Below are 576,716 nucleotides of genomic sequence, written 5' to 3' on the forward strand. Positions count from 1 at the left end.
GTGCCTCAAAAGTTCATATATATCCACATAGCACTCTACAAAAAAGAGAAAGAAATCACAGCAGCTGTGCTGTTGCATCTGCCAGGCCACCAGGCACAAACAAACACATATTTCTGGGTGAAGGAGAGGGCAGGGCTGACTGGTGATCAGCCCTGAAGACCAAGGGGGCAGTTCCAGGCTCTGCCTCTGACGGGCTGTGCATTAGTTTCTGAAACATTGTATAGTGAGATTGTTGTCTGTTGCAGAATTCCTGTGTGTAATCATGGCTTCATGATCTGCAAAAGGGGGATATTTATCATGTGCCCCTGATGACCCCTCCCCCCACAGCTTCAAGTGAGAATGTGACCCCTTGGATGCCCTGAGGCCACTTGACCATCCAAGAGCCGAGAGCGTCAATGGTCCACTGCTTTAGAATACATCCTGACACTGTTCGATGGTTGCTTTCACTTATAATAACAAAAACCAGATTAAATATTGGAATGGCTCAACTTGAAAAATGGCAAATGCTACAGTTTTCCAACCATCCTATTATACTGTCCTTACTCAGCAGCAGGCTGAAAAACAGTTTCATAAAATTAGAAAAAAGTTGCAGGTGTTTTGGGTGTCCTGAAAAGCATGGGCTACAGAGAGGTTTAGTGTTTAATTGCTTTGCCAATACAACAGTCTGATGTTGCCCTTTTATTGAAACGTAGATACTGGCCCATCGATATCACCAATATATCCTTTGTCAATGCCTTTTGAAACAACCAAAATGGTAATTTTCAGATCAGTCATCCCTGTCATCAGGAATACACTGTTTGCCAGTGACTTCCAAAACACTTGAATTATTGGTATGACTGGCAACTTTATGGTTGTGGTTTGGAAAAGTTTAGGCACAAAAACTACTTGGTTAAGGTTAGAAAACAACAGGGTTTGGGCCAAGACACAACAAACTAACGTCAAAGAACCACTGGCGATAGATAGATAGCTAGATAGCTAGACAGACAGACAGACAGACAGACAGACACAGACAGACAGACAGACAGACAGACAGATAGATAGATAGATAGATAGATAGATAGATAGATAGATAGATAGACTTAATAATCCCTGAGGGGAAATTAGGTTGCCTCACGTCACCTGTCTCTCCGCTAAAACACTGCACTTGAAAACACTGCAAAAACTACAGCTGACAGACAACTAGCCCGTACGTCCTCTCCCTACCACCAGGTAGCAGTGGTTTGTATTAGTCATTTAAAAAGGAAAGCATAAGACTCGGTGCTACAGATATACAAACCGTTATGTTAAAGCACCAGTTTTTGACAACACTCAAAAAGCCTCTGACATTGGCCGACTGCCGACTATCAGCCCGGTGTGTCAGGGACATATGGGAAAATACAGGCATCTGTATGAAAGCAGATCATGCACTAATCAGACAGTTGGTAGTTCAATCCTGGTGGCTGGCTGGTCCAGTTGTGTGTGTGTGTGTGTGTGTGTGTGTGTGTGTGTGTGTGTGTGTGTGTGTGTGTGTGTGTGCGTGTGTGAGAGAGAGACAGACAGAGACAGAGAGAGAAAGCGAGAGAATGGGTGAATAGAAATATCATGGGGTGCAGACAGCTGTATCACTATGTATGTGCAGGTTGACACCTTGCATGGCAGCCAGTGTATTTGAAGAAGTGCATTTGAATGGGTGAATGTGGCATGTGTTGTATGAAGCACTTTGAGTGGTAGACTACAAAAGCACTATATGAATTCAGTCTATTTACCATTTAATCAAAAGGCAGACCTTAAGTGCAAGTCTGTGATAGGCTGCAAACTCTTTCACTCTTGGGGCGCTGCATCAGAAAGTGCTCACACTGTATGAGCTATTTTGAAAGGTAATATAAAAACAGCCCTTTTTCTTGTTTAGGTATGAGGCCTTGTCTTGGTCCAAAATTTCAAAATTCTAATAATTTAGTTAACAATCAGTTCAACTATCTTGATGAAGTCTTATTGAAGAAGCATATCAATGCACATATCAATAAATGCTAATAAGAGTAGAGACCGTTGAGAGATACTGTATGATGTATTAGAAAATTAAGGCATCTTCTATTCGTTTGTATTGCTGCAGTATTTTACACTCAGTCTGTGTGTGCATGGTGTAAAGCATGCATGCATGTATGAGCGTGTGTGTGTGTCAGACACACACACACACACACACACACACACACACACACACACAAGCACAAACACAAACACACACAGACACACACACACACCTCACAGAGGCCAGCTGAGGCGCCGTAAGGTCAAGGTGAAGAATAGAAACTTTCCTAAAGTTGCATGTTAAAGCTTTTATATAGAGAGCTACTGCAAGCCTCTGAAAACTATTTCCACTGCATAAATGAAAACCACTTGCCTACCAAGAGTGTGTTCTTGTTACAAAAATACCAAACACAGCATCAGTATTCCAAAGGTTTTTTATGTCCAATAACAGTTTATAAAAAGTTGTGAATTATAAAAAATAAAAAACCAAGCAGTTTCTTTTAGAAATTGTGGCTTTTTCTTAATGCTGCACATGTGATGTCAAATACATGAAAATGTTTTCTTAATTTGCATGTTTTCTTAAGCTGCAGTCTGTTAAGCTCCCACAATCACCATACAGAATTATGTAAATATATAATATGTACTGCAAATTTAGACATTTCTAGAGAATTCTCTTTGATGAGGAGGAATGACTCATGATTACATGTTGTCTTATTATTGGGCAACATTTTCGTATGTTTTAACAGATATACATTTCCTTTGATGTTAAACTAATGTTATTCTGATTTGTTTTTGACACTGCGACAAAAAAAAAAAACTGAACAGAAATCTACAGTTGCCTTGCACAATGAAGCACTAGTCGTATATTTAAATCAAAGCCCATCATATTGCTGGATCACTCTCAGATAGCCTCGTATTCAATGACTATTGTCATATCCTGTATTTTAATTTAGTTTCAACACCAGCAGCTGATCATGCCATCAATAAAGGTTATAAGAAGATAAAAACATAACAATTCTCATGAATGAAACAAATCTACAACAACTGTGTTCCCACAGGTTGAAGTGGGTGCACCTAATTAAGACTATGCTCTCTATCAATCCAAATGTAGCCAACACAGTTACCAGCTGTGCCCAGCACCAATCAGCAAATCTCACAGACATGTTCCAAGTGTAAAACATCCCAACCTACATTTTCAAAGCATGCCCAGAATTAGAAGAAAACTACAGTCCAACAGAGAGGAAAAAATCTGGCCTTTATAGTCCATTAATGTGTGACAAGAGTTTTCATGCAGCACCAAGCAAGCCAAAGCTGCTGGGATGGGTTAGATGTGTAGCAAATTTCAAAAGCTCATCGGTCAAAGAACCAAGCAGAGCATAAAGGGAGACAGCACGGCAGAAAACTTGACTTAAAAGAGGAGAAGGCAGTCGGTGAATTGGATGGCTTGTAAACAAAATTCAATATTGAATACTGTTATACAAGAGGTCAACACGAATATAGATTCAGAGACCCTGCTTTATACATCTCTAGGTTATGATGGAATTTAAAAGACATTCTTGTTTGTGTCAATCTGACTGGGAAGCAGCAAACAACCTCATATTATGGAGACACTTGCAGCTATTCATAATGCAAAATAAAAATGTGGCAACTCTGTACTTTGCAAGCCCACTGATTAGACCAAATTCATTTTTTCATATCTTGATGGGACAAGAGTCTCTGATAAAACATTTGATTAGGCTACATTTCATTTGCTCGATGTAGTTCACATGATTGCATGGTCATGTGGCCTCACAGTCCGCTGCATTGCAGAGCAGTAGCGCAGCGCTTTCATGAATAATCAAGACAACACATCTCCATGTTCAAATTGTCTGCAGTAAGGTAGAACCAACACCGTCAATTTGATGGTGCTTGACTGTGTAGAATACAAACACAGCCCATTTTGTAATGGTATGCTGATTGAATGACTACTTCTACAGCAGCACCTAGCAGGCCCCAGGCAACAGGTTGACAGTAGAGGTGCAACATGCCGAAATGACCTCAAATTAAATACAGGAGTATAAAAAGCTCAGCCTCTGTTCTGCAACCAGAGAAGAATCTGCCCTCTGAGCTCCTGAATCCTGAGTTCCATTTACACCTTGTATTTTAACACGTGAACTGTAGCCCATCTGGATGTGTTATCTGAAAGAAGGCATCTTATAATGGAACTCTGTATTTATACCTAGCATTAAAGATATATCTATCATGTCCACATTAAAACACTAAATCCAACTAGACCTTTGTTATATAGTTTAATGAGTTTTGTACTTACATTATCCCAAATGCTTCCAACAACGTTCAAACCCAAAAATATCCCAAAGTTGACTCAGAATAATGGTGAGCTTCATTTGCTAAATACTGTGAGCTGGCTGCTTTGTCAACAAATATGTTACATTCTCAAATAAGGCCAATGCAATTGCAATTTCTAGTTTCATTATACTGAATTGATGCCACTCTCGTGTCTATATGGTAAATAAGATGCCACCCAGAGCAGCCAGACAGCTTAACTCAGAACAAAGATTGGAAGAAGCTAATTTGTAAGCTTTAGAGGTGCTAGAAATCAAGAAAACAAAGAAGCTTATTTCAAACTGTCTAATTTTCTCTTTAAATAGTATGATGTCTAACTACAGAGGAATGGGACTGGGACCTGAAGAAGTGCCCTTGGATAGTAACAACAACTTAATTTAGCTTAGCGTTGTAAGTGATGTGAGGATGTGGGACTTTGAGGCTCTGTCTGCTTTAAAATAGATAAGGTTCTGTCCCACCTCCTTCAATAAAATGCCCTTGACTCCTCAGAGTACTGTATTTCTGTGCTTTTTAGTTTGTCCATCACACCAGTAACAACTAAATCAACAAAGTAGCTAAATATGCTACTGTACACTACCAAAGCCCCTTCTTCACACCACCCTCCCACCCCTTTCTCAGTGATGGCAGATGTGATTACATTTTCCTGTTTAAGGTTTGACAGGCTGTGTTTACATGTATTTTTTTCCCCAAAATCTATGAGAGAGGAGTAGATACCTGAAAGTTGCACCCATAATACACACATGGTATCATTGGGCTAGGAATAAAGTGGATACTGTAAGAAGGCAATCAGAGATATGGGAGATGCTTGCTAGCACTAGGTCCCACAGTAAATTACATGACTCTTGTTTTGCATGTTGTAGTGGGTTCTACAGTACTTCTGTACTTATTTTTGCTTTGCCAAAGAAACAGTGTTGTATAAATCCTTTATCCTTTGCCAGGCTTCTTGAGATAGCTGAAAGAAGCAGAATTAGGTGACCTTTCAATTTTTTGGATTTCTTTTCTCAGATACGAGCAAACATGTACAGATCGCCTTTTATAGAATCACAATGAAGGCCACACCACAGCCTGAAAATCACATTCTGATTATACTATTCATTTTTCTCACATGAACATTTGAGTTTTTCCATATCCAGAGAAGATATCCAGACAAAGATCTCATGTCAATACAAATAAGGGAGTTTGAGGGTAAAAATCTGGTCTAACATTCAGGTCATAAGCACTTACAGGTAATTCGCTGAGGACAGAGGAACCCTCCAACTACTGCACATAGAAAGACTTCTCTGCATAGAATGCATTTCAGCCGTGTTTTCCAGTCGTCTGACAGAACAGATATGTTCGTATAATGCTTTTTGCTTAGCACCAGCATCAAGGAGAGATTGAATGCGGCCCTTCAGAGAGCTTCTGGTTGAAAGAAAATCCCTTAACTTCTCAGAAAGCTTCTGGGGTCATCACCATCTTTTTAAGGCAAACAATCATATTTTAGAATGGGCAGGACTCATCATCTGTCACCCTGGTAACCAAGAACATGGTGGAGAAGCTTGTTGTGTCTGTCTATTTCTTAGAGTTATCAGAGTTTCATCAGACAGAAAATAGCACAACAGAGACAGAAAAGCTGATTTGTGGGAGCAGATCATCTGGACAATTAATGTTGCTGGTTAGTGATGTGTATTTATCACCCTACAAGCTGTAAGCTTGTAGTTAGCTGTGTAGTCAGCCCTCTGTAGCTTTAGCTAATGTCGATCAAAGCCAGCATGCAGCGTTCTTCTTCTTCATTCACACAAGCACTTTAACCCAGCAATCCCAAGTGCACTGCCAGCACTTTTCTGCTAGAAAGAAATGTTATGTAGACACCGGGCCCAAGAGTTTTCGATCCAAGGTGTGTAGCAGCTTGTGTCTTACTGCAACCCTCACCTTAATTTTAGGCTTCAGGTCTTTTTTCTTATATCTTAGTAAACTACAGTAACTCATAGTGGGCTCGTATCACTGCCAAAACTGCCAAAATGCGAAACACCTACACAGCAGTACTGTGGCTGAGCACATCCTGTGTAAGTACTAAAAGAGGACAGAGGCTGCTCCTCTGCTGACGTGCTGGCTTCATCCTGCAACCTGTGTAGACTCAGTGTTAGTCACTATGACCTTAGTCCTGATAAGATGAATGGGTAAGGATTCTTCTGAATGCTACTTCACATCTTGTGATGATGTCAGTATCAAATATCACACTTGTCACTGTCTGGGCATTTGGCCTGGTTTCCCTCCTAAGTCAACAAGTTATTGATACAAAAAAACATGCAACAGTCACCCTCACATCAAAGCTTTTGCTTCTGCAGCTACCAGAGCAGCAGCCTGGTGATACATCGCCGCTTAGTCCTCAATGCCTGTGTCCTTCTTTAGCCAGTCTCCTTCCCTCTCCTGGTATCAATCACAGGTTAGTTAACATATTTACAAGCATCCTCAAGGAGCATCCACCCTTGTACTGATTAAAGTGGTGGTGCGGGTCTTTTGATGCAGGGCTGTATGAGGTACTTATCCCTAGTCAGTGTATTACCTGCAGCAGATGACCGTAAGCTCTGTCCGCGTGTGGAGAAGCGGCCACCGAAAAGAAGGCCCACCTAAAAAGAAATATATCCCTTTATGTGTACGCTATATTTTCAACATTTTCGGTGCTTTACATTGCCGTCAGACAGCCGCTGAAAGTCAGACACAAACAGCTGATCAGTGGCGTAATACAGTGCATTGCAGGCACAGCTGCACTTGTGCATAGGAATATGGATGTTTGAGGTACAGTTGAGGGAATGTAGTGGCAAAGGAAAGGGCTGTCTGACTACACTGAAAAGCTCCAAAAATGTTCAAAATATAGCGTACACTAAAACATAAATATATTTTTGTGGTGTGTCTTTGTTATGGTGCCTAAAATACATCTTGCTGCCAGGACCATTTAGTGGTGCAATGCTCTGCTTCCCGCATTGCTTCTCCACACAGGGGGAGAGCTGACGGTCATCTTTTGCAGGTAATACACAAACACCTCATACGGCCCCACAACAAAAGATCCCAACTATGACCTTAAACTACGACTGTCTTGGGGACCGAACTAGCTTTTTATTTAGCTTACACCCTTTAGTGCCTGATACCAATCTGTAACAACAATTAATACAACATTTGTCAAGTAAGCACATTGATTAGGCATTCTTGGTGAAGGCTATGAAATTCAAGTAATCAATTGTTCCTACAATCTCCAGGCTGCCATTTAGTGAAAGCACTTTCTCTCAAAATACAGACTGTGTATGAAAAGAACAATTTACCAGCCATCTACGATCTGTGAATATTAAACTTGACATGCTGTCAGGCTGAAATGAATAATGAGACATAGGTCAAAATGAAGAGGAGATAACAGAATAAAAAAAATAATCAATAAACATATGGAAATGTTGTGTCATAGTTTTTGTCTTTGAATTGTTACACATTACATTGTTTTTTTTCTGCTGCTTGGGTAGCCTGACTTGAAAGTGGTAGACCACAACAGAAAAAAGTGGGAAATTGTGCATCTTCAGAATTGTTGCAGCCTCCTACAAACTCATTTTAAAGTTTTTCACCCCACTTCTACTGGCTCCTACACTATTAACACCCCAAATATGCTCTCCCTTCACATCTTGTCTTGACTTAACATGACAAACAGACATTCTTCAGTGGGAGGGAGGGATAATCTGGTAATCTCTCTACTGAGGCAAACAGAGGAAAGAAAGGAGAGGCAAATTGATCTTCACAATGCTGATGAGATGGTCTCTTAGTTTTGACCGAGGCAACGAAAGCTGCGGTGTGGGAGCTGAGATCCAAATGAGGCATTTTAATACAGCGAGAGACAGAGATATGGAGGAGGCAGCGAGATATATGGAGGGGAGGAAGGAGAGATAAATGGTAGTAAAAGAGACAGAGAGAGATAGATTGAGGGAAGGCAGAATAAATGGGAAGGTAGGAGAGAGAGAGAGATGGATTGAGAGGACGACGGGGCGCAAAGGGTGGGAGAGACAGATTGATAAAGGTAAAGGGAGAGAGAGAAATCGATCTTGTGGCGAGGATATGCCCCCTAGAGGATAAAGTTCCTAGAGTACCATTGGTTTTCTTTGCTTACAGGAAGAGGTACTTCTGTGCTTCGTAAAGGGTTGAAGTCATTCATCTTTAAAGGTCAACAGCCAAAGTTTCTGTCTGAATTCACAAGCAAATCTTATGCAAAAATGACAGTGTCACTGGTTTGGTTGCTTTGTCTTGTCTCTTTGGCATATTTTCCAATGTTCGTATCTGCAGATGTTCTATCAATCCTCGACAGCTGTGAATGTTGATGAGTTTTTTTTTTCTCTGCAGTAGATGTTTCTCTGTCTAGGCAGGTAAAAACAATTAACATCAAATCAATCTAACCTTTACTACAAAAATACTTCAAAACTATAACTGAGGAGACACAGAGCACTAGTGTAATCTAACAAAAATAAATCTGTGTGTGCAAAAATTAATAAGTTCCTCTGAAAGCCCCTGTATATCTGCAGCGCACCCACACAACTGATTACACTTATCCTGGCTGGAAAGACCTCTTTAGAGGCCTGTACCACGAAGCAGGATTAGTGGTTGAGGCTGACGTCACTTCATGGTTAACTCAGGCTTTTCAGTGTTACAACGCTGGTTCACTTCTTACTGGGGAACATCACCATGGTAACTTATGCTGCACACCTAACCTGCTCCGGATCATCACCTACTGAATTCTCTGGAACATGGCATTATTCAACTCTTTCTTTTCCTGTTGGCTGCAAGCAGTGTCAATATCTTTTTTATTGTGCCTTTTTATGCTGATATCATCCTACAGTAGAGACTGATTGAAGCACTAAGGCCCTGTACATGCTGTGAGTTATGAAAATACCACTTTGAAATTTGCTTTTATGTTTATTTTTTTATTTTCTTCATCTGGCACCGTGGGGGTTACAGCTGAATAAATAAGGCTAAAACCGTCATACACACGTCATAAGATACATCTAAGTGACATTCATTAATTAATTTAATGGAATGCACAAATGTAATTATAGTCAGATCTACTGGTGCTCTAATGATGAGACATGATATTATAAGTCTATAAATTGACGCATTCACGGAGTTCATGATTTTTTCTCAGCTGTTCTTCCTGTAACTGTGTGTTTTTAGCCTGAATAATGTTCTTCTTCTATTGGTCTAATAGTTTTCTCTTCATTGATAATGTATTCCGCTTTGCTGTCAGCAGACTTGTCCATGTTTTTGATTGGTCAGACTATTTGACTGACATCCCCTTTGTTGCACCTTTTATGAGGAGACAAATTACACTGTTATCTCTCTAATTAGTTGAGAATCCTGTGGCCTCACATCCTCCGCAGCATAGTTGGTTACTAACTTCTTCCTAAGCAAAAAATACAGCTAAGGAAACATAGAGACAGCTGTATTAAACTGGGTTCAGTCGACAGATGTTTTTGGGACAATTCTCCCCTCCCAACAATTGGAGGATAAATCTGGGACCTTGGTCAGTTAAAATGTTCAACCTAGATTATCTGGTAATGTGAGGGGTTTACAGATCTATCCTGCTCGCAAACTCATTGGGGCTGCCAAGATTATTCAAAAGTGTTTGATATTTATTTTACTGGTGTGAAGCCTGGATGATTAGGTCAGTACTTTCTGAGTAATTAATGAATGTTAATCATTAGTACTGGAGCAGCTGATGGTGGAACCAAACATCAATATGCATTCTAGCCTTTGAGGCTAACTTTAGCTAACATACTATTGTTGACAGATATTACTGTAAAACTGATTACTAAATCTCACCTTGCTGTAGAGCAGAGAAATCAAGTTGAACATATCTTCTAAACAATTGCTTATCAGAACAGTCTGCTTTTGTTTCTTTCTCACTGCAAAGCATTCCTACAGCGAGTTGTTGCACGTTAGTCTTCATTTTGTTTGCATCTGCTACCCCAAGAGATCACGTCAGGTGGCACAATAATCTTAATAATATCCTGTAGCGTGACCATCTTTGAGATTAGAGAGAAGAACATCTGTTAAGTTTCTCCTTATCTGCACAATGCAACCCAATTTCAAAATCAGTTTGGATTTTAAAAGCTCCTGTAGTCTGAGCCCAGCTTTAAACGCTCAAAGCTCCCACTGGTGATGGGCCACTCAGCTTCTAACTGGCCATTTAGGGTCAGACCTGGTGCCCAAAGGTGGGAAGCATGAACTGATTGTCTGGACAGAGATTAGCATGCAGGAGAGACAGAGGGGTACATGCCAATTCCCTAATTTGATGGCTCCAAACTTGACCTTGAAATCAATCAGTGAAGTACATTTACACACCATTTTTTTGTAATCTGAGCACAGTATAAACATGCAGGTTTTTAAAAAAATGTACAGATTTTTGTCAAACAGTGCAAACATATTAAAACATACTGAGTTTTATGGTGATAACTAGGTGTGATTATTACAAATGTGTGTTTAATAAGTGTAAATAAACAGTAAGTGTGTATACTGGTAAATCAACACTACAAGCCTTCAAAAGCTACCACAGGAGGGAGTTTTCAGAGCTTTTCTTCCCCCTTGTTTACATTAATCTGCGCTGCCTTCTCCATGTCTCTTCAGCGACTCAGCTTACCGCAGAGTTGACCAACATAAAAGATAAGTCACTGAAAACGTATGAATAGTATGTCACCTGTGCAACTTCCAAGATCACTCTATTGTCTTGGATCAGTGCCTGCTGCTTTTCAAGCTCTGCATGCAGCATCTGTTGCTCCACAACATGTATGTACCTTTCAACATCAATAGTGCCTTCACATATTTGAACGTTACCTGTGCCATGTTGTTTAACACAGCCAACAATAATTATGGTATAATACAATCACAAATACAAATACAAATACACATACATAATAATTTGGATGGTCCTTTTCTCCTGTAGCCCTGAGGACGCCCTTGATTTCCAAAACCAACATGAAATGTGGACAGACTTTAACACTTTACAGTGCTATCTGAGGGATGGAAGGTTAAAGGCATTCAGTGTTGGTGTCAAGCCTTGACATTTATGTCCAGACAGTTCTTTGGATTCCCTGAATCTTTTGATTGTCATAAATTCTAGATGGTGAAGTCCCTAAATTCACTGCAAATGTGCATAGAGAGGTTTTTCATGATACAATCATCTGTTACCAATGAATCTGTTAAAGCTATGGTCTACGATTTAAAAGGTTTGCTATTATTAATAACATCATTTAGATGGTGGTTATGACCCAATAGTACCACCCACACAATGTGGAGAGTAAAAGGAACCAAAAAAATCAATTCTCTCTAGTGTCTGTAAAACTGAAAAGAAATTGATCCAATAGGAACCATCCGGCCCGGATGGCTCCTATTGGATCAATTTTCCGATCCAATCCTCGCTCACTCTCCTGCTCCTGCTCACGTCTGGTCCCGACCCACTTCCGCATTTGAAACTACAAGCGGACAAGAGGTTTGTTTTGCCCTGAGCAGTTCAGCTGCCTCTGCTCGCCCCACCGACAAAGAGTCAAAGAGAGAAAGTCTGTCACTGAAAAGACACAAACCGGACATGTGAAACAAAGAGGGCTCAAACCGAATAAACATTGGGTCATCGTTTGAACGGTGGCGAAAGGTCCGTGAAGATATGGACCCGGTGCTGATACAGCGGCGTTTCTGTTGAGCAGGTAACCTTCGTCTCTATTGTGGATGTTGTGACACAGATAACTTTCATGCCGATGCTGCTGATGACTGTGAAAGCTGCCGTTAGTTTGTTTCTGTGTTATTAGATGGTGTCTGTCTCTGCAGTGTTGTCAACACTTGTTTACTTGCTCGACAGAGACGTTAGCCTCTATGCTAGCATTGTAAGCTAACAACAAGCTAACATTGCTGACATGTTTACACCAAATCAGCCTATTTATTTGCTCGTGGCAGCTAAATGAAGCAGCAAGTAAGATGAATGAAGGGATGGATGAAACCCCAACGCGAAGCGGAGGGGTTTCGGATTTATTTTTCCGGATTTTTATCTTATTTGTCCGGATTTATTTCTCCATAACAACCTCTCGCCCGGTCACTACTCAACTGTTTTGCTAACCCTCCTCCCGGTCTTGTCCGTTTGTTTTCAACGAAGCCTTTGCTAAATCAATATGATGGATTATCATATAGGCGTTACGATGTGTGTATTTGTGTGTCTTATCTGTCATAAACAAGAGATTACTGTTTACGGACACATTTGTGTCTCGGAGCAGCTGTGTGTGTCCTAGCTGCTGTCTGGTGCTACTCAGACAGCAGCTGGGACACACACAGTTGCTCCGAAACTCACACGGGTTTGTTTTTCAGCCACAATGTGGAAGCGATCGTTGTGATGAAAGCTGACGGCAGCATCTGTTAGTCTCTTGGCCCTCAATAACTTTTAGAAGTGGCTAACTTAGCTGTTGTAGCTGATTACGTAGCTGTAAGGTAACGTAGCTGTAGCATGCTAATGACGTTACGCTAGCTTGGCTGTGGAGCTTAGCTGTGGACATTGTAATGACTTACAAGATTTGCGTGAGTTTCAACAAAGTGCATTGTAGTAACTTTATCTGTGAATCCGACATCGTTACTCCGCATTCAAAGCTGGGCTGTATTTGGTTTCTGCCGGCTTGTTGCTCTTGGTGCTTGTTGCAGGACGTATGAAGTTCGTTGAAGAGAAAAAAAAAGCTTGTAGCCGGAGGGGGTGTGTCGCGGGACTCCGAGGGGAGAGCGATACGAGCTCGGCGGGGAGGGGTTAAGGAGCACAGAGGGGAGGGGTGCGTGTGTGGGGTGATGCTTTTTTCAAACCTTTCTCAGATCGTAGACCAGAGCTTTAAAGGATAACTACCGTTTTTCACAACCTGGACCTTATTTCTAGCATAAAATATTATCATTTACTCACCCAGATAGCTTTGGTGTCATTTGAAGTCGTCGGACGAAATTAGATCCAGTGTAGCGCCGGTATATCCATATAATGCGAGTGATGGGGCACCGACACACAGCCTCTATATAACGCATTATCTGCCACGAAACTAGTTCATTTCACCAATATTTTGTCATGATACGCTAGTGCTATTCCCCTCTGAGTCCGGGCTCATCTGTTATCAACATCCGGGGTCAAACTAGCAGTAGCAGCTACAGGTAAACAAGCCGGCTGTCGCGGGTGTGCGCGCAGCTCAGAGACGACATCTTCAAGGTCAGAGGTAGTAGGTCAACCTACAGACCCCGGATGTTGACAATAGACGTTGCCCGGACTCAGAGGGGAATAGCGCTAGCGTATCATAACAAAATATTGGTGAAATGAACTAGTTTCGCGGCAGATAATGCTCATAGAGGCTACGCTTCGGTGCCCGGATCACTCGCATTATATGGAAATACGCGGCGCTCCACTGGATCTAATTTCGTCCGAACAACTCCAAATGACACCAAAGTTATCTGGGTGAGTAAAGCATCGTATTTTATGCTAGAAATAAGGTCAAGGTTGTAAAAAACGGTAGTTATCCTTTAACCTGTGGAATGTTCCAAACAGGTGCTTTTGGAGCATTCCACAACTTCCCCAGGCTCTTGCTGCCCCTGTACCAACTTATTGAAAGCAGGCTTAAAATTCATAATGAATGTATATTTACAAAAACAATTGAGTTTCATTTGAAAGTTTGATATTTTGTTTTTGTATTCATTTTAAATGAATAGGTTGAAAAGGGTTTTGTGATTTTTGACGAAATGATTGCATTCTGTTTTTGCTTATGTTTTACACAGTGTCCAAACCTTTTAAGAATCAAGAGTTTACAAAGAATTTAAGAGTTTTACAATTCCATCTGGAAGTGACAAGAGCAAACTGTAAAAACAATGAAATGCTGACAGAAAACAGATTTGCCAGCTTACACGCTTGGTCAAATTTATGACGACATGTGTTTGTACACTTTTTCAATCATCAGACCACAGGAATGTTCTCTCTGATTAATTTTTCTTAGTGTGATAACAACTCCAAGCAACTGGTTTTAGATAACAAGTATCTAAAACCAAGAAACTTATTGATTTTATAACAAAGATGCACACAGTGTATCATACATGATGACAGTGTAGAAATGGTTACATAATACAAGTATTCCAGTGCTATTTTCAATGATCACCTTAAAGGAGCAATAAGCGGAAATGCATTATTTAAGACTGAAGGAATTAAAAAATCGCTACATGGAGAACGAGAGGTGTAATTTCATCTGGAGTATAGGATGACGTCACACACCCGCTCTCTGTGTTGATCTCCAGCCTCATGTTTACAAGCCGGTCCGGCCGCGCATTCATGTGCGTTCATGTGCGTTCATGTGAAACTCCGCCTCCTCCCTCCCTGTAAAACGCGACAGCCAGTGAGTAGTGACAGCGGCAGCGGCAGCATTTTCGAACTGCAATGGCAGACAGCGGAACAAAACCTTCCAATGAAGACGAGCAGGAGCAGACTAAAAAAAAAACGGTCATTGGCAAAGAAATTGTCCGATAAAGAAAGGGATAAAAGCAGAATTAACATTGGCCTGGCGTTTCCGAGGTGGAGGGAGCTACGAGAGCTAAAGGGGCTACAGTCGGACTCGGAGCTGGCTCTTCTTCTTCTTGACAGGCAAGTAACACCATAAAGTCAAATGTCTGTTTTATTGTCTGTGTTACAGTAACTTTACACACTTGCCGCTATATATTGCATGAGTATGTAGCATGGGTTAATGTCCGGAGCTGGAGTTGTTACCAGCTCGGTCCTCAGCAATGGGTCAGGCATTACGGTTGTGTTTGGTGAGTAGCCCGACAGGCAGCTAACATTTCAATTAGCATTGTAAAATTTTGCCTGGCGGACAACCTGGGGGGCTCACGGGCTGTCACACCAGGCTGAAACATCGGTCTCACTCACGGAGAAGAGTAGGAACGTTAGCATTAGCTCCCGGTGCTAGCACTAGCCAGGATCCGGCCATGGCTCTAGCCCAATCAGCCGATAGCAGTCAGCTGCGATCGGCAACTGGAGCAACTCACAGCTATGCAGTGCTTCTACCAGCTCTAACAACTTGATCACTGAACCTCCAATCCAGCTGGGGGTTTGCTAAAAAGTCGTTGCTAAGAAGGAAATATTGTCATTGTCATTTGTCATTGTCGAGCAGAGGCAGAGGGAGGTGTGGCTAATGGCACACTTTGTTTTGGTCTACAGGCAGTGCTCAACAGCAAACCTAGCGGTGGAATGATTTCGCTTTTTGCTCCTTTAAACTAGATGTGAACACCAAGGCTTTTGTGAAATAGGGGCAATAAAGACTTCACGTTCTGCACATAGTAAATTCCTTTTCTGTCAGCCCTGTCCTACTCTGTCGTTTTTATCAATCTTTTATTGGGAGTCTAGAGAGTTCTTCTTTCATCTGTTAGTTTCACAGTCTCAGTAAAAGGCAGAAACAGCCTGAACAGCATTGTTAAAATCTCTTCAAAGATCACAGTGAAACAAAGACATCTGAATTCTTTTTGCATCCAACAAATCATCCTGAAAGCAACAAGTGCTTGGCCTCTTCCAGACATGTTCTTGCAAGTGAAATGTCTCTGTTGCCATCAGGGTTCATGTTTTAATTCTGAATAGTTCATTGACGCTGCAAATTGAAGACTAAGCGATTGTCAGTGTTTTGTCTGACCTATTTACCTATATTGTGCATAGATTCTATTCCACAGTCAGCCCTCTTGTATCATTCCTTTGGTTTGTCCATTACTTTGTTTTGTTTGCAACAATCAGCTCTAAACAAATTGCCCCTTATGCAATGAGTAAAATTGTTTGTATTGTATTATATATGAAGGTTTTGGTAACCTAAAACATCACCAATACACAACCACACTGAGAGCAATGCTAACATCACAAGCATGCTAACAGGCCACTCGCCTTTATTGTCACAACTTTACAAACTGCTTTGAATAAGTACAATATGTACCCTCTGGAGATGGAGGCCTTTTTATGTAATTCACCTATCTAAAAAGAGCCCAGTTGCCTGAATAAAATGTTGGCAGTTAACGTTTCTGCAAACCACTGATGCATTCACATGTGCACGTGTCATAGGTATTATAAGCCAAAACATGATCATTTCCTAACCCTAACCAAGTGGTTTTTGTGCCTAAACCTGACTAGAGCATAAGCAGAGCGTTGTCACAAGGGAAGATTGAAAATCAAACCTAAAGAAACATTAAGTTGCAACATGTCCTTTGTTTGCAGAAGCGTACATTTCCAACATTCTGGCGTCTGGGTTGTAATCTGAGAACAGCAAGAATGTCATCAGTCTATTTTTTGTTTAAATCAACTGTGAACATACACACACACACACACACACACACACACACACACACACACACAAATTACAACAATTCTGGCCAATACTTTTAAGTTCTGAACCTTGTTAACGTAGTTGCTGGTTACACATAGGTTTTTGAATTGTACAGAAATGACAGATTGACTGAAAAGTGTTAGAACTTTGGAATGACACTATTTTTTTTCCAAGCCAATTGACTATACCACAGATAATGATCAAGTACAGTAGGTGTAAGCACACAGTTAATAGTGCCCCTCCACAGTGACAAAACCCAGTCTGGAATGTTACCGTGGCCCTCTTTGTCCTCCAAAGCCCATCAGTTTGAGAGTCACTCTGGATTTTAAGTAAAGGAGAGTTTATAAAGGCCTTTTCGATAGTTTTTTTTTTTATTCTGTGTCCAAACCAAAATGTACTATGGATAAGATGTTGATGAATAGAAAGTTTAATTAAATTACTGGAATAATGCAAACTTTGAGCAACACTTGGCACAATAATTTCCTTTTGGAAAGAATAAGGTTCTACCCTGAGATTTTGCTTATTTCGACACACTGTCCTTGATTTTTGTGCTTGTGCTCTCCATGGGAGAGTAGGCTACGTTCTTAAATCCTTCTATGACCTAATGTCGATGTAGTGAAGTGAAACATGATCCCGAAATGGTACAGGGTGTTTTATTTTGAGAATTGACCAGATGCACTATGCTGCTTCCTGTGTGTCCTGCCCAGCACGATCTGCTCTGTTCAGCTTGATGCAACTGCAGTCTGCCTCCGTCAAAAAAACACTTGCCGCTTCCAGGACACTGCTGAGACATGCCAAGGTGCAGCTGGTGGAAACATGAGCATTGACTAGAATGGCCGCAATCAGCTCCGGTGACCGTATCACGGCCGTAACTTGGCCGTGATGGCCCCAGTGGGATCTAGGGCTTAGTCACTGTCTCTCTCTCTCTGACAAGCCTGTAGCTCACTCTACTGTGTTATCTCTACAGCTTGGATTAAAACAAAGCAGAAGTACTTACATGTCTTAAGTTGAGTATTATTCCTCGGAGACTCATATTACTGACCCCAACAGCCAAAACAAGTTCAGACTGGTTCTGTCACTGCAGGGTGGTCGTTAAAAGGACTTCTGGCTGAAGCACTTTCATGGAGCTTCATGAACTCAACTTTATGAAGTCAAATTACAAAGTTTTGTAAGTGCAATTTAATTTCAGGACATAATTAGTTGCTGAAATCTTGACACTTTTTTTTATCAGATTTGACAGAAGAAAACACAAATAGAATTATAATTAATTTATTTGAGCAAATTTACATTTAAAAATAAAATAGGTAATATGAACTTTACCAAAGGCTTTTCACAGTGTGCAGGGAAAAGACGCAAGCGAGGGAAATGTGGATGCAATTAAGGGAATTGGGACATACCCAAACAAAACACAGCTCTTCGTTTCCCTCACTCACGCCTCTTCCTGGCATCTTAGCTCCTCCCAGCGGAATACAAGAGAGAGGCGTGAGGATGAAGGACTTCTTTACTACAAATGGGACGTCCTCGGCCACTACAGTGTCATTTTGAAGAGACAGCAATTACTTACATGGCTCAGCATCTCAACTGTCAAATGTGAAGAAATAAGACACAGGAACGATTAAAAGATGAATACCTCATATACAGTACAATACTGATTATGGATAAATTGAAACATCAGGGCATCACATAATGAGACTGATAGAAATAATACAAATAGATACCAAGGAGCAATAAAAATGGTTACAACTGTTCTAAATCAAATATATAGCCTACACTGTATTAAGAAGACCACAGCTACAGTAAGTCTGGTGTGCATTTCAAGTTAAAAGACCAATAATGATATCCCTGTGACTTTGTATCTGTATTTTTTTCCTGAAAGATTAACTCAGACAAATAAGTAAGGAGAAAGAAAATGTAAGCCTTTTTGCTGATGAAGAAAAAACTAAATAAAATTGCAAGTTTTTTATGATTCATCCATGATAACAGGTGCAGTCAGACCTGCTTTAACAGATCTATCTATAATGCAGTATTACAATTCATGCAGAATTATTGATATTAATGCTCTTTTCCACAACAGTCTTCTACATCATGTTGCTTTAAAAACATTGTCATTGAGTTTAATGCAGGGCTTTGAGGAATCACTAAATATTGATGTTCTTCTCTGGTTGGAGGGACATCAGTCCTTATCCACAGGACAACAAGAGGTTGACGTTGCTTGTCGGGGAAAGGTAAACACACGTTGTTTGTGTTGGAACAAATGTCCAGTGCTGCTGTTTGCCTGCTGAGGACAGTCTTGAATAAGAATGAAGCACATCAGATGGTGAATTTAACCTTCTTTCATAGCATATACCTGTAAAGTAGTGCAAAATGACGAGAGAGAGCCTGATTATGTCAAAACTAGATAAAAATGCTGTGTATGGACATCCATAAATGACAACAATGTGAATAAGAATGAGCTGGTGCATGTTTCTAAAATTTGACAATGATTGAGATGTATAACACAGAATACTCCAGATACAGGAGTTATGAATGTGTATACTTCTGCTTTTGTGTATACAGTCATTAAGCTGGGAATATCCACTGAGCATTACAATTCTGGCCCACAGTGTGTGGAAGCCAGAAAAATTCTCCGCTGCCGAGGAAGTGACAGGTTTTTGGTCTCTTGTTTGTGTGGAATAAACAGCCGGAGTAGTGGCGGCCACCACGGATGAACAGACAAAGAAAAGTCTAATGGGAAAAATTATTATGAATTTCTGAAATTTCTGAATAAATGTTAGCGCCTGAAGAGAGCCATGAGAGAAAATATGTTTTCTACATAAAAACGAGGAGAAAATCATCAGTTTCTTTCATCAGGAGAAAGTGAAAGTCAAGTAAAGGAGTTCTCTTTCATGTCAGCCTGTCCTGTAATTAGACTGAATATCCTGATGAGACCACAGAGTTGCATCTGATGTGTCTGTATGGGTTATGTGTCCCTGATTTTGACTGATGTGTGTCAGTGTATGTGTGTGTGTGTGTGTGTGTGTGTGTGTGTGCTTGCGTGCGTGCTTGTGTGACTGCAATCCTCTGAGTGTTAGAGGAGTTGTTAGACTTTCATGTAAAAATCCATAAAATGTGTTCTAAACTGGGTTACAGACTATAGACAGGGGTTAATATGTGTGTGTGTGTGTGTGTGTGTGTGTGTGTGTGTGTGTGTGTGTGTGTGTGTGTGTGCATGCGTGTGTCAGATCACGGAGCAGAGACTCGAGGCAGAGCGTACCGTGACAAGCCTCATTAAGAGGGAATCTCTCCACTGTTCTGGCTGTCGACATCACCACCGCCAGACTTCTCTAATTACGCTCTCTAAGTGCCGTTTCGTGCAAGCAATCAGCCCACTGCTCTTTGCATATGCAAATATGACAGACCTGATCATTAGCTTTTATATCTCACACACTCTAATTGTTATTGTAAAAACTGCCGCATGGAGCCAAGGGCGAACGCACTCAGTCCTCTTGCTGTCTCCTCTCTCTCCCTCCCTCCCTCAATCTATCACCGACTGTCGACTTTCATTCCGCTGCATGTTTTATGAGGTTTTGTCGCTCTAAACAGAGTCATGCGGTTGAATGTCATGGTAGTATAATCCGCTAACAAATGCCTCTGCTTGACATTGTTTCATCAGAGTGGAGGGGAGAAAAATAATAGAGGAGCACTTCCTGGTGAGGGCTAATTGGCCAAATGGAGCCACTTAGGCAGAACAACAGTCCCATCACAGCAATGATGATGATGATGATGATGATGATGACGATGGTGATGGTCCCAGAGAAACAACTTGGGAGCCCACTGGCTCAAAAATGTATCTCCCAAATCAACAGTAATGCTTTGTGATCTTCAGGGAAAAAAAGTTGAAATGCAGGGAAAAGACAGACATGCAAAAAGTTTCAAGGACTGTGATGTGATCGTCCTTGAGAGAATGTGTTGATTTGCATTTGTTAAGCAGTGCATCCTCCTGACCTGCGTGAGAAACCAATCCAGCGGCCCAGATGACCCCTAATCATGAAAAGTTGTATTTAATGAGAAGCAATGCATCAGTGGTCTGTTATGAATATATTAGGAACTTTTTGTGAATAGTTGGATTGTAACAGGAATGCACTTTTCATTTTAATGTTCTCACTTTTTTATTCGCTTAATTTAGGATTGCAACCTTAATACCTGTCTGTCTGTCTGAATTTTGTTAAATGTGCATAACTTATGACCGCAATCAGCAAAACTCCTCAGTCTATCAGTTTTGGTGTTACCTCAACATGCTCAATTCTGCTCTCGTTCTAGAATATGAACAGGGCTGTCACCACCTTCACCTACAGTCACCAAGATAAGATGTTGGCAGTTAACGTTTCTGCAAAACACTGTTTCATCATTTGTAAGTGTTAACCCACTGGTTACTTTTAAGAAGACCTCAGGACAGCCACATTTATGGTGACAAACACTGGATATTTCTAATGAGAAGTAGGGACATCTCTCTTTTTGGCAACCAAAACAGGTATTTCAAGGCATGACATTTTCTAATTTCCTAATCCCAGCAAGTGCTTTTTGTGCCTAAACCTAAAATCTACAACCAAAATTACCAGAACAGCTGTAATGGTGGAAGGATTTGGAGTCCTTGACAGAGTACAGGTTGGCCACATTCACTCTTGTACAATATTAAATAGACAGCATGTAGGTTCAAAAGTCTTTTATTTGACACAAAGATGAAAACACACAATCTAACTAACATGTACTATATACAGGTGTGTGTGTCTGTGTGTGTGTGTCGGGAAGAACAAAAGCAAAATGGTGGATAGGGTTCAAAGTACCACGCCGCACGGCACGGACAAAGGAAGACTACAAACAAAATGGCTGATCAAAAGGGATGACGAGATGGCTGATCGAAGGGTTGGACTAGATGGTAGATCAGCACTTGTTTCATTGATGGGAGAGAACAAAGAAACAACCATGTGCTCACTGATATCACATGTGGGTGTGAAATGGTCCAGGCTGAAGGAGTGTGTGTGTGTGACGTGATGCCAAGTTAGAGAAGATGGTTAGTTGCATGCAAAGACCCTGAGTCTGTGTGAAGCATAATTCAACTAATGTCAAATTAGCCATGTAGCAAAGCAAACCTGACCTGAGATCACAATAACACCCAATAACAGTGAACAAAAACATTGAACACATGTGCATTACATCAACCAGAGTTAAAAGTCCTGTGCTTAGTCTTTGGTGCTGATGGTTCACTGGCTGATAAGACAAGCAGGAGAAGGTTGTAATCCCAATGTTGAACAGTGCTGATCTTGCTGTGCAAGGTCTGATGAAAGAAAGCGGATGGAGGGAACTGGTCTCTCCTTTCCTTTGCAGGGATAGCAGCCCGGTGCTAACTTGCTTTGCGTTCCTTGGATTATGTATTTAGCTGGTAAGCTTTGCGTCGCAGCTGCTGGCACAAACTAAGCCGAAATGCTGTAAGGACCTCGCTTCGCTGCTGTGAGGAAGTTATTTGGGCCGGCTGGAAATGACGCTGACAACTCTTAGCAGCTGTTAGGCCCAGAAGAATCCCGGAGAAGAGAGTTTGAGGGCAGGCAGCCCTGTGGGGCGAGAGGTGGAGAAGACAGAGAACAGAGGAAGGAGCTGGAGTTTTGACTATCTGGTCAGGGGGGATCTGTCATCCTGACCAATAGTAGCTCAAAGCTGAATTTACACCTAGGTGTGAAGACTGGGGAATTCTGGGAAACTGAGTTCAGTTCAGAGTCCATTTTGAAATCCACAATGAACGACTTCATCTGTGGGTCCCTACAAATGAAAAGTTTCAACATATCCGTGGTTTGTATATATAATGTATATTACCAACATTTATTATGGCAGCTGGCTCCTGTGCCATAGGAAGTAGTTTCAGTTTTATGTACAACACACATCATTTTATACATGCCAGTACGAAGTGAAAAAAAAAGTATAAAATAAAACATAAAAACGTTTTAAGGAATCTGGAAAATGGGAGCACATTTTTCATCTACTGCAAAGCTCAGCATCGTAGCTGACCAGTTACCTGAGAGTATCTCGAAATAAATTCCAGCCCAGCCAGTCACGTTGATATAAGATTCATGATCTGACCAGTGGGCTAATCAAATATCCTCCAAGCTGGCTGCTAGCCAGTATCAGCAACAACTGTCGGGATGAACAGCAAGCAACTAATGAAACATTAAAAAATAAACAGATTAATAAATAAAAATGACACCACCCTATTTCGCAGACAGAAGCATCCTCCATGTTTTTGATTTACTTTTTTCACTTGTTTTTGCTTCTTTTCAGACCAAGTTAATGGCATAGACACACACTCACACCTCTCCAAAACAATGTGAAATATTACACTAAGTTCGCACAGAGTGGAGATATTCCTTTATTTTTAAACATTTCTGACACAACACCAGGACTTAACTGTTAACTGACCTTGTGTTTTCTGAGTTGCTCTGAAAGATTCTGTTTATATATTGATATCTATAATAATGTTTTCTCAATTGTAGGATGTTGAATTGTTGATTGTTGTTTTGTTCTGTTCTGTGTTTCTGTGTGTTCTTTATGTTTTTGTGTTTTGTATGTTAGGATCTCGAAACCCTCGCCCTACAGTTTATTCTGTATTCTGTTGCAATACATTACAGCCATCTGACCTGTGCAAGAGAGCCCATCCTCATGAGAAACACAACCATAGTTTGAAAATTTAAGCGGGTCATTACAAGTCATATTGATATTTGTCGACAGGCTGCGAGCTCTATTGGCTGTCGTAATTATTACAGTTGAAAAGAAGGAAGTGAGGTGAGGTAGAATAAAGAGGGGGAAAGTCCATAGAGGGAGGAGGTCTGGAATGGTGAAAGGTTTAAACAAGCATAGGAGACCGCTGTTCATATCCAGTGTGACTCCAGAAATCAACAATGAGTTCTTTTAACTGAGTAATGTTGTGAAGTAATGTCACATACATAAAGTGACGTAAGTTACTTAGGTAAAGTAAATACGTCTGTAATGAAAGTGACAGAAGTAACTCAAAACATGATGTTTTCCTAAACCTAAACAAGTAGTCTTCTTGGCTAAACCTAACCAAACTGTGACCGTGTGACGAAGGTCCAGTACATGTGTCACAGGTAAGCTGCGAGGGTCATGTCATTTCGGAAACTGTGATATATGTTGTTTTAGGAGCGCTGACAAACTACCTTTTCAATAATTCAGGTATGAGATGATCTGTGGTGCAAAACATTTAAGACAGTAGTCAGCAACACTCTTCATACCAACACAAAATGTTAACTCAGTATGCATCAGCTCTGCTCTCTCTCCAGAATGTAAAAGGGGCTATAGCTCTGCAAGAGCAATGCACACTGACATCACCAAGTCCATACACTATAGGTTCTATTTGAAAGACACACGCAAGTGGAGTGCAAGGTCATGGCTGCATGCTTAATAAGTCTGCATGAAAGTACATTTGTAATTTTCAATTCTGTAGGTGTGTTGAGATGGTGCACTTTATGGAAAAGGGTCAGGGAAAGTGGAATAGAGATAAGAGGTAAAACACAGCGGGTCATATAAAACTTACTTAAAACTAACAGCCCCAAATATTTCCGTCAAGTTATTAGGGGAAGGGTTGTAACCGTCAGTGCAGCACTCTGTACAGAACTCTTTTGAGTATCTGTCACAACTACTTTAAGGCTGTTTAAAAGCCTCCTTTTTCTTCTGTTGATTAAATCCCTAAAGGACACGTGTGTTACATCTGTTGCCTCTAATTTGAAAAGTGCTTCGCCAAATGCCATTTCTCGCAATGATCCACTGTGGTTACGTTGATGAAATCATGTGCAACCAGCACCAGGCTGCTGCAGAATAACCGCACAAATAAGTGTCATTCTGTTCTGGTTGGTTCAAACGTCTGGTTAGAGGTCCATCTCCCAGGATAGTGTAAGCAGGGCAAACCATCAGGTGAGAGATGGTGAAATCTTGAAACATTTTAAGATTTTCTGCCTTTTATTACTCAGGACAGCCTTTATCCTTATCCAAAAATTAACAGTCTCTACATGCATCATTTCCTTCCTGACAGTTTGTCAAGCAATAGGGAATTGCCTTTTCAATTTTCAAAAGTGATTTTTAATTGCAATGTGATCTGATTAAGTAGAGCTGCATCAATAATTGGTTTGGTCAGTTTTAATAGTGGAGCCATACAAATTATCTTTGTTGAAAAAACTAATTCCACAACTAAGTTATGTAAGCACAATTGTTATGAGGACTTATTTGTAAAAGTAATCATATAATCAGCTTCAACAAAGTGCTCTTGGCAGCAGTGGTGTTTGATTGGATGTAAACTAAATCTCAATGAATGCACACATCAGTTAGGAGACTGAAAATAAAGGCAGCAGCCAAATAATGTTAGCACATTTGTGATTTGTACTTGTATTGAGTACAGATCACATAGTAGTGCAGTTTTTTCTTCTTTTTTTTTTGGTTGTTTGTTCCTCATGCCTTTTTCAGACCTTTTTTAAAAAGTGATCATTTAGAGATATGGGGTGGCACAGTGTGGTGTTGCAGTGGTTAGCACTGCTACCTCACAGAAAGAAGGTGCTGGCCCTTCTGTGTGGAGTTTGCATATTCTCACTGTGTCTGTGTTGGTTCCCCTCTGGTGCCCTGGCTTTCTCCCACAATCCAAAACTAGTGATTCTAAATTGCCTGTAGGTGTGAATGTGAGTGTAAATGGAGTCAGCCCTGTGATTAACTGGTGATCTGTCCAAGGTGTACCTTTCCCAATGTCAGCTGGGATGACTCCAGCGCCCCTGCAGGGAATAAGCAGTTACAAATAATAGATGGATTGGAAAAATGGCCATATAGGTCGACAGTGATTTCAGCTTGTTACAGCCCTTATTTAGTTCTTGTTAGGTGGTGACCTCTAGTGGCTGTAGTCATTATTGCGGTTCCACAGGAGGAAGTGAGGGGAAATAGTATAACCCTAACCCTAACACTTGTTCATGTCATTAAGTTCTTTTAACTAACATCCCCTACATAACTAACGTACATACAGTATAACTGAAGTTACAGGTGTAATGTAGTTTGTAGTTTTTTTTCCTAAACCTAACCAAGTGGTTTTCTTGCCAAAACCTGACCAAACAGTGACGTTGTCATTTTGGGAGTCACTGACAAACAACCTGTTCAGTCTTTTTGATATGAGGGTGTGTTTGGATAGAGATATACAAAAAGGTCCCCATTGGACTCAAACTGTCTTTTGTGTTGCACCCTGAAAAAAGAGCCAATAACATTAAGATCGACTCGAGACCCAGAGGTATCAGGATGACTTAGACTAAACACTATTGATTTCAAACAATGGGTGGAAAATCCAAATCATGGTGGTCCTTTTACTCAGTGAAAGCACCAAAAGTTTACCCAGTGCAAAGAATGAAAATTTATCCTGCTTCCAGCTCAGGTTGCATTAACAGATGTCAAATGCTGTCTTTTCCTGCCTTGCTTTGCAGACTTACCACATACAGCATTATCATTTTAAATAATGTGAAGAATATTGTTTTCAAATTTTATTCACCTCTCACAGCGTTGGGAAACTTCCAATTGACTACTACGGTGTTCATCTTAACACTGACCTCACTCCTGAGAACAGTCATGCTCAGCAAACAGCTTCAGCAAATAGAATTTAAAATAAGTTGACACTGTCAACCCAACCCTACCTTTGCTCTGTGGAGGACCTGCTCTCTGACAAGATTCTTCTTTTCATACAGAAGGTCAGGCTGCCTTACTGTCTTAGTCTCTATACATCCGCCTAACATCTCATTTACATCGTGCTTTTCAGAGTTAGAATGTAGAAAGTACAAAAAGAAGAATATAGTGAACACTTGATAAATTGTGAATAAACACTGTTAGTCGTAGAAATGGTAGTATTTTGCATAGCACAAGTTTTAGAGATAATAGAATAAAAGATATGAGCAGCGTTAATCAGAACAAAACACAGGGGTAAACAATACATCATAAATTAAATGTCATCGTGATATGACATCGGGATGACGGGATGAAGTGGTACTCTTTTGATAATCAACAAGTTCCAGTTCTCTTCAATTAGTACAAGCATGTGTTTGGGTTTTTTGTTATAACTATAAAACTAAAATATATTAACATTTTGACACAGGATTTTACTTGATGATGATGAATGAAATCTATTAGATTTTATTTTTTGTAAATATCTACCAATTCTGACATTGATGCTTGCAATGCAAGTTAGATCAGGTTAATGGATTTGAAATTAAAATGCAAACAAGATCTAATTTTAATCAATCTAACCATAATGACAATCTTTCCATAACCATATCCAACTGCTTTTTAGCTGCTTTAAAGTGGCACTTCACCAGTTTTACACATCAGATTCACTTTGCTTGTCACAGAGAGTATTATTTATCCTCTGAAAACAGCTGTTTAAGCCTGCTCTGGCTCTGGGGGAAAGGTTTTTTGAAATCTGAGAAAATAAGCCTGATGATGTCATCACAGTTTTCACAGTTTTAACCCATTAAGGCCCAAAACGCCTAAAAAAAATGCCTGTAAAACCTATGGGCGATTTTGGAAAGAACCCCTAAAACCTGAGGTTTTCTGGAAAACAGCACCCAGGTGTCAACGTCTACTAAAAAGCTGATATCTCAGCCTCTGTAGGAGATAGAAACAAAATTCTAAATGTATTTGAGAGCTTACACCTGTGGCTTTGACAAGAACAATGTTTTATTTGTGCAAATCTTTATCAAAATATTTAAAACATTGCACAAACTATTACAAAGTTGAAAATACAATAAAACCAATAAAATAAATGACAAATCTCTCTAGTTATTGTTTCTTATCAATAAACTTTTTATTTACAAAGCACTTTCCAAGTCAAACAGACGCAAAGTTTGTAACAACAAATAAAAAAATAGAAAAAAAAGTTACATTTACACCTAAGATGTAGAATAAGTATACTGTCATCATCATCATCAAAATTTCCTATAATTATCATAGATCATAGTAATAAAACATATATTGCACTTTACATTTTACCAGTTTCAAAGTGCAGTCAGAAAAAAACATTATTATTTCAATTATTATGATTATGATTATTTTTATTACCTCCAGATTGCCACGAATCTGTCCCGGGACATGTGTTTAGAGAAGCTGGTCTTGAACAGATCCTTATTTCTCCTCCAGTAGTCTCGTCTAACAGGCAGCACCATTAGCCCCATCGCTACGCAAAGTCCGATGAAACTTTTCATCTCAGTGAGAGTCACCGGATCCCACTTTGCCGACTTGGCCCTGGGTGGGGTTTCATTTCTCATCTGCTCAGAGTATGTGTTGGTCTGTGTCACAAGACGGGACCAGAGCTCCTCTGTAAAAATCTTTTCAAATACCTGCAATGGAGTTGCGTTTGCAGGTATGTTTATCTTCACGCCTGGTGTCCGGGTAAACAGTGGTGCGGTGACACGGTGATAGTTGTCCGTCTTCCACTCAGACGCGAAGCCTTCAAAATCTTCTTCTTCATCTTCGTCATCTTCTAAGAACATCTCGCTCATCCATACATCTTTCTCAATTGGCCCAGGAATTTCAAAATCTGGGTCGGCAATGCCATCATCGCCACCGCCACCGGCAATATCACTGCCCTCGCTGACATCTTTTTCTCCTCCGGTAAAGCTCTCTGTCTCCGCCATTGTTTACAATCTGCCGGAAGCACATGTAAGAATCACCCTCCTTATTATGAGATGAAATCCTTAGATGAAATGTACTGAGAACTACAACATGACGTATCCGCTTTCCCGGCCTCAAAGGTAGAAATGCGCAACAGCGCAACCTTAAATGGGTTAAGAAGAAAAAGAAGAATCTTTATTTTGATCACATACAATGTACAACATTGTGAAACTGGTACTCTGCATCTAACCAGTACTAACCAGTAACCCACTACTCTAAGAGGGAGTAGTGGGCAGCGTTTGCACCCGGGTACCACTCTACTCCAGTGTCAAGGGCACTGACCGGAGAATTAACCTACTTCATGTTTTGATGATGGGGAAAAACCGGTCACCTGGAGGAAACCCAGGCAAGCACGGGGAGAACATGCAAACTCAGCATAGGCCCTGCCCCAGTGGGATTTAAACTCAGGTTTGAACAACACCTTCTTTCTGTGAGGCAACAGTGCCAACCACTGTGCTGTCAAATTTTGGTAAAATGCTTGTGACACAAACCATGGTCATTTACTAGGTGGGAAGGGTCAAATGAAGACATGAAATCACAAACAGCGACAAGGAACAGTCTTCTTTTTTCCCACTATGAACATGATTAAATGTGAATACGACATTCCTGACTCAGTCTTACTTCTATCCAGCTCCATTATTAAATGAACAGTATGTAACTTTTGCCTTCAGGGGTCTCTATATCAAAACAATGAAAACAAAAGATGTAGTTTGATGACATTATGCCAAGTGGGATCATGAGAGTTGTTGTCCTCGTTAGACAGTATAACCACCATCAACGACAAAAATCTCTCTGACGGGACTCAGGCAGAAATGTTGACGGACAAGGTAATATTTTATAACAAGTGACCAAATTAAACACACTGTACACAACTTCAAAAAATATAAAAGAAAGGTCTGCTTTTAGACATTTCAATGTGGAAATGCTACATATTATATCTTGCACTTTCACATCACCTCCTCTGTATACATGTTTCCTCTTTGCCATCCGTGTTGGGCTGTTGTGTGCAGAGACAACTACATAATATATCAACACAAAAGGAAGCATTAACATTTCTTATTATCTTTGAAAGGGTTTTAATAAGCATATTGTCATAGATTATTTTTAATCTTCTGTTTTTTCATTTTTCTGTTCATGAACTACTCAAGATTTCTATATACTCCTTAACTGAAACACTATCCATTCCCCTAAAGAGGCCACCGGTTTAATGTGATCACACATAATGCTGCATTTGCATTCATAATGTGAAAGTGTTAACTGATATGAGTTCCTAATGTCTTATTAGGAATAAAGGCACACAAGGCAGGTGGACTAAAATATTTAACAGCATAGACACTCTAGACAGAGAAAAAGGTTGCAGGAGACTTGATCCAGCTATAATGGAGTTCAATTCACCAGCCTAACTTAGCCTTCCCTAACACCACTGTTGGATGATCCTCTATAGCACAGCTTGAGGAAATTATCTGCTGGCCCAGTCCCCTTGATGTATGGGTTCCTTTTACTCAGGAATCTATACAATATAACTCCTCCACCTCAATGGTGTCTCAGAAGCAAGAGTGAGATATTGGGACACTTACCGAACAGGTACCCAGTGCAGTATAAGCAGCAGCAGAGATCCACTAAGGATCAGTGGTAGCCTTGTGCACTTAAATATTGAACAGAGGGGGAAAATGAATCTATTCGCTTTCATGCATTATTAAAAAGAAGTAAAAACAGAATTGTATCCACTGTGTTTCTGTTCTATTCTCCAAAGTGAGAGGACGGGGAGTTTGGAATTATGATTCTCTATTAGTAGTCAGAGCCGTTCAGAGAGCTTTAAGTTTTCACATCCTGCCCAGTGAATCTGACAGGCAGTACAGTTCATTTTTATAGCTTTCCAGGCTGATGCTCTTAAGGTCTTCTTAGGTTCCATTAGGTGCTACATTATGATGACTCATTTGTTATGATTTAATTCTTCATTGATGTTGGTGACGATGCCTTTAGAAACATGGTGACTCATGAAACAGCTCATGAAAGCAACCGCTACATGCACATGTGCATATTTTAATATTTAAAGTTTTATTAATGGTGGAAACACAGCAATAGGGATGGCTAGTTCTGCTTTTATGCAGCACTTGCGTTAGACTTTGACCAGGAGTGCATAACCCCCCTGTGGTACATAAAGGGAGAACATAGCAGGTGGAGCTTGGGAGAAAGTGGCTGAATAAAGCATTAAGACTCGCATGACAGCACAGAATGGCAGCAGAAGTAGCACCCTGATGGAGAGCTGAGCACAGGTGAGTCTGTGTATTACAGCAGCTTGACACTGTATGATGATGATTGGTTTTGCCTGTAAATGTGCACTCTTGAGTGGACCAGGCAGTTTGAGTGGGGGAGAGTTTTCTGACTGATTGCTCTCAAGTTCTTCACTTTCTCATAAATGTGTCATTTTAACACACAATAATGGAGAGCGATATGTCACAATGAATAGATACAAGCCTGGCCAACTTTACTTGAGGTTTGATGACGCATGAGGTTTGTGTTTGAGCAGGTTTCCCGTATCCAGATCTTTCTTCTGCCATCTTTGCTTCACTTGATTTCAGGGATCAATGACAGTGGATCTTGCCCTCTCGAGGTTCAGTGGCAGTGTTTACAGCTGTCAGACAGGGACGTGTGCAGTCAGTCACAGTTGGGTGCTGAGAGGTCACCAACCTATTTGAGACAGAGAGCTACCTCAAGGAGAGAGAGTAATATGGAATTTTTCAAAATTATATAAATTTGCTTAGTTTCCATTTCCATTATTAATATCAATTTTGGTATTTTTGACCACCCGAGAATGACACTCAAAACTCAACTATAACTATCTTTATTTAGAATTGCTGTAAGAGTTGTTTAAAGCCACCCAAAACACACACCTCATGTTTTGGATTTTTTTCACCAGCGATTCCGTTGGCATAACAGCATGTGAGACGTGTGGGGAGGAAGCTCGTTGTTCATTATGTGGCCAACCAAACCAACATGCACCAAATTACATCGAAACACACAGATGCACTTGTAGGTTCGTACAAAACAAGTGCATAAGTAGGCCTACATTAGATAGAAGGTTGCATCACAGTTTGTGCGTTTACAGGAGGAATGTAATCTGAGAGTGTCTCTCTCTCTCTGTCTACAAAGTCAAGTAGGATGCCGTTGTTATCTCAAACGGACAAGAAAAATAAATGTGTAAAACGCTAAAATGGTAAAGTCTGCTAAAAGCTAAAAAAAGTAAAGTCTGTGTGGGAAAGACTGTTATACATTTAATAGGTTACATGTATTAGGAGACAGTCTAGGTTTAAGTTGCCCAGGGGCTGAGTCATATGCTTACTGTGGGTGACCAAGCACCCACAGTGACCATGTTGGCGACCCCTATAGTAAATGGGGCTTGACATTAATGTTTTTATATTCATTTAAATGCAAACTTGAAAACAAACATAGTTCAAAGCAGCCACAGCAGCAACAGTTGACAACAGCAGGAAGATGAAGAGGGACAGAAATTCCCTAGACTCCCTCATAAAAACACTGAATTATCTGAGTTGCTAACGAAGAAGGAGCTTAATAAACTCTATGAAAAGCTGTCTATGACAAATTCTTAATTGTTTGGGCCTTCTTGTAAATTTGGCAATGGTTATACATTAAGCTATTTCTTATCCACAGTGTACAGTACGTTTACGCTGGGTGTGAAGTGACAAGGTGTCGGATGACCAAAAGCACAGTGCAGTGAGGACACAGACGTTAAGAAGAGACAAGCATATACGCTGATCTGCCTGTTCGTCACTGTAAACAGAAACTCCAGTCAGCAGTATAGTTCATACACCTCACTGATAAACCACATAATTGCAGGGTAATATTAAGCTTTATGATTAAAGAAAGGTTTCATATAATGTGGACACTTCTGTTCCTATTCTCATGCTCCCTGTTTCTCGCTCGTCCACATAGGGGCATTAAACCTTTTTCCTCGATTTGATGGTTTTTATGATTCCTCGTTTAGGGGGATGGTGCAACCCTCTACTTCTCATGTCCATACTGTCAGATCATGCTTATAGATATCGAACCTGAGGTGGGGGCAACCAGACATTTCCTGCTTGCTCCCCAACACACCAAATTCACAATCTTGGTGTTAAGGTTCTGAGTGGTGCACAGTCTTGCATGAAAGCCTGGTAAATATGTGACCTTCCCAGTGAGCTCATTGATTGATCTATCAAGTTAGAGGTCTGCGACAGGGGACCACAAATGTATGAATTGATTAACAACTGACGGTTGGTCGTCTCTGGGCTACATTAAGCTCGGGATGTGCAAGCATATGGGTGCTGATCAAAAGCCGCGTTATGCTCAAAGCAAACTAGTTTGTATGACGTGTCACTGCACCGCATTTAAAATGATAAGCCACCTAAGAAGATGGGATGAAAATCCTGCCATAATAGAGCGGAAGAGTATTGTTTAAATGGGAATAATGGTGCGGACTATTGCCTAATCTTTCCTAAAAGGCATTAATAGTGATACACTGGCTTGGAAAGTGACAAAAGTAGTTGTGTAAAGAATGAAAAAGAAAACTTCAGACAAAACTCCACATCCTGTCAACCGTCATTGCTCCACACATCCGACAGATCACTTTGTGAAGTGGCTATGAATGTTGAGTTTTAAAGTTTTAAAACTTTGTCAAACCCAGTCCTTCGAAGTTTTAAATGCTGTCTGAAATCCTGACAAGCACTTCTCTTGGAAAAATGACTTTGCTTTGGGTGATATTGTCCTACCCAGTCTGAGGAAATGGCCAATCAGTAGACTGGCTGGCTCATGATCAGGGAAAATGGAAATTGAAGTCTGGATGTTTGCATGAAACCTTGAGTTTTGGGTTGCACTAGTCAAAGATGATTCATACATTATTGAGTGCAGACCTCTAGAAAGTGGGGCGGCTGTAGCTCAGTGGGTAGAGCAGGTGACCAGCCACCAGAAGGTTGCTGGTTCAAACCCGGGCTCCTCTGGGCGGAACTGAGCTACATGCCGAAGCATCCTTGAGCAAGATGCTGAACCCCTACACTGCTCCTGATGTGCAGTTGGCACCTTGCAAGATGCAAGGCAGCCTCTGCCATCAGAGGGCCCTGGATGAACTGGCGTCTCATTCAGGGGTGCACCCTGGCCTTCGCCCTGTGAGCTGGATTTGGCCCCAGTAGCCCCGCAACCCCCCGAAAGGGGGGATAAAAGCGGCAACACCCCGCGACCCCAATAGGGAAAAAGCGGAAAGAAAATGAGATGAGATGAGACCTCTAGAAAGTGTCACCTGTTTTCATTTGTCTTTACTAACTCATGTTTTCCAAGAAAGACAGCACAAGTCATGCTCTGATGTTCAAGTCTCATTGCATTTCCATTTAGCAGACACTTTTGTCCAAAGCGACTTACAGTAATTCATACATTCATTCACTGATGGCGGTGGCTGCCATGCAAGGTGCCGACCAGCACATCAGGAGCAGTTAAGGGTTTAGGATCTTGCCCAAGGACACTTGGACATGCAGACCAGGGAAATCGAAACAGCGACCTCCCGATAACAAGACGCTGGCTCTACCCCTGAGCCATAGCCGCCCGTTGCAAAAGCAATTGGTCTTGTTTTGGGACGCTTTTGAATCAAGCTAGTCACTAATGAGGCTACCTTGACCATCTGCAGATGGACCAACAGTCGCTCTGTTCAATGTTTGTGACTGGAAAGGCCAGGATTGTGCTTTCTGACATCCTGTGCGCTCTTTGCCTTTGGCCAGGCAGTTGTCTTGCATATTGATGTCCCCTTAAGCTTCACAATGATTGTCACCATTTAAAGAACAGCACTGATTTTAGTGAGGTCAAACATGCTGTAAGCCTCGAGTTTGGCATTGTGGCTGTCACCATCTTGTTTTTATTGGAATTAACCATATTTGGACAAGAGGGTGGAGCTGGGGAGGATACTGATTCTACTCCTCTATCCTAATTGGATATGACTGCGAACTTGTGGATCACCGTGGTAAGAACCTGTAATTTTTTACTCTAAAGGGGACCACAATTCACCAAAATGAACCTCATGCTTTCGGACTTAAAAGTAACAATTGAGACCATAACTCATTAGGGAAGTTTTCACTGAGGTAATAAAGTGAGAAGTAGAGTCATTTTCCCATAAGCTTATAAAAAAATTGATTTGTTTATGCAACCAGTGGAGTTGCCCCCTGTTAGAAAAAAATGCTTAAGGCAAAGTTTAAGGCACTTTTGCATGAGCTTCACTTCAGACTCCTCAAGCTCTATCCACTATTTATACAGTCTTTGGTCTACAGTACTTTTGTTAGTTGCCATCCAATGCATCCAGTGAGGCAGGTGAATGTGATGAGAGAGCCCCTTGAGACTGACCAGGCTGAGGTAAAGTGAGACCCAAGGATGTGACAACTGATATTCTTCATGATTTGAGCAGTGACATGACCTCTACACTGCCGCTTCCTGGCTTTGCTGCGTCAGTGCTGTCAAGTGAACCTGGAGTGTCCTGTCCAGTGGGCAGGATTGAGCAGGATGATGCAAAGGTACAACTGTTACCAAGGTAGCAGAATTTCTGTTTCCACTTCACTGGTAGGTGAAGTGACATTTCAAAAGATGCAGGAATGATTTTAAAGATGATGATATCAGACTCTAACAGGCAATCTGGATGTAATTAAAGGTGCGTTCACACCGGACCTTTTATTTTTGTCGCTGGCGACAAGTTTACATATTAAGTTAATGCAAACGAGCGACTGAGCGATTAATCGCTCAGGCGAAATGTCGCTGGGGCTCTGAGCGACAGCGTCCGAGCGACGGAGCGAAAAAACGCTCTGTCGCTCGAGTTGAGAAACCCCAACTCTCTGGCCGTCAGTCGCTTGTCGCTCAGCGCTGACTGGCTGCCGTAATCTATATGTAGGCCTAATTATGACAACTACTGAAACCATGTAAACGTAATACAACTCCACCGGTCCGGAAGAGCAAAGCCGGCTTTACGTTGACACACACAAACACCGGAGACAAATGGCCAGGCGCTCTGGGATGGAGCGCCTGTAGTTGGTGTCCAACCGGGCAATTCCTGCCTCCGATTCTCGCCAACAGCTCGTCAAACTGGGCCGTTGTCAGCCGCGTATACCGTTGAAAACGGGAAGAAATGAGCGCCTCCGAGCGACGTGAAATTCACTGGAATCGCTTGAATGACGTTATCAGAGCGATCTGTTGAATTGTGCCGACGAGCGACTGCAGCTGAGCAACCGAGCGATTTTTTTGGAGCGACATGAGCGACAGCGACAAAAATAAAAGGTCCGGTGTGAACGCACCTTAAGTCTGTCCTGTTAGAACTAGGGCCGGGACTCGATTAAAAAAAATAATCTAATTAATTAGAGGCTTTGTAATTAATTAATCAAAATTATTGGCATTTTTAATCGCATATAAATATTTGACCTGAGAACAGTGAGAAGCAATTTTTTTCATATGGGTTTTAGTATACCATTGAATAATGACTGAAAACACAAGCTTAAGCAACAAAACATTGTTTATTCTTTTTCAAGGTGGTACTTAACCAAGACCAACAGAGTAGGGATGCAAATTATCGATTAATTCATTAATCATTAGTTGATGGACCTAATCGATCGATTAACGATTACCTGATAAGATGCGATTTTCCTGAGAACCTAAATTTAAGGGGAAAATTTAAGCTGAACATTCCTTATACAGGACTCTACACTAGTTTGTTTGTTTTTTTTAGAGCACAGCACAATGAAAAATGTTTAAGTAACACGTTATTTGGTAAATGGTCTCTCCTGCCACTGCACTATGATGATTACTGTATTTAACTACTTAAATCACAGTAGCATAAACTGATTTGTTGAACTCAGCCTGATGTAAACATTAATAAAACACAGGCAGCTCTATGTTTTCCCTGTGTGATGTCTTATGCACCGTGAGACAGTGACAGGTCTGTATGCTACAGTACGTCTTGACCACATGTCAGCTGTTCAGCTGCAGCAGAGGAAACTCCGCTGTTCTCAGCTCCACTGCGACGAGCGCTTTTTAAACAGTAGCGACGGGCTAAACTACGGGAGGAAACTGTAAACTGGCACAGATCCGCTGTGTTTATCAAAGCTTGGTCGCAGTGCCGAGGCACCTGGTCGGTTTGAGCTGCGTTTAGGCTACATTAAAACTTTATAGATCCATGGGCAGTGATCAGTGTCGGCGGCTTTTTAGCTCGTTAAATAATTGTGCTCCAGTATAATCGGTACGCCTGAAACTCATCCAGTGAGAAACGTTCCGCGGTGCAAAAATAAGTGCGATTAAAATGCGTTAATTTTTTTAACGCGTTAATTTTTGTGTAATTAATTCATCTTAATTAACGCGTTAAAGTCCCGGCCCTAGTTAGAACATATGACCACAAGGAAGCAGATCTGATCTTACTGTATTTATATATTATCAGTACTTTATTTACTTTACTGTTTCAACTGCATATAGGTTCATGAATAATGAATTTATGAACTAAACTGACCACTATAGCCATTAATAGGACAGAATTTGCAATTAAAGTGAAAATGAAAAATTCAATATTTTTTAGTCTTGCTGGCTGTAATGTTGTTTGCATTTTAATGCTAAACATAAAATTACATTTGACCAATAATGGCCAATTATTTTTCTTTTGAATGATTTTGCTGGTATGTTTAACCCCTGCATGGAAGCAAAAATCTTGTGGAGTAAAATTTAAAAATCCAACATGTCAGATGAAAACCAAGTGTAACAAAGCCTCATGTTCACAAATGATGAGGATTTGAATCCGAAACTGTACACTATATATGTGTTTGTTTGTTTGTTTCGTTAGTAGACTTAATGCTCCAGGCTAGCATTCCCAAATGTGCCAATCCACTATCTGACAAACCCACACACAACATACACAAGCGCACACACTGACATTATACCCAGCCAATTTACAGCCCAGTGGATCTCCAGATTGTGTTTGCAGCAAAGTCCAATTGGCGCCTCTCCAAAGCGCTATTGAGCATATTCCCTGTCTCTGTTTTCTTTATCGTCCTATCAAGATATTTCCCCTGATGGCTAGCCTGTTGCAGGTGGGTGAGAGAGAAATTGTATGTCTGGATAATGAACTCACACCCTGCTCCTTTTTCTCTGCCAAGCTCTTTTTAAACCACGGTAATGTTATATTTGTTCTTCCACCCCTATGTGTGTGCATGTTCAACAAGCTTGAAGCTGATACTTAATTTGTAAAAAAAAAAAAAAAAAAAAAAAGGAAACCTGATCTGGGGGACAACTGTGTTCCACAGCTGATAATCCACTAATTGAAATTTGGTTTTGCAATGAGACAAACAGTGCGAGAGGAGGACAAACAAAGATAGAATGAGAATTAAGACTGGGCAGGTTGTTAAAATGGGCGGGCAGAATAATCAATAGCAGTTAGGGGAATGTGTGTTGTGTCAATCTAACAGCTTGTTCTTGTTCTTGGGGGACAAACCCCAGACGTGAAAACTGCTCGGTAGCGCCAGAGCCAGATTGACGTTCCACTTTATTGAGATTTAGGGGGTCTGCATGGATTTGAATGATCCTCAGCGCAGTCTGTCAGTTGTCACGATAATGAATGGAAGATGACAGGTTCAGTGCCAACCATTCTCAGTGTGCTGCGCACTGTCTGAGGCGGCCAAACTTTATGACAAGGGCAGCCAAGAGATCTAAATTTGACAATATTGGTGGGCCAGACTCATGATTAGACAGAGATGAGTATGATGGCGTCTCAGTAGATATGATGTTACAATGTAGCATGATGTACTTTTGAACAACTTTTATCCTTATCTCAACATTGTTGCTGAGATACGAAGGAACCTTATCAAATGGATCATAAGTTGCAAATAAGCAAGTATGCTTACTACTACTACTTACGACTTACAGAAGAAGTAATTACGTGCTTGTTACTCATTTGCAAACATAATTAATAATATACTTTATGTTTCTCTGCTTGGCCTCTGTATTTAACACATGGAATTAAAAATGTGAGGTTGTGTTTTAAAAAGCAGTCAACTGTTCATGGTATTCACCACTTACTTTTATAAAGATGGGCGACGCATCTCCTCTTCCTCCGACTGTACAAAGATAAAGCCAAAATATGCTGAATAGTTTCATTAATTATTCTTTTAGAAATATTTTTTGTGTCAGTGGCAATTGTTAAACAAAAACAACTACATTAAAACAATTACAATAAAAGACAGACATTTTACAACAAAGTGCTTCATATCATCACCAACAATAAAGAATACAACAAAACAAAATGAAAGTGGCACACACCTCATAACACAGGGATTTGTTTAACACTGCTATACTGGAAGGTATAAAGGATCTACGGGCATGGGAAGTCCGCAATGGGGTACCTTATACCTCCATATATTCATATTCATCATAGAGAGGGTGTGCTACGTCATTAAGGATTTCCCGTCCTTTTGCTGCCACTCGGGTCTCACAAAGCAGTGACATACTGTGTTGTTGTTGTTGACCCGCAATCTACAATCTTAACTACTGAAAGTGAAAAATACCTGGCGATGAAGCAGAAAGTTAAAATACATTATATGACTGATAATTCAGAACAGAGCCAGTATTTGTCTGTCCACTGACTGGCATGAAATACAGTTGTTGTCCTATTTCTGACACCTGCAGAGCTGCTGTATTGAGTTCCTACCCATGCACCCCCCACTCAATCGCAAGCTGGACTCAGCTGTCAATCATGATGCCTCGCCTCACCTTTTATAGCATCATATAAGTTATTATAGCTAAACCTAACAGAAAATGAAAAATGGCAGAAATCATGTTTGGGAAAAATGTATTTGATGTGTTTTTGAGTTTTTAGTTTGGCCCATGCCCCCTTTGCTGACATGGGAGGGGGAGAGGGGGGTTATGACTTACACTGGATTCACTTTTGGGGAGCTGTCATGTTGTCCATGTTTATATAATCAATGCTATTCTCTGATGGAGGTAATTCCTGAATGTTGGCTTCCCAGTGGCTAACATTAGAAAGCCAACTAAGAATGCACAAGATGCAAATAATACAACCTTGGAGTTAGTTGACTGTATGTTCACTTCAAGTGCCAACTGTCCCATATAATTCCCAGAAAGACAGAAAACATGAAAGTTCCATATGTCAAAATAACAGATCTCTTCTGGGACTTTCAAATGTCACTAGAGAATTTAAAATTGTAATCCTTACCCTCTTTGTAACTAAAAAAAAGTAAACATATTATTCTAACATATTACTAAGCAATGTATAAATGCACCGGACTGAATACAAGCAGTGCTAACTCTGAATCATAACAGACTGAATAAAATGATCTGAGGAACTGAGTTTTAGTTTGTCTATAGTTTTATAGTGTACAGTGTTCCACATCGCACTTCTAGAGACATATTAATTTTACAATTTATTGTAATGTGCAAGCACTGTCTTTGAACAGTATAGATTTTTCCTCTGTACCATAGGTCTCCACTGTTGGATAAAAATGATTAAAAAAAACCCATTGATGAGCCACAGCATTGGTCTCATTGGCGACATGTCCCTTCATTACCCCCTTCCCTCTTCCTATCCCTTCACCACCATCACTCGAACCATGCCCATCTTTGAACCCAGTTTTTTTTTTTTTTTTGATCTCATCCTTCCTACCTGTAAAGTTTGGTGACTGCATCTAGCACGGACAGACATATAAACACCTAGCAAGGTACTTAAAAACCCTACCATGTTAGAACCCGCTACAATAGGCCTCTCCAGGACCACATCTTTTCATGATGACACATACACACAATACCAGCCATGCTGTCGCAGCTGGCAACAATGGAACTATTATTGCTGTTTGAGTATTGTTTGCAAAAAACTATAGTGGGTGCCCGTTTTATATGTTGACTATAGGAGCCAATGGGATTCTGGCTTGGTGCCACAGATAGGATAAGAAAGCCGGAAAGTATCGAGAAACAGACTCACACATTGGCTACTTTGTTCTTTTCAGTGGATTTGGTGACAATCATAAAAAGTATTGAATAAGGAATATGTTTGCCCTTTAAAAGATCATGTATTGATCAAATTGTAAATATGTGTTGTTAATCCTATCTTTGGCAAAGATAATTTATCAGACTGGTCAGTTTTTGGAACACTTTATGTGGGTATCATGTTTTCTGTTGTTGTGCTCTTTCTGTGTTTGTAGCACAGAATTCTGCCTGGTCGACTCAGTTACCTACACTTAATGCCACAAGTGTTTTGGCCCTGGTCTGAACATTGCTCTTTCTGCCAAACCTCCTTGTGCTGAAGTAAGTGGTACTGCAATCATATTGCTTCACCCAATCTCATTTCAGCATGGAGAATGCTTGAAAAAGTCCATTTTAGCAGCTAGTGTGTAACAGGGCTGTTTATCATATGAATTCAGTATTTGTATATTCAAATGTCCATCAGCTTGTGGACTGTTTTATGTTTTTCAGAGACACGATCAGCTGAAAAGCTGTCTGTAATAGTGACAGTGTCAGGACTGCAATATGAATAAGCAAACAGTTACGGGGGATGATTTATACATATTGAGCTTTATTCTAAATCCGACGAAGATGCACACATAAATAGAAAGAGATGAGAGGAAGACATGATTCAGTCTGGTGCTCACTTGGCCATTGTCACTGCCACAGTGGGGAATATTACTCCACAGTCAGGCTTTACAGCTGACCAAATCTATCGCTGTCTGTCGCTCTCTTTTTCTCCCTCTGCTTCCTTTGGCTTTGAAAATTTGTTTATGATGATGCGCTTTGTATGACAGATATGATATTACTGAGAAATATCAGCCTTTATATTTTGTCTATTAATAGAGTTTGAATTTGAATAGGACAAAGGACAAATCCATGCAAAACAGCACACTGGTGTTAAGTTCTGCACAACGCAATAAAATACAACACAAGGGATAAAGGTACAACACAAACCTCTTGCACAAAAATAAAGGACATCGGGTCCTAAGTCATATTCATAGAGTCAATTGCTTTTCTTTGATTGATAATAAATTCATTACATAATTCTACCAGTCAGCTATGATAAATTAGGCCTTAAGAGCCAATAAGATGTAAAAATCAATAGAACTGACTTAAAGGATTAGTTCAACCGAAAATGAAAATTCACTTTAATCACCCCCATGCTGATGGAAAGTCAGGTGAATTTTTAAAGTCCACAAAACATTTCTGGAGCTTCACAGCAAAACAGTGTTGCAACATTTTCCTAAACAACTGAGGTAGATGGGGACTTGTTTTAAAATGTTAAAAACAACAACAACAACACAAAAAACAAATGGCTACATAAAGGTCATCGTTGTAATCCCAGTCTCTGGATGCCCCCAGATTCAAAATTGTTTTGAAAAGACCTTATCTACACCCTGGGCACAGGGTCCAGCTGGTGTGCCCACTTCAGACAGGGTGCGCACTATGACTTTGAGCTCAGCTGCTAGCGAAGATTTTGGATGTAAATAACAGCTTTTCAAATACATTTTGGATCCCGGGGCTTCCAGAGACTTGGCTCATGCCAGAGCCATTTTCCCTTCATTTTTTGCAGTTGTTTTTGTACTTTTTAAAGTCAAATAAGTAGTGCAGAAAGAAAGTGTATAAAACTGGCAGGGGGGGAAGAAGTAGGCTATTCATCATTTATTTAAAGGTTGCTATACCACACTGTAAAATACTTGATGTCATATATATATATATAGACATAAAATGTTGTAGTTGGTCAAGCTGGAGCTCATGTTAACTGCTCAATAGTAATGCATCATATTTCTTCAAATGATCGTCTGTTTTGTGTGAAAAATATTGACATGAAAAGTAATTAAGTGCGCTGTTTAGAGATAACGTTTTGTGTACCAACTCCCCTGACAGGGAAACAATCTGACGGTAAATAGTTTTCTGAAGTCTGCATGGTGTAATTAAAATGTGTTTTATTAAATACTCCTTAAGATTGTCTTAGATTTTCAAACAGGGGGAGGGGATCTTCCGCTAAGATAATTGGTAATAGGCAGTGATGTGATTTCAACCTGGTCTGCATGGAAGAACATTTCTCACAGCAGATGAAGCCTTACATTACAATGATTACAGATCTCTTGTGTATTTTATGGTCTTAAGAGGGAAAAACATCGAGTTCAGTCAAGAATACAAGCTGCACCATACAGCCTATTTATAGCCATTTGTTCGTACACAAGCATGTGAATGTCCGTGGTGTCTAATGGTGAGATTTTAAGTCAAGATAATGGCTCAATTTTCCCCCACATCATCTCTGCGGAACATTTTTGAAAAAAAAAAAAACGGTCTATGATTTCATAATATGATGTATCCCTGGACATAAAACAGTTTTATTCACCTCTCAAACACTGCAGAGAGAACTCACCTTCACATAATGATTTTAAATGTTATGCTAAACACCGATGAAAATTCACTCCCACGCAAAACCAAACTTTCTACTGAATATATGAACAGTTTCGGTGTAAAGCTGAAACTTGTGTTATCCAAGGACTGCTGATTTTAAACTTTAAAACTGCACAGGTTGCACTGTTTCACTGAGTAGGAGTTCAAACAGCGCACAAGCACAGTGGAGACTTTGGGTGCTTTGGAGGAGATAACGGCCATGCTGCATGCTATGGATCCACGAACAGTCTCAGGTTTATTAACATGGATCCATATGGAGAGATTGTGGGCCTCGTCGATTTGGCATTGAATTCTGTCTACATGCAGGGAGGAGATATGAAAGTGAAAGCTGATAAATGAAAGTGAATATCTGTTTTATTACATTTGAGTCTGCTCTTCATTTTGCTGAGGACCTGCCTGAAACTTTCACAGAACCCTGGAGAGCACAACTCCAAAATAAAACAGAGCGGATGATGAACGTGTTCACATAGGGCACTTCTCTGTGACATAAAGACAGCTCTGTGAAAACCCTCTCTGGACTTGCGAGCCTTTATTTTTCTCGTCGCCCCCCGCCCCCGGAGGCGTTTTAAATTGATCGATTTTTACATTATTTTAATCCAATGGCCTGACGTGTTATTGGAAAGAGGAGTGATGGATCTGGACGTGCAAGACTGGACATTGATCACAGGGAGAAGGGAGGTCGGGTTGTTTCCCAGAGGACCGCCCTGACACACACGAACAGGCACGCACACACATTTGCGCGCAGTTGGCTGTGACAGTGTGGGTGTTTGTGCATGCGCACGAGCACGAGTTGATTCGACTCGCAGCTCCTTTGCAGAGAAGTTCCGGTGAGAGAATCTGTTACCGCTGCATCACTGTTACAGATGCACTGCGCTGGGTGGTTTGGCAATGCATGCGTAAAGCAGTTGGTTCTGTGTGATGCCCTCGTGATATGCCACGTCTCATCAGTACATTGGAGTAGCAAACAAAACGGATCCTTGTAATAAGAGGTCTGATCCATTGTAAAAGGACGCCGGTGTATGCCTTGCGCACACTTTGCAGCAACTCAAACGCGGGATGGATTAAAATTGATCCCCGTGTGAGATCGGTCGGAAACAACGCACGCAAAAAAGAGAGCGAGGAAGGGAACGGAGTTAAGCGCGCACTCGAGCTGTAAGAAGCATTTTTTTCCTGGGACGCGCACAGACAGGCAGCGCTGCTGGTGAGACGGCAAACAGAGGAGAGCGGGAGAGGAGGAGGACGCACAAATAATAAAAAAAAAACCCACAAAGTTCTCCTGCTTCGAGATGAAGTGTGGTGCCAACAAATATCTGCGTTCTCATTTAATGGAAGTTTTGGGTCATAACGGGAAAGGAGAAATATCCCCAGGGAACGAGAGCACCCATGGATTTCGGCGTGGCACGAGCGCTTTAGTGCAGTGGAGTCAGTGAGATATCCAGTCATGATTTGGGTCGCGTTTTTACTCGTTTTAGTTTCGTGCGCCCTCGGGAACAGGACCGTGGAGCAGGTGCCGTTCTTTCACGGGCATGTGTTTGAGAACTCGTCTCCGGGTTCCCGGGTCAACGGACTGAGCGTCCCGTTAAAGCGGCTCAACTCGCAGAGGCTGTGCGGTACCGGGGAGCCCGGCACAGCGGCAGCACACTTCAAACTCATGGGAGACGGGAGTGAGAATTTCCGTGTGTTTGCGCACAACAAACGGGGTCATGTTTTATTGAAGACTTCTGGGGTTCTGGACCGGGAGGAGCGGGCTGAATACGCACTGGGTCTTGGTTTGTGTTGCGGGCAATGCGCGGGACTCTCCCGGGAAGAGGAGCACGAGTCTCCGGTAGTCGCTGAAGTGGCGTCCATCAAGGTGGACGTTCTGGACACCAACGACCACCAGCCCACCTTCCCCAATACCGATGTGAAACTGAGCCTGGATGATGCCACTGCGCTCCGCACGTCTATCTACACGGTCACCGCGCGGGACGATGACAGCGGCAAGAACGCGGAGCTCATCTACTTCGCGCTGCCCAAAAACGGGAGTTTCTACGCGGTGCCCAAAACTGGAGACATCCTCCTGGTGGATTCCATCCTCGGTCTAGATGAACCGATTAAGTTTGAAGTGTTTGCCCGGGACCGCGGGTGGCCACCGCGCACGAGCCAGAGTGTGGCAGTTGAGATCAACCCACGGCAGTGGCCCATGGCGCCCTCGCCGAACCTTCAACAGGAGAAACGGAAACCTAGATTGCAAACTAAAGTACCAGAGCGAAGGTCCAGGTCAGTAATGGAATCAGATAGCCCCGTTTTCATCAACGTGTCCGAGGATGCGGGGATCGGTTCTGTGGTGATGAACCTGAACCCGGTGAGGTTTCAGTCGGCTGCGTTTGAGCTGGTGGAGCCCGACGTGGAGAGCTCACCGGTCAGCGTGAGCAGGGACAGTGGGGATATAGTCATATTACGGAGACTGGACCGAGAGACGGAGCCTCTGGTGGAGATCAGCGTCAAAGTTCAGGATAAAAGAGGTGAGCGACAGACCGAGCACGCACGTGTGTGTGTGTGTGTGTGTGTGTGTGTGTGAGAGAGAGAGAGACCCGGTGTGTATGTGAGACTTTGTGAAAGTGAGAGAGGGAGAGACTACTGATCATGACGGTGTGTGAGCGCATTTTCTTGTTTCGTGTGCGTTCCCTGCAGGCACGCTGCAGCCTACTTTATATTAACACGATATCTTCTATCTTCTAATTTTAATAGCAACATATTTTCTTTTATTATCATTTCATATTTTGGTGCCATTTGGTTGAATACACACGGAGAGGGAGAGTGACTTTACACAGAGCCTAAATGTGATTCCTATCACTTCTGGTATTGTTATCCCCGGGAAATCTTGTACATTATGAGTAGAGTTATCATACTGAGACCATGAGACCAATTTCTTGTTTGGTTTAATGTTGCTGATTGTAGAGGGTCCCATTGGTCCCCAGAATCCACCTGAGAAAATACAGTGTATACCTGCCATGGTAATAAATATGATAACTAGGAATATATCAATGTTATATTGTGGTGAGAAACGTTACTATTTAGGAGAAGAGCCACTGGACAGGCGTCATGTTCAGTATCCTCAGTCTTGGTGGAAGGTAGTGGAGGGAGGAAAGAGGAAACCCACATCAATGAGTGAAAGCTCCACACATACAAGCCCCAGTCAGCTCTGCTGCATCTCTACCCTGGGATCCTGTTGCTTTGGCAAGTGTCACCCTGAGTGCTAACCACTGAGCTACCTTGTCACCCCAGTTTACAGCATCAGTATTCCCAGGCGGCCTCGCATCCGTGCACTAACCAGGTGCGATCCTGCTTAGACTCTGTGATCAGAAAAGATCAGGCTTGCCTGGGGTAGTTTGGCTGTGAGCTGTGTCGCAATGCCCAGTGTTTACAATAGAGGTTAAACTGAGTGACATTCATCAGTGATGATGATGATTCATGTGCTTAGATAAATTAGGGCTGCATGAATGTGTCTGCTGTTGCTGCCAGCAGCAGCACCAACAGGTTAATTATCACCTTCGGATACAGAAGTGCAGAGATGGAGCAGAGAGACCGGGAGGGAGTTAACACGCAGCCACATTCACATTGACAAATGCATATGTGGAGAGATGAAACACTGAGCACTGGAGACTAGAATATAGAGTCTATCTATCTAGAGATCTATCTATCTATCTATCTATCTGTGTGTGTGTCTGTCTGTGTGTCTGTGTGACACTGTGTGCAGACAGAATGCAGATCCTCAACTTGTTCCATTAAGACCAGTTAACAGCATGTGACTGGGGGAGTGACCTGATCAATGTGACCTATTGGTCTGTGTAATGTGAACTATCCCGATGCAGAAATAAAGCTGAGTCTGCTCTTGGCACACAATGCTAATTAACACTCCCAGGAACTGTATGCAATGTTGGCTATTTGTCACAATCATTTCCTTCTTGAGCACATTCACATTGATGGGAAAACTATATACTTTCAGTGTTAAAATGACACTTTGCCTTACTGTTGCAGTATTACAGCATCCTCTGGGGGTTCCCTTATAGAGGATCAGTACGTTCAGTCACTGTTTGATTGTACGAGGCACTCAGCTGGGACTTTTGGCATCCACATTAACCCAGGTTGTGTTATTGTCAGCAGTGTTTCAAAATGTTTTGATTCTACCTCCAGTGGAAATGTGTGATATATGTGTCTTCCCTGCAATCTGTCAAAAGTTTAACTAGTTTAATTTTATCTGCTGACAGCGTCCTTATATTTTTCATGTAAATGAACAGGAATCAACACACAGGCGACACTCAAATCAAAATGTTCTTGTTGAAAATGAATTGTCAGGATATTGCTGCGAGAGGAACAAAACAAAAAGGTTTTATTGTCAATTTTAAAAGATGCAAATGTATGAGAGGCAGGGATGGGAGTGTGGTCTGCATTTCTATGAATTTGATGTTAAGTGCATAGGAAGAGCAGAAATACTGTGTAATCCAGCTAAATCCAATCAGATACAATAAGGATGAGTATATTAAGTGTAAAATGGCTTACTGTATATGAAGATTAAATACATATGGCACTGTATGTGGCCAAAGCCTTTTCTGACCAGCGCTGGTTTGGGTGACAGCATCTTGAATGTAATGTGGGTGTATCTGTGTGCGAATTGTGATGAGTTTTGCTTTAACCGGATGCATGTTAATACAAAGTTTCAAGTGGAGGATCAGCGTAAATTATTCCTAAATGGACGGCTTTAAAGAAAAGCCCCAAAGCCAAACCTTTTATGTGTTTGATAGGACGGGTGGAAAAGGGGGACAGTTGGTTGAAATATTCCCGTGAGTGTTTACTGTGTCACGCCGAAAGAGCGACAAGTTTTCATTTCCGGGCTTAGCAGCAGGCAACGGGGGGGGGGGTGAACCCAGCTCAGCTCTGTGTCTCAAGTGTGAGGAACGCAGCATCCGTTCAGTTGTCGGTGGCTTGGTTGAAGTCTTTTAATCCATTTGGAGTGGAGAGTCCTGATGGAGCCTCGACCTCCCTCCATCTGCTCACATTATCCCTGTAATCCCATCTCATTCTCTCTGTCTGTCTCGCTCGCTCTCCCTTGCTCTCTTACTTTCTCGCTCCTATTTTCACTCTCACTCCAGGGATTTAGTTGGAGTGGAGGCACAGTTTAACACAGCGAGGGAGAGAGAGAGGGTGAGAGAGAGAGAGTGAGACCGTCTGACATGATTCTTCGAGGGACAGACATTTGTATGTGTGTGAGAAGCATTATGTATCAGAATTAGAGAAAGATCACTTTTTGTCTGCACTTGTGGCCCACTCCACAAGTGCTGGTGTTGAAGCAGTGTTGGAATGTTGTGTGTGTGTGTAGTTGTGGTTGTGGGGGTATAAATTCACTCACACTGTCACATTGTGTGGACTCACCTCCCATTTAGGGGAAAAATGGCCACCTCCACATGGTTAAAATATTACATTTTAGAGTAAAGCAGTTGCCAGAAGAAATGTTGGCAATGCACATTTCTGCAACCCATGGATATGTTGCAACCGTACATTTCATTAGGTTAAACCTTCAATTTTCTGTGCTTATGATCTGGTTATGGTTAGGCACAAAAACCACTTGATTAGGATAAGGAAAAGATCAAGGTTTGTCTTAAAATACCTGTTTTGGTCATCACAAACGCGGTTAGAGATGTCCTGAAGTCTTAAAAACATCCAGTTTTGTCGACTTAAACACAACTTGAGATACATCGATTCCTGGTCACAAATATCCAGAGTATTGTCATGATAAGCACAGCTGTGTCTTCAAAAATATCCAGTGGTGTAATGTTTACGAATGTTGTCACTGGCTTGGCAACCATTTTGCCCATAACTCCACCACCATCCCCTCCACCTCCAGATTAGAAAGTCATGTAATGTGAACGTGATATGACACATTTTGTAGATGTCAATATAATACATAGCATATGACACACAAATGTGAACTAATCAGTGGTTTGCAGAAACACTAACTGCCAACATTTCATCCTGGCGACTGGTCTGTGGTGAGTTAGTATTAGGGTTAGGCATGAAGTGGTCATGGTTAAGATGTGGGGAAATCTCCAGGGATTTAATTAGAGTCAGTGAAGTGTCTTACAGTGAGTGTCTAAAACAGAGTCGCTTATGTGCACGGATAAATGTCTCACAGGTTTTTCTTTTCCATTGTTTTTGGCAGGGTTTCTTTTAAATGCACAGATGCTCTTCATTTCAAACAAGATAATATGACTCCCTGCTTTCTTTTATTTTCCTTACATAAACCTGTGACATCTCGCCTCTGATATCCCACATGCTTCATTTTCACAAGTCGTTTAATAATGTGCCAGCACCTAAAAGAGCACCAAGTGAGTGCTCCATTCATTTTCTTCTTTAAAACAGCCAATGTGACACCATTCTTTGACTGCAGTGACTCCTGTCGGCATAGTATTTAACTATAATGATTAATTTGGTTAATTAGTTGGACTGATTAATTTGGTTAGTCACACACGTGTCTTTTGTTCGTGTTCAGAGCTATCCTTTTTGAAAAAGCCACTGCAATATTTTCTTCCACCTCTTTTTTCATGTTATATCTGATTCTCTTTTTATGTCTCTGCTGAGGTATAACTACTATAATGAAATGTCATTTCTAGCCAGGTACAAATAGATTATATATTACTGGATTCTTTTAGCTGATTCTAATGCACTTCTTCTGTGGCAAATGGACTTTTCTGGACACATGTTCTAGCAGTAAATATAACTTCCTTTATGACAGTAGACCCACATTATGTGTCATAAAAGAGTTTCAAATTAATTCATTTGATTTGTGGCTGGGATTCGGCCTGCCAACACCTGAGAACCCGGCTACATATTTGACTCGAGTTAGGTGCGGACCACAGGTTTGAGTCGAGTAGGGTAGTTCCTGTACTCGTAGACAGCGCTCGTGTACGTCTGCTTGTATTCAGACAAAATGTTAACGTATGAGAAGTTTGGTCTCTGTTGTTGAATCAAAGAAAGGAATTTGAAGGAAACATTTTTATGTTTCTCAAATTAGGGCATGGAAAGAAATCATTAGATTACTGAATTTTCGACTCTGACTTTACAGATGATACTATCGTTATCATGGGCAACGTATTGTGAATCATATTGTATCGTGAAATGTTATGTGATTCCCAGCCCCACTTACTTATATAGGTATCAGCCCTAAAAATCAAGAATTGGTCAGGCTCTACCCAATTACTTTTGTTGTTATCATGTTGCATTACCATTTGAGCTGCTGAGAGTCAATCACATTGAATGATGAAGCAAAATTATAATATGAAGACTGCACAGAGCATCTGGGGTTCTCAGTGGGATCAGTGGTCTTAGCAAACTCTTCACATCTGGAATAAGTCTTTTCGTGTCAGTATCAAAATGCTGTTTGTGAGAGTTGTTTCAAAATTGCTGGAGTATTTATACACAGCCAACTGACACTTCTCAGCTTCAGTCAGAGATGTGTTACAAATCATTTTCACATCCTTTACAAGTGATGTGAAGTGTATTTTGAAATCCAGTTTGAGCTGCCAGACTGCAGCATCAGTTTAGAGACAGGTTCAGTTCTTTTTTTTTCCTTTTGTCAGCTGCAATTATTTCCTGTTATTCTCACGCCAAGTCTAAAGACATTCTGTATTTTTGTATATGTGAAAGAGGATCCATCGTGCCATTGTATCAGAGCTGTTATCTTTGTGTCATAAACAGTTCCTGTGGACTTCCTGGTGTCAGGAGATTTAATTAATCCATAACTTAATTCATAGCATATGAGAGTCATTTAGCAACCTTTAAAATGTCTCTATGGTATTTAGGTGAAGCATAATGTTTACTACCTGTTCTAAAAAACATTTTTTTAAAAGAAAGATTAAAAGAATAACTACAACTCTTATTATATTATAGTATACTAATATTATTTTACCTCAGTGATGTCTCCTAATTTAGCTGAATATACACAATGCAATTATTGTATATGTAATTGTGTGCCTAAATCTGCTGTTAGACAAGATACGCTGTATATCATAATTTCTAGTGAAATAGAACAGAAATGATAAATGAATACTAGAAAATCAGCCGGTATTTTGTTCAAGAGCCTCCTGTTTCGAGGAACTCTTATCACCGTCTCTCGAGTGACTCAGAAGTGTTTTTCAGAGAACTCCAATTGCTGGCGTATGTGTGTGCATGCAGACTGTGTGTGCATGTGTGTGTTCTAGTTTGTATTGGATTTTGGTTAATGAAGAGAAACAGCTGGCTTTAATCAAGACAACTGTGGGTTGATCCCACACATATCCGTGTCACTTGCAACTAAACCATCTGATCTGGGTTTTTAGGCTCCCTGGTCAGGAACATGCACATGGAAAGCTTATGCATGTACTTATTCGACATCTCAAACAGACACTTTGATACACCCACATACTGTACATTCAGCCACAAAATACAACAGTATTATGAGTTCTGGGTTACCAAATTACCATTCAATATCCAGACAGACGGCAGTGAGTAAAGCCTGTTGGCTGCATATGTTATTCGTCTTTTGTTTATCGAGATTAAACAGAGTCTGTATCCATTTGTTCCTTCGAAGAGCATAAATAGCACTTACTTGGTCTTCTACGAACACATGCGTATGCACACATAATGAGCACACACGCATGATTAGTCCAGCTCATCCAGAGAGACCTTAGTTTCATCAAGCAGTTTCACCCTGGCTAAAGGCGTCTCACAGCAGACTTTCAGTGACTCCCTAAACACTTGCTTTCTTTCCCCCTTTATCCTCATCAGTGCCCAATCATTATTGTTTTTTTCCTTTTTTTGCATTGTTTTGTGTCATGTATGTAAATGGTTCATTAAGAATAATCGAAATTTAAAAGTCTACACATTGCCATCACTGCAATTATTTAGCTTCCAGAGGCCTTTGCAATTGCTCTTTTCATTTGCTTCATTTTCTGCGCTTCTGATGGTTTGGTGCAGAGCCCGCAGAGAAACACACAGTCAATTTGCGTTTCCTAGCTCACATTCACATTGGTGACTCCAAGTCTTCCACCGATGCTTTGCCAACTGCAGCTTGTATAAATCCCAATTCTCAGCTTCAGATACTGTCAAATGTGCTGTGGAACTGCTGCATTTTACTGGCACAGTCCTCTGGTTGAATGGCTGATTGAGACTTACTGTATGATCTCCTGTGAGCACAAAGAGGAATGGAAAACGCTGTTACTCAGACTTTGGTACCGGCAGATAAACAACAGCTTAGCTGTACAGAGTTTGTTAAGCGGAAGGGGTAGTTAAAGCCGTCAAATAAAACTGCAACATTTTAGATTCAGGCATGAAGAAGGCTAGATTTTCTGAGGAAAGTTGCAGATGAAAAAAAACTATATAAAACACGTTTCATGTCTTTATCATGGTAAGCCTTTTGAGCTTTGGAAATGTTTTTGTATGACAGTAAAAGCTGAAGTTCAAGGAACATTAAAGGAAATGAAGTAACTGGAGCTGAGGTTGAAGCAGTGAAAGTGGTGGTTAAAATAGGAATACTAGAAGTGATTTAAATGTTAGTTGAAATGGAAATGTTGAAAAGAAAGGATAGTGTACATGCTGAATGAATTTCAAGTACCAATTTGAGTATGCTCAATAGATAACACTTTAAACGAAAAATGATATTGAGTGTGAGGAACTGATCCAGTAGAACCTCAAAGGTCCCACATTATTCTCATTTTCAGTTTCATACTTTTATTTCTAGAAAATGTTTACATTCTTTAATGTTAAAAAAGAAACATTATTATTATTATATTATAATATTATTATATTATTCTCATGCTGTCCATTGCTGTAACACCTCTATTCACCCTCTGTCTAAATGCTCCATTTTAGTGCCTGTCTCTTTAAGAGCCCCTTCTGAAAATCCAAGTGTGCTCTGGTTGGTCAGCTCTCACAAGCCACAGTATTTTTTTTGCCTTCTATGCTGGGGACACGGCTTAGGATGGGGACTGTATAGATGTGATATCACAACCTAACAAAAGCCTGGACTGCTTGTTTAAAGTCATCGTTTTGTGTGCATTTCTCTGAGAAAAATAAAACATGGAAAACTCGCTTTCTGCAATATTGGACCTTTAAATCCTAACAGGAAGTAGCTCAAGGTATAGGTTTTTAAAAAATATAATAAGCAATTCAATTTATTGTGGTTTTATTTATCCAAGGTTTTGTTATACTGTCATTAACATATCTCTGTCTGTTTGGCTGTGCAGAAGATGAACATGATGAAAGTGTTTTTATTAAATAGGCCTTTCACACCATCCACCATCTGTTATTGCCAGAAACTTTTAAAGCTTTAGCATCATTTGTTCGGGAAGAACAGTGCCTTCTTCCTGTTTTGTGACACACACCATTTTGGCAGATTTGCATCCAAATCCAAATCCAAATACAGTGCAGAGGCCAGGAGAGGCTGCCAACATTCTCTGAGCCTGAAAATGGTTGGATACAGGCTTGTACCCTGATTCAGCCCTGACCTGTCATCATTCAATGTTCAACTGAAACTTTAAAAGCTTTTCATTGTTTAATGTCACATAGGTGCGACTTGTTACGTCACTAGCCACCTAGCCATTTCAATTTCTCACCTTTCAAACGTCACCTTTTTAAATTACTGCTTTTAATTTGAAGGACCTTTTTCTGCTCGGTGACAAAAGAAACCTTTAAAGGTTTGAAGGGATAAAACAGTCACCTATTGACCGCAGATTGTAGGAGAAGTATGTCTATCAGAATAATACACTCTCATTTCCATTTGGCCTATGCCTCCTTGATACCTCTGCACTTCACAATTTTTCAATGATTGTTAATGATTGTTAACATATTTCCCTTCTTTACTTTGATGTGCACACACTGAACATCTGCGCTGTTAAAATAAACAGCTGTTACAATTGCATACCTTTTCCAAACTGAAATATCTCAGCTGTGGGTAGCCCTCACATTGAAAATGCTGAGTTTAGGATGATGCTGAATCAGAACACTTCAGAATTTTCTTGTCCCAGTACAATGTCAATTTAAAACTTTGGCTAAGATTTGAGCAGAGGTTTGAGTATTACAGCCACATGAGTAGCTCTGTGAGGCTCCACTGAAGCACAGTCACACGTTAAAGTGGGCTGGGCTGTCCTGCACTCTATTCTCGATGTCACGGAAGGTTGTTAAAAATGGGAAAGTTTTTCTCACTTTATGTTCTTGTTGAAAAACATAGGTCAACATCCATCATTACGTTCTTGTTCTTTCCCTATATTTTAATTAAAGTCGCCGTTCCACTCCCCGAGCAGATTCATGGTAGCGCACAAATGTGGGAAGCACAGGTCCCTTTGCTTACTATTATGGCGTAGAAACTTATTGCACTGTAACACGAAATATTTCATGTTGTAACATGTTAGCTTATTTTCAAAACAAGAAACTTCAGGTTGTAACAAGGAACTTTTTTTGTTACAACATTATACTGTTTATCTCGTTATTACATAAAACCTTTCATTTTATAACGTGTTGACTTATGCTATATAAAACATTTCATGTTATAACGAAATAAACAGTAAAATGTTATAACAAGAAAAGTTCCTCGTTACAACCTGATATGTTTGTATTTCATAATGATAACGTGAAACATACTAAATATTTTTCTAGCATACTTAATAGTATGGTAGTATTGGAACACAAAGAATAACTTTATCTGCTTGGGTTACTCGGAAACTTGCACCCAGGCTTGTACATAAACCAAATGTTTTGCACATCCAGAATTGTTTGAAAGCAGTCCAACTTCTAGAATAATAATAACAAGATACTGAATTCATACAAAAATCCCATTCATTTCTACATAGGTAGATTTTAAAGCTGCTGTAGCAATGTAGTCATTTTAGCTAACTTCCTTGTCTGTTTTACACTAAACAATCCCCTCCCTCATCTCTACGTCACCACTCCTAAATGACTTCTTTCTCTTTTTGTAAGCAGCTCTCTTTGGCTCTTTCTTTTCCTCAAGAGTTTTTCTTCATTTGGCCTATTTGGTAGTATAAGCAGGAGCATTGGAATTGGAATTGTTCCGCCATTGCCGGTAAACAGGAGGATCCTGCTCTCTGTGCGTTCACAAGCAGACAGGACCGCCTCCCTATGGAGTTCTGTCCTGAGTGGATAAAGTTCTCTTTAACTGCATGAGCAGGAGGAGGAGAGCCAAATGTTACTGACTAAACACTCTATAACAGTGATTGCTGTTGGAATACAGAGATATTAAATGCTTACTTAACCCTTACAGCAATTGTTATCAGCAACTCAACCATATTCTTGTACAACAGGTTCACAACAAGTATTTTTGCAGCATTTTTCAATAGATAAATTCAAAAATCATAGCATATTTGCATTGGGAATGACCCCTCTACATAATAAATCCAAATTAAATCCCTGGGCACAGCAGTGCTTTGACCTAAATGCCAATGTCAGCATGCTAATGTTCGCTAATTATCACTAAACACAAAGAACAGCTGAAGCTGATGGGGATGTCATACATTTTTGGTATTTGATCATAAGTCAAAGTATTGGAAAAAGTCAAATTTTGACCTAAAGGTGGTACTTGACGAAAAGGTCTGTGGATCATGATAAAAGTATTATGCTTTACTGTCTATAGGAATGTTTAAAGACCCAAAACTTCCGAAAGGATGTTTAATACCAGAGTCCCTTTAAATGCCAAACTCTGTGTGCTTGGAATATATCCAAAAGACTTTCTACAAACATCAAAACAGACTACACTTCTGGACTTTGGATTTTTTTTTGATAGGGGTGTCACGATTCTCCATATCTTCGATTCGATTCTCGATCTTTTTTTTTTATTTTTTCTTTCAGCACAGATGGTTTATGCCATTTTTATCATTTATCATTTATTTATAGGATCATTGGATTTATGCCATGATAACTATCAGTTTTTTAATTTCAATTTAAAAATTTCAAAAATGTATTTCAAAAGCTGGTCTACATGGTGTCATGAGCGATATAATCTCCATTATACAATATTCGCCTTATTGTCAAATTTGAATCATTTATCAACAATATAAATGTAACAATAACTTGTTTCACCAGTCAACCGGAAACTAACTAACAACTCTTTTTTGTAGCTGCAGTTTGCACTCTTCACAGCAGATGTAAAGAGCACATTTAATGTAGTGTGTTGTGATGGTCATGTCGCTCTGTGTTGCTCCGGAGGTCCAGCAATCTGTCGTTAAAGCCACTAAATCTGCACTGCTCAGAGATCCAATAACTTTTTCCGTCACATTATCATAAATGGAGGGCAACGCCTTTGTGGTAACATGCCAGCTGCTTGGCATTTCGTAGTGTGGTTCCAGTACGCTAATTAAATGTTTAAATCCAAGGTTTTCCTCCACCGAATAAGATCACTTGTCTGATGCTACAAATACCCATAAAGCGCTAGTTGAATTTTGTGGAAGTTTAGCTCTAAGTGAAGACGGAAGAGTTAGCTGTGTTAACGGTGTAGTTTTCTCGGTTAAGTCTACTTCTTTATGATGCCTGCGTCACGTCACGTCACGTCACGTCACGTCACGTCACGTCACGTCACGTCACGTCACGTCACGTCACGCAGAGCTGCCAACTCTCACGCATTGGCCGTGAGACACGGTTTCGCGCTGCCAGAACCGTTCAGACTAACGATACTGTCGACTATCAGATGCTTGAGTTTTATCCGAGGAAGCCTGGCACTGGATTAGATTCCCCCTTTTCAGGTATGTATTTTTTAAGAGTTTATGCTCTTAAAGTAACATATTCGTTTTAATGTGTAATCAAGAGAGAGCTTTGTAAACTATTAGTTTGAGGTCTAAATGCAGCTAGCCACAGTTGCAATTGTAGCCTAATTTCTCTGGCAGCAGCATCTCCTTAGCTAGCATACAAATCCTAAATTTTGTTTGTGATGGATAGGGTAGGCCTAGGATGTGTTGAGTAAATGAGGAATTAAGACATAAACTGTTTAATTAAACTGTTAACCAGGCAGAAGAAAGTGTGTGGAACAAGCTGTATTTGGCAGTAACAGCAACAACGGTTAAAGCAACACCATGGAAGTCTGGTTCCCCTACAGCCGGGAAACAGTATAGAGCTCAACAGTGTGGTTCTGTTACCATGAAAATGTTACCGGACCCGCGAATTTCATGTTAGCTAGTTACTGCTAACACTGAACTCTCCAATGGTTCACCACAGAGCGACCATGATTTCACTTTCTGACCTGCTGCGTTTATTTAGAGATGAGGAGAAGAGTGTTGAAAGGGTTTACATGAAATTCGCGGGTTCGGTAAACATTTCCATGGTAACAACGAGCTGACGTCTCTGATTGGTGGAGCTCGTCGAGTTACATTTGCAATGGTTTATGGGATGAGTAGTTCCCTTTACTCTTAAGATAATTGTGTACACAGTCTTGTACCTTTGCTTTTTTTTTCAATTTGTACACTCTGAGTAGTGCCTAAGGCTAATACATTGAGAACCACTGATGTACGGTAAGCGGTAAATGTTTTTTGCTGTATGTCAATGGGCCAAACAAAAAATTGGCGTGTATACAGCAAAATTTTGGTTGGCCCCACAAAATCTCACTCCCAGGCTTTTTGAAAAGTTGGCAGCCCTGCGTCACGTCACGTCACGTCACGTCACGTCACGTCACGTCACACACATTTTCATTTAAAGATATCCTTGTTTTACAGGATCATTTAAGAAACCGGTCCCATCAGTAACATTATGCATAAGGAGGCAGTCATTGCACTGATGCATCAAGAACCAGACTGAGCCTATTGTACATTTGGAAAAGCATTTTGTCATTGCAGCCACTAGGGCTGCCCGATAAATCGAATTTTCATCGTCATCGCGATATGAACATGTGCGATAAACACATCGCAAAAGACTGCCTGACTCGCGATGAATAAGAAAAATCATTTTGTTTACATGCGGCATGCCTGCACCGTGAGCATGCTAACATTTAGCCTATCAGACGGAGCCCTGGATACAAGGGCCAATCAGATGAAGCCCCAGCTAGCCGTTAGCTACCCTGACAAAATTAATCGGCATCAGTTTGGTGGTGATTGCCAGGTGATTGCCAGGTTATGATGGCTGAGGGAGGAGAGAAAAGCGATGAAAATGGTCGACGAACAACAGCACTTCTGCTATATGGAGTTATTTTGGATTCAAGAGAGACGACGTTGTAACGTGGGCTGGTGAAGGGGAAGGTGATGGTCCACTTTAGTGTGGCAACGCCGGGTAGCTCCGGTTACTCAAGAGACGGCAGGCAACATTGGGGGTTTCCGCACGGCACTTTTATTCATAACACTGACCATGCCATGCCAGGTCTCTAAGGCACTAATGTTACAGGCATCCGCGCAAACAAACACACCGAGGTTCTTCTACCGACAGTTTACAAAATAAAAACACATTAAAAGGGAAGTCATCGCTCTGTTAGCGGTATCCTTTCTCATGAGGAGCGGAAGTACACCTGCTCTTCTTCATCCTACAGGTTACATTACCCATTTAACAAAAGGAGGCGCCACCTAGTGGCGCTACATTAAATAACTCTGACTGTTACAACGTGTTACAAAGACAGGTACTGTGTAAGCACATCAGGGAATGTGGTACATGTCTGAAACCTAACAAAGTTAACATGCTGGTTTTCTTGGCCAAGAACTTGTGTTAAGGGAATAACTTAGGTTGTAACTTGACCTAAAGGGTAGATATGTTTTCCTGATTTTATTTTCCCTTGATTTAGTGGGCTGGCCCTACTCTATTTCAGTTCATACTATAGATCTCTGCACCTTGTTAGGCAGAGTCAAGGGCCTTGATGATTGTGATGAGAGACATTACAGTTAATATAAAGTGCCATGTTTAATTTATATTTATTTAATTATGTAAGTTGTTTCCCCCTGGATTTTTTTTATTTATTTCAACTCTGCATGGTAAGAGATGTTTTGGTTGAGTTTACAAGAAAATAGTTTAAAGGGAGCAGGGGAAATTAAACTTTAATTTCATATAATTATAATGTCTTATTTAAATTAATGTTCTGCTTAATTGGTTGGGTATTCATGTGCAGTTTGTTCGATAAAAGCATGTTCAAAATAATTTATTTCATTCTTTATTCAGTGGGCATTGGCTATTCAATGTTTCGGGTCTATGTTAGCTGTCTACATATTAATGCGGAAACACTATTATTAACTGTATAGTTAATAATATGCAAACTTCAATATTTGTTTATTTATCGCAAGTTATATCGTCATCGCAATATTGAACAGTGTTATCGCACATCGCAGATTTTCCTCATATCGTGCAGGCCTAGCAGCCACATTGTTTGTGGCTCAGGAAGTCGAGGTGTAGCTCTTTGAAACTAACATGAAGACAGAAGATTAGTCAACAGGTTAGTAAGATGGCTTAACTGGTACAGTAATGATCAAGGACAGGACCATACTAGTGAATTAATAAAATGCGATGTCCATAACTGAAGCCTTTAAGGCTGCTGTACCAAGGCTTTCAGTGCTGGCAGCCACACTCAGGCGATGTAACAGAGAGGCAGAGGCCAAAGGGATAAATGGCCGGTTCTCAGGGAGCAGGTCTGCTTTGAAAAATGAAAAGGACCATATGGTGGGTTAAGCCTTTCAAATCAAGTTAAAGAGATTTAACAAAAATCACCAGCTTGAGCAGGCCACCACAGGGCCTTAACATATTGTAAATACTGAATGTTCAACCACAATGAACTCATCAGTTTTAGAATCTGTCTAGAAAATCTTGAACTTTTGTTTCAATATGTGCATAAGCTGTAAATTGCTGCTGTTATTGTATACGGTCAACATTTTATCCAATAATCTGATCAGTAAAAATACAGCATGTTGCTTTTGCCGGAGGTAAAAAGCTAATATTAGGCTTTAAACAAACTATACCACAGTTGCAGTACTTCAACGTCACCAACACTAACCTTTCTACTACACACTACTATACACGCACTTCACTATATGTAAATTGACCAGTCTATCAGTTGTAAAATAGAGTTGTAGAGTCTAAATGTGTAACTAAAGGTAGAGCCGGAGTGTTGAGTAGAAGGGTCGGTGTGATGACATTTAAAGGTGCAATATGTAAGAATTGTAATTGAAAATGTTGAAAAGTACAAAATGATCAACATAATGTGAAGAAATAACAGTTTTTCACATTCTGAATAATATAACAATGTATTATGTTTAAGACATAGCTACTGAAGTTAGCTTGCTAACCAGCTAGCCCTGGTCCATCCAAGTCAAAGCTCCCATGGTAGCGGTGTAAGCACCAACACTCCCCCGGTGCTCCAAGCACCCAGTTTGGACCACTAGCTGCATGGCTAACTAGCTAACAGCAGCTACAGTTAGCAGCAATTATCAATTACTCTGGTGATATCTCACTGTCTATTTTTTTCGAGTATGACATCGACAGGTGGCCAATTCTTCCACACTGCACCTTAAATGTCCCCGACAACCTCTGTAGTCTCATTTAGCTACTTGTTAGCACCTTTTTAAAGACACCTTAACACTTTTTAATTCAAACTTGGGGTATTTACTGACATATTTTATGTCGTAAGACAAAAGATGAATATCTCTTAAGCTTGTGTTCATTATACACATTTTTTAAGGCATTTAACCATAAACCCATTTTAAAAACCCATTGACTACCAGACAAGTGAATCGCAAGTGCAGAAATGCTTACCTATTTCCAGGTTTTAGAACTCATTACTGTAGCACTCTATTGCCCATACTCCAAGGAACCACCTGCAATACTGTTCCAAATCAAGAGCCAAACCTGAAGCCAAAGCCAAAGCCAAAGCTAAAACTGATGAACCTAAAAGAGTTTTCACGTAACACCAGTACTCTGTAACAGACCTGGAAGACAGATAACTGCAGGCTTTCAGAATAGGAAGCAGCCACCATCAGTGTAGCAGGCATCCCAACAGCCGTCACAAACACTGAGCTGGAAAGCAGCAGAGCCTTCACACATGCTGCATCAAGAAAACGCCCAGCAGTAGCAGCGATTAATCTATCTATCTGTCTATACAGTGACAGACAATTATGCAAATTCTCGATATTAAAGCTAATTGCTAATTCATTTCCATGGAGGACAGACAAAGCTGGAGAGAAATACCTGTGATCCCGGTTCCCAGTGTAACTGTGTTAGTCCATTTGCATTTACATCTTCCAAAAAAACCATCATGAATAATTCATTGTAGTTGGCAGCAACAATTTGTGCCAAGATCAATTCTAATTTCTGAGCCATAAATTTGATTTTTAGCAGCAAGCTTACCATTTTAATGGAAATTCGACTGCTTTACAATTTCACCTCTGCTCCTTTTATGCCATGCTTACGGCGTTAAGTTATGGTCCAGCGTTCATATATTTTAGCAGCGGTATCATCAGCTCATCAACATATTTCAGTTGAGACTCTTCAAAGTTCAAACTGCAATGCTTGATTCACAGTGGCCTTATGATATTACTTAGATGTTATTTTATTTGATGTACATATGATAAATGTAAAGCAGTAAAATAGATGTATGGGTGCTGTATTTAAAAAAAAAAAAAAATCTTTTTTGTACACAAAATCGATATAATCATGTGGCTCCTCAAGCTTTTTTTTTTTTTTCCTTTTTTTCAATTTTTCCCCACTTGAGATTTCCTCAAGATACTGTCCGTCACATTCTCTCTCATTTAAAGTCCCGTCTTTGTTTCAATTTAAGCTTTTAATCATTAATTAAATAACATCGCTAAGGTCACTTCTATAATTATGTTTAGTTGAGGAGGTAGAAGTACAATAATAAGTGCAGAGTCGAGTGCAGAAAATATCAGGTTGGTGCAGTTGAATATAGCTAATAAAAGGTATTATAAAATGGGTGTTGGGTATGAACCAATCCAGGCAGGCTTTATTCCTTTGTTTACAGACTGAGTGCCTATATAATACTTGAGTGATTTGAGAAACTGGAAGATTAATTTCAATATATCACAGCCTGTCATGGTTTATGGTTTCATAAATGCCTCTACCTAAAGCGTGGAATGAAATTCAGAGGTGAATGGGGGCAGAACTGTATGGAAGTCAACTTTCGTGAATGTAATATTTTGTTTAGAAAAGGAAGTCTGTCAGATCGACTGGAATGCTTGTGATACGTGATTTGAATAACTTAAAATGTTGTTTTATAAACCTTGATAGGTGGCCACCAGCACAACATGGCACTGATCTGTATCAGGCTCACAATTGTTTTGTTAGATAAAGTCTCCGTGTGGGAAATACTGACTCAGAACACAACAATCAAAAGGAAATTAAACTGAAAATGTCCTCATTAATTATTGTCACATGTTGTTATCAAGGTGTTTGGTTGCCATAATTGTGATAATAGATTGTTTTTGTTTTTTCATATTTAACAGTTTTAGTAGTACAATTCCCAATGAACAAGCAGGATTTGCCAGCACTGGCAGTGAGAGCATGACTAGAAATCAATCAGGAATAAGAATAACAGATAACACTGGCTTCATCGTTTTGACCATGTACATGTAAAAATTTATACATTGATTAATTAGTATATATTACACCCTTGCACAGGTAAGGATAGATATTATTTTATTCTCTTAGTTGTTTTTATTGTACTTCCAGTCTGTAGAACACACAGGTCTATCTGAGCAAGGAGCTCTAAATCACACTTGCACTACATGTTTCACTGTCCACCTGGACAATAAGCTAGATCTATTACAGGTTGCTGTACGTGTAAATACGTGCTGATTCTTTTTACATCTATTTATTCTTATTTTTTTATTGTATTTGTGGAAATTGAAGTGTTGACAATCCTTTTGATGCCTATCATATTCTTTGTAACAATTTTATCTTTGGTATCTTCTTGTACTATTTTATTCTATTTTATATTATTTCTTACTACAACTTTTATCTTATATTCTACACCACGCAACTCAGAGATGCATTGCTGTTCACCTAACAAGAATAATCGATTACAATGCCATCCAACAGCAAATGCCATTTTGAGAACTGCCTAACTTTTATTTCAGTTGAATACGTCAGGCTTCTTATACCACTTGGCCCCATCTGTCAATGATTGAAAAAAAGTGTGGTTCGAGGACAGCAAGGACTTTGATTGGTTGATTAAAACCTTGCCAGGAAAGCACACTCTCCACTGAGGGTTGGCTAGGTGACAAAAAGATTGCTTTCAGTGATCAGATATTTCCTGCAGTATTTTTGGTTTCGAAATCTTCCAATAAATCACTTTAATGGCGGGATCAAACTACACAATATTTATGTTCACGATGATCACCATGTCAGATTAAGCAATCACAGTGGCATAAATTCTTGCCGTGTCCTGGTCGGGAGACTGGCAACACTACTAGAATGACCCCGACCGATCACCGTTCCCGACATCAACCACAGTCAACGGGGAGGTGGGAGAGGAAATTGTCAATCATGGCTACCCCAGCTAGCATAGCTAACAAGCAAGTTACTCACCGGGGAAATGCTCAAGTGCTTTCGCTAATTCTCGCCAACATTTTTCTTTTTTGACTCTGTCATGGTAGTCCCTTGAGGGAACTTTAAAAAGGCAGGGGTATTGTTGCCACAGCTCAAAGAACCATTCCTCTACTTCACTATTCCACCTGTCACACGACCAAATCGTGTGACAATCAGCCTAAATTCATGTAGTCTGATCCTGGCATAAGTCACCCCAGGTATGATGTAGGGTGCTTGGAGAAATGTAAAATAAAAGGGTTAATTGCATTCAAGATAACTATGACGGAGAATGATCACTGCTACTCTTGTTTTCCCAGAAATTTCTCTAAATGTAAGAGCAATTTCAAACTAATCAATCAGTTATTTATTCTGGTCCAAATCAGGGGAAGTGCTCCTGCTTGGCAGCATTTACACAGAGGTTCAGTTGCATTACACACAGAAAAAATTCTGAATTCTTCTAGAAAGCAACATGACAGCAGTCTTTTCCATCAGACATTTTGAGTGGCAAAAACACGTTCCTAATGGGTAATGATATGAAATCAGCATCAGAGGTTGCTTTGACTGTCATAGTTGATTCATATATTCTCATTCAACTTCAAGCAAATTACTCCAAGGTTGCTTTGAAAGCTCTCTGAGTCCGACCACATTCTCAATCAAGTCTAGGTCTGTATGTGGGACTCTTATTTCTCCAAACAAATTCAGCTGAGAAGAAAATGGCTCGAGGGCTCAAAATAACTACTCTAAAGCAACTGGGTGTGAAAATGTCCCAAGAGACTTTAGTAGTTACATCACCTGTGTGAATTAAAAAAAAAAAAAAATGTTTTACATGAATAGGGAGAAGACCACGTGACAAACCATAGTTTAAACAAAGAGTATGGTAGTGTATACATGAGCCTGAAACACTCACTCAGAACTCTTTATGTAAAGAAAACCACACCATTGGATGTTAATATGTTGATAACCTCTTTTTTCGATGCCTCCTACTCCTCTGTGAAGGTCATCTGCCATGCTTCAGTCCTTTAGCCTCCGTAGCTGCTGCCTAATTGAAGTGTGCGGTGCTGTAATATGAGTAGCCTATTTATTTGTGTGTGGGCAGAGGCCACAGGGTAACTTCCACATGTCTAGCCTTTCTGCCGGCTTTTGCTGCAGCGGGATCAATTAATGTCTCCATGTGTCTGTGTGTAATTGCGAGTGTGTGTGGGAGGGTCAGTACTCGCGTGTTGCGGATCAAACAAGTGCGTGTGAGTGTGTGATGGTAGACCTCCGCTGTCTAAGTGTTGCCCCGCAGCAGCACCTCTAATATGCTGAGCACACAGGAGTGCTCCTTTTTGCTCCTCTTCCTTCTTGTTGCTTCTCTCTTTTTTCTGTCCGTTCCATAGACAAATGGGCAATTTCACTCGTGTTTCTTCTTTTTCCCCATTATGTAAAACATGAGTTTGGCGTTTCCCTTTCCTATTATGTGTAAACGTGTTTTTGTACGTGTCATGCCCATATACATGCCATTGTGTTCCCCAACAGTATCAAACAGCACACACACCCAGCCTGATTCATTTTCCACACATCATCCACCACATCCCCTTTCCACCTTTTCTTTTTCTTCTTTCTTCTTCTTATTTTCTCATATTTTCCCTCTCATCTTTTCTCCCTGTTGTTTCGCACTCCCTCTTACGTTTTTTACTACAATCTATCTCTCCTGCCATCCACACCAGCTGTTTTTTTTTATCACATTCCCATTTTTCTCTTCCTGATCCTTTCCCCTCCCCGTTATTCCCACCCCATTACATTTCTCCACACTCGTTGATATATGCCGGGGTTATTCACCTTTTCTTCACTTATTCTTTCACGTCACTTTTTTTTTTCATGGCGAGACTCATTTCTTTCTCTCTCTCTCTCTCTCTCTCTCTCTCTCTCGCTCTCTCCGGCTCATGCTATCAATGTGAGTGATTGTGCAATCCTGCGGCATGTTAAAGACATGAGGAGACTGTCAAACAGATCAATAGGCAGTGTCTGAATATGTGGAACCCCCTTCCACACACCATTTCTCAAACACACACACACACATCCACACACACATATATAAACACAAATACATTTGGAAAAGCATCGGGTCACTCACACATAAGAGAACAAATGCTTTAAATGATAAATATGTTAATATAATGTAGTGCGAATACACACATATGTACAAAAGCTCAAACAAACATAGAATGTGCAACATCACATTCATAAAATAGAGATAAGTAGACACACACACACACACACACACACACACACACACACACACACATTTGAGACATTTGTATGGGTCACCCAGACAGAAGCAGTGATTGGTGTGCTTCACTGCGATTGATTTCCTGTCTGAACCAGAGGAAGTCAGTTCATCTGATTAAAGACAGACAAGTTGAGAATCAAAGATTGGAAGCCACTCTTTCTGCCTCTATCACTCACACACACGCACGCACGCACACACACACACACACACACACACACACACACACACACACACACACACACACACACACACACACACACACACACACACACACACACACACACACACACACAAGATTGCCCTACAAGTGCCTGATCTCTTATCTATCTCCTACAGTAGCGGCCGCTGTGGAGTTGGCATCATGTACGATGTTGTTTGTCAGATCATCCGTCAGCTTGAAACAGCTCCAGCACGGAGGCTAGAGTGCAGCTGCAAATCAGTTAAATTAGACCTCTGTGATGGCCGCATCTGCAGGAGCACTCTCCATTTACATTTTTATAAATTTAGCTGACATTCTTATCCAGTGTGGTTTTCTGGGAGCTTTCACTGCTGAAATAGCAACAATGCAAGCAAACAACTGAAAAGATGCAAAGGTCAGAGCTGTAGCTGTCTCACAGTATTACAGTGATGACAGCGAGAACGCATGCAGGCACAAAGGGTGAGGGAAGGAAATAGAATAAAGGCCCAGAAGGAGGATATAGGTTACTGTTTGTAGTGACAATAAGCATGTAAATCATTTAATTCACATATAATGATCTGAAGGCCTACCAGCAATTGTATTTTTACGGTAATTTAATATGAAGGGAGAGCCAGAGCAGGATGAATAGAAGGAGAGTTTGAGGAGGGGAGCTCTGTGGCAGCAGACGTACCACTCTGTGCAGATGAAGTGACTTATATGTTGTGTACTCACAGGTTTTATTTTTCTTGTCAGCACCCTTCTGTGACTCACTGTGAACCTGACAGTACCTACGTGGGAGGACAGGCACAAGAAAGGGTCAATCTGTCACAGTTGAGCAGCACAGTGTCATTTTGATGTCAAGAATTGCTGGACTTAAGTACGTGTCACATTCAGATTCAGGGCTGTTTGAATCAAATGAAAATGTATCAAAAAAGCCACATGACATTTTCCTCTGATCAGAACCTTGTGGTGCAATACCAAACACTGGCATGAAAAAATAGGACCAGTCTCACATCATAGTCTTCCAGACAAAGTACACATGTGGATGAAGATGTAGTACCAGTAGGGGGTGATTAGGAGGGGAGCAAAAGATGAATGGACTATAAGGAGCCAGAGAGTCTGCATAAGGAGGCAATTGGGGTTGGTTGGCGGGATTGCAGATGGATCTTTCACCTGTTTAACCAGTGTTTGCAGCTGCAGTTATGTGAAAGGACAGTTAGTCAGTTCTTTGAGCTCGCTGATATACAAATCTCTACAAATTTTTGGTCTCAGGTTTTGGTGAGCAGCAACGAGACTACATCACTTATGCAACTGTCGGGTGTTAAGTCTTATTTTCTGTCTTATATTTTATTAGTTAGTAAAAATTTCTCTCTCACCATTCACTACTATAGATATTTTTCTGAAATAAGGTCCCATGGTGGTTCACTTGAGGGGCCATAACTTTGCCTCTATGGTGACTGTTTTTAGGAAAAAGTTATTTTAAGCAAAAACATGATCCTTTCCTGAACCTAACCAAGTAGTTTTGATGCCTTTGATTTTGAAAGTGTAACTGAACATTGCATTTTTCTTATTGCTAACTTGACCACGGAATGAGGCCATGTTTATGGATGATATAATGTAAGCAGTTAATGTTTTTGCAAATTACAGATACATCCGAGGTGGTGGTACACCAAACGTGGCATACCATGTTCACATTTTATGTTTATTAGCTCACTTTTACATCAGGAGGTGGAGGTGGCTACCAAATGGCCAAATGCAGTTCAAGTCACACGAGTGGATATTTTTAAAGACACCTTGGCATATATCCACCTGCTTCTGATGCCACACAAATGGATTTTGTGCCGACCAAAAAACAGCTATTTTTCACCTCCATCAGTGATCTTGGCGACCACAACAGGTATTTTAAGCCAAACCGTGATTTTTTTCCTAACCCTAACCGAGGGGCGTTTGTGCTTAAACCTAACCTTAAGGTTGCAACATAAAGACACATTTGGTTTAACTTATCTATGGTTTTGCAGAAATGTACTTAACAAAAATTTATTCTGGCAACTGGGTTGATGGAAGGCCAATCGCAACAGTGACAGAGTGGGCCTATTACACAATTTGATACAGCTTTGTCATTATTTGGTTCATATATTATTTCTAAGCATTTAAAGGACTTTCAGTGCTATTTTACAACAGCGACAATTCCTCAAGTTGTTGATGAAGGTTCTCAGTCATCTAGGTCATGGTAATTCTAATTTTAAAAAGTGCTATATCGTAGGCATCTGGACTTGTTTCAGTTTCTTGAAGACGTTTCACCTCTCATCCAAGAGGCTTCTTCAGTTCTAACCAACTGGAGGGGAGTTTACTCCTCTTTCAAACCATCTGTCTTCTCTGGCCAAGATGTTTACATTGTTGTCCTCAAAGGAATGATTTTTCTCCTTCAGCATAAACTACATTACTCAGTTTATGCCTAGGTGTTTTGACTTAGGATGGACAAGTTTCTGCCTCAGCATGTTGCTAGGTTTGAAGTGAACAGGAATATGATGTTTATTGAATATCCTCCTGAGTTTCTCAGATATTCCCGTGACATAAGGAATGACAATATTGTTATGTTTTTCCGTCTCTTCCTCTCTTTCTGCTCTGGATCTTATTAGAGGTTTTCAAAAATGTCCAGTTTGGGTAGCCACAGGTTTTAAGTGCTCCCCTGATGTGCTTCTGTTCCTTCTCCTGGTTGGAGGGGGGTGCTTCTACATTCGCAAGCACGACTGATACCTTCAACCGTAGCTGTTCTGCCTCTGTGTCTGACAACACAGAGAACACAGAGAAGTGGGTGAAAAACGTGTCTAACAGAGAGCTCACCCAACCGGAGGAGGATGTCCCTGCCAGATGACTGAACTTTGCAGTAACTCCAGAACAGATACCGGTAGTAGATCTCATCATAGCTACATAGTCAGCCCTCTATCAGACATAGGCAGAACAGCTATGGTATCAGCTGCTCTTGCTAATGCAAGAGCACCCCCCTCCAACCTCACTACTGAGAAAAGGAAGGCCCTGTCATCACTGAAAAGAGACCGGAACATCACCATCTTGCCAGCAGACAAAGGGAGATGCACTGTAGTGCTAAACACAGCAGACTAACATACCAAAGTCACTGATCTGCTTAGTGATACTAACACCTATGAGACACTGAGGCAAGATCCTACCAGTAGCAACAAAAAGAAGGTTATAGAATATCTGCAAAACTGGAAAAGGACAAAGCCATTGACAGGCCATTTTATTACCGACTGTACCCCGGGGGAGCCATCCCACCCATCTATGGACTCCCCAAGATACACAAGTAAGGAGCACCACTCAGACCCATCATCAGCAGCATCAAGTGACCTATAACATATCCAAGCACTTAGCCAGTATCCTAGCTCCGTTGGTCGGTAACACTCAACACCACATCAAAAACTCACAGGATTTTGCCAACAAGGTGAGAGAAATAACACTGGACTCAGACGAAACAATGGTTTCTTATGTTGTCACCTCACTTTTTACATGCATTCCCACACAAGAAGCAGTTAAGATGGTGAAGAAACGCCTGCTACAGGACAGCACTCTGTCTAGCAGAACCAACTTCACCCTAGACCACATTGGTGCCTTACTTAACCTCTGTCTGACAACCACCTATTTCCAGTACAGTGAAGGTTCAGACAGAAGCACGGGCTCACCGGTGTCCCCAATAGTAACCAACCTCTACATTGAAGAAGTTGAGAGCAGGGCCTTGATAACCTTCACATGAACTGCTCCTAGCCACTGGTTCAGGTATGGCTAAACCATCAGGCTGAGACCATGCCCACTAAGACAGAGGGGAAGGAGAAGGAACAGACAAAAACAACCTCTCCATAAGCGAATGGCACAACACAGGAGGGCCAACTCCTCAGGTCAAGACTCTGCTGTCCACTTACATCTGAAGGAGAAAAAATATTTCTTTGAGGACAACAATGAAAACATCTTGTCCAGAGAAGACAGATGGTTTGAAAGAGAAGTAAAATAATCTATCTATGTCAAACTGGAATGACCGTCTTTGAACAGAGGAGGTGGGCTGGAACGCACCACCTTCAATGCTGTACTGAGTTCCCTCCCCAGACAGCTTAACAACCATTCACACCTGGGCTCACCTAGCCCTAGCAACCCACATGAAGGCTGGTGGGTCAACAACCCACAAGTGGCCCTAAAGACTCTGAGACTCAGAACTCACACTTGTCCTTAAGGACACTGTAAGGACACTCCCACACAGAGTTTAAAAGCCTGCATACTCCCCTCCAGTTAGTTAGAACTGAAGATGCCTCTTGGATGAGAGGTGAACTGTCTGCAAGAAACCGAAACAAGTCCAGTTGCCTACGATACAGCACTTAGAATTACCATGACCTGGATGACTGAGAACCTTCATCAACAACTTGAGGAATTGTCACTGTTGTAAAATAGCACTGAAATGAATTGTGATTCAAACACAAGTCCTTTAAATGCTTTGAAATAATATATGAACCAAATAATGACAAAGCTGTATCAAATTGTGTAATAGGCCCACTCTGTCACTGTTGCGATTGGCCTTCCATCAACCCAATCGGCAGAATAAATGTTAGCGAAGTACATTTCTGCAAAAACCATAGATGAGTTAAAACTGAATGTCTCTTTATGTTGCATACTGCTTTGCGATACAGCACTTAGAATTCCTCAAGTAGTAATTTTTTTTATTATAACTAACCACACACCATGGTGTAATTGCCATTCAAGAATAGAACTGATTGTGGAGCCCTCATTCCAATCCTTTCTGCTGCTAATCTGTTCCTGTGCTTTACTACATATCCTTTGTGGTTCTTCACTTAAAGTCACTGAACTGGTGGTAGAACACGGAGAGGACAACAGGGACAATCACCCTGAGTTTTTTTCCTCGACCACAAAACTGGCACACTGCCTCGATGAAAAGTAAGTGAAAATAGAAGGAAATGAGGTAACTCATTAGCCTGCGATTTAGTATCCCAGGAATCCAATTTGGACAATCACGCGCCTCAAAATTTATGTCTAATGCCAGTGTTCAGTTCCAGTGCAGGAAGTACTATGCCCTTTTTGTATAGCAGGGCAGAAAGTGAGGGTGTGGAGGTCGGGATGATGGATGAGTGTAGAGCCTGTCTGACTTTCATGCAGGAGACCAGAGATTGCGTCCTGTCACAGATCACTAACCTTCACCTTTTTATGAGCCATAATCACAATCCCTCCCTCTCCATGCTAGAATTTCCATGCACAGATAATGTAGAGGTGAGAATTCCAACAATGATGACATTGAACATAATCTGGTGTTTTGCAATCCCATTGGACAATGTATTCCTTTTGTTTGTACATGTGGCTCAGTTACACCACATGCTTTTGGCTATAAACTACAAACAATGACTCATCATGCCAGTTTACATAATTTATTTTTGCATAGACAGCCTTTACTAATTTCTATTTACACTTAAAGGTAAAGGTCACGTCACTCATCCATTTACATGTAAAAAGGACAGACAGTGTGTTTGCTAGGTGGCATGTTTCTTAACCAGGTATATCTCATATAAAAAGCTCAAATACACTTGTAGTTCAACAACATCACAAGTAGCTGATCTGGTTAATCAGTTTTCTAAAGGTTTGCTTCAACCGATGGCCCCAGTGAAGGAGTTTTATCAGTCCCCCCTCCACCTGAAATGTATGTACTCCCAAACTTTAGGCCACAGACATTAGTATCAGTGAAATCCTGTGGTGAATTTCCAGAGCCCGAGTCTGTTTTTTAAATCTAACTTATCCAAGATACGCTAGTTGAACATGAACATGATCCTGAGTCTCTTTCTATTGACATTTCTTCAGCTCAGCAGAGGGAATAAGCATGCTCATACAGCCTCTGTGATGCTTTTATTTTTAGATCTGGGTTTGTTTCCCTTTCATGTATACAAATAGTGACAGAGAAAAATAGGTTTATACTGTACTTTCTTCTCCAGCACTGATGCGTACTAAACACACTCCCTGATGTTAACACAATACCTGTATTCCACCAGGGAGGACAGGCAGTCATAAAGGAAAAAGGACAATTCACTGAAGGAAACTAAGAGGTGATCCACACTAAAGCACTTTTACAAGATGATAGTCTGAGGACTATTTAGAGATTTCAGCTGAAAAATATGTCCTTAAGACTACTTCACTCAAAATCTCCACCTGTAGTGTTTGAAAGGGGTCTGAAAAGAACTGAGCATGCTGCTGCCTGGAGGATAGCACCCTTTGTTATCAACAGAACTGTTCTTTTACTTGAACTATCAGTTTATTTCTTGAACAAAAACCACAATGTCTCCCTTTCTTCAACTAAGCATTAACTGTATTTTTACATGAACCAAGATCTTTCCCTCAATCTCAACTAGTGGTTATGGCATCTTAACCTCATCAAACATTAACCATGTAGGTGTCAGATCAGAGAGTAGTTTAATTTTTCACAGTTGACTGATGGACTAAGGACACTGTGCCAAAATTAGATGTTTGGTTGAACCATTGAATCAACCAATCAATGAAGATTTTTACCCCTCTCACAATGGCCAAAAACCCACCTAACGTCTGGCTTTTGTATTCAATGTGGATGCGTATAATCGGCATACACTCCTGCATCTAATGGCTCCAGCTCTGATCGGCTGTGATGAAAACACAACACCTGAGTGTACACAAACATTTTCATCCCTTCGTAGGCGTGATGCACTCCAATCAGCGCTCAAACATTGTTCTTCCGTCGCCAAGTTTGAAAGAGACTGAAGTAAAAGAGATACCACCGTTATTTTGGTACCTCACATGTGCAACTCTCAACAGAGATGACAAAGAAGTGAGAGGTCTCCCTCCGTAGCACCTTCCATCATCAGCTCTGGAAAAAGCAATGTGTCTTATTCTGAATGTTATTGATTGAGACTTACTAACAGGAGTTTTAATGTCATCAAAATCAGCGTTTATAAACGCTGATTTTGATGTTTTAGTGGTAGTTGTGTCTCTATAACAACACCACATTAGTTCCTCCATTGGACAACTATCATATGTTATATATGCCAAATGATTTGAAATCTACTAAAAACTTATATAAGTCCATAAACTAGAGATATTAAAACATGAAGAGTTTTGTTCAAAAAGAGATATCTACCATTTGTGAAAATTGGCACCTTTTTTTGTGCGACAAAAATGATTCCTTGCATGAATATAAAACTCATGATGAAATATCATTATTATTGGCTATCTTAAGTCCTTTTCTTACGGAACAGAACATTTTTGTGGATACAGTTATTCGTGTTGTTAAACAGTGAACATCAGCTGACTCTTATTCCTGAAAGAAATGTTTGTGTTTTGGAATGAAACTCATCAAAATCATGCTTTTCTCTAAGATTTTTTGCTTGCCATTAGTTCTAGCGTTACATGTAAGTAGCACACTGTACTAAGCGTGTGTAGCAGCATTGGTTCAAGTCACTTACAATTAAACCAATTTGAAATGTAAAAAGACCCTGCAGTTTACTTTCTTATGATAGAGCATTAATTAACAGTAATTTACTTATTGGCTGGATAACACAAACTTCTCACGCTTAACATTTTTCTGTGTTTAAATTAGTGACGAAAAATTCTGAACTTAAAGTGAACTGACCCCTTGCATGCTGTTGATGCTGAACTAAATATGTTTGCTAACTTTCCATAGGCGCTGAGGTTAACTTTCACATTACCAAGTGACTGACCTATCCGGGTGTGTTTTCAGGTACCTGATAAAGTTTGATGTGGTTGATCCAGCATCCTGTATATTGATTCTGCAAACACTGCATTTAGCAATTCTTTTGATTGCACCTTGTGTGTAATAGACAAAGCTTATGACAAACCAGAGAGCAGCACCAGTTGTTGTGCTCTTTGCTGCCACTTGTGGCCACGCGCAGCATGCACCAGACGTGTAAGGTTATGCATGACGGAATTACGTTCAGCTCGTCATACATTTTCTTAATGTTGATGTTGTTCATGAGTTCAAAATCTTGAGTCCGAGTCGAGTCTCAAGTCTTTTGAGGGCAAGTCTCAAGTCACTGCGTGTGCCAATTAAGTGCGACTCGAGTCCAAGTAGCAAACTCTAGTCCACATATATATATCATATATCATATGTCGTGTATGTATCGTATATGCGTATGTTTATATCCTTTTATATAAACATACACACATTGTTTTTGAGCATTTGCTGAAAGTATGTGTCATTTTTTGGGGAGGACAGTGTTGAGGAATCACACAGGTCATATCAAATACAGTATGTAGGTAAGGCCTTTAACATGAGAGAGTGTAATATGTTGGCCCTCGTAATGCTAGGGGCCCCTGTGAAGCTGCACTCCCAGCTCCACACACACAAACCCGGGAATGGAACCTAACACAATGAATGTTTTAAAAAAGATTTAGCGAACACTTGTCATCCTAAATTGCATAGTCAGGGTAATCTAATTGCAGACACAAAAAACGCCTCAAGGTGTCATAGACGAAGCAGTCCCGGTTTAGCACATAAACAATTCATTGTGTGTGTATTTTCAAGAGCCTGTGGTGTGTTTGTGTGCGTGTGTGCATGAAAGTACGATAACAAGAGCCCATGCCGTGAGCAGTAATCTGCTAACACAGTGGATTGAGTTGGCTCTGCAGGATTAGCAGTGGTGTGTAACACAACACACTCTTAATTACTGCTATACAGTCATGTTCAATGTAGAGGAAGAGACGGGGGGCGAGGGAGAGGGGGCACACTTTTAATTGCTGTAATACATTCGTGTAGAGGCAAAGGAAAATTGAAAAGATTAAAGAGGAATAGAGGGAGGGTTTTATTGTCTGTGTTTGAATATTAACTCAAAGTAGGAGCACACTATCAGCCACAAAGCTGCCTGTATTTGCACACAGAACCCTGAGCTATAACTAACCTTATACACACATGTACTCACAGGCAGTCATGCATGCAGACACACACATATGTCACCTAACTATCTGCCAGCCAATTGTTCTCCGACGCAGCCAGAACGGGATGAGACTGTTCTGTCATTGTCATCGCCATCTTCCTATCAGTATGTCGGTGTGTGTGTGTGTGTGTCAGAGGCAGAGAGAGAGAGAGGCTGCCAGTTGGGGTAGATCAATATCACTGACTGAGAGATCACAGCAATGCTTAGTGCCCATCAATGACTTCTTGTGTGTGTGTGTGTGTGTGTGCGTGCGTGCCAGTTACACAGTATCCAATGACAGAGCAGTGGGAAATAGGCGGAGGATGGATGGTTTAATGAGAGGAGGAAACAGATGAGTTGGTGAATCCTATTTTCTGCTCCAACTTTCCTCATCCTTCTCTCTCTCTCCGTCTCTTTGTGTCTCCTCCTTGTTCTCTGTCTGTGGTTAGTGTCTGATCCAGCGCCTGATGATGCTGTTACAAGATTGGATAACAGGATATGAGAGAGATGGAGAATTGTGACTGACAGATTTTCCAACTTTATTCAATTATTCATCTTTTGATTTTCTTTGGTCTTTCTTCTTTGTGTTTGTCATCTTTTCTCAGGCACTTTTTCTCCTCATCATTTCTCAGTCTTTGTTTCTTTCACAATTGAATATTCAAACTTTCATATCATTTTTTATTTATCTTAGAGTTGAAGGAATAGACTGGAATGTACCACTTCTCTATTATTTTTGATCAAAAATCAGTTATCAGTCATTTTCATGAACATCTAATATGAAGAGAGGCCATCCTTGACTGAACTGTAACTTGGCTGACTAGAACAACTCAATTGCCAGAATGAAAATGGATTTCCATGGATATGTTGAAACACTACCTTACATTGTGTTGCAACATTCAGTTTATTTAGGTTTAATTTTTAATGCTGTGCTTATGGTCTGATTAGATTTTATCAGAAAAACCACTTGGTTAGGAAAGATCAGGATCTGGCTTACCTGGTTCTGTCACCACAAACATGGCTGGGTAATGTCCCAGCATTCCATCAAAAACATTGGGTTTTTTTGCCACAAAGACAGCTGAAACATCTGGACAAAAACTCACACTTGTTAAAAGGCTGTCTCAAACCGTGGTCTTTGACTTGGCAGCCTCTACCCAGGCATTACACGACCACCATCCCTTCCACGTACCGTCTTGAAAGTCAGGTGCTATACATGTAATAATGTGAACATGATACGACAAGTATTGTAGAAATGTCAATATGGTACATGTGATATGTACAAATTTACATTTACAACATATCCGTGGTTTGCAGAAATATAAAATGCCAATCTTTTATCCTGGCAATTGGGCTGTATCGAAACAATGATATTCTGCTTTTCAGCAAGACCAATGGTCCACATCCAAGCTGGCAGTTCTGTTAGGATATATTAAGGCATGGAGTGCTTTTAGCCAAATGCTAACATTAGCATCATGACATATTCACAAGTGCAATATTAAACAGGTATAATGTATGCCGCATTCATCTTCTTAAGGCCTTTACACACCGGGGACGTGAGGAATATGTGACATGAATATGCAAAATACTCCCCTGCGAATATACTGCATAAGAACTAGTCACACTGGCAGCAACGCATATTTGTGATCGTATGCTCCAAGTTGCAAATTTGTGACACGGCTATATTACCACATTAAAATGATACTAACCGCAGACCAAGCAGCACGCCAGCCCAGCAGTCATTACTATGCGTGCTTGACACAGACACACTAACCGAGCGAGGCGGCGGTACACCAGCAACTCCCATGTTCTGCGAGCTAAAATTATTGTTTTTATCAGAGTAGTCTGGTGGATTAAAAGACAGCACAGATGGATATAACAGCTTTAGTTCCACTCATCAGTCTTTTCTGTGGAGGTTGTGACGACATCCTGCCTTTGCAGGGCCTGCGCTGTGTGTTTTCCTCTTGTTTGTTCTGTAGTTGTCTGCTGTCTTGCAGGGTACTGGTGGGAGGGGGTGGTAAAGGCAACTGGGAGCACCTGGCTAGTCACCCAGAGCCTTTAAGATCCTGCAGTCACAGCTCGCACTCTCTCATCACCCCTCTGGCCTCATGGTTTTGTTCTGTTGGCTTTGGCCTGGTTATTAGTTTCAATTTCACACACTACAACACTCCACATCCATCACATTCATTCACTCATCGACTGACACTCTGATAACACTGACTTATTCACCTTATATCTTTATAATGCATTTGAGTTTGTGTCTTTTAATTAATACATTTGTAAACCTTTCTGTTTAAAACTGTGTGTCTCGAGTTTTTTGTCATGGCTCATTTGCATGGTTATGACAAGGTTGCTTATCCCAGATCACCCAGGTCACATGGTCTTTACATTTTGTGTCCTTGTCCCTGCCATTACCATGAGTTGTGACACGAGGTCCATTCTGTACAACACTGTTGGTTGATGCCTTCAGTCGCGGTGCCGCAAGTTCAGAAAAGTCAACCTTGTTCTGAAAAAAAAAATTGCTCTTTATCTGCATAATATTCACTTTCATTATGAAAGTACTCATGACAAAGACAAAAATAATAAGCTAATTTGTATGGAAAGCCGTTTTAGTCATAATGAAATAAATTAATAAATTAATAAATTAATAAATAATGCCATGAAATGAGTCCCAGCACCATTCAGAGGAGACTGGCAGATGGAGGCCTAAGGTAAGCAAACTTGGAAAAAAACTACACATAGATAGACTACTACTTATAAAATTCACGATAAACGTAAAAGCGAATGAGCAGCATGTAGTAGTCCTTAGTAGTCCTTAATTGGCCGTCGTAAAAATCACTTTGTGGCGAGTTTAAGGCCGCTGTACGTACCAATGTGTCCGGGCTGCCAGATTTGTCCGGGGCGACGATTTGGCGACGATTTGTGATGACGTGGCACATCGTGATTTACGTGGCTAGGATGCTACAGCGGATGCTAGCGAAGTTAGTCACTTCGCCCCATAGTAAATATTGGACTCATTTGTTACAGGACACATCTCTTCTAAACAGTTTGACATGAAAATGGCAATTTTCAGACAGACAATTCAGAAGAAAATGAACTTTGTCTCTGTCTCAACAACACACTCTCGCGAGATTTGACATAGATCTTCTTGGCAACGTCAAACAAACATTCGTGAATGCCCGCGCTAATTACAGTATTTTAATAATTTTCGTCACTGTTAGCTGTATAAATGTTAAAATATAAATAGCTCACTTTCGTCTATCTACAACTTTTAAAGCGGCCTTAAACTCGCCACGAAGTGATTTTTACGACGGCCAATTAAGGACTACTAAGGACTACTACATGCTGCTCATTCACTTTTATGTTTATCGTGAATTTTATAAGTAGTAGCCTATCTATGTGTAGTTGTTTTCCAAGTTTGCTTACCTTCATCAGCCAGTCTCCTCTGAATGGTGCTGGACGACACACCAAAAAGCGCAGCAATTCTTCGGGCTGGCAGTCCAGACAACACAAAGGTTGTCAGCATTCCGCTTGGGATGTCCAAAGGCGGTCGTCCAGCACCTGGTGTGACTGCCTGCCCCTGGGCATCTCCAACATGAACACGGTGCTCAATGTTGTGCAAAATGTTCATAATATCCCCATCCACCTCTATATCATGAAGAGCACTTATCCTCCCAAGAATCTCCGCGAAGTCAGCAACATTAGCTAAAATATTATCTGCTGATACTGTTTTGTTCTATGCTGTCACTCAAGGAGAGCATAGCACCCCGGAGCTCATCTATGTCCTCCATGTCCTCCACCGTGAGCACCGGCTCCCGGTCTCCAAATGTGACAGTTGTTTTATTCTGAAAGGGTACAGATAACCCCGCCCCCTCATTTGAATATTGCAGCATGAAATAAAAGAGCAGTGAAATAAATGTGACGTTATGAAATAAATTCCCCAGAAATAAATACATGTGACGTTATAAAATAAATTCCCCAGAAATAAATAAATGAGGCATTAGGAAATAAAAGTCTCCTGAAAAAAATAAAAAAATAGTTTTAAAAATAAAAATGTAAATTAATCTATGTATTTATATTTATTTATGTCTATTTATCAACCTATTTATTTAATTTGGGACTCATTTCATGGCATTATTTATTAATTTATTCATTTATTCATTATGACTAAAACGGCTTTCCATAAATGTGACCTGCTGGAATTGTTAAAGCAGAGGATCACCAATTTATCCTGATGGGGACATGAATGTCAGTTTCATGGCAAAATCAAAACTTCATCTAGTAGATGAATAAGTGAAATGAATGTCTTTACCAAACTGTGTAGCAGTCTATCACAAAAAACAAAAATGTCAACCTCATGGTGGCACTGGAGGAAGAGTTAGGGATCACCAAAATAATCAACAGGGAATTATTAATCTCTTTGAAATGTAATGACATTTTATCCAGTTATTGTTGAAATATTAAAGTCTGGAACAAAACTGTGGACTATCCCAAAACAAGAGCAACATTGCTAGAGCCACGTTGCTAGCTGCACTAGAAAGGAAAAAAAGGGAAAGAAAAGAAAAGAAATACCATAGCAGGTCCTAAAGGCTGAGTCACCCAGCTTTGGCCTGTTACAGATTAGGGGTGCACAGTTAATCAAAATATTACTGAAATAGCAATATGGCCAAGTGCAATTACCAAATTGCAGAAGCTGCAATTTTGGATAAAGGTAAAATGTGTGACCAAACAGCATTAGAATGAAGCACTGAGGTGCTGCAGAGATGCCCTGTTCTCCAGATGTAAGAAAACACTGGTTGGGACAGACCACAGCAAAGTCACATTATGATTTAAATTGTTATGATTTCACAGAACACTTTCTTTAGTTTTTCAGTGAGAATTAAAAGTTCTGTCAAAATTATTTAAGTATGATCTTTTCCTTTACCACATCGTGCTGCTCTTTTACAGATACTGTGTTCTGTGTAATACTCAGGTGTTATGATGAGTTGTTTTTCACTTTTTGAATAGTATCTTCACCTCAAACTGCCTCATCCTTTGCTCTTCAGTATCATTGAGAGCAAGAGGTCAAGAATTCCTCCACTTGATCAAGTTAGACATCCACCTACGAACTGAAGAAACGTCATCCTCCTCCTCTTGGCTCCATTACATTCTGTTACAGGCTACTGTTGGTGGATAAAGTGCTTTCTCTTGCTCTTACACAATAAAAGTCTCTCTGCATGCTTGTTGAGCATTGGCCTGAACTCTTGTAAAAACAACGGCTGATGTGTTAGATGTATACTTGAAACAAAACAAGAGCACAATTAAACACGTGAAATCCAAATCCAGATGCAAAGGAGCTGCGTTTGATAGCTTAAGTGTTAAAGCCTTGAATTAAGGAGCTGTCAACCTTGAAATAATTTTATTAGTCTTTCACTGGAGAGCCATGTGTTAGACAAAATCCTTTTTTAGAAGCTTCTAAAGCTCAACGTCATTTTCTCAGAAACCTTCGTGCTGGAATATATTCACAGTGTGTACACAGTAGCAGCTACCTGTGGCTTCAGTCCAGAAATGCTCATCAGTCAGAACCCCAGCTCTTTGTTTCTCTGTTTAACATTCCGCTTTGTCTTGTCTCCTCCTCATTTCTCTCCTTCCTCCTCCTGCCAATTTGCATCATCAGACGATATCCTCCTCATCGATCTTCTGTCCATCTTCCTGTCAGTGTTTGGAAGAGACCTGAGATGCCTCATGCTGTCTCTCTGCCTCTTTTCTTGTTTCTCTCCCTGATTCCTCCCTCTCCTTTCAGTCTGCTTCACTACAAACCAGTCTCAATCAAATCCATCTCAGCTCTGCCGTAAATGATTGAGGAACATTGCTAAATCACTGAAATAAAGTGTAATTCCAAATAATGTGAATGAATGGCTAGTATGTGAGAATACACTGGACGGATTTCTCTCCACCCAGTCTGTCTCAATCTATCATCCCCCAGCCCTGATTAGGTTGTTTCCCATCCACTGTGCCGAGCGTAGCCCTCTGTGGCTAATTGGCAAGTTCAATCAGAGAGACAAATGAAGAGAGGAAAGACTGACCTTTCAGAGGTAGTCACTGCTCTCCTATCTTTTCACTTCTCTCCTCTTTCTGCCCTTCTTTTCCTCTTGCTTTCTGCTTCATCTTCACTCAGCTCTCTGCATCTTTATGAGTTGTTTCCTCTCTTTAATACCTTCTTGTCTCTCCTCTCTTTTAACCTTCCTGTCATGTTCCCTCTTCTCTTCTCTCTCTTCTCTTCTCTCTCCTCTCCTCTCCTCTCCTCTCCTCTCCTCCTCTCTTCTCTTCTCTTCTCTGCTGGAAATGACTTGCCAGTCATTGTAATTTATTTTGACGACTTATTCTCCAGCTTGTCAGGAGAAAATTACAGTGTACACACTGTACACACTCTCTCTCTCACACACACACGCTCTCATGTGTTTGTGTGCTCATACTGTACGTGTCTATCTTCACTGCCACCCACAGCTAATAGCCCACCCCTCCCTACACCCAGCTACTCAACGAGGGAGAAAAGCAATGGTCCAGAGCAGAACAATGGCTGCTTCCACGGTGTGGTGGAGTCGTTTATCTGTTTGAGGCCCGAGCGTGTCCCACTTGCTTTCCATCTGACCCGCCGACCGTGACTGATGGTGCAGCCGCGCCACGTTGGGGTCTACATTACAGCGTGACCTCTCCGTGTCAAGCGCACTCGGTAATGACTGCTGTGCTGTCATTCATCACCACAACAGCGGCAGAGATGTGAATGATCGGGTGGAGGCATGAACATATGTATGCTTGCCTGCACATGCACATGTGTACCGCATATCTATAAACGCATAAGCATGAAATTCTTACAACGGATGGTGAAATCTGGTCAGACATGTATGAGTACACCACTCACACATTTTCACATCATTATAATCACACTCTAAACAGGCTCTTACAAGACCAAAAATGCTTTGTTTATTTGAAGTAGAAAATGTAATTACATTCCCATCTTTTTCCTTAAAGTAACAATTTGTGAAATTTTCATGTGTCTGTTTTGCTATGGTGGGTAACCAGCTGCAACAGCACAATAATAATTCAGCCTGCAGCTAGTTTATGAAAGCTTTTACATTTGCTGCACTCTTGAATCTGAGTTTCTACAGGGAAAGTAATCCTCTGCTGAACAGAATGAGATGTACTGGATATTTTTAATAACTTTTAATTGGAATATAAACTGTTTTTTTTAGTATTGAGAGCTAAGCCACACCAGCATTTCTATCAGTCAGATCTTCAGCTCTAATGGATATTTCAATGGAATCATGGTGAGATGAAGTGAATTTACATGTTTCTTTTGGAAAGAGTGCAGCCAGCTTTGACATGTGAACTTGAAGCACTGATTTCTTGCACACTGGCGTAATAGCCTGACCACTGAGGGAACAGGCAGAAGCAGAGAGTTCGAAATGGACAAAGCGATCACTTTACTAGTGTCACATCATACCACTTTTATAAACAACCTTTCTCAGCTAAGTGTAATAACTTAAGTTGATGTGTTGGATGTGCCTGAACAAGACCACAACACAAATAAAACTTAAATGGAGTAAGAAATGGACCAAGCTGCTTTTAAAGGTTAGTAATTTAGTTAGTGTTAAAGACTGGAATTGCTTGAATTGACAGCCTTGACAGATTTTGTATTCATCTTTTTAATGGGCGGTTCTGTGTTGGTTTAAATGTTATTTTTAAAGCTTGGCCAGAACCAAATTTCTTAGAAACTTTAACATCAACCTGAAAATCAGAAACACAACGATGCCATCATCCATCGCGATGTGTCACTGCGGGCATTGTCCTATCCAATCTGGTAGACATCACCAACGCTTCTCAGTAGCTGCAGTAGCAGTTGCTAGGCACAGTTAAATGCACAGTATGTAATTCCTGCAACTAGGCCTCTCTCAATCAATACAATACAAGAAAATCAATCTGATGTGGCTCAGGCAGAAATGTTCATGCACAATGTGATGTTTTATTCACATTATTTTTAGTCACATTTGTTGACTCCCTCCCTTGCTCTCGGACTCCCTCCTGGAAGTACAGCCACAGGCGGCAACATGAATTTCTTTCTCTTTAGGATAATGTAAGTACACAACTTAATAAAATATACAACACATGTTTAGTCGTTAGACATTTTAATGTGGAAATGTGACATATAATATCTTTAGTATCTTTTTTTCACAATCACCCAGCTTTATTATTTCTTAAAGTTGACCTCAAAGGTCCGTTCAGCCATGATGACCTCCCTGTCTCATGTTGCCTGTTTTGTTCTCATTGATACAGCCAGTAGCTAGCTCGCTAAATTTAAGGGTTGAATCCTCAACCTCAAAAACACTCATTGATCGATTGTTTTTGTTTTGGTCGGTGGCTGAGCTCAGAACAGACAGCTGTTAGCCACCAGAACAATCGGAAAGTTTAGCAGTGAAGTGTTGTGGCAGTAAATGTACAATACAGGTTACAGTTTGACCAGGAGTCAACTCTGCAGCTCCCTACTACACAAGAAGACCTCATGTTTGACTGACAGCTATCACTATCACTGCTAATATCCATGCTGTTGTTGCTGGGTTTAAGTACAGAAGATGTCGTTCACTGTTGAGATTGTAAAGCCCACTGAGGCTATTCATTGTGATTTTGGGCTGAATAAAATGTATTTGATTTGAATCCTCATGTCATCAGTGGCAGCTGAGTCATTGTGTTTGTTAAATAAAAATAAACAAAATTTTGAAATTTGCGTGCATGGTTGGCTGAAAAATACTGTTCACATAGTGTCATCTATCCATTTAACACGGCCCCATATATGATACAGAGATGTTCCATTTTATTATACTGTTTAATCTTCATTCATCTTCTGTGGAATGATGCTGTCATGTTTTAGCCACACTCACATATCCTTATCCTGACATCCCTACCAGCCACACAAACATATAAATATGTGCTTCTCTCACACTGTCTGCCTGTTTTGAAGTCATATTAAGCTTTTCTCTTTGACCTTGAGCTGACTCTTCAGTGCCCAGTAAGTATCTTATTAAGAAGTATCTTGCAAGCACATATAAGTAATAGAAGTTTCACTTGTAGCAGCCTCAACGTAGCTCTTTTTCAGGGTTTAGGAAGAAAATAATACAGTCCTTGATCCAGCCTCCCAGACACAGCAGTTCAGACACTTAATGGCCCTGTACAAGTGGATAAATCCATGCTTCTCTATGTGTGTGTGAATGTGTGTGTGAGATGAGTTCAAAGCCTTTTGTCGCAGAGGGATGAAGAGTCAATGCGGTCAGGGAACATCGAACCGTTTGCCCTGTAGATTGCCTTGTTAAACAGCACTTGTCTACCTGTCAAAATCCCTCCAGACCTTTTATCTGTCTTCTCCAATAATATCAGCCACTGGTAAAAGAGTATATTAAGAGAACATTCGCTCTGAACATCAAAGCTCTGTGCTCTTTTTTTGGCAAGAGACGCCACATTGCTGAAGAGCCCCAGGTGCCATCGGTTGTGTTGCGTTGATGCTTCTGCTTTTTTTTCTTTTTTCTCTTGTGTTGTTTGAAGTGCGTTTAGTTGGTCCCACAGCATTTTGCATCTATTGTCTGATTGTACTGAGTCTCTCGCTGCTTTGTGACGCTGGCCTCTTGTCACGGATTGCTTTCCTTCTTCCATGAGATATCTTTGTGTGAAGAGCAATCAGAGGAGACAGCGGATCTCACTGAAGCTTGATTCTTCAAGATCAGTCATTATCTGGCCCTGTTTTGTTTTTACACTTTCTTTCTCCAACCAGTCACGTCAGTTAAATTTACATATTCCCTAAAGTGCTGAGCACTCTCTGAAGTGTAGGTGGAGTGTGTGTGCCTTACGTATGTGAATGTGTGATATCCTTTTCCTCAGCCCAGCATCTCTGGAAAAATGAGCTCGATTTAATATGATAATCAACAAAAAGGGGAGTTAAAATAATAAAATAACCCTGACTTTATTATAGACACTGACTTGTTGGTCTCCTGCTGCAGTATTATCTAACTAGAGAGCGTCTGCTTGATGTGAGATCTAATTAAATGATCTCTTTCTTGACTCGGCTGGTTTTGTCTGCATTTTAAATACTTCTCCTCAACACAACCTTGTCACCTCTTTCATCATCCATTTTATCAATTTGGGGTCTTAATTTTTTCAATGCTCTTCTCTCTACTGTCCTTTTCTGGAATATAATGCACTGTAAACTTCATTTGAGGAGATAATAATGGGGTGAAAATGTTTTAGATACAGAAATATATGAATTTCCGCTTCAGAGGGGAAGTGATGTCTGGACAACAACAAGTACAAATTGATTTGATTCACAGGTGCCTTCTACATAAAGAGCACATCCATTTTCACTCCATATGTGGCACAGCTTGTGTCAGCTTCCACTACAGTAGATTACATAGTGTAATCAGTGAAATAAAGCTTTATTCCACGCAGCAGCTGAAATCAGAGTTTTTTCACCAACAGCTGTCCATGGCCGAAGCAGCTGGCACCTTTTGATCGTTCTGCCAGAGTCCTGATTTGCTTTCCTCTGCTACACAGTGACGTGAACATTAACCTTGTCTATCTGTCGGGGACTGCCAACAGCATTACCTCTTTTAATTGCTAAAAGCTCTGCACAAAGGTACATTTGTATGATTAGGTCCTGAAGCCTATGTTCATGTGTTAATTTCACCTCATTCGTGTTGGTGTTTTCTGTTTTGCACATGAGACAGGGATCAAACCTGTGCAGCTGTTTGCTTCTTTTTTGTATTTGTTTATCTGTTGGATTATTATTTCATTTTCCATGAGTCATTTGTGTCCTGAAAACACAGCTTCCAGTAGCCAGTTATTTAAAATGCAGGTGCTTTTATATTCAGATCCTGGTATGTTTGTTTGCTGAAATCTGTCCTCCTGATAAGGCAGCAACCCTGGTTCTTTACAAAAGTACAAATAAATCTGCCTTCCAGCGTCTCCTAAGTTTACTAATATAACATCAAGGTTCAGGATAATTTATTTGTCATTATCCAAAACAGGGTTGCATAACAAAATAAAAGTTTGTGACTCCTTTATACTACACAAATATAGAACGTATACACAGTGATTTAGGATCTATAAACATTCTCTCTTCCTCTTCTCCCTGGTCAGGTGGGATCGCCGTGGTCAGGTGGAATGGTGGGAAGTTATCGTTAACAGTGTGCTGCTCTTAATCCAGAATCTTAACTTTTTTCTCTAATGCTAATGAATTTACTTCTGCCATAGACAATACCTGTTTCAGAAACAAAAGCCAAAGAAATTACAGTTAAAAAAAGCAATAATTTAGCGAAATTCAAGGAGTGACCAGCTATCTGCGTGCACCGACCTTACCATAAAATGTTATGTCTTATTTGTCTTGTGGCCTGGTACTAGTTAAAAAGAGAAGGGACTTTGCATCATCCTTCCAACATTCTTGGTGCCAGACTTTGGTGGCAGTTATAATAATAATAATAATAATACATTTTATTTATGGCGCCTTTCAGGGCACTCAAGGTCGCCTTACACAACATATAGACAGCGATTTAAAAGAGCAAAGGACACATATAAGAGCAATAAAAACAAAATAAAAATCAGAAAACTACAGGGTGGAAGACAACTTAAAGTGAGTATGAGAGTTTGAAGAGGTAGGTTTTTAGACGGGATTTGAAGATGGATAGAGAGTTAATGTTCCTGATGTCGGGGGGGAGGGAGTTCCAGAGGCGGGGGGCAGAGCGGCTGAAGGCTCTGGACCCCATGGTGGACAAACGGGCAGAGGGCACAGTGAGGCTGATGGAGGAGGCTGATCTGAGTGCCCGGGAGGGAATGTTGATGTGGAGGAGGTCAGAGAGGTATGGGGGTGCGAGGTTGTGGATGGCCTTGAAAGTGTGAAGCAGGATTTTAAAGTCTATGCGAAATTTGATAGGAAGCCAGTAGAGTTGTTGAAGAACGGGCGTGATATGATTGATGGAAGGAGTTCTGGAGACAATGCGAGCAGCTGAATTCTGGACCAGTTGGAGCTTACGGATGGACTTGTGGGGGAGACCAAAGAGGAGGGAGTTACAGTAGTCTAGGCGGGATGTGACTAGGGTGTGGACCAGGATGGCAGCGCTGTTGGAAGTGAGGGAAGGACGGAGGCGGTTGATATTGCGAAGATGGAAGTAGGCTGACCGGGTAACATTATTAATGTGAGTTTGGTATGACAAAGAGCTGTCAAGGACGACACCCGGGCTCTTAACCTGAATGGAGGGGGAAACAGAGGAGTTGTCAATGGGGATGGTGAAACTGGGAGTGTTATTGAGGGAGGATTTTGAACCAACGAGGAGGACCTCAGTTTTATCGCTGTTGAGTTTGAGAAAGTTGGAGGATAACCAGGATTTGATTTCCTGTAAACAGACACAGAGGGAGGGGGGCGGGAAGGTGGAGGTGGGTTTAGAGGCGAGGTAGAGCTGGGTGTCGTCCGCGTAACAATGGAAATGGATGTTGTATTTTCGGAAAATATGACCAAGAGGAAGGAGATAGATGATAAATAGGATGGGACCGAGGACAGAGCCTTGAGGAACACCAGAGGAGAGGGGAGACGGTTGGGATGCGAATGACTTTAGCTGAATGAACTGAGTGCGACCAGAGAGGTAGGAAATGAACCAGTCCAGGGGTGTGTCAGATACTCCAATAGATGCTAGCCTGTCGAGGAGAATGGGGTGGGAGATGGTGTCAAAGGCCGCACTCAGATCAAGGAGGATGAGAATGGATGATAGTCCGGAGTCAGCTGCCATCAGGAGGTCGTCGGTGATCTTAAGGAGAGCAGTCTCTGTGCTATGGCGTGGGCGGAAACCAGACTGAAACTGTTCATATAGGTTATTGTTATGGAGATGAGTATGAACCTGAGATGCCACTGCTTTTTCCAGGATTTTTGAAATAAATGGTAGGTTAGAAATCGGACGAAGGTTATTGAAGTTGTTGGGATCAGAACCAGGTTTCTTTAGAATAGGTGTTACAACCGCAGATTTGAGAGATGATGGGACAGAGCCAGAGGTTAGGGAGGAGTGAATGATGGCAGTTATCAGGGGCAACAGAGAGGGGAGGCATGCAGTGACTAAAGAGGTCGGCAGTGGGTCGAGCTGGCAGGTGGATGATTTTGATTTCAGGATGAGGTCAGAAATTACAGTGGGAGAGGGGAGTTGGAAGCTTGAGAATGGTTGAAAGGGGGGGGCATGAGAAGCCAGAGGAGACAGGTTGTAGGATGAGTGAGGGGTCAGTTGCTGGTGAATCTTGCTTATTTTGTTGTTAAAAAATGTCATTAAGGAGGTACAGTATTCTGTCGAGTAGAAATGAGGGGGAAAAGAGTCCGGGGGGCGCAGTGTATTGTTCAGCACTGAGAATAGGGCCCTGGAATTCCCTTCACCGGCACTGATCAGATCTGCATAGTATTGGGATTTGACTGAGGAGAGGGTGTTTTTGTAGTAAACAATGTGGGAGTGGTACATTTCCTTGTGGACAGAGAGTCCAGTTTTCTTGTAGAGCCGTTCGAGTTGACGTCCTTTGGTTTTGAGTTGTCGTAGAAGAGGTGAAAACCAGGGAGCAGAGTGGGTGAATGAAACGGTCCGAGTTTTTATAGGGGCAAGTGAGTTCAACAGAGTGCGGAGATGATCATTGTAGAGGGTAACCAGTTGATCAGGAGGGGAGGAGTAGATGAAACTGGGGAGGCTATCAATACCTGAGGAGAGAGCTACAAAATCAATGTTAGTTTTGGACAGTTTTAAGCTGGAGTAGAATGTAATTAACATGTGATCAGAGATGGGAAGATCATCAGCAGAACAGTTAAAAGAAGTGACACCAGAGCAGCAGACCAGATCCAAGATATGTCCTTTAGTGTGGGTAGGGAAGTCAATGTACTGTTTGAGTCCAAAACTGTCCAGACAAGATGTAAAATCCTTGGTAATAGCCAGATTCAGGTTGTCCATATGAATATTATAATCACCAAGCAAAATTACATTGGGAAAAAGAGAGCAGATGTGGGTCAGGAGAGCAGAGAAGTCATTAATAAAATCCTTGTTAGGTTTGGGTGGGCGATAGATAGTAAGTGAAATAGTTGGAGTTGGCCCATTAAGTTGAAGAGCCAGAGTTTCAAAAGATGAATATACTGGAACTGTAACAGGTAAAACCTTCCAGGTATCGCGGTAGATTATCGCGAGACCTCCTCCTCTGCCGGTGAGACGGGGCTGGCAGGAGTAAACAAACCCACTCGTAGTCTATAGGAAATGCATGGACAGGCAGACAATAACCCAGACAATCTGCTTCATGTGATCTTTGATTAAGAAATGCCTCTACAAAATCAAAGAACACAGATTTTAAAGGCAGACTCAACAGAACTCAAGGAAAGTCAAATTAAAATGCTTTGATAGGGAGAATAATAGCTAATGTTATGGGAAATATCATCTATTCAATAAAATGTTTACACACCTCTTCTGTCTATTAGTTGGGCTATAAACTAACTATTAGCAATAAAACAACTAAGGTATACATTGTGATTTTAAAGAAACTCAAATAAAATAATGCATTGTAATGATAAATGAAGCAATCTCTGCCATAATCAAATCAACACGTGGCTAATACCAAATGTCTGGTCACCATATCCCCAACTGTGGATTACGTTACTTAGCTAACAGGCTCAGAGTCGGGTATTATCACAGTTTATCTAATGTACTAACCTTAATCTGTTACTAATCTCAATCAGAAGCTCCAGTTCATTATAGATCCAGCATAAGATCGGTGTAACTTGCATGCAAATAAATAATTGAATGAACAAACAATTGAAATTGAATGTATCTTGAAAACACATGAAACATTAGTTAAATACAGCACACCACTACAGTAACTGTGCCGAGGTATCAAAGCAAATAAGCATATTTCACTAAAGATAGACATAGTTGTTTTTATTGATCTAGTTTTTGGATTAACCCTTGCTTTGTTAATAATGACAGTAGAAGCAGATATATATATTTGTGTTCAGGATACCAGTTATTTTGCTCTGCTAGACAGCTGGAGATGTGGGACATTTAGTCATATCAAAAGGGTTTTTGTGATCTCAGTGGGGAAGGTGGATTTTTCTTAATTTAAATCTGGAAGTCTTTTCAGACTAAAACTTTTCAAACTTTTGGAGACATACAAACTTTGTAGATATGAAATATTAAAAAATATACCTCATTGTCTGTTGGCTGTTGCTGCAAGCCAAACTGTGAATGGTACTACAAGACCATGTTAAAATGTTAAAATTGTTTTTGGTTTAGCCTCTCTAATGGTTCCTTACATTGTTTAAAATAATTAGAGGCTTTTTAAATGTCATAGAGCCATCAGCATGACGCTGTAATTAAAAACGAAAAACCTTTATGAGTGTCATAATGAATTGGCTAAGTCGTTATCATCATCACTAACCAGGCTTTGTTCCTTCACTGACTGTGTGTTTGTGTGAACATGCTGTCATTTGTGTAATGAATCACATTGGACCGTCTGTCCTTGGACAAAGTATAATGGAGGTTTGATACATTACATTATGAATATTTGGTGACATGTTTTTGGTTCATGTCATCCCCTGTCTTTTTCATCCTTCAGTCACTGAAAAGTCAAGCTAATGTTTGTCACAACCCCTGTAAAATGTAATTGTTTCAGCCAACTTACTGAACATATGTCGTTTCATCTCTTTTTTTTCCTGTCAGTGACCGATACTAATATATATGTCCATTCAAAAAAGAAATACATGGAGTTCATCTTTATCCGAATGACCTCCATATTATGTCCTAGTCCAGTGAATTGACCTTGGTCCACAAAGTGCAACATTGGTTCCTGTGATAGCATGCATATAGTATATGCTGAAAAAAAAATGTCAGGCTGAAAATGCAGATAAGAAATCACAAGCTTTACCTGCTAACCATTCATTCACCAGAAGCCAGAGGGCTGTGCCAACACTATAGAGCCCAGTCAGCAATGGTTCATAGAAGAATTGTTACAGAGCAGAACTGTGTTTTCTGGTTTATATGGGCCATTTTTTGCGTTTATTACAGTCATTCAATAGAAGAAAGGCAGGACAGACAGGAGAGGCACATGGTAATGACATGCAAATAACTCTCCAGGGTGGATGTGAATACAGTGTATGCGCTGCCTTTACAGCCCAAAGGATGCATATTTTTTATGTTCCATTTTAATAAGGGAATACGACTATCTCTAACTCTCTTCACCCCTTCACCTTTGAAGTTGTCTTTTTAGGTAGATACTTAAAGTAGCAGGTAATTTTTCTGAATTGTATATATGTTTGCATCTCAGCCCAACTTGTTTCAGGTTCATATGGTATTTTACTTTGTACTCTACTATACCTATGCAATACTTGTGAAGTTTTAAATGTCAGCAGATGGAAGTAATGATGTCTGACATACTGTTACGATTAGATCAGAGCTTATTATGACCATTGATGGATTGATTGATTGTATATGAATGCAGAATCTGTAGGTAAGGGTGAAGATTTTGGTATCAGAAGTTCATCATCAGTTGCATGCAGGTAAATAGTCTGTTTTGAGAGAAAAGGGGAGAAACGCATTCGCTGATCAGCAAACTCAGAACCCATCAGCTATAATCTTCATATTACGATAAATTAAGAGTCAGCTCTCAGCTCAGGTATCAAGTTACTAGTCAGACTGTGAACAATGACCGGCACACAGAAGAAGAAGAAGTCTTGGCCCTGCACTGGAGGCCCCATCACTTTGGCCATTGCCCCCAGAGCTTAAATTGGCTTGAATGTCGTCTGACACCCTCAGAACATTCCCATAAGGCCATAACCATTCCTCCCTTCACTTCAATACACTTTACCTAAGTTATCTTGTGGTGGACATCTCTGCATACAGGTGTGATTGCACGCAAAATTCAGTGGGGACAGTTTGGGCTGCCTGTATTCCATTCCTGTTTGTTTACATACCTCCGTAGTACAGTATGAGTTCAAATACATGGTCAGCTGCATTGACGGATTGCTTAGCAAATTAGATCATCTGCATCATGTCTTTATCCAGATGAGAATATTTGAGTTGTTTAATTGAGGTCTAATGTGCAAATCCTTTTCAATACTGTTCTTATTTTGTTGCAAAGAAACTTTTGAATCATTATGTTTAGGATCTTTGGTACTTCTGAAGCTTTTCACTCTCATCAAGGTTTTCCTTGTATTATCAATACCTTACTTTAACCGTCAAGTGACCCAAGGGAATGTTTTTCATTAGCCCCAAGAGAAGTTGTTTTATTTTTTCTTCTCATATGAACATGTGATCCTTTTTATCTTGTTCTCTTCCCCCATAGGAGAAAGACTGGCCTTGATGAGCTTGGAATGGCAGGCCTATTGGCAGAGTTGGAATGCAGCCTCCTTTCACTACAATATTCAAAAACTTTTTTTCTAAAGCAAATTTTCACAAAAGGTGCCCTCTGACAAGCAGGTTTGAAGTTATCTTCAATTTCATAAGAAAATAGAATTCTGAGAAGTAACAAAAGGCACATTATGTCTGGTACCAAAAAGTTTGATTTGAAAAATCAAATGCCAGTATTGAGTAGCTGTATATTTCCACACTGTCACAATCTTAATTGTTGCTAAATTGCCTAATTCAGTGATGATGGTGCAAATCAATATATTGACAGGCCAAATAACAGCTTAAATACAATGATTGTTCTGCCAAAAGTCTTATATATCCAGAACCCCATAAGTGTAAGGATGGGATTGTGCCCTAAATTTATACAGTTTAACATTAAACATTAAAAAAAACCCTTGGATAGGCAGCAACACTGACAATCTACCTGCTTGGGTTTATTTGGAAAAGGCAGCCTCACAAATTGCATTACACTGTACTATTTTCCCAGCTCCACTTCTGCAGTTGTTAACACCAATCCAGTTGTGAGTAGCGAATCTCTCAAAATATGGATCCAATTTAGAAAACACTTTGGCCTGCACAGACCTTATTTTGCTCCAATACTCAACAATCACCTTGTCAAACCCTCCAGCACAGATGCAACATTCAAGAATTTGGTTTAATAATGGCAACTAATGTGGATTTGTGTGAAGATGGGATTTTCTCATCTTTTACTGAGCTTTTATCAAAGTAACACTTGCCTAACTCTCACCTCTTTTGTTTTTTTCTAAATTAGAGATTTTGGTCCATTAAGCTTGGCCAATCCAAGTCTCCCTACCCAAACCAAAAACAGTCCGAAAATTGGTTTTAAAGTTAAAGATACGACTACACTGATACACTGACCTCTGGATTGATCTAAATGTACTGTCAACCAGCTGATGGCCCAATTTTAAAGTTACGAATTGGCTGAGTGAAGCTGCCAAGGTGCTACTTCCTCACAGCGTCTTCAAACTCTCGTAAAAGTTAAAAGGTCAGCACGAGACTCTCGCTAGACGTAGCACAGATAAGACAACATTAACAGTGCACCATCCAATCTAAAAACAAAAGTTTGGAAGACACTTGGATTTTATAAGAAGGACAGAAAGTTGGACAAAAAGCAGGCCAGTTGAAAGCTCTGTAGAACAGCGTTTAAGTACAGTGGTTGCACGTATCATAGTGTTCACCAGGTGAGACGGCATGGTGAAATCTGTGCAGATGACGAAGATGCTGGTAAAGCAAGCACTAGCAACAACATGCAAGACAAAGACAGGGAGATTAAACACTTTTTTCCAGCCACAACTTGGCCAATACTCGGTGAGGTCTAAAGTAATCACATCATCTATAGCCCACTTTATTGCTAAGGACTTACAACCTGTCTGCTTTTGAACATGTTGCTATCATTAGCTGTATTCTGTGACTGCTGGTAGTACTGCACACTGTAAACTGTCATTGTCTACTGAAATTATGTACTGAATTAAACCATACTGCATACTGTTTACTGTCTACTGACAGTTGCTGCACAGTGCACACTGTTCGGTTAATCAAACCTTTGAGTTTGTTGTCAGTAGTAAACATTTGTCTGATTGTTAATCATAGGTCTGATTTTATACACTGATCATTACTAGGAAGCAGAAGAGACAGACAGTCAGGGACATCCAGTTCAGAGAGGTCCAATGCAGACAGATCCAGCTCAGAGAGACTCTGCTCATGGAGACCCAGACAACAGGATAGTTGTTCCTCAGATCCAGGATGAGACAACAGGTGTGTTTTTTATACACTGAGGTATAAGCAGGTTAAGATACAGATATACATAATAGTAAGAAAAATACATTACGTAGGTAATGTCACTTTTAAAGAGTTGGCTTATTCTAATTTATAATAGAAAATGAATGTCCACACGAAACAAAGAATTGTATCGGATTGTATCGTTTCGTACCAAAACCGGATTGAATCGAATCGTACAAAGATCAGAATTGAATTGTATCAAATCCTTCCATAATAAAAATAATCGTCCCTGAATTGTATCAAAGCCCATGTATCTAGATACGTATCAAATTGTCTTATAAGGGAGAGATGCACACCCCTAATGCCTAATGCCCATCAAAGGCTAATTCAATGCAAAAATCTACAAAAAAAAACACCACAATGCCAGACTGGCCAGAATATATCCAAATGTCAGTGATGGTTGCAATCAGTTCAATCAGACCCCTGTAAATCTTGTTCCGTGTTCTGTTCTTGTCCCAGGTAAATAAATATTTTGTCGAACACCTTTAAAGCTATATACTGGCTTTGAAGCTATAAACATTCCAAGAAACCAGGAACCTTATTTGGTTTTTGTAACCTGCCAAACATTTCACCAGACACAGAAGAGGGCTGAACAAACACTCGTCCCCTCATTGTTTTTTTTTCGAATTCCTCCTCCTTATAGACATCCTTGGTAGTTGGTAGTTATTTTAATTAATGGTATAAAGGCTATTACATTGTCTGGAAATGTTCTGTTTTTTACGTACTGTTTGTACTGTACTGACTGTTGAAAGAAAAAAGCCTGTCAATTAAGAATGTTTGTCCTTGCATATACGTAGATGTCCTGAGCTGTTCAGAAAGGAGATCAACAAAGAACTGAATATTTTCATGTGTAATTGTTCTTTCTATAAAAGTAAGCATTAGTACTAGTAATGCTTTGTGATTCTTCAGAAACATGTATTAATGTACAATTTTCATGTTTCATTTGAAAGTAATACAACTCCTCTCTCTGAAGGTTGAAGTGTCAGACAATTGATGACTAGTAAATCCTTAAAGTAAGGGTCATGAGCATGTCAGAAATGATCATGAAACAGTATTTTTCAGCAGAAATACAACATATTAGATCTGTTACAGCTTCAGTGATTTTCAGTTAACTCATCTTAACTCATTACCTACCTGTTCTTGGATGTCACAAGTGAAGTGGAGCCAGACCAATATATCGTTTGGCATATATTATCGACCAGAATGGGCCTATCATAGATACATTGGTGACCTGTATGACTGAGAACCTTCATCAACATATTACAATAAGTGGCATGTACCACATATACAGTATCTATGTGTGTGTGAGTGAGTTAGTGTGTCTGTATATGTCGGGACAAGAGCACAGGACCCTTGTGTGACTAATTGGCCTCTAAGCAATAGTGAAGCTTGATAATTATAAAACTGTTTTTGAATGAATATTAATTTCTGATTGGCTGTAGGGCTTTTAATTACCTGTAAATGTCTGATAATGAAGTATAGAACAAAAGCCTTTCAATGCCTGCCGGTGTAATGGCTGTTTCTTAAGTGAAATATAGCTTGAATAGTCCCTTTAAAAGCTCAATGAGAAGGTTGAGGCTGCAGATCTGTCTCAGCACCAATCACCCTGCATTGCAGATGCTAAGCCACTGCAGTAGATGGACAATGTCACGTTGTAGGTAGACTCCACCAGATAGGTCAAACACATATTTTATGTTATTGCTGTAGTGCTCTCGAATATATTGGACACTGATACCCTTGACCTTTTTGTTTTTGTACTTGCACTGAAGCAATGTTCGCCATAAAATCTCAAGATGCTTTAGACAAAAAAAAGTAATTTTCCATTGTAAGATGTTTTATGTTGCGTATTAAAGGAATTTTACTGGACTGACTGATGCCTCCTACAGTAGGTATTGTTCTGCAATCGAATGCCACATTTGTTTGTGTCATAGGCCTACATACATTTTGACATTTCTCCAAAACATGTAATTTTACGTTCACATCACGACCTGACTGTCATAACAGGAGGTGGAGAGGAGGGTGGCAGAGTTACAGTACTGACAAAAAGGCTGCCAAGCCAAAGACTGCAGTTCGATACTGCATTTCAACATTTGTAAGTGTGAAGCCACTGTATATTTTCCAGCCATGTTTGTGGCAACAAAAACAAGTGTTGGAAGCCAAAACATGATCCTTTTCCATTCCTAACCAAGTGTCTTTTGTACCTAAACCTAACCAAGGCATAAGCACAGCGTTGTCACAAGATACACAAAGAAAGGTGAAGTACCAACATAAAGAAATATAAAGTGTCAACAGATTCGTGGTTTGCAGAAACATACATTGCCAAAATTTACTCTGATGATTGTTTTGCTAGTAAAGATCGCTATTTACCAAGTGTAATGTCAAACAGTACCTTTCACTGGTTTCTCTCAGGCATGTGTGCATGAGTGTGAAATGTTACATGCTAGAGAGGTGAGATATTGCAGTTCACACAGAAAATGTTGCATTTAGATGTGAGTGTTGTGGTGGACATCTCTGAACACAGGTGTGATTGCACGCAAAATTCACTGGGGACAGTGGCTGCCTGTATTCCATTCCTGTTTGTTTACATACCTCCGTAGTACAGTATGGAGCTATGAAAAGAGAATATATGTCCTGGATTGTGTTTCCCTTGTTTAACTCCTCTATTATATCCTTGAATCATCTCTCTTTCATACCTTTGTTTATCAGTACTTGTTGATGTTTCACTCTAATTATGTTGACATTTTTAGTGAAGTTATTGAGAGATTAGTTGGATGAAAAATACAATTCTATTTGTGAATGACTGAAGGTAATGCTTTGTCTTGAGAATGACACCAAGGCCTGTAGTTTTATGACCATAAACTGGTAGGGTTGAAAGACGATTCTCCAACACTGTGTGTTGACATAGGATTTGCACCACCCTGTCTGCTGGATGTGGCGATCCTGATGCGGGTGTGTGATTATTGTACCTACACTTTTCAGCTTTGTGCATTGCCACCTGTAATATACTGCTCTCTTCCCCATTATCTGGAGGCTGCAAAGACTATAGTGTTGTATCAACAACCTATCATGTTTTCAAAACTCCTATAGACTGACTATAGTCATAGAAAATCGGATACCATAAAATCTTTTGAGTCAATACGAAAGACAACATGTTACTGTATAGGGCTGCCATGATTAGTCGACTAGTCACGATTACGTCGACTATTAAAATCGTCGACAACTAATTTAATAGTTGACGCGTCGTTTTTTTTTTTTTAAACTTTGTTTTCTCTCTCTGCTGCGGCACCTTCCACTGCCGCGTCTGCCTTTCTGTCCTTGACACACATGCGCAGTAGTGGTAATCTGGGTCAGCCGTGGTGTCACCTGAAGTTACACCAGACGGGCTCTCTGGTATCAGGGCTACCCGGCGGCAACGGAGCTCAAAAGTGTGGGAGCATTTTAAGAAAACAAAAGAAAAAAGTGTGCGATGCAATATCTGCAAGACAGAACTTGCTTTTCACGGCAGCACAAGTGTGATGCACGAGCTCCTGAAAAGGAAGCACGTTGTGGCTGACAACGACGATGAAGAGGGACCGTCGTCTCGTTAAGCTAACTGGCTAGTTAGCTGCTAACATTAGCGTAAACAGAGAGCTAACTTACTACTTACTCATATTGATAGCTGTAAACGTTAACATTAGCGATGACGATTAGATTCATTAGCCTTAAGAACAAGAGCCTTGTGCAGTTTGGGATTATATAGAGTCAGAGTGTAGTAAAGTTGAATACAGTTGTGAGCACTGAGCACAAAATGCACTTTTGTTATATTCAGGGATGCAAACAGCGCGCCGAAAAGCGCAACTCGCTTTTTTCGTGGCCAATTAGGTCACTTGTGTGAATCGTTCAGATCCGAAGACTTTTTGTTTGGGGGGTGCGTCTCAGCTCGGGTCAGTAAAATTAACAGGCTGACAGTGACAATCACGTGAAACTGAGGCGAACTCATTCATGGTTGCCTCTGACTATACTGATAATAGCCTACCTATTAGTTTCCAATGTAGACGCGCAACATGCGCGCTCACAACCCAAAGCGGCGCGTAGCCGCGTGCATTCGGTGCGACGGCAACGCCGTTTTCCCCCCCGTGCATGTCCGTGGAGCTGTGCGCCGCGGACATGCACGGTTCCCTACGTTGCTGTGTCAGGCAGGTGTTTCCCACGGAGCTCTGCCCCGTTTCAAAGGTGAAGGAAGCCCTCAGTGGAAAGACGTTGCCTCCGCGATGTAGAATGTGTTTTATAGAAGAGAAACACACATTTCAGGACCACTGACTTGTATCATCAAAACAGACACATGTAAACACAGAAAGCTGAAAATCGCTGGACATGTCTGTTGGGATTATACAAATCAACAGTGTAAAGTGGAGCTGTCAAGATGTATGCAGTAGTTAATTATTGCATATCCTACTGTACCTATCACTCCTATTGTTTCTGATGTACAGGTGCATTAGAATGTCATGGGAGAGTTTATTAAGGCCTATGTCACTAGTAGTTAGCATATACCTTAAACACTTCAAGCTGAAAGCTAATGATTGTTATATAAGAGCAGCTGCATGCTGGTGCGATAAACTGTATGTTATACATTCAATTTCCGTATGATCCGATTAGTCGACTAATCGAAAAAATAGTCGGTGATTAGTCGACTATCAAAATAATCGTTTGTGGCAGCCCTATTACTGTATCATATGACAAATCCAAGCTATGCAGCCTTTACTGAACACCATTTCCCTTGAGCCTAAGATGTTCGAAGATTGTGAAGGGAGGTTATTACGACCCACATTTATGTTTCTTGTTAGGTGGGGACCTCTAGTGGCGGTAGTAATTATTAGAACACCTGTCGAGTGCAACAGCTAGATCATAGATGTTGTGATGGAGACAAGTCTCTGTGGGCACAACAGTCTCTGATTTCACGTTGTCTTGCCAGCCTGACTCCCATTTTGTCCTTTTTTGGTGACCAGACATTTGCCAGGAGCAGTCTTAAAACCATCTGTATTAGCATGACTCTTCCTCCCTGGTGCGGTCTAGACAGTCAGGTTGATGGTTGAAAGACTCAAAGTCCACTGCTCTTCATCCAAAACACTTGCTTTCTTCTCTAATGACGATGACAGTATTTCTGTGACAGTATGTGTTTCAACAATTAAGCTGGAAAAATGACTATTAAAAAAACAAAAATATAGTTGAATTTGGAGGAGCTACCAGCTGTTACACCTTCATGTGCCGCCGGTGCCATAGCATTACGCAGACAAAGTCTCTCTCTCTCTCTCTCTCTCTCTCTCTCTCTCTCTCTGCATCTTTCTTTATTCATTTGAAAGGCCATGGAAAATGATATTTAAACTACCTTGACAGAATTTATTTAAACTCAAACCCAAGCTTTGACTTACAATTGAAAAATTAGGTCACTTAGAAGAAAATACTGAGATATGTATATTTTTAAATTTACATTTAGGGCATTTAGCAGACGCTTTTGTCCAAAGCGACTTACAGTAATTCATACATACATTGATGCCCTTGGCTGCCATGCAAGGTGCCGACCAGCGAATCAGGAGCAGTTTGGGGTTCAGTATCTTGCCCATGGACACTGCAGACCAGGGAAATCGAACCAACAATGCTGGCTCTACCCCTGAGCCACAGCTGCCCACATATGTGTCACGTATCAACATTCAACCTACAAATACTGTGATAGGATTTCTGGTCCATATTGCCCAGCCTCGTACAAATACTGTATGTCTTAATAATCTGTTAAGTAATTGACTGGTTTGCAACTGAGCTAGTCTACAACTGGCAGTTAACTTGCTAGCTAGCTTGGTGGAATGATGTGGATAGCTAACTCAGCTAAGCATATTAGCTCAGGAGCTACCAGTATCCCCAGAAGTAGATATATGTAACCAAGCCTCCAGCATTCCAAGAAAATGCACATTCTGGCGATGCTCATACCACCAAACTTCTGTTCTGAAATTGGAGTCTCCAGTATAATTTGACGTGCTATAGAGTAGGAAATGTTTTCTTTTTTATGTCTACTGTCTCCTTTTACAGTAGCATCAAAAACAAACAAACGTCTAAATGTGAGTGCATGTATGTGTAAAATGCATGGTGAGTCTTCTTAAAGACAAGTCAGTTGGTGAGTTATGGAGCTACATCTTCTGTGTGCTACGTATGCGTGCATCAGTGGTTGTGTGATGGATCAGTCTCGTTAAACTTTGATTGTAAGCCTGCCTTCCGGGGACATGATCAGAGTGCAGATGTGCAACTTGTTATTATTGTGTGTGATGGTGTGCAGGTTTCTGTTTTGATGTGTATGTAAGACGTATAACCCTGTTGTCATGTGTTGACAGGATAACAGATGTGCGAACAACACACACACATACGCACGTACACTTCAAAAGCTCTCCGGTAGTTAATGAATCATTCTGTATTTACGAAGCGCTGTCTTGAATAACACTGCTGCTTTATGAATAGAATAGTGAAATTTATATTTTTGAGGAAGTGATGAATATATGTAGTTTTGTACCAAAAGTCATTTGGTGTTGACCTAAGTTTGATGTGGCAGAAAGAAAACAAAAAAAGAAAAATCTGATGTGCTCACACGTTCTAACCTTAAGAGTACATTCAGCTGTGCAAAGCAGTGCATGTCTTCACCATTTATTGGTTCACACATATCTCAGTTCTTGTTGCTCTGACTCTATCAGACTTGCACGCTGACAGTGTTTTTTCAGAATCCTCATGTTCACTTTCCCTCCACTTTGATGCTGAAGTCTAGGTGGGGGTTGATTGCTTTCTCCTTCTGATGCAGTTGAGTGGGTTAATTTGTCTGGTTTATTATTTTCTGCTTTGAACTGGAATTAATTATGCTCTTTATTGAATCAGAACAGGAAGGTGCAGAGTACTGAGCTAGCAGGATGGAATCAAATTGCCTATTTAATTATCAGCAGTCAGAAATTTTGGATGAAGCAGATGTATTTGTCTGTATTCCAAAAGTAAACTGATATAAATAAATGGAAAGACAGCTGTAATTTAAACAAGTGGCAGACAAGTTGACTCTATAACTTTAATTTTCATTTAATCCTTCAGGCTTTCAAAAAATGGTGCCAGTCCACTTCCAGTGTTTATGGAGCTTAAAACTAAATCAAACCTCTGATGCTGTGCATCACCAACCCAATTATTTGACGATTCAACAATCAACTTTCTCTGAATCACTTGCTCCACCTTTAATACAATTTAAATTGTTCTTAGGGAGAATTATTTTCACCAGATATTATGAGATTTAAATATGTTTGATTGTCCCAGTGCTTATGGGATAATGGAAACTGTGATCTTGAATCAAACACTAACATATCACAGTCTTATTAATCTAAATCATTGAAGTTGTGTGCGTTGTAAATTGTGAGACTGACTCTTCAGCACACTTCAGCTCAGAAAACAGAGAGAGCCAGGCAGCACCTGCTGTTGACTGGCGGTGATTATGTGGCGTGATTTTGAGCAAAAAACTTGAACTCTAAATGTCTTTGTAGCCTTCCACTGTTCTGTTGTTGTAGTTACTATCTTCTGCAACTTATATAGAAAAAAAAAATCACTAAATTTGATGTGGACGGGTCCCAGCAACCCAGCCAGCCCCCCCCCACCGAGTCCTCTGTGAATTCCCCCCTTGAAAATAGCATCACTCTCCCAGACAGGGTCCGCTATTTCCTGATGGCTACTATGTGAGTTCATTTAGAGCAAAAAACGTATCTTTTCACTTTCCAAAATGCATAGTGGTTCAGGATCTCAATCACAATACAATATAACAACATCCGTATGATTATAAACAGTTTGCTGAGACAATTTTAGATGTACAGGTGCAAACCAGGTGGAAACACGCAAACAAAAAATCACAGATCTCAAGGTCATGATGTGTACCCTCACGCCTCTTTTGGTTCCGCATCGCCCACATGCTGTAGACACGAGCCTTTGTTGTGGTGCTATTGGAAAATATCTGTCTGAAAAGGCACATTAACATGCATTGGAGTTTAGTTTGGTACTCTATTACTAATAGTTATTAGTACTATTATGCAGAAGAGAGACACCAAAAAATAATTTGAGAAATATTATACAGCCTATAAAAGGGCTCTTGGTTGTGAGTCATTTGGCACCCTACTTCATCTGCCATGTAATGTGATGGTGAGCACTTGATTTTACTGAAAATGTTGCTGGGTTTTTTTACCACAGCCCATGTCTTGGCATAAAGTCTTCATTTAATTTCTTTTATTGAATCCATGCACAATTTTTCTATCCTTTCCAATGCAAAGCATCAGAAGGGAAATGGCCTGTAAAAGGATAACAAAGAGCACATAATGATTAAAAAAAAAAAAAAAGCCATTAGGAATCAGAAGAAAAGCAGAGGAGAAAAGCGCTCAGCAGAAAGAGCTAGAAATAGGAGAGGAGGTTTGCTGAGCACAGGACATATGTCGGAGGGGATAAGGAGAAAATGGAGTTGAGTTGAGAGGTGGGAGGAGGCCAACAGTAAGAAGCCAAGACGGGAGAATGAGTTAGGGATAAAACAATGGCTTGTTTCATCAATTATGCTGCACCTACAGTGCAAAGTGCAGTACAGGAGCTCTGAGGGTCTACTCATTTTATTTGAAGTGGAGAGGAGAGGAGAGGAGAGGAGAGCCTATGTCATCGTTTTAACTGGCCATGGGCAAATTACACCAGCCGTGCACACAACACATGCATGTACACACTGTGAGAGACAGTTCCATCTACAGTTTCTTCGACCTCATTCCAACTTTGTAACAAGCAACCAGTAAGCTTGTCTTCTTCTGTGCCACAAAGGCAATTACACCAGCAACCCCCTCACCTGATGAGTAAAAAGTGCACTGTGTTCGATGTTTCACACACTCACATATTAGCAGGTTTGCTTGAGTAAGCTCCATGTTTGTTTGTTTTTTACAAGCATCCATATGAAGATTAATTATTCTTACTTACAGTGAATGTAGTGCCTGAGGTCACCACAAGAAAAATTCCATTGCATTTGTACATTTGATTTTCAGATGTCTCATACAGAAGGAGAAACTTTAGCCTGCCACAACTAGACAAAAGTTAGGATTCTTCCTTTTGAGACTTACAATATATTAGCTACTTTTAATGGGAATCTGGCCAATAGCTGTTAAGATATGTATCTTGTACTACACCCAGTGTTGGATCGACAGATAGACTGACTGACCGCCAGGATAAAATGTTTGTAGTTAATGTTTCACATTTGTAGGCTACCTATACTGATATCTCTACAACACACACCACAAATTAAATATCTTTTGGCCAGACTTTCATATCGGGAATTGGAGGACTGCAAGTGTGAAACCACTAGATATTTCGGACACGGGACCATTGCTTCTTGATATTTGTAAGCGGGACATCACTGGATGTTTTTAAGAACAATCTGGGACTATTTCTAGCCATGTTTGTGCCCCCCAAAGTAGGTATTTTAAGCCAAAGCATCTTTTCCTAACTCTAACCAAAAAAACCTAACAAGACCAGAAGCACAGCGTCGTCACAACATAAAGCTGAAAATTGAACTGAAAGAACTGTAAAATTGTAGCATCAAGAAATGAAATGTTTTGAAATGCTTAGTTTACAAAAACCAACATTTCAAACATTTATTCTGGTGATGGATGAGCAGGTGACTACAGACACATGTACAAGTTCACTCGTAATGACGGGGGAAATCTGATGAAGCCTCCTAGGAAATTACCATGTTGATCACATGGTAATTACCAAGTGCCTGTTTTGATGGTTATGCAAATCCTTTTTATTAAAAACTGATGAACCAACTGATTAAACATGTACATTACATCCTTTAATGCCCTTGATGAACTTCTCTGGGTAACTCACTTCAGGACTGCCAGAATTAGGCTGAGTGTATTCACTTTTCAACAGGCATTTCTGACTGTGCTGTCTGCTGTGTTGGTTCAAAAAAATGTAAAAAAAAGAAACAAACAAAGCAACTGCAAATCACGTCTTGTTTCTGCATGTAGCACTTCAATATTTGAATGAAATACTTGTACTTGTGGTTATTTGCTTACAGAAACTTCATTCTGTCCTTATGTCCAATCCACATATTTGAAGGACAGAGATGATAAAACTCCCTTCATTGCACAGCCCTGATCTACTTTAGTGAGAAAACGATGGCATTTACAGAGTGATCCAAAAATCAATTGAAAAACAATCGACTCAAAAACTTCTTGGCTCACATTAAAATACTGTGAGGCCTTACTGAGCCGTGGGGCACCCACACAGGGGTTTTCACTTATTATGCCTGATTAGACCTCAGCACAGCACTGTGTGGGTGTGTACAGGCTGTTTAATTGTGATATCCTCACTATCCTCTGTTCTTTAACATTCTTATTAGATCATGTAGTTGGGACATTATCAGCGTAGCTGCACACAACTTCAACTTGAGCAGAGGTCTAATTAGCGATTATTGAAAACACCGTTGTGGCCGTGCAGCATCCTCGCCTTCTTTATGTCATGTTTTAGACTGGTTTTGTTGTTGTAATTATTTAATTGTTGTTCTCAGTGCAAATTATTAAAAGACTTAATTATTGTCTTCTTTCTTCATATGATTGTCGTTGTTGATAGGCCCTTTTCACAGCAGACATTTAAAGCAGGAAAAGCACAGGTGGAATTAATAATGCTTATGATGGCCCCATCCCTCACTCACTGAGGTTGACACTAAATAGAAAGGAGCCTTTGTTGATATAATTATAAACACCTGTATGCTTTGACTGCCTTGAAAAGGGTCTGTTATATGATATGTAGTGCTAAGATTGGTGAGTGAGGCTGCCCTCGCCTGTGTTGGATTACTGACGCTTTATCATGTGAAAATCAGTTACAGGATAATGGCTCATGTACCTTTTTTAAAAAATGTATTTTTTTGGCCTTTTCATGGTTTTATTGAATGGACATTGAGAGATGACAGGAGATGGGATGAGAGAGGTGGGGATGACATGCAGCAAGGGGCCACGGGTCAGACTCCAGCCCCGGGCCGCTGCAGCGAGGACAGGACCTCTGTACACGGGGCGCGTGCTCTACCAGCTGAGCTGCTGGGGCGCCCCTCAGCTCATGTACCTTTTTAATTTGCCAAGATTCCTGGAGTCAGTTACTTCAAAGATATCATTTCCATCAGGCAACCTAATCGTGAACAACATGAATGAATGCACAAGAAACAGAAATCCTGGTGAAGTATGCAAAAAATGATTTCCCAGGATGGCAACCATGACCCGCCCTACTCTGCCTCTGATTGGTTAGTACTGTTGCCTTGTTGGGTCAGTTAGGTTTAGGCATGAGGAGTAAGATTGGTTAGGGTTTGGATAACAATATCAGGATAAGCCAATCAGGGATCACTTTATAATAGCCATCATTAATAAATGGTACATTTATAGTAAACTAGTAAATAGTTTTTATACTGTTAACAAACAATGAAAAGCTTTATAAAGGTTAATACAGTTGCAGCTAATCATAATATACAATAAATAACGGATATATAATATATGGTTTATACAGTATTTCATTGTTTGTTAACGGTGAAAAAGTGATTAACTAAAGTCTAATGATCTTTAGATTTATAATTTATTAATAATGGTAAATGCCATTTCCACTTTTTATTAGTAAGAGGAAGAATATTTTAGATCTTTACAAAGTTACATTGTCATGCTTTGACCAAATCTTGTCAAAATGTGTTTGATATATAGACTACATTTATTCAGTTGCAGTGTTGTTTTTACACAGTAATCGATGTTAACTACACGAAATATGTCACATACTTCACATCCCCTGATTCCAACCAGAGTTAAAAAACAGCTCATGGTGGTTATGAATGGGAAAGGCTGTGATAGGAGGAAAACATTAAAAACCTAATTTAGAAAAAAACAAAGTACAGGCCATCAGAACCAATAGCAATAACCTGTGTTGGGTTGTCAGTTCTCTGCGAAAACTTTAGGAAAACCAAATTAATTTACAAAAAAAAATGTTTTTGATGACACTGACAATTGGTCACGAGTGCATTGTTAGGCATTGTTAGTGGTTTGTGTTTACAAGATTGTTGACTGTGACAGTAACGGAGACGAGTAGAGTCAAGGAAATTCTTTACACAAGTTAGTACTTTGGGATGAAGTAGACGTCAAAGCTCCTCAGAATTATTTAAGAAAAATAAACTCTGCCTTGTTACAATCCATATTTGCAGTATTATCATGAGACGGGTGTACTCTCAGTCATTATAGAGGACTGTACAAGGCTTCATGTTTTATCCCTGTTTTTTAATCTAAGTAGATCTTTTCTGCTTATTTAGACCTGTGCTTCCATTTGTTGTGTAGAGGGACCGAGGGAGTGTGCGTGGGAGTGTGTCGGTAATTTTTGGGATTAGAATCCAATTTGTTCTTGTGCACAAGGCCGCGGGCTGATGGGATGTCCCCATTGCCGAGCAAAGAACAATGATTGCTGGAGAAGATGAAATGACATGCTGTCTGATCCTCCCGCTGAAAGTGTCCTAAAAACACCCTGTCAGTCGACCATTAAGTCCACTTTCCAGGGATTTAGAGGCTGAAAACAGATGGTTTACCCATCGCTATCTTATGCTTGAAGTTATTCCGTCATTTTACTGTGTAGAGTTGTGCTAAACAACGCAAAAAAATGTGCTAAAATTAGAGTTGTGTGTTCTCTGAAGGTGACCAATGTCATTGTTGGAGAGACAATTAGGTAATTTGTGTGAATGTGTGATTGTTTGCAATTTTTAGATGGTGTTTCCAGCAGATCTTTAATCCTCTACCTTCATCTGCTTCCCATCCCTCTCTTCATTGTAATAATCATCATTATTACAATCATTATTATCATCACAGTCTCTGACAAAATCACCATCATCTTCATCATCATCATAGCTTTGTCATTAAATAGTCTTCATTATGCTAGTCAATGCTAGCATAGTCAATGCCGTGATCACTATCAGCACCAGCAGCATCATCATCATTCATTCATCATCAGTCTTCATCCTCCTCGCTTATCCTCTTCCTCTGTGCCATTTGTTTTTGCCACCTCCTCTTTCTCCACTTCATCCCTCCTTCCTCCCACCCTGCTCCCATTCCCAGCTCACAAATCCCTTTATTAAATCAAATCCCTGGGCTCCTGGAAGCTGCAATACAACCAAGGAGCGCCTAAATCCCCCGAAGGTCGCATAAGCTCTGTCCATCCCTGTTCACTGCCTGCCTCATTGTTTGTTAGTGTGTGTCTGTGTGTGTTAGCTGCACGCAATCCATCTGAATTTCCCATGGCACCTACACAGTACTTAGCCAGAGGGAAATGTTGTGTGCGTTTATGCTTGTGTGAGGTTATAAGCAGGGGCCTATAACAGATTAAGGCTGCATGGTGCAGCGGTTAGAGAAATGGGAGATGCACAATCCTGCAACACTAAGATGCCAAATGCCTAGCAGCCATTCGGAGCGGTATGTGTGCGAGTGTGTATCCTGACACCAGTGTGTAAACATAATGGTTTAAAGGTGCTCCATTTCACATCTTGCCCCCATTCCTTTTCTATTCATCCACCCGTACTTTTTAATGTATGCCTCTTCCCTGTTTGTTTTTAACTCTCTATCACTCCTTTTTCTCCTTTGGCTCTTTATGCTTTCTCCCCCTGTCTTCCTTTCCTTCCTTCCTTTGCTTTCTGTATCTATTTCTTTCTTCATTTTCTTTTCATCTTTTTTTTCCTTCAGCGCTCTGGCCCCAGGATGGTGGTGGGGGTTGTCTTATTACTCTGTCTTAGACACTAGTACGTCCAACAGCACACACATACACACACTGTCCTGTGGCCCGAAGGCTGGTTGTCTTTGATTGAGACTAATGGTGAAATTACACAGGCTGCTGTTCTACACAATAGTCCTCACTCACAGTTATCTGGGTCGATGGTACGAAAATGTGAGGCTGGCTTGGGGTGTTGGAATCGGTGGTCAGGAGTGCCAACAGTTGCTGGAGGATAGTGGGAGGGAGGGGGGCCGGACGTAAGACTTGTTCCCTCTGACTGTGGAGCATCTCAAAAATCAGGCTTTTCCCTTCAAAGAGGTCAAACTTACTATTTCCACATTTACATTTATTAACATTTAAAAACTTTTTAAAAAAGTTCAAAGACACCTGATCATATTGCTCTTCTCTTTACTACACATTTGACAAAATTCAAGCTCCTTAAAATTTCTCGATAACACTACACCATTTTTCTGCAACATTGTGTATTCTAGGGTTGAGCCAATGTACCATGCCAATGGCTGACGGTTGGGTTTTAATAAAATAAGCAAAAATAAAATAAAATAAGTAAAAAAAAAAAATAAGTAAAAATAAAAATAGAAAGTGCAACTGCAAAAGCTGCATCAGTGCAGTGTGGCTGTGAATTCCTCATTGGTACAAAAAAGGACAAAACATCACCTTTTTCCAGCTGAGCTCCATCCTCAGAGCACAAACAAACATCGAGAAAAAAATCATTTCTCATGTGAAATAAACAAAACTGCAACTTTGGCTGAAGAAATTGTTCAGGACACCTTCAAAAAAGGTTTTAAGGGCTATTTAAGCACTTCACAGGCTGACCTCTAGCCAAACTGCTGAATTGCTGGTCCCCAATGAGCCAGAGGCCAGGCTCAGATCCTAGCGCAGGGATCTCTTCGCTGTTCCTGGTAAATCCTGGTATAAGAATAAAGGTGACCGGGATTTTGCAGTGAGGGCCCCTAATGCTCTGGAGTGCCCTGCCTCAGGATCTGAAGCCTGCAGAATCAGTAACATCTTTAAAATGACCTCTCAAAACACATCTTTAAAAAAAAAATCCTGTCTGGCTGTCAGACTGTCCTCGCTAGAAAAATGACACCATTGGTTGCTTGTTTAAATCACTAAAAAACTATGTAATGTATTTATGAGTGCCTGAACAGGGCCATCTGTGGCTGTGTGAATAATGACTATTGTTTGTCAGGGGCAAAGAAGAAAGCTGCATGATGTTGCTATGGCACTGCAAAACCCCTCAGAGACGAGGTCAAGGTAAATGGCTGGGTCAACAAAGCCTGTGGCTTTGATATGAGATACTGCTGTGTGCTGTTTCAGTTATCATTCTGACAGTACCCATATGAACACTGAAACACCTTCTGCTTATAATCTCCTGTTCATACTGGCCATTAGGAGATGCCTTCCTAACGTGATTCCAATGTAAGACACGCTGGACAAAATCCACAGTCCTTAATCTGCAAAAATGCTTTCCAAAGTTTTTGAAGCTAATTTGAGGCTTCAACAGTCTCAGTCAAATGTAGTGGGTTTATTTCAAAGTTAATGTCTTTTTAGTAGAAAATTCCAAACCAATTGTGAACCACAGAGCTGGCAGATTACAAAAAAGCCATATGATTAATTTCTGTAATAGGGTCACCAGATCAGGAAATGCTCATATGCACACACACATACACACACACACACGCACACACACACACATGCTCTCACACCTAAGCGACTTTATAGGTCAATTGTCAGTGACTCCCGAAAATGACATATATATCACCATTCCCAACAATGCATACCGGTGACAAGCGAACAGGACATTTACGTAACAGAACTACTTGGTAAGGTTCGGTAAAAGATCATTGTTGGTTTAAAATTAGTATGTTACCTATGTGACTTCACCTATATATCTTTGTAAGTTAAATACGTAACTTAAGTGATGTTACGTTCATGATGAAAGTTGATGACCTATTGAGTTAAAATAGCTCACTTGATTACTTGTTTTATTTTTGTGTATTTTGTCTTTACTTTGGTTTTGTGCTTTTAAAGCTGAAGCGCCCTACAGGCCTCCCTCCAAATCAACTCCTCCAACGCACATAAACGGGCACGGTGAGAATAGAAGCATATCATTGTCATGTCTAACCATATCCAACTAACTTGTGTCTCTTTCGCATGTCTCAATGAACTTCAACAACGAACATGGCTATTGTGAGTCCTCACCACTGTCAAGATGGCATGTTAGCCATGGTATTTGGCTGTACATTCTCTGCCATTCTTATGCGACTAGCTCGCTAATAACTTTAGCAATAAATCCACTTTGCACATTGCCTTGAGAAAAACTCCATTCACGCACATTGAGTGCACAGACAGAGTGTGTGCAGGTAGGCGGGTGCGTAGCTAGACAGACAGGTAAGCTATCTAATTGGATGGGATTGGATGGACTTATTACACAGATGCTGTATTTTATTTTTCGTCAGAGCATTTGATTTATTGTTTTTCTATGCATCTGAAATACCTTTCTTACCCGAGCTTTATATGTCCTTACCTGGGGCTTTACTTGTCCTGTTGTGTTTTCTGGAATATTTATGCATGTAAACCCTGTTAGTCTGTCTTCAAAGGTGCTAGACATTATTATTATTATTATTAGTTGTAGTAGTAGAATTAGTAGTAGTAGTAGTAGTAGTAGTAGTAGTAGTAGTAATGTGTGAAATTCAGAGGAAATGAGCCTCTGTACACTTGTATATAGGTGTGTGTGTGTGTGTGTGTGTGTGTGTTACAATGCATCAGTAGGGGATGTGATGCACCCCATAGATGCACTCAAACATTTTCAGTTTCCTGCGAAGACTCAATTTCTCTCTCTCTCTCTCGCTCCCTCTCTCTCTGTCTCTCTCTCTCTCTTCTTGCTCCCTCTCTCTCTGTCTCTCTCTCTCTCTCTCTCTTTCTCTGTCTCTCATTCCTTGTTTTGCTGTCATGATTTCACAGTGTTCACTGCATGTTTACTTACTGGCACACACACACACACACACACACACACACACACACACACACACACACACACACACACACACACACACACACATAGAGGCATGGTGTTTTCTGTGTTTACTCCCTGCCCTTCTCTCAGAGGGAGAAGTGCAGACAGGGAGGTGAGTGTGTGTGTGTGTGTGTGTGTGTGTGTGTGTGTGTGTGTGCGCTGTGGGTGGGCAATAGACAGATGAAAAAGAAAGGTGAGAGAGAGAATGACAGAGCGAGAAGTGTCTGGGGAAAGAAAGCCTCATGGAGTGTGAAGAAGGCAAGAACAATGATGTGGTTTGTGGCTATGTTTATCTACTGTATATAAGTGTGTGTGTGTGTGTGTGTGTGTGTGTGTGTGTGTGTGTGTGTGTGTGTGTGTGTTTGGGAGGCTGTTTTTGAAATGGCAGTAAATGTTGTCCTGCCTGCTTGTACTTGCCTGACAGTACGCTTTCTTATTTTGTCTTTCACTGTCTCCGTTTCCCTCCCATTTGACTGCTTGTCTGACTTTTTAAAGTTATTACAAACTCAAAATGGAAAATACATTTTTATCATTGGATCTATATTAGATTCAACTTATTGTCAGCCGAGTAAATACATCGGAATGAAACAATTATCCAGAATGTTTGCCCCATGTCATTGCTTAGCCTCACTGCACACTCGATTGATTCCACTTTCGAGTAACAACATGTGGTACTACATGCTCACAAGTTTCCTGGGTCTCATAGGAAAATATTAGTTGGGGCTAAGTATCAGATCGGGACTCGGTATTGGCAGATACTAAACATTGAATGGCTCGGATCGGGGTAAAAAAAAGGGTTAGCTTAGCTGATCGGGACATCCCTACTAAAAACAAACCAATGAAGAAGAATGCAGCCATACAGTGTGGACAAAATCCATTCATGCTGTAATGTTTCCACTAATCAGACCCCCTTCCTGGTTTGATCCTTGGCTCCTACTGCATGTTGAAGTGTCCTTGGGCAACATACTGAACTAAGGTTGTTCATTTGTGTGTGAGTGGTTTGTTCCTGATGAGCAGGTCAGCATCCTGCATGGCAGCCTCTGCCATTAGTGTGAGAATGTGTGTATGAATGAGTGAATGTGTTGTAAAGCATTGCAAAGGGGTTGGTAGACTAGAAAAGTGATATATTAAGTAATGGAAGTTCATATGCAATATCCATATCCATCATTTTATAAAAGTAAAACTTGATCACCAAAATTAACAATTTGAAATTTCTGTTTCTGCTATAATGTATTAGGCTACAAAAAATGATTAACTAACCAGCTATATAACTTACACTTTATTTGCAGTCATTTGAATAATGGATTATTAAATAGGCCCATACTGTCAATGTGATCAATATATTAAGGATAACGTCCATAAGTCACCTTACAATGTAGTACATTCAGGGGTGGTTTCTCACATGGGCAATACGGGCAGTCGCCCAGGGTGGCATTTGTGGAGGGGCGGCATGAGCGCCCGCAAAAAAAAAAAAAAGAGAGCGGGCAGTCGCCCACAGGACTGGCTCTGTAGCAGCCACCTCTGGGCTTATCTCGGCGGATCGACCCCGGTGCCGACCTGTACCGGCTGCCTTAAATTTGTTTGCGTTCATTTCATCCTGTTTTTGTACTGCTCATTTACAAGTCAAGTCAATTATGTCATGTTGCCGTCTGGGGAGTGGGCGGCTGGGTGCCCTCTGTTTCATAAAGGTGTGTCTGCTGCTGCTGAGAAAGTCTCATAGAGGTTGTGGAATAACGGGGAGGGGGAGGGGGGATAGGTTCACCTCTGGACCTCAGCTCTCCCTACTGGTGCGGGGGAGCGGTGAAGCAGGGGATTCAGAATCAGAATCAGAATTCCTTTATTAGTCCCGCAAACAGGGAAATATGTGCGTCACAGCAGCCAAAGCACAGTTCAATATAACAATAAGCAATTATAATAGTAAAAAATAAACAATATAATAAAAAGGTAAGAAATAAAATTGTATATACATAATATGTACAAATATAAACAGTGTAATTGTAGACAGTGTGGGCAGTGTATTGTTATTAATAAATAATAAATATGAGTATGAAAATAGGTAGGCTAAAGTCAATCACATCAAGAAATGCTTCCAAATAAAGCACATTTCAGTCATAATAATATTGTGAATATTAGTTTAATAAAAAGTAATTTTGTGCATGAGTTGTTGTTGTTTTTTGTCCTTTTCTTTTGAAGGTGAGATTCGCCCAGGCCGCCATGCAAGCTAGAACCACCACTGAGTACATTGTATTAGTCTTTCAGTCTTTCATCAAATAGCAGTTTATACAGGAAACATAATAAAGTGTACAGAAAGGCAGGTTGGACAACATTTCTGAAGTGTGCTTCACTGACTATACCTGCTGAAGTGTTTAGCACAAAGGTGGCTGATAGACAGATTTAAGCAAAACTTCACCATCTAGGAGTGTTAGATATGAAAGCAGTTCTTTAGAGTTTCTTGTTGTAGTAGGGCAGAAGGTACTTTTTCATTGCAATAGCTTCTTATAGACATTATGTGCAGGAAGACAAATAAGGAAAGGTTACATTGAAGAAATAGATTCAAAATCTTGTAAAATGGAAAAACAATCAGGCATTTTAGAAAAAAAAAAATAAGAAGATGATGTTAACATTTTTTCATGTCTGTGACATACTCTACTTGTTAAGACAGTGAAACTGTAATGAAAGGTGAAATGATGCTAGTCCGATGTCTTATGAATATAAACATATATTCAGATATAAACGAAATGACTCATTTCACTGTCAGAATTTGAGCTATGCAGGCAAATACAATTTGGAAGGTCTAGAAGAGCCACACGATTAATTTATTTTAAATACCAATTCAAGTTAGCTGGGTGCTAACCGGAAGTTAGCCGGCCTGGTCGTCGGAAGTCTCTAGTGTGCGCACTCTATCGGCCACACAACACAGAAGATCCAGGTATGAAAATACCTGGGAAGTCAAAAAATTTTGGTTTCAAAGCACCACTAAGAATGAACGGCGTGCCATCTCCAATGATGTATCCAGATTGTTATGAATCATCCTTGATGGGGCATGACACAGCTATCCAATGCCGACGTGTTTGGTAAAATAAAGTGAGTAGTTTCCACGCTAGTCTCCACGACTGCATTTTGCCATGATGATACACACAGACACAAAAGGTAAAAAGATAAAAATGTCAGATGATACAGTATAAGAGTGAGAAAGTCTGTATAAGGAGGAGGCTGTGGTGATGGGGTAAATGGATGGGTCAAACAAAGGACTCACACCCAGTAGACAGGAGATCATATCCTGTGTAAACCAAACATCATTGTTGGCTTATTTTAAAGAGTAACTTAAGTAAACTTATTTTAGCCCAAACAATATTCTTTTCCTAAACCTAGCCAAGTAGTTTTGGTGCCTAGACCTTACTTAACAGCAACTGCTTCACAATGTTAACTACGTGTATATATTATTGTTTACATGGCGTTGAAGGTCACTTTATGACGACAAAGGTAATCTACCTTCATCTTTCGCCTGCACGTCGAAAACGCAAATGCGTATAGTGTTGAATGGCACCTGAAAAGCTCAAAATGCCTGACATGACACATGTAATGTTCTTTAAAATGGAGTGCTATTTATACGCCGTCCTAAGAGATCACATTGTGGGTTTATCATTACATGAAATCTTGCTTTAGTGCAGCTTTAATGTAAGTGTATCCAACCAGGTCTTTATTCTCAGTGTCCACGGCTGACAGGGCTGCACTATTGTCACAATTCAATTTCAAATATATTAAAGTGCCTCCAGTGTCTCGCACTGCACTGTGCTAAACAGAGAAGCTGCACATCTCCCTGAGTAGATTGGATGGTGTGTCTGTGCATGTGTGCGTGTTTGTATGAGTGTGCATCCATATGTCCTTAAAGTGCCTGTAAACCATCTCCAGTCTCAGTGGAAATTGTAATGGGCTGTCAGTGGCTCTGTTTCCCATGAGGTTTTGCTATTCATAATGTGTGTCTTTTTTTTTTTTTTTGTATGAGAGTGACAGAGAAAGAGAAAGCAAGAGAGGGAGAGGGTGTAATGGTTTTCTGTAGCAAAGTACATTGGCCACTGTGCAGAATGATCCTAATTGACAGTGATGGCCATTTCCTTGGGGACTCAGCGAGGGACTCAGTGTATGTGTGTGAGTGTGTGTACTATGTGCCGATTTGTAGTCTTTGCACTTTGCACTGCCTCTATCAGTTATGATAGTGCATAATGTTCATGTCATATTGGGTACATAGTTGATTTCAAAAACAATATTCACAGTATATACTTTATGTACTCCATATCTATTACGTACTACTGAAAACTGGAGTCAAATTCCTTATAAATGTACTCACACACGTACATAAAATCAAGCCTCCTACCTGCTTTACTGGATTGTAAAAGGAGTAGTTATCCAGACAGAGAGTGAGCTGAAGAGAGAAAATGAAAGGTAACAGAGAGAGAGAAAGGGTCACAGAGAGATGAGTGAGAGTAGATTACAAGCCACAGGGGTTGAAATGCTGTTTTCACACCAGTTCTTTCTTTCACCATTAATTTGCTGGATTTGAAATCAGTGCTGGTCTTTGTTGTCACCTGTGCAGAACTCAGTCCTCCTCTAGTTTATCTGAAGAGTGTGGGTCATTTGTACTTGTCCCAGGAAGAAAAACGGTGGAACAAAGGAAGAAAAAAAAGGGTTTCATGATGGCTCAATCAGGAGTTTCTCAAAAGGTCTTAACTCTAAAACTTGGCCTTGGGGCTTGTTTCATAGATGCATCATGCTAAGAACATTGTTGATAACTTGCCCCCCGAAAAGTAAAAAAGAAATAAGTGTAAAAATAAATAAATGATAAAATATCTCTCCATGTTAGACCCAAACAAGGAAAGCCACTGGGGAATAAATTAATTTTGTTGATCCGTCCCAAACTGGCCTTATATCATGTATCTGTCGGCAGTTTTACATCTGCCAATCTCTGTTACCATCCTCCTCCTCCTCCTCTTTACTCCCCCTTCCTCCTCTCGGTCATGTAAGGGTGTCATCGCCCAGACAGCAATGATGTGCAACATAGCCGTCACAGTGATGACTGCAAAGCTCTTTGATGGAGAGAAGTGTGGGCTACTAGACTTCTTGTTTGCCAGTGTCATGCTATACTTCATCGAATCCTAATTTGTCAGTGTGTTCATGAGTCTAGTAAACAAAATAGGTATTTTCCTTTTCTTTCCGCTGCATACCTTAAATGCTATTTTTATTGATCGCCGGTTTCCATATATTCTATCTGTTGTCAGTTATTTGTCTTCTTTGGCAGAGAGTTTGCAGTTGCTGACAGAGTTCTGATGTAGAAATGGTACGTGACAGAGTGAAAACACTTGAATGAACTGTAGATGTTCCTCCGACTGCAGAGGCTAATAAGAAGTGTCACTATGTGATTTGAGGCTGGTTCTTAATTTGCGCTTAAGGGCTTAACATCTGTTCTTAATGTCAGCCTCAAAACAGCCACATCAGTCAGCACGCTCAGTTCTTGAATACCTACTTTGACCAAGTAATGTGTGACATATAAAATTCAGGAAGGTAGAAGCCTGAAGACTGTGCTGACTGAACATTAGGCTTCATTTTTATGATGTACTGCACATAACGTGATGACTTTAAGCAGATAAAATGCTTCTGTTGCCCTGCCTGTGCCATTTCTTAATAGTATTTTATGCATTGTTTAAATATACTGTATGGCATAGAAGTTTTTCAGCACCATGGACAGTGACACTTACCTTGAAGTGAGTCTTGAGAGCATCTTTTTTTCTTATCAAAACCTGATGCCCTCATTACCCACAATGAAACCTGAGTGCTGACATATTTTTTCTCCATTTTTAAATTGTAAGTTGTGCATGTGACTTTTCCCTTTTGCCGTGTAGCAATGTGATATGTGAGTGACAATCAGAACTTGTGTTGGAAAATAACTACTGGCTACTTACACTTGACTTGAATGTGAGTTGAGGCCCAGGCTTGGGGTCAAGAGTTAAGGTCAAAGAAAGAAAAAAAAATCAACTACAAAGGAAGCCCAGCTAACATATCATACAAATGCTCCTATTTTCTGTACTTACAGCACAAGGACAAATCCTCACATCAACAAAGACCACAGCTGCTCTTATGCATAAATGACACATTAACTCAAATAGTATTATTGTCCAGGCACAGGTAGAATGCCAGACCATGCACTTGAACGCCTGGATTCCAAACAACAAGAAAGGATCAGGGCCTCACCTGAACCCAGATGAGCTTAACTCGCTTTCTGTGGCTGCGCCACTCGTCCCCTTGCAGCGTCTCTTGCACTTGCTACATGGTTGCCCCAGCTTGCTCTGATCTTCTTGTTGTGTCACCAGTTGTGCACTGACCCCCTTAAGGTTAGCATCAGGTTAACAAACACGCACACACAAACTAAGGCTAAATTCTTTATGGATTAAAGGTATCATTCATTGTCCGTCACAGCCTCATCAAAAGAAATCTTCAACAGCATGTCACTCTCTTGTGTTTGCATCTTTACTCTCTTTATTCGCTGTCTTCTGGCACATGTTAGGTAAGGTGCACCTTCAAAACCCCCAAACACAAATGAGAAGTTGTGAACATGGTAGTATTAATAATAAGACCCTAACTAAGAATCCAGTAAACTCTCAAGCTAAGTCCCAATATGTAATGTATGGAATCAATAAGTATACTGTATGTATGGACTCTGTCTAGTTTTGTACCTTGCTTTATCATGTTATGTTATGTTATGTTATGTTATGTGTCATAGACATACAAGTGCCCAGCCCACATGGATATAAAAGACACAAAAAAACTATGCTGTTGCAGTAGTGAAAATGAAAGACTGGCACAAAAAAGGTTCCCTCCTTAAAACACAACTCCAGTCTATTATCATTCATCTAGAAGACCTCATTAGAAATAAAGGACATTTTACTAAAAAGTGTAGTCTATTGAGCGATAAGAATGAGATGGACCTCATATTCAGTCTCACCTAAATCACATTTATACTCTCCATATATATGTTTGCACCCTAACATTGGTTTATAACACTACCTAGTTATTTACATTACTGAAAGTCTTATGTGTGAGTAGTCCTAGTGTCATGCACAGACACAGAAAGACCAACTTCAACTACAGATTTCCAGGGAGAAAGCTGTCACAAAGCTGAACAGACGCATTTTGATTGACAGGTAATACCTGGACAGTGACCTACAATAGCTAAGAGTGCATTTCACAAAAGATGAAAACAAAGCAATGAGTGAATGAAAGGAATGAATGAATGAATTTATTAATGACACATAGATTTATGAAAAAAATCTCTTTAATGCCCCCTTCCCAACTCTGATTAGTCAGCTCTCACAGCTGGCACCGCCCACCTTGTTTCCTCATCAGCTCTGCTAATGTTCTCAAGTATATCAAGCTGCCACCACAGTGCGAGCATGAGGGATTAAAGTGAAGGAAGTCGAAGGAAGCTGCTCTGTGTTCTCGCAACCACAGCCATGCTGGGAGCAGGGCTGAGGGCAGTGGTTGTATATAGTTGTGACATCACAACCTCACAGAAGTCCTGAAGGCTCATAGGCTGTGTGCACGCGTTTGACACTTGTATAGTACTTAAATGGAACCTAGACATCCATCCATCCATCCAACTGCTTATTCTCTTCAGGGTCACGGGGGGACTGGAGCCGATCCCAGCTGACATTGGGCGTCGGCAGGGTACACCCTTGATAAGTTGCCAGTTCATCAGAGGGGTGGCATGTAGGGACAAACAGCCATCCATGCTCACATTCAAACCTACAGACAATTTAGAGTAACCTAACCTTTGCATGTCTTTGGATTGTGGGAGGAAGCCGGAGTACCTGGAGAGAACCCACGCAGGTGCGGGGAGAACATACAAACTCAGCACAGGTCTGGAACCCAGGTCTTTCTTGCTGTGAGGCAACAGCGCAAACCACTATGTCACTGTGCCGCCGTGCCGCCCTCGAACCTAGACATGCTTTACAAAAAAACCAAAAAAACAAACATTCAACCTTCAAGTGAGGGCTTACTTTACAACTGGTTGTAGCAGTTTTGATAACCCGCACCATTCTGACTGCAGTTAACAAACAAGGTGGATTTTATTCTATGAATAAGCTGTTGGCTTTGTATTGAAGTATATTCTCTTTTTGCAATCATACATATGGATAGACGAGTTAAAAACTGCGCCTGTGATCACCAGCTGTGTCAGCACACTTTGTTGGGGGGCGCCAGCTGTGCCAGTGGTTAAAGTTCCTACTTGAGCTGTGTTGGGTAAAAGTAAACCCTGTTGTCCTTACATACACTTGAATGTACACACGAAAATACACTCACACAAACAAGTATTCCCTGGCTTGCAACACAACACGATGCACACACACACACACACACACACACACACACACACACTGAACAACTGGCTTCCTCTGTAATGACAGACACTCCTCGCCCACAGCGGATTGTCGGTCTGACGACTTGCCATTTCACATCACTCTGCGCAGCTGAGTGAGACACAAACATGATATCGCTCCAAACCATACAGATGGAGAGGCAGATAAGACCTACTGACATGGATGTAGATGATGTTTATATATAAAAAAAAGTCTAATAATTTGAGTGATGCTAATGCTATGACACAGCACATCTATTCTAGCTGGAGACTGTGGGAATGGAGACATAGATCCCTCGAGCCTTGGTGAGGATGTCAAAGCTGGAGGCTGGAGTTGGATCATAGCATGCTTGAGATGGGAGTCAGCATCAGTCAAAAAGGATGTTATATTTTGAGGGGGCTTTACAACGTCAGCACCAGTCACATTGTAAATTCACAGCACATTCTTTCTGGGTGGCTTAAGGCTGCTAAAAGCCTCCGTCTTCACTGCTGGTTAGCCTAGGGTTAAGTGGGTTAAATTCTAAAATGGTCTTAACTCTGCAAGGTGGCTAATCTTGGATCACAGCAGGGTGAGCTAAGCTGAAGTGGACTTGAGTCTCGGTTATCCACTTTCAGATGTGCCAGGTTGACACAATAGCCGGGTGGTTTAATCCCTGCCGGCAGTGGACTGAACATTTTTAAGAATGCAGTGAGCAGGCTTTTTAGATGTATCTCTATGTTACATTTATGCAATGAACAACAAAATCAAACTCTAAGCCACTAGTGCACACAGGTCCATTTTAATCAATACTGATTATGAGACAAAACAAAGATTCATCTTCTTCACGCACTGAAAACCGACACGTCATTGATATATTGAATTTTAGCCTCATCCATGCATAAACTGTAGAGAGAAGTTGCTTAGTGTCTGGAATGCATATGACACTGCAGTGGGTTAATTCATAGTCACGCTCGCCATCAGGAGCACAGGGAGAAATCCCAGTGGGCCGGTCACTCAGCTCATTATACAAACCAAGAGCGAGAGAGGTGTGTAATTTGCCCACTTTGATTATGCACCAGGCTACATCCTCCTTCCAGGAGCACATGGACAGGTGAAGTCACTGCGAGAAGTTGTTAGCTCTCCTGGTCTGGTTAAAAAAGTCCAGTCATTTATTAGATCTGGTCAGTCCTTAGGTAAATTATATATATAATTTTTCTTTTTTTTATTTGTTGCGTTTGTTTTCGGGGGTAATTACATTTTGATTCAAATATTGCTGAATCCTGATAGGTGACCTGAAGTATATGATATCACTTTTTCTCAATTGAACCCTGACCAATTCAAAGCAGTTAGAAGAGCACAGCAAAAAACAATACAAAATCACAACAGAAAAATCTCATGTGAAACAACCAGAACTGTTCAAGAAACTGTTGCGTTCATGTAGTCTCTCCCATAGGGTTAGAAGCTGAAAGTGGAAATGTTTTGTACTCCACTTCTTGCTGTGTCTGCCTTGCTGGCCCTGTGTCAGAACATTTATTGGTTGAATTAATCTACTTAACTACTTGGCCAGTGTCAAATTTTAAAAGTTTACATGGGCTGAAACTAATAACTGGATGGATGTCATGTCTGAAAGGGTTAAACAGTTTATTGGTGTTTAAAGATAGTGATTTGTTTGATTTATAATGTATATAACTACAAGTATACAACATTATGTTTATAATAATATGCACTGCAAATAGATTATAAAGCCATTAGAAGCACAGATAAACTTCTTATAATGTAATCAGACAAACATGACGCATTTACATCAATTTCAATGTCATTTTATTAACTATGCAGGTGCCTCATAAGATATTCACTTGGGTAGATTTTTGTGTGTTATATCTTGCTTCAATTATAATAAATTATCTTACACTGGTGATTAATGAGGGCCAATTTAAGTAAAGTGTCCTCAAGCATTCAATGCTTTTGTTTGGCAGTAGACCACAGGCTCATGTGTGGCTGGCTGAGATATTTTCTTGTGTCTTGAGTTATTTTAAAGTTCAGTGAAATGTTGGATGGCACACAGTGACCCTGCTAACCTTGTATACCTTTGCCTCCTGGTTGATGTACTCCCCTCAGACAGATATGGTCAACACAGGGCCCTGAAGCTTCAGAGAGGGATGTGATTAGGATGACCTACAAACACTGGATGTTATTACAGGAACTCGCGTGCTCACACACACACACACACACACACACACACACAGAAGCATCAGTGTGCTTATTAGCGTCAATGTTGGGGTAATGAGAACAGGGCTTTGTAAAAATTATTAAATAAACACTGACTCTAATTAGTGACATACGTAGATATGGTGTAAAAAGACTAGGATAACTTTGGGAGGATAACATGATCATATACCTTTAACATAAACAAAAAAAAAAGGTAATGAGTTAGAACTACTTGTGATATACTGTGACTGCATAATAAGTGCTCCAAATGAGGAATGATCAGAGGACTTACTGAAAGCTGCTCTATAGGCGAGAGAGATGTACATATTTCTCTCCCACTCATTTGAGATGCTGTTTAGTATCACAATTTGAGCAGATAATATTCTGGTGTCTGGTATGATTGTTCCTCTGTCGGTGGGAAGATGATGATTTGAAGCCTGTACAAAATCCACCACCATGTATTTGTTACTTTAATGCCATTTCGTGGTCTGGGTCTTCTTTCAAAGTGACCCCTTGCTGCCAGCGGCACCTTTGATACAAAAACCCTGTCAAATTCCGGTGATGATGGAACATTTCTGTTTAAAATACAAAAAGTGCTGCCTTCTTTTTAATCATTGGCGATTTCAGTGGCAACTCTGTGCAGGTTCAGGTTCCTGCTGACAGACTAGACAAAATAATAGAAGCACATCGCTTGAAAGGGTTAGTTGTTAGATCATGTTTGTACTAATTGACTGGACTGGACACAACTTGCAGGCCAGACTTTAAACACTAGAATTTTAACACTTTTAAGACATGAGCCTTCAACCGTCATGATGACTTTACACCAGCTGCAGTACAACAAATATTTTCTCAGTGTGTGATCATAAAGTCCTTGTCAGAGGCCTAAGACTGAATGTACTGGGAGCTTAGTTTAGAAAGGATTTGTTTAAAAAAGTGTAACTAAAACAAAACAGAAAGATACTTTTTGCTCATTTCGTTATGCAAAGAAGTGGTTTTGGGTTCTTTGCAAGGTGTTTAACCACCTTATCTCTAGCCCTCACGATACATTGTGCTAATTATCACTTAACTGGGATCTTAACCTGAATTTCATGGTAACGGGATGCTGATCCTTGTTATTCATTCATGAAGACCTACAGTAGGTTAGTGACTTTATCAAGTGAATACTGCTAAGACTATTATTATTTCTTAGCCCACTTAGAAAACACTTAAGCCTTGAAAGTCCTGCTGGTATGTCACTTAATGTGTTACTTAGCAAGATTATACCCCCCAGTGAACATGTCTATATGTGTTTCTGTCTGTCTGGACAGATTTTAAATGCAATAGCCTCACAACTGCGCAAGAGGCAGGTACAAAACTTTTCAGGTGTGTAGTTGAGATAAAAAAAAAAGAAGGCAGAGTTCGTAGACCGCTGTGGTCTAATGTAATGATGTAGTGATCACTACTGACTAGTTGTGGGTCAGACAGTAGCCAAGCCAAAAATATTAATGTAGGTGGGCCTATGAGATAAAAGGTATGCAAGAAGAACCAAAGCATAAAGTCATATTTAGATCAAACCTAACAATTTTACTCTGTATTTTAAGATCTCATTAAAACATTACTTAGACCAGTGTTTTACAGTCCTGTTCCTGGAGGCCCCCTGCCCTGCATGTTTTAGATGTTTGCTGCTCCAACACCTGATTCAAATGATCATCTTGTCATCAAACTCTGCTGAAGCCTGATAATGACCCATTCATTTGAATCACGTGTGTTAGAGCTGGAAAACATCTAAAGCATGCAGGGCAGGGGGCTCTGATGTTCTGTGAGTTTCCAGTATATTGGAAAGACTCTCACTGATTTAGAAAAGCACATTGCTGTTATCTTTTTTAGAATAAATCCTCAATGCTGTTCAATGGTAGAGGCAGGAGCCTCTGATGGATAACTTAACACTAGACACAACTTTGAGGTAAATTAATTGTTTTTTTTTCTTTTTGTCATCTTGGTGAACCAAATCCTAAGCTTGAAGGGGAGAGAAAATAAAGCTTTAAACACCAGAAACTCCGAGTGAAGATGTTTAATGTGCTGAACATCTGAATGGGGCTATTCAATCAGTGAGGCGTTTGATGTTCAAGATTAGTTTCTTTATTTGAATAATCTTGCAGTTTCATCAAGGTAGCATGATAAATAGAAATGTAATTACCACAGAAAGTGTAAAAATGCTGTCAATGAACACATTGCCAGGTGTTGAAGTAGGTGAGATGGTTTGCCTATATGGCTCACATGCATCTAAGTCTGCTGCCAAGGTGTGGGTTTGCTGAGTTACACACTTTTACAAGTGAAGTTACTTTTTTTCCCCTCTTTCATTTACACCAAAATAGAAAAAGGATAGAGAGCGGAGAGAAAACATGAGGAAGAGAATGAGAGGAAAGGGAGGTGGTGTGTTCCAAGTCAATTTCTCCTTCCTCAGATTGACTTCAAAGCAACACGGCTAATCCTCTAACGCCTGCTCGTTAATAATCCGGTTAATAATCCATTTAGCCGCTTTCATGCTGTTCTGTTTGTTGGCATTATAGTGCAGCGGAAAAGTGAAGGGAGGAGTCGTTGCATTTCACTTTCTCACACACACACACACACACACACACACACACACACACACACACACACACACACGCACACACACACACCACTTCAACACTTGTTTAACGACAATAGGCGTCTATGTGTGGCGTACTTCCACTCCAAACACACTTAACTTATCTAGGCCTCAAAATGATTTACTTTAGATTTTTTCCTCACATCTGTGTGTGTTTCTGTGTATGCCTGTGTATAAACTGTTTCGCTGCCCAACCACAAATAACAAGTATGAAAGGAAACATAAAGGAGACATAGAGAAAGTCTCGCGAAAGTCGGCATAAGGACAGCTTTACCGTTCACGTTCAATATACACACACACACACACGCACGCACACACACACACAATCTCAAGTCATTTGCCCTCTTTTTCTTATCTTTCTCTCAGTTGCTCTCCCTCCCAGTTTCTCTTTCATTCTCTGTTTTTATTTCCTTTGGTCTCTTATTCCATTTATTTTTTTCTCACAGATGGAACTAAGCCAGCCTCAAGGTTTTGGACTGGAATCCATATTTTCATAGAGCATGCTGGCTTGCAACTGCCATTCCCAGTGAGCCCGAACAAGCGGGTTGCCAGATCCATCATGGTTTTATCTCTCATTATCTCTGAGACTCCCGGCCCCCTCTACTAGCCTTCTGCAACTGCTGGAACAGAGTGCAAATGAGAGATGAAACAATTAACTTCCATTTTCTATAATCAGCAGAGAACTTGACAGGAGAAGCAGTAAGAAAGAGAGAATATGAAAATAATATCTAGCTCGTCCCCTTTTATTCCTGATGTGTCTACAAAAAGTCTACAGCAGGATGGATGGATGGGTGATAATCTCTGACTGGTAGCAATCAGAGGTATTCTGTTGTCATTTTAACATAATGAGTCGACTTAAATGATTCATGCAAAAACTATGATTTTTACTGTTTTAATTCAGAGAGAAAGAAACATTTATTGTCATCAGACAAACTCCAGCATCTATTTTGATCATTGGTTTACTGTGTCCCATCACTTTTTGGGGGCAAAATGCCAATTTTTTGCTAGCTAGGCTTTATTTATTTATTGTATAGTTAATGGTACTGTATCTTGAACCACAAATACATGTCTGGCATTTGTAACAAACCAAACAACTTGAAAATATGTTGAAGACTCACCATGCTGTGATGATTTAATTGTGAAAAGACCTCTGGCCTTAATAGATTTTCATGATTTCTTCAATGTGTTGCTCCAGTCACCATGAAGCAGCCAGTGACGTATCTACATATACAGTATATCTGTAGGTCTGGTCTATTCAGTACAGTAAATAATGTTACTCATTTATGAACAGATGTATTTCCTCTCCTCAGATGTGAACCTGTCAAAAAAAACTTTTTGTTCAACAATAAAATAAACTTCTGAATGTCCAAGTTAGAGGCTATATTTAACAGTGTTGGGGGTAACTTATTACAAAGTAATCTAGAGTACTAAGGGCTGGATCTACTAAAGGTTTGCGTGTATTAAAACGTGTGCAAACTCCTTGCACACGCAAAAAAAATGTACAAACTGATTTACTAACAGTGCGCAAAAAGGGTTGCATCTGTCAAAGGTGCAAAATAGCGCGTCTGCATTCAGTTAGTACGTTTGCAGCAATGAATATGCAACATGGGGCGTTTACACGCAATTGTGCGTGTTGTGGGTGGAGAAAATGTAAATATATTAATTTAGCACACGCAAAGTAATTTATCAAACCTGAACGCAATTTTGCTCATAGAAACTGCGTCTATATTTAACACGTCTCAAAGGGAGGTGCAAACGGTTTGTATGCGTAATTGCGCACACATGGCTGCGGTTATTGTTGCAAGAAGAAGACGCCGAGAACGCATTTTTCACCCTCGTGTGAACATTTTTGGGATGAATGAGGAAACTATCATTAGAACATATCGCCTATCCAGCCTTGCCATTTTGGAGCTGTTGCAGCTACGAGAAGGAGTCACGTAGTACCTGCAATAACAAAACTCCTTGCAAGTTTACTATTATTATTATATTTATATTATTATACGCCAATTTTTCTTTTGTTCTTCTTCTGATGTCTTGGTATCTCCTTTTCACTTCATCCACTGTTCGCCTGTTTTTTCCAACAGCATTAACTTTTTCACCGATTTTCTCCCACACAGCGTTCCTTTGCGCGACCGTCAGATTCCTTTGCTGCAGCTCATTGAAATGTTTATTCGCTTCCTCTACCAACACTTCTAATTCCAAAGGGTTGAATTTCACTTTGTGCTTTCGCTCTCTCAAACTCGCCATGCTGAAAACCATGAAACACACTAAACCCTAATTTAAATAGGCATGTCTCCAACACGCACCTGTTGTCATTAACGCAATCACTCTTAGTAAATCGCCCGCAAACCACGGTTCAACCCCACACGCAAATTTCTAGATTGCGAACGCAGATTAGTACAAGCAATTTGGGATCTTAGTAGATCCGGCCCTCAGAGTACTACTTTTTGTTGTAACAACTAATGTTATGCATTAGTTCTGCAATTCAAGTAATCCGTTATTTAGTTAGTTTTTCATAAAAGCAATCAGTTTCTGAAAAAAATGCTGTCTTTTACTTTCCTTTTGTCGCCACAAAAATAAGCATTTGCTCTGTTTGTGTTTCCCTCCTGTTGCTGCAGAGGGTAAACCTATAGTTGTGTCAGTGAGAATGAAGTCGTAATTTTAGGCTATGGCTAGTCCAGATGTTATTTCAAAGAGAAATATCAGCGGCACTAAGATGCAAAAGCATTCAGTTATCTGTGAAAACTGTGCTAAAATGTCATCAACAGGATGCTCCATGTTCAACATTTAGTGCACGCGGCTGGCTGCTCTGTAGCTTGAATTCCGACTTTATCATAAAATTACAACTTTATGATTGTAAGGTTTTTTTATACTCTACAATGCCCGACTTGTTTCTCAAAATATTACAACTTAATTTTCTTACTATTTTATGCTTGCAACATTACTACTTCATTCATCTCAGATTCATGTCAGGTTTAAGAGCTACTTGCAAGGATGTTACAGGCCACTTGCTGTATTAGAATTGCGACATAACCATTGACATCAACTGAGCATTTCAGTGCTTTCTTGCTCACTGACAAAATCTGTGTCGGGATTTGGTTATATGAAATAAATGCATAATGTTGTACAGAAACTAGCGTGACTAAATTTGTATGCAAGCTTATGAAAAAAGCATTTTAGATCAAAGCTTTGCTGCCGATCAAGGTCAGGCACATGAGAGATATGAATTTCTGGCATAGTAAAAATGCCATTACACATTTAGAAACTGTAATTTCTCATTGACTTCATAATTAACCAAACAAAGAGCAGTCAGATTGTTACTGACACTGTTTTTCACTTTGTTCCCCCACAGATCTTGTGCGTTTTTCAGGTTTCAGGTCTGTGTGTCATCATCATGTTTGAGATGTGTTTAATGACATGGCTGATTTAGTGACAAGAGGGAAGCAGATTTGTGTAGAATGATGGGGAGAAATAGACATGTTGTGCCTTTGAATAAGTTCTACCAGGGGGCAAGGCTCTATTCAAGCCTTCTACACTAAAGTAACAGGACTTGGGATACGTCGTATTTCACTGACTTTATTGTGTATCTTAAAGGGATACAGTAGATTAAGTTGATGATGGCAGTTTAGATTCTCCCATGATTCAATCATTCAATAAATGTTCTCTATTTTGGACCATGGTGTGTAATAGCAAAAGTTAAAATTAAAACATTAATAACAAAGATTATCTAAAATACACTAAATGTCACATAAAAAATCCAGGGGTACTTTTTTTTTGTTTTTACATCTTGAGTCCTTAACGTCGGAATAACTGTTTATCTAATCAACAGATAACAGATTAATTCTTTATTATATTTTTAGTCATCTTTCAATCATAATTCAGCTACACAGTGCAAAAGTGTCCTGAAGCAGGACAACATTTAATATGTTACAGCCTTGTAAGTATGAAATTGGAGCTACAGTGCACAAATTATGTTCATAATCGATTCATTAGATGAATGTTACTTTGATGGATCAATTCATCTTTTTGCCAACAAAATGTCCGAAAAATAGTGAAAAATCACAATATCCAAAAGCCCAAGAAGACATCTTTAAACTACTTGTCTTTTCTGATCAAAAAGTCCAAAAGCTGTTAAGGTAAGTATCACTACAGAGATAAGTAGCAAGCAAAACATTGGATGGAGTTGCAGAATATTTGGCATTTTTGCTTGAAAAACAGTTAATTGTAAAAATAGCTGCTGAATCTGAGTTCCCTCCCCAGACAATTTAACACACCTTAAAGACCCACATGCATGCTGGTTGGGTCAACGACTCAGATATGACCTTAATGACTATGTAAGGGTTCACACCCACTCAGGGTATAAAAGCCTGCAACTCCCCGCCATTTAGTTAGAACTGAAGAAGCCTCTTGGATGAGAGGTGAAACGTCTTCAAGAAACTGAAAGAAGTCCAGTTGCCTACGATACAGCACTTAGCTGCTGAATCATTTTGTCGATTGGTTAATGGGGAGATTGCTTCAGCTCTACTTGAAAAATGAATAACTTTGCATGCAATACTGCTTCCTCGTCTTGTTTGTTGTTGTGTAGAGTGTCAGTGTGAATCTCTTGTTCTTTTTACAGGAGTTGCATGATTTTATCTCAGGTTCATGCTGATAAAGTCAATTTGCAGTTTTCAACTAACAGGACCACATTTTTTTTAATTCATTATTTTAATTTTATTGTATTGTTCAGCCAAAGGAGATCTGCTTTCATGGCTCACTGCAGCACCCTGGCAAATTACTAGTTGGAAAAACTTGCTGCAGTGTATTGATATTGTGTGCAACACAATGAAATTCTGGTTCACTCATTCAAACTGCTGTGGATTAGGTGACAGTTACACTGTTGGAAATGTTGTACTGTACATGGATAAAATACATACACATTAGTTTTATTATATTAAGTATAATTGCAGTTTTTTCTAGATTTTTGTGTTAATAGCAGTGTTATTCTACACCTTTACATCCATTGTGCTGTTGTAAATTGTTTTATTGGTTAAGCAGAAAGTATTAGAGTCACACCAGGCTACAAAACCTTGAACCTGGCTGGCAGCAGCTTATGAAAAACAATCTACATGCACATTTTTATTTTTTACCAGGCACTGCTGCAGTGCAAAGATAAACTCTACTTGTCACCTCGTCATCCAGGATTTAATGGCAAAAGTTTTATTTGCTGGAATAAGAGTGAGTTGCACATGCAGTTTTTTCAATTTTAGGCAACAACGGTCAGTGTTCGGGAACTAGATAAACTAGGATACAGAACTTTAGTTAAGCAAGGAAGGACACATTTGTTTGGGGTAAGGAAATAAATATAGCTTTGGTTCGGGGGCTAGATTTAAGATTTTCCCTGTCAGTTGACATTTTGCTTTTAGCAAAATGACTAGGATAATATGAGGCCTGAGCTCACAGACCATCGGCAACTCCATCTGCATGCGAGCACTTGGCACTGTGAACAGCTGCTGCTTTTAAAACTTTCTCTAAAAAATGCTGCATTGACTCTCATACAGTATTAATCTCTGCTATGCTCTAAATGTTGATGCAAAGTGTAAGGGAGACAGGAGACAGAAGGTTGAAATCCCAACTGAATCCCAGCAAACCTTAAAAGAACTTAATAAAGTCAGAGATCACAGAGATTACCTCAGCGGAACGGTACACACATACGCTGACCTGAACTAGACTGTTCTTAGTTAATTAAAGGATTTAGTAATTAGTAGATTGTTAAATACGGGACACATTGTCTTCCTATTGTGCTGTGAGGTTTGCGTCACCTCGGATATCAAGACTAATACCTTCTAATTGGAGCAACAGAGTGGAGGTTGTGAAAAATAGCTGGTATCACAGTTGGTAAAACAGTCATAGATCCAGATGGTAAGTACAGTAATCCCAGGAAAGGATTGTCCAATTATTGGCTTTAGAAGGCTAATATTAGGTATGTTGATGGAAACTTTAGCCAAACAGCAGTTCTTAATTGAGTTCTGACATTTAAATAAATTCCTTCATACGGACTGTCGTTCAATTCTTTCAATCCGCCTGAAAGCAAAAATTGCAGATCAGATAGAGCTGGAACTGGAAAAAAATTGTGGGCACACTCATTAAACATGATACAGACTAAAACAAAGATAAATGTTATCCTATCAGAGACTTTGGGTTGAAGAAAAACTATTTCTATTATTCTATTATTATTATTAACTATTTGTCTGATCACCTGAAACACACCCATGTTGTATGATTCGGCAAGTTAATGACCAAGAAAACTTGACCAGGACACCTTTCAGAGGAAGGATTGAACGTAAAAAGATTTTATCGCAGATTGCAATAAACGAAACTCACATAAAGTTGACTATGGTGAATTTTTGTTATCGAGATAATAGTGAATATTCTCACTTGAATGACTTGAAAAAGCTGTCTAACTCACTGGCGTACAGCCTGCCACCATGGCCTTAAGGCATGGCTTGCACATTGTTTCCCCCAGAAATCAACTTAAATTTGGATGCATGTAAATAACTATGGATTCCAGACAAAAAAAACACAGGGAGATGAGGTCACCACCATTTATTTATCCTTCATTTGTGCAGGAGGATTTATGTTTTCTGATTTAAGATTCATTGTTCCTTCACAAAAAAAAAAAAGATCTGTGATGCAATGAAAATATGTTTTTTGTGATTATATTATGTTTTCGCACAATTTTAGATTATATTTTAAAGTTTGAAGAATATTTTGTTGATTATCGGGATAACACTGTTCATTGTAATTATGTTGGATCGGATAATCATGACGTGAATTTTTTAAATTGTGCCATGCCTATATCAGACACAGCAGTTTGTTGAAGAAGTGCTTTATTACAGGTCTTAACTTGTTCTATTCTTACCTCAGATTGCATTTCTTCTCTCTCTTCCAACCTCAGGGATTCTCTGAGCTATATACAGTATTGTTATTTGTTGTTTTATTCACTTTTTCTTCTCTTAGTGGTTGTCTCTTTGAGATAATAAAGATATATACTTGTTGTTACCCAGAAATGTATGAATCAACTTTCAATCCCATTTTGTGTGCTGAATCTATGTTCACATGGCATCACAGTCTTTACTGACTCTGCCTGTCTCTTTTCAAGGCAGCTGTGTTAGAAATGCCATCTGAGAGGCATCTTAAAGTTTAAGATTTGTAATGGTGACAGCACCGTGCCTTTTACAATTGACCAGCTTATTTAACCATTGCTAAGTGTGATCAGCAGCTATATCACCTTAGTAATGATAATACTGTTACCTCTCTGATGATTCTAATGATTAAGGAGGGGTGGGGACATGCAAGTAAAGGGCCCCGGGTTGTAATCACTAAGGACTTGGCCTCAATTTTGGGGCCCACATTCTACTAGGTGAGCTACTGGGGCGCCCTAGGATTAATGACTTCAACGGTGACATCATTGGAACTCACTGGACATCACTGGTCCTTTTGCATTCCTTTTTCAGTTGGTATATCAGTGCTTTTTCCACACAGATTCTGTTGTGTCTGTAGACAATACTGAAACTAAACCAAACATAAAGATGTGGCCAGAGTCAGGTGGTTCCTTTTACATGATGTCTGCTCCATTGTTAATATTAAAATATTGATGAGTGCAGTTTAAATTAAATTGTTTGTGACTGATGTTAATGCAACAACTAATTGTAATATTGATTTCAATTGATCAATTGATAGCCAATACCATCACTTTTAAATGAGCTGTTGCGCTTCTATGAATATGTCTCTGCAGTCTACATGCCAGCTTATGTGTGTATTTGAGCACAATATTGGCACTGTGAAGATTTTCAATTATGAGTAGCTGTGCTGGAAGAATAAGCAGCAAAACTATTGGCTAACCATTTGTATCATTTGCAATTAGTGTAAGAACTAAAGCTTGATTCCCCCCCCCCTCTCTCTCATCCCTTGGTTTAATTGGCATTTCCATGTAAAAATGTGAGAAAGTCACTAAGACGGCGGCAGCCTTCCATTTAAACAGATTATGGATGGAACAGTTACCAGTGAGGGCCAAATAGCCCTTTGTAATCCTCACAGAGGACATTTAATTAACTGCCCTTCTTTCTATTCTCTCTCTCTCTCTCTCTCTCTCTCTCTCTCTCTCCCTCTCTCTCTCTCTCTCTCTCTCTCTGCCATGCCTTTCAGTCTTTTTCTATCTCATTGCATTTCTATTTCTATCTTTTCCTTGCCTGTCTTTTTTATTTGTCTCAATCCATCTGTCTTTTCAAAATGTGATTGTGTATAGAGGACACCTCACATACATCTTCACAGTGCAGGTGTTTTCACTTAAATAGCACTTTTTTCCTTTAGAGGCTAAACGACTGGAATAGTTTGTGCTGCATGTTAACCCTACATAGGAGACAGCGAGAAAGAGGGGAATGAGTTCCACTTAATGCCTTCACTACTGTCAGCACAATATAGAGCAGGAGAAAAAGAGAGATATTGAGAAAATGAGATAGTAGTGAGGAGGAGAGGTGCTGATTGGGGTCATCAGAGGAGAGTGGACAAGGCAGAGGAGGAGGGGTTTGTTTGATTCAGCTATTAACTTGGCATCAAGCTCCATCACAGGGTTGAGTTCACATATATACTCACTACTACATGTGTTTAGACACAATATGTAAACATGCATTTACATATAGACATGCAGAGACAAACACATTCATCAGGAACATCTTTAGGTTCCAGCAGAAAAAAGGGTTCTTTTTTCTATAGCTGGTTTTATTTGCACAATGTAATGTTGACTCAGAAACTGTATACCATTGGTGCTGTGCCTTTGCACTTTAACCGCATCACATGACTCATAATTGTGTTCTTACATGGCAGAGATAATATAAACAGTTGGAAAGTATTTGTCCTTGTAGAGTGTGCTTGTGTTTGTGTCATGTTTGTTGTAAGAGCTTGCTGAGGTTTCCTTGATTTACTATGTGTCCTTGATATGATGATGGTGTGCTGAAGATCTGCACTTATTGCTCATTGTTCATCATTAGGACAACACCATGAGTGTCGGTGAAAGTAGATATTTGGCAGCATCAGATCTTGCCAGTATGTGACCTTAAAGCATACAAGTTTAGCCAAAAATTCATTATCTACTCACCCTCCGGCAAATGGAAGGTTGGGTGAATTTTTGTAGTCCACAAAACATTTCTGGAGCTTCACAGCAAAATAGCCTGTAGCATCTCCTTAACAACTGAAGTAAATGGGGGAAGAAAAAAAAAGAAACACACAAAAAAACATAAAATGGCTCGATACAGTTTGTCTGGCGTACTCCAAGTTTCTGGAAGCGTTCGCAATTTCAAATTGATTTGAAAAGACGTTATTTACAGCTTTTTTTAAAGACAAAATCTTCACTGTAGCTGCTAGGCTTAAAAGTGTAGCGAGCACTCAGCTTAAGTGGGTACAGGGTGTAAATATTGCCTTTTTCAAATCAGTTTTTCGATTGTGATACTCCAGGAGACTTGAATTGCGTCAGGTGAGCTGTATGGAGCCATTTCAGAGAATCCTGCAATGCTTTTTAGCTGTTAAGCTCCAGAAATGTTTTGTGGACTAAGAAATGTCATCTGACAGTGAGACAGTAATCACCTAACTCAGTGGATTATTGATTAGGATAAACTGGAACTAAAATATTTGAAGACTCTGACCACAAGTTACAGGCCATGGAAAATTATGTTGTTCTAGACAGTATTTTTTTCTGGAACACAAAGGAAAGTTGCTGTGACTATGAACAGTATAATGAAACCATTAAAACAGATTATCAATAATCCACTTCAACTGCAGAAGCCTGTATACAAACGTCAACAACATCAAGGAATACTTAAGTCAATTTAAGTATAACAATTGAAATCTGCATAGAAAAAAACAAATATATATATATATATATATATATATATATATATATAGAGAGAGAGAGAGAGAGAGAGAGAGATGTTTATAGAAGACAAAAGAGGTATCAATATATAAGCTATAATACATAAGATAATGGCTGATAAATTAAATTATATTTTGCAGGACACATTTGGTTTTAAATTATAGTTCATTATATATATATATATATATATATATATATATATATATATATATATATATATAATTTATTTATTTTATTTTTATTTTTTTCACCAGACAAGCACTTCAAATGGATTTGTTCAGTTTTTGAACTTGCATAAAGGTTAAATTTATTTGCGACTCTTCAGCGTGAGTGGCAGAGCTGCACTGTTCGTCAGCTTGCTCCAGTAACTTGTGTACAGAGCCCCGCTCCCTAGGCGATCTGCTGGCATTTCTTTGCACTGTTTAGTTCTGCTCCTCCTCCCCTTTCTAATCACAGTAAGAAAACCACAGATTTTGCCTGTTCCGATTTTTGACACTTACAGGTGAATTATTTATTGTGTAAAATTTTCACGGAGGTGCACCAATAATTTTGCAAAATAAAATCAGCTCCAACAAACCAACTGGCGATGGTTTTTGAGCCATCGCCGATAGATGATATATTCGGCCAGTCACCCAACCCTATTGTGTTCATAACAAAAATCCATTAACATGGACAAACCACAGCAAACACAACTTCTATTTTCATTTGACGGGTTTGTGCATAAGGGCTCATGATTCTAAACATACTGTATGTACTCTGAGAACAAGATAACAAGATAGTGCTATGCGAAATTGAACTTGTCGCAATGCTTGGACTCACAATCTATTGGAGAAAATGAGGTTGGTGGGCACAGAAAAGCATCTATAGCACTATTAGTAATTGTGGGTCCCACTGTTTCTAGGGATTGCAACATATCAATAGATCCAGTGAGATGCATTAGTGTGAGGGATGGTAATAGCACCGAGCTACATCTCCCTATAGTCCTTCATTAGCCACTAATCCACTGATGATTATTAGTGAAAGGTGTGTGTGTGTGTGTGTGTGTGTGTGTGTGTGTGTGAGATGCATTTTGGCATAGTGCTCTGTATATTAGCCCAGTGATTTATTATCTGGGTAATGCCGTCCCTTCTTCCCCAAAGCTGCTTTGTCCTTTTGCCAATTAATTCTGAGTCTGTTACGACCACAGGGAAAGAGGGAGGGAGACAGGGAGATCATCAACAAATACATTGGTTGAACTCCACAGTCAAGTGCAGCGCTATATTTTTTGTAAGATGCGGATGGTTAATTTTGCTCTTCTGTTTTCTTTTGATGTCTGCTTATGTTTTTCTTTGCAACGTTCGCTTCCTCCTTTTCTTCCATAATGCCATTGATTTATGCAATTGCTTGCTCATTGTTTTCATTTTTCTTTCTCTGCTTAATTCTTCCATCTTCCACTCTTCGTTGTCCTGCGGTTTCTATAACAACCTCAGGGTCATTTCTCATCCTCTGCATTTCACTCTTAGTCCTGTTGATGCAACACTTAACCAACAACTAGTCACTCAACTCATTTGTCTTGCTGTGCTCTATATTACTTGATTGCACCCACTTATTCTGAAAATACTTAATTTTCTCCTGCTCTCCTCTTGCTCTCCACCTTCCATCCTTTCAACATTTACTGTACAGTCATTCACACAAATGCATCTTCTTGTCTTACTGCTTACATTTGTTATGACAGAGAATGTAAAATGTAAAGAGCAAATTTATCATCTGGACTTGATGTTCAGCCAACTGTAAATAAACATAGGACAATACAGTTATACCATTTTTTTAAACAACTATTCTGCCAATCTACCAAAAGTGACGCAGCTGAGAGCAATCCTCTGGCTCCAGCCCTGACATTACTCCTCTGCTCCCCTGCTGTGACCAGCAAACACTGCTGTGCAGCATCTTCTGTGTGTGTGTGTGTGTGTGTGTGTGTGTGTGTGTGTGTGTGTGTGTGTGTGTGTGTGTGTGTGTGTGTGTGTGTGTGTGTGTGTGTGAGAGAGAGAGAGAGAGAGAGAGAGAGAGAGAGAGAGAGAGAGAGAGAGAGAGAGAGTGTGTGTGTGAGGGACCTTTTTTGATTTTTATGATTTTTGCCAGTGTTGATATGATTGCTGTTTACTACGGGTGCAAATAACACAGCACTGATTATAATTACTAGTTAAGATTCAGAGATCGCCTCCTAAGTATCTTGGACATATTTCCCTTGTCCATGTGAGACATTCAGGAAAGATGGGAGTGAGATTACAGTTGAATAGTAACATCCGAATATTCAGAAGAAACATACTAGATGACTTTGGCATTGTTACCACCTGCTAATTCAAACTGAATATTTTTTGGGGAAAACCAAACAAATCTTAGCAAAGAATTTGAATTGCAAAAATGGGAGATTTTTGCTGTTTTTTTTATTTGCATAACACCTAATTGCTATTCTTCAACTTGTATTTGTTGCACAAAACCTGAATTCTCCAGCAGAAGTTTCCATTGTAATTACTTTACATTTATTTATTCATTTTTTTGAGTGGGCAGTATTGCGTCCTCAGCCAGTCTGTACTGGCTGCTAGGGACCACAGCCACTCACCAAGCCCTTCAGTGTGTCTGTGTTTGACAAGCGTGCTCAAAGGTCCTAAATGCCAAATTGAGCACCACTAGTGGTCGCAGTTCAGCACCAGCATGTTAGACCTACCACTCCACTATATCATAACATAGCAAAATGTCATTGTTTCCTGACATCTGAGTCTGAAAGTTGTATATTGTACTTTCTAAAAAGGTTTTTATTGTATAAATCAAAAGAAACAAACAATACTGAACTGAACAAAGATAGAATATGGCTTTTTTTTTTGTACGTTTCTGTAAACTATGCTAGAGCCTAACATTTGCTTTGTTACCAAATGTGGCTAATGTATCTGCTTAAGGGAGTGAATTTGGCTGGAAGTCTGGATGATATGCAACAAATCTGAGGTGAATCATTCACTTTTTCATAAAAGGGGGGTTAGACATCACCTTTTCTGTGATATCATGTTTGGTTCAGGAGATATGATGCAAAATACATAATTCAGTTATGGCACAAAGTAAAATGGTTGCCATGGCCGCAATGTGCCGTTTTTGCGATGGCTCCATCTCTGAAAATGTTCAGAGCCCCAAACTGTACAAGTGTACCAACTTTCATGCTTTTATGATAAAGTGAACAATTTGTTTCGCATGTCATCTGGACTATGGCAGAGAATTGTGGAAACATTGGTTGTTTCAACCAAGCTTACCCAATTTTAAAAAAGGACAACATAATTTGGTATAAAATAACTGGAGAACTGTTTGTATACTCAAAAAGTCTTGTTTTGAACAATACTAGGTGTATTACAATGGTTTATTTAATATTATTCATTTTATTCGTATCAGACATTTCCCAACCCTATCTGACCTTCTCTAAAATCCCATTTTTTTCTTTCTTTTATTAATCCCTTTTCAGGTCCAGAGTGGTACTTGGTCAGAGTGGAGTTGACTGTGACTGATGTAAATGACAATGTCCCTGAATGGAGCATGGTTCCTGCTCCCTACCTTGCTGTGGTTTCCCCTGATGCCTCTGCGGGCTCACTGGTCTACAAGCTCCACGCACAGGATGGGGATGAAGGCAACAATGGTGAAGTTGAGTACTTCCTTTCTGATGGTATGTTATTTCTTCTTCTGTTCTCCTGCATGTCGTCTCATTCAACATTTTATTTCCAAAACAAAAAAAACAAAAAACAATTCTGACTGTTTACCTCAAGGTAAGGGTATGTTGGTGAGTGACAAGATCCTGGTTGGAGCATGCTGGTTCACTGGCATGTCAGGTTTTTTTCTGCTATGACAGGTAAAGATTTTTGCAACCAAATAGTCATTGACAAAGAATATTTAACCTGTGAACAGCACCACTTCTGGGTTTTGCATCCATAGACAGACATTATGACATGAAAGGTTTAGTTTACTAGTAACATTATTGTAGTTACTACATTGTAGTTATTTTCCAATATAATGTAATTAACCCCCTTAGCCCCATATTTTTGTTGTTCAGCCAGTGTTCATGGGTCTGGTGGACCCGCTGCATTTTTGGGTTTTTAATTCAACACAACCAACAATTTTATGTTAAAATACTCAACAGATGTTTACTTCATCCCAATTACAAGCAATATAAACAGCATATATGGTTAATATTTGCCCTTTACCTTTGTTAGATCATTTATGAAGTGCTACTTGTTTTAAATAAAGATTGATTCCCGCAAGACAAAGGGTAAAATGTGCGGGAATGTGAGAGCAGACGGTGTTGGTGCTTGAATTTTGCAACAATGTTGCAACCTTGTGCAGGAACAGCAGGTGAAGAAACACAACACACACACACACACACACACACACACACACACACACACACACACACACACACACACACACACACACCCTGGGTCCAGTGGACCCGAACATCCTGTATGTAATGTAAATGTGTAGGGGGGTGTACAGTGTGTGGTCATTGATAATGTGTACTGATATATGTTCTTCACAGAAAATGAGCCAAAGCCAATGAGTCTGAGTTTGAACAAATAATTAATCGTATCATCTTTCTTTTGACAAAAAATGAAAACGGGTCCCACAGACCCGAACACCATACAACGGTTAATTTCTCCACATTGCAAAATAATTGCTTTTCTTATTGTCTGCCATGTAATAATTTTGTCTGCCCATTTTGGAATCTGTGATACAACTGCCCATTGACAGAAGGGCTTCCACTTTTCCCCATGGGGGTGACAGAGAATGAATTGACATTAGAAATTAGCCTACAAGGAAAACAAACATTGATTATAGTTTCACAAGACTAAACTTTTCAGCTGTTATCCAAAAAAACGGAAATACCCTGTACCCACAGTAGATCAGGAGCAAATCTGATTAAGCTATATGCAAAAGGCAAAGTTTGCTCCTTCTTGTTGTTAATGTAATTGTTAATAAATTGTGTCAATCGTATTCTGGTGTGTGTGGGATTATGGATTTTCAGTTGTTTGAATTGATGTCAGTTCAATTATTTTGTGAATGCAGGATTGTGTGATAGAAGTACTCGTAGTATGATGTTACTTTGTAAATGCAGTGTAGTTTGGGTGAAAGCTTTATCATACCCTGTTATGTACATAGGACATAGATTTTAACATCCCATTTCTAGTCTCTCTGCATTTCACACCTCAACAACTTGGAATACTGACTGTCCAGTTATATTTACCACTTTATTGGCACATGTTCAGCATGCATTTGCAATATATTTTGACAGCTCTTGAACGCAACAGTGTTTCCGCAGCCTCTTGCCTTGCAGTCCTTTGCTCTGTTAACTCTGAGCTGTGACCTAAGGAGATTGTCATGTGTCCAGAGGTAGTTTTGTGTGTCACTTATCTTTTATTTAATGCCGAAAGACTTCTCAACATGAAACTACAGAAAGAAGTCCGGAAGAACAGGATCCAAATCAAGACAGTTGCACTGATTACAACAAAATCCTTTTCATCTTTGTAGTTTATCTTCTTGTTATGCTAGAAAGAAAAACTCTTACTGCTTTTTTACTAATATCTGGGATTGAACTACATCTACAGCCACCTAAAAACATTACCTCTTACCTTACAGTGTTCTTAGTGTTTCTTTCAAATTACTTTTTAATGTATCATTTGCCTCGTCAACATTTTGGGTCATCTATTATACATTAAAGATCATTCTGTACCTGAATTTACGTTTAGGTCATTTATGTTCAACTATCATCTGTGTATTGTTTTTATTTAGATACCTTGACATTGATAGATTGCTCATTCATATCATAATCTACAAATCCAAAAAGTTTTTACCTGCAAGCATTGATGCATAAGACCCATGCTGATTATGGCCTCTCAATAAAAAGTGTCGCTCCAAACAGCAAACATATTGCTATTATCTGCAGGTGGTGATGGTCGTTTTGAAGTGGACAGGAAGAGCGGCCAGGTACGAACCACAGGCCTTCCCCTGCAACAGGACAGGGAGTACCTGTTGACAGTAGTGGCTGCCGACCGGCTGGGCAGCCGCAGCGCCCCTGCTGTCGTCTCCGTGGTGGCTGGAGCCCGGCCACCACAGTTCACCAACGCTTCCTTCACCATTGCCATACCAGAAAACACCCCTGAAGGACAGCCGTGAGTTTACACATACGCACACAGGGAAAGATAAAAAAGCCTTGTCCTGGCTTCAGAATCATCTCCAGAGTATATACAGTCTATTTGGCTTGTAATACACAATGACTTTTTTTTTTTACCTGACTTTCTCTACTAGATATCTACATAAAGGGGTTCATCCACTTCACTTATTCACACACTTGTTCACACATACATTTCTCTTTGACATTAGATGAACATTAATTTTACTTCGCCTGTGTTTGAAAAGATAAATTCATCAAAGACATTTCATGTAGACACATGATATTTCTTTCTTTCTCCGGCTTTGCTCACACATCTTTGTGTTTTACAGCCTGCTAAATAGATTTCCATATTATAAGCATGACACTTTTAGCCCTGAGCATGTATGATATGTAGCACAAGAGGAAAAGCACTGCCTTCAAGTATTTATTTACTCACATACAGATGCACAGATGCACAGATGCACGCTGACACACACACAAACACACACCCTTAGGTCAGACTAAAGTGTTAGTTATGACTGGTGTCCTTGGATTGTTCTCATTTTCCGCCTGCAGTTTGTTTTATTTGACTGACACATTTGGCAAACCCATAAAGTGAATATTTCAGTGTGTTGTTTAAGTTGATTTCAACAGGAAACTATGTAAGTGCAAGATAGTATATCTAATAAATAATCTCTACTTGAATTTGCGTTGCTCCTCAAGTTCATAGCGATATTTCCATCCTTTATTGTTTGTCAGTGTAACCGTGACAAGTTAATAGTGTGTCAGTCATTTTTTGATTAATTCCAAACAACTTGTAATTAAAATTAGCAGAAAAAATTATTGAAGTTTATTTTTTTGTATGTTTTTTTTTTTAAGGTGTATGAAGAGTATATGATGATGTAATGTACAACATTGGAAATCAGTTAGAAGCAGCGTACATTAGACTGATATTTTGGAAATGATCCAGATATACAGAAATACTGATTTCTATACAGAAATCTACTATGGCTGAGTCATTCTAGTTTATAGGTTCCGTCTACTCTATACAGTACATCTGTGTGCTATAATGTAGTGTGTTTTTGTACTTCTACACTCCTCTTTAAGGACTTTCCCACCACAGAAACTTAACAACCCGACCTAAATGTGTAACTATTGTTAACCACTCCTCAGGACGTGGTACTAATCCAAGTTCCAGGTAGACCTGTTCTCAGCTCTTTTGAAACACAGGAAACACTGCAATTAAAAATAAATGCAGGACATGTCATAAGTCTGCAAAGTACAAATGATGAGGCTACATATGTCTTATTTTGCCATAATTTATCTATCATTTAAATGGTAAATAGTTCGCACAGAGCGATATGGAGCACACTACTCATTTAACATTTGCAGTAGTGACTGGGTACTGTTTGTTCTCCAAATCGTGTAATGTTTACTTCAGTGAACTAAATGTAAGTTAGCGTGTGCTGCATCCTGCAGTTTGTTCTCCATCAAATTTTTCACCTGCACCTCACTGTCATCTAATTCAATGAAGCTGACTGGTCTGATGGCATGAAACAGAGTGTGGGATCGGCACCTGCTGGTGCATCCTCAGGGACAGCAGACCTGTCTCGAGGGAGGCACTGGCACTGGAGGGCTTGTCTGCTGCTGCTCTCGTTCAATCTCTGCTCCATTCTGTCAACCTTCAGCTACAGAAGCAGCCCCGCTATGAAAAAATAATTATTTTGATAGTAGTGAAATAAAAAAATCTGTATTTGTGCCACTTGAAACAATGACATATATGCCCTTGTGCTTCAAGATTTTTGGAGACATTAACCGTTTCTTCACTTTATTGTCATCTATAGTTGTTAGTTATTGGTGGCATAGAAAAAATCATAATTAATAATTATATTTATTTTATATTGATTCAAATAAATATTTTCAACCAAAATGAAAAGGTATCTCTAAACTGTAAAATACAGAATTCAGAAATAGTGAATAGGACAGATCTTAGTTGTATCAGTCTATGTGCCCTGAAGCCACTACTCCACCACCTGGTCACTGCTTGTATCTGGTTACTCCAGATTAAAATGTAGACTGATGCAAAGTGTCCGTAACTCCAAACTCAAAGTACTTTTACCTCCAAAATGTACTCAGCTAAAGTACTTGCACTTGTTGTGTAATAATATTTAACCGCAGTTCACAGTTTAACACTTCATGTTCCTCTGAACAGTTCTGTTGTGTTTAGCTCCATTGTAAGCTGTTAGCTCTCGTTAGCGCAAGACGTAATGTTAGAAGAATTGTTCCGCAGTATTGGTCCATCTATCCCCTCAGTCATAAACAGGACCTCTTGAATGTATTGCGCTGGTTAAACCAAGAGGGCACTGAAAATCAGTATTGATATTGTGAGGAGGATATGTAGTAGCTAGAGGATAGTGAACTAGCAGCAGGCAAGCAGCAGAGTCCTGAGTTGTGTGTGGCAGTTTAGCACCGCATGGACAAACTGTCTCCTGTGTTTACCTGATTTGCGCTCCTGATCGGGCTCTGTAGAGACCACTGGTGCCCGATCAATCGGAGCACCTTAAACATATACGATTATTGCTGTTTGCAGAGCACAATGCAAACGCGAAGCAGAACCTAAAACAAAAGCCTATTCTTCAGTTCAAGTTATGGATTTTAAGTTCACTCTTCATTGTGCTCTCTCCTACCCAACCTGGTGTTTCAAATCTAATGGTATACTTTTTCTCCATGTCTCCCTAGCTTCCTGGTCACACCTGCTGTGTCCTTCCAGAAGAAACCAATCAGCTACAGTCTTCTCATCAATCCCAGTAGTCTCTTCTCCATCTCAGCAGAGACTGGTGAAATCAGCCTGACTCGGCCTATCGACTATGAGGGCGACCAGCATCGCTACTTGCTATTGGTGCGAGCCAGCGAGGGCCTGGACAGCATGAGCAGTGCAGCTGAGGTTGGTTTGTGTGTGTGTATGTATGTGTGTGTGTGTTGTGTGTTTCACATTTCCACTGTCGAATTTAATGACTGAATGGTCTTCAACAATCTGACATTACGAGGTTGTCTTGTCAAATCTTACAGTGTGCACAGAATACTGCAAACAATATCTGTATAATAAGTCTTCAAATTAACAAGACTTATACCAGAAAGGTGATGTAATTTAACCTGATTGTCATGCAGCACAGCTGATTTTGATCTGCTGTATTTCAACCAAATTGTCACTTATTTCTTGGGTAGAATTGTTGACCCAGTGCAGTGATAGTTGGCTGGAGACAGTTGTTAAATTGTGGTGAGCAGATGATGATGATATATCTTCCAGACAGTAAAAGAACCACACTAGGTCATAAAATCTAAAACTACTCTGAAACATCCTTGAGCTGGACATGCATTTAGGCTGCTATAATGCTATGCGATTTGATTTTATTGATTTACTGTTGCTGTATGGATGATAATAGTTGTGAATGTTGCAGTTAAATTGATTGTCTAATTCTCTGACCTGGTTGGTCTCTTTTCCTTTTTAAATGGGAGGCATTTTGAACTCACTAGTGCCACAAGTTGTTACGGGAAAGTCCTTAACCTGAATTGATTGTAAAAGAGCATTGAAAAATCCTCAACCTAACAGTCAAATGTACATGTCCAGGTTAAGTCTCAAAGTATGAGTATTGTCTTTGGTCAAAACAAAATGGACTTGTCTGTCTGCAATGAGTGCTCTGGAGTTGTCAATGACTTCCTCATGTCGTCAGGAAGTGAAAGAACAGCGGCTGAGCACTGTAGGCATCGATGCATCTGGTCTGGTTCTGGCTTCGGGCTAAAACATGTCCTGCTGAACCATCTGTCCTCAACTGCTCCTCTCTGGGACCAAGTGGACTACAGAGCACTAAAAACCCGTATGGAGAGAGTGAGGGGGAGACTTACAGGATGATTACTACATCCAATGGTGAGAGGAGAGAGAAAGAAAAAGGGAAAGAATGAATGAAAGGAATTAGCAGCAAGTTGTGTGCTCTCATCTGCCCACACTGTTGCCCTGGGTAGCCTCAGCCCATGACTGTCCTCTGGAGCCTGGGTAAGCTTTTTGATCTTCTAAAAGTACAGTCCCATCTGCAGTGAAAAGCCAGCGCCTTGTTGACACTGCAACCCCCTGCCCCCACAGCCGCCTATGACGGAAACAATGCTGTCTGTGTGCCCAACACTGAACACATGCCTGTGATGCACTGCTTCAATTTTGAGATCATTTTTGATTTGCATTAGAAATGAGTGAAGTCGTGTGGCAGAATACTTTGATATGGTGCTTTTACAAGCAAAACTGTTTGTGGTTTGTGAATACTATCTCAAACATTTTACTGGCCAGAGGTGAGTGTTTAGTGTTCTGCATCAGCAGTAGAAAATATGTTTTGTAGGCTAATTGTTTTGACAGGGGACACATTTACATATGCTCTGTACTTTATATTGGCTTTAATGCCCTCATACTTGCTCTTTGCTGCCTCTTGAACAGAATTACAGAATCAGTCATTTCATCATATTTAAACAATTGCAAGGATAATGGAGGGCTCAATGGCTTCAACAAAGCTTAAGTAGTTTATTGATATAGTGAATGGTTGTGAAATGGCATCACACGCCACAATCAACTGTTTAAATATTCAGTCTATTTACACCCCAACTGTTCATTAATGATAGTTTACATTGTATCTTTTTTAAGATGTTCTCTTGGCCAACCTTGGCTTAACCGAACACAAACATTCAAATCATCCAACTCTACCCAACAATTCTTTGACTCCAGTGCACCATACTGCTACAGGTGATTGATTGTACAGTAGGTTCCATGCCAACATTTTAGCAAACATGTAATGTGATTAAAGGCTTGATGCCATTTAGAATAAACTGCAGTGATATAACATTGATTTTACGATATTTCTTACTTTTTTACGGTGACAGTACTATATCAATGTATTACATAATTTAAACAGGGATACTCTACTCGTTGAGTGATTGTAACTCTTTTATCTTAAGAGAGAAATGAGAGACAACATGTGTTAATTGGCTTCAATGACAAATAAAAATGAGGTATAGGCCTATATGTGTTTTGAGGGGAGTAGCCTGCCAGTTAATCGAGGTTAATTACTAAATGTAATTCTGAGTTAGACAAAGGGTAGGGTTAAACATTTGAACAGCATTTATTTGTGGAAAACCAAAAGTATATGAATGTAATGAAGCGCAATAGTCACTACACGACAGGACTTGTCTATCTTGTCGTACATTTACATACAGCAGCAACAGACACAAATACTGGCGGGGATCATGGAGCAGAAGGAGCTTTGTTTCCACAGCAGAGCTAGCCGAGTTTGATTTTCAAAGTAACACATAGCGCTACATAACAAAACAGTTTCCCACATCTAACCTACTACTTTGGTCTTTTGATAGGCTTCACATGAGGCTTAACACTCACATCATTTCTCTTGACTGGCCCTTAATACTAACCGTTATTAAAATAGGAACTCACATTGAGATTAACATCTCTTTTACAAGGGAGACCTTGCCAAGACACGCTCAAATAGCAGTGTAAAGGACAACAACAAGACAACCACAACATGAAATCAAACCACAATAGTATCAGCAAGTACTAAATTATATTTCATAATATAATGTGTGGACAAGGCAACAATATTTTAAGTGTGTGTGTTTAAACTGAAGCCATTTCATCCAAATTCAGGATATTACTGTTTTACATAAAGATGATACTAAACTAAATAATCCAACATTCCAGTGTGAAACAATAGACAAAAAATGGCAAAACTTACACGTTCAAAGTTTGAACTCGGTACTGCGTTGAAGCTGCTGGATCCGGAGCAAATGTCCGTCGAATATCCAACCTAAAACTAACCTCATTGCGGTTTACTTGGTAATGACCCCTCCTTGAGCTTGAGTTTTAAAGAGCATCTTTGTTATACATTGATGACTCTTTTTGAGAAAGCAGTCAGTAAAACAGTCAATGCTCACTTATGAGAGCTTTCCAGTCGTTGTGGGGACATTTCCCTCGAAAATAAAAAAGTAAAGTGAATCCACTGGGCCCTCACTCTCTCAGATGGTGGAGGTAGATGAAGACATTTGTGTTGGTTCTCGCAGACAATAACAGATAAATTGGGGTGCTTTGTTTACCTTCCACATGTTTGTATTACGTGTAAAATTTAACTGTGTGTCAACACAATCACATTATTTTTATTATGCTAAAACACTTGTGACTATAATGATGGTATTGCAAAATCCATAGCAAAGCAAAATGTGACACTAGTGACAGTGATGAAACTGGGATATTCCCCACCCCTACTGTGGGCTAATGGTTTTTGTTTTGGAATCGCAAGAAAATGGTGAAAGGTAAATCAGTAATACAAAAATACAATTCCAACAGGAATGTGAGCACATAGAATTCAGTGTAACACTGTTCATCAGATGCATCTGTGGGTGTAGCTGAACTGGTAATATTCTTCCAGAAAAATTGGTCAAACACATAAGTCAGTAAACCTTACATATGCTGTAGTAAACCTCACACCAGCACATTCTAACATACTGACATACAGCAATGTGTATACTAAATCATGGCCTAGGGAAGAACAAGAACAAAAATACCCTGTCATGTATTCTATATGTCTATGAAGCTGCATGCTCATAATGGCAAAACACTTCTCCTCAGTAATTAAAAAAAACAAACAAAATAAATGACTTTCTTTGGATAAAATAAACCGTTTTGTTGTTGGTCACTAAAGGAGGGTGTGGATCTTCAGTTATTTCCCTCCACAGTCGCAAACATGCAATAGTCAGCATCTTCCATCGATGCATTCACATGGAAATAAAACACAGCTTAAAAGAGCTGTTGTGCAATAGGCTGCACAAACACATCCAGAAAGATGTGAGGCATATGTTTTTTACAGACTGCTAAAGGATAATGAGAAAAATTATATGAACATTTTAAATTAAGTTACTTTTTAAGGGGCCGTGTAAGCTTAACTAACGGAGCACATGATATTCTGAGTCCAAATATTTTCACAAAACAGTCCACAGATGAGATCCATTTGAGGTCCTTGATATTTTAGTCCTTGACGAATCCTGCCCTAAAAAATAACCAGACATCTGCCAGGTATGTTTTCTGGCTTTAGAGTGTATTGTTACTTAACCGGGTGTTAAGCTACTCATGTAGTATGTTCCAGGAAGGTCACTTTTCTCCCATATACATCTAAATACTACTGTCTGTCTTGTGCATTCTCGTTTGTCCTGGTATCATAGTTCCATCCATTCATAGGACAAAGTGATTTTATCTGTCATTTTAGTTAATAAAATAAACTTTCATTCATTTCTGCAGTTTTCTTTTGAAGAATACAAAACAAGCTATATCCATACTTCCATCTGAATGCAGCAGATTTCGACAGCCAGTGTCTAACTGCAGGCATTAGTGTTAGAGTCATGTGGACTTGCAGAGCACCCATAAAATGGCTACTGACAAACAACAAGTACAATTCTTCTCTTTTCCAAGTCTTCTTTGAGCTTTCCTCTATTTTTTAATATAAAGATATTGTCAGCCCTGACTAGGTTCTCCTTGTCAAGCCCTGAACCCTTCTTGCCCTGAGGCTGGCATATATTACATAAGACCTGCCCTCTTGAGATTGGCTACAACCCCAACTAAAAAAAATGACAACCTTTGACCATGCCAAAATATACTTTCCCTTATGGCATTTTGGCTGTATGCATGATATTTAATTTTAGAATGCAAGAATGCAGCTGTCCTGAGAGAATGTATGCATCCGAATTGCTTTCTTTTCTGTAAGGCAGTGCATCATTATTTAGGTGTTCTATGTTTCCCCACTTCTATTATTAGAGTTTACTATAGCATCAGTAGTGGGTAACAAACATTATGTTAATTGTTTTCCAAAGAAGAATACAGAAGTAATGCCACCACTTCAATTTGTGAGGCTGTCTTTTTCTGCTTTTGATTTTATTCTGCGTTTCAGAAATCTGTCTCTGTCTGCCAAAATAGCTAACAGAGGTGGTATATTTGTGTGGATGGGAGTCACTGAGCATGACTTTAATTTGCAGGTAGTTTCCAAGTTTCTCCCTCCAGGAGTGATAGCTCATCGGCACCATTAGTTACCTAACCAGCCCGAGACCTGCCTGCAGCTGCCTAGAGTGTGCATGCTTTTGCACATGTCTGTGTACGTGTGTGTTTGAGCTCATCTTGCTTTATTACAGCTGACTTCACCTCTCTTCTCATTCAATCTTGCTTTCCTCAGCCTTGTACACACATATACTGTATGTTCATATATCTTGCCAAAGCCTTGCCATTTCCTCTCATCCTGGCACATAAGCTTGCTCACTCTGGCATGCAAACCCACACACACATACACACAGGCAAACAAAGATTACACTGACTGGCAAACACACACAAATCACCTCAGGGAGTTGACATGGTCAGATTTTATTTTGTTGTCCAGTGCTTCGAAGCTGATCTTTGCTGAAGGATTAACTGATATTACAGAACTTCATCTTACCTACCAGGACTTAATACCAATGGTATTTACACACTGCTCACACTGTGTGTGTGTTTGTGTTTGTGTGTGTGTGTGTGTGTGTGTGTGTGTATTAGTGAGTGATCTGTATTGTTAGTGTGTATAGCGCTGTGTTTATGGAAGAGAGGAAGTGGGGCTGGGGGTCAGAGAGGCTCGCCTGCCAGCCCATGTCTGTATTTATTCCTCTTGAATGCTGCAAGCAGGCAGTCAACATCTGCTAGAAGATGCTGTGTTTGCCTTCATGTCCCTAATGAACTGAACAGCATTACAATGTTTTACGCACACACACACACACACACACACACACACACACACACACACACACACACACACACACACACACACACACACACACACACACAAATATACACGCTCACACCATACAAATACATCTTTGCACACTGATCCACTCTCATTTGTTAGCTCAGGGCTTCTGAAAAACTGCAAGAGATTGCATTCTCCCCTGATCTGCTGAAGCGACCATGGTGCCGACTCTGCAGCAGCTCCCTCACTGAGGAGCAGTAAATAAACCAGAGGGATCAGGGTCAGGGCACACCTTTGGGGAGGGTTGGTGCGAGGCTTTCTTTTGGTTAGGGATAGGGTTAATTTGGGTTACTCCGCAGATGAAAATGACTCCGGACCCAAAGAAAACCAATTCCGGATGGTGCCTGAAGTAGTAATCCCAGATTTAAATTTTCATAACAGCAACACAGTATGACTTCTAATCTCCAGCCTTTCCACTTGTGATTGCCTGGCCAGTTTTAGCACATGTAGATACAGTAACAGCATCCCAGAAACATGTATTCGTGTATAGCTCAGAAATGCAGAAACTCGATACACATTTGTATTCTCTAAAAAATATATTTTCTTCTGTGTCTTTGTTAAATTAAATTCTCTAGATGTACAGCATGTTGATATAAATACTTTTTTCTCAGCACAGTTTCAAACAGGTATGTAGTAGAATCACATGATACACGACTGATGTTTTTTTGTTCTATTTTACATTTTTCAAAATTTTTATCTTGTCAAAAGAGTCCTTGAAGAAAGTTGAATTACTTTTTAAAACAGGTGAAATACACCTTCACACCATGTTGATAGATTTTTTTTCTTTACCTTCAAGATTTCATGGCACTGGTTTTGATGACTACATAAGACAGGGATTTTCTTTTCAATGCCACATTTTGAGTCAAAAGTCTGTTTTATGAAGGTTACCTTTATTCATTTACTCCCACCCACTATTTTGTTTGACTCCCTCCCTGTCTCTCTCCATCTTTCAATCTCCTCCTCTTCACTTCTCATTTCTCAGGTGCGTGTTGTCATTGTCGATGAAAACGACTGCGTTCCAGAGTTCCTCCAGTCAATTTACAGCAAGGATGGTGTACCAGAGACTGTGACTACAGCAACCTCCCTGCTACAAGGTGAGACATGGGGGAAAATCTCAAAAGCTCCCCATCATGGTCAACCTCCCATTAGTCTGTCCTGGACAACATCACTGAGTGCACTTATTTCTGCCTTCAGACAACATAAAATGACCCATGACTCAGAGCAAAATAAAAGTGGCTTTTTAACATTCATGTGTTTTGACTGGTCAGGAGCCAGAGTAGGTACTGTACTTGTCAGCACTGGCAGCTGTGAAGTCACGGGCACTTCCATCAGTGTAGCTGCTCTAGACTCTTCTTTTCTGTAACAATCCAATTTCCACACAGGGCTCTCTAAAGTTTTCATCCCATGTGAGGAAATTGTAATGGTAGCCGTGGTGGGTATAACTTATCACAATTTGATCTGTCACAGTGAGACTTAACACTCAGAAACCCAGTCTTTTTAGGTTCTGACAGACTGCCAACAAAGCATTTCACACTTCTCCTTCCCTCTACAGTCTGCTTAAAGATTACTCTGGTAGCCACATTCTTTTTAAAATAAATGTTATATCTTAATAAGTTTAATTATTGATCAGAAGTTCATGACAAATAAAACAAAGTATTCCCACTTTAAAAGCAGTTCAACATAATTCTGTTTACAGCTCACGACAAAGTGTTTAAAATGAAATAAACAGGTTTACTTACTGTAGGGTAAAATGAAACCACCAACAGAGCTGTAAATGAGTATTGACAAGAACAAAATGCAGGAAAATGTAACACCACATGAAGTACGTAAATTATTAATGACTGCAGTTATGACACCTCAGTGGAAGTGCTCATTAGCTTCAGCTGCAGGCAGAAAACTTTTAGGCTGGATTCACATTACAAAGCTTGGTTGTTTACATACTTGTGTTACAACTAATCATCCTCACCACTACCATTATCACCATTAGTTAAAAAGGCTTTGTAGTAAAGGAGATGAGGTACATGCATATATTTTACAAAGACTTACAGTGTCACACTAAATAATAGAACAGCTGTGACCTGTAAAACACAATGTATCCTGAGAAAATAGTCATATTGTCTTTACGGTTTAAAGTGGCCCTGACGACTCTGAAACTCAGAGCTCACACGTTTCCTTAACGACTCTGTAAGGACACTCCCACACAGAGTCTAAAAGCCTGCAAACTCCCCGCCAGTCAGTTAGAACTGAAGCACCCTCTGGATGAGAGGTGAAACTTCTTCAAAAAAAGAATCAAGTTGCCTACGATACAGCACTTAGAACCTACAAACAGTTATTTGTACAGTTGATCTTGGGACCTGTAACTGCTTTGAAGTGGCTTCAAGTGACTTTCCTGGCTTGTTCCAATCAGTGATGTACTCTTTCAGATCAATGCTGAGCTACTTACACTTTCCCACTGTAGTTTTTGTGGCTGAGTCTAATGGGTGTATCAAACAAGCCCTATTAAAATGGGCCCAGTTGAGTCATCAGCTGTTATCAATTATAGTCAATCAGAAGAAGTTAAGAGGCCATGCTAAAACGTACACAACTTTCTATAATCACCAAAGTTGATTGTTCAAGTTACTGTATGTATATTTTGACCCAGTAGATTTGGTCACATTTTCAGAAGACCTATAATAAATTCATTATTGAACCAAACTTCATGGATACTTTTGTGACAAGGTATAATGTTTTCCACTCATACAATCACAGAAAAGTAAGAGCTGTAGAAATCATTGGGACTGGAGATTGCCATGATACACGTGTTATTTACAAGTGTATGTAAACGTTTGACCATGACTTAATGTCATGAAATATAGTTTAGGACTCTATCAAGTAGGCCAACCCTTAGTGATTACCTAGCAACAGAGACAATTTCTAGTCCCTGATGAGTCAGCCTTGAGCTGAATGCTTTTACATTATGAATGCTTAGCTAGCTCAATCTTGTTATAACTAAGATATTTGCTGGGAAAAAAAATAAAAATGAAATCCAAAATCTGGCCTATTTGTATCACCAACAAAATGATCTACTACAACTGCAGAGTTCAAATGTATTTTCAGTCTAGTAGCACTGTGGGCCCTGCTCTCCAATTTGCTGCACACAAGGAAGGCATGCACAAGCATTAACAGGGCAGTCTAACAGACTGCAAACACGACTATAGATTATAAATATTAAGAAATTTGATCGAATAAAAAATAAGGCAAACCCATTTAATCGGATCAATCACTTTTATTAGTATGTTGTATAGCTTTGCAAATGCGGTTTTCCAGTTCCAAAATAGTTTTTATTAAAGTTCATAAATTCTGTAATGAATGCTACTTTAACAGCTGATAGAAATAGCAGGTCATGGTCTATATAGGCCCACTGTGATTTGCGATTTTTTTTTCATTAATTAAAAAACTAGGGGTGGAGCTGAACCCGAATACGGTATTCGGAAAGGCACAAATAACGTGTTTTTTACAAATACTTATTTCGAACAAATACTTCAAAAAATATTTGTATTCGGGAACAAGAAAAACATCATATCAAAAAGCTACGTTTCCTCATGAGACCGCAGTACATGCCCGGATGAGTGAGTGAGTGAGTGACGTTCAGGAGTCGGGGGCGGGGGGTCGAAGCACCGCTGTTCCGACCCCCCCGCCCCCGCAGCTGTCCATGGTGCTGCTGAACCAGGTGACGTTGTTTACACTCTGCCTTGTGGCTTGTCTGTGAAACGCGCGCTGCTCAGGGACTGGGCAGATCTGTCCCACTTGCTTTGTCCCTCACTCCGTTGGGAGATCTTCCACAGAGTAAAAGAAATACACATTGTTTCTCTCCCCCGCTCCGCTCGAGCGCGGCTGAACGCGGCTTGAGCCCACTTCACGGGCGCGAGGCTGCTGCAGCCGGCGACCCTGCTGACAGCAGACCGGGGGAGAAAAAACATTCTTTGCTCGGTGCTTTGGTTGGGTTTTAGGCAATGAAGAAAGGAGTTGGTTAAGTTTAGTAAAAAGACCAGGTAGAGGCCAGAAGCATAATGACCGTTAGCTATAGGCTACTATGTCATATTATTTACAGATCAAGTTTAGTTCTTGGAGCTCTGTGCATTAGAAAGAACAGTTCTTTTAAGTATTATTTGTTTTTATTCTGTCTGTTCAACATCCTCCAACAAGGACGGGTGGTGGTGGGGTTCATAATGTTCACAATGATATTTTATTAGTTGTTGGTTTAACCATGGATGAGGTAATGGCTGTTATGTTATTTTCTTTTCAATGAAATTCCTTGTTACATGTTCATTGCTGGATTTATGGAAAAACATCAACCAATATTGCATATCCATAATTATTATAATGGATAATTAAAGAATACTTACACTATAACAAAAATTAGAAGTGTAACTCAAAAAAAATATATTTTTTTTACGCCTATTTTGAATTTTACTTGAATACAAATACAAATACAAATACTTTTCCCCCCTCAATAAATACAAATACAGATACAAATATCGGCTGCTCTGCACACCCCTATTAAAAACATTTCAAAACCATCTCACACTAAATATATTGGCTTTCGCTCCAGATCTGGCAGTTACAATGTTGGCATGGAAATGGCAGAGTAATATTTTTAGTGGGTGTGAGTAAGGTGTGCTGTCATGCTGATTTGAACAAGGTCTAAATGGCGAGGTGACTAATCAGTTTGCTCAGTCAGAACTATTTGTTGTTTAAATTGTCATAATGGAACACTATAACTAACAATGAAAGTGCCTGTAAATGCTTGTGAGTGAGTGAGTGAGTGAGTGAGTGAGTGAGTGAGTGAGTGAATAAGGGAGTGAGATGTACAGTGTAGGAGGCACAGCAGGCGCCATCAACTGCTGCCAACACCAGGTGCACCATGGGAGGCGAGAAGTTTCACCCTGCTGTGCTGCTGCTGTGTGTGTGCCCACCCATGTGCATGTATGTGTTTGCACGTCAGGGTTGGCAGAGGGTCGTATGTACTTTTGTGACTAATGTTGGTTAAAACAAAGACAAAACAAAAAAGAAAACGGATGCCATGTAAAAATCTATGAGGAGTTCCTAATATTAAAAATTTAAAATCTTTTTTTTTCAATTACAGGCTACCTGTTTATTGTATCTGAAACAGTAGTGTATATGGATCCCACTCTTTTCCAGGGTTTCCAATATTCAAATTTGAACACAGGCAACCAGCTTTAAACTTAATGAGGTGGAAAATGCCTCACACAAGGTGTGCCTTTGCCAAAATCACGTCTGTTTTCTTCCCCATTACATTTTCAATATGTATTTTTTTTTATTCTTGACTGCATGCTATAATACATACAATCAATTCTAGTTCCAGTTCTGTGCGCAGCTGTAACCAAACTGACCAACATTCTGAAATAAAGTCATGATTTTTCCACTTACTTGATTAAACGGGTTAAAAGGCACAGTATTAAATTAAATGAGCAAGGAGAAATAGGCATTCGGCATCGTTTTGCTAAATCATGTGCTAGTAATCCTATAATCAGTTCCATCGTGAGAGTGGACAAATGTGTACTTTGCCATGTTGGGAAAAAAACTGTACCAAGCAAGCCAATTATCTTGCTTTCCGTAGAGATCTGAGGCTCCAACAGTTTCCATCTTCAGTACAAAATCATTATGTGCCAGAAAGACATGTGAGATGCAGCCAGAAATGTACTGAGCCCCCATGTAGTGATGCCAGCACAACAATGCTGATTCAAGATACTGATAAATACATGCTCAAATGGTGCTCTGAAGAGTACAAATCTGTACTTAGTAAATTAGATATTGACTCATATGTGACACGTGTTTGGCCACTGCATGGGATTGGACTCAGGCTGGACAATAGTACTGCAGTTCCTTTTCTACCCTTCGGCATTGGATGGGAGGTTATTTATCATTTTACAGCAGCAAAAAAGCTGCATTTCAGCTGCAGTTCAGAAAAATGTCAATCCTTGTAACTGAGACTGTAATGCTGGGTAAACACACACAAATTCACTTTGGCAAACTTGCAAGGCTGACATAAATCTAAATAACAGAATTTACAAACACCAAAGTGAGTAACATAGAGAAGTGGGGCCAATTCCAGACAAAAATTGCCATTTCCACACCTGATTTGATGCAGTTTTTGGTTGTGTATTCCCTGCTAAATAGAAGGCAACACGACATGCTACATATAGAGAAACTGTTTTCAGCTGTTAACTGATGCTTATGGCAATTCAATGATGAAACATTAATTGTGCTTAACACTGTTTACAGTGCATTCTTTTTATGCTGTGCATTTACCTGAATAAAATAGGCAAGTGCACCAGCACCAAAACCAGGTTACAGCTTGTGAAAGCATTCTCACATTTTGATTTTTCACCTCAATAATACTGTAAAGCTGAATTTCATTAGTGTTCCTGTTGTTGATAATGGGATGCTCTTCTCTGTTGCAGTTCAACTTTGTGGTTTAGGTCATTAGGCATTAGACAGTGTGTTTTGCAAAAAAAGGTTGTTTTTTTTTTTGCTTTTTTTTAAATGTAGTTGATTTTAGTTTAGTTTGATGGTCCAGAAGCATTTTCTTTAATACCACAAAACTTTAAAATCAATTATTAGATTAATTAATTAATATATTCCAAATAAAATGGACTCGTACTGAAATAAATCATGTGAAGGAACACTTACAGTTTATGAATCTTCTCTTGAAATGAGATATTTTATTTGGTATACGGTTTTTTGTTTGAAGTAAACAGTGTTTGTGCCTGTGTTCATGTGCATGACTTTTTTGTGTTTGTTTTTGTGTGTGTTTGGGCACATGAGCCAAATGCAAGGTAAGGTGAATTGGAGAATTGAGAGTTTGATGTTGAAATGACTTGTTAGCGGAAAATATGCTTATTCAAATCCCTGGTGGTCTTTTCCGTTTTAGCAAGGCAATCAATTTGTGGCCAAGCGAGTTCTGGCTCCATGGATTCCCAATGTGTGATGTAGAAACGAAAATGTTGCAAAATGACATACCTCTCAATGCATGCTGTGCAAATAATACTAAGTCCCATTGTGTTAGAGAATTTAACATTTAAGTCAGCATTACTTCCCTTTCAGATTTCACTCTGGTCACATAAGAAGTGGATATCCTGTGCTCAAGTTCATTTGCTCAAATGCAAGCACAAAACTCAGCTCTAATCTTAATAAGAGAACAGATTGCACTTTCTTATTTGATTCAGCTGCTATTTTCTCTGTCACGCTGACTAAAATCAGTCTGCTTTATTGGCATAAAACTACATTTGTTGCAAGTAATTACTGATGGGTCACTTTAGGAAAAAAAAAGTGGGACAGAGAAGGAAACAGTAAAAAATTTAACATACTGTAGTTAGGTAGCATTGCATTGGTATCACCCATGAGCAATCTAAACGTGCTTTCATAGCCGCTTCATTCAGTTTGAATATACCACCAGAGTGCATTGCATAAATCACACACAGGGTATTAGGGAAAGAGGAGAATGTATGTTGCTCTATTTTTGTCTTTGTCTAGACCCTCTAACCTTTTTATCCCCTTTCCCCTATCTCTGTTCTCATCTCTAGTGTCAGCCAATGACTGCGACTCAGAGGAGAATGCAGAGTTGACCTATTACACCCTGAGTCCAGACTTCACCATTTCCCCTCACGGGACCATTTTCCCTTCGGGGCCTCTGGACTACGAGAGGCCCAATCACCTGTATGAGTTTGTAGTGATGGCAATTGACAAGGGGGAGGTCCCTCGCACTGGCACAACTACAGTGCGAATTCGAATGGCTAACGTCAATGATGAGGCACCCGAGTTCTCTCAACATATGTAAGTAAGAGTCAAGCTTCCAAACTCCTGATTCTCAAACAATTGCTGAGAGAAAAAAACACAATTGAAAGAGGTTTTAAGAAGTTTTAGTTTTAACTGCTACAAGTACCCTTACTCTGCGTTGGATTCTGCTGTGCTTGAAGTGAGAAGGTCATTCTGGTGAGCTGACCACATGATAGCACCATGTTATGTGGGAGTACCTCAGCTGTTAGCAGCATAGCCCATAACTCTCTGAACTGGAAAGCATTGTTGTAGACAAACAATCTGGGTCAGAAAATCTAGGTTAAGTTCTTTGGTGTGCCAGGATGATTCAACTAGGTTAGTCTGCAGACATTTGCATATTTACCATTCCCACTTCTTAGCTGCTACATACAGTTGGGTTTTCAGATGTAGTCTGAGGAAGTGGGTGCCCATATAATTACCTCTGAGGTTATGCTTTAACCTGTGTCTGTTTGTTTGTCAGTTGGTTGGTTGAAATGTGGATGGAGAATGGGTATCAACCCAGAATAGACAGCAATACCTTTTAGTGTGGTGCTGGATAAAGGGACGGGACATTTTGTCACTTTCTTTAACATTGCAAGATTGACCTTATTGTGCACTGTGATTCTGCACTTCGGAAGCTAAAGCATGAATGGTGAAGAAAAGACTGAATAGAATAAACTGAAGACTTGGTCCACCTGACTGATGGTCAGAGATTATTTACATATATAATTAATGAGTAAAGCATTTACAAAAAACAAAGCTATTTCAGAGAAGAGACAGAGAGAGAGAGAGAGAGAGAGAGAGAGAGAGAGAGAGAGAGAGAGAGTGTATGCGTGTGCCTGTGTGTGTGTGTCCTCTCTTGTCAGGTCAGCTCCTTACAGCTGCTTCCCAATTCAACATCGCAGCTGCCGTTACCCACAATTCCAGTGCTTTTTCCCCCCAGTGCTGCTGTGGTGCCTGCATCTTTTAATTGGTTGATTTTCTGGCAGAGAGCTGGGCAGATTGGTGAGGCAGGGTCAATCAGCCGTGCCCACCAGCACCCTCAGGAGGCCCAGAGCCCGCACTCTGTGTGTGTGTTTGTGTCTGTGTATGCATGTGTGTTTATTCAGTAATTGAGAAGGTCCCGGCAAAGTGGGGTGTTGGTATGGACAGAGTGATGTAGTTATAAAGTGCATTCATGCATCAAGCATCTAATATGCATGCGTTTATGTTGTTTATAGCGAGAGGGGATTATAGTGTGTGTGTGTGTGTGTGTGTGTGTGTGTGTGTGTTGGGTTGTATTGATTTACTGTCAGCGACAGCAGAATAATCAGTCGTTTTTTTCTTTTGTAGCCCTCAACCCTGTACTACAGCCAGCCACAAAAACAGTACTGGACAATCTATGATGTATCATTCAGACACACACAGCGCTCCAGAGTCATCCATGCCAGCACATGTGTGCATGCTTGTGCAAATGCATTCATATGCACAGACATACACACACACACACACACACACACACCCACACACACACACAAGAGCAGAAATAAGCATACATATCTGTTATATATTTGAGAAAACAGATATAGCAGTGACAGTTTGGGAAAGTAAAAATTAGGAAGATAAAACTACTTTCCCTGTAGATATACTGTGTTTGTGGGAGAAACTGTGCACGTGTGTGTGTTTAGTCAATGTATTTGATAGACAGGGGGGAAGAAAGAGAGAGATGACGAAAGAGGGGTCATTAAATATATCATTATCCAGGCAGAAAATCTGGCCTTTTTGTATCAATTCTTGGAGTTGGAAACATACAATAATGAGTATCCAGGTGCGTTTGCCAGTTCAGATTAAATGTAGGCTGCAAGTCTAAAAATGATCATGAATGTGTTATTTTAAGTTAAAGTCCTTGCTACTTTAGAAACTGGCCATGATGTTAATGTTTGTGTTAAAGGGAGAAAATAGGTATTTTTCTTTTTGTTTCCATGAGATGGTTTCCATGAGTTCTACACTCAAACTCTCAGATCTGCCTCTTCACTGCATGGCTCCCGCCTCCTGGTGAGTGCCGAGTAGCCACCTTTCATCTAAGTGCTGTCACTTTGCCATCAGGAGCCTATTACTGTACCTACCATGACCTGCCTGTTGCCACAGAAACCACCCTGGGAGGCTTCCTTCACTCTTCCTGCATGTGTGTCTATACCAGGGTCCCGTGGTTCTTTGAAAAATCTTAAAAATCATTACATTTAGGTTTTGATATTCAAGGTCTTTAAAGGTCTGGAGCAGAATGAATGAGCTTGTCTATTTTGTTTTCTTTCTATTATTCCATTTTGTTTATTTGTTCAGTTTTTAAATTTTATTTTACCAGTATTTCATATCCTTCAATGATAATTCCGGCAAGTCCCACACCTACGTTAAAGGCTGCAGTACGCCTTGTGTGGCTGTGATCCACACTTTACTTGGAGGAAGAATGTGTTTCTCCATCTTCCGATTGGAAGTCCGCAGCGGGGAAAGGGAAAAAACAGTGCACAACGTTGTGAAATGCAGGCCGAGCCATGGGTATATGCAAATTCAGTGAGGAGTGGATGGACAACGACAAATATCGTGGCTGGCTGAAACCATCAGGTGATTCATGTGAGGCGCGATGTGAACTTTGTCGCAAAACATTAAAACTTGAGTCTTTAACTGTTGCTGCACGTACTAGAGATGATTTGTCTATGGCGAGTGTGTTCGCTATGACGAGTCACCAAACAGCATTTAGCACCTTTTCTCGGGCAGCCACATTGAAGGCAGAAGTGCTGTGGGTTTTGCATACTGTAAGTCGACAGCACTCATACACTTCAGCTGTGGAATAGACAAGACAAGTTACCTTGTTCAATATGGACTCGCTCCTTACATAAAAAAGGAGCTCATCATTATTGATTAATCATTTGTTCTTATTGTTGTTGTTACTTGATTAATCAGGAAATGTAATCAACCAGTTGATGCAGCTCTAATTATAGCTTGAAAGGTTGTGAAGACTGGAACGTCAGGTCTTTACAATGCCCTCTTATTTCAGGCAGAAGTACACAAAAGCAGCACCCACATCAGTTGACTGAACCAAAGTGTTGACAGATGTAGGCCTTTGTATTTCAAAAAAGGAAAATAAGAAATAAACTTTTATATTTTAAACGGCCTTTATAGCCCTTTGAATATAGATTTCTGAAAGACAAGTGGAATATCTAGCTACATTCGGTTCTTGGCAGGTTTTAATTTGCATCCACAGGAGCAAAGGAATGCATTAAAAGACAAATCTTGGGATTTTATGGATCGATGTTGGATTATTCAAATGAAGATCAATTTGAATCGGAAATTTCAAACATAGAGACCTTACTTGAAAAAGAAACCTAAAGGTTAGATTTATGCTATGTTAGTATTTTCAAAACGTACATTTAAAATTGAGAAAATGGTTGAAATTGTCAAATGTAATCTCAGGTAAGCAAGGCCAATACAGACTAGAACAGAGCTGCCAATTTGTTGTTGTTACCCTTAACTGTGATATAGTAGCATTTGGTACCAGTAGCTGCGTTAACATGGACCCAATATTCTACTAATAATCAGAATAGTAGCACAGTCAGAATCACATGCCTCATGTTACCACCTCAGTCAGAAGAGGCTGATCCGATCTGAATTAGGGTTGCTGCGGTGTTGAAGTTTTCCCACAGACTAACAAGCTTGTACAACACCTGTAATACCCAGTACACTGGCATTTTATAAGACAAGACGCTCACTGTCTTTAGAGTGCTGTGTTAACTTACTAATGCAAGTCGAACATTATTTACTACTGCAGCTTCACATTAAAAAGCATTTAACTGGGGAAACAATGCATTTCCTGTGACTCGCCTTTCATTTTCTGATTTTGGATTGTCAATTAAGTATCAATAATACACAACTTGTTTCACAGACCTTTTAGGCTGGATTCACATCAAATCAGGCAGTGTTGCGAAAATTAAGGTCTTCCCATTAATTTTAATGAGGGTAGTCTGTTTTGGCTGCGGCGGTGCTGGCCGCAGGGGGCTCGAAAAGAAAAGCAGCCAGCTGTGGGGAAAAAGTTGAGAGTGACTCAACTTTTTGAGAAACACAGCCCGACGTCACGTTGCGTTGGTAGTTCACATAAGCATGAATGACTGAAACTATAGTGGATTGTGACCTAGTGTGTCATGTGTATTCACTCAGTTTGGCATTTTGTACCAGTTAAAACACATCCATGGATGCCGACTATCACTATAGGACCGGCATGTTTAACATACTGTGGAAGAGGCATGACCGCAGATCAGAGGAAGAGTAGACGTGTTGGGGGCTCCTAACACGTCACACACGGACCACGGAGTGAAACTCCCACACCGCTGCACAAGCCTGTGATGTTTGATTTGATCTGAATGTACCCTTACTGCTCTTACTCTGTGTGACAATATTGGGGGGTGGGAGACCTGTTAGGATGGCCATTACCTATTAAGTAAGAACAAAAAGTTACACTGTAATGCTAATGATGTGTTTGGGCTCTCTCATCTCCCAAGATAAGTAGGGGATGTTTGTGAACACACTGTTTAAACTGAGTCGATATGGATTGGGCATTAATACATGTAAAGTTTGATGTATTACATAACTGTCCGTGGAAAAACATTTTATTAGCAAGTATGTTAGATAGATTGTCATGTTAGATAGATTGTCATAACAAGCTTGAGGTAGCTAAGCATTTTTGTGTTTATACTGTATGTGCAGTATTTATTCAGTTTGGGAAATCTCAGGATCTCTGGACCGTTCAAGGTGGACTCAACAGGGACTAGATATTGTCTTTAGCATCACAAAAAGTAGCCCTAATATGCTTCCAACATTTGTGGAAATATGGAGAAAAAAAAATGGCAAATGTTTTCAGTTTTGTTTTTTTTGACTCCTGTGATCCAAACTTTTCCAATAACTTTTAATAAGTGTTGAAAAGTCCAAAAGTCACAAATATATTGAAAAAGATTGATGTAATCATTTCCAAAATTCACATATTTTTACCTTCAATCCAGGACAGGCCAGAACAAGTCACAGCAGGGACCCATCACGGGTCGGCCAGGGCCCTGTCACAGAGGAACAGAAAATTTGAGGGGGCTGCATCTGTATAAGTGCACAGGGTGTTGCGATGTCGTTTGGTGCATGTTGGTTTTGATCAGCTACATAATTACCAAGCTTCCTACAAGCGCGGCTCACCAGCTGACAGCTGACAGCTGGTGAAAAAGTCCTAAACATGAGGTGTGTTTTTTGGTCGACTTTATAAAACTTACTGCTGATGAAGAAAGCAGATAATGTTGCTGGTAGAGAGAAAACAGAGGGGAGAGAGAAACAGAAAGGTAAGGCAAACCAGTGTGCATGCATTAATAATAATAATAATAATAATAATAATAATAATAATAATATTAATACATTTAATTTATATAGTGCCTTTCAGGGTACCCAAGGAAGCTTAACAAAGTGGAACATACAAAACAAAGAATAGATGGATAAACAAAAATACATATAAGATAAAGTACTAGAAAAGTTGATTGTTGGAGCTGGACCTAGAGCTGATAGGCCTAATTAAAGAGATAGGTTTTTAAGTCTTTTTTGAAGTTCTCCAGAGAAGTCTGTTTGCAAATTTCAGCTGGGAGAGTGTTCCAGAGAGTGGGGGCTGTCACACGGAAGGCTCTGTCGCCGAAGGTTAGCAGTTTGGTGTGAGGGATGGAGAGCTGGTGTGTGCCTGATGAGCGCAGCTTCCGAGACTGGGTATAGGAGTGGAGGAGGTCAGACAGGTATTGGGGGGCAAGGGAATGGAGAGATTTATAGGTCAGGAGGAGAATTTTGTAAGTGATGCGTGATTTGACTGGGAGCCAGTGAAGGCGGATGAGAGTGGGGGTGATGTGTTGCCAGGGCTTGGTGCGGGTGAGGACCCTGGCAGCAGAATTCTGCACATACTGGAGCCTGCGAAGGGTTTTGAAAGGGAGCCCAGGCAGGACTCCATTACAGTAGTCCAGGCGGGAGGTGATGAAGGCATGGATGAGGGTCTCTGCCACAGGTTCGGAGAGGGAGGGCCAGAGTCTGGAGATGTTTTTAAGGTGATAAAATGCTGATTTGGTGATGGATTTTATGTGTGCTTGAAAGGATAGCGTGGAATCAAGGATGACACCCAGGTTGCGGACTTCCGTGGATGGGGAGATAGAGCAGCCGTCCACGTCCAGGAGAAGATCTCCAACCTTCTGGAGCAGTGCCTTGGAGGCCACAACCATGAGCTCTGTTTTATTGGTGTTTAGTTTGAGTTGATTTGGACAGTTAATTAAGGTTTAATTGACAATTTGATTAAGGTGGACAATTAAAGCAAAACCATTTAGGCAAACTGTTAAAGCTGTTCTGAAGAAAGTTGATTTTTGAGTGTCATTCTTGGGTTGTACTGGCCACTGCATCTTCATGCGCCGCCTTTGCCTTAGCAAACAAACACTTAATAAATGGAAATAAAGTTTTAGCTGAAATTCAGGAGCAGGACCACACCTCAATCACTCCCCTTCTTCTGTCTCTCTCTCTCTCTACCTCTGTCTTTGTTATAGGGGGGTCTGCCAGCCCGGGAGCTGCTAGTGATCCCTAACAAAACTTTCCCCACACCACAGATGCTCAACACTTCATCAACATCACATTCATACTCAATTGCCTTTTTCAACATCGTACTCATATTCCACCTCAATAAACTATCATGTACATCTCATTGATGGTATAGTCCTCCTCATGAAATGCTTAATCTGATCTTTTTTCTATGGTTGGAATTCATATACTCTTTCTCATGTTTGCCTCACATTGGGGTAACATTAGATTATGTTGCTTCCGGGAGGGTCAAACTTGGCGGTGGCAAAACAGAACTGGTCTGTGCCTGATACAACTTTATTGTAAGAGATCTTTAAACATTTAAGGATTGTTGAATGCCTCGTGTTATAAAGGCTCGAAACAAGTTGTTCAAACTAGTGTTCAAAAGATGAACGAAGCCGAAATACACTGATTCAGAAACGAAAAAATGTTCCCAGGACACGATGTGGGTCCATTGTGAAAATTCTATTAACAGAATGAATGAATGAATGAAGGAATTAATTTTTCTCATCTCATCTCTCATTTTCTTTTGCCGCCTATCCGTGAGGGTCGCGATGTTGCCACTTCATCCCCCCCTTTCGGGGGTTTGCAGGGTTGCTGGAGCCAATCCCAGATTCTTATGGGCGGAGGCTAGGGTATATCCCTGGACAAGTCGCCAGTTTATCGCAGGGCCCTTCCGGCAGCAGAGGCTGCCCCACAGGGTGCCAGCTGCATGCCAAGAGCAGTTTTGGGGTTCAGTATCTTGCTCAAGGATACTTCGGCATGTAGCTCAGTTCCACCCAGGGGAGCCAGGGTTCAAACCAGCGACCAGAAGGTCGCTGGCCTGCTGCTCTACCCACTGAGCTATAGCCGCCCCGGAATTAATTTTTAATTTTTTAATTTTTTAATTTTTTTTATAAACCACTTTGTACACGTCAAAAAAGTTATATTCTGATAAAAAGATTTAGGCTATGTACACACACACACACACACACACACACACCTTATCGGATCACTTTATTCAGCATCCATGTAAACAGATAAGTTAGAATATATAATCAGAATGATTTTGAACAGACACACCCACACAGGGTTTAAAGCCTGCAACTCCCCTCCAGTTAGTTAGAACTGAAGAAGCCTCTTGGATGGGAGGTGAAACGTCTTAAAAAACTGAAGGTAAATCACTTACATTAGAGTTAATACAAACACTGTTTAATCAATCTCCCACTTGTATGCTGTTGTATTTTTGGTTCTGGAAAGACTCTCCAGACTCTTTGTATAAGAGTGTAACTAGACTACTGCCCCATGCACACAGCTCCTGCATCTGGAGATATCCAAAGCTTGCTATGATTACAAAGCTACTATTGTACAATTGCTGTTTGTGGGAGGGCTTTAGCTGTCGATGGTTCAAGTTTTTGAATTCAATACACATACAATACAGTGTCAAATGTTAAAGTAGATGAGTGTGTGTGTGTGTGTGTGTGTGTGTGTGTGTGTGCCTATGTTTGTGTGTGGTGATTGATGTTTTTCCTTAATATGATGTGATTCTGATGACCAAAGTCACCGATATATAATCCCTGTTTATCACTTTTTTTTAAGTTTAATGTTTTTGTTTTTGTCATGATATGAAGAGATGGCAGAGAAGAGACAACAATATATCACCTGCTCAGGCATCATCTGTTATTGTTCTGGGAGACGTTGTCCTCCAAGTCAGATTTATCTTCAACACCTTTAATTCTCATTCCCTCTTTTGATTCACTACATGAAGTTAATAAGAAAACTAAAACAGTCTCCATCGAGAAAGAATAGATGTTCACAGATGTTCACAGCAGGTTGCCAGTAATAAAGTGTTCCCACTCTATTCATAACGGAGACATTTAAGTTGCAGGGTTTTTTTTGTCATTTAGCTAAAATTATATATTCTTCACTAAAGTTCACATATTAAATCTTTTTCTCTTTAATCTATTCCCATAGTGCTATCTTGGTGAGCAGGAAGAGTTAAATATAGCACTTCATAAAGTATATATTTTATTTATTCTCTTGCACATTTTAATTTCCACTTCTAGTTTGTGGTCTAGTTTAGGGTTTTCAACTTCAATTTCATATGTTGAGAATGTTAATTTAAAGGCTCACATTTGTGCTGTGTGTAGTTTTCAGGGGCTCTTCATAATGCTGCTGAAATAAAACTAAGACTAACTGACATGCGATGTGCATTGTTATTGGAAATATGATTTGGAGTGTATGATTTAACTTTCTCCCATGGTCTTGTGTTAAAAAAGCAGGATGAACAAGATGTCAATAAATCATAATACTTAATTGCAATACTTGTAGAATCGCAATTTGGTAGTATCAAATCAGGACATAAGCATATCGTCTTCAGGATTCATCCCTGATAAAAACTCCAATGAAAGATGAATCAGATAAAGCTTTAAAACTGATGGCAGTGGTGAGTTTCAGTGATTTCTAAAACATTCATGAAGTTTGGTTCAATGACACATTTTTATAGGTTTTCTGAAAATGTGACCAAATCTGCTGGGTAATCATCATCAGCCCCGTATCCACTTGAAGGCTCTGAGTAGTGATTGTATTGTTATTAGTACCTGCTCTCTCAGTGAATGCTCAGAAGAACTGACAGAATTCAGGTACCAACTCTGTCCACCTGTATTATTACACACACATATGCGAGTACTGATTCAACAAGCAAATGGAAACATTCCATTAGTCCAGATTAATAGGGAATCAGAAAGAAGGCATTCCAGCAAATAAGACGATCAGCTGGATCAGCTGACACACACACACACACACACGCACACACCATTAGCACCTCTCTCTTCTCCATTCTCTATCTATGCCTTATCTGGATAAACTAAATGAACTCAATAATTAAATTCAGTAATTGATTTTCTGGACTGACAACAGGCACAGGCCTAAGGGACACATTTATTTTTCTCTCCAGATCAACAAATGAAAACAAGCTAAAACAAAAGTAAAACAGAAAGGTTGAAAAGTAATTAGTGTGTGGTGGTGTATGTCTGAGGCGGTTTTCAAATGATTGCAGCATTGATCCAGCCAAATTAGAGTTGTGGTAGAGCCAAAGTGTGACTTTCAAAAGGCATCTAACAGTCCCCCTGCTCTCTCCCTCTCCTCTCCTTTCTCTCTCTTTTTTCTCTCTCTCTTTCTCTATTTCTCTCTCTCTTTCTGTGTGTGTCTCTCTCTCTCAGACACTCCTCACATAGGCACTCCTTCATACAGTAGATGCCTTCGAGCATCTGCTCGAAAGCATTAGAGAGAGGTATTTGTTGAAGTTAGCTTGATGTGTCATGTAGGATTAACCTTAAAATGCCTTCTGAACAATTTTCCATGGCAGGGGACCATTATCTACTTGGTGTGTACTTCATGCTTGGCTTAATATTTTATTCTGCTTTTATGCCATGCAGGACACAGAGTTTGTCAGTTTGTCTTCATTGGCAAGTCATTGTCATGCACAACTACCGATTTTCATTGTCAACACTGGCATAATTAGTCTTCCACACTACCTGCTACTATTATCTTTTATTTTTACTTATTTTTATTTTATTTTTGTGAATACTTCCACTACATTGCATACGGCTATGAAGTCAGTTCCCTTATAGGCATGAACAATCTGTATGATCACATGTTTTGGCGGGCACATGGAGTCTCTTGGTCAAGAGCTGATGACAATATTTATGTCACATGGATCCTTGTGGTAACACAATTTTGGTTAAAACAGTGTCAGTATTCTCTCAAAGAAAAAGTACGCACAAGAAAGATGAATTAACTGCCGTATATTAGGACTGCAACTAACAATCATTTCTGACAAAACAATCTCACCATAGGGTCCTTATAGCAGCTGTTCTGGAGCTTTTTTATCATTATGAACAATTCATATTCATAATTTCTGAGGAAGATAGTGTGATTCGAGCAAAGGCTTGTAAAACAAATACTAAATGGAGGTTGTGGTGAGATTGTTTTTGTTAAATGGCATCTGCAGGGTCCCATGAATTTGATAGACGTTTTTTTCATGACATGAACTGGGAGGGCCTAGTTGAGTTGGTATGGAATGACCCATTGTCAATCATCATCATCAATTTCCCAAGATTGTGCCTTAGATCTCTTGTTTTCTCCAACCAACAGTCTAAAACTAGAGCTAGAAAAAGGTCTTTTTGTTAACTAAAATGCTTGATTAACTAAAGTGGATTGACTTGATTTTTTAACAAAATTTTACATCATTACCATAGATGGTGTAAAATGTAAAGTTGATCCTACTTGCAGATGAATAAAGGCCAATATCAGTTGTTGTTGCAATTTTATATTGCTTGTAATCGAAAGCCTAATTGTAAGCCAACTGAATCTATAATGATAACTGTCTGGGTCTCTAATGCATAAGTAGAGTTAATTCGGGTAGTCAGGACAAAGGAGGCTCAGTGGCCTGTGTGAAAGAGTCATGCATGAATTCAACTGCACAGACAGCATCTGTAATTTTACCATCAAATTGCCGGCAGAAATGCAGTGTGAGGCTTTAGTTCTTTCTGGCTTTCAGGTGAGATAAATACAAGCAATTATCTAATGATCTTTCAAATAGCTTCCTTAGACTACAAGTGGAAGCCATTTGATCATTGTGCCCTATGTACTCTGAGAGAAACTACATAATAAAGAAACATGGCACAGCATCTCCCCTTGCCTGACTTGCGTATTGATCTGCAGGGAAGTGTGCAGCTTGCAGAGTCTGAGCTGAAATTACTCAACACCCCGCAAACAGAGCAAACGGGTGGCACATCACTGATCTTCCCAGGCAGAACTAGTCTAGCAGTTGTTGAGGCAGGAAGACGTCAGTGACAGAACATGATCACAGTGTTCAACTCCTAATTAGAGTACCTTGTTTTCAGTGAAAAATGAATAGGCATCGTCACTAGGACGGAGTGACAGACGGATATATGTTTGTCAGGCTGTCAGAGTAACTAGACCTGCATTTGAATGTGCACGCACATGTGGGCAGGCAATGAGTCACTGATAAATGACAGCAGACGGAGTACATCATTTGGTCTCAGCTTTAACTCAATATGCCACCTATAGACAGAGACAATAGTAGTTGTTCTGTCTGTTTTTCAATCTGTCAGGCTAAAGCTTTGGCCTAAAGTGAAACATGGCTACAATTACAGGTGTCTCTCCTTTCAGAGGACGGCATTGCCGCTGTGCTACCGTGTACCGGGTTATAGACAGAATGCCAGCTGACTGCTTCTTCCCTTAATAGTTCTTGCATAGTTTGGAGCTGTGCTTTGGATCATTATCCTGTTGTAGCAAGTGATGTCAACACAGTATGGCATGGTGTTGCAAAATTAAGTGTATATGTCCTCCTGTATCATGATCCCTTTTACTCTGTCCAAAATGCCATTTTACCAGCACCAGTGTTCCCCCAGACCATCACATTTCCTCCACTATGTGTGACGGATGGTCCTCCAGCATCATTTGTTTAGCATCTGAAAAATGTTCACCTCAAACTTTCATCCGTCCAAAACACTTTTCTTTCAATCTTCCTCTGTCCATGGTTTGTGTTCTTTTGTCATCTTAAACTCTTCCTTTTATTGGCTTCAGATATGGCTCTTTCTTTGCTACTCTACCCAAAAGGCATTTAAGTTGAGACCGTTGTTTTGTGGGTACCACCTCATGAAGCTGCCTGTTGAGGACCTGTGAGGCGTTGTTCCTCAAACTATAGACTCTGATGAACCTGTCCTCAAGCACAGTTGTGCAGTGAGCCTCCCACTTCTCCTTTTTTTTCTGGTTAGAGCCAGTTATTGCTGTTCTGTGAATGGAGTAGTACACACTGTTGAATTAAATTATCTTTTTCCAATGAGCCTTTAGAACGCATGTTGCTGAAAATGGGCCTCTGTTTGCCTGTGAGCTATTCAGAAAATCAGCCATTTCCAGCCTTAACAGTCATTTACCACATTAGCAAATTCTAGACTGTATTTCTGATCAATTTAATGTTATTTTAATCGAAAAAAAAAAAAAAATGGGTTTGCTTCAAAGATGAAAAAAAGTTTTTCTTGGAATGTTATACAATGGTGGCGGTTAATAATACAACATGGGCCACGTTAGAATTAGATAAGCAAGCAAGCAAAACCCTAGTGAAGCTATTGCTCAGCAGATTGAACAAGAGCTGGACTAGTTACCAGATGTCTGCCTGTCGAAATATCACAAAATGTTGTGCTTAAATTGCCATAGCTTTGATCATTTAGGCTGTTAGACCCCCTGTAGTACAATTTATCCAGAAACTGCCACCCTACAATTTTTCTTTTCTTGCAACTGTTTATCAAGTCAGTCCTATTCATAGTTGTTTTCACTTCAAATTCAACGATCCACCAAATTAAGAAATTACACTAATGAGGTTATGTTGTATAGTAAGGTAAAAGTACTGGTATACTTGGTTCATCTGTAAATGGGTTTACTTGTGACACACTTTTCGTTCATATCAATCAATATTTTCTAATGTGGGCATTGCAGCTTGTTTCAATACGAGCATCTTTGTTCTACTCCTGATCGAATATGACTTAGATAGGATTGATTTGGAAGACTGACAAAACGTTGTCTCATTCTCACCTGTACAGCCATGTGTCAGGTCATGTGTCCTCTCCGAGAAATATAGGTCAGTTGTTGATTGCGTGTTTTTTATGTGTTTTAACAGATATCGGACTTTTGTCTCAGAGGACGCGGGCCCCAACACACTTGTTGCCACGGTGCTGGCAAAGGACCCTGATGGGGATGGGATCACGTATAGGATCACGACAGGAAACGAGGAGGGCAACTTTGTCATCGACAGCCAAAAAGGTTAGACATGTCTTTTTTTCTTTTTTTATTAATTTGTCCCTTTCTCTCCTTTCTTTTTCTGTCCATGGAAGTTCTCATTCTTAGTTACTTATCTTCATTCCCATTTCCACCACATTGCATGTATGGCACTAACGGACATCTCCATGTCGACCACAATGGGTCAGCATGGTGAGAGAGGGCCTGATCAATGCCTCTTCCAACTAGAACGTTTCTCCTCAGAGCCAGATGAACAGGCCCCCTCCTGCAGGGTGGGGGCTGCTCTGGAGTAGGAGAAGCAGAAGAAAGCAAGGACGAAGGAAGAAGAAAAACAAGATAAACAAGCAAATCAAAACAAAATGACACCAGAATAGAGGAACAAATGGATTAAAGAAACAATGATTAGATGAACAATAAAAAAAAAAGAATAAATGAAATGGCCTGATCTGACTTTCTCTCTCTCTTCCCCCTATATCCTTACACACACAATTCATATACACACATTTACCGGCATGTGTAGTAAGCATGTCATTTCTAAATGTATCTATATTTGTGTGATTATTTTGACAGATATTGTGATTGCAATATCATTCATGATTCGGGAACATTTTTGCATCACAGTTTTTATTTTCACTTAAATAAAAAATCATGATAATGTGACAGTTATTGGGGTCTTTACCAAACAAACATGCTGTCTTACATCTGGAGAACAATATTTGTGGGCCAGAGCATCTCTGCAGCACAGCAGTACTTCATTATAATGCTGTTGTGTCACACATTTAATCTTCATCAAAACATGCAGCTTCTTGTCATTTGGATATTACACTTGGCAAAATTGCGATTTTGGTAATATTTGATTAATTGTGCAGCCAAAGTTGGGAATTAATTGAGCTTCTCTGTATTTCTATCCTTTCCGCTGTTGTTGTTTCTCTCTTGCCTTCTCATGTCTCATATGTGTCTTTCTGTTCATCACTTGTCTTGCACTTTTAATAAACAACCCCCCCCAAAAAATGAGTAAAAAATAGTAGTGCTTTATGAATTATTGTTAACTTAAAATCTTGGAACTTCAGGCTGCTCAGGGGCCTGTTGTTGTTTGCTTTTACTTATGTAGATTAAGCACAAACCCTAAAATATCCACAAAGATTGTACTTTTTCCAACAGTTATTTTCACCCTGCTTTGCTGTCTGCCCTCCCTGCTATATTTAGGTACACTGTATAAATGTAAAAGCTCTGCAGTTCATAAAGTGTGCCTGAGAGGTTCCTGACAAGTACAGTCTTTCCTCTGTAATTGTTTTGTAGCAGTGGTGGCAGGGGGTAAATTTTAGTATTTATTCGGTCCATCCCTGTTGTTGTCAGTATTGGTTGTGGTGCTATTGGTAATTGAAGCACTATTGTTTATATTTAGTTATCCGATCATTAAAAGGCTACTTCCATGCACTGGGCCTGATGCTTGGGATTTTTTCTTTGTTTTGCTATCAAAATTATATTTAATTCCCATTTCAACTTTGGTGGTAATGTTGTTACTGTAGTTGTCCACCACACCTGAATGAATGTAGAGAAAACACTGCAATGTGCTTCACATAGAGTGTATAGTATAGTTTGATATCTGTCACTGTGTCCACTATGCTGTGGCTGAGGAGGCTTCAACAGATTTCTTTTCATTGCCAGAAGCATTGTCACGGATATTTAAATCCTGACAGGTCATGTCATGGAGATGGTAGAGTAATCAGCCAAAATGTGAGAAGTGCTTCCACAGTGTCTTTGTAACAGAATATCTGAAGTTAACACATCTCAGGTTTCTCTGAGGTAGAAGCAGAGTCCTGAAGCAATGTGAAATAGGAAACTGTGTTAATGATGCTGTGTGTGTGTGTGTGTGTGTGTGTGTGTGCGTGCGTGTGTGTGTCTGTGTGTGTTAAGTTGGGGGATGGTGGGAATTTCATCGTGGTTCGACCCTTTTCTAAATTGCAAACCACCTCTGAATCTGCATATCGTATTAAAGGGTAATACGATGACTTTTGCAAATTCAATTACTCAAAACTTCAAGGCACAATTCCCTCTGTTCACCAGCAGTGACATTCACTGTCAGCCAGATAGTGGTGGTCATTTTATCGAGTGGGGAGGAGACGTGTAGCTTATAACTCGATTCAGTTGGCTGTCAGATGATGAACATAGGCTTGCTTTCCATTTATTTTTGTTTGCCTGTAATTTGCATTTAGTCACATTCTCTGTCATCGCTCAGTAAAGATTAACTTTTAATTGCAAGTTTGCTTTGTATTAGAAGTTTAATGTGTCTGTCTGGATGTGCAACATCTTTTTATTTTCCTGCCAAGTTGGAATTTATTACTCTATGTTCATTCTGATCTGCAATTTGGATGTTGGTGTCATCTATTGACATTAATGGTATTTAGTTTACATTGATTAATTTAGCCATTCATCTGATAATCCGTAGGATTACCATGATGGGTTATTATGAAAGGAATAAAACATCCTGTTGTCAGATAATACTGAGTAGTGGCCGCAACTAATGATTATTTTCATTGTTAATATATGGATATTTGCACAAAACCTGGTAACAAATGTAATGTGGCTTGATACCGGTCGTATGCCAGGAGGTTCAACAATTACTGCTTGGTGAGTAAGGGGTAATGACCGAAGAGGTGTCCATTATCAGGAATTAATGGACGATGTGGAGGCCTGAACCGTCCGATGCGCAGTGGAGCCTCCGCGACGTCCATTAATTGCTGATTATGGCCCCCTCGAAGGGCATTATCCCATTATACCATGGTCACTTGCCAAAGAAAAAAAACATTGAGACAATTTGTGTATATTTTCGCATGGTTTGCGATCAAAATATAACGTTTTTCACAAGCAGTAACAACACCGGGGATGATCACTTGATATAGTCAGCTCAGAGGGACAGTCTGTAGTGGGGAGAAAACGTAGACAAAGTCAGCATACCCAGCTTTTTAAAATCAAACAGGGTTACTCACCTATTTATGAGTTATCCATTACTTGTTATGGACAGTTTAGCCAGCGGACACTTAGGTTGTAGGCTTCTCGTTGCAGCTTGTATGTTAAAAGCACCACCTTGTGGTGTTCAAGGATGCTGAGTGAGGACTAAACTTTGTGTTTTGAAATAAGATATTCAGATTTCTTTATTTAATTTATTTAAATCGTCAAGTTGTCTGCAGCCAGCTGATGCCAATGCCGTTCATTCTAGATACAGGTTATAGGGTATTAATTTAGAACAGTTAACAGGCAGTGTCACAGGAACTACTTGAGGAGTTCCAGAGACAGAAACAACGCTTTATCACAGACGCAGTACTTGCTAAATAAACAAGGCAAGACTCCAATCAGCAAAAGTACTGTCAAAGGAAGGCTGTATTGTAGTGGTCTCAGAGGATGACTCACAGTTTATAAACCACTTCTCAGGAGGGGAAACAAGGCCTCACGCTTGAGGTGGAGCTAATTAATACCAGAATTTGAGAGTAGATGAAGTTATTTTTATTGATGATCCAATTTTGTGATTTTTGGCAATGAAGTTGGACACCTGCACACAGGATAATGAGCCCAACCACACCTCAATGCTTTGCAAAAACTACCAAAGAGTCCAAATTGTCATTGACTCTCCTCCCATGAACGAATTTCGTGAGTTGAATATAATTCCAATAGTCAAAATATTAAAAATCGAATGCTGCAAATACTATTGGAATGTGTATTTCTTATAATTGTGTTGGCTGATGTGAGTGAATCCTGTCCTGCCTTCTGGCAGCTCGCTGAGGAGCACTGAGATGAAGCACTTGTTCGGCGAGACAAACACTGGGTGTGGATTTTGATTGACATTAGCTAGGTAGCTAACCCAACGCTACATTAGTGTTGCCTTCATAGCTAACAAAAAGCTTACAACGCGACGTGTAGGGTGATGGAAGCACAACATTCGTCAGCAACATTCAGTGTCAGGCTGGTCTGCTCCCACAAAGCTTTTCTGTCTCTGTTGTGATAGTTTCTGGCCTTAACACACGTGAAAATGCGATGTTTGACCTATAAACTTATCTGATTCATAACCTCATGTGGAATGTGCCGTCGTTAACCTCCAACGTTACAGTATCAGAAGCGATGCCTCCCTCCTCATCATCATCATTCCAGTGTCAAAACTCAATTTGGAGTGTCATGCTGATTGGCAATGGCAATGCATACGCCTGTGTATACAGTGTAGAGGTACATTAATATTCAGAATAGCCTGGAACATTGTCAAATGGGATAACACGAGTTATCAAGGTTTGCACAAACTTGTGGAGTCAATGCCAGCTCAAGTGCATGCTGTCACTAAAGCAAAGGGGGAACCTGCCAAATACTAAGATATTCTGAAATTTAGGGACATTTTTTAAAGATTCAGCTTTTCACTCACTTAAATTGTTGAGCTGATATTAGCGTTTGTATGAAAAAAATAGTGTAACATTGGAAACAAATCTAAATAGAAGTATCTTGACTAGTGGTCTCAGATTTTTGGACCCCACTGTACAGTATATGACATTTTATATACCCCCATATTTATATACACATAATTTCTTTGTGTGTGTCTGTAAAGTGAAGTGATGATTACTCCTGCAAAAAAACATGTTCATCTGGCAGTCCAGTAAAGGTACTAGATAGATAGATAGATAGATAGCTAACATGTAAGGTAGAACACTCACTAGAAAATGAAGGACATTCTTTTTCTGCATCAAAAACAAAATACACAAAACACAAATGTGAGCTGCTTGAATGTGCTACTCTTTATCTCACTATCACACTACATGTCTCTATTAAGCACACCTTCAGGAGTGATAGTTTTACAGTAAATCAGCTTGACAACCAGTCACATTTAGATATGCACACACACACACAGGGAAGTGAGCCTGATACAGATGCACACAAAGGCACACGCAATTTGTCTGCATCAAAGTGTGTGAGCCAAGGTGTGACACCATATTGCCTGTAATATGATCCAATATCTTGTTGCAAAGAGCCCAATATTTGGTCATTAAAACTATTTTATGATTCTTATAATGGAAGGCGAAACACATTGGATTGCTCCCACCCTCTCCAACTCATCTCATTCTCTCTCTGCTACTGATGAAAATCGTTTATTGCCTCTTCTCCTCTCTCATTGCTGCCGCCCCCCACCATACTCATCCTAAATGTCCGACAATCATTCAAGCGATTGTTTTCCTCCCTTCCGGCAGGAGCAGCCCTGCTGGCCCCCCTCTCCATGTTAATTTGCCCGTAACTCACCCCAGAATACAGTGTGTTTCCCTGAGATTTAAGGCACCCATTAGGATCCGAGCAGACCGGTCAATATGATGATCACGCTCTTCCTATTAAAACCCATAAATACAGAAACACCCGCTCCGTTGGAGAGGAGGAAGTATTTACTGACAGCTAAGGGGAAATGCTGGCGCCAATAAACAGGCTTCGATCAACTCCTTTTTTTTCTCAGCTAAGTTTTATGGCATTTTGGAAGAGGACTATATCCTTGAGAGGGAGGCAGTAGGTGAGTTTGTTTTCAGTGAAGGCTCCTAGATAACCGGTGATGAGGTAGCATTCATCGTGCTGTTGTCTTGTTTTATTTCTATTATTTAGTCTTTCCTCCTGAGCTGTTCGCCTCCTATCTATTGTGTTTGGTCTGATGTGCTGACCTGTGTCTGATCCCAGCTTTATGTAACAAACCCACATTGTTTTGCCCTCATTGTTCTCCCTGGTTCCCTCTGGCAAATATATTGTTATTTTCTCTTTCTCTCCTTCACCATTCCTCTTCGTACTTTTTTTTGGTTTTATTTGGTCACTCTCTCAACCCTTCACTTCACTTCTCCCTGTTTCTCTCCAAAATCCCGTCTGCAATTTTTTTGGCATGACGCTGACTTGGGGAGGCACTCCCTCTGTTCCTCCCCTCCCCTCCCTCGCACCCCTCGCCCCACCCCTTCTCCTCTATCCTCTCTATGTCTCTCACCCTTCTCTTGCTTCGTCCTTCTACTACCTCCCTCCTGGCTGCCTTTTATGTGAAGTGACGGCTGCTCACTGACCCCCGAGGAAACATCTTCTCCATCTCTGATAAGCGATGATATGCGCTGGCCCTGTTAACAGCAACACACACACGCAAACACACACACACACACACACACACACACACACACACACACACACACACACACTCCACATACTTATTTTATTGAATAATAAACATTCTCATGCACACACATACAATTTGACTTGTACTGAAACATGCATGCTGTTATGCCTAGGTCATATATTATACACATGTACGCATACACACATTCACACATGCACCCACACCCACACACACAACAATAAACATAAACAAACACCTGCATGTGCTCACACATACACACACAGACACTGCAACACACACACCCAGTGACACACATACACACGGCCATAACCCATTCTACAGGGACACATATCTCATAGATTAGAACAGACGCTTGCTGTATGCTTTGTTCTTGGAATGTCCTAAAACCTTTTCCATGTCCCATTTTCAACCACTTACTCAGCATGTGTTGCTCTCATCTAAGGCTTTTAGGCCCTATTAGATGTTTATGCCAACCAGAGGCAGAGTAAAGAAGAGATCGGACTACAGGGCGCCTCCGGTGCTGCCTGTATATGTAACACAGTGAGCAGGCCATAGCCTCTCTCTGTGTCCGCCTGCTGCCTTTACTGAACTGGTCACATTTATCTGGCCTTCTGTCTCAATTCATTAAGCATGAGTGCACTCCATGGCGCTGTTGGAGCAGCGTGGGTGGAGAGAGAGAATGGTCGACTCGTGCTTACTATCTAAATGCATATTTGGTATGGATATGTATGCCTTTTTGTATTTATGATTCAAGGTACTGAGAATCCAACTTTCTGATATGATATTCAAATACATCTATTAGTACTGCTAATATTTCTGCCTCCACTACTGCTGTACCTATGACTATGCTATCCCGTTACTTTGGCTACTTTTGAATCTGCAGCGCATAGCATTAAAAATTAGGTTGAAATTTCGAGCGACCAGAAAGGGTAACACTTGCTGTTCATAATAATAGCTCCTAGAGATAAAATGAATGTCAACATTTATTGTAGTACTTAAATAATCTATATTTAAATGGTTACTTAATTTGTACATTTATCTTTTGTGACCAGTTTTTATTGACTGACGTCAGTTGCTCCTTTATGGAGGAGAGAATTGTTCTAATTTTAGCTGCATTGTACCTCCTATTTTTATTTATTTAACATGATCTCTCTTAAGCCCATTTCACAATGCAACCCCTATCAGCCCCTGCCACACACCATACAATAGTCTATTTGGGTTAGTGTAATGAGAAATTGGGAGCAAACCATCCAGGCTACGGTCAGTTTAGAATATGGGCAAATAGCTTTTTTTTAATCGCAGTAAAGATGTCCAAGGTGGCAGATTTGGCCTGAATATATCCAGCTACTGAAATGCCAAAATGATTAAGTTTATATGTCACCTGTAATCACAATGTAGAATCACAATGAAATATAATCCCACTAGTTCCATCAGTTTGTGCATTAAAACACATTTAAACAGAACAGGAATAGTTAATATGGGTATAATATAACTTAAACTAAAACAGCAACACTAGAAATATAATAAATAAATGTTCATAATAAATAGCCCAGTCCACTTGAAAAAAGGAGCAGAGTGAATTGCAGACTTGAGTGCACAGGATATCAGTAGGTTGTGCCTTATACTACAGGAGCTATGCTCGATAGACTTCTAGTTATTTATCAAAGTTGGCCTGGATCTTTAGACATTTTATGTGAAGTGTTTTCGTCATTATAATTATTGATTTCTACTGAACTTATATTCAACCCCACAGCATCTGGCAAACTTCATATCATGGTCTTGAGGTTAATATAATTTGTGAAAATATTTGCATAAAGGTCTGCTCTGTTTAAATAGTTTCCCCGCATCAGCCAAGTCATACTGACACTGTCAGTACTGGTCAGTACATTACTGTACATACACGAGACAGCGTAGTAGGTCAGTACAAATTATAGGCAATTATGAAGTCTTTGTCCAAAAGTGTGTCATACATAAATATCTGCTTAAGATGCCAGGCTTTAATCAAAGTGGAAGGCTGGATGGGTGGAGGCCCTAGATACCGAATCATTTTCTATTTAATCTCAAAACCTTTTTGAGTACCACTCAAGAATAGTCTGTGCCATAATTTTTGGTCTAGTTTACTTGTAAAAGTTATTTTGTACTGCTTTGCCTATTCTGAAGTCACACAGCTCCTCTCCACTGTCATATGTCAAATAAGGTAAAAAAAAATAATTAAAAAAAGGAATATATATATATAATATAGTACCATCTTGGCTCTGGTAACAATTCCAATACTCAGCACGAGTGGCCAGTGCAGCCACACCTGCTAGCAGTAGCAGCTAGATGTATGTATTGCATTTAAATGGACTGCAAGTGTTGGTCCCAGGAAGAGAGGGAATGAAGCCAAGATCCTTGTTTCTAAGTCCTGGCTCTTTCACATCGCTTACACCCGATAGACAGACAGTGTTCTGCAAAGGCAGACCCACCTGTCTACATCAGTGTAGTGAAGGTAGAGCAGGTAAACATTTTTACTTTCCTTTGAATCAGTTTTACAGAGAACTTGTTGGTCATCACATATTTCAACCCTGTTAGAGTAAACTCAAAACTGTATTTCTTAAGAAAGCTTAAGAAGGCTAAATTACCATGCCAAACCATTTGGACTGGAAACATTACAAACTGGCATGAAGTCATGCATGGCCCAGGACAGGAAGGCTCCCCAGTGGGTGATTGAAGCCGATCAGAACATCATTGGTACCCATTTATTTAGCATCACTGATATCGGTAACGTGAGGTGTCTTGAGAGACAACAGTCTGTCCACCCTGCTTCCTTCTGGCAAAAGATACAGAAGTATCTGCTGTTGTTCCATCACACTCAGGAGCAGTTTATTGTCTCATGCTGTGAGACTCCTGAACTCATCCTATACACTCCACTGAAAAAAGAAAAAAAAAAGTGTCTATTTTGTGTGGGGACTACAGCTTACAGTTCCTTGTACAACCCTGGGTTGTAGAATGGTAAATCAATTAACCTTGAGTGAATGGGTGTTGAGCAGGTACAGTAGATCACATGATTGGCCGATGAGCAGCTGAGCAGGGTGGAGCTACAGGACATTCCTCCTTGATCCTTTGCAATGAGCCCTATCAATTTTAGCATGATCAGCATACAAAAATAAATAAGTAAATAAAATAACTATTGTTATGGTACAGACTTTGCCTTGCTTAGTTTTCATGAAAATAACTGATTGTTCCCCAGATGGACCTTTTAGTAAAAAGATGATGTATACTGTACATTTACAAATGTTCAGAGGCATGCTGGTCCATAGCACAGGGATTGGGAGAATCTGTGATATAAACAAGTGATAAGGGCACCAGCTTCTGCTTTCTTAGTTTTCTCAATGCGTTTATATATGTTTATTTTATATTTTTTCTTAATTGGTGAGCCAAAAGGGAATACCACAGTCTGAACATTATCCAGCCCACCAACAGCCACCTCAAATGATAGAAAAAGGACAACAAATAGTTAGGATCTGGGTCTGTGTAGCCAGGGTTCCTGTGAGCTTGACGATTTACCAACTTGTGCCAGGGAATAACACACACAAACGCAAAGCACCATGAATACTGTGTTTTGACATGTAGCACAGACTGTGTGCACACATAATTTAGTGTGAAGATCTCATCCTGTTTACCATCCGCTTCTTTTGTGTATCACAGTTGCATGGTAACAAGGATCACATTTTTGTAACGAAAAAGTGTTGAACGAACAAAATATTCAGTCCTTAATTTTTGGGAGATAACAGGTAAAAATGGCACCGTTGCAAGATTTCAAGACTTAATGGGGCTGATTCTTAGAATGTCAACATTTTGGCAATGGGAAACATTTAGAAATGATGTTGTGTATCTTTCATATTAAAAGCATTTATGTTTCACAGTGGTCAAGACAGCCTACAACTGCATGCATGCGGTAGATTTGTGTTAAACCACAGAATCTGGACCCCCTTAACACAAAGGCAACAAGTTGGCCCCGTAAAATAACCTAATAGCGATAAATTAGGCTATGTGATGGATTAATTATCCACATACAAGCTTTTGTAAAACATCCCCTCAGTTTTCTCTGCACACACAGTGCTGGGTGGCTGTAGTCTGGCCTGAATAAACTCACCGTTGGGGTTAATCGTACTCGGCATAAACCTCTGCAGCAGTGTTTGCTGAATATAATGTTTGTGTGCTTGCATGTGTATTTTACTGTGTAGGTGTGTGTGAGTATGTTTATGCACTCATATGTGTCATTGTACAATGTGTGTGACACGTCTTTCTTGACGCAAAGCTTCCTCTCCTTACACCTCTATGGCTATAAATTGGAATCTTCTTTTACCCTCTCACTCGTTCCCTCTCTGTCTATTTTTACATCTTTCCCTTACACACACACACACACACACACACACACACACACACACACACACACACACACACACACACACACACACACACACACACACACACACACACACACACACACCTACTCATACCCTTAACCATGGACAGCAGTGCCAGGGAACCAGCCATTGTGACAAACACCTCGAGGCAGACACCCCCTCCATGGCAATCCTCCATCTCTTGTGCAACAACACACACACACACACACACACACACACACACACACACACACTCAATGGCAAACAGGGGACACAGCCTACTGTACAAGAGGAGTTCAAAAATTCTGAATGTGAACAATACTAACTTGAGCACAACAGAGATTCTCCTATTTGCCTGATCCTTCTTCCTTTGTAATTAATTTCCAAAGACTCATCTACAAATAATTTACTGGAAATCTTCCTTATCATTAGTCATGCTGGTTCAGTAGCTATGGATGCACACACATAAAATAAATAATACAAATCATACGCCATCTGCTGTAATCTGTCTCATCAGTTCCCTTGGTCTGGTAAACAGAGATAGAAGCATGAATGTGACGCTCACACATATGTATCTACGATAAGTGCACATATGATTTCAATTCCAGGGTGTCATATGAAACAGCAGCCAAATGAACACATAACATGCCATAGCAACTGCCCCTGCCGCTGAAGATAAGGAGGATGTAATAAGTGCGTCTGCACTTTTAGCCCACACACAAACTCTCACACAAACACACACACAAAGTAAACAGAGCACCAAAGGGTGAGATGAATACAGAGTGGAGGAGAGTCATTCAAAGCAGAGTGTGAGATGCAGATGAGACGCCTACAACGGACTGAAAGAGAGTCAGTAAGAGGGAAACAGAGATGGGATGAAATGGAATGCAAGAATGATGCCGCTAAAAGGGAATACCAATCAATTTAACTATTTATATGTTGTGTAGCCATAATTAATGAAATCTCTCTCAGAGCTTAAAACTGACATCAGAAAGTCTGTGTCCACCAGAAACTTCTTTCTCTTTCATGGCTTGGCTTTTTTCTGCTTATTTAGCGAGGAAACTATTGTGCCTTTGTAATAGCAAAGAGTGTTAACGGTGATGTAGGTTATTTTCCACCTGGTTCTTACTTTTCTATGGGATCATATTGGTTGTGTTGGTTATTTCATAATTTCTCTACAGATTGCCTACCTCCTGGTTGCAGAGTACTATTTTTTTTCCTCTCAAGTAGACCTAATGAGCGAGCCCCATCGGTTAATCCAAAATCAAATCTTATCTATTTATTTAGCTTTTCTTTTCTTTTTCTTTTTTAAATCTAAAAACTCAATAAAGATGTGTGTAAAGTGTTCTTAATATATAGTACATACCACCGAAAAAGTAGAATAAGACACATCGCACCACCATGAAAAATTGCTTTTCCCCTGAAAAACTCACTCACCTGCTCCACCCACCCTTGCCAACATTCAAAATCAGTGACACTGTCTGTGTGTGTTCTAACATTCCACTTCAATGAAAAGACTTGCGGGACCGACAATCGGGGCAATAAAACACCTGTGCTTTTGTTTGCTCTCCATCCTTTTTGTTGCTAAGCCAGTTTTTTATCATGTGAGAGATCCTCATTTTGTCTCTGGCCTTAGCCTTGATTATCTGTTCTAGCTCATGTGTGGTATGAGCTGCACCAATTATTGTAAAGGCTGTACCTTTAATGTCAACCCAGAATTTGAGGTAGACAGTTAAACTGACAGGATCTATAGTGTAAAGATTGCAATAAAATGTTAAAGGTTTGTACTAAACTTTCACATAAATCTCTTGCTCTGTTACTTTGGCGAATATCTATAATGCTCAATTAGTAGGATAGATTGGGTCTGACATTTTTTAGATCATGAATGGAAATCTGACAAAGATGTTGTGACTGCTGTCCGCACAGCTCTTACTGATACAGATACATTGGATAATCTTCCTGTTAAAGAACACAGTGTTTGTAAATGGACCATTCAAAGACAATTTTGTTTTGGGCATTTTCTCCTTTTATTATATCAACATTGTAGACATGGACAGGAAACGCCACTCAGCCCCATCATCACAAATTTGGCAGATGCTTCTGTCACATGCACATTTACATGCTGAGACCAATTTTTGGTATGACATACCGCTGAAGCACATGTAAATGAAAAGAGCCAGGGATTGATGCACCAACGATACAATTAAGGGCCAACACAACTGGACTTTGTAGTCAAAAATAAATAAATGTCTTTGAATGGTGTTCTTTAACAGGAAAATTATCCAGTGTATCCCATGGGCTGCAAAGACTCTTCCATAAATTCTATCTTCAGTCCAGAGTTCTTAACTGTACAACCTGGGCAGTATAAACTCGGCTTGAGGTACATTTCCAAAACAATAATTTACACACTAATTACTCAGTTACACAGAGAGTTACATATGCCAATACCCATTATGATGTCATGGCAACCAAACAACTAAAACACTGAGAACCCAATGTGTTTTTAAGTAGCTGATAATAATGCCAGGCCAAATAAAAGAAGAGATGTGGTAAAATGAGAAGAGTGAACCCTCATTTAAATCAGGAGGGAAAGTGATGAAAGACCAGACAAACAGCCCAGTACATGAGCAACCCTGACCTTGATCTCTTGAGCAACCAGTGCTCTATAATGCCATCATTACCATGTCTGGTAAACATGTGTCAGCCTAGTCTTAATAGTTGCAGTTAAAGTAAATGTATGTATTGTGATTTGTTTTACCCTAAATACCAGAGAAGACACATGTAACCATTGCAAACACTGTATTGAAAGCTTCCTTCATCTCACAATTAAAGGTTGAACATATAGACAACCAGTATTTACCAATGTAATAGCAGTAACAGCTCACTGCAGGTGTGTTAACCACTTGTTATCCTTATGTTTGGTTACAGGATTGATCCGTCTGCGCTCCAGCCCACCCCCTCACCTTCAGGGTGTTGAATATGTCCTCAATGTTACAGCAACGGATGACAATGCCTCAGGCGGACCTCAGGCCTTGTCATCCACGGCTCAGGTCATCGTGGGAGTGGACGACGTGAATAACAACAAGCCTGTCTTTGAGAAAGTAAGACAAGCAATGGCACACTCACATCATTAAACCTTGTTTTGTGTTGCTCGATGTCTGCCTGTGTTTAAAACAGTGTTGGATGAACATCTGCTCCCCTGGTTGCCATGCAATTTTTTGCTCTTCCTATCTCATTGTCTTGATGTAGCTCAATGATTTCACAAACCATCCTTTTCTTTACTGGTTGTCTTTTCCTGCCCCTGTCTATCCCATCTAACTCTCCTCCATCACTCCTCTGTCTCTGTCTCTATGTCTATCTCTGCTATTTATTAGGCTCTATCTCTCCTCTCCTGAGGAGCGATTAGCAGACTTGACCCCTCGTCTCTGCTCTCTCGTCTCTCTCCTACATCATCTCAGTCTTTTAATTAAAGCTTTGAGGGATGTGGCAGAAATCCCGACCGACCCGCTCTAGAAGCACTACATCTCCACCTGCTTTTTTCTTGCCATGTCTCAATTTTAAATGAGGTGACTTTCAAGCCCCATGAGGTATCACAAGCCAAGATTAGGAGCGGGGGCTTGCTGAGTAAACCTTGCTCACTCTCTCCTGGGGGAGAAATGAGCGCCAAGTGTTTCCCTTTCGGCTTCACCTCTTAGCAGCAAGAAACAGAGGGACGGGCAACAAGATGAGAGTCAAGAGAAAAGAGAGAAGAGGGATACAGAGGAATTCCTGGTCCACAGTGTTTCATGTGCTCTGTATGCTCAATTGTCTCTCTCAGGAATCTCCTGCTGGCATCTTTTCTATGATTCATTCTTTTCTCTCTGCTGGCAGGATGCTGATTACAACAGACAAACAAACCCCCATCCCCCCTAACTCGCCATGCCTCTTCTGAGTCAAAGAAAGAATTTTCAAAATAATGAAAAGGAAGGATCAACAAATAACGTGGATACAAATTTATGAACAAAGAAAAAACATAATAATAGATGGAAAAGAAAATCTTGGACAAACACAGATGTTTACTTGTTTGTCTTATGTCAAAGGTTGACAAAGAATCTGAGGGAACAAATGCCAAAGAAAAATGTGTTGAGATTCTCAGTTAGTAAAGACATCCGAGGTTAGTTGGTGTTTCCTCTGTAGCTGGCAGCCAGCAGCAGGACACTGAAGCAGAAAGGCCCTTTTATCTTATTTGATGGCCAATGTTATAACACACTGTAGCCTCTCTGGAACTGAGAGCTGGATCAGTGGACCAAGAGACACACACACAGACTTACAGATACAGAGATACACAGGCCAAATCTTTTGGATATAGCCAGATCTGGCATTTCCCTCTGGCATAAATATTAGACTTCACACACAAACACATGCACAGGCACTGACTACATTTATTTATTTTATTTTTCAACACCCTTGCGACCCTCTCTCGCATAGGTTTATTCGCATACATTCTTTGATTTGTACTAGCACCAAATACCCAGGTTGGACAATTATAAGATACTGTGTAGGAAATTGAGGGCAGAGAATTTTGGAGAGTGCATCTCTCACTTCATACCTGACTACACTTTTGAAAACAAAATAAACACATGAACAAAAATAACTATCCGAAAAAGCTGCTGTAGTGTGTATAATGAATTCACCACATGGGGTCTCTTCCCAGTTTCCACTACTCAACTGGTTTGTTCTAACATACAGGAGCAGCAGGTGTAGGGATCCACTTATTCTGAAATGAGGATTTTGCTGTCAGTATTTGTGGATTTCATTCAGTGGATCAGATATTGGTCAGAAGTGACTGATCCATTGTAAATAGTTTATTCATCACTGTCATTACAAAATTAGGTTTTCATGCTTTCATATATACACATTATCCCTAATGGATTTTAAATTCTCAACAATTTAAAAAGAGAACAAGTATCAACTTGGGAATTTTTTTTATCAGCCCATACTATAAGCTGAGATATATAAATCTATATGAGCAGGAAACAGTTGGACTGGTTTATTCCTGAGTGGTTGACTACTTGAAATTCCTTTGCTCTTCACCTACTCCAAGGGTAAACCCAGCGAACCTGTGGAGGAAACCAACTGTGGTCTCATTCTTTCGGTCTTTACCCAAACCTCATGATCACAGGGGAGGGTAGGAATTTTGATCATTTTGTATATCCAGAAGAGTCTGGAACATGGCAACCTCAACCTCACATTTCATCTTATGCTCACACGTGAGCAAGATAAAGTTCTTCAACCTCCAGACTGTCATCACAACGGCTACACAGCAAAAGCACATTTTCTGCAGAAAGTGGACAAGTGGACCAAACCAGACACTGGCTGCAGCTAGCGATTCTGTCCATGTAAATCCAAGTATAGCAGAAGTGAAAAATATTTTTGGATCATTACGAAAAAACTATGGCGGGCCTCCGGGAGTCTAGTTAATTAATGGGAAAGACTTTACAGGTGAGGAGGCACAGTAATTATGGCAATTCTCTGTTTATATGTGGTATAGAATATCTGGTCAACACACCCTGGCTGCTTTCTAATTGACTGAACATTTGTAACACACAAACACAAAGCATTCCCTTTGACCCTTCTGATTAACTGCATGGGTGAATGCCTGCATGCACACCTGAATATCTTTGCCATGTCTGTAATCTGTCTGAGGCATAAAGCAAAATATGAAGCACTGGGAACATGAGAAGACTAAAAAAAGGTTCCTGTCATTTATTAGTTATCAAAGGAAAGCATCAACCAGCAGTACTGTTGGAGTACTTGGTCTGTGGCACATCAGCATCAACCTTCCACTGAGACTGGATAAAAAGAAAGAGATGATGGAAACAGTAAGCGAGAGAAAAATGAAAGACTAGATCAGAGCCGGCCCTCGGCATAGGCTGTATAGGCGAATGCTAAGGGCGCCGTTATCCACGGGGGGAGCTGCAAACGGTGGGAGAAAAAAAACAACTTTACCAGTGTTATTGCTACTATTATTTTGAAATATTATATAAACCCACAGCAACATAACTTCATAGCAAAGCCTATTAAATAATGGAGAGGCCTTTTTCCTGGGTTCCTGGCTGGCTCGTTGCACTGTACCTGCCTCTGTGAGGGTGGGGGGCGGGGTCGAGAGGCGAGTTGCCTGAATCTGACCTGACTGTGACCTCAAGACCAAGAAGGAGATTTATTGATACTGTAGCAGAATCACAATGTCCAAAAGACTGAAACCATCCGGCGCCCAGGGAAAGATAAGGAGGAAAGCAGAGGAAGAAAAACATGAAAAACAAAGAGGTACAGTAACGTCAATGTGACGAAGTGAATGAAATGAATAGTTCAATGCATCGTAGTAACCATTGTTGGAGCAGAGTGTTAACTTGCTAGCTTATGCCGGACGATAGTAGCATTGTTTAATAATCAGTAAATGGCAGAGTCGATGTAAGTTAATGTTACTCCACCTTAAATTCATCAGGGACATTTGGAAAGTTAATGTCAGGCCTGTTCAGGTGTTATTTTACCCTGTTGGCTGTGTTTTCCTGCGTGTATGTCAGTTAAAATGCTATTAGTTTTCCATCCCCTTTATAAGTAACATGGTAGTTGTAAGCCTTTGGTTTATTGTGTCACAGTTTGTTTGATCATTCATAGGCTATACATATATATATATATATATATATATATATATATTAATTTCACTGCACTTTGCTGCTTTTTGCACTCTGGTTAGACTGAATTGCATTGCAATGACGATGAAGTTGAATGAATCTCATCGTATTTTCATTATTAGTCTTTATTAGTCTTATGTATAGCACACACCAAGCATCTGTTTTTTATTAAAATGTAACATCCAGTGGTCACAAATACTTCTCTTCTCTCTTCAGATGCACTTTTAAAATATTTCACCACCACCCCCAGTGACACAGCATCAGGTGCTCCTGTCCTCTACCTCAGCACAGCAGAGTGACGATATTCTTTAATATGTTGGTGCAATAAATTTTTTATATTGTATTTTTCATTTATCACTTGTTTCTTTCTTCAGTTTTTATTTGGTGTGATATTTTTGACTTAGAAGAAATAAAATCTTGAAAACATACATGCAGTTTATGTGTGAGTGTATGAAAATTGATTGTGAATTTGACTGCGATGCAAGGGGGCACCAGCTTAAATCTTGCCTGGGGCATCAAGAAAGAAGAAGTGGGGTAGAGAGAGCGAGTGAATCCATAGAAGTGTTTAAGTGAGGATAATACAACTCTTTGTGTGTCTGTTTAGTCAGTTTAGTGATTGACAAAAGCTTTGAGGACCCAAACAGAGAGCAACTACCTCACATCACATTAACAACTGAAAGAGCCTAATTAATTACTATGATGGCTCCAAGAATTCATTTGTTAGAAATCATGTTGTCATGTCATGTACACGAGTAACACTGCTGGTTTGAATGTTTATGAAAATGTGCTCACGAAACTTTTCTCGTGAACGTTTTCATAAACCTTGTATTTGTAAAAGCCTCCTATTTGCGCTTGTGTAGTGAAGTGTAATAATTATTCCATAAACACCTTTTAGTTGTAAAAATATCAGCCAACACAAATGTTAAATCAATATTTCCCCACTGAGCGCTGTGCCATCTTCACATTCCGTGTCCTGGAGCGCAGCGGAGAGGGCCGGACTCTTTGGTAACTAACTGATCCAGTGATCATAATCAACGGTAGAAATCCAAGATTGAATCAAAAAGCATTAAAGAATGAATAGCCTACTGTTCATGTTTCACCAAATACGATTTTAGTTTTCATGTAGTTTGTGTGTGAAATCGCTGCAGTGGACACGACTGCCTGGTGCACTCGGTGTGCTCTGCCGCACAGAGCACACTGGAGACAGTGCAGTCTCCACACACACACTCTGCCTTCTCCAGTCAGCTCATCTGGATCATCCTCACCACCTGCAAATATGCATTGTATGATTTATGAAAGCCTGTAAATAAAGTCAGTGACAGCTCTCACAGAATCGTTACACTCCATATCCTCATTGTGAGTTTTGATCATGATGCAGGCCGAGTTCACCGTAACTACACTTCAATAAATAAATAGTGTTCACCTATCAAACTTCCATTTTCAAATGATATCCCAGGCTGAGGGATACAACTGATTGTCGCGCATAATTTAAAAAACTTAAACGTTTCTCGTGCGCACAAGATACATGCTTATGAGAAAAGATTCTCATGCTCACAAGAAAGTATCTTGTGCTCACGAGAAACGTTTAAGTTTGTCCCTTTACAGCCCCATGTCCCTTTAGGGGCTGTTGTAAGCCTAAAGTTAGGGCTGTCGCCTGCAACTCACTAGTTTAATGTAGTTCTGCAATCTGATTTGGGAATGGAAGCCTGTATGCATGAGCCTTTTGCTGAACCTGCTACCTTTTTGGTTTCCAGCTCTTGCACTTCATTTTCACTTGTTGTTAAATTATTTTTTTAAAAATGTTTTCTCATGCAGCTGAACTATAAGCTGCCAGTTTGAGGTGTTGCCCCCATGTCCAACAAAAAAGACATGTTTTGGACAGTACTAAACATTTGGTGCCAGAAGATCAGCATATTACTTAAGCACAGGAGCCACAGTGAAAAAACCTATTGAACACCTTCGTCCAGTGGGTGCTGGGACAGGCTTCAAGACCCCTGAACCCACTACCACTATCAACCTTACACAGGACAAGCAAATGTAGAAAATCAATGGATGGAAAAGGTGCAGGACTCAGGCTTTCTGCTTTCTTTATTTATTCAGCCTTTATTTTGTGTCCATGTTACGCTTTTTGTCCCACCAATAAATAATCTTTAATCTTTCCTTTCAAAGCAAATAACACTCCACCTCCCACACACTCTTGCTTGAGTTTCGATAGAATGGAGTATTGATCTAACTTTCTCCATACTAACATTGCCTGATCTTCTCTTCCTCCCACCTGTCCTCTCTGCCCGCTTTCTCGCTCTCCTCAGTGTCAGCAGTACCGAGAGAGCACATCAGTCCTGGAGAACCAGCCAGCGGGAACTTTCGTTCTGCAGGTTCATGCTGTGGATGCTGACGAAGGCTCTAACGGCAGGGTTACGTACGGCTTCATGCACAAAGACTCCACTGTGCCTGCATTCAGCATACACCCAGACACCGGTACTGAAACACACACTTACTCACATTCATTTGCACAATCATGCACGCACATAAGAGTATAAATAATTTGATTCAAGTGGGGATTCTTATGCAGGTTTAATTCCTTTCAAGACATCTGTCCCACTTGATAAAGTGCAACAAGGCATGCAACGTGCTTACAAATTTACAAGTCTACACTTTAAAGCTAAGATGTCATAGATTTCTTTTTAATACAAGAAAATCTAAAACATGCTATATATAAAGGATTAAATGTAGGCATTGGATTTGCATTCAATGCCTAGTGGGTACAGTAGAATTTAGATCTAGTTTAGTTAGTTTATTTGCTTTTGAAACATATTTCAGTCTAACTAATAGTATTCTCACATTTTCAAAATAACAACAGAGAAAAAAGCAGTCTTTGCTACATGAAAGTTTGTTTTTATTTTATTTTGTCTTCATGAAATGTGCTCTTCAGTAGTCATTAATAGAAGAATACTGGCAGAATGGAAAAAGTTATGCAAGTTTTTCTACTTCTGATAAAAAAACAAACAAGCAAATAAATAAATGAATAATGAATGAGCTAAAATAACATTATAAAGAAGGACAATTACTTTATAACTTACTGATTCAACTTACTGATTCATTCTTGCTGAAAAACAAGATTCCACCAGGAATCTGCGTTAGGGCCACGATACGATTGCGGGAGGTGATGGCGGCCATTCTAGTCAATGCTCGTGTTTCCACCAGCTGTGCCATGGCATGTCTCAGCAGCATCCCAGAAGCGGCTCTCCGCTCTGCTCTGCAGAGAATACGCGGCGAGTCTATCTTAGGGAGATGACCGTAGTCACATCAGGCTGGACTGAGCAGATTGTGCCAAGCAGGAAGCAGCATAGTGCATCCAGTCAATTTTCTAAATAAAACACCCTGTACTGTTTCGGGATCATGTTTCACTTCACTACATCGAACAATGAAGTACATTTACGTTTATGTACGTAGCCTACTCTCCCATAGTAGAAGCACAAAAATAAGGAGAGTGTGACGACGAAATAAAGCAAAATAGCGTCACATACGTAATGTCATAGACAGGTGCCTGGTGCGGTTCAGAGCTCCTTTGATAGCAATGTTAACACTAACACTCCCGGGTGCTCCGAGCAGCTAGCTGCAAGCTACTAGCTAGCAGCTACAGTTAGCAGTTAAATGACCTACAAGTAAATCTATCTGGCTATCAGGAAACTCTGTAAATCAGTCGAGAGAACTCACCCAAGTTCCATAGTGCAGAATTAGGCGAAGGACTACAGAGTCACCATTCACCCTTTTCCAAGTCAGTGTACTATCAAAATTACTCGGAAGCTGTTAATTGAACTTAAAAGTAACATAATGTTTCCTTAATCTAATCTGTTGTTAAAGATGTAAAAACACATGTACTGTGTTTTTTTACAGTGGCCTCTGGGTGAAAAAGTTTTGATTTGCAGATGTCAATGATATCTTCGTTAAAATCATTTCTAAAATGAATAATTACTTCATAATTGTCTTTGGACTTGATGACTGATAACTACTTTTGAAAAACTCTCATTTCTTCTCCTATTCGGCTCATCATCTGCTCCACTGTCTTTAAAGTTTAGCTTCCAGGCAGACAGAGGAAATCATTTAAGTGTTAAATTGCAAATGCTCTGGGGACACAAATCCAAGCAGTGTTTGGTATAATTTAGCTGTCTGATCAACCTCATTATCTCTGTGTCTCTAGGAGTAATTGTGACAGCCAGGAAATTTGACCGCGAACGCCAACGGGAGTATGCAGTGACGGTGACTGCCACTGACCAGGCAGCTGACCCACTGATTGGCATTTGTCAGCTCAACATCCTTATCCTGGACCAGAACGACAACAGTCCCAAGTTTGAGAACATTCGATATGAGTGTAAGTAGACCTTGGTATAAAGTGTGTCTGGTGACTGAGGGGGCTCAACTCGCTGCAAAACTACAGTTAGAGAACACACAAATGTGTTCTAAAACTGAAAATCATTACTGTTTCAGCTGGCAACATTTATTTTCACAACATTGTGGTGGCATGATTTTAAATTATTTAAGGTATTAGCTATTCCTAAAATTGGCCATTTACAAATTGTGAGTGTTCCTCAGTATTTAGGGTCCACTGGAGTTCTCCTTTGTGATGTATCGAAATCCATTTCGTTCTGCATGACTTGAAGTGTTTTTGTGTTTTCTGTATTGGACTTTATGTCTCATACGTATTTTGTCAAATTGGTGGATGTGTTTCTTGACTTATTTTATTTTTATTTTTGCTTGTGTTTTCTCGAGCTGCAATGCACTGAGCTCACTCTCCCACTGTACTGAAAAAGACTACAAATTAAGGCCTCACAAAACCACTGAGGCAGAAAGCGCACTTCTTCTTCTTCTGCCACAGACTTCCTTCGTGAGGATACAATGATTGGGACTAGTTTCTTGCGTGTGGCAGCTCATGACGATGACTTTGGAACCAATGCAGCCATCGCATACTCTATGTCCAGTGAACAGCCGGAGTACCTCAGGGTCAACCCCCTGACAGGTTGGGTGTATGTCAACCAGCCCATTTCTCAGGTACACACACACTGTATACAAACAGATAATATCAAACCACTTTTGGGTCAGTTTGGGAGAGCCTTCTATTTAAAAAGTTTAGATTATACAGTGTGCTATGTTTCAGTACAACAGAGATGTAGAGCAACATATGACATCCTTCATCTCTTGAAGATAATCGAGGGCCCTAAGGGGTAATCCTGCTTATGGGGCCACTCAAAATTGCACAAAAGCAATGAATCCAACAATGCTACTTCTCCCAGCACATGGCCAGAAAAGCAAGTGTATTTGCATTCAAGCACTTACTGTGTTTGCTGAAAGCGAGGGAGCAGAAGTCCAGTGGCCAGTAGCAGACAAACAGCCTGAATATGTGATAATGTCTTCACTGGAGCCTTTTGTTTGGCATCAGGAGAAATAACATTACTGATATTTTCCTTACCTCACTGCCTCTAACCCCTTGCTTCACTACTAGTAGGAAAAACAATCTTGGTGGGATCATGAACAGGCAATAAAGGAAATTGCCATGTAGGCTGCTGGTCTATGCCTTAGATGAGTGCCATACTCATGAAAGCCCAAATAGCAACAATTCGCCATCTTTCAGCTCCAAAAGCGATGCATGTCTGTATCCTCAGCACCTGGCACCCTGCCAGTATTTTTGCCAGAGAGGTTCGCTTCAACACATCGATGTTTGAAGATGCAAAACTTTTCCACTAATGAGTACAACTGCATAAACTGTGATACACGAGCAGGCACTGCCTACACGTCTATTTTAGCCTATGCCAGTGTGATGATCTCAGCTGTCTTAATTACTAAGAGCAGAGATTGAATTTTAAAACTGCATAGCTACAGAAAAATCATGAAATATTTTTTAGAGCTATACAAGTAAGTCTTGCATTTGTGAATTTGAATCAACCTTTAAAATGGCAAAATGTGTAAGTAACCTTAATTTCCGTCCTGCTTAAAGCAGAAGGCCATGAGCAAAACGGAAGAAAGTGAACTTGTCATTCATTTACATCTGCCAATTAACTGAAGCTTGGATTACAGACTCTTGGTTAATTTATTTTCTTTAGTTACTAATATAGATCATTTCCCCTGATTGCAGTGGCTAAAGCTAATTCCTCTTGTAAGGGTAACACAACTCTGCTCAATCAATACAATTACCTTTAAGTATGTTGGTGTTTACCCAAATGCAGTCTACAGTCAATGTTTCCCTGCACAGATGTGTGGAAAATTGATTGCTGAAATCTGAGTGGTCTAGATTTACAAAGTTTATCACTCTTTAAGGAAGCTTAGGTCATCACTGTGTCATGGTAATTAACAGCATAAGAAAACACCATCAAGTGATCTCTCCACTTCTTTTTCTGCCACAGAGGACCTTCATCACCAGAGAAATTGTGGCTACAGATGGGGGGAACAAGAGCAGTTCAGTGGAGCTGTCTGTCACCATCACCAATGTGAAGAACCAGCCTCCACAGTGGGAGAAAGACAGCTACAGCGTGGTCATTCAAGAAAACACTGTCCGAGACACACCCATCGTGGTACATTGGGGTGGGAGTATGGCAGGTGGCATACATGGGAAGCAGATATTGTTGTACTTTTAACACATACAAGGAGTATTTGTTCAATCTTAACATGTAACAACAGGCAAGTCATATTTATGTATATAACATTTTACAAACAAGGGGCCAGTTGTGGCCTAAAGGGTAGAGACACAGACCTGCAGCTGGTTCAATCCCCAGACTAGCTGGATATATGTGGGCAGGGAAAGTGGAAAAGCAGTGCTTGCCCCTTCCACATTAGCACCACATAGGTGCCATTGTTTTAAAAGAAAAGAAACTGCCTTAATTAAACCAAGACACAGTATGCACTAGAGCAAAACTTGATCATATAACATGAAATAAATTAGATTAAAAGGCAAAGGCAAAATTAAATAGAAATCCACAAAGTAATAGTAATAAATCAAAGATACAGTTATAATGCTCAGTAAGCGCTCCAATACAAAAATGTATCCACACTCAGACAGGCACTCACAAATGACGTACAACTGAAATGTAAACAATTTAGCCAACTCTTACAGAAAAATTTTTTCAGTGCAAGCATATGGACATGTACACACATTTTTATACTTCCTGAAAACATTTTCAGTGCTGTTGTACTGGTTGAGTTACAGTCTTAAATGATAAGGTACATTTGATTGACATATTTGCTTAAAAGCTAGGCTCAACGAGGCGCTGCTTAGTGTTTTGCTCCACGCTGGACTCAATTGCGGCAAATATTTGGCAAATGTCAGTATGCACATATTAACATCACTGAAGTTTAAATCATTTTCCTAAAAACCTGGTGGCTACATGTGAACAATGTTAAGAGTACAGACACTTAAACGACGTAGTAATAAAACCTGAGATTGAACCTATTTTGTCCACAAAACATTTTCAGTTTTGTCTCAATGTGATGATTCGGATTTGGGATTTAAGTTTACAAACATTCCCTGTAAATTTGTCATCTATTGAATCAAAGGACAAGCAGTAGCCTTCAGCCATAGGATGCACTCATACAGGTCAGCTCAGCAAGGTGAAAGTACAGCACATTTAACAGTAAAAATTGTTTCAACATAAAAATACAACAGACAGTATGGTTGTTGTGTTTTATCACTGCTCTTTTCTCTCTGTTAATCAATGGTGAGCAACAAAAGAATGCAACTGTGTAACAAACGTGAGGAAAGCCAGTGGAGCTACAGGTCTAGGAATCATAGCTGTATAGAAATGCAGACATTCCAAAACATTCAGTAGATTTGATGAGGGATAATAACTTGTGCAGTTCCTGTCAAATGCATTTTGTTATTCATAGGCATTGCCTTTCCAAGCCACTAACTAATCGACAGTATTTTCAAGGGTCTTTTGAAAGAAATTACGTTTTTGATTAATATTTTAAACCAAAAGATTGAAAAGAAAAGACAGAGAAGAGTACTTGACACGAGAATATCTGTGTGTGAACATGTCAATGTGTTTGTGAGAGATGCTCAGAGAGAGAGGCAGAAAATGAGAATGCGTGGTCTCTCAGTTCAGTGTATTAATCGAGATGGCAGTTCAGTGTTGATTTGACTGTTATGCAAAGATGCAATTACTCTCAGCAGGTTGTAATAGCTCTCCCGTAGAAATTTGAGGTTTTTATGACCTTAATCAGCACATACAGTAGTCAAGCATGTTTACCATTTCTGCATGCCTAACACGGTTTCTCATTATTTCAGCTGGGGTGCTTTGCAGGTTGAATGGATTCAGCTAGGTCACCCATAGGCAAGCCGCATCACGTCCAAGATGGCATTTTTGATTTTAATTGGGGTGTATATGGCATCAGCTCTGAGTAGCCTTTCCTTATTAGTTAAGGGAATGAAAAGTGCATCCCACAAGACTTCAGTGTGTTGTTGTCTAGTCGAACATTTTTAGACTTACTGCATTAATATTACATTGGTCATTATAATGGGCTGTAAAAGACTTTTTCTCCATTTCTGATGATCATTCTCACTATTTAAAATGCACAGTTCCATTTAAGCTGAACAGCACTTGTCCCCATTTCCTTTCCCTTCCGCAGGATCATTTCTGACATTCAGCAATTTTTCTAGCTTTCAAAATTTCTAGTTGGAAACATGTTTCAGTTGTGTTTGTTTGGTCATCTATCACTTACACCAGAAAGTGATCACAGGTGACTACATGTATTCCAAAAGTGATAACAGCTATATTTACAAGTAACTGCCCATTTCTACATGACCAAGTGTATGTCCATATGTTAGCATGGACATAGGACAAACCTATCTACTTCTGAGAGATTATTTTGTGTCTGAACATTTCTTCAGTTATCTGGTAAGATGGCCTCCCTGAGTAGCTATCATCTGTGGTGTTACATCACCTACAACAACTAACAATCAAGTGAGTTGTAGAGACCATGGGGTTGCATTCAGACTAGTACTGGCTGTAGAGCATTACTAAAAGTCTGACATTGGTATCCAGGCTAATGTATATATATATATATATATATATATATATATATATATATATCGAAATGTCCCTTTCTTTGTTCCAAACAGACTATTAAAGCCACCTCCCCTCTTGGGGATCCCAGGGTAACTTACAACTTGGAGGATGGCATGGTCCCAGAGACCAACATGCCGGTCCGATTCTACTTGACCCCCAACCGAGAGGATGGTTCAGCCTCCATCCTGGTGGCAGAGCCCCTGGACTACGAGACCACCAGGAACTTCATGCTGCGTGTTCGAGCTCAGAATGTAGCAGCTGTACCATTGGCGGCCTTCACCATGGTGTATGTCAATGTCACAGGTGAGCCTTGTTTAAATTATTTTTTTGGTTTTAGTTGAATTTGTTTGACAATCCCCAAATGGAATTGTTTTCTTTGAAGTATGTTTTCATTCCTCCTCTTTACCTTACATTGTCTCCGAACACCATCGTGTTCCTGTGTAATAGTTTTGCGATCAATCTGAGTCATGTTTACATACATTATGTTTTCTTGACACTTGTCATTTTCTGTTACCATGAAACATATTATCCTTGCTCGGTGAGCAGGGCTGTTTTACTGTGCTAGTGTGAAGCAAAAAACATACTATAATCATGGGTGTGTGATTGATTTCCTCTCATACTTTAAATCGAGAGTATAGGCTCAGAGGAAGAGGACAAAAGTCATACAAAGATGCACAACATGTACTGGGGTTGAGCACAGATTATTTAGAGGAAGCCCAGAAGTTTAGTGAGGGAATAAAACTGTTGTTGTGGGTCATTGTGTAATAAAACTCATTGCAGAACACTGATTAGCAGTATGGCTATTTAAGGTTGTAGGAACAGAGGAACAATTGGGTGTTTGATGATTCATTTTTTGATAGCTTAGCTATGAACTAATGGAACAATATAAAAGATTGTACTTGATTATTTAGCAAGATGGACTTTATGGACTTCAAGTCAAGAGCGACATCAAGCAGTTCATACATTTCAAAAGTGCAATCCTAAACCTTAAACTGACCGATCCAGTATCACACGCAACCATGTAATAGACCTGTCCTTCTTCTGTGTTACTGTTGTATGTGTCCTGTCCTACGCATGAAAGTCACACAGTCTCATTCTGCAGTCAACTTAGCAATAATTATGATTGTCCAGCTACGCTTAAGATAGCTACTTGCTAAAACAATAATCAGTGACGATTGACTTCCCACAGGATTTAAACCCTAGTCAATTGGACTTTGTGCTACGTACAATATGTCTTTGCTCCCGTCATCCCATTAATTAATCCCATTTAATAAAAAGCATTTGGTTTTAACTTTGCTATTCTACATTTTGAGTTCCACATTCCATGTTTCCCTTATCTTATTTACAGTGCCATTTATAATGTTATCTTTACAAATGCTGTTAGTTTGAGCATTTCCATTTCAGCTTTTGCATCTTAAATGTTATCATTGTTCATTGTTGTTAAAATTATCATTTTACATTTTAAATTTGCTTTTTCAATGTCCTTTTTGTTTTAAATGTATTTATGATGATGATTATGATTTGTGTTGTAAAATAATCTTTTTTAATTTCATTGATTTCACTTTTAGTATTCTATCTGGACCAAAAAATATCGTCCATACTGAGGATGCTCTGAGCACTCTGAAACTGGAACTGTGAATTTCTGAACAACCATTTCTGACTGAATGTTTTAATGCACCATATTTATAGTTAAACAATGCTAATGGTAGCTCTTAATTATTAACCAATGTCATATAGTTAATGAAGTAACACACCCAAATTGGATAAAGAAACAAGAGATCTGGGCATTTCTCTGCCACTATGCAAGTAAAGCACCCTAACCCTAACCCTTCACTTGATCTTGGGAAAGATTACATGTTTCTACCTGCACATGCAGAAGGCTTGTTGCACTTGTGACAACGAACATTGTCCTGCTCGCGTGCAGGCTGAGAGAGCTGCTCGCAGAGGCAGAGATATCTCCTCTGGAGTGAAAGCAGTGAAAATACAGCAAATACTGCAGCACCCAATAAGAACATTGAATGAATGTTTCAAATCTGAGTTTCAACTCATCTGAGTTTCAACTCACCCGGCTCCCTTTCAAAAGTATTGTTTCCAGCCCCCCCTGACATTAACTTAACATCTCCTGGGTGGCGGTATCACCCACGTTGAGAAGCACTGATTTAGTGAATCGGCAGGTGTATTAAACACTTTGGCGTGGGGCTGGGCTGTACTGACATACATTTTCAACCTCATTCCCTAATGTGTTTGGATTCACGACAGTAAACATTAAACTGTGCTCATTGTTTTTTATTCTGATCCTCAATATTAAACAGTGTCACTGTATTGGCTCTCTCTAAACTGTTTGTACAACACAGCAGTTGTTCTAAAAGTGAGGCTGTTGAGAGAGAAAGAATCAAAAGCATTAGGGACGAGCAGAAAGGTCAGTCGTATCTTAGTGCTCTCGTTCTGATTTTCCATTTGGAGTCATTAGAATCTTGGATTCCAAAGCTACACAAATCCAAATCATTTGCAGAGCTCACCAGCTGTTATCAGTGTGATGAGTGCAAGAATGCAACTTACATGCTTAACCTTACTACTCTTCTGAAAAGGAGTCGGAGTTTAATTCTGTGTTGTCTGTCATCCTTTGCTGAGAATATAGGCTTTCATCTCTCTATGATTATCTGCCATGCCTCTTATTATAGTACGGTGCTTCTGAATATCATGATTTTAGTCCGGTGTCACTCTATTTCAGTTGATGTTCAGTCTGTGTTAACCAGGCTTAAGTTGCCATCATCATTGCTAAATACGGTGGTGTTTGCTGGCCCCTGACCTTGCTCCTCAAAATAATTCCCCAGACTCTCCTGCATTTAATCCCCTTGCAACATGCAGCCACGCACATACACACACGTACGCATACCCCATTCCATCGAATTGGTCTTAATCCAGTGAGAAATAATTAATTCACACAGACCCTCTCCCTTCTCTTGCCTCCTGTCCCTTTCCTAACTTCCCCTTCTCTTCTTTTCACATACCCTTCCTCCCTCGTATCTGTCTTAATAAGAAAGCTCCTTGACTCCTCCAGAGGCAGTGCAGCTGAAGGAGGGAGGGAGGTCTGTAATGGATTTAAGGCCCCATTTTTAATTCATAGATTAAGACATTTGCTCCAAAGAAAGGGAAGGAAAAAATGGCACATGAGGCAGCCTTAGATTTAATGTGTTGCTCTATTCAAGTCATTTCTGTAATGTCATTGGCCTCAAATCAACTATGGTAAAATTTGGCTTCTGCTATTCAGGCAAAGTTAAGAGTTCATGTTCTGTGTCACTGGGTCCTGGTGCTACCTGCTTTATCTTTCTATAGCATGTAACTTCTTGTCATGGTTCAAGGTAATTGATATTACAAATGTTGTGTCCAACATTGATTGGTGTAATGCATGTTTTGAGCCACATCTTGACACCAACATGGTCTTGGAAATATAACTACAACAGCAAAAATTGCAAAAATTTGCAATGTCAGTTTTCAGAGCTACAGTAAATGCATTGACCAAGACAAGTCAGTAGGCTGGTGAGGGAGTCACAGTGGTACTAATAACGACCACTTCCTTTCTTCTCCCAAGACTGTATTGCTTAAAAACACACTGCTAAATTAAATGTTGAAAACTAGGGTGCACTATTATCATATCCTCTCTCATAGCCAGATCTTAAAATTATACAAATGGGATATAGATTCACACCTTTTTTCCACTAGCTGCTGTCTTGCTTCTTGATGAAGGTCCAGGATGCTACATCAACATGGCAATATCAGAAGGAGGACTGAAGCTTCTCTGACAGCCAATGATAAATCAACAATAATGAGACTTGATATTTATTGCCAGTTGTTTTCTTTAAAAAGCCTTTTAGAAGGTTTCAGCAGAAATAAATGTGTTGATCTTAAAAGGAAATTCTACAGTATCAGCACTAAGGTGATTAGTTAAACAGCCCTGTATGAAAACAATGAAAAGGGCTGTGTTGGTGGGGGTTTGTTGCCTCAGGTACCAGTGAATCAATTTGATCCAGGATGATCAGTTTGAGCTACAGATCAAAGAGTTTAAAGGTTTATCAGGTGACAAAACACTGCTTAGCAGTTAATAAGACTGTGAGGCAGGTATTAAAAAAGAATAACAAAGGCCAATATTTTAATTTAGTTATCCAAATTACTGGTATGAGAAATTGTAACATAAGTGTGAAACTATTGATTAAAGAAATTGCTTAATTTGCATCCCTAACCTTTATTTACGTTGAACTTCATCAATCAATCAACAGTTACAGAGTGCTAGTCCACACACTCACACACACACACACACACACACACACACACACAAACACACACACACATATGCACAAGAATTTTACAATTTCAATAGAAGATTATAAAATTAAGTTTCAAATTTGAATAAAGAAATAGCCTTGATCTAAGCAGCACTGGATTAGGTTCAGCGGTGCAGTGAAGCAGGGGATTCAGAATCAGAATTCCTTTATTAGTCCCGCAAACGGAGAAATTTGCGCGTCACAGCATATAACAATAAGCAATAATAATAGTAAAAAATAAACAATATAATAAAAAGTTAAGAAATAGAATTGTATATACATAATATGTACAAATATAAACAGTGTAATTATAGACAGTGTGGCCAGTGTATTGTTGTTATTAATAAATAATAAATGAGTATGAAAATTGCCCAGTTAGTGCAAACCAAAATGACAAATGAGTTATGTATACATTCATATTAGATTCATCTAATAGTGCACAACAGCAATTAGTAGGCTAAAGTCAATCACATCACGAATTGCTTCCAAATAAAGCACATTTCAGTCATAATAATATTGTGAATATTAGTTAAAAACCTATTCTTTGGGGTGGGGTGGGGAGGCGCTGAAGGTGAGGTTTGCCCAGGGTGTCATGCAAGATGGGACCGCCACTGGAGAAGAAGTCTGTTTCGTTGCATTGGAGCTAAAATGGTAGAATAATCACTGTTTGTTTTGAGACAACCTGCAAAGTTTCTAAAAGCTTTTTATCATCACATCTGAAGAGTTGGGTTACAGAATAGGGGGTTTAGAGATCATAAATGAACGAGGATTTCAAACCATCAAGGGCTTTAAAAGTAATTAACAGGATCTTAAATTGAATTCTAAAATGCAGTGGAAGTCAATGCGGTGCTGGACTGGAGATAAATGCTCTGTGCATTTGGAGATTCCCAGAAACCATGCTTTTGCACAACCATTTAGACATGTGAAAAAAGAGGTGAAACAATCTAGATTTTGGTCTTTTTTTTGCCCAGGCAATGGTAATCTAATTTTAGCAGCATTCAGCATTCATTAGTTGCAGAAAGCAGGAAATAGTCAGGGACCAAACCAGAACAAACAGACGTATTGCCAAACATCAGAAGACAATAGACAGTAACTCCTTGAACATCTTTTTTAGCATTGTTGGTGGCAGAACATCTAGATTAGATGAGGCTGATGGATGGGTGGTTGAAAGGATTAATTTAGTTAACAATGATTTTGATAAGCATGAATACCTAAAGATGTCATTTTGTCCTAATTAGGAAAAAAAAGAGAAATAGAATTATTGGCTGAGGATTGTTATGAATGGCAATACAAGGGTTACAATAGTTGTAACAAATTTCTAAGAAACTAGTATCTGAGCTAAGTGTCTATTAACATTAATTTAAACATGTTTCCATGTTTGCTGCCATTTAAGTCTGGTGAGACAGAGGCAATCATGGACAAATAAGTGTTTTATTCCAAAAGGTACTAATTGTCAGCAACAGAAGTTAACTGAATAGCAGCTAAATTATATGCATGGGCTGGAAAATGTGGCTAAACTTTGTTGCCAGACTGAGAAGAGTGCAGTTGTATCCACGATTATGCTGAAATGAGCTTTACATGAATCTGTTTGCAGAATAAAAGTTTCCACGTGGTATAAAACGTATAAAACAAAACAACATACGTATCTGTCTATCAATAACTGTACTACCAAAAACCACTTGTTGCTAATAAGCAGGTATGGAGAATGGGGAGATTGATGTTACCACCTAGTGCTGCAGGCGATTTGGGCTTTGTAGAGAAGCAATCAATTATCTAAAATCTTTCCATCAAATCCACCAGACATATAGCAAAAATACAATTTTGGCGTATCCTAAACACACTCTCTCTTCCTTCCCTTTTCCTTCTGTAGATGTGAATGACAACGTCCCATTTTTCACTTCCTCCATCTACGAGGCCTCCGTAACTGAAGGGGCAGATTCAGGAACTTTGGTTTTCCAGGTGTCAGCCAATGACCTTGACTTGGGTCTCAATGGCAAGGTGAAAACAGACTCACACATGGACACACACATTGGTTAAACTGTTAACATTGCTCTTAGGATGGTCAGTGCAGAGGGATGTTAACAACTCAGTTCCTTTTTAACTGTGTTTTATCACCTGACCCTCTGATAATTGTGTCTGCTCCAATCTCCCACTGTCCAGATCTCCTACTCCTTGCTAGAGGATCGCAGTGGTGACCACCAGTATTTCCGTATCGATCCAGAGCTTGGATCCATCTATACACAGACTGTGTTTGACCGCGAGACCAAAAGCTCCTATCTGTTGGAGGTTCAGTCAGTGGATGGCTGGGAGTCAGCACGGCCCGGCAAACATGGGCAGCCCAACTCTGGTAAGTGAGACTGACACTACACTGAACAGCCTACGACTGAGCTGATGTTGATGTTCTGATTGCTAGGGCGTTTTTGCAGTTTGTCTTGTTTTGTTACATGTTGTGCCTGAGTGTTAAGAACAGTAATTGGAAAAGCTGTCATGAAGTAGCTTGGAAGAACTGTTACTGTGCTCTAGCTCAGTCAGTGATAAAGATACGCTGCAGCACGTAGAGGTGAACCTGTAAGTTGTGACTTTAAAACAGAGAAGACATTTAATATTTCAAATTCCAGCAACAGGTTTTTACCTGTACTGGCGAGTATGCATCCTTGGTGACTTAGTGCCTCCAATATCTTGCAGCTCCACTATCTACAAGGGTTTGCTCCCTTTCACCTTTCGTCTGTCTGGCAATTGACATTCTGCCTTATCCCACAGTTGTTGGATGTGGCTGAGGTCAGAATTCTTTCACACCAAACTTTGGAAAACCACTGGACCTGTTTTTGTTAATGGTGTTATTGTCATCCTCATGTTCACTCTTGGAACAGGAAAAGGCCTTCATCAAACCATTTCTAAAAAGTTGGAAGCACAGTATTGATCCCACAAAGCAACACATTGCTATGAACATAAGGATGAAAATATAGAATAGTTACCATTGGACATTACACATGTAACTAGTTTTCTTTTAAAAATAAAACGTATCTAACGAAACAGAACCCCCGTCCCTCTCTAAATAGGACAGGTTTTGCTACATATCTGACTTTATGACTTATATTAAATATTTTACTGTGCTTTTCTGTTTTTTAAACTTGTATTAAATGTTTTAATGACTGCAGACACAATGTGGGTTCTGTGGTAATTGTTGTTGTCATAGTAATTTTTCGTTGGGAAAATGGCTACAGACTGTTATTTATGTAACACCCAACAGACACATTCAGACACAGTGTTCTCTTGACATGACAGTGTTTCACCTACATACAAATAGCGGCGGTGTGCCGCGCCGTTGCCCTGTGCCGTTGCCCTGTGCCGTTGCCCTGTGCCGTTGCTCTGCGCCACTGCTGTTAAAGTCTGACTGCAACTGCTGAGGAGGAGGAAGGGGAGAGAGGAGAGCGTAGAGGGCAGCGTTTGATTTCTGACGTTATATCATTTTGCACTATGGCGCTTCATATCTCGGTCAACTAACACACCTGCGATTAATAGCGAATAAAACAAAGGAACAGAGAGGAGTGGACTCCGTCTCAAAACTTTAGAGACCAAAGTTAAAAACATGTCTCGCTACTGACGCTTCATATCCAGACCAATTCACACACGAGTAAAGCATTCAGCAAATAAACGATGAACTTAAGACGTCCCTGATTATGTCAGCTCAACAATATCAGGTAAATGTCAACACTTGAAGCAAGCAATGCTGAACATGGAGTCAGGACCATTCCTGCAGAATAATGACGCCTCACGCGAGCATCGCAAAGTAATGTTACAGCAAATGCAGTCATTTGTTGGGAAATGTGAGTAAACACTAAAATCTGAAATAAACAACATTTGGTGGATCCATGTTGATATGAAGACAGTATGTATTCTACATGATCCGACTGTTTTCTTCATCCTGGCTCCGGGCCTTCCTCTTCACGAGGGGCACCGTGCCACGACCACTGTCAATCAACGATGATCGACAGATTCCCTCAGAGATATTAAAGGATAACTACCGTTTTTTACAACCTGGACCTTATTTCCAGCAAAATATATGATCATTTACTCACCCAGATAACTTTGGTGTCATTCGGCGTCGTTCGGACGAAATTAGATCCAGTGTAGCGCCGATATATCCATATAATGCGAGTGACAGGGCATCGACACACAGCCTCTATATAACGCATTATCTGCCACGAAACTAGTTCATTTCACCAATATTTTGTTACGATACACTAGTGCTATTCCCCTCTGAGTCCGGGCTCGTCTATTGTCAACATCCGGGGTCTGTAGGTTGCCCTACTACCTCTGACCTGGAAGATGTCGTCTCTGAGCTGCGCGCGCACCCACGACAGCCGGCTTTTTAAACCTGTAGCTGCTACTGCTAGTTTGACCCCGGATGTTGATAACGGACGAGCCCGGACTCAGAGGGGAATAGCGCTAGCATATCGTAACAAAATATTGGTGAAATGAACTAGTTTCGTGGCAGATAATGCGTTATATAGAGGCTGTGTGTCGGTGCCCCGTCACTCGCATTATATGGATATATCGGCGCTACACCGGATCTAATTTCGTCCGAACGACTCCAAATGACACCAAAGTTATCTGGGTGAGTAAATGACCATATATTTTGCTAGAAATAAGGTCCAGGTTGTAAAAAACGGTAGTTATCTATTATTTAGACAGGATTCATAAAAGATAGACGATCCCCCAACCTGTAATAATGATTTGTCTCCCCAGTATGTCACTGTAAACACAACTACCAGTTTTTCAGTATTAATGTAGTTTTTCTTATCTGGCTGGGTGTTGGAGTGTTTGAGTGACACCACTACATTTGGTGTCCTCTTCAAGTTGCTCTTGAGTTTAAAAGACTGGCTCATCACACCTCATATGTACTTTATGTACTCCGCTGCCAGCAGACACATAGAATCCTCCTGGATGGCACACTTTGCAAACGTACAAAAACAAAAAACAAAAAGAAAAAATGGGTGCGTTTGACACCTCTGCTGCTACTTTCTCCTAGGGGAAACACTGCATGATTATGCAAAACAGTTAGTTGCAGACTGGTTTACACCTGTCAAACCAAGCATTGTGAATGGTATTCTTATCCTTCTGTGTCACTGCTTGGCCCTAGGAATTCTAATGCTAATGTTTGCATCTACTTATATCAAATCTTGCAGGGAAGAAATTTGACGAACAGACTTGTTGAAAACATAATATTCTTTGACTGTACCACATTGAAAGTCACTGAGCTCTTTAGTACAACCGATTCTTCTGCAAATGTTTGTAAATTAAAATTGCATGGAGGTTTTATGGACTTGTTTGCATTGACTACAGCAACTGAACCCTCTAATTGGAAGGGCTGATACTAGCATACTTTTCAGTCATATGATGTACTGTATCAAGTAAAAGTGCAGCGGCTTCAATTAAAATTGATTGAAACAGTTGCTACCAATCCAACGTGCACATTAAAAATATGATAAAAGTCAAAATGCATGTAAAGACAGATTTTTTCATGTCAATGTGTTTTTTATTTAGTTTTTACATGAAAATGCAAACAGATTGTTGATATTAGAGTTGATATCCAGTTGACATAATGATGGTGGTTGCTGTTCTACTGACTGAAAAAGAGAACAAGCACAAAGGGGAGAGAGCTGCAGACAGCTGCTCTGTAGACTTCATTTAAGGCTCCAAGTCTTTATTGAAGGCAGCAATAATGTCTGTTTTCCTCTCTCAGTCTCTTACCCACATCTGCTCATCTCTCCCTACTGCAGGACCAAAGGCCATCTTTCTCTGTCAGTCTGTCTCTCTTGCTCCCTCTCTTCCTCCGTCTACCTATTTCTCTCTCATTTGCTGCCAGATGAAATGCATACATGCTCGGATGGTAGAATAGAGAGACACGAAGAAATGAACAGATGTTGAGACAGATGGGTAGATGGAGAGAGGTGTTGAAGAAACAGCAAGACAGACCAAGATATATTTTTAATAAATATGATCATAGATAATTAATGGATCCTCTCTCTAGGTTTGTCTCACTATCACATTTGTGGCAACGTAAACAGAAGTTAAATATTCAGCAGAGCAGAGACTGAGAGACTGCACCGATGCTGTGGGAGTTATTTTAGTTAATTTATTTTTTTCTGTGTTATGAATATTGAATGAGGTGGTATGAAGAAGGATTGGTGACAGGCAAGTTAAAACATACTTTACAAGGATGTTCACACTCACAACTGCATGTTATTGCAACTGTGGTCAATTTCTGATTTAATGATTTCCACAGGGAAAGTGTTGTGTGACTGAATTTTACCCAACGATAACCAATGAAACATATCTCACCACATGTTGTTGTGCCACTGACCTCAAAACTCCATCTTGAGTCAGGCTGAAGGACGTTAAAAAAAATACAGAAATGATATCAGCATACTAGGATAGCATGTTGTTGGTGCTGTTAACAAGAAGGCAAAATATCAAAATGTCCCCTGAGTCCAGGATAACATGGAGATTACATTCCCTCATCCAAAGATTCAAAAGAATCCATTTTAAAACTAGAAGCGCACTCGGAGAGCCTGGACCTTCACCAATGCAAATAGTCCACTCTTCTATTATATTCAAATCTGCAAGCGCAACCACTATAAATGTTGGAAAATATTTCCAAAACTCAGAAAAGTTGAAATATTTATTTTTTTAATATATTTGGTGGAGTGGCAGACAATTCACATTAGGATGAGACTAAGATTATAATTATCCGTTAACATGAGTTCACATTTCCATAGCCACATCTACGTTTGAGTTACAATTACGGAGATGTTGCAACTGTTTTTACAGAAACCACTCTCCTCGAGTGCTCCATCCAACAACTAGTAACATTTTCGTGCAGTTATCGAGTCAGGAAAGGAACAAACGCAAATTTTAAGGGTACGGGCAGACTTGATAATTACTGCGAACGGACACTGCTGGCTGACCCAAAATATGATGAAACCACCAAAATAAACAGCAAATCTCTCCCTTATACCTGTGATAATCTTGGCATAAATTATATAGTAACGAAAAGACACAGATGGTTGAGTTTATCACCATATATTAATAGACAACAAATTAAATTGCGTCCGACCCGAACGCACACACCAACCAACCAAAGGAAGGGAGGCACACTCCAATACAAACAACAAACATTTGGCAAAAAACTTCACATTACCCCCAAAAGCCCCCTCAGTTCAAACCCCAATGTAAATTGTCCATGAAAGAATAAGTCCCAAAAGAAAACTACCAAAATAAAACTACCTTTGACAGGTGGAAAAGTGGCGAGTTGCCGTAAGTCTTAAAGGACAAACAAGAAAACCCATGCAAAGCTCACCCCAGCCCGTTTGGCAACAGGATCGTGGCCAAGCAGTAATCCAGTGTCATTTAATCCCTTTGATTCCCGTTGGATTCCTTCTTTAGAGATCACCAAACATCTAGCTGGCCACGCCTTTCAAACTCCGACTGTTTCCACCTGCGCGTCATCTCCTCTCGCGACCTTTCCCCTTTCCTCCATTCATCACATTTGGTTAAAAGTAAAAATAATAATAACAGTCCATATTAATAACCCATGTACTTATCATTTAACAAAGTAAATGAATGTAAAAAATGATTAATGCAATCGCTTCATGATTCAGATCTGCTCCAAAATAGTGTTTTTTACATGGCACATGCATGCTGCACCATTCCACCAAGTTTCATCAAAATCTGGCCTGTGGTTTTCCATATTTCTGCTGACAAACCAATAAACTGAGCCAAAGACATAACCTCCTCAGCAGAGGTAATAATGAAAGAATTGATATAAATCAGATTTATCCCCTGACACACACTAAATCAATGGCTGACTTTCTTCCTCGTATTTAGCTTATTTTTGTTACACATGACTGATCTCAAAGCAAGAAATGCTTTTTGCTGTGGTATTCACAGAGAGACTGCATTTAGAATATTTGAACACCCACAGTTGTATAAAGCAGCACTGAGCAGCACAGTTATTACTAGAGAAAGTATCGATTGAGTGCTCGCCTGCATTTGATCTCTTTGGTCACGTGAGCCTTCATATATAGCTCACCACTGAAGTTCATGTGAGAAATACACTTTCAAGAACCCTCTTTCAAATGTATCCTCTGATAATTATAAGTGGCAAATCTGAGGTGAATTCTAACTTAATCACTAAACGTGTTAAATCGGACTTTCCATCAGGTGTTTTAGAGCCAAATTATCGACCCTTGGGATCTAATGAGCTCATTTGTATCAAATATTTGCTTGAAGCATTCACTTTAATTTCCTTACAGTCGGTGAAATATCTCATTCATATTCCAAAAAATCTGTATTTACCTACTACAACATTTTTTGTGACCCCCTTTTGACATACAATCCATCAGTTTAAATTCCTCTTCTGACATTAGAGGATTTGCTGATTTTCTCAGGAATTTGTTTCCTTTGTGTCTCATTTTATTCCTTAACCTGTTTCCTTAACCACATGTTCTCTTCAGGAGTGAAAAAGGTCTTCCTGAATATTTCCTGTAACTACTCTAATTAGTTTCTAATCAGTGGATTCACAAATTACAGTATTAGTTAGTTTATTTACACTGAACACTGGCACAAACTGAGCTTGTGTTTCTTTATAATAATTAAAAGAAAAACAGGACTTAAGTACAAGATGTATTTAACTTTGCACGTGTACACATGCATACATACTTTATCCTCATGCCAAGCACTGAGAGATATCACAGACAAGAGACATGTTGTCAAGTGGTCACAAAAATAACCTTGATAAACACTGTTTTCACAAGCAATAAACAAGCTCTCCGACTACTTTAAAACTAGTGTGTGTGGGGCGGGGTTGGGTGTGTGATTTTTACACATGAAAACATGGATGAGCGGGCAATATTAGCAGGTAAGACGTAGGGAGAGGGGCTTGCTGCTACATCTGCTTATCTGCGTTGTCTTTTTCTCTCCATCCATCCCTACCTACCTCTCTCTCTTTCTCTGATTCTGAACACAAGCAAAGCCCTGTCATCTGTGACTTGTTTTGTTGTAGCTCCAAGGGCTGCATTAGTTTGCTATCTGTGCCATGAACTGTATACCATCAATTCCACCCAGACTTAAATAATTGATCCCGTCTTGAATCGTGTATTGCAAATTATGCTCATTTTGATACTGATATCAAAGGAAGCGTAATATGTTGGGTTGCTAAAGTACCAAGCCTTACACTGATGCCCCCAGGGTGCTTTGTACCCGGCTTCAGCCTGCAGTTGGATGCTGAAGGAAAAAAGAAACAGCTGGATTTAATGGTAAAATAGACAGAAATTGTGGAGACAGATGACAGATGTGATGAAAAAAGTGGTAGACAACAGTGGATGGAAGGGAAAAAAAGGTTATTTTTATTTCTGTGTACATGAAGAAAAGTGTATTTTCCTATGTGTGTGTGCGTGTGTGTGTGATGGCAAAAAGTGACTTAATTGTTGCTATCCAAAGAGAGATAGACAGACGTTCATGTTCACGTTGACAGAATAAGAACAACCCTCATGTTTGTAATCGCCTTTCTCCTCTCCCTCTCTCTCTCTCTCTCTCTCTCTCTTTCTATTTTCAGACACAGCATATGTTCGCGTTTTTATCAGTGACGTGAACGATAACAAGCCAGCGTTTGCACAGGCATCCTATGAAGTTGATGTGGACGAGGATGCTGATGTAGGCTTCGCCATTCTCACTGTCAGTGCCAATGATGGGGATGAAGGTGGGTGGCATGGATAAAGGAAAATATGAATACATGTGTATGTGTTTCTAGGAATGGGGTGATATAGATATAGAACAGGAAAGTGTAGGAGTGATGGAGGGGCTGGTACTGCAAATCCATAATTGGGCACATTTACTTGAGCACATTGCTGAAGTGTTTCTCTTTTCCCTCACTTTTCACTTCACTGCTTTTGTCTGACCCCCTTTTACTTTTTTTTTTGAGGAAAAAAAGATTTGCACTACAAAACATGTCTTGAAGTTATGAAAAATACAGCAGTATGTGAATTTAAATCAGCCACTGTAGAAGAGCCCATCTAGCCTAACCTTTCGATGTAAGGCAAAGAAAGAACCTCTAAAGCGTTTAAATGTGCACTTTCACCATTTTGGGCTTCAAAACATTTTCTTCTTTCTCTCTGGTCAAACATGTCTTACTGTTAAGATGTTGCAGCTGAGTAGCTGTTGAGGAGAAGCTGAATGCAGCTCTGACATGGCTGGTGTTTTTCATTATGTTTCCGACTTGTTGTCCACGGAGAGCTGGCATCATTTTAAAATGCATGATGATAAATTAAGGTGCTCAATTTATTCAAGTTGATGAATGACAGATGTACAATTAGACATAGACATGCACATGAACGTTCAGTTGAAGACCACCTTTCACATGGCTACACTTCATATAGGACAACAGTATCATGATCTATAATCTCAAATTATTATTATTATCTTTTCCTATGTACTTTGAGAGTCCATTCAGTTTTCAGAGTAGAGTTAGGAACAACAGAACAAAGATTACACATTTTGACATAAGGTAGAATTGTTAAACACCCTATACTGGTTACATACTTAGGCCTAATTTATTGACCTTTGCAGAACACTTACCTTTAATTAAGCACTAATAAAGAGGCCTCATTAGGATCTGAGACCTGTCAAGATTATGAAATACAAAGATTTAGATCTCTAGTGGAACATGACGAGACATTCAGCTGTCATTGCCAGAGGCAAATGTCAGCTAACAACAGAAAAGACAAGACCATTAGTACTCTGAGAAATAAAAAAGTGTCTCTCACAGAGTATATTACAGCACTGTGGCTTTCACTATCAGAAGGCATCTAGAAATGGCACAGGACTGTGATCGGAAAAGGTCTGGTATTTCCAGATCAACAACAAAATCAAATGAGACTTCTCATTTTAAGTTTCTAGGGCTTGTGTAACAGAGGGGTGACTGCAACAGACATCAAGATGCAGCTGAGTGAGCGTCAACAATTTTTTTCACACTTTTCCACAGAGCACAGACAACTAAGAGCTAATGGCTCTTTATTTAGCCATCAAAACCACATTAATGCACTTGTTTAAAGCAACATTATGTAACTTCTTTACCTTAAAATAACAACTTCAAAATCAAAGTGATGGTACATAGTCTTGTAAAAGGGTGAATGGTGTCTCTGTCACAGCCACTCCATCCCCCTCCAAGACACAAGATTTCAAGACATAACACTGTTATGGCATAATGACTTTTGTTTGTAGTTAGCACCTACATTAGGTCTGACAAACTGTTATAGACCTGAGATTTGTCTTCACGACAGTGGTGTTGCACTCAGAAACTGTGGGGGGTGCAGAATTGCACAAAATGGCAATTTCTACATAACGTTGCTAATAATAATAAATATAATGTCAAGTAAGAAACGTAAAAACTGGAGTATTGCACAATGGCAAAGATACTGTGAAGTTGGAAATCAATTTAGATTTTAGATCTTTTTAGATATTTAACACTGGATTGCATATCGACTGCCTTTTTACTCCCAAATGTGAGTGTGATACTTCTGACCCAAAAAAGTAAATCAAATTTTAGTTTGCTGTATAATAATACACAGTCACTATTATGCAGCGTGGCTTTGCTGCTGTTTACAAACAGGAAGCCTATAGAGCATACTGAGATGATAACAAGCAGCAGTCAGGGCTCCAGAATGCAACTACATTTTGGGACTATTTTAAGAGATGATGTGACTAAAAATGGATTTGCAAATAAGCCCCAATTTAATGTCAGTTTACTTCTATTTTTTGTGTGTGTCTATTAAGAAGACAGACTAACATCAGGGTAGGTCTCAATAGCTTACATCTATAAGGCTTCTTTTGTTACCTGTGATGACTGATTTTGTTAGTCATCATTTCAGCCAAAGGGTAGACAGAATGCCACAGCATAATGAGGTTGTGAGATATCTGGGTTATAGGTATCAGTGTGTCAGCAGATAGATGCATGAGTGTGATGGGTGCAAAGTGTTGAAACGTGCGAAACCGAAACTACTTGGCCTAAACTAAACAGGACCAAGGCGCTGGAGGTATGAGAATGAGAGAGAAAGAGCATACAGGGAGTGATTGCTGGTCACATACAACTTGGAGACCAGTGCCCCTGGCTGCCTTAATTAACCCCACCCATCAATGTGCTGCAAAAAACAGAGTTATGTATGGAATGGCAGAAATGTAATGGCTGCAACAAGGTCTTTTTGTGGTGGCTTGATTTCTTAAAATGTTCAGGGCCCCAAAGTGTACACATTTTCTTTCTTTAAAAGGAAAAAGTGAATATTATTTAAAAAAAATTAAAAAAATACTGAAAGTGTTGGATTGAAAAGGGTGCCCACACAATTCACTGATGCTCTTGTTTGTGCTTAACAAAAGGTCCAAACAAATTATGCCTGTGAAGAAGTTTTTGGGAATCCCTAAAAGCCACAGCCGATCAGTATGCAGACTCATAAATGTCTCAGTATCTAATTTTCTGTCCAGAAGTGGTCAAAATTACCCGCAGAAAAAAGCATCTTTTCAGCTCATTATCAAGATCATTAGAAGACACCTATTTACTCACTTACTGTATATGTGTGAGTCTAAGAAACTGGCTGGAGTCCAGAATATGGATATTACCACCAACTGAGTGAGATGGAGGAAACAGAAACTGAGGGTTCGGGGGAGAGGGTATAGGAAACAGGCTTCGCAGGCTGAAAGGATTCTGAAAATGTAATCCAAGTCTTCATTTACATCCTCATTTTTTTATGGATTGATATGTTTGATAGCCAAAATGTGCAGTTCAAACTGGATGAAAATCTTGGGGTTCCCCTGGCCTGTCCTTTGGGAACCCCTCCCCTAAAGCCAGTTTGAAATTGATTGCATGTTTGTGTTATCATGGATACATAAGATAAGAAATGAGTCAAAGTAAGCATTACATCGTTTGTATTGGCTGTAGAGGGGTTATTTATTGTGCTGTCCAATGTTGCATATGCAGATGTAATTACATAACAAAACATTTAATGTCCCGTCCTTCTCAGGCAATGCTCTGTTGGTATTGGGTGAATTGATTGTTCTCTCCATGTGAATAAGCTATAATCCTCAAAAGTCATAGGTCACGGACACAACATGTTGAAATTAAACTTTCATGTTTTGTAAATGTTATCACAATCATTAACATTTGTTTTGAGGGCAATAGTGATAAAAAGCACAAAAGACCTTTTCTAGTGTCTGAGGTCTTGGGTATTTGTGACGTCTGTCAGCCCTCTGTGTGTCTGTGTGTGTACTTGCTCTCTTGGTTGTCTTGATGTCAGTAATGTATCAAGGGAGATGAAAACACTTTGAAATTGGTACAACTGGGAAAAAACATTCAGTTTCTCTTTGTTTATTTTAAAAGTTGTGTTAACACTTGTGCTGTTCCTTTTGTCCTTTGGGTCTCAGCAGTTTTTCTAAATACTTAAGAGATTGAGACAAATAGAACAAAGGGAGAAAGAGGGCGAGAGAGAAGAATGGAAGCAATTGCCTATATCCCCTAATGTCTCATTTAAAATGCCAACACACAGACGGTACAAAACGATGTGGATTACTGCATTCTCCTTTCTCCTGCCTTTACTTTCATCTTGCTAATAAGCTGTGAATCTCATCTCATCTTCAGAGGTTTCCCCTTTCTCTTTCATATTAACATGAGGGGTGGTAGATGCAGCGGTGATTGAGATGCAGACCTTGGCTTTACCAGTAATTGCATTGAGAGGGAACATTTTGTTGATCAGCATCTAATAGACTTTATTAAAAATGCTTTGCAGAGCTTAAAAAGAAAAGAGATTATCATGTGAGGTAGGGAGAGACTTTTGCAGATGTGAGGTGGGGGATTTTCACAGCAATATGATTTTAGATGGCTTGGAACAATGGAGTATAAATTATTCAATGGAGTTTCACAATGTTCTGTTGTATTTAAGCATTCTTGTAATTTTACTGAGTTTTGGGAGACAGATTGTGTGTACAGTAATGCCATGAGTAATGTGTAATGCTTAACGTCCTTGATGAAGTTGATCTTTGTATAAATGGTTCCCTTACACTTTATATATCTGTGTCGATATGCACACCATCCAATTAATTCACATTCCTCTGCCAGTCAGCTCATTATACTGTAGCTACAGCACTTACCTACCTACAAACGCTTACTTGCAATGAAAGACCAGATCTCAATGACCTGTCCTTGCTTTATTCTTTGGCTACACTATAGGAGTTCTTCAAGACTAAACCTGACAACAGCAATGTTATTGTACAACACAGACATGTAGACACAGTTCATCTTCAATTCAAAAGGGAGTTCAGTGCTGTTTTCTATGCATGTATGATGATGGGGGAAAAAAGTGAAAAAAACAACAAACAACTGTTAATGTAGTGTTTCCATGATTGACCTTGATGATACCCACCGTGAAGACCTTTGCTGACTTTCTGCTGTTTGAATAATACATAATGTTGATAACAGTTACATTACATTACACAGAGTTGACCCTTTGTGTCAAACAGAAAATGTGTTGTATGTATTTTTGCTGTATATATTTTTACCTGAAAACATTTTTTATTTTTTCTTTCTTTTTTATTTTAAAAGACCTACAATACATCTTAACTTTCACTTCAGTAATTTGCTCAAGGTAACTGGCTTTGAATACATCTTTCAGCCTTAAAGGAACTATTCCACACTATAACTATTTCGCACACTATTCCTTTAAGAAAAACCAAACATTTAAATGTGATTAGTCAGCTTTTGATGGCTAAAAAGGAAAACAAATGCTTCAACTTTGAATGTTGATTTTTAGAACCTGCAGACAGTCTTAGCAGCAAAAGATGTTTTAATAACATTTCTAAAATGTTGCGATCTTGCAGTTAGTAATTTTTGTCTTTTGGATGCTCCTTTTGCATTAATGATACCAAATATGCATTGTTGTTATTGGCTTCATTTTTATAATGCATGGCTTTAAAATAACTGACATTCACTTATAGAATTCTTTCCATGAAGATCCTTTTCTAATGCAGCAGGTAATCACCTATTGTAAAGACAGAGACTGCCTATTATTTAAAGACTAATACGGTCAGATTGCATCAAAAACTTTATATCCTATTCCAGACTGACCGCTAAAGTGGGTTGATAATATCTATCTCAGTTAAGGGAGACAGATTGGTGGATTGGCAGGAACAGAAGCAGTGAACCAGATGGGGACTTCCAATCCATGGGGGATCTGGTACAAATATGGCCATGGCTCCAACAAGACTAAATTACTATACGCTGATGTGTCAGCAACTATGGTTCATTTGTTCAAACTGTCACGCTTCCATTTCCCCGTTCTGCAGGTGGAAACGCTAAGCTGCGTTACCAGATCACATCAGGGAACACAGGAGGGGTGTTTGATGTGGAACCAGAGGTGGGCACTATCTTTATTGCCCAGCCTCTGGACTATGAACAGAACAAAAGGTAAGACGTTCACTTTATAATCACCTGAAACAAAGAATCGTTGTGTTTTCGTAACCTAAGAAAGAGCCTTATCTCCAGTAAAGAGAGAGTGGGTCCTCTATCATGTTTCACACCATGTTTCTGCAGTAGCCCAGACTTGAAAAATAAGACTTTAAAAACTTTAGAGAGGGCCTTTCCCTTTTTTCCTGTTTAAGTGTTTGAAGGGGAATTCAGGTATTTTAAAACTGGGCCCAATATATACATGTCTTGGTGTGTAAAAGAGTTCAAGAGCTTTGGAATCAGGCCCGCAGATCGCATCAGCTGGCAGCCGCAACATATTCCCTTTAGGCAACTCTGACAGTCAAAGTAACATCCACTAAAAGTGCTTGTTTTTGCCATTTACAGGCTGATGTTGGATAGAGATATCTTTTTTTTTTTTTGGTTTGTTTGTTGTTGCCTCATCTAGATTGTCAAAAGCAGTCAAATATTCAGCCATGACTTTGGAAATACATTCTTCCTGGTAGTTCCTTTAAGTAAACTCCAAACTCCTTTCTCCAGTTCTTCCCACTGATTCCAAAACTTATTTTCAGTATTAATCATAACACACCAAACATGTAAATGTATGGCCCAGATTTAAAAATATCAGAATGCTGCTTTTAGAACATTTCAAGTAAGTGTTTTGTACAGAGCTCCTTTAGAACTAATCTGTTGCTATTTTGTAAAAGCCTCTGATAAAGCTGAAACTTTTGCTCAGGTACAAGCTTCATGTCCTGGCTTCAGATGGGAAGTGGGAGGATTATACAACAGTAACGGTAAACGTTGTCAACAAGAATGACGAGGCTCCAGTGTTTACCGTTAATGAGTACTATGGCAGCGTCACAGAGGAACTGGATGGCTCACCGGTGTTTGTGTTGCAGGTATAGTCCTCTCATTATTAACTGCTTGATAAGAGTGTGTGAGAGTTTTTGAATGATCTGTTTCATTCACTAAAGCATAAATAGAACATTGTCTTTCTTACAAAACCAACTTAAATCCTTATTATGCTTGTCTGAAATCAATTACCCATATTTATCATATGCTGTGTCCAAATTCAGGGGCTGCGTCCTTCAAAAGACCTGGCCTTTGCGGCCTCCGAAGGCCGGGTCCTTTGGAGAGACCTTCGAAGGCTGCGCCAACCGTTGTTAAATTGGACGGTCTAGCCTTCGGAGTATTTCCTGGTTGCGTCACCAGATGTTCCCGCCCTTACCCTTACGTCACGATTTCTGCCACCCAGGACCGCGAAAGATAGTTGACTGAATGGATTTTATGGTTTTCTGAACGTCTAACATTTTGAAAGTGAAGGCTTTTAAGGCTTTACTTCCAACGGCATAATGCTAATTTATGCCGTATGCTAATGCATTACCAGCGTCACATATTTTATCTGAAAGTTAAAATTTGGAGGTTTTCCAAGTCCCCTGAAGTTTAACATATCTGGTGTTGGATGTTCAAATTAGTAAAAACCGAGTATAATCCCAATACTCACATTTAAATGTCAAGTCTGTGCCATTTTTCTTGCTTTCCCTCTTCTTTTTCGGGACTGAGCAGTGGCGCGCAAAGGATCTTGGGATATGGGAGGCCGCAAAGGATAGTAACGGTGCGTCCTCCGAAAAGAGGGAAAAGAAGGCTGCATTTGTGGGCTGCATTTGAAGGAGCCTTCAAATTTGGACAGCCTTTGCACAGCGTTGTGACGCAATTGGCCTTCAAATGCGCCCTTCGAAGGATGCAGCCCCTGAATTTGGACACAGCTATAGTGCAAACAATTCTGAGTGCTAAATCTTCCATTTGTGAGAATGGAAAGTTTGACAGGTATAGCAACAGTAACAAATGAGAATGGGGCATTCTGAATGATGAACTGCACAGGCAACACAAAATATCAAAATATACATTTTTATTGTACATTTAAATGTTTGTATGTTTGTAATGTATTTTCCTGCCATGCTTTCAAAGCTTCTTTGGAAGTCGGCTGGAATCTATTTGAGATTGTTGCCACCATTATTTAGTATTTAGTTAATTATTTAATTTGGTAAGTCAGTTATTTTTTGGGATGGGGGATTTCATTTTTTGAATTTGATTTTAGTTTTTATCCAGTAATTACTGTGCAGCCATGGCACATACTGTATGGTTCATTGTGGAATCATTCAGGCTTTAACTCTGAAGCTAGTGTATGTATTTCATATGTAATCATTCTGGTAAATTTTAACTTATTTTAACTTGTGTAACTGGTAATATGCAAATACATTTAGTTTCATGCAGTTCTAGAGTAATAACTCACTTTGAATATTGTCTCACCATTATTAACAGTGTAGCTATCACGTGAGAGAAAACACTCACTCACTTTTCAACTATATACGGTGTTTTTTAAATAGTAAGCCTGGTGCTCTCTTCCCTCTCTACATATGTAAGAAGACATGTCTTACTCTTCTAACAGAACATGAGTTCATTTTGGCTCTACATCACACTGCAATTAACGTTGTGAATTGAAACATCTCTGGCCTGCCCTGGGTGTAATTGCTGCTGATGTGTTGAGGATCAGTGTGAGAAGGAGCAGACAGAGGAAGAGAGGCAGGAGAGGTGGGGGATGGAGTTGAGGAAGGATGCCAGATTTACCTACCGGAGAGTTCATAACTACACAGAGCTGTTGTGAAGTGCTTCCAGTCAAGATATCACTCCAAGTCAGCAGCATTTCAATAATTAAATAGTGTAAAAAAGTGACTATACTGTCATCACTCTCTCTGTCTCGCTGTACCTTTGATGTTGTAGGTAACAGCATCTGACCCAGATAAGGATGCTGACCAGGAGGCCCTGCGTTACTCCCTCCATGGCCAGGGTGCTGAGAGTGAGTTCATAATTGATGAGGTCACAGGCAAGATCTACGCCCAGCGGACATTGGACCGCGAAGAGCGTGCCGTGTGGCGTTTCGTTGTCTTGGCCACAGATGAGGGTGGCGAAGGTCTGACAGGTTTCACCGACGTCATCATCAATGTGTGGGACATCAATGACAATGCACCTGTTTTCACCTGCGCCCCCAGCTGCCACGGAGACGTAGCGGAGAACTCATTGGTTGGGACATCTGTGATGGAGATGACTGCCACTGATCTGGATGACTCTGCGGTCGGGCAGAATGCTGTGCTCTCTTACAGGATTATAGGTAGTTTAGACGCCACCAACATCGGGGTCGGAGGAGTACCTACCTTCTCAGAAATGTTCACTATCAACCCCACCACAGGGACCATCAGTGTAGCCATGAGCGGTCTGGACAGAGAGCAGGTTGAGTCCTACCTCCTGGTTGTAGAGGCCAGAGACGGGGGAGGGATGACAGGAACGGGAACCGCTACCATTCAAATCAAGGATATGAACGACCATGCTCCAAGATTCACCGATCACTCCTGCATGGCAAGGATCTCTGAGAATGCAGAGCCTAATGCAGAGGTGGGTCAGAGTGTCCCCTGTTTATGAGGCACCATTTTTTATGACCTTATTTTATGTCAATAATGGCTTGAAGGCACCTGTTTAAGAAACAAGCTTAATTATCATTGTGTTGGCCCTTTTCCCATAGAAGAGCATCTACTGGCATATGCAATGCTACAATATTATGGTATTTTCTTGCTCAGTACAGGACACATTGAAGCTCACAAATCAGAAAACAAAGCAAACAAAGAAAAAAAAACACAACTCTGGTTTTGCTGCTCCATATTATAATAAAGAAAATGTTTACATTTAATCTGAAAGGACAAATCATCTGCCATGTATGTGTGTCCTATATATTTAGAACACCTTTTTGTCCGCAGATTCCCATTTAGAACTTGTAAAATATTAGAATTGTGTGTCATTTGTAGCAGAATAGTGTCTTTATGGAAACTGTTAGCATCCAGAAACCAAATTGTCCGCACCATTTCAAATTCTGCCACTTTGCTATTCTCAAAAATACACTACTACCAGAGAGATTTAAATTAATATATCAGAAATGCAAGAAACCCATATATATCCCCAAGGATATGAAGCCTATATATTTTTACCACATTGTATTGTTTGTTCTAAGGTCCTGGAGCTCGCTGCTGAGGACAAAGACACTGGAGAAAATGCCCAGCTGACCTTTAGTGTTGTGGCTGGAGACCAAGAGCAGAAGTTCTACATGGTCAGTCACAAGCAGGAGCAGCGCGGCACCCTGAGGCTTAAGAAACGTCTGGACTATGAACGCCACAGTGAGCAGAGGTTCAACCTCACACTGAAGGTATGTGTAAGTGGTTCCAAAAGCCCTGTTAGACCACAGAGGCTGGTCCTATTGAAGATTATTTGATTCAGCTTCATGTGTCTTTCTCTAATTCATGGGGTTTGATTTTACTTTTGTGGAAGGGACCTTCAGCGAAGGGTGTGCAGCATGTGTGAAGGGGAAATAGAGACACGACTGACAGAAGCAAGATGATGAACAGTGCTGTTGTGCCTGATTTTGAATTGTTGGATATATGAAATGGATTTTAGTAGGCTTCTGAAGTATGGGTGCATTCACTTCTTAGAAGTTCTGAGAATTGTTTAAAGTGATGGAAAAATGGAAAAGGTTAGGGAAAAATTCTTAAGCACTGATCTCAGAGTTATTTGTTTTCTATAGTACTCATAAATCTCTCAAAGCAACCAGTCAGCCCATCAATCAAAAGTCAAGACGAAGAATTTCAAGGTTAAGAGAATGCTTTAAAGCCAGTCAAACAGAAAGTGTCATATGTCATTTACAGACAGGAACTTTAAAGTTCCACTTTAACTTTTCATATTGGTGATAGTGAGAGGGAAAATAACCAGACACGACTGACTGCTGTTATATAAACCAGCTGCAGCACACTTATTTTTGTGCAAACAAATAAAAATGTTATGTTTTATAACAAAATATGGTAAAGAGCAAAAACAGTGGATAATAGGTGGCTTGATCAATTTAGGTAAGTTGCTCTTTTCACCTTTCTTTTGCTGACTATGTAATCGTCATCAGAAATTGTTTGGACAAAAATTACAATCACAATTACTGAAGGGTGTCTTGGATATATTGCAGCCCAGCCTTATTTTGGCTGATAAGATATGATGTTTTTATATTTAATTCTGCTTTTGTTGCACTTTCATGACATGTGAGACTGTATGTGGTTCCTGTTTCAGGTTGAAGACCTGGACTTCTCTAGCCTTCTGCACTGTGTGGTGGAGGTGGAGGACTATAACGACCATGCTCCGGTCTTCATTCCACACTTCCTGTCTCTTGCCCCATTACCTGAGGACATCACCATGGGAACCAGTGTGGCACGTTTGGTGGCCAGTGATTCAGATTCAGGCCAGAACCGAGAGATCACTTATAGCCTGTCTGAAGACTCAGATCCTGATGGACTGTTCACCATTGACCAGTCTGGTGTACTGTCTGTGGCCCGACCTCTTGATCGGGAGGGGATGCCTCAGCATCACTTGGTTGTCATAGCAACCGATCATGGAGTTCCACCTCTAACAGGCAGTGCCACAGTCCAGCTGCCTCTGCTAGATGTAAATGATAACGGACCAGAGTTTGAGGCGGCATACTCACCAATAGTCTTTGAGAATGTGGCTGGACCACAGGTATGCTTGACTGGGTTTAATCTCAATATAACATGTAACATGCTGATGCAATAGTTTGGTAAAAAGAAGGATGTTTGAAAGAAGCAAAGGATAATTGTTTTATATTGGTGGTATGGATAAAAAAATCCAACCTGAGCAAGCCACAAACCCTCATGCTCTCCCTCCTTGTTTAGGTAGTAAGGTTGAACCAAACGTCAACCCTCCTCCGAGCTGTGGACCAGGACTCTCCAGAGAATGGCCCACCCTTCCACTTCACTGTCCCCTCTGAGTATCGCCACAGCAATGATTTCTACCTCCAGGACAACCTAAATGGCACGGCGACACTAACAGCTTTGAGGACGTTTGACCGTGAGCGGCAGAAAGAGTTCCTCATTCCCATTATTATGAGTGACAGTGGCCGTCCAGCCAAAACAGTGACCAGCACCCTGACAGTGACCATTGGTGACCAAAATGATCATGCACATGTGGCCGGGGAGAAGAAAATTTTCATCAATAGTCACCGAGGTGAGAGGGTCATCTGTCTTTAGGAGTTACATTCAAAGACACAGTAAAAAGATGAATAAAGTGATAAGGCTCAGAACTACATGGGTACGGATATGGAATTAATAAAAGTCACTGTCTTCATCTATTTTACTAGCACTTTTTGAACTTGTGTGCAGTAATTAACACACAGAGATACACAATTTTTAATTTGTTTTTCATCTCTGCCTATGTCATCACATCATCGTTGTCTGCATGATCTGTGTTTAGTCAGAAATACTCCCATCCAGTTTTTCTCATGGTCACAAAGGCAATTGGTTGCTTTTTCATCCTATTGCATGTCTGGTATAAGGCTAACAAAGAAACAGCATAGTATCTGTGCTCTACAATGTGACCCTCATGTTTTGTCACAAAAGCTGTTAAGTCATTATATCAGCATCGTATTGAATTCAAAACACGTTGTTTTGTTACTTAAATGTGAGTCGGGTAGAAGTATTATATTTCGCCAACTCAAAAAGATGAACACATTTTTCCATCCATCCTCACCAAATAACAAAAGGCATTGTTACGTCTCTGTTTGTCACAAAAAAGGACATAGATTTTTTTATATTCTTATACCCAAATTAACTAGAACAATGTCATAGCATTATCAGACATAACCATTGAAAGTCATGACTCATAACATTTTTCAACATTTTTCAATCATTCAACATGTCAAGATCCGCCTTTACATTTTGAAGGGTACTAACACTTTCTGTTATGCCTTTCCTTCTCTGTGTGCCAACCACCTACAATGTCACTTACTGCTGAAAGGAAATTATGAATGATGCCAGAGACAATTACTGTACATTCACCTTTATTTGATTTATATATATACACACATATACACACACTATGATATGCATCGTCATGACTTTAAGGTTCTTGCTCTTGATGTATGGTATTAATGGTAATGCATAACACATGCAACACACACTTGAGATACACATGCAGAGAGGCAACGCCTATTCTTACAATAGAAGCTTCTATACATCGTAGGCCATAGCAGAGCAATATCTTTCCTCTCAAAACTGAAATGCATAGTGTTAAGGGGCATTGAAAAGGGTGAACTGATATGCAATTTTTTCTTCTGTCATAGGCCGCATGCCCACTACGGTGCTTGGAAAGGTCTACTCTCCTGACCCTGATGACTGGGACAACAAGACGTACGTTTTTGAAGGACATGTACCGAGGTAAATAATGTGACCCTTCTCTAATTACTCAAGCAAACATACAACAATTTTATCAGCTTAAAACACACACTTAGTTGAAGGCCATTCAAACGCGGTTGCCATAAAATTGCTGATATTATCCAAATGTGTTTTGTTTGTGAGTGTTTTCTAATCAGAAATCTGTCATAAACACTTTTCAAGTCACAAATCTTTACAGGTCTGTAGTAGGGTTGGGCGGTAATACGGTAATAAGGTATACCGCGGGGTCTTAAAAATAGCAACGGTACCGGTTCAATACCGGCATTAAAAAAAATACAATGCACTTATATAGGAGATAAGGATTAAATAGTAAATATAATTTATTTAGTGGCAGTATTTCGGTTCCGAGAAAACGAAAAGGGAGAGGCGGTAAATACTGACGAGGCAATTAATAAATTGTGCAATAAGGACGCATCTCCAAAACAACAATGCACGCCCTTTTCACACAGAGACGCCGTATTATCGCCACAGCGGCGGTTCGCCAATTCTCCGCCGTTGGTTGTTCACACAGAGCCGAGCAGCTCCGGCGTAAAAGACGAACCAGAGTATAATTCACACAGTAAACTGGCACTGCAGCTCCAAAAGCGGCGTGACAATACGCGTCATGGTGATGACGTGTGTTTTTTTCAAGGTGTTTCCCCGGTGTCCTCCTGTTAATCTAAACATGTACCTGCTGACTGTTTATCATCATATGATGCTGTTATAATGTGTTGTGATTGAGATCCTGACCCACGAAACATCCTGGAAAGTGACAAAGTTACGTTCTTCTCTAAATTACATAATTACATAATCGCCATCAGTCAACAGGACGCTGTCTGACTATGTCACTCGGGGAGAGAGGCTGTTTTCTGGGGGGAAAGTTCACTGAAAAATCACTGCGACAAACAGTTGGTGAGTTTTTTGCCGGGGACAGATGCTGTTTTTCAGGCAGAAATGTGACGAAGAGTCGGTAGGACCGACAGGCTGACAAACACTTCTCCACGTATAACAGTTACTACGTTACTGTTGTTTAAGCTAAAACCTCCTCATTAAATCAGACTGATAATTCTATAGTCTTTATTATATTGTTTTTATCATCTTATTGGCTGGCCCATAGTAAATCTTTGCCAGCTTTTTGAAACCAAAAGTTTGTCATGAGAAGACTGTCATGAGTGAGGGAGTGACTGACTGACTGACTGACTGACCGGCAGACCCCATTAGTTGGTCAAGTTTTGGAGTGTTCCCCTTTGCTGTTCCTCTTGCTAAATGAAGAAGTGCTGAAATTAGTTACTTTACATATCTTAATTCCAAACTCCATGGCTATAGACACGGCTCTCTAAGCCTATCGTTATTGGGCACATCGCTCATCGCACTTGCACAGTACAAAAGACTTTTAATCCATACTCACGTAATACATGCCCCACCTCTGTCTCACATTTTGTATAAATTGGGCTGAGCCTGGACAGTTGGCTCCTAATCAGCTTTTCCTTAAATGATAACTTTATTCCCTTGGTGATTTATTGTATGTTGTTGTATGCACAAATGAAATGTGATGACACTTGACATTTTGAATCACCTTCCACACAGTGAGCAGTTCCAGCATGTTAATTTGGAGACACATATGTCACTGTTACCCCCAACAACCTGTGATGAGCATGTTTGCTCTCCACCTTGAGAGAGATGTGCCTAAGAACGCTGAGATGTGTGGCATAGCTGACAGGACGGGAAGGTTTTTTCATTAGGCTCAACTGGAACATTATCAGTAATATAGATCATTATTAATCACCCTACGAGGTACGTATTTATTATCCTACCCTCTCACTGAAGGTACATAGTGCACAAACAAGTGATAGGGAGGCAGAGTGGCTGTGACATAGACACCAGTCACCCTATTACAAGACAATGTACCCTAGAAATGATTTTGAAGCTATTATTGTAAGGTAAAAAGTTACATAATGCTGCTTTAAGTCATATGTCATGCTCATATCTTTAACTCTGTGTAAACTGTATTCTATACTGGCTGATTTATTAATAATGTTACGTCCCCATAAGGCCAGGGGATGAGGGGCGTAACATAGTAAAATAAAACAGAGCGTAATGGAGGGAAAATAAACTGGATGTGGTTGTTAAGCTAGAAAATAGTTTATTTAAAAAAAGTAACACTGGTCAACAAAGGAAGATTAATCAGCAAAAGAAAATGTGCAGTCTGTAGCTCAGTCACTCAGCCCACTGGCACCAGCAGCACTTTATATCAACTGGCCTAAGTGGCAAGTAGGATCAGGTGTGGACCTCCACACATGTGCAAGGAGGGGGAGAACGAGGGCGACACCTAAGTGAAAGCACAACACAAACGAGCCACTCCACACTAGGGCTGTAACAATAAACTCAACTATTTACTAGAAGTGTCATTTGCTTTATTACAGTAACATCTCTTTCAAATCAAACATCTTAAGAATTGAAATTACTGGTTATGTGTAAAAAATGTTTGACTCAAACGATGCTTAATCATGACAGGTCACGTGTTACTTCAGTAACCAAGATGGAACAAGAACAAATTTTACTGTAAGCACTACATGAAATTGCAGATTAACATTTGATATCCAGGACTCTACATCACAGACACTACCTCTGACTATCTGTGTAACAGCCATATACTTGGTTTGACCTAGTCACAATCCTTTCCAGTTTTCCTCCTCAGCTTGATTGCTATGTAATGGCTAATTCATCCCTCCTTCCAATGTTATTCCTTTTTATTGTGTCTGTGGTTTCTTGTCGTTGGATGTGGAGGTTCTGGTCTGTTCTGTAAAATCTCGCTCCTTGAGACTTCCCTCTATCAAATGTGACAATGAGCAGATACATTTTTCACTTTCACACACCCGCACACACCCACACACACACACACAGAAATCAAAGTGACATTCCAGCACCCCACACCTCAGTTATCTTCCAAACTCTCTGATAGTCAAAACTCAGCCTATATAGAGGACCGGGTGTAATACGGGCCATTAACATTTCATGACAGCTCTCGTCTCTTGATGTTTCAAACCTGAGTCGAGTTCAGAACACATTGTCTTCTCACTGCTTTGTACTGTACTGGCTTTACACAAAACTGAGCCTGTCATAGCTCATTCAGGTCTGCTTTATATATTTCCGTTTCAGTGCATCAAATCAAGTGGTTGTATTGTAGTTGTATCTATCGTTTAGTGAAACAAACAGTGCAGAAAGGAAATATGTATTTTGATTTAGATATCATTGCCAATAATGAAGGAAAGTATGCGTAAATTGGGAAAGTATTGGTAGATCTACTAGAGATGTAAAATTGTCGATCAATGAAATCTGGAATTACATGCTAGACCTCAGATATAACCTTCGCACCACAGCATATGCTGTAAATTGATTTCATGTGACCCTTGTCTCTACAAGTGCTTTATTATTTGATTTGCCAAGGTTCTGTCTTGGATTTCCTTTGTAATTAAACTTGAATGAGCTCATTTACTGTACATGGGGTGCATAGAGACAAGGACCAAGTAAATTTGCTTCCTCGCATGTCTTTCTGCCTATTAGTGGGTCTCATTTTCCCCCCTGCCTCTCTTTTCCTAATGCGTTGTCTCTCTTCACTTTCCATTATTGTCCCAGAAGGCAATTGGTTTACAGCAGAAAAACAGAGTAAACACTAAAACACGGAATCAAGCACCGAGTAAAACGCATGGCTGAAGGGGATGATTCCTTATGGCTAATTCACACTGCTGTCGGACACAGATGCAAAATTCTGAAGCTTTCAATCTACCTTGGGATCTTTATGCACAGAGTTGAACTGTGCTGTACTCTGCTCTGCTTGCCTGTACATTACTTCCACTCTCTGGCTGATATTGCAGGTACATCCAAACCCATGTACTATTGATATCAACACAAAAACAGTCACACAGCTGAGCAGTCTGTAGCCTCTTACCCAGGCGCCGCCCCTCTCCCAAACTAGGTGAAAGGTTAAACTTATTCATCGCTGTACAGGGCTTAGCTTGTGTGAATTAGAATAGAGACATTACAATGTTTTCATCTAACCCGTTTAAAACTGTGTCTGTTCTTTGCCAGTTACTTTATCCTGAACAAGCGGACAGGTTTCCTGATCATCAAGGAGAACGCTCCACCCGACACCTATCAGTTCCAGGTCCGTGTGTCCGATGGAGTTTGGCCAGATGCTGTTTCCACTGTCACCGTGCACGTGAGGGAGCTGCGAGACGAGGCCATCTACAACTCAGGGTCTTTGCGTCTGGCAGGTTTGTACAGACACACACACCCCTATCTTTGTCTTTGCTCAAAAATGGTCTCTGGTGTGACATGTAACATCCTCAATCCTTCTTCGGCTATCCACTGACTCCTGGCAGCTGGTGTTGTCTGTTTTTGGTGTTCACTGAGTCTCTTGTCCAAGGATCTTTCTGTTTCACAGATACAGTTCTTCACATCTGTTGAGTGATGCTATGTTCTATTGTACTAGTACATTGGTTCCGTGTTATCATGTGAATGAATTTCCATATCTAGCTGCAAATGAGATAGCTGAGTTGTCATAACTTGACCTACATAAAGTAACAGTTTAACCAAAAATGTCTTTATGTCTGGTTTACTGACAACATTCTTCTCTAGTTATATAATATACAACCAAACAGGTTTTGTCATTTGACTAACTTCCATCACTTTCTGGTTTTAATACAGTCCACCAATTCTTCATCGGTATAATTCATTTTTTAGTTGCACTTTCAACAGCACTTTTGAGTGGATCCAGTGGAGACCAGATATGCAGGGTTTTTCCTGGCACCAAATAGGGTGGTGGTGGTAGAGGTATCAGATTTTTTGCTTGGTTAATTGGCATGAAAAATGTTTTGAAAATGACCAACCATCATGATAGCGTGATATGGGCAGACTACAGAGGTACACAATACAGACCTACAACATACAACATTTAATGTAGAACCATAATGTATTATTATTATAATTATTATTATTATTATATTTTTGTTGTTATATTTACGTGAATGAATGTGTAAAAGAAATGTGACTTTAGGACAATTTAGATTTTCAATAAGATCATTGCATTATTTGGATTTATTCATACATAGCCTTTTTGAAATACATAGGCTTACAGACTCTAAAGGACACAGCATAGCCCACTAGCTTCAGCAATGTAATACTTGTTGGTTGCTAGTCTAGTAATGACAGGTGATTCTGAACCACAAGTTGGGATTTTGGAATGGAAAGTTTGGAAAGCCTACCTGTATTCCAGGACACATTTCAGGAGGGACTGAAAAGGTAAAACACATCAATATGCATTAAAATAGTACGCTAATACCAACATTACCATAATATTAAACTACCAACTACCGTTTTGTAAGCTCAAGCAAATTTTAACCAAACACATTAGCTGCCATAGCCTATAATTAATTAATTGTTAATACTACTGCTTCTGTGTGCTCCTCCAAATCAACACTGCTTACCACTTGAGGAATATGATGGCCAAACAGTTCGTGGATTTTTTTGTATTTGGAAACTGGAGCCTCCAATGCCTACTTCCTTTTCTCTCTAAGCTTTTCAGCTCCTCCTTTTTCTTTTTCACATTTTCATCTGATCTCGCTGTTGTTGATGCATGTCTAGATTGTTAACGCAACAGGGGGCAGGCCAGGCCATTGGTCAAACGAATTTCCTAGCAAGCCATCCTTTGCAACTTTTGGGGAGACAACAACCACATTGAATAAATGGTGGATAGCCTAAGCCAATACATATTTTTTTTGTAATAAATCAGTTTTTGGATATTCCCATAGCCTAAGGCAAAATATGAATTGATCAAAAAAGGTTGTTACTCAAAACCAACTGTAAGTACAGCCAGGGAAAGTGATGTATAAAGCACTAGGGCCTGTGAAAAGGCATGACAGTCCAGTGTAAGCGATATCATTTGACCGGTTCAACAATGCGGCGGCCAGATGGCCAGTCCACCACTGCACCCACTCAAATATCAGGACACCACCCAACTCTGAAAGCTCCTCAGACCACTGGAGGAAATTTCTTTGAGGAATTTTTAAGTTTATTTTCTTCCTCTGCTTCCATTCTGGGATGTGGACATAGTCAGGGTCCGCGACAGCACCGCGATGGAAAACTGCTGTCATTGCATGTTTAAAAAAAAAAACTGTGATGAAGATGTGGAATGATTATTGTGTACATTTTCCCAACATGACCATTTTAAATGGTGGTGGCCTGGAAATCTGTGGTGGTGGCCGCCTCCAAAATTAATATACAGGAAAATCCCTGATATGTATGCACAATTGTGTTAATGGAAATTTAGTTAATGTTCAGTTCTGAACATTACACAGTGGTGTAAAAACCAAGTGGAAGCCTGACATTTCTCCTCATACAGACTGACGTAACTCCTTTTACTCCCAGGTTCACAGAAGACAGTCCTTGTTTTGAATTTCCAGTTTAGCTTTGGGCTGTTAAAATGCCCCATCCAGTTTTACCAGTTTTGACATTAATACCAAAGTGCTTGACCCCCTTGCGGATGGCCTCGCAAGCACACTTTAACCAGTTTACAGCTGTCACAAAGATCACAGCTGTCCTTCTGATTGATGGCTTGTGACATTCATGCTATTACAGCAAAATGTTGGACTTACACCGATCAACCATTACATTATAACCACCTGCCTGATGTTGGTAGGTCCCCCTTTTGCCGCCAAAGCAGCTTTGACCCGTCGAGGCATGGACTCCACAAGAGCTCTGAAGGTGTGCTGTGGAATCTGGCACCAAGATGTAAGCAGCAGGTCCTGTAATCCAGATTCAAGTCCTGTAGGTGTAGGTCTCCATGGATTGGACTTGTTTGTCCAGCACATCTCACAGATGCTCGACTGGATTGAAATGTGGGGAATTTGGAGGCCAGGTCAACACCTTGAACTTGTTGTAGTGTTCCTCAAACCATTCCTGAATAATTTCTGCAGGATGGCAGGGGGTGTTATCCTGCTGAAAGAGGCCAAAGCCATTAGGGCATACCATTTCCATGAGGGGGTGTTCTTGGTCTGCAACAATGTTTATGTAGGTGGTACATGTCAAAGTATCACCATTGCAGACTGGGAACACCCAACAAGAACTGCAGTTTTGAAGATGAGCTGACCCAGTTGTTTATCCATTATAATCTTACCCTTGTCAAAGTTGCTCCAAACCTTTCGCTTGCCCATTTTACCTCCTTCCAGCACATCAACTTCAAGTACAAAATGTTCACTTGCTGCCTAAAATATCCCACCCACTGACAGGTGCTATTGTTAAAAGATAATCAATGTTCTTCAACTCCTCTGTCAGTAGTTATAATGTTATGGCTGATCGGTGCTGCTAAAACATAAAACTGTGCCCAACCTAGTAATGCTGAGGAGGGAGTATTGGAGAATATGGTCATTATTTGCACACTTGTCTCCAGTCATAGAAAATTAATGAGTGCTGATTACTGTATACTCTAGTTGTTTGCAGTGTTTCAAAGGACTGTCACACTCTCAGTTAAAGATGTTTCCTTAGCAAAAGATTACACCCATTTATTAATCCCTCTCTCCTGACTCATGGGATCTCAGTTGTCCCTGGCGCATACAGAGAAAAGCCTGTTTCCATTCCTTATGCTGGCAAAATAATTAATCGAGAGGTTTCGCCCAGCCAGCACATTCTCTTCACATGTTGAGCAGCATCCATCATTACCTGATGTACAGCACATCGGCTGTCTGCTCAGAATTAAATTTGCTTTAGAGAAATGGGACATGGCTGAAGGATTTTTATGATTTCACAGATATTGAAATAGAAGCAGAGGGGGAGGCCAGAGGGTGCACTCCAAAGACGAGAGAAGAGTAGAGATGAGAAAGGAGGAAAGGAAAGGATGGAGGGGAGAGTCAAGCCTCATATAAGTAGATAAAAGGATTTGCTCCTCATTTTGAAAACAGGGCTAAGGTAAATTAATCAGCACCAAACATAGAGACGGTATAGTGGAGAACAGCTGGCACCCACATTTCAATATTTGTGCAAGGGAAATGAATCCTTTCACAAAACGTAGACTAGAAAATGTGTGTTTAAGATGAATAATGGAAATCAATATTGAAAGAAACTGCTCTCAGTTATGTTATATTGCGATTAACACTAAAAACTGTTTTTTTCTCAATTTAATTTAAAATAATAAGGTTAGTTTTTGTCAACAGCTAAGGGTGCAACAATACACAGAAGTCATGGTTTGAGGTAAAAGTTTGGTATAACAGGAAAAAAGCAACTACAAAAAAATCCTTTTTTTCCCCCCCAATTCATTTATTTTCAACAGACAGTCGAGCAGTTACAGTTTGTTTAACCTCGTGTCATTTAGTCCCTCCTGAGACGGTTGGTACATCCTGTAGTGCAATAAGTAATATACAACATACACTCTTGCATACTGTAGGTCATATATGCAGGGCTGATAAAAAAACAAAAGGCATTATAGGTCTTATGTCTTTGTCCCTGTCTGCTTTCACATCGAGAGGCTGCTTAAAACAGTGGGAATAAGTTGCTGGACTTGTGATTGGCACATCTCAGTAGGGGTGTCAAGTTTTTCCTTCTCAGTCGGAAATCGATCTAAATTAACTTTCAGTGTGATCATTGACCTCAAAGGCAGTACCAAAGACTCTGTATTGGTTTGTTTGGGAAGTGGATTCCCTCAGGACAGATTTGAGAAACTGAAACTTGTAACTGAATTAACCTTTGTTTATTGTTGAAACACCAAAAGGGTGGTATTTTTGTTGAACGCTGAGATTCTTCATTTTTGAATAAAATCAAGCTGCTGTTGTAAAATACCCCTGTATTCTTAAAGAGTAGATTGAAAATGTATATAAATTACATTTGTCAGCGATAAAACCATCTGTTGATCTTTACAAATCTAGATGTGACAGTCTAATGACATAGCTGTCATTGCTGAAAAAAAAATGCTTAAATGGAAAATCAAATCCAATTAAATCATGACTCAACAATGGAAAGACAAACTGAATCGTGGCCTTGGAGAATCATGACACCCCAACATCTGGATGATGCAGTGTAATATGCGTTAACATGTTCGATGGGTTTCCACTCACATACAACCGTTGAACAACACTGACACACTGTCCTTGTCCGACCCTTCACTCACCCTTCACTGCTGACGTACATTTAACGTTGGAACCCTATCAACAACCTTTCCTCGAGGGGTGGTCACTTCATTGAGGATTTTTAATTGGCTACACTGTCATTAAAGGGCTGTTAGCTGGAGAGTGTATTGATTTATTATGCCCTGGTTGTAACAGACGGACTTGAATTGAAAGCAGGAGAGCACAGGTGTCAGCCATTGCAGAATCAGAAACACTCACATGCTTTTAACCCGCAGTTCAGCATTGAACAAATTCACCAAAAATGCTAGTTTGACGTTTCAACAAAATGTAATATCAAGGATTAATGACTTTGAGATCATCCTGAGGTGTAGACTAGTGTTGAGTTTGTGCGTGCAGAGGATATGTAACAGAAACCATTTCCAGGATTTTATTTTTCCATGTGGAGCTTTGGAGTAAACAGTCTCATTGATTCTCAGTCTCGGGGATTATGAAAATATTCTACTTATAGCATTACTTACACCCTCCTTGACATTCTAAATCCCATTTCAAGAACAAATGTGGAATGCAATAAGGATGCACAAAGAAGGCACTAGTTAAATCTGGCTTGCTGAGATTAAGGCTTTCTCCCTCTGTCTCTGTATCCCTCTCTCTCTCTCTCTCAATATTGATATAAAGGTAAAAAAAATGTGATAAACAAAAAGTCCTTGAAATGTCCACATAACACTATCTTAGAGTGAAATGCACAGTGCTCAGGGTGAAAGCACAATCAAAAATGCATTAGTGCATACACTGCATGCAGCAGGCCAACGCCGTTTGTGTTACTTGATAAAGACAGACGGGCTTTATAAACTCTTTTTGTCAGCAGAACGTCCTTAAACAGAAGATTCAGAGCTGAGTTGTTAACCAAAATAATTCACTATCTCTCTTTTCACATCTGTGTGCCCTCTGAGATGTGCACAGTGGGATCAATACACAGAAATTGGAAAAATATTTCAGTTTGCTACTACAGGGATTATATGTGAGATACTTGAAACTCGGTCACCTCCCTTACTGATCTGGCACTTTATTCATCTCTCATATTGCCCCTGTCACTGTCCTTGTGTCAGTTTATTCAAAGAGCAGCTAAAATGCAAGTATGAAAACTATGAAAAGCAGAAGAAATACCATAAAACCGTGTCTCCTTTTTCTATTTATTTTTCTTGTGTGTTTATAATGGACCAGATTCATCAAATGGGGGAAGGTGTTAAGCTCTTGTACTGTACATCACCATGCCAACAAATGTGCCACATTTTAAAACCAATCAAAGGGGCACTCTACCAATCTTACACCCAAACATCAGTTTACTGGTCATTCAGCTTATGAAATGTGACAAAACAACCATGATAGTATCATGAAGTTATCTTTGCTTTGGCTGGAAGAACATACAATCATAACAGAAAGCCGGTGTTACAAAATTGAGGTGTGAGGTTTGACAGATTTGTCCATTTCTCGGTAGAGAAGCTCTAATAAAAGATCTTGATGTAGAAGGGACTAAAAGTCACACTATTACTTCCTCTACTACTTTGATTTTAACAATTCCTGTATTTTTAAGTCCACCGTCTTAGTGAGTATTGCACTAAATGACTGATGTACCCCTATATTTTATAAATCTTATTTATTTATTTTTTTTTGTTAATCAGTTGCTCTTTGAAATGTCCAAAGACACACATCATAACTTCCCAGTGCACATGGTGACATCCATAGATAAATTGCTTCCTTTGTATGACAAATCCAGAATTCAAAGATTTTCTTTTTACAATGATGCCAAACTGAAATAAGAATCAAATCAGTAAATTTGAGAAGCAGGAACTAGCAACTTACTAGCATTTTTGATTAACTTTGCATTTAAAATTTAGATTGTTGATGATTAATTTTCATCCAATATGTATTTTTGGTAAGCAGCTTCCTGCAGTCTTTGTGGTCAGTTAAAGCTCTCTGTATCCAATGGTGTATTGTCTTGACAGATTGAACTAAAGTCTGTCTTGCCTGATCTGGGCAAGAAGGCAAACAAGTGTGCTTCCCCATTGTCCCCACCAGCTGTTTCTTTAATCACTGAATGTGGTCGTAAAGGGGAATTGGTTCAAAACTCAGGTATCGCTGGGGACAAGCACAAGAGAAACTAATGTAAATATTAAAATGTAGCAGTTCTTTCAGAGAAAACAAATTCTATTGAATATAGTTAAGGTATGCAAGAGTTAAGTTTCAGCCGAGTACAATCTTCATGGCTCTTCACACAATTATGCTTATTACCAATGTGCTTTTATGACTTTACTAGCAACCTTTGTCGTCCTTATTGTGAGGCAAATTGGAGAACGACTGGGTGTAGAAACTTCCATAAACACATCTCAGAATAGCTAGACTGATTTAATACTTACGGTTTGTCACTGTTTAAGTTTTAGAACATATATATATTTAATTATTTGTATTTCCAAATAGTTATTTTCTATCAATATGTTTTTTTCTCTATCTACCTACTTCGAGTAAAAATGTGTTTCTGAAGGAGAATGCCATGGGAAGTGACAGCAGTTGTCTTTGAGTGAAGAGACTGTAACATCTTCCACTCTTCTATTTCTCTTTTGAGGAAGCATTTTCTGAAATGTCTGGCTCCTTTCAAAAGTGTTTCAAGGTAGTGTTCAAGACTTCAAAAGTCTTTATATCTTGAAAAATCTTTATTGCTTGACTTGGTCAAAAGAGCACCTTTTAAAAGTCTTTCAGTCATCCTAAAACTTGTCAGGAGGAAACACAGCAAACTGCACAAAAGCCACGATGGTGGTCTTTCAGACAGACAAAACCAGACTGACAGTATACTGCTACATAAGTATGGTATTTATCCCTATTTGCGCCTCTTTGTGTGAAATCACAGGCCTAAAGGCAGGAGTATGTCTGTTCACTACCGCCTCGACACCACACGCCTACTGAAGCCTCTGGGAAGGAGAAAAGCAGTAGTGAATAGTGAGGTTGGATCAAAGCCAGGTGCAAAGACTGCCAGTCTGTGTTAGGAGTTACTACCCTCTCCCCCCAGCCCCCATCCCTCCTGACTGTCTCTCTGTCTGCCTCTGTCCTTGTTTCTCCCGCTGGACTGACTGATGGGAGCTGACATTAGCCTCGATCCCTCACGCTGTATCTGCTGAGCCCATTCTGAGCCCCCTGTCTTGTCTCTTAATGCCCGAGCTCTGTCTCCTTCTATGCACCCACAAACCTCATCACCCTGCCCAATGCTTTGTGTGTGTGTGTGTGGGGGGGGGGTGTTGTGTGTTGTGTGTTGTGTTATTGTACTTCTATCTTTGTTAGAACCACTTTTTACAGTGTTGGTTATGAAGTCATTTTTCTGATATAGAGCAGTTTGTGGTAGTCCTTGAAACAGCCTTTTTTTTCTTCTTAAAACAACACTCACAACCCACATGTACAAGAAAGTAATTTTTGATGACAGTTGCTCCTCCTGTCCATGCAGGCCTGGAGAGATCCCCTCTTAATGTGTGTTTAAGGTAAGAGATGAGGGGAAAATTCAGTGTCCTGGTCCTTGTGTTTTCTCCAAAGTTAGTCTCTGTTCGCACAAAATTCCACATTGATGTGACTGCATCAGTCTCTCCACAACAGCTCAGCAAGGAAACACTGTCTGCAAACATAAAAAGAAGGAGACTTAGCTGTACTTTGGAGCACATTTACAAGGACTGTGCATTGTGTTCCCCATCTCTTACATTAGAATTACATTAGGAAGGGATTGCTTCTAGACCAGTATAGATGTTGGGGTGACAATTACAGCTATGAAACTGCACTGTACATATTGACGTGTGTGTGAGTCTAGCCTGTTGTTGGTGCAGTCTTAAAAGAAAAGGTAAATGATGGGAGTTACACTCACATGAGTAAAAAGGAAGTGTGGGGGTTTATAAAAGTGCTTCTGCATTCGGTGAGTCCTGCATTGGCCTAAAACTGGAACCCGAGGCCGACATGTACCTGCATCTATAAGACAAAATTGGCCAAATCTGTTACTGCCAAATTTGAGATCTGAAATTGACCCAAATAGCAGAATTTTTTTTTTTTTTCCTTTCCTAACTGTCAGTTAAATAGTCTAATGCTACACACTGGCTATGCCTGGTCTCTTTCTGTCTTCCCACTGTTTTTTTATTTGCAATTCTTGATGTGTGGATGCAAATTGTAAAAACAGTGAAACCTGGTTGTGGCTTGCAGCTTTTTGTTATAAAACATCCCAAAACCCAACTTATTACTTGGATTGGATTTGGTCAAGTAGCCAAACTACAAGAATGGACACAGATAATTAAACAAAAAATGTTTGAACACACATGGTTTTACAAATGGCCTGACTGTTTGTCTAGTTGTATTTGAAAGTATTTCATGTTGGATAATATTCATGCAAGCTATAGTTTAAAATCAGCATTAAATTCCTTTAGAATAAATGAAAGAATGGAAGTATAAATTAGTCGTGACTGTCAACACTCAAAGTTAAGCAGATCATTACAAAAGACTGGATAAAGGATGAAAAGCTCCCTGTTTTTTCTTCTCCTCCCACTCATTTCTTTTCTCTCAGATGTGTTGAAGAATATCGGCTGCAAACTTAGTGGCTTGACTAAACCCCAGTACAACTGCTCCTACTGAGGGAGCCATCTTTCATACACACACTCCTTTGATGTGGCTTTGTTTCAGTGGAAAAAAAACAAAAAAACATCCATCTGAGGTTATTTATCCATCACTGCGCACTTAGCCCGTTAGCTTGAGATTAACATATAGTAGAAATTCCCATTAGCATGCTAACAAAAGTTCTTTAAACAGCTCTAGTTTTGTGTGAAACGTCGGAACTAAATATGCACAAGACCAGAGGCCCAAAACATTTGAGGGGTAGAGGGGTTAAAATCTGTCTAAAGTTCTTCTAATATGCCTGTTTCTAATTTCCATTGTCCTGATGGCACATCAGATGTCTTTTTAATCTTGACAAAGGCCAGTGGTCAATTGATCTTAAAGGTGATGTTGTTTTTTTGTATTTATTCCTTATGAACATTACTTTCAACTGTGGCCCTTAACATACAACTCCAACATGCAAAACCACAGGTGCTGGACTGATATTGGAAAATTAAAACAAGAGCAGGATTTCTTTCTTCCTCAAGAGCTTGCTACTAAGAATGATTCAAAATGAACTCATAAATTGTCAAGAGTGTAATTACCTTTAACTGGCACAGTTAGGTATTGAAATCAAATGCCCAATTACTACACACACACACACACACACAAAACACAAAATAACCATCCACTTTGTCAGAAAAAGTGAGCTATTTCCAATAATTTATCATCACAGCGCCAATCTTGAGTGTTCCAAACTATTTTTTTAGTTTTGCACTTGGGCCCAGTTTGAAAATAATTGGATTTATCCTTGAGCAGGGGTGGAAATAATGAGGCCTCTTCTATACAGTCAATGATTCCAATCGCGTGTGTGTGTGTGTGTGTGTTTCTCAGACATCATAGCGAAGGAGTTCATTGAACTGAGAGGAAAGCAGCGGAGCCGCTACGAGCTGCTGGTGGACTTCCTGTCTGAGATGCTTTCCGTTCCACCTGATGATGTCAACATCTTTAGCCTAATGGATGTGAAGGAGCGGATGCTGGATGTTCGCTTTGCTGTGCAAGGTGGCCCCTCCTTCCTCCAGCCTGAGAAAATGCATGGATATCTGGCAGCCCACAAACAAAAGGTAGGTTGTCGATTTTCTTTAGCATTTTAACCATAAATCAATGCAAAATAAAATAATGCATAAATCAATAGAATCTCTCTAGAATAGTGTGAAAGTGTACTGCAGGGGAACTGAAGAGCGGGAGTGAGTGTTCCAAACCGGGCTGTGCTCTCTCTGCTGTCACACTTGTTGGTTGCAGGCAGCAGTTCTGCTTCTGGCAATGTTTTGGCTGAAGCCTGTGTTAAATTCTAACAACATCAAACATGTCAGTCAAAATGTGGGACATGGTCTCTCTTTGCTGTGTGCAGGACTGACAGTCAAAATTGTGCACACAGCATATTACACAACCCCAACTGTATTAGTAACAAAAGTGCTAAGACAGAGCATTGTGTCAATTATGGTGGACTCCTGCAATCCGTAAATACTGTGAACAATCACTGTCTGCTATGTTCCCACCACTTTGATTTATGTTGGTAATAATGTGTTGGCCAACAGCAGCTTAAATGCACCTTGGCATTGATTCTACAGGTCTCTGAACTCTACTGGAGGGATGGAACAGCATTCTTCCCTTCCCTCAGTTGGTGTTTTGATGATGGTGGTGGAGATCGCTGTCTAACATGTCGGTCCAAAATCTCCCAGAGGTGTTTAATTGGTTTGAGATGTGTTGACTGTGAAGGTCATACCATATGATCACATCATTTAATACTCATTAAAGCATTCAGTAAGCCTTTGTGCCTCACGGATGGGGACATTGTCATCCGAAGAGAGTAGTCAGATCAGGATTGCCGCAGTGACCATTGTGGGCATTGCAGCAACAATACTCTGGGTTCCTATCTGGGCTTCTTTGATCTCTCCTTTGGTCTTGCCTGAAAATAGCTCTCTACTGCAGTCCTAACAGACATACGATGTACAGCGACAGCTGTGGCCAGAGGAATTATGTTTCTTTAAATATTCCTCAAATTTTCAACAAACGTCCATTTGTACTTAAGGATAAACTGATTAGACCTTGGGTCAAAGGTCAAGGCCTCTGTCATCTTACTTCCTTCCTATTCTCATGAATTCGGTATCTGGGGAACGTTTTAGTCCCTGAAAATAATGCAAAACATTTCATTTGACTTTTATTGCATATCCCTGCACATGCCTACATATCCCAATATCCTTAACTAATTTTGAGTAGTGTATGTGGAATAGCTGATAATATTAAGGGTTTCACTAAAGCATTATCAGACGAACAAGAATAGATGTGTCCACATTAATTTGATGATCCCATAATTGACTGAACAGACTTGTATAATTTGAGTTAAGGAAAAGAAAGAAAACAAACAAACCTGGCGATATTGGTAAAGTAGAGTAAAACACCATCTGCATTAAAAAAGATTTTGTATTGTTTGTCTTGCGTATTGATAGGTGAGAATTCAGTCTATTTGTCTGGACAAATGATTCCAGTCACAATGCAAAGAACAATAAAGACAGTGCACAACCTTGATGGGTACCACACTGCAGGGGAAATTGTTCATACAGAATATTTCTTGTTTGTACAACTGCAAGGATTAGTGTTTGCGTGTTTTAAACCACTAATATGAAACCAAATCCAAATTCTCTCCAACCACCTTTAGTATTCCTAATCCATTGGAGTATTCTTGGAGCTTTTTGGACATCCAAGCTGAACACAGCTGCAGAGAGTGCATCTTCAGATGCATTTATCCCCTAAAAAAAATCGTGTGTGGTCACTATGAATTAGTTTGCTCACATATGCCTCCAGTCTTCTGACTAAAACAGCAAAGAGGTTCAGTTCTGTTGTGATGGGTGATATCAGTCTGTAACTGTCTCATCTTTGAGGAGGCTTAGCTTTTTTAAGCAATGCTGATTCAAGTGATGGTCTTAATGAAAAGACACAGGTCCAGAGCATAATTAAGTATATCTTGTAGGAGTTGCCTGTTAATATTCCATCTAGCAACAGCTCCAGACGCAATTTTGTTATTTCTTTCAAATTCAATGTCTCTCTCTTAAAGAGGAACAAGTCCTAATGGAGTCTGAATTACAGTGATAGTCAACATGATTCATTTCGTTTAGACCTGGCAGCTAGAAGCCTACTTGAACTTTTACTCGGATTGCATGCAATCAGTAATTTAATCTTTAGCCTGGAGAAAATTATTTAATTTTAATTTCTGACTCGAGACTTGAGTGACTCTGGTCAGAGAAGTGGCAGTTTCAGATTCTTGTGTCTGTATTTCACATTTTAACTGTGTTATTCTGGTTTTCTTTTTAGTTGCTGGATCTTCCTGAGTGTAAATTACACTTCAAGCCTCTATTAGTGTTCTAAATATTATCAAACATTTTGACAATATAAAGAAAAATAATTTAGTTTTTTTATTTATAGAGAAAAAAAAAACTCAACTTAGACAAATGGACCAGTTTAGATTCTATTTGTTGTAGATATACTCAACATTCCATGATAACTTTCATGAAACTGTCATTATGTTTTGTTGGGACAACCTATGGTCCCCAACAACAAACTCAAGGGAGTCACATGTGACACTGAAGCTATCTTAATTATAATTACTGTTTCCCAGAAATTCTCTGTGGAAAGCTCTGTATTATGAAGTAAAATTTGCATCACAAACCAGCCAGTCATTTATTTGTCAACTAAAAAATAGCAGCAAAATCCCGGACTGTAAACAATGTGGTGCAATCAGTGCTTTCTTTCTACTCTGCCATTGCCGTACTTTGACATAGACAGAAGTATGCATGTGAAGGACAAGGAAAACAGTGGAACACTTGGAAACTTAAGCAGATCAAAAGTAGTTTCAAAAATGCTCACTATACTGCCCCAGCATTGAGTCTGAATCATCCCACTCACGGTATGGAAGTGTTTTGAGTAGGGTTGGGTACTGTTGACATTTGAACCAATAACTGTCAAAAGGAGCAGAAATAACAGTAGTATAACAATAGAGGGTTGTAATATGCCACTGCAGCATCTGGTCAGCCTTATCCAAAGTAGAGGAAGCAACACTTGTCAGTCACGTACTGTTAATTTCATACTAAGGTCTCTGACATTGTAAAAAGTCTCACATACTGTTTTAGCAGACTGAACACCAGCTTGATAAGCAATTATGGCTGCAGCCAGTAGCTGATTTTTTACTAATGCTAGTGTCAATCAAGACTATGGGAAAAGCCCTGTTATCTCCAGAAGATAACCTATACTAGTCGGTTCATTACCTGAAGATGTCGATGATGTTGATACTCAATTAAGGCTTTGCAGTTCACGAGGAGGTTTAACCAGTGCTTAATTTGTAAATCATAAGGTGCCAGAACGCAAAGTACATATGACAGCGTAGGGATGACGAGACGGGCACAGGTCCCGGCACACATACAGAAAACGGTGCTGAAAACAACACGCAAATGCCCACTTACCATGCTGTGGGACTTACAAGCCTCAATTTTAATTAATATCCATAAATGTTATGACAATAATTTACAATTGTTTTAGGCTATACTCTGCACAGCACAGACAAATGCCCACACCACTACAGGTGGGACTTACAGTAGGCTATACAGTCAGCAATTCATTTCTCAACAGGTCTAACTTGTAAGACATAAAAAAATAAAAGTTCAGAGTTTACAATAAATCACACAAATCTTCCATTATTATTATTATTTAAAGACTGGCACGGCGGCCTATTAATAGACAGTATGCTTACCATATTTAGTTGTCCAAAACACCCCACATCACGACCATGTCCGGATTCTCCTCCTCCTCTCTGTTTCGGGTTGTACTGCGTGTGTCTGTGGCAGTTCTGTGTCCTTTGGCCACCCAGTGCGTAAAGTGCAAATCAAGTTCATTTGAGAAAATCCGCGCTCACATTCAGCACTTGCAATAGGAATGCTGTTGACAGCAACAAGTAGCCTAACTCCATCAGTTCATCGGGGATGTCTCTGTACTTTCTGTAGGCCGTATGACTGCGCGCGGGTTGGCAATGTTAAAGCGCTGACACGGCGACTCAACCTCAGTCTCTCCATACAGCGCACCTGCGTCCTCGGGCCAGTACGGTGCGTAAAGCACCTTCAACTGCTCCGGCTGTTGTACCGGGCTAGCTGATGCCTGGGTACCCGCCTGTTGCTCCGGCTGTTGGGGGACCACCTGGCTGACTACTAGCGCTGTAGCTGGCCCCCGCTCCGGCTGGCGGTGAACCTGACCAGCTGCTGCCGCGGTACCCGCCTCCTGCTCCGGCTTGGCTAGCTGCCGGTGAACCGGGCTAGCTGTTGCGGCGCTAGCCTCCTGCTGCAGCCGGTTTTGCTCGTCAACATGACCGCTACAACTGCCCTCGTCGTCGCTTGTCGAGGCTTTTCTGACTCGTTTTGAGGCGTCATGCAGCTCTTCCTTCTTTTTGAAAAAAGACAGTAAATTTAACTGTCTTTTTGACATGTTTGCGTTGAAATAGTAACCTTTTGTTCCTCTCTGCTTGCTCCCCAGATGCGGCAAATTTCAAAAGTTTGTTTCTGTGTCAGAGGCGGGGTTTGATGACCCAGTAAGTGCATCAACAGACCTCCGACTCTTTCAAATGACGTTAAATCTTAATAAACAACATGAAATTATTGGGATTTGTTCTGTAAATGAATATTATTATTTTATTTTATACATTTAAAAAAAAACAAAAAAAACTTTGTATTATTTTTTTTTTCTATACGAGAGGAACCGGATCCGCCCAAATAAGTCCCGGGACACAGGCAGGCCAAAACCAAGAGGCGCCGGATCCTGTTCCGGCGGGATCCGGCACAAATTAACCCCTGGGTTTAACTCTCCAAGAACAAACGCAGGGCTAGCTTCAGGCTTGCTAACATCAGCTGCAGCTGTTGTGTGGAACTTGCATTTCAGAGTACCAAACATGGTACACCCACACAGTTTGTCTGACATGGATGTAAAAGCTTTCCAATTAAGACTCTCTACTTTATCCTCGTACTCATTTTTTTTTTGTTTTTTTTAAACCAGTGTGTTGAGTAGTATAGTCAAACAGCAGAAAATGTGTGACTGTACTCATATTGTATGACTTTCCTGTATTTTTTGTCAGTGTATATTTTATGGTCCAATGAAAGATAGAGAATGACACAATATTTCATTGTATCTCTACTCTATTCTGGCAACTATTTGTTGTCCCAGCCAAGAGCTCATGAGGAAGTAGTTAGATCAAGGCAAGCACCAGTAAAAACTAATACTCCTCATATATTGTACAGTTGATACCATAACAGTGCTGCATGAGATTTGGGAAATTAAGCAATGTAACCACGGAACTGATTAGCTCATACAGAATGATAAATAATTTGAAGTTGACATTTGGTTGTCGTGATAATGCTACTTAATAAAGTTGCATTATTGAAAGGCATTAAACACCTTTTTTAAGCTTTTTCCATATAGTGTCTAAACAAAATGCATCATTTGGTTTGTGGTTATGATTCTCAATTAACCAAAAATCCTTTTTGTATTGTTGTTAATACAGGTTGATGATAACCTAGAGCAATTACTTGAATCAACCCAAACTAGCCATGTATGAATGGAGTGATGGAAAATGATCATGCTGACTGAAAGTAAAAAAAAAAAAAAAAAAATTGAAAAAAAACACTTTCTGCATTTGATTGATTTGAATACATTACATCGGTTCAAAAATACCCACATTTTCTATTGTATTTCCACTAATAAAAGCCGGTTGTCAAATAATGGCTGGGGCATGGCCACCACGAACAAAGGCTGGCCGCAAATACAGGCAAGGAGAAAACAACAACAAATGATGAACCACCAGTGTCTGTTCTCTAATGTGCATGCCAAGTAGGCATATTCATATTTCTGCCACTTGAATTTATAAAAAAAAATATATATATAATCATGTTATTTTCAACACTGTGTTGTTCTAGTTCTAGTTCTGTGTTGCTAGTTTTTTTGTTATTTTTTTGTGTTATTGGCCGATTTCAGTCACTGTGGGTGTCTGTAGCCCCTTTTAGTCAGAAAATGCGGCACATTTGCAGCCAGGTAAAGGCTGCAATCTGCCGCCTTGTCTATGTGAAATGGAGGTGTAATATTCCTCCTTTGCAAAAAAGCCGCCACTGGGATAGGCATAAACATGTGAGGTGACGTTAAGCACGAAGTTGGGCGTGAACAGTGACGAGTGATCTGGTTATTGACGTTAGCATCTCCTGGATCTCAGCGGCTTTCCAGTTGCTCATTTTGACGTCCGCGGATGAAGTGATGAACTGACCGCTGTGATCAGCAGTTTCCTGCTTTTAAAACTCCCGGCTGTGGGTTGCACAACAATGCACGTCGACGCCTTGGATTTACATAGCAATGGAGGCGGCAAAAAGTGTACCCTCCGAGGCGCCATGTTGGCAGACCAAGTATGCCGCGCTCTGTCTAAATTTGCGGACCTAGCCGCAAAAAGGACAGCCAAATTGGCGGCTTGCTGTCCAGTATAAAAACGGCTTGTGTTTTTGAAGTAATGTACAAGTACCACAAGATGTCAGTAGCTACATTTAAAGTAAACATGCAAGTAATAGAATTTTTCATGTTCAACATGTTCCTGCAAATATTTCATGATAAAATGCTTGATAAGAAATGAAGACATTGCTTGGCAGCACAGTCAGCAGCTCCTGGATGGCTCTATCACTGGTGTTTGTGGTCCAGCTCAGAAAGTACCAATGTAACATCCAGATTTTAAACAGTCAGCAATAGTCAGATAGCACCCCATAGTTTCAACTGGAAGATGTATGATAGCAGTAGCTTTACTTCTTAGTCTAATCAGTAAACAAAATATACTCACAGAAAATACAACCGTACATCTTCTAACTTGAGGTTTCTAACGCTAACCAAAGCCAAGAATAGCTATCAAAGAAAAGAATAGTTGTTGGTTACTCTGGTAATCTGCTGCCCTCTATTTTTGGGGCTACCTTTGAATTCTGGCCATATTTCATAAGTTACACCTTTAAGTGATGGCTGATTCATGTGCCAACTCAGATTGCCAAAGACACAGCCTGTATTGTTTGTCTCAATGGGCCACCTGTGGTGAAAATGTTTTAGAATTATTTTGGGTGAATTTGTTTTGAGTGAATTTATGTTTATGTCTGGGCCAACCCAGGAAAAAAAATATTATTTCTACTATATTCACAGTCCATGAGTGTGGAACATCCTTTTAAATCCAACCCAATTTGACTCTAACAGAAATGCACACTACATGATTATGCCTGTAATGCTTTGGCTTTTGTAGTCACAAGAAGTAGAAAAAAACAACAACTCAGAACTGTGCCCTGTCAACTGAGAAGGGTGTGTAAAAGGACATAGCTCTTCCTTTATTTTGTAATAAATTACTTTCAAGTAATGCCCTCTCAAGTGACATTTCAGTCACTTGAGAGGGCAAGCTAAGCAACATTAACAACATAAAGAAACATATCATCATTTAATAGAAGAGAGTGAGTAAAACACAAGCGTTTCACTTCATCACACCGACGCTCCGTGGCCGCTGGCTTCAGTCAGAGCTCATTTCACGTTTCAAAAGCCTGAATGGAGGTGGGAGACCTGTGTGTGTGTGTGAGAGAGAGAGTGTGTGTGTGTGTGTGTGTGTGTGTGTGTGAGAGAGAGAGAGAGAGAGAGACACACACAATTGAAAGTGGAATTGTATGCATTTTACTAGCAGTGAGTGGAAAAGAGTGAGCTGACCTGGCGTCCTCAGAGGGAATGATGAGCCAATCTGTATTTGCATGTTTGTGTCCGTTAGGGAGAAAGAGTGTAAGTACGGAGTCGAGTCATGGCCACGGTGGTCAGGTTAGGTCAATCACCACTGAACCCATTGCCTCACTTTCAGCCTTTTTCCAGGTAACCCTCTCTTTGTTTCATCTGTTTATTGTCAAGGAGGAAAACAGAGAAATATTAGAGATGTGGAGAAGAGCATGTAAGTATATGAATAGCTTTTCAGGATGAGAAAAGCTCTTTGTGACCATCCACAGAGAAGCAGAGAGGTAGAGAAAGATGTGTAAACAGAGCGGTAGCCAGGGCTTTCAGGTGTGATTTGTGAGGGGAGCGCTGAACGTTTCATCTGAATTCAGCCAGGTTCTCCAGATGAGACATTGATCAGAATGAGATGTGAAGCGTGGCGATGGAGAGGATGAACGGGAGCCGGAGAGGTAGAGGAGGGGGAGCTGGTGGACGGGAAAGAAAGCGGAAGGGGAGAGAGGAGGGGTAACGGGGTTGGTGTGGCAGGAGATGAAGCAGTGCTTATTATTAATGTTTTCAATTCTCCAGTAATGCCTCAGAAGAAAAAAAAAAACTTTATTCCCTATGTCTTTCGATTCCTCTCTGCTCTACCTCAATAATGGAAGTTATTCCTCAGTGTTTTCAATCCAGCAAGCTCCACTTGACTGTTAATGATCCTACATTGGTTTTGGACTTTTTAAAAATCATTGGTATGGTGCTTGGATACGAAGGTTCATCTCGTCATTATATTAATGTGGCCCTCAGGGCACCGGATGTGATTGTGGAAGCTTCTCAGGGCATTGGAACAATAGTTCAAGGAACAATACGTTCCTCTGGTCTTCTGTTACTTGCTATACACAGTGTTCCCCCTTTAAAACATTCATTGTATGCCTCTCTGTACATTTCCTCAACATTGAGGAGACTAAAGATTTAGGCTTTGGAGGTTAAGAGACTCCAGTGTGGCATAAAGTATTTCCTTGAAAATTACACTACTATAGAGCAGGGGGGTATATATATAACATCTTTCTACATGACAGAATTCAGAGAATAGCCCCATCTGAAAAGAATTAAAATTAAAAGTTGGCCAACACCCATCAATAAGAATTAAAGAATTGACATGAAGGAAAACCAAATTAGTTCATCTTTTTTCTCTCAAGATTTTGAAATGTCTTATTGGCATCCTAAACTAACAAGAAATTAGCTCTAGTATGAATAGGATGAGATCAGTGTAGTGATGTTGCTGTATTTAAGATTGGGTGTGGGGCTGGCGAACAAAAAAATCAAATGCTATTTTCATTTGAATGTATCTGCTGGCCACTGCTTTATAACCTGAGAGCATGATGCTGACTTCACCGCTACCCTCCTTCGCCCCAAATGTCTAGACCTCTCTGTACTCCCTGCATTTGCTGCCCCCTAATTATTGTTCCCCTTCTGCCTCTCCCCTCCTACCTCCTCCCCCAACTGCAGACATGACTACACTGAGTGTGTCTCATTGGCTTTTAATGTCAAGGATATGAAGGATCCATTATCCTGTGCTGGGAAGGAGAAAGCAGAAAGAACTTGACCTACATTAGGGAGAAACCCTCTTGACCCGAATTATGTTTTTTTTGTTTTTTTTTGTTTTTTTTGTTTTCTCTGTCCATCACAGAAGTAGTATTATGCATTCCCGTTGCATAATAAAGACAGTGAACATGAGCTCCTTACTTTGAAGTAATACTACACCCAGAATGTTTTAGTACGGAAAAAATGCTGATGTACTTCAGTCTTCTCAGTCTGGCAATTTAAAAGGATCAGATACAATAGATTCCAATACTGAGATGCATGCCAAAAAAGTAAAACACTCTCAACTTTTCTTTTATGTAATGGCTATGGTCCAAACTTTGTTGAATACACTGCTTCCATATTACACCTCTGTGTAAGTACCAACAATGTAATCGTGATTATTATAATTGTTGAAAATAGGAATTAACATTATGGTTGAAATTAGTTTTCAGTCTTAGTGCCAATATGAAACCTACAGAAGCCCTGAGGGGCAAGTGAGAAATGTTTTTTTTTCTGGTTCTCCATTTTCTAAGTTCTAAAATCTATATAATTTCTTTTTCATGTGTGTAACGGAGTTAAAACATTTTTTGTCATGTGTCAAACCAAGTGGAAAAAAAAAATTCACAAGAAAACATTTTCTTTTTCAATTCTTTTTCATGAGAAAAGGTTTTTTTTCCCCATGTGCCGAGTCGAGTGAATTTTTTTTTTCACAAAGAAATTTTTTATTTCTGTGTGAAACCCAGTGAAAAAAATATATTTTCAAGAGGAAATTAAAGAATTAAAGAATGAAAGTGTTATTTTCTGTAATACTCACTTTGAACACAAGAGGCTGAAGTGCACCACTGCTCATGTCCTGAATAAGATGAAAAGCATCCATGTTCCTCCAGTGGAGTTTTGCCTTCTCTATCTTTATCATTTGAAACGTTTGATACGTGAACAGTATTTATTTAAAAAACTTTTTTTTTGCTTTCATTTGTGTAACGGGGTCATTTCACAGCTAAAGGACAATGTTAATGGAATAATTAATAACAAGGGTTTTCCAACCTCCATCTGACATCCACACATACAACTCGTTTTTTGGGCTAGAAATATGCATTTTTTTCTTCGTCTTCCTGTCGGTTATAGCCGTGATTCACTGTTCACTGTGGACACCCATTGATGAGAAGGCTGATGATACACAATAGTCCACCTGTGACACTAATGGCAGATTAGCGCCAAGTATGACATATCCCTCGCCAAAAGAAACATGACAGTCATGTTACATAACCTGCTAACATATACTGTAATAGATACATCTTGTGTTTAGAGTGCAGAGAGAAATTTAAACTTGTGAAATTCTCGTGAATTTTTTTTTTCACTCAACCCAACACAAAATCTCTGTTACACACATGAAAACAAAACATATTTTAGATATTATATTTTTTAAAAATTCTCACTTGCCCCTCAGACACATTGCAGTTGGTAATCAAAAAATATTGAGGTTCACTACCCAACCCTTCCACATTAAATTCCCTCCCCAACCATGCCATCTCTGCTGACTTTCACACTAGCAAAGTATCTTATAACCTTACAATGGCCGAATGGGACACAGTACATACCTGATGTGCTGTTGTTTTATTGGTGATATACTGAATTTTGAGTATAGTTTTTGTGATCAGATTTGCAGTTTAAAACATATTGATGCATTCATCCCACAATCCTGATTACTGTCCATTGAAGAGAAAAACAAAAGAAAAAAAAAAGGAAACACTGACTTCATACTTGCTTTACTGGCTATACATCAATACATCAATGGACTGAATGGACAACACTTTTCAGGATGAAATTCATTATTGGTTTTGATCTTTTCACAGGATTTGTTAGGAACAAGAAAAGATCCCAGAAAAGATCTCTGAAGCCTACATGATTTATTTTGTTTCCATTTTTCTTGTTATTGTAGGTGAACTGGAGACCATGCTTATTCATAAACTTGTACTGTTTTGCAAGACAGCCATAGTACATGTACAGTAGGGGCACTGCGGACATACCTGTAACACCAACCATGACTGAGATGACTTTCTGCACTTGCAACACTGTACTGCAAATAAATCTGTTCTAAGGGAGTCAACTGTCACCACCTTCTCATTATATTTGGTCAATCATTCAAGCAAAACAAACTGTAGTGTAACACCCAATGGCACAATGAAGGGAAGTCTACAAGTAAATCTAGGGCTGTTTATACTCTCGGCAACATTAAAGTCAATGGAAAGCAATCAAGAGAAGCATTTGGAAATAGAAAATGGATGAAATGAATGGAAGCTCAACTGATATTAGACATCAGTCAGCAATAATAATGATCCATAAAACATAACCCATTACCAAAGTTAAAGCTACCGCAGTTTTGGGGAATAAGTGGAATAGATATGAACTGCATGTTTAGTGAGTGTAATCCAGTCCCACTGAACGAGGTCCAATCAGTCCAGAACACTGAACTTGAGATGACCCTCTTTCGGTTCAACAGAGCTCACACTGAGTGTGTGTGTGTGTGTGTGTGTGTGTGTGTGTGTGTGTGGATATGCATCTCTGTCTTTGTATACATGAGTGTATGCATGTGTATGTAAACTCAGCTACAATCTACTTGACCAGGGTCACTCGTACAAAACAGCATATTCAAATGCAAACACACTAGCACACGACACCACAAAATTACAGTACATTCAATTTCCATTTAATTTTCCCTTCTAGTGCTTTATCAAACAGCTCAACCTAGAGAGTCAGTTTCCTTTCTGCCTCATCACCATTTAGCCTACTTTTTCAGGAAACCATGCAGAAGAAGAGCTTGATTTCTTAGACCTAAACTGCCTACTATACTGTAATACATCCACACACTGAACGCACTTTCCACATCAGCATTCTGTTGCATGTGTTTATTGTGTAAACTAATGCACTTAAGTTGTGAAGGGGAAATACAGTCACATTGGATGAACTATTCATTTGCTTCAGTGAACCATTATCACTATCAAGTATTAAGCAGAGCCACTCGCCATCTTCTGCAAAAGACTCAAGGCTCACTTGTTCAGACTTCACCTCGACCCTGCACCTGCATCAACCACAGCACTTACGTACTTAAGGTATCCTTGATAATAGCAGCTACCATGCTCAGATGAGGGCTTAGAAAACTGTTTCTATTTCTTCTTCTCTACTTTATTGACAGTGATCTGTTGTGGTTTCTTTCTTGTGACAAATTGTAAGTCACTTTGGACAAAAGTGTCTGCTAAATGCCCTAAATGTAAAATTTTGCTTAAAACTTACATTAATTTTCAAACTGGAATATGTTTAGTCAACATATGTCTATTTCAGCAAATATAGATAAAGACATATAAAATGTAAAGTCTCTGAAAAACGAAAAATAAAGGAAATGTGCGAAAGGAGATAAAAAACACTTTCATGTTAAAGCTGGATTAAAATCAGTTAATTTTCGTTTGAGAGTTTGGTGATTTCCAGCCAATGTGGCATGGCAGATAAGCTTAAAATCACTCATATGTTCCACATGTTGGCTCCTGTCTGTCGGTTGTTGGGACTTCCTGTCCCTGACCACATTAGGCTTGCTGTTGGCTTTTCTGAGAAATCAATTTGTGTGACCTAGATTTGTATTTTTTTATTTATTTACTAAAGTGACATGCAGCACCATAAACGAGGATAACTGTGGCATAGATCCAGATGGAATGCAAAAGAAGTTCCTTGATTTTGAATCAAAGTATGTTATCAGATTGTTGGGTTGCAGGTGAAATTATCAAAAGATTCTCTCCCATCTGGTGTTAATCTGTCAGTTGCATCCAAATTGGGACTACATCTAAAGTATATACCAAGGAGATATTTGTAAGTGGTATTACACTAAATCTGCAGTCTACACAATAGTAAGCCTTAATGCACACTTTTCCTTCTCCTCTCGAAAGAAGGAGTGGGGGAAAATGTGTATTAAGGTTTCTGGAGGAGTTGGAGATGTAATGGAAGTCATTGTTGAAATTTTATTTCTTAACTAAAACAAAAGCCAAACCTTAAGAAAATGTTGTGCCTGCAGCTACATCACTGTTGTAGCTGTACAGCACTGTCAGTACAGTACATAGTAGCAATTTGAAAGAGCTGGAGATACAATGTGCACAGAAAAGGCAAGCCTACTTCCAGAAAAGTAGACATGCTACAGTATTAATAATTATTAGGGGACACTAAGTGAAGTACCAACAAGTGGTGTTTTATTCAGTTGTCATTTCAAGTAACTTGTGTTGCTATTTAAAGTAACAGTCTGTTTTAAATTTGACTTTAAATTGTAAATATGATATTAAATGATAAATAGCTAAAAAGTGGAAACAGACCCAGTGGTATCATGAGAAGTTCTCGAGCCAATATCTGTTTTTTCTGCTCTGTCTTTCTTCATCCAGCTCCAGTCATTTCTGCAAATCAGCGTGTTCCAAATCCAAGTGGACGAGTGTCCGAGTTCAGAGTGTGCCGGGGCCAGTGGCTGCACCAACGTTTTGAATGTGCGCGACACGCCCACAGTGGTGGATTGCGGGACTATGAGCCTTGTATCTGTGACAGTGGAATCTACAGCTGTGTGCTCCTGCCCAGGTAGAGAGCAGTCCCATCAGCCTTGCAACACATATCCCAGAAACCCCTGCTTCAATGGTGGCGTGTGTGTGGACACTCAGCATGGCTATAGGTGAGTTGAAAATGAACACCATACCCAAAACAGAGCCTGTGGGGCAGATTATATTAGAATGCCATATTTTTTTCTAATAGCAAGTAGGGCAACAGATAACTTACATTTTGATAGTTACCAATTCTGACCAAATGCTGACACTTTTGCCCTGCTGTAATGAAGCCTGTAAGAATTTGTGGAATGAAAGTAGTTCAGTTAATTTTTTCTCAGGGTGGAATTCCTCCTTTCAATTTGACATTATCGTAGCTAAAATGACACTAGCAAATGCATCAAGCCATATAGTTTCCCAAGTAATTTATAGCAGCAAGAACCTCTGGCTTAGATACTGTATGAATGAAGAGAACATTGCTTAAAAGTAAAAATATAAATAAATTAATACAATGATGCAACATTTTGAAACTGTTGACATGTAAATGTGGTGATATAACTTTCATTTCATGAAAACTGATCTTGACACTTGGGTATTTTCAAACACACTATGTATTAAGTTTGTTTGACTCTTAAGAGTTCCTTTATCAGTCTGACTTTGCCTTCATCAAAGAATAGAATATGATATGCCATATTTAATTGATTCACTGACAAAAAAGGATTTGAGTGTTTATTTCTCTCAGACGCCCAACATGTAATTGAGGTTATTAAATGAGGTCAGAAGAGTGAGATAGACTGAGCTGGAGCAATATGAATCATCAGCTGGTGATCACAAAGAGCACAAAGGGTAATTTTGGACATGATCATTCACTAGAATGGCTTTCTGTATGTACATGTGTGTTCCGCTTACTCTCTGTCTCTTTCTCTGTGTTTGTGTGTGTGTTGGTGTGTTTGGTGATCAAAGTTGAAACTGCGCACTTCGGGCTGTGCTTTTTATTTTGTAAGTGGAGTGACTCTCTCTGTTTCTTCCTCTTTCCTCTCTTTGTGTCTCTCACAGCCGTTTGTCTGTGCTGTTTCCTGGCTAGAGAAGTTAAAATCTGAGATAATTACTTTAACCTTTGTCTTTCCCCTGCTTGTATAAGACAGTGTGTGTTTGAGCTGCCCTGTCAGCCTTAAAGTTGAAGCCTTATTGTGAGGGTACCGTATGAAGTCGTCTGAAAAACTGCTACCACAAGCTAGTTGTCTGTCAACAGATTGCAGTACTCTTGAATTATACATACTGTGTAATGAATCAGTAAATTACCATGCATTGTCATTGCATTTAGTTAAATAAGACTTTCTGTAATCCCAAAGTGCAGCCAGCTTCCAGTAATTATCCTTTTCAGGATAGTGGAACTGTAACAGGAAGATTAGTATGGTACTACTGTCCAAAATCATTTTTATCACCATTTTTACAGCATTGCTTAGCACTCTATTGCAAAAGGTACTCATTATATATAAAATAGAAATGTATAAGTCTTTGTCATTTCACATTAGGAAATAAACAACCATTTAAACTATTATGACATCTTCAGAATACTTTGAATACACCTTCCAGAAATGATCCAAATACTGCATATTCACTGTTGCCTCTCAAAACCACTTCAAAGCTCTTTGTGGATGTACTTCACAGCTTTGCTTTGGATATGGCTCGTCCGGCATTTTGCTGAGTATGGTTTATGGTTCAAAAATGTTTTTGCAAGAACTACCAGAAAAAAAATGCAAATTAGTTAGTAGGTAATTTAGAATCAACATTTTTGATAGTGGCACACAAATGTGGTAATATATGAAAAATCATGGAAAGTCTAGGTTTTAGTGAGACCACTTTGCCCTTCAGCAGAAAGCCGTCTGAATCATTAAATTAACTTACCAGCTGATGTATTAGCTCTGGACACACGCATAGCTACTGTACTTCCAGGCAATTTCCAATAACATTGGCACAAAGATTTACTTACCATGAAGGACTTGATTTGCTATTTGAGAAGCTTATAATTATTATAATCAGAGTATGGTCAAGTAATTGGAAAGGCATTAATGAATGAATAGTCTCAGTACATTAGAGATGTGTTCAAATGGTTTATACATAGATGTTGTTTTTAAGCCTCTGCACCGCTTAGATATCTTCCAGCTTGTGTGCAGGATCAGGCTGAGGGAGCAGACATAACAGATACCAAGCAACTCATGTTGTTATTGAAAAAAAGCACCCATTGAGATAACGGACTGGTCCTGAGGTGTGAATGCTCTGTCTTGGTGCATCAAGATCAGTAAACATCGTGTAGTGCCAGTTTTATGCCAACTTTTTGGTTCTGCCAGACATGAAGAATTCCCAACGTGGCCTACTGCCTGGCCTCCAGACTTTAAAGCAGTACACTGTAGGATGTGTTGTCTGGTTGTATAGGCAAGTTTTACACGGTAAACTAGGTTCCATTTTAGTTGTTTCTGCTACTGGTTCTGTTATACTCCTGATAGTATTGTGTCCTGCAAAGAAGCTCAAAGATGCTGGTTAGAGAAACATCAAGATGCAATGAGCACTCATCACATGCAATGATTTTGAGCTCGTTTACAGATTTCAGTAATGTCGAGCCATGGTGAATGAAGATTGGAATGATATTCTATGAGAAGGAGAGCAGGGAGACGATGGATGTGATGGGAGGAATTAAAAGGAAATTAGAGGAGTGAACATAACCTCAAAGCAGATGCTTTTGAGACTACTGAAGAGATGAAGGCAACCTGCCTGGGGTGTGTGTGTAGCTGTGTGCGAGTGTGTTCATGGTGTGTTTAGTTTAGATGCAAACATTCTCTCTCACACGATGTTGGTGATTAAAAAATGTGATGGAGTGAACCCATCAAAACAAACCACAGTGCCACTTAACTAAACTTTTATTTAATACTATGGCAGCAAATGTTCTAATAATCCCATAACCACTGAGCTCTTAATTTAAACTCCCAGGTCTTTTCACACTTACTTTGCTCATTAACAGCCAAGTATGTTGTTTCTCACTCGTGTGTTGTAACTGTAGCTGAATGAATAACAGTGAAGCTGCAATTAGGTATTTATAGTCGTGCTAAAGGGAATTCTTGAACCCTGTGAACACTGTTAACAGCTGTTCCAGCTAAAGATACATCTTCATCTAGTGAAAGAATTTCACATTTGAATGAGGAAGTGTATTCACCATTAGTTTGTCCAAGTGAGAACACTGCTGTTGATGCACAGCATGACTGCAGTCAGTATCCATACCTCCACCAAGAAAGTTATGTTTCACCTATGTCAGTTTGTTGGCTGGTTGGCATGTCTGGTGGTTGTTTGGTCAGAAGGATTACAGAAAAAATATTTCGCAGATTTCAATGAAACTTGGTCGGACAATGGGTCTCAGCCCATAATAGACCTTACTAACTTCTGGTGCCGATCAGGATAAAGGGTTGAATCCAGGATTTTTTTCTCACTTTCTTTAACATTGTGTAATTCATTTTTTAACATTTTCGCATGGATCTTGATGAAAAAAAAATCAGGCATATTTAGGTGGCCAGTTTCCATGAGTAAGTACAAAAGGGTATTGTTGGGCCTTGGCAGCGGTATGCGCTCTACTGAGTGCCATTGTAGTTTGTTACTTTGTTCATATACAACTATTCTGCGTAAGCAAAATGGATTTTCGGAAAACATTTTCCACAGATGGCTCTTTTCAAGCTAGCAACATCGCTCACGGGGTGGCACTGTTGGTTCCAGGCTGAAATATCTCAACATCTATGAAAGTTTGTACACACATTCATGTCACCCTCCTTAAGAAATCTAATATCTTTGGTGATCCCTTAACTTTACATATATCTTTTAAACATGAGATAGTCAGTGTGAATTGTGATATGTGAAATGTACTGCTACTTTTTTTCAGTTGCATTTTGGACATCATGCTGCCACTGTTAACATCATTTTTCCGTCTGGGTCTGTTCTGGTCAACAGAAGTTTGGATGATGTCTTTTATATTTGGCTATATTTTGAACAGGGTCTTTTCCTTTAATTCTTTCATGTCTAGTTCAAATACATTTTCCACAGGTCTGTTTTAGTTCAGGCCAAAAACTTCTCATGAAGACCTCTAATATGAATGTTATCCAAAAGGCAAACTCACACATCACATGCCGAGTTGGTGAAGTGGAAAACAAACTGGCCACAGGATATAACCACATGCAGGATGCAGAAAACATTTCACCTTTTCTCTCTAGGCTCATGTTCAGCTCCTTTCTCCTTCAGTTATTTGAGTTCAGGTTAAATAATTAACTTTCTTAATGTGTAAATTAGGTATAAACACCAAGGATGGTTTCATACAATGAGGAAAACCGTTTTGTTGGAATTTAATTTTCAAACTCTTCCTACACACTTCCTAAATGTTATGCCTTTTCGTTGTTGGAATTATAAAGTTTGGGGAAGCTTTAAGACAGCTGGAGACAGACTGACGATTTCCTCAGTACAAAATACCCTCATTAGCTCCAATGGCCCGAATGCGTCTACCTTGGTTCCAGCAATAATTCAGTACTTGAGTAGCTGTTGCAGTCATCCTCTAATACCAACGTCAAAGCCCCACTATAATTTTAAGATCATATTTTGCATATGGCCACTCACATGTCATTATGGGGACTTTGCAAGTGGGGCTGGATATGCAATGATGTCAAAATGAAACAAGAGCTTTCTTCTTTGTGGTTTGACATGCTGACAAAGAAGCCAGTGTCGTGGCACACACACACATGCACACGCACACACACACACACACACACACACACACACACACACACACACACACACACACACACACACACACATATGCACACGGACATGGACACATTTAATATTTGATTAAAAAAACTGCAGTTTATTTTCCCCACTTTTCAATATGAAAGTATTTACTTCAATTTGACATGAAGTGCCAGGGGACCAAGCTCAGGTTTTGCAGCATTTGGGTTCATAACATTTAGTTTACAAGGCCTCGGTGGATGCAGACATCCATGCTGCAATTCCTGACAGGGTTTAAATGCCTGGCCTTTCTACTGTTATGGCGTCTGACTTGCAGATGAAAAATGAGATTTTCAGAGCATTCTTGCCAGAGTCCAACTCAAAATACAGCTTTTGTTTGCTTCTGTGTTACCTAGTGTTATAAATAGAAACTGAACTTCCACAGCCTCCTACGAGATGAAAAAGCTAGCATGTTTGCTGTCACATACTGCCAGTTCTTGTTTCAAATTCCTGGCAAACAAGTGAACTGAAGGAGGGTGTCTTCATTAGCATAAATCATTCTGTAAACAAGACCAAAAGTGGAGTGCGAGCGTTTCAACAAATCCTTTTAACTACAAACATGATGACGAAATAAACTCTTTGGTGATTCTAGTGGTAGATTAGACATGACCCTGTTTAACTTTCTGTAATTCAGCCTGATACTCTGTGTATCCTCAGGCTCGGATCTTTAATGGTGGAAGTGAAGGGCTCTTTGCAACCAATTAAATGAAATACCAATGCGTAGACCGAAGCTTTTATCACTGTCTCAGTTGTAACCCCATGCAGATTTTTAATGTAATGATGAAATTAAGAGTAAATTTTCACACTCCAAGCTGAAATCTTCTCTGCACATTGTTGCACTTAATCTGTAAAACTCTGTAGATACTGTATATTGCTATATATAGGGAAAAAAAAATTGTATTTGAACTAAAACAGTGTGTTGTCTCTTTTGTTTCTCTTTTTGTTGTCCACAATTTAGTGGTTTTTAGCTTTTAACAGGACTGCAGCTTCTGTTTATTGGTGTCATTATTTGTTGCAGGATATGGCAAAGTAGCCAGCAGACCTGACACAAAATACTATTTACATATATGCACGATGCCAGCGGGGTTGCCCTGGTGTCAAAGTTTTCCCACAGACTAATAAACTTGTGACAACACAGCATTTTACAAGTAAAGACTCTCACTTTCTGTAGAGCAATGTGTTAATTTCCTGCTAATGCAAACCGAACATTTCCTACTGCTGCAGCTCCACATAAAAGCATTTGACTTGTGAAACACAAGTAGACTTTTACTTTGGAGCAGGTTAGACATTGCCAAATAAACACTTTTGCTTTTCACTTTGACAACAAATTATCCGCTGTTGTCTTTTCGTCAGCTCTCCTCACTCTCGTCAAGATACAAGTGAAATGTGACTCCTGCTACTCTGTGCTATGACCCTGCTGCTGGCCCTGCTGCTGAATGGAGTAGATGCTTGCAGCAGGTTGTAGTGTCCATTTTCCAAATCCATTTTTTAAAGAGCAAAACTATGGTGGGCCTGGTGGGCAAGTAATTTAATCGATGTATGCCCCAACACCATGTAACACCTGGAATATCGTATACCCGACAAGCCTAAGGCCAGCGAGTTTCACTGATGAGGTAAACAGCCAGCCAAGTGACATTTTTTTCTTAAAACATTCCTGTCCAAAGGAAGCATCATCACTCCCAGCCACCTGCTCCAAATGAATTTCCACCCTTCTCGATATTTAGTTCAGAATATTTTTGTCATTTATATTATACATTTCATTTGTTTCTATGCAAATTCATTGCTGCAAATTGTTAAAATTGTAAAGACTGAAATATAGTACTACTACAATGTATGTATTTATTTATAAACTTGAGCAAAAATATCAGTGCAATAGTGTACACCAAAATGCCACTCCTTTTTTAGAGGACAGAATTTGCCTTGGTGTTTGGTAAATCTCTTCATCATAGGATGTGCAAAAGTTCACACTATAGAAAATATGTGTCGTGGCATGATGGTCAAAGATGTCAGCTAATGTATTGAGACGGATGTCCACTGGGGGGCCTTGTTGATGAGACCAGCTGCAGGAATTTTGGTCAAAGATGTGGCAGGGCAATTAGCTTAGTTCAGAGACATTGTGTTTATTAGAACATGTTAGTACTGTGTTTATAATACAGTATGAACAGTGATATGATCAGGCAAATACATACGCAGTGTGAAGCCCTCTGTACATATAAGATATGATAAGAGGGATGATTTCACTCAGATGATGTCATTACTCATAATACATACATAACAGTGCCACCTGCCCTCTTTTGGGAAGAAAGTAAAGAACAGTTGTGTACAAAACTAACAATTTTATATTGTCACATACCGGAAATGCAGAGTGCACAGAAAAAAACTTGTTCATCAGACAGTTGGTGAATTTCAGCGGGCACACAGTTTACAAAGTACAAATAAGTGAGATCCTCAGCCACTTTAGACTTACTTGGCTCTCTCACTAAAAAACGCGTCTAAAGCTTGATACAGCAGGACCTTTCAGCTATGCAGGCCGGGTTGTTTCCTCATGGGGGTAGTAGCAAGAGTTGCTCCTTGTTCATACCTAGAGCAAGAATTTCATGAATTACAAACTGTACATATTATATCTAACAGTGTCATTGCTACAGTGAGACACACATATACAGTACAGTCGCGGTCAAAATTATTTCTACAGCTCTCATGTTTCTGTGATGGAATGAGTGGAACACAAACTACTTCGTTACAAACAACATTCATGAAGTTTGCTTCAAATCTGAATTCATTATGGGTCTTCTAAAAATGTGACCAAATCTGCTGGCTCAAACATATACATACAGTAATTCTATTATTTGGTTAAATGTCCTTTGGCCATTTTCACCTCAATTAGGTGCTTTTGATAGCCATCAACAAGCTTCTGGATGAATTTTTAACCACTCCTCATGACAGAAACGGTGCAGTTCATCTAATTTTGCTAGCTTCCTGGCACAGACTTGTTTTGTCAGCACAGTCCACATGTTCACTATGGGGTTCAAGTCAGGACTTGGAAAGACCATTCCAAAACCTCAATTCTAGCCTAATTCAGCCATTGCTTTACCACTTTTGATGTGTGTTTGGGATCATTGTCCTGTTGGAACACCCAATTACACCCAAAACCCAATCTTCAGGCTGATGATTTTAGGTTTTCCTGAAGAAATCTGTCTTCCAGCAACTTCTAATTCATGGAGCACCATGTGCACTTTATACTTACAACAGCTCAGTTGATTTTGGGACCTGTAACTGCTTTGAAAAGGCTCCAAGTAACATTGCTGACTCTCTTTCAGATCAATGCTGAGCTCTTTAGTCTTTCACATTGTAGTGTTTGTGGCTGAGTCTTATGGGTGTATCAAACAAGCCCTATTAAAATGGGCCCAGAAAAGTCACCAGCAACAATCATAATCACGCAGAGGAAGTTTAGAGGCCATGCTACAAAGAACATTTTAAGTTACTGTATGTATACTGCCCGGCCCAAAAAAAGGCACACACTATACAATATTTATTTGGACTGCCTTTAGCTTTGATTACGCTGTGGAATTGTTTTGATAAGCTTATGCAATGTCACAACATTTATTTCCATCCAGAGTTACATTTTTCATCAAGATCTTGTATTGATGATAGCAGAGTCGGGCCACTGCCTGAAGTCTTCTCCAGCACATCCCGAAGATTCTTAATGGGGTTGAGGTCTGGAATGATGTGAGACATCTGATGTCTCATGCTGTCTGAACCACTCTTTCACATTTATAGAAAATCCTGGTCATTCAGTATATTCACATAGTCAGCTGTCCTCATTTTTTGGGCACATAATGTTGAACCTAGACCTGACCAACTGAAGCAACCCTAGATCATAACACTGCCCCCACAGGCTTGTACAGTAGGCACTAAGCATGATGGGTGCATCACTTCATCCACCTCTCTTCTTACCCTGATGCACCCATCACTCTGGAACAGGGTAACTCTGGACGCATCAGCCCACATTACCTTTTTCCAGAGTCCAATCTTAATGCTTCCTAGCAAACTGAAGACTTGTTTTCGGATTAGCCTCACTGAGAAGTGATTTTCTCGAGGCTACACTGCTGGCCCAATCCCTTGAGTTCTCTCTGCATTGTGCGTGTGGAAATGCTTCTAGTTTCTAGTTCTACTGTTGATTTTTTTACGATTTGACGTTGTTTTTTACGTTGTTTTCTTTGCTTGATGCAGGCCAATAATTTGACCATTCTGAAACAGAGTATCATCTTTTCCATGACCAGGATATGACTCCCCACATGGTTGTTTAAGAAATGAGAAGCTACTCACTGCACTGTTAGGACTAAATAACTTGTTGCCAGCTGAAACATATTAGTAACTGCAGTAATTATCTGATGGAAGGTTCTTGCCTATTTCCCCTATAAATCCAGGTGGTGACTTTTTTTTGGCTGGGCAGTCAATATTCTTTGAGCCAGCAGATTTAGTCACATTTTCAGAAGACCTATAATAAATTCAGATTTGAAGCAAACTTCATGAATGTTTTTATATGACAAAGTATGTGTTCCTCTCATTCCATCACAGAAACATGAGAGCTGTGGAAATCATTGGTTTCCAGTCTAAAGAGACGTTGTGAGTTCAGTTTTTTACTCGCCCACAGCTGTCTCCAGCTTTGGAAACTGTACTTCTGTTTTGCTTCTTTTTACATTGCTTCTTTTCTCTGCCATGGACATGTTATTCCTTCAGGAGATGTTGTTTGAGATGATAATAAAAGTTGCTTTTCTGGAGCTTCTGCCCATTTGTGTTTCCCAAATAACTAACTTAGGCAGTAAACTTCAACGAGGTAGTCATTCTCTCTGGCTAGGTTGACTTATTCAGCCTCTCCTGCAGCAGACTAGAGGCTACAGTGACTATATCTATAGCGGCAGACTTGGTATTACAAAAAGGGACGGCTTGTCCTGGCCGCTTTACTGGGGATATCTCTGCATTGCATAGGCACCCTGGACATAATGCCAGAACTGTTTCAACTTTTTCACATTAAGTTGAAAGGGTTAGATCATTTTTTGAATATTTTAAACAAGAATTATGTTCAGATCTTATAAAATACACCTTTAAATGGTTTGTTGCGTCCACCATGATTTTGACCCAGTATTGAACCCATCCTTCAGCAATTTCTGCTTGCCTGATTTTTGACTTCCTTGTTAGGACAGAGGATGATGTTGAAACAATTCAAAAGTACAACAAGACTTAAGAGTGTACAGCCATGCTAGCGCCTCTGTCAGGCTGTACATAGGCACGGTGCTGTTTGCTAACAGCTGTGCTAACATTTGCTAACTAGCAGTACATGTATTACAGCAAGTAGCTATCTAACCAACACAATGATCAACAACACAAAATGCATCCTTGCTAGTAGAAAGAAGGACACATCTGACAGAAAGCTGATGGAGGGTGTAGTTGAAAGTCTGTTTTTGCGTTGTGTTTTGGCAGTTATGTGGCTGTGAGTCACTGTTTGCCAATGCTAGAATGGTGGCCACTATTGCTTTGTGCACATATGTTTGAAATGAAATGTCATGCTCTCTGGCCATGTGAACACAACAACATAATCATAGTTACATTACAGTATAAAGCAAAATCTCTCAATTTTGTGCTCTTATTTTTTTTTTCTCTGGAAAAAAGCATGGGCAACGTCATTTACAGAGCAGTTTATTTCAGCGCCACTTTAACATCTAAGAACGCTCCGCCATTGGATGTTATAAAATTATGAATACTGAAATAAATGACAAATTTCCGCTTTGGAATGAAAATGTGAAGAGAGACATCTCCATTTGCACAGGCAGGGAACCAGTGAAGCACACACACACATATATACATCAGACCTTGGCAGAATTAAGACAGCACAGAAAACAAAATTGTTGTAACAGCTTCTGCTACAGGTGTGCTGTGCTTAAGATGTTCAGATACTTGATCCTGAAGCACCAACATGAACATACGTGTTCAACACCACACATACATACTCCTGCTGAATATACGTGTGAACAGATGAGCATGAAGTCTCATCGTGCACGTGTCCAGTAAGCCTTCTTGCTGTGTCTTGTAGAAGTTAATTTTACCCTTCAGCTTCATTTAATTAGAAGCAGCGAGTGAAAAGGGCAGGATTTCAGTCTGGCTGACTGGAGACAGCGTGTAATGTGGCTCACCGCTGGACCAGAGCAGGATGACTGCTGGATCCACGTTAGACATAATCCCTGGATTACACACATGCACACCAACTCACATGCACGCACAAATACACAATTATTAGAGATGTGGACATATTCCTCTCTAATTCTCTCCCTGTTAATCTCAGTAAACAATGTTGCTTTCTATGTTGAGATGCCCGTATTACCTAGTTCACTGTATATATGAAACATATGTCTTAATAGCTACACACACTTCTCAAAAACAAAATGGATTTTCCCTTAGTACCGGGAAGAAATCACAAAATGAGGGTCTTATGCTGGCATTGTCAGTTATTAAGCAATGTTTTGGGAATTATGCTGTAATGCAGTACATGATACATATAATTCAACAATATTCTTATATTTAAATAATTTTTGATTCTGTACATTTTGCATCTGATTGCTGAAAGCTCCAGAGCACTGCACTTTTTAACATTATTATTGTATTCAAGTGTTATCCCTGATTGTATTTATGTCCTCTTTGAATATATCCTTTTTTTTGTCAGAATTGCACATAATGTGTTTCATCATCCTCCTATTCCAGCAAATTTGTATTTTCATAATTTATGGCACACATGTTCATAGAAAATAGATCAAATCCATTGAACTGAATAGATTGGGTATCAATAAATGTGAATTATTATGCTTTGGCCTTCAGTCACCAGATCTCAAACCAAATTAACACCTATGTGAGATGGAGCCAAGTGTTTACCACTCTTAAGATACTTATACTGAGACTGTATTGGTATTTTAACATAGTCAATAAGAATTCTGTTTGAGCTCAACTAAACAAAAGCAACCCAACCCTGCCCCATATACAGTAACCACCTCAAGAATACCTAAAGTAGTAAATTAAGTAATAGATAAAATAAAACAAGCAAGTATTCAGACAGGAATAGTTACAGAGCCACGACCAACTATAGTGCATCCCATTATATGCATTCCCTTCCACGGTCTTATAGAAATGACAGCAAATAGTAAGTAACTTAGAAGGACACAAACGCCCTCTGGAAGCAAAATTTATATTTCAGGCTTGAGAGCACTCTGATGTGTGGATGTCGCTTCTCTTTGGAGACTCTCAACTCATGTGAGACAACATTTACATTACATTTATTAATCACTGGCCAAAAGTTTTCTGTATTGGCCACATCTGTTACACTTTGTGTGTGGAGTGTAGACCCAAAAGCGGACAAAGAGGCAAGGAATAGTTATTCATAGACTTCACAGGGTAATTGCAGGTGAAAGTGAAGTGAGTCACAGGTGAATCCCCATCCGGGAGGGAGTAGGTGAAGCAGAGGTTGCTCATGGTGGTGCTGGTGGTAGCGTGGCGAGTTGAGACTCCAGTGAGCGTAGGGTAAGGCTGTTGGCTGCAGAGGTGCGGAGAGCTGGACAGCTGGAGCTGGAAACACTGGTAGTTGGGGTGAAGGCAGAGAACCACGAAAAACTCACTCAAACTCATTAATTGATAATTTAGCCGGAGCCATGTACCACATCTAACTGACGAAATCATCTGGCAGCAGTTAGCGTGGAGAGCAGGGCTTATCAGCAGCCGCTGATTGCCAACCTGCTGCAGGTGAGCGTGTGTCAGCAGCTCCGGTGAGTGGACGGCTCCGCCCAGCCTCTCAATGCACCTCTGCAAGCACAACAGAAAAAGAAACAAAACACCAAGCACAAAATATCTGCCACAGACTCTGACAGAATATGACAACATCGTTCTAAAAGTAATCTCTAAGCTGGTGAAGAGAGAAAAGAAAAGAAAAAACTGAACCTTTAATTCTGGCGAACAGGTAAAACTGGTGTTTGTGAATGTGAATGATAAACTGCAGCTTCTGCTTCTCCTGCCTCTACAACATAATGTGCTGCATGTTTTTTTTTTTTTTTTATAAAAAGTGAATATGGGCCAGAATGAAAGTGCAGAAAATGTTTCTTTGTGTAGTGTCAGCAGAATAGATGACAAGGAGAGAACAAGGCAAAGCAGATGAAGTTCAGTACTACAGTATAACATCTGCTGTGTGATTCACCTAGTTCAGAGGAGGAGAGGAGGTGAGGAATGGTACGTCAGGGATGAGTGAGAAAACGAATAGAATGGGGAAGAGTGGAGAGAAGTATAGGAAATTAGAAAAAATAATAGAGCAATGACAGAGTAAAACGTAATGAAGAGAATGAAAGGAAAACAAAAAAACCTTATCACCTTGCCCCTATTGTCTGAAGACAATACCAGAGGGGCATATGATGTAGAGAAGAGCAGCAAAGAAGAGGAGGCATACCAAAGGAAAGTGAAGGAAGAAGATATGATACAAATAGATAAGAGATAATATGTGCCACATAATACAAGAGATCTACTGCGGGATAGTTTTCTGTTCCAGCGGCTTTCAGATATGACCCCACCCAACACATACAAACCCACACAAACAGATTATGGCCCGAGATTCAAGGAAGAACATGCAGATAATGGAGGCACTGGGATTAATAATGAGATTAGGGGAGTGAAGGAATTGTGGGTTGGGGTGGGATTACAGCTGCCAGTCCAAAGTTAACAAATACAATCCCCAACAGACAGCGAATGAGCAAAACAAAGCTGCCTTAAGAGGATTGGAGGGCTTGGCCATTATGACTCAAACTACATCTCAGATTGCCTTGCGCTTAGAGAATTGGGATGGTATTGGTACTTTCAGTCCTACACACACACGTAAATGTTTGAATCTCTGAAATCTTCAATAACTAAATATTATTATTCACCATTAAAGTCATAACTAATAGTATACTGAGCTAATCTACCTCATAAATGCTGCACTGTTTTTGTAGTTTGATCAGATTTAATAAGAAGTGGCCTGACAACATGAGCAAACAACCCCCTTACTGTCACTAGATTCACACTGAGTTTTCATCAATCCTGATCGATTCAAGTAAGAGACATCACGTTTTTCAAGCTGTGCCACGGCCACTTCAAACCAGTGAGAGGAGCAGAGACAAGAAAACAAACACAAAACCCCACAAACAGAAAGTCATACTCGGTCAGGTTGCTGTTCCTGAGCTACGGCTTTGAATAATGGCTGGAACATTTATAATATGATGATGTCGCAGTGAAGTTGACCTCTGACATTTTGGGTATAAAATGTCATAACCTTCATCATTCAGCATTTGTGTGGCATTTTTGTCAAAATTGTCATATGAATTGTTGAGTTATGGCCAAAAATGTGTTAGTGAGGTCACAGTGAGCATTGGTCAACAACATCTAATCGGCTCAACCTTAAAGTCCAAGTGGACATATGTGCCAAATTTGAAGAAAATTCCCTTACAGGTGGACAGACAGACAACACAAATTTGTTATTATTATTATTATTAGTAGTAGTATTATTACTATTTACTATCACCAGCAATAGCAACAGAAAGTTCAGAGACCAAAAAAAAATAAAATAAAAATGAAGATATGAAGAGAAAAAGCAAAATGTCCTGGAAAATCTTGTTGTCGTGGAAATGTATTTAAACATTTTCTTATTTTTCTATCAGTGCTCCCCAAAACGGATGACATTGTCATCTGAAAGGGCTAAGTTAAGTTAAGGATCATATCAATGTTCTATTAGTATTTATATCATGGTATTTTTAGTAAGCTGCATGCTGTGAAATCACCCCAAGTCACATCACACATGTCATTGATGTAAAGTTAAAAGCTACTGCTGGCTGGTAGTTAGGTTTATAGATTAACGTTGCTTTCTTCCCATCTTGTTGAATAATGTTCAATTGATTAGCATGTTCGGTTCAGTTGCTTAAGTTGTCATTCTTGCTAGCTTGTTTTGCCTGCAAAGGTTTAAGGTTTATGATTCAACTCTGGCTAGGAGCAATGATTTCAAATGTGTGTTGGGCATTGTTCAGAGAGTTTGATAATAATGATTGGGACGCCAGGGTTAAAATAGTGAATGGCAGCCCAACTGTACGCATGTGAAACACTTGCTAAATACTGGCCAACGGTACTTTTACGTTGCTAGTATTGTCTCTTCAAACACAATGCTGCACTGTTATGGTAATGGGCCATAACATGATGTGAAATGTTTAACTTCTGTAGCGGCTCTGATAGTGGGTGGGTGTGCCTTCATTAAAGACCCCACTAAATATAACCAGAGTAATGGGGTTGAAGAATGTTTTGATAACCTGAACACAGTCAGTGGCAGTTAATACTCCAAGCAAACTCAACTCGAACATTAGAGTCAAACTTAAGTTATTTAACCATCATATAGTGAAATACAGTTGAACCATATTTTTACTTTTCTATTATTAATTCCCTAAACGTCAATGCAGAGCTGCAGTGAAAAGACGAGACAGATGCGCTCTGTGTTTTACTCTGAAGTGCAACACTGTGTGACACGGAGCAACTGATTTAAAAACCGACGCTCTCGCCTTCATTGAGTGGAATCCCTTAGGTTATGACTCCGTGGCATTTTCTGTGGTGTAACTTAGAAACCAGACGTACTTTCCATCACAGAAGTAGATCATGAGATTGTGATGATTATTGTAAATTCAGCGATGCTCTTCACTGATCGGAGCCATCTGCCTGTCTGTGACATAGCCTTCAGTGCTGATTGGCCATGTATGTATGTATTATAGTATACTATACAGTACAGTATTAGAGTAGTAGTATACCAAGTAAGTATAATTAAACCGTACATTTTTCTTTAAAGGCAACCAGTTAGTAGTTGGTTTTAATTATTTATTTTAATCTTTTAAATCAGACTTCCACAGAGAGAAACATATAAGTATATGGGCGTGATCCCAGTATGATTGTCATTGAAAATGTCCTGGAAAAGTCAAGAAAAGAGTGGGAATCCTGGAAATGGAATACATGTTAAAGCTGGCAACATGTCAAAGGAGTGAGGTCTGGGGCTTGGAGGACTTTAACTGCAAGTATGTCCAAACATTTTCATAATAAAAAAAAATAATAATATATGAACAATAACATCATGATTATTATAGTTTATATTTCCAGATAAGAATTGATTTTTGTTTGACCTTAATATATAAGGGTACTTAACTAACTTTCACTTCTGCACTTTATAACACAATAATGCATAAAGACAGCGTAAGCGTCCAGACACATGCACCTCAATGTGCGTCTTCTCACGTGTGTGTGTGGATTCCTGTGTTGCTCCTGGAAGAGAGCAAAGGCAGGAAAATTAGCTAGACAACGGAGGAACACTTGCATGAGAAATAAGCTGTCTACAGAGCACCAATGAGATGTGTGTGTCAATGCATGCACATGGTTTTGCAAACACGCATCTCTGTGTGGTTTTGCAGGATCCACAGGGCTAAAACTCTTGAGAGATATCTTGAGAAACAGTTGAAGTGTGAATAACATAAACCAATGAAAAGGCACAGAGGAATTGCCCTGGAGTTATACCTTGTTTCTCTGAGCTGTGTGTTTGTGTGTCGTCAAGGGGGAGCCTGAGTGTTTAATTTGTATATTTAATAATTGCTAACAAATGGCGGATTGAGTGAGGGGAATTTTTATTTTGCTGATAGAATGCAATTCTTTCTCATCAGATTCATATACAGCTACAAAACAGCTACTACAAGGAGATGATATTGATTTCTTTCTCTCTCTCTCTCTCTCTCTCTCTCTCTCTCTCTCTCTCTCCCAACTGATCGAGGCAGATGGCCACCCACCATTGACTGTCGCCAAGTGCTTGCTCTTGGGGGAAATGTTGGGTCTCTGTTAATAAATTAAAGAGTATGGTACAGACCTGGCCAAACTGCATTTATGCCAGACAAATACAAATTGATTGATTGATTGATTGAACACCAATGATAATCCTTCAGGTTTTCTTATGTTCTTCTTATTATATTTCATTGTGCTCCATTCAGGCCTTTTCAATACTGTATTGACTTTTGGGCTTCATCAAAGGAGCAGCATTGTGCAATTGCATGTAATATCCAGCATAAATGTAACACATCCTGTCTTATTTATTTGTCAGGTAAATAAATTATTCATGTGCTTAAGTTTCAAGGTGATCAAAAAGGGATTCTGCCTCTTAAATTGCATAGATCAGGAAGGTAGAGTCCAGTTTAGGGTGCTATCTGTTAATGCTTCTTTCTACTTCTGGACTCATCGTTTTTAAGAAGCATTTGACAACCAAACCATTTGAGAAATCCACACACAGTCAATCACAGCATGGATATCCATGTCCATATGCAGTAGCATAGGGCTTCCTTCCCCTTTTGAAATATCCTTTTATTGTGTATGCAGAAAAAATGGATTCACATAGTGCAAGGATTTGTAGTTATTTGGTAGAATGAGCAGCCATTAACTACTGGTACTCATCACTCCCTATGTGCTGCTTTGTACAGGGCCTTGGAGGAGTCAGAGAGGAGAAAAAAAAGTCATTGTTGCATACAATTAATAATACGTGCACACAGATTACTAATTCACGCTCTTGATTTTAATATTGTTTTTGGCATGAGACACCTACTCTCAGTCTCTCATTCTCACGCTACACAAACAAATCTCACGCCAAGTTAGAGGAAGACACAAAGCTACTTGATAATGAAAAATATGAAGTATATGTCTGGGTTAACTAGGCTTCCTCTGCACACCGGATGGTGTAACGCGGTTATAGTCGACAGAAGCACACACACACACACACACACACACACACACACACACACACACACACACACACACACACACACACACACACACATATGCACACAAACCTCTCCAAAATAACAAAACACCTTTTGTTTATGTTGAGTTTGGCCTCTTTCACTTTGCTCTTCAATTCCATGGAGTCTACAATGCATTAGGTTAATTAACCTCATAGAAAACATCAGTACTTGTGTTGTGTTTGTTGCCCACAAATGTTGTAATGTAGTATTATGTCCTTTGAGTAAATACCTATAGACATCACACAGTCGCAGGATGTGTCTTTAAATTAATAATGGGTCTCTGGGCATTATTATGCATGTGGTGCAGCAGCAGCAATTTTATTACTTTATATACAGGTAGTAAGTCAGTCAGTAAACAACATTCTGCAGTTCAGACACCTGGACCTGGACCATGTGTTTCCATATACTTGACGCAACCTCTCTATTCATTAAATTAAAAAAACAACAAATTATGGCAGTAAATAGTTAATATTAAAACACATTTTTTGGTCACCCCAGTAGCTCATTTGGTAGAGCACATGTCCCATGTACAGAGACTCTGTCCTTGCTGCAGCAGCCCAGGGTTCAAGTCTGACCTACAGCCCTTTGCTGCATGTCATCCCCCCCTCTAGCTGTGTCCTGTCAATAAAGGCCAAATAGTATATACATTCGAATTGGTAAAGAGTTATGAGTATAACAAACAGTATATTTGCAATATACTGTAGGAATACTAGAACAATTGAGAAAAGACAGAAGAAAACTTTTTTGTATTCAGACAGCCAAGGATGATGAGGTGAGGGGTTACATTTTGTCAGGAAGCAATGGGACAAATGAGTACTTGGATGTGGGGAAATACAGAGAGTGGAGTTTCCTAGTGATGTAGTGATTCTGCCTGTGGTTTTGCCACTAATGAGAACATCTGCATTAGTGAAACAGACGGAGTGAGAGAGAAATAGCTGAAGGGCAAGGCTTTTCGAGAGGAGAAAACAACTAGACTTCCAGAGAGTGCAGGAAAAAAATAGTTGAAAATACAGCAAGTGGTTCAAAAAAGGGAGGGAGATTAGGATCAGAATGGTGTTTTAAACTTACAGAGGGCTCTTACATTTTTGGAACCAAAACTGGAGTTCCAAAAACTGGAACTAAATTGTCAAGGAATGGCACGAAAAACCCTCAGCCTTATTGCATTCATGAATTCATGTAATTTTTGCTCTTCCTTTTCTCCCCAAGGTGCCAATGTCCAGCTCAGTTCGAGGGGCCTGAGTGCCAGCAGAACAAGCACAGTTTCCATGGCAATGGCTATGCCTGGTTTCCTCCCATAATGCCTTGTTTCGAGAGCCATGTGTCACTGGAGTTCATCACTGACGTGGCTGATGGACTGCTGCTGTATAGCGGCCCTTTAGCCCAGCTGCAGGCCTGGGACCACGAGGACTTCATGGCCATAGGTAGGAACATCTAAAGCTTATTTACATGTCCCATCTGGCTGTGAGTCTAGATTCTTTACTGTTTGAAAACAAATGTGACTGAGATGATAAAAAATAAATGACTTTATCTTTGCATTTCAGTGTTTTGAAATGTACGAGTTTATAACTAGCTGTGAGATCTGACTTGCTGTTTTTACTCTTTCAGTGCGTTTCCACAAAATAAGCACACAAAGTTAATTCCCAGATCCTACATAGGGAATCTACAGTGTTGTGAGTTGGAATCTTAATTTTTGAAACAATTCACCCCTCATTCACATGGTCTTCTCCTTTTAAAATAGCACACCAACCAATGAGGCTGGCAGGGTGTTGAGGTAAAAAAAAAAAATCTAAAATTAATAGTGCAGAAGTTTGTGCTGAGGTAGGCTGTCCTTATGGATTATATTGATGCCAAATTGACAAGATATTAAGCCTTTTATCTTGTGTCTCTAGAGCAATGTATTTTTGTGGACACATACAGTAAGGAATTGTTGACTGGTCATATTACTGAAAGGGAGTTTGGTGTAATATTTTCCCAGGAGAGCTTAGGAAGCGTCTGTGCTGCTGCGTGTCTGCAGCACAGACGCTGTCTCAGCCTATTTGTATGATTTATTTCATCAATAAAATACAATATACAATTAATACTGTGAATTGTTCACATAAAAAAATAATCAGACAGCATATTGTGGTATTGTATAAGTAATTCCAGTTTCAGTTTAAGTCTTTTTGTCAATACAGTGATTCCTAATTGTTGTCAGTATAGTGTCAATCTTTCTGCAGTGTAATTATTACTTATTGTTATTGCACCATTGGTTTGGGTCTTGGCGTCCTACATTTTTGCTGCGATGCCCCAATAAATTATATTTATCCAAGGCGAAAGTGGCCTTGCCCTATAAATGACTTAATTCTAGGCCTGCTGCCGTCTGCCCGTCCTTGGCAGTGGCAGCAGTGTACCAGCTGGTGATGAAGGAGGTGAGGATGGACTGAATGATGGTAGTGTAGATATGCACCATCATTGACTTTGGCAGGTTGAACTTCTGCTGATTTGGTGTGAAATGGTAAAGAAGAATGGGGAATTTAGGAGATATGATCTCTACTCTGTAGCTGTACTCTAAATGGACAAAGCAGAATCCAGACACACCACAGGACTGATTCCTAATCAGGGATGTTTGTACCCCAGGGTTCCATAGTTCCATAGTTGCTAGCGGCTTGCAGGGAAATGTGGAGTAGCACAACTCATTTGGGTGAATTAAGCCTGGAGTGGGAAATGTATCTGCATTTCAGACTTCTGGAATGTATTGCAAAATTAAGCCAATACATAAAATCCACACCCTTTACCATTTTGAAATTCCCAGGAAGTGTCCTAATCAAACCAAAAGAGAAAATGCAGACATTATACTCATAAAAGAATTGGTCGCTATGTCAGTGTTCTTAGTGCCAAACTAAGACAATCTGCATGACATATGATAAATACATCATGATAAAAGTTAAGTTTGCCTCAATATTATGTCAATGAAACTTCTGGTGGTCTTCACATGGGGGACTTGAAGAATGCTCCACCCTTATTGCACACTTGAGATGTCATGTGATTTTGATAACATGTCATCACAGCTTGTGTTAACACATAGTTTTATTGACATATTTTTTTTAAGCTAGTCCACTGCAACACCCGTACACCACATGTTACGAGAAGAAGTCGAAAGTGTTAAAGTTATGGATAAATTGTGAAAATGGCTAAAAGCGATGGATAACAGCTGAAATACTGACGATGGTGGGTAAAGGTATGGTGGGTATCAACTCAAACATAACATAACAACATATTTGAAAATAAAGGCTAGGAACCACTGGACTGCTCATACCATCATTTAAAATGGAGAAACTGCAGAAAAATATTTTCCAAATAAAATTCAACTTAATTTGGGCTTGTAAGCAAATTCTGCACCTTTGACCATTTGCAATTATCCTTGACAGTTCTGACCTTGGTGGGAACAGAGAGTTGCAGAGTTCAGAATGGAGGATGAAGTAATATCTTATTAGCTTAACCATATTTAACCTCCTTTGTCTGAATATAAACTACTTCACAAAAGACGAATGGTTCGCAGACAGTTATGAGACCTTAGTCGGTAGAACATGGGTACATCTTTTGAATAAACTGTGGGGACCGTTTATTCTGCAAGGAACTGTCATTCTTGTTGGCTCAGAAAATGTTTTTCCTATTCAATAACATTCTTTAAACTTCTTTATTGAATGAAATACTGTTAAGGGGGTTAAATGGCCAAGTACAAAAAAGAAAAATCGAAGGAAGTTCAGGGAGTTAATGTGACTCCACAAAATAGGCAAGGCGTACCTTCAGTTATAACAGAAGTAGTCGATGGCTTATTATTTTTATCTACAGTAAACTTATTTTACCATTAGCAGCCATGGTAACAGGACAATACATTCATGTGTGCTGGTGCTGTTTCAATAGCTTGGAGAGCAGCTTTTCCTCATCAATAAACATTCATTCAATAAAATGATGTACAACCTCATAAACAAAATTCCATGGTGGGTTAACAGCATAGGAAAATAGAAAGAAGCTTGCCACTGAATTCGCACTGTCATGTTCTTGGCCTGCTAGTGTGTTATCATTAGTTCATTAGTTAGCCCTGCCAGTACAGTATAGTCCCTTTTAACACCACCCTGATGTGACCATGCATCCAGAGAAGGATAGAAAACAAGAACACTGGCCGACAACTATCAACGGACATGCCAGCTTAAAGCAAACTGCATATGCGTACATCATCATGTAGGTAAAGCAGAAACACAGATGTACATGTATAGCACAAACTAGAGAAATCCATTGTACATTTACTCCCAAAGTCCCTTTTTCATTTAGCCTGGAGAATAAGGTTTGTTAGTAGACAAGAACGGAAATCCATTTCAGGTTTAATTCCCTGTGTGTATTAACTTACCACGACCTGAGGATTAGGGGAGTGACAGTTATTCTTACACAACTGCACACACACACACACACACTGGATGATTCTGATCTTATGAAAGCTGACACCTCATGCATTTCGATGTGTGCTACTTTGATTCCCATTTAAACATTGTTTTTTACACACATGCTTATTTAGAAAAGAAGGAAAAGATGTGCAGTGGACAATCACTCACACAAAGTCCTGCTGCTAACTATGAAGCACACTTTGAATCTTCGTCAGAAAGATCTGAAAACATTTGTAAACAGCGTCGACAGGGTTACATCTCTAGCTCTTCAGTGAAAATGTAGGTCTTTTCTTTTGTTGCTGTGGTAATATTGTTGAAGTCTGAAGACAATAAAGCTTGTTGAACTGAGGGCGGCAGGCAGGAATTATAGACAGACGGAAACAGAGAACAAAATGTTTTGTACGTCTTGGTATATTTAGTGTTTTAATCTGAGAGACTAACGCCTCCTTGTCTCTCTCGCCACTTCTTCCCTTGCATTGGTCTTCTCTCCTGGGAAAGATGCTGTTGTTCCATCACTGCCAAAGTAATATGTGTAGGAGGTTAGGTCTGCCTGGAGAGCCGGATGTGTTGTGTATTTCTCTCTGTGTGTGTCTGTGTGTGTGTATTTGTGTTAGCACGTTTGTAGTGTAAATCCTGAATTATTTCTTTAGCTTTGGTTGGTGTTACTGGGTCCGTGTGCCTCTGAAAGCCACCCAGGATGTGTTATTGGATCTTAAAGAGTTAATGTGTTTGTGGAGTTGAGGCTGATTTGTCACTGTGCAGAGCGTAATTAGAGTCAGCCTGTACATATTTAGAGCTCTAATTAACTTGTTTCAAGGTTCATCTACTGCATGTGACAAATTCACCGGCAAGCCTACGCTGTGCTGGACCTTAATATAACTGCATTATAGTATGCATGTGTATGTAATGTAATGTCTATCAATGTACCAGACCAGAGGCGTTTTTTCCAATGTTTGCAGATGGAAGCTGCTGACATGATCTCTGTACTGATTTTTATTTTTTTCCCGTCTCATTGCCCAATCATGACTACTATCCATTATTAGCAATAGCATCACAGAATCGTTAAGATTTATTACAACTTGGGCTTCATAATCATAGATTTTGCAATCATGTCTATTGGTGATACTAAGTATTTGCTGGGATCTGGAAACACTGCAACTTTACTCAAACAAAGTCCAGTTGGCATCCGGAATTACATGTTGGTCTCCTGTTTATCCCCTACACTGCTGCCTGTTTATCATAGACTTTATGTACCGGTAATACATCACTTCCACCTCTCATCAAGTACAGAGCATACAGCAAATTACCTGTTACCTGAGTGTTGGTCTGTAAAATGGGATGAATATTCAAAACAAATACAATTTTATGGCAATTATTTTACAGTTCACCTTTATGTTATTTTCAAATGAGTTGAGTTTCAAATGAGTTTGGGCATTTGTTTCCAACCATTTCCAGATACTAACAGTTGAATATCCAGTTTTACCTAACTCAAAGTATCGTTGAAGACCACCATGATGCAACATTTCCTAACAACCAACAACCACCTCCAGAACAACTGATGATAATTGTTACAGTTAACACTTTTTTAGTCAAGACACAGCAAATTTTACCGTGGTTATTCTGGACTGAAGTCCACCCATACAGCACAGCAAATGATTTCTTAGGTTGGACACCTAATGCACAAAGCCATCTGATATACAAATATTATTAAAAAACGTATTCCCCAGCCGCAGTCTGGGACGAACCTCCATCATATCTGATATGAACAACACTGAATGGCCAATATCTGATTTTTAATAAAAAGGATAATATTGGCACCATATATTGCAGTTGCCCACCTATACTACGAATCTTATATCTCACTTATCATACAAAGCTCAGATATGTTTTTTTAACGCATATTAGATATGAGAGAGACAGAAGGGAGTATTGACTACACTGTACAATGAGAGTTCAATTGAGGCACATGAAAATAAAAGAAAATGCTGTAAAAATCACTCTCACTGTCCGTGTGTACCACCGAGCGGATTAGATTACATCTAACTGCAGAGCATATACAGGCCAAAAGTTCAAACTAAAACAAAACGAACTAATGAAGCTTGTATTCTGTTTGATTTTCAGACAAAGTGAGACACAATCATCAGTGAACAAATAACACAAGGAACAAAGAGGAAGAGCAGCAAGGATAAAGTACAACGTTCATGGGGTACCACTGTTTATTTTTAGGCCACTAGGGTGACTTAGAGTTGGTTTCCCTAACCAGAATCTGAACCCGTCAACTCTAAAACAACAAAAACAACAACTATTTGATTAAATAGGATTACTGGGTCACAAGGGAAATGCTTTTCAACTTCAGCCTAAGAACACAGCTTCAAGCATGCACTGCTCACGTTGATGCTCAAAGAACCATATTGGATTGATGCGCAAACACAAGGGGAATCAGACAAAATGGGGTGATTCACTCCCAAATCAAACACGCAGTGAACTGAGTCCTGAAGGTCTCACTCCAACTGGAGTGTATAATAAGTACAAGAGCTGCGCTGGAAATGATAATGTGAGGGGAAACGTACTGTTCCTGTGGCATGACAAAGCGTCGTTTGAAAAGGGTATATAGTAATCGTTTCAGAATACACAGGGAGTTGAAGGGAACGAGAGGTGAAATTTAAGAGATGAAATATGGATTTGAAGGAACATAGGAGCATGAAAAGCGGACAAAAAGAAATGTCAGGTGGCTGTCAAGGAGACTGATCTAAAACCTGACCTGCTTTTTCGTCTATGAATGTCAAGTGGCATACAAGAAGCCACTAATGTACCTCCGTGATTTTCGCTTTGACCATATTGCTATCGTGTATATGTGTGTGAGACATTGTTCACCTTGTTATTAAGCCTTGTTAAGTGATTCTGCCCATTGAGCCTGATCATATTCCCCACTGCTTTAAACACACATTTCCACACACAGACCTTCAGCTTCTTATTGAGATGCTGGTTTGCTTTTCCAAAGCCGCCCACTCATCCGCCCTTTTATCCTGCCGCAGGGCAGCTGTACCAAGCCAGCCCTGCTGTGTAGGCCAGAGAAGGTGTAAAGCACTCTCTCACACACAAACACACACTACACCCAATCTTTGGCCGCTGGGGGAAGAAGAGATTACATGGTTATAACACACAGCTGGTGTACTGTGTGTGTGTGTATGTGTGCGCATATAGGACATACTAATACCCATACCTAGGTTAACCTCTTTTGTTCTAGGTAAGATCAGAACATTGATTGTTTCTTTAAATCTATTTACTTTCACCAGAATGTACATGTACTGTATATTAATTTGTAAAGCCTTAAATTTCTATAAAGGCATTTTGAGTTTAGGACAGCCATCTTGGTTAAGAGTTCAGGCTCAGTTTGTTCCAAGCTAAGCTCGTGTAACACATTTTCATGCATGGAGCTCATCCAAATTCTCTCCATAAAAGAACTGCAGTTCAAAGAACAATATTAAGTTTTATTGAACAATACTGTTTAGATATTTTATTCATGAGTTTAGAGTAACCTTTTAAAGTAAATGATCATGAAGTCAAGCCTATGACACAAACACCACAAATGTACCAGCCTAACTGAACTGCTTTTGTGTTCAAACACTTATGATGATTATCAGGACTTTTTCCAGACCTTTTGGCTTTTGGTTAATGAGTTATTTGATTGTTATCTATGGAATCTGCTGTGAAAACAGAATAACAAAATGCAAATTTACAGCCAACCCTTACAGCATACTGTATTTGCATTCTAATTTTATTGAGCATAATCATTAGTTTGGCTGGAAACCATTATCATCAACTAGCACTTTAGAATAACTAATAAGCATTTACAGCTAATAACAACGCTGGCACACATTTTATATTTCTAATGAATATTCAGTTGTTTGTTTAAAGCTGCTTCCCCACCACAAGGCTGACACATGTGACATCAAATGCATGAGCAGTTGTTGCAGTTGGACCAATCAGAGACCCCTCCCACTGACATTTGCATTGTGTCCAGCTTGTGTCAAATAAGATTAAGTTAAAGAAAATGTAACATTCACCACTTTCTCTGTGTATATTTAAGGCCCAAAAGTTTCCAGTGAACAAGTTCTCTTGCTTCCATTTTCACATAACATTTTTGACAAGCATTGCTCGGTCCCAGCTGCCCCAACACCTGTCTGACTTGAGTTTACTTTGACATTGTCACAGCCCTCCTGTCACCATCACCGGAGCTTTAAATGCTTGCAGTAGGTATTTATACCTCACAGAAGAAAGATAATATGTGTTTTCAAGTGGTAATTAAAAGTGGGACATGTTTTTTATTTTTTTGTTGGTTTCTTTTCTGACATCTTGGATACATGTGGAGAGTATGTCACTGTAAGAGAATACACTCAAAAGTATCAGTTAAACTTGTTGCAACATATATCAGCTCTGCTTAGTAAAAGCAGAAAACAGTAAAACTCATGCCTACAGAAAGTATATGTTTTAACAGTTCTTATATGGCCGGAAAAAAATGAACATGACTAAAAACCTCTCCACACGTTGAAACTGATTTTTTTGAAGTCTGTTTTTCGGCAGTCTGTCAGTCAACTTTGTCAAAACACTGCATGTTTAAACCCAATAACCATTTTACATTCTTATACCCAGTAGTAACTTGATAATTGATTGATACCTAAAATGATATGTTCAAAATTTGGGAAATTTGCTTATTCACTTATTAAAAAACAAAATAAAAATGGAAATGAGGAAAACAGCTAATCTGACTATTTCCAATGGTAGACTAGACTATTTCTTGGTGAGTCGAAGTCTTGTTTTCACCATGATGTTTCCAGGAGACCACAGAAGACTCCAGAAAACCAGTGCCAGCCAAGATATTACCCCCCGTGCCCCATAAACTACAATTTGACGGTTTTCCATCCTTTTGTATGGATTAAACAAAGTTGTAGCATTTGAATTGAAGAGTCTTAGAGGTGTTGGTAGGTGTATTTAATTTTCCTTTAGACAGAGTCAGGCTAGCTGCTTACCGCTGCTTCCAGTCTTGATGTTAAGTTAAGCTAGTTGATGGCTGGCAGGGGGTTCATATTTACAGTATAGACATGACAGTGTTATTGATCTTCTCATGTAACAATAAATGATTTAACTTATTGAACTTTATTAAAAAAAATCAGTAGTAGTTAATCAATATCAATATTATTATGGTTTATATGTATTTGTAAGAAAGGGACACTACATCATTACTCCAAGTCTTGCACTTTTGCACGTCATCAGATATAGACAGTTTTATCAATACTCCTTGTACCTCATACATTGTAACTGGCTTCGCTGGCATCACATCATGACTTGATCAGGAAATGTAACACTTTGACTCCGGCTATATTAAGGAGTTTAATCATCATGGTAATGATTTGGGTCCAGTGAGATCAACAATAAATGTCAAACATGGCCGGAAGTGTTAGACCTGCTCTGAGATGCTACAGCAAACACAGGGCTACCCTCTCACACAAACTCACTCACTCACACACACACACATGCACACACACACACACACACACACACACACACACACACATATGCAAAGACCAGAGGCCAACGCTTGTCCAATCAATACACAGATTAACAAGACAAATTAAATTTGTGTAATTACAACACCCTTGTAGAATGGAAAAAGTTTGCCAGCAGGGGTCAGATAAGGATTGGTCGGAGTGTGTGTTTACTTTTTAACTCCTCCCTTGAACCAAAAGGAACGTATACTAACACGTTATATGGTTGGACATATGGTTCTGCTATCAGAGAGTAGGATTTAATGATGACTAAAGTCAAAAAGGGAATAAAACGGATAAAGCAAGCAAGCAACGGCACACATACAGATTCACTTTGACATTACGATCAATTTCCACAGAGCTGTTTGTAGCATTACCCCCCAGCTTAGCACTGTTACAGTTTTCAAATAGGAACTGCTGCTGGTTGCGGAGATCCAATATGCGTCGGCTGCAGGGCTGGCTAGCTATCTGACAGATCGTTTATACGAGAAGCTCTCTGCTCTGCACTCGCTGCATCGCCTGCTGATTCGTACACAGGCTGACTTCTGTGGGCATTAGCGTATACATATGTGACTGCCTGTGTGTGTGTGTGTGTGTGTGTTAGTGGGTGGGTGATGAGTGGGTGTATGTGTGTAGCAGTGTGATTTGTAATGCTGTTTATGCAGTCCATATGCTCTCGGTTTGACTCCTGTGTATCCTCAGGCCGTCAGAAGAGGAGGACATTTTTCATATTTAAGAGCCCCCAACTCTGTGGGAGTTCAAGCTCTCCTTGCACACAAAGCACACACATTTACTCTTTCATACTCTCTCTCTCTCTCTCCCTCTCTCTCTCTTGTCTGTCTCGGAGTAGGAGGTAATGAATTACGTATGAGTAGCAGAGAAGAAGCCTGGTTGTGTAGATGAGCCCTTTAAGAGCAAAGTCTTGTCCTAACCCTGGTACACCCAGAGCATTTAAAAGGCGTGCCGACCCGTATGAAGATGCTCCCATTTGGCCTGCCAGCCCACTGCACTTCCAGCCAGCCTTTTGGCTAACCTCTAACATTCTTTTCTTTGTTTGCTTCTGTTTGTTTCACGCTGCAAGGCTCTTCCCTCAGTTCAGTTTAATTTAGTTTACTTAACTAAAGCAGTAAAAGAGAAAGTCAGCAGTCCCTATGGCTGGCAAAAATGTTATGCTGGCCATCGGGACAATTATCTGCATGTTTTGTTGTTTTTTTTTATGTAACTATAAGGCTGTGTTTCTAAGTGCTGTATCAACAGAGACACTTTGAGTTGCCTACGATACAGCACTTAGAATTACCATGACCTGGATGACTGAGAACCTCCAACAAAATATAAGGCCATATGATTTTTAATACCATAGTGTTTGTTAGTGCACAAGAGATTTGTATTTTCTGTTCTGTTCATCATCTATGTATCTATGGAATAGAGCAAAAGAAATAAGAGATGTATTGTATTGGCTGCAAAATCACCAGTCTGACTTTTCTCTCCAGATACAAATTCCGATAACTTAATTCAGGGTGTGCACTGGATACTGATATGGGGCGGCTGTGGGTCACGGGCTGGCCACACTGAGCTGCTGCTCACATGTTTGTGTTCACAGAGTTGTTGCTGCAGCGCAGCTCCTGCCTGCCCTTTCTGTTTACATGGAGATTGCCTTTGAAAATTGCCAATAAATATGTTGTCATGTTTTGACATGTTGTAAGAGTGAGAAAGCAGAAGGGGAAAAGAGAGGGAGGGAGGGAGGGAGGGAAAGAAAAAGAGCAAAGGAAAAAAAAAAGCCCCTCAACTGTTGTGTGTATTCTCTTCAAGTCTGTGAGATATTTTACAGAAACAGACATTAAAACTGTAGTGTAACACTGGTATGATCTCAATATGAGTGTCTACAGGTTGTTTTCAGATCTATTTTTGCCGAGAACCATGCGTGTCATGGTAAAAACAGGCGTGACTCCGAATCTCTAGATGAAGCGGCGCTGCAGCCTTCATCGTGCTTCTCACACATGCATGAGAAGCATAACTCATGCAGCCAATGTGGCTGTTCTAACATGTTAACATGGATGCCAAAATGAAAAGCAATATGTAATGCCTTGCACAGGCGCTGTTCACACATCCAGTGTGGCCAGCTTGTCAGGAGGCAGAGCGGGTCATCCACTCATCAGATGATCAGTGGTTCGATCCCCAGCTCCTCCATTTCAAGAGGAGTGTTCTTGGTACTGAAGTGTTCTTGGTGCTAAAATATACTGAACCAAAATTGCTCTGCTGTGAGTGTGGATTGCTGAGAATAGAAATATCATGGGATGCTTTGAATAGAAAGCACTGTATGGCTCCTGATAAGCAGGCCGGCACCTTCTATGGCAGTCTTCAGTCGCCATCAGTGTATGAATGTGTGTATATGTTGAAGCGCTTTGACTGGTTGGTAGACTGGAAAAATGGTGTATACTGTCAGTGCAGGCCAATTTCCATCCAGTTCTGTCTGTTTTCCAAACTGTGTATAACACTTCCTTATTTTAACCAAAAGTGGCCGTCTCATTTTTTTACAGGACTCTCTGAAGTGATTTTTTTTTCTCCAATTTTTTGCTCCTTGTTTTCTGAGCTGCTCCCCTCTCTTCTCTTAGTTCTCTCATACATGTGGTTAGATCAAACATAACTTCCCCCATGCAATGTTTGCAACAGTTCCCAGCAAAAGTGTTGAGAATGTACTACTAGAAAAACTACAGATCAGACCTTTGTTAATGTTGGTTTAAGACATCGTCCAACATTGGGTTTCACATTAAAGCCTTTCCACTGCCTTAACTTTGAAATGCATTTTTTGCAAAACACATGCAGCAAGTGAGGTGTTATCCAGCTGTGGGTTACACATCAGAATGATCTCCAAACTGAAAATGAATTGATGGAAAAAATGTTTAAACATCAGACCTATCCTTCTCTTTTTTTCTTATAAGCTAAGTCAGTTTTTGGCTGCTTGTTAGCAGGATAAATTCAATGTTGATTCGTCTCAACAGGCTTCTCTCTCAAAGGTTCCTTTTTAGTCTATTATAACTACCATGTCCCTTTGTTTTGTCCCAGTTGAACAGGTTAACAATCACCATTGATTACTGATATTTACACTGTACTTCATTATAACTGACAGACATTATCTGTCCTGCTTCCAGTACAACTTTCATAGTTTCTAGATAATGAGATAATAGCATTTGCCATCTGAATCAAAGCGTTACATTAACACACATCTCTTTTCAATTCCATCTTTTTTTAATACTTTAAAATATTTTAATACTGCATACTGTCTTCTTTCACATTTAACACATATTCCTGCACTGTTGATATTGTTTCTATAGTTTTTAAATATTTTGTCATCAATTTTCTTTTTATTCTCCTTCACCTGCACTACTACTTTTTATCTTTCTTTGTATTTTTCTACTTGCCATGTGTCTTGTTTATGCACCAACACATAAAGGCAAAGTCCTCATTGGTGAAAGCCTACTTGGCAATAAACCTGATTTGATACAACAACGTTTGGTAAAAATCTGTGCCAGTTTCATTACAGATTTTGGAAGACATCATTGATGAATAATTCAGGTTCATAACATTCTTTGTTGGAAACAAAGAACATTTAACTCGCACAGCTTGAATTGCTGCAAACCTGTTCAGCTCATTAACAAAAATAATATAAAAGTCATTAAATCGATCAACAAAGCAAAAACTTGATCCTCAGTCCTTTGATGAAGTTAGAGGACTGCAGCATTCGTCAACTCACATCCTTTCTTTCTTTGCTGCCTCCATCTGCTTTCTATTTGTTCTCTCTTTGATCCATCATCATTTTCTTCTCTACTCATCACCTTCTGTTTTTTTTCCCTTTGTTTTGTCTACATTGTTCATTTCTCATTTATTCCCCTCACTGTCCATCATCCCACCTGTCATCTGTCATCCCGCTAGCTGGCCTTCTTCCCAGCTTAGTGCTCAATCACACTTGTTCCTATTCTTTCCTCTCTAAATCGCCACACTTGTTTTGTCCTCCTCCACCCTTACCTTTGTTCATTTCTTGCTCTCCTCCACAGCTCCCTCTTATTTCTTCCTGCCTTTCTTTGGCTCTTACAGCCCTTTGTTGCTCCCCCTTGCTTCTTTTTTTCTCTCTCACTCTCACTCCCTCTCTCGCTATCACTTTCTTCTTGCTGCTTCACTTCACCCCTACGTTCCTCCTTTGAGACCTCAGAAGTCTGTGTTCATCTCTTGGGAAAATGTCACATCAATCTTGACAAGAAGTCTCTACAGCTGTGCCAGATGATTGGTTGGTCAATCCAGCTTTTAACTGGGTTTGGGTGCTTGTCTGTGTGAGTGTGCATGTGCAGAAATGCACATTGTCAGATCTTTTGTGACGTTGAGTGTACTGCCAGCTCAGACTTATCTGGCTGCCCCAGTGTGGGTGTAAAGGGAGGGTTGGTGATGATAGCGTTAGCATACACTGGGGTTCATGAAAGAAGGAAATGCCCTTGATGGTAGAGAGGGGGCAGCGAGAAGAATGGAAACTGAAAGACTGAGATGTATGAGATGAAAAAGAAAAAAAGGTGAGGGATCCCACGCGGCCCAGTAAATGAGAGAAGGGAATGAATGAGGTTGCAGAGATGTGGGTGTGTGACAAAAATGTACAAGTTAAACAAAGGAGGGAGACTTTGGATTGAATTGATATATTGAATTTACTCTGTTCTTTTTCTTCAATTGTCTGGCCTCAGCCAATGTATTAAAATTAATTGGATCATTCCTGAAGTGCAGCAGCAACTCATCTTGCAGCTGGAGTGCCTTAAATCAACTTGCAGGTAATTGAAGGGAAGTTGAGAGTAAAAGAGAGGCTAACAACAAACTTTGCACTCACTGTGGCTTGAAAAATGACATTGTCAGGGTTTTGAATTTTTTTTTTTTTATCCATATTAAAGGCAGCATAATGAAGTATGGGTTACTCATCACAAAGGTGCATCTTAGCCTTGACAAGGCAATTTGAGAGGCGCAGCTTCCCATGTGCTCAACAACACCTAATTGCATCTAGCTCAAGGTGAAAATGTGATAAGATTCATGACATTAAATCAATCGAGAAGGTAGTGATATAGTTGTTGCACACAAACAACAAGAATCAACACATCCCAGTGCATGTCATAAGTAAGCCTTGTCGAAAAAAGTGGCTTCTCAAAGGCACGGTAAAAAGCAAAATGTCAGTAGAAAGCATTTGTGAATTATTTGAAAGCAGCACATTGCAAAAATGTCAGTTACAGTGAAAAGTTAATGAAAGAGTGAAGCAAGGTATGAGGTAAAACAGAGAGACGGGAGATGAAAGAGTGCTGATAGACAGATTGACATTGCAAGAGATGCAACAAGACGGATGACGAAAGCTCAGCTGAAGTCAGACACACAGGGGGTAGAACAGCACTAAGAAGAGAATTCGATTCTTGTCGGCCTCTTTTGAATTCCAACTTCTACTGACTTGAGCATGAAGACATATGTCATACTGTGGAAGTTAGAGAAATTCACATTGAAGTTTTATCTCAGTGTTAATTATAATTGTAGCACATATGCTGTAACTGTTTCAGTCTGTGAGACTATGAGTTAGCCAGGAAAGTGCCAAATGGGAGTCCTGAAAATGAAACATAAGAAAGAGTTTTTCAGCAGAAACTGAATCTCTAATTCAGTCAGTGGGAGTGAGGTTCAGCCTAGCAGCAGGAACAATAAGCTATTGGACATGAACTGTGACGGCCTATTATTATTTCTTAATTGAATACAACCAACAGAGACACTCTGCAGTCTTGACATATAAGCCATAATTTCAAATCAGCATAATTACAGCATTGTTTTTTAAGTCACTGCAGACACAGTTGTTTTCTTTTCCACATTTCCTGTTAGAATGTAAATACATTAGCTTATGTGGCTCAGACTTGGCCATAAGTTCACTTTTTGTTGTCACTGTCACAAAAAATACAGACTAGACTAGTCAAAAGATGGGACAGTTTTGATTCAATAAACAGCTGCATGATATTCATGTTAGGAAAGACTTCAGTCCACTAAAATGATGGATTGCATTAGTCATTGCAGCTTTTGTCTATGGAGGACTTTTCATGGGCAATCACAGGAAGCAAAATACAGTGACAGTTTTATCCTCTTGACTTCACAAAACAGGCCAGGAGAATATTTTATAATGTACTCTGTGGAAACTGTAACAGGACTAAAATAATTCAGTCAGTGTCCAAAATAGAGTCCAGAAAATGACATTTAGAAAGTTTTGAGTCTGTAAATACAAGCTGCTGTAGCATGAAGAAGTCCCTGCAGCCTCCACAGTTCATGAGCAGGAACACCCAGATGCTTAGTGTTTAGTGTTATGTGTCTGCATGTTTGAAGTTCAGCGTTTGTGATGATGGATTGCCAATGCTGGTTGGTGGACATGCGTTCCCATAATTCCTTACATATGGCGCCGAGCACACAAGCAGTCTTAGCCACTTCATTAACTTTTAATTTCCCATTTGAGTAGGTCAGAAAATAGAATGTAATAACTTTTGTCTGATGTTTGTCGACTGCCATGAGATGTGCAGAAAAAACAATATCACCACAGGCTCTGTGCAATAATCCTCATTAAAGCTAATATACAGAGACAATATCAGCAATTTGGAAAGTTACATACCTCATTGTCAGTAAGCACTATAAGATAAGACATTGTATACACTACTTAAGTCTTTGAATTGCCAGCACAGAATATTGGTTGTCAACAGCTTCAAACCAAAACTATTGATTGCAGTTCTCTAAACTCAATCTTTCTTCAGACCTAATGACTTCAAAGTAATCTCAGCCCTCACCAGTCCTCCCTTCTCTCTCTTTCTTTCTCTTCATCTAGAGCTAATAGATGGGACCCCCACCTTGAAAATCAACCATGGCTCTGGCACAGTGGTGCTACAGTTGCCAGGCAACGTGAACGTGGCAGACAGGCGATGGCATCGGCTGGATGTCCGCAGCAACAGCAAGGTGGGACTTTTCACCTCTTTAACACCAGCCAACATTTATTTAGCAAATAAGCTCCAGAAATATGCACACTTGGCTATACTGGAAATGTCATGGTTTCATCACTAAAGTCAAGAAATGGTACCCTGCATTAAATTCTTAGATTTAAATCAATGTAAGTTGGCTAGCAATTTATACAAATAGCTTAATTTATACTTTTTGCTCTCAAATTGAATAAGACATGCCACTTACTTATGCAAGGAAAGGTTTTACAAGATTATCAATGAGCAGGGTCTGAAATTTAGTTTTTTTCCTCGCCTCCTACTGTGGCAGGTAACTGAACATTTCTACTGACCGGACCTACTTACTGATTGTTTTGTCTGCCAATATTCTAATTAATATGAGAAAATATATATCTTCCATGGTGGTAGTTGACATGACATCATAACATGCCACAGACAGCATTTACCCTGTAACTGGCAGGTGCTAGAAACCATTTTAATCTGTCTATGAGCTTTCATTAAGAAGAATTCAGGCACATGTCAGTTGAGCTATGGTTATGTAAATGCCCAAAATGTATGACCTTTAAGGTTACACATCGGCACTTTCACAGAAATATCACCTACAAAGTAGGAGAGAGTAGTGTTTAACATGTTTATGAATGAGGCACAATGGCCAATATCATCTAACACACATATGGCTGTGCTGCACCTGTGTTGGCTTGATATAGCAACAGCTTTACACTTACTGAACATCCACCCACACCTTTGGCCTCAGTTTGATTTCAACTCATTCAGCCTGCAGGTAATTGTAAATGAATCTGACATTGACAGCTATACATTTATCATGGCAAATTGTGTGTAACACACAATTTGAATGCTTCTTGATGCCTCAAGATGCATAGTGAAAACTGAATCCAATCAGAATTTGATTTGAGAATTTAAGCCACTGAAAAGTCAACTCATCTTTGGCCATGCAGATTTTGTCTACTGTTTTTGGAGGAACTGATATGATATCTCTGTCACTGTAGCAGTGTCTTTGTTAGCCTTAACATTCTCCTGCTCTGTATGGCATTCTCTAATGGGAAGGAAACAAAGCAGCAATGTAGCTTTCACTTACATTTAGATGTCAACATTCCTGTTAATAGGTAATTCTTAGTCAAACTTTCCATCCAGGAGAAAGTAAAGTCTGTTATTTGGCTACAATGCAAATTTTCACATCACCTGAAAGAATCCCCAAAAGAAAAACAATTTACAGTTGGTGAGGTAGTGTTTAATCTTACCATCTGTTAAATAACTTTTTGCTTTAGTGAATCAGAGTCAATCAGGAAAGAAGTTGCTGCTGTACTTCAGCTTTACATCTTGCTTTTGACATGCATGAAATTATATTTATTATTTTTATATCCATGTATTTACCACATTAATACATGTATACCCTTGCAATTGAGCTGTAGTTCTGGCACCACTGTAAATCATTGTAAGTTAGACCAAAAATAAAATCTGCCTGTTGAATTAATCCGAACACCAGTAGTCGGTGGACAAGCTGCACATACAGTAGATCAGGCTATTCTGGAGTTGAGTAACAGCAAAAAGTATTGCTGGAGTAATAAGTTTTAGAGCATGTCAATCTTGAAGCTAAATGTTATTATCTGGTGAAATCAATTAGTGATCCTGTCACTACTGTGAATGGTTAACATTTCTCAGGGGACATTTCTATTCATTGTAACCTTACATCTTAGGTTCTGAAATGTTTTCATGTCACGTACTCCAAATACTGTATCACTCATTTGGCTCTATTTGATATGATTATTAGGGACCCAAATGGGGACGATGTTAGTTGATGATTTAGTATTGTAGAAATGTCTGCACTGTACACTCTGCAAAGGGAGATAATAGCGGTGAGAGTGAGACGAATGATTGCAATAGTCCTCCTTTGACATTCTCTACCTAGGATCATTTCAAGTGAATTTAATTAGAGTGAAATTAAGCTAATCTTCATTTGACTGAGGACAGCCTGGAGCTCTTCACCTCCAAGGGCTCACACATAACCACTGCCTTATAGTTCGTGCCCCAATTGAATTTCAAGAAGACAGTCAGTGATCCTATTTTTAGAGTCTTTGATATAACCCAACCTGAAAGCCTCACAGTCTCACCTTAAAGGAGCTGGACTGCCTGTGTCTGAACCCTTTTTTGTGAATCTCATTGCAAACTGGATGAGGACCACTTCAGTAAGGACTGTCTGATTTTGTTAGCCTTTTCATAGTCAGCCTCTTTAAAACCTAAAACTGATTAATTACACTTAAATTTGTCTCATTTAACATTTAGACCCTTCATTTAAAATAACGACAACACTGCTTACACAACCTTAATTGCAGTCTAACCATTTAGACAAAGGCCTTGCCATCAGGAACCCTGCCTTGCCAATGGTCTGCCACTGAAACATGTGTGCAATTACTGCTCAGCACCACACATTGATTTTGACAGAAACCAGTTTTGTTTATATTTTATATTTGCTATATTTCTTATAAAGAAAGTAAAAACTGCTTTGGGGTCAGCTTCACATTGACTCCTGCATAAACACAAACACAGAGCTTATTTGCTCAGTATTGAGAGCAGCCAAACGAGTACATGAATGTACCTTTTTTACTTTGGGTTATACAATAACTTTGTTTTTAATTGCATGAACAACAATGCTTTGAGACTTTTGTTATTGCAACAGGTATTATTCAGCATCACAATGGTATTAATCTAAGTCACATGTGAATCTTTGTCGAATTAATTTGTCGGCAGCAGCTTACCCAACCTGGTTGTGTGTTCTGGATGAATAAGCTGCTGTCATGTGATGGAGTGAGATCAACAGCAGCAAGGACAGATCTGCTGTCTGGGATTTACTGTACGATTCAGTAGCCAAGAATCTTACCATAACCATGAATCATTTATTACCTAACCAAAGACTTCTTTTTCTGGACCAGTTGCTGCACAGTGCTTGGACAACATACAACAATAAGCTGTAGAAATATTAGATAAACACAAATATTGGGTCATTTAAATTCTTATGGAAGCATTACCATTAACAGATGTAAAGCCTTCTGAGTGTGGTCTGGACACTCAGAGCTGAAGTTGTTTGCATAATGTTGTTAGTGTATGCAGTATGTGTTAATGTCAGTGTGTCAATGTTTAACCCTACAAACAACCCCTGTTTACGTGACATCAACAGCCTCATTGATGCTACTTAGCAATTAGCTGGCACAGCTGGCGTATATAAGGTGCTGTTTTACAATTTAAGCTTCTGTTTGAAGCTGGTTGGAAAGTGAAATAAGATAAGAGGCTTTATAGATGACCTAACCGCGATGACTTCATCTCATGTATGAGCAAGGTGGATCCTGAGGGCACTTGACGACGTGGCAACATGGGCAAGAATGAAGTTCAAACCCAGAAAGTCAAGAAGCATGGTCATCAGAAATGGGAAGGTGACCAGTGGGTCCAGCTCCAAGTCCAGGGGGAGGCGATACCATCTGTTGAGGAAAGCATGATAAAGTGCCTCAGGAAGTGATACAGATGAAGCCTCTTAACACTTCAATGATGTAGTGAACACAGGGCCAAACGGTAACACCCTGTGTGGAAACCAGTTGCAATTGTTTATCTATCCACCAGGTGGAGCAGTGATGACAGAAGCCGAAGCATTACTTCAGCGTGATTAAACACACATCGAGGCAGAATATTTTTGTTAGGTAAAAACATCCTTTTTCAATATAGTTTTGACTTTTGGACATTTCAGGTTTTCTGAAATGATTAGAAATGTTCAAATTACACGAGTCAGAAGCAATCCTACGCAAAACAAAACAAAGACAAAAACATTTGCTAATTTTTTCTGGGTTTCTGCAAATGTGGAAGGCACATTCGAGCAATTTTTATTGAAGTGGTGATGATATCTGGTCCCTGTTGTGTCTGCCTTGAATGCTCCAGAGATCATGGGATTTCCCAAAATGAATAAATATTGCACATATAAAAACAGAATTACTTAGCTCTAAAAAAAATACCTGCTGAAGAAAAATAGTTTCCAGGGACAGATTTAGGTAGGCTACTACATATCTGCAGACTTCATGTGAAGTAACTTCAGTGCTAAAAATACCAAAAGCTGAAATATATGGAAAAAATATCGATGTAATCATTTTCAAAATCCACAACATGTTTTTACCTAACAAAATATTCTGCTTCAATATGTGTTTAATCACAGAAGCAACAGTTTCACTGTGGCAAAACAAAGTTTGCTCTTGGATTTCTGCACGCACCTGACAGCGTTGTCTAATAGTAATCTAACAGCATGAGAAAGCACATTTCTAAGTGCAAACAATAACAAACAAGAAAAAAATAACCTTTTTTTCGGCTCTTATACATTAATAGTTTGTACCATTTTTGTTAAATCATTAATTCCCCAGCCATATTATTTTCACTGCCATGCAGTGCTGTTGAAAAACAAAAGGTGCAGCACAATATTGACTATGACTATTGATGATAATTTTTTCTGATATTTTTATCAGAAATTCCTCACACATTGGCGGACGATAAAAGACATGTAATCAGTTTAGTGTGTTCACAAACATCCTCTGTGTATCTTGAGAGGTGACAGAGGCCAAACACATCATAGGCATTACAGTGCATCTCTTTGTTCTTGTTCAATGGACATCCCAACAGGTCTCCCAGCCCCCGACATTCATCTGGTGGCTGCAGGGCTGTTGAGTCAACTAGAGAATTTTGTCCCGCATTTTGTCACATGCGTCTAGACACAAAGAGCACAGACAGATCTCAAAAGCGAGAGCTGCCGCGTGCACTCTCTAAACTCTGATCATACTGTCTAAACCTGGCTGTGCTGGTAACACAAAAAGCAATAATCTGGTACTACACTGTCAGTTCATTCCCTTACATGCTATGAGGAACATTTTTCGTGTAGTACTTAGCTAAAATAGAGAAAGTTCATGAGCCAGAAGTCACCACCATTTTGTTTATGTACTAGGAAAACGGAGACTAAAAAAACTCTGATGAAACTGTAAAACAAGTTGTTTGGGGGGAGAAATGTTTAATTTCTCTGGCCTTTCATGGCGGGACAGGTGATGGTGCGGGGACGGGCTTGAGCCCCGGGCCTTTGCAGGGTCTCTGTGCCTGGGTCACACAGCTCTACCAACTGAGCTATTGGAATGCCCTGGGAGAAGATATTTCTATCAGATGTGAAAGATCTTGACTTCTGGTTGGCACGTAGGGAAGATGGCTGGCTGACTGAAGACTCTCCCCCTCACACGGATTAATTCCCCAGATTCAAGTGCTTTAACGCGGTACTACAGTTATTAAACTATGGAAGGCGACAAAAGTAGTAAAGCTAAAAGTAAAACGAACACAAGATCCGGAAAATATGAGAAAGTTGCCACGGAGACCGACGACGCTAATGCTAGCTCACCTAGCCCGGCCGGACTTGACACCGCTGAAGCTAGCCTGCTAGCTAGTATTCATGCAGAGATCAAGGCGATGCGCTCCAACATAAAGAGTGAGCTGCTCTCATTCCGGTTTACATTGAGAGAGGATGTGAAGAAGGAGCTGGTTGAACTCCAAGACGAAATTAACCAGGCTCTGGGAGATATCAGGGGGGACTTGAAAAACGCAACAACTCGAGTCGAGGAAGCTGAACAGCGTGTGGCCGCTCTGTAGGAGCGAAACCTCGACCTCGAGGATTCGCTCGCCAATTGGAGCAGAAAACAAGAATTCATGCAAACAAAAGTGATAGACTTGGACGCTCGGTCACAGCGAAATAATATCCGCATTCATGGCATCCCCGAAGGTGAGGAAGAAAATAACTTTGTGCTCAAATTTCTGAAGTCAGAGCTGCCTCCGGTGAGCTCGATCTGAAAATACAGCGCTGCCACAGAGCTCTGGCTCCGCGACCACCACGGACGCTCCACCGCAGTCCATAATAATTCACTTTCAGGAGTATAAAACTAAAGAACAGATCCTGCCGTCTGCTTGGAAGAAGAAGGAGGTATTTTACAAAGACACAAGGGTTTATTTTGACCACGACTACCCGACAAAGATAGTTAAGAAAAGAAAAGAGTATGCAGGAATAAGCCCACCAAGCTCAAGGTGTTTCTGGAAGGTGGACCCAGGATTTACAACGATGGAAGAGAAGCCGTGGACGACCTGCGGAAAAAGGGGTTCCCTGTCGACCAAGACGAGCCCGACCCAACTCCAGGACTTCGCGTCACAGCGTGGAAGAGGGTCGGGGACAAGCGGCATCAGCGAGCATCCCACCGGAGCAGATACGAGAGAAACTGTGCGCTTTCCACCCCCAGGAGACCTGATCCCAACGTCAGGGTCTGAATGCAGCTGATCCCCCTCAGCCCCATTAGGTGAATTGATAATTAACAAATGACTTGTTACAACTCATATCCTCTCCTTCCTCTTATTTTACTTTGATTTAAAAACTGACTTTTAGCTTGAGATAAGCAGGTTTGTTGATAGTGAGAGAGTGGACCGGTGGAAAGACAGTGTTCAGAGTTCAATGTCAATTGAAGTGATTCTTGTAACTTCAAGGTGGGTCCCTTTTGTTAAATCAGGCTTTCCCCTCAGTTTTAAGGAGCATATATGTTCCCTAGTTGTGGAAGTCAATCTGTTGTATGCTCACTGTGTTCTGCATTGTTCATATTTCAATAGTTGTTTACACATAAGTTCAAGGGTAATATATTTCAGGTTGCAACAAGCCATTATTGACACAAAGAAGCAAAGCAAATTGACTATCAGAAATATAAGATAATAACACTTAATGTGAATGGGTTACATAATCCAGTGAAAACAAGTAAAGTTGTTGCTAAAATTAAAAGGGAAAATATTCAAGTGGCTTTTTGGCAAGAGGCACATCTAACTTAGAAAATGAAAAATTAAAAAAGATTGGGTTTACGAACACATTTTATTCCTCTCACAAATCTGGGCATAAGAGGGGAGTGGCAATTTTACTCTCAAACAAGTTACAGTTCCAACTAACTGCTCAAATCAGAGATAAGGAAGGTCGCTATATCTTAGTCAAAGGCAAGATTGATACAAAGACATCCCCCTGTTAAATGTATATATGCCACCAGGACATGACAGATCATTTATTAAAAAAATATCTGACTTATTAACCCTAGAGTCATCAGGAACTTTAATCTGTGGGGGAGACTTGAATATCCAATTGAAACCCCAACTTGACTCAACAAATTTACACAAGAGGAGAAATCAAAGTTCAGTATTCATGCAGAAAATGCTGAGGGAATTTGGTATGATAGATATATGGAGGGATCTGCACCCCACAGAAAAGAAATTTACCTACTACTCCCCTCGCCATGCAGAATATTCCAGATTGGACTATTTTTTTATTTCAACTGCAGATAGACATAGAATAAGTGGATGCAAGATAGGCGTTAGAGATGTCTCACACCATTCAGGAGTATATCTCTCTCTGCATTTAGATAATAAAAGGAAAAATACCCTATGGAGGCTCAATACCAGCTTACTGAATGATAGAGTTTGTAAGGAAAATATAAAAGAAGCGTTAAAAGAATACCTAACAATATATATATAATATATATATCAAAATAATGACAATTGAACAGTATCACCAAATGTCCTGTGGGATGCCTGTAAGGCAGTACTTAGGGGTAAACTCATAGCCTTTGCAGCCCATAGGAAAAAGGAGAAGCATAGACGCTTAGCGGAACTGCAGTCAAAACTGAAGAACCTGGGAACTCAACATTCGACTCAAAAGTATGGGCCCAACTAAAATGTATTAAACAGGAAATTAATCAGATTTATGATGAAGAAAATGAGAAAAAAATGAGGTTTACTAAACAAAAATATTATGAAACCTGCCCAAAGGCTATGAAGCTTCTGTCTTGGAGACTACATAAGCAACAAGCAGAAAGAACTGTTTACAAAATAAGAAATCCAAAAAACAACAAAATGTTCCATAAACTAGAAGAAATTCAGCAATCCTTTGAAGCCTACTATAAGGACTTATATACCCAACCTGACAAAGCTGATGACCCAGTAATTGAAGAGTTCTTAAAATCTCTGGATCTTCCCTCAATAGGAGAACATCAGAATAATGTACTGACTGCAGAGATAATAACCGCTGAACTGGGTGACGCTGTTTCTCGACTGAAGACCAATAAACACCTGGGTCAGACGGGTTTGTTAGTGAATGGTACAAAACATTCAAGCCTGAGTTGACGCCGCTGCTCCTCAGATGCTTTAACCACACCCTTAAGCAAGGCTGGTTGCCCCAATCTTGGAATGAGGCAGTAATATCAATAATTCCTAAGGAAGGCAAGGACAAGGGAGAATGCAGTTCATATAGGCCAATATCTATTTTGCATATGGACTATAAACTATTTGCCTCAATTATGGCCAAAAGGATAGAACACACTGTCTCTGAAATGACAGACCCAGATCAAACAGGGTTTGTCCGAGAAAGACAAACACAGGACAATATTAGACGAACACTCCATGTGGTAGACTATGAGGTCAAGGAAAATATTAGTGCGACGCTGATTAGTTTAGATGCAGAGAAAGCGTTTGATTCAGTTGGGTGGGGCTATCTTTACCAAGTACTGCAACGTTTTGGCTTTAATGAAAAATCTGTTCAATGTATTAGATCACTTTTTTTCAAACCCCACTGCTAGAATAAGAATCAACTGTCACCTAACACAACCCATCAACCTAGAGAGAGGATGTCGCCAAGGCTGTCCACTAAGTCCCGCCCTCTTTGCGCTCTTTATAGAACCCTTAGCTCAGGCAATAAGGGAGGACCCAGAGATTAAGGGGATTTCAATTGGAGATAATGAATACGAGATAAGTCTGTTTGCGGATGATATATTGCTCACTTTGACAAACTTACAGAGAAGTGCACCTAAACTGATGTCCCTTCTGAGACTGTTTGGCTCATATTCTGGGTATAAATTGAATACACATAAGACCCAGATACTCTCTTACAACTTCACACCAAATGCTGATTTGAAAGGCAAATTAGATTTAAAATGGGACACCCCTGCTATTAAATATCTGGGAGTTTGGATCCCAAAAGACATCTCCAAAATATATAAAACTAATTACGATCCAGTTATTCAGACAATCAAAGCGGATCTAGATAGATGGACAGCACTGCCCCTAGACATGTCTAATAGAATTGAAACAATAAAAATGAACGTCCTCCCCGGCTTTTGTACCTATCCCAGTGCCTTCCTGTAGAGGTCTCCCCTAAGGATTTTAGGGAATGGAATAGAATGATATCAAGATTTGTCTGGAACAGTAGGAGGCCCCAAATTAAATACAAGATCCTTACAGTTACCCAAAGATGAGGGCAGACTTTCTCTACCATGTGTGGAGGACTATTACAGCTGCCCAGCTAAGACCTTTAGTTTGCTGGTGTAATCCGAACTACTCCGCCAAATGGAAAGATTTGGAATTAATGCGATCTGAAGCACCAGCACAGTCTTTATTAGGTAACTGCCAACACTATGATCCTCACCTGGATAAAATAAACCGCTTTACCAGGGTTGCCCTCAAGGTGTGGTTCAACACCTGTAAAAAGCTTCATCTTGAGAAACATGCAAAAATATTGAAATGGGTGGCATATGAGAGTTTATACCAGCAGGTCTAGATAAGTGCTTCAGGCAGTGGGCACACAATGGTATAACAGCCTACTGCACTATAGCCGACAAGGATGGCCTACAGTCTTTTATCCACATCTCTGAATCATACAGACTGGGAAGAGAGGATAGATTCAGGTATTTCCAGGTCAGAGACTACTTCAACAAGGAAATCAAACAAACAGACAATAGGGATTCCAATCTGATCAGTATATTTACCGATGCATATAAGGCTAAAGACAGTAAACATTTAATATCACAAATTTATAAAAGACTACAAAATTCCAGGAACCATTCTACTTTCCAGGTTAAGCAGAAATGGGAGGGGGAGTCTGGCCTGGAGATATCTGAGGATGACTGGAGAGATATTTGGGTGGGTCAGGCTAGGACCACCAACTCCAGAGCATGGCGAGAATTCTGCTGGAAGAACATAATACATTTTTTGTGACTCCTAAATTGAAATTTAAACAGCAGGCTTTCCAGGGAAAGGATAAATGCTGGAGACAATGTGGACAGACAATGGCAGACCACTTTCATATATTCTGGGCCTGCCCCCTTATTCAACCATATTGGCAAGTACTTGCTGGAGAAATACAGACAATCTTTGGTCTAGAAGTTGATTTTTCTTTTGTTACACTGTATCTGGGTAAAATCCCAGTTGGACTTACGGTCCAGGACAACTATCTTTATAAAGTGCTCTTGGCTGCGAGCAAGAAGGCCATTACACGGAAATAGCGGCAGACAAATCTGCCATCAAGGAATGACTGGATCACCATTGTTAACGAAATACAATGCATGGAAAAAATTACCTTCTCCTTAAGACTACAGGCTGAGCATTATACAAAGTACTGGGAAAGGTGAACATCATATTCTTTGAGGTGTAACTCAAAGTATTACTCACTGTAATATACATATTTTATATTATTCTGAAGTGTTCATAACTTTAGGGCTGCAGCAGATAAAGGATGAGCACATTTTAATAACTGTATACACTGCTGGGTGGCTTAACCTATAATAATATAACCAAGCTACAACTATAGATTATTGACATAAAATATAGATAAAGTAAGTACTGACATGTACACTGACATGTAATGAGGTAGAAGAATATGGTTTAGGTTTAAAGGGTATCTAGATTATGTATTTTGTGAGGGAAGCACCATCTCATGGTGACACCCTGCAATTAAATTAATGGGCTTGTTCACAGTCTAGGCACACCCCCAGGAGGAGGGGTGGACTCCCAGTGGCTGGGAACTGACTGGAACCAGCTGGCAGCCGAAAGGCAGTAAGATGGGAGGGGAATGTAGCAATGTATCTGAGACGAAGAAGTGGGGGGATGAGTGGCTGAGGAAGATCAAGGGATCTGGTCTACCAGGAAATTTTTTAAGGCCTGGTCTTCCAGCATGGTCTCCTACCAAGACTCACGTGGCTACTGTCAATCTATGAAGTACCGATGACATCAGTGGAAGGAGTCGAGAGGCGAGTGAACAAGCACCTCTGCAAGTGGCTTGGCATTCCACCAAGCTTCACGTCACTAGGGCTATACATACGGTCTGGCCAGTTACAGCTATCCCTGTCATCAATGGTGGAAGAGTTCAAGGTCACAAAGTGTAGGGCTGTGATGGTGTTCCGTGACTCCAGCAATACAAAAGTCGGGGGTGCAGGTGTCACTACAAGATCAGGGCATTAGTGGCACCTCAGTGGCATAGGCAGGGAGCATGCTAAAGTTGAAGGACATCATCGCAAACCCTTGCATGGGCAGGCAAGGCCTTGGCACAGCACATTTCTGAAAGTGGGGTAAGGCAGACCTGAGGCAGAGGAGAGGAATGATCCAAGAAGAGGTCCGACACCTGAGGGAGGAGAGGCAAAGTGCAAGGGCTGCATATCCCGGATCAACAAGCAGCCTAGCCGCAAGGGAAGATCATGTGGACCGAACTCTGGAGACTGGAGGCTTTTCCGATCTCTTTCCTGCTCCAGTCATTGTATGAGACCCTACTAGCTGCAACAAAGCTGCACAGATGGGGAATGACAGAGGACCCGCTGTGTTGGTTATGTGGAGAGAGAGGCACATTGGTGCGCATAGTGGCGGGATTGGCAAGATTGCCCTTAGCCAGGGAAGATACAGATGGCGCCACTACAAGGTCATCGGAACACTGGCTAAAATCTTGGAGCAGGAAAGACGGAAAAAGCGTCAGACCCATTCGAAAGCAGTCCCACCCATCCAGTTCATCAGAGAGGTAGAAAACCACTAGCCTCCAAGAAGACCAATAAAAGCTTCTCACAGACAGCCCAATCATAGCAGATGAAGGTGGACACCAAACATCCCTGAGGCCTGACCTTATTATGTGGTCCGAGGAGGCAAAGATCATTCTGGTGGAACTGACTGTCCCGTGGGAAGACGGTTGTGATGAGGCCAGGAGAGGAAAGGCGCCAAGTATCAGGACCTGGCAGCACTAAGGTGGAAGCCAGGAGAAGATGGTCAGTGATTGGCTATCACTGTCGACCCCATCAAGTGGAGGATGTCATGGTTCAGGGTCAAAACGCCTGAGGAATGTTGGACACCAAATTAAGACATCTTCTCCTGGCAGAGAGTTGCAGTCACAAGTGTGACTGAAGGAGTTAGCGTGTGCAGTAGATGTAACTTACAGACAGAGAAGCTTGAAGTGGCAAACATGTCATTTTACTGTAAAGAGGGAAAAACATGCCAATACCCACAAGTAAGGTCAAGTTGATTTTATAGACGTGTTGATGAAGGTTCTCAGTCATCCAGGTCATGGTAATTCTAAGTGCTGTATCGTAGGCAATGGGACGTGTTTCAGTTTCTTGAAGATGTTTCACCTCTCCTCCAAGAGGTTTCTTCAGTTCTTAAACACTAACAGCTGGAACTGTATGCTAAAGCAGTGGCACTTACACAGGGCGTTGTGATTCACAAGAGTAAGTGTGATGGTTTTGGTGCCAATTTTAAGGAATTGTCTCTTCTGCCAAGGAGGTTATGTTTCCAACTGTGTGCATTTGTTTGTTGTTTGTTTGGTTGGTTGGTTTGTCAGCAGGATAAGACAAAAAACGGTTTTCCATTAAACCTGGAAGATGGGTCTAGGCCCAGAATAGACCCATTAACTTCTGGTGTTGGTCTAGATAAAAAGATGGCTCCAGGGATTTTTTTTCACACTTTCTTTTAACATGACATAACATTGGGACGTTTTTTGACATATACGTTAATTATTCAGGGAATAATGCATGAATCCTCATGAAAGAAATCAGGTGTATTTAGGTGGCTGATATCTATGAGTGAGTACAATTTAATGTGGATCCTAGATCTAATGATCTTAAATTATAGTTAAGTATGTATGGGTGGCTTAAGATTTACAGTGATACAGTATTATTGAAATTTTATGTTGAATTAGCTTGATTGAGTCAAAGGGAGCTGTGTGCTCTACTGGGTGTATGTGTGTTTGATCCTTTCTTTAACTTTAATGTTACCTTTTTTAAATAATAAACTTTATTATTTACAACACTATAAACAGAAGAATCTTCAATGAGAGGTAAAGAGTGGATGGAATAATAGGAGCTGTCGGAAATAGGTTGTCATGGTTTCTGCTTAACCACCTTTTTCGTCACTTCAATTGCATAATTACATGGCGATGTTAAGATGAAGATGAAGTCTTGATTTTTGTTTGTGAGTTAACAGGGCCCATAGCAGGCGGCAGAAGGGTAGTATGCACTAATGAAAGAAATGTGAATCATAGGCAGCTCCTGTTATAGCAATAATGGTAAAAGAGCACTTGCCAGCAACAGGAGGTACACTTATTATAATGAAAAGAAATAGGGGGCTTTGTTAATGCAGTTGGTTTTGCAATAAGGTTGTACACAGCATGTTCTTGTTTGTGTGGTCTCTTCAGGAAGTGCGATTCACCCTGGATCGCTGTTCAGGGGCAGCGGTAATGGAAATGGAGGGACTGGGCAGCTGGTTGACCACCCAGGACCACTCTTCCTGTGAAGTGACGGGAGTTACACCCAACACTGACAGGTAAACACAATCACCTGAGCGCACACATACATTCTTATTTGTCACCTTTTAATGTTCTTTATTGAGGCTTGATAAGACATGATTATAACTGGATTGAGTTCTTTTAGGTACAGTGGTATTGTGGTTAAGTTATACTATGTACAATTTCTACATTAAAATGTTTAAAGCAATTAGACCTTTGTTATATATTTTGTTGAGTTGTGTGCTTACATGATCCCAAATGTTTTCAAACCCAGATAAATTCAAGGTTTCAGTTTCATTAGGCTGCGTGTCACTACAACCTATGGCGAAAGGGTCATAGATTGAGGAAAGAAGTCAGCGAAATAGACTAAACATAACTAATAATACATAAACATAACAAATAAAACTCTAAAGCATTTCTTCATCCACGAACATTTGTGAGTTACGTCAGATGTATTTTTCATCAGTAATGGTGGGTGTTTAATGGTGCGTTCACCCCCAGCAAAGTGGATTTTATCCTCACGTAAACTGTGTGAGGTTGACTATGGGTTGACTATGGGTGTGTGTGTCTGTTTGTTTGAATTCAGGTCAACCTCTTACTAAGCTCAACACTCACCAGAGACTCAGGTTCTCTCTCTTCTTTTCATCTCTATTCTCTGTAACTTTACGTTCATGAGGTAAAGTACATTTCCCCTCTAGCTCACTGCTGTACTCATCTTGATAAATGGGAGTGACGATAAATACACCTTTATCCCAAAAGTTTAAAAAAGTCATCTCTGAGCTCTCCTCCTGTCCTGGCTCTGCATCTGACTCTCTCCTCCAGAGCTGGCTCTCATGCTGAGCAGCAGTTCAGGTCCCCCAAGCTCTGCCCGACCCTCCCCACATAAAACCCCCCAAAAGTCTTTTGTATTGCTTTGATTGCTAGCCTGCTAGCAACAGAAAGTACACATAGTGTGTTTAAAGCTACACTGATCAATATTTGCACATTAATTATGTAAGGGGTCATTTGTAGTGACTAGCCCACAGAATTATGACTCAGCTCTCAGCCCTCAGCTCTGTGGAGGTTCTAAGTGACTTTTGACTTATTGTTTTGATTTGCGCCCTGCAACTTTAATCTTGTGGTTTCATTTCAGCCCTCTTACCGGGCCCGTCACTAATTTACGTTTATCAGCTGACTATAAAAGCAACTCCAAATGAATTTTTGTGCCACAAAAAATTTAAGTGATAATATATCAGTGTTGTGTTTACAGCTTCTTCCACTGCACAAGTGATCAAAAATATAAATTGGACTCTATTTGTAAATTCAGTCATTTTGTCACTGTTGGATTAAAATGACAAAGCAGAGTCAACCAACAACTTTTGTTTGTTGCTGACATATTTGAATTTCTGTGTTAAATGTCAAGAGGCTTGATTCAAATAAGGTGTTTAATAGCAAAAATAATGTCTGCAAAATGGTTTAATAAAATTGTATTTAGTTCCATTTTGTCAACACTTGTCGCTTTGGATTTGTAATTCTGCCCAAATGACATGGATATGGCAGTGCAAGTAAGATGCATTCTATGAGCCCTGGTTGTCAGAAGTGCCTGTATGCTTATATTGGCTTTCATGCCTATATGTGTTTTAGACACCTGAACATGAGCCATGTGCTCCAGCTCGGTGGTGTCAACGAGGACATCCCATACATCTACCCTCAGCTTCAGCACAAACACTTCACCGGCTGCATCCGCAACCTCATCGTGGACAGCAAGGTAACACACTTGAATGCAACGATGACACACATAACCACACGATCATTAGCACACCAGTATGGAAGCATACTGAAACTCACACCTGCACTCTAGCTGATAAATGGATTAATAACAGTTTCAACATTCACAGTACCCTTGTGCCATGTAAGAGATGTTTTTTATGCTTTTTAACTGTAACCTCGAAGCGCTCTCAAATATTACACACGTGGACTCTAAGGGTGAAATGAAATATAAACCTTTCCACTCTTGCCCAATCTGACTTCAAGTCAAGACTTTCAAGTAACCTTCTACTGCTCTGTTGGACTGCTTGACTATGGACTATGCTCAGCCATAACAATCAGAGCCCAACCCCAAGAAAAACCCAAATCATTTTTGTATGAACACAGGCCTGAGGTATGATAGCCTTTTGAGAACCCACTGCCTTGTAATGCCTGAAATTTTGGTTAAAATTGTATTTTCTGCTGCAATTTTTAGCTTGGCATCAAATAAACCTCTGACTAGGTGAGAAATGTTGCCCCTGACAGTCAAAAACTATTGAGTCTGACATAACTGGCATTTAGACATAAATGTCAGGGTCTTTTTGGACTCTATTCCCACAGATGCAGACAGGGTAAGATGTGGTTTCCCTTTAAAAAAAAAAAATCATATGGGAGAAATACCAAGAAAATGAATATTGAATTAAAATGTTTTGTGTATGAAAGATGTATCTTACTGCTCAAAGTAAGTCATGTTTAACTTATCACTCTTTTAAAATAACATTTGTTACTAGTCATAATGCTGCTAGTGATAATGTTTTACTGTCATGTTGCTTTCAGCTGTTCAGAAGTGGCAATTACATTGGGATAAACACTTAATTTGCACCTTGTTTAAAACATGCTCTGCATTCAGATATGTTTACAATCTAATCATGGCATATTTTGCATTCTCTATGCAAAGAAGACGTGTGGGCAGGGAGCTAGAATTCTTGTCTTTTGTGACACCTCTGTAGGAAGAAAGCTTTGACATGTTGTTTTTGCTATAGCAGTGCTTGCAGCCTAATTGAACAGCCTCAGTGACTACTCCAGAGTAGATGAGATAAATGAGCAACTGCTGGTTCTATAGGAACTGATGTTGCTGGACTCTTAACTCTTCATTGTTTAAGCAGAGGATCTTAGATAAAGGCTTGGTCTTGCTCTCCACAGAGCAAGAAGGACCCCATTTCTTGACACAACAAACTAGCAAAACTTTGTATAAAATGAAATGAGAGGTAATATGAAATACAGACAGCCAATGCTACCACCTAAACTCAGGTTATTTACAGATAATCTGTGCAAATCTGATATCACTGTTCTGTTCTTTGTGAAAATGAAAAGCTATTAACCTTACAGTGTAGAAGGAATTGAGATCAGTATTGTACTAGTAATTTAATGTAATATGCTGCTGTAACTACAAAATGGGAACATCCATTCATTATATTGGCCTGTGCAATTTGAAATTATACTGTTCGACTAAGAAACATACGCAATGTGAATAAATGTTACAAGACTGGAAGTGTGTACATGTGCTTGCAGGAAGGCATGCTGGTTATTCAGGACTCACCTTGAGTTTAAATCTGACTATCTCAAGCAGCAGCCTCCAGTGGCGGGCACAAACAACATTCCTTGAATACATTCTTGCTCAGGCTTTGTCATTTTCCAGTTGGCCAAAACGAAAACAGTCTGTAAACAGTCGACTTAACATTTGTCAGCAAACAATAAGTTGGCAACAGGTGAAGGCTTTGTCCGTCCAACAGCAGCACTTCAATACAAATAATACTGTACACCTGCGCCTCTGAGATAATTGACAAGCCCTGCCACCTAACCAAAGATGGAAGGAAATCAATTATGTAAGCCGAATAAAATGCTACTTAACCTAGGTCACTACTAGGTTATACCTATTCAATTCAATTCAATTCAAGTTACAATGTGACAATCTTTCAGTAGTCTGACTTACATGTTCAATCTGCCTTCAATCATTTTGCAACCTGTTGTTCACTAATATAGAATTCAACCCAAATATGCATGTGTTTCAAACACATACATGCTTAAATCATCAAAAGTTCTGTCAACTGTTAGTTGCAATAATTTTATTTATTTGTTTTTAATTTTTAATTTTTAATTTTTCAGGGTAGGTGTTGTTCTGTACTTTATCTGGTAGTCTGGTCACATGTAGAGGAACCACAGGTTTCTAGGTTTATCTGAATTTCTAGGTTTATCTGAATTAATTCAGTAGTATTTTAAAGCTTTATTGAGATGGTGAGTCGAGGCTTGTAGTTGATGTGGTGCACCTTAGCTGGAGACGTAGCAGGAGGCTGCACAAACATTATCTCCTAATGGGAGAAATCTGCATGATGCGTGTGGGTGGACATGAAGACAATAAATCTCCATAGAGCATGCAACAGTAGGCGTGATGACTGATAATGTTGATGGACATGTTCCAGCATTGTGTGATTTTTTTCTCGTATGTTTTTTTCCTCATTTGGTGGTGTTATTATCATAGAACCTGCTAATATATCGCATTTGTTACTATAGCAACATTATCTGTTATCTTGAAAGACACACTTGCTGTACCTGCTGTATGTATCGGTTTCCTCTTTGTACATGTCTACATTTTTGTTTGTGATTCTACTTTAATGTGTCTGTTCATATTACATCATGTGATCCTTTGTTTTGATATCTGGCTCTGGTACAGCATGTTAAGATCATGTCACCTCCACTTAACCCATTGAAGTGTGATGCATGGCTGTATGGAAGCAGTATATGATGTGTGTGTGTGGATGAAGAACAGAGCAAACTCGACTGTGCTGAAGGCAGAGATGAACGTGAGGATGGGTCCAGGAAAAGGGACACGAAGAGACTTTTTTAGTTTTATAATTGTATTTCTATTCTGGAGTTGAGTCTCTTCCCCTCTGGCTGTCACTCACCACCGTCTGTTTTTAACTCTCCATCCTCATCCTGTCATCATTCTGCTTGTCTCTCCCCCTTCGGCTCTCAGTCTAACATTACTGCTTTAAGTTTTTCTGTGGTTATGACACAACTTTCACGCCTTTTTGAAGTGTAGAGGTTTTCAGTAACATGAATTGGGTTAATGGCTTTATGCATGTTAGCGTCTTTCAGTTGACATCGGTTTTGCAATGTTTCTCATCAAAATGTTTGGCTTTTAAAAATTCTGGCCCAATGTTGAAAACACGCAGAGCTCCGGAATTGGTTTTGAGACAAAATCCGCTGCCTGTACAGTAGGTTTAAGGAAAATCTGGATCCAGATTTTGTTTTGCATTACATTACATTAATTTGGCACACACTGGAGACATTTCAGAAAAAACAATGTTCTGATGTCATTCCAAAACTACAAATAAATACCTGAATAAATGAGTGGAAAAACATTCTGTCATTTTTATCATGTCAAATTAGATTTTTTTATAGTGTGAACACCACAAAGACAGGCATTTCCACAATATAGAACAAAAACTTTATTTCTAATTAATGGAAATGTTAATCCTACAGCATACAATGATAGTTTTGACATTAGTGTGCTTCCAACTGCGTATCAATAGTTTAATAAATGCCAGGGTGGCCAAGGCCCTTTTCCTCTTAATTTGACAATGTCCCATGTGCACAAACCAGATCCATTAAAAATACTGGGTTTGGTGTAGCTGAACTTGACTGTCCTGCACAGAGTTGAGCTGACCTTATCTACTGGAAGCAAAGCATCTTCTGGTGTAAAGTTGGGTTGTCCACAAACTTTTTTGCCTTGTCAAACCTGCGACAAAACAAAGATCTACCAAAACGACTTTAGGTCTACTTGTCTCTCTCCTGTGCACCTGGCTCATGGAATAGATGTGCAATATTTTTCTGTTTTGGCCAGGCACTTTACGAAGGCACCTTACCGTATGTTGGGTTCTTTTGTAATTTGTCACTGTTTCATTCAAATTCTGTGTTCTGTCGTTATGATGTCAGACTTGATTTCTGTATGTCACTCACCATCATTTCGTGTTGAGATAGAGATGCTAGAGGTTCATACAAGCCTGATTCCATTATGATCCCTTCACCCTCCTATTCCAAATGGATTGTAACGCCGTGTGGAGTCACATGGCTTTGGAGCGTCTTTTAATTGACGAGCAGGGTATAAATACACTGGCAGATGTTGGACACCCTTGCCTTCTCTGACAGAAACATTCACATTTTAACATATTCTTATTCTTTATATAGTTAGATATTATAAAGCATATAATTTAATTTTATTGTTTTATTCCTAATAATTGAGGGCAAACTGGTTTGTAATGACAGCTAATGGGGCAGTTCGTCCACATTAACGTGCAAACAGACTGAGAGTGGGTAGGGGATAGGCTGTAGGTGTTGGATTGGTGTTGAGCCACAGTTTTGGTGAATCTTCTCTCACTGCACTGCACACTTGCTGCTGTATATTTTGGTCTAGAATTTGTTTTTCACTCCTCCTGGGCTGAGACATTTTTATACCAAACACCTGAAATTAATCTTGGCAAACATTACAGCCTACAGTGTGTCTATGTGGGGGTGTGACAGTCTTATCTACTGAAGCCAAAATTTGTAATTTAAGCAGAAGCAGGTGTATTTTTGCATTCAACTCCAAGTGTTTTGCTCAGGTTCACATACACACACACACACACACACACACACACACACACACACACACACACGCATGCACACACACACACACACCACAGTGATACAGTTGCACACTCAAATCAATTGCAGACACCCCAATGTGTCTTTGAGTCATCGATTGCTGTCTGTGTTGCAGTTCTTAGCAATCAACCCTCCAAACCCAGAAAACAGAGGATATGTAGCTTTTAAAGGTCAGCAACCAATAAGTAGCCTCTTTGCTGGAGGCCAGAGCCAATCAGCAGCTCCCGAGAGGCAGTGTCAGTTTTTATGATCTGTTGCATTCTCACGTCCTCGCCGCAGCACCAACAGAAGCCATAAAGTTTGGGTAAGGCAGAGAGGAGATTGAACACATTTATGTCTGATATGGCTCGCTTTTGTGAGGGACACAGACTTAGCTGCCCAAGGTTCCCTGGTCTTATCAGCTCTCTGTGTAGTTGGCCATGCTGTTTATCTGTAAGAAGATTGGTCCATTGTTTGGTTTCATCACTGGGTCATGAGAGAGATGAAGGTGGAAATGAAGAGAAGGCCATATTGTCCTTCAACACGTTTGAAAGATTCCTTCCTACTCTTTAATTTTTCACTCGTTCTGACTTTATTTTCCTCTTTTCAAACTCTGACTTCCCCTATGGCTTCGAACCCCCAGCTTTCTGTTTGGTGTCTTCACCAGTCCCCTTTCTTTGCTGTCGCTTTGCCTTTTTGTCTCCTCTTTGTCAACTTTACTCACCTCTTTCACACTTTTTTCTTTCCTTTTTAAATACTATTCACACATTGTTCCCCTCTCCTTTGCTTTACTTTTTTCTGTTCCCTTCTCACTTCCCTTAATGTAAACGTCTCTGCTTCCTCGACCTCATCTTCTCTTCATTTACTGCTCTCTATCTCCTCCATTCAGCTGTATGATTTGGGCTCCCCAGCCGACTCACAGTCCAGCTCTCCGGGCTGCCTGACCACCGATAGCAGCTGTGTCAACATGGGCTATCCATCCTGTGGCCACCGGGGTCGCTGTCATGGCGAGTGGGGCTCCTTCAGCTGCCAGTGTGTGCCGGGATACACAGGACACCAGTGTGAAGAGGGTGAGCCAATTTTATTTTTTTTGGACTCGTGCATTAAAGGATTACATCAAAGTTGTGCTAGATTGTACAACATCAAAATGATGACAAAATCATCCATGTGTCCATGAAAGACATTTTACCCCTTGGCTTAATACTTATGCTAATGTTAAACTAAAGCACAGTTGGTAGTAACCAAGCACAGATAGTTAATGCTAACAAAATTAGTCTGTAATAGCACTACAGCAAAATGGTGAGTTACATGTAGGTCTGAAGGTTTCATGTTAGAAATGCATGTTGGCTTGCTACAATTCAAATTACCGTGAAGTAGATGAAATATATTATTTCTCTCCTACCTCCAAGTATGAACCAGGCTACTTGACTTTCAATAAGGTCATTGGTTGTATAATATGTGAATTTACATGTGATTATCATAGCAACAGCAAAGTGTCACAGCTGCAAATGACCTTCTATCTTTAGCTATGGCGCACAGCTAAATTGTCACTTTCATGTGAGGATTAAATATGATAAAATGAGCAATCAAACGCCACAATAAATGCTGGCAATGTATTTTTCAGTAAACCATGGATATGCTGAACATTTTCACTGAATTTCCTTTCAACTTTACTTTTGTTTAGGTTACGACGACGTTGAATTTTATAATTTATGTCGTGACAATGCCGTGTTTTTGGTTGGTAAGGTTTAAGGTACAAAATCCACTTGGTTAGGGTTAAGACAAGATCTTATTTTGTCTTAGAATGACTTGGTAGCCACAAACATTGCTGAGGTGTCTCAGCTTCTTGACAAAAAAAAAACATTTTTTTGTTGTCAGAAACAATCCTGGAAATTGTCTCTTTAAAGATATCCAGTGGTGTCATGCTAACAAATGATCACTCAGCATGACAGTCAGGTAATAAACATATAGTGTGAACATGATACATATTATTGACATGTCAGTGGTTGGTAGTATATAACACGTACAAATTTGAACATTGCAGAAACATAAACTGCCAACATTTTATCCTGGTGACTGGACTGAATGAGACACAGGATACAGGTTGTTTTCTCTCTCATCCTCAGGGATGTGAAGCAGGTAAACCCAGTTGTTTTATTTGCAGTGTAAAATTTCAATCTTCAAGGCTGGTAAACATGTAACCTATATTGTAAAAGATACCAAACTTTGTGTGGACTACAGGTTTACCAACCACACAATTACTTATCACCCACTGCTGTTTCATGCCTCTCTAACATCAAGGGTATACATCCGTATAATACCATCCTGTATGCAGATGGGATTTACTTGATTTTTAAATTCATGTATAGAGTATATAGGCTAAGCATTTGCTTTCTCCTCGAATATTCTTCATTGCTGCTCTCTAAATCTCGTTAGACTCACAGGGCAGCATGCAGGCCCTTGGCAGCATCCGTATTGAGGATACGTCAGGCCTGAAGTAATCAGCTCCTTGTGAGCTTCCCTGTGTTGGTCTTGTGGTTGTGGAGGCGTTTGCCAGGACAGTTGTTGGCCTGAGATGGGGTCTTTAATGACCCTGATAGCCCTGGTCCTCCACCGCCTGTCGTACCAGTCCTCCAGATTGAGGAAAGCACCTCTGGAGATGCTTTCTGCTGACTGCAGCACTTTCTTCCAGGCTTTACAGTCCTGCTTGGTTATTGTCTTGCACCATATGGTGATGCTCCCTGATAGGATTCTCTGAAATGTCCTAGTATTAAATGTGCAAGGGAGGGAGTTCATAAAATCAATATTAGGTCAATAATGTGTACAAAAAGTTATCTATCTTGAGACAATTACCAAAAATCCCTTTCTTAAACAGTTTAAGTGTATCAAGGGAAAGCAACTTCATCACTTCGAACTGTTGGTCCTCAACTGTTGCAATGCTTTGTCCCTACATTGATTCCTACTTAGTGTCATTTGTGACCCTGCCTTTAAAACAGCAACATGCAGCAGTTAGACAATCTTTCAACAAATGATTTTAGTGCCTGAACTAATTAATTCATGAATGATGAAATGTGAATGAATCACTCTCCATATTCATGAGATGACTCAAGCTCTGCTGTGAATGACCAACATCCATGCCAAAATGAATGACGCATAGTTTGTGGCCATTGACAGTTATATCATTTGAAACTGACGTATCTATTTTCGTACACAAAGTGAGCGCACATTACTCACCCAAGGCTATCCTACAGTGCATTTTTGACATTATGTGTATCATCTTAAGCTCCCTGCTGGCTCCTCAATGAACATGATACTCACTGGATTGCTTTCTGTCTCTGCATTTATCTAGTTTTGCTGTATCCAGATACATTACATTCCCCAAGATGTATGGTAATATCAAGAAGAAAGAGAGTCTACAACAGATCTAATTTACAGCAAGAAAAGAGAAAATGATTATGTTTTTCATGATGTTGCTTTGAAAAGTCAACCGGGGATTTGATCAATATTCACAATTCTGTAAGTTTAGCTCACCACACTATACTGAACTACACGCTACACTGTGTCTTTACTAAGCAACCTATTTATGTATAAAGTGAGATTATTATTGTAAAATTTATAGTGCTCATATGATTTCAGATCCCACAAAAACGACGCATGCATATCAAATTTGTCAAACTAACATGGAAGAGAGACAGAGGGAGAGGTGTGGAGACATGGATGGAAAAGGAGATGTAACTTGCATATGCTATGAGATGGAAGAATAGTTTTGGAAACATTTTAGGTGTGCTTGGTTTAGTCTGCCCAGCATGCACAAAATCCACTTCTGGGAACATGGGTGTAAGAAGAAGAACCAAGCATAACCAAAGCTAAATCACACATACATATTCTATCATGTGTAGTTTGCATATTCTCTCCTGCCACCAGCTCTCTGCATATGGGGGGGATTTAGGGGCTTGTGAGACTGATTTAGTTGAAGTTACTTGGGGTCACTTCCCTCTGGAGTGGATAAAATGTCATTTAAACCTTTAATTGTGTTTATTGTCAATCATAGCACTATCTGACTCGTGTGTGTGTGTGTGTGTGTGTGTGTGTTTTCACCAGAGGCCCCAGAGTATTCCTTTGATGGGCACAGCCACGTGCATTTCCAGTTGGCGTCCCCACTGCCCGCCCGGAGGACATGGGTTCAAGTCCTAGTTCGAACCCGTAAACACAGCAGCACCATCATGAATCTGATCTCAAAGGAGCAGAGTGAATACATAAGGCTGGAGGTAAGACAGCTATGTGAATGAGAGTTTTTGGGTAGACTGTGTTCAAAGAAAATGTGAAATTTTCTCATTTTCAAATTCATCAAAGAAGAATGTGGATCTGTTATTTTGGTTGTGTTCAAAAAAAAATCTCGTCCACTAATGCAGAGCTTAAGTATAGTGGATGTCTCCTCTTCTCCTCATCCTGTGAAGTTACAGTAATTGTGTTGCCTAATATAACCTATTTAGCAGTCAAACTTTAAATAGCAAGTTGCAAACAGGAAAACAGGAAAAATAAATCTTTGGAAAGTTGAAGATAGTGAGGCAAGTGCTTTTCATTAATGCTATTTCACCACCTCTCATTTGCAGCTCCTTTGCACTTAGTGTTTCGATCATCCTGCATTGGCAAAATCACAAACTGTCACGCAGAAGATAGGTGAAGAGCATCTCACGTGTCTCTTTTCTCCATCTGCCATCCTTACACATGAGATCTATATTTGCATGAGCAGGCTGAATTTTTCAAGAAGAAATGTACTTGTAGATGTACGTGAGTGCCTATATTTATTGGCTATTGACTGTGACTGAGCCAAAGTGCAACCAGAACGCAACACAGCTTGATCCTTTGGACATCTGGTGCTAGACAGATCCAAACTAACGTTGTACCCACCCTTTGGTAAGCAATGCTCAACAAGCCGTTACGCGGGCTTCATGCTTGCAGCGGGGAAATACAGAGATATTGGTCATAAATGACATTTATGGAATGTCACTCTTGAAAACCAAATAAATTAGTGTATTTTCCAATATTTTGAAATGCCTCCTTAGTTATCTTGAATATTACATTTGAATTTTAGTATCCCAGTTATTAACTATAGTGTACCACAAATGTGCTCCCAGTCTAAAGTTATGTCAGGCATGTAATATACTATAATGCACTTACAGTTGAAGAAAAATAGCATTTTTCCTATGGGGTATTAGCAGTAAAAATGATTTTGATTGACGTTGAAAACACAGTTCCAGGATTCAATACATGATATGTATTATCTGGTTATTTGTCTTGAAGGCTTCATTTGTCCCACTCTTTGTTTTTCCTGTGAGTGCTCTGCTCACACTTGAATTGCTTTCTAGCATTTGTTTATTTGCCAGCCTCACTCTGTTTTGTTTTAATCCTTACCACCCCGACTTTCTAAGATAACTACATTCTGAGATAATGCTATAGCTTCCCAGTCCTTCCCTCTTGCTGTTTTTCTCACCCCTTGCTGCAGCTGCTGCAGGTATAGATCAAACATCACTGTCTAAAATGATGATGATTATCCATATCACAGCTGCTGTTACAGTACAACCTCTCCTCTGATCCCGCCTGTCACACATCTGTCTCTTCTTCCTTTTCACCCATTCCCACATCTCCTCTTAAATGTCATACTGCTCCCACAGCACAGCCGCATGGGGAGTGAGTTCACATCATTTAACCACCATAAATACTGCATTTAGTCCTCGGTGCATGAAAAAATGTTTTTAATCTCATAAAGTTACTCCCCACCCCTCACTGATACACTGGAAACCTCACAATTTTCTTTGATAGAAACATAAACATGTTGCTTTCAAAGATTATGTTTTTCACTGTAATAGCTCTGTTTGCTTTTAATCAGAGGAAGGAATTAGTATGCGTTACTCTTGGCTGCCTGCAAACTCACAATGTGAGGAGCTCTTTGTTTCTGCTGTTTGTGTGTGACTTGCATTCTAACAAAATGGTTAGTGAAATAAATTACATTTTCTTTGTTCGAAGCTACTTTTCTCCCCCCATGGATTACTGATTGCAGAATTTGTATAAGTTTGTACATCCTGCTGTTAAAGTCCTTAGAGGGATGACATCTTTTCACAAGAATGGATCCATATGAAATTCTCCTAAATGAGAGCATTTTGCTACTCTTTTATGCAACAAGTAGTTAGTTAATAGTTTATTTTGAGTAATGATTTATTTATAGGCAACAGTGCATATTAATTAAATTCAGTGTAAATGTGCTGGGATTAGCTCAAGTGCTGTTCGTTGCACTTACTCGTTGATATCATTCTGTTATTCAGTCTAAGATGTTGCATTTGTGGTTCCACGTTATTGTTCAATGGTGTACTTTTCTTCTTCCTGTGGATGACATCCCAACGTAACTAAGATAAAGTTTTTAAGAAGCTAATACTGAGGAGGACAGCAGAACGTTTTTCATCAATCTCAAAACATCAGGTTTTAATGTCAGTCACTCAGAATCAAGAGCTTTCTATTAGCGGGGAGTCACCCATCATGGAAAATGTGACCATATTCATTGCTTTACAATCAGGAGCCTCAGAGGACCCAGCTACAATGTAGCCACAGGTCTGTTTGCTGCATTGCAGTTGCATAATAATTCTGACCTCTTTTCACATATATTGTGTTCACAGAGGGAAAAAAACAACATCAAGTACAATTAAAAGTTTCATTCTCATACTAAAACTGTTCCAATTACGAGTACATTGTTGATGGAAGTTATTGTCCAAGACTGCCACATTAAAGGCAGAAAATCCTGAATAAATGAGTGGAGAAATATAACAAATGCAGATGCTTCCATATGGGCACAAGGGCTCAACCCAACTGAACAACCATTGGAGATTTTGGACAATTATCAAAACATCAAATTAGAGAATATGTTTTAAAGAATGATGTTCATCTCTCCAGTCGAGTTCAAGACAACTTTTTGATCCTATGACATGGAGGTGTCTCAATGCCTTACACAAACATATATTGGTTTTACCTTTAATCTGTCATTACTATAAACGTACAGCAGAAACAAAGTGGGAACAGATCTCAGATAGTGTTGCAAAATATTTTGCGACAGATCAGAAAAGGAAGAAAAAACAACTAACTGACAATGTTGAAGTTGGTCTTTAGCTATTTGTGGTGTTGTCAAGTTTGAAGTCACAGCTTTAGACCTTATTATATGATTTATACTTTATAATTTTAGTATAAAATAGCATTCTGCTACCCTCTAATACTTAGAAGCATGAATGCTTTTTTATACTACGATGTAAAACATTCAACGAATGTCAGCATACACAAAGTTATGCTTCATATAAACATCAAACTGGAGCTTTAGGTGTTTACACACCTACAGTACAGCATTAAAAATAAGTTACATTCATGTGCCTTCAGAATTCAACATGATGCCATTTGTCCAGCACTGTATGGTATTTTTATGAGCAAATCAATATCTAGTCTCTAAGTCAGTCGAGAGCAGGTCAGATCTCTTGGGGTTGGAAATATGGAAACTGAGAAACAGTTTTATGAATGCCTGTACTGTGTCTTGCTATAAGCATAGAGTTTGGTTTCATTTCCCAGTATGATTTAAGGCGAAGGAAAAATGCATAAGCCAGTCATGTATGCACACAACCTGCATTTGCACACCATTATTTAATCATGAGAAGAGATTAACACATCATCTGCATGTCTGCACTTCTGAAAGGCTGCAGCATGGAGGGAAGTCTGTCACAGGAAGCATCTGGGAGAGCCAAACTGTCCCTGCAGTGGGACTGTTTATTCAAAAACGGAGTCACACACCTTCATGTACTCCTTGTGTATGACGGCCTACAAAAACACACACACACACCACTGAAACATTCACTCACACACCACCCAGGGAGCAAGGCAGTAGCAAAATTGCTCTGCTCTGTTCAGCTTTAATTGGGGGTAAAAATCAGGTGGCTGTGAGTGTGCCTGGTTAAAAAGCATTGCCCCAGTGGATCTTAAATATAATTAATACTTCATCACAGAGCCTTGAAATGAGCCCCGGTTCCCCAACTAAATAACCTTGGAACCGTCCAGCACTTTACTCAGCTGCTTTAAGGCGGAGCGACTGAGGGAAAGAAAATGAAAAGACTGGTGATAGAGAGGGGCTTAATGTGGTCGAGAGCAGTGCAAGGAAAAAAAAGAGAAAATGGGCAGAGAGCATTCTCCTCCCAAAAACTTGGTTTGTCTTTATTCTGTCGAGAAGGAGTGGGAGCCACCCACTTCTCCTTTCTCCTCACATCTCTCTCTCTCTCTGCCCTTCTCATCTCAGTCCTCTGTTTATGTGGCAGCAGTGGCAGAGGAAGATGGAGGGGAGAAAATTATGCTCAGTGGGACACTTGGAGGAAACAGTTTGAAATTGAAATGAGGACGACCCTACCAGCACTCTATCCCTGTTAAAACGGCCTTCGGACTATTCTCTCTCCCTTTCACTCTCACCCTGTCTCTCTCTCTCTCTCTCTAATTGTGAGACTAATGTCAGTTAGCATTACAAAGGCCAAAATGCAAACGTTTTCCTCTTCTGATGGCAGAGTTGTTTAAACATGAAAAAACTCTCACTCTCTCGTCTCATCCATAAATTCTCACTTTCTTTCTCCTATTGTCTCCTCATAAGATGTCCTTCCTGAGCTGAACTCTGATGGCACTGACAGCCATGTTTATGCAAGTCTACAAGTTAAAAGTCAAAATGTCAGCTTTATCAGTGTCAGGCCTGGGCCTGAAATTTCTCTTCTTTGTTCCCAAGACAGAGTGATAACACATCCAGCTATAAACTCTAACTCTAACTATCAAAATGACTAAAAACAAATAGAAACACAAACAGAAAATCGCTCCACCTGGGAGGGAAAAGAAAAGGCTTAACCTGTCTACTCTACTAGAGGAATACTATGAAAAATACAAAGAAAAGCGCTCACTAGGAGGAAAACAAACAGGTGCTATAAAACGAAGCTACTCTGCTGCTTGACTACAAAATTAAGAAAATAAAGTCGCTCCAACGAGGGAGGATAGCAAGGCTATGAAAAAACTGTCTACGAACTTCACAAAGAACTACACTACTGCTTGACTATAAAAACTATGAAAATAAGACGCTCCAACAAGGGAGGATAACCGGGCTATGAAAAGGTAGATAACAAAACTAAAACAGGAAAAACTTACAACAAAAAATCACTCTACTTGCGAGGAAAAAAGAGAAACAAAGAAATACAAACGTGATTGCTTGGATCAACTCTTGGACTGTGACTGTGAGGCTTGAGGCACGCAAAACAAACGAGACACTCTGGCAACGCAGACAGGGGAAGACAAAGACTATATACACATGAGGAGGGATGACACAGGTGGAAACAATCAGGGATCAGGGGAGACGCCAGACCGGTGACACAAGAGGAAGGGCAAGTGACCTGAAACGAGAGGAGAGTTATTTTTCAAAATAAAACATGAAAATGACAAGACAGAAAAACCAGGACAAGACACCCATCACCGCGTTGTGACAATCAGAGCACTGCCTCATTTAAAAGGCTGAAACTTGAGGAGGTTTTGACGGGGGCAGAACTTTTATTATGTTGATTTTTGTAGGTTCATATAGTTAACTATATGATTGGTTTGAGATTGCACGGTCATCAAATGGTAGAAATATCAGTTTACTACACAGGACTTTTTCATTTTCCCTGTGTTTGGTGACCTACAGGGAGTTGGTCTGGCTTATTGGCCAACTGGCCAAATTGGCCTATTGATCCATCCTTTTACTAACCAAGTGAATTCTTTTCTTTCCCCTGATCCCCATTAGCTTTAAAGCCTGAGACATGGACTTGGCTCAATTCAACATATTTTCCCATTTACCATCAGAGGGCTCTTTCCATGAACTTCTGAGGATGAAGATCTGCCCAGAAACAAAGAAGCTGTAATTGCTGTAATATTTTTTGAATATGTCTATGGGAGTTGCATACAGTCATGAATATTTCATAGACTATAAGTGCTACAGTAATCATACTTGGCAAACAGGTGCCCTATGGGTATAAGCTAAACATGCTGCATGTGCTCAACAGCACCACCAGGTGGTCAGTTATAAAGCATTTTACGTTTTGGCTAATGAATGGTTTGAAGTAGATGAAACATTATTGTCATTAATTGCTGAGTTGATCGATAAAGGCCACTCAAATGTAATCCTACCAACATTTTCAGTAATTTTCAGTGTTTTGGAAAACACCCCTTTTGCCTCTTTTGGCACATATTTTCTCCAATCTTCACTGGCACATACCATATTTAGATGAGCACAAACCAAACGTATCCATTTGCTTTTTTGATATCACTTACTGTTTGTTTGTAATGTGTGGCCTGGTGCACTTGAGAGGATGTTACTCTTCCATGCTAAAACTGATAAGGAGCAGCTGTATCTCTTTAACATATCATTTAATATGCACCAGTTATAGGTGGGACCATCAGACACCAATTGCCATTGGTGGTGCTACAGTACAAATTATTATCATCTTTGTGTGTGTGTGTGTGTGTGTGTGTGTGTGTGTGTGTGTGTGTGTGTGTGTGTGTGTGTGTGTGTTTGTGTGTGTGTGAAATTACCATTTCTCTGAACATTTCTATTTACTCCAGCTTCTCTAGCCTTTACGGCGCAGGTTTAGCATCCCAGGAAACTCACAGACCAATTGTATCATCAATCATCTTACGTGGTGCTTCTCAGCCAATCAAATCTGTGCATTCAATAAGAATTGTCAATGGAATCAGTCTTGTCTTGGCCCTAAACAAGATTTTGTTTGTGGCCATCCCATCACTACCGTTAACTCACACATTTCTCATGACAAAAAGAACACAGCAACACACACACGCAGATGGAGATGGAGAAATTGATTTACAACAAATGATGGCGTAGATGATCCTGGTGTATTAGCGGTTGCCCCAAATTATTTTTCATACATAGTCTTCAAGACATTACATAGGTACATCATATGTATCCAACATCACACACATGGATCTTATCACTACACAATTTGGACTTTTTATATGTTGTGTATTAAAATAATAAATCAAAACAAATTTACTCTAATGTTGCAAAAACACTGTGGTAGCTAATTAACAAACAAAACTAGCTTCATTATTACAAATAATGCTTGCACTCCTGGCTTACTTTAGTAAGCAAACAGCAAGAATTTAAGCTTGTTCGAATGTAAGACATTTTAGCTAAAATTAATAATGCATTCAGTACTTTCTTGCCAGGCTGAAATTGTTGTGGCTATGTTCAATTAATTAAAAATCAGAACAAGGCTTTAATATTGCAAGAAAAACAACAATATGGACGTGAGACAAATCATCATGGTTTGTTTTAAACTGGTGTACAAGACCAAATCGAGTGATTACAAGTGAAACATGTCAGACGGAGAGAAATGCCTATTGTGTTCCCCCTTTAGCATTTATCCATGATACTTGCAAGTCCACGACTAAACTATCCTACTCAACCTCTGATATGCTGATAATGCATGGCCATGATTTGTAATTTAGCATACTGGTCCTACAGTGATTGTCTGCATCAACAGGTGGAAGGTTGTAAACGGGTGCACAAGGCCTTATACTACAAACCAGGCCAAGTGATTAAAAACACTTGAAGAAAAGAAGGAGTCAAAGAGAGCTGTCTCAAAAAAAAGTTAGGAATGGAGATTTTTGCCTCACAGACTCAACAGGACGGTACAAGCAAAAGAACATTAACCCAACTACCCTCATTGCTGCTGCGTTAACACTAGCTATGCTTACACATAGTGAGGGACGAAAGTGAAATAAGTAAGTAAGAGAATAGTCATTTCACATAGCCTGCTCTGGAAAGAGAAAAGACAGCAAACGGTGGATCAGATGACTGATTATGAAATGTTTCTTTTTCCTTTGTGATTTTATTTTTGCTTTGCCCTTCCCTAGCACCTGCCAAGAAGAAGCCCCCCTTACTATATATATATATAAATAAAGGAAATGTTTTGTTTTGCCCAGTCTCATTAGTCACAGGCTTTGTTTTATCTGTCTCTGCACATTTTCAGAATGGTTAACATTAACAAAAGAATAAATGGCCCACTCCTTTTGTGATGGATGATATTTTGTTAAGAAAAACATGCTTCACACATACTAACATGTCTGAGAGAATCAAGAAGGAAAGCTTCCAAATGTAGCTGCCACAACAAACATTGAGATTAGAATACACTGAATACTAATTAGTTAGCTGGCAAAGATCCAAAGGAAACATCATGATAAATTGATGAACTGCTTGCTGCCACCTGTTTGTCAGTGATTTACTAGTGGTTCATGCTAATGTCAAGCCCTTACATTATGTGTGCACCCACTGCATTTCAATTAGACTCATTAAGCTAACGTTGGTGATGATGAATCATTATATTCAATGATGTATTTGTTTGGTATGGGTTGAGATCTATTTTGGAAAATACTCCTAATAACCAGCAGTAATATCCAAATATGTGGCAGTTAAAATTCAACTAAATCAACTTCGGGCAAAAAAAAGTAGAAATTGTTCATTTCCAGACCAAACATCTGGGGTCAAAGTTAAGCTCAATTTGCAAACCGTAATGTCATGTTTTCCCTTTGAAGATCTTCCAGGGCCTCCTCTGTGTTTTCTACAACCTCGGTGATGGAGACTACAACCTCACCCTGCCCACCTATCGCCTTGACAACGGTGAATGGCATGAGGTTTTCCTGGATCGGCATGATAATGAAATGATGCTTCAACTGGATGGTGGTGGAGGGCAGCGGGAGGTCACAGGATCGCGTGGCCGAAGCCGGGAAATCATCATTGACCCCACTGTGGTGATGCTGGGAAACACCTTCCCCTCTGGTATCAACAAGAGCTTCCAGGGTAGGTGATAATAACACATTTAGCTCATAACAAAATCTGCAAGTTTCTGTTGGAGTAAGCTTTAAGGTCTTTCCACTGAATCTTTTGTTAATTAACCTTTAACAAGAGCTGGGGACACTATAAGAGTTTGTCTGATCTTAAGCATTTTCACTGGTGATCAGTTTTACTTTCTCTATCAAAGAATTACTCTTAGCAAAGACCTTTCGGACACCAGGTGTTAGGTGTAGGGCTCTATGTGTTACATGTTTTAATCAGGTTTTTATTGGCAACATTTGGGAGCCTTCAAGGTAAGTCTGCTTTGAAGCAGCTGGGGAAGCTACAGGCTGAAGGACAACTGGTTAAATGGACAAGTCCCATTTTTAATGGTCCCATAGCACAAAATGATACCAGTGCTTCAGCAGGAACTTGGCTTGTACTGACATTACTAACATGAACTCCTTGATCTGGAATTTCAGGGACCCCAATCTGATTCACCAGATGTGTACAGCTGCCTGTCTATTGCATTCTGTTTCCCTCTGCTCTCCCTTCTGGCTTCTGTGTTGCCACTTCCTAATACACGTCTTTTTAAGTAACGACTGGTAGATATGCCTAGACATTTTCATCAATTCATTAATTGAAATATTTAGTTATGGAATTATGTTTGCACTTAACAATGGTCCCTTACTTAATTTTAGAAACACTAAATGAACGTCTTTATGTAAGACAGACGTGTTAGTGAGGATTTCTGAGCTGCAGTCTTTTCTTTCCTCACCTCTTTAAAGTTGCTACTTTCACCTGTCTATTCTCTCACAATGATAGTCACGCTGAAGGTATTGGCGGTGGGAATCTCTCTATAAAGTAATGTTGTGTTTCAGTGGCTGTGAGCAAATAAAGTAATACTTGGTATATGACCTTCATTATTACACAGTTACACCCCTTCAAGCACAGTGAATAGAGAGGACAGTAACACAGCTTAAAAGGCCAATAGTTACCAAGACTGCAAACCCAGCAGAACAGATTAGGTATTCAAACCTGTCTGTAGTTACAGCCAGTGAACATGTACTGTATAATACACAGGAAAGACAAGACAGACACAGATGATACACTTTGAATATGAACATCTATGCGGTACCTGATTCTCACTGTGCAGTTTGACCTAGGTTGGTTTCCACAAAGTACAGGGTTTGAAATCAAAAAGAACACAACTGGGAAGTTACAGCCCTGAAATAATATCAAGTTGTGAAAGACCCTCAAAGATTACAGATCTTTGACTTCACGCCTGTCAGTTGAGGATATGTGGCCTATCACAAAATCCCACAAAAAATGGACAAATTAGGTCCTTCATAGACTTGAGAAGATGTATTTTTCACAATGTGCCTTGTCATTCCGCAGCTGGCATTACTGCGATTAGTGATGTTTCAGGCCCAGATGAACAGGAATGGATTTTGGCTAAATCCTCATATTTAAGTAGTAAAGTTGGTCAACAAAAATATTATCCTGAATACTAAAATGATGTTTAAAAACCAATTAAACTCATGTTTAAAAAAATGTCCTTGCACTTTTGATGCACACACAGCAAAGGATTTCAACTGTGCCCTTTTCTCAATAGACAGTTAAGAAAAGGGTGTCACACGTAAAGAAAAGTTTGGTTTTTTTTGTTTGTTTTGTTTTTCCTCATGATAAGGATTGGTGGGGCAAACCACTCCAATAAACAAAAAACATTTTTATGATTTTGTACAGAAAAGCACTGTCTGTTTTTTTTGTTTTTTTTTGTCTTTTTTTTCATTTGTTTTTGTTAAGGAGGACAAAAATCAGTGATAATTTTGCCCATCGTTCAGGAGAGTCTTCCTTTAAAATCTCAGCAAGATGAAGGCTTGGTTGACTTGTTAAACTTTTGAACATTTTCTGCAGAGAATGGGAGAAAGGTGATGCAGTATACAACAATATGAATCTACCTGAATGTCCTTTACAGCAGAGAACTGACAGATCATACAATGGCAAAATAACTGCTATAGAACATCTGTGCTATACTGTATACAACCACTGTGTGTGTGAGTGCGAGAAGATAATGCGATGTGTTTGATGTGTCACAGGGTAGAGTGAAGAGCGTGTTTTGTCATCAGGGTATGTGCGGCAGTAGTATTCTCCTGAAAAGTGCTACCAAAAATAGGCCATTTTATCTATTCATACGCTCTCTTTTCAAAGGAGAATTGTGAAGTTTAATATTTTGATGAATGATTGATATGACAGTTAAATGGCTAATGTTAATGCATCTTCATTGTTAACTGGGACAGTGGCTGTCCCAGAAGCTGGTCAAATGGAGGGGTGAGGGGGTACGGGGTGTGAAGGCATCTGTGTCTGTGTGTGTGTGTGCGTGTGTGTGTGTGTCTGTGTGCTGTACGTATATGCTAATACACCTCTCCAGGAGAATCTCTGTCTTGCCGTTGACCTCTTATTATTCTTTGTACTGAACAACGAACAAAAGATTCTGCATTATGATTCTGAATAAAATGTATTTAAGATATGCAGGAGTAAAGAATCCCTTAAGGCACTTGTTTATGACTCCTGCAACTATGTGAAAAACATCTGTGCCTTCTATTTACTGACTCAATTTCCAGGGTGTTTTAATTCCTCAAGATTAAATGACAATAGATGGTTCATGCCTTCAAGAGCGACACATAGAAACAAATTCTGAACAAGTTCTGATATCGACAGGACAACAACATTTGTCTGTGCCTTCCAACACAGTGACAAATGACTGTGCAAACATACATCTGTTTAATTATGTAATGACTATGTTTCAGGTTTAGGTTCGGTTAGCTCAAAAAGGAGCATAGTTTGGCTGAAACTCAGTAGGCTGCTTTGTTAAGGTTAGGGGTGTTTTGAATTAAAATAATACTTCATGAAGGTAATCGTAGTCTTGCTTGGGGAAAAGAAAAAGACAAAAACAACAACACTGACTGTTGGTGTTAAGCAGGTCCAAGTCCTGTGTTTTGTGTGGATTTAACAATCCCAGCTTCACTTTCTCTGTCGGGAATAAATCAGCACAAAGACCACAAGCACACAATGATTGGTAGTTTTGTTCTGTGGATCAGGCTACAAATCATAGCCTTTCTGAAATTAATTTATCGAACATGCTGACTTGGCTTAATGTAAGTCAGTGAGAAAGTCATCATTTACAGTATTTGGTAAACTTTTAGTTTGTTGCCCAACCTTCGTGTAAGAAAGACTAACGCATGCACATAGGAACCCAAATGTTGGTGGACACAATTTAAAAATTTAGACAGAAAAGGAGTCCTGGTGGGGATACATGTAAACTTTAAAAAGCCAAGATACTGCATGATAATAGAGAGGAGAAGAAGAGGTCAGAACTATGGAAAGATGCAGACACAAAGTGAAAGAGAGTAATCCCTGGAGTTAGACAGTGAGGTGCAGACAGCTGTGCCTCGGGCAGTAAAAGACTGTGCATGTGCTTATTAAATGGACTTTAAAAGCATTTCCATTCAAAAGAGCCAGATGCGTGCGATAGATGATGGCAGTGAAAGTGTGTGTGTGTGTGTGTGTGTGTGTGTGTGTGTGTGTGCGTGTGTGTGTGTGTGTGTGCGTGTGTGAATTTGCATTCACTTCTTTTCAAACATCTCTCGTCCTTTAGTGACAGTGAATACAAGTTAGCAATTAAGTGATGAGAACATAAACACCAGAATTATTTCCCCAGGAGTTTATTGGCTCTTTTGCTCCATGGTAACACGTTAGCAACACTCACTACACTCACTTAGCCATAATGACTTGTATACTTTTAACACCTCAGCTGCTGGTAAACAAAACTCAGGAACCCTACTTGATGACATCGCACTCTCATTAGCTTGTAATTAGATCAGCTAGTAGTACATGCATCATTATCAGTGTGCCATGCAGCTTTGCAAATCAGCCAGACATCATGTGACATTACTGTCATTTATTTTAGAGTTGCTTTTAGAGGATATTTTATCCATACCATTTATTGTAATTATAGGAAAATTGTGTCTTTTTACAATGTGACAACAGAGTAACATTATCAAACTGGACTTTTCACGAGACCAAATAGATTTTCAAAGCTAGAGACCATCTTGTGTTGGGATCACACCAGCTGCGACACTCGATAAAGTGTTCACATTCCGACCCTTGACTTCTCACTAGTGAGAACTACAGTATTACATGAGTACTCAGTACGTTTACAAAATCTGTCCAAAGACAGACCGACGTGAACGACCAACAAAGTGCTCAAAACTGCTTCTGTGGTAGTTCCTGCTACAAAGGTGTTTCTAAGAATATTTATAAGAATGTGGGCTTTCAAATTTGATCTCAACTACACACCTGTAAAATGCGGGACTGTCTGTTGCACGGTTGTGAAGCAATCACGGCGACAAATATCTGTCCACAGACAGACAAACGTTTGGCAAAATACTCAAAATCATTGCTTCATTACTTCCCAAACAATAAGTCACATGAGACAAATAAATAATAACTGGGTCAAAAACATCAGTTAAAATATTCACATTCAATTGGTGGTAATGTGTCAATTATAAAGACGGTCCCCACCTAATATCATCACTCCCCACTTCTTCTTGTGCTGATCTTAGTGCCTCATTCTGGGGAGTGACAATAAATCAATGCTATACAGCACGTGTTCTACCTTCACATAATAATCCATTGACTAAACTACGGCAGCTCCAGAAGTTTGAAGCAGAACAGGTCATTCTATGTATAAATTGTGTTAACAATGGACAGTTTGGGTTGTAATTTTACACCTTTTTTTACTGTTCACCTTTTTCAGTTTTCTCTTGATAAAAAGAAAATTGGCTAGCTTGAGGGTTTGTACAAAGACTCTAGACTTTAATTCTACTTTTTGAAATGTCTCCATATTTCAGATCTTAGTAATTACTTGTATGAGCAGTGGGCCTTGTTATGATAAATTATAGAAGCTATAGCTAAATCTCTGTAAACAAGATCCAAATTGTAACAAAATGGAAGTAACCTTTAACTACAGGTAAGATCCACATCCAGTGTTTGTTCTAAGCAACAGCCTTTTACCCTATTGCAATACTTCTCTCGTTGATCAATGTGTATTCTTACTAGCCTTGTGAAGCTTTTTTTGAAGTGCCTTTTGGTAACTGTTTCAAGAGTGTAACCCTGTGAAGCATCTGCAAACAGCACCATTGAGCACATTTTACAATAGCCAACATGTATGCAAATATTTGCCTTCAGTGTTGTCAAAGATTTCCTCTAACAGTATGAATGACATCTGAAGATGCTGCAATAAACATGTTCCAACAAGAAACTCAATGCAACATTGTTTCTACAAAAGAAAAATCTATTTCCTTCTAACCTAAAGCACTAAATGTGACAGAGCAGTCTGGGTCTTGTATATCAGGGTGGAATTATGCTGTAAAGAACTGGAGCCAGGAATCTATCAAGAATATATTGTTGGTTTGCTCACCAGGTGCATGAGGGAAAGTTCTGTCTCATTTAATGTTGAACCTTTGTAGGTGGATGTATTTAACAGTGTTCTTCTTGTTCCACTGAAATCTTTTCCGTTTTTGCAGGCTGCATGAGGGATGCACGCCTGAATGGTCGCTACATGCAACTGGACAGCCAGCCGCGAGATGGGGTCTCCCAGGTCAGCATTCAAGGCCTCTCCCTTGGATGCTCATCTGACTCCTGCAAAAGGAACCAGTGTAGCCCCCCCTTCAGTTGTGTTGACTTGTGGAGGGTGCACGAATGCAGGTACACACACAAATCCGTCCACACCGAATGTAACTGCACAGTCGAGCACATCGACACTTGGTTGTTCCACATTTACACTTGTCATTTTGACAAAAAGGCATGAAGACACATCCATTTAAACCAATTCACTCAACCTCTGAAACCATTTTTGAGCTTTTGACCTGTTACTTTTGTTCATAGCTACCTAAACATGCTTTTAAATAATCTGGCCATGACCTACTTGAGCATGTAGGAAAACTGTGCATGAAAAGCATTCCTGAGCCTTTTGTTGCTCTAAAGCTCATGATATGTCTGTGTAAATTCCATGGCAAGCAACTTCTCACAGTGCATCAGGAAGTTCAGCTGTCAGCAGGAAAATCTGGCAGCCAATAACTGTCCTCTTGACACTGAACCTGAAAATAAGTCCAGGCTGGCTTGATAGAAAGCAAAAACCCCGAGCATCAAGTGGAGTAACTATCACACAAGGAATCTATTTATGGGACTTAAAACACTTTTAGACATGTTCCTCTTTAGAATCACTGATGCCAAGAAATGTCCCAAACATAGTAAAATAATAAGAAACTTCAAGAACAGAAAGACAGTTATAAGGTATACTATGGTATGAAAGGAGAAGGAAGGAGGATCCTGCTCTCTGCATGTTACCGGATTGCCTCTTTATGGAGTTCTCTGTCCTGATTGGATGAAGTTGGCAGAGATACCAAAACATTTCTTTTCGCTTTTACTTGATGGGAAAATAAGTGAAACTCATCAATGATGCAGTGAAAAGAAAGTGAAGCAAAAAACAAAGGTAACTCTTTAACTCCTCATTTCTGTCCCTCTCTCTCAGCTCTCTCTCACACACCAGGTTCTACATATCACGACAGCACACCGCTCTTTTCTGTCCTGTCAGAATGAAGCCATAAAGAACATTAACATAAAGACACCCGTGTCTGAATAACAAAAGGCCATCACATAAACAGATGGATGACACCAGAAATGTCGCATATTCCATGTCTGAAATGTGCTTCCATAAATAACCACATATTTTACGAAAGAATCAGTTTACCTATCATGAGGAGTACTACTCAGCCCCTGAGCACTGATATTCTGTATATAATATCTTCTTTGGCTCTGGTAGAAGCACTCTGAAGCCTGATGTTGGGCTTTATAACAACCACATTAAAACAAAAAGCCTGCAAGAAAAACTTAGCTTACCAGGCTTAACAAAATTATGCTATGAAGTTGCATTATGGAAAGGACCCCACAACTTCATAGAAATGCAATATCTCTATAAACAGTGTTTTTGTGTGCGGCTCTGAGGAAGCTGACTCAGGTGGGTCCCCTTCCCAAAGTGTTAAGATAATCGCTCTGGATAAAAGATAGATACAGATCACAAACCAACTGTTACTAAATCTATCTCAACCCTTTAACAGACTTCTTTCTGCCTCTACCTTTTTTCAAAAGGTTTGATTGCGGTTTAACTGATTTTTCAGGGCTGTGGATGTGAGTGTACGTATAAACTAAATTGACTTTATTTAATTTTGCCTGGCTGCTTGGTTTCTTGATTAAAAACCAAAGGCTGAGCTGACAAAAATGTGAGGTGACTGCCAGACAATCTCCAAGTGCCAAACTGCTTGAAGGTCATCACGAATTATGTGTTCATTTTGTTTTCTTTTGAAACTGATATCAGCTCTTTGAAAAACAAATGAGCGAGGAAACTCATTTAGCCTTTTAGTCATGGGCAGTGTGTCATATGAACCCAGATCAGTACTGTGCCACTACCCTCTCAGCCTGCCTGACAGAGGAGAAATGCTGTGGTGCAGCTTCAAAGTCAGTCTGACAGTGCTTCATATGACTTTGCACATTAATTTTAACTGGCTACTGCACAAATCTGTGGATGAAACAGTCTGCTAGAATTGGGCAAAATGTCCAAATAAACATAAAAGAAGCTAATTTTTGTAAATATATGCTTGATCTGAAATGTATGCCAACATGTTTCAGACAAGTGGCGACAGGGGCAACAAAAGACTAGGAAAGTTGTAGAATTCTCCAAAAACAGCTGTATGGAACATTCAACAGGTAAACAGGTTCATTGGTAACAGGTGATAGTATCAAGACGGGCTATGAAACGGGCATCCACAAGCAAGAGTGGGGCAAGGTTCACCACAAGGTCTGGGCCGATGGATGATGCCGTTGTCCGTTGCTGATGGCTGACGGTCACTAACTTCTGAGCCGTGTACCAGTGTGACATCGAGATTTACAAGCAGCCCCACGCCAAAAAGTGCAAAAAAGTAGTGTGTCGATTCAGGGTTGCCTAAAGACAGGAGCTGTGGGCATTCTTGGGAGTAGGGTTGGGTACCGAGCTTGGTACTTTTAAGGGTACCGACCAAATTACATTGTACTACTGAGTAGCAGTTCACATTAAATCAGTTGGTGCCAAATTTTGCTAGCTGAAGTGCGCATCTTTACAGTAATGTTACAGAGAGAGAGACAGACTGAGATGTCCGGCCAAAAACTCAGCCACTCACTGCATCTGAGGTCGGGTTCACACCTAAAGGTCCGTGAAAGGTCCATTTTTTGATCCGAACCAACGCGAGGATGATACATTGTTTCAATTTTGAGTCGGTCCGGTTTGCGTTCACAAAGGCCAAACTCAAACGGTCCAAAATCTGTAAACAAAACTCACGTTGGCCGCAACGCCCTTCTGTTGTTGGTCAAACTGTTTAGGTGGGTAGTCAGCAAATCTGTACATCAGATCAGCAGCCTACTGTACATCATGGAGCGTCTGCTTATTTTTACATTAGTGCTGATCTGGAGTGCTTACACGCAAACTTTAATGGACCGCGCATATGAACGCCTCATAGAGCAGCGGGCATTAATAATGTCTTGATCCATGCATTTCGCCGAAGACGCTATGCAATCCGACGATCGTACAGAAGTAGACGACAGGCAATAATGAGGGCCTACCATGACGCTTTTTCTACACAAGCGGGACCAGTGAGGGAAGCAGACAATAACAAACGTGTAAAAATCACAAAGTTGGCTCATGTTATGTTATGTTATTTCTTTTATTTGAACAGGGACAGTGCACAATAAAACATTAACCCTGCGTATAACAAGGAGAGATGCATTGCACCGGGTTTTAGCAAGTTGCTATTTTCCACCCGTAGTCCCTGATTTTCCACCCGTAGTCCCTGAAAGCAGCTCTTGTTTATAGAATCCATGCATCTCCCTGAATGAATGAACAAATGAATGAATGAATGAATGAATGAATGCCCCTATACTGTAGACCCCGCCCCCCTCCGCTCTGGAGTTCGCTTGATAGCGGACCGAGACCACCTCTACAAGGTGGACCAGGGTGCGGTTGTTTGGTCCGCACCAGAGTTCGCGGCCAGCGTTCACACCGACCCAAACGGACCACACCATGGGGCAAACGCTCCACAGTTCGGTTTAACCGGACTAAACAAGGCTGGTGTGAACGCACCCAGAAATTCCTTACCAACATGCTGCCTGGTTTAAAACAGTATGTTTATTAGTATTTCAGACTCCTAATTACAGCCAGCACTAGTGGAGACGTTGCGTGCCGGAGAGAAGGCAGCACATATGCATCTTGATGTTTTCTTTTTGTGATCATTTTTTTATTGATTTTTAAACATGCAGGGTGAGGTTACAAATTGATGAATCATCAATAAAGTAAGACAAAGTAATCTCACATGTCCATGCAATATAGAATTAGCAAGCAGCTATAGGGAGACGGGGAAAAAAATAAAAATAAGAAAAATGAGAACAAAGCAAACAACAGGAAACGACAGGAATAGCAAACAAAAACAAACAAGCATTTTAAATAAAAATGTCTCCGCAACCCTCAGGCATTCCTAAACCATATAAAGAAAAGTGCCTAATGTATTTTGATTGCATAAGGTGGTTGGGGTTCCTGGAAGATAGTTATATGTTCTGCCAGATTGCTTTCCAGTTTAGGTTGGAACTATTGAGAGAGGTCTGTCTTCCACAGTCTATCAATGGTTAGTGGCATACAGGAGGCCTTATGCGAGATAGAGTATATTTTCGAGACCAGTCCACTGGGGCTGGTCAGATCCCTGTGAAATGCATGTATGGGGAGAGGTATATTCCATGGCACAGCATAAGTGCGCATCGCGTTGAAGGTAGAAAAAAAAACATGCACCAGGTAGGTTAAAATGCTTCTGGATGTCTTGGAATGTCCGAAGGCCCTGAGGACCATAGATGTGCACCCCTTTACTACTCCATTGAGAAAATGAGATTGGTTGATTCCCCAGTTGGAGATTAATATTATTAAAAATGGGAGAGTGGAGGTACCAGTTGGACAGAATTTTGCAATGCTTTTCTCACTAGGTTTATGAGCAGGAACAGCTTAATGTAGCAGTTTACTTCATAAAGTATTTCATTTACCAGATTTTTAGTCAGTATAGCAAGATGCTACGGAAATTAAACTTAGAAAGACTGACGTGATCTGCATTGTTACTGGAAATATGACTCATGATATATTGTCTCTAGAAGTGAATGATTTAACTGGTTAAAACTGAAATTACTTTTCTTGGTATCACAGAGAGATTAAAGTATGAAAAAAAGGTACCATTGGGTATCGGTACGGAATTCCAGGTACCAGTATCAGAACCAGTATTGGTTCAAATGTGAACGGTACAGTATGGGAGAGAAAATGAAATGAAAAATGTGTTTGTTGCTGCTCAATGCACTAATGTTACATTTACAGTTTTCGTTTGTTATTTTCTTGTTAAACTGGCCCAGTTTGGCGAACACCAGACGCTCAGTTACATTGGTAGCAGCTGTGATTCTTTTTTGCGTGCCGCTTTCGGTGTGTTTCTTTCAATTGTGCACTTTGTAATTCAGTATTTTTAGCTTAGTTTCCTCGGTATAGCTAGCCAAATAACTGTTTTATGCTTCTGAGGTTGAACACAGAATTGTCATAAAGAGACAAAGACCCTTTTAAACCCAGAACAGGGATGTATGGTGGCTATGTCTTGGGTACAGCTCAGATTATATCAAGCTGATTGACTAATGTTGGCTACATTAAGTGATGTTAATGTTATTGTATAGTAAGCTTCATAACAGCCTAACATTAGATAGGCCATATAGATATGAACAACATTGCTCATCTGTGACAATAACATAGCAATGGAAATCATAGTTACAGTTACTAGCGATTGTGATGTTTTTTTTTGTGCTGTGACTTTTGTATTGGTGTTGTGTCCTTTGTATTTGGTTTGACCCTTCTGGGCCACCGTAGGGATGTATGTCAGACAAAGCAAACGCACCACCACCATCACCCCAAACATTGTCCATTGCGATGTCTCACTGCAGGCATCATCATATGACAGTTTGTTAGACATAACCCAACCTTACCCAGTACTTGGTGAAACACATGGTTATATAAAGGATATTACTACATGGGCTCTGGAACACAAACTGTTGTCAATAAGCACAGTTTGTTTGCAAATGATTGAATTCTGTTTTTATTTACCTTTTACAAAGCATCCCAACATCCCAGCCGAGGTTGGATATTGCTGCAGTTTATTAGTGAGAAAATAAAGCAGGAACTGAATATGAAAACAGACTTTAGCATTTTCAAACATAATAATACAGTTGGAGAAGTTTATACTGCTTGAGGGAGGATCGTGTAACCCTAGCAGGTAGTCACATCAACAACTTTCCTCTGCGCTTTGGTGTTTGTGAGGCAAACATGATTGGTCAAACATAGTGGCTTGCCGGTTGACTGCAGCAAAACTTGAGCCAGGATCAACTTTTTGGCCGATGACTTTTTTTTCTTTCGCCTACCAGAGCTTTCCGCCACAACATGCCTTGTAAACTATGAATGTGGTCTCATTCAATATGAATGTGTTTTTTAGGGCAGCGTTATTGTCAGTCTTAACATGGCCTCAGGGAGAAGTGAAAACCCCAGAGCCAGCGTGCTCTGCAACAGCCATGTCTCCCATTGAAAGGTAATGAATAAGACAGCGAACCCCATCTGCTCAGTTACTAAGCTAAAGGCCTACAATGTTGGAGTAAATTATTTTCCCAGCCCCTCTGACCCTGATGGGATTCACACTTTTGCTTCATCAACATTTCACATGCACAACTGTATGACTTTCTGTATGAGGGTTAGTTTGTTTGTCAGTGGGAAATGGGAAATGTCGTGCAATGAAAAGCCACAGCAAACTAACAACCCTCTCCTGTGGCACAGACCAAATCAAACACAGAGTGCTCTTAGCCACATACACTAATCCCAGCAATTTTTCTGCCATTGGAAACATCAGCCTCCATTCATTCGGTGCAGCCTCCTAGCTTTTAATCTTGCTTTTCCCTTTTTTCTGCTCCTCTGATTCACTCACCGACATCATCCATCCACCGACCTATTTTTTTTTCTCTCTTCTTTAAAATGGCTCTCATTCTCGCACTCTGCCCCTCCATTTCTCGGTTTGTATGGCTCTCACCTTGCTCACTCCTGCTCAGTTTTTCAACACTCGTACCATTGCCACACAATTGCCACACACATACACTCACAGTCTTCCCCTCCATCCCCATCCTGCTTGCTTGTTCGCCTTGTTCTCTGTTCACCACTTGACCTGAACCTTGGAAGGGGATTAGAGAGCAGTAAGTGTTGGCAGCGAGTCCTCCAAGTGTAAGTGTTTGATACCTCATGCTCTCATAGACAAATAGTCAAATAATAACATGTCAGCCATTAAACACAAATGCAAAACACAATTTTTCTATTGATTCATTTACATATCTATTTTATTTCACCTTTTTTTAGATGTTTCATTTTATTTATTTATTTATTTATTTATTTATCTATTTATTTTGCTAAATTGCTTCCAAATTGCTTCCATGAAAAGCAATTGTCCAGTCAGCGTATGTTTAAGTGTGAGGATGGATTAAAAAAAGTGTGTTTATTCGCTGCACTGTGATTGTAAGCATGCTCACTTACTACATACAGTTGTAAATTCTCTCTAGGGCCAAGGAGGTTAGCTAACTACATTATTCAAAGGTTATATAGAAATATAAAAATGGTTAGAAATGTCCCTGTTCATGTTTGACAGCACAGGGAGCCAGTGCTATCAGAATTTAAAGTTATATCCATTTTCCTATATTAAGTTTAACAGTAAGCGTGATTTACTGTATATATTAAGAAGGTTATATTATGATAAATTAATTGATAAACATGTGATTATGTATTTATTTATAATATTGTAGAGCTAACTAGCTAATACTAACTAGTAACCATTACTTTCAACTTCTGCCATGGTGCTACAATAACCTTTGCACGCATAGCAATATAAAGTAAGGTCGGCAGGTCTTAGCATTGGGTCCATTAAGAGTATAACATTAATAAGATTAAAAAAAAATAATCAGGTAAAAACAGGAAATATGTTGAATATTAGTTAACAGCAGCTCCATTTACTGAGCAAGACTTTATTATTATTATTACTTGGAAAGACCTTGGCTGATCTGCAGCATAATCACAGCTCCTTTGCATTTTTTTTTTCCAATTTATCCATTCACTGTCTTTTACCAAAAGCATTTGTGTGTGCAACAGAAAACACAAGTTGTATGACAGCCTAAAATTAAGACGAAAATATCTAGTCAGAAAGTCCAACAACAGCACACCTGTCACTAATTACTGTGAGTTAGCATGCGTGCTCATCTATGTTATGATAAGTCACTCATCACAACAGAGACTCCTGTCATGGCTGATGACAGGCACAATAAGAGAGTGCAGAGAAAAGAGAAGCACTGTTGTGTAGCTGACTGACAGACGTCCTGTATTCAACACCTACACAGAGCAACCAGGCATAATGAAAATTGAATGCTGAGCTTTTGTCATGTCATAATAATCCCACCCACAGTTAATTTACCTTTTAAAATCTTGTAAGAATATTTTTTTTCTCTAGTTATCAAGTGAGCTAACATTTTAACCTACAAAAAGAAAAAGTAAGAAACTGTTAAAAGGGTTTTTGAAGAAGATACTGACTGTTGTTGTCTTGGACAAGTTCTTCCGCTTCTATTAGACCACAACTTTTTCATTCTCACCACTTTCATTAGCTCTGTTTCATGAGCAGCAAGCAGGCTAGTTACAGTAACTTAGATAAACCCAAAATACACTATCTTTCCAGCAACTGTCAGTCGATTGACAAAGTTAGCAACTAGCTGGTGAACATAGTGGAGCATTTAGCTGCCAGAACACCAGATATTTCTCTCAGGAATTGGTGTCAAAATGAAAATTGAAAAGTAGAGTGGATTTATATTTGTCTGATACAGACGCATGACACCAAGTGACTTCTAATGTGTCGGCTGGATGTGTACACGGGAAATGTTTTCTAACACATTTACCTAGACAACTTCAAAAGGTGATATGTTGTCCGTATCGTGTTCACAGCCTTTTCTTCTGCCCCCAAGTGGTCAAAAAAGTGTTTTAGTTTTTGAGGATTGTGCCAATGTTTTAACAATGTGTAGCTCCTTGATTCCGAAAAAAGACCTGGAAGTGTACCCAGAACCAAACCGGACCCGTCTATCATTTGAAACCCATGCAGAACTGAGAAATGTGAGACCCGAATCTGACCACGAGACGCAGACCAGATCAGAACCAATTTCACAGCTGATTACCATTAGTAGCCTACTCCCTCGCTCCTGGCACTGATGCATATAATCCATCCTCATTTCTAAGAAAGGTAAAATACATCCAGTTATTCCTCCTCTCTTGCTGATTGAAATTTCAGCTTACAACCCTCCTTGCTGTCATGCTTTGCAGTTTTGTTGCATCTACCATAATAAATATAACTTAAACTGTTTGGCCTTTTGAACTATTAGATTGCATGTTTGCTGCCACAGCTGCTAATGTTAGCATTGCTTTTTTGTCGTCATCTGTATTCTCTGACCTCTGCTGTACTCCTCATCTCCTGAGCAACGGCACTTGCTCACACAGGTCATTTGGTCCAACCCCAGGGCCACAGCTGCCCTACATATATGCACAGCACTTCCATCATGACCAGTGCTGATGGGCAGGGTCTTATTGTAGCCACTCGAGTATGTGGATCCAAACCCATATGGGTCGTGTTGGGATTTTGGCCCATGGGTTTGGGGGTACCCGTGAAGACCTCTAGAGTAGAGAATTTAGATTAATAGTTTTTGGTTTTTTTTTAAACCTGCATTTTTTATATCAGGTGCATTTGATCTTCCTGTTTTAAGGGGTAAGGCCAAGAACTGCAAATCATGAGCTGCTTGTGTTTGTGATTGCTGCTAGCAGAGAAGACAACATGATGACAAGTTGAAGAAGAACTACATATAAATACTGTAAATACAATTAAAGCGCAATACAGCCTGATCATGTTCATTACTACAAGGGCTCTATGGGCTCTGAGGCTATAACTTCCCATTTCACAAAAACAAATAAGGACTTAGCAACACGATACAGCGCTCGCTTGCCTGGGCAAGTAAACTCTGTGTTTGGGCAAGTCAAATGCATCATGCAGTTGTCTGGTCTGAAAAGTGAAAAATAAATGTAATGTCTAATGTTAAGGTATGTGAAAAGAAATTGTGCACCCTTATCATTGAAGCAGGCTGTTGCAGTGTTGAACAGGGCTGATCTGATGAGAAAAATCTGTAGAACTTCACTCTGGGGTTGGCAATGTCATATGCAAAATATTGTTACCATTATCGTTAACTTAAGAGAGACGTCCTATTTTTTTGTGACTTTGTCACAAGAGGGCTCCAGTTAGATTGTGTCCCTTTCAGAGGCTTCGTAAATCAGCTTTGAGCTGTCTTTTTTTGAGACTTGGAAGACCTTGAGACTTGATGATAAATCCACTGCTGAATATCTTCTGTATTTTTGTTAAACAGTTATTGTATTAGTTAACCTTGTTGCCAGCCATTCACTGGCTTGGGATGATCGGCCAATCTGAGGCTATGTTCCCAATTTGTCGACCAATCGAAGGGCATGTCATCAGCAGTTAGTGACTTCCATGTCACAAGACAAACGGTCCATGTTGCACAATCCCCCTGGTACTTTTGCCCCTGCCCCATCAACAAGGTTTTTTCTGTGCGACTAACGGACTAATGAAAACTTGATTGATTAATACTTTTTTCACTGACTAATGGTTTTGTCAATTAGGGGGAAGCCCTAATTACTATACATCCATTGTTGCTGTGGTGACGGGCGATCTCAGTGACAGTGAACTTATTGAAACTCCTGTTAACCCCTTGTATTAACAATAAGTTCAGCTTTAAGGTCATCTTATTCCAGTGGCACATCACCGCTACAATCTCCCCTTTGGCCATCAGAAAGAAATGTGTATAACATGACTAATGCGCTCTTGGGTATGCATGTGCAATTCTGTTAGGTAACGAGATGTAGTATGGCTGCAAACTTATGTTAACATTGCTCTATGAGACAGTACATAGACAGGATGCCCTCCCCCCTTAGATCCCAAACCTCTGAAATGTTGCCAGCGAAAGTAAATTGCTAGAGCAAATGAGTTGCATATAAACATAATTCACAGGAGACCGAGTTTGGCAGAATATGTGGTAAGTTAACCCTTAAGTGTCTCATCTGAATGAGTTTAATGGTGGAAAAGAAACAGTGATGAGATAAATTACAGGACCATTTAAAATTTAATGTTGCTGCTTCATAGTAAAGTTGAGTCAATATTTATAAGCATGAACAAATCTCCAGAGACCAGAGGCAAGACTCATCTTTGATGTCATCAAAATGTACAGCCTGGAGCTGCTTCATAGACATTGAATGGGATACTGAATTAATGGGCTCATAAAATGTTTGTTTGAGCTGTTACACCCAAATGAGCTTTTAATTATAGTGGTGCTTTCTGAAGTGAGGCAGAAAATGTGCCCCTGTCTGCATAAAACCATTCTAGTTATTGCCAGTGCCACAGTCAGCATTTTCATCTCCTCCAGTTCATTCTCTATTGAGGTGTACACCTGTGTGAGATCACTAATCAAAGGAGAGTAATTAACTTTTTTTTCGCTGTGGGGAATGGTAATAAACATCATTAAGGCAGTTTTTTCCTGTATGTTCATGTTCATTCTGTCTTCTACGCTGTCGTTGTCCAATATGATTTGTTTTATTATCCTTTTCCCCCTCCTTTTTTTTATATAACTGTAACTGCGTTTGTAATAACACGTTTACCCAGAGGGATTACTACACGTACACCTAATTAATTTTGCTATCATGTACATCTAAGTGATCTTAATCTAATTTTTTGTCTTTTCTTTCCTTCCCATCCCTGCGTTGTCCTGTCCAACCCTTCTTTGCAGATGTCCTCCTGGCCACATGATCCGTGTTAACGGGACAAGAAAGTCCTGTGTCTACACACTCTGTGCTACACGGCCCTGTCACCAGGGGACCTGCGTGGCCCAGTCACCGTCCAAATTCACCTGCCACTGCCCGGAGGGTTACAGAGGACGCCACTGTGAGACGACACTGGCCATCTACCGGGAGGAAGTGGGCCTGAGCTTCAGCTCTCTCTTTGCCATCTGTATCTGCTTCATGGCTCTACTAGGTAGCTATCACACCCACTGAATGCCACACATACGGTAATGAAGATATATTTGAGAAAGGAAAGTGTGTGTGTGTGTGTGTATGTGTGTGTGTTCCCACTGTGAAAAAGCAACCCAACCTGGATCAGAAATGACCCAATCACAAGACTTCTTCATAATAACACTAATAACACTACCAATAACTTATAACCCCTAGAAGCTTGTTTTACATGGATGTGTCTACATCTCTCACTAACAATAATAATATTTTCTGCACATTCGTTAAATGTCAAGTGAGCTAAGGTGAGACACGGGGCTTAGAAGGTGCTTTAAATCTGTTAGAGGAATGTATTTTAAATAGAGCATTTATTCCATTGACAAGTAGTTTAGACAATCACCAGCGCTATGTCAAAGATCCTGATGCAGGAGGAGAAAGGAACAGGAAACCACAGGAAGTTAGTTATTGTAGACTGGCTGTTGATTATGCCTAGTCACCAACCAAGGTCAGCAGTTGCAGTAGCAGCAGTGGCTGTGACACACAGCTAATGGGGGCAATTTAGGTACTTTAAAGTGTACTTAGTGCCGATGGCCAAGCAATTTGCATCAAAATTCGTACTACCTCCTGTAGTTACCTCTGTTAAATCTGAACTCTATTTTAGCTCATTATCTCCAATGTCCAGGGCGAATAAACATCCATAAATTCTCTAAAGAGAAAAAAGTCACTCATTAACAAAGGACATTAGAAGTAATCCAGTGATAGTTGTTCGTGCATCCATGCGGGAACACTTTTAAGTGTTGCAAATTTGCCAAAATTAAAAAAAAATAAAGGCTAAAAAAATGAAACGAGGTGGTAGCATACAACAAACTGACTCCATAGGGGCATTATACATCCTGTTTACATACCCCCCAAAGCATTATATGAATTGTAGTTTAAAAAGCTAGTGTGTTATTTTTCACTAAATCAGATAAGACAAAATAATGCTACAAAATTAGAAAACCATTGAATAAAACTACAAAATGACACAGTCCAATTAACATATTAACCATTTCTGTCTAAAATGTATTTGTCGTTGTCGTTGTCTTTGGGTGGTCATGGATGGTGTGTTGTGGGGGCCCTATAACCCTATACAGTGAAAGGGGTTAATCAAAATAAAAGTACAGTGTAGCTGAAAGCTGGCGATGAACTAACCCGAGTTCTCACTGTAGTTGGGCTTTGATCACTCATAGGTCTGAAAGTCTCAGGAGGAATCACAGGTTAAAACTATAGCTACTGAATCTTTGCACTGGCAATGTATAAGCACTTCCTCTGGCCTGTGGGAGGATGGACTATATACACTGGTGTCTGGTTCACTGTTGTTAAAACCTACAATTTTCTATCTGCATGACTGTCTGTTTTTGCTTGTTGAATATTCATCTGCCTGTACCTTTAGCTCTTTGTTCCCACTCCTAAAGGATCCTCTGCTGAGAAAGCGCCTCAGGCGCAGTCGTACACAGAGACTGAGTTGTCAGTACAATGACATGTTCCCCTTGTTTAATTGAGGAAAATAAAACAGAACAGTAAAGAGCAGTATGAGACAGAGAACAGTACAAGAGAAGAAAACAGATCAGAGAAGTACAGAATAAAACAGGACACAGCACAATAACAGAAGAGAAACGAGAGGGAGCTAAGAAGATTACAAAGCAGAGGCAGCGTGCAACACAGCGAGAGAAGGCAAAATAGGAGATACGTAGTGCTGAGAAGGAAGGTGTCAATGTCACACTGCTACTGGCCATGTCTGCTTGTCTCATTGGTGATTCAGAGGGCACCTCCATTGCACCCTGAGACCAGACAGACACAGTTCAAATTATCATTTCTCCTTCTCTTTTTCTCACCGCCATCCACAATATCTCCCTTCAAACTTGTCTTTGGGCTCATATTAAATGCGACATCCAACCTTGATCCTGCAGAGGCTCAGTCCTGTTTTAAGTGTTAATTACTTGATTTGTAGGCGTATAAGGTCCTGTTTACCCAAACCTGCAGAAATTGAGATCAATGCTCCAGGGGCTTTGGTAGTAATTTCAATCGGTAGAGCATTCCCTGCTCGATCAGTCAAGCGTTCCTCACTCTGAAATTTAAGTAGCAGCAAAAGAGACTTTTTTTCATGCTTTCATCAAATATTGGTTGTACTGATTCCATATGTTTAAATAGAAAGAACAAAAGGAGGGCAGCAACTCTCTTGATGCAGTGCTCAAGCAAAATGGGCTGTTCTTTTGAGAATGTTCTGATCTTTTAAGATTAAAGACAAAATCCACATTTAAACAGAACTTATATCAGTCATTCTCTTTCATCTTATTGTCCAGGCTCGTATGGGAAACTCTGAAAAGTGAGCATATATACACAAAGGTTTTATGTAGCAAAATTTGGCAATAACCACAACTTACCCATGTGACTGAAAAGACTCTACACTGATTTGACGGGTTTTGACTAGGGATGGCAATGACGATCAGCTTGGCCTATTTCAACAACTATTGGATAGATTTCCTTTAAATTCTGTCAGTGATTGTTTCCAGAGGACAAGTTTGGTAAATGTGTCTATTATTTTATACCACAGATGGCTGTGGTATTGAATGAGATGTTTTAGCAGATGCATGGTTAGGATCTTGAATCACTGGGGGCTTAGCCCAGCCCAGAAATCTTAAGATTTTCTCCTGATAATAATACCATTTTCATTTTATTTTCTGTGTATGAATATAAGCTGTGAAACACATTGCTCTGACACATTTGAACAGTGACAAACTGTTAACTCTTTGTCTTATCAGTCTATCTGAGACACTCCTCTTTACCTCTTCAGGAGCTGTTTTGATCCCTCATCTGTCCGTTGTCTCTAATGTCTTGGTCATAAAAAATATGTAATTAGCATATGTCGACCAAAATCTAACCAAATCTCTCATTTTTTACTTATCAACTTAATTCAGCATTAGGGTCGGGTGTAAATACCATTGCTATACTATGCTAAAAGATGAAGAAATGTATAAGCATAAAAAATACTTAGTACCAAATATAAGTAAGTATTCATTATGCATAATTGTTCAGTTCAGTTCAAAATTATATAACTCAATTACAAGTGATGCATTAAAGGTTCTCTGTGGAACACAACTGTGTTGTGGTGGAAGCTGGTCATTAGTTTATGAGACAAGGCACCCGAGAACATGCATAAAGTCACATTCTTTGGACTGTCATGGAAAACCTTCACAAAGAAAAATCCACAGTCCAGCTGTGTTAAACAACTTAAACAAAGAGAGATGCTGAATGTCCCATTTTTCACATCACGATCAGTCCGCTCACATCTGGCCAGTAAAAAAGTCATTAATACATGTAAATCTCTACAAATTGTTACAGAGAGTGCTTTTGATGTGTAAGCATCACTAATGTAGTAGCTGGTAAAGTTTGAACTGATTTCCCCTGCTGTATTTACTGCTGGTGAGTTTAATCTGTCATAATATCTATATTTAGTATTAGCAATCTAAATCTGCAAAGTAATAACTAAAGGTGTCAAACAAATGCAGTGAAGTTTAAATTACAATGTTTCCTTCTGAAATGTGGCAGAGTAAAAGTTCAAAGAAGCATAAAGTAGAAATACCCACAAAAGAATGAGCCCACAAAATTGTACAGTACTAGAGTAAATGTACTTAGTTACCTCCCATTGCAGTCATCTCCTGCTGCTAGAACAACAGGAACCAACTCCCCCTGCACCTCCAAGTATCTCGCCTGTGCCTCTTTGCCCTCGTCCTTTCTCCTTTCGAAGCGTCTGATATGGCCTGCTACAACCAGGAGCCAACAGTGACAAGCCCTGTCCATGTGCCAAGTAGTGTGAAGTACATCTGCTGCGAAATGACACACAGAGACCCAAAACGTACTTGTATTTGAACAATAATATCATATTATTTTTAGGGTTTAAGGTTTCAATGCGTGATCAGGATAAGTGATGAATGGACCCAAGGCTATTTTTTTATTCTTCTTTTTTATTCCGTTGAGAAATGTAAGCATGATGACACGGCCATCTAAGATAATGAACATGGTAAACATTACATTCATTCTGACCATGTGAGCATGCTGATGTTAGCATTAAGCATTAGCATTTAGAAATAACTAGAAATAAATATGTATGATGATGTAGTACAGTATATCACCTCTATTTTTTTTTCTTTTAAATTGGGACAAATTAATAGCAGGTCACATTAAATGCAGTTATTTTACAATTTCTTATTTAGGTGAGTTGACGCCCCAGGTCTGATCAGTTTCGTCCAACTCTTACTCTTCTATAGATGAGACTGAGATGGTGGCAGAGCTGAGACAGTGACAGTCCCCAGGGTGCTCCTCTGAGGTTGTGAGTTCTCAACAAAGTTTGTAGTCGAGAAATGTCAGCACAGTTACACACCAAGTCAAGTCCAATCGGCTATCTCTTGACAATATTAATTATTAATAACCTATCCCTCTGAATTGATCAAGTAGCTTGGATATTGATTCAGTACTCATTGATGGTGATTCATTTATTCTGTTTGCTTATGTTGGCCTCTGCATGTTTGTTGCTTTGTGCGTAGATACTCTACTCTCGTCACGGTGCCTTTTCGTCCATTTCTTGTGTTTCTGTTGACATTTCTCTCTCAACACTGTTTCTGTATTATCAACCTAATTAATGACTTTTTGTTAAAGATTGACACAGCCTGTATTTCTGGAACTGTGAGTTAATTATTGTTGCATTCTTTCTTAATCCAGTCCTGCTTCTTTCCTTTGCAGAATGCACACTAAATGTTTGATGCATCTCTTTTATAGCAACAAATAGAACTAGAACATTTAATGCCAGCCCAAATGGAACACATCTGAGAGAGGCAGCTGCCATGCCCTACATTCAGCCATTGAAAAAGGACTTGACTAGAGCAAACAGTTTTCATGAACGATCAGCTTGTAAAAGTGTTTGTGTTAATTTGTGATGATCTATTAGAACCAAATCACCACCATGGTGGTTCTATGTGACCTCAAGCAGTCATTTAGGTTTAGAGTGTGGAGATTAAAAAAGGACATCAGATTAGGGACACAGATGTTGGTCAATGAGTCACATAATGGATATATCCGTACAATCTCCTCTCCAAGATGAGCTAAGCACTCAGGTCAATGTTTGCTGCCGTGATTCCATCACATCAAAGTCCTGCAAGGTGAGGATGTTTCCAAGGTTATCTTTGTGTATTGTTGAGAGTTTGGAGGAAGATTAAGCAAACAGGATGGCAGTGTAGCACATTAGAGAGATTCAAACTAAGTGTTATTTACATAAGATAGGCCTTAGCCTGGGAGCAAATGAAAAGCCATAGAATTCATAAATAGTAAGTTAACTCTGAGATGTTTTCTACCTGTGACTTGGATTGACTCTAAAAGGTGGTTCCATTTCTGGTTTGGATCTGCTAAGCTTTGAAACTAAATGATCTTAAATGTAAAGAATACCCTCTTACTAAATCGTTCAGCCCTCTTCATTTTTTTTTTTATTTCCAAAGAGAAATGTACAAAACAACCAGGTAGTACGCTCTCACTTTTAGTTGGTGAGTCTCTCACAAAGATGATCATGGGCAAATGTTAGAGTAATTTATTGGAGTCATAATACCCACAAGGTTGTAATGGTCTGCCTTTAAAGATTAATGTCTTATATACAGTAAAAGCAGTGTAACATGAAAAAACATGTAACATGTAATTTGTCTGATCTATTGCAAGCAGACAGTTTTGCAATACTTATTGAGGTTGCCCACATCTTAATTCACATCCTTTTACATCTTCATCTTTTTTTCTGCCTAAAAGATCAGCATCAAGACGAATATGCAGAAAAGACAAACAATCAGCTTACAATGCCCAAAAGCAGAGCACAGTCAATTTCACTTGAATGATTAGAGTAAAGTCAATCTTTGCTGTGTAAGTGCTCCAAACAGCTGTGGTCTGACAGCGCAGCAGCAAGCTCAGGGGCCAAACCCATTTTAATCTTGACTAAACACAGCATAGACAGCCCCTTATTGAGCCTTCCACCAGATCCTTCTTCATATTCTGCAGAATACCCAAATCTCTCCAGCTGAAAGTACATTAATACCTCCTTAAGTCATGTGGAGCCGGACGACTGCTGAGGAGGACGTGAGCACATTATGATCCACCCAAGCAGTGTAAGTCAAAGATAATTAGTCTGATAGGGAAGTCTGCGATTCTGCTGACGGAAGGTGACGTAGTTCATGTATGAATTGACATACATCATCACAGTCAGTAATGTGCTTGGGAAGACGCATGTTCCGAATCTCTGCCTTATCGCCTCCTCTCACACACACACATTCAGTATCATTCAATAACATGGAAAGACATGTTGAAGTGGACAGGCATTTAATTACATAAGAAAAAAAGATAACATTTTATGAATGATTCAGCATCATCATGGATGTCAAATTTTAGAAACAATATTAACAATAATCTCAAAATATTTTTTTTGGATTTGTTTGATTCACTGTTTAGCATAGATTATATTGTAGGTAATGCATTTTTATTAAGTGGCAATGGCAATACATCTGTACAGTATGCCTCAGTCAAAATCTGTGCTGGACAGATCTCCAATCTGGATCCATGTAGATTAGGTTGAATGAGTCTAAATTGCTTGTATGTGGGAATGTTAGCCCTCTGATAGAACTGTCCAGCTTGTTCAGAGCACCACAGTACAGGCTGTGGAATGATGAGTGAATTAACTAATACTGAATTGTTTTCTTCGAAGTTAGCTTAGAGGTGCTGGTCATTGTTGATATGTTGTGTTGAAATGTCAATGTTATTTAGCTTATGTTACATTAGACAAGCATACATATTCAGCTAATTTGTTTGAGTTGAGTTGTAAGTTAATGTCACAGATAAAACACTGAAACTTTTTCCCTCTCATACTATGCAGCTGCTTTCTGGCTGAGTGGATTTACTCTTAAAATGTTTGCCCTAAATATGGCATTACTGGCTATCTTAGTTGTTGTTAACTGTTGAAAATGAACCAATGGTACTAATGACCAAGTTGTTAATTCATAAAAAGAGCACAGTGTACTTTTTTGAATGGCTCTTTCTTTAGTGTAGAGTGTCAGATTGGATTTATGGAAGCACCCTTCGTCTCTGGAGCTCGGCCTGCCACCTTCGGTCAATCGAACACAGATGTTGACATGAGCGTCCTTTTAATAAAAAATAATTAGATTTTTGGGGTGCTATCTTGGAGCTATATCTAGTTCTCTGATACCCATTCATTTAATTTAATCATTTAATTTAATCCTCACACAGTGAGCTCTGAAGAGACATTTACTTGCAGTTTTTTGGCATGTGTGTGTGAAGACTTCTGTTACTGCAGTTGAAGGGTATTTTTGTCCCTAAATAGTATGAGAGTTGGGAATAAACCCAACACCTGCAAGTAAGGAGTGAGCTGTTATTGTTCAACCCTGTAATTTTCCTATAGACATAATTATTTTCAGCCCGGGACCAGTGAAATCCTCACTGCACCTGTGAAGGTTTTGGAGAAGGTTATTAGGAGCAACAGTCCTGGCCTTAAAAAACCTGTACCACTCTGTGAGAAGAAGAGTAGTGATAAATCCAGTGTGGAGAGACGGATGGCTGCAGTAAACAGAATTATAGTTTGATGAGGCTAAAATCCATACTATATTATTGACTTGTGTTGATGTACTCATAGACACTGATCTCATTGCAGGGCAGCTTGGATATTGATTGTCCGACTGGAAATCCCATTACACATACGCTAGTTCAGTGCCATTTGAACTGCTCAAGGTACAATGGATTTCCCTGCTCATCAGATAGCAGCAGACCGCCTCACTGTGCATCTGCTCTGAGTGGCAGTGCAGAGGTTTGAGAGGCCTCTGCAGGATGTTCAAATGATAACTGCCTTTTCGTATTTGAGGCATTTTCCCTTTAGTGGTTAACAATGCTTAGAGAAGTTATTGGGTATTGGGATGTATTCCCTCAATATCTGTTCGTTCACTTCCAGTGCTTTTTATGGCTGTAGCAATTTCGAAGTGAATTGGTTTGGATGAGACTTTGAGGAGTGCGCGTAATATCTAGCGTGGTGCAGATAGCCCAAGGCATGTGCTGGAGTTGCTTAGGGGTTTAACCTGTAGTAGTGGTTGTTGTTAAAGGCCGAGAAAAAGGAAAGAAGAAAGTTAAAGGTGGTTAGACAGAGGGAGGGTAAGTATGAGGCAGGCGAACGAGTTAAGCAGAGGGAGTGAGAAAGTTAAATAAAAAAAGGAGTGATGGTCAAAGAGACTACGGACCTTGGAGGCAGTGTAAACAAATAAACACATAATCTCTCTTTTCAGGCTCACTCTTCACTTTCTCTCTCTCTCTCTCTCTCTCTCTCACTCACACACACACACAAGTAGACATGCACTGTCAGAAATACCGATCAAATTCTCCATTTCTCTGTTTGCCCTCTAGAGAGGGCCTTTGAACAGAGCAGATTCATCTTGTACACCCTGACCTCCAGCTTCCTTGCTAACTTCCCCATGGAGCTCACACCAGCCACTTCTTTATAAACACACACACACACACACACACACTGCTCAGTAGACTAGAGCAGCAGAAAGCAAGAGTAAACACATGAAGACATAAAGTCCACCACCATACACTAAGCTGTATCAGACCTCTTATATTGGCAGTTTGTTGCTGTCTATAGGTTGTATTTTCCACCTCATATAGAGCACGCTAATGCACAGAGGATACTAATACATTCAGTGCTGTACAGCTGTCTTCACAGCAGCTAGGGATCAGAGTACCTTGTGTTCCTTTATTCACATCACATCCAGGCTGTGTTGCTGTATATTCTCTGACTCAAGTGAGAAAAACCAAAGTTTTAATGGAGTCCATGTGAAGTCTGGTGCTTGTTTGCGCGTCCACATAGCCTACAGTATTGTATGTACATGTATCTTACACCAGAACTTCTATCCATTAATTTCCTACCAGTTATGTGTCAATCACATTGGAACAGAAAAACTTTTTTCTCTTTAAACACTAGCTTCTTTCTGAAAAAGTAGGAATTTTAAGAATGAGAGAAATGTGCCTTGAGCAGTTCAACGAATAAACACAATGTATATAAAAAAAAAGGTCAAACATGTGAGACAAAGTAAATGAAATGAACAAACATAGCAGATAAAACATGTTATAGCTAAAGTAGTAGAACATGGTGCTGAAGATACAAAAAAAAAGGCTGATGATAGTTAACAGCTATGTAGCTAGTTGGCTAACTTGGGTCTTGTGATGTTAATCTGGCTGTGTTTGTTTCAGTAATATCACTGCCTCTCACAGATTCTAAGATACTGCTTATCATTACTCTTTACCTTTTTACTTACTTATTTTACCGAAATGCATCGTGTGTAAGTCTTGTGAAACCAGCATAATTTACATTCATGTTTGCTCACTTGATGTTGTCTTTTTTCCTTCGCTGGTGAATTGCTTCATTTTTGCTGTGTTATTGCAACAAACTATCGATCAGTCAAATAGCTTGAAACTGCTCAGAGAAACGGTTATTGCATTATCCGCCTGCTCTTACATGAAGGTCATGCTGTTTTGTTAGCGTGTGCGAGAAGACTACAGGAGATGAAAGACAACCCAGGGTTCCTTCATTTCCTTCTGAAGTTGTGACTTGTCTATCAAGGCTCTACAATTTAGTTATTATTCGGTCCTGACTTTTGGTTTTGTGTAGTTTCAGTCAGCGGACAATTGCTTGATGTTCTTTTTTTAGTATTTTACCCAGCCTATGATTGGCTTTGGAAAAGCTACAGGCTGCTGGACCAGCTGCTTCTAAAGAAGGTTTTTTTTTCTGTATTTGGGAAGCTCAGGGCACCCCACAGTAAATGAGAACCATTGCAGTCTGGGCAGGGGACCCAACCTGTGACCTTGTTTTTGCCAATTCACTGCCTGTCTAACATGAAGGCCACTCCCTGCAGCACTCAGCCACGTGTCTCCTGACAAAACAAAAGCCTGTCTTTCAGTTCCCTTATCTTTTTCCCTTTCTTGTTCACCGCCATTTAAAGCCATAATACCACTCTAAAAGTAAAACAGTGAATCTCTTGAAACAATTTCATCTTATAAATCTGCCAGACTCTGGAGTTGTGGTGAGGGGGACAAGTTGACAGTAAATGAATATTGATTTTTCCTCCCGTACTGTGCAGCTGCTTTCTGGCTGAGTGGATTTACTCTCACAGAGTTGTCAGAGGGTGGGCTGTTTAATGGGGTGTTATCAATTCACAGGGAGTTTGAGTGCCGTCTTTTGGTGTGCTTACATGATGAATTGGCGGCTGAGTTTTAGTTGTGATGTAGGAGAAAGAAGTGAAGATTAAAAAGGAAAGACAGAGGTTGATGGAGAAGTAGAGACATGAGCAGCACATGTTTAAAAGATGTGTTTGAATTGTTTAAGATCACAGATTTTTCACAGTGATGTCTTCCCTCAGAGTAATTGGATTTCAATAGCCAGGGTATTTATTGTGCTGCCAGTTGAAATCGTTGTGGTATGTGATTGCTGCTGTTCTCAAATGTGATTAATCGCAACTCTCACATGAAGTCTTTGGAAAAACAGGTTTGAAGACAGCGTATGACTGAGAAAATAATTCACTTAGGCTTAATTACTGACAGAAAGTGGTTGTAAATTATTGAATAATATCTCAACGTCGCACTTCAGATTCTACACATTTCTTCTTTTGCAGTTCGGCGGGAACAATAGTCCTTTTGATTCATCTGTTTCATTTGAACAAAAAAGCACTGCTGAATTAAAGTGAAAAAAATGAATGGCAGAGTGAAACAGTGAGAGGCTGTGTGGGTGTGAAGCAGGTTAATATTATAGAGACGTTACTGCATTGTGAAGTGTGAAGTAAGGCACGACGGGATCGCGATGTGGCAATGCGCAGAGGATTCGTTAGTCTTCTGAAAAGGTCACAGTAACACTACAGTGGGAGATACATGCAGATTCATTGAAGTGTGTGTTTGTGCGTGTGTGTACGCGTGCGTGCTTTTTACTTAAGTTAAATCACCTCAACATTTTTTCCTAGAGTGAAACTGAAAGCAATCCCTTTCCTGAGCTTTTCCACTTCCTTTCTCCCATATACATTTATAATTAATATTAACACCTCCTGGAGTATCCATGTTAAATATGAACTGTTCACAAAGCTGTCAGATAATAATTAGAGCGTACTTTACAGCGTACTAATTGTCTGTACTTCCTTTGGCCAGGGCATCGTTAATGTTCTTCAAATCTCATGTAATTTACAAGCGAACACTGTCAGCACTGCCTACAGTATGGTGGCTATAATGTAAAGGATGTTCTGTGCCTACAGGGCCTGTCATGCAATCATGCAATATAATTACCCCTAACGACAGACATATTGGAACATGTAGGAATGAGGATGTGAATCACCATTTTAATCTGCGTTTTAAAAAGGCTTCATGTGACCATTACTCTCTGATTGAAAATCTGAGTCAGTCTGAGTCAAATCTGATTACTAAAACATACTAAAAAAAAGGAAAGTAAAGATTTTGATGCAGCATTTTGACCCAATGCATCACAAGTATGTATGATTGTATTTTACTGTAAGTAACCGTATTTCTTTTTATTACATTTAATAGTGGGAAATCCATCTGAAGACATAAATTACACAAGACTAAGGTCCATTAAAAAAAAAAAAAAAGTGTACAGTAAATGAACATTTAGATTGTGTGTGTGAGTGTACTGTATTGATTTCTCATTTTAGCCCGACATGAACCTATGGTACTTTATTATTATTTTTGCTGGTTGTCCATCTCAAGATTGCATTAAGGGAAATGTCTTCAAATTTGCCACAAACATCCACTTGTATGCAAAGATGAACTTATTGAAATTTGGTCTCTGTGACCTCACAAAACACATTTTTGGCTATAACTCAACAATTAATATGAAAATTGACAAATGACAACATTTTACCCAAATGTCCAGTAGGATAAAATGATGAAGTGATGCCATTTTATCAGGCCAACTTCACTGTGACATAATGTTCTGCAAAAAAAAAGGTTCGCGACGGCAAAGCTTTGGAACAGCAACTTCACTTTTACACATTCTATTTTACAAAGACTTTGTGAGCCCTGTGGTTGATGGCATGAAACTGAATTAAAACAAAAGACCAACTGGATTCTGGCAACTTAAGACCTGTAAGTGTGTTGGACCAGGACTATAAAATCTTTATACATTTTGACAAAACGAATAGAATGGAATGGAATTTTACCATGAATTATTGGACTACATCAAACTGGATTCTTTCGCCAGAGACAAACTCAAGATAATAGTAGATGGACTCTACATGTAATTAGCCATATATCGGAATATAATTTAGAGGCAGTGTTAGTGGGTTAGATGCTGGAAACCTTTTTGATTGTGTGAATTGGTCCTAGGTAGTGTTTTGGATTCATTTGACCTTTATTAAAACAATACAAGCTATTTACAGAAAACCAAGGACAAGAAATGAGATAAATGGGGCTGTGTCCAACCCTTTTAGATTAGAACAAGGAATGAGGCAGAGTTGCCCAATTAGCTCCCTCCTGGTCGCAATGTTTATTGAATCCCTGAGCCAGTGGATCATTCAGAATAGGAATATCAAAGGGATAATCATGAAGGGAGGCAAGCAAAAAATGTCCTTGTTTGCAGATGAAGTATGAGTGTATCTGTCCACCTCAGAACAACCACTCAATCACTAGAAACTGAATATTTTAAAATTCAGTTTAGTTTCTCAATTATAGCCCATCAAAAAATATGAAGACACAAAGTTACAACTGCAGTGGGATTGAGAATCCATGAGATATTTGGGAGTAACTACAAAGAAAAGATAAATGAGCTTACAAAATTATTCACCTTGAATTTTCTCCCTCTTAACCAAAAGGTTAGAGAGGATGTAAGGAGATGGGACCTATTGCTGCTCCTTAATTTTGGTTCACTGATTGAATCTGTTAAAATGAATATTTTGCAGAGATTGTTGTATCTCTTTACATCCCTTCCACTGGCTCTATCAGACCAACAACTTTACGAATGGGACAAACTTATTTTGAGGTACATTCGAAAAGAGCGAAGACCCAGAATTAAAGCTATGGTCTACGATTTGAAAGATTTGTTATTATTATTAACATCATTTAGATGGTGGTTATGACCCAATAGTACCACCTACACAATGTGAAGAGTAAAAGGTACCAAAAAAATCCATTCTCTCTAGTGTCTGTAAAACTGAAAAGAAATTGACCAATAGGAACCATCCGGCCCGGATGGCTCCTATTGGATCAATTTTCCGATCCAATCCTCGCTCACTCTCCTGCTCCTGCTCACGTCTGGTCCCAACCCACTTCCGCATTTGAAACTACAAGCGGACAAGAGGTTTGTTTTGCCCTGAGCAGTTCAGCTGCCTCTGCTCGCCCCACCGACAAAGAGTCAAAGAAATTAAGTCTGTCACTGAAAAGACACAAAGCGAGATGTGAAATAAAGAGGGCTCAAACCGAATAAACATCGGGTCATCGTTTGAACGGTGGCGAAAGGTCCGTGAAGATATGGACCCGGTGCTGATACAGCGGAGTTTCTGTTGAGCAGGTAACCTTCGTCTTTATTGTGGATGTTGTGACACAGATAACTTTCATGCCGATGCTGCTTATGACTGTGAGAGCTGCCGTTAGTTTGTTTCTGTGTTATTAGATGGTGTCTGTCTCTGCAGTGTTGTCAACACTTGTTTACTTGTTCGACGGAGACGTTAGCATCTATGCTAGCATTGTAAGCTAACAACAAGCTAACATTGCTGACATGTTTACACCAAATCAGCCTATTTATTTGCTCGTGGCAGCTAAATGAAGCAGCAAGTAAGATGAATGAAGGGATGGATGAAATTTATTTCCGGATTTTTATCTTATTTGTCCGGATTTATTTCTCCATAACAACCTCTCGCCCGGTCACTGCTCAGCTGTTTTGCTAACCCTCCTCCCGGTCTTGTCCGTTTGTTTTCAACGAAGCCTTTGCTAAATCAATATGATGGATTATCATAAACGCGTTACGATGTGTGTATTTGTGTGTCTTATCTGTCATAAACAAGAAATTACGGTTTACGGGCACGTTTGTGTCGCGGTCTGTGTGAGTCTCGCAGCAGCTGTGTGTGTCCTAGCTGCTGTCTGGTGCTACTCAGACAGCAGCTGGGACACACACAGTTGCTCCGAAACTCAAACAGGTTTGTTTTTCAGCCACAATGTAGAAGCGATCATTGTGATGAAAGCTGACGGCAGCATCTGTTAGTCTCTTGGCCCTCAGTAACTTTTATAAGTGGCTAATGTAGCTGTTGTAACTTATTACGTAGCTGTAAGGTAACTAGCTGTAGCATGCTAATGACGTTACGCTAGCTTGGCTGTGTAGCTTAGCTGTGGACATTGTAATGACTTACAAGATTTACGAGAGTTTCAACAAAGTGCATTGTAATAACTTCATCTGTGAATCCGACATCGTTACTCCGCATTTAAAGCTGGGCTGTATTTGGTTTCTGCTGGCTTGTTGCTCTTGGTGCTTGTTGCGGGACGTATAAAGTTCGTTGAAGAGAAAAAAAAAAAAGCTTGTTGCGGGAGGGGGTGTGTCGCGGGGCTCCGAGGGGAGAGCGATACGAGCTCGGAGGGGAGGGGTTAAGGAGCACAGAGGGGAGGGGGGTGTGTGGGGGGGGGATGCTTTTTTCAAACCTTTCTCAGATCGTAGACCAGAGCTTTAAAGGATAAGTACCGTTTTTTACAACCTGGACCTTATTTCTGGCAAAAGATATGGTCATTTACTCACCCAGATAACTTTGGTGTCATTCGGCGTCGTTCGGACGAAATTAGATCCAGTGTAGCGGCGATATATCCATATAATGGGAGTAACGGGGCATCGACACACAGCCTCTATATAACACATTATCTGCCACGAAACTAGTTCATTTCATCAATATTTTGTTATGAAATGCTAGCGCTATTAGCCTCTGAGTCCGGGCTCGTCTATTGTCAACATCCGGGGTCTGTAGGCTGATCTACTACCTCTGACCTGGAAGATGTCGTCTCTGAGCTGCGCGCGCACCCGCGACAGCGCGCCTTGTTTACCTGTAGCTGCTGCTGCTAGTTTGACCCCGGATGTTGATAACGGACGAGCCCGGACTCAGAGGCTAATAGCGCTAGCATATCGTAACAAAATATTGATGAAATTAACTAGTTTCGTGGCAGATAATGTGTTATATAGAGGCTGTGTGTCGCTGCCCCGTCTCTCCCATTATATGGATATATCGCCGCTACACTGGATCTAATTTCGTCCAAACGACGCCGAATGACACCAAAGTTATCTGGGTGAGTAAATGACCATATATTTTGCCAGAAATAAGGTCCAGGTTGTAAAAAACGGTACTTATCCTTTAAGTATCAGAGCCTGCAGTTGCTGAAAAGCAAGGAGGGTGTTGCACTGCTGCGTTTAAAAGATTATTATATTGCAGGCCATCTAAGGCCTTTGGCTTGTTTATGCAATCCTGAATACTGTTCGACTGTAGGTGGAAGGAGACTGAAGAGGCTTTAACAAGTTCCGAACTATTTAGAGCAGTTAATGAAGATATTTAAACAAAAATACTTTGAGAATTCAAGTACTTTTGTTTAAAGGTTCATAGGTTCATTAGGTTCTGCAAAAGGTTTTCTGGGTAGACATCCCCATCCCTCAAACTAGATACCATGTATATGGGCGGTCTGTCATCAGAAAATGTTACCTCCCATGTTAGATATTTATTTTGGATCCTAAGTGCAGCTGGCAGGAAGGTCATAACGAGAAAATGGCTAAGACCAGATATCCCTACTGTGGATGACTGGATTGACCTTATTTATGATATCTTCAGGATGAAAAGAATTACATTTTCAGTACGAATCTCGTGCGAGGACCTATTGTATCTGTAAGGATTATTTTTTATTCTCCTTTTTCCTTCCACTCGACTGCATATTTGGTGGCCTGAACATACCCCAAAACTCACAAACTCGGAACATACGTCACATGTGCGTGCCCACATCTGAATTCAACATGATTGGGGGTGGGTGTGGCCAGGGGACTCCATTGCGCCACCTAATGTCGCTGTGTCCCCATGACAACTTTCTCAGATCGTCGTGAAATTCGCAGGAGTCATGGGTCTCAAGGATTTAGGCAGGAATGATTTTTGTTGGAATTTTTGCTGCAACAGGAAGTCGGCCATCTTGAATGGCGTGCAGCGATTTTCATTTTCCCGACGCTGTTTTCGGGACTTTAGGATGTTCGCAGACTCACCAAATTTGGCCTGTAGCTCCTTACCCATGAGTACGTTAATTCGATACCACAACTGCCCTCATGCGCAGCACGATAGCTCAGTAGCGCCCCCTAACGCCCATTCATTTTTTTTCATTTCTATGCCTCGTACTTTATTTAACTAGTCCGACAGATTTAACGCCACAGACTTCACACTCACTAAGTATCATCCTGAGACCTTGATGATGACACCCTGTAAAAAGCTTTCGCCTCCGATATCCCTGGTGGGCGTGGCGGTGCGGTTAGTTTTGATGACCCCCTTATGGCTTTTCCCGTTCTGTACGGACCCAATATGTCTATGCCTCGTAGATTTAACACCACAGACTTCACATTCACTCAGTAGCATCCTTACACCTTCAACAGCCTGTGTTGTGCTTGGTGGGCGTGGCGGTGCAGTCAATTTCGATCCTTTGTCATTGCGCAGGAAGTCCTTATAACTAATATTTCTAACTTGAAGCCCCGCCTCCTACATGCATGTACATGAACAAAATTCGGTATACATATGTATCATTACCAGACGCACAAAAAACCCTCTTGGACGCATACCCTCAGTCCAACAGGAAGTCTGCCATTTTGGTTCAAAGTTCAGAACGTCGCCATTTTCTCCCATTTAAAACCCATTTTTATGCGTCGTAGCTTTACTAACTGGTCCTACAGATTTCACACCACAGACTTCATATTCACTCAGTAGCATCCTCGTACCTATAGATTGTTGGTTTGTCAAAAGCTTTTGCCTAAGTTATTCCTGGTGGGTGTAGCAACGGTGCGTTCAATTTCGATGACCCCCTTATGTCTTTTCCCATTCTGTGTGAACCCTATTAGGTAGGAAATTTCCAAAGGCAAAGGGTGAGTACACATCTGGGCGCGCGGCCTCCGACGGCGCCACAGCCCAACGTACGTGGGGGGGCGAGGGCCCGTTCATCACTGCTTGCAGTTTTAGTTTTTAATTGTTTTCATATCCTTTTCTGTAAAGGGATCTGATTGTTAGGAAGGCTCGCCCCAACAGTTCAGTTGAGTTCTATCTGCTGTAAAGTCTGGTTTACCACTTTAAAGTTAATTGCATATTTTTCACTTATATTTGTATTTACTCTAATGGTCCTTATTTGCTTCTGGATGACATATTTAAACTCAGTTGTATTACCCTCTGCTACAATTATGATTTACAGAAGGAATTTATGTTTAAGAAATGAAGTTCATTATAAATGATAATATCGGTCGTTTGGACCTTGCAGTGACTCCATTAAAAGAGAATTTAAATAATAATCCTAACACCTTCTTGTTGTATCATTAACAATGCTGTAGCCAGAAACAGTCTCCAGTTGATTTCTAATGTTGATCCCTTACTGTTAGCTAACATATTTGAGCAGCTGCTTCAAACTGCTCAGGTGGAACTGGTCTCCTGGGGATGCACAAATACAATTTAGCCAGCCCCAGGAATTGTTTCTCTTCCAACAGTAAATAATATACGATAGGGAGGTTGTTGCTTAGGAAATTTGTGACTCTGTGTAAAGCGCTGCTTGCCTCCAGCATATCACAAGGGTAAGAAGTTCCCTGCTTCAAATGCTCCTTGAAATAAATGTTGTCAAATAACCTTACAGCATCATTATCAGTTGAAACTTCTCACATTACAGCTCACATTTTTGGCAAATGATGCTCAAGGCCAACTCCATCAAACAGCACCTCTCTCTGGGGCCATACTTAATTGGCTGAAGGATCTTAATCATTTTAATTTGTAATGCTAATGTGTGCACTGACGGACCTCCACCACTGTCTGTCTTAACTCCAGTGCTGCTGTTGGGCATTTTCCTCTACACTCGCTGGAGAAGCTACAAAGGGCTGAAGGAGGGCGTCTACCATGTCTCCGCCCACCACGACGGCTGGGAGGACATCCGAGAGAACGTCCTCAACTATGACGAGGAGGGAGGCGGGGAGGAGGACCAGGTACACCACACACACACACACACACACACACACACACACACACAGTGTGGTGGATTCTCTTCCAAACTGAATTGACTGATTCCACTGTAAAGATGCTACCTTGCATCCACTGTTAACTACTTCCAAAGTTAAAGTGATCTTAAAATGATGCAGCTGAAAACATTTCACCTTCATGCCAAGTACACAAAGCACAATGCAACAACAGTGTTTCAACAGTGAGTACCACATTAGACGGTGTCAACTTGTGTGTCTTTTTGATTGTAAGTGTGCTTCTGCGTAAAAGTGGGTGTCTTTGTATCTTTTTTATAAGCTTTACCACAAGGGAAATGGTAAAAGGTGTGTGTGTGTGTGTGTGTGTGTGTGTGTGTGTGTGTGTGTGTGTGTGTGTGCGGCTGCTAGTGTTTTAATTAGGCCCACGCAAAATCCTTATCTCCTCTCTCCAACAGCCACTGTAACCCACAAGCACTCAACAGTACTTAAGGGCTTGCATAATGATATCACAGTTGTGATCGAAACAACACATGCGGCCGCTACGTCACACACACACACACACACACACACACACACACACACACACACATAGAAGACTTGCATACACAGATTGTTGTCACACCTTGTCAATAGCCCAAAACCCTCAAGGTCTTGTTCTCCCTACTGTTAATCACCTGCAGCCAAACACACACACACGCACACACACACACACACAGTCCTGATCCCTTATAGCAGAGCAGATGCTGCAGTTAATTCTCGAGAGTCTTGTTTGAAAGCTCTCCGGGGAAATGAAAACAGATCTTTCCACTCATCACATAATCAGTTTTACAAAGCGACCCACACCTCCTCCGTGTGCATCTTTTCGTCTTCCTCACCCTCCTCCTACATCCCTCTGTTTTTTCATCTCTGCTGCCGTGGTTACAGTTTTGGTGGACTCGCATTCACACTAAAGTGATTGGCTGTTACAGTCCATGTGACGGTAACAGCGGCTCCTAAACCTCAATGCACCAGTGCACATGAGAGATGGATAAGACGAGGTCCGCCCTTCATCTCCTTTCTAAATCACCTCCACTCAGATTTTTTATTTTCTTGGTCTGACACACACACACACACACACATATATATATACAGAATTACTGTGACTTCTCTGAGACAGTAAATGGAGATAGATTGGAAACTTAAATAGGTGGAACTTGCACAGTAAACGTAATGGGGAGAGCTGATTGTTTTTCTGCTCTCTTTTCATTTTTCTGCTCTCTCTCTGTCACATTTCATTTTTTTTCTGCCTCATCTCTCCACAAAACATTCATTCTTTCACTCCGGCTCACTCTTGTCGGTCCTTTTTTACAGCTTCTGTGCTAACTCGGATATTTTCTCTGTGTTTCTGTGCATGCGTGTGTCCAGAATGCCTATGATATGGCAGAGCTGCAGAAGTCACTCCAGCCAAGCCCAGCCCAGTCGGTGCAGTACTGCCGCTCAAGAGCCCTGCACCACCCTCCTCCTCCCCACCACCACCATCACCATCTTCTCCACCAGGCGCCCCCCGCCCCACCTTCCACCCAGCCGCTGGACCCCCTCAGCCGGACAGCCAGCTCCACCACCCTGCCTCCCTCAGTGGCTTCCACTTCTTCCACCGCCACCACCACCACCAGCCTCCGCAGGGACGTCCCTCCCACCAGACTTCCAGCTCAGGGCCAGGCTCGGCCCTCCCAGCTGGCACGCCGCTCCCTGTCCTTCTCCAGCCAGGACCTGGCCCGCTATCTGTGTGAGATAATACGCGATGCTGACCAGCATCCGGACACAGGGCCTTTCGACTCCCTGCAGGTCTTCTCCACCGAGGGAGGGGGCTCGCCAGCCGGCTCACTTAGCTCCTTCAGCTCAGCAGGGCTGGACGGGGGGAGCGGCGGAGATGGGGGAGGGGAGGGAAGGAGGGAGGAGTCACTCGGGGAGTGGGGGCCTCGCTTTGAGAAGCTGCGGGCGCTGTATGAGCGAGCTGAGGCCAGCGACCTCTGAGCTCAGACACACACAGACCCAACTGATAGGAGTCTGATAACAGGCCATCCTGAAACAATCAATTAGTGAACGCTTTGCGGCAACTGAGGTGGGAAAACAGAGAGAGAGAGACTCGCTCTCCACCTCTCACTCACTGACAACTGACACCGAAGGTGTTATATTTACTGGAAGATGAGCCCTGTCAATCAACATGGTGGCCTAACAGACAGATGAAAGTGTCCGTATGAAAAGAGCCTGTCTCTACCCTGGATGACAATTTTGCAGGAGTAGACGTTATCAAACCTGCCAGTCAGGTTAAAGGCTTCAGAACATCACCCTCCACCTGGGCTACTCATCATGATGGAGCTTAGCTTCACTGTCGGAAAAATCTGTTACAGTCACAACCACTAAAACCCCAAATTTCCTCTATTTTCTAACACTCATTGTGAGCTGCTCTGGATGAGTGTCAGCTGAAGGCCTAAAATGTGAAATGAAAATGTTTTGGCAAAGGGTTTTTTTTATATATATACATGTACCAGAGCAAATCAATGTGTATTTTTAAGCACCTTGCTGCTGAATTAAATGTTTGTAAATAAATGAAGGACTCTCATGATGTCCCACACTGCGGCCTCACATGAAAAGACAGTGAAGATGAGTGGGATCATACTGAGTAGCCCATTTAAAACAGAACCTGGATTTTCAGTTTATAGTGGACACATTGTGTTCTCGCTGCCTGGCTGTACACAGCTTCTATCAATGTTTGTATGAGAAAAAAGTGCTTCAACCATCGCTGGGTCGTAGGGTGAGGGTTTTTTTCTTCTTCTGGTAATATGTCTTTCGCTGGGTTGAGTAATTCTGTATTGGTTGGGTGTTTCAAGTTTTAACGCTCCATGGGTTGTAAGACATCAAGCTTTCTACTTACTACTGCGCCCTCGTCTTCGTGTGATTTCCTGTGCTCATTCGTACTCCTCCGCTGCGCGTTCCTCCTCACCCGAGGGAACGTGCACAAAAATTCAAACAGCTTTGTAATAAAGAAATGGGATCGGACGTGCGGACTGAGGGAGGGAGGAAACACTGCTCTGTTGCTCTGCTCCGTGTGCGCTCTTCCTCAGGCATACCAAATGTGGCGGCTGCGAGAGACTGTTTTAACAGACGTTTGCTTGGTGGAATACAAACTATGTCAAACAGCTTTCCAAGGTGACTACTCAATAAATACAAACAGGAGGAGGACGAAGGAGATTTATAATGATTATTCATATATTGAGTCCTGAGCTGATACCTGTGCCATAAGCAATTCAAACACACATTTATCCGTTGCCCCTTTCTAAATTACTCTTGGCAGAAACTGTGTGATAATTGTGATTTGGAGAAAATGGACTGAGAGAAAATTGCAAGGAAATAATAACTCTGCAGTTATTATCCTAGCTGTGAATTGTCAGCACGGTGGCAAGCGTTCCTGTTATTTGGCTCGTCACATCTGGTTGATGGATCCTCGTTTTCCCCCGCTACAAAAAAGGAAAGGCTCCCTGCTGTTGTGGAACCGGGGAGAACGATTTGTCTAAAAAGAACAAAAAGGCAAAGAAAAGTAAAAAGCATAAAAAGCAGCGAAGGAGAGGAGGAGTGCAGAGTCTGAAAAGGAACTGTTCTTCTCACCTATGATAAGAGAGATGATTACAGGGTGGAGGGTTGAATCAGAGAGCAAATGAGCAGAGGAGGCAGAGAGGAACCATCTTATCAAGTGCCTGGCTCTGTGGTGAAATGTGCCACCAGCGCACCACAGAGCTCAGTGGCTCCGCAGAGAGCTGTAGAGAGGAGGAGTGTTGGGGGTAATGGTTTTCTAGGGAAACGGTCTGTTGCACAGCAAATGGCATAAATACAAAAGTCGTGTGTCTTCACCCCGACAATTGTCCAAAAAAGCAAACCTGGCTCCACCTGACATTTCAAGCGCCGCGGTCTGCTGAAAGTAGCAGACGCGCTCTTATTGTGCTCTTTTTATGGCAGAGCCAAGCCTGTCGACAGAGAGCAGTGAAAGGGTAGGAGTGTGTGAAAACACATCAGGCCACTAATCCTAATAGGAGCTGATGGCTCGCTGTCATGCTGGAAAAAAAACAAAGGATTGTGGGTACTTTTAAAAAAGACGCCAGAGGAGTCGATGCCCAGATTGCGACTTTCCAGAAACATCCTTTTTTTATGAAAAGCTGAGGCAACAATGTGGCTTTTAAAAATAAGAGACTTGGCGGTGAGGTGAGGGTGCAGTGCACTGTGGGACGATGCCTGAAAGTAAGACACAGGCTTTTTTTCTTTTTTATAGACAGTGGGGGTTTCCTAGAGAGGGATGCTTGTTTTTTATTCCTCTGCAGAGAGACCAAACCTGAGCCACGCAGAGTGGTGAATGAAGACGCTTCAAGCTTCACTTCTCTCTGCAGCTGAAAGGAGCAGCCACTCACTTCCCACCACCATTCATTTGTACCATATAATGGCTTCTTAAATGTTGTGTTCTGGGTGCAGACATGTCGTGAACAAAGTTAATGTTTTTACCTCATTTGTAAATACAGAGATAGATTACTTACAATTATTGCTTTTTGTCAAGAAAGGCACCATCGGTTTAAAATGTGCAGCTTCAGAGAAAAAAAATCAAACCAAACATATCTTTTTTATCATCATGATGGTGATGAGCTGAGCTTTGAACAGTGATGTAGGTGTTTTGTATTTGCTTTGATCTTTTTTTTTCTCAATAAATTCATTTATTTGCAACAGTGACTGCTGAGTTGTGACTGTGTCTGAAAATGAAACTGTAGAATTAAAAGAAATGAAAAAGATGAAAGTTCTCGCCTCACATAATGACAGACAAAGAATTTATATGTTGGAAAAAATACCTTTATTGATCATGCAGCCACTGAACATGATGTCTAATATCAAACACTGGCATTGGAAAAATGTTTCAGCCGGACTCAGGCATCTCACACATCCACCAATGATGTACTGTGAGAACAATTTTAATTGCAGAAAAAAACATTTACTAGTTTGGATGATTTTTGAGATGTCCTACAGTAAAAAACCCAGCTGTACAACATGTTAGTGGATTCTTGGAAAAGCAAGCAGCAGAATGGAGAAAATAGTCACACAAGGGCAGAATATTCTTCTTTCAGATAAACACAGAAGTAGATGTTTTTCACTATTAATAGCTGTCCTTGTGGACCAAATGAAACTGTGCATGAATCAGTACTTTTGCTGAGGATGATGATGTTTAGGGTCTGAGGCTGCTCTTTTATGTAACCTTTAAGGTGCATCAGTTACCCACATTTATCTCAGTGTGCACGTCGGACAAACAAAATATGCTAAGAAACTCCATGTGGAAAGTTTCAGTGTATTTCTATGGCACTGGCTCAGTGGATCATCTGTTTAGATGCTTCCAGAGAATGTTGATTAATCTGTCTGAGACGGCCACATAACTGCAGTTCATCATGAACACAAATTATCTTACAGTGAAATCAATCAAATCTAAGTTTATCTGTACCACAGCTTCAGCACCAACATGCCCAAGCCAGTTTTGGCTTTCCAGTTTCCCACATTAGAGTGGAGGTTGTTCAGAAGCATTTTTTACAACCATGGTTTAGAAATGACCCACTCAACAGTCACATGGGTGTAATGAAGCATGGCGGATCAATGCTGACCCAAGAACTAACAGAATACATGTAACTCAAGTCTCAAGTCATTCGGCCCAGGTCCCAAGTCATTTTCTCTTGGGCAAGTCAAGCTCTCAGATTCAGGCTCTTGGCCACTTATGTATCCAGGTTTCATGTTCCTGTACACTATTTGAATGACCATCCATACAAATAAATCAAAAACATAAAATGAACGCAAGTCATTCCAGTTATCATATCTCACATCAGACCACATCCACATCCCGGACATGGTGCTTTTAAACTTTCTTTTTTTAAAGACTGACCAAGAAACTGCTTTAAGAACACTGCACTGTTCACTCTGGCAAATATAATAGTATCAATCCCACAGATTAACAGCACATTTAAAACCTTCAAAAATATAGAACCATGGCACAAGATGCTAAGAAAGAAATATTCAAACCTAAAATCCTCCACGGGAAGAGGAAAAATACAACATGTGAAAACATGAGGGAGCCAGCATGGATGAGAGGTCCTACATCCCACAGCACATGAGCAAACTCAACCTGTGGTTTAGATTCCACAGTGACCTAAGATCCAGAACACACAGTAAGTGGACCTGGAGTTTAGATTGTTTGTCAGTATTGGTGTAGTCAGAGGGTATCCACATACTTTTGGCCATATAGTGTAAAAGGCAAATGTCAAAGACTTAAGAAACAGTTATTGTTATCATAGATTTCTGCCGAGGCAAATTGTTTTATTTAAAGAATACAGACACAGGTCTGAATTCAGTCTGGTTGATGGGAGAGGAGATCCCCTCTCTCTCCATGTCCTCTCTCTCTATTCAAACTATTCATTTCCCTAATCAGAAATATGAATTCAAATGGCCGCATTTGTTTCAGCGACAATGACTAGTCTTTGAAATGGAGCCTAAATGGAGTGCTGAGCTGAATTCTTCATGTGCGCACAAGTTAAGGGCTTTCTTCATTCCTCCTCCTGTTCATTAAGAAACCCACAGGCCGACAGTGCACCTCCGAATGAACTACTAATCCCAATATGTATGGAAATTAAGAATGCTGAAAAAATATTACATCAGTACACTCTTATTAGGCAAACATAATGGAATCACTTCGCTCTCAAATAAAGCAATCAGACATCTCCTAAATTAAACATCCAATATGAAGGCGGGAGCGGGGGGCGATGTTCCACGCTGATCCGATTGGTATGCATTACAATGAGGCTGCGCGGTTAACGAACAACATGTTCTCAAAAGCCCCAACAACAAGAACTGTGTGCAGGAGTGTTCGTGCCTCTGCGAGAGTGCGGATTATCAAAGACAGGGGTCCTTATTAACAAGTGTACAAATATAGGCAGACTGAGATGACAGAAAGATGTGTGTGTACATGTATGTGTGTGAGTGTGTGTCATAGGAACATAGCGTCTCACTGCAGCAGGAAACTGTGACTGGCCAACCCATAATTACAGCTCCAGCCTTTCAATCACCTCCTCTCCTCTGCCTTCCCTCTGGTTCGAAAGAAGAAAATGAGGAAGGGGCTCAGATCATTGTGAATCCATGTTTTGATGCGCCCTCACCTCTCCCCCGCTGCTGTTTAAACATGAGCCTCTTCTGTCCTCCCCACGTTCTTTTCCAACCTGAAAGCCTCAGTTTGATATGCAAGTGTTGCCCCCTCCCCCCCCCACAAACTATTTTGGATTGCGGCGGGGAATCAGCATCGTTGTCACCCTGCTGCAATTTCCTCGCCACTTACATTATTCATGTGTGTTGTGGCTGTGTGTATGTGTGTGTGGGAGAGGGGGAAAGAAAAGAGAGAGTGAAAAGGTTGAGGTTGTTGATGATGAGAATCACAGAGCTAACAGCAATCACAACAACAACACGATCACAAATATCACTTGGTATCAGCTTTGACCTCAGTTACACAGCTAAAACACATGAAGCATCAGTGGAACCTGTTTCCACCCAGACGGGAATCAAAGCTAATACAATTATTTCTGGTTTTCTTTTCAGGGGTAACTGATAACATCTATCTCTGTGGAGCCAAATGTGCCGGGCCAAAAAGTGCCAGCTGATCTGAGTCCAGGCTAAATCAATCTAATGGTCAAACTTACTCAGTGTGGCTTCTTCCCACAGACACACAGCTGAGGAGGAGCCGAGCCAAGCCGAGTTGATAAAAACCTGTGTCTACTGCAGAGTCAATTGACCCGGGTGTACCCAACTCAAGTTCCATTTCTTTTTCCGGAACCTCAGCCATAACAGTCTGGGTTGGTTGTAATTTGCTCAGTTCTTGCAGAGACTGATCTTTTTCATCCATAACACTTTTAGAGGACTTTGTGACATGGTTGAAAGCTCTCCCGAAAGCCAGTAAGTGGGCCTGTCTACTCAGATAGAGCAGCTGCTCCACAACAGAGGAATGGTCTGCAGATTGTTGAGACGGGAGTCGATGCTACAAATACGTCTTTTACATGAACTGTGTGGAATTGCCCAGTTAGCAACCAAGCTCAAAGAACAGTTAGCAAGCTTGTTGACAACTTATTTTTTCTTCAATAAATCTCCATTAAATAAATCATGTACAAAATGTTGGGAGAGCATAATGCCATGGCACACAACAGAAACAAATAGAGGGACTCTCCAGGAGCTATCTATGCTAGCTATTATGTTAGTTGTTAGCAGCTATAGTAGTTCACCAACTAGCCCCTCCATCACCAACCCTCTACAACCTTACATTTCACAAAGACACACAGGTTAAGTTGTCGTGCCACTTTGTGGCTGGAGCCGATCCCAGCTGACACTGGGCGGGGGCGGGGTACACCCTGGATAAGTCACCAGTTCATCAGGGCTGACATGTAGGGACAAACAGCCACTCACGCTCACATTCACACCTACGGACAATTTAGAGTAACCGATTAACCTAAGTTAAGTTAGTAATAGTGTTTGCTCATCTGAAATAATTCTAGGTCATTTCCATTTAGATCTTCATCATTCATTCCACTTGAGCTCTTCCACTGTTTTTTTACAAAAGGACCTTTGCTTCATTTCTAATTTTCTAACACTGTTCAAATAAAGCACATGTAAAAACCTTTTTAAAGCTTATTTGATCCCTAATGTTTACCTTTCAGACTCTTTAGAACTAACACAAGTCAGAACTGTATTGGCACTTGCACTTTCCAAAAATGTACCGTGTTAATAAAAGTTCATAAAACTCTGAACTAGGGTTCTGGTCCAACAGCCAGCTCTGTTCTGGATCAGGTTCTACGCTGTTCAACATCCCCAAATTTGTTAAACTTCATAAATCTTTTATTTTCTCCCCTTACCATTGGCAAAGTAGAGCTCAATAGCATATAGCGTATAATATACTGTATTAACGACCTGACGAGTAGAACTGATGAATGCTTTGAAGCCCAAGCAGCTGTATGAAAAATAAATCATTCTAGCTCATGTTGTTAAGTCTAAGAATTAACAACATTTCATGATGCTGTGAAGAAATGACACCGACTACTTCAAATGAAACTCAATTATTAGTAGCTGCTTGTGGTGTTCCAGGCCCTACTGAGGTCTAATAGTTGTGTCTGTGTCTGTTCATGTGCACCAGTGAGAGCTGAGAGAAGGGCGGGGTGGGCGGGTGGAGACTGAACAGCCTGAAGCAGGACTCCTATAGGTGCTTCCACACTCCACTAACTAAAACAATGCAGCCCCAAGCTTGAACTGGTCCACTGCTCTAAAACCACTGTTCACAGAGCCATGTGCTGAAAAAAATAATGGCCATGATCACAGCTGGGCACAGTGCAGAGAGGAGACAGAGGAACAGCGAGGATTCACTGCTTTTATCTCTTCTTCTCCTCCGTCCCTCTCCCCTCTGGCCTCTGACGGGGTTTCTGCTCCTGCTACTGCGTCGCACTGGGCTCTGATGAGCTCTTGGCACTTTTCTTGCGCTTCTTTTTGACCCGGTACACGTGGAAGGTTTTGTTCTGGAATGTTCTGGAGAACAGAGAGGTGTAAGCCACCTCGTCCGTCTTGATGGCCTCGCAAAATCGAGGGTGGGGGGAAGAGACGAGGTCGGGGTCGTTCTCTCCTGGGCCGTCCATGATCTGATGGGAGAGAGAATGAGCATGTCATCATCAACAGCACAAGAAGGACAGTTAACACTAACGTATAATCTTAGAGGAGACATGTGTTCAACAGTAAATAATCAACACATTTGAGATACACAATATTGCTGTATGAACACCACCTACAGGGTGATGGGCAGCCTTTCACAGGCTCCAGCTTCACTTTGTGTTCCTGCCAGCTGGATCTGGCAGGACTGCACTAACACTTCATTCTTCAGTAGTACATTTGAGTTTTTGTATATTTGATTGTCATATTGACAAAACTTTTTCCAGTGATTCTTAATATGAAAGAATGTCTCACTTAAAAAAATATTTTAGCATTAAAGGTAAAGATGCTGCTCCTGAATTAGAGGTAAAGAAGAGAGAACAGAGATATAGAGATGCTGCATTTATGGATCTCTTCTCTTGAAACTAGTCTAAAATGTCTATTTAGGCTTGTATCAAACTATAATTACTGCACTGCATTGTATGCCTCCAGTCAAGTTGCAGTTCCTGAGCTATGGCGTTGAATAAAGCCAGAAAATTTTTGCCGAACATCATGATGTCAAAGTAAATTTGACCTTTAACCTTAATATAAAATGTCAACAGTTGGTCATTTTATCCTTTAGACATTTGTAAAAAATATTGTTAGAATTATCAGTGTTGAGTAATAGCCACAACTATGATTTGCGAGGTCACAGTGATCATCCCTGAGTCCAAGTCCACATTCCCTCAATGCCTTTTGAAATATGGCGTTCATGAGAATGGGACGAACAGAATACCCGAAAACATAATGCCTCCAGTCATGGTTGTCACGGGTGCAGAGGCATGGCGACGATCCTATTTGGTGCTGTAGATACCAAACACATTTTACATACAAGTCATCAGTGCTACAAAGAACTGAACATGAATAAGATGAAGGAACATTTTAGAGGCTGTGGAAACCTTTCATGTCAATCAGCTTCTTGCTGTGATTGCATCCTACACGACAACACTTTCTTCTGCCTGGGTTATTGCACATTAGAGGTTTTGGTACTTTATGTTTTGTCCTTGTTTCTCTCACTGTTCTTTCACTGCTGAAGGGACTCAGCTGTCACATATGTCTGTGCACCAATCACAGTTAAGAAACCTTTAAATCAAAATGTGACTGCTTGTATTTGGAAGACAGCGTAAAACAAATCCAATCAAACCACACCTGCACACTTTTCAACTGTTCTTAAAAAAAATATGTCAGGATGATTTTTAAAAACTTTAATTGATTGTTGTGAATTTTATACAATTCTAATTTTATGAGAAAAATTAAGAATTCAAACTCAGTTTTCAGGTGTTTTAAAAACCACGTGTGGCCATACGCTTTTTAATATTCATTCAAGTTTATTGTGAGAACCACTGGGGCCAAAGTATAAAACTCTGTGTATATTCAGGTGTAGAAATCTGCGTACACACAAAACAGGAAACATGCATACTCTTCATCGCGTCTTTTCCTCATACATCTCAATCATCCTGAAATTGAAGGCATATGCATGAGCCGTCTGAAGCCATTTATAATAAAATGTGGGAATGGTAAAACACACCCCCAATTACATGGTTTGCATATAAAGGGCCAGAATATAATTTAGTTTTGAGGAGAAATGCTGGAAGCAAAGAAGCAGTTGAAGAAGAAGAAGAAGAAGCGTAATTTAAGGGACTGTGAACCTGAAGTAATGATTGATCAAACTGACAGACAACAAAGAGTATTATTACGTTCTTGCATTAGCACCAAAATGAAGCAAGTGGAATGTCTGAAAGTGACCAAAGCGGCGAATGCTGCGAGTTCAGAGCCACGGACTTTGGAGAGTATGTGAGCTGTTGGAGGAGGAGAGGGGATCCCCGCGCTCTCTCCACCTGATGAGCGGTCATCCTCACGGGGCAGAACATCAGTACAATCCCTGAAAACTCACTGAGTGAAAACAGCTCGTGCATCACTGTGTGATCATAGATAGGGTTTCTTAAACTACAGATAGAATACAATTCAGTGAAAAAACAGCTCTAAATAAAATGTCACCCAAATTCACACATTTCTTTGCCAACCGGCAACATCACACTAATCAGACTGAGAAGACTGCGTGCATGGTGCCCATGGTGTACGCACAGTCTCACCCTCTGTGGATTTAAAAAAATGCAGACATCTGTGTGGAAAGTGGTGTAAGTACATTTTTCATGTGTACACATGGTTTGTACATTTGGCCCCTGCTATTGTTAGAAGAGATACACACAACAGGAGGTTGAACTCTAATATCCACTTCAGTCAGGACAGCCTGTCCAAATCAGGAAAGGGACCACATAGGTCGTCTGTGGAAGCAGCTTCTTACAACCCATATTTACATTTACTGTTAGGCAGCGACCTCTAGTGGTTGTAGTAATTATGACGGTAGCAAAGGAGGAAGTCAGGGGACGTGACGAAGAAGGTCCAGTACTGTCTAATGGTCATTTATGTTGTTTTGGACTCATTGGCAATTGACCTAGTCAGTCGTTTTGGAATGAGCATGTGTTGGTCAGGAAGATATGATGGACAGGGTGTGTTTAAAGGGACTTTTTAAAATAAAGTTAATATAATATTTGAATAAATTGTATCGTATTGTTGCACAGCAGGAGTTCGAGGTGATATACTGTATATATATATATATATATATATATATATACATATATATATACATATATATAAAAACAAGTGGTCGCGGTACCTTAAACTTCTGCTCAAACTTGGAATTCTCTACATTAATACCATAAAAATGCAAACAGAAAGAACAAGAAAGACTGAGAGAAATGGACTGACAGATGTAAACCCATTGTTCCTTCAATAAAGCTGTCTAGATGTCAGATGTTGTGTGTGCTGTGTGACATTTACGCCATCACAAACAGGCCCACACAGACTCTGTGTTTCATGTGTCTTACACCACACTGAGCCAGACAGCCAGACTGAAGCTCGTCTCGCCTCTGGTAATCCAAATAGCCAGAGTGCCGTATCCGACATCAAAATGAGGAGAGACATAGGGTGGGAGGGGTGGTGAAGATGGTGATGGTGTTGGTAAGAGGAATGAAAGGGAGAGCAACAGCAGACGTGAGCGACAGTGACGTGCAGATGAGAAGTCAGACTATTGATCTCTGTGGAGGCTGAGAGCTTTCTCCCAGTCAAAGAAGTTGGCAGAGAGGATGGCACATGCTGCCACACACACACACACACACGCACACACACACACACAGACACACACACAGTCACGATGCGTCATGTTAAATAAAGGCCACCCACATGTCCGTTGGCCAGGTCGAGCAGGTCCCTCAGTCTGCAGCCTCGCCTGTGCCTCCGCTCGTAACAGATGCTGTTTTCCAACACCACATAGTCGGCCCCGGCGGCCCTCAGGATGGCATGGACTTCCTCCGGGGACTGGCGGGCGTAAACTTGATACACCTGCTCACACAGACAAACACAGAATAGAAGTAGATTTATTTAGGATTATGTGGATTGCTGTGATTGCTTTTTTTTTTGCCTAAAGATCATCTGGTTTCATAATTCAACACCAATACTGGAAGGAGAAAACGTCTCTCCTGGAACTCAATTACCAGGCACATACATCTTCTGAATTACAGTTTTGACTGAAGTTAGTTCAGATTCAATTATGAATGTTTACTGGAAAAATCTGAAGGAAAACAATTATGAGTGGAAAAAACAGAGGGAGAACAAAAGCACAAGTGTTAAACACAACAGATCTCAGATTTCTGAAGTCTGTTACGGTTCATTTTGTATTTGTAGGCAATCAATTCAAACTTTTTCAGAACAACAGACGTAAATGGAAAAATAATGCAACCCACTGGTTATGTAAGAAATGAATTTTTGACCGATGTTTCGCAGGGTTTTGGTTTAAATGAGGAACACTGAAGTAACAAGCCAACCTCCAGCTCCCTATTTCTTTTATAGAGCACTATAACTAATTTGTAAAACTCAGAGCAAAAATTCCCATTATGGAACAAGCACGTGCACTGCTTTCTGACAACAACCCCAATATCTTTAAACATGTGAAAATGATGTGACATCGCACCTGTCAATGATGACACGAGATAATGATCATTCATAGATGGTTAAATTGTCAGTTTACAAAGGCTTTTAAAAGCATCGAAAAGACAAAAGACGAACTCGGGGAGTCTACAGAAAGACTTGAGCTATTTTTGCAGTTAAGGTGCACTTAGAAGAGCTATATGTGGAAATAGCAGAAAGCCAGTCACCAAAGGTACGGGACTAAGCACGGAAAGAAAGCATCTGATGACAAATCCATCCCTCCAGTGGGAACTTTGCTTTTTTTTTGCTGTCATGTGGAGATTTTTCCATTGAAGAGAGATGACGAGGTTTTTTATTTTTTTATTTTCCCTGCTTCAGTTTGTGGATTACATTTTTGCTCTTTCCACTGCATTACTGTCAGTAAGACTCTCATCCGCGGAGTGTAGTCTTCCATGCCGAAGACTGAGGATTGTCAGAGCTATCATTGTCTTTTTCTTGCATCACTTCAATAGAATCCTAAAGGATAGTCATATTTAACTGACTGTTACAGTTTAAATCATTTCCAGATATCAACTTGGTCGAGAAATGACAGACTCTAATCAATGCTGAGTATAAAGTCCTGCCAGCTGCTCTGTAAGGCTGTATGTACACAGTGGTGCTTTGAGCTAAATGCTAACACTGACAATGACAATTTTAATGTGCTGATGTTAAGCAACCGTACCTAGCCTGGCTAAAAATTAAGATGTATAGATTTTAAAACTGTTGACACAACAGGCCAACATTCAGCCATTGGCCAGTGTCAATGCCATCTGTGAGCTCAGCGACCCCAATTTCTCGGGTGTGTCCTGCACCGCTACAACTAGTCGGCCCTTTCTGTGTTTCGAAATACTGACATATTAAATCTGGTGATTATTATCAACAAACTGCACGAAGACCCAAACCAATGACAAGTTGATTCTGTGTTTATCAAAGCTTGCTAGAAGTTCTTTCTCTGTGACGTAGAGCTTCACTGATGTCCAGAAAACTATTAAAAACACATCAATCAGGAAGACAAACACCGTCCTGCTGCTAGAGCACCAGATGTGGATTCATCTGCAGCTGAAAATAGTCCCCAACAAATGCAATATTTCATCTTGTTTAAGTAACGTTTGCTAGAAACATAGTGACCAACTGTTTTTGGATTTGAAGCAGTCTTTTTTTAAAAATCAAACAGTACATTTGTGACTCCTTTTTACACTAATGACCTTTGGGCTGAACATTAAGAATGCATGCCTGCTGGGTATGGTGAATTAATTCAAAAAGGAAGGAAAAAAACATGTAGGTAACAAGAATAACTGTGGTCTTTGTCCACTAATGAATTATTTTGTACTAACAAGCCCAGAAAAGAATTGAAAACATCATTAAGGTTCTTACAAATGTTTGAAAATGCATTTGCACAGTTTTCCTCCTCAATACCACACATGCACGCTCTCACAGCCCAGAAGGTCTGCACCAGTGTCGTGGATCATTAATGAGCTCCACGCTAAGCCCAGGCCTCGCCAGCAGCTCAGCATGGCTGACTTCCCACTGGGAGGCAAAACACAGGCACGGCTACCCAAGAGATGACCCACACATTACTTTCTGCTCAGACACACACCCAATGCAGAAGCAGAAATAAAGGAGTAATAGTAAAGCTAAGTTGCGCAATGTTTTTTTCCATCAGTCCTTTGTGATTGTGTTGACAGCATGTTTGAACCAGACTCAGTTTTTTGTAATTAGCGTTTCGGATGTTAACTTCTGTATTTCAAATTCTTAGTATCCATTCTAGAGTTTGATTGTTATTTGTTATCATTTTGTTCCATTTTAGTAGTCTTAGAAATTTTAGAAAAGCGATATCAGAGTAACAGTTATTTAAGTCTTCTGGCTGAACATGTAATAACAATGAACAGTGAAGGGAGGATAACTTCAATGAAGACATGATGCAAAAAGAAGAAAGAACATTTGGGTTTAGAAACATTTTATGCCATTTACTGTAACAAATCATTCCATTTGTAAAATAAACAGAATCAAATGGAAATATTAAATTTACTCAGTAGGTTTGAAAGTGCTTTTCTCCATCAATGTCAGTGAAAACCTTTTTCATCCACCATTAACAGAAAACAATAAGCACTGCTCTTCTAAAGCATTTCTCACACACATTACTTAGATGCACTTAAGTGTGAGCACCACCATTCAGCTCTCCTTTACCAGAGCTTCAGCCTTTTCAGGCTCTAGTTTTCTTGTGTTACTATTCAGTGCAACTTAATGGATTCATATTGTACTCAGTGCATCTCCGGATCCTGTATTCATTCACACAATCACTGGAGGTCAGTGGCCCCCATCTACAGACAATTTCCTGGTCCCTCACGCAGGACATTAGCACAGAGCTGAGAGAGATGGATGAGCGAGGCAGCACGGCTTCAGCTGCAGATGCATGATACGGATATCTGTCATTAGAGCAACAGCAAGTTCTGGAAAAAGGCAGAAAATACAAACTTTGATTCCTACATCAAAATGATATCTCAAAGTTGTACAATAAAATGGCATGTGGGAAATAAGGATCAAATCATGTCATGTGTTAGTACACAAATGTACAGTATCCAATTTCTGCATTTCAGGGTCTCTCAATCAAAACAGGAGACAGAAATACAATGAGATCATGGGGGTTTTGGTCTTCATTGTTATGGAACTACCATTACGGATGAAAAATCCATCGACGTGACTCAGGCAGAAATGTTCATTTAGGGCTCCATCTTACGCCCGTCGCTAAGCTCCACACAGTGCAAGGGTCGTTGCTAGTTTCAGTCCGACACAGTTGTCATTTTCAAAACCAGCGCCAACGTTGTGTAAATAGCAAATGTACTTGTGCCCACCTGTGCCCCCCTGGGCGTGTTGGTCTTAACGTGGTGTGGTCAGGCACACTGATAGTGGATTGCTATCTTGAGGCAGCAGAAAGCGACAGCACCATAGACCAACAAAAAGCTGGTCTAAAGTCAAAGGCGCAGTCTGTTTACTGCTATTTGAAGGAGGGATTATTCAGAAAGTAAGACGTGACTACACAAGCGGGTTAACAATGCACGAACACTGTGATTTTATGATTAGAGAGGCTGTTTTCAGTAATTTTTAATTTTTCATGAATGCAGTAATGTCACTGTGACAAATATCGTGGCACATTTAATCAGCAAAACTAAAAGCTGAAGAGGAAACAGAATTAAACTTTAAGCTTGTGGAATAAATATTTGTAGAAAGGATCTCAGGATTTATCAGGACAGCTGCTTCATGCCAATCTATGTTACTGTATGAATTTGGACAGTGTGTGACCTTTTGATGTGTAGAAGAACACAGACCATTAATTAACATTAAATACTAAACCAATTTGAAATAATCAGTTAGGTTTATCTGCTGTCCCTTGTGCACAAATGCGCAGATACATGTATCATTTCTGCTGCTCGAGGACTGCTGCAGGTAACATCATTAATATGTTCTTCATTATAGACGTATTTCACACACCTGCATCTTACCCGCTTCTAATCAGAATGATCATTTTAATGACCTGCCCACCTGATCCACAGACTGAGATCTGCTCATCACTATTACACACACAGTGGCACTCATCCTCCTCTTCTGTTAAATATCAGTGTATTTCCTCATATGCAGTCAAACAGACTTGTTGATGTGCAGATGATTGTGAGACGGCAGAGGGTCCAGCAGCAGAGGACCACATACATGAGACGCTGAGCACTGCTGTTTAATGGCTAAGTGCCAGCAAAGTGAATCTTAAAGGGAATGGGAGATGACAACTTGATTGGTTTAATTTATAATACATGTAGAACACACCCATGACTTATTCAGAGTCTAAATACAGCCCCTTTTGTTTATAATCAGATTATCCACTCTCTAACTAGCAAAACTTGGACATGCGCTACACGCATTTGTACCATGCGCTTTAAACCAAGGATTATAGATGTTTAAATAAGACCCTTAGCCTTGTTCGCTGACTTCCCTCCTCAGTCTCTGACTCTCTCACAGAAGTTACAGCAACAGGCGACTAAATGAAATGCACCGTTACCTTGAACAAATTACAGATTCTTCTGGGTTTGAACACATTTGTGATAATGTAAGTTATAACAGAAATGTTATTATATCCTTGAACACTTGTCGTTGTTACTATGGCAAAGGAGCTTTGCTTTGTTCTTTCTGTGAGTGTAAATGTACAGTCAGGTCACTGGGTTTGATGTTAGATACAGGTGACAAAGTTCACTCATTTTAGGTCTGACTTTTCAGTTCTAAAAGATTTGTCGCGAAATATGAATTATAGACACTGAAGAATTAATAAGTCGGCTTGTTTTATTAAAGTGAAGAATATAAATAACAGATTTAAGATGAAATGCTGTCCACAAACCAAATGTGCCAAATTAGAAAAAATATCCTCTAGGCATTCCTGAGAAGTTGCACTCATGAGAATGGGCTGGACGGACAGAAAACCAGAAAACATCCCTCCAGCCACGGCTGTCACCGGAGGCATAAAAAGGGCGAATGATCCCGTTCAGTCGCATTGTTTTTAATCAAAAGAGATATTTAGAGGCAGCGTGGATGCAACTAAGTCATTAGAAATATGAGAATAAAAAAAACATGAATTTTTTGCTCTGGGCACCTCAGATTTAGGAGGAGACAGAATAGATCTTAAAAAAAAATGTTTCAACATGAGTGAAAATTTGTAGTTTCAGGGTTTCAGTGACTCCATGAGTATAGAGACAGGAGCAGAAAGGAGAGGGAGTGGATATCATGGCAACCTCAGCAGTCAGAGCAGCCAGGTGTCGGTCAGGAAACACCACTCCAGTGGTCTGAGTGAGTCAAACCCCAAATCCCTACCACACTCCACCCAATCCACCATGGTCACATAGCCAAATCAATGGATACTGCTAGCCAGCTCTATAACACAAACTATAATTACAAACACTGTTTCATTACACAATTTTAATATATGGAATTGATTGGCACATTGTATTGAGACAATATAATAAAATAATAGTCATCACTGATTTTGCCAGCTGAAAAGACAGCTGTGACCAGCAGATAAAATCTGGTAACAGTTGTAGCTAGCTACAGTAGCTAATTAAGCTAAGCTAAGTTCCTGTTACGGTGGAGTTTTTATCCAGACCCAAAATGCAGAGACCAGAGTCTGGCAGTCAGGTTTAAAGGGATTTATTTCAGGACAGAGTTCTTAGAGGAAGTAGTGGACGAGGAGGGCAGGCAGGCTGGGTTGTCCAGTGGCAGCGTGAGGGACCTCAGGTGAGCCAGAGGAGCAGGAAGCACAAGGGAGAGGCGCTGGAGGGCTCATCGGGCTGGAAGACCCAGCCTTAAGAAGCGAAACATGAAAGGAGGGCTCTACCAGGACTCCAAGTCCTGGTTCGCCTGCTCCGCCTGCCCGTTGGTCTGAGGGTGATATCCTGAGGAGAGGCTGACCGATGCACCGATTGCCTGGCAAAAAGCCTTCCACACCTGGGAAATAAACTGTGGCCCCCTGTCTGACACAATGTCCATAGGGATCCCATGAAGCTTGGAGACATGGAGGACTAGCGGGTTAGCAGTCTCTAAAGCAGACGGGAGTTTAGGCAGGGGGACAACATGTACAGCTTTAGAGAATCTTTCCACGATAGAGCGTATAGCGTTGCCTTCAGAGGGCGGCAGACCCGTGACGAAATCCACGCCGACGTGTACAGTATAGTACATACACATATGAGCTAGTTTAGCCCCATTTTCTGAAGAACAATAACCCATAAAATTACAATTTGGCAGATTTGAACAAAATCAACAACAGCTACCAACAGCCATAGTCCTTACAACCATAACTAATGTGTTGTCACGGGTTAGATTGTAAACATTAAAAAAATAACAGCTTAAATCCCTGAGGAGCTATTAGCATTAGTGACGGTCCACAAGTATGCAGTTACCTATAATTCCCTCAAACAATGTAACGAAGATGCGCAGCAGAGGGGATTTAGAAGTTGGTAAAGCAATGCTGAATGAAAAATAAGTAGTTATATGCCGTACACCTGCACCACTGGGTAAAGTTGTATATGTAAACATATACTTTCAGGTTAAATATCAGCCAAAGCAGTCAGATTAATTTAGCGTCGGAGTACATACATCTACTTCCTGTGGATGTATGTACTCTAACACTGTTTATCTTCCATGCCATTTTTTACATTTACTCATTAGCACACACAAAACAACAAACAAATGGAGTGGATCAAGTAGAAAGCTTTGTGAATAACTTTCACTTTAGAGAGGATAAACACACTTTAATCCATTCCTTATACATTTGCTCTTGGGTGTTTGGTTTTGTAAAGGCAAGGATAAAAGGCATTTCACTTATTTAAAACCTCTTTAAAATGTATTAGTTACTGAATATCACAACTGTTTCAGTCTCGAGAATAAGGAGGAATTCAAACACCTTTAAAAACTGAATGAACTAAATATCCACTATACTTGTGCTCTGAAGTACCTGCACTCAAACTCAAGGTAAGTAGTTAGAAAATGTAGACAAGTGAACTGAAAGCAACGATAATAACCAACATGGCAACAGAGGAACATTACACGTGAAAACAACTGGAAATTACTTCTCACACATAGACTTTACTTACCCAGATATACTAACAGCTGCCAAAGCATATTTGGCGACCTATTTTATTGATCGTTTTTTATTCTTAATTTTCCATCCATCCAACAGAAAAATGTCATTACCTAGTGAACAATCTCCTCTCGCTCTTTCCCTCCTGTCTACTGGCAATTGCAGATGCTCCACAAACACAAAGAGAGAGATGTCCTCTGGTATTAAATCCCTCCTGTAAATGCACTGATGGTGATGCAACCATCTCCTATTAAATGTAGGCCTTCTTATGCCGTTGTTTCACAAAAGCTTATGAGTGCACCTGGTTGTTACGACGTCATTCAGGACCATGTCGGTTTTGATTGTTTTGATAGGCTGCGTCACTGACTACAAGCTTTCCTCACAGCTCACCTGCTGTTATGGAAACCAAATCATGGATGAAAAAATCGAATTCTCAGGTCATCAAATAACTACACTTTGGGTTGGTGGCTCAGGTCAGGTAATGAGACTTTGCACTGAAAAAGACATCCCCCGGCGGCCAATCCTGTGATTTTATTACCAAGAGCAAACTGAGCAGCAATGACGGACAAGCTAATGCTTAAAAATGCTTAAAATGCTAATAAACCATTTTAATTTATTACTAGTAGTTGCATTTAATTTGGCCTATAATGAAGCAGGAACACTGATGAATCAGTCTGTATTTATAGATTCATACTGGTATCTGTTGTCCACAGCTGCTTTATACTATATGAAAAGCTTCACCTTCAGCTCATAATGCTCTGAAGGCACCAGGACACACATGTTGACAAAACTGCAGCCTCAGGTTTGAGAAGTGCAGCACCAGAGTGCAGTGCCATTACGCACAGCTGTCCACTGTGATTACCTTTATCAAATCATGTGCAAATAACACCAGACTGCTACAGAGTAACCACACACACCTCTACACACACACGGGCTGACTGTAACTGCGTATTCTGCCTTCCCTCTGAGTAGAAGAGGCGTTTCATGTGTTTTTCTTGGTGTTGTGTTCACATCATACTTCACTTCAGAGCATGAGACCAGTGATGTGACTGACAGCGAGCTTATTATCATCACCACACCCTCTGATCAGTATTTAGCCAGCCCTTTTGCTGTTGTGTCAGTGCATATACATGAACCAAAACAGCAGGTGTGTTTGGGGATGCCCAAAAAGTCTGTGAATCCAAGACCTGCGGCTTTGCATTTGTTGCTCTTGTGCGATTAAAACGAGGCCCTCGAAGTCACAGTGAAAGCGGAGAATGAATTAGACTTCAGAAGCTATATGTATGATTTTGTTCAGTATAAACATACAAAAGTTAACAACAAATATCAAAAGACTGTGATAAAACATGAGGTTTGACGTTATATCAAAGATGTCCATGTATTATGCCCTCTCCTGAAGTTAGCATGCTAACCAGCTAGCCTCTGTCAGTCCTGTGTTGTAATACCACTGTATACCTTAAGGTGCCAGTCTGCCCTCTTGCAAAACACCAGTTAAAACTGGCATTTTCAACTGGCACTGACTCAACAATCCACAATATCGTAATCTCAGACCGTGCTCCTCTGAGTATTACTTAATCATCGGAGATAACACCAAATCATCCTCCCAGATGGTTCTCTAATAAAGACTTTTATTGACCATCTTTACCAGAAATGGACATGCTTCCTTCTATTTAACTACACCCCAAAAACATCAGCTTAAAATTTATGGCAAATGGATGAAGCTGTGACATGAATAAGAGACACTTGAGTGGAAGATTAAGAGATCAGGACCAATCACACTCCAAGAATCCTTCAGATAATAAGCACAAAAAGCAGCTTACCACCAGAACCGATCTGATAGGCCTTCTAAGCTAAAAACAAACAAAACACTTGATTCAAATAAGAACAAACTATTTGCTTATTAACTAACAAACAAAATAGAGAAAAATAATTAAATCATACATTGTAGATGACCCAAAAGGAAACCTTACACAACATCCAGTAGAAATACACATGTCAAATTCTACACTGCAGAACATAATGAGCTGAATGTTTAAATCAATACTTAGATCATGGAAGCTACCATTTTAAACTGAAGGTGTCTGCTCCATGCAGCATCTGCAGCAGAGTAGCAGCAGCACATTTTACCTCTCCTGTGACAGGAGTAAGGAGAGTTGACCAAAAAGAAGTTAATGAGGGAAAAGCAGTTGGCTACCTCGCTGAGAAGCTGGAGGTGAGCAGCCTGTCGCCTCATCTAACAGCTGTGGCTGCTCCTTGTTCTAATTACTCCCATGTACAAAACTAGAGTATAAAACTACTTCCTGACTTATTTAAAATCGATCCACTGTCGTTTCCTGTGAGTAACCTACTTCCAAATAAAAGTCTACTGGTGTTTCACCAGTTCAGTGCTTTTAATGTGAAGCTGCAGCAGTAAGAAATGTTCAGCAGTAACTTAATACAGCGGCCTACACATAGTGAGCATCTTTTTTTAAAAAAAGCGGTGTAATAGAAAAAACTGTTCACACGTTTATTAGCCAATGGAAACATTTACATTCGTCTCATCTGTTATTTCCCCACTTGCTGAAAAAAATGAAGGCAGTTAGCCCTGGCAAACATCTCCCCTGTGCGACTACAGTCTAGAAGCCGAACAGTTGCTGACAGTAAGCTTTTTGGCTGCTATATAATGTTAGCTGAATGTGTAGGAATCAAATACCAGACTTAGCTGCATGCTGTTAATACCTACCCACAGCATGTCCAGTGTTCAGTCGAAGAACTTCAGTTGGCAAATAAGACAACGGTCACATTTAGCTCAATGGTCATTATGGGCTATTGTTAGCCACTGTAGCTAACTGTGACACAGCTAACAGTGTTTGCTCACCTACATTACACTACAAAAGCTGGTATTCTGCTATGTCAATCATAATTTGCCAGTGATTATTCGTATTAATTAGCTTCCTTAATTAGCTTCCAAACTGGCCTTTATCACATCCTTACAGTTGATAAAAACATAGCTGAGCCTCATAACATTAATTCATTCACCTGTGAAGATATTAGCTACTTTAAGCAGTGACAGGTCAGGGTTCCAGGTGCAGCACTGAGGCCGTTTATATCCACAACACCTAAACTGAATCAATGTAAAGACAACGTAGAGGGCATCAACACTCATGAAATGACTTTTTACCAATGTAATGGGTGTATTTGGTCACCAGTGAACTTCCTTAACAAGTTTTGTCTAAGTTTTTTGGGTGTTGTTAATTTATTATCTGCTCTGGCTTTTCCAAAATCTGTACACAGATATGGTTCCCCCCACATTTTAAGCTATTCTGACACGCTCAAATACGGACAGGGCACTGGAATTAGAGTTGAACAATGGCTTACTGTCAGACCATTCAAACTTGGAAAAACACTGCAGTCTTAGGACACGACGTAACATTTTACAACAGAAGGGTGGTCCACACTTCTTTCTGGTTACTTATTTTAGAGATATTGGCTTCACAACTCCACCTAAAATATTCCATATTGACAGAAAAATCCTTTCCTCTTCAAAAAAATACCTTTCGGATTGCAGGTTTGTGTCACAGGTTGTGACAGATTGCCAAAACCTAACCAAACTGCGACCTGCAAACAGCCACGTTGTGTTGGGAATGGTGATATACAAGACTCAAAATTAGTTAGGGATACTGGGATATGAGTGCATATATGCATGTGCATGGAAATGCAATAAAAGTCAAATGAAATGTGTCGCATTATTTTTGGGGACCAAAAATATTCACAAAACACAAAATAAAAATTCAGATATCTCACAGAATAAACAATCAAGTGAAACACTCAAATATTGGAATATCTCTAACTCATTGTGAGTAGTGTATGTCATTTTAGGACACGCTAACAAGCGACCTATTCAGTGTTGTATGTATGAGGATGTCTTGGAAAAGTAAGTGACTTTTCTTGTGTCATTTGGCCGACTTTGAACGCTGGGCCATTTATGTTCGCCTCTAACAGCCAATACACTAACTTCACAGAGCTAAAGCTGAAAGCTAGCTAGCAACGGACACACCAACCATGTACGTGGGACTGTTATGGTGTTTGTGTATATGTGTGTAATCACGTTCAGTTCACTATACTCAGAACTGACCAGAGACTCCAGTGCTCTTGGTTATTTTCCTCCATTCTCTTCTCATTCCTGTCACCTCTGAACATTTATCAGGGAAATTTGTAAACCAAATGTCCGCATCAGTTCCTGTCGACTTGGGCCAATTTGCGTTAAACTGGTTCTTCATTGAGTTTGTATGCAATCGTGCACCTCTAAAGTTGGCCTCCCATTCTGTCTGAACACACAGTGATAACTCCCAACCCTGCATGATTCTCACTAGCATTCAAATCCACATGACTCACTTGCATAGCTGACATTGTAATTGCCATCTATTTACTTAAATGGAAATTTCTCAATTTATTCTTTTTGTGTTATTTTGCAGCCCCTCTGGTAGTGTCCACACCCTTGTGTATGTTCGACAGTATACTGCAGCCTACAGTACCTGTTTGGTCCTCTCCCGCAGGTCTTTATCTTCATAATGGGGATGGTTGGTGAGAACTCTGCCTGTGCACAGCTTGATGCCAGCCAGCAGCTGCATGCTGCCTGCAAATACAGCCTGCTTAGGGGTCTTTGTGCTGTGAACAAACAGAGACGAAGAGAAGAGAGGACACATCATTCAATGCTATAAATATATAGATAATTTATACCATAAAAAAAGCTTTTGATGAACTACAGAGTGTCATAAAGCTTTGTGGGTGAGTGCTAAAGAGAAGAGAGAAAATGGGTAAAAAGCACCACAGAAAGATGTTGTTTGAAGGATATGAACACGTTTGGAGGGTATTCACAGGTGCACCCAGTTATCAATAAGAGTTTGATTGAATTCTGTTTTTGGTTATTTTCCAGCGTTGTCATTCAGTTCACATGCTTTAGCTTTTTGCATTTGCTGCAATAATTGGGACTTATTGATGCCATTTAAACATTTCTTTCAAGGGTTTGGCTTCAAGGACAGCAGCTACCTGCAACAAGACCAGATACAAAAACATTCTTTGTACAGACAAATTAAATTGCATAGAGATAGATAAAGATATGCAGTTACTGTGGTACAGAAATATCTGCAGGCACAAGGACAAGTCCCACGCTCACACACATCTTACCTGTAATGTTAACCTAGGGGTCATTTTTAATCCAAACTCATGCCTACTCACGGACAGTGCTATGACTGACAAGCTGATTGCTCAAGACACTTTGACACTCAGGTTATATTGTCACCACAAAAGCAAACATGTGATATTGGGACAGGCATGGGTCACAAAGCTAGCAGTACAATCAAACACATACTGACTGTAGGGAAGGACTGATAGGAAAATGTAGGATTTAGTACAAAAACAAATAGTAGATCTATATGTCAACATCCAAATAGTAAGAAAAATGTCACAATTGTCACCACAGACCCATTTGTCTGACAGCCCATTATTTCAATGTGTGAATATGAATATCCCCAATAAAACAAGGCTAAAGGCATTTGGGTTTTTTGTGTCATTAATTTGCACGTCAATATTTTTTTTTTTTCCAAAACTGTTGTTTTTGTCATGAGCACTTTCGATCGGAAAGCGGATATTACGTGCTGAAAAAGCAACATCCTTTTTTTCCGGTTGATTTTTCTGAGCTTTGGCACCACGAATGAAGGCATCAACCAATCATGTTGTGCAAAACAGACGTCACGCTACAACTCGTTTCAGTCCAAGTTTACATCCACTTGTAAAGAACATGTACAGCGTATCATGGCAGTCTTGAGTTCCAATGATTTCTACAGCTCTCATGTTTCTGTGGTGGAATGAGTGGAACACAAACTACTTTGTTACAAAAACATTCATGAAGTTTGCTTCAAATGTGAATTGATCATGGGTCTTCTGAAAATATGACCAAATCTGCTGGCTCAAAAACACACATATAGTAATTCTAACATTTGTTAGAACATGGTCTGCAGTATGCTAAAACAACATGTGAGGTTTTTTAGCATGTCTGAAACTCTTGGTATGTAACCAATAATACATTGATTGCATACTATTTACAGGGAAACATTGCAGTGTGCAAGCACTGCAACAATAACATAACAGACAATGCCAGTGTTCCTTCTTCTTTGTATCAGGCAGAGTAGACGCTGCTACAAAGTCTTGTTGACCATTACTGCTTGTTATAATGGTTTCTTTTGGCAGTAATTAATATTTTCTATATGCTGTTCTTCATTAGTTAGTTAGTTTAGTGCAGGTATCCAGGTTGAGTAAAGTGCGTAGAGTAAAAACAGTTTCTCCAGCTGCTTCCAGGTCTTTGAATAGCTTATTCAAAGAATAAAAACACTTGTTTTTTAAACTTTAATGACATTGTTGTTATTGCAGAGTGAGGGCAGTACCAAAAAAAGGTACCATTGGGTACTGGTACTGAATTCCAGGTACCAGTATTGGTTCAAATGTGAACATCAATAGCTTGTTTCTCTGTGCTTTTCTGATTATCTAATTGTTTTGGATGTTTATCACTCTTGACAGTTGGGATTTATCACAGCTGCCATCATACTGAAGAGCTTGTCAGCCTATTGCATGGTGTTTTAATATGGATGTGGTTTTAAACATTTTCAAACAATGTGACACGATGAAGATCCATGTGAGATTGAGCCGTTGGCTTTATTAAACTTCTGTGGCATGGAGCAAGTGTGTAGGCGCTGTCCTCGTCTTAGCCAGAAATTTAGTGACATGAGAGAATGCGCAGCTTCAGGCACTTCAGCTGTGGCCTCAACATGTAGCCATGATGGTTGCTGAATGGATGAAAGGCTCAAATTCCTCCTTTTGTAGCAGTCCAAAAGGCTAAACATCTTAAAAGCAATACAGCACTGCAGCGTTGTGCAATTACACTGGGTGTGGTCACAAGCAGAGCAACATTCTTAAATCATTCTACCCACAGAGATCAGTGAGTTCATGCTTTAACGATCCAGCTTCACATCCAGCTAACCCTACAGAAATAGTTTGAATCTTTACACTTAAATTCACACATAATCAGGAAGACGAACATTCAAATGCCAATTACAAGTACCAGAGCACACACATGCACACACTGTAACGCCATTATAGATGCGAGTGCCTTGGTCACAGTCCAGTTACACAGGAATACAGGACATAGATTGCTTTACATATTTATTGTATGCTCTGTATGTACAGTATGTATGTGAAGCACAATAATGACTGGCTTGATGTGTGAAATAAAAATATACGCTTGACTGGATGTGCATATGGGCGTGTGATGCATTGGCATATGAATGTGTGTATTCATACATGCTCTCGGGTAGATGTGTGGGTTGATGTCTTGGCCTCCTGACCTGCAGTCCTCTCTCTCTGAGTGTGTGAATTGAATCCCTCACTGCATCCCGGGGAATAGCTCCCCTCCAAGTTGATTTACATTTAATTCCACGTTTATATTCTCATATGTAAATGCCAGAAGGCACTGGCATGCACCCCGCTGACATCATAAAAATTAAATAATGACATTAATTGTAGTTATTTGGGGCGGCTGCAGGAGACTCACTATGGTGACTCTTCTATTTGTGTATGGGTCAGTGTTTATGGGTTCAGGCACTTGCATTTAAACGGGTTTATAAGCGCTTGTTGCTCTCATTCAGAGAGCACTGCTTAGAAAGAAAAACATAAGAGTGAGTCGACTGAAACAGAAAGAGAGGCCACAGGGACCGGGCAAATAATGTGATGCATGACCAGCAGCCATACTGTACTAGAGTTCTTCAGCTTTTAAGAAACAAAGACTGTTTCCATGAAATACATTAGAACTTGTACAGACAAATCCTAGGTAATTAATACCATTAAACTGCTATAGTCATTTTTTATTTTATTTTTTTATTTCTTTATCAACAATATACCAAATAACCATATCTAATGTGATAGGTGTCACAGAGAAATATCACTCCAGTCAGCACTTCCCATTCACTCCACGGAGCATTTTAGCGTCTTTTAGCAAATGTTTTAGTTTAATGACACACAACTTCTGATCCATTCTGCCTGCTCTCAACAACCTTGTTTCAAGCCACAGAAGGGAGCTCTGCCCAGCTAAAAAGTTCACAGAAAGCGATTATATGTTACGTGCCCACCAGCAAATGGCAGACTGACAAATTAAGCAACTAGCCAGTAAACACCAAAGCATTTAGCTGCTCAACAGACAGACTGTTACATCAGGAGTTGGTGACGACTACAACAAAGCTAAAAAGAGAGTGAACATTGGACTTATGTGTAGTTGTCTGAAACACTACTCCTTACTAACACAATCACCTAAACAGCTTTCTCAGATTATATGACATGATGTGGTTACAGCCTTTTGTCACAAAAGGCCCAAACTAAATGAGATAAAGCTGTTATAAATGCTGTGAATTACAGCTGTTTTCCTGCTTCCATATGTCAAAATGCCTGCTATCAAAAAAAATGTGACAGTAGCATGATAGAAGCGTGCCAAATAAAATGACTGTTCTAACATGACCAATATGTTCTGGTACATATGCAAAAGGCAAGACTTTATAGGAACATGCTTTCTGTGATTCCTCTCATTAATATACTGTTTTAAGGCCACATGTTAAACATAGCCAAAGTTCCAAACTTGAGGTGAGCGTACGTTGAAGTGCTCTCTGAAAGCCGAGGCTTCAGTCTGCTCTCAATGTTAACAATCATAAAGGGGTTGATTGCAGCCCTGTGATGAACCTGCGGCGTTACTAGTGGCAGTGCTCATTGTATTTCTACAACTGTTCTTTAAATATCATACCTGGACTAGTAACAATTACATTTGAGATAGCTACAGTTCGTTTAACAACTAGTCAGATTTGAGTTTTAGGTATATAAAAAAGGAATATCCACTCGTCAGAAGCATGTAAACATTTTCAAGCAAAGAAAAAATATGACCGTGAAAATGAGCATGATGTGTCCTCTTTTGAAGAATCTTAATAATACACAGGGAAAACGAGTCATCTGTCTATATGAAGAGAATCTGAACAAATGCACCTGTTCATACTGTTCAGCACTACTGACTGCCTGCACTCCTGCCTGATGTTGCTGTGGATATTTGCGATAACAACTGCAAAGGCTCAGCAAAGAGTCACGCCAGCGTTTGCCTTCAGAACGATTAACTTATCACCTGCAGTCACAAAAGGACCAAAACTACTTTATGCCCACTTCACAACTTGTTTTCACACAGACACACGAGTAATTCACATTTAACATAAAGCTCTGCCCTGGTCCAGCCGCGCACAGGTGTTTAACTTATTTTGTCTGATTAGGTCTTTTCTCATTAAATGTACTACTGTATGTTGGTATCTGAAATCTTTCTGAATTCACTTTTACAGACTGCTGAAGACTAAAGAGAAGAGAAGTTATATAAAAAAGATATTATCTAAGCTGCTTTGTAGAATTAATTAAGCACAAGGTTTTCTGAATGAAACGACAATCAGGATATCCATCCAAAGCCACATGACATTGGTCAGGTTGACAATATTTAAAATACAGCATGAACAGGCTTTTATACTCTACACTGCACATACATTTTAGTGGCACTGAGGGAAAAAATGACATCGACGCAAACTTACTCTCATAGTAAACAGTGTTTGGTAATCTCACACAAATTCCAGAGTTAAGGGCCATCCAAACCAAGAACAATAACTATAACAGTAAGTATTGTGATAACAATGTGAGCGTCAACAAAGATGAACGATAATGTTCTTTTGACAGTTGAGCCCAGCACGTACTGCATGCTTCAGCTGCGTCAGCGGCTTAGGTAAATGGATATTGATGATCTGTTACTGAGAAACAAAAGAAAACCAGAAGGATTCGGCTTCACGAAATTCTTGAGATGAGAATCCAACACTATGTTGGGAATAGTGTCGTCTTTTGAAGACAAATGTTATATTTTCAAACGAGTCAACATCAATTATCCTGGTAATCATCAAAGAGGACGTCAGTAAGGAACAAAAGAAACCAACCAACCAGTGTTGGCCCAGAATATACACCATTAACTTATGGGGATTAAAAGGACGGATCCATTTTTGTTAAGTTCTCAAAGAATAATGCATCTTGATGAAAAAGAACAGCTGTATTTTGGTGACTTGTATCTACAGTATGATAACAAAATGGGACAGTTGGGCCTCGGCGGAGGTATGTGCTCTACTGAATGCCATTCTGGTTTTATGTTTAATTTGCAGCCTATTATTTTGTAATATAAGCATTTAATAAGTTGTGAATGTGATGCCTTGTAAATTCAGATGGATTTTGATTGGCTGTCAGTTTCTATCGTTCATCAAATCACTCTGAAAGTAATCCCAACAATATCTTTTTTTACTGCTGTGGTCGTTAAAGGTCGTTGTAGTTTGGACTCATCATCATCCAGTTAATACACAACGATTTGTATGCTCATCTATTTATAGTTAAAGTTATTGTACTTGGTGTGGACAGCCCTTTAAATGTACTACAAGTTCAATGCATCTATGTGACCTCCTCAAGCAAACAACACCATCGACAAGAACACTGGCTATTTCTATATTTCTATACTTATTTTTACTGCCTGTCCCCAAGTGAAATTTCCTGCAGACTAAATGACTTACAGCACGCAGACTGGGATAGCCTATCTTTACATCGTCACAGGTGAAGTTTTGCAGCGAGCATAGTTAAAAGAAAGCAGAGCCAGTGGGAGACTTTTCTTTTAAATGTCAGGCTCTGGTGCTCATAATTCTTTTGTCCACAGGGGCCTTCAAAATGGACAAGAAATGAAAGTTCCTCGTAGCTTCTTTATGTGGTAGTTAACTCCAGTTAAATGTTGTTGAGTGGAAGAGATGAGGAGGACTAATACTGAGCCTGAGAAAATGATGGGAAGTGTTCTTATAAACGCGTCAGGCAATAGACTTTTACTGAAGTCTGACTTCTGACTGAGAGATATGTACTTCAATCAATGACAGTCTCTCTCTCTGAACTGCCTCTGGATCAGTTAGAATGCAGAGAAAGACAGACACACACACACACACACACACACACACACACACACACAGACACACACACACACACACAGACACACACAGACACACAGACACACACAGACACACACACACACACACACAGATCACAGACACAGAGCTGCACATTCCCCATTTAAGGATGAGGCTAAATGCTGGTAATTTAAACAATTTAAAACACAACAAGGAGCAGGATGACAAGAAGACAATTAAGGGAGTGAGAGAGCGAGTCAGAGACAGCACGAGCAGAGGATGTAAAAATCAGCGAGGATACAGTTTCTTGGAGCAAGCTGTAAACTGAATTTTACTGGAGGACTGACTTGCGAATAGTGGCACATGCTTCCTAAGAACGGATGATGCAATGTGTTTTAATTACACAGACAGATGGACACAATATGACAGACCTACAAAACAACACTGGGAGGGAGAGGGAGTGATGAGCCCTATTTGCACTAGAATAGATTTATCTGGGGACCTCATATGAGTAAGGAGCTTAACCTTTACCCACACAGAATGAACAGTCGAGGACGCCCACACCAGAAAAATGACAGCAATGGTCATTTGAACAAACAAACCCAAAAACTGTTTGGAGACTGGCTAAATTGCTTTAGCTACTGTTTCAAGAGTTAAACAGTGCTGCTGTAGCAGTATTCAGCATCCCCCCGTTGGACTGAGTGGCAAAACATTCATCAACATGGCTGCGTTTAGTAAAAGGCCCGGGAAAACCAGGAGCAAACACACAATCATCTGTGGAAATTAAAGGTAGTTTGGTTCAACATTGATCCTTACCAGTGGTCTGTGGGCATTGACATGTGACCGGTAATCTAGTTTCCTAACATGTATATGTCCCTGTTGAATCTTTCTGTAAAGTGTCAATCACACAAAACTTTTCCCATTGTTTTTTCAATGTTGCAGCACTTGCTAAATATTAACAATGTTGCCAGAAGTCTTTCTGCCATTCAGCGGCTGTATCGGCTTTATTGTGGTGACTTCCACCTTCGGTAACATCACGTGGACAGCCTCTGTACATTACACACACCAGCTCCTGTAGGTCAGTAAGAAAGTTAGCTTTAGCTAGTTAGCTAATAAGTGAACTGAAAAGGCTGATGCTAAGTGTGTTCAGCTATCGGTGCTTTAAGTTAAGAGAGCTAGCCATACAGTTCTTTTACTGCACTGTTTACACAAACATACACAAAACACACACACACACGCACACACGCACACACAAACATTGATCCACATTATCATGTATAAAACTCACTTCACTTCTCGTAGGGCTGTACTGCTAGTACAGGGACTGAGTGGAAGTTAATCTAGGCCACAATGACAAAACCCTGTTGTTTAAATCAGACAGCAGGGGTGTGTTAGAAAAAAGGAATACAAACTTTACTGTTTGCCTTGTGGAAAAGGAGGTAGCGATCAACCAGCGGTGATAGAGTGGGGGATGATGCTCTGACATAGACAGCCATGTTGGACTACTGGCGACTTTGTGACCGTCTCCTTTAACTCTCCTTCCGTCTCTCCCTGACTATTTCCATTCCAAATCTGGAACTGTTACTCACTGATTGTGTTATGAGCATATGATATCCTCTCATATTGATTGCGGGCAAATGAATTGGATCGAACAGAATCATTTTGTGGCAGCAAATATTGCATTGTTGTCCACAGAATCTACATAATATTGTATTGTGATGAAACTCGTGATTTACACCTCTAGCTGGAGTTAGAAACTCTACTGTGTTTTTATTATTGAGATTTCTGCCTCCAGGTGAGTAGAGGGCAGCATGCACACCACCTGTTTTGTCCCCCAAAAATCGACTTCAATCCATTATGTCCTGAGAAACGTCCTTGTGACCGAAGTGTTGACCTTACATGCTAAATCAATGAGAGGCTATAAGAGTGTGTTGAAATTGACTTTTTCCTTTGGTATTTCTGCCTCTAGCCCGATACAAAGGGGAATGGAACTTCCATCAACCTCACTTTGGACGTGAGAAGTTTCATAAGAGCTATTTCTTTATATTTCCCATTAAAGAAAGTTGATTCTGTGGGTTATCTCTTCAGTATCTGTTGTGGTGCTCAGCTGTGAGCACCTTGAATCAAATTCCATTCGCCTCATTTGTAGGTAGAGGCAGAAATATCACAGACAAGACCCGATGAATAAATAAGAAATTATTAGCATGTATAGCCACTAGAGACAATGAGATCATTTTTTTGTAATTTGGGTGACCTGACCCTTTACAGTATATTAAAGGATAACTACCATTTTTTACAACCTGGACCTTATTTCTAGCAAAATATATGGTCATTTACTCACCCAGATAACTTTGGTGTCATTCGGCGTCGTTCGGACGAAATTAGATCCAGTGTAGCGCCGATATATCCATATAATGCGAGTAACGGGGCATCGACACACAGCCTCTATATAACGCATTATCTGCCACGAAACTAGTTCATTTCACTAATATTTTGTTACGATACGCTAGTGCTATTCCCCTCTGAGTCCGGGCTCGTCTGTTATCAACATCCGGGGTCTGTAGGTTGACCTACTACCTCTGACCTGGAAGATGTCGTCTCTGAGCTGCGCGCACACCCACGACAGCCGGCTTGTTTACCTGTAGCTGCTACTGCTAGTTTGACCCCGGATGTTGATAACAGACGAGCCCGGACTCAGAGGGGAATAGCACTAGCATATCATGACAAAATATTGGTGAAATGAACTAGTTTCGTGGCAGATAATGCGTTATATAGAGGCTGTGTGTCGATGCCCCGTTACTCGCATTATATGGATATATCGGCGCTACACTGGATCTAATTTCGTCCGAACGATGCCAAATGACACCAAAGTTATCTGGGTGAGTAAATGACCATATATTTTGCTAGAAATAAGTTCCAGGTTGTAAAAAACGGTAGTTATCCTTTAAGGTTATAATTAGTTCACAAATCAATGATACACAGTATACAGATGATTAATATTACAGTCACTAGTTGGTGTAGTTATATGACAAAAGTTGGCTTTTGTCAGGTTGTTGACTAAAAAGGCTAGTTCTCAGTGTGTTTAGCCACCAGCGTTCTCAGTTACGCCAGCTAATTAAGACACTGCTCTCAATTGTACAACAGATGTTACACACTCAGGCTGGATGATGCTATCGTCCATCACAGATGACTTACAGTCATTGACAACTAAGCCATTCTGGCTTTGTAACATTGTGACCCCACCACCCAGCCCCTTGCCAGAAAGCATAAAAAGGACTATGTCTCCTCAGAGTTATGGTAAGGAAGGAGTTGTGACATGTTGGAGAGAATATAAAAATAAGTTGTTGTTGCTAGTCCAGTTTTTTCATTTTCTTATTAGGTTAGGTGATCCCCAGACCCTCCATTAAGTTGGGGGCAGCAGAGTTTCTTCTCTGTGGGCCATTGTTTGGATGCTTCATTCCTTTGCTATTTGCGTTTTCTTAGCTCGAATTCCTCCGCATAATGCTAATTTTGTCACAAGCTTCCCAGGCCATACACAACTATGTTACGGATATGTGGTGCGGAGACAAAACACCCGGCATGGGGATGCATGTGGGACACACGTCCGCCAGGGTTGTGAAACTTGACTTGTCTGTTCCCTTGCCTGGTGATAGGAGCATGAGTTCTCTTGCCTGGGTGAGACAGTTGGAGGTTGCTGTCAGAGCGACAGTAGGAAGTGTTGATGACTACAGTGGTGAGCTGGTAAGCAACTCGGCAGCAACTAAAGCAAATAAAAACAGACCCCACCCTCAAAAATACAATGTAATCATCCTACCAGTGTACTGGCAATGCATGAGCAATGCCTACCTCATTATCATTTGAGCATTAGGAAAATGGCAAATATGTGGCTGAATATAAGTAACGGTCTATGGAGAAAACAGGGAACAGACATGATTAACTGTGTGAGGACCAAACGATTGAAATAAGAAGGGGGGCTTGTGAAAGATAAATAAAAAAGTACAAAATACTTTAATTTAATCTACTGATTAGTAGTAAATGAAAAAATAAGAGCTTCTTGCTTTTGCAACCAACTGGTTAAAAGCAATATCCATTTCTGTTTATGCTAGATTTTAATTGTTTAACTAAAAAATTCATGAATGCTTTCATTCATATGTTGGAAATGTTACTATATTTTCACAATCAGACCTCATCCATAAAGGTGGCAAATCGGGAAATCCTCATATGAGTCACTTTGGAGCGGTAATAATGGGCCTTTAGAAGACAAACAGCCTACTTTCTCATTCAGGAGTGAGGACTTGTGGGATAAACAAAGTCAAAAATGCTGACTTTTTCTTTTGAGTGTGTTCCTTCTCTGAATGGGTCTCCATGCTGAGTAGCTAGATGAGCCTCCTGAATTTGCAGCAAAACTGCTGTCAAAGCTCTCATTAATAATTTTCACTGCAGCCTTCATAATTCTCGACCACAGACCGTATATCTCGACCCAGAAGAGGAGGAGTGAGGGCAGGACGAGGTTAGGAAAAAAACAAGGAGTCTTTCAAAACAAAATATGTGATACTGGTATTATCAGATGGCCTCTCTATGGTGAAATATGTACGATGAGTGCTGTTTGGAGGGAGAAAACAAGAGAAGTGAAAGGGAGGAGAGATTGATTCTGTGATTGTTGTGTTTCTGGCTCATATAGAGTCAAATTTTCTGTGCCAAACAACGGAGAAATGATACAATGAGTTCATCATATGAACATTACACATACTCTCCAGTTGTAACTGTCCGACTGCAATATTTAAGATGCAATAAAACCCACTCCCGACTCTCATCTGTACTGTGAAATGTGACATGTGAGCTGTGCTCCCTGCTCCAGCTCCAGCCTGCAGTGTGCTGCACTGTGTATGAATCTGTGAGCCCTGATAGTCTGAGAGCTACCAGTTTATATTAAACATGTGGCTGAGCTTAAGCTGCTCCTCTCTACAGTATGCTGCACATGTAACACTTGCACTGCCTTGAACTCTTCATGCCAAGTATCAAACTTTTATGTCGGAGAGCAGAGCAGTGAAGCTCTTGCTAATCATCACTTGTTTATTTTTCGTAAGTCTCCGCTGACTGGCACGACGCTGCTATGGCAGCACAAGCATGCAAATCTGAATTTGAAAAAAAGATTAAAAAACAGGTTGAGGAAGAAGCAGAGAGGCTATACAGAAGTGATATCTCTGACTTTCAAAACTGCACACTCACAACTATAACTCAGACTTGGAGGCAGTGGAACTACCCAGCATTGCTATTGATTTATTGACTGCCCATTTAAACTGAGTATCAGCCTACAGCTGAGCTGTGGAGCCTCTGCTGTTATCAAGTGGAAACTTGTGAGTTATGGTTGTGCAAAGTCCAGATGAACCTGTACTGCTTGTTATCACGTTAGCTACACCTCAGTTCTTCACACGTGTGAAGCCCAGGGTCTCTAATGATTGCCCTGGGAATTATGATTATCCCTTATCACCCAGTCTTATACCACACATCTTTCTATACTCATGAGGGCATAGGACATGTTTCATTAGCTCGTGTGAGGGTCTTCTTACCTCGAATCTTAAGGATCTACCTTTAACCTAATCAATATTCTGATTTCAGATGCTCTTTGTAGGGAGAACAGCTTGTGCACACCTTAAGATTGACAGGTGCGTAGGGCCAACAAAATCAGGAAAAATAACTCCTGCACAATGTCCTTAGACCTTCATCACAATATCTCAAAGATGCTCTTTGTAGAATTTAGAATTTGGAAAATTAGAAGGACTCTTTTGAACATTTGATCTTTTTGACATTTCAGCCTTGTAACAACAGAAGTACAACAAAACTGATAAAAATCACCCTGCGTCTTTATTGGTCTACGATTTCGCAGCCCAGGGGCCGACATAAAATGTCAGCAGTTGACATTGCGCTCAAGTTAAATGTTTTTAATCTGACAGTCATATTGGTAGAGAGAGGGGATGGTGGTAAAGTTACAGCCAGGCCAGTGAGCACAGTCGAGCTGGTGCTTCAACATTAGTGTGAAGCCACTGGATGTTCCTAAAGAGACGTCAGAACTATTTCCAGCCGTGTTTGTGGCAACAGAAAACAGGAGATTTAAGTCAAAACATTATCTTTCCTTAACCCTAAACAACACATACGTATAGTTTCAACCAATCCATTATTTGCAGAAACGTACATTTATTCAGGTGGCGGGGTTGGATTTCAACAACGGGCCACATTAAATCCTTTTCTGAACATTTGCAACCTTTATCAGTCGTGCATGATTCATTCATGGCGCATGTCCCCTGCAGCTAGAATTACCAAAATGAGTCTATGACAGCTTTACATAAATACTAGCTTGTCCAGGAATATACTCTCTTCTACATGCATACATGCATGTATCTATCTCTGTGCCCCTCAATATGCCACAGCTTGAGAATCTCCCATGATCATTCTATACAAAACTAAATAGCCTTGGCCCCAGTCAGCAAGAGAATACAGCGTAAGACAAACCCCATTCCCCATCTTAACACTTTCATCTGGAATGTAATTAGTGCAGCAGCAAGAAGCTTAGTGCTCCGCCCTGCTCTCAGCCCCAACCAAGGTAACTCTAGGCAGCCCCTAATCCTCGGAGCCTAATGGGATTAGCTCCGGAGGGAAGGGAACCCATGTCACACACACAAATACATTCAAAATCCCAAACTCTCCTCCTCTGTCTCGCTCTCCATCTCTCACCCCCTCTCCCTCTCTGTGCTATTCCACTATCTGTCTAATAGGATTAGACCAAAATTGGCCATTTCTTAAAAATCACATCTGGTCCACTCAGTGTCATCATGCTGATGATGATAGGATGGAAATAATGAGCTTTGAAATATGACTTATTCAGTAAAGAAGAGAACTACAGTGATCATCTAGGGGAAAGACCTGAATCTAAAGTGGTTCTGCTTTTAGACTTTAATGCTTTTTAATTAGCCGTTTGTTTCAGTGAAGAGTTTTGGCCAATTATCAAAATTAATCAATCCTGACAAGAATAACAGGAAAATAACCTCCAAGATATTCACTTAAGTACAAAATAGAATTATTCTTGTACAATTCTTATCAGTTGTTGAAAACCCCTACTAGCTCACCATTCAGCAGGTTTAATCAAGTAGAGCACTTGCACACACAGCAAACTGCACACGGATGGAAACTTGCAGGTGTGAAAAAACAGAAACATTTAATACATGCTCAGTGAATTCCACAATAATGGAAATCTTTCTCCTACACTACAGCACAATAATTGGAAGATTCCTCTTTTTACTGAAGTCAACAATCCAATCTTTTTACAGCAGTTCTTCTGGTGTTTTTGCATCGTTCACAGAAAGTATGCACCTGCCAAACATCTCACTGCTTTTTATTTCATTGTTGGGAAGATGGCCCTTGCATACAACTGGGCTGTCTGCAGTAGAAAGACATAATATTTTTGAAATTGGTGCTACATGACCAGAGAAAACAGGGGAAAACTGCAGTGGTGTTCCCTTTTGCTCAAAAGGTAGAAACCTATAACAACCAGAATGCACTGCGCCGCACCAGACCAATAAACACACCTGCTGATGGGTGGACACACGTGTGAGCTGGGCGGTGCTTGGTTTTGGCTCAGAGACTTGGAGTTTTGAAACAGGAAACAGTGATGATGGCGGCTGGTAACAAATAATATGGTATTACATCTACACAGTCCACTCAATTATGTTTCTGAAAACATTATAGGCAGTCTAGTAACAGAATCTTGGTTTGTAGTTTATCAGCGTTGCCTCGTGGGGAGATGCCCCTCACTCGATCTGAGATGGAGAGAGGTGAGGCGCTCACTCTCGATCCGACTATACTATTTGTATTTTTTTCAGCAAAAGACTGTGGGCTCTGGGTACAGGCAACACGGAGAGAAGTTAACCATTATTCAGTTGTATATACTACCAACACTGTATTTGAAAATCAGCAAAGTTCCCCATTTACTAAGGATTTACACAGTTATACACAGACATACTTTACAGTTTATAAAATAAGTATTCTATGCAAAAATATTTTTTGAAATGTCTATTCAATATTAATATTTAAAAAAAAACTTTTACAAAGAAACCAAAAATCAACCCCGTTTCTGTTCAAGGTTGATCGTTGCCGTTAGACATGAATGGTCTCCTTGATAAGTAAACTGACCTTTGAGCTTGAGATCACTTTATGAAAAAAAGATGAAAAACATTCTAATAACGAAGTGAATTTTTCACTTTCTTTACAGCTTTTTCACTTATCGTCAATTGAATTGCTGTTTAATTATAGGTACATCCCTGAAAGGAAGGCCTATCCACAGTGCAGTGTCTGACCCATGTTCAACCCCGATCTGGTAGGGGACACACTGACTCATTCAGATCAGCCACCAATTCATGTTAAACTCACTTCACTGTGCTGATCTGAATGGTTTTGACTAAAAACAATACAAATATGGGCGGCTGGATTTGATGTGATGTGTCCTTGGCCAGAAATTGTGCCTGGGAAGTTACATGGTATGCTATATAGATGCTTAGCCAACAGGAAGTCTGATGCCCCACATCCAACCTGATGACCAGAAAATGACAGACACACACAGATGTGCAAACACAAAAACACACACAGCAGCCACAGTGCAGAGCCATTCCAAATCACTGCTCCATCTATGATCCCATCGTGCTGATGCTCTTGATCGAAAGCCCAGCAACAGTGACCCCTGAGGTGGGTTAGAGTTCTGCCAACAGCTGGGTCCCTTCCAGCACCCCCAAATCTTATTCAGGGAGACCCATCGGCTCTCATCACTCATGGGCCAGACTCCCCGGCAAACAAGCGCCGATACACGAGTAAACACACACGCACGCACGCACGCACGCAAGCAGACTAATCAAGGGCATCAGGCAAAGGGAAACTTGATCCGAGGAAACAAGCTAATCAGATTTGCTTCGATTTGATTTGTGCTCTGGATTAGAGTGTGTGGGTTTATGTGTGTACCTAATCCAGGTCATGAGCTCCACAGTGTCTGGATCATAAAACTCCCTCAGTTCTGATAACTCCTCCATTAGCTTAGGCCAGAACTAGAGGGGAAACAGACAGAGACAAGTGATGGAAACCCTTGCGTTAGTATTTATGAAGGCCATAAAACAGAGCATCAAACCTACTGATGTGTCTTAAATAACATCTCATTACAGCTCTGAATATATCAGTGTATATGACAGCCTTCAGCAACAAAATAAATAAAAGCCAAGCAATTGTTTTGGTATCCTGTTATGATCCAATTGCTTTATATCATTTTCTTTTGCTACTTTCAAAACCATTTCAAGCATTTTCCTTTTCTCATATCGCTACACAGTTTGTAAAACCTGGTTCGGCTGTGTAATGAGACCGTCAATACAGTGATGAGCATAACCCACCAGGGAAATGGCATACCTTGTAATACAGGCAACCGATCATCGCCAGTGGAACTGCATATCTGACAAGCCTTAACTGCAAAATGAGAGAAAGAAAACATTTCTAATGAAATGAAGGAATATAATCATATCACAGGTGGTGGGAGTCAGACAGAGATATACCTAAAGGTGAAGACAAGCACAGAATGAGATAACACAGAGATAAAGCGACAGACAGAGCAGCACTGCTCACAAGTATCATTTCTTATCTGATCCACGCTGTTGTCATGTTATGACCACACTGACACCTAGTGGCCCCAGTAGCAATGGTATCAACAGTCGAGAGTGGAGGCTGTGGATTCAAATTTAAGTGGACATTAGGCAGCATAATGGCTCACCTTCATGTGAGAATCACTCTGGGAATAGAGTCTCACAGGGTGCGGTCAAATTTAGAGATCATCATTTTTCATACATATGTATATATATATATATATATATATATATACATATGTATGAAAAGCAAATAAGACTAAGAGTCTGAGCAAGCATTGAAGGCCAACTTCTGACAGTTTCTTTTACAGTCAATACTGACAGTAAAGTATTGATGTTTGATACCAGTTTTAGTGACGACCAACAGTATGACCATCACCGGTCTTATATTTCCTGCTCAAGTAACAACTTGTCTGAGACTGAATTTTATCCAAGGAAAGGGTGCTTCTGTTAAGACCCTGATATACGAACATGTTTGGCATATTTTGTTAAATGAAAGCAGGGTTTTATGCTAAAGATGCTTCTACTCCTGGACTTAAAGGAAAAGTTCACCCAAATATGAAAATGTAGTTATATCTTCTCACCTCCATGCTGATGGAAAGTGTGAACTTTCGTAGTTCACAAAACATTTCTGGAGCTTCACAGCAAAAACATTCAAAGAGACCGAAACAACTACACCTACGACACGCAGTCAAGCTTATGCCCCCCTTCACATGGGACACACACTGATGCCTTTAGTGTAGCAGCTTCTGTGAAGATTGCACCCTAAAAAAGGGTTTAAATAATATCTTGTCGAATCAATTTGGGACCTCGTGGCTTCCAGAGACTTGAACTGTGTGTAAACCATTTTTAATACAAATGTTCCATCTACTTCAGCAGTTCAGGAGAATGCTGTAATGCTGTTTTGCTGTGAAGTGCTGGAAGTGTTTTGTTTTGTGTTTTCCTCGAGGAAACTTCACCTGACTTTCCATGAGGGTGACTAGATAATGACTGAATTTTTCATTTTTGGATGGACCATTTCTTTAAGGAACTGACAAAGGTATTGATACTGTCAACTCACACATTGTGTATGTATTGAAACATTTCAAATGATACTCAGCCCTAGTTATCATTCAGTGCTTTTCAGTAACAGATGCTTCCACTGGATCAGTGGAACTAAAAAAACATAGTTTAGGGCAAAACTTTAAAAATGCAATAACCATTTTTTGGTCATCTGGCAGTAACAGCCTAAAAACACAACATCTGTGTGTAAGTGAATGAAAAGTAAAAGCATTGCAAGAATAATGATTACTGTGGAAAGAAAAAAATACAAATAAAAAATAAATACATCAACATAACAACAACAAAAATATATTGTTGCCGTTTTACACATCAAGCAGGCATTGAGCAAAATTAGCATTACAGTTACGTTTGTTGGCAATACCCAGAGCAATGAGCTAAAAGAGGCTAAACGCTTTGTATAGATAAAGGGGGTTGCAATCGTGACGGGTCTCTGTGTGTTCTTTCACATTACACACTTTCATTTATGCCATGGAAAATACAAAAAATATAGATTAGTGAAGCTTTAAAAGTAAAAGTCAGGATGGAAAAAACATAGTTTTCAAAGTCATGGATCACAGTTTTCATATCAAAGCAAGAGAAGGAAAACAGTGGAGCAGATGTTTGGAGCTGGAAGTGCGGTTACTGTGAACTCGTACCAGAACTTTACTGTTGCAGCGGAGAGCGTTGAGAAGCAGAGTCCACAGCTCCGTCCCACACACACCATAGGCCGCGATCGCACACATATGGCCGGTCCAGATATACTTCATCCTGGGCAGAGAGTAGGAGGGAGAGGCCATGTCAAGGGACATTCAAAATACTTGAAAACGCCAGAAAAAGACATTTAAAGTCAAACAAGACGACCAAATGGCGGAAGACTCAGTGAAACAGTTCTGCTGTAGCTAAACTTAATTTAGTGTCTAAAATACAGCATTATTATTTAACTTCTGATTCACAGCACATGAATTAAGAGTTCTAAATGAATGAGGAAAAGATTCATCAGAGAGCAGACAGAGCCATGAGAGAGAGAGAGAGAGAGCGAGAGAGGGAGAGAGAGTGGGGGGGAGAGAGAGAGAAAGTGGGGGGGGAGAGAGAGAAAGTGGGGGGGGAGCGAGGGAGAGAGCGACAAAGAGAGAGACAAAGAGAGAGAGAGAGAGAGAGAGAGAGAGAGAGAGAGAGAGAGAGGAGGCATGAAAAGTGCTGCCTCACAGAAATAAATCTCAATACGTTTTTAATGCAAAGGAGCTGTCTGACAGAAATGAATGGCTCTCTGCACTTTTGGCCTCTCGCTCTTCATCAGCATTTTAGAGAAAGTGCTGAAATCAAATGTGTCAGTTTCTGCACGACCTGGCTGCTGCTGTGTTAAAAGCTTTCAGATTCTTCGGCTTTTGTGCGAATTCAATCATTACTGTAATTCCTGACTGTAAGAGGGATGCATTGTATGAACTATACGGAATACATGTACTGTATAACACGTGCCTGCACAGCACATATACTTAGGTTACCATGAGAACATTGTGTGCTCCATGCACATGCACAGGGTAACCCAGTTACTGTCTCTGCTGCACTCAAAATCGTATTCATTAAGCTACTTATGTGAACCTTTGAATCTCCATGTTGCTATGAATAACCCAGATACAAACTATTCCCCTCTTCTTTTTGACTGAGTAATTGCAGGTTTCTTTTAATACAGGGAGAGGATGTGATTATTCCAGTTGTAAACTCTGTGATTCTCTTGACAGTCCTCACAAAGAGCCAAAAGTTAAAGACAATTATACTTTCACAAGAGGAATCATGGATGTCAAGCACAGCAGCCTGGGTTTGGAGCTTGAAATGACTAAACCTGAACAGTCTATTGTAGATGCTAGAATGAATACCACTTGTCAATAAAGATGAAAGTTGGGAGACAGGCCTGGGTGGGTTGTTGTGCTGAACACTATAGTGTGAAACTGAAAGCCACAAGGCATACTAGTCGAGTTGTGTGACACTACAGAGCTGCCATGAACCAACTATCAACATTGTGTAGGTCTGGGTTTGTAAAACCCAAAGCTAAAAGCACTAAGGTGATCAGTGGTGCCAGGAAAGGGCAAATACACAATGTCCTACACTTTCAGGCGTGTGAGTGGAAATGTCTAGTATTATGGTCACAGTACGTTGGCGTTAATGTCTAAGCTTATGGTGTATAACGCGCACCTACTTGCACTTATTTTACCAGCTGAGCTCTAGTGGGCTTGTAGGTAGCCTGTGTGAGAGAGAGTCTTGCAGATGTGTTGTGAGAGTCTCTCGTGGTGTGTGAGAGAGATACCAAAAAAACTCATGGTATGGGTAATTTAGTTACTTTAGTCAGCTGTAAAGTGTCTAGATAAGCTCAGTTTGGAGTATAATAATCATTGAAAGGCTGTGTTGTGTTCGCTGCCACAGACAAGAAATAAAAAGGCCTTGTTTATGCAACTTTACTATGCTGTCTTCCTACATTCTTCACGGCAGAGTTGGTCCGGACTGTGAAAAGCTACTCACCCACTATGAACCGGCCTTAAGATAAACTGCAATACAATTAAACCAGAGGTCACCCAACTGCGGTTCAGAGCTGAGGCTCTGGAAAGGTAGCATGTGGAATCACGTTACTTAGTGGATGATTGAACACAGGAGGTTTTGTTTTCTGTTGTGATTTTATTTAGCTTGCAGTTATCAGAAGAAACACTGGTTTCCTGAACCTGCATGCTTTTAGCAAAGCAGCCTAATCTCAGAGGGACACACAGTCTCATCAGTAGTAGTAGTAGTAGCAGTGGTAGTAGTAGCAGTAGAGGCAGTAGTAGCAGTAGTACTTGTAGCAGTAGTACTTGTAGAAGTAGTAGCAGTAGAGGCAGTAGTAGTAGAAGAAGGGGCAGTAGAGGCAGTAGTAGCAGTGGTAGTAGTAGCAGTAGAGGCAGTAGTAGCAGAAGTACTTGTAGCAGTAGTACTTGTAGAAGTAGTAGCAGTAGAGGCAGTAGTAGTAGAAGTAGAGGCAGTAGTAGCAGTGGTAGTAGTAGCAGTAGAGGCAGTAGTAGCAGAAGTACTTGTAGCAGTAGTACTTGTAGAAGTAGTAGCAGTAGAGGCAGTAGTAGTAGAAGAAGGGGCAGTAGAGGCAGTAGTAGCAGTGGTAGTAGTAGCAGTAGAGGCAGTAGTAGCAGAAGTACTTGTAGCAGTAGTACTTGTAGAAGTAGTAGCAGTAGAGGCAGTAGTAGTAGAAGTAGAGGCAGTAGTAGCAGTAGTACTTGTAGCAGTAGTACTTGTAGAAGTAGTAGCAGTAGAGGCAGTAGTAGTAGAAGTAGAGGCAGTAGTAGCAGTAGTACTTGTAGCAGTAGTACTTGTAGCAGTAGTAGCAGTAGAGGCAGTAGTACTTGTAGCAGTAGTACTTGTAGCAGTAGTAGCAGTAGAGGCAGTAGTAGTAGTAGAAGTAGAGGCAGTAGCAGAAGTATAGGAATGGTTGCACTAGCAGCAGAGAAGGTTGTTCAGCTTTTAATAGGAGTGATGTAGTGACCACAATGTTGTTGCGGAGGCTGGGGCATGTTAGCTCAGGAGGCGAACCTCTACTTCACTACAACAAGGTGAGGAGGTCAACACAAGTGCAATTTTTCAGAGCTGTTATGTTACTCTTTAAACACAGAGGAATGCTAGGATGCATGAAAATCCTTGAAAATATTGCAAAGAATGTATTTGCAAAGGAACACCGTTGTACATCAGAAACAAGAGAATGCACTGAGTGGAAAATTGAGGCAGTTGCTGCAGAGGCTGGGGCCAAACTGCTCATATTGTTTGGTGGTCATAGTTCTGGTGTGACCAATAAGAGCAAATTTGTCCTTAGTCATCGTGTCACAGCAGCAGTAAAAGCTGCCAGCTCAGAGAGCCAAAACAAATTAAGAAGAGGTGGTTGGATATGAAAGTAGACCACGAGAAAGATGTTTCTGTTCAAAGGTAAAGCCTGGGTGCCAGCATGGATGTCTGGGCTCTCAACCCACAGCAAGTCTCTGGCACCTATAACTGGAGCCTCAGAGGTAGTGCTGTTCCACGGAGGGAAACTGCCAATGGACAATGTAGGTAGGTCAACCAGGGGAATAGGCTTGTGCTTATGTGTGCCAGAGACACCAAAGAGAGACACGAAACATTAAACAGGAGAAGAGTATGAGAGGGAAGGCTAATGCGGCTAATTTTACAGGAGTAACACACAAGGTTAAATAGTTTCAAGTGGACAGACGCTGCTTCTTTTTTCTTTCTGAATATAGTTTGCGAACAAATATAAGTTCTATGCTCATGCTAAGTTTTCCCTAAATTAATTAAAATGCAGCTGTTGATCCAAAAAAAGAGAGAAGCATATCTTGCTAGCTGATAGAAAAAAAGAGTAGAAAGTTTTATTGAAAATGTCTTATCCCATTTTTTGACAGTTTTTGACGGTAAGATGGCACAGCATGTCCCACAACATGCTTCTAATATTCCTAGAACACCAACATTATCTTCTTTCTCTTCAAATAAAGATATTTGCTGTGGGTTGAAACCTTTGGACACAATCCATGAGTAGCATGCCTGGCTGAGATGTGTAGTGACTGTGCCAAAAAACAAGCAGAACAGCCTCCGGTACAATAAATAACTTCTTCGCTTTTGGTGCTTACAATCCCCACTGACTCCTTAATATCCATACACGTGGGTCACAGTTTCAACTTCTGTCAAGGGTTTTTTCTAGCCCTCCTAATTTGCATGGGGGGAATTGGGATCTTCCAGCTCCACTGTGTGTATCTGTTTACATATTAGCTCATAGGACTGCTTTCCATACAGTATCTCAAGATATGTGGTATTGTAAAGAACGAACGGTTGACCACGGTTGCTTGCTAAACCCAACCCCCGAACAACGATCGTCTATCGTAGCCAAGTAACTGTAACCAGGCACAGCAGCCCCATAAGGCTTTGGTTTTCTCCGCCTGCAGAAGTAGTGTGCATGGGGCTGCAATAAATCATACTCTGCATTAAAAGCATTTGGAGGGTGGTGCCTTTACAAACACAAAAACACAAGAGCAAAAGTGCAGGAATGAATTAAACATACTATTTCTTTGCTTTGGCTAAGTAACTTACTATTGACAGTGGTAACTGAGCGCTATCTCCAAAGCAAAGGAGCACATTAATAACCAACTGCATTAGTTGTGGAGCTACAGGTAATGTAAAAACAAAAAAAGTGCAATTCACAAGTAGCACATTTACTGTGCCGTTTCCTCACTGTGGAAGACGGTCCTGGGTGTGATTAGAGTTTACTCTGACCTGCTTTTTATTGGATAGGGGGAAACTTAGAGTCCAGCAACCCCAGCCAGCATTACCAATGAATTACTTCCTGGGTGTATACGTGTTTATGTGTATGGAATCCAGAAATGTTTTGATTCTCTTGACAAACAGACCACTAATGATGCAAATTCAGAGTTTTGTTGATATGCAAGTTATCAGGTCAAATATGGACTCAATATAATTAATGAATACATATATTATGCTTAGCAGCTGGTCACTTCTGTGCTTGTGTTGCATGGAGTAGTAAAAAAAACAAGCATTGATGCACAAAGTTTGGTACTTTATAGGTTTCAGGGTGTCAGCCACACAGTGTAGTATGTATTATCAGTTGTCCAGCTATGTCCACTCTCTCTGTTCCTGTTGTAAGAGGTGTCACTATTTGAGAGACACTGTGTGATGGTGTTTGGTGTGGAGGGCTGATCAAGGCTAAAGTGGACCACTCAGACACCTGGTGAAGAGCATTTGAGAGGCACTTGGATTCCAGCATCTGCTCACGAGCACGCAAAAATCAAGCCATCAAGAGGAAAAGTACATTTGAAGAGTCTCTGTCTCGAAAATTAAACCAGAAATGCTGGTATCTGTATGTACATTATCCCACAATTACATGTGCGTGCGCATGAACTCACCTCATAGTGCTGAATGCCAGGAGGCCGTAGAACAGTGTATGCAACAGATTATAGGCCACATCTGGACGAAAAGCCACCAATCGCCCTTCTACGACTCCTTTCTTCTCCTCAGCTGAACCTCCTTTAGGTCTGCTGAGAAACAAAAAAGGGAGCGAGACAAAAGACAACAGTGATACATAAAACATTACAGCCAGACGCTCGAGAGTAGAGGCAGAAGGGTAGGTGGGTGGAATTTATATTATTCAGATTATTCAGATTTCAGGAGCTGTTATTCAGATTTCATTAGCTGTTTGCGAGCAAGCGGACATGCAATAATGCACACCCACGATTGTTTCTGTCTGCAGGAGTCAGTACGCAGAAAAACACAGAGTTGCCCGAGGGCAATGATGTCACTCCCACGATTTGGCCTCCCGCACCGAATGAGATGGACACTGGCTTCCATTTGAATACAAATCCAATCTTGCTCTTCCTTCTATGTGAGGTGGGCTAAACTGGATTAAATTAATTCCCGAATTGGCAAACAGCCCTTTGTTCTATGAGGTTAGTATTCCAGCCCTCCAACAGCAGAGGGTGAGTTGATATGCTAATGTGATTAGTTCAATGCGGCCCCTCACCTTGCACCACAGGCAAATGAAGCTTTGAGAGGCAGCTGGTAGAATATTCTGTTTTCCAGAGCATGAAGCAACAATGCCATTACTACATCTGCAGTGGTGTGGGGCGGAGAGTGGCAACCACTGTGAGTAAGTTGCTGGTAGACATCCTGATGTCCTTTTCTGAGCTCAAACTCCCTAAACTCTCTGCAAGGCCAATCATTTACACTTTACTACCTCCTTTGACCAACCTGCCCTAATGAGGACACCCACTTGTTGATCAAAGTTTAAGGATTCAAAACTCAATACTAGCTCACACAAGAGCGATGTGTTAAAATTTTCTGTGCTTGCTTCGACATTTGCGGCAATATATGTGTCAACTAACCTGTTTTTAATGTAGAATGCAAAAGTGTTAAAAAGTGTGCTAAGCTTCACCTTCAATGGATTTTAACCTGAGAGATCCCCTTACCAAGCATAATTATGTCATTGTGATCACTATAATGATAACTACAATAATGTGAGCATCCACACTTTTGTTCTATAAACATGAGCACCAAGCACATGCTGTGCTTAGGTCGATGGATATTGAATACCCCTGTTATGAATGTAGGTTGCACAGAGAGAAAAAGCACAAAAAAAGAAGAATATGGCTTCACAAAATTCTTCAAAGATGAGGATTTAGGTGAATCCAACACTCTGTTACTGTTCGAGAGTATTTTATGTGTAGTTTGCAACATAGTATACATTATATAAGCGTTTAATAAGTGGTTTAAATAACCAAGACTGAGTTTTTGCAGTAGACCATCTAAGGTGTTTCCTAAATGCCATCAATTAGCTTATATAAAAGATGTCTGCTACAGTCAGGAACCAATATTACAAGCACTCCTGCAACATTATTTTGTAGGAAAACGATCGCCCTTTAAATTAAGATGGATTTTGATTCTCAGTGTTATTATTGTTCATCAAATCGCTCTGAAAGCCATCCCAACAATATCATTCCCCACTGTCGTTGTGCCCCACTGTACTGTTGTGATGTGGACTCACTTGAGTCCATTTGAGTTAGAATGACTGTCAAGATACTATATTTACAGTTAATGTTATAGTTAACGTTTTTGGTGCGGTTGGCCCTTTATTTAACCCAATGACTAGACATTTCAGTGAATTTCACACTGCTCATGGTTTCCTGTTGTGCATAGAGGGCATGAGCACATCAAACCTTTGGTCAGGGTAGAGGACAGAATACAGAACCTAACCCCAGGGAAGCTTTTTGGATTCAAAGACTGGATGCTAGATGTAAGATGCAAGTTGTGTGCAAGTAAATTATTATGGGTCATTCAATCTCATGTTATTTCATTGTTTTCTATTTGTTTCATCTGTTATGTTATTATCTAGGATTTCATGTGATTTCCTCTGATTGTTGCTACTATATAGGTGAGGCCACAGTGTTTGATGAAGACCATTGTTTGGAGCCCTGATGAAGTTGAAACCTATTTGGCCTTTTTAATGATAATCCTTGGATTATGGATATAATATTAACATCTCAACCCTAGAATATGTAAAAAAAATTTTAACATATTATTTTTTTGGCCACTTGGAGTATCACAAAAAGCTGAAAACACAGCATTGCCATTTCACCACCTTCTAAGCTCATGACAAACCTGTTAGCATTTTATTTTATTTTTTTGCTTTTTTACTCCGTTTTGCTCCACTCACTCCTGAGGGAAATATCTGGCTCTTTAGCTGCTAAATGCTCCACCAGCTAGTCACTATCTTTGTCTTTCTGCCATATGGTGCTGGACAGATGGTGTAAAGTGTTGAATTATCAGAGCTTTGTCACTAAAAACTGCAGCCTGCTGCTTCTGGAAACAACACCAGTGACAGGGGTGAAACCAAAACAGTCAAGTTGAGAGCCTCAAAGGCAAAACAATAAACTGAAAGGCACTCAATTGTTCCCCTTTCATTTACAAGTAGTCAGATTGTCATATCCTTATGGTTGACCTGAAGGTTGTGTTATAAAATAAATCTTTTAAAAAATCAGTAGGGTTCTTTCTGTTGTTAAAATGATTGCACACATCTACAAACATCAGACTAAACTGGTCATTAGCTGTCGCTTTATGTTGCAGGAAAATAAACAGATATCAACTGCCACTTGATAATGAACATTAATAGAATTGAAGTAAGAGTAAGTGAAAACATGGAAATTATATTCAGAGCCATCTGATTCATTTCAATGACAAATTCTCCTTTTCATTTCAAAGTGAGGCGTTTCAAATGTTGCCCAAGGACATCTTCCTCCATCTCCCATTATTCCCTCACTCATTTCCTGACCAGCCATCACCTACCTCATGTTCTGCAGTGCAGCACCTGCCAACAAGCCGCTGAGCAGCAGCAGTGTGAGGATGTAGGGGTATAGTAGCAGGGTACCAGCCAGGCGCTCCAGTGTGTCGAGGGGCAGCACGCCGAAGGCCTCTTCACACAGATACAGACTGGCATCGAAATCTCTGCAGGAGGGGAGGTGAAATTAATGAAGGGGGGGTGAAGAAAGGGGGGAACATGACACAAGGACGAGGAGTGAACTTACTTGTTGGCAGTGGAAACTGTCAATGAAATATACTTGGTTTTGTCTCTCAGTATTTGGTCTGTAGCACTCATTGCTGAGGTGCACTTGTCTGTCAATCAGTAGCCCCATTCACACTGCCCTTTGACTGCAGGGATCATGGGCCGATTCTCTGCATCGCCCTTTGTGTGAAATGTTCAGATGTGGCGAGGGGTGAAATTTCGCTGCGCCTCTGATGCGCCTCCGGAGGTAGTATCAGAGGTAGTATCAGAGGTAGTATCAGAGGCGCAGCAGAGGCAAACCGGCATCTGTGTGAACGGATAAGCCGGCGGGCGGGCGTGTCGATCTGATGGTGTTCACATTCAGACAACTAAACAGGTCCTTCACTCAACAAATAAAAGAGAAATGACCAACAAAGCAATGTTACAGGACCAAACAATAGTAACGCAGTAACTGGCAGTGTCTTTGGCAACTTACATAAGGAAAAAAATACCGCAGTTATATGTGGAGAAGTGTTTGTCCTCCTGTCTGTCCTCCTGTCTGTCCTCCTGTCTGTCATCCTGTCTGTCCTCCTGTCTGTCCTCCTGTCTGTCCTCCTGTCTGTCCTCCTGTCTGTCCTACCGACTATTCGTCACATTTCTGCCCCAGCAAAAAACTTTAACTCACCAACTGTTTGTCTCCTTCCATTATTGTGTTACTGTCTCATGGTGACGGTCAGCCCTCCCGACCAAGACTTCAGTAAACGTTCCCCCAGAAAACAGCATCCCTCACCGCGACTGACAGAGTCAGACAGCATCCTGTTTACTGATGGCGATTATGTAATTATGTCATTTAGAGCGAAAAATGTAACTTCCCCGATGCATGGTGGGTCAGGATCTCAATCACAACACACTATAACTGCATCCATAGGATTATAAACAGTCAGCGGTACATGTTTAGAGTAACATCTAAATCGGAAACACATTGAAAAAAACACACAGACGTCATCACCATGACGTGTACCGTCATGCCTCTTTTGGACCTGCAGCGCCGGCGTGCTGTATGAATTGACACACTGGTGTGGCTTTACGTTGGAGCTGCTTGATTCAGTGTGGACAACTACTACTTCTACAAAATACTCTGTGTGAAAAGGGCTAGTGTGTCGAGGACCATTTTTTTTATGTTCTGTTGATGAAGTTCTGTGGGTAGCAATTGTGCTAACTACCCAGGACCCTGTTCTAATCCAGGCTAACATGTAGTTGTTTTGAGGCTTAAACAATCATGATAATTCTCATCCAACTACTTTGATTCTTTGAACACAGTTCAGTAGTTTATTTGTTAATCCTGCATTAAGTTGTCTTGAATAACAGTACACTTTCATTTATAAATAAAGGCAAAGAGTAAAGTGTCAAAACTAGACCTAATGCATAGGGAAACAGACTAATTGACATTCTACTTTATTTGTGTTCCTGGGCTGTGAAAACCCAGTAAGAGCTAAGGGGGCTGATGTAATTGCTATTTATGTACTGCAGTGTTTTTTATTTATTTTCCTGGAAATGTCAAACTATGTATCACATATCACAAGGCAAATCATTTTCATTTAACATTAAAATGTTAAAAAAAAGAAAAGATTTTATTTCTGTAAATAAAATCTTGAGGCTGCAAGAAAAATTATATTTAATGTGTGATCTGTTTTGTCAAAAAGGTTGGGAACTGCTGCTCTAGGCTCTAGTATGACCCAGCACACCACCTCACCCCCGACTGAGACTCTGTTGCTCCTCCTACTGCACTGGATGGTACCTCCAGTATTTTGTGGACTGTCTCGCAAAACATTCAACCTCTGTAGCACCAGTGCTATGTGCAGAAAAAAACGCTGCTATACGTTTTATTTTTAAGAAAGGTCAGGTTTAATGGTTTCTTGACATTTTTGAAAAATGCTTTTTAAAGTTTATATTGCTATTCACAATCACACCTAGATATGCAACATGCTGAACAAGCTGTACCCTCTGTCCTTTTACAATGATTTCAGGAGGATGGGGACCGTTTAGAGATATAGAGAATAGAGCAATCTAAAAATGATGAGATTTTTTTTTCATATTGTCAAGCCCCAACTAGAACATACAGTACATGTGGTTCATCCTAAGTAGTGAACGATCCACTTAAATGCAGGTTTGGCTTTGTTGCTCAAACAACTCCAGATGATTTTCAAGCCAGATTCAAAGCACTGAAACATCCAGGTTATGACCAAACATTCACCATCAAATCAAGAACAGTTATCCCTCGACTCCACAGGGCACATCTCTGTTACCTGGCTTGTGCGCCACTGATTTGCTCCGTCCGCGTTTCAGAAGCGCCGTGTCATGCCTGCCTGATGTTGTTGACTTGCTCAGATTGTGTTTATTTCATCATTTCTCCCCGATTTTTGTGGCTCTACTGAGGTTGAGTAGGTTACGTAGTTAAAATCGGTTCGTTATTTGTCTGTTTTAGGTGTGTAAGTTGTGTTGTAGAGCCCGAGTCAGCGTCAGGTGTTTTATTTTAAAAATTGACTGGATGCGCAATGCTGTTCCGCTGTCTGACTTCCTGTCTGGCTAAATCTGCTCTGTGTAGATCGACACGGCTGCGGTCCACTACCATCAAAAATAGACTCAGCACTTATTCTCCATGGAGCACAGCAGAGCCACTTCTGGGACGCTGCTGAAACGTGCCATGGTGCAGCCGGTGGAAACACGAGCATTGTCTAGAACAGTTGCAATCTGCTAGCAACCGTGTCGTGGCAGTTATCCATGTACAAAGGAGAACACAGCAGAAAAGAACATTATTACTTACCTTTACAATGAAAGCAATTAAAGACACAACTAAAAGAAACAAGATGTCTTGTCTGCTTATGTAAAGATACTGTATATTTCTGTCACGTTAACAGGAAGAGACACACAAATGTGTACAATTATATAAGAAATGCTTTCAAAATGAGCTGAATTTATCATCACAATATGGCTTCAATCTACAGCATACACCTGTTTTTTCTTTGGAGTGTACATTTTGCGCATAACATTGGCAATACTCCCTGACAAACAGCCGTGCTGATAAGTAATTGAACTGAGAATTGAGATATCTCAAAACGCAGAACTAAACTCGAGGGATAAGAACAAGAAACAGTCAGAGAGAAGGAATAAGTCTCTGCGAGTGAGAGAGGCAGGAACAGAGGCAGAGGCAGAGATGGAGTGTGGAGCAACCATTGCATTTTCCACTGCCTCCTGAATAATTGAAGTAGCAGTTGTGTGGCGTTGGGTTGTGAGCTGTGTTATCTGCCACCCCGGAGCAGCTATCCAGTGGCTGAGCTGCTCAACACACACAAAGTATCTGATCGATGGGAGGCCTGCTGTTGTTACCCCGCCATCTATTATTCACACACACTAACGCTCCAGGTGCTACAATACTGGTGCTTAGTGAATAACACAGTCGCGCTGGATCAACTCAAGAGGTGAGCATGGGTGCAGACTGTGTGTATGCACTATAATGTGTGTGAGCGAGCCCCTGTGTCAAAACCTGGTTTCATGAGAGTGGTGTGTGACTGTGTTCAAGAGCAGGAGAGTGTGAATCTATAGATGAGCGTGTATGCGTCTACGGGTGTGTGCACATACCTCGTCGGCCCAAGGGCAAACTTTGACTTGATGAACTTGAAGATGTGTTCATCTGATCTGAGCTGAAGTGCTTTCTGTAAACACACACACAGATACGTTCATGTTGTCAAGGTGAAAGATTCTGCAGCATTCTGAGACGATGAATAAGTAAATTCATAGGGTGAGATCATATGGTGACCTTGCACCATACCTACGAATGTTAGATACATGAGGAGAAGGTGAGGAGGAGGAGCAGGAGGAGGACTGCAGTAGAAGGAGGTTGTGGAGTGTATCAGGGGAAAGACAAGTGTGAGAGAGTGAAGCAGAAGTAATACAGGAAACGAAAGTGCAAGGCAAGGAGAGAAGAGGAGGGAGAGAGATCACAGGTACACAGACCAACAAGGCAAGGAGATGAGATCTGGAGAAAAATGGGGTATAAGAGAGAAAGGAAAACAGGATGAGGCAGAAAAAGGAAGGAGAGGATAGTGAATAAGAAGATAGAAGCAGTGAGTAGAGAATGACAAAAGAAGGATGGGGGCAAGGGAAGAAGAGGAGCACCTTGGCCAGGTAGTTGATGGTGAAGGTGAGGAGGAGAACCATGGCGCTGTGGAGAAGCAGTTTGCCCAGACGAACCAGCAGGCTTCCTGTCTTCAGACCAGACTGCATGACCAGCAACCAGAGATGGGTCAGTACATCTGTTCTATTCATAATGCACTTTTACATTTAGAAAGCAGACACATACAGCGTCACCTGTATTTTTCTTTTCATGTAGACAACACTGTCTGCAAGGGCTGACAATATTTTCAGATGACAAAATATCCTTTTTTTTTTAAACTAATGAGCCACTCCATGTTATAAACCACGGATGAGATCAAGCGATTGTTTTGCAAGGAACAAATTAGTCAGACTCAATGAAAAAGTCTAGAGCAACTCCTGAACTGGTATTATCAAAACCCACTTTTTACTTTCCAAAAGCAAAATGATCAGTGACTTTGTAACAAAAGTAAAAAAAATCTCAAAAATGTACTGATTTAAACTTGGTCTGTACTTTTTGTTCTGTCTCTTGCTCTGAGGTCCTGATTCAGAATTATTCATTTGATTACATGAACGAACAATGAAGAAGTTTAACTGGGAGATTCTGACAACTGCAATTAATGTGAAGTGCCCAGATCTTTTCTCGAGAGAGAAGTTTTGCCAGTTTTGTTGATCTTGTTGAATAAAACAAAAACACACAATCCACTGGGGATTGTGCAGAGTGATGCGTCTTTTATCTCACAAATAATTTTTGGTTGAGTGCAGACACTCGCTGACAGACAGCAGACAGCAGCCATTAACATTAATTAGCTTCAGCTGATAAAATATGCTGTTGAAGAAGTTTTTCTTTTAACCCGGCAAAAGATAAATATTTGAAGTTTTAGTTACAGAACTTCGTTTCTCGTAATGAATTAATGTGCCCGTCTGCACTGCCAAAATGTTCAATCTATTGTCGGGAAAATGAAGAGCTGATACTTATATCATATATTTTAGTATTTGGGCTTGGGAGGACATAAAAGTTAAAAAAAAAAAGTTAAAAGTTCAGAACTGGGTCGTTGGTGTTAAGTTAACTCTAAAGTCAAAGTCACATGTCTCAATCAACACGTCTTAAACATATTAGAATGGATTACACATGGCAGATTTAATTCCAATCTGCCACAGTTACAGCATGTAGTTACTGCACACAAATTATTTAAAGCCAGAAATCAAATCTCTCATCCATTTCTGATTCTCAGCCTTCCTCTCGTTCCTCTTCCATCCTGTCACATTTAATGTTACTGTAATTGTTGCTGTGATAAGATCTGATTTAACTAAATTACATTTAGAACTGACAGGAAAAAGCCGTCTGCAGCATAACAACTGAAATTATGTTTTGCAAAAACTGGCTGCAGCATGGGCCTCTTTAATTCATTTGTAGTGCAACCTAATCTTCCATCTGTGTTCGTAAACAAGCTAACACAACTGTCTGAAGGCAAACTCTCACTTTTATTCTCTGTATCACACATCACGGGCACGCACACACACACACACACACACACACACACACACACACACACACACACACACACACACACACACACACACACACACACACACACACACAGACCTGGAAGTGTCTGATGAAGAGTGTGGCTACGATGAAGCTCAGAACCAGTGATCCCAGTATCATGGAGTTACAGAACTGGAGGAGCCACACACTGAGGAGACCGCTCACTTGAACAAGGTATAGAGTGGTCACCTGGAGAAAGATACACATGGTGCTGCTGTGGAACAGTTCTGGTAGGTAATGTGTGATCATGTCAGCCATTACAGTAACACCTATGAGTAATGACCATTGGTTACTGAAAGGTTGCTCTCAAAGAAAAACTGAGGCATTTCATGGACCCATTAAAGAAAGACAGCGAAGCGTAGCAAGACCCTTCCTTTGGAAAAAGTGAGACCTACAAAGACTGGGTATATGGGAGCTGCCAATGGTTCAGTGGGTGTTAAAATAACATGACTGGAGGGAAACATCTGGAAGGAATCAGTGCAACATTAGCCAACTATTTTCCAAGTTAAAGTTAGTTAGCCTAGCTCGCTAGCTTACGCTGGGTCCCCCCAAATGTTGAACTCTGTAAAGAGGCAGACAACTTAAAACACTTCAGCTATGTTTAAAGGACAAAAAGCACTGCGTATGAATGTTCAAAGTATATTCAATGTGACATAATACAGTTAGTAGCTCCGAGCAAAACACCCACCCAGAGGCTTGAGGCTGAGATGCTGTTTCAAAAGATATGTCCCAAAACAATTTTGTCAAATGTATCTTACAGTATCATAATAGTTTATATTTCCATTACAGGAATAAACTCCACCAATTTTGGTCAGCGGAGATAAACCAAGGTGCTAGAAATCTTATCTGGTTTATGTGCTCTGCTAACAATTCTCATTTTTACAACACAGCCACGGAAATAACCCTTCAAGTATAGCCTTCTTTTAGCCATACCTGTGTCGTTGTTAAGAAGTCCACACAGTCGAGGGTGTATATGATGAGAGCCTGAACAAGCAGGATGAACTGGTTGAACTGCCATGTCAGACAGAAACAGAATGTGGTCACATACATCAACCACACCATCACCTTCTGAGGAGGAGAACACAAACAAACACATTGGGGTTAGACACTTGAACTAATGCTAACGGCACATTTCAGCTGCGCTTCGAGCCCTTTGAGTGGCGGCTGGTTATCGAGCAGCTGGGTTGCGTGTTCAAAGGCTTTGATGTAGTGTTGGCTTGTGTGTACCTGCTGTAGGGCGGTGAGCTGAGGCCGTAGGTAACAGGTAATAGCCGTGACCTGCAGCGCTAGGAAGGGCAGAGACCAGTTCTCCCTGAGGGAGATGGTGAACTCCACACGAGTGGTATCTACCCTGATAGGAGGGAGAGAGGGAGCAGAGGAGGGGTGGAGAGATGGGTGGATGGTGGAAATCAGTTTTTAAAAATAATATCAATATGTCTTACTCACAACAACTTCCTGTGGTTTGTGTATTTATTGGAAAAAAAAAACCCAGAGGAATCAGTTTAGATCGGGCTCAAACTCTGTTTTCTGTGTGATCATGGCAGCTCTTTGTGTACATTTTGAAATGTTTAAAGTTGTAAAACTACACTCTGTGACCCTTCTTTTTATTGTTTACAGGGGTCACTACACAAACAGAGCCTTGCACTGATACAAAAGGAAAGCAGAGAAAATGCCAACAGGCTTTCTGAACTCATTTCAATTATCGCTACACACCAGGCAAACAAATAGGTCCAACCACTAACACACACTGAAGACAACTAGAGGGGTGTTCTTAACCACTAGATGCCCAGCACAACCAGACTGTTGGAGCAATAGGTCAATCTTTTCTGGGCAATATGCTTATTCCTTGTTTTATGATGCTGCTGCATCAGACCAGTCATCGCAATGTAAATTGCAAAGTCATGCACACTGTTTAAACTCACCAATACCAGTCATGTCTGGAACACTGGAAACAACACAAAACAACTAGACTGGCTCTGTCCAAAGAAAAACCTGGCACTCAACAACCTCTTTATTTGACTAGTCAATAGTACATTTCATTTATTTAAAAAACAGGACAGCAAAAAACGACAAGATGTTGTAACAATTACACCTGGAGCCATTTTACGTTGATTATTTCATTTTATTTTTTAAAAATCATTTAAAACATTGCTCAGAGATTGCTGCAACGCTGTTTTGCTGTGAAGCTCCAGAGATGTTTTGTGGAATACAATCTTCACCTGACCTTCCATTGGCATGGGGTGAGTAGATAATGACTGATTTGTAACTTATCCTTTAACTCAGTATTCAATCAGATGTCATCCAAAATAGGATAGCTAAATATTCGGCTGACTAATAGTAAAGGTTAATAACTCAGGTGTGTATGTGCCGGATCGATAGCCAGTATTAGTAAGAGTAGTAGTACCGTTAAATAATAACACCCATCCCAAATGAACATACAGTTATTACCCACCTGTTGAGGATGTACCAGACCCCAGTGAGCGTACCAGCCAGCCAGGAACCAGACAGGAGCCATGCTGTCAGGTACAGAGCGATCACGTACACAGCTTGTAGCGAGAACACTGTGTAAATGTAGAAATACACTGGCTCCAGATATGACTGGAACACACACACACACACACACACACACACACACACACACACACACACCCCATAAGTTTATTAGGCACTGCAAATGAACACTCAGAGAGTGACAGCGACTGACTGTGGCACTCAGGAATACTGTGGCATTTTCAAAGTTTGGTCTGATATTTTACTTCCTGGCATTCCTGTCACAGCAAGATCGCTGAGAAAGCTAAGCAGCTGTTTCTCTCTTAATTGATATGCCAATAGAGAAACCTTTTCCTCCAGTGTGACAAGTACAAGTGAGCCAAACACTGTCAGCTAAAGGAACAAAATGTAAAATGCCACAGCACCTCAAAATGCCTAACAGTCACTAATATGACTTCTTGGTGAATAACAATGACAAAAGAACAAAATATTGGAGTGTTACATTATTCACACATTTCTCACACAATGAGAAGGTCTAATTACACGGGCCTTGAAACGACGAGAAAAGTCAAACATACAGTCAATCATTCTGTGATAGTGGCAGTCATCACTCTAATCTCTTGTGTTTTATAAACCCATTGTAAGTAGCTGACAGCTGAGTGATGTGTTACCTGTATGGGCAACAATCTGTAGAGAATACTGAGGAAGACCTCTTGGTAGATATTCATTCGCTGTAGGAGATTTATGGTCCTCTTGGATTCTGTCAAGTTGTCATGGATCAAATCTGAGAGCCCTAGAAACACACACACACACACACACACACACACACACACACACACACTTTGAAAATGCCACCATTTCTTCACAGCTACATAGACTGAAAACAATTATTCTAGTCTTTGTGATAACCAGGGAGGCAGGGCTATGAATGTTTCTCAAAGCTCACTGCTAATTTACAGAGTATGGTGCTATTAAAGCACAATAACAGTGTTTGAAATTTCTGTCAACCTCTAAAACCACAGATTGTTCTGCTTGAATTCAAGCCTTTAATTGCTGAAAGCACAATGGATGTCTGAACCCATCAGTGCATTCAACCTTGGAAGCCCTCAAAACATCACTTGCTTTGCTGAATTTAAAAACTAAGTGCTGCTGTGCTTCCTTTTCTACAACACTTTCACACTAATAGCAGAGGAAAGCTTTGGCACAGCAAACACCGCAAAAGTCATTTACTGACTAAATCTATCATGAGACGAGCTGTATCAAGATCTGGGTTAGGTTTGGGGTTACGGTTACGGTTAGACATACTACCACTGCTAATCAATTTACAACGGGAAATCCTGTATGAGGACGACAAAGTTGTTCCAAAGAAGATTTAATGCTGCTGTTTGTAAAAGGGCCGCAACATTATTGGAATTGTAATATGGTCAAATTGCAGAAGCTGTAAGGTTTAGATAAAGGTAAAATGTGTGACAAAACAGCACTATAATGAAGTACTGTAGTGCTAAGGAAAAGGCCTGGCCTACAAATCTTCTGACAAAACATCCTCCAGATGTAAGAAAACATGTTTGTTTGGTCCAGACTCCAACAAATTTCACATCATCAAGATAACTAATTAACGGAATTATTAAAGTGAAAACTGTGATGCAAAAATGATCATTCCCACTAATTGTGAAACATATCACAGTATCTGTCGAAAAAAGTGCTATATAATCTTTTTTTTTTACATGCAGCCATAGTTTCACTGCATATTAACAATGGGTCATGACTGACTACTTACATGTGAGCGATGAACCTAAAGAGATATATCACCTGACTGCAGCTCCCCTCAGCTCTACAGAGTGTTTTGGCCTCTCACAGCGTGCCGTTTTGGTTTGATGATATGCAACCTCACTGTTTCTGCTCTCATCAGTGTTGGTTTAAGGTGTAAAAAACAGTGCTGTACACTACAGACATGCAAAGTTGGTGACAAGGTAGTGAACATAGTGGAGCTGCTTAAAGAGATGTTTTCCCCAGGTCGGTGGGGAGTACGACAGAACTGAAGGAAAGTAATTATTGGACTGACATCTGTCAAGTTGCCCAACATGGCTCCAATAGAATGCTAATGCTGCTTCATACCTGCTGGATGTGCCAAAAGGCAACTGTTTGCTAAAAATTTGGCAAAATATTGCTTTCTTTTCTGCCCCCAAGTGGGCAAAAAAAATTTCACTGAAATGTTGAAAATAATCACACTGGAGAAAATAATTGCGCCAAGCTACAGCAGGTAAGGTTGCTCAAAATCAGTGGTGGAGGTGAAGTATTCACATCCTTTACTTAAGTAAAAGTACTAATACCATACAACACCACTGTAGTAATACAAATCCCAGGTCTGCAGGTCTGTCAGATGTAACATAGGTGCTAGCTACTGTACAAACAAAAGTCATGACTTCATAACAATGTTATGTCTTGAAAATAAGCCAGTTTACACCTAAGCTGCAACCACGAGTGACCCAACAAAAGTGGAGTACAGTTACCACAAAGGTCACAAACTACAAGTTACTACACAAAAGAGTATTAATTACAGCCACACATCACAACGTGACCCAAGTGACCAAAACAAAAGCAGCCATCTCACGCAAAACCAAGTTTCATGTGCAAAGTATAAAACTAAAGGAAAGAAACTGCAGAGACACCCAAACTTTACCTGCCTACCGAGATGGCGAACTCACCTAGCTAGTCTTCAGTGGCTTGCCGAGGTCGAGGCGTCTTTAAACGCTGAACTCAGTGCATCACCGAAGACCAGGAATGTAGTCAACTGCAATACACTGAAGCATGCCCCCACTCAGGATTACCACCAAAAATAAGAAAGGCAAAATAAAAAAGTGGTAAATTTTGAACTTGCCCAGCAGCTATCTAGTCAGGGTACTCAGTCAAAAACACAACTTAACATTGAGCAACAATAACAAATAAGTTAAGACTAAAGGCCGCTAATACAGCCACAAAAACTGAACCACATTAACCTCACCTCATGGACATTTAGATACCGGACAAGCGCCCAATTGTTACGACCAGGGCCGAGGACAAACCCTGGCACAACATGTAAATGAGACTCCCCTCTTCCCATCCCTCAAGCACCACCAGCAGCAAAGCATTTTTAAAGGTTTTATTTTAAAACACATCTAGCACACAAACAGACTGGCTGAGAGAGGAGAGCCCCCAGGAACTGGGAAGGGCTGGCCTTTACACTTCTGGCTTTGAGGCAGGAACCAATCAGCTCCCTGGACAACCTACACTCACTCAATTAACCAAACACACCTGCAACCAATCACAGCCACACACGCACACACTCAGGTGACACAGAGGGACATTAAAGCACGGAGGCAATTACAGCATACAATAGAAATGTTTATACGACCTCTGGGGTCGTAACACAATATTTGATGCTTGTAATTGGTTGAGGTGGAGCTCATTTTTAACTATTTTGCAAGGAACTGCAACTAATGTGGCACCTTCACACTGCTTGTTTTGTTTAACAAATAATAAAAGAAAATATTAAAAATAAATTAACATTGTTAAAATAAATAGATAAGTAAATAAATAAAAAGATAAATAAATAAATCAAAGAAAAGGCATTCAACTCTCACAGTGGAGAATTTGATGCATGAACCACAAAATGTTTTATCAAAATAGTTGCCAATTAATTTTCTGTCAATCAACTCATTGCTTGTATAAACTGTTAGTTTAATTTATGTAAAACAAAACACATTTTGTAAGCTCCTCATATGTAAAGTAACTAGCAATTAAAGCTGATAAATGTAGTCCAGTGAAAGTAAGAATCTGAAACATAGAGGAGTAGAAGCTGAAAGTCACCTGAAAAGAACAAGTACCTCACATTTGCACTTATGTATAGCACTTGAGTAAATGTGCTTGGTTACTACATCCCATCTCTGGTCAAAGTTCAATCAGGATATCATTGTTCAGAATGTGATAGTTACAATTTCACCTTCATTTTCTCTTCCAAATAAGATTAGTTAAACTGCAGGGTTCGTTTAAAACCAGTTTAATTAACAGACTGTTGGTGTCTTTTTGCCTGTTACTTAAAATATGAAAAAGAAACACCAAACTTGGAATAAACCAAAATTATTCTTTGCCAATGGCATTATCATGCCATGCACAAAGACTGGTACTGACATTATGTGAGCTCAGTATCATTACTATGTATTTGGTTTGAAGGAAATAAAGTGTGACAACAAACTAGCAGCAGAGGGCTGAGGTTGTGCTGCAGGTTGGGATGTGTCAGCCTGATCACTGCTGTGTTCCTGATCCACGTAACACCGTAAAAACCATCAACAATAGTACACACTACCACCCCAACACACAATACACTCCACTTCATTCATTCATTTTCATACAGTCATCGTGCCTTTCCCACTATTCTTTCTACCTTTCATTTTAAATTCCTCCTCCTGTGCCTTTCTTAGCTCTTTCTTTCCTTATACCTTTCCTCTCATCCCTGCTTCTGTATTTCTCATTCTTGTTCTCCATTCATGTCTCCTTTCTTCCATCCTTGCTTACTTTCTCACACCTGACTTTTTCCTTTCCAACATCAATCTTTTATTGTCCCATTTCTTCCATTATGCCATCACTCTATCCTTCTTTCCATTATGCCATCACTCTATCCTTCCTTCCATCCCTACATTTTTCGCCTCCGTTCCTTAACATTAACACTTAAATCTATTGTAGTTTCAGCATATCAAGCTATTCACCAGCAACAGGAAAAGAAGTTGACTCAGACAGAAATGGAGGTCAGCCAGTTCCTCAACTGATTAGCCTTCAGCGCAATTATTTGCCTAAGAGGAAAATTAGGCCCGTTTCCAAATAGGAATTTTACATGATAATGGGAACAAAATAATTAGACTAATTTCCCTCAGACCAGACTGTGCGTCACGAGAAACTGTGGTGATTTGTTTGGTCTGGTTGGAAAAAAGAGGGAAAAGTTTCCGTCTCTCTGTAAGAGTAGATAGAGACAGCCATCTGGTGTCTCTAGCCATAACTGGCTATTTTGAGATATTATATAAAGACCATGTCTGAATAATTGTAATAGTCTCACAAAATAACTGTGATCAAAATATCCATGTGTATGTATATGTGCTGTTCATGCAGCATGAGGGCATACTTTCATTTTGTTGTGCAACCCAATGCTGTACCTTGATCCTTAAAAGAAATTACTGGATTGTGATGTTATCCTGCAATTGTCTGGTTGTTAACCCAAAGTGACCGTTACCCCAAGCTTTCAGTCCCCATATGGCACATATGCAGTTGACAATTGTAACAGTGACAAAATTTAACACTCAAAATCTTTAGTCATTTTTAAAAAATGGGTTGTTAATTTCAGACAAAGATTGGCAAAAGTCGCCCATCACCTCAGCCGGTACCCTCACTTTTGCTGGCTCAAAACGCAACTGTCACCACCACATTTTGTCAGCTGCAGCTGCTTCCTAATTACGCTAATGTTAGCTCCATCAGTCGGCTGAAAACACTGTCTCTGGCTGACTCTTTAATTATTCCAGCTGACTCGTTTTAAAACAAGAATCCTGTAAGAGAAAATGTGTTTGATAGATAGAGTAATGATATCCTGCTAAGACACTGGGGCTAAGGCTGCATGCCCCAGGCAAGAAAAGTCTCCTCAGCAGCTGATGATCATGTGGAAGAAAGAACATTTACAGAAATAAAGAAACAGCATTGTACTTGTATTGCAGTGTACAGCTAAGTAGTCCTATCATTATGTAAGTATGATTAAGAAAAATGTAAGATCAGAAGGCAGAATTTTTCAGCTTCAAAATCAACAACTTCAACTTGAAGGCCCCCTGAAGATCAGATTTCAGACTCAGAAAGTTGGACCTCATATTAAATCAGTCTTACACAAAGCACTGACCAACTTCTGTGGACATGTTGTTTCGGTGTTTGTATGCGCAAAAACACCACTGATGCATTGCTTAAGAGTTGGGCTTTCAGTGCAAGGTACACAAACAGCAACAAAGCAGGGAAAAAGCTTTATAACACATTCATGTTTACTAAAACTGCACTGACCTGACTTTAGTTGATTTTTATATTAATTATTAGGTACTGCATTATTTGGTTAGGCAGAATTTGCTTTTTAATTTTTTTTTTAAAAGACAATGTTTGGGGACAAAATTCACAGAAAAACTTGAAATAAAAATGCTTATGCAATTTTATACATCCGTAGTGTTGTCAAATAAATAAAAGCATGTTAATTGTGAAACTGGGATTTTTCCTCAGATGAATAAATACTGTCAATATCAATAACTGTTGCATCCCAATTTGCAGCTTAGGTTATGTCAGATAATACAACAGTTTACACTTACACCTTTCACTTTGGCTCTCGTGTTTTTGGTTTTGTGAAGGCTAGAAAATACACAATAAAATCAAATAAAATCAAGGATGACATAAATGGACTGGCTCTAAATTGAATTTAAGTTCAATATTGGTGTGATACATACAGAGAAATCATCATAAGCATAGTGCATACCTTCCTGTATGGACGGGGCCTGCAACATTTGCTTGAAGTATGAGTAGTATAGTCCACACTCTGTCCGAAAGGATATCTCCCGCTCCACTTCCTGAAAGTAGAAATGAGAATTTGGTTGGATGAAACCAAGCACTTCTGTTCTCTTTAATATGGAAAACAGCTATCCTGGCAAGACATGACAGAAACATGGAGGAAAGAGGCAAAGCAGCTAATACACTCGTAATCCTCAACAATAAGACAGGTAACGCGGTGTGTGTGTGTGTGTGTATGTGCTTGGAAGATGTCTACCCAGGAGATTTCCTGCTTGCCAAGCATGATTACTGTCCCACTGGGGCGTAAAAACAGAGAGCAAACAGTGAACAAGCAGCTGCAGAATATTAAATTGATCATCAATCTGTCAGATACAGTTTGTAGATAGTTCTTCCAGCTGTGCTTGACTAAATAGAAATTCTTTGACTATAGTGATATATAAATTGACACATTGGTTATGTGATTTAACTGAGGTAAGTCTGTCAAATTGTTTTTGTACTATTATTATTATTAGTATTAGTATTATTCCACAGATAAATGCAGTCAATCTGCATTTATCTGAGTGTTACTATTCTATTTTGATAGCTTTTTCCAGTGATTATGAATAATAGGAGACACTACAGGCAAAAACAACATTTTTCATGCACTTGTCAGCTATTTTGCTTCCATAGCATGTCGTCTTTCAGAATAGTGAAGAAAAAATGTTTAAAGTAATGCAGATGAATCATTATCTATTTAATTAGATATTGCCTCATTTGCATAATTGAACATACAATATCAGAACATTTTAAATACAAGAAATAATTGTCTTCATGTAAATAATCAACTGCGCAGGCTTCATGATGATATCTATTAGCTTATTATTTTCCCTTTTCAGCATCCATTGTCTAAAAAAAGTATGAATTATTAAAATACATACTTTGAAAGGCTGTTTTCTCAAGATGAGGGTTTCTTTCACGGACTGAGCCATAAATGTCCACTTCAGTCACACAAACACAAACCAAACCTTCCAGTTTTATTCCTATCTGTACTCTGAAGGTTTCTTCATATATCATTCATAGGCTGATTTATATAACATTGTTTTTACATAAAAGACATGGTGAAAATTGATTTTTTTAATGGCTGTGGCAGTATTTTGTGATTTATGGAGTGATAAAAAGAGATATTTAAAATTCCACCTGTAAAAAATGTGTCTCTAATACATCAACAAAATGGAACAAATGTTTTTTAACCTGGCTTTACCCAATTTTCTGATTTCTGTTCTGGAAATCTATGCAAACTAGTCAATTTTTAAATCAGATAAAATCTCAGTTTTATTTTCATAACTAATTTCCTTAATGTAAGTAATCAACTGGGGAAATTTCATGGTGATATCTTTTATCAAAAAAATAGAATTTATTCCCCTGTAGTGTCTCCCCTAGCTCATCCCACATAAAAAGAAAATAAAAACAAATTCATACACACAAAATGTTTTAGTCAACTCAAACTGTAACCACTGATATTTTGGCAGCCTGATTTTCATTTGCATTAAAACTTAAGCTATTGTACTGAAAAGGACAAAACCACCAGGAAGTGACATTCAAACATGCTCTGTATGTCAAATGCTCGACTTTTTCCACCAAAATTAGCGTGTGTACGCAGGTTTTTTAAACACAGATAAAACTGCAAATAATCAGCACTTCATTCCTTTCACATTGCCACTGGACGAGTTTGCCTCTCTGTTTTTTTCCTCTTGTATTTCCCATTCGTCATCACGATCGCACCGGAAAAAAGGGAAAAGTAGAAAAGCGGCAGATATTATATTTTATCAGACTACATCGAGAAAATGTTAAACTTGTTTCAATAATATTCTGGAATAAACACATTGTTTTTTCCGGAGCTGAAATCATCGATAACGTTGAGAGTTGCACATGCCCAGTGCTGATCAGGCAGCTGACAAAGCTCCGACCACAGAAAAGGAACAAACAACTGTCACTTTTTCAATGTTCAAGCGCTGCTTGACTGAGACAGACGGAAAGATATTAATAAGCCAACAGCCTTGACTTCACCACATGTCAAAGCATCTAGCCTGAAAAAGCAAATAAATGATATACTATATATGTAATAAAAAACCTGTGCCTACTGCAGGGTCAACTGACTCTTGCGTAAATCCCAGTAATATACACTCAGATTAGGGCTGGGCAATATAAAGATATTATATCATTACCGTGATATGACACTATATATTGTCTTAGATTTTGGATATCGTTAGATCGTGATAATGCATGCATGGTGTTTTTTCCTGCTTTTAAAGGCTGCATTACAGTGAAGTGTTCCACTCATACTTGTCTTTACTCACTTAGTCATTATATCTGCATTGCTGATGATTATCTATCTAAAATGTCATTGTGTTAATATTTTGTGAAACAACCAATTGTCATCAATGTTGTCGCAACAGAGACGGTATTTCAGTCTCCCAGTAGTAGCATTATTTAAGTGCTTTTGAGGAGATATAAATAGAGATATATATCGCATATCGAGATATAGCCTAAAAATATTGCGATATAATTTTCAGGCCATATTGCCCAGCCCCTACTCAGATTGTATATACATTGCACAGAAAAGTCAAATGTTAGCAGTTATTAGTGGGTTTTTTGACCAGTGTGAAAGGGGTATAACAATCACATGATAATGATGACAAATTTGCTGGGGGTTTTATAAAACCATTACTCAGAGTTCCACGTAAATGTGCCCATTGTTCTGTAAAACTGAACATGCATAAATGAATAAATATGGTTAATTCTAGAATAAATATGATTAATTCTGGCTTTACACGACCACAATTTGCCATTTCAGCTACAAGAATCTTGGTCTGTAAATGGACCGCTGAGGATTGTGTTAATGTGTTACTGACTGATCCCCTTGGAACACTTCCCACATGCTGCTACTGTGAGCGATAGCTTGTCTGCAATGTGCTTGGTTAATTAAAGGTTCAAATTAAAACAGTAACACAACTCCTACCGTGAGCTGAGCGAACCACAGCAGATTCTCGTGTATGGCGTTGACGCACCAGGCCTGAGACAGTGCCAGCAACCCTGCCAATAACAGCCCTGCTGCCATGGAGACACACTGTCGCCAAGGCCACCAGGGTAGTATGCCTGATCCGGAACTTTTACAGGATCTCCCAAGCAGAGAAACCCCCCATGTGTCCTTGTGTTGCGTGGCGTTAGACATTTCTGTCCCCCACACAATGCTACTGCAGCATCTTCTTTCAGCTGGTGTATTTTGTGTGTGGCCCAAATTATGTTCTAGCTTTCTCAGTTTAATTCTCCTACGAAGCTCCATTGCCTGAGAAGACGGAGATTATCAATAAATTCTTGGATCCTTTGATGAGCTGAATCCAGGTAGATAAACAGCATGCTCCTGGGTTGAGCTATAGAACTGATCCAAATCCATTACTGCAATAATGTAAATGCGGTGTGTTTTTCTTTTCTTGATGTCGGTCCAAATAAATTAGCTTTTTAATCGCTTCAACTTCCTTGCCAAAGGAAATATGCAAAAGCTTTCTCTGAGGGAATGAGCAGCTGATTTTCTTTCCAATCCTTCTTTTGAGTTAGCTCGAGGCAAAGCAAGCCTTGGCTTTTCACCAAGAACTCTGATGAGATGGCTAATCCTCAGTTTAAATTAAGGTCAAAGAGAATAGGCCTGGTTAACAAGTTCACACATTGCTCATTACCCTGAAAGCTAGTTCACTTCTCAGAAGGCACCGATCCTCTTCTCTCCGTCTCTCTCTGTTACCATTTCCTCTTCATGGGTCTTTGAAAAACTCCCATCTCTGTGATACGGTGCTTGAAGTATCCAGGCACGGGTCTGTCCAGCATCAGAATTGCTTTGTCTTCCCTCTGCTTTAAGTCTTTCACAGCCTAAACGCACACCAACCTCTGCCTCTCCCGAACTCCAACAGAGACTTCAAAACTAAAAGCAATCTTTCTCGACAAGCCAGCAACTACGTGTGAGGAGAAAAGGCAACATAAGGCACAGTGAGTCTGTGAACAACTGGATGGGCTGGAGATAAGTGGAGCAGCCAGAGGGAGGGAAAGAAAAGAGAGTTGACTACTGGTGACCTCTTGTCTATAAAAACACGCATACACACAAGAAAAGAATAAGAGGGGGTGGGGATGGGGAGCTATGAGGAGAACATGTTGGAACATCATTCGGAAAATGCGTGGAACATTTGTCAGAGGGTTTGTGGATCTGGAACCGGCGTCAAGCTGTGAGCACATGTCTGAAATAAACTCCATGAGGCAACTGTCTCACTGCATACGCAACAGTGGTGATAATAAGCATTCTAAGGTGTGAGAGAGACTGAGAGAAAGAGCGAGGGAGCGAGAAGAACTCGATGATAAACCCTCCAGACTCTATAACCTCGAGCTAACACTGACACTACGTTGGTTGAGGAAACCACATGCAGGATTATTAAAACCAGTCTCCTTTCTGTTAAACAAGAGCTTCTCCACTGACTGCCAACACTCTGATAGCATCAGTCATGCAGGGTCAGGTCAGGCAAAGTAAGTAAACAAGAGCGCAAAGTACCAACATCAAGCAGGCAGGACTCCCAATCGCACAAATTACTTTGCAGCCTGTTTCACGGCCCTTTCCGTCCTACTTGACCTGGACAAACTTTAGCGAGCGTGTGTGTGTGTTTGTGTGTGTGTGTATGTGTGTGTGTGTGTGTGTGTGTATGTGTGTGTGTGAGAGAGAGAGAGAGAGAGAGAGAGAGAGAGAGACAGTAAGCGGAAGAGTGAAAGTGAGACAGAGAGGGAGAGCGAGAGACGGTGGATCTCTAAGGACAGGAAACTAAATACATCATCTCATCCGGCTGTTGGAGCAGCAGCAAGCAGTTCAATGTAAGGTCAGACTGCAGCATCAGCCGGCATAGACACAAGCGTCTGAAAGGTGTGTTTGCTGTGATTCACACCATTTGTTCCGGCTTGTAAAAGTGTAACAGGTAAATTAAAACAGAGTGCAAGCATTTGCTAACAACAGTTTCCATAAGTGTTCCTGAGCCCATGTAGTAATAACCTTTATACAATCATGTGTTTGACAAAGTGGCAAACCTCGCCCATCTTTTCTTGCAAATGACACACCCCCCACACGCCCCTTTCATATCCAATCATGATACTATCACCTGTTACCTATAAACCTGTTAACCTGTGGAACGTTTCAAACAGGTGATTTTTGAGCATTCTACAGCTTTCCCAGTCTTTTGTTGCCCCGTCCCACCTTGTCTGAAACATGTTGCTCTAATTCATAATGAGCAGATATTGTATTTACATAAATACATATATATATTTATGTCACTTCTTAGCCTCTTTGCAATCGCTCATTGTAAATGTCAATATAGCAGAAAACACAATACAGCTGTTGTAATTAAGCTGTAATTTAAGTTTATTTTGTCAGACAACTTTGCAATCATACAATAGTGATTTGATCCACATCTCAGTGCAGCAGGATAGGAATTACTGTAACAGTTAGCAATCATGAGCCAAAAAAAATCACTACTTCTTGCCCATTCACTTGAAAACAACAATATTCAGAAGTCAGCTGTATTAAACAATGAGAGCAGAAGGGGACTGAAGAGAGGTCTCACTCGCTGAGAAAAAACAAAAAAACAGGGGACTGTGTTGGTTGGGGTTCTACAATTACTATAACCACAAATTTGATGGGCAAACACAGCCCCTTTGCCGGAAAACGGCAAAATTTGAGTTAGACTCAAACTTTTTTGCCACATAATCCTGCATTTTGCTATTGGAGCCCTTTGTGTCAGCACCCCAGCTGAGTCAAAGCAGAGACCTCATTGAAATGAATGAGCGAGCTGAACTAAAGTCCGTCTGAACACAGCCTGAGGTCCGGGTCAACGGAAATCAATTTATACCATACGGCCGCACTGGAAGGTGGAGTGAAAAGTCAGCCTTCAGTGAGAGGGGTGAGACTTGGTACTATCTTACATGTGGATAATGGCACAAGTTTTCAAACAGTCTCTCCTGGAAGACATTCATGCTGTTAGTATCATTTATTCATATGTGAGCGAGGGAGAGAGAGAGATGTTGAAATGGCTGACTTTCTCACCTCCACACCTGGCCAAGTACTGTGTGAAGTTGTTGTCAGCTTGTTGGCTTCAGAAAGTTGTCTGACACAGCCTCTCTCATCCTTTGAGCACATAAATAACCATACACTACCCATACTATAACATTTACAGCCGACAACGACCCTCATACTGTACTCACATTATAGTAAAACTTACAACACACACATAGCAATGCATACTATATATAATATACGGTATAGTATTTGTGGGCGTGTCAGCTATTCAACAGCCTGGATGCCTGCAGAAAAAAAAACTGTTACAGAGACAGCTGGTGTGAGACTTGATGCTTTGGTAACAGCTCTTACATGGAAGGAGCGAGAAGAGTCCACGAGCAGGATGGTAAGTCCTAATGATGTTATGGGCTTTCTTTTTACAGCGAGTGTAATAATAGCAGTAATAGAGTTACTGTGATTCTGTGCCAGAAATTTTAGCTGCTGTCTTTACAGTCCCTTTTAGGTTTTTGTAGTTCAGCAGCCTGACTGTACAGAACTGTACTGTGATGCAGCCTGCCAACATTCTTTCACTGGTGAAAATATAGCCACCGCTGTGTCTTCTATAGGATGTCCTTGCTTTGGAGGGACCATGTGAATGTGTCTTTAATGTGTGTAGCCAGAGATTTAAAACTGACAACAATTTCCACAGATGACCTATCGATGGAAATAGCAGTTCAAGTCCCTCTGGTCTTCCTAAAGACAACACTTATTTCTTTTGTTTTATTTAAGGTAAGACAGATTGTTGTCATGACAACACAGGGCTAGTTCTCCTACCTCACTCCTATAGGCCCTCTTGTCACAGTCCAATCAGATGTCATCAGCAAATTTTATTTGAAGGAAATCCTTATTAAGAATCTTTTATATCTAACTTTGACCAATACCTTGAAAAGAAAATCAATATTTGATAGCGTGTTCTACACCAGGGGGAAAACAGACACAACACCAGGGCATATAATTTTCCATTTTTATTAAAAGATATATAAAGATATGTAAAGATATATATAAATATATTTAACAAGGCTTGTATAGTGTGTGTTAAGTACGACAGCATCTAGATTAATACTTCTGACCAAAGTCAGTGGAGTGTGAGCAGCGGGTCTACGTGGGCACTGCAGCACTGCATGTGTCAACTTGTTGTCGGAGAGAAGAGAGAGAAAAGTGAAACCTCTGAAACCTATCGACATGTATCGTTATGTTTAGATATATTTTTGACAACACTAGTGTGGTCCCACGTTGTTTCAAATGAAAACAGCATTTTCAGATTCAACCAGCTCCGTGTGAGTCTTTAATAGCATTAACAGACGGAAAAATTTCACACACACACGCACACCCACATATGTGTGCAATGTGCGATGATGTCAGCCACTTATGAGAAAACATTTCAGGGAAATGTTTGCCAGGCCTGTAAAGTGACTTCCATTTATTATGAATGAAAGCATCTGTCTGCCTCTTCCCTTCACACACACATACGGTAACAGAGAAAACGAGCATAGGACCACAAACTGTGTCCGTACGGATTCCACTCAATTAACCGGATGTGCTGCTTTGTCTCTCTGTGACAAAAACTCATCCATTACCCTGTGCAGATTGCCTCTATGTGGGTCAAGACACAATGCACATTTGCATGAGGAACAGATGAGGCACCTGGCTGGCACTGCGAGTTACAGATGAGACAAATTCTGAGCAGAAGATTTTTCAGGGCCTGTTTTATTCCATTCCTCACCCTCTCTTCTGTTCTGCACAAAAAGGAGAGTCCATTCTGCGATGAGAGTAATGCTTTGACAAAATGTCGACCAGTATGTGCAGATGAAACTCTGCTGTCTAGTTTAGGGATTCATGAGTCCCTATGAGCATAGAGCAACTCCCACCAAACTGGAAAACTTTCTAGCAGATTCAGAAAAATCTGAAGTCCAGTGGTACATCTTCAGTCTCTTGCTCTCTTTAAAGCAATATTATGTAGGAATTGGTATAGAGCGTCACATGCCAACTACATAAAACACTATGTTTTTTCTTGAAAAAGTATGTCTTATTAAGCAAGCATGTTTCGGAAATTTTTGAAATGCGGCAATCAAAATTTGCAGAAGCATTGCGCACAAAGGTAATGCCAAGCAGCCGTAACATGAACAAGAGACGATATCAACTGGCTGTAAAATGCAGTAACAGGAGACATAGAAGACATAGAACTCAGCAAGCCAGCTTATATTACCTACTATTCAAGAGCAACAAGTCCAGCTTAGCATTCTGTCTGCAGGCTTTTATTTAGCAAAGCAACTAAAAGCCAGTGGTGTTCTGGCCCTGGACCTCATTTCCCAGCAGTCCAAAGTTACTCTGGTAGCGAGTCAGCTAGCAGAGCTAACTTGCAACTATAGTATGAGGCAGTTACGAGTTGCTTTCAGGAAACTCTGTAAATCACAGCACATTTGAGGTTGAGCAGCAGGAGGACATCAGAGGGAAAACCAGAAAACAGTTTCTCCATAAAATATGATCCAGTTTCAACAAAGTCAGTGTTAGCTGGTGCTGTGTGCGACGTAGTGCTGTAAAGTGCTACAAAATAAGTTAAAGGGGGGCAGAGTGGCTGAGACAACAGTCTATTCACTTTGTTACAAGTCACTGCAACATTCAGATTATTATATTTTAAGATGTTGTGTCAGGTACATGGGCTACATAATGTTGCTTTAATATCCATTATTACATGTAGGTAGCTTAATTAGCTAACTAGATAGATAACGTTTTTGCTTTGATTTATCATTCTGAAGTAAATACTGATTGCACAGTGTAATGGCTGTAGAAAAATGACACCATCCCCACAGAGACTGGTTTCCTATAGACCTCACTATGCCGTTCGGCTTGCCACCAGACTTGATGTTTCCTGCAAAAACATAAACTGTTGGAGTTTGTGGAGCAGTGTTACAGGGCACAACATTATCAGCAGTCACCATGCTGTAAAAACATTCAAGTGGCTGGTAGACTTGCCTCACTCACCAGCCAAAAGAGAATGATAATCTATTTAAACAAATTTGAACATTCACCAGCCATTTTGCCGTTGGATAAAACAATTAATTTTGCACCCTGAATGTCACACTATTTTTTTTTATCCAAAAGGATGGAACATGTGCTTTGTTTGTCCTGTGTTACAAGTTTTACATGTTTTCACAGTAAAGGCAAACAGCTCAGTCAGTCACAATCAATTAGATATGTGTGATTCAGTGTTTAATTTCAGGTGACACAGGAGAAGAGCAGCAGTTCAAATTAGACGTTTTATTTTTAATAGATATTGATTGACCTGTGCTTTGCTTTGACTGATGCTCCAAAGTCTTCAGACTTCTATATGAAAGTGGTTGAAAACTCTATTTACACAATACATAAAGATGTTGTGTTAGTTCAAGAGATAATAATTGAATATACTGAGCATAATAAAAGATATTTAAGTTAACATTAAAAAGTCATGTTAGTTTAATAAATAATTCAGTATGCCGAACATGACTAGATTATTTTCAGTAATCATGATATTATTATGCTTACACATGTTTGTCATGTTAATCCAACAGACTTTTCTTTTCAGTGCAGGCCATTAGTGGCAGCTATATCGCTAATGCTGTCTTTGCGACAGTAGCGCCAATGGTAATAACATAGCGAAACACTAGAAGGATGGAATTTGAAAAGTTGTGTGTTTCTGCTTTGAATTACATTTCTGATTTTAAACACTACAAAAACATCCCCTGTAGAGCTATTTGATCATGGAAGTATGGAAGTAAAGGGGTTCTGATATGGTTAGGCATATGTACAGTATAATCGATGCACGATAACAGGAAATTTTAGCTATCATTTCATGTCTATGCAGATAATTGAATTATTAGTGATAATTCCTCACATGTCTTATAAATACAACCAAAGTCGCCATTCAGCAGCCATCTTGGCAACAAGTTAGTTTGGGCTAACAAGACCAGGCACCTATCAGAGAGCCAGAACTTCACTTTCAATGGTTCATAATAACATGTATGTACAGAATTGTCATTCAGATCTGATAAAACCCACTTAAATACCCTTTTTCCCCACCGGTTATACTTCTACTATGCATGTGCAAGGTTTCACAACCTTCACAACAAGTGCTGTGATGTGACGCTATCAGCGCGTCCTGCTAATGCTAGTGTTATTCTCTTTCCACTCAGTTATCTATAAACGTCAGTGCACATGGCATAATGCACATTCTTAGAAGAGTACTAAGGTTTACGATGCAGATGGCAAATTTTAGGATATCAAGACTGAAACGGCACAACATGAAACCTAATCAGGACAGACAAAGTAACCTGCAACCCCCCACCCTGTTGACTTATACATCTACCAGAACAGATTACTTTTACTGCACTGCTAAAGGAGGCAAAAACAACTACAAGCAAGAGTTCATTTACATCGTGCCCTAGTTATAACTCTGACAGACCGATCTGTTCTACCATGTAAACCAGACCAAAAGCTGCTATGTACATCTCAGTTTGAACTAGAGTGTTGGTGAGTCTTTGGAAGGGGGATTTAAATTACGTCACATCTGGCAGTGCACAATGTTCTGTTGCTGTACAACACTGAAATACTGTGTAACCACCAGTCGCTGTGGTGTTTCAAGACCTCATGTGGTTAATTTAACAGGCCTAAAAACAATCCTGTGCAGTGCATGGAAAAACTATCATCCCACTTCAGGATGAAGTGTTTATGACGTGTTTGCATACCATTTCGGAGAGAAAACTGGATGAGAGGATGTGTCTGGTGGGACTTATGTTGATGCTACATGTCCTCCCGAGATACACAGATAAATGTGTTTGGAATTTCTTTGCTTTTAAATGTTAAAACCTGGAGGTATTTTCCATCTGCAAATACTCACATCTGTGATGTAGTTCATGAATCGTATACTTGTATGTCAAATCCTTAGGTAACCTCCATATAAAAGTGTCAGATACATCAATCTGGCCATTTCTACTGCTTCTTAACAAGGGCCTCATAAAAGAGATAAAAGAGTTTATGTGCCGACAACCTTCCCAGATCTTCTTCCAGGAAATACAGAGGGTTAAATTGCCAGGGAGACATACTAAACCGCTATGTCATCTGTGCTCTATGGTATGTGATCAGTGGAAAAACGGCTTAGCAACAAGTCATCACATTATTACTTACCATAACTATTTTGTAACATGTATCAGTTGCTAACATTTACAACTATTTGAAACAACAACACTAATGTGCTCCGTTCTGGTAACAAAAAGTCACAAAATTCTGTTCAAAAGTCTGCCAATTTCATTACACTGCTCAAGGATAATCTTACATATAATAGCTTGGGAACACAATCTCCAACCCAATCATAATTGCTAGTGTTTGCTTGTAAATTGGAAATTAAAAAACATATATTGAGTCTTGGTTTTCTCTAGGGCTGTGTCTGATACCGATAAGACAACATTGAGCATCTGCTGATACTGATATCAATCCAATACAGCCTTTCCCCCTCTCTTAAACAACAAAGCTATAGATAATACATCTGTATGGAAGCACTTTGCTTAACCTAGCCATTTAAAAACATGCTTAAACTGTAGAAGAAATGTTCTACTTCCCCAAAGGCAGAAATACATAGACAACATCATGGATCAGTTTTGCAGTAGTGCTGCTTCTTGTTATTTTGACTTTGACTTGATGTTTTCAAACATTCAAAATGAATTTCCAAGTTCAACTTGAATGTAGTTGTGAGTATTTATGATAAAAGGTATTATAATCCCAGTGTAAAACACGAAATATAACTCAACACAGTGTAGCCTATACCTTAAAGAAATAGCAAAAACAACTCGCAGTTTTCTCCTGTGTGTGAGCCATGAAACTGCTCAGCATGCAGCACTGCTTTTTCAAAGTAAAATTTGAATCTATTCACTGTGCTGTCAGACTTAGTGATGACATTGGACACACGTCTGAGCTCCAGATGTCAGTTGTGAAGCTAACATTATCAACGTTTTCCAAACATTTTGAAATTAACATGCACACTTGTGCCGTTTCTCCATCACATCTGCCGGCCTGGCTCTACACGGTTTGACTCAGCGTGGCCGGGGTTTTGCATGTCCACCACAACTGGGCTACCTGCTCGAAGGTGTGTTTTAAACCAATGTCGCTCTTGTCCCAATCCCTGCAGTACTATTGAAGAATCACCGCTAACAAAGAGGCTCTGCTAAGTCAGTTACCAACAAGATTTATTTCCTATAACTTCTTCACGATAAAAGCCCCCCATTACTTAGTCATTTAAAAGCTTTTATTATGAAGCAGCATTTGTTTGTTCACAATGAACCAAGCAGCCCAGGCATAAAGCAGCACCAGTGTGTCAATTCATACAGCACGCCGGCACTGCGGATCCGAAAAAAGCATGGCGGTACACATCATGACATTGACATGTGTGGTTTTTGTAGCGTGTTTCCCCCTGGGTCCTCCTGTCAATGTAAACATGTATCGGCCAACTGTTTATAATCATATGGATGCAGTTATAATGTGTTGTGATTGAGATCCTGACCCACCATGCATCCTGGAAAGTTATGTTTTTCGCTCTATACTACAAAATTACCATCAGTAAACAACAGACCCTGGCCGCCTGGCTCTGCTGCCGGGAACAGACGCTGTAGGACAGACAGGAGGACAGACAGGAGGACAGACAGGAGGACAGAGGCTTTTCCACGTATAACTGCAATATTTTTTTTCCTCATGTAAGTTGCCAAAAACACTACCAGTTACCACATTGCTGTTGTTTGGTCCTGTAATGTTGCTTTGTGGGTCATTTCTCTTTCATTTGATGAGTGAAGGACCAGTTTAGCTGTCAGACTGTGAACACCATCAGACTGACACACCCCTGAGCCGCGCCTCCGGCTTTTCCATTCACATAGACGCCGGCTTGCCTCAGCTCTGATTCTACCTCCGGAGGCGCATCAGAGCTGCAGCGAAAATGTCCCATCTCTCCGCATTTGAACCTTTCACACAGACGGCAATGCGGAGAAAAAGGGCTGTGTGAATGGGGCTAGTAAAACACAGCAGATGTTTGAAAGTACAAATGAGAAGAGAGAAACTAAAGAGATTCAGTTAGAAGCTACAAAAGTACTGAGAGCTGAATACACTGACTTAAAAACGTCTTTCTCTCAGGTTTCCTGCACAGACATGAGTTTAGTATTGATTTCAGGGGGAAAGGGTGCTTGTTATGGGTTGGCCGCAGCCGCGAGTCGTCATCGTGGCCCGCTTGGAGGCAGGGTGGGCCTGGCTTGGTCCCACTCCAGATTACGTCCATCGCGGGCGTAGCTCGGCTCAACTCGGTGACGTAAAACTGGTGATGGAAAAGCGAGTCAGCGCGGCTCGGTTTGACTCGGCACGGCCAGAAGTGCTAGTGGAAGAACGGATGACAGTCTCACTCTAGTTCGCTCCAGCTAGTCACATGACACATGCTACTCTCTTTACGGCATGTCACACATAGTTTAGGCTAATAAATCGGATCAGATTTTACATTTTCCCCTCTCAGATATTCACTCCAGTGATTTTGGCCAATATCGGACCGATACCGATTACCTGAAATGTAATATATTCATTGTATTAGAAAACAACACCAATCAGATTTAGTTGCTGGGTCCAATATATCTAATATTTTGTGATGGGTCAGATTATTACTAATTGAAACATCCAACATTTACTTTAGTCTCTCATTCAAACTCTGACTGAAAGATGTTGAGCAGTGCTTGAACAGAGACAAATGGAAAAATATTATAAGCCAGCAGCTTACCCAGTTGTTGTGTTTCCAGCTGATCGGCGCTGGACCCAATGAATACTGATGACTACTGCAGAGTCATTTGAAGCAGGAGTGCATGCCAATTATACCCATTGCAATTAAAGACAAATCCCAGATGTTAGTGAGTGTGAGTGGGTTTTTTGTCCAGTGTGAAAGGGTATAAGAGTGAAGGGCCTTTACCTTAATATTGGAGAACCACAGGTCGTTTTCATGTAGTGTGGCCATGTAGATACAGCACAGCAGGCCCAGACCAACAGACACAGACCAACCAACCGATGTCCAGATTATTGCCCCCCATGACCAATCACCTGCAAGATAACACCATTAATTTTTTGCATATGTTTTTTGGGCAGCAGAAATTTTGCGATTTCACAGTAGAAAAAATACAGGTGTGAATAATAAAATAAATAATGGCTTAATTCCACACAACTGCTTCAGTTTCAGGGTCCCAACACTGCTCATGCTGACTCAGGGTTGGAACTAATGGCTTCGACGTGTTGTCCGACCACATCAGACATCAAAAAGGGTTTGTTCTGTACAGCTAGACTGTAGGGTGAAGTGAAAAGTCCACCATAGGGAGGGGTGAGACTCAACATCATGTAAATATGGGGATGGCAGCACACATTTACTGGAGGGCATTCATAGTGTCGCACTTGTTTACGTGAAAAGTGAGAGAAATGGTTGTGTTAAGAAGGAAAAAGAGCCAGAAGTAGAGGTACTATTTCCTTTCTCACTTCTGGACAGGTGGCCAATCACTGCATGGGATGTCTCACTCTGAGTGTGAATATTGGATTGTCGTTTAAAGAAGGATAGAGAAATGGTTGGAATTATTCAATATTGTCATATGAAAAAATTTATATCGTACAAGCCTACAACCATTAGATCAAGGGGAAAGTAATTTCCCCAAACTGGCTTGGGTGCTGCACCTTATAATGGCAGGGGGAAAAACTGTACACTATTAATGTCATCGATTCCAATCATTTAAATCTCTGAAAAGCCAAGAAGCTTACAAAACTTCAGGTCAGTTACCTAATATCTTCTAAGGGTGCAATACAAGCTGAACATGACTGCATGTGTATTGGAACAATAAGTGTAAGAGTTGTGGAAATAATGTGGCACTTAAAACCCCACTGAGAGCTTCCCTCCCCATTCACACACACAGCAGGTCAGAGGTCAGGGTCAGCGATGCTTCAGCAAGGTGGATGGCTGCCAACCATGCTCACCCCTCGGCCAAAGGGCGCGTTGTGCAGTCACTGAGCCACGCTGCTGCTGGCCCCAAATCGATGTGTGAAAATCAGCTGGGTGGACAGTTCACTCACCGTGCAAGATCTTCTCTGGATGATGATCGGTGCAACAGTTGGACTGCTGGGACTGAAACTCTGCACCGAGGGGGGGCTCCTTCCCCCTGCTGCCCTTCCTCTGACGCAGGGCTGTCATGTTGAAACACTACAACAAAATGAGCAGTGGGGGGTTCTGATTAGCCACACATTACTGATTAAGGCACGAGCAGATATCATGTGTCCTCAACTGACAGACAGCGTGTGTATTAGTGTGATCTGAACCAACGCAAACAACGAGCTGCACCACTGTTTGTTTTCCTTCACTGTCTGCAGCCTTTCATTCAAACACTGATACATGGGGTGGACGGGCCTGTGCACAGTGGCATTTCCTGCTCACGTCCACGCCAGAACAACGTGAAACATCACATCCCATCTATCGACACCGACAGCAAACACATCACTGGCAAACTACACTAATCCTACCGCATTTAAGCCGGATGATACGCTACAAGTCGCTCATAAAATATCATCAGGGATATTAGTAGTGGTGCGAATAGAGAGGCACAGAATAGCTTAAAGTACGACATGCAGGTTTAAAGTCCTGTTGTGCAGCACGGACACACTTCTACAGCCGTATTATAATGATGTGCATTCTGCATAAAGGCGCAGTCCCGTTATGGACGCCAGCTTTTCTTTCTGTCTTGACAGCAACAAAGACGAACACGGTTTGAGCCGACGGTACATTTATAAGCCTCACCCTCCTGGTCTGCCTGGTAGGATGGTCCGACAGCACTCCTCCTCTACCTCCCTCTCTCTCTCTCTCTCTCTCTCTCTCTCTACCTCTCTCGCTCTTTCATTCTTCTCTCCTCTTTTTTTCGCTGCTGTTATAATTCATCAGCTGCTTCTTACCGCCGCACTGGGTTCAACCACGGTACAATACCGGAACACAAGAGAGCCTGCCTTCAAAATAAAAGCGTAAGAACGACACTTTTAAAAGAAGACACGCGTTTTAAAGGAGACATGCGCTGCAGGAGACAGAAATAATCTCGCTACTGCGCCTCCAGCCAGCAGGGACTAGCCTTTAGAGTATGACAAATGTTGCTTATCTGTATTTTTTTTTTTTTTTTAATTGTTATTATTAGCTCTTATCTTGCACTATCGTGAATGTAAAAATTGTTTTTAACATTTTGAAAGAGGAGCCGAAGGTGGGAGGGCGTAGCCTAATAATGGTGTGATAATATCCACAAAATAAGTCTGCTATCAGTTCTTCACATCATTTCGACTCAAAGGTGGGCCAGGTACGTGGGAATAGGCAAAACTGAAAAAAATAAAATAAAATAGGAGCAGGGTTTTAGGGAGAGATTCACTCTTTTCTCTTGTCCGTCTCTCCCTTGTGTGAATGTTGTCCTTCTCTCTCTCTGCCTCTGCCTGTTTGTTCTTTTCCTATCTGTAGCCTATGTTTGTTAGTGTTGTATGTCCTCCTCCAGTGGAGAAAAGGTCATCAGCCCCCAGCCTTTGGAACTCTCTCCCACCAGACATTCGCCCTTCTGACACTGTCTCCACCTTTGAATCCTGCCTGAAAACGCAGTTATTCCACACTCTGTCTCACACTAACTATGCAATCACACTCTTGCCTATTTTCTGTATTATTGCACTATGTAATTGCATTTCATATTTATTTATTTCCTTTGCAAAATTGCACTAACTTCCACAAAAAATGTTACCTGATTATATTGTTTGATGTGCTGTTGTTATGATATGTGTGTTTTGTACGGTGTCCTTGAGAGCTTTGAAAGGCACCTTTAAAATAAATGCATTATTATTATTATTATTATTATTATTATTATTATTATTAAGTGACTAGACTGATGTGTACAGGTATGTAGGCTATATAAGTAACCTACCTTGTTGCTACCAGCTGAGATAATGTTGGCTAGTAATGTTTTCATATTGTTTGTTTGTGTGTTGTGTGTGTTTTGTCATGGCAAAATGTGTTCTATATGTAACAGAGTTAGAAATAATATTATTATGAATTTCTTCAAAATTGATGTGCTGGTCCATTGCATGTATAGTTTTAGAGCCGACTGGTGGGTTAATAGCGCAGCTGCATAGGCAGGTTTCCTTCTTGCGCATCGTACATGCCTCGGCAAAGGAAAATACTCCTGAGCTGGAGGTGGGTGCATGCGAGCTACATTCAGTTTCTGTGTCCGTATTGAAAGTGTAACTCTCGCCAAAATGCAACTCAGGCTTTTTTTGTGAATGTACCCCAGTCAAACCTTACGAACCTTACCTTACGACGAAAAAGCCACTTTAAGAAGACTAAGAAGACTCGACACAACATGAAACATTGCTCGTAGTATCACCAGGGTTTCTACACATGAACACGAGCATTGAGAACATTGTTTGTGTACACAGAGTTTACTAAAAAGGTTTTTGAACAACTCATGTTGGAAGAGAAAGACATCAGAGAGTCCACCAGCGAGTTTGCCTCACCTCTTGTCCTTGTTTGGGGAAAAAAATGGCGACTTGCGGGTGTGCACGGACTTCTGATGGCTCAACAGACGAACACTGAAGGATGCCCATCCCAGACTGCACCGAGCTGAGCTTTAGCAGCCCTGGGCGGAAATGCATTTTTCAGTATGATGGACCTGACATCTGGCTTTTACAACATGCCATGGTACAAGGAGGACTTCAAGTACTCTGTATTCACGACTCCCATGGGGTTGTACGAATACAACCGTCTCCCTCAAGGCAACAGCCCAGCCAGCTTCATGAGGATGATGACCAGCATATTCAGTGACCAGAACTTTCTCAGTCTGTTGTGTTAGCTGTTTGCCAGCAAGTCCCTTTAATGAGCTCAGAAAAAGTACCCCGCTCACCCCCTTGAATTCCTTGTATTAAAGTGGTCCATGAGTGCCAAATTTAGCCACGGGCTTAAAGGCCACGTCTTTACTGTGTGGACGGATAATAACCGCCTCACACACATCCTGACGAAGCCGTGACTGGACGCCTGCGAGCAGCAATGGGTGGCAAAGTTGGCATCTTATGTGTTCGAAATCAAGTACATCCCTGGCTCCAAGAACATTGTTGCAGATGCACTGAGTTGCCAGCCATTTGTAAAGTCCACTGTTGGAGTGAGATTGCTTCAACGCCCTTACAATGAGCTTCTCACGGAAGCCCTACCTGTCTTTTCTGACTCTGTCCAGGAAGTCTTCAGACAATCAAATGCTAATGCAAATGACGCTGTCCAACAGCTTCCACAGCTGATTCCCCCTGACGATGTTCACCTACCTGTGTTCTCTGAGGGAGAGTTACATAAAGGGGAGTTGAGTGATCCTGTCCTCTCAAGGGTGTTACATTATGTGGAACGTGACCGACAACCATCCAGGAGAGAGAAACCCAATGAGCCCGTCGTGGTCATCAGGTACCTTAAATATTGCGAGAAATTGACGACATCCAATGGGATCCTCTACAAGGTATGCAAGGACCAAGTCACCAAGACGAGGAGACACCAGTTTGTGGTTCTCGACTCTCTCAAGCTGGAGGTCCTGAAAGGCATCCATGACAGTGCTGGTCATCAAGGGCAGTTTAGGAGCTTGAGTTTGGCCTGTCAGAGGTTCTTTTGGCCCCACATAGACCAAGATCAGTCAGAGACTACGTCTGCCAGTGTCTGAGGTGTGTGATTAGCAAGGCTGCTGGTCCAGGGGGAAGGGCGCCTTTAGAGCGTATAAAGACCTCTGCACCTTTGGGGATTATGTGCACTGATTTCTGGACTGCAGAAGACTCTAACAACAAGTCCGTTGATGTTCTGGTCATGACTGACCATGACCAAGGCTAGCACAGGCCCCCCTTGCAGAGATCTGTCTGCTGAACAAGTTGCTAAGCAACTTTGGGACAAGTACTTCCGTATATACGGATTTCCTGAGAGGATCCACTCAGATCAAGGTGCCTCATCCAAAAGTTGGCTGATAAGTGAACTGTTGAAGGTTTTCGGTGTGAGGAAGTCCCGCATGACACCATACCACCAAATGGGCAATGGTAGCGTGGAGTGCCTCAACAGAACACTAGGTAACATGATTCGAGCCCTACCACCTGATGCTAAGCACAACTGACCCCAGTGCCTCCAAACCCTAACATTCATGTATAACTGTACTGTGCACGGGCTACCCCCCTTTCTTCCATATGTATGGTAGTGTTCCACATCTTCCAGTTGATGTCCATTTCAAAAACATTCTGAAAGATCCTATGTTAACCTTCCATCAAGGGAGGAGTGTAAATCAGAGTGACCAGAATCACATTGGCTGAACAACTATGGTGGGGAAAGACGTTCTGACCCAAGCCTTAACAACTCCTCCTGGTGTGTGCAAAGATCTAACTCTGCTGAGTGCAGATCATCTAAATAGCGCATGGCTTTCTTATTACCCATCCGAACTTCATGAAGGAGACTTATGCATTCTAAAGAGTTCTACCTCCTGTTCTAGGGTTGTTTTGCTCCGAACAGCAAGGCTGGTTTGCCTGGGGAAGATCAGAAGCAAACATCTTAACAACTGGCCTGTGGATGCAGTCTGTGCATCACACCTGTCCTTAAGTAGGGACTCTATCTCTTCATTGCACTCACTGAGATTTAACCTGCTAATGACTTCAGGGCAGCCAGGTTTTACACTCTGTGCCACAGGGGCTCTCAATTGTTAAACAAGTTGTCTAGTTGTCAATTCCAGCTTGTAGCTTACTTTTGGTAGCATATTGTAAATGTAACAGAAAATGGCTCTTATTCCTGGGTGCTCTATAAAAAGGCATACATAATATTACAATTCTATATTTACAACATGTTTGGTTAATGTTAGAGGCTTGAGGACTATAATGACATTGTGATGTGAATATGTTTATTATACTAGTCTTTTGTTAAGAAAAAAAAAGCTGAAGACCTGAAAGCTTGCAGTTGCCTTTCACGCTGTTATTGAGGACTGTGTGCTCTTGATTTTCATGCCAGATTAAAGAGTGAGCCAGTGTGAGAGCAAGTCCTGCGTGGCCATGCCATACTCCCTGCACCATAGAGATAAAGGGACAGATCGACCATCATTCTACAGATAGACACCCACAGTAGCCTTTTGTAGCAGGGACCATAAAAACATAGTACCATAGAAGCAATATTTTGTCAGGTGACAGCATCACAACCATGCAAGATACAGTCATAACAGATGTGTAGCTGAGTTGAAAATCAAGGCTTAGTCAACATGTTGACATTGCGGCTGGTGTGATCCTATCGCAAGATGGTCTCTAGATGTATGTGACTTATATTTAACTTTTTACAGATAGAGCCATTTCCTTTTATTCTGATTTAATATGTCCTATGCATTAGGCGCTTTGTCAAAATCTAACAAAGGGGGTGGCCCACTCCTTCCACTGGTTGTCCAGTGAACTAACAGGTCACCCAGCGGGATGAGGACAAAGTCACTCGGCCACGGGTCCCACCGATCTCCCTCCCTCTTTTCCAGTGGACTTTGCAGGGCCACGAAAATTTCAGTCAGCACAACTGTCATGTCATTACTTCCTAACTGTATGTTCAGTGGCTGTCTGGTGTTTAAGGATTGTGAGCCGTAGCCTCAACACCTGTAAACATGTTGACAATCCAATCCATGATTACTCAGCAATTATTACTACATTTTTACATGAGTAGTCAGTACTCATGTAAAAATGTAGGGCACCACTTGCTCGGACCAAGCCCATCTTCGAAGTCATCCTTTATTTTTAAGCTCAACTACACACCTGTAAAGTTTTGTGACTCGTTGGGACCCACAGATGAAGTCGTTCATTGTGGATTTCAAAATGGACCAGAATTCCCCAGTCTGCACACCGAGGTACAAATTCAGCTTTGAGCTACTATTGGTCAATGTGACAGACCCCCCACTGACCAGATAGTAAAAACTCCAGCTGCTTCCTCTGTTCTTGCTCTTTTCCACCTTGTTCGCTACGGGGCTGCCAGCCCTCAAGTTCTCTTCTCCTAGATTCTTCTGGAGCGTAAGGCAATGACCCCTTTCCTACTCCCTACTTTCTTAGTTCTGGCACCCTTTCTAGGGCACACCCATCTTTGGACACAGCCTTCATTTTGATCTCAACTAAATATCTGATGTGCTGACAAAAATCTGTCCACAGACAGACATTAAAACCTGCCAAAATACTCGAAATCTCTTATGTGTTAGTCCCCACTACAAAGGGTCTCAAGGACCACACACAGACTCACATGTTGTAAACAGTAAACCAGGTAAGTAAGCAAGTGGATCCATTGTGGTAGAGTATACCGTAAATGTACAGTACCAATATGTATTGTACAAATATGGCAGTAGTATCAACAGCAGACAAATATCCTGCAGATATGAAGAAACATTACCATTCAATTGAAGTTGTTTTTCTGGCCACCTGATGAATGTAATTTGAATATTCACTGTCCTTTTGGTCTTAACCAACTCCTGAGGAAAATATTTGGCCCCTTCATTGCTTTTCAAGGTGGCAGATGAACAATCACTTGTCAAAATATTGTTAGTTTTCAGTTGGCATTAAACTGAATGTTTTCATTAATTATTATTCTATAATTGAACATGTATTTAGTGTCTTAAACAACTACTGTATCACTCTCCTTCCCCACCTCCTGCAGATAGCCTGATGCAGATTGTATCATTCAATCTGTCAAAAAACAACAAGAGCTTATGGAAGAGGCCTTGTCAAAACATTTTCCTTTTTGCCATCACAGTGAGAGTAAAAATCTCTTACCGTAGGTGTGAGCTGCAGAGACAGGATCTTTGACAAAGGCACAGGGAGACTTAACATGAATCCACGACACCTCCTGATTGTCCTTGAATCCTTTTACAAACAGCTTTCTTTGAAGTGAGATAGAGTCAAAAACTTCAGCTTTATTATACAAAGCTGTCCTCTGCATCCTTCAGTGAGTTCCTTGACACAAGAGCTATTAAGGTCCATTTTAAAATATGATACATTAACCCGTGAGTGTTAAGAATGTATTTTTTAGTTTCATAGCAGACAGAAAGTATGAAGTTGCACTCAAGTACCTGAAGAAAAGAAGGACTTCAAATGTGTGCAAAAAGTAAGACACTCATGTGTAGGAGCAGGAACCTTTATTAGTTATATGGGTTGTTCATAATGGATAAAAACACCAGTTTCCACTTGTTAGGAGCTGTATCAGGGTTCACTAGACGTTTAATTCAGCAGAGAGTTCGTCTTTACAGGACAGATGAACAGTAATTGTTGTAAAATAGCAGTTACACAGAGCCACATCCCTGGTTTGATGAAATATGACCATGTCATGTCGTCTTAAGATTTATGCAGACCTGACAAAATGTTGTCAGCCCAGTCAGGTTCTGCCTTCTGTAACCACAGCGGTACCATAGTGGTAGTGTGTGACCTGTCCCAGCGGGCCAGATTCCCTGCAGTGCAGCTAATCTGTGTCAACCACATATAGTAACCCATAGACAGCCTACAGCTTACAACTAGAATGGATGGAAACAATGTCCTGTCCATCTTACACCAAGAAAAAAAAAGTACCTGCTCTCACTGTAGTCCAGTCCCAGAAGTCCACACTATGCCACTGTACGCATTCAACTTAACTACCAAGGACGGTGTTGGAGTTTTCATAAGTGGTCTGTGCCATAGAGTCAAGGCAACTGCACTGGTGACTACATCCCTTCCCCTATGTTACTCGTCTCTCTTCTGTATGGCAGATAGATAGGCAGGTAGAAAGGGTGTTGATTTGTAAAGAACATTTTGTTAAACAAAAGTGCATTCCTGTTTTCTTTAACTAAAATTTATGTTGTTCATGGTTATTTATCATTGCCCAAAATTAGGATCTTTATTGGAATTAGTATATTAAGACGTGCAAAATAACATTTAATTTATCAGTTTACATACTGCAGCCATACAGGTCTATTTTCCATCTGGTAAGATGCTGACAACAGCCCTCTCTTTTCATTGATTGTTGGCCACTCTGGGGCAGAAGTCTTCAATAATAACAGACACATGGCTCTGTCTCTGCACTGTCTAAAGTTGTAAGGATTAACAGGTTAGCAAGCAGTTGCCTATTTACACATCCAACAGACATGGAGCAATATTATCATTTTTTTTTCTTTGAGGACCTGTTTCCAGCCACCTGATAGGCATCTGAGAGTCCAATATTCACTCTCCTTTCCATTCTGTTTTGGTTTCTACCAACTCCTAAGAAAAATATCTGAGCTCGATATTTTCTTCACAAGCTGGTTTAGACAACAAAAGTTTTCTCTGATGTGTGCTGTGCAGGTAGAACACAGTTCTTTTTAATGAAAATAGCTGTGATCCCACCCTCTCACTGAAATTACAGAGTGATATGGCATACACCATTTACCCTATTAGAGGACACTGTACCATCAAAATGGTTTTGAAGCTGTTATTTTAAGGTAAAAATGTCACATAATGATGCTTTAATGATGTTTGCGTTCTATTAAGTTGAGACACTTCAGCGGTTTTGATATTGTACATGCTGGCCCTACTGGAGTTGAGCCATAATTAGAGTTAAAAAAATCTTTGCTTCTTTGGCAATGACAAGACAAAATGACTGCAGTGAAAGAGGTCTATTTTCTGGGTGTTAGTCATTCTTACCAACATTAATTTATGGTGTCTTATCTCTCCCAGTGAGATTAATGATGTCCTTCTCAAGTAATTAACAAGAGGTACCTGGGTACATTTTAGATTTCACTGTTATATTTTCTTATTGTACACACGTGAGTAGGTGTACATGTTTATGGGAATTGTGTGTGTAACGATATATGGGGAATGGAGAGGGAGGGTAGAAAGAATAAATAAAAGGAAGGGGAGCGAGAGGGGGCCTCTTCATTTGGGTCTGACAAGCAATTTTTTACTTGAAAACGAACTCAGAACTTTCACCATGCTGTCCCATACCTGTCCACTTCCTCCCTCAGCCATGGTTCGGCTACTCTTTGATCCCTAGCCATCAGCAGAGAGGGGATCTTTCTTTGAATTGACTCTCACAAGGTTTCGTCAGTTCACTTCAAGTAAGATTTCTGACGAGTTTTTTCTTGTCTTGGTCTGACTGCTTCCTTTGCTGCCATAATAATTACTATGGCCACCTAATAAGAAATTTAAATAAGGGTCGTAATAGGCTGCTTTCACAGTTGACCCGTGTGATTGTTTTGCTGAAGAGGATGCGATGTGAATTTTTTTTTTTTTTTTGGGGGGGGGGGCATCCAACTGGCCTCCGCACCACAAACATGTTATTCACTTACTATTGAAATTACAGATTACATATCATATTTTTACCATGATTGGGGAGGGTTTATTCCAGTTGTACCTGGGCATCTACTGAGGTGACTGTGCTTCTCAGTGTCATGCCATCTATTTAAAAGGGCAAGTCTTTAAAATTCTTATTTTTTTGCCAGTAAACATGTGTGGCCGGTGGAGGAAGAGTGGCCCGGAGAGTCAGAAGAGTAATTATGCGTGGTGGACTGCTTAGAAGAGGAAGACCCAGAGCTGTAGTCCTAGACAAGATCTAATGATCATGTCATTCACTAACCACAGGTCATCAATGAGAGATATTTCAGTAGTACTGTAAATTGAGCATTTGTGTGTAATTGCTTTTGTGTTTGTGTCTGTCCCTTATGAAAGGAACTCTGATCGCTTTTTTTCAATGAACTTTATTGAGAAATATAATCAAATATACAAACATTACACATGTACTGCATTTTGTGGGATAGAAAAGTAATACAATATAATAAATATTGACTGCAAATCGAATCTGCTTGGGATTGTAAAGAAAAGAAGGAAGAAATAAAAGGCACAAAGCAACACATCATTCCTCTTTAAAAAGATCTTTGTACAACTTAACCATTTTGCTCATTTTCTTAGTGTCAATAAGTGCCAGAGTTTTAATATAATCTTTAAATTTGCACAGGAAACCTATGAAGTTAGGAACTCTGATCGTGTGAGGCAGCTCCGATACAATTACGTCCAGGAGAGATGACAAAGAACAGTACTGGGTTTGGTTTGGTATAATGTAGACTACTATAATGATGAGACTCATGTGCAATATTCCTTGTGGATTAATTTCCAAGACTCAGATCTCGAAGCCAGGCCGACACCCTATGTATACTGTTCGTCTTTGTGGATGGCACTCCTTTCAACTTGGCCAAAACACACTGGCGAGGAAGAAATGTGATTGGAACAAAGCAACAGGAATCCTTTGCCGGAGGGGTGCCAACATCACAAAGTCGGTGCAATATCTTCTGATGGTTTACTGTGACATAAACTGCTGATTGGGCTGTACAACAGTGAGTGACTAGTATCATTCCTTGATGACTGCTATGAAAGATTTGTGCCAGGTGAGAAAAGGGGGCAAGTCAGATGGAATCCATTTTATAATTATATGGGATGTTTAACTGTTCTCTTTCAGTCACAGAGTGGTTTATTGCCCATCCCAGGTTGATGTCACTTTTCCTTCCACCTTACTCTCGGTTCCATAGAGGAATCGTTTTCCTCAGGGAGCTGACACACACACACCCACACACACACACACGCACACACACACACACACACTTTTTTTTAAACTTTCTTACTTTTCTTACTTCTAGTGGTATCTACTTTGCAGATAACTTTGCTTTTATGTGCCCAGGTTGAGATATCCGTCAGTGAGATTCATGCATTCACCCAGTGCAATGGAGGTGAGTGCAATTATTCATAGCAATGAAAAAATTACATTTGAAAAATTCAACAGCAATGTATCTCTCCAGAAACAGTGTCCTGGTTACTAATTCACAAACCTTGCTGGGGACAGTTTTCATTGCGACTACTGTACTTTCTACCAAAGAAATACAGTAGTTCCTATAGAAACTGTTGACAATGTGGTCTGAAAATGATCTTATAAATGTGCCTATTACATATACACAACCATATAACAACAGCAACCCACAGCACAACCCAAATAAATCAAGTCATTTAATCAAAGACATTCACAAACTGTACTGTCTTGACGAGTCCCCCTGAGACAGTAAACAGGTCGAGTGGGAGAATGCTCAGGGCATTCAGATGGAAACGAGACTGTGCGACATGAAAGACCTAAAGATTATCAAAGAGATTTAAGAAAATAAATTGGCTCGACTCTTGAAGGAAAGAAGGATTAGTGAAGAAGAAAACAGATTGTTTAATGGACATGCTCTCCGACTCTGGGCCTTTACGTAGTTCTTGCATCATTTCCTTGTGGGCACACTTGCACCCTGTCCAAATTTGTCCCTTCTTGCTCCCTCCTTCTTTTAATTTCTCTAAGTCTTGTTACTCCAAGCAGAGCAAGAATGCAGGAGGATGGTCCATTGAAGCTGACCCTTGCCTCTCCCAGTGTGCCCAATTGGACTCAGAAATCCTCTTCCTTTTTTCGCTCAGTGGAACACAAACAAGGTTCACAGAGCAAGAAAAACTAGGAATTAACCCAACCGGCCGAGAGAGTCCCTTGAACTGATTCTAGGGCTCTCCAACCACTTACCCTGTCTTCACCCTTGTTTATTTCTTTGCCTCATATTTTCCCCCCTTGATCTCCACTTTCACGGTGGGTCCTTAAAAGGTTTAGGTAGAAAACTGGATCACGTAAAGAAATGAATAAACTGGGTTGATTTTTTTCATGCTTGCATAGTCAGGGTCTCATGTAAAGGCAAAGGGATTACAGAAACAGATTTTTATTTTCCTTTCAGAATGAGAGAATGTGCGTGTGGGTGTGAATGTTTGTGTGTCAAGCATTGGAAGGTACTAGCTTGACTTATCACTAAACTGAAGGACCTTGAGTTAATATATTTCATAGTAAATTATTAAAAATCTGCATGAGTATAAAGATTTGTCTTTGCTTTGAATACAGTTGGGGATGTACTGTATTCATCAAATGATTTCCAACTACGCTTTTAATAACATTTTTGCTTTCGATCCCATTTTTCAGACTTCTGTGCACTCAGAAGAAGCTCTCAGATTTTGAGTGCAAATGTGTTATCAGTTTTAATGAGCACTTCCCCTCTGCCAAGATAATCCATCCACCTGACAGGTGTGTCTATCAAGATGCTGATTTGAACAGCATGATTAGTGCACAGGTGTGCTTTGGACTGGTCACAATAAACAAACACTCTTATATGTGCAGTTTTATCACACAACACAAAGCCACAGATGTTGCAACTTTTGAGGGAGTGTGAAGTTGAACTGAAAATTGTTCATTTCACAACCATAAGCCATCTCCAGTGTCATTTCTGACAGTTGGTCAGTACATCCAATTGGCCTCCGCACCACAGACCACATGTAACAATGTCAAGCCAGGACCTCCACATCCAGCTTCTTCACCTGCATGATCGCCTGAGACCAGACATCTGGACAGCTGATAAACAGTTGGTTTGGTTGGTTCAAAGGATTTCTGCACAAACCTCTGTCATCCTCACCAGGGTCTTGATCTGACTGCAGTTCATCACTGGAACCGACTTGAGTGATCAAATGCTCACCACATGTATATCTGTAGGTTAGTGCCTAGTTAGTGTCTTCTTTGCAAGATAAAACGATACACTTCAGAGTGGCCTTTTATGGTGACTGATCCAAATCACACCTGTGCACTGATCATGCTGTTTAATCACAACACAAAATATTTCCTCACCGGTGATTCCAGAAAAGCAGGAGGGGGTTCGAGTTCAGTTGATGTGTCTCCAATATCAGCAGTTGCCATGGTGTCTTTTAATTGGCTGCAGCTTCAGTTTAGAGGAGGTAATGTAACCCGCTGCACTACAACATGCAACATGCTGTGTGTGTTTTTCCCTCTTGGCACGCCTGCCGGATGTGATACTGGGGGTGTGGGGAAATCCTTCATTCCACCTTTGATTTGAAAGGTCAAGATCGTGACGTCATTTCAATCGGTATCCGACTTACAACCGAGATTGTGACACCCCTAATAACTATAATTACTTAGAGAACGTAGGTGCATTTGCAATGGTAAAGAAGTAACGTAGAGATTTGAACCCAAACCACAATGTTTTACTAAACCTAACCAAGTATTTTTCTTACCTAAACCTAACCAAGGTGCAACTGGTCTAGAATGTGTCACTGTGTCAATCACTGGTGACAATCTGGTGACAATGTTGACAATCAGCTTATTCAGGATGTGTTGACTTTGTACTCGAAATCTGAGTGAAATAATTACTGTATGCATGTAAAAGTCTTAATTCTTAATTCTTTGACTACTTCAACTTGTAGTCAAAGAATTAAGAGTAGTTTTCCAGAAAGATTATTAAAGCTCTGCTGACAGTGATTATCTGTGTTTACTTGATATTATTCTCTTGGTTGTTTCTCCGACCTGCCCCGCAGTAACCCCAGTGCTCCAGCCATTCCCCATCACCTGACCTTCCCCGCCCAGCTGTTCCAACATCTCCATTCATTGTGCATTTGCCTCAGCGGTCCAGCTGTTTTTTCTGGCTGACCCCCTGCCTACCTTTTAGGCTCCTGCTTTCCAGTAGTAGAATCATCTGTTGGATCAGTTTGTCTCATCTCCCCAGTCTGCCTTAACCTTCAGTAAACTTTTTTTAATTTTACCAGCTTGTGTCAGCTTTTGAGTTCAAACCTGTTTTTACTGAGTCCTTCTTACAGTGTATACATACTGTAGCTATTACTTTTGCTAACTTTACTTTAGTTCAGATCTTTTATTCATATATATACCCTATGGTCTTTCTTAACCTCATTAGTTTAAACGCACAAGGCCATAACTCCCTAACTAAAAAGATCAAATATTTAGATTACTTGAGGCATTAAAACATAGACATTGCTTTCTTTCAAGGAACCCATCAACAGCCCTCTTTTACATGATACAGATTTCACCCCCCCCAAGTGAAGATTTAATACATTTTAATCAAAATCGGGTGTCATTTTACAGATTTTGTGGATGACACATAGTGTATATTTGCGGTATTTGTACTTAATACTCTTTATATCTGAGTATAACACAAGCAAAGACTTCAGAACAAACTTGAAACTTGTATAAGACCCAGTTCATTTATGACAGACAGAGGGAGTTAAATGAAAAAATATCAGAATATAGAGATCTATCAAATGTTGGGGCAGAATTTCCACATTTGCATAATATCAGAGCACTAGGCACAACGATAACACTGAGAAGACTTCTTGCCTTGGTTTTAGTCATAATATTCAGCATCCATCAGTGCCATTAAGAATGAATTGGTGATATATGCATTCTCCCCTCCTATATGAATTGTTTTTTCTTTAACTGCTATAAGCAACTATAGACATCTGAGCCTCATGGTAATTGTTTCAATAAATGGTATCTTACCATTACCACTTACCACTACCATTCGTCTCATTTCTCTGAGCAGGTAGCACAGTTAGACTCTGCTATTTTCTGTGACGGAGCTGAAGGATGGTCCTGGTCTGATGCCAGAAAGTAAATCCCTCAACCTTGATGGTATCCCTCCTGAATTGCTTGTGAACTCCTTCTATGTTTTTCTGGTCAGGAATGTGCTTCAGTTATGTTGAAAATGTGCAACTTTTGCACCGTGTGACAAAGAAAGTAAGCATAAAAACAGATTAGCCAACATCCGCACTGTCGACAAGCCCTGGCAAAAGAAGCGCTACATTTTGTATTATATTGATAAGAGAGATTTTTTCACCTTTTTTCCTCTTAGTTGGTCCGTTCACAGGTTTGGGTTACTTTAATAAAGTATTCTGATACAGTTACTAATTACCTGTTAAAAAATGCAATCAGAAATGTAATCCAAGTATCACAATATTAAAGTAATGTAAATGTATTACTTTCCTTTACTTTTGGATTACCTCACTACCAAACATATGCAAATACAGACTAGAGACAAGAAATATCAGGATGACTTATTTTAATCTTAACAAGTGTGTATTCTGTATACAAATAATACAAAACTCCTGTCTACTGCTAACCCTGCAATATTTAATCATCTTTTAGGTCTTTATAATACATAGTACATGCACAGTATCTGAGCCACCAATACATGAGCACTAAATTATCACTACTACATGCAGAGTAACTTACTATCCATACAATACTTAATCCAGCATCGCACTGCTATGCAGTCTTTCACAACCTGTGAAAAAAAGTAACAATCTGACTTGAATGTAGTTTGTTGTCCAGCTCTTAACTATATATAATTATACATTTGTGTTAACATATTTGATCTGTGTCATTTGTGTCTATATCTGCATCTTAAATGTAAACCTATTGTACTTTTTTAGTTTTGTCTCCTTTCCTTTAGAGTTATATATAGGGACCTGTGCATTGTAAAAGATCTTGAAAGTCAAAAAGGTCAAAGTCTGCACCAATGGGAGCTTCTCTTTCACACACTGCTCCTGGTGGCTCGTTAGCAGTCTCGCCTTAATTTTGTGACTTTGTGAGATAACACTATGTCACAGGGTCACAAATTTGAAAAATGTATGCCTGGCGGCTAGTTTGGCATGTAAGAACTGATTTAGCACAGCTGCTCTGTTGTTGTTAGCAGTGCTGGGTCAGGCATGTGTGCGCTGAGCAATCAGAGGAGACTAAGTATTAGGGAGGGGGGCTTAAAGAGACAGGAGCTAAAACAGAGGGTTTCAGACATGGAGGAAGGAGGACTGCTGCAGCACTGGACAGTATGAGAAAACTGATGTGTTTGTTGAGCATTAAGGCATGTAAAACTATTCTAGTAGTAACACCAAACAAAATTATTAACCTAAAAATGAGAATATGTCTCCTTTAAATGTGATCTCTGTAATGTGTGTATGTATACCAAGTCTTATGAGAACTGGGGTAAATATACATAAACAAACATGACCAGAGACAAAAAGGTGTCATTTATTTCTCAGTCTTTATTACCAAAAATACAATAGGTAAAGTAGTGATATAATAAAGCCTATAATGTTCTAAAAATAAATAAACATAAAGCAAGCATCACACTGCTGTCTGAAACAACTCCACGTTGAACATACAAAACATGAGCAAAAATACACTGATGAGGACAGACATGTTAAATCTTCTCCACCTCCTTTGGTTTAAATACATGCAGCTCATTTAGCTGTATTTAGCTTAACACCGTCAGTTACCTCAAATAGACTGGGAGTAAATAAGATCAGAGCCAAAAGTAAATCAGAAACTTTATTTTTTTTTATCATAATGTTCTTTTTTTTTTTTTTTTTTTTACAAGATCATCAAAAAATAGTTTATCCTTTTTTTTTAAAGTCAGTTTTAAGGTTCTGCAGTCTTCATCTACAAAATGTACACACTTAAAATACAGTACCAAGTGTTTGAGCTCATTTCTAGTTAAAATAGCTAGTAATATGAGAAAGGACTGATTCACATTCTTTGTTCGTTATCCATGTCCCCCAAACTGCTGCATGAAACCCCGCTGTGGATTTGCATCTATGGAAAAGATACTGAGGTGTTCAAATAATACCCAGCATTGTCACAAATATCTAGATTTTTGCCTCCACTATTTTGTGCCCAAATCAAAGTATGGCTCTCTTGGTACATGTGATAACTGAGTGAAGTTTTGGCAGAGAGTTTAAAATTGTAGTTTCAACACAAATAACACCACGAACCAAAAGGCACAATAAACTCAAACAAAAGACAAATCTTTGCTGATAATATGGCACAAATGTACAGTTGCTCAGAAACGGGTAAACACACAAGTGCTTTCCTCCTTGCAGTATCTGCTGTCTGTTGACACACTTTTCAATTTGTGACACCAAATGGGATGTATCGCTGCCTGCAAAATCCCACTTGACCCATTTCCATCCACCACCAGGAAAATGACCCAAGATGCATTTCCCAGCTGTTAGGTGAACTTTTCAGTAATTCCAACACGATTTATTGAATGTTGTTTTTGTCTTCATTGCTGGTGACTAAGCTAAGATCCTAAAAATATCTGAAATTATTCTGTTGTACTTGAAATATTATCGTTAGCTTTTTTGTAATGACAACTCAGTATGAAAGGCCTTGATACATGTTCTGCTTGGATTTCAAGTTATTTAGTCATTCTAAATGAACAAATATACTGTACGGTCATTGAGTTCAGAGAGTTTACTACTTGGTTGCCGTTTTTGTAGCTTTTGTCATCATTTCAGTTGGTTATGATAATACTGTATAAACCACAGTTTAAGGATAAATCTGGTGATATTTATTTTTCTGATTTTCAACAACTATCAGAGCGACTAAAATCAAGAACTGATGCTGCTAATAAGTACTGTTTGCTTCCAAAGCCAGATCTAATTTATTCCTCTGTGCTCCATTGATGCCCAAAAACTTTTAAAAACACATCAATGAGCCATGCTGTTACCCTGAATGCCCTGCCTCCACATTACCCATAACACAAGCTGGAAAGGCTAGAAATTATTCATGGATGGACTATTGCATTGCTGGATTTGGTCTTTTATATAGGATTTATAGGAAGATCTAAAAATGTGGGGAAAATAAAAGCAACAAAGCACGACGGGGCAAAACAGGTTTTAAATATATCAAAAATAAAACTAAAAAGGAGCGTACCCGAAACAGTAAGTGCAGTGAGTCAGCTGACCCAGGAGGTCTGCTTGTAAACCGTGATGGATGTTTGCAGTTTGGGTTGCAATTTTACTGCCACCTTTGTTTTCACTCCCAACTAAGTTTATCTACCCTTTAGGATCATCTGACTGCTTGTAGACTAGGCTTTGTTTCCTTCTAGGCTAACGCGGCTAATGCTAACTAATATTTGACACCATAGATGGAAAAGTGGTTTATAAAGGCATGGCTTAAAATGCAACAGCCTTACCGTAACGTTAGCATGGTGCAAGTGAGGCCTGCGAACGAAGGAACATAAATTCTGAGCTCTAACAAATGTTTGGACTGCATTTACTTTCTCATAAAACATTAGCAAAGCCAATTTGTTTACATCCATGTTTACTAGCTTGAGCCACCTTTGCAGGCACATTGGTGCAAATCCTACACATTAGCACCACCTGTGGCTCATTAGAGTAGTGTGGAGACATTGACAGGATTGTGTATCATGTCACCCACGTTGGCCCGAATGCATGTAACAATCAACCCACAGACCCACTCAAAAAAACCAGCTCCATAGAGGTTTAATATTGCACAGGGAGCCTTTAACCAGAATCAATTTATGGTGTGGAATAATTAAGAAACTGCCAGATTAATAGAAGATCTCCATATGATAGATAGGGAAGGGCTGGGTGTGTCTGTGTGTGGTAGTGGTCAGCCCAGTCTTTTAGTCTCACTCCTCATTTACATGCAAGCCATGTTTAATCAGATGGGAGGGACACTGAACTCACACTCTTAATTCATTTTTTTAATCCAGACATATGACCGTCCTCCTTAATTCTGCCTCGTAGAGTTGTAAATTAAAAGCCAGACAATAATTACCTGCTTTGATAATGAGAATACCAGGCCAGGTAACAGGTCTCTGAGATAGAGATTTAATTTTGTTTTATCCACTACGCTACACACACGCAGACAATTTCAAGCTGTTACGTCGGGCAGAGAAGGGGGGCATGAATTATGGATATTCCATTTTATCTTAATTTCCTCAGCCTCTGTCTGTGCGGATGTACGGAAGGGATGGCATACTGATGAATTAACTTGACACAGTATGTTCTGCATGACTGGACTGCATGATACATTAGATGGGTTAAGAGTGTTTGTTTTAAAAGAATAATCTGTTATTCGACCTCATCTTCTATCTATGTTTACATTTCTGTTAATTTAAATATTTTGATGCGATTTTGATGGGTTTTTCAGGCGGTTGAAGATTGTAGCAGAAACAGGAAATGTTTTCCTTGTATAGGTCTCTGGTCGTGGACATGAAAGCACCATTTTGTTCACTTTGCATCCCGACTGAATGGCAGTTTGAATTAATATTAAAGTGCGAGGAATATTTTGGTTACTAACATGCATCTGGGTGACTAGTTGGGTTTAATCTCGGCCAGTACTCCCTCACATACATATGAAAAATAATTTCCACACAGCGAGGCAACCCATCGCAGTAAACATGCAGCCTTCATAATTCTTAGAATCCATGTTCACTACACTGTGATGAGTTTTTCCATAGCAGAGCTGCAGCCAATACATTACACTCCAGCCTCCAGTCAATCACATGAACGGACACGGGAGGACTACGCCAATAAACCTCAAAAACACGTCGCCTTCCAAACTTTATTTTTTTACATCCATGTCTTCTTATTTCAGGCATGTTTGTTAGCGGAGACAGCAGTCATTTCAAGTTGTGTTTGACACTAGACAGTTTTTCTAATTTAAAAACACTGAGAAAAAGAGTAAAAGTTATTATAAAAATGGTATTATATACAACATCAATTGCATGGGCTATAAAAAAAATGGACTATACCTTCCATGACAACTCTAAAGGGATAAGTTCAGCCAAAAATGAAAATTCATTACTGACTCACCCCCATGGTGATGGAACGTTTCATAGTGCACATAACATTCCTGGAGCTTCACAGCAAGAGTGTTGCATTAGTCCAGTCTTGTCCAAGTCTCTGGAAGTCCTGAGATCCCAAAGTGATTTGAAAAGATGTTATTTACTCTCGCAACACGGGGTCGAACTCTTGCACCCACTTCCAGTGTGGTGTGGGCAAACGCTTTTAGCTCAGCAGCTGCAGTGAAGATTTGATCTGAAGGTCCTGTTTGTAAGAAAAATAGATTTTTGAGTCTCATTCTCAACTCGGGCATGTGACTGACGCTTTGGGTTGGCGACCGTCCCGACCTACCATGCCAAAGCATCAGTATTTGAGGAGTTGGGAATGGGACTTTGAAAAGGGTGTAAATAACGTCTTTTCATATCAATTCAGGGTTTTTGGATGCTTTGATATCGCTGGATGGAGCCATTTCATGTTTGTTGTGTGTGTAAGGTTTTGTCTTGAAGCTCCAGAAATGTTTTGCAGACTACGAATCTTCACCCTACCTTCCATTAGGCGGGGGGTGAGCATATAGCGAGTGAATTTATGTTTTTGGGTGAACTTATCCTTTAAAGTGAGCCAAGCACCACAATCACAAGTGAGAACAGGCGTGTCTGATTCAATACAACATATCCCTGCTTTAAAATACCTAGGCACCATTCAATTAAAATTAAAGCCCAACCTATGCCATCTTCCCTTTTTATCATTCCTTTTGTCGACATGCCCTGTACCAATACCTCTGTCGGCAGTAGATTACAATCAAGTCGATCAAAGACCAATTTCTACTTTGCCCTGGTCAACTTCCACGCCTCTGAGAACTATTACTTTCTCCTCTCAAGACACGACTTTATAAATGATCCAACAAATAAAATTACAGTCACTCATACAAACAAAAAAAAATAAAAATTATCATTTGCCTCATTAAATTGGTATAACGGAAACTAACATGCATAAAAATAAACTGATAAATATGAAACCATATTCAAGCTGTGATACATGCTGTGAGTTTGCACATGTACCTGCTCAAGCCTCGACTGTGTTGGATTAAATACATTAAATACAACAATAGCAATAAAAGAGCTGCCTCATGGTCAGTATATGAATTAGACTGGAAAATATGTGAATCTGTTTTTGTCCATTTCTGGTGAGGGATTGTTTGGTTTTGTGAGGTATGAACTTGTCCCTGTATAGTGAAAAGTCAGACTTGGGTTAGAGCTCGGGCTTGTCCCTTGAAATCTAAATCACTTTCCTGCAGACCCTCTCTTTAATGTCAAATTATTTGACAGAAATATCAACGGCTTATAACATTGAAAGTAAAGTGTAAAAAAAAGAAAAAGGATATGCCACTCAGAGAGTCATTACATAATATTTCTCTACAGCTGTTAAAGGTGTGTGTCGTGTAGTTTTTGCAGCCTCACAGTTGTAACCTTTGACATCTACCAGAACATTCTGATGACTATTAACTCAGGTACATTGCACGTGTAATGGTTACACCTGATATCCACTACAACCAGAGGTAAAGAAACATAATGAAATACTTCTGTGGGCAGCGGATCATAGCAAGAGTGCAGGGTCAGCGTAAATAAAAGAGAAGGGTTGAGGGCACAGCTCACTCTGCTGTCTGGAGGCCTGGTTGGGCTTCTGGTTGTTGCTGCTCCTTGTTAAGGATGATGCTGATGATGTCTCCCTCGTGCTCCTTCATGTGCTCCATCAACCGCTCCTTACTGGTGGACTCAAAGCCACAGATACAGCAGCAGAACAAGAGCACACAGTACTCCATAGGTGGCTGGCCTGTGCGTGGTTGGCTCTGGGACTGAGACTGGAGCTGTGCGGGGTCCTTCCCCTGGGGGCTTGGGGTGTCACCAGGCCACTGTGAAGGGTCTGTGGTGGGTGTGGGCAGGCTCCCTGAGCTGTCCACAGCCGTCGTCGTTATTGCAGATGTGGGTGTTGGCAGTGGTTCAATTGGGCCCTTTGCTTTGTGCTTTGAGGTCTGGGTCACTGCAGGGCGCTCTGCCACTGACTCCAGCACTGCAGACAACTTCTGAGGAGCTCTGAGGGAGACAAAGGATGGACTCACCCAGAAGAATACAGCAAGAGAGGGAGCAAGACTAAATGAGAGTGTCGGCTCATAGAGGAATATTTATTATTGCCTGTGCATTATTTTTGTTTGTGGCATTTGTTGGATGATAGATGTATTAAGTTAGTTGCTGCTGTTGTTGGAGTACAGTGAGGGATGAAAACCTGTTCTGAATTTAGTTTTGAATTTAGCTGAATGAGCTGTTCAAAAATATTGTACAATATTTAGTCAGTGAGTCAAAAAGGAATCCACTTTAATTGTTTAACTGCTCATCTTTTTGTTGTTCTGGGAGGTCTCACAGGCTAGACACATCTGTACGGTAGCAGACAACAAGACAACAATACAGAGTACATGTATTGATTGTTTACTTCTTTTTGGAAGCTCTGCTTGGTTTAGATGTCTGTCTTCAAATACTCTATTTTTTTTATTGTATATGGTTATTAAAATTAGAAATGCACTTGCTGAATGTTGCCTCGACCCAGGGACTACAGACTTTTTCAAAAATGAGTTAGCTCTTCGGTGCAGTAACTACTGTGCATTGCCCCTGTTAAATGAACAAAAAAATTAAATAAACTAGATAAATTCTCTCCCAGTTTCAACCACTTTTATCTGGATGTAGGACCTCTTAAAGTTTATTAGTGCCAATGTCAAAGGGATGTAAAAATGTACCTTCACTGAAAGGGTACATGAATATAGAGGCATATTTAACTCCTGTATGGGGCGCTGACACACCAGGCAGATGGTCGGTGCTGTCGGTGAGCGTCTGTGGCTCTAGCTGTAGCAACATGTTCTGCACCCTTGGCACTAGTTAGCCCTCGTAGGCGGTTCTGCCAAGCAAATCAGTGAAACTGAAGTTTGAACCTGTCGATGTATCCATGATTTCACCCATTTAATGCAGTTACCCTTTCTATTTTAAACCTACGCCTCTTCGTCAGTACCATCTGCCACTTTCATTAACATACGTTTTATTAGAAGTGGCTATATTAACAACAGTGGTATATTGTTTCTCATATATCCACAGTCCTGAGTCCTACAAACTACTGCTACTTGTGGCATGGAGAGGAATTTTCTCCCAGGCAGTTGCAGACCATACAAGTTACTTGATTGCGACTGTCTTTGTGGTGTGTTCAAGTGCAGCTTTTTGGCCCAGACGTCAGGCCACGCAATATTTAGTTTCCATTGCAACTACTTCTTCGATGTTTATGTCTGGGCCCTAAGATCGGCATAGAATACTGTATTTAAAGATGTGGGCGATGAATGGTGGGCCTAAGGTGCTGTAAGAAACAACATTAAGTGAAAAGATTACATAATGCAGCTTTAGCTGTACTCAAGAGCTCTAAAGCCTTGAAGTTACAGTTCTATGGTGTACTGCCAGTGAATATACTGGAGATATTTGCAAATACAGACATAAAATCTGAAACAAACTCAAAGTGCAGAAACCACTCTTCTTGAGTTCATGCATTTACCGGCTGCTCTGGGAGATGGCCTCGTTAATGGCTTTGTTCACTTGCTCGTAGTTGTAGTTCTGGTCTCCAGCGTGCTTCCACATGTGGGATTTGAGTGATGGTGGATGACTGCACACATAGCCACACAGAGAGCACCTAGAAGAGAGAGGAAAATATAAGAGAGACGAAGCAGAGATGATGAGCAGCAGAGTGAGAGCGGATCAAGTCGAGGTTGATCTAATATGCATAGTGAGGTTCTACTAATCCCTCTCCTACTTTCTATCAAGAGGAATCATCCTGACTCTAGACTCCACAGGGGACACTGAGCTGAGAGGCAGAGACAAAGAGTGCAGAGAGGAAATAGGATTTACAGAGCACCGAGAAGTAATTTGTCAAATTGAAAAGAGTTATGGGTCGTGTCTTTATTAACTATTCAAATGCTCAAAGTTGCAAATATCATTTAGGATGGAGTACTGAAGCACACTTCACCTATAACAGCTGACTAGACAAGCTCTTGTGAGAACAGGTTAATCATAAAACCCCCCATATCATTGTAAAAAGGTAAAAGGAAAATCAAGTTCTCAACCAGCCAGTGTTGTTGAGCATATGTAAGACACTGCACTAGGCTACAAAGTTTTCTAAAAGTGCGCTCTCAGTATGAGTATAGCACTCTTCAGACTGAGATGCTGAGGTGATACTTCACTTGATCACAATGAGCAAAATCTAAAATCCTGGAAAGTGACTTCTTCCCACTAGATGGTATTTTTATCTCCTAAAAATAGAAATGCTTAGTTGTCATCATTGTCTTTAAGATGTGATCAGATGTTCAGTCTGGATGGAGCAGCTGTTCAGACACTCCTGTTGTTTGACACCAGCAGAGAAACAAAACAGAATAGAATGGAATAGACAGGTGGTTCAGTGTGACTCAAATCAGTGTGAGAGAATGCCTGGAAACTCAAAACAATTGTGAATTCAGAAATGGACTAATTCATTCTGTGTGTTTCCATCTGTCTCTGTACTTCATAACATTTCTTACCAAAAGTATTTTAGAGATATGTTTTGCTTCATGCTCAATGCTCGAGTGCGAGTCAGAAATTTAAGATGCAAAAATAAAGGGACTATTAATCTCCACAAAGAGGCAAGGCCCCTTTGGTGACCAAAGATAGTCCAACTGTCAGTGGCTCGGGTTTTAAACTATTAAACTCTCCATGGGCACATGGATAGACATTTTTTTTCATCAATCCACAGCTTTTACAAAATCTCAGATATTTCAGCAAATATATGACTTTTTTCTCTAAATCGTATGAAGAGAAAAAGTTTAAATCAAGAGATTCTTATTGCAGACTGAGTGAACATGAAACCTTTAAAGGGCAATGCCATCTACTAAACATAATTAACTTGTCAGGGGGGTACTACTGAGCTTGTTAAAACAGTTGTTGTCTTTTCAAGTCAGAGAAAATAAGCTGTGATAAGCCTGAAGACATCGTCAGGGTTATCACTGCTTGGCCAAGGAGACTACAGATTTAGAAAACAATGACTGCATTACAAGTAGAGTTGGAAAGTCAGAGGGTCTAATGAAATTATGCTTTTAGTTGCATTATGGGAAGTAACAGGTCCAGGGTTTTTGAAGCTTGACCCATGTTAGATACTAATGATGCTATAACATCTAACTTGCCTGCTTTGGTTTTAATAAACACTGGTGTGTTTGACTGTGTAGTTTGGTTCCTTTGGGCTGTTAATGAACTCTGCTGCAGACCAAACAACCAAACCCAGACCAACCTGCTTCTGGTGGTCCAAACTGACTCTGGCATGGTACTTGCTATGGTATCAAAAAAGACACACCGACAGGACAGTGTAATAGTAGATATATGATTTTCGCATGAATTTTAAAAAGTCTAACTACTAACAATTCCATCTTCTGATTGTGAACTGTCAAGGAGGCAGCCTGTAAAAGGAGCATCAGTATAATTAAATGTAATTAGAAAGTAAGTGAAACTCCTATTACAGTAAAAAAGTAAAAGTATTTTTTGGTCTGATTCTGCCTTTTTACTATTATATATGACATAGAAGTACAAATATTATCCACTATTGCTTGTAATCACTTGTTTCCCTGGGAGCTCTTTTTGACACAAGAGAAGATACACAAACACATTAGATTTAGAGAAGTGCAGCATGTAGGGTATCCATGTAGGCATGATGGCTTAGCATGAGTCACCACAACTGTCAAGAGAATGAGTTATCTGAACTCAGAACTAAAAGTTAACAATGAATCACCTTTTTCCCTGGTCCACCAAAAGAACAGAGTTCCAGGTGTGAAGAAAGTAACATAAAAGTCAGGATATCTCCGTCCGGCTTTTATTTTTTAAATGTGTGCTACATTTAAGCGCAGTAATATACAACTTGAGTGACCCTTAAAGAGAAAAAGAATGATATTGTCAGATATGTCTACTGTATGGAAACATGGGCATTCCAACCCTGCAGGCACTGATGACAGTATAATTCAGCACAAGCATTCAGTGAAGTGGAAATCAGCAATCAGTGCCACGCTCAGGGTTGAGCATATCTGACATTTTAAGGAGAGAATATTCAGTCCCATTCACTTTCTCCACCCACCAAACACTAACGGTGTGATCAGAAGTCATCTTCTCAAGTGTGCAGGCTGTTGGCACCATTGAAGTGCATAAATGTGGACACACACAGGTTTACAATGAGAAACTTCCTTTGGCTCTTCATTCTCACCTCAGAGTTGCAGCGTTCATGTTATCATACCTCTCAGTAGTGAATGCAGGCGTCATGTTTCTCACCTGTACTGCTCCAGGAGCTGCATGGCCTGGTGCTCCTGAGGGTGCCTCCTCATGTGGCTCTTTAAGCTGTTCATGTTGGTGGTGGCAAAATCACAGCTACAGCACCTGGCAGATGGAGAGAGGAGAGAAGAGGGAAGAACATGAAGACAGAGTGGCTGGTTTAACAAGCTGCCTTTTAAGGTGGTCATGTTGCCTCTTAAGATATGTAGCCTGAAGGGAGATCAGGGATTTACAGCAAAACAGAGGGAAGTGCCACTTGAGAAAATCACATGTCTCTACTTTGTTGCACTTTGGATGTTGCTGTTTTTTTTTAATTGTAATCCTGCTGACAAACCAACCAAGAAACAGACAGGTGAAAATATAACCTCCTTGGCAGAAGTTATAAAGCATTAAATAAAATATAATACTTTGTAGCCTGCTGAGTAAGAGTAAAATGTATTAAGTGTATAAAATATAAATAAATTAAATACTATACAAGGTCTGCAAACAGAGGCTAAACCCATCTCACAGCCAATGCCACTGTATTAAAATAAAGCACCAGACAAAAACAGACAAGTTTCACTTTATAACGTGAGGCTTACAGATTTGACTGAAGACTTTATGAACAACAACAACAACATTTCAAACAGACTTACAGTACACTTTTTCAACAGAGAAAAAATTGTTAGGATTAACCTAATTTAAACTAAAACAAATGATCCATTACTTTTACAAATGTAATATTATTACTCTTTTATGCTTCCTGGTGTGTGGCTTATGGTGTGATAGTTTGAAAATAAAGTGACCTTGCCTGAAGGAAGTTTTAGGGCTGGTTCCAGCTTTGGGCATTAGGAGAGGGCAATTGCTTGACATTGAAGCAATGTATTTGGCTGTGTTTTGGTTAAAAATGACTATCACAAAGTGTGCACACTAATGTAAAGTGGAGAACATAATAGAACAGTAGTAGTTTTTCTGTGTATGATTTGTTTTGTTTTCTGTGGAACTTCTTACCATCAAACAAGATGTAACCTGTTAGAAGGAGAGTGCCGGAGGTGTTGGTAGACAGACGTGATTTTAGGATGGGGCCAGCTGGCTAGCTGCTGACTGTAGATGCATATTTATTATACAGAGACAAGAGTGATCGATCTTCTCAACCAACTTAGTGTACTTAAAAGCGATAGTTTGACATTTGCTGTAGGGATGCATGATGTAGATTTTTTTCAGCCGATACCAGTAACCAATAAATACCTACTTCTCATGGCTGACAGCAATAAGATAACTGATAGTTTCACATTTTTGTATTTTTAAAAGAAATTCACAACCTGTAGTTTCTTCACACATAGTGTCCACCCACACCAGTGATGACATGTTTTGGTCTCTAGTCTTCACTGTGTGGCTCTACTTACGTTGTTTGTGTCATGAGCGTAACAACAACATGTTGCGCTTGTACTTCTTCTCCTCCTTCTACAGTGTTTATTGGTGTATCACAACAACTTAAAAAAGGTGCATACTGCCACCTGCTGTGTACATGCTGCACTTAAGTCAATGAAAGCAATTTTGCTGCGTATTATCAGCTCTATTTAGTGAGTTTAATTCAACCAATACTGATAATACATTTCCCAACATTGGATTTGGTAAGATAATTTATCAATATATCCAATTTGCTGTGTTTCCTGAGAATAACACATTGAAAATAATAATAATAATAATAATAATAGTACTAATAATACAAAAAAACAAGAACAATTCCACCTTTAATATAAACATACCGTGATAATGGTTCACAACATGATCAATGTTCTCTTTAAAAATGACATATTGTCTGTAAGCACACTAAACAATCAAATCTGACCAATAACGATGCCTGGTTTGAAATGATTCATTAAAATCACAATTTACAAGCTGGCTTGTAAAGCCATATGTAAAGCTCACACTTTCTGAAACATTCACTGACCAACACCACTACACAGTATATATCAATAGAAATAATTACCTGAGAGAAGTGTTATTCTATTAGGTGCATACCAGCAGCCTGTAATAGTGTACCTGACATCTTCTCTAATGCAAATGTGATACTCTCTCTTCTTCTTCAACTACATTTACTGCAAGTGGCTAAAATAAGCAACATAATTATCTGTCCAACTGGGTCTTGTGAGAACAGGTTCATGATCCTTACCACCAGAGAGATTTTCCAAAGTTCATCTCACGCATTATGAAAAGCAGGGTTTCTGCCATTACTACAGTCACACAGAAGAGTACATTTTTAATTACTTGATTTCAGTGAGGGAGAGGAATGAATATCAATGGCACTTCAGTCCATGTAACATAATCAAATTAGGCATTTCTGCACTCGATGCCAATTACAATGCTGTTAATAACAGATGAAGGAACGGTTGAATATCAGAATTAGTTAGTTAGTGCTTTGCCTTCACATACTGCCGTTATGCTACCCAAATCTGAGGTGCATAGAGAGAAAATGTTGCCTATTGGGGCATATACTGTACTTCAATTTCACTAATTATATAATGCAACTTTCACAGCTTCTAGTGAGCACTGGCACATTTAATTTTAACGCTTTAATTTGAGGGTTTCTAATCTAGACTGGGTAAGAACAGCAACCCTGTCATTATCCATCTGCGCCGCTCTTACAGCTGAAAATCCTCAAAGTTTCATTTAAAATCTAATATGCCGGAGTACAGAACCAAAACAAGAGAAAACATTCTGTGGTCCTAGATAGACCTACAGACCACAACATATTTCTGGTAGATTTGACATTCAATTCAGATGTGAATGTTTCTTCTGACGTAACAAGGTTGTAATGTGCAGGTCAACATTTGAAGTATAAATAAATATAACTTCAGCTTTGCTAGAAGGACCACACACATCAGAATCAGAAATACTAATTAATTAATTAATTTATAATATATTATATATTATAACATATGTTATATATATATATATATATATATATATATATATATATATATATATATATATACACATATATATTATATTAATTAATTAATTAATACATAACATGCAAAAAGAAAAAGAGTATAATTACATGTCAACATTTCTTTTAAAGTAAAGCATGAGAGCACAAGAACAATGGCACAAGATGTATGTACAGTAGACACAATAGAGATACCACTCCCTTACAGTAAGTACATTTAGCTGAATGTCTTTTGGCCATGAAACTTACTTTATTCCGGCATTTACAGTCATTTTCTATGTTGCCCAAGTTTGAAAGATATCCTTTTTAAGCCTATTTGAACATACTATACTATTTATTTATAACCGTACCATCCGATAGTTTCTACCCCTAATTATGCCTTCATACCATCTGCTAACATGACAGTTGACCATTGTGGTTAGAAAACAGCAATTAAATGCCATCTGACCTTTTCCAGAGCAGAGAGAAATCCTGTTCTGTGTATTTTTGTAAATCTGACCTTAGAGCATAGGCGACAGCCCAGTGTTAAGAAAGCTGACGCAAACACTCGTATGTGTTCACACCTCAGGGCAGCTTTAACACAAAGGCTGTGTGCTAATACTGAGTGTATGGAGAGAGACACAGCGGGGGTGTCGAGTGAGAAGGTGTGACTGTGCCTATACTGAGATCACAGTTCTGGTCAGAGCATTACTAGGCATGTGCTGCCATCTAATGTACCTTTCTAAAATGACAAGTACAGCTCATGCACATCTTATAATGATGTCTCTTGCACGAGAACAAGCACTAATAAGTCTCACTGTCTGGAAAATATTCAGTGAGCTCACTGTCTGAAACAGGAACTGAAAATCTTCACTGACCACTATCACTACTGCAACACAGGACACAACAGAAAACATCAAAAAGGTATCCTGCTCACTTAAAGCTACTGTCAACATGTTAACCACACACCTCATTTGACTTGTGCTTTTTAAAACATGAGGGATTGCAGGCCCTGAAACTGATGATGTGAAACTTTATCCTAAACCCTTGTTAAGGCAGGTTTATGTGTGTAAAATCATACAAATTTGCACAGAAGTTTGTTAAGGTGATGTTAAGGTGATATATATATATATATATATATATATATATATATATATTATATTGGTGTCAACCTAATGAATGTGCTGTCATTCTAGTTTAATGTCAGATGTCACCTGGAACCCAGGTCTGCCTATTAAAAGGCAGTTTTTTTCTTGGCACTGCTGCCAAGTGCTTGCTCATGAGGAAATGTTGGGACTGGAAGTTAAATGATATGGTCTAGACCTACTCTAATTAAAAAGTGTCATGAGGTAGCTTTTGTTGTAAATTGGTGCTATATAAATAACACTGAATTGACTTAATTTCTGCAAATAAAGCTATAGAAAAAGTTCCGTCAGGAAGACTACCCTTTTGCATGTTTAAGCCTTTTAGTTTATGTCTCACACCACTCTGTCATTCACTCCTCTCACTCTTGCTCACTTATAATTCATGCTGTGATTATCTGAGGCTGTGAATCAATACACATCAGCTGGTCACATCTATCCAATAGCAGAGAGACACACCTTCAACGTTACCCTATCATCTCCCTTCTGTCTTTTTAAATATGATTCTCTCTCTGCCTTCACTTCATTCATGGTGTTGTCTTGCCTGTCACCGCCCAAGCCTTTACAGATTCACCACAGGCTAGTCTACACAGATTGACCAGTTTCATCATTCCATCAGCCTATCAGTCTGAGCTGAGTTATCAGCCACCACCACCAGTGTCTGGACTCCGTGGGGGGGATTTTCCATGTTTCTGCTCAGGCCAGATGCCCCTCCATCACAAAATCTTACTATAGAGTCTAAGCACCAAAGACTTTTGATGTGACTCAATTATCATCCGCTGTAATAAACATAATCTTTTCTTCCTTCACCTGTCTCTCCTGACTGAACTATGATTAACGTACTAAAACATAATACGGAATTGGGCTGGGTATTGGCAAGGCCTTCACGACACGATACTCATCATGATACATGGGTCACTATAAGATTATATCATATATATTGCGATACATTACGATATTCCACATAGTTGATGTAAAATGTAAAAACCGGGCTGAAATACAAGTTGCTCTTTATGATCTGGGTAGTCTTAATACATCACATGACATTATACTGATAATTTAGCGGACAAATTGAGTCAAAAAATGTAATTCAAAATTTCCTTTCAAATTTATCTGAACGGACTGCACGGAAGTGCACTCTTGCACTTTAACTGGACACACTGAAACAGTGGAATAAAACATGAAAATAAAGTGCATGAAGTGCTCACTAAACTTATGTAGATGCCATCATAAATTTCAAAAGTATTCATACTGTGTCCCTGAACTCACCGTAAACATCATCAGAAAATAAATTACTAGTATTAATTTCTTGTGTTCCTGTCTGAACAGTAGACCTATAAAAATAAAGTGCATATGCACAAGTACTTATTGTCACTATAGTTTTAACCATATGTCTGAAGCCGGTGTTTTCAACTACACTATAGGGGCACAAATCATGACAGATAAAATGCACCACCGACTCAGAGGCAGAGCAGAGCGGGTCAGTAGTGAGGCATGTTAGCATGGATATATGTTCCAGAGGGAACGCAACAGACATTTCTCTGTGTAGTGTGATGTTTCACTTGTGATCACTTGGTAACAAAACCCAAAATATTAAAGTAGAAAGAATAGAACACAAACCATGTTCAGAATTGAACTCCAGTATGTGCTTGTTAATTAAAAATACTAAAATAAAAATAATGCACTAGGGTGTGCATCTCTCCATTATAAGACGATTCGATATGCATCTAGATACAGGGGCTCCGATACAATTCAGGGACAATACATTTTTAACACAATGATTCTGACCATTTGGTGCGATACAATGCAGTCTACTACAGTTCTTAACATTTGTTTCATGTCATTTATTTTCCATTATGAATTAAAATAAGCTATTTTCTATAAAGGTGACGGTTTTACACAAAAGACCAGGGAACCCCAAGTACTTTTGTTACTTTATGGTATGGGGGAAAAATGGAAGACAAACATCATTTTGAAACCACACTGAGGGCAGCAATGAGAATAATGACTGGTTGCACTGTCACTAATGTCCACATCAGTAATGTCTTCTAATCACTGTCTGTTGCCAATCATGATTGCAATTATGACTATAATATCTGTATGAGTGATTTTCGACACTTCCTGACGTTGAAGCCCAACAGCCTACTACAGGAGAACGTCTGGTTTGCCGTAGCCAGGAGTATGCCGAAAAGTGTTAGAGGGTAGTAACAGAAGTAGAAGTTGTAGGAGTTAAATGTTGCTTAGTGATATTCGTTTTCCACTTCCACAGCAAACCGTTGGAATGATTGGCGGACACTGTACCTGTCCCTCTACCATCGCTACTCAAAGTCCCTAATTATTCCTCACTGCCCACATGAGTTTCATCTAGCCGTCTCTCCAGGTGTGTTACCTACATGCTATCGGTGAACTTAATCGCTGTTCTACAGACCTCACAAATGACCAGAATTTTGCAGTGTTCCTTCTTCCCCTTAAAATCCAAATGTCTTCCAAACTTTACAATAAAGGGTGCACTGTAAATCGTGTCAGCGTTGTCGGACATATCGTTTTTGTTTATCCCTCGTAAGCATGGATCCAATAGCAATGGAGGCGGTGTGCTAACTTGGCTCAAGTAATGTGAGAGTCTCGCTCTGAACTTCAACCATCAACAAGATTTAGAGACGCTGTGCAGAATTAGCAGCTAAGCTAAGCCTCGTTCAACCGATTATCAGCTTTAAAAATCGGGCCATCATCCAATTCATAGTCCATTTATATTGTTTCAGGGCCAGCACATCGAAGTATTCCCATCTACAATGTTAAACACTGATTTTTGATTCATATCAGTGAAGCTTTACACCCTTACTTTGCACCATACCCATTTATTCCTTGCTGTACTCCTGTACTGTGGATATGTCAGAAAACACATGTCTAAATCAAGTTTCCTGAAACTAGCTTTTGTTATAAAAGACAAAAAAGAAAAAAAAAAAAATTAATGAACCCAAACCCTACACCAGTGGACTACAAGTGCTTTACAGGCCTTTAGTTGAATGAGTTCAATTATTTCAAGACTTCACTCAGGACCTGAGGACAACAATTAATCTGCAATGGTCAGCGAATGGTATTAGTATTTGCACTAAGATGATAGTGGTGTATGTCTACAAGTTTTTTTTTAACAACTCACCGATAAGGCTTGTCAGAGTTATGAATCCGTCGGTGATTCCTCACCCCAACATATGTAGAGCTGGTGTAGTCACACACATCACATTTATACATCTTCGGCAAACCACATTCTGTAAAAGAGCACAAAATAAACAGACATATAACCTTCTAAGAACACCGACATAAATCATATGGCACCCATGTGGAAACAGAAGAAAGGGCATGGAGGGAAAACTTTGCTGAGGGAGGATGAAGGGGGTTAGCTATGAATTGAAATATCTATTTCCACATTTGAATAGATATTGAGGCCATAAAAACACATCTTACCTTCGTCTGTTACCCGCTCAACTTCTTCAACCGTGGCCATGGTTTCAGTGACTGGTGTAAGCGCGGCCATGTCACTAGTGAAGCTATGGTGCTCCCTTTCATGATTTCTCAACTGACTCTAATTAATGAAAACACACACATACCATAAGATATCTACACAAAAAATTACAATATGCAGTTAACATTAAAAACAGCATTTCAAACATACTTTTTCACCAACTTGGCAACTGTTAGCCAAACAGAAAGAGTCCTATCTGACATTTGATGTATAGCTCAACTACCTACAGTTGTGGTCAGTTTACATACAGTAAAGTAAAGAAAAAGTATAGATCATAGTCTTCACTTCTCACAATTTCTACGACTCATTTTTCTGTGATGGAATGAGTGGAACACATACTACTTTGTCACAAAAAACATGCATTAATTTGCTTCAAATCTGAATTTATTATAGGTCTCCTGAAAATGTGACCAAATCTGCTGGCTCAAAAATACATACAGTAATTCTAATATTCAGTTAAATGTCCTTTGGCCATTTTCACCTCAATTAGGTGCTTTTGATAGCCATCAACAAGCTTCTGGCTGAATTTTTAACCACTCCTTTGTTTCATCATCACAGTCCACATGTTCACTATGGGGTTCAAGTCAGGACTTGGAAAGACCATTCCAAAACCTCAATTTGGGATCATTGTCCTGTTGGAACACTGAACTGTACCCAAGACCTAATCTTCAGGCTGATGATTTTAGGTTTTCATGAAGAATTTGGAGATAATCCTCTTTCTTCAATATTCCTTTTACTTTCTTTAGAGCAGCAGATCCATTATACTACCAGCACCATGCTTGACAGTAGGTTTGGTGTTCTTGGAGTTAAAGCCCTCACCTTCTCTCCTCCAAACATACTTCTGGTAATTGTGGCCAAACAACTCAGTTTTTGTTCATCTGACCACAGAGTTTTCCTCCAGGTTTTTTCTATGTCCATGTGATCAGCAGTGGTGCCATGTCTAGAGCAATGGCTTCTTTCTTGCACTGAAGCCTCTCAGCTCATATGTTGATGCAAAACACACTTGACTGTGGACCATCACAGGAAAATGAGAGCTGTAGAAATCATTGGAAGCTAAGACTGCCATGATATACATTTTCTATGTATATCATAGCAATGTACATGTAAAAGTGATTAAGCGTATAGTGATTAAATAAATAAAAAATGGGTTACCTATTCATTGAAAGGGGCCATTTGTGGCTGAGATGAAAACCTTATTGTTTTCTATTGAAATACTCTATGACAAAAAGGTTTTGCATGACTCCGTCCCAGCAGAATATCTGAACCATAGGCATTTAGTGGAGTGTTGATTGACACACAGCAATCTTCAGTGACGCACTGTTTAATATCATGCCCTCTAATTCACTAGTGAGCCAGCCTTCACTCTTCACAATTAGAAACTTTCTTGGCCTAACTCCTGAGTCTGTTGGATAATATGATAAACTTGATGAATGATGAATAATCTCTGCTGCAGATCTCTGCTGGAGTCCCATGATAGCAGTGGAATCAATAGTTTTATCCTTTGCCTGTATCATCAAACCGAGGCACACTGTGACTGCGGGCTCTTCCAACTTTCATCTTTTACTAACAAGGTCTATCACTTCACACAGGTAATTTAACTTATCTCTTTAGGGCAACGTTTTGATGACTGAGACAATTTAGGGAGCCAGGATATGATTGTGGGCAGCACAGGAAAAACCCATGAACTTGTAGGATCTCTGATTGGTCTCATAATGGCGTTTAACATTTTAAATTTCTCCTCAATTATATAGCATTTTTTCTGTGGTTGTCTTACCTTGCAACCAGGCAATTTTATTGGCTGGTATCAGCCAATAGCAGATATACATCATTCAGCCACAACATTAAAACCAGCTACTTTATACTGTGCAGGTTCCACTTTGCAGCCAAAACAGCTCTGACCCGTCAAGGCATGGTCATAAGACCTCTGAGGGTTTCCTGTGGTGCCTGGCACCAAGATGTTTGTAATGGATCTTTGGGTCCAGTATGTTGGGGGGTTGGGGCCTCCATGGATCAGACTTGTTCTAGCACATCCCACAGATGCTCGATCAGATTGGGATCTGGGGAATATTTAGGTCCAGGAGTGACGTCACCATAAGGGGAGGTACTTGGTCTACAACGGTGGCTGGCGTGTGTCAAGTAGCATCCACATGAATGCCAGGATCAAAGGTTTCCCAGCAGAGCATCGCATTGTAAGAAGACAATCAATATTATTCACATCAGCTATCAGCAGTTTTACTGTTGTGGCTGATCGGTGTATATCACAAATATATAGATGTTATTAATATTAAAACTTTTCTTTTGAAACAGAACAAAATGCAGAAAGAACTACTTATGGTAATTTATAACAATGGAATTCCAGTTAAGTTTACTGTTTTAGTGCACTGATGTCATTTTAGACAATAAAGCAAGAAACACAAACACACCTGTTGATATCTGCCTCCACATTTTTGGAGGTGTATCAATTTGTCACTGGGGGCAAAGAGTATGTGTATGTGCAGTCTGCGCAGATATTAAAAAAAAAAATCTCTCAGACTGATGGGAGAGCTAGCAGTAACAAATGATGCGTTGGTTAAAGACAACGATCAACTGTTTATATGTCTCCATTTACTCTGAATTACAAGGGGGGGATATGGTTAAGATGATCCATCATATCATGGGGCCGAAGCTAATTATTACTTTCAATACTGATTACTCTGCCAATTATTTTCGCACTGAATTGTCTCATCTGTAAAATGTCAGGACATAGTGAATAATGCCCATGATTATTTCCCAGAACCCAACTTAAAAGGTGCTGTAAGCACTATTTTCTTATTTAAACAAGTGTTATGTAGCTCTATATTCCAACAGTAATCACTGTCAGAGTGTTTTGTCAGTAATCCATGTCTCTCCTCCTCTTGCTCATGCAGTAAAAAGAAAATACATTTTAAGGCATCCCTGCCCATTTTATCCACGCAGGACTCTCCCATTTACCGGCAATGGCTTGAGGGGCAAAGCTACCAATTCCAGCGCTCCCAGTGACAGCTGACACTACTAAGCAGGCCAATTAAAACAAATGCTTGAAAGAGGCAAAGATTGTGGTCACTCTAAAGAGGATGGAGGGGATTGCTATCTGCAAAACAGACAGGTTAGCTAAAACGATGCTTACAGCTCTAACACACTCAAACTACTTATTTTATTCCAACAAATGCCAAAAAGTCATTCATTTGGTTACTGTCATATGAAAATTAAGAGCCTCAAATCCTCACATTTGAGAGGCAGGGACCAGACAATATACTTCAAAATCACCTAAACAAAAAATAGTTGATCAAAATGTCAATTTTTTTTTTCGTCCATTGACTACATGTCTTATTGATTAATTACTCCAGCTTGACAACATAACTTTACATTTTAGTATCAGTGTGTATTGTGACAAAATAATACACATTGAACATTTCAAAAGTTTTTATCATCTTATGGTGTGCATCACTATATTCCTAACTCTGATTAAATCTATATCTTTATGTGAACATTCCAAATTGAACATTTCTGTAATATGTATTTTTAGAAAAATAATGAGGATATGGACAAAAATGACATTCAGAGCTGTAGGAGTCGTAGGAGTTGTAGGAGTGGGGGAAACTATAGGTATCAAAATGACAAAAAGTCTTGGCAAACAAGAAAGCTGGGTGAATGTCCATGGCCAAGTTACCTGCTGATGTTACCTGCCACACAAGTCACAAACATTATGTTAGGAAAACTGGCTGGAATAGTTTGTTTGTTTACAATTTACATAATCAGGGCTGCGTACGAACACTGGATTTTTTTGTCAGCGCACTCAAGAGAACTGATAGCAAGTGGATCATGAGGAGATATTTGATGGATTTGACAAAACTATTGGATAAGTGTAATTCGTAATGATTGACCCCTTAACATAATAAAAAAAATTATATACAATTTTAATATTCTGGTTACTCGATTACATATTACATAAAATAATTAAAATGCATTATGTGAGCTTTGAAGTGTCCTCACCTTGTAGTGGAAGGCATCTGGGCACAGCTTGCACTGGTACATCCTGGTCTTGCAGTGGTGGATCATATGGCTCTCCAGGTCCTTACTGTCCGAGGCAATGTGCTCACAGATGGGACACTGATATGGCTGTCTCTGCCTGTGCACCCGTAGGTGCTGTTTGATGTAGCCTTTATTGCCACTGCTGTAACGACACAGGCGGCACCGGTATGGCCTTTCACTGCTGGGGATGTAGTCCACTAGACCACCATCAGGAGAGGCAACTAACCCATCCATTCCTGGGATGCTACACATGTAACTCCCAGCTCCGTTCCCTGTGACCACACCTGCCATGGCTCCGTTTTGGAACTGTGCATTGTCCTGAAGCTCTTTTAGGATGTCCTCATCTGAGGCATTCTGGTCTGAGCGCTCTCTGAGTCTTTCAATGACGGTGAGCAGTGACAGGCTGATGCCAGCTTTGGTGGCAGGGCCCTCCTCATCTCCCTCGCCAAGACCTAGGGACTGCAAATCTTCCTCTCTGCCCTTGCTATGAAGCTCCAAGTCCAACAGGGCTGTTGCCCCAGTGTCGGAAACCTTCTGTCCAGCTGTAGTCACCTCTATCAGCTTCTGGCCTGTGTTTTGGCTCTGTGCCTGGGCTGTAATGGTCTTCAGGCTTACCTTGGTGCTGGAGGTGGGCAGCTCGGGTGTCCTCATAGGCATAGCTACCAGGGCCTCAGCAGCCAGAGAGTGCAGGCGGAGGGACTCAGAATGTGTCCTCTTGCGACCAGCGGGGGGGATGTTTTCATCTCGTGGAGAATCACTACTTACAGCAACAGTGGACTTAATATTAGCTCCTCCTTCTGGCTGGCTGTCAGCAGTGCTACCTGTGCTGGAGTCAGGGACCACTTCATCCTTCACTGCTACCACATGATCCTGCTCTGCCTCCTCTGGATCCAGTATACTCTTGTCCCTGTCCACATCTGGGCTGAGAAGGAGTGGGTTGGTTGCCATTCCTGAATCTTCAGCAGAAGGAAGGCGTTCTACAATCACGTTGATATGGCCAGCACTGTTGGGACTGCTATTGATAATCTTCTGAGCTGATGACAGTAAGCTGTCTGTAACAGAGGTGCTGTCATGGTGACTATCAATCTCCACCTCAGACTCCGCCTCTGTCGTGACCTGTACCTCCACCATGGGCTCCTCAGAGGTCAGGTCTTTGATGGGGTACTCACTTTCCTCTTCTTTCGCTACTATTTTTGGATTTTCATTGAGATCAGAAATCGGATGAGTCAACACATCCCCTTTGTTCTCAACAGCCAATGGACTAGCAAACAGCTGGAGCTTGAAGGCAGTGGGGAGCTTTTGCAGGTTTTTATCTTGAAGAACTGGAGAAAGAACAACTATGTCCTCTCTGCTTCCCACAGTGTTAGTTGCAGCCTGGGCCTCTCTCCTCGTGAGAATCCCGTCTTCATCCTCGAAGATGGGGTAAGAGCAGTCGACCAGGCCAGCGTGTTTCCAGGCATGGGTCTTGAGCATTCGCTGCTGGCTGCACACATAGCTGCAGATCAGGCAGCGGTACAATCCATACTCCTCATAGCTATACCATTTCTTCTTCTGTGATAGCTCCTGGGAACCATCTACTCGGCCTTTGATCACCTCAGTTCCTATACCGTCACTGCTCCCAGTCCAGTCCCCATCTTGCTTTTTTAAATCCTCGTCTGTGCCCTCAATGTAGGTATCCGACAAAGTAGGATTCCTCTTCAGGTTGTCATCGTTGTTGAAGTGCAGTCTGACATGTGCCTCCAGCTGCCCCTGGTCTCTTGATGTAAAGCGACACTCAGAGCACATGAGAATGAGGTCACTGTGCTGCTCATTGTGTTGTTTCAGGTGCTCTTTCAGCAGGGGCAGCGTTTGGGAGAGATAGGGGCACAGGCTACACTGATAGCATGTCACTGTCCTCTTGTGGTCGCTGCTGTTGGGGTTGCCGGCTACCTTTGTTACCGTGGAGGTGATGTTGTTGTTACTGTCACCTGACACAGGTGAAGAAAGAGCGCCCTCAGCCGTGCTGCCATCTAATATCACATCCTCTACACTCTCCTGCTCCTTAAAGTTCCTCTTAATTTTCTTCAAGGGAGAACCTCCCCTGCTCCCCCTCATCACCTCCACACCTCCTCCACCCCCCACAGCAGCAGCGTGTTGGATTGTTCTTTTCTGTCCTGCAAAGTTACAGCGGCGCTGGGGCCGCTTCTCCACAATTTTGCTGAGTTTCTCAATGACCTGAATGAGAGAATCTGCAGCCTGTTTCTGCTGAAAATTCTCTGTGGTGTCCTCCTCCACCACTTGCTGTGTTTGGGTTTGAGAAATTGATCCTAGTGCTGATGGCATGGAGGAGGAGGAGGCGGCATTGGAGGAGTGTGTGATGAGCACAGCTACATTGCTGATCTCCTCCATGACCTGGCAGACAGCAGGGAACAAAGAAATGAGTGTGTAAACTGGTTTCTGCTATATGGTACGTTACATTTTTTTGACTACTGATATGGATACCAATATTTTGAAATACTATTTATGAACTTATATGCCAAAATGTTGCAAGGTAATACCAGTCCCTCAACAAAGTTGCGATTGACAATCCCTGTAAAATCTGCAATTTTATCCAATCATAGTAATGGTGCTGTGTATTGAAAGGTCATGCAGAATTCATGGGGACTGGCAATTGCAAACTACTGGAGGGATTGTAATACATCACAAGAGACATTTAACCAAATATAAGAGTTACTGTATGTATATTTTTGGCCCAGTAGATTTGGTCACATATTCATTCAATTCATTATTATATCAAGGTAAATAATAAATGAACAAAATAAACCTAAAATAGGGACAAAAGCTTGCAAAATAAATGACCATTTTCACTGTTGAATAATAATTCAATAATTAATCAATTGGTTGTTGATCTTTTAATGTTAGAAATATGTGAAAATTATTGATCAGTGTTGCCCAAGATGCCATGATCTAATGTATTTTTTCGTCCACAACCCAAAGATTTTCGGTTTTCTGTCATAGAGGAGTAAAACAACCACTAACATTCACAGTTCTGAAAGTAGAATCAGAGAATTTTGACTTAAAGGATCAATCAATTTTCAAAATAAATGACAATTAATTTAAGAAAAAAAACTGAACGATCAATCTCTAATTTAGTGAACTGTATGCTTGGTAATAAGTATTGACGCTTGTGCTAATATATCTGTCTATATTCTGAACATGTTAGCTGTACTTTTTAACTAGTATTTAAAAAGGTGCAATACGTAGTTTTCGGGAAGAAATTTTAATCTGAAGAGAAAGATTTTTATTGATTTTTTCCTGCCTAAAAAAAATAAATAAACTCTTCATTTTCTTGACTGAATGAACTGACTACACAAACTGACCTTAAAGGACAACACAATTCCATACTGTTTTACTTTGTTTTTTGTTCTGGGGACCTTATTTTCCTCTGAGAACAGCTTGTTTATGCAGTTATGGAAACATAACATGAAACATTTCTGAGTTTGTATTTTTACCTCATTAATGTTATGTTAATGCCTCTAGGCACATCATTCTTTGTGAAAAAAATAAGAATTTAGCAAGTCAATCTGGCTCTTTGCGTTTAGACTTTTACACAGTACAATAGAGAAAAGCAACTGAAAAAGGGCGTTTTACTGATTCTATCAATTGCATTTTCCACTATTTAAATCTGTTGAGGAAAAATAGGGGATGTTTTTTCAGCCAAAAAGATACATAATTGACCATACTGACATTGCAGCAGACGGGTGAGGGGATTGGCTTTTTAGAGAAAAAAAGGGAATTAGCCCAAATGTCCACTATGATAAGTGTGATAGGTCAACTTAGTCTTGATAAGCTCAGCCACTGCTGGTCAGCAGACAGGCCTTCAAACAGCACCATGTGCATCTGTTTACAATCTGAGCTTGAGGGACATTATACAACTCATGTGGTTAAATTCCTTTCATGTCTGGAAATCCAACACTTTCCTCTTTCCTACTTTCTGACCACAAATCATCTTCCTCTTTCTCCTACTTCTGCATCTGTATGAATATGTCATAACAGTAGGATACACATTTGGAGAACTACCACATCCGAAAACTATTGGATGTAACCCAGGATAAACAAGGAATGGAGCTACACAAAAACTGTCCTTGAGTTATTAACACAATAATTCAGTCAACAATAATGGACTTTTTCAATCTATAATCTCTCATCCAAACAATGTCAATCTGATACATAAACAACTCACTGTCAAATAACGTAAAGTTTGTCACTCGCACAGATTAAAGTTAGGCTTTCTGTAGTACATTTGGTACATTTCTATGAGGTTAAATGTGACTGTGGTCAGTGTAGCCCTTCCGTAGACACCATCATGTGGTTTTAACCAGTCTCAGATGAGCACCTGCTATGTCACAATCTAAAAATATTTCATCCACTTTCATTCCCCTGTAGGATGAAGTTGAACACAGTCTCTCAACTCACACCGAAGCATCGAATAACCACTTGACAAAAATTTCAGGCTAATGTTAGCTGACATAATGGAGCTGCTGCGACACTTAAAACACTTAAGGAATTAAAAAAAACACGAACATTGAGTGAAAGGCAGCAGGACACACACTGCTAGCTTCACAGCTTGCTGCTTGCTATTCAAACACACACACACACACATACATACACACACAGTGACAGACACCACACGAGTCTCTCACAGTGCTAGCAGTTACACACATGAGTGTACAAGGGTATTTTAATTATGTTTTCGGTTAATAAGTGACGGAGAAGCACATGGCTGTATTTGAATGAAAATATACTCACTGACACGGAATGGCTCGACGCTCTTTGTCCTCAACACATAAAACTGCTTTGTGTTATTCGTTAGCCATAAAAAGTGGCCTCCCTCTCTCCCACATTGCAAAATGGCGAGGATGGAATATCAGTCACGTGACTTCGAGTTTAGGTCAGGTGACCAACGCGGGCCGATGATTGACGGATTGTCTAATGCTGCCTTCAAGTACTGCTCGTAAAACACCGCGTCGTATATTCAGTGTCGGTGCGTTCAGTGTTTCGAGTGCAGTAGGTAATAGGTCCATGGGGAAATGTTGAAAATAAAGTGACCAATATCATAATGCAAAGGCAAAACTAGGGATACATAAGATAATAGCCTCATCAGCCTGAGACTCCTCAACCCGCACCTCATCCTTCTTTCCACTCCACGGCAAATAACTTTATATAGTCCTTTTGATTGAGTGAGAATAATTTCTTCCTCTAGCTGCCTTATATAACTTTTTATTCTATTCTAATTTCAGTATCTGTATATCTGTTTATTTAGATTGTCTGTGTGTGTTACATGGTGCGGGGCACCACTGCATGTCATTGTACAATCTTTATATAATCTTTATATAATCTTTTATAAAATGAGAAATAAAAACCTTGAACCTTGCAAATAAAAAGGAGAAATGTACTAGGCTTTTATCCTTTAAATCATTAACATAATTATCATTCTGACTATAACGAGTGCTATGAAACATAGCAGATATGACTGTTTTTTATAGACAACACCCAGCCTAGGCCTTACTGCTATTACACATGACATGATGTCAGCATGTAAAACTGTGAAAGGAAATGATGTCTATTCGCATCAGCTTATTTATTTGTTTTATTGTTTTATTCTGTGTACCACAGTGTCCCTATTGTAGTTTGTACAACTTAACTTAACCCTAGTTGCAACTTTTCAGCAAGTTCATGTTGACCCCAAAGTGCTTCTCTGGTCAGCTCATTGCTGATGTGACCTAAAGACAAAAATGAAGCCTCAACATAAACCTTAACAAGTAATACCATGTGTGTGGTAAAAGTGCATCTTTGAATCTTTTGCTCCTGCCCTATACTGGAAATTTCTGTCTCTTCCTGGGGAGAGCATGCAACTGTCTGGTATAGCATGCAACAATGAAATAATGTTTCTCTAACTGTAGAAGTGAGGATCATCTTAATGGTAATAACAATAATCCTAAAAATGTAATGCCTAAATATCTTTGATTTGTTTTGGGAGAGATAACATTAAATGAAAGAGAGAGAGAAAAAAAAGCTTCCCCACAAGGAAACCATACACTTCAAACCACTGCACCTCTTTCTGACACAAACGCTATCTGAAAACAAACAAGAACAGAAAGTGACAGCTTATTCACAAAGATGTAGTGCTTCAGGACACTAAAGATGATTTTGTGTCCAACCTACAGACTGCTTTCCCTTTTACAGACATTACGCATACATTTTCTACAGCTGAGCACTATCATCTAGTGGTGATTTGATGTTTGTGCAGCTCAGCTCACACAAACAATGAAACGGATGAAATAAATCCACTGAATGCAACATTACAGGCAGCGAAAAGTACTGAAAAATTAGCTTATTTCAAAAATTACAAACAGAGAGTAAAATAACATATTTGAATTTTTCATTTTTATGCAATGAATATCAGCACTTTCATATACAAAAGTTTCAAGGAAATTAAAATAATCCTTTTGTGAAAATCTACCATCAAAATAACCTACAAAGTGTGTTTTTCAGCTCTGAAGCTATATTTAACAAGATCTGTGACACTTTAAAGACCAAATAATTAGTACACAGAACCAAAAATTTGTTGCATGAAAGTGAAAACAAGTGGATATATGAATTTTTGAAAATGACAGATTCTTCGTTCTGGTAAAAAAAAAAAAAAAAAAAAAAAAAAAAAAAAAGATTTCCTGTTACTAATTTTACAAATTTCAACCCAATCGAGTGAAAAATAGGTTATTGGTGAGGTTCAGAATACACATAGAAAAAAATCACCATAAGGCTGAAATTTAGCTCAGAGGGCTAAACTTAATTCATAACTTAATAAGGATTTGGAGTCTCAAATGTAACTCCAACTCCAACAATACAGCCATGTGCTTCTCCGTCAAAAGTAAAACTCAATTTTCGATTTTTCAAGGTCCCATAAACTTAATGGAAGTTTCAACATTACTTTTTTTCATGACATGAACTAGGAAAAGTACTGTGTTTTCAGAATGACGCTTTAGTCATCATGTTCCTGTTTTGTTTTATGTGGTTTCCTGTTTTATTTTGAAATTTTGCCCTCCACTGTGATTTTCTTCCCTTTTTCTGTGGTCATCTGTGTGTTGTTGGTAATTAGCCCTTGTGTGTGTAAATAGTCTGTGTGCTTCCTCAGGTCTTTGTCAGTTTGTCCGTTTTCTCCTGTGTGATTCCCCTGTGAGTCACCTGAGCCCATTTCCTCCAGTGTCTCCCTGTTTCTCCTGTGGTATGTGTGTATGTGTGGTTTTTTGTTCCTTGTGTTTTTACTCATTTGTACTTCGCTTTTGGTTGTACTTTTTTTTTAAAAGCTTTTTTTGTGTTGCTACTTTCTTTTTTTCTTTTTTTACACTTTTTTAACACTTTGTGGATTTTGAATTATATGTGTTTTTGGATTTGAGCTTTTGTTAATTAAAGCTCACCCTTTGTTCTTTATCCTACCCACCTCCTGTGTGTTTCTGCATTTGGGTCCTCACAACCTTTTTACCAAATTGTGACATTAATGTTTTTTCTTTGGAAAGAATGAACATGTTCACTTTTGTTTTGTACAACTACTGTGTGTAATGAACTGAAGACCCTATTATCAGTGGTCAAGGTAAGTTACCTTAGTTAGCTCTCCTCGCTCTCCCCATGCTTAAAGTTAAATGTGATTCCTGTTAATCTGCTGCTGGCCCTGCTGCTGCTGCAGGGAGTAGATGCCTCCAGCAGTCTGTAATCGTAGCATCTTGTATATTATGTACAATTATATATTCTTGTATAGCTATGATTTGATAAGATAGATAGATAGATAGATAGATAGATAGATAGATAGACCACGAGGAACAGAATGGTGACAGCTGTGGAGATGGAGACAGTATCATCTCTGGCTTTACCATTTTAATGATTGTTTTCGATGTGACCTTGAATAAACTGGTGAAGTCTCCTGAGGCTGAGTGTAGATGACCTCTTACTAACTTTAGAAACTGACTGCCACCCATCAGGGCTTTCCTAGATGACCTGACCAGAAAGCCTACATCTGTCCCAGGTGGTAGGTTGACCATGAAGGGGCTGGAGGAGTTGCTTGGGATTATGTGAGGTTAAATTAAAGATAAAGTCTAAAGCCTGGTTTAAGGCTGGCATCCGCCCAAAGATTCTCTGGCACCTATTGGTTGACTAGGTCCAAATCTCAACAGTGGAGAGCTTTAAGAGGAGGATCATCTCTCAAGGTAGCTGGGACTATACCTCAGAGCCTGAGCAGCATCACATTGTATTGATGTAACAACTAGCTGAAATGTGAAACAGCATGTGAATGAAAAATTGTTGTGACCCACACGAGGGAGGTGCTGCAATATTCTGAGTTCTGTGACCTTAAAGTCTCCCGGGCTGACATCAAGGTCAGGGCAAGACCAAAGAGGAGGGAAGCAAACACAATGGCAGCTGTTAAGTCTCAACTAAGGCAACGCATGCTGGTAAGCACAGACACACTTGCACATGGCTGGACAGGCTTGCAACACAACACTATTATGACATGGCGCAGGCAAAAGACAGGAGGGTGCTAATCCTAGAGAAGGTACATACATCAGTTGAGGAGGAGCTAGCCCGCATAATGACTGAAGTGCAGCAATAGCCTGGACAAGATGGGACCAAGCAGCAGAATGATAGGTCTCATGAGTGGAACTGTGGAAAGCTGAGCCCAAGCCCACCCAACTTGCTTCGCTGGAAAATGGAGTCACTTATGACGTTTTTCCACTAGCACTTATGGCGGTGCCAAGTCAAACCCAGCTGCATTGATTTGCTTTTCTATCACCAGTTTTATGGTGCCGAGTTGAGCCGAGACCGACCCGCGATGGACTTGCTCTGGAGTACGGCCAAGCTGCGTCCGCCCCACCTCTAAGTGGGCTGTCGTGACATCTAGCAACCGCAGCTAACCTATGGCAAGCACCCATCTCCATCAAACAAGTGTGTGTTGCATATTGATACTCAACTCTTGTCTGTGCAGGAAACTTAAGGGAAAGACGTTTTTCTGTGTGTTCAGCTCTCAGTACTTTTGTAGCTTCTAAATGTATCTCTTTGGTTTCTCTCATCCTGTTTGTACTTTCAAACATCTGCAGTGTTTACTGTTTCATCATGTTTGCTTTCAGCTGTTTCAGGAGTCATGTTTAGTTACTGCTGGTAAAAATGCAATATTTACTGTAGTTATGCTTCAAAATAAAAGCTTTTATTGTTTACGCTTTGTTAGCAGTGATTCTTAGATAGTACTGCAGGAATAGAGACAAGCGTGTCAGTCACAAGACACACCTTCAAGCAGGTAGCCCAGTTGTGGTGGAAACACAATTCTCAATCATGCAGGGCTGCCCACTGAGTCAAACCAAGTAGAGCCAGGCTGGCAGTTGTATGTGGAAAAATGCCCCTGCACCTGAAGAGAGAAACACTAAGGCACATCCTCAGCTGCTGTTCGAATACCCAGGGCAAGGGGCAGTACCCATGGCGCTATAATCAAGTTCCGAAGTCTGTCTACAATAGGATCTGCCACTGCAAGTACATCTGCCCAGCAAGGACCATCGCTTTCATCAGGGCTTGGGACAAGCAACATGAGCTGCCAAACCACCCTACTGGCCTACTTGAAGTGGCACAAGACTAAGAACTTAAGGCTGACTTAGGGAAGCAACTGAAGTTCCAAGAAAAACACTAAGGACAGACAAGGTGCTACTCTGTAGCTTCCAAGAAAGTCATCCTTACTAGAATTAACATTTAGGAGGCTGATGAGAGGAAGAAGGCAATGTATGCAGAGCTGGTGGAGCAATGCACCAGAAATGGGTGGCAAGTGAGATGCAGGTTCATCAATGTGGGATTTCACTCTCTCTGCAGATTGTACAACAAGCAAGGCATCAACAGGGCAAGCAAGCAAGGATAGTCAATTATTTCACAGTGGCAGCAGAAATGGCCTCAATGTGGCTGTGGATTAGGTGGCACAAAAACCCATCCTGGGCCCTTGAGCATCTGGGTTTACTCAGGGCAATTTATATTCCAGGGGTTGAAGATCAGGCAGATGACCTCCTGTCTAGAACTGATCCTTTCCCGGGAGTGTGGATGCTTCAACTTGATGTGCTAATGCTCTTATGGACTTGGTTCGGCAAGGCTCTGATGGACCTCTTTGCATCAGCAGAGACAAACAATTGCATGATGGGGCTTGTGAGAATTAAATAGTTATTCAGTCAGTAAGCAATGACCTGTAAAGACCATATCAGGATGTGAGAGCAAAAGGGGAGAATCCTTTTGGGTGTAAGTGTCATAACGTCAGATGAGAGACAATTGCCTCTGCCTGAGGTGTTACAGGAAGATAGATGGTGTATGACATTTACATTCTAATGAAGCATCAAATGCTCACTGTCCTGGGAAAGATACAACCAACCAAACATCAAGGGGTCATTGTTGTGGGAAGAAATGTTGTAACCCCCCACTCTGTTTGTATTTAAGTCAGAAACATTTGGAAGACTGGAGAGAACACTTTGGGTCTTTCCATGCAGCATGTATTAAAGAGATCTGATTCATGATACTGATTCTGAAGTTCTTCAGAGAATTAGCAACTCTCTACTTCAACAAGGAGAATTTCCCTTGCAGGCTCTCCTTTAAGGGTCAGGAAGGTCCCCTGGGTTTAGATAAGCTGTTTTTAGAGAGGGTGGAAGCATTGTTGTACATTTTTCCTTTTGTTTCCCTGTATTCCCCAGGTATGGGATCGCCATGGGCCATTACTGGGTGCTGTTAATAACCCCCTGGTGTCCAAAGAGGCATTAGTTCCTAAAGCTCCTTTGCTTGGTTCATGGCCAACCTTGGGCCGTGCCAGTCAGGTTGGACCATCTTTCCCAGGTAGCAGTTCAGATATGGCACACCAAACCAGCCATCCTGCGGCTATTGGTTTGGCCCCTTCTTACTCCCTCTTTCAAGGGTTAGGTGATGTTGTCCTGAAGACAATAGGCAGGAAAATCCAGCCATTTGCCCCATCAAGCAGGTGCTCCACTTTTTTTCAGTAACTCTTGGACTCACAAAGGGCGACTTGCGCCACTTAGGTGTACCCTGCCGCTATGTCTTTCTTCTGTTAACACATCTCTGAGGCCAATTTTATACAGAACATCCAAGTCTGGGGTAATCTGGTGGCCACTTCCTGGGCTGTTTTAAAAGAAGTTTCCCTTTCAGAAATCTGTGCAGCAGCAAGATGGTGTTTTAACTGTATTTTCCAGATTTTGCAGAATTATTGTGACATCCTTTGTACCTTTGGTTTCCACCAATCTGCTCTCAGCCTTGAGGCGAGGATGTGAGGGAGTGGAGTCCTCTGTTGCTTGCAACACTGACTGTCCTTGTCATCAAATGTTAAGACAGTGGTGACAGTCTGGGTGAGGTCAAAAAAAGGAAAAGTTATGACTAAAACTATAGATCTATGATACTGAATGAAACCATCTCTTGTCTCTCCGATGGTTCAGGCATTCCAGGAAAGAGGAGGAGGTGTGTTGACCTGGATGGATGGTTATTGATCTCATAGATTCATGAGTTTAGGATATTGATATTGGCTTATGATGATCTGTAACCACATTGCTGAAACAGGCATGACCAGTATGCAAGTTTCAGAGGCTGTTTGTTTCTGAATGTGTATATTCCAGAAATAAAAACTGAAAGTGGGTACACAAAACATATCTCTTTTCATTTACATAAAATAACACTACCAGTCTTCATGAGCCATTGCAGTCAAATTGGGGTAGCAAACTGGAAGGTTAAATGACAAATTTTGGATGTTTAAGATGTCAAAACTGCACCTGCACAGGGCCTCGAGCCTTCTCTTAAAGCTCAGAATCTTTGATTGTTTATTCATTTGAATTGTACAGAAAACAATGCAGTCATGCAGATGTAAGAGGGCGACATTAAATATAAAACCTCTGAATACCATTGCAGTTATTTTGTTTCCCTGTGTGCCAGTATTTACACACACGCACGCACGCACGCACACACGCACACACACACACACACACACACACACACACACACACACACACACACACACACACACACACACACACAGTGTAATTCGGGCCCAGTTTGTGTAGACCAAGCCTGTTCTGGAAATGACATCTTTCATTGTTGGCTATCTCCATTCATATGTGATTTTTATGAACTCTAATCCCCTCCACCTCCCATTACCCCTGTTGCCTCTCCGTCAAAGGCACACTGAGGCTGTTCTCTAATCTGAAGCGACAGCCCATCTACTTTCACTCACACATTACAGTGTAGCCTTGGGCAACCAAGCCTGCTCCTTTCAAAATGTTGGAACCAGGTTATTTCAATTGAAGTATTAAAGTAATACTTCAGTTTAAGCTATTATTTCAGGATTTGTTATTTTTTACTAACTGCAGGGCTGAGTGGAGATTGATTGAATGTGAATGAGGGAGAGAGAGGACACACTGTAGAGATTTAAATGTGTTGAAAGAAAATAAAAGTGGTGGCCAATTTATGTCCTATTTGAATGTTTAATATAGATGTGTGTTTTGCTCTTGACTCACTAGAAGAAGATGTGTGCAGGGGTAACAACAACAACTAAGTTTGCTTTGTTATATACTGCATACAACAAAACTGTGAGGTGCATACTAAGGTCACATGATGACAACTGTGAAATCCTCATTACATCTGAGTAAACTCCATCTGCCGAAGAGGACCCTGAGATGTGGATGAAAGCTATGAAAAAGCTGGTAAAATGACCTTAAATTAGATTTTTTAAGTTGTTCCTAGTTAATGAGATTAGAAATTAGACTTTAAAGGTTTATGTAGTTCCATAAGTTAATATGTATATATACATATATATTAGTCCTATGTATGGAGTAAGCTCAAAAAACATAGCTTCCTTCCTAAAACCCCCTTGCTCTGTCCCTGCCACATCTCTTAAACATTGTTGCTGTAACCAGAAACTTTTTGTAATGAATTTGTAGTTTCCAACCCCACACTGTGAGCACTCTAAATCACATCATCATGGCTGTCTCCTCACTTCATGATGCTCTTCCATTGCCAGACAAAACATTATTTAACAGTATTCAAAGGCTGTGTTGTACTCTCACGCAACAAACATGTTAATTCCTAATGCATGAAAGTGTATATTAAGAAAAAGATAGGAGAAAAATGAAGTAAACTAAGCTTCTCAGTGCAAAATCTTGAAGATCTCTCTACAACATTAAAAATTCGTTAATAAAAAAAACAAAATATGAAGACAAGGAAATGTGTTTCATCAGATTTGGCAACCTGCCAAAGCAACAACCCCACAGCTGTCATCATATTAAAACATTGTTAAATTGTCATTGGTGAGTGTCTCTGAAGTCTTTTCTTTTTCTTTCTTTCTTTTTTTTTTTTTTACATAATCCTGCACATTTCAGATGAAAAAAAAATAGATATATCTGAGTGATGAAAAAATGCCCATAGAACTCTGTAATGAATAATAGGAAGCTGATTGGGCCTTTTCATTTAAATTTGTAAGAAGCTGAACAGACTTTGCAAATGAGCTGTGTTTTAAAATTGTTAATGCAGTAATCACACATTTAACTGCACCCACATAATTTTAGGTGGAATATGGTACAGTTTATAGATATGGACACACTTTTTTGTTGTGCTGTTGTGATGAGGTGTAAAAAGTTTGACTCCATAATCAATATGAAATCATTGTGAATGGTCAGACCATTTGGTCAACTAAGGAAATACAGCTGTCAGACTTAAAAAAAAAGTTAAAAAGACAAAATTGTAATTTGGCCTGTCTTTATCTGCATCAGTTTTACAGGATTTACTTCCCTTATGCTGTTCCAAAGAGTACCACATGGTGGCACTAGTGGTCTTCTGGCCAATGGGAGATGCATAACAGGAAAAGAGAATCAGGCACAAGAGGAGAAATTAAATTGAGCCAAATTGTTATTGAATGTTTTTATATAATTGCTTTTTTACATTAATATCAAACATATGTTTAAAAACTTTGAAAGATGTCCTTTGTTAACATAAGTTTCTTTCCTAAATGTAACAGTGAAACACATTAGAAATATACCAAATTGAAGCAAATTGTGGCATTAAATTTAGAGAAAAAAAAACATGATATGGTCAAAAACAGAGAAAAGTTAAAAAAAAAATGGGACAAGTTACTGAAGCAGATTTTTATTGATACTTAATTTGTAAATTGTGTTGTGCAGAGATATGAGGAGCAGAATATGAAAGGAAAAAAGGAAAAATGAGAAAATTTTTACAAGAAATAATGACGAAGAGTTATAAGGAAAGTGTGCAGAGTCAGTAAAAAGAGTAGCCGAGGGAGAAAAGGTGAGAACGGGGGGTGAAGAGGGAGGTCAGGCTGTGGATTTGGTTCCTCTCTTATATTATGTGATGATGGACTGAGAGCTTAGAGAAGGTAGAGAAAGAGGGAGAAAGAAGGAAGAATATATGAGGGGTGGGGGTGGGGGGGCATATTGTTTTTGTGGCAAATTGATGCGATCCATCTGAACCATGTGACTCCTGCAGCACACTCCCTGAGTGACCAGCGCTGCGCCACACCCAAGGGCAACTGGAATTGCATTGTGAGCCCCCCTTTTTTCTACTCTTTTCTTTTTTTTTAGGCAATAAGAGACGATGTATGTCCTCCATTTTGCCACGGGAGTGAGCAAACAAAACGACAGCCTGTAGTTATATGTATCGTAGTCCTTCTTCCCCTAAAAATATATTCCACTAACACACACACTCTCTGAGAGTTGGGCATGTGGCTTGCTTCCCAGGTCATTTTCTTTGGAGTTCCTGCTTTATTGTGTTCGCTGATCCGATTTCCCTTCCTCTCTGGTGTGATTTCTCTTTCTGTTGCCCTGGCCAATCTTACAGCCACGGTTCACCTGGAAAAGAAAAATAGTGTGACCTCTACACCAACACACCAGCACTAACAACAACAGCAACAACAACATGGCATAATAATGCTTTCACTTGAGGAATGGGATATAATGTGTCTTCATGATCTATCTGGGCCATATCAAATATATGAATCATGTTATTACGGAGGAATTGGAGGGAATCGGGCTCTGCCGGGAGAAGTGCCAGTGTGTTAGCCAAGGTGTTTTGCCCATGAATGGTGGTGTTACTACAGTATGTGAATGTTTTCTTTGTGCTACTCTCTATCCCGTTCACTTTGTTGAAGATACACAGAAATAAACTAAATATTATTAACCAAATTCTGTATTTTTTTTAACAAATCCTATGAAAGCAAGATCAAAACCAAACCATACACTTTTTTTGTGTATCCAAAGATATTAATATCTTATTCCTCTGTGCTACAGAGCACGACATTGCAAAGAAGACGGACACTGTAGTAGCATTTAATTTCACAGGGCTGTAAATTTCATGGTAAGCAGGTAACTACCAAGTAATGTTTTTTGAAATTGCCCTGAAATTACATCTACCTCTAAAATTGACTGAAAATGATTGATTATATTCTGCTATTTTGAAATATTAAATAGATTTGGATCAGATTGTGCATAACTTCTGCTGATCATAACAGCTTACCTTCCAACTACTTTGTGTAGTATTGTCACAAAATATAAAAACATTGACATTAAACTTGACATGTTGACATTATAGGCACAAAATGAGACTCTTATAAAGAGGAATGAGCAACTGGGTTCTTAGTTATGAAGTTGTACTTGTTGGTAATTAGCTATTTTTGTTGGCTTATATTTACAAAAACATTTAGGAAATGGGCTCCAAAGTTGGTCTGATCTGCTGAAATTATACAGAAATTGAGAGAATGTAAATGGGCAAAAAAATGTGCTTCAGTTTACTGACCTGCAGAAGTTTAGCAGAAACTAGTTGGAAAGTAAACTGCAACAACTGACTTTAATTTATTGGGCTGCAGAACAGAAGTTAGACAGACACTACTGGGAGGATAAGCAGAAACACGATTTAAGTCTCCTGCAGATGTATTAAAGAAATTAGCAGCTATTTATTATTACGTATCAGAAAATCCAGGATATTATTACTAAATCATGTTGAGGTTTTTTTCAATACATTTTGATGTAAATGTTGGTGTAATTTAGAGGTAATTTCAGAGAAATTTAAAATAACTTACTTGGTAATAACACCTACTTACCATGAAATTTGCAGACCTGTGAAATGAAGTGTAACCAGCACTTGATTTTGAGTTAATACCACATACACTATCCTGCTGCTGGAAATACTCATCAGAGCACCAAATGTGTTTTAATCCGCAGATGAAAAAAATCGGTAACCAATAAATGATCTACTCTACTCTAAAATCTACAGTGACCAGCTGTAGGGCTGTGCCTTATGACCAAAATCTCATATCCCTCTATAGCTTGTTTCGTACCCAGATAGCAATTCATATGCATATGGCACATCAAGGTGGTAAAAGAGGTTAGTGATGTCCAATCTAGTTGTGGGGACCAGGCTTTGGCATGATTTGCAGAGTACAGGTTTCTGGTCCATGTTAGACTTTTCCTACTATAGCCACATCCATGTGATAGAAGTAGCCCCTCTTTTGGTACAAGCTATTTGTCTATGCTGGTTGAGTCCCTCTTCTAATTGGAATTACCCCGTTCTGCGTCAAGTTCACTCTTCATGTTTGTCTGTGTTGCCTTCATGCAAATTTCCTGCCGGCCATCTGTGACGTGCGGAAGAACAAAAAGCATCGTCCAAATGACAAAACCTGTGGCCTTATATAATGTGATTTTTGACATGAAATAAACAATAGAGCATCATATGAAACAATGGACATTTTTCTATTGTCACAAAGTCCTAACCAGAGATTCAAATTATTGAGCATTTTAGAAATATTCAAACTTTATATTTGTGAGACACTTTTAAATACTTTGAGTGAAATGTGTGAAGTTGACTTGAGCCAGCATGTCCATGAAAGAAAAGACAAATAAGTTGGAGGAGTAGAAATTGAGTAGAAGAAGAAAAAAAGGACTCTACCTTAACAGTAACTGAACTATACAGTAACTCAATTCAAAGTTGCTCTCCCACTCCTCCGTCCTTGGCTCCCTGCCAACAAAACAAATGCAATGTTATCATGAGATGTTGTCTGCTATCAGTAAGGAAGAACAGAGCCAAAGAAACACTCATTGCCTTCTCCGAGTAATCGAGGCGAGAGACATATTTATCGCCTTTCCTCTCTTGCTTCTAATTTAAATTTGAAGTTTTCAAACAAAAAAAAAAAGAAAAGTCAGAGGCTGGAGCGACATTAGCGACATTATAGGGCCTGTTATCCCTCAGCCAGGGAAATTAATTACTTATTGATCAAGAGCGCGGGTGAATAAAATGAAGTGAATTAATAAATAAGTGAATAGATAGCAGGGAGTGGGCCATAGGTGGGCTACTTGTTCACATTTGCAAACATCATGGTTGGCAGATTCCATTTGTTTTCCATTTCATTACTACAAAAACAGGGCTGTATACACAGTGGACCTTAAGAGTTCATTTGTTAAAATGTGTGGGGAAAAGCTGGTAATTTGAGGACAGCTCCTAATATGAAACACTCCATATTAATATGTGAAGTTTTGAGAATATTCAAAATTTAGACATCTGAAAACTCTACAGCACTACATTAAAGTCCACATTTAAAGGTGCAATTAAAACTTCCTCCATTTAATGATTAGTTGTTTTGAATTATACGGATAGTTAGATGGTGATAATTTTATCTCCCCTTTTAATGAATGTCCCTGCTGCTGGAAAGTTGTGTGCTGATTGGAACCTCCCCTAAAACTTGCTAAGTACATATCATTAGGCCTTAGTACAGGATGGTCCAGCTAATAAACAATTATTTACAACAAATTATAGCCTAATGTATCAAATTAACAACATGCAGCATGTGAGATTTATACACCATGCTTGCCACATTTATTACAGTTACTTAAGGTATTCAGCGATGCACATTTGGTGTAAAACACATCTTTTTTTATAGATGGTGCTTTATGGTGGGATATGTGAGATTAACAGTGTGAAGTGTGTTTTTGTTTCTTGATTTATGGACACCATAAAGTCATGTTTATTGGGCCGGTGCAAATAATTAAATGGTGGACTTTTAAGTGCAATATTCACCTAATGTAAAAACAGAACGGGTGGAAATATTACCTCGTAAAGTCAGAGTTATCTCCAAAGTCAAGGAGTCAAAATATTTACATCGATAAATCTGTCCTTAACACCTCGCAACTAACAGGGGTGGACGGCCCGACCAGTTGGCTTTTGCAGCAGCAGGACTGAGATGAATGTTGGCGGGGGACGCTGCTGTTGTTTTTCACTGCTTCTAATTGCCTTTTTACCCTCCAGTATGGAGAGTTTAGGACAAAGAGGAGGAAAAGTTCTCTTACTACACAAACACACATAGAAGCACATACACGTACATCCAGAGATGCACAAAAGTCCCCTGATTCAGTTTGTATGAAGTACACAACCTCCCGGCCACAAGCATGCATGTATACAATTCCACACACGAATATGTACATGCACACACAGGTACGTATGTATGTGCGCACTCAAACAAACATGCACCCAACTAGGTCAAAGCTGCAAAGACTGAACAGAGTCAGATTGATTCCTTAAGATATTCATAGTAATCTTAAAATTCCTGCTTGTTGGGTAATAAGACACTTTATCATCACATGTGGTGACAAGGTACATTAGTCTTGACCTGCCACAGGGGGAGAAAAACGGATGCAGTTTGATCACCATAACAACCAGCTTATTGATTATAACAATGTGTGGCTGGGTCATGTATCCACCACTGATACTGCTCCTGGAGAGAGGAGGAGAGGTGAAGAGAAAGAGGGGCCCCAAAAAGAGGACAGCTTTGTGTGTTTGTGTGTGTTTGCATGTGGAGGTTTGTCTTTTTCTCTCACAGTTGTCGCTGTCAGGATGCTCTCAGGGGACGATACATGTCTGCTTTACAGAAATACACACATTCACATGTATTCAACAGACAAACCAGACAAACTTTATATTTCAGCTTCAGAATCAAATCAAATCATTTTTATTTATACAGCCCAAAATCACGCTGCCTCAGTGGGCTTCACAATCTGTACAGTGAAAGACCTATGTCCTTAGACCCTTGATTCGAGTGAGAAAAAAACATTAACGTCCGCATATTTACATGTTTCCTGTAAAAATGGTCAGGCTTCCAATAGTGTTAGCTTAATGTTAATGTAGATTATGAGTTTTTCATTTCAGACAGAAGTCAAATGAATGCAGAGAAAGTGATTGGAGGATTTAATTAATGAGATCACTGACACTGAAATCATCCATGTGTCTCCAGTGAATAACTTGGATGATAAAGCAGACCTCCTGCATGTGAGTAACTGTACCGTTAAGTGTGATGCAAAATGTAATGTCAGTCCTACCACTTTTGGCTGCAACACGTTAATCAAGAAAACATTCTTTGATAAGAATTGCAGTATTTATCTTTTAATATAAGTCACAGATTTTTATCATATTTTCCAGGAAAATCGTACAAATTGTACAAAGCGATCACTGCGCCAGCCACTGGTACTGCTTGAACCAGCAGGGACTCTTTCTCCTGTGATTGCAGAAGCACAACATCCTCATACCTTAAGTAACTTAAGTGGCGGTAGCCCTGATATAGTACAATCATGTCTAACAGAACCCAGCACTTAGTCACTTTGCTGTTCGTAACAAATGTTCCAGAAGAAATGTTGCAAATGAACTCAACGAGTGGAAGGCAATCCTGTTACAGCTCATGCGAGAAAGTAACAGAAAATAAGATTGATTACCACAGATTCAGATTTCTTCAATTAAAGGCAAATCAAAGCAGCTAAAATCAGGCTATTGTTTTGTTGCTGTCTCAGCAGCAGTGTGCTCAGTGCTGCCACTGGCGTCAGAAAATATATGAATGAGACTACGGTTTGATTCATCAGCATTGCTCAAATATAACTGGGTTCAGGGCTGTGGTGGTGGGTGAGGCAGGCCAACTTTTTTCGCCAGACAAGAGCATTAATATTGGACATGCAGCATTTGTAAAATTCTTGTTTTCTATTGTATCTGTATATGGCTATTATGATATGGTTAGAGACTGTATCAAATTAACCAAAATGAGAACAACTGTGATGGAGCTCAAACTTCTGCCGAAAATCAGAGATGCCCATCCACCACTCCAACCCCCACACCCCCTTACTTTTCTCCTCGAGTACATAAGGACAAACTCTTTCCTACATTGACGCTCAGTGTTGGTGCTGGATGATGTTCAATAATGACATGTGGAATCTGCCACTATGGACATAATTACAAGGATACTGGGCCAAGACAGCAGATGGATACACTGAAAAAGAAAAAGTTGAGAAAACTTAAAATTTCAAGGACTTCTGTTAACTTGTTCTAAGTCATAGTAACTCGAGTCTGTCCACTGTATCACTTGAAATTTTCAGGTTACATTTGCTGTTGAATTTTAAGTATGTTTATTCCAACATTCATGAGTCTGTGTCTACAATTTAAGAATGCCAGTTAACCAAACGCAGTTATTAAGAACCACTCCCTTTTGTTGTTGTACATCTTCAGTTTCTTCTTTGAATACTGGTATTTTATATTTCTGGGTCTGAAAAATGTGTAATCCATATTTGAGCTAAGGGATATAAATTGGTGTTGTTGCATCTTTGGTCGAGTTAAACACAGACAGGTCATTAAGTAGATAAATAACATTTTTAAGAAGCCAGTAGATTAATTATCAGACAATACAAATCTTTTTAAAAAGGAAGGTCATAATATGAAACATTTGGTGTGTAGGCTTATTACTGTTTTTCTGATCTAAATATTAATTTTTCTTTTCAGTTAGCTGTGATTTCATTGATGATACTTCATTGTGTGTTGGAACTATGATATTGCCTTGCCATGGGAACCTTCAATCTTTAAAGACCATAATTGAACATAGCCTTGGCTCTATTTGTTGTTGTTATTTTTCATGTAGATTTGTGTCTACTCTAGTTCTCTCTTCTCACAATATAAAATAAACAATAGATTTTTTTAATATGAAATCATGATTTTACTATTTTTTAACTGGTAAATATAGGCAGCAGTTACAGTGAATTGCAAGCTAATAACATACAACACAAGAACACAAATAATATAATAATATTACTCATAATGTTAAAGATTACATTCTTGAAAAAACAAATAAAATGGCAATGTAAAAACAACAGAACCAAAGAATGATGATGACTGATGGTACCTTTATTGTCATCATTTGATAGGTGAGAAGAACAGGCAGATGTCCTTGGGTCTTGCTATATTCCTTATTCTCACTGAGAGACATAAAGAAAAATGATGATAGGCTCAGTAGATTGACAGTAATGTGGAATCAGTAGAAGAACGAGATGTGATTTATATTATTCATAACATATACTGCGTTAAAGCTAACTGACCCAACAACAGCAGGCAACTGGCAATATGAGAATTTCTGAGTGTATGTGTGTGTGTGTGTGTGTGTGCGTGTGTGTGTGTGTGTATGTGTGTGTGAGTCCGTCCATGCTCACACACAGACACATTCTCATGTACGTGCATCTGTTTACACACACTAGCCGCAGTGCCTGAGCTATGGTCTAATAGGATAATGAATTCAGTGTGTAGAGGCAGTGTAAGGGCCGACGGTGTGTGTTTGTGTGTGTGTGTGTGCAGGGCAGCAGTGGGGGTTAATACAACATGATAAATATTTGATTTCTGCTGGGGCCAGTCCCCACCTACAGAATGGGAAATGGCTGTAATGCGATTCAGAACAGATTGTCCTCTGGGAGGGCCTTTGTGTGTTTTGCTTGCTATGTGTGTGTGTGTGCGTGTGTGTGTGAGTGTGTGTTTGTGAGTATAAAGGCCCTGTGACTGCATGTGTATGGCCAGGGGAAATAAAGGAACAAATCGGCTTACAAATCACCACAGCACCACGGCACCCCAACAAGCAATGGCCCCTGTCTGACTATCACCACCACCACCACCAGCAGCAGCAGCAGCAGCAGCAGCAGCAATGACCCTGAACACAACGCTCAAGTTGATACGGGCTCTGACGTGACATTATGTACAGGTTCAGGAAGAGCGAGCTCCACGCTACTGACTGCGACCCCTAGTTGCACCAAATGATTAGTGTTCACGTGAAGAAAGGAGATCATGTAGCACCATCATGTACTGTAGCACCAAAACAATGATTTTAATATTTGCAAAAGCAAGTATGTTGTCAAAGAGATGTAATGTAATTTTGATCATGTTTATTTGATTTAATTAATTAATTTATTTTTGTATTGCGTAAGCACATTCCTAAAATATTGATCTAAATCGAGTCTGTAAAACATACTACAATGAATTTTTATTTCATTTTCCAACAATATCCACTTGTGGCATACTCATGACATTGTCATGGTTATCTTCTAGGTCTTAAAGGGGCACTATGTAGTTTTGGAGAAGAAATCCAAACTTGTAATATTTACAATATTTATGAGGTAATAATACAAATTCAGAAATATTTTTTCTTTTTCATAACTGAATAAACAAGCTGTTCTGAAAATAAAGTCCCAGGACATTGTTTGAAGCTACAAATGTGGCCACCAAACATAAACAAAGTAAAACAGTATGAGGTTGTGTGATGAGGATGACAGGACGCTCACCAAAACCAGTCATTTCCTAAAAGCTTGACCAAACCACTGTCTTTCCCTTGCCTTAGACCTCCAACTGTTTTGGCCACTTGGGGGCAGCATGACAAGCTGGAAACACAAGTTTGATGTGCAAACATCTTAAAAAGTTGATATGATGAGTGTATTAGCTAACAATTGTCTATTTATACATGCGTCAGATATGTAGAGCAACATGAACATTGATTTGGAGTTGTGTGTGTTGTTGATGATAGTGGTGACTGAAGAAAGTGGAAACCATTCAGTTTTTCTTTGTGACAGTGGCAGCAGCAATAATACCACTTGAAAATGTGCAGGGGGCAAAAGTTGTTTTCTTCTACTTTAACTATTTATTCATTTAACACTGCTGTTCTGTTTTCTTTCTCTTATACAATATACACCTATTGTTGCGGTTCACCAGTCTTTGCCCCATTAAATCATTATTTCATGGAGATTTTCCTTATCCAAATTAAGGGTTAACAGACTGAGAGACAAACCTCTATTTTTTGGCTTTAGAAATTAAACAAAATACATAATATTCATGAAATACTATTCAAGTCAAGTCTTGAGATTTCTTTCATTAATATTCTGTAGTGCATCTTAATATTAACAGGTATTGATCAATGTGTGTTTATAATAGTTAATGTGCTGAACGTTTTTTGCTCTGCTGGCCAGTAAAAGCCTCGCTGTATTCAGGTCACTGATCTGTCTCTGGAAAGGCTGAAACAGATGTTTACTCTTTAAAGAACCCTGGACACACACTCCAAACAAACACATTTACAGAAAGGTAACCCCCCACCCCAACCTCCGACACACACACACACACACACACACCCTCAAACTCAATACTGCAGGGGGCGACTGCTCTGTCTGATATATTTATAGACAAGTCTGCCACACAATCAAGAAACATTTTGTCCTCAAGTGGGGGAAATATGGTTTTGGTGATATTGGGTGGCACGGGAGAGAGGGTAATGATTGATTATAGCCAGACAGAACTCTTGTTGCTAATTTAATCATTGCTGAGAAATGACAAGAGCAGTTTTGCAACAAACACACACATACACACTCAAACCGAGGCACACTCCCACTCCCTTGTCTTTTCTTTTCCTGTTGTGCAATTGTCAGAGCAAATTAATGCAATTAACGTGGCCTTGGGCGGAAAGCGAAGGGTTTTGAGTTTGTCACACTGCAATTCTGTTATCTAGAGATGAAAAAAGGAAAAAAAAACGCACACACACACACACAATCTTGTTTCTTCAGCTTGGACTATTTTTTCCCGTCTTTCAAAGGAGCTATCCCTCTGTCGTGTGTGTGCGCGCTGTCATTGCGTCCCTTCTCATTTGGGATGAGACGGAGACGTTGGCGTCAGCCCCAATGAAATCACTGTTAATGTGTCCTAATGAGTCAGGCACACTGACGCACATGCTGGCCACTTGGATTCATGTCTAGACACACTACACGAGCAGGAGGAAAATGTACGTGCACACTCTGCATGGCAAACGTACACATGCAGCACATGCACACACACAGTTAATTGCAACAAGCTTGATGACAGAGCAAGAGAGGCGATATCTGTGATGTCTCGCTAAACATCATTCCTCGAATATGAAATGGAGATATTTCCCACATAGTTTGGATAATTATGACCTTTGAAAGTGAATAGTGAATGCATTTACTTTTCTCCTTTTTTTTTACCAGCCTACAGTCTTCACGCCTGTGTATCCAATGGCAACCTGAACTTTGACCTTGAATGTTATTGCAGTGCGACACTTGTAAGAAATATCCGTGCCTCTATTCTCATAATTGTCCTTGTAAATGTCAATATTTGACATTTACCAGGTGACATACAGTCAATATTCTCCACTTCACAGTTTATATTATGCCTGATATACGATATGTACATAGCTTAAACTGAGGACACTAAGTGCATAAGCTCTGAGGTGGTGAAGATTTTATCACACCAAGCAGTGATTCTCCTCCTCGCTCGCTCGCACTGATGTTGGCACTGACCCCAGACATGCAGAGCTGACCCTATTAGCGTTGTTTATGACATGTTTAAGACGAGTAAACATAGCAGCAAACACTCCATTAGGGTTCAGAAAAAATCCTCAGTACCTCTGCAGCCACCACGGACTAGCTTTTTAACCAGAGTGTGTGTGTGTGTGTGTTCTGAGACGATGTATTCTTGTGTGTAGCTGTGTGTAGCCTGTTTGTCGAGCATTGAAAGATTTCCTCCACCCATATCGGCTCATCTTGGTTGGACCAATTTGTCTGTACAGCCGTCTGTGATTTAGTATAAGCAATAACAGCTTCAGATGGATTGTGCTGCTGTTTTTTAGATGGTCATTGTGCAGAAATGTGAAATATGCATTTGATATTTCAAGGTGCAGTGAAAGCTGGGGATGGAGCCATAGGTGGGCAGGTCAGGGGCCTGGGCTTTTATGTCGCAGGCCAGATGACAATTTTTGAATGAATGGTCCAATAAGACTGTATGATTATGTGTCGCAAGTTCAAAAGCTGAGGAAATATGGGGCCCATATTCAGACCAGGTTGGGACTGTTTATCAGACCTCAGTGACCATTTCCCAGCAACTGTTGTCTGTTGGAGAGCAAATACGTACCGGATAATTTTAAGGACAGAAATGAATTGTGATTTCAGTAGCCGATGTTTAAATCCTGTGTATTTAATGCTAAATCTTTAAAAAAGTAAAAAAATATATATTTAGACAGTGGGGGTGGCAGTATTGCTTGGCTGAATGGCCAAACTTTGGTCCACCCTGAAATATCTTGACAACTATTGAACTGATTGCCATGACATTTGGGACATATATCCATGGTGGTCTGAAGAAGAAACCTCATGGCTTTGGTGGTCCATGATATTTCATCCGTTGCCACAAGCAGGTCAGAGTTTTCACTTAACATCTCAACATCTACTGTACTCAGTGGATTGTCACCAAATTTACAGACATTCGTGTCCCTTTCAGGATGAATTGTAATGAATATGGTAACCCCTACACTTAGTGCCATCATCAGGTCAAAATTTCAATTTGCCACTGCAAGGAATTTTCATTTTTTTTTATTCTAGCGTCCTCTGTGGACAAAAGATGATGCTCGTGAAGCAAATCAAACTTTTTTTAGTGCCGTCCCACCAGACTCTAGGCTGTAAAACTACATAATTCATCCTCAGCACTCCACCATAAAAGGTCATATAGGTCATATAGATGGGTCAGTATACCATTTAACTAGTTGATAACCAGTTGAAAGTACGTTTAAGTTTATAACCAAATATCTAATTACATTCCCATCATCTTCCGCTGTAGTTTGTGTTTTGTGCTAATGAGCAACTGTTAGCCCGCTAACATGCCAAACAAAGACGTGTTAGCATTTAGCTCCAAGCCCCACTGTGCCTAAGTATAGCCTCACACAGCTGCTACCATGGCACAGACTGCTGTAGTCTGGTTTCCAGAGATCTGGTCAAAAGAGCAACACATCTCTAGTGCACAAGCCAAAAGATGTGGGTTTGGTTTCAGGGCAGAGAGGAACACAATTAGATGAAAAGATTTTTGTAAACAGCCTGAAATAATGGGCTTTAAGAAAGGGCTGAAACAGGGTGTTGAGAGTTTGTAGGTACGTCTTTTCTTCCCTGAATAATTTCTTGAGACTATACCCATTGGGCCAGTATTGAGGATTGGGAGTGAAGGGGACTTAAACATTTATTTTAATGTGGACTGGAGATATTTTCCACATTTGGTGTTATTGGTTCTAGTGAAGAAGTAAAGGAAATGCAGTTGCGATATGAACAAACATTTTCATTAATATTGTTGCAGATTGGCATGTTATTTAATACATGCACCTGCTGGCCACAGAGGTCAGTCACAGGCTGGAGAGGGAGAGGTTGTGTGTGAGGCGGAGATGAGGCCTGGATGGTGGAAGCAAAAACGGCACCATGGGGTAAAGGAGAGAGGGGATGTTATTTACTTCACCACTGACAGATGAATTGAATAACACTGATCATCTTGTCATGATGAACTGTTCTGTTGGAAAAAAGAGTCCTGGCATTCATGCCCATGCCACTTGACCTGCACCACCCATCCAAACACTCTTGCAGACAGAGAACACCCCCTCATTGGCAATGGCACTCCCCAAAGGCAGTGCCCCCCCCAGCAGGACAATGCACCCTGACACACCAGAAAAACTGGGAATGGCCCAAGGAACATGACAAAAAGCTCAAGGCGTCGACCTGGTCTCCAAATCTCCCAGATCCCAATCTGATTGAGCATCCATGGGATGTGCCGGACCAAGTGCAATCCATGGAGACGCCAGGCACCATGGGACACTCTCAGAGGTCCTGTGTCCATGCCTTGGTGGATTAACGCCAAATCCGATCCCTGGTGGGGCCAAGGATTTAGTGTCTGGTTTGGATGAATATTTGTTTGGGAAATGTAGAAAGCAGCTTTTATTATTATATTAAGACTGTGATGCTGATATCTTTTTGCTAAGACAGTAAAAATCTGACTCTTCTGGAGGGGAGCCACCATTCTGCTTCTGCACTGAATGCCTGATGTGGATGAAGCTTCCAGGCGGCAGAATATCAGTGCTGGGTTGAGAGCCTCCAGGAGAAGAACAGGACGCCATCTGAGCTTCTGACAGTAAAAAAGGCAATGTGAATGTAAGCCAATGACAGTGATCTGACACAAACGACAGCTGACAGCCAGAACAGTCATCAGGTTTGATATCAACAAAAATGATTGGCTTGCCGATATCGTGGCAAATTCTGGTTGATTTAGCCAAAAGACTGAACATCCTCAGTTAACTGACTGAGTTGGAAGAGGGGAAAGGAAGAGAGACAAAGAAAAAGAGATAGATGTCAATAAAATAATACAAATGAATACAGTAAGCATAAAGATTGTCCTTGTGACTGAACTTTAGCAAGTGCATTCATATGTAGATACAGTGTAAGCTCATCATACGGTAACACATCCTCATAATGTCAGTCAGGGTGTCAGAGGTTCACTACAGCTGTTTTTTTTATGATAAGATATGACATCACTTTGCTGTTATTGAGCCTAAAATCTGTTTTCAGAGAATACACCCTGCAAATATGTAAAGGCAGCAGAGCTGAATGTCACCTAAGTGATAATACAGACAAATTGGCCTCAACCAAATCAGTCTGGAGATTCAACCCTGCTGCTAATTAGAGGGGTTATTGCTGACTGGAAGAACAGTTAGAGAGAGAGGGGGGAGAGTGGAGAGAGAGAGAGAGAGAGAGACAGAGAGAGAGACAGAGAGAGAGAGAGAGAGAGAGAGACAGAGAGAGACAGAGAGAGAGAGAGAGAGAGAGAGGTTCTTTTAATTCAATCTTTAGCTTTAATAGTAATGTTTAATTTGTCATGAGGAGGGTGATGTTTCAAAGGGTAGCCAGAGCTCATGTTTAATTGGGGTGCACTAGGAAGCTGGTAATAAGTGGGAGGAACAGAAATGGAGTTGCAAAATTGTATTGTTATTTACAATGAAGTAGGAAGTCATCAGGTATGAATTTAAGGCATAATAGGTATAAGGAGAGCAGATGAAACACTGGTTTGTCTTCTATTGAGTTAAACACTGAGAAAAGTTGGATGCGAATGGTAAAATTGATTACAGTGAAAAGTCTGCCATAGAAATTAATAAACAAGGTAAACAAAACAAAAAAAACATGGCACGTTTGCTGTCATAGCACAGTCACTCTTGATAAACCTCCTAGCCAAAGAAAAAGAAAAAGGAAAAGAAGAAACTTTGTTTAACATGCATGTCTTTGCTTGAATCCAGCCAGCGGACACACATTTCAGTTGCATTTCACCATTTGCAGCACTCTAAGAGTTTGCTTTGCTAATGTAAAATATAAAATGGTTTATGAACAGAAAGGTCAGCCAGAATAAAGTGCGAACAAAGTATTGTTCAGTTCTTTAGTGAGGAGGCCGATGCTCACTGGAAAACACTTGACACATCCGTTCCAGTTTCCTGTTGCTCTTCTTCTACTGTATCCTGTCAAATAGAGCCATGAAAAGGCCAATACATGTATTTTAAATGTCTACATGTATACAATTTAAATCCATTAAGATGCAGAACAAAACAACAATAATCACAAATAGATTATTGTTTTAGATAAGCATAAGATCATTTAGATTGTATTGTAGATTATAAAGCATGGTAACTAGATATGGGGTCTAGAACAATAACAGTACATTTTTTTTCTTTTTATTTTATTGTTTTACTTGATATTATTTATTTGGTATAAAAATATGTTTTGGGACTGAAAAAAGTTCCACTACAAAAGGAAACACAATCATTAAGAAGACTTTTATTTGAATACTTTTTGTGTTTGAATGTTTTTTATGACAATCTCCTGATTTTTTATTCAGATATTTATTTTAAAAACTCTCAGTTGTCAGAAGTTTTCTTTTTCAACTTCCTGTCACTGTTTTGGCATAAAGGGGAGGGGCAAAGAGAGTGTGATTTGCATATCTGCATAGTAGTGAGAAAACACAGCCATGCAACAGCCACACACTGAGCAACCAGCTTTCACAATTTCACATGAAACTCCCAAGTATGTTGAGTCTGTTTCTCTCTACTGTTGTTTTTTCACATAGAACCACATTAGCTAATATCATCTATCATAGCTAATGTCAGCTAATGTCATAATGTCAAGGTTGCAAAATCCACTTTCCAGCCCCCTACCAGCTCACTAATTACCATGTTGAATCTTGTTTGTATGATCAGTACAAAAACTGAAGTGTACAAATTACTTTTTTATGAATTAGTTATGTGAACAAACTGTTTCTGTGAACATGTGTATCTCCCAAAATGTCAAACCTTTCTTTTAAGATCCAAATGCTCAAGAGGCTTTAGAGTTTGGGGTTGAAGTAGGGCATCGCTGAAAACAATGAATCTACCCAATATCAAAAAAGCTAGAAACACTAGTGCTACTGTTTTTCAATAAAATCATCACATTTCAGCAGTTCAATTAACATTTGACAGAAAGCAATAAAAAAATGCAGCTAAATTGAGTGAGATTTGTTTCACCACTGATCTATAGAACCACGTGGATCAGATGGTAAACAACAAATACGCTCATCCATACTGCTCTATATGTTTATCTATACTGATGGAATCACAACGCATTTGTGTGATTCACAGGAAATACGTTGGCCTATATTCCAAACAAACACACAAACATGTCCATACATATCTGTGTGCTGCTCATTAAACTCAGCATGTTAGTGGGATTGGGATCCTGTGTGTGTGCCCACTGTGAGTGTGTGTGTGTGTGTGTGTGTGTGTGTGTGTGTGCGTGTGTGTTTTGAATCAGGGGGTTGGCTTGTTGGCTGCCTGAGGCTACAGCTCTAAAGTGTGTGAAATGAGGGAGTAGCCAACGGTGGGCCCTTGGCTATGAAGTAGCATTGAAGGGTGTGTGTGTGTGTGTGTGAGTGTGTGTGTGTGTCACATACATATCAGACATATGTCAAATTCACTGACACATCTGCTGATGTGAGTGACACTGAGCCTGCAGGCCGTCTCCATCCGTTCCCTCCTCTCTGTATTCCCCCTGACATGGAACAGTCCTCCATTTGGTCTGTGAGGTAATGAGGCAAACCGATGAGACAGAGGGGGGTTTACGAGGTTCAGTCAGGTGTCAAACTTACTGCAGTCCTTAACTACAGGACATGAGGTGATAACACAACAAATACAGTTCATCGTATATGTGTTTTTATACAAACAAGGATTTCAAGATGATAATGGCAGTGGAAACTGATTTCCTCTAACTGAAAATGAATTGCTTTTCTCTGATTCATTCCTTCTTGTCTTCCTTTATCACTCCATTTCCCCTATATGTTCTTCACAACATACTATATTATATTATATTATACATTTTACTTAAATATTTTTTAAAAAATTCTATCTTATTGTATCCTATCTTTCTTTCTTCTTTCCTTTCTTTTCATATAACTTTCCTTTCTCTCTTTCCCCCAAACTCCCTCTCCTTTTCATACTCCCTTACGTCCTTCCTTTCCTCTCAAACTTCCCCATTTAAATTACATCCCTTGCTTCCTTCTTCCTGATGGTGTCGCCTCCTCATTTCCCTCCATAACATCTTCCTTCCTTTTCCTTTACTTTCCTTTCTTAATTTTTTCTTTGCATTTTCTGAGCATTTGGTTGAAATTCCTTTGTTTGTCTTCCTTTCCTCACCTCATGACTCGATTTCTTCCCTCATTCCTCTTCCTGTCTTTCTTCTTCTCTCCCTTTTTTTCTTTCATTGTCTTTCTTCATTTTTTCCCTTGTATTATCTATCCCTCTCTACTTTCTTTTGTTAACCATTTTTTTCTCTCATTATCCCATGCTTCCTCTGTTCCTCGCCCAATTCGTCCTCTTTTACACAATGAGCTATCTTTAATGATCATGGAATGTGTGATTTTGATTCATTTTATTCTTTGTTGCTTTCTCAAACATCCAATAGATGGTGCTGTTGCCCATGACTGAAAGTCCTCAGTAATCTCTCTCGCCCTGTTTCTCTTTTGTTGAAGGCAAAATCTCTATCTCCCATTCTCTTCTTTTACAGTAGGTCTGATTGTTCGATGTGCCTCAAACAAGGACTGAACTAATGATTTAACATTGATCATGCTTTTCTCTCTCAAAAGCCCTTCTCCACAAAACTATAAAAACACCACTCAGTATGAAAAGGTTTCTTCATGATTGGCTCTGCAGCTGCCGTTTAAGTGATCTGACGATCCAAAGAAATACCTTTTTAAGATAACAGAAACACATTACACCATTATGCTTGAAACTATTTTTTGTCTTCTCCCTTTATCTGTTTTTTATTCGGAAGAGTTTCATTTTAAAGCAATTATATGAAGTTATAACTGCAGTCACAACTTCAGGTTTCTTAAATCAAGAGGTCTAAATGCATGTTTTGACTTGATTCTGCCTTTCCTTCTGCAGGGGTTATGATTGAATTAACAACATTAACAATACATTTTGTAAAGTGTTACTGTACATCAAGCGCTTCCATTATTTTGTCTCACTCTCAGCCTTTAAGCACGTATCATGTGACTAAAAGAAATGCTCACATGAGAAACCAGCAAAAGACCTGCACATAAAGCACCTGTGAAAAAAGGGCAACAATGAGTGAAATGGAACAGATGGCAAGTCCTCAAACATACTGGAAACTGGAAACACTTTCTCTCTTTCAAGTTGTTCTTACGGTTGAAAAGTGTCTTCATGTTTGGTAAACGCAGATCACAACAAATTATTGAACATTTTCAGATTACCCAAAGTGTTCCCTCAAGGGTTGAAAAAACTGTCGTACTTCTAAACAAACAATTAAAACCCCATTGGTACCTCTGAAAAATACATTATCACAAAGCTGGTGACATGGCTGGTTTTAATAGTATATGATAAACTGATACATTCATGGTTTTCACAGGACAGGGATACACTTTTACTATAGAAAATATCCAGTGACAAAAAGTGAAAGTAAGTCTAATTAAATACAGATCTCTGTAAATCAAGACAAAATAATGATGATTAAAATATATATATATATACATATATATATGTATATATATATTTTTTACAAAATAATCACTATATAAATGTACAACCCAACAAGTCTTACCTGTGAGTTACAGGTGGATCCAGAATATTAGAGACTCTGAGCAAAAAGAAAGAAAACAGAGGATGATATTAACAGACGCAGAGCCACTATCCATTTTAATGCTGTAAGAATCATTGGAAATAAACTATGACCATAGCAAGTATCACTGCATAACACAGATGAAGGGGTCAACTGAACAAAGGTTTTTCTTGTCTACACCACGTCACCATCAAAACCCTGAACACAGAGTCATTTCTATGCTGTGCGCAGAGTTCCGGTAACCGTTTTACCTAACGCTTGGCGAACGAATAAGAGGCGCTTGCATATTCATAAGAGCAGATAAGAGCTACCCATGCAGCTCCCTTTAATTGAGAATGATGGAGAGGGATGGAGGGATGGAAGGACGTTGGAGTGCAGGAGAGGAGGGTGCAGGAGGATGGGGAACGATAACCCGGTGCTTGCCTTGATGCATTAATTGAGGGTATTAGAGGGAGGGATGGATGGACTGGGAGGTGGTGGTGGTGGGTGGGTGGTGGCGGTGGCGGCATACCACGGAAATGCCAGCAGTGCCAATAAATCACTTCCCGCTGGTGATTGACTCTGCAAATGTAGTCTGGAAAAGGCTGGGGAAGTTGGAAGGAATCAATCAAGGCACTCCCAAAACTTTTCAACCCTCTCAGTGCTGAAGCAGTCCGGCAGATTAAAGGTTATCATCCTAAGTGAGCGGGACGGGTCGCGACCTGGAGACACACAGACTTTATAGAGCTTTTCATGGACGATTTATCTCCACAGTTGAAGCGTTGTGGGGACCCATGGGAGTCCATTGTAAGGAATTTTTGATGTATCAGGAAATATTGTTTTCGAGAGTGCAAACACTTTTGGTCAGCAGTATTTGGATTAAACTTTTATCATCGTCATGGGAACAGTGAGACATTTAAGCAGCTGATAGTTACAGGATACAGCAAATAACCAAAGGTGAGTGTCACACATTACGCAGAATAATTTGAACATGGACACTTATTATTGAACCATCATGTCAATTAGTTTGGCCATTTTACTCCCCCCCTGCTCCTCAGAACAGTTACCAGGGGGTGTAGTTGACAACTTCCCTCTATGAAGTGGGACAACCCTTCAAGACAATAAGTCATTTATTGCTGGTGTTTATGGACATGTCCACCATGTCCATCTTCAGATGTGGTGATGTGGTAACATTGAAATATGCCAAAATGTGGGACTGTCCTGCACAAATCAATGTAACGTCAGCTAACTAGCTAGTTAGCAACAAAGACATCACCATTGTTTTAGGTTTGTTATAAAGAAAAGGACCATAATAAACAAAAGAGGTCTCATAACCATCGCTTTGAACCTCCATTTAGAGGGTCATGTAGGCCTAACACTTCACTCTTCCCCTCTATCCTACAAGAACAGCCTTCCCTACCCCAAGGTGTGAATGCGCAAATCAGAGGGTTAGAGCTAATTGGTCGGGGCGAGGGCCGTGTTGGGATTGGGCCTTCATCTCAAGTATGGGCCAAAGACCTGAAATCATTGGAACCCTGCATTTCCCATAATGCAAAGCAACAGCATCTTTAATTACACCCTTGCACCACAGCACATATAAACATAATATTACTGAGACAATGAGGTCATGAAAACAATCAAAGAAAAAATAGTCACTTTTCAGCATTTACCCTCTGAACAATCTCTTCAGGTTGCACACACAGTCGATCCTGTTGTGTCTCTGGCAGAAGGTTGGAGGGCTGCAGCTATGATGCTATTATGGGATGTTGGGAAAGGAACTCGGTCTCTTTGACCTGCTTTACCAGAGGTGGCCTCCATGTCTCCAACTCTGTCACCACCACCAGCGCCACTGCTACTCTGTCCTGCTTCACCCAGCGTGCGTTTGTGTCTGATTGTGTATTCAGTGCTAGTGTGTGTGTTGTTTGTGTATGAGCATGTGTCTGCAAGGGAGTTCATGTGTGATATTTGTCTGGTACTGTGTTTCTGTCCATGTATTGTTTGCTCACTACATTTTCTGTATGTGTTTGAGTTTGTGATAATGTGAATATGCTTGGATGTTTGTGTATTTGTGTGTATTTGTGTGTGAGCAAGCACATGTGTGTACATCCACCAGAGTGTGTGTGTGTGTGTATGACTTTGTCCATCTCTAATACTGTTTGTCTACTAGTGTGCATGTGAGAATACCTACATATAGAGTCTGCTTTTGTGGGTGTGCGTGATTGTGTGTGTGTGTGTGTGTGTGTGTGTGTGTGTGTGTGTGTGTGTGTGTGTGTGTGTGTCAGAGATGCCATTGTTTGGCCTCTGGAGGTTTCATTAAGGCCCAGTGTCCAGAGGTAAAAAGTCATTCATCTCCCCTGTTGTGAAGTGGCAGCTCTGGGCTCCGTCCCTCACTTCTCCACCTCCTCCTCCACCTCCATCTCTCCCTCTTCTCTATCCTCCCATCTCTGCTTCCTCTCCTCTACTTGCATTTTTCTCACATCCTCAGCCGCTCTTCCTCTGTCTCTCTTTTCATCTCCTCCTTCTCCCTTTTCTTCCATCACTTTCTTGCAAAAATATCAAGTCTAGAGAAAAGAGTTGAAAAAAAAGAAACAAAAAACAAGTACAGAGGAGGGGGCGAGACAAGTGTTTGATGTCTTTTAGACAGACCGGCCTGTCTAATGAATCCTTCACCAGTCTGCTATGAGATGAGCTCATCTTCTTCTGTTTCTTTCTTTTTTTGTGTGCTCTTTTTTGCCTCCGTGCACATTAATTAGAGCTGTCAAAACTTAAGTCTCTCCCTCTTTCTCTCTCTTTCCCTTTTTATTTTGTTCCTTCAAGTGGCTGAATGGGATACCGTTAATTAAAAAGATATCAGATCATAGAGGCCCCCTGAGCGCTGGAACCGTCTGGGCCCTCGCGTCCTGACAAGTCGAGACATCATGCTTTTTTTTTTTTTTTTTCTTGTCCGTACACACTCCAAAGAAATTCTGGTCCCTTTTGTCCGCAAGTTACAGCGACGTATTGAAGTTCACAGGATAGGAGACTGGAGGGTGTGTATGTGTGAGTGTGAGTGTGTTGAAGTGCTGTGTTGATAAAAGTATCTTTTTTGTATTTAATTGCGTCTCAGCTTTATGAAAGTGTGGATATCTCGTCTGATGAGGACTTCAGAAGGTTCACTGTTTTAAGTGGCATATCTTTACTGACAGAGAAGAGTACTGAACGAAAGACACTGAGAGCACTCTCTTCTCCTTTGTGTGGGTATGTGTGTGTGTGTATGTGTGTGCGTGCACATGTTCAATAAGAGAGTGTGAGAATCCAACTTTGTGTTAGTGTGTGCATACATATGTTGACATCTGTTTAAGAAAAGTATATGTCAGTGACTCCTCCTGTTTATTTGTGTCTGTGTGTTATTGCAAAATTGGTGGTGCTCATTGTAGCTTTGTTCCAGTTCCAGGGCTAGCTGAGATAAAGTGGCTGGCAAGCTGGCAATATGTCAACCCTAGCCACCACAATGTACTTTTGAAGTGGCTGCCTTGCTAACGGCAGTTACCAAGCTAGCTAGCTTTGTCTTAAAAAATAAAAGAATACATAAAGGTACCCTGACTTTTCTTGGCACAGGCATATTGTTTTGCGCCAAATGCATTGTGCGTATCCTTGTTTTTACCTAGTTTGCTAACTGCCAAAAACATTCATATAGGTCGACGGTGAAAGCAGCTTATTATCACCCATATTTACATTTCTTGTTAGATGGCAACTTTTGGTGGTCGTAGTAATTATCATGGCAGTCAGGTGAAGCAGTATAAACAGCAACAAAGCAGAGATGCTCTTTTTTTGCAAGTCCAAGTCAAGTCTCAAGTCTTTTATGGCTGTAATGAGGATTTGCTGTGTGCCATCCGGTCTGCTTACAGCACTGCATAACTATATCTAAGGAATTCAAAGCATTTACTGTGTTATTATCACTCCTTTATCTACTTGCATACAGTCTGGATGGTCGGGTTAAACAAGCTCAGGACTTTACCCAGGATATCGCTGTTTATGTCAAGCGTGACAGCAAAAGTCAAAGGTGAGTTATTTGAACTCAGTTATATGGCTCAGTTACATCACCTACATTACAGAATATTCTGACTGAAGTAACAAAGTAATGTAGTTATTTTAAGCGATACCACAACATTTTCCTAAACGAGTAGTTTTCTTACCTAAACCTAACCAAACTGCGAGCATACGACAAAGGTCCAGTGTGCCTGTCGCTGGTGCGTAACCGTCATGTTGCTTTGTGAACGGTGATATATATCATTTTGGTTGCTGCATATTTGATGATGCTATACAGCTAATTTGAGCCACTTCCACTTCTTTTGACTCTCTGCTCTTGTTCCCCTAAAGGTCAGCAACACTACACATTCATGTGACTTCACCAAAATTGAATTTGTTACTAATGCTTCAAATTCACGTGTATAAATGTTGCATTCATGTGTTCCTTTGATGGTCCCACTTCCCATGTTTGAAAGTCGTCCTTCTGCCTTCAGTTTGTGCGAGCAACATGGACGATGTTTTGCATTTTAATGCTCAGAGTGTTTAAAAAAGCTGTTTCCTTTATTCGAGTGATAAGGACAGGAAACAGATCATGTAAGCCAGGAAATATATTTCACAAATATGCATGTTACCATCGACCAAATGTTTACTTTCCTCCACCATGTTTCACTGCCGTATGACGTCAACTCGGGCACGTGAATTTTCCCAGTTAGAAATATGTTTTCACGATTATTCCGACCCTACATGAATGCACTATTACTTCGTGTCTGTGCCTGAACCCAATTATCAGGCCCACTCCACAGAAACAATCTGATTTCAGTCAGAAATGTGCTATTACAAATGCTGATGTGCTCGGGCCTTTATCCTACATGTATGTATGTTTGTAGCTGTCTTTATCCGTGCATATAACTAATACATGAGTGAGTAACTCATCTTTGGTAGCCACAGTTATTGATATTGATGTATGATTCTCATACACACATTCACTCACATACACAGACAGTGTTGTGCTGTGAGATCAGTAATTTGTAGTTAATCATTTGGGCTGAAGAGAGATGAGGTGGGGTGAGAGAGAGGGCTTAACCCCCCCTTCGCTCCCTGCCATCTCAGCAGCAGAGTGGCAGTGGTGAAGCACAGAGACAAATGATGCGCGCGCGCACACACACACACACACACACACACACACTCTCTCTCTCTCTCTCTCTCTCTCTCTCTCCCTCTCTCCATGCAGAAACCTAATTAATTTTGTGCAGTGTTTCAGAATTGATTGTGGTCATTCCTAGTTCTAATTTTTCATCTGGTTTTCAAGGGCTTCCTTCTGTCTGTCATTGTTAATGTGAGTGTGTGTGTTACTGTATCAAATGTACTTGTGATCATTACAGAGTGTTGAATTTTTTATTTTTTTTTGCCTGAGTGTGTGCTTGCCTCTCCTGAAAAACCCTCTCAGACTAAATACAATTTTTTAGAAAGGCAAAAACAAACTTTTTTTTTTTTCTCACAAGAGGCATCAAGAAAATCAAATCCTACCTGTTACTACATTTAGGTCCATTGCAAAAGCAAAGATCTTAATCTGGGATAAGCAGCAGAGCAGAATATGTTGAGCAGGAGAAACTTTGAAATAAAGACGGTGATATGGTGAGAACACTAGATCTGAAAAATTATAGACAACACTGAAGCAGCATTTCACATATGATTAATTCACATGAAATAAGAACTGCATGTGATGCATTCGATGTTTTGTGATTTTCAAATGTTAAGTTCCCACATGAAATCAAAATGTCCTATTTGAGATGTTTCAATCTATGTATATATGTATATATTCAGACTTTTTCACAATTAAATGTGAACAGAAACATGTCCTTAAAACACTTGAAATCACAGCTCCACATGTGAAATGTCACTGTTTTCATGTGAAATAAACTTTTCATTTCTATAGATTGGTGAAACCACAAAGCTGAAAAGGAGTTGCCTTTTATCACGTGAATTTTCAGGAACACATGTCTCTGTGTAAGTAGGCCTTACTGTTGAAACCTTCTGGATACAGCACTATTTTTATATTTACAATTCATTTTCACAGTTCACATATAAAAAATTCTATCACATTTGACCAATCAAATGCAGGTTGAAAGCAATGCAGCAATGCAAAAAATGCAATAGTCCAACTGCACTTTCTCATTTCAAACCATCAAAATACATTGAACGCTGCTACAGAAACAAAACAACAAATGAGTGCTTCAAGTTCTGATCATTAAGAAATTTCAATACTTTAAATAATTAGCAGTGTACCCTAATGGAACTGTATAAAAGCTGTAATATTTACATAATTGCCAAACTGAACTGAGCAGAAACTCATGTCATCAGATAGATCAGCAATTTGCACTATTGCCATGTTGTGTAATCAGTATTGAAGAAATCATATGAGTTGGTGCACATTTCCGGATGCATCTCTATCTTAAAGCCGTGTCACTTTAAGAAAATCCAGTAGCACTTAGAAATGAAGGAAATTAATGAATCTGATTATGGCTTTGTCTAATAGTTTATGCATCACAATTTCCTGTTTTTAATCACTACAGTAGGACTGTGCAGCCCAAGGGCACTGTTTTAATTCTTTTGTGTTACCAGCAAAAGCAGGAAAAAAAATTATAAGATTAATAATTGTTTTGCCAGGATCTAATAACAAGCAATAAAAACCAGCCAACCAGAATGCTGCCCCCATACCCAATCTGGGTGCTATTATTAGAAACCATCTTTTCATGTGTGTTTTCTTCTTTCTTCCCTTTTAATCTTTTTGGTCCATTTTACATTGACACTTAATACACATAATATTGAATGTTTTTTCAATTCTGATACATTTTTGAGTCTGCTTATGTAAGAGGCTAATGTTGTCACATGAATAGAGAATGATCTTTTCTTCATGCTTCATTATGATTTCACACTTTTTGCCAATGACAGGCAGGGTGATAGAATATTTACAGGCTCCTGAGGAGACATTTAGCAGAAACACATCACAGCTGATGTTCATCTGCTCTTTAAGACCTTATGCATGAGTGTATGAGTGAGTCTGCAGGTGTGTGTGTGTGTGTGTGTGTGTGTGTGTGTGTGTGTGTGTGTGTGTGTGAAGGCTTGACCTACCTGTGTGTGTGTCTAAGTGTGATCTGTTTCATGTAGCAGAAAGACAGAGAGTGACAAGAGTGTCTTGCTCACATGGCACCATAATGGAACTGACATTCTGTCAGTAACACAGCCATAAATGCTCTCTTACTTCCTCTTTCTCTTGTGCCCCCTCTCTCCACTTACTACACCCTCACCATCTCCCTCCCCTTTCCTTTGTCTCTGCCTTCATTTAAAATAGGACACCTACAGCACCTGTTTACCAGTGAACTTCACCGCTGCAGCTATGTATTGTTAAAATGATAAAAGAAAATAGGGCCCATTTTACATTGTAAGTCCGCATGTTTGTGCCAAAATCCAGACATACCTAGGTAGCATTAGCACATTAAAAATGTTGGATTACACAGGTGGGGCTATCCTAACTAGCTCACAGAGCAGGAAAATCTTGACAGCACCAATAGGGAAGGAAAACTGGAGGCAAATACACAGCAGACAACAACATTCAATACCAAGGTGAACAACAATGCTGCTTTTGATGTCCAAGAAGAAACTGAGAGATGTTACATATACTGATTATTTTGTCAGGTTTTCTACCTAATGTGCTTGTGCTGGTAAAGTTTATCGAACCAAAGACAAGTTTGAGCAGGAAAAGACCTTGTTAGGCTGAAAAGGTGCAAGTGATGCCTTGATTTCACATTGTGTCTGCAACACGGATTTGTTCTGTCTTCCACACGGCACAGTAGGATGTCAGTGGGATGAACAGCAAGAAATTTTAATAGGGGACATATAATGAAAAACTCACTTTTTCAGTGCTTGTGCACATACATTTGGCTGTTGCCTTCCAAGCCACAAACTATAAGAAATAAGACATCCTTGTCGTAGTGTAGTCTTAGTTTTTTGTGGGCTGCCTCGGTCAGAAAACATGGGTTTCAACAAGCCCTACAGATTTTGGTCTTTTTCTTACGTCAAATGGAGGCTCTTTTGAATAATACTGCCCCCATCTCCACAGTAGGGGGGACAGTAGAGCTAGAGTAACTTTATTTTTGATGGAAATATCCCAATGACAACTCCTGTATGTGCAAACAGTTTTACTTCAGAGGGCCAGTACAAGGCTACGAGATAAGCACAGGGGCTGCTCTGAATCAGTAGATGTCATCTACTCCCATCAGAGGATCTCAAGACCTAGTAGATTAACTTTATTTCTGATGGAAATGTGACAGAAATGAATTGTTTAGAAGTGTTTTTTGTGGTGATAGTCAAGGTAGAAGTTCAGCCCAACTGGAAGCTAAAAATACCAGTAGAACTAATGAGACACAGTGAGCAGTGCTGGCTATTGCCTGTGTGGCTAACCAATCAGAGCATACCGGGCTTATTCGGAGGAGCCTTAAGGAGGTCTGAATGAAATCAAAGTGCCTCAGAGAGAGGGTGAAGATAGGGCTGGAATAATGGATAGTATACACCTAAAATAAAAATATGACCTTGAAAATCTCGGATATCTCCAGTATCTGAACCATAGTGGTGGACTGACCGACAGCCATAGGCATCACTGGAGCCACGCTGATAGCATGGCTAAAATTGGTAATGCAAGTGTTTTCTAATCTGACACGTCTATTGTTGAGGTTTGGAAGGTTGAGTCATATAAGGATGCTTTCTCACCTCTTGTTTGGTTCTTTGGGTCCAGAAGACGGGAAAGATGTATCAATTGTTGCACTGTTACTTCTGGTCTGTTTCGTGTTCACCCTGGTGTTTCACAAACAACTTGCTTCAAATCCATTATGTACCGTTTAATCTTTCGGCAACAACATGTTGCCGTGGCAATATTACTCATTTCACAGATAAGAACTCCGGACAAAATGTCTTCCAGAGGATATGAATACCTGAAAAACCTCCCATTCCTCCTGCTTTCCACAGTGTGGTGGGTGTTCTAGCTTGGTGGTGTTGAAGTCCATCTGGAAATGCTCAGTGTCCTGTCTCAAAGCTGCTGCCATCACCTCTCACAGTATTTCACTTTTTTATGGACACAAGCAGCTCTGGAGCTCTCTGTCTCCCCTTGGAGCTTCTTTGGAAACATCAGCCAGCATTTTATTTACAACCTCAGAGACATGCCTGTTCCCTACAGTGGGAGGTTGGTGCATAGTGAATATGTTACGATTCAGGCATATCAGCTCACAGATTTCAAGAAAAGAAGGAATGCATGTGTGGTTTCTGAGTCCATGGATCTGTGTGCATAGCTTACTTGTGTCAGAGGGCCCACTGTGGCTACAGTGTAAATTTACATTTTTTAAAGTTTAGTTTTCTAGAGTTTCTTAAAGCTTTATACAATATATCAGAATGATATGTTCAATTTTGTCTTGATATTAGTAGTCTGGAAAACCTGACGATAAATTCCTTTTTGTGGTGTTATTTATCTATTTTATGGTTTGAGCCTGTTTTATGTTACAATTAATTTATAATCTAAAGGTATAAAGTGCTGGGTTATTCTGTGTGGATTACCTGCTAATCCTAATTAAAATCATGCAAAGTTTTGTACCTTTAATGCTTCCACAAAGTCACTTAACTATCCTGCAAACTTTCAATCGGATGTATAGGTCCAAGAAAAGGACTGATTCTAACACCATGAGCCTACCACACAAACTGCAACTAGCCCAAAGGTCCCTCCTCTGAAAAGATACAAGAAATTAAACTGTTGTTTTACATTTCGCTCATACGCATTACTAATGCTAAAAGTAAACAAACTGGACTAGACAAGGTTATGTGCTTGTTGTTGACCTGTGTTTTAACATTGAAAATGTATAGCTTTAACTTTTAACATTTTCTATCATAAGAATACATTTTTAAGTTTTGGTGCTTTTCTTTTTTTTTTTTACTTCTCATAAAATCCTGGATTGGATTTATTCAGTACTTCTATTTTCACCGTACACTAGCTATAAGATAACACGGGACCACTCCAAGGGTGTGTGTATCTGTTTGATTAAATACAGGTCAACTCTTAGTGAATTCAGCACTCATCAGAGACTCTGGTTCTCTCTCTTCTTTTTCCCTCTCCCCTCTGTAACATTATGTGAGGTAAAGTGCATTTCCTCTCCAGCTCCAGTGGAGGTCACCTCTGTGGATCACTGCTACAGTCAGGTTGATAAACAGGAGTGAGGATAAATCCGCTTTTCAATCCCAAAAGTTAAAAAGTAATTTCTGAGCCCTCCTCCTGTTGGCAAACAGCTCCAGATCAGGACAGAATCAGATCTGACTCTAGGTGTTTTTTCTCTTGAGGGTCTGGATCTGCACCCGACTCTCTAGCTGGCTCTGAGCAGCTGCAGAGGCTATACCTCCCCGCTCCGCCTGTCACTCCAAAAACAACACTTGGCAGATGTCTTTTGTTTTGAAAGAAAGTCCCTCAACTGCGTAAGTTAATATTAATTGTATGTTTAGTTTGTGTTTCTATATTAATTCTAATCTCTGGTTAAAATTATATTCTCAGATGTGCAGATTGGTGTTTTCATGTTTGTATGTTGACTTATCAGGATACATTTGGAGTTATTTTTTGATTGTCTAATCATCTTCCGTGTTCCCATAATTTGACACCTTTTGTTTTTGGTTAATGCAGCCTGTAGCAACATTATAAAATGCTGCTTATTTGACTGTTTGTTACATCTTGTGCTGACAGTGTGTAGGAGTTGGTTTCTTAAAATTAGATTTAATTCTCATTCACTCCAGTCTTACTGGTTTGCATTAGATTATCTTCTCTTGTGCACCTTGAAGTGAAATTCTGAGGAAGAACACTATAATTGTTATACTTTTTAATGACAGCACAGTTATTGAAGAGAAGGTCATTTGAAAAAACACACCAATAAGTTTACTTATTTGAAGTTTCTGACTTTAAAGTGAAACTCTCGCCAAAAAGCAACCGAGGCTTTATTTATGATTGGGTATGAGTCAAACCTTCACGTACAAGCACACTCATGACCAAAGAGGCACTTTTAAGATTTACCGTAGTTTCGTTTTGGGGCAAGCTCATTTTGAACGGGAGTACATAGGGCATACCACGACGGCATCAAAATGTCTATTTTTAGACCACTAAGAAGGCTCCACACATCATGAAACTTTACTGGTAGCATCACAGGGTCTCTACTCATGACACGAGCAGTAAGAACATTGTTTGTGTACACAAAGTGTGTGAAAAAGACGGTTTTGAACTACTTACGCTTAGCTACTGGGACTCCGGTGCGCCGCCGCCATTCCAGGCAAAAAGTGTCGATCTCCGAGTGCGGCCATCATGACGGAGAGTAACGGTGGGACGCTCCTCGGGCTTATTTCCAGATGAATTCGCGGATAATTCGTTGTTCTGTCGTTAGTCAAAAGCAACACTGACGTCCATGTTGACAAGGGAGCCACATATTACAAACAGTACGGCATCAACAGCCGGTGATGTCACGTAACCTCTTGCGTGGTTGTTGTTGCCGGAAGCCACGGAGTACACTACCGCTCACCCGACCGACACATCACAACACAACAGCGGCTGTTGATGCCGTACTGTTTGTAATATGTGGCTCCCTTGTCAACATGGACGTCAGTGTTGCTTTTGACTAGCGACAGAACAACGAATTATCCGCGAATTCATCTGGAAATAAGCCCGAGGAGCGTCCCACCGTTACTCTCCGTCATGATGGCCGCACTCGGAGATCGACACTTTTTGCCTGGAATGGCGGCGGCGCGCCGGAGTCCCAGTAGCTAAGCGTAAGTAGTTCAAAACCGTCTTTTTCACACACTTTGTGTACACAAACAATGTTCTTACTGCTCGTGTCATGAGTAGAGACCCTGTGATGCTACCAGTAAAGTTTCATGATGTGTGGAGCCTTCTTAGTGGTCTAAAAATAGACATTTTGATGCCGTCGTGGTATGCCCTATGTACTCCCGTTCAAAATGAGCTTGCCCCAAAACGAAACTACGGTAAATCTTAAAAGTGCCTCTTTGGTCATGAGTGTGCTTGTACGTGAAGGTTTGACTCATACCCAATCATAAATAAAGCCTCGGTTGCTTTTTGGCGAGAGTTTCACTTTAAAATCACATAATAATCCATCATTTACCTTTACATTCCATGAATCTACCAATGAGTGATCTATTGGATCCCTGATGGTAGCACATTGTTTGTGTGTGTGTGTGTGTGTGTGTGTGTGTGTATTAATATTTACATAAAAAAATCTACCTTCATACATTAATGTGGCTGTGTTGAGTCTACATTGTGTAGAATGTAGTATTTGAAATGATGTTGTGTTTGTGTGTATTTGTTTGCATGTTGTATGTGTGGTTATGTGCGTGCATCTCTCAGTCAGCGACACTTCATTGTATGTGTGTGTGACATGCTAGCAGCCCCACTTGGCCAGCTGACAGGCCACTGTCTGATTATAAAGGCACTTTACTGGTATTAATATTAATGCCACTCCATTTTATTCAGGATGTCTGCCTGCCACTCCGATGAGACTGCACTTTACTGCTTTAAATGGTGTGTGTGTTTGACAGGAGGTGTGTGTTTGAGTGTGGCTGCATATGTGTGTGTACATGCATACTGATTCATGTGTGTTTGGCTGTTTCTCTCCAGCATAAATGCAGTTGTCAGAAAGAAAGAATCCCTCTAATCCATTAGCACCAGGGTAGTTTTAAACCTGACCCCTCCTTTTTTATAAAATTATCTTTACTTCCCCTCTGCATGTTTTCTTCTGTAGTGTGTGATTTTGTACTAAAACTGATTAAAAAATACTATTCATGACAAAGGGTCCTTGTCCCTGTACAAAGATTTCCAAAGTGCTTAGGTGGATCAGAATTGCTTTGGGTCCGATCTGAAGCAATGAGGAGATTAATACACTCAAGATGCAAGGTCACACTGTGGGAGCACTTCCACCAAATCCACTTCCTTCTCTCTATGATCACTGTTATTGTCTTTGAAGGCCATTTCACAACTGCCTTGTTGGCCTTGACTTTAGGACTTTCGGTTTGATCTGAACCAAAATTACAGATGTGAAACCTACCCTGGACCATGCTTTGGTCTGACCAACAGAGGTGATATAGTCTAGATTAAACTGAGCCATGGTTTGGTTTGTTTCATGTGTGAAGAAACTGATCTTTTTTTTGACAGTTCTGACTGTAGACTGTTTAGTAGACCAACACTTCAAGAGGACAAACATAAAACAATGCATCTTGAGCTGCTGATTATTCCGTACTTTGATTTATTGATCCCTGTTGGAGAAATTGCGTATGTTACAGTTGCTCCTTCTAGAATAGAAAATATCGCTGCCGATATAAACAAGTACTAAAATATAAAAATAACCAAACAAATATGGACATAAAACTATAATATGTGACAACTTTGTATACATATTTATATACCCAAATACTGTATATATACACAATTAAAAGTAGAAGTACTAATGGAAATGGAGATGTAAAGATATGTGCCTTGTAACACACTATAACTACAGTATAGATATTAAATGAGTAATAATAACGCATAATAACTGACAACCATTGATAGTATAAATACATGCTATATAAATGCTACAACAAGTACAGTAGAATATTGCACGATATTGCACAGGTAATTGAAACAAAACTGGGCAAGTAGATATTGCACAAAAAATTTACTAATATTGTGTTTACAGGTACAAAGGCCAGCCAATTGACTCAGAGTATGACACTCTGAGTGACGAGTTAAAAAGTCTAATGGCCACAGACAGCAATGACCTCCAGCAAAGACCTTAGCTTAGATTTAGTTTCAGTTGATAAATGCTAGCTGCTAATAAAAAAGAACAGAACATAAACATAAATGCATGGCACCATTTTGGTGTTTTAATTACAATAATTTAATTACAATATCTTAATTAATGTTGCTCCAGGTATCATTACAACTGACTTTGTAATGTCACAGCTTTACGACTTGGGGAGACAGACGGGCAAAAACACATATCGAAGAAGTTATCCTTTGCAATACTTCTTAAACATTGTCAAAGGATCCATTTTAACACAAACCATGTTTTTTCCTTAAACGAACCAAACTGTGGCAGAAAACTGAAAAGAAATGGAAAATAATAAGAAAAAAATTAAAATAATATGTTCTTATCAGGATTCAAACCCTAGTGTCTTGGGTGAGAGTCCTGTACTCAACTCAAGAAGCCACAATGGCTTGTTCAAAAAGTTACCTTTGTCACTTTTTTTGTGAGATTAGAAATGATGTTCCAGAACATCACCATAACGAGTCGCAAAGCTTTGGCATCACAACAGCATGATCATGGTCATGGTCATTTGCAATGATGGTCCTTGTAGACCGACATAAATACAGGTCAATGACAATGCCTGTGTTGTGCAAGCGACTAGTAGCCAAAATGAACGATTACAGAGTGATGTGGTGATAGCAGAAATTTGTTTTCCCCTGTCAAGAATTTTCAGATTTTTCCACTCCAGGGAGTTTTACTAAAAGTAGGAGAAATGTTGAAGAGGGAAAGGCAGCTTAGTGGCGATGCTATGGTGGTGGTTTTCAATTCTAGCTTATTTAGTGTGTAGTTTTCAAAAGTCGAATAGTTTGAACAAACAGATAGAGTTTATCTATTAGACAGAGAGCACACAGACACACAAACACACACCTCCCCCATGTGTATCTATCTTGTTTTCTCTTGTTGGTTGTTGTGTAGGTCGTCCCCTCCTCTGCCTGCCATCTGGGAAGTCTCTCTCTCCATCCATTATGGCCATCCTGGGACAGAAACCCTTCAACACCAGCTTGCCCCCACAATCCCCACACACATTAACATGTAGACGTACACTTGCACACACACCCATATATACCCGTAAACACTTCCCGTAAACACTAATCCAAACAAACACAAACTAATGGTGGCAAACTCGAACATGTACAGACCGGCACAATGACACAAAGAAAAATACAGCCAGGCTAATAACATACAAACGAGACAATCACATACACATACATTTATTATATTGCAGTCATTATTGCTGCTTTGTTCACTCTTCATCCTTTGCATTACTTTATGTCTATAACAGACAATTCACAAACAAACAAAAACAAAAGAAGAAGAAAAACACTGCTGTTTGCCAATATATCTTAAAGACCAAGGTCAATTTTCATTTTTGGTGGTGTATCTCTCTCTCAGTACTGTGGATAACTGTCTTCAACAAGCTTTATTGCTGAAATCCAAAGTCCACAAATCCAAAATCCAAAAGGCAAGCAAGAATAAGCAGGCAAAGGAAAATCCAAGAAGAAAAAAAAGGAAAATACAAAACTGAGGACAAAAACCAGGAGCTACGGAGAACAATGTGCGAACACTAAGACACAGGAGGACCAGGGAACAGGCACAGAAACACAAGAGATGCAGCAGACACAAGGTAAAAAAACAGACAAACTGACAGGTGAAGGGAACAGTGAAGGGCGAACACAGGCTCAAATACACAGGAATGATTAACAAAAGGGCAGGAAAAAGACAAAGATAGGATGTGGAAAGTCACAAAAAGCAAAAACTAAACTAATGGGGGGATGAGGTGCAGGTGGAGAGACACTGGAAACCAGGCAGTGCTGATGAGACTGATGGGTGTGGGGGATCAGTCAGTGTGGGGAGGAGCAAAGTAACACAGGAGAGAGTGGGAGTACAGGTGAGAGGAAGTAGAAAGTAACAACAAGACACAAACCACAAACTAAAACAGAATCATGACCCTAACCCTCAAGTGTTAACACTATAAGAACCTGTTGCTGTTAGGACCAGCCTAACGTCATCACTTTGAAGGACTTCCCTCATCTGTCCTTGCGAACACATCCACCTACTGATGACCACCTCTCCATTGTGTTCCTCTCCTATCGGCAGCAGCGAGCTACAGACAGAGAGAAAGAGAAAGCGAGGCGAGGATGATGACGATGCTGGGCTGAAGCTGAGTGCAAAGCTCCGGGTTATCAAACTCATTAATCTACATGCCATAGTCCCCGGATGAATAATTGTGCGTTGAATTTATCTGCCAGTGTGATAGCTACAGCTCAGCTCTCCCTGCGCCGCAACCGACACTGCATTGTGTCTCAGCCTTGTAATTATTACACGCTTTGTCTTTGCTTGGGGTAGAGGAGGGTGGAAGGTGGGTGGCTGGGGTTGGAAAACAGAAACACACTCCCACCTCTTCTGCTGCTGCTTTTCATGAGGAATAATCTTGCCACCCCTCAGTGTGATGCTTAATATAACAGGGAGTCCCCCCTCCTTCCCACCCTCACCCAAACCATCTCATATGAGAAACATGACAGGAAACAAAATCGGGGCACAAGTTATAGCTTGAAAAAAACAGGCATTTTACATTGTTTGCATGTATGAACAAAGGTATTTAATGACCTGAGCAGGCGTTTGTCTTTTCTTCCGTTTATAGTTTATATTTCAGTTCATATTCATGTGAATAAGTTGTACAATCTCAATTTTAACACAGCTCCAACACAGCTGTCAGGACACCAAAGGATTAATGGCTGGGTAGGAACAAATATTCTGTTACATAAAATGAAATTCATGTAGACTTTTTTCTAACATTTCCTTGTGAAATACAGATTTTTAAAGGCTTTTAAAATTGTTCAAATCCTAGTAATCTGAGAATCTAATTACTTACTACTTCCTAGTTAGTACTGTACAGACTAAATGAATGAAAAGGGTCACAAGTAGACATTGCTGCATTTTAAGTGGACATGTAAAACACATTGGGAAACACTGACTTATCACATAAAATGTCAGCAGTGACAGCCCTCCTAAGCAGATAATCTTGGTATTGACGTAGTGGATAGACAGATGTAGCACTGTGCACTCTACCCTGTAACCTTAACTTATGAGACCGGAATAACAATGGATGAATTTATAACAGTCTTCACGTCACAAGGAGTCCAGACTTACCACAAATCACCTGCAAACTGAACTGGAACTCATTAAGGACCCCCAGTGGGGGACACCTTATCGAACATCATGGGCTCTGTACAACAGCCTGAACGCACACTGCAAACTGTGGGGTTGTCACCTAAACGACCCACTTTACATGCAAGTCGTCACGTGATCCATTTTTTAAATAAATATATTGAATATACCTTCTTTGTGTGACAGTTCAAGAATGCTCTATGGTGTCAGATCATCCACTGACTCCTTGTCGATGACCTTTGACCCAGATAAACTTGTGAGTCATGTTAGATAGATGTTCATCGATAATTGTGGCAGTTTGACGATGTGTCATGGTTTGGGTTTTTTGTTTAGTTTGTCCCGTTTTATGTTGTTGTTAGATCCTCATGTGTCTTGTTGTGACTTTTCACTTGTATTTGTCTTTTTCTGCCCCTTTTATGTTACACCCGCGTTTCATTTGTTAATCGTTCCTGTGTATTTCAGCCTGTATTTCAGTGTTTTCCCCTTGCTCTTTGTCAGTTTGTCTGTTTTCATTCTGCGCCTCTCGTGTTCCTGTGACTGTTCCACAATCTTCGTTGCTTGCCCTCAGTTTTGTATCCGTCTAGTTTTTTCTAGGACTTTCTTTGCCTGCCTTTTGTTGCTTTTTTTTTGGATTTTGAATTTTTTGAGTTTTGATTTCAGTTTATCAGTAGAGCTTGCTTTGTTGTTCCTTCACCTTCCTGCCTTGCTGTGTCTGCATTTGGGTGCCTTCCATTTTTACAAACCTTAGTCTGACTTACCAGATGTAGACTGTTGGTATAAAGTATGCCATTGGTCACTTATTCCCCCCCTTCCTTCCGCTATCCGTGTGTACTGTTTTCAAAACCCCATCGCTACATGAAACAACAACAACAGCCTCCTGGCAACCTACATGCTGAAACCAAGGCTGTTCTATTAAATCTGGACACAGCCATGGAGGCGAAGTCCCATTCATTCCTATGAAAGCTGCTCAGTGGTGTTTTGAAGCCAAAAGCCACTAGCTATTTTTATTAGCTATTTTAATGCGAGAGCTCACCTCCCCCACCAAGTTTCCCCAACACTATTTTGGTGCAACACTACTGCATCTTTGGTGAAATGCCACATAAGATGATTGTGATTGGTTTAAAGAGATGCAAACAAGTGTTTTTTTCCCCTCATACCAGAATGAGAACTGATGCAGCCGTCTTTGTTCAGTGCTTACACAGTGCTGTGGTGAGGTCTAGCTTTGTGAGACTATACAAACCTTAACACAATGAAGACAAAATCTCCCATGATCCTTGAGGTCTTTTGTTTTGTTTTGAGTATGAGACAGAAGTTTCATATTGTGCGTATAAATGTTAGACCTCAGAATTTTTCAGGTGGAGAGAAACAAACCTCCCAACTAATGTTCCTCTGTGTCTGCTGAATGTATCCATTGGCAACTGCTAACATGTTTGTCATCAACTGTTAATATTCTCACAGCTTATGTTAACAGTTTGCTGCAGCTGCCACCAAGTGGCCAAAAAATACATTTTATCCTTGGTTTGTTTGAATGCATGTGAGTGATGTGCATGTACGCTAAATGAGAGTGTACAGACATGCTTCACAGTTTCACCACGAATACACCCCCACACAGCAGCACGTGTAAATATCTCAAAGCTGCTTGTTGGTTCTTTTGTCTTTTTGATCTGAGGTGTAGTTTTCCAGATGAAATAAGAGCACGAAACATAAAAGAACAAATAACAGGCTTGTTGGCAACGGCGGGTGAACATGGCAAACAAGTAAACACTACAACTGTGTATTGCCAGCTCTTAATGCTATTTATCTTCAAACAACTCTTTACCACCCTCTTGGAGTGTGTTCATGTGTGTGTCTGTGTGTGTGCACAATCCTGAGTTCCGTTGGGTGTCACACATTAGATTTTTAGAATGTTTATGTGTAATCCAAAGCATAATCAGCATTGTCAAAACTAGGCATTAATTAATGCCTCTGACGGAGATTTTCACCATGACACAAGCTGTATTTCCATCTGTCAAATGAATTTTAAACTTTGTTCATGATGTGTCACCAAAAAACTGCCAGTGTTTGGTGCGTGTCGGTCTGCAGAGATGAATGAAAATAAATCAGTGAAGGTTGTAGCTACATCAGAACAAAACATCAGTCAGACAGTGGAACTGTTAAGTATGAGGTATTGGGTTCATGTTGGATATGTCTCATGATGATCAAAACAAAGAAATGCATTGCAATGCAGTATGTCAACTGATGGCATCACAGCTACATTGTCTTCATGTGACATATTCAACAGACTTGCTAGCTGATCCATGGTGAGACTTTGATCAGGCACCCTTTGTTAAACTAACGTAATTCTTTGACATTCATTATGAGAGTATGGTTACCAGAGAAATCAGTCCAAATGGTTTCTTAACAACAGGCCCCCTGTGCTTATGTGAATGACTGTTCTCTCTCAAAAGCAACAGTGGATGTGTGATGTTGTCATAGCACCACAAAACATGTGCTTCAACATACAGATTCAAAGAGGCAGGTCGTCTCTCAAGAAGGCAGTTTGGAAATGCCCGGTCGTGTCTATTTTCATAAATGCCAGCAAAGACAAATGACATAAGGGTCTTGAAGAGTTGTCCCATCTTTTTAATCACAACGCCTTGTAGCTACTCTAAGGGGCAAGGTAGCACTCAAAAATGATGCGAGGAGGTAGAGGTTGGATATTTTAAGTTATTTTTGTGATCTCACAGGTGTCTACTTTCTGACTGAAATTATAAAATGTTTGCCCCTTGGCAATGCCAATGCTAAAACCAAATATTTCAAAAGACCTAAGTAAGTATTGTACTTCTGTCCCATGCAAATATTGTATTTTTTTCCAGGTTGGCAAAAGAAAGCTGGAGGATCATGAAAATACAACATGCTGCTGGACAATGGGCAAAACATAAGGTGACAAAATAAATCACACTTTTAGTGGGTAATATTATTCAATAAAATCCCAGAGCAACTGCTGGAGTCACCAGAGGGACTTGCCTCCCATGAGCATAAAGCTAAAGATAGCTCATTTGTGTTGAGCATGTAGTTTACATTCTCCTATTTAATCCCAGTTAGGCAGTGGTTTCCCCATGTGATAACATGATGGAGTAGAAAACAACTCATTTTCACAAGCGAATCAAGACACACATGACTGTCTTTACCAGGTTGTTGCTCACATTTGTCAAAGAACACAGGGACGAAGTCGAACCTTTCTTAAGGACCCCATGTTGTGCCAGGGTTCTTGATTCTATCTGTCTTTTTGGTTTTCAGATCACATCTTCACATCATACCCGGTGAATTTACGATTTATTTCAAACAAACCAAATGTGATTGTGGAAAGACAAACCAACAGTGTTTTGTTGAGTTTTAATTCATTTATGTCGAGTTTAAATGAAGTGTGTGTTATGTTTAGTTAACAAGACAATAAAGCTCTTAGTTTGGTAAAACAGAGAAACTTGAATTCAGAGAGTGTATTGTTCTGTTTAATAGGGAGAATAGGTGTGAAAGTGTTTACTTTCTACTTTCTTGACAAGAGTGAATTTACTCTGTGTTACTTATGAGACTAAGTAGCAAACTACAGTGGCTATCAGACTATCGCCTCTTGCGGTACAGAGTAGTATTATATGACAGGATAGGCTGGGGCTAACTGTTTAGCTAACATCAGTATACATCTCTGTCTTTGACCTACATCAATGTTCTTTTTTCAAACTCTCAAGTTGAAGTGTCAGTTCAGAAATTGCTAATGTGTGTTTTTTGGAAAGCCATGGCAAATGATCTAGTTTGACTTCATTCCCACTGGGATTTTATTAGAATTAATTGGCCGCTTTAAACAGTTTTACAGTTACCTGATTGCTTTCCAACTTGTTCATGATCCATTATCGATGCTGCTGCAGTTTTCATCAAAATGTCCTTTTAAAAGTCAGACAAAAAATGCCTGGAAACCAAGCTGGATTTTATTAAAAAAATGTTGCCGAAGAATCTTAGGGGGTCATCACTGTGTGGTTTTGTAGGTGCATATGTGTGTGTGCGTGCACCCTGAAGCCAGCTTGCCCTTGAGACAACCTCAGATTGCAGATCAGGCTCAAAGACAGCAATGTGCGTTTAATTTGTTTTTACCTTCTGGAAGGTCATCAAGCCTGGTTTGGTGGGATGTTTGGATGGGTGGAGACGGGTGAGCATTTCCTCTGATTATAAAAGCCTAAACAGATTCTCTCCCAGTGTCACATTTATCATTTTCAAACAGCTAATATCTTTGGATGAAACGGAGAAGGATGGCGACCCTACCCCTGCTGTTCCAGCGGTGGACAGAGCGGAGGGTGGAGGGAGCGAGGGTGGACACGGGTCAACCTTCAGATGCCCCCGGTTCTGTCCAGAGAGAGGGGGAGAGAGACAGAGAGAGAGAGAGAGAGAGAGAGAGGGAGAGGGAGAGGGGGGGAGTGAGAGGGAGAGGGAGGGAGAGAGAGAGGTGATGTATTTTAAAAAGCTCTCCTGACCTGTAGGCACCCAGTTGAATGTTTGCTTAAATGGACAAGCCGTAGTTTTAGAATGTGCTTTGTGTAGCAGATTTTGAAATGCACTATTACATTTCAAAGGACACACATGTTCATCACACACACACCTACTCTCTCTCTCTATCACACACACGCGTAGGTCCACACAAACACACACTTATTGAAGCTGCATAGGGCATTGGTGTCAGCCTGAAGGTTTCTGGCAAGGTCCTGTGGGTAATTCCCATTCACCTTGTCTGGGGTCTGTGTGATCACAGAAGAAGTGTGTGTATTATGTATGTGTGTGTGTGTGATTGTGTGTTTGTTTGGACACTTCCTTTGCTGTATCTGTGTGTGATCGGACTCATTTTTATGAGACAGAAGTAAGGAAAACAGAGGAAGTTTTGGAGGTCACAAACAAATCAGTCCCTACCTTGTACTGTGTGTGTGTTTGTGTTACTGCATCTGTGTTTGTTTGTGTGTGTGTGCATGTGTGTGTACTCCAATATAGTGGCAAATTGAGGAGAGCGTGCTGTTGTGACTACAGGTATTTGCGGAGACTGTCTATATGCAAATGATAAAAGGATGTGAACATAATGACCCGGCATTGAGAAAGACCACGGCGCTTGGTCTGTTTAGAATAGATGGGAGCAGTAAGAAAAACCTCATGCGGCTGCCGTGGAGGATGCTGGGAAGTGAATGTCTGGCAAGTTCAGTTGCCTGTTTGTGTGAGGAAACATGTATGGGATAGAGAAAATAAGAGGAACACCTGGTAATTTATGCAAAACAAAACTCAATAGGTTTAAAAGTTTAAGTTTTAAAACTTCTACTGTTAGCTGGAGTTCATGTCAATGTTGTCTTTAAAATAAAAATAATTTGTTTTTTAGTAATTTTGGTGACTTAAATGACACTGATGCTGAAAAGTAGTGCATCCACAAAGTTGTTGGAAAATCAAACCCAAGTGACAAACAAGTTGACATAGCGTCTATGAAATACCATGTGAATTTGGTAAGTTATCACATTAAAACTGTTGCTGCTATGTAGCAGCCAAGCAAAGTTTCCACAAAGGAGAACACCACTTTGTGTAAACTTCTTGTGCATTTCAATCAAGAGAGACTAATTGAAAGAGGGACACATAAGTAATGTTGTCATACAGTAACCCCCTGTGAATTGCAGACACTGGAATTGGTGAAATCTGATGTTTGGGCCTGATACAAAATCTTTTTTTTTCTTATCCACATCTGTCTTGTTTTTTTGACCGCCCTTGAGTGCCTAAGTCACTTTCAGTGGACTCTCTTAACTATAAAAACATCTCATGAGTTGCTTGTTGCAACTTGACCATTTGTGGTGAAACTGTATGGGATGTTAAAGACATGCTTGTCTGTACACTCTCATTTAGCATACATGCATATCACTCACAAACATAATTTATATATATATATATATATTGGCCACTCGAGGGCAGCTGCAACAGACCGTTAACACGAGCTGTGAGAATATTAACACCTTATGACAAAAATGTTGTTACAGCCCTAGTGTTGTGGGCGTGTTTGTGTTGTGTTTTTATGTTGTTTCCACTTGGTGGTTCTCAGCCTCCTCCTTGTCCGTGTGTGGAGGTCCACACCTGATCCTATTTGCCACTTAGGCCGGGTGATATAAAGTGCTGCTGGTGCCAGTAGGCTGGGCAGCTGTGTTGTGCAGGAGCCAGAGCGGCTGAACTACAGACTGCACCGTTTCTTTCGGAGCTCTATCTTTGTTGATTAGTGTTATATGTTTGGTAAATAAACCATTTCTAGATTAACTACTACCTCCTGTTTTCTTTTCCCTCCTTTACGCCCGGTTTTATTTTTACTATATTACTCCCTTCATCCCCTGGCCTTACGGGGATGTAACACATGTTACACAATTGATCATTGGCATAATCAGTGCCCCCCAAATGTCTAAATAAGGCTACCTGTTCTGTTTCATTTGTTGGCAGGTTGGTCATAGGAATGTTTTGCCTTAGACTAAGTTAAAGTGGAAAATTTTCCCCCTATAGCATTTCCAAATGGTATTATGGTTGACTTTCCTGTTGCAAAGACAACCAGATCACTTTTTGCTTTCCTCAGAGTCACAACTACCATCATCATAGGACAAAATGTGAGTTTATTTTTTCATAATTCATTCAATCTATAATGGAGATGTAAAAGCAGATAGAAATGGTGCCAGGCTGCCAGCCCGACTGGATCACCATTCAGAATTTATTTTTCCCCGGAGATTTCATGCCTGCTAGTGCCTAAATAGCTTAGTGAAAGCAAAGTTTATAGGAAACAAATCTAAACACTGTGGATCAACATTCAGTTTACGATGCATTAGCATGCCGGTGCAGTGGTTAGCAAAGTTCCCTCAGGTGAGGGAAGGTCCTGGGTTCAATTGCGTGGTTTTCCCCCAGGTGCTCTGTTTTTCCACACCATCAAAACAGGAACATTAGGTCAATTCTGTGGTCAGTGCCCTGAACCAAGGCACCGGGTAGATCTGGAGTTGGTACCAAGGTGCTCTACGTTGGCTGCCCATTGCTCCTCAGGGATGGGTTAAAAGCAAAGAACTACTGTAGCTTCACTACATTGCACATGATATGACTGTATGGAATAAAATAAGGATTCTTCTTCTATAGCAATACTGTGTCAGTCACAGAGATGGAAAGGACAATATTGTACAAGAGGTGATGTTACACTGTTGGATGTTCCTTTTGAAAGTGATCTGCATAAAGACAGGTGTTGAGTGAGAACATTTTCCTGTCAACTACTAAAGTTCCTTTGCCAAAGCATACCAGTCAACTCATAAAAGCTAAAAAAAAATCTCCCTTTTTTTTTTTGGCCTTTTAAAGGCTTTATTGATAGGCCAGCATTGAGAAGTGACAGGAAATAGGACAGAGAGGTGGATGACATGCAGCAAAGGGCCGCAGGTTGGACCTGAACCCAGGACTGCTGCAGCAAGGACAAAGCCTCTCTACATGGGACACCTGCTCTACCAACTGAGCTACTAGGGCACCCCAAAGCTAAAAAAATCTTTAGTGTGGCCAAGGCTTCTTTCACAATGAGCTGAAGAGAAAGAAAAGCTATCTGTACCTGACTCATACAACAGTCCTGGGCATTTTGTTCTTGCCTCAGAGAACATTTTAAATACACTAAAAAGTGGTAATTGCAGGCAGATATCTTAAATCATCTTACCACTTTAGAATGAATCTGTTCATACAAGATGTTCTTGCATGAGGCCTACTAATCCTCCAGCTAAAGATGTAGATGGATATGACCTGCAGCAGAACTCTTTATGAGCTCATTAGATGGACCTGAAGCTGGACAAACTGTGTTATGCTAGTGATGAAGGTGGAAAAGTGCAGGAGGGTTGCATGGGTCGATTAAACACTGAATTAGAGCTGCTCAGAAGGGAACAGTTTTTAATTTTTACAGCAAGAAAATGAGTATAAATGTGTAATTTTGACAAAAATGATGGATAATATTTTCATACCTGTATCAAATCTTATATTGTTATTATTTTTATACTGTACTGATGTGGTAACAGCTGCCTTGAAGGTAGGAAATCCTTCTATAAATGTATGGCACCATATGCCTTGGAAAATGATTGGCAGCAGTGTAAAGTATATGTAATTGGCAGTTAAAGGGCTAAACCATGGAAGCTGTGTGTACAGAGGTATTTTTAACTTAAGCAATGATCATCTGGATCAAGTCATTTAAACAGCCTACACTGCAGAATAGTCATCAGACCAACTATTGAATGATGGCTGCCTGTTAAAATACAGATACACCAGCATGTGTATTTAATAGCTCGACACGAACACATTTGGTCTCGTTGAAAGAAACAGTCTTTCTCCAAATGTCTACCCATCTGGATGTATGATTCGCACTGGTGTTCGCTGTGCTCTGGGCTCCTCATGCAGGTTATATACATTGGCCTTACTTACACCTGGCCTCCATGTGGCCATTAATAACAGCCTGCTTTGAAACTGTTGATGTTTTAAATCCACAGCTACTGCTCAGATATATAATGCGGATGGGGATCTTTGTCTCAGTTTGATTCAGAATAGATTTTGATTCAACACTGATTGTAGATTCAGGCTCTTAGTCCAGTCAGTGCACTGTGTGCTAAAGTGTTCATGTCTTCACTCAGCTGAATTGCAATCTGAGAACATAGCTGGCAATTAAACTACTAGTCTTGCTGAATATCACTGTTGAACAGCAAAAAGCAGCGAAAAGTGGAAATATTCCATGTTCTTTAATCAAAAACACTGCATCATAACCGGCTAATTAGCCTGCGCTATTATGCATTGCTGTGTATGCAGTGAACCCAGTGTCGAGCACGCTGCAAAGTGCATTGTGTGAACGGCTGAGTTATTTTCTTCGTTCTTTTCTTTCTTATCAATATAAAGCCACTGAAAAGTTTTGTGTATTAATTGGTGTTTGCTAGAACAGGAGCTTGCTGGTCAGTGGTTCAGTGATAGTGTGTAAAATATTCACAAGGTATTTCACCTTCATCTTGCAAAACCTAGACCGAAGTGTGACTCTAAATGTGACATCATCCACACAGCATTTTCCAAAATAGATGAAGCAGAACTCAAAGGACTCAAACATTGATACATTTTTTAAACCCTTGTGATTTAAAAAATGACAATACATTTACCTCTACCTTTTAGATAACTAGTTATTGTACCCACAGTACACTGTCTACTGTAGGTGCCACAATGTGCTCTTGTTACTTGGTTTTGGTCTTATTTATTTGAAACAAATCACTGTTGTAGTTCTGGTAATCACAAAACACATGCCTCTTATTTCCTGTCATGTAGGCAGAGCCATGGTGATGTCAACCATAAGATTCTGAAGAGTCAGATTGGACCTCAAAGCGGGTGATTTCTGTTTTTGTGATTAGGTTTGTCTCGACCAAAGTTAGCACTCATCAAAGACAAGAGACAGTCACTTGTTAACACCCTAAAACACTGGTGTCTGTCCCTCCACTCTGGTCTAATACTCCAATTAAATGCACAGCAAGTGATATTGTTTGTCCAATATTTTCAATTCATCCTGCCATACAGTTGTCATGAGCAGGGTAATAAGCAGTAGAGACCAGTGGTGGACAGTAACGAAGTAAATTTACTTGAGTACTGTACTTAAGTACAGTTTTTGAGTATCTGTACTTTACTTAAGTATTATTTTTTGGGGATACTTTTACTTTCACTCCACTACATTTGAAGGACAAATATTGTACTTTTTACTCCACTACATTTCTATTGATGCTCTCGTTACTCGCTACTTTTGAGCTTACGTCAGCTGATCTTTTTTTTTTTTTTTTTGTGTGCAAAATTCAGAGAAAATTAACTGTTTCTGCTGATTTGCGTATGGTTTGTCTTAGTCGTATTGCCGTACCTGTACTACGTCATGCCATACGAAGAAATGGAGGAAGAAACTGGAGAAACACGGGGGAAACTCCCACCGAGCACCCGTGGCCTTATCTCAAACCCATGTTTGATTCGTTTCAGTTTAAATGTTTGTTGTGCTTATCGCGAACAAATTATATCACGGCAGACAAAAACTCGTCTTCCAACCTGAAAAAGCACGTCGCGGTATGTAAAGTTGTTACTAACGTTAGCTAGCTTAATGTTGGTTAAATTGCAGATGAACATTTTAAACGTAATTGTATGTGTTTGTAGTATCATAGTTGCCATTTTTAAACGGTTTAAAAATATGGCAACTGTTGCAGTGCAGTTGAATGATTGAGTTGACTTTCTGTTCATGTTTTTTATACAATTCATATCAAAGAGTCCAAGGTAGGGGTTAGGTGTGTATGTGTGTGTGTGTGTGTGTGTGTGTGAGAGAGAGAGAGATAGAGTGGGTGTGTGTGAGAGAGAGAGAGATAGAGTGGGTGTGTGTGAGAGAGAGAGAGTGGGTGTGTGTGTGTGTGTGTGTGTGTGTGTGTGTGTGAGAGAGAGAGAGAGTGAGTGTGTGTGTGTGTGTGTGTGTGTGTGAGAGAGAGAGAGAGAGTGTGTGTGTGTGTGTGTGTGTGTGTGTGTGAGAGAGAGAGAGAGAGAGAGAGAGAGAGAGTGTGTGTGGGTGTGAGAGAGAGAGAGTGTGTGTGGGTGTGTGTGTGAGAGAGAGAGAGTGTGTGTGGGTGTGAGAGAGAGAGAGAGAGTGTGTGTGGGTGTGTGTGTGAGAGAGAGAGAGTGTGTGTGTGTGTGTGTGTGTGAGAGAGAGAGAGAGAGAGAGTGTGTGTGGGTGTGAGAGAGAGAGAGTGTGTGTGAGTGTGAGAGAGAGAGAGAGAGTAGCATAGAGTGAGTATAGTATATATTTCCTGTGTTGGTGAATGCAGCTGAGTCTGTGTTCTGAGGCTTCTTGCCTTTATTTGCTTATTTTTGAGCTATAAACACGTCTGTAGCAGAATCGCATCAGTGTATTGTATAATGACATTAAGCTACTTTCCTTTCCTGTATTTCCTGAGATATTTTTTAAATACTTTTACTTAAGTAATTTTTTAAGCAAATACTTTAGTACTTTTACTTAAGTAATATTTTGACTAAGCTACTTTTACTTGTATTGGAGTAATATTTGACAAGGAGTATCTGTACTTTTACTCAAGTAGTGAAGTTGTGTACTCTGTCCACCTCTGGTAGAGACCGAACCAATTTTTTTGGACTGTGTTGTAAACACGTTTGATTCTGCTGTGAAGTTGGCCATTTTAACATGGGGTCTTATGTGGACTGACTCACTTTTGGAGGCAATCAAGGAACTGCAGTTTTTGGTCATTCTGTGTTGGCTCCATTTTTCAGTCACAGGTCGCTGCTTGGTTTTGCCACTTGGTTTGCAAGCATACTGTAGGTACAGAGGCCTTATCCAGATCGAAGGTCTGAGGCAGTAGGTGTCAAGGCAAACTAACATTTTTCTTGGTGAATGCTGAGATTTTGCACATTGAATGTAAAGGGATTCATGAAGTAGCTACAGGCTAAAATGTATGTCTGTGATGAGGACTTCTGCATTGGACATGTATTATTCTTAAATGCTTCAATATGATGTTTCTAGTATTTTGTCCATTCCTTGCTCATACACATGTGCACTTCTTTCTGTAATTTGGATTTTATGTTTGTAATTGTACTTCTGATGTGCTTGTGTCCACCTCCACTGTTTTTACTGTCTCATTTGTCCTCTGTTGTGTATTTCACATTTCCACAGTGTGTGTGTATGTCTTGTGATTCATTGCATCAGCGTGCAGCATTGGAAACAGGCTGATCATTGCTGGGGAAGAGGACATGTTAGTGGTGAGAGCTGACAGAAGGTGGGGCAGGGCAGGGGGAACGGGGGATGTGGAATCTTAAGTGTTAGTGATGGACTAGACAATGGAAGGTGATGTAGGATTTAAATCAACTCTTTCCTCTGTGCAGCACTGGAGGCTGATGGAAGAGGAAATGGCTCTGTGATGCCATCCGCTGTAATCCTGCTAGTTGTGAAGCTACTTGTGTCTCTCCAGTGTGCTTTTTCTCTTGTCTAACTTGGGCTGTAGGTGGGAGACTACAGTTCAGAAAGTTTTAACAAGAGGCTTTACAGTTGGAACCTCTCACAGACTGAATGAGTGATGCTCTCGCCTTTGCAAATAGTCAAGGTGCTTTAGAGCAAGGTGTTAAACCTTTGATTCCCAGTGGCTAACAGTGGCTGGCATTCCACTAGTTGGAATGTGACACAGTGTGAATGTGAAAGAGAAATGTGTTGCTAGTCTCCATCTCTGTCCTTACAAGTCATCTGTCTGTAAGTATTTTTTTTTGTATATGTCTGCAAACTGTGCTCTAAATAAAGGTAATCTTTGTAAAAATCTCTCCCCTCAACTTTACCCCTCTCTCTCTCTCTCTCTCTCTCTCTCTCTCTCTCTCCTGTCTTTCTCTCCCTCCCTTGCAGACACTTGCATCTTAAAGTAAAATCTCCACTCTCCAAGTTTCTACACTATGCATCATCCTGCTGGACACTGCAGTTTTTTGTTGTTTATGAGTTGGACTGTATATAATGGTTCAACAGGAGATCATATCTTCATACTACTCAACCTAATTTTTGAAAAGAAAATCTCATTCATTTTCTACTTATTCACTGACAAAATGCAGCTTTGGGAGGTGTTTTTTTATTTAATGGATGAAAAGGGTTGAAAACCCGATGCCACCCAGACCACCTCCAGATTCTACGTCCATGTGCATTTACATCTTGTGTTAGTATATGTCTTTTCTTGACTAGATAGGGAATCCAGAGACAGATCAGATGTTAGCAGATCTACTGTAAATAAGGTCCTTGTTTGAGAGCTACACACATTTTACCATTGGCTTCTGGAGTGAAGGCAAAAAGTCACATTGATTGCCAATGTGATCCCAAGCGCTGCCCCTCCTCTTCTGTGTATTATTTTGCATGTTGGGTCCGATATAAAAATGTGCCTCAACAATTTCCTGCCTCAAAAAGGAAAAAGTGAGATCAAAATATAGGAACTTCCCAATGATTTGGGTTTATGCTCCTGCTGAGTCCATGCTCTCTGAGCTGAAAGAAAAGAAAGACATCTGCAATTCTAAGCAAACTGTTCTGACAGTAAGAAAAAACAGGTTCAAACTCAGTAAAACATATTGTATATTTAATATGAGATCTTGAAATAGGCAGAAATCTTCTCACTGTCAGTTATTGGTTATTTTACAAGTGGGTGTAAAGATTCCTAAAACGTTGAAAATATTTGTAAACTCTTTCCGTGAGCGGTGTGTGTGTGTGTGTGCGTGTGTGTGTGTGTGAGTGTGGGAGAAAGATGGTTCCATGATATGTTTATAATTAAACGCTGTGCTGCAGCAGTGAGTGCTGACCAGGAGGATCACAGGGTATGAATGTATGAGTGGGGGCAGGGGAGAACAGAAGGAGTATGATAGATGACTTCGTAATATTTTCATACCAGAGGGAACTACGTAACATTAAATATGGTCACATATGATTATCAATGTAGGACATATTAATATCCAAGAATATGCAAGAAATACAGATGAAGGTGCAGACACATATACCTACACCAAACATACATAATGAGTCACAAATGAAACATGTCCTCCAGATGTTTTTAACTACATTTTGATTATTTTTTGATTTATATTTTGACTTGTATTTTCGTGTATTTGCAAAGACAGGCATCACAAACTCCAGCAATTGCAAAATCCAGGTCAAAAGGATTCAAATAAATATGTTAAAATAATTGTGGTCATTAAAGCCACAATGTGTGGAATTTTAAAAGTCCAACTCTGGCGCCCCTAATGGATGTATCAACCAGTTCCATATCTGCAAGTGCGCATAACGTGTAGGTCCAAATAGTTGTGAACACACAGCCACAACACTACAAACAGCTACAGAATACACATGTGCAGAACTTGTCCTCCAAATAACATATTCTGTGTTGCATTACAAGACAAATATTTAAATTACGATATTTTTATTGGAGGCCTGCATATAGCTCATGCACCACTACAGTATTTTCCTTTTTCTAATATAATCTTTTGATCATACCTGTCAAAACTTTCATGAAAAAAACACAAACTTACCAACAGAGTAAATTAACACTGCTATAATTGCAAGAAAAATCTTTGCAGTGTCTTTAGGTCAATTTAAAGCAACAAAATGTCAGTGGGGAGTGGTACTGATGCTAATGCTGAGATGCCCTCGAGCAAGGTTTCCTCATTTGACACCAGTAGAAGAGCGGTTTGCTCTGCGGTGTCAGTGGTTCATGAATGTGGAGACAAAGATCTTTGTAAGACTCGAGTAGAAATGACTAGTTTTTATGCAGAAGACAGAGACAGCGTGTCTTCATGTCTATGAGAACACACACACAAGCCAGTCGACGCGCAGCTGTATATACTGTAAGCACATAGATCTGAGTAACGCTCGCTGTGCCTTGATCCTCTCTCCCTCTAGGAACTTGTCTGGCTTTAGCCTCAGCCTGCCTGAGCTTCTCATGGAAAATGACACACATGGCTCAGAACTTGCTCTCCTTCTCTGACACACACACACACACACACACACATACAAACGCTTAAGCACCTTCCTGTATGTGTGTGTGTGTGCGTGTGTGTGTGTGTGTGGCTGCTCAGAGTCGTGGCAGGGTAGGGTTGTGACAGCTGAGTCTCAGGAGAGGTTGTGCAGATCAGGGCTGAGCTGAGAACCAGGGCCTGGCTGTATTAAAGGGAGAATTACACGACAGCAGCCCCACGTGAAAGCCTTATCTTCTGGCTGCTGCCTCTCCCACAGCCCCTTCCCCTGGAGCCCACGGGGGAGGATACATGTCTGTCTGACTTACCCGTGACTGTCTGTCTGACTTACCCACTGACTTTATGTCTGTTTGACTTACCTCCTGACTGTCTGTCTGCCTGACTTAACCACTGACTTACGGCTTCTGTACACTGCACAGTTTTGGCTATCCCTGATGTAAGTTTACACTCTTGAGAGAAGCCTAGTTGTGGTCCGTAAATTGTACTGGGAGACAAGCCGACAACAAAAGTTTCAATCTAAACAGGGAACGTTTCAGAATTCTGATCACACATGTTCAACATACAGACTCACTCAGTCCGTCTTTTCTTACCGAGGTGATTTACAGCAGCTCTGACCAGGACTCTGATCTGGATCCTAATTTATGGAGAACATACTTTCTGGTTTTCTCTCTGCTCTTCCTCGCTGCTCTTCCTGAACTCTTGCTGATTTACGGCATTTCCTGATAGACACATAACTTTACTTGTTGCAAAACTAACCCCTAATGCCTGCTAATTGTATTAGTAGCTGTCACTAGCTAGTTAGCTCAGTTAGCAATGCAGTTAGCGGTTCTAATAATGTCTAATACCTTGTCAAAATAACCCAGTCATGTTGCCACAACATATCCGAAAAATGTTGTGAGCTAGCTATGAAGACTATCTACTTGACCTCTTAGTACTGGACACAGCCTTGGAGGCGGAGCCCCACTAATTCCTATGAAAGCTGCCCAGTGGTACATGAAGCCAAAAACACTTGAATACCATCCGGGGCTGGCTATCTTGAATGGGCACAAAATAATTGAATTGTGCTGCTCTTCTAGACTTCTAGAAAGAAGTCATTTCGTGGGGGTTGTGACGCTCTCTTTTATCCACCGTTTTACAGCCCCATCTTTCGCAATGTTAGCTTATGGGAAAAAGTCTTTTTGGGCTGCAGTGCATCACGTGACGTTGTAATTACATGGTTTGGCCACTACATCTGACGCTCCTCCTGGTGGCTTGGATAGCTCTCAAAAACAAAAGCTACATCACAACTATCTGTCAACTCATCAGTACTGATAGGGAGATGCAGGCCAGAGATACTCAAGGATAAATTCCACCAGATACGTGTCCGGTCAAGGCTCCGCCACGGCAGCAGAGCTGAGTCCGGACCCGTCCAGAGTAGATACACAGGGCTTCTATTTCTGCTGGAGCACGGTGCAGCAATTCAGCCAAATTCAGCACAGAGCAGACAGGACGTCACACACCGAAACAACAACATAACATCTGGGTAATTTTCAGAATAAAACACTGTGTTGACACCAGCAAAAAATCTCAAAAAAGAGACAAATACAAACACTTCTTCTAATCCTTCAGTCGGGAACACTTCATGTTGTTGTGTTTACAACACATACCTATAACTGCGGTCGCTTGTGATTATGCGATTACTGTGGGAACTCCAGTGCTGCGCCGTGCCAGTCTCAAAACGCAGCCAGTGGTGATTGCCAGATGACGGAGCAAAATGCATCCAGTGGCATCTTGGAGTCACTCCTCGCCTCCCTGTCTGGCACACATCAGACATCCTCACCGAGAGGCTGACTAATGCAGAGGTGACACTGTGTTACCCTGTGTCCACCATAACATAAAAAATTGGGCCATTTAAGTCTGACATGCACGTCCCCTGGGACTCCATGCTTCTTTTAATGTATTTAATTTTGCTTGTTTTCTTTAAAGTTAACTGGTAAGTGGCTGTGAAACAAGGCAAGATACACAGTGGAGGTGTGTTCAGCCCCATGTGCCGACGACATTGACTGAGTGACTTAATATATTACAGTCTACGCTACAGTATTTTTTCCACCTTCTCTGTTCGACTCTAGTTCTCTAGTAGCTGTCCGCTCTAAGCTGGAAAACCACCACGAAACTTAAAAATTGTACTAGATTACTCAGACACTCCATGGCTGAGTATTCACTGATACATTCACAGCAATGCATTCTGATTGTGATGAATAATGAGCTTATACCACAGGATAATCTTCCGAATCTTCAGGTTCCAGCTGGAAACCAAGCAGTTTCGAAACAACTGACTTGTCTAATGTTCAGTTAGGTTGAAGGAAACTTGACTACTGAATCCTTACACAGAGCAAGATGCAGCAACGTGTGCTGACTGTTCACTGAGATCAGACCTAATTTGCACAGATCGCTGCAGACTCTTCACAATCTTGAAAATCACTCACCATGGATAAACTGTATTTAAAAGTCTTGTAGTGTGATTTAGGATACCTCTCTGTCTCACTAGCTGGCGAACTCACTGACTCTCTTTCTGTCTGCTCCCCCATCTGTCTGTCTGCTGGGAGACTGACATAGCAGCAACGATAAGACTGAGCTGTTTACACCAGGGTTAACGGTGACGATAGGTGTGTGTGTGTGTGTGCGTGCGTGTGTGTGTATGAGTGTCTGTGTGTGGATAACGTGGGAGCACCCACATACTTACACACTCGCAGCACTTGTGCTCCTATCACTCATTCATCCCACTAGAGTGCTTAGCGTTTCACCTCGTGCTAGCTGGCAGATGGTGATGCTATGGGCAATCACACTGCTTTATGAGAGAGAGAGAAAGAGAGAGAGAGAGAGACTACTTCCACATACTGTAGAGATCTGTGTACAACCAACCAGACAGACTAAGCTGTGGGATGACAAAGCATTCATTGTAGGAGCACGCCAGGAAAACAAATTGATATTCAAAATAAAATGCCTGAAGCAACCATTTAGCTTATAACACATCCAGCAGTCACAGAGCAACATTAGCATACATTTGGAGTTGTGTTTGTGTCCACCTGACAAGTGTAAGTCCAATATTCACTCTCCTTTTGGCTCTGTTTGGCCCTCATCAGCTCCTGTAGGGTAACACTCGTCTGGCTCTTTAGCTGCTAAATGCTCCACTATTCACTAACTTTGTGTACTGCTGGTTCTGTGCTAACCGTGGGTTTGAGATTTTTCATTAAGGACAGCTGCTCGCTGTGCTTTAAAACAGGGTTGATGAAAGTGTTGAGACAAAAAAACTTAAGTAGCGGACCAACTCACTTGCGCCTGGCATTAAACACGTCTTGACATGCAGTTATCAGTTGAACACACTGTTTCAAACAGCTGTTTGAAGGTAAGACTCTGACAGAATGCACTTTAAACACAATAATATAACACATTACACACCATTTCACAACACTGCTGCGACAAACTGGATAGAAACATCTAAATGTATTGTATTTATGGCTGAATTTACAAGAATGCAACAATGGTTTAAAATTAGCTGTAGCCGTCTGACAAACTCTCCTCCTCAAAAACTCTTAAAACCCCGCGATCTGTAAGGCAGTCTGGGATATTGCCGTTACAGTGACTTCACTTCATGACGTGGTCCATGTCCATGACTTTTACGCACACACAGCAGCTCACTTCTAGCAAAACTTGTATCAAGTAGATCACAACAAGTTATTTAATTTAAATATGAAAATGTAGCGCACACCCCAGAGAGAGAGAGAGAGAGAGAGAGAGAGAGAGAGAGATGTACGTGGTCATTGTCACTGTCATCTAGAGAATATGGAGCGTAGTTCCTTTGGAAAACACGTTTCCTTTAACCTATTTATATCATTAATGTTAAAAATTTGTATTACATTGAAAAATGCATTATTTGTGATTAAAATAATGGAAGTTTGAAATGTAATTGTAATGTTATTTATACTGCTTTCACGGGAGCTCAGATCCTACCTCATGAGAGCTTGGCTCCCATTGGCTAGCACGTATCTTGAACCTTGCTTGTCTGCCGATGTACCTGGCAAACAGCGTGCACTCACTGGACTTGATCAGAATGGTTATCAGAAAAAGTGGAACTGCGGCCAAGAATTTACCAATACTAACATGCTACACTGACAGCAGTGAGTACCAACATCATCCATGTTCATCATTATTCACATTGATTGTGATAATGTTAGCTGTTTTCTTACATGTGAGTGACACCTGAGGTCGTTGACGGTCAGTGATGACAGTTTTTCCTCTAGCACTTTTGGCCACAGTGAGTCAAACCGAGCCGCGCTGACTTGCTTTTCCCTCACCAGTTTTACTGCTGCGAGTTGAGCCGAGCCACGCCACTGATGGACCTGCTCCGTAGTAGAGCCAAGTGGAGGCCGCCCCGCCTCCAAGTGGGCCGTGGTGACGTCTCGCAACTGCAGCGTAACAAGAACCCTCTCCCCCTAAAATCGATACGCCACTCATGTCTGTGCAGGACACCTGAGAGAAAGACGTTTTTAAAAGTCTGTGTTCAGCTCTCAGTACTTTTGTAGTTTCTTACTGAATCTCTTCAGTTTCTCTCGTCCTGTTTGTTCTTTCAAACATCTGCTTTGTTTTACTGTTTCATCGTGTTCACTTTCAGCTGGTTCAGGAGTAGTGTTTAGTTACTGCTGCTGAAAACATGTTTCCTGTAATGCTGCTTCATATTAAAAGCTTTTAAATGACTAAATAATGAGGGCTTTTATCGTGACACAGTTATAGGAAATGAAACTGAATTAGCTGAGCCACTTTGTTAGCGGTGAGCCTTCAATAGTGCTGCAGGGATTGGGACATTGATTTAAGGCACACCTTCAAGCAGGTTGTGATGGAAAAGCAGAACCCCAGCCGTGCCGCGCTGCTGCGCCGGGTCAAACTGAGTAGAGCCAGGCCGACAGATGTCCCTGAGCTGAAGAGAGCCGCTGCAGCGGCAACAGACTCATGTGGCCACTAACCCAGTTAACACAAGGCACACAACCATAGCAGTGACCACTAACTGCCAGGTTGGGTAGCCTTTTCAAACTGAGGTATGTTCGTGACAGTTATTTTGCTTGTGATTATATGACTGTGGTATTTATCAGAGTTGTTTTTGTATTTATTAGACTAAAAAATATAAGACAGTTTGTTGTATGTAGTGAACTAAGTGTGAACACACATTTTCCAGCCGAGCAGTGGTAGTAAGTACATTTTCCAACACTACGCTGCTCTGAGGGGAGGCCTGAGGGGAGGAGGATGGGATTTTTTCAGTTGGATGATTTTTAAAATGTACCTTGCTCTTACTGGTTTCTACAATGTTAACAACCAAAGCTTTAATAACTTTGATAGATAGCAGCTCCCAATCAGTGGTTTGATTAAAATTTGTATGAAATATGTTGAAAGATTGAAACTCCAGCGTTCTCCATCTGCTAAGGAAAGAATAATGCAGTTGAGAGCTTAACCTTATATTTAGATTATAATGTCAATAATGACAAATACCTTTCCACTGAAGTGTAAACATAAATGTTTAAAAATGTTGTGCCATTTCTAATGAACTAAAACTGAGGCAGCTTTAAAAACTTGGCATTAAATCGTTTTCTATTTTCTATTTCTCTATAATGTAACATTTTCATGACTAAATAAGCAACAATCAGTGTTGTTTTAGTGTTTTAACTTTCCATAAAAGGTTTACAAAACAAACAAAGGAACCTCAGCTCATCTGTTTTATCAAGAGTGTATAGTTGCAGTTTGATCAGATTTGACAGAGAGACAGTAAACCAGAACAGTTTGGCAGAAGTGTGTTCACCATTGCAGTGTGTATGTGATTATTCAGTGACTGAGGGAATTTAAATTTTTTTTTTTTATCAATGGACCTTATTTGTGTATGAACTGTGCTGGTCTCTGTGTGAGAGTATAAACGTATGATGATGTGTTTTTGAGTATATTTTGGTCCGGGATGAACGTTACTATCTCATGACAGGAGCGACAGATACATTCACAAGTCCTGTGGGTCCTGTGCTTTACTAGCTGGCATACTTCCTGCTGCAACATGACAATGGAGCCTCCACGGACAGATCAGCATCTCTTCTGCCTGGAAACAGAAGCTCTGGAAAATGGCCCAGATTCTTCCACACTACACCCTGATTGGTCCAGATCAGGTACACTTTTATATCTCACAGGTGCAACATCTTTTTATTTATCTGGAAGGACATAACTCTCTGAAACGCTGTATCGATGCACGTGTGTGTATGTGTACTGTGTATCAGCCTACAGGGAATTAAACACACACGGGTGTTCTTTGATGGGGCTTCTTAAACATGAAGATTCACCAGAATCTATTTTGTTAGTAGTTAGTAAGTAGGCTGAAGGGCAGTGGGTCTGAAGGAAGCTTCCTCCACACTCACAGTCTGTCTGTCACTGGTGACCCTGGATTAGAGACTGAAAATTAAATCGTATTCTCTTAAAACATTATAATAAAATCCAAATCCAATGTCCATATTGAACTCCCTGAAACTTTAGGCCCACTTACTACCAATTAAATAGTGTCATTCTACTTTTATTAACAATATGACTTCCCAGCCATGCTTTTGTTTTTGCATTGACTTGGCTTTGAGTGAGTTGAGTTGTTGGTTTGGTTTATGACAAAACAGCTGTGAAACTAATGACATTCCCATCGAGGCTGATGGGAATGTCATTAGTTTCACAGCTGTTTTGTAACCTGTACTTTGCCTTTGAAAATATTAGCATGCTTAAATGCTAAAGAGGGTGAACGTACGTGGTTAAGATTATACATGCTAGTCTTATGAGGAGATGGTGTTGCAACAGACAAGGTGTTTCTGTAACCATGATGATGTTCTTTCCCTAAGTAAACCAAATTGGTCCAAATGGTGACCAAAGCCACAATCTTTACTGTAGGTGTTAAGCGCAACCTTCTACTGTGTGGAGCCATTTGAATTTTTTTTTCTGTTTTTTTTTTTTTTTTTAACTCTTTAAAACAAAGAGTCTCTTCAGTTGTTAAGGGAGATCGCTGCAACTATGTATTGCTGTGGAGCTCCATAAATGTCCAGAAACTCCAGAAACACCCACATTTCTATTGGCATGAGGGTGAGCAGATAATGACTGAAGTTTCATTTTTGTTTTTACAAATAATCATGTAGGATGTTTTTGGAGGACACTGACACGCTCTTTGTTCTTTAAATCCTGCCCATCGAGGTCATTTAAGTACCTGTCAGACTAGCTGACGACTCAATCAAGAAACAAAACCAGAAATAACGTTTTATTTGGGGTGATTGTTAAATTTGTTGCTTATTTGCTCAACTTGAGCAGCATAATTTTATATAAATGAAGCTCCATCCAGCTGTCTGGGTGAGAAAACCTCATGCATGCTGAACGAAACACATTCCTTGACCCTTGGCATGTTTGCATTCAAAGCACATCACATGACCAATGTCTCACTGAGATATTGAACACCCCAACTTCATCAGTATTTTGCCAATATACAGAGCAAAAACGTGCACAAATCTAGTCACTATGGTCTTTGGAGCCCTCAATTGTACCGATTTACCATACGTCTCTATTTCCTAGGCAGAGGATGGCGTTGAGCATTATTCAATAGGCGGCTTCAATATCAACTGCGTTGTCTGGAGCTCAGGGTCAGGGATGATATGAGCCATCTCTGACATGATAAATGTGTTTTTCTCCCCCTGCTCACACCTTCTCAAAGAGAAACATAATAACAAAAGTTTTCTCCCAAACATAGAAAAAACTTTTCTGTCTTTCTCTGCTGTTTCTCTTCTTCAGCCCCCCACCAGCTCCTGTCCTCTTTCTCTTAAGACAGAGAGAGGGAAGACGGGGTGATTTGGGGGGTGTCTGATTGCTATGCATTGTTTAGTTTCTTTCATTAATGCTGGGTGCCAGTTGAGGGCTACAGATGAACAATAGCTGGGGCCCCAGGCGTGGATCAATAGCAGATTGCTGATAGTGCCCCGTCCATTCTCCACACCAGATTACATGATAAATGGGTCGGTCCATACACAGTGACAGGCCCAGGGCTAGAAGGGCCCAGGTAAGGCCCTGCGTCTGGTGGATACCACATCCTCCACATGTGTGTGCGTACTGGTGTGTGTGTGTGTGTGTGTGTGTGTGTGTGTGTGTGTGTGTGTGTGTGTGTGTGTGTGTGTGTTTGTGTGTGTGCATGTGTGTGTCAGAGAAGTTGGAGTGTGTGTAGAGAAGTGTGTATTTTCAATTATTGGGTGTTTATGTAAGAGCATGTGTGTGTACATGGGTGTTTACAAAAGAGGGGTTTTTATATTTGTGAGGATGACTGTGGTTACAATTTTACACAAGAACTTATTATTTTACTAATGATTATTGATTTTAACTTATAGTTGTTCTTTTGTACAGTTCAGATGCGTTACATCAGAGAGTACAAAAGTCAAAACATAAGTTCAAATAAATTCTGAGTAAAATAGTTCTCATGCAAAATAACATGTTCTTTTTATGTTTTTTTGATACATGCAGTAGACGACCGTCACCAACATTTTTGGCGCTTTACCTTGCTGACAGACAGCTGCTGAAAGACTGACCCAAACAGCTGATGTGCAGCATAATACAGTGCGCGGCAAGCACAGCTGCACTTGATGTTGTGCAGTTGAGGGCCAAAGAAAAGGTCTGTCTGATGGCAATGTTCAAAATATAGCGTACACTTAAAATGATATATATATACATATATATATATATATATATACATATATATATATATATATATATATATATGAAGTGATAATAATTAATTCTTAATGCTATGTCAGTCTTAATAATTCTTCTTCCATTGTGAGTTTGTAGATAAGTACAATGTAACTTATGACTCATTGTTTATACGTTGTTCTGTATTTGCTCGACACTCCACATGGTTCCACATTGAAATCATTTCACACTGTTGTCTGATACAGGAGCCACTCCACGTCTCTCTAATCCACCAATATCACCTGCACAAACACATGAATGTAGGTTTACACAGCTGAGACTGTGAGAGCTCTTTTGTACAATATGTGTGTTTTCGCTCTTTGTGCCTGTATGGTGTCTGGTAACTATGATTGTGTTCGCTTGTGTGTGTGTGTTTGTATGTATTTGTGAAAGTGGATGTATGTCCCTGTATGTATGTGTGTGTGACGGAGATGAGGCACTGAACTGATGACTCTTCTGTAATGGACACAGAGAGGACTGGGGCAGACATAAGGTACCAAATTGGCAATTTACTGTAGATACAGAAGGACACAGTGTCAGATGGGCCTCAGTCTAATAGGGGTTAAAAACCTTAAGTGGAGCAAAGAGCAGTGACTTCCTCTGTGTTGAACCACAACACGAGTTAAGGCAAACATACAAATTGATTCTGTGTCCTGCGAACTCCGTTTCCAATTATTTCCTCTCTTCCTGGCAATAACACGTCACTGCTCTGCCGCCTGTTTTTTTTGTGGTCGCATGTTCAAAACAAATGCTCAAGTATTTTCCCCTTAAGCCATGCATCAGTCATGGCATTTGTGATTTGTGTGATATTTTCCATAAAATTGATGGGAGTGAAACAAAGTGAAAGTTGCTATAATTCAAGGTCCTTTGGTAAAGCCGGGGAACACCAGTGGCTAGTTAATCTACTCATTGACACGTTGTCCTCTGGTGCGGCTGAAGGACGGTCTTTAGACTAATGACCACACATATGGCGTGTCGCCCATTTAAAAGAGAAACAAACACCTCCTGGCCATGGAAGTGTGCGAGGGCGTGGTGCAACGATGTGTGGAGACATGAAACACATGCGTGCATACTAAAGCGTGTACAGATACAAACGCACTGTCTCTTCTTCCAGACGAAAATAAAGTCACACACATACAAACAGGAAGTGATACATGAAGGATGGATCGATACTAAAATAATTACTGACATCAGCTTAGATTGATGAAAAACTAAAATGACTAAATTTAAAGTTGGCTTCTTTCCATCGGCTCTTCACTACACCGGATCAGACGTTAAAGATCACCTTCGGACTCAATGTAATGATGACTTTCACTTGCTGTACCGATCAAACACCCACGGGAGCATCTGACAGCACCCTAACCACCCACCCACCTTCCACTTCCTCATTTCTCTTTGTCCTGTTGTTCTCCGTTTTCTTTCTGTCCTCTTTTTTTTGGGACAAAGCAAGCAGACAGGACAATACTTTAAAGGTGTGTGATTAGGTGTCTGCTGTACCCTTCTCTGACGCTGTGGACGATGTAATTGATGGAGGGTGGAAGTTCAAGATAGATGGAGTGCTTGAGGGCTTTGGGATTTTGACAAAAATAAACTACTTTTTTAGGACAGCTGAAGTGACACAGGAAAGGATCGTATTGTCTGCTGTGTGTTCATGTTCTTGTCCTGTAAGCACATTATGATTGTTGCCCTTTCGAGAAGACTTTATTTTGATGTAACAATTTGGATTTAATCCAAAGTCCTCACAAGTGCAGTTTAGTCTGAGCTAGTGTGTTTCAATGTCTGTCACTTCATGGTAACATATGAAGTGATAATCTCAAGTGTGTTTAACAGGAGTGTATGTCCACTCCCTGCGGTGTGTGTGCTGCTGGGATCAGTCACACAGCTGACAGTCTCTGTATGCAGCTTCTATACACCTTCATCACAATTACACAAACCCTCCTGTACAGCTGCTAAACCTGAACTCACAGCTGCTCCCTGAGTAGAACTACTCATAATATCCTTATTGCTCTCTTTAACGTAAAAAACTCTCTCCCCTGATATTATACACAAACCCAAGCACATACTGAAAGTAGAAGAGTCGGCATTACATCTCTTATATCTCTACAATATCCGCATGTTTGAATGCAAACCGTCCTAAGAAGTGAACAGTTTTCTACTTTTGCCTTTACTTTCTTTGTAACATTACTTTTCACAGTGATGTTTGGAAAATAAGGAAGAGCCTGTGCAGTTCTCAGCTGCTCCTACAGCCCTGGCAAACTTCAACTTTGGAAAAAAGACTGAATGAGTTTTGTGAAAATACACAAACCCTCATGAAGAGAGCCCCTTTCTGTGACCATACACTTTCCTCTCCAGGACCAAGACCAAGATGTGTACCAGAAGTGGATCAAGAATACCTGAGTGACCTGTAGTGGCAATAGTAGTTGTTGCCATGTGATGAATGAAATAATCTTGAAAACCAAGAAAGAAAATACAAGTTCGTATTTATTTCATTTTTACAAACGTAACTGGTCTATAATGATTAAATGCAGCTCTTGATTGAATATGGTACCTAGCTAGTACAGTTTGTATATGAAAAAGTACTCACTTGAAATGTGGCAGATGGTCAAGTATTTTTTTTTACTTCTTCATTATCTATTCAGGCTATTGTCGTAACCAATGTCTAATATGTGAAATCTGAATATAATTACAATTGTCACCTATATAAGGTACCTTCATCAGCAACTGCGGGCCACTGTCTAATGTCTTTAATCACATTACTGCTGCTGCTGTCACTGTCAGCAGGCAGTGGCATACACTGAGTTTCCACAGCGGTGATGGTGGAACGCTAGAGGGCGTAACCCACAAATCAGTTGCCTGATTCATCTTTACTGTCGTATACTCTTGAAATAAAGCCTTTAGGAACTCAGCATCTATCAATGACTACACCTTCTTGGGTATTGCATTTATAACATAATCAACAAGTCGATTGATTAACCAGTCAGACTCAATAATTGTGACAGGGTTAATCTTTTGGATTTTAATTGATTATTCAAACTTTAAAAAAATATGTGTGACTTCGTAATAGAGAGTCACAAAGTCTGCGTAGGGACGGGGTTGGGGTGGATGATGGGGTCAACAAATTTCAGACAGGACACAGACAGATGTGTGCACAATAAATGATAAAAACAAGTATGCAAAAACAATGAATACCTTATGATATGAAACGTATGAAATATGAAGAAACACTGTAAGCACTGAGAGTAGGTTTGAACAAAGTCTCTTTAGCAAGTTTGAGTTGAGAAATTAACATTTTAACAAACCCCACACTGCATCCTCTCTGAGTTTAATATTGATACTAATTCACACAACTCCACAGCATGTAGAGAGACTTAAGACATCTGCTGCCAACAGAAAGAGAGAGAGAAAGAGATCACTGGCACTGTAGGTGGAAGGCTTTGATCACCACTCTTCAACAAATGCAGCTCGCTGACACACACACACACACACACACACACACACACACACTTGCACAGACATTCTCTCGGATACATACACCCATAACCTGAAGAACCATAGAGCGAGGGGGGAAATGGGAGTGAAGGAGTGGGAATGATGATGAGAGAAGGTGAAAGACTGCAGGCCACTGGAATAATCCTCTAGTCTTTAATTAAAACCTCCTAATGATCACAGGGAGAACGACAGACTGGAGGTGGGAGAGGGAGAGATAAAGAGCAAGGGAGAGATGAAAAGTCATTTTTTCTTCCTTTTTTTAACTTCTTTCCTCACATCAAGACCCTTATCTATCCCCATCAGCTCTCATTTCTTCCACGCACACACTGGTTCAACTAACATTTGTCTGTCATTTAATGGTAAGCACATAAAACGCTAGCACATACAGATGCTCAGAGACTGTGGTGCTCAAGCATGTCACAGGGCCTCAAACAGACTCACAGCGGGTCCATGGACCCCCATCTGAGAAGACTTTGGAGCCCATATGAGCAAATTGCTATTCTTAGTGACCTGTAGAACTATCTATGTCACAGGGACATCATAGTCATAATGAAGTCCCTATGTTGTGCATTAGTTAAAGTTTCCTCACTATTGAAAATGTCTTTTTAAACTGCAGTACTCATTTTATTCATTCACTGGCCATGCTAACTGTTTCATCAGTAACGAGGTATAAAGGAGTACATGAAGCTGTTTAGGGCAGCCCTAGAAGCGATTCTTCAGGTGATAGTCGCAGGAGAAGTGCAGCTAGCTTAAAGCTAAAAACACCAGCAGAGCTGGCTAGAACAAACAGCAGGGGTTGCTAGCTCATGCCAGAGTTAGCTGGCCAATCAGAGTAGACTAGGTTTTTCAGGAGAATTGGGCTAAAAGGGTTAGGGGATTGGAGGCACTGCAGCAATGGACAGAAGACACATCAATTAAAAGTATAAACCTGAAAATGTGCATAATATGACCTCTTTAAAGTCCATATCTTCTTGCCCCATTGGATGTATTTTTAGTGATGTCAACACATTCTGAGATCTCAGCAATTGATGCGGTAAATACAAGTTTATCATAACCAGTAGAATCAATTGTGGAAACAGAAGCATTCTGAAGAACATAAGACTGACAGGCAGGGACAGCAGTAATCAGTCAGTGTCAATCAGTGTGTTGTTAAAAAAGTGAATTCTTAAAGGTAAAACTGCCTCCAACGTTGATAGTACAGGCCGAATAAAATTCAAACAGGCACCTTCAAATTTCATCCTGAACAGTAACTTTAAGTATCTTTTCAAAAGAAAATGAAAAGTAATGCTAGTTAGCAAGACATGTCGAGATACTTAAAAAATAACTGTTACAAATTTTATGTTTAAGTCGATGACATTCTCAAAAAGGCTTTAGTTTGCAAATGATTACATATGGAGGTTTAACAAACTGGGGCTTTCTGGTTAATAACAATCTTGGTTTGTTTAATACAAAAATGCAATATGTTTAAAATATAATGCAGTCTAACGACATTTTCAGTTAACTGTACTTAATTTGTTTAGATTTGGAAATCATCTTTGGCTTTTTGTGATAAAATTAAACGGCCACACAATTTCCCAATCTTTCAATTGATGTCTTACCGGTGGAACACAGCAGGATGTGATAATGTTATAACCCTCCCTTTCGGAATATTTAGAAATTGTTTTTTATTTTTTATTTTTTTTACCTTTATTTAAAGAGGACAGTGCACATTAATGAACGTAACCGTAAAAGTGCCAGTGTTAGCCAGAGGCTAATTTCCAACTGTAGTCCTCTGGCAAGATGTTAAAAGCCATTTATTGTCCTCACCAACTTGCATCAACTGGCCGTTTGTTGTGCTAGACATTCATTTTATTCTAAAATGTATTTATCTGTATTAGTCTCACTTTCAGGCCAGACGTTGTCACTTCTGCCAGTTGAATGATCCCATCAAGACTGTTACAACAGTGTTATGTGCCATCAAGGTACTGCTTACCATGTTTTAGCATAGTAAAGACTAATGTGGATTAACATGCTAGTCACAAGCTTGTGAACAGGTAAAAGAAGCTTGGGAGGTGCTTGGTTTGGATTTGAATGGATTACTGCCAGACAGAGCATCCAACAACAGATTAGTCCTTACCATGATGGACCCGTACACAATGTGGGTTTTTGCTGAGCCTCTGCAATTTAAGACAGCAGCTGAGGTGTCTGCAGTAAAAACTTCGAAGTTGTACATGTTTGGCATGGAAAATCCTCACAGACCAAGGGAAGAGGCTCATCAACAAGGTGAAGTTTTTTGAAAGTTTATTTGATAACATTATTTTTTTAATATGATTTTGTCTGCAAGTATGTCAGACCTGCGTCAGTATGCTGAAAATCAAGCATGTGGTATGTAGTCCTTACCCCTCAGACCAATGGACAGGTAACTCTTTGTATGTCTGCCCTCTAAGATCTGCTGTTGTTGAATCACTTATGTTTATTCATCAACTTCACAGATAAATTGAAATGTACCAAATGAAAAGACGAGCCAGAACATCAAGTGTCCTCTTAGACGCTGAATGACGATGAATAGTAATGATCCACTTTTTCATATCTCCAAGCTAGGAAAGTTAATTTCAGGTTTTTTTATACTGTTAATATTGAATTGATAAATTTGTGATAATTAATATTCAGTTTAAAGGGATGATTTTTTCCCCCCAAACACAATAGATTTAGGCGTTTATAAGAAGCTTCTTTTTTGCCAGAAGTGATGAATGCCTGATAAGAACCTTATACTGATGCCAGCATCACCTCCAAAGTGATGGCCACCATTATAAAGGGTTCAACTTGCCATAAAGTCAATAAAGACTAAGGTCATGCTTAGTGCTAAGTAAATGTCTTTCAATAAAAGGCTTGGTCTAAAAACACTACAAACATATTTGAAATTCTTGTTGTCAGCAATTGTCACACACTTGTATATCATCTGATGTACCAACTGACACATTTTTCCAGTACCACTGTTGGCGAACACTTAAATGGCAGGCGGAGCATCCATATGCTTGGACAGGTGCACATTGGGGAGACTTGGGCCCTCTTCAGGATGACCTGGTAAACATTCTTTCCATCAAGTGACATTTTTGCAAAATATGAATTTTCCCATTAATAAATCCGATCAAATGCTCTTGACTTTTAGTTGAAATACATGTTGGACAACAATCCGATCATGGCCGTTCGAGACAGTGCTCGTGGATAATAATATTATAGAAATATTAGACAGGCAGAATGCGCTGCTTTTTAAATGCTCACAGTGGGACATGAAGCCACGTAGAGGGCAGAAGAAAACAGTATGACCAAACTACTGTTTTTCAGGATGGGCTTCACTTCAGACTTATTCCAGACCTAACTGAGTGCTTCAGCTCTCCCTCCATCACAAATTGCACAAAAAGACCTGTTGCTGATTTCATATTAATAATGCTTCTGATAAAGCAAATCAGAGGCTGATTTCATGACAATTGTGAGAGCAAACTGCATGAAAGACACAGTTCGAATGTATGCTGTGCCTCTCAGGTAACCATGAGCCGAGCATGTTTGCTTAATCCACTTATTTGTAATTATTCTAAATTAAGGCAGATAGGTAAGGGTTGACATTCTTAACTGCAAATCACCTTCTCCACAGTACTTCACAAAAGGAGCCAGTGTCACAAATGTTTTTCACATTTATTGTGGAAGTCTAGTCCAGAGGCTGCTTTAGAACCGGTAATGAGAATAATACACTGAGTGAATGTACACCTACAGCATATCTTAAGGCAACAGAGAGAGTTTAAACTGTGGGAACACTGTATGAGTCAAAGCTGAGAGTATTAAGTAGTTTTAGAGGTGGAGGAGGACTGGCTGGGAAACACAAAGCTCATATCCCACGGGGTAATTTATTAGAAGACCCGGCCTCTTGTTCATTTTGTAAAGGCTTTTCCAGAGGCAAACATTACTTTCATTCTCCTGACACTAGCATAGGCATATAAGTGTGTGTGTGTGTGTGTGTGTGTGTGTGTGTGTGTGTGTGTGTGTGTGTGTGTCTGTGTGTGACAGAGAGAGAGAGGGAGAGACAGCAAGAATGTTCACACACTCAATATTCAGCCTACAGATGAGTTCTGTTTTGCTCTCAGATTAAACATGGGGGAGTCCCAGGTCAGTTACTTATGACACACGCTGTTCCATCCCTCACCATGTGCACACACACACACACACACACACACACACACACACACACACACACACACCCTTGTATGAGAGGGAACAATGTCCAATCCCCCAATGCAACTATTCATAAATATCAAAACAGGGAAGTCGAGATTCTTGCTATCAAATGGACGATAGCATGCAAGGGTAATATGTTTTCAAATGGCAGATGAGAAATGTGCTTATGACAATGATGAAACAAGATAGGAGTGGTGATGGAACAGCCATATCCCTGGTGAGTTTTGTCTTGCTGCATTGTAATCGCACTTTGCCTAAGTGTGTGCTGATATCAGAACTTGTGAGATGATATTGGATCAGTACTCCCTCAGAACTTTACAGACACACAGAGGAAATCAGAAACATACAGTATACAGTAGTTCTCCTGCCATGTGCTAAACACCTCATTTCTTTACCGCTCTTGGTTATTATTATAATTCTGCTCTTGACACTTTCATCTCCATAGCCAGTTAAACTTCTTTTAGTTTCTTACATTACACGGAAGCCATTTGCAAATGTTTTTGTATTCATGAATAACATTGAAAACCATGATAAAAGATATAAACTGACAGATGTCCTAACCAGACAATTGGCAGCCAAAGGAGCCATATATGTTGGCTAGCCTTATGCTATCACACACCTCCTAAGCCCTGGGACAACTGACCAGGTGACCCTCTATCCCTTAAAATAATGTGCTAGCAAGACTATCGGCAGCCTTGCCCAAATTAACACTGATGCATACGTGTTTGTCAATTATTTATCTGGACAGGGCTTCAATAGAGCATAACCCAACTCACTTTTTGCTTCTTTTTATTTTGTTAACTTTTTCTACGGTTTGGCAACATTTTCCCCCTGTACTGTATATTGTAATGTCTTGACTATAAGCAAAGAGATTCAATAAGAAAAAAAGAAATTTAAAAAAGTATGTGTCACACATAAATTTTGCTCGTTATTCTTTCAGTTCACTGACATTGTGTACGTTGCTGTTTCTTGTAAACCAATTTAGTAAATCAAGCTCAGCTTAAGTCCTCATTAGCAGTCTACAAAGAATTGGGTAGTCTTTTCCTGCCCCTATTTAGCTATTTCCACAAAGACGTATGATAGCACTCCATAATAGTTGATCATAACACAATACTCAAGCTCATCTGTGCAGGAAACAGCCTTTCAACAAACATCGAAGAAACAGTTACTTGCAGAAGAGACTTCAGCATTAACACTGGAAGAAATGAAGAGACTTGTATAAGGAAAAATAATGGAGAAATGATACTAATGTCTTTGGTGGACTCAGTTGGACAGGTTCTGAGGAAGATATAAATGACAGGTAAAGACTGCAGTAATAAGGAACTAACAATGGAGTATTTTATGTGAAAGGAGTCACTAGTAGTGACAAACCCACAGATAGCTCGGCAGTTTCCTTAAGCACATTAGAGAGTTCAAGCTTCTTTTAGAGAATTGTTTTGGTGTTATAGTCTGCAGCTTTACTGTCGGCATCATTACCAAAAGTAGCAGGAATCTGTTTTCAGTAATAAACTAGAATGACACTCAGCAGAGCGCATACCTCCGCCAATGCCCAACTGTTCTTTTTTGTACTCGCTACGTACCCTGGATTTCTTTCATCAGGAGCCAAGCATTACTCTGTGAGAAATTAATGAAAATATAGAAAAAGCCACTTTTCTATTGTGCCCATCTGGCAATGTTAAAGATAATGAGAAAACTTGGATCTTTCCTTTCATCTGGATCAACACCAAAAGTTAATGGGGTCTATTCTAAGGCCCAACCTTCATCCAAGTTTCATGGAAATCCATTCAGTAGTTTTTGTGTATTCCTGCTGATAAACCAACCAACCAACAGATGGACACAGGTGAAAACATGACCTCTGATTAACCTGGTACCTACAACATGAGCAGCACCACACATCTATCTGGAATAGGTGTAGAAAAGAGATAGATTTTGGAGCTGTGTTAAATTTCCGTAAGTGTTTCTTTACAATACACTTGATAGGACAGCCATATTTTATTTGGTAGGTTTAAATTGTCTCTAACTGCTTAATCTGTGTTACTGTTTATCCCTCCATAGAACAGTTAAAGCACTGCCATTCTTGGCTCTATTTTCAGAATGTGTATCAGGAGCAGTGTGTTTTTTCCTGCATGACAGTTGTGTTAGCTATTGTATTGTTTACTGAACCCTCTCTCCTGCCTCTGTCTCCACCAGTCTTGGTTGACAGGTGACATTTAGTGTCAGGAGAAGACCTATGTGGCTGACCGTCTTATTCTCTGTATTGGTGTGTGTGTGTGTGTGTGTGTGTGTGTCTGTGACAAATTTGGTGTATTCCCAGCCAGTCGGGTCACTCAGAGTATTACATGTGGCCTGCAGGGGCAATGGGCAGAGGAAATGAAGGGCTATTAGAGGGAGAGAGGGAGAGAAAGAAAAGACTGGCAGAAGGGATAGACAGAGAGGAAGAGAGAGACATTTAAGCTAGAGGCTATGTGACAGTGGAGACTGTCCAATAATGATGATGTGTTCCTATCAATCTAACCATGGCTGCATGGTGGCACCGCAGCCCTCAGCTAGGCCTCGCAATGCTCAATATCATATTAAATATAGTGTTATACCCAAAACAAATAATAATAACAGTCACGGCAATAGTAAAGGGCGAGTTTACATTCACCAATAAAGAGTTGAATCACTCGGTTACGGGTAATCTTTCTTTGTAATGCTGCAAAAATAGTTCTCCCCAGAGAAGAGGGTGAGGGAGAGAGGTTTTTCTGCACAGCCACATTTGCATGATGAGAAAGCGCCGCTCATATTCATCTTAGTAAAGTCACAGTAAATGACTCCAACAGCATTATCATCTGTTTTACGCAGGTGTGCGGCTGGGGAAAATCACTCACTTCAATCAAAAAAGCTGCAGCTCGCTGCGTAAGGAGCCTCATTTTTTACCATCACACTGGAGGACATAGGAATTAGAAGAGAGAGACATAGCGGCTGCGAGAGAGAGGGACGTAATAACTTTATTTTCTCTGTGGTTTACAGAGGCCATTTTAACCCACGCGGCTGTGGGATGATTTGTATTACTGTGTATGTGGATTTTACTGACATTTGTAGCGTGGTAAACCACACGGCTGTCTTCATCAACCTGGAAGTGCTGGATGCTCAACATGGTGTAAAGGTTCTCATAAGTGTGTTCCTAAATGTTATTGTGACAAACAAGAGGGCCGACACAACTGTCCCACTGACTGGCAGCATGTAGCGTGGCATGTTGAGCACACATTCAGACACATTGCAATAGATCCATAAATACAAATAAATGAATGGGACATTAGTAAAGAGAGTGATTGTATGTAATGATGCATGATTGTCTCCAGTTCCCTGCATTGGCTTTATTCATATCAGTTACTTCTAAGTTATCAGTTATCTTTAGTTGATAGCCTAGCATTAGCTGCTAAACAGTGTTCAAGGAAACAGACCATGATGCAGATCCATAGTGATAAATGAATTGTACAACATAAGTGGGGAGTCATTTTAAGCCATTTAAGCCAAGTGAAACGATATTTCCCATAGTTCAAATTGATTATCCATCTATTGGTGTAAAAGCCTGTTTATTACTTTATTTATAGTCCTTAAGATTTGTGTCCAGGTTGATTTGGTGACACCCATGGTTATTGCGTTAACAGCAGCAAACACTCCATGTAGCGACCTGTCAGACAACACATTTTAACTTCCAACTCGTCAACTATGGCAGCTTTGGTCAGCAGCCCGAAGCTTCAAATTATGAAGCTTTAGGTAATCCTTTAGCATCACTTTGGCATGTGCAGGGCACCGCGGTCAAGCTAGCAGTAATATACATGCAATGTGCTACTTTTGGACTCAGTTTGATTAGGTTTAGGCAGCCAAACTATTTGGTTAAGTTCTGAAAACATGTTTTGGGTTAAAGTAATTATGTTAGTTCAGTGAAATGTACAATATGTAACTCGTGCTGGGGCATCTGTACCAAAACAAAACAAAATATTTTTGCAGAGTGTGGGCCGGGCGGAGCGAGGGGCAAAAGTCGCTGCTCAGCTGCTCAGAGCCAGCTAGAGATTTTGGATCAGAGCCAGACCCTCTGGAGAATAAACACCTGGAGCCACTTTGGTTTCTGCTCTGATCCGGAAGCATTTAGTGACGGGAGGAAAGCTCTGGAATTACAAAGTGGATTTATCTTCACTCCTGTTTATCAATCTGACTGCAGCAGCGATCTGCGTTGCTGAACTCTACTGCAATGTTGACTGCTGGAGCTGGAGGGGAAGGAGAGGGAACAAAAGAGAGGAGGCACAGACTTTGGTGAGTAGGCTCTGAATACTCGGAGAGCTGTCCTGAGTTCAACCACACAGACACACAACCTCGGTGTGTGCCGTTGCTCGCTAACTATGGTTTACTGCTAGTTTACAGTAAAACAATCTGGCTGTTTGGGGCGTATAAACACTAAATGAGTAACGCAAATAAATACAAATGTTCCTGCTGTCAAACTCGCTTCACTGTCCATGTATCCGCATTAAACAACCACCACTGCTGATGAAATTCTGATGTGATGTTCACGGATGAGGGAATGTTTTACAGTTTTATTCACCATACTTTTAACTCGCATTGCGTAAGTTACATTATGGAATGTGATGTCATCTTGGATTTTTGGCTACGCACAGGACTCAAACTCCAGTCTCCTGGGTGTGACTCACCCAACCACCCCAACTTCTTCCTGATGTGGACTTTTCTCACACTTTGTATGACTACACTAGAGGGATCCAGAAAAAGACACTAGAGGAGTACTTACATTGTTGAATACTTTTTAATGGGTCAATATAGCTACAATTCAAGAATAGATAATGATCTATTTTTACTAATGTTAAAACTAATTACATTTTTTAAATAAAGCATACTGTAAAAACTAAGTTTTTCAAACAATATGGTTTTACTGTTTTTACCTAGAAGTTAGGAGAGTTTTTGCAAGTGCAAGCCTTTTTTGCAGTGACTATTTATTTCCTGAATTTGTATTCATAAATGTTTTAGAGACCACTGATCATTTTTTTTTACAAAGCTTAAAATGATCCACATCTCATCGCCCTTTTGTCCTTTATACAGTAGAGGAAACTGTAGGGGCGCTTCAAGCATAGAAATTCATTAAATCCTGACTGTTTACGTGTACACTCTGGATTGCTCTGTACATAGGTATGTGTATTCATCGGTGTGTGTGTGTGTGGCTGAGTGGTTGAAACTGTTTGAATTGGCAGGTCTCCCAGGAAGCTACTTTACAGGCGGACGTAACAGATGCACCTTTATACCCATACAGATACAGTGTTTCAGTTAAGCTCTTGGTTATGCATTCCTCCACTGCTGCGCTGTGTGTGTACTTGTATGTGTGTGTGTGGTTTACAGCTGCAGTTTGCCTGTGTCTCTATATTGCCCGGCTTTTGTGAAGAGGGTACAAAACAGAGAGAGACAGGGCCAAATCATGCTCACCTCGGCTTTAGCAAAAAAGCCCAAGAATAATGCATTTCATAAATATTTATACCTTTTTCTGATTTCATATTCATCTACAGTACAGGAGGGAGGCATGGCTTGTGTGTGTGTCTCTCTGTGTGTGTGCGTGAATGTTTGTTAGGGTTGTTGGCTTGTAGATTGGGGTGAGCATAGACAGTCAACCTCGAGTCACACTTTTCAATCTCAGCAGGACGTTTCTCCCATCTGCTGTATTTGAAACTTTAGAGTAACATGGTTGTTGGATTCTCTCTCCCTCTCTCTCACACACACACACACACACACACACACAAACAGATGCAAATTATCAAACTCAAAATGTATTTTACAGATGGTTACTGTTGCTACAGTTTCCATCGATTGTCAAACATTTGTGTAGATAGATTTGCATATCTCTTTCTTTTACTTACAGTGCACCCTATATACCTGCATTAAAACCATAAAAGTGCGATTGCACTATTTAATCTGATCAGACATAGATAGACACATAAATACAGAATGTCTGTGATTTGTTATCAGCTGTAAATCCTCCCTAAAAAAGCAGATTTCATTGTTCTCCAGATGTCTGTTGCATTGACATATTATGAAGCGCTGTTTTCTTCATAATGCCGATCGTCACTTTCACAACCAAATCCAATGATTGTCATCTCGTGTCAGATTCTGAGAGCACTAACCGAATATAAGGAATATCACCCGGGAATATCTTCTCTAATCGTGCTCTCTGTTTTGGCTTCACTTTGCTCGACAGTCCTCTTTTTCTTCCTTTTTTTTGGGGGGGGGGAGCAAATACACAGAAATGTTGCACCGAGGCAAAGTACAAAGAGCAGTCTATTGCAAGTGTGCGGAGCAATCGCTCTGATGAAACATAATTGTGTTTTAACGTGATAGAACAATATCCCTGCCCATAACTCCCTTTAACTCTTACTTTTGACGTGCCACTGAAAACATATTACAGCATGAGATGCGAGCTGGTATCAATTCTGTCTTTACTCTTTTTTTTTTTTCTTTTTGCAATAAAACAGTTGAAGCTCTTACCCTCCTTCGATCTTTCTTTACGCTCTCCTCGTCCCTCCCCAGTTCTTTATTCTCTTCATTGCACCTCCTCCTCCTCCTCCACCTCTCTGTGGCGGAGGGGAAGGAAGGAAGAAGTGGTAACACGTAGCATGTCTTCATTAAAGTGTCACTCCCCATTATTTTCGTGCTATCTCAATTAGCAGCAGGTTTAATAAAGGGCCTCTTCTCTCTCTCTCTTTCTGTAACTCTCTCCATCTCCAACTCTTTCTCTTTAACTCCGCAGTCAGACTGAATGATGGAGTCGCTGCTCAGGAAATGATGGGCAGTATGGGAGGAACTGAAAAAAAAGGGGAAGAAAGAGAAAAGGAGAAACAAAGATCGCCGAACACATGAGATGAAGAAAAGAGAGGAGGTAGATCTGCACCAGTTTTCTTCCGAGCATCTCTTTCTCCTCTGAGAGCAATTAGACACTGCCGGCAGTGGCTAGTCCCCAGACTGATCTGCAGCTTCTGCTCCTGTGTGTGTGTGTGTGTGTGTGTGTGTGTGTGTGTGTGTGTTTCCATATAATCACCACAGCATCTCAAAGAGCTCTTGGTGAGTTCAGCAGAAATAAGGTAATGTGCCTACAGGTCAGATCAAGAGGAGAGCAGACACACACAGACTCTGACAGAAACATCTACATCATCACCACAGTGACTTCTGGCTGACTGATGTTGACACAAAAATAGTACTCACCACATGTGTGAATGTGATATGAACCTGCAGAATTAATGTGCTTACAACCAAACATTTTATTGTAATTGTTGCAAGAATCTGGATCATATCTGGAGAAATCCGGAGATTGTTTGGTATGAGCCAGCATTGCCTCATATAGTATATTGTGTCTGAATACATTTATTGTTGCAAAAAAATGCCCTTGTGCCATATTAAAATACAGTATGTGGCAAGAATATGAACAAATCTGTGGCATATCATCTCTCTTTGTCATTAAAGCATATTTGCTGTATAGTTACACTGATATTTTGATACGATGTGATATTTGGACTTCTGTATTTAACTGACATGAATGATATATGGAGCATATCAGAAATATGAATTGTCGGTAATGATGTACACTGTTCTAAGTTAGTATTTGTGGTAAGGCAAACTACAAGGTCCAGGTCCAGCATGTGTTTATATCTGAATATGATCTCTTTCTTCTGACATTCACATAGACCACTAGCAAGCATGCAGCCTCTCTCAGAAAAAAATCACATTGGAGATAATTTTTTGTAATTCATTCATTTATTTTTGTTATTTATTTTTTTACCATCCAGTCCCTGTATAACACTGCCATAATCTGAACTGCGCAAAAATGTTGCTAGTGAACTGTTGTAGGCAGCAAACGTGTTTCATCACAAACATTTGGTGAAATAAATAAAAAAATAAAATAAATATGTTTGTAAGAGACAATGTTGATATAAGGAAGAAAAAAGACAATCTAGAACACACTACAGCAGGGGTCAGTTCATGCATAAACCTGCTGTTCCTCTCAGATCTTAGTTTACCACGAAATCCAACCTGCATCTCTGTGACTGTTATCCTCCACTTTATTAACCAAATTCACCAGTGGAACATGAACCGTTATCGCCCCTCTGGTGCATTTGATGCATACAATATAGAATACAGCAAATGTATACAGCACATACAATAATTGTGTTCACACAAAAACATGCACGCACTTACACATACACACCAATGCACCCGAATTATGCATACATACAAACACACAAAAAGTCATGCTAAGCTTTAGACGCTGCCTCAGATCAACACGCAAACACACACACACACACTCACACACACACACACACACACACACACACACACCTTTTCCTTGTAGTGGACTGATTACTATGGAGAGCTATATCAGTGCTGCCATCTTACATTTAGGTTTCCATGGTTTGGTTTCAGCACGCTAACTGAGAGTGCATACATTTACACCTTCTATCCCCAAACTCCTCTCTCTGACACACACACACACACACACACACACACACACGCACACACAGTGTATGTGATGACCAGTGACAGGAGTGGGTGGTTGGTCAGGGGCTGATCTGTGTGTAATTGGGGGATATTACAGCAGCCATCTCACTTAGCCTCTGGGAGACTGATCTATATTCACTCTGCAACTCATATTCACATGGCTTCCTGCACAGACACTCCAAACATTCACAAACACACACTTTTACCACACACAGGCACTAAAGTATTTTCTTCCACACAGAATCTACAGACCAAGGACGGGCAATATCTCAGCCAGAAACACAGCATCACTGAACTCCTCTGTGCTGCTGGCACCATGAAAACACACACCATATGCAGAGACGACTTTAGTGCTTCCGGATTGTGCCACAGTGTTTATCTTATAATCATAACATAAATCGAAATGTTATCAAAACTGTAATATAATCAAGTACTTTGTCATAATCACAGAAGCTGCAATCTTTTGATAAAGGTTAAGTGTGTGACAAATCAGCATTATAATGAAATACTGTGGTGCTGCAGGGATGTGCTAACCTACAAGTCTTGTTCTGAAAACATGTTTGGTACAGAACCAACGAATGACACGTCATCAGGATTTTAATATTGTTTTCAGTGAAAATGAAAATTGCAATACAAAGCCTTTTGAGTAACATTATGTAAAATATTGCAAAAATAAAAGATTTAGCGTTAACTTGGTAGTAGTAACAATAAATTAACATTTATATTACTGTTAGGGAATTTATTTATAAGAATGCGTCACGGTTTAAAAAGTAACGCGTTACAGAAATGTGTCAGACGAATATTATAGATGAAAACAATATAAATAGCTTAACATTGAATTAATCTCCTGAGCAGTTAGTTACTTTCCATCACTGGGTATACTTTTAAACATTACTATGTAAATGTACAGCAGTGTACATTCACTTGAGGGGACTGCACACAAATAAAAAAAAATTACATTTTCTCAGTAAGACAAAAACGTTTTAAATGAATCAACACAAAAAACAGTTTGATGCTTGGTGACAATTTTCTTGGTAAATCAGTTAAAACGATTCCGTATTTTGCATTTTGCGTCAACCCTCACAATCACTTCGTAAATTCTGGTGTCACAGGTTTAAAGATGGCGATGAGCTCTACTCTTTATATTTAATGAGAACAACAGTGGAGAGCAAGAAATCAAGGTGATCTCCTCTGTGCCCCAGAGAGCTCCATGCTAATTTTTCCAGGGCATGGGCCCATTAACATAGGGAAGCTGACACCATTGCTTTAGGCTACATATAATACCCTAATGACCACTCTGCTGTTACTTTGAATCAAGGGTATTAGTTTTGTCTCTGATAAAAGACAGCCGTGATGGCTTAGCCTACTTCCACTGTTGGACAGTGAGTTTTTTTCCGTTCTTTCTTTTCAGCAGTCTTTTGTAGAAAGAAGAAACATGTGATTTATCTTTGACTACTAGTGAGAGTCAACATCTCATCTTCTCTCCTCCCATCTCGCCAGCCTTCTCATCTCATATCTCCTATTATGACTAGTTGTTGCTCTCTTTTCTCCCCTCTCCTCTTCCACTTTTATTAAAAACTCATTTACTACATAAATCAAAAGGAATCCAGTGGTGGTTATAGAGTAATTTCAATGAGCATGCAGCATTTTCCAGCCAGACATTCAGAGCTTATTAAAAGCAGCAACTTGAGATGTGTTTGTCAATATATAACACTCGTACAGGGAAACTATACGTTATCAGCACAGTCATTTCTCTTTGCGTAGGGACTGTTCAGTCAAAGTCAAACAGTCAAAACCTTTTTTTACAAAACGTAGTCTCTTGTGGCTGGTAACGTCCCATGTAGTTTCTATTTGCCTCAGAATATCCCAAAAATACATAATAAGGAAGTTCAACTCTCTATTAGGAACGATTTACTGTGTCCCAAGAAAATCTTCAGTAGCCTTGTGACAACCTACTCACAAAACATTCACTTATTTTGAGAAATATTCGAATTAAAGACTCAATATTTCATTAGTTGACTCCTGAACATTACATTTTAAGAGGTTAAACAGTCCTGTCAAGCATCCTGACATTAATTCAGTATTCCTAGAGTGCAACAGTTCACACCCCGCTCCGCATCAAGATATTTTGCCTGTGATAAAGACTTTGCCGTCACTCAAGCAACACATTATTTAGAAATTTCGTTTGATTTCATGCAAATAATGGACGGGGATGGAGAGGATAAAAAATTAATGGGGGACTTTGGGAAGCACGATGAATTATTGAGCACTGGCCTGATTAATTCTTAATAGCCATTGTCAAAAAATCACCGTCTTCGAGTGCCGTTAATTCTCATCAAACCTACTTTAGAGGAGCGTTTCTGCCTCCGCTCCTACATCCAGTACAGTAGCACTTCCTCCTCCTCCTCCTCCTCCTCTCTGCAGCCGCCTGCAGAGGAAACTCAACTTGTTTCTTACGGCTTGTCTGACCTACTACAGTTAGATATTTATGAAATACTGATGGTATGAAAAAAATCAAGTCAAGAGTGTTTCTATTATTACCCCAATAATAATCACTTCTCAACTGGCAGTCTTTTATTTTTTTACAGAAAAGATTTGAAAGCTTTGTAAGCTTTTCAACACAAATGCTTTGCTGTCTTTATTTCCTCTTGACTCAAATGGGATTTTTTATTTTTTTTTGCCACAGACTTCAAAGAGATTTTAATTTGGAGAAGCGTGAAGCAAGGACACACTCTTGTACCCCCTCTCAACCTGATAGAAAATTGTCCTCTTCTTCCAGGAGGACTCATTTTAATAGCTGGTGAACAGATACACAGTAATATAGTGCAGGAGACAAAGACATTGCGCTGTGAAGCGCATTTCTGTGGTGATGTTATTCTTTATTCCTCCCATCCCCATTCACTGTAAACTAAACTTTAATGAATAGGACCTAAAAAGGCTTATTGACTTTTGGGTATCCTTTCCATGTGAATGTTGGTTAAATACCAAACAGCAGCACAAACCCGAATTTGGAACAGACATTCATATGTACAAGTATTCAAAAGTAATGCTGCTCTTACTGTGCAAGCAGTTAAACAGCTGAAGTATCTGCTCCCTACACACACGGGCAGAATCAAAATACAGCATCTTATTTTGAATATCAATTTCAAAACATGTTTCCATGAATTATAGATAACATATATCAATATGTTAATGAATACACAACATATGGCTGACTCCAATAATTATGGATTTACACCAGTAGGGGGAAGAGTATGCAAGGAAACAGATCTTGGTGTTATGAAAACAATCTAGCAGAGGACGGAGCCTCTCAGCTCATGTAATACAAGGAAAAGTTTCATGTTCTCGCTCACATTCACTGACATTTACCACTGAAGAATAAATTAGGACTGAGGACTCCCAAAGAACAAGTATCAAACTTTTTTGCTGAAGAAATCTCTTTCTCTTCAATTAACGAGACAAATTGTATTGGATGATATTTACATGAAATATAAATAGATAATAAAGATAAAACTGTAAGCTGTAGGCGAGCTTTAAGAAACAAACTTTACAGCTGGGACATTGTCATATTCCTCAGACGTTTTACTGGATGCTACTTAATGTTTATTATGTATATAAATAAATAGATTAATTTGAAAAACTGCCTTTAGTTCCAATCAGAGATGTAACCAGGATTTTAGATATACTGAGGCACCTGCCACCATTTTCAAACAGTTTTCACCAGAAGCCATGATTCTAAATTTAGTTAAAAAACGGTTTGGATATTTATAGGTTAATGATTCTGCTCAGTTATACTTCCTGTGAATATGGTGTAAGTGCATGCCTCCACACTGCCAGGGTAATTAACACGAGCCCTCTATTTAGTAGCTCTGTCCATGAGTTTAGGCCCACCCCTGTCCAGTTGGTTGGTTTGTGAGCAGGATTTCACAAAAACTACTCTATGTATTACCACCAAACTTGGATGAAGGATGGGTCTTGGACCATTATACAGTAGATCCCATTAACTTTTGGTTTGGATCTGGATGAAGGGATGAATCCAGGAATTTTTTTCTAATTTTCTTTAACATTACAAGATTTCTCATTTTACTTTGACATTCCAAGAGGCATTTTTTTTTTTTACATTTTTGTTACATTTTCAGGGAGTAATAATGCATGGATCTTGATCAGGCATATTAAGTTGGCTGGTTTCTTTGAGTGATTACAAAAGGGAACTCTATTGAGTGCCATTCTAGTTTATTACTTTGTTGTTACTTTGTTGTTTAAATATGTGTCAGCTTTAAAAATGACATTTTGCTACATGTAATTAAATACCCTTATCCACAAAACTACTAAAAACACATTCAAACATTTATTGGAAATATTGTCAGTGTCCTCAGTTGTAACTGTGGCCCTGTCCCCAACCTATACATGACAGCAGTAACTATTGATCACTTGTTTTCTGTGGCAGGACACATTTAATGAATCATGTCAGTTGATGAATATGATCTACAAAATGTTAATACTGTCGTCAACATTTTCATTGGAGTGAGTATGAACCATGTATCATCAGAACAATCAAATGTAAATCCTAACCTCCATTAGCTGACACAGAAATCAGTTTGCAGATGGTGCCATTTGTTAATGTACACAGAGTTTAACATTCACTTCAGCTGTCATTCACAGAAATCATTCGTGTAAAAAGTTTTATAGCGAGCTTTGGCCTTTTCCCAGAACCAAAACTGCAAGAAATTTCACATTTAGCAAATAAAGCTGCTGAGAGCTGGTGATTCCTTTCAGGCCAGCTGCGAAGCACAAGCATCCACGGATCTATTATGTGCTCGCCTCTGCTCTGCTCCACATATTTGTAGTGTGTGTGTGGGCCTGCCACTGACTGTTGACTGGCACGGCCTATCTTCCTCTGCATATTCAACAGCTCTTATGAATATCAGAGCTACTTGATTGCGTTGTGATTATTCACAAACCTCACTCGCTCTCTCTCTCTGTCTGCCCTCTGTACTCCATTACTAGTCAGAACACAGCCCCAGCGCTGTAGCATCGCCAGCCCGATCTGACACTATTCCTTTTACGGGTTCAACAGCTTGCTTGTCGTACAGCAAAGTAATTAGTACTGCACGCTCATATTAATTAACAAAGAGCGTTATCACTTTATTAATCCATATTAGAGAGGTGGAGGAGGAAGGGAGGGCGCAGTCACTGATGGTGTAAGGAACTCTCTCGCTGGGAGTCTTCCCCAGCACTGCTTTGTAGTCCCATTGTCCATGACCCCTGGTGCCGTCAGAACATCCCCACACCAGTGGTGTACGGCTTAAACTGTTCATTAAACCTTTTAATGCAAATAATGTCGACAGAATAAACAAACAGGGGTGGCAGGATTGGGGAAAACAGGTGCCATGGTGTGAAAGCACGCTAAACGATGTGATAGTGGGGGAATTAATTACTACCACAGCGCTAATTGGAAGCAATAATTTGTGTGATTAGCGGGCCGCTTAAGAAGTGAGACACATCTACCGCCTGTATACACAAGCATTGAGGCGCGGGCCTATCCAGTCTCTCTCTGTGAGCACGCACGCACGCACGCTCACACACACACACACACACACACACACACACACACACACACACACACACACTACATAAGATGCCAGTCACACATGAATCTGTAGCCCTTCCGTGTACACAATCCACACATACAGATATCCCAAGTAAAATGTTGGATGCACACACATCGAACACACAAACAATCAAGTTTTCGCACTTCCATTTCTGTGTCCTCTTTTACAAACAGACAAGATCTCTCTGTGATGAGGCATATCCAAAAGGTTTCATTTAAAAAACGCTGATGTGGCATGGGCTAATTAACAAAGCAGGCTTTGTAGGTGGTGTGGGGGGGTGCTCTCCCCCCTCTTCATTAACCCTACTTTCTTTATCTCCCGCTCTCTCTTAATATTAGAGGCTATATGAACCTCAAAGCTTGGAGAAGATCTTTACACACGCAGCACTTCTAAATGTAGACTACAATCAAAACAAGTCCCTGTATTATATTCCCCCCTCATTATTTCCCTTTAATTCCTATTGGCCATAATGATCAAAGTGCATAATTAATTTCTGCCAATTCAGGATATAATTTGATTTCATTTCTTGTTTTGGTCGAATATACAGTAGTCCTGAGTAGTACCTTGTTTTTGTTCTTCAGTGTTTTTTAACCTAAGTGGAACCCAGTCATTGCTTGTTTCCCACCAGCATTGGATCAGTGATAACTGTGAAACATTGTAATCTACCCGCCTTGATTTTCTGGTTATTTAAATCTTCCTCTCTTTGATGACAGTACCATTGATATTATGTTCCCATTAAGCACCTAAACTGTAGATGCAACATGAAATTGTGTTGCGTTTCTCCCTGTAGCTATATAATTGTCCTGACTTTATTACTGCCCCGACGGACTTAGATGTAACAATAACAATACGTATTGTCATGTTTCTGTGTGCTGCAGTCACACTGAGGGCTTATTGTCATACACTACCTGGCTTTCATTACACTATACTGTCCAGCTTCACCATACTGATCACATTAGACTGTAATGCTGCTATATAAAATTACATACCTGCCATTAGTATAGTACAGTCTCATATTATTGTCAGTTGTCCAAGGGACACCGCTGTAAGATATCCATTCATGTGAGGGTAGAAAACAAGTCACACTGACGGACTGCTTTAGTAAAGAGTAAAGAGTAAAGAGTGGAAACAACTCCCAGAAGAATATTCGACCTGAACCTGTCAGGATCCAACGGGCTAGGCCAGGTTTTAAGAAACATTTAGAAATGAAGTACGGATTTGTGTCATGTAGTAGTTACTCCCTTGATGTAACTCCAGTTCTGTATGAGTACGTGTGCAACCATGGATATAAAATATATGTGTATATTATTTTACATTTTATGTCTATGTGCATCAAACAATGGCTTTTCACTGTCATCTACACTGTACATGCCTGTAATGAGGGTCAACATGCAAGCTGTAACCATGGTAACTACGTTGAGTTTGGACGTAAAAAAACAAAAAACAAAACAGAACCCTGTCAAGCTTGGGTCAGGCTCGTTAACTAATCTTCTGGACTCGGTTGGTTTTGGACAGAAAAACTGAGCTGCACGTGAAAGGAAATCACTCTTTCAGCTGAGTGCAGAATTAGGAGTGATCTGGTCAGAGTGGACACATATTAATAAGATGGTGGACAGTGTTTGGACATTTGTGAGGAAGAAACACTTGTTTTAAGGTAAGACAGCTTCTGTGCTTGCGCCTGACCTTTTATTAACACTGCCTGTTTTTTTTGTTTGGGACCCAGGTAATTTTTCACTGCCTACCAAGAGCTGATTCGATGTAATAACTGGACACTTGTCACTGCTACAAGCTGCCAGATCTCATGGAAATTTAGTTTGACATGTTAGCTACAGTAGCAGAGTCAACAGATGTAGACAAAAGTGTGGTGTGTGGTAAAAAAGGACAATTTCCACATAAAAATGTATTTGTTTCTTTCTAAAAATGTCCACATATCAGCTATCATGTCATTCAGGGTATGTGTTCTCTCTCCCCTGTGCTTCATGTATGTGTGTCCTTGATTGTTGGTAAGGGAAGCCTATCTATGCGTCTCGGTAAATGTGACGCGGAGTGATATGTAAAACATTTTAAAATTGATATATCACATTATCTACAAACAACTGTCAGCAAAGACATATGAGAAATGAACATAATACTATCGTCAGCACCATGGAATGCGTTGACACCATTGGTTTTGCAGTAGTCTGATTGATTTTCCGGTCATATTTTTTTTAAACACGTTCCCTGATGAAACCTCGAGCAAGCGGCAGATGTTTTAAAACACGGATATCACAGAGCTGTTATCTGATTCCTTCTGATGAATTAGAGCCGGGTCCCTCCAGTGCTCAAAGGGAGTCCACTCCGCATGAATTATTACCAAATATAATTTCAGCTATTAGTCCTCTTTCCTGAACATCTGAACATGGAAAATGTGGAATTAGAAATTAATACCTCTGAATATCATGGCAGGGTTTTTTGAGACCGGGGGATTCATTTTCATGTTCTCCTCCCTCTCTTTTTTTGTATTCCGACTGAGTTTCTGACACATTTATGTGTTAAGTTGGGCTCAAGCAGTTCTATTACCATACAGATTATCCATTGTGAGCTTTGGCGTGCTGCAGAAAAAGAATTAGCATTCAACAGAGAGAAAGGAAATACAGAGGCAAAGAAAAATGGAATGAAAAGGGATTATGTGTATCCTGCTTCCTCCTGTTTATGTCTCTAATCTTTACTGGGGTCAATGTTTTATCCAAATTGATTTCTTCAAGCTAAATGCTCATGTTTCGCTATGCAGGATTGTTTTGTCCACCTATCTGTGTACTGTTAAGCAGTCTTCTCCATATCTACATACAGTGCAAGGTGATGACTTCATATGCTACACCAACAGGAAAGAATCGAAAAGACTTCCTTGACTTCTCTCCTTTTGTCCATTACTCATACACTGTACATTCACTCATGTAAGCATCTAGGTTTTAACAGAAACTAGTAACTTTGGTTCAGTTTTATGTTGCAACCCGATCGCCAGAATAAATGCTGGCAGTACACATTTCTGTAAAACACAAACCTTCTCGCATATCTTGACTCCAACACCACATGACGTCCACCTCTTTATACGAAAGTCAGTCATAGTAATGTAGAAAATGTGAACGTGATATGACATGCATTGTAGAAATGCTGATATGGTATATTGGCCAATGACAAGTACAAATGTGAACGCGACTGGGCTGATCGTACAGAAATGTGTCTTAAGGCCAAACTAGGTTGAATGACATACGGCAATGACTATTGTATTCGCTATCTTCGAAGTATTATCTAGTGCTCCAATGTTTTTTCGTAGTGAGCTTCTCCTCATGCTTTTGTATTTTCTTCCGTCGTGTGCAGAACCTCCAGCGCCGCTCCCTTGTGCTTCCCGCTCCTCTGGCTCACCTGAGGTCCCTCACGCTGCCACCAGACAACCCAGCCTGCCTGCCTGCCCTCCTCGTCCACTACTTCCTCTAAGAACTCTGTCCTGAAATAAATCCCTTTAAACCTGATTGCCAGACTCTGGTCCATAATACATGTATTCCTAAGACCTTTTAGGTGTTGCTTTCCGTTCCAACTAAACCTTTTTGGCAAAACTTTATTTAGAGTATTTACATGTACCTTTAACGTACTATGACAGAAAAATCACAAAACCTGCCAATTCTTTTCCTGACCCAAATTCCCTTACCTACCACTACACAAAACACCCTGTTCAGTTCATAATACCTACTGGGCTCAACCCTATCCTTTCCCTCTTCATCATCTTTCTTCTTTGTTACCTCTCTAGTCCACCTCTTTCACTGTACTTTCTTGTTCTAGTCTTCTCTCTGGCTCTCCCTCTCTGTCTGACCTCACACACAAGAAGTCATGAGGGAGGATCCCATCTGAAAGTTCAGCCAAATGTTAGCAATAGAGGGAGGGATGTCTCTGAAGAGAAGCACTCACTCTCTCACTCTTTGTCAAACACCTCTCTCTCCACCTGGCCTTCTCTCGCCTCCCCCTCCTACTCCTCTTCAGTTTATCATTTCTCCACACCCAGCTAAAGCTTGCAGTCTGGGTCCTTGAGACTGGCGGCCAATAACGCTGGAGTAGTCTGATACCATCGGCTGCTGGGGGGAGTAGAGGCAGCTGAGAGGTTGTCAAGCAAACCCTAACACCTGTATTCTGTCATTCATTTGATTGTTATCCCTCACCTCTCCATCTCTCTTCCCCTTGCCTCCCTCCCCATCATTCACCTCGCTCTGATCTTCCTGCCTGTCTGTCAGAGGGGATCTGCCAAAATTTCTGCAGCCTGGAGAGGTGTGTGCATACTGTGTATATGTCTAGCTATAGTACATGTGTGCATGAGTGTGTGGATTCTTTTTGATGGAGTGAATAGGGAGGCGATTTATAAGCTGAGAGAAAGGGTGCCTCTTCAAAAGTTTGGCAGGGTTTAAAAGAAATAGAGCCGCAGGTCTGGAGAGAGTATGTCACTGAGGCCTCTGTCGCATTTCTCTGCTGCTTCCCCTCTTCTTTTTTTCTCTACCTTGTTTTCTCAATAAGCCAGAAGGGAGTAGAATTAGAGGGAGTCACAGTTTATGTGATTGAACAGGAGAAAATGATGAAAATGAAGGGGAATACTGGGGGTGAAAAAGGTGGGGGTTCTTGGAATAGTTAATGTTGAAATGTGGCCTAAATGTCTGTCTTGCCTGTTACTTACAAGGTTCACATTCCTGTGGGTGTTAGATTAAACACAAGCATCTTAGTAAGTTATTCTATTATATTTGTAGAAAATCTATAAACTCTCAGATGGCAATAACTAAATCAAATGCTCTGACAAATATAAGAAATAAAGCCATTATCTGTGGCTGTTGCAGACCTCTAATAAGCCCATCCAATTGTCTCATTTGGCCCGTTTGGAAAGATTGAACAGGCTACCTGTCTGTCTTCTTACATACCTGCCTGCCTGCGTACACGCTACCCTTTGCACTTGGTACCAGGCCTTCTGCCCGTGCGACCTTATGACTGGAGTCTTCGAACAGGGCTAGAAGGATATATTGCTAAGCTAGTGGCACAAGAACGCCAGCAGCCAGCTAACACCGTAGCAAAAAGCAAATGCACCCTTCCATGCCGGGTAGACTTTCTGGACTGAGCTATTTTGCTTAGCTAAAATTGATGTCTGAAAAAAGATAAGAGAGCTTGTTGAACGTGGCAAACTAACTTCTAACACATGTTCCTGCTGGCCAGCAAGGGCTACAGGGACATCGGTGTCAATGTAGTCTAGGCCTGGGTGATAAAACAATAGCAATATGTATCAGCAATAGACAAGTCATCGATAGCAATAAGGAATACACCCTCATAAACAGCCATATCATATCACTAGGTGTGTAGTTCAGTTGCACCATCGCCATTTGACTGACAACATCAGAAGAGCATGGAGTGAAGCGTTATTATGGATCCTGCCGCAGTTCTCCCAAAACCAGCCCTACTCCGCTTGTAAATCTCACAGTAGCTGTGGAAATGTATGCTTTTCTGTGGTCTGATGTGGTAATTTATGAGCTGTAGTTTCACTGGTAAACACACCAATCTCTTTGGACTCTGTCCTGGTCTTCTGCTGCTCCTCTCAGGGTCACTCATCCCTCCGAGCCGCTTTTCGCTGCCAGAGTGTCTCTGAGCTTGATCGGTAAAGCGGACGAGGGGGTGCCGGAGGGCTGCCCTGCTGCTGCTCCACCAGCCAGCCTTTGCTCTACGTACGAGCACAGAGACACAGCAGTTGTGGCTGCCAGAGTGGTTGGTGTGATTATCGGGGCAACTATAGATCACAATCCATGGTATCAGGTATTGGAGGGAGGCCTGAAGGGAGGAGGTGGAATTTCTTTTTGGATTGGATACTGCCAAAATGTAGGTTGCTCTTGCTCATTTCTATAATCTTAACAACTCCAGCTAACTCAATGGCATCTCTTGTGTCATTCAACGGTCATTCATAAAATGTGAAATGCAGTTCTGGGATTATTCATACTGTAAGACAAATGACTATCGACTACAGCACTCGTTATTCTTACCTTAACCTTTGTCATTTCAACAGTTAACCAACAGTTAATTTATGATTGCATTGCATAAATTTTTTTTCCAAAAACACAGCTCTCAAGAAAGCTTGCATGCATTATAATACATCACACGATAACCACACATTGTAATGCCATCTCCCTGTATGGTCTTTCTCATAACCTGCTACTCAATCGGCCTAAGTCTGTCAAGATAAAACTCAGACTTTTATTTTAAGCTTTTTCATTGTTCAGATTTTTAACCCTCAAGAGACCTGCCACAGCCATTTGCTTTTAATCACAGTATATCCACATACAAAACAAAAAAATCTAAATTGGAAAAAACATGAAATTTAAAATCAAGCCCTGTCTACAACAGGAATTTTTTGCATTTTCTCTTGTGATTCACGGTCAGGACCACCTGTAGCCCCAGGCAACTTCTTCCTTATCCATCATCCAAACAATGACAAACCCTGGTTAGACACTACAAAGCATCACTCTGGCTTTGACGGCAAAGATCGAAACAAACAGCCGAAAACAAGAGCTGTTGTTGGTGTTTGACAGCAAGCATAATAGCAGTGCTTGGGGATTTGGGCTCAGTGTCAGGGTGGAAAAATCTTTGGGACATGTGCTGGGGGTGTTGGATGGTGTTCGACATCAGTCAATGCTGTTTGGGGAGTGAGAGTGGGCGGCCGGAGTCATAGATATTAGACAGGAGAGTGTTATATCTCTGGGGGGATTGGAATCTGACGAGTGGAGCAGGGTTTTTACCAGTTTTTTTTCAGCTCAGATGAATAAAGCTGGTGATCTAAAGCTTGTTTAACTTTGGCAGTGAAGAATGGAAGGCTATAGGCTAGAGGAACAACCTTCTGCCAGCGTCCCTTTATCATCTTTTATGAGCCTCATCATCTCTGCACAAAAAGTGGAATCCTGGCATGTGAGATAAAAACATCACTTAAACAAGATTTAGGATGAGGTTTGACACATTTAGAGATTAAGGACAGTCAAAGAGAAAGATGATTTGTCAGGGGGGTTGTTGTTAATTTAACTCAATCAACCATCTGATTTCTTAAGAATGCCATAATTAACATTTTTTATCAGGACATTCAAACATACATGTACTTTTGCATGCGTTATCCTAGTTTCTATTTTATCCTCGCTTTACCCACCTGCTACAGATGTGTAAGAGAGTCACTGCGACTTTTTGGATTATATTGCATTTATACTCTATTCGGTGGGAGACTTCAACTTCCATTTCTTGACAGTCAGCTGTTAAACATCAAGTGTTTTAAGGGAAAATGCTACCAAATTCACATAATTGGTTCTACAATTATTTTACCTTGTGTTTTGCTGTATTTTGTATTAACATTTTATTAACCAATTAAAATTACCAATAATGCATGTACATATACCTAATTTTAATAAATCTAAAGACAAGTGTGTGCAGAGAGTGTCTCTTCAGAAAACAATTTTAGTCTAAATAACTATTTTAAGCTAACGTTTTCAGTTTCAAAGTTCAAATGAACTGAATGGTGTGTTTGCAGATCTAGTTTTTTTAGTCTGGCTTGAAAACCTGTCATTTGGATTTGGTGTCAACTAAACACCCAAACTGTGACTGCCTGAAGATGGGTCTGGTGAGGTTTGGGTCTGGTAAACTCTGTCAGTACAGTTTGTTTGGGTTTGTGGTGTAAAATATGTGTACGCGTGTGTGTGTGTGTTTATGTATGTATGTATGTAAATATATATAAATATATTAGGGCTGTCAAAGTTAACACAATAATAATGCATTAAGGCAAATTCCTCTTACGCTGTTTTTTTTTTTTTTGACGCGCGATTAACGCACGCAAGTTATGAGCCTCAGCCCGCTCTGTAGTTTGGGAAATCAGGAAGCGATGGAGTAGTTCCGTTGTGTATGGCAAGCAGAAACAAACCTCCTTGAGAAGAAATGGATAAAGAAAAGGGTCTGATGAATGGCAAGTTCAGCTTCAAAGCCCTGCCAGATGGTTCTCTCCCCAAGAACAACGTTATTTGCATTTACTGTCGATGTGAACTGAGTTCCCACCGGAGTACGTTGAGTCTTAAATAGCACTTTCTGGCCAAGCACATGTTCACAAGGGATATGAACAATGAAAATAGAGGTTAGGTTTAAAGGGTATCTATGCTGTACATGTTTTTTGTGAGGGAAG

The 576,716-nt window shown here is 40.1% G+C and overlaps 3 protein-coding genes across 6 annotated transcripts; 1 reads left to right on the forward strand and 2 right to left on the reverse strand.

Moving 5' to 3' along the window:
- The first annotated feature begins 43,745 nt into the window (after positions 1 to 43,745).
- On the forward strand, positions 43,746 to 360,188 carry LOC311257956 (neural-cadherin). The gene is made up of 37 exons (XM_084353949.1): positions 43,746 to 45,385; positions 137,478 to 137,675; positions 139,947 to 140,172; positions 142,893 to 143,097; positions 150,000 to 150,111; positions 156,604 to 156,853; positions 170,124 to 170,266; positions 183,689 to 183,861; positions 189,744 to 189,912; positions 191,636 to 191,806; positions 192,311 to 192,483; positions 193,833 to 194,000; positions 196,544 to 196,793; positions 202,683 to 202,810; positions 202,973 to 203,159; positions 210,432 to 210,575; positions 216,200 to 216,320; positions 217,054 to 217,216; positions 219,099 to 219,767; positions 220,378 to 220,569; positions 221,475 to 221,918; positions 222,092 to 222,422; positions 223,537 to 223,630; positions 227,717 to 227,901; positions 238,249 to 238,478; positions 252,150 to 252,427; positions 271,190 to 271,404; positions 286,816 to 286,943; positions 300,486 to 300,613; positions 302,199 to 302,322; positions 307,873 to 308,053; positions 311,085 to 311,251; positions 319,623 to 319,887; positions 325,449 to 325,629; positions 336,931 to 337,175; positions 355,291 to 355,445; positions 356,841 to 360,188. Exons 1-37 carry the CDS (start codon positions 44,323 to 44,325, stop codon positions 357,447 to 357,449), a joined length of 8,865 nt encoding a protein of 2,954 aa, XP_084210075.1. The 5' UTR covers positions 43,746 to 44,322; the 3' UTR covers positions 357,450 to 360,188.
- Positions 360,189 to 360,798: 610 nt separating this feature from the next.
- dpy19l3 (dpy-19 like C-mannosyltransferase 3) lies at positions 360,799 to 437,491 on the reverse strand. 4 transcript variants are annotated; one of them, XM_084349152.1, is made up of 19 exons: positions 437,325 to 437,491; positions 436,607 to 436,733; positions 435,468 to 435,595; positions 421,355 to 421,445; positions 415,500 to 415,621; positions 414,791 to 414,936; positions 413,566 to 413,689; positions 413,272 to 413,406; positions 412,396 to 412,527; positions 410,814 to 410,915; positions 410,277 to 410,350; positions 406,442 to 406,600; positions 403,510 to 403,638; positions 398,236 to 398,347; positions 396,309 to 396,365; positions 395,874 to 395,956; positions 380,355 to 380,487; positions 368,445 to 368,603; positions 360,799 to 365,155 (listed from the first exon to the last, which is right to left on the reverse strand). In XM_084349152.1, the coding sequence occupies exons 2-19, from the start codon at positions 436,722 to 436,724 to the stop codon at positions 364,952 to 364,954; spliced, it is 2,208 nt and encodes a 735-aa protein (XP_084205278.1). In that variant the 5' UTR covers positions 436,725 to 436,733; positions 437,325 to 437,491; the 3' UTR covers positions 360,799 to 364,951. The 4 variants fall into 4 exon arrangements, with proteins under 4 accessions (XP_084205278.1, XP_084205277.1, XP_084205276.1 ...); XM_084349151.1 differs by having other exon boundaries at positions 403,510 to 403,641; XM_084349150.1 differs by lacking the exons at positions 435,468 to 435,595; positions 436,607 to 436,733; positions 437,325 to 437,491 and adding an exon at positions 424,385 to 424,619.
- An 18,287-nt stretch (positions 437,492 to 455,778) lies between these two features.
- On the reverse strand, positions 455,779 to 478,874 carry znf507 (zinc finger protein 507). The gene is made up of 7 exons (XM_084356858.1): positions 478,790 to 478,874; positions 473,963 to 476,392; positions 469,894 to 470,011; positions 469,589 to 469,697; positions 462,379 to 462,483; positions 459,596 to 459,730; positions 455,779 to 458,103 (listed from the first exon to the last, which is right to left on the reverse strand). Exons 2-7 carry the CDS (start codon positions 476,387 to 476,389, stop codon positions 457,662 to 457,664), a joined length of 3,336 nt encoding a protein of 1,111 aa, XP_084212984.1. The 5' UTR covers positions 476,390 to 476,392; positions 478,790 to 478,874; the 3' UTR covers positions 455,779 to 457,661.
- Between the last annotated feature and the right edge of the window lie 97,842 nt (positions 478,875 to 576,716).

Source organism: Pagrus pagrus (genome assembly GCF_965226575.1).
Source record: "Pagrus pagrus genome assembly, chromosome: 1".
NCBI lineage: Eukaryota > Metazoa > Chordata > Actinopteri > Spariformes > Sparidae > Pagrus > Pagrus pagrus.

Coding starts and splice junctions, on each gene's coding strand:
- LOC311257956 (XM_084353949.1), top strand. CDS start 44,323: ATGATTTGGGTCGCGTTTTTACTCGTTTTAGTTTCGTGCGCCCTCGGG. Junction 137,676..139,946: donor TGAGTACTTCCTTTCTGATG/GTATGTTATTTC, acceptor TATTATCTGCAG/GTGGTGATGGTCGTTTTGAA. Junction 300,614..302,198: donor GTTACACCCAACACTGACAG/GTAAACACAATC, acceptor TATGTGTTTTAG/ACACCTGAACATGAGCCATG.
- dpy19l3 (XM_084349151.1), bottom strand. CDS start 436,724: ATGACAGCCCTGCGTCAGAGGAAGGGCAGCAGGGGGAAGGAGCCCCCC. Junction 410,916..412,395: donor TCTTCATCAGACACTTCCAG/GTCTGTGTGTGT, acceptor CTGGTCATGCAG/TCTGGTCTGAAGACAGGAAG. Junction 368,604..380,354: donor TGCGGGAGAGGACCAAACAG/GTACTGTAGGCT, acceptor CTGTGTGAGCAG/GTGTATCAAGTTTACGCCCG.
- znf507 (XM_084356858.1), bottom strand. CDS start 476,389: ATGGAGGAGATCAGCAATGTAGCTGTGCTCATCACACACTCCTCCAAT. Junction 469,698..469,893: donor TGAGCGGGTAACAGACGAAG/GTAAGATGTGTT, acceptor GCTCTTTTACAG/AATGTGGTTTGCCGAAGATG. Junction 462,484..469,588: donor AACTCTGACAAGCCTTATCG/GTGAGTTGTTAA, acceptor TCCATCTGCCAG/GTGCTGTAGCTGTGATTTTG.